The sequence below is a fragment of the Myotis nattereri genome, assembly GCF_964212035.1.
Source record: "Myotis nattereri genome assembly, chromosome: 1".
Classification (NCBI taxonomy): domain Eukaryota; kingdom Metazoa; phylum Chordata; class Mammalia; order Chiroptera; family Vespertilionidae; genus Myotis; species Myotis nattereri.
In genome coordinates this window covers 135,906,969-136,483,684 of record NC_138075.1, presented here as the reverse complement: position 1 = coordinate 136,483,684, position 576,716 = coordinate 135,906,969, and the positions used below count along the sequence as shown (strand labels likewise).

The 576,716-nt window shown below is 40.9% G+C and overlaps 3 protein-coding genes and 2 pseudogenes across 6 annotated transcripts; 4 read left to right on the top strand and 1 right to left on the bottom strand.

Annotated features, from left to right (window-relative positions):
- Nucleotides 1–69,410: 69,410 nt before the first annotated feature.
- Nucleotides 69,411–69,617, bottom strand: LOC308525436 (guanine nucleotide-binding protein G(I)/G(S)/G(O) subunit gamma-10-like; the record flags this gene model as incomplete). The annotated part of the gene is made up of 1 exon (XM_081100257.1): nucleotides 69,411–69,617. One exon carries the CDS (start codon nucleotides 69,615–69,617, stop codon nucleotides 69,411–69,413), a length of 207 nt encoding a protein of 68 aa, XP_080956383.1.
- A 16,187-nt stretch (nucleotides 69,618–85,804) lies between these two features.
- LOC308527828 (large ribosomal subunit protein eL32-like) lies at nucleotides 85,805–86,231 on the top strand (the record flags this gene model as incomplete). Its single annotated transcript, XM_081103232.1, has 1 exon — nucleotides 85,805–86,231. Exon 1 carries the CDS (start codon nucleotides 85,824–85,826, stop codon nucleotides 86,229–86,231), a length of 408 nt encoding a protein of 135 aa, XP_080959358.1. The 5' UTR covers nucleotides 85,805–85,823.
- An 85,323-nt stretch (nucleotides 86,232–171,554) lies between these two features.
- Nucleotides 171,555–172,330, top strand: LOC308533354 (ribonuclease H1-like; annotated as a pseudogene). Its single transcript has one exon. The product of its transcript is annotated as a ribonuclease H1-like (transcript).
- A 30,387-nt stretch (nucleotides 172,331–202,717) lies between these two features.
- Nucleotides 202,718–575,545, top strand: NEBL (nebulette). 2 transcript variants are annotated; one of them, XM_081103925.1, is made up of 27 exons: nucleotides 466,587–467,978; nucleotides 468,068–468,139; nucleotides 475,036–475,140; nucleotides 476,289–476,399; nucleotides 484,142–484,252; nucleotides 494,611–494,712; nucleotides 495,702–495,803; nucleotides 507,236–507,349; nucleotides 508,966–509,067; nucleotides 512,937–513,041; nucleotides 515,201–515,308; nucleotides 518,354–518,464; nucleotides 521,206–521,316; nucleotides 523,602–523,712; nucleotides 529,958–530,068; nucleotides 530,235–530,345; nucleotides 533,033–533,137; nucleotides 535,302–535,394; nucleotides 540,618–540,710; nucleotides 546,300–546,392; nucleotides 547,645–547,737; nucleotides 548,098–548,202; nucleotides 549,181–549,352; nucleotides 551,865–551,957; nucleotides 553,592–553,741; nucleotides 571,644–571,750; nucleotides 574,154–575,539. In XM_081103925.1, exons 1-27 carry the CDS (start codon nucleotides 467,898–467,900, stop codon nucleotides 574,328–574,330), a joined length of 2,949 nt encoding a protein of 982 aa, XP_080960051.1. In that variant the 5' UTR covers nucleotides 466,587–467,897; the 3' UTR covers nucleotides 574,331–575,539. The 2 variants fall into 2 exon arrangements, with proteins under 2 accessions (XP_080960050.1, XP_080960051.1); XM_081103924.1 differs by lacking the exons at nucleotides 466,587–467,978; nucleotides 468,068–468,139; nucleotides 475,036–475,140; ... (19 more) ...; nucleotides 551,865–551,957; nucleotides 553,592–553,741 and adding exons at nucleotides 202,718–203,059; nucleotides 204,306–204,400; nucleotides 343,570–343,654; nucleotides 401,709–401,816 and having other exon boundaries at nucleotides 574,154–575,545.
- LOC308529274 (WW domain binding protein 1-like) lies at nucleotides 541,856–542,947 on the top strand (annotated as a pseudogene). Its single transcript has one exon. The product of its transcript is annotated as a WW domain binding protein 1-like (transcript).
- Nucleotides 575,546–576,716: the final 1,171 nt, after the last annotated feature.

Genomic DNA, 576,716 nt, shown 5'->3' with positions numbered 1-576,716 from the left:
GATCAAATAAGAAAATATTTGTGAATAAAATGCATTTTGCAAAAATGTATGGTACAATAGAAAAAAAGTTGATTTCAGTTCTTTTTATTTTTAAAATATATTTCTTTATTGATTTCAGAGAGGAAGGGAGAGGGAGAGAGAGATAGAAACATCAATGATGAGAGAGAATCATCGATTGGCTGCCTCCTGCACGCCCCCCACTGGGGACCGAGCCTGCAACCCAGGCATGTGCCCCCTGCTGGAATCAAACCTGGGATCCTTCAGTCTGCAGGCTGACGCTCTATCCACTGAGCCAAACCGGCTAGGGCTGATTTCAGTTCTTTTGAAATGAGTGCTAACTTGGCAGAAAATAGTAAAGTAACACTTTGTGTGTTTGGCATCATTGGGGGATTCATAAAAGTGAATTTTCTGGGTTGGTTAACCCCTTGAAATGTCAATGTAAGAAAATTATACCATACACAATGGACCATACACTAACTGAACATGTCCCAAATGATCATGAGATCATTTTATCCCCCTCCCTCCACCCTTTGGAGCCAATTACCAATTAAGTTACATTCCAATTTGCAATTTTGCATTATTGTGAGGTTTATATATGGTCTTCTGTATTCTTTACTTGAATATGCTGAAAATCATTAAAAATTTCTGGGGCCTTAGCTATTATAAATACAGTTGAGCTGTGATAAAAGATGTTCTGTCCCAATAGTACATGACCCTAGATTGTTAAGCTTTGTTGAATTATTGAATTTGCCTTTTATTGCTTTTCTGACTCTTCCTTTCTGCCAGGCTTTCTATAATTATTTTTGCTTTTGTCAGAGAACTGAGAAGCAATAGTTTTTTCACTCCTCTTCTATTTGCTCCTTTTAACCTGCTATAGGTTAGAAAGCTAGTGAATCAAGCTTATCCTATATAATAAAAGCCTAATATGCAAATTGTCCCCTCAGGCAGTCATTTGACCAGGAGTTCAACAGCTCGCTATGATGTGTGCTGACTACCAGCGGGCGGTGTGGAACATAGCAGGCTTCGGAGATGCAGCGCTGGCAGCGGGAAGCAGTGGAGGTGCTGCAGGCCTCTATGGGCCCTGAGGAGAGTGGGACCGCGGCAGGATGATGGACCAGCTGAGTGGGTGGCTCCAGGACAAAGCGGGTGCAAGCGGGGGCCTGATCACCCCTCCATTTGTCCTGCAGACAGTGACCAGTGGTGGTGGGGGCCGGGGCTGCCACCCTGCTCCCAGATGCGGAGGGAGAAAGGGCGAATAGCAATATTAAAATATTTCTTCTAATAATTTTCCTTTCAATGTGCACAAATCCATGCCTGGGGCCACTAGTTAGAATATATGTGCTTCCCAGGCCATGAGCCAAGGGGGAAAAGAGAGTTATCAAAAAAGGTTATAAAACAAACAGAAAAGAAAATAGAAACAACCTAACAATAAGGTAATGTTTTTTCCCTTCTTTTAAAAAAAAATATTTGTATTGATTTCAGAGAGGAAGGGAGAGTGACAGAGAGATAGAAACATCAATGATGAGAGAGAATCATTGCTCAGCTGCCTCCTGCACACTCCCTACTGGAGATTGAGCCCACAACCTGGGCATGTGCCTTTGACTGGAATCAAACCCGGGATCCTTCAGTCCTCAGGCCGACCCTCTATCCACTGAGCCAAACCATCTAGGGCTCCCCTCTTTATTTTATCCCCCACTCCCATCCATCATCATGTCTCTCCCCTATGCCCTCCTCCACACCCATCCATCTCCCTACCCACTGAAATCACCACAGTGTTGTCCATGTACAAGGTAATATTGTGATGTCTCAATCCTCACCTGCATAATTGTGGAAACCTCAACTTTATTCAATCCTTCCCTTTGAGCTTAAAAAAAGCAAAGAATTTTTTAGTTACCATTCAGACTTCTTTCTTTACCAGGCCATGGGCTCTTACCTTGTATGTGGCTGACATGGTGCCTCACTATTTCCAAGGTACTGGGATGTCTGATATACTCCATCATACCTGTCAGGCTGGCCCCAACCCCAGGGCAGTATGGGCCATTATTGCAGTCATGACCTCAATGAACCATGCCTGCTGTGTCCACAACCTTTGCAATGTATCTGTGGTACGCCCTACATCAAAAGCAGAGTCTCTACCCCATCTCTTACATTCAGGCTGCTTTGCAACTTGCTTTGTTTAACAGAATGTCAGTGACACTGTCTGACCTCTGAGGCTAGGCCTCGCGAGGCCTTGCAACCTTGCCGTGGCTTGTTGCTCTCTTGAAACACGGCTGCCATGGGAACAAGCATGGGCTGGCCTCTTTGAGGACGAGAGACAACATGGAGAGAGAGGCCAGATGTCCCAGCTGATGCTCCAGATATGGGAGAGCATCCCAGACCAGCCAGAGCTAGCTAGCCCTCAGCTAAGCTATCCACTAACGGCAGCAGCACTCACACCCTCGTAGAGACCAGGAGAAAAACAGCCCAGCTGACCCCAGCCCAAATTGTGAACAGACAAATGGTTTGTTGTTTGAAGTCACTGAGTCTGGGGATCCTTGGTTATGGTCCAAAGGGTGACTGGAAGAGGAAGATAGGGAAATGCTTCTTTCCTCTCGGCCTCCATGGTGTTATGTTATAGCCCAAGAGGCCTGGAATTTTCTTCATCTGGCACAGCTTAAGTGATAAACATTTTGTTTAATTTGTTCTGTTTTCTCTGAGGTCCTGGCTCTTATCAGGAGAGTTAGGCACTTCCATCCAGCCCTGATTCTCATTAGAGCCAACGTCAGATCTTTCCCACTTGAACTGTACCTGAGCCTGAGAAGTCCTACTCTGATGCTGCTGACAGACCTCAAATGGCCCCTAGGAGCATGGAGGACCAGAGTAGCCACCCCCAAATACCCTTCCAGACTTTAATAAATTAGACCCAGTTTTTTCTGTATGCTGGGCCTCTGTCCCATTTATCTAAAGCAAAACAACAACAACAATAACAAAAACAAATTGACTGAGGGTAAGGCTCAAGTGGTTCTCTTTTGAGTAAGTTATTTTATCGTCTAGTTTTTGGACTGTTCACAGTCCTTTTTGGATTATTAGGATACTTGACTATATTCAGATTAGCTACGGTTGCTTGATAGGTAATAACCGCCAAATAAATTGTTTTTGTGTAAGAAGGGTCTATTTTAAAATTAGAATTTCTTGTGTTCTTGCCACTCCATGATGGAGAGTTTAGTTGAATGAGATTTCATCACTAGCATAACTGTATAGAAAACGACTTACTCAGATAGATTTTGTTTGCCCTTATTTCAGAGTGGGAATAAAGGTACAAATCTTCAAATTGAAATTATATAAATTTTAGTCTTTTATTTACTATCATATCTGCAGATTTGCTACCAAAATATTAATCAGGGAATGACCTAATTGCAGCTAATAATAAAACAAAGTTTTTTATTTTATTATTGAGATGGTAATAAAAGATTATGAAGAACATTTAAAAGTACAAATAATAAACCACTTTAAGAAGGAAATCAGTCCAGCCAGTGTCGCTCAATGGTTGAGTGTTGACCTATGAACCAGGAGGTCACAGTTGGATCCCCAGTCAGGGCACATGCCCAGGTTGTGGGCTCAATCTCCAGCAGGAGGCAACAGATCAATGATTCTCTCACTATTGATGTTTCTATCTCTCCCTCTCCCTTTCTCAGAAATAAACAAAGAGATATTTTGAAAAAAGAAGGAAATAAAACTTGATTCCACTTCCAGAAATAATCAATAGTTTTTTAATATGTCCTTTTAGACTTTTTTGAGTGCAATCTTTTTTGCTCCCTCAAACTTGTATTTTACTCGAATTATTAGGTTAAGCAGTCACCAAGGCAGGAACTGTCTATTTCATTTTAGATAATTATGCAATTTTTATGCTTTGAGGATGAGTGTAAAATATGAAGCGTAAGACCAGCAAATTTAGCTGCCTGGGTTCCATCATTCTGTGATGATGCCTGCCTGCCAAGAAAACACTTGTCAATCCATTTAGCCAGGGTGCGGGGGGCCATTAAAAGACAGGCCTGTTGGTAGCCATAAAATCAATAAAACAGTCTGTCAAGTTGACTATACTTTACCTCTTCCAGCCGTGTGGATGTTGGTTAACATTCTCAAAAAGGTAAATATTACTCCCAAAGAATTATGTTCACTCAGCCTGGCTCACGTATGCTTCAAGGCATTCACAATTTATTGGAATTCAAAATGAAATGAAGAAAATAAGCAAGCTGCTTTAGCAGGCAGATGGCTTTAATTAAATATCACCATTAATCTTGTCCTGATTATTTACTGGAATGTGTTAAATTACAATGTTTCCTTAATCTATTGATAAACTATCACCATGAAATATGTCACTGAAGTAAAATAATTGTTGATGTGTTAATGAAAATCATGGAATAGACCAGAAGCCTCCCTTGGATAGAATTAGGCAAGTGACAAATTTATTTGGGAAGAAAGGGTTGTTGAAATGTCAGATTGAACTACCTTTTTGGAGTCATTTTTAGCGTGGTGGAACAAAAGCATAAAGCTATGTAAAAGAGCTGTTGAATTATAGGAGCCCTTCTAACTAAGCACTTTATAATAAAGAACCTTTTTTATAAAGGCAGTTTTAAAGGGATAATTCTTCACTTTACAATGATTCACAATATAGTTACTGATACTGTATTGTATACTTAAAATTACCTAAGTGGGTAGATATTATGTTGTGTTCTTATCACAAATATTTTTTAAAAAATATATCTTATTGATTTTTTACAGAGAGGAAGGGAGAGGGATAGAGAGTTAGAAATATCAATGAGAGAGAAACATCGATCAGCTGCCTCCTGCACACTCCCCACTGGGGATGTTCCCGCAACCAAGGTACATGCCCTTGACCAGAATCGAACCTGGGACCCTTCAGTCTGCAGGCCGATGCTCTATCCACTGAGCCAAACCAGTTAGGGCTCTTATCACAAATATTAATACTAATAAAAGGGTTGGAGGAAACTTTTAGAGGTGATGGATAGGTTTATGACAGCACACAGATTATGATGATGGTTTCATGATACAAACACAACAAGTTGTATACATTAAATATATTTAGCTTTTTGCATTTCAATCATAACTCAATAAAGTGGTTTAAAAATAATAAAAATAAAATTTAATAACAACATGCATAAAAGGTTCACAATAGAATTTTTTTAAAGGATTAATTATCCAGTAAATGTAGATTTTAGCACTTAGATTTTTATTTATTTATTTTTTTTTTCTTTTAATTAAATCTTTATTGTTCAGATTATTACATTTGTTCCTCTTTTTTTCCCCCATAACTCCCCTCCTCCCAGTTCCCACCCCACCCTCCGCCCTCACTCCCCACCCACTGTCCTCATCCATAGGTGCACGATTTTTGTCCAGTCTCTTCCTGCATCTCCCACACCCCTTTCCCCCCCAAGAATAGTCAGTCCATTCCCTTTCTATGTCCCTGATTCTATTATAATCAACAGTTCATTCTGTTCATCAGATTATTTATTCACTTGATTCTTAGATTCACTTGTTGATAGATGCATATTTGTTGTTCATAATTTGCATCTTTACCTTTTTCTTCCTCTTACTCTTCTTAAAGGATACCTTTCAGCATTTCATATAATCCTGGTTTGGTGGTGATGAACTCCTTTAGCTTTTCCTTATCTGTGAAGCTCTTTGTCTGACCTTCAATTCTGAATGATAGCTTTGCTGGATAAAGTAATCTTGGTTGTAGGTTCTTGGTATTCATCACTTTGAATATTTCTTGCCACTCCCTTCTGGCCTGCAAAGTTTCTGTTGAGAAATCAGCTGACAGTCGTATGGGTATTCCCTTGTAGGTAACTGAGTTTCTTTCTCTTGCTGTTTTTAAGATTTTCTCTTTGTCTTTTGCTCTTGGCATTTTAATTATGATGTGTCTTGGTGTGGTCCTCTTTGGATTCCTTTTGTTTGGGGTTCTCCGCGCTTCTTGGACCTGTAAGTCCATTTCTTTCACCAGGTGGGGGAAGTTTTCTGTCATTATTTCTTCAAATAGGTTTTCAATATCTTGCTCTCTCTCATCTTCTGGCACCCCTATAATTCTGATGTTGGTTCGCTTGAAGCTGTCCCAGAGGCTCCTTACACTATCCTCGCATTTTTGGATTCTTTTTTCATTTTGCTTTTCCGGTTGGGTGTTTTTTGCTTCCTCGCATTTCAAATCATTGACTTGATTCTTGCGCTCCTCTGGTCTGCTGTCGGGAGTCTGTATAATATTCGTTATTTCAGTCCGTGTATGTTTAATTTCTAGTTGGTTCCCCAATATACGATCGAGGGTCTCATTAGTTTTCTTGTAGATCTCATTAAGTTTATCGGCGGCTTCTAAACAGTTCTTGAGAGACCTTAAAAGTGTGGTTCTGAACTCTATATCTTCCATTGACAATTTTGTCCTGTTTCTTTGTCTCCGCATTTTGTTATGCTTCCTTGGTGCACCCCCTAGTGGTCTTTGTGCGCAGTCTTATAAACCTTGATTGTTGTAGCTAATACCAGGGAGGGTTTGACCTCCAGGCCAAGTGGCTATGAGAATCAGCTGTGTCAGCAGTGAGAGAACTTCTGTCCTCTAGGGAGGTGCTAATCTAGCCTTTGCCTGAGGCTATCCGGCAAATGCCTCTGTGCAGGGCTTGGGCGGGGCGGGTCGCACAGGATCAACAGGGTGGGCCGGAGAGAGCAGTGATGGCGGCTCTCAGTCCTGTCCCCAGGGGCTCTGCCTCTCTGAGTCCCAGCAATGGCTGCAAAGCTCGGAGAGAAAGCTGCACTCGCTCTGACCGAAGCCAGACAGTCCCGCTTCTCCCGTTTGAGTCTGGGTCCCTAAAGACTCGCCGGGATCTGGAGCTCAGAGTCTGCGACTCCCTCCCGATTGAAAACGCCAACCGCGCCCTCCGCCGCCAGCCCGCTCCGCGCACTCCGCACCTCAGAATTTGACTTCAGCACTGCGCCTCCTCTGAGTGTCCGAATGCGTTTCTCTTTCCTCCTAGTTGTAGGACTTCCACTCAGCCAGCGTTCCAGTGGTTCTGGGTGATGTCCCTTCCGTTTTTTGGTTTCACTTTTGAAGTAGTTGTTCAAAGCAGCAAACTCCGGCGTTAACCTATGCCGCCATCTTGGTTCTCCGCACTTAGATTTTTAAAATTCTGTCTGTAACATACTGGGAACATATCTAAAATGTAAAGTGAAATAAACAAATGTGATACACAAAGTTCAAAATGGAGGAAACAGGTGGGATTATGAAGTCCATCAGTTTCCTCTGATGAGTTCAGAGCATGTTTTACATCCTGCTCAACAAAGGAGAAGTTGCATTTCACCTATATTTTCTAATTCCTATACTTTATATATATACATGGACTCATAGTAAAACCCTTTTTACTAAATAATCGAGGAAACTGAACCCAGAGAAACTAAGAGGTTGCTTAAATCAGTCAACCAGTGAACGGTAGGTTATCACAGCGGTAAGAAATACAAGTTCTGGATGATGTGTTTGATAAGCACGACGTTCCCCCCTTCCCCCCCCCCCCAACTCCTCCTTCAACACTTGAGCTCCCTCAGGGAAGGGCTCATGGCTTCAGACATGGCAAAGGGTGGAGGGTGGGAAAGTGAAAGTGCTTACCCCAATGCGGAACGTGTGTTCCTGGAGATCCACAACATTCATGTGATGAGAGAGTCACTATGTAAATTAAAAGAGATTGTGCCCCCTGCAATTGATGAGACACGGTGGCTATCCAATGTGGATGGGACACATTGGCTGGGGTATATCAGGGTGCTTCTTGCCGGGACAGTGAGAATTGCTGATAAAATAGAATCTGGGAGAAGCTCAGTGGTGGTGCATTGCAGCGATGGTTGGGACAGAACAGCCCAGCTGACATCTCTGGCTATGCTGATGCGGGACAGCTATTACTGCACCGTTAGAGGATTTGAGACTCTCATAGAAAAGGAATGGATAAGTTTTGGACATAGGTTTGCACCGCGACTGGGCCATGGCAACGACAGCCATGCAGATGCTGACTGGTCTCCACTATTTCTTCAGTTTATTGATTATGTTTGGCCAATGACAAGATAGTTACCTTTAGCATTTGAATTTAATGAGCTATTCTTGTGATTATATCTTGGATCACCTTTATAGCTGTCTTTTTGGGACTTTCTTGTGCACCTGTGAACAGTAGCGATTCAAAGAGCTACAAGCCTAGTTCAAGCTCCACCACCTCATATCTGGACTAAGGTAGCTACCCAGGAACAATCTTGGCTCCCTCAATAATAAAACAAAACAAAACAAAACAAAACAAAACAAAACAAAACACATGTTCTGGCATCTGACTGCCAAGTTCAAGTCCTGTCTTCTCACCCTGTATTAGCTACCTGTCCTTGGACAATCGATTTCATGACAGTGAGAATTAAGATATTCTCCATGTGGCATACTTAGCAAGATGCCTTATTCATAGTAAGCACTCAGAAAGTATTAGCGATAATGGCTGCAGTATTAATAATAATAAAAACAAGGACTAGAGCTCAACTCTCCTGATCCCCATCCAGAGTCTTTTCCTCTACACATGTGATCACAAATGATATTAAAATATTTATCATGGCCAGGGCACCAGCTAGTCAGAGCAACCAGGATGGCGGTTTTGGCATCCCCCTCCCAGCAGGAATGACCCACATAAAATCTTTTTTTAACAGAATACAATGGATAGTTCTCCATAGTTCTTGGACCACATGTGCAGATACTCTTTGTACAATTTTGGGGAGGCATTAATGACCGGTGGAAGAATAGGAATTACTTGCAGTGGGGCTGTCACTCACTGTGACACCTCCAGTCCACCACACGGCCTCTCTGTAGCTCACTTTCCTCACACTTAGTACTCAAACACCGTGCAAAGTTGTTATGGGGATCAACAAGGATCAGAAATGCAAAAGCCCTTTGAAAAACAGTAAACCATTACACAAATGCAGGAGATCTGTGAAATAACTAAACCTTCAAGAAAACAGGTTCTGGGGATAAATTAGCTAAGAACTACACACCTCTTCCACTTTACTGTAACATTTTAAACTAAACCTGTCTATGAGATTAAAAAAATATTATTAACTTTATTGAGGTGACATTGGTTAATAGGATCATGTAGGTTTCAAGTGTATATTTCTATGATACATGATCTGTATATTGCATTGTGGGCCCACCACCCAAAGTCAAATCATCTTCCATCAGCACATATTTGGCCCCCTTTATCCTTTACTACCCCTTACCTCCTTCCCCTGTCCATGAGATTTAAAACATCACATTATATTTCTTCATTTTTATATTGGCAAAGTCAATCAAAATGAAAGGTTTCATTGTACTTCTCTTTGGAAAGTAGAATTAACTTCTTTCCATTAACAAGAAAGGATAAATGGGTAATCATTTCCCTGAGATTTTACTTCTTTCTATAATATAATGCACTATTTCATAATAGTGTAGGTTAATGAAAATATCACAAATTATGTCTATAAAATAAAAACTATATTTATCAGTAAGGTTTTCTTAAGCCTGCCCTAAACTTATTTCACATGTGAATGATAAATGTCTAAACCCATTCAGGGTTGGTAAATACTGTCTTAAACTACATTATGGAGTTGGTAATTTTTTTTAATCTTTAATTTACTTATTGGTTAAGATATTACAAATGTGTCCTCATCCCCCCACTAACCCTCCCCCCCCACTCATGTTCTCATCCCCCTGTTGTCCATGTCCATTGGTTTGGCTTATATGCATGCATACAAGTCCTTTGGTTGATCTCTTCCCCTTACCCCCACCCTCCCCTACTTTCCCTCTGGGGAATGATAGTCTGATTGCTGTTTCTTTGTCTTTGGATCTGTCTCTGTTCACCAGTCTATGTTGTTCTTTATATTCCACAAATGAGTGAGATCATGTGGTATTTATCTTTCTCTGACTGGCTAATTTCACTTAGCATAATGCTCTCCAGTTCCATCCATGCTGTCGCTAATGGCAAGAGTTTCTTCTTTTTTACTGCAGCGTAGTATTCCATTGTGTAGATGTACCACAGTTTTTTAATCCACTCATCTGCTGATGGGCACTTAGGCTGTTTCCAGATCTTAGCTATGGTGAATTGTGCTGCTATGAACATAGGGGTGCATATATCCTTTCTGATTGGTGTTTCTGGTTTCTTGGGATATATTCCTAGAAGTGGGATCACTGGGTCAAATGGGAGTTCCATTTTAGTTTTTTGAGGAAATGGAGTTGGTAATTTTTAAACATCACATCAGCATAGCAAACATTATAACTGGTGGTAAACATCTATTTTCAATTTATGGCATTTGTGCCTCTTCAAAAAGATGTTGGCCTTTTCCCATTTGTGACTCAATTTTCTTTCTGTTTCTTATTCTTTTTTTAAAAAAATATATTTTATTGATTTTTTACAGAGAGGAAGGGAGAGGGATAGAGAGTCAGAAACATCGATGAGAGAGAAACACCGATCAGCTGCCTCCTGCACACTCCTCACCAGAGATGTGCCCGCAACCAAGGTACATGCCCTTGACCGGAATTGAACCTGGGACCCTTGAGTCCACAGGCCGATGCTCTATCCACTGAGCCAAACCGGCCTGGGCTGTTTCTTATTCTTTTTATAGAATGTTTCAATCTGTTTCACTTCTGAGCCAACATTTTTGAGATTAAGATACCATTTGGGAACCTTTACTTACCCATGTCTTACCCATGTACTATTGGGAAGCAAAATTTGCCACTCGGAAATGTGCCAAACTAGCATGAGGATTATTTTATTTTTAGGAAACAAAGGACTCAGAAAGAAACTTTGATCATCACCCTTACTTCCTGAAAGAATGTAGAAGGACTGTTCCAGGGACGGAGCGATCACCATACAGTATGATATGAACTAGGTGTGACTGGGGAGTCCACTCTGTGTCCCATTGTGTTTGCATGACCCAGAAAACATTTGTTTACCAAATATTTGCTTTCCTATCTGCATGTGATTTGTCTCCTCCCGTCCCCACTTTGAGGTGCCAAGCCACTGCCCCCTTCTCCTTTGCTCATGATGTCATATTTGCCTTTGACCCCATAGTCTTATGGAATCTCTGTACAAAACTAAGTAAATTTGGTTATTTTCTCCTATTAATCTGTCTCATGTCAATTTAACTCTTAGACCATCTACAAGAACCCAGGAGGATAGATCAAGTTCTTCCTCCCCCGTGGTACACATACTTCCACAAACATTTACATGAACACACATGCACACAGAGCTAATTACATAAGGAATCAGCTCAAGCCTTTATTCACATGTGTACCCACAGATATCCAAAGTGCCACTGGGAAATACTGAGACAGCTTTCGTAAGCTGTTTGCAACAGGCCATTTCTTTACTTTACAGCAGTGATTTTTAACTAGTGTGCTGCAAGAATTTTTAAAATGTGTAATGCCTGCCTGGCCGGTGTGGCTTAGTGGTTGAGCATCAATCTATGAACCAGGAGGTCACGGTTCCGTTCCTGATCAGGGCACATGCCAAGGCTGTGGGCTCGATCCCCAGTAGGGGGCGTGTAGGAGGTAGCTGATCAATAATTCCCTCTCATCATTGATGTTGCTATCACTCTCTCTTACTCTCTTAAGTCAATAAAAATATATTTTTAAAAATGCAATGCCTGATTATTTATTTAGTCAGGGTCACTGACCTCTTTCCCCTTAGACTGTCAAATAAAAAGAAATGACAATAGCCCTGGCCAGTGGCTCAGTGGTTAGAGCATCAACTCGCACACAGCAGAGTCACAGGTTTCATTCAGGTCAAGGGCATGTACCTTGGTTTTAGGTTTGATCCAGCTCTGGTTGGGGTCCATGTGAGAGGCAGCCAATAGATGTTTCTCTCTCACGTGGATGTTTCTCTTTCTCCCTCCCTCTCTCTTCTACTTTATCTTAAAAAAAAAATCCATGGAAAAAATATCCTTCAGTGAGGATTAATAAAAAAACAAAACAAACAAACACAAACACACAAAGACAATAGCCAATACAAGGAATAAAAATTATACCTTTTTTTTTGTCAGATCAACAAAAATATTTTTTTTGTGCCACAGAATTCTAGTAATTAGTTTATGTGTGCCATGAGATGAAAAACATTGAAAATTGCTGCTTTATAGTGACATCAGGAACCGATCATTAACATGGAAAAGGCATGATGTCCCAGTGACAGAGGAAGAAGTGTAGAAATCCCACTTGGTTTCCTTTATTGTTGTCTAAGTGGCATGAAAAGATTTTCTACATAAAAACAGCCTGGGAACTAGAATAAGATATCTTGTTTCTGTTATTTCTGGTCAGGAAAATAACTGCAGTGGTTCTAAACCTTCCTAATGCGGCGACCCTTTAATACAGTTCCTCATGTTGTGGTGACCCCCAACCATAACATTATTTTCGTTGCTACTTCATAACTGTAATTTTGCTACTGTTATGAATCGTAATGTAAATATCTGTTATGCTATATGTGTTTTCCGATGGTCGTGACCTACAGGTTGAGAACCGCTGCTTTAAAGTTTTTCAAATGTAGATCAGATTTGCATTGTTTTGTCATTATGTTTTGGAGTGTCTTTTGTGAACCAAGTAAGTGGTCTGTGAGGAACTAGATGGAAATAGTCTCTGTGCCATTTGCTTTGTTACACCTCTGGGGTGGGAAGTCAGAACATGAAGCTGGATAAAGAGCTAAGAGCAGACTTTAAGGTTTATAAATGTTTGTGTGCAGATGTACAAACCCCTCCTCAGTGGGAGGCAGGTTGCTCAATCCTCTTTTTAGCAATAAAGAACATTTATTCTCTGATAATAATGACCCATTATGCAGAGTATTTCGAAATGCTAATGGCCTTTGACTTACTCCACGATAAATCCTTCGTCCAGTTGGAATTATCCTTTTCCCACCAGGTGCCGGGGGCCCGGTGGAACTGTTCTGTGCACTGAGAGGTCTTCAGTGGGAAAACATCTCTCTCTATCCCTCCCTCTCCCTGTTATACTCAGGACTAATAACACACAGCGTGTTATTTTATAGTTTACAGTTAAGACATAGTCTCAACTGGGGAAAAATATGTAAAATAATATTCTAAAAGCAATGCCCAATTGGAAATACATCTTTTTTGAAGACACATGTGGAATTGTTTCATCTTTATAGTAGGAGGAAGAGCAGAACTCAGTTTTATTCTTCGTCATGCCATTGAGAAGCTAACCCTGTAAATGCATGACCCTCCCCCCCTTTTTTTTTGTATTGAGAAAACTAACCCTGAAAACACATTCAAGTAATTCTTATTAGCTATTTTTATTTTGTTGGGTTAAATGGGAGGAAAATAGGGCTACGTGAACATTCACATTCTTTTCCTGCAGAAAACAGAGTCCAAGAGAAATCAGACAAAGTCAGGCTAGGAAAGATGACCTATTACATGAAATTTCTTTTAGGTTTAGAATTTTTTTCTTTCTCTCCCTTTATGGCGGGGGTGGTGGTGGTGGGGGCTTATTTTAGGTCTAAATGACAGGTCTATATCATATCAGACCATCAAGTGCTTATTTCCTTGGCTGCAATTTCATCACCTAAACTGGCCTGTGTATACATACACATTGCTGTTCTTTAATGGGAACCTGATGAACTCCAGAATTTATTTGAAATATGTATTCAATATAAACCACTGCTCATTTTTTACAAAAGTAGAACAGCACAGCAGCCTCCATTTGTTTTCAATTTTTTTTTCCTATTCTCTCATCTCATTCCTCATAGCTGCCTTGTTCACAGGCTGAATGGAAATATTGACAAACATGAAAACATGTTCAACTTCTCTAATAATCAAAGAATTGCATATTAAAATGAGATAGTATCGTTTCTCCTATCATTGCGACAGAAATGAAGGATATTAATCATATCCATTGTTGGTGAGAGAGTGGGGCAAAGAGAACTCAGACGGAACCCTGCCTTTCTTCCCACAGGGTCTTGGCTGCAGTATTTTCTGAGGCCCCTGCTCTGTTCCTGCCCCTGGGGTATGTAACGCACCCTTTATTCTTGCAATAAATCCTTCTCTTCTTTTGCTTTTATTTTTACCTTTTTTTTTTTTGCAAGTAAAGCATATTAACTAATATAATGAATAGTGTTGCCTTCATTTCAATCTGCTTTCTCTTGATGGCATTTACTACCTTTACAAATTATCACCTGCATCTCCTTGCCTTCATTGTATTAAGGATAGCAAACCATTTCCTAACGTCTTTTCTGGATCTTTCGTAGGATCATTTTCAATTGCAGTTTTTTTTTGTTTTTGTTTTCCCCCTGTGAGCTTTCTGGGCATTCTTCCTTTTTCTAAGAGTGATTTCAGCCCTGACCGATTTGGCTCAGTGGATAGAGCGTCGGCCGGCGGACTGAAGAGTCCCGGGTTCGATTCCGGTCAAGGGCATGTGCCTTGGTTGCGGGCATATCCCCGGTGGGGGGTGTGCAGGAGGCGGCTGATCGATGTTTCTAACTCTCTATCCCTCTCCCTTCCTCTCTGTAAAAAATCAATAAAATATATTAAAAAAAAAAAGAGTGATTTCACAGACTTCAAGTTTTTCTTTGCTCTCCTTTTTCTGAACTTCAAACAAGAGGGAGATCTATTTACACTTGGTGATTGCTATAGACTTTTTTTATTTTTTATTTTTTTTATTTTATTGATTTTTCACAGAGAGGAAGGGAGAGGGACAGAGAGCCAGAAACATCGATGAGAGAGAAACATCGATCAGCTGCCTCCTGCACACCTCCCACTGGGGATGTGCCGGCAACCAAGGCACACACCCCTAACCGGGATCGAACCTGGGACCCTTCAGTCCGCAGGCTGACGCTCCATCCACTGAGCCATACCGGTCAGGGCACTATAGACTTTTAATTGCTATTAACTGCCCTTGGCTCTACTCACTATATACTTCCCCTTCTTAGATCTAGAGCTGGGGCAGATTAATATGTTCATTTCTCTACCACATTATCCAAGAGATTCATCTACTGGGCTCTTGAGGTACTCAGGTGTGAGGCCTTTCTACTCCCTGACACGCCGCCCCCGCCCCCCCCCCCCCCCCCCCCCGCCCCGCTTCCCCGGCTTGACTGGTTCTTTGAACCATTAGGACACAGGAACAACTGCAATCCGCAAAGTGGACCCCAGTCCGCAGGCGGGGCTACATCCTTCAAGACAGATTGCAACCCTCATGGACTGCCACCAGAGTCTTCTCTTCTCTGGCTCGAACGATTGAATTTTACTTGTGGGGCTATGCGCCCAGGATACAATGCACCCTTGCTCGCAGCTCTTTCATCTTGCCTTGCGTGTCCTGGCAGAGAGACCGTGCATTCGGGGGTCTTGCTCTGGCTGTGTCACAGCTTATTATTCAGTTTTTTTTTGGTAGCCACAGACCCTCACTCTCTGAGACAGGAAGTAGACTCCAAGGGAGGTATAGCATGCCTTATTGTTCTCTTCAGTCTGGCTCTGGTTAGATTTTTTTCTTAACTAGCTTCATTGGCAATGACAGTGGGTAGAAATTTCTAGTAGGTTTTGGCATTAGGTTGTCTCTCAGTGTAAGCTTTCACTAGAGAGGAAGGAAACTGATGATGAATCCAGCTATCGTATGCACAGGACCTAGCACTGTCTTCCTATCACCACAGGAGGTTTACCCTGCTCCCCCTAGGTTCCAATAGTCTGCACAATCTGGCCCAATCCTGTGACCCATCCCCGCTGCTCCAAGGAGCCGGCCTTCTTAGCCTGTGTGTTCCTGTCTCTTTTCTTCTCGGCAGAGTCCCAGTCTCTGTTCAGTTAAATTCTTCCACGTAATGCTCAGATCAAGTTCCATCTCCATCATGAAACCTTTTGATAATCCCAGACTACGTAGAAGTCCTCCTTTCCTTCATTAACTCACTAAACAAATATTTGTTAAATGCTCATGCTATTCCAATGCTTACGTGGGAATCCCATAGTAAATCAGGCAGATTTGTTCCCTCCCTTCATGGCTCTGAGAGTTTAGGCATTATTTGCACAAAAATAACCCAATAATAAATTATTTCAGTCCTCCTTAAAATCCTTATCTATTAAGCAGGGCAATTATATATTTTTTGCAACTAACAAAACCCAGGTCTGGAATACAGACCCAAGCATGGATTTCTTGGAAGGTCCGAGGTCCTCGCAGACCTGAAGAGAGGGCTGAAAACCTGGCTTCCAGGCGGCAGGAAGACTCTCTAGGGATCTCAGGAGCAGAAATGTTTAGAGTTTGTAGGGCACAGCCTCAGCTTCAACAACTACTCCTTCCTGCCCCTGTGCCAAGTTTCAAGTTCCAGGGAAAACTGGAATGTTTAAGCTTGGGTCAGGTGACTTAGATCACTCACCTAGTTGGAGGTTGACGGGGGCTTTCCTTCTGTGCATCGTGTGCCACCGGGCTTCCTACAAGGTTGAATAACTCATTCCCCAGTTGTGGAGAGTGCTGCAGACCAGGCAGAGAGCAACCAGTGGTCAGTGACCCTGGGGAATTGCCTCTGCTCCAGGAGCCACCTTGCTCTAGGTCAGGCTACCAGCCTGGGCATCCCATACCGATGATGGGTGGCAGTGTGTGGGGCTGCCTAAAGGCCTAGCGTGGACCATTCTGAAGGGACATCTTGGCTTTAGAGTTTCCCATGGAGGGTCTGTGCCACAGCCCAATTTCTCTGTCTGCCCAGGCCTGAGGCCCCCCCCCACCCCCCCCGCCGGGTGGATCACACAAACATTCCCCAAGATCTTCTGTGCTCTAATCTCTAGGTTAGAGTCTGCCTCCTGAAGCACATTCTGGCATTTATAACACATAGGACGGTTGCACACTTCCACACCTTATTATATGCTAGAGGCCCGGTGCACGAAATTTGTGCGGGGTTGGGGGCAGAGGTCCCCTTAGCCCAGACTGCACCCTTTCCAATCCGGGACGGCTTGGGGGATGTCTGACTGCCAGTTTAGGCCCGAGCCTCAACTGCCAGTTTAGGCTGGATCCCCGGGATTGGGCCTAAACCGGCAGTCGGACATCCCTCTCACAGTCCTGGACCGCTGGCTCCTAATCACTCACCTGCCTGCCTGCCTGGTCACCCCTAACTGCCCCCTGCCCCCTGCCGGCCTGATAGCCCCTCACTGCCTCTGTGTGATGGCCTGATTGCCCCCAACTGCCCCCCTGTTGGCTTAGTCGCCCCTCACTGCCCTCCCCTGTCAGCCTAATTGCCCCAACTGCCCCCCCCCCGGCCTGGTCACCCCTTACTCACCCCCTTTTGGCCTGCTCACCCCCAACTGCACCCCCCGCCAGCCTAGTCGCCCCTAACTGCCCCCCTGCCAGCCTGGTCACCCCCAACTGCCCCCCGCCAGCCTGGTCGCCCCACACAGCCTGCTGTTCAGTCGTTTGGTTGTCCCTCACTAACCTCCCTGATGGCCTGGTCATAGGCATCCATCTTGTGAGGGCGTGAGGGTTAATTGCATATTACCTCTTTATTATATAGGATTATCTGGCACAGTTTGTTAGTTACTTCACATATTATTTATGCCTTCCACACTAGACTATAGACTCCTTATGAGTGGAAACCTTAACTTCCCTAATATCTAGCCCTCAACCCCAGTTGCAGCACGCAGTACATAAGTATCATTCAAAATTATGTGTTCACTGATGGATTTTCCCCAATTGAGGGTCAAAATTGTGCTAAGTCTAACATGTCAAAATGTTGCTGTTTTAGATGGACCAGAGATTTGACACTTAAGAAAGATGCTTTTTTAGCCCAGCCAGTGTGGTGTGGACCTATGAACTTGGAGGTCATGGTTTGATTCCCTTCCAGGTCAGGGCACGTGCTTGACTTGCAGGCTTGACTCCCAATCTCCCGTGTCCCCTCCCCCTGGCCAGCTCGGCCCGACCCCACCAGTGCACAAATTAGTGCATTGGGCCTCTAGTATTTTAATAAAAATGTATTTTTATAAAGAGGGGATTTAAGAATAAGCCATCTCCATAAGCACTTTTATAATCATCCCATTCTCTAAGGCAGATAAAGTGAGATTCTGTTTAGCTAGAGATTGTTCAGTTCTAAACATTGGGGAAAAAAAAAATCATGATTTTCTAGACCTTTTCCCAGTCATTTAAATAATCCCATCCCCAACACCAGTCTGACACTTACAAAGGGAAGCTATTACGTCCTACCTATCAGTTTCTGTCTGATTCTGATAATATAATAATATTTCATAGAGCCACCCCACGATGCAAGCACATTTTAGACACTCAGTACATATGTATAGTTTTCTTTCATGTTACAAAAATTGTGCTGTAAACACAGCAAGAAGAATAACTCCTATTTTTTCCTCTTATAAGGAATGTGCTTTTATGACATTTTTTAATTGATTAAGAGGTGAGAATAATAAATGAACATCTGATCCAAGTTTCAGCAAAGGACTCTTTATTGAAGTGCAGACTCTAAAAAGTTATTTTAGGCAAGTTCCCAGAGGCAATTTTTAAAACCATAAGGCTGGATGAGGAGGCTGTGATTCTAATGATTTCTGCCACTCCTTAGAAATAAATTAAGAGTTTCCTTCCAAGTGGAGTGGCTAGTGGGCTGAGAGATCATATTTTAAAATAGTTGAATCCAAACATAGCTGGATTTGCATTTTTAAAAAAAGCCTATAGTTTGCTTTTCACATTTTCTCTCTTCCCCAGTGACTTGGGCATTGTATGGTCCAAGTTGCTTTCTTGCAAAAGTACCTTGGGCTCATTTTATGAGGTGTGGAATAGAGAGCCTGCCTGGTGCTTTGACTGGCTGAACTTTCCATCCTGCTTTAAACAACCTGGGAAAAATCAGTGTGATTTATGACAGTAGTTACTGCTACTCTTTCACTGAGCCAGGAATATCCTCATGCTATCAAAAAACCCGAAAAACCAAAAAGTCGTCACATTTTGAACCACTGTCATTCCTACATCTTGACTAGTCATCTGAGTGATTCATTAGTTAAATAAGTTTATGCAGCTGAAGAGCCTTCCTTATAAGTGAGGGAGGGGTGAAAACGGGTGAAGAGATGACTTTTTCTTCTAGCTACATCCAATGTAATCTCAAAAATAGGGCAGGTCTACTGATACAGTGGGGCCTTGACTTACGAGTGTCCCGACTAATGAGTTTTTCGAGATATGAGCCGTCTCTCAGCCGATTTTTTGCTTTGAGTTGCGAGCTAAAATTCGGGTTACGAGCCAGCTTCAGATACCCCACCGCTAGTTGGCACAGCGAACGTCACAATGAACGCCACAACATCAGCCCAGCATCACGTGTCTCACTTGTTCACTTTTTGATTTGACATACGAGTAATCTGAATTACGAGCTCCGTCACGAAACGAATTAAACTCGTAAGTCAAGGCCCCACTGTATATGGTACAGGATGGCCTGTTTGTTTTGTTTTTTTCATCAATTATTCCCATGTGTCAGGCATAAAAGCCCAAGTTTCTGCAACAGGTGCTTGCGAGTCTATAACATTCATTGGGAGCTTTTCATGCTAATGTTTTAAGTTGTGTGAAACCATGTGGCAGAGATGAAAATTACACACACGCACACACACACACATGCACGCACACACACCACTACCACCACCACTACCATCACCACCACCACACCCCTCTACCACTCAAAAAGACACTCTCCCCTCCCCACAAAAGTTTCTGAAAGATCAAGATGCTGGACATGTGTTTGCAAAGAATCACTTAGAGGTGATCATCAGTATGCCCTAATACCTTGTAGGGTGCCTTTTCCTTATAGCAGCTCAAAGAACTTCCTTTATGTCTGTGTTTGAGAATAAAAAACTCCCATTTTGCATAGAGATTAAAACCACATGCATGCAGGAGTACCAAACTTTTTTGTTGTTAATTCCCATTGGAGGATATTTTCCCTTTGGTTTTTAGAGAGAGTAGAAGGGAGAGAGAGAGACACAGAGAGAGAAACATTGATGTGAAGAGTAACATCGATTGGATGCCTCCTGCACAGGCCCTGACTGGGGCTGAGCCTGCAATTGAGGTGCATTCCCTTGACCAGGAATCGAATCCATGACCCTTCAGTCTAGGGGGCCAGTGCTCTATCCACTGAGCCAAACTGGCTAGGGCCCAAGTTTTTTTAAAAAAATATACTTTTATTGATTTCAGAGAGGAAGGAAGAGGGTAAGAGAGAGAGAAACATCAATGATGAGAGAGAATCATTGATTGGCTGCCTCCTGCACACCCCCTACTGGGAGCATGTGTCTTTGACTGGAATTGAACTCAGGACCCTTCATTCCACAGGCCAACGCTCTATCTACTGAGCCAAACCAGCTAGGGCCAACACATAATTTTATACAAGACAAATAAAGTGAATTAAGCCTGTTTAGAAAAGAAAAGAATATAGGCTGCCCAATATGAGTAATTCTTTGCCATAGCTACAAATCCCTGCTTTTCTCAGACACCAAAGAAAGCTGCTAGAGTGTAAATAAGTCAGATGAGAGTTGAGTTAATTGGGCTGATATTTACTCTTCTTTCATTTTTTTATTCTTTATGTCCCCCCTTTTAAAATTTTCAATTATAGCTTAATTCAATATTATTCTGTGTTAGTTTTAGATGTACAGCTTAGTAGTTAGAAAATCATATACTTACAGAGTAGTCCCCCCAATGTTTCAAGTACCCACCTGGCCCCATACATATTTATCACAATATCTATTGACTATGTTCCCTATATTATTGACTATATTATATGCTTTAATCTACATTTCTGTGACTATTTAGTAATTACTAGTTTGAACCTCTTAATCCCTTCACCTTTTTCATTCAGCCCTCCAATGCCCTTCACTTCTGACAACTGTCAGTCAATTCTCTGTATCTATGAGTCTGTTTCTATTTTGCTTATTTTGTTTTTTAGATTCCACATTATGTGAAATCATATGGTATTTATCTTTCTCTGTTTGGCTTATTTCACTTAGCATAATACTAGTCAATCCATGCTTTGCAAGGGTAAAATTTCATTTTTTTTTTTACGGCCGAGTGGTATTTCATTGTGTATATGTACCATAGCCTTTTTATCCACTCGTGTATTGATGGGCATGGTTTTTTTTGGACATATTCTCAGAAATGGAATTGCTGGGTCAAATGGGAGTTCCATTTTTAACTTTTTGAGGAAACGCCATACTGTTTTCCATAGAGGCTGTACCAGTCTGCATTCCCACCAGCAGTGCATGAGGGTTCCCTTTACTCCACATTCTCACCAACACACCTTGCTTGTTGATTTATTGATGATAGCCATTCTGACAGATGTGAATAGTTCAGTCTCCCTGCCCCCAATTTTTAATGTGTTAAAACACATATGATATAATATAATATTTATTATCTCAAGCATTTTAAGTATATAATTCAGCGATATTAAATACATTCATGATGTTGTACAACCATCACCACTGTCCATCTTCATAACTCTTTCATCTTGCAAAAGTGAAACTCTACCCATTGAACAATAACTCCCCATTCTCTCCTCTTCCCAGCCCCTGACAATAACTATTCTATTTTTTGTTTTTATGATCTTAATTACTCTACTTCATATAAGTGGAATCATACAGTATTTGTCTTTTTCTGTGAATGGCATATTTTACTTTGCATAATGTTTTCAGGGTTCAACTGTGTGGTAACATATGTAAGAATTTCTTTTCTTCTGAGGCTGAATAATAGTCCATTGAATGTATATTCCACATTTTGCTTATCTATTCATGGGTTGTATCTCTTGTGAATAAGTTGCAAAGAACATGGGTACACAAATATCTCCTGGAGACCCTACTTTCAGCTTTTTCAGGTACCTATCCAGATGTGGGATTACTAGATCATATGGTAATTATATTTTTAATATTTTGAGGAACTGCCATATTGTTTTCCAGAGCAGCTATACCAATTTACAATCCCTCCAATGGTGCACAAAAGTTCCAGTTTCTCTACATCCTCACCAATCCTTGTTATTTATGTATTTATTTAATTTTTTGGTAATAGTAATCCTAATGGTTGTGAAGTGGCATCTCATTATAGTTTTGCTTTGAATTTTCCAATGATTAGTGATGTTGAACATCTTTTCATGTACTTTTGGACATTCGTATATTTTCTTTGGAGAAATGTCTATTTAAGTCTCTGGCTCATCTTTGAATCAGGTTGTTTGGGTATTGTTGAGTTATAGGAATTCTTTATATATTCTGGATATTAATTCCTTATCAGTTATACTAGGATTGGCAAATATTTTGTCCCATTCTGTGGATTGCCTTTTCACTTGATATAGTCTTTTGATGCACAAATATATATTTTTTATGACATTCAATTTGTCTATTTTTTCTTTTCTTGTCCATGCCTTTAGTTGTATATCCAAGAAATCCTGCCAAATCCAACTGTAAAGATTCTGCCTTACGTTATTTTCTAAGAGTTTCATAGTTTTAGGGATTACATTTAGGCCTTTGATTCATTTGAGTTATTTAGGTAAGGGCCCAACTTCATTCTTTTGCATGTGGATATCTAGTTTTCCCACCACCATTTGTAGAAAAGACTGTCCTTTGCCCATTGAATGGTTTTGGCACCCTTGCCAAAAATCATTTGACTATATATGTGAGAGTTTATTTATGGACTCTTTATCCTATTCCATTGGTCTATATGTCTATCTTTGTGCCAGGACCACATTGTTTTGTAGCTTTTTAGTAAGTTTTGAATTTGGAGGTGTGTGTCTTTCAGTATTGCTCTTCTTTATAAAGATTGTTTTGGCTATTTGGGGTCTCTTGAGATTACATATAAATTTAAAGATGGGTTTTTCTCTTTCTGCAAGAAAGATAAGGATTTTGATAGGGATTGCATTAAATCTATAGATAGTTTTAGGTATTAAGCCATTTTAACAAAATCAAGTCTTCCATTCAGTGAACATAGGAAGTCTTCCAACTCATGAATATGATATGTATTTCTATTTATTTATGCCTTCTTTAATTTCTTTCAGCAATGTTTTGTGGTTTTCATTGTACAAGTCTTTCAACTCCTTAATTAAGTTGATTTCTAAGTGTTTTATTCTTTTCGATGTTACTGTAAATGGAATTGTTTCATAATTTCCTTTCCAAATTGTTCCTGGCTAGTGTATAGAAATGTAACTGATTTTTGTGTGTTGACTTTGTATCCTACTGTTTTGCTGAATTCACTTATTAGCTCTAACAGGATATTTTGTGTGTATGTGCGTGTAATATTTAGGATTGTCTATGTACAAGATCGTATCATCTGCAAACAGAGATAATTGTACTTTTTCTTTTCTTTTTTTAGAACCAGTGGTAATATTTTCATTTTCATCTGTCTTTAGTAATTTGAGTCTTTTTTCCCCCCTGTTAATTAAAAATTTGTCAATTTTGTTGAACTTTTCAAGGAGCCAACTTTTGGTTTCATTATCTTTATTGTTTTTCTATTCTCTATTTTGTTTATCTCTGTTCAAACGTTTTTATTTTCCTCCTGTTAGCATTGGGTTTAGTTTGTTCTTTTCCTTGTTTTTAAGTTGTAAAGTTAGACTGTTGATTGGAACCCTTTCTTATTTTTTAATTTTAGCACTTACAACTATACATTTTCCTTTAGCACTGCATTTGCTGTGTCTCATAAGTTTTAGTATGTTTTTTTTTCATTTTCATTCATTTCTAAGTATTTTCTAACTTACCTTGTGATTTTTTTTTTAATCCAGTGATTGTTTAAAATTGCATTATTTAATTTCCATCCAACTCTTCCCCTGGAAGTTGCAAGCCTTAAATGGACTCCAGAGTTCCAAGATATAGTGACCCTTTAACCACACAGGTGTGAACTGCATGGGTTTATATGTAGTTACAGCAGACAGGTTCTGGCAGTGCAATTTTCTACGTGGGGAGACAGAGCCCTGGTGGTTTCTAATCCATCATCTTCCTAGAATTCTCTCCTCTTATTTACTTTTTTAAAAAAAATATATATATTATTGATTTTTTACAGAGAGGAAGGGAGAGGGAGAGGGATACAGAGTTAGAAACATCGATGAGAGAGAAACATCAATTCAGCTGCCTCTTGCATGCCCCCTACTGGGGATGTGCCCTCAACCAAGGTACATGCCCTTGACCGGAATCGAACCTGGGACCCTTCAGTCCGCAGGCCGATGCTCTATCCACTGAGCCAAACTGGTTAGGGATACTTTTTAAAAAAGAGGTATTTGGAGAAAGTGCTAGGTTCTGTCTTTTTTCAGTTTAATTTGCGGGTCCCTAATCACAAACCTAGGAAAATATAGAAAAAGTTCTTTTCTTCTCGATATAACTTTCTTCTTAGGAAAAGAAGATACAGTACCTGTAGTGATAAAAGTATGAATGGAGATGAGTGTTTTCTAATTATCTTGAGTAAATTACTCAGCTGATCTGAACCTCCTTTTACTTCATCTGTAAAATGGCATAGTAACTTACTTTATTTCTCAAGGTTGCTGTGAGGGTTAAATCAGATAACGTACATAAAGAGCTTAGTATAGTGTCTGGCACATAGCAAGTGTTCATTAAATGTTAGCTTTGGCTACTGTTGTTCATCTTGATGCTTGTAGCCTTCACAGCAGACTTGATATTTTATGATTTTTGATGACTATTGAATTAGTCACATTTGGACCTATAAGAGAGGAAAATTAATTTCTCCCCTACCCTCTGGGTTCTTGGCAGAAACCCTGTAATAAAAGACAGAATGCCTTGGCCAGTGTGGTTGGAGCATTGGCCCATGTTTGGAAGGGTCATGGGTTTGATTCCTGGTCAAGGGCATGTACCTGGGTTGCAGGTTTGATCCCTGGCCCCTATCGGAGCACATGGGGGAGGCAACCAATTGATCTCTTTCTCTTCCCCCCTACTTATCCCTCCCTCCCTCCCCCCTCCCTCCCTCTTTCCCTTCCATCTTCTCTAAAAATCAATGGAAAAAAATGGAAAAAATACCCTTGGGTGAAGATTAACAACAACAACAAAAAGAACAACAATGGAAAAAGAAACCAAAATTTATTAACATGTATACCTCATACATACATGGGAGATAACCAGGGGAAAAATGAGTAACTCCCAGAGAATTCATATTAAATACCATCTCAATAGGGAAAGGGGAGAGGGGACTTAGTTCTCTTAGGGGAGAATAAATAATTTTCAGGGAAGATGAATGGGCCCTTAGAAGCATATATTGGAGGTATGATGGTTTGTGACAAAGTTTTTCTAGTCTCCTCTCCTGTGCTTAGAGTACATCTTCCCTGGTTGATGAAACTGCCTGGCAGGGGATCTATGACAATTGAGTTCCTCTTGGAGGATCTGTCACTAGGCAGACAAAAGAAGTTCAGGGAAAAGCTCTCCCTGCATTTAATGTTTTTCAAGGGCCTACAGATCAAAATAATTCATATACTAGAGTGAGATATTTGGAGTATCATGTCCTGAACTTTTATATTAGTGTAAGTAGCTAGATATTAATAAAGAAAGGGAGCAAAAGGAGTCCTATATAATAAAACCCTAATATGCAAATTAACCAAACTGTGGAATGACCAGTCACTATGACGCACATTGACCACTAGGGGGCAGACGCTCAATGCAGGATCTGCCCCCAGTGGTCAGTGCACTCCCACAGGAGGAGCGCCACTCAGCCAGAAGTCAGGCTCACAGCTAGTGAGCTCAGTGGCAGTGGCAGGAGTCTCTCCCACCTTCGCAGCAGGGGGCGGGCCTAAGCTGGCAGGTGGACATCCCCCAAGGGATCCTGGACTGCGAGAGGGCACAGGCTGGGCTGAGAAACTCCCCTCCCCCCAGTGCACGAATGTTGTGCACCAGGCCTCTAGTCATATATAAAGCTTAATTTACTAGGAAGCTACAGCTTCACACACTCCCCACGTAACCACCTTTCTGTTCCTCACAGATTACAGGGGCGGAGAGGAGGGAGGGATAGAACAATAAAGGGGAAATTTCTTTGCTGGTGTGTACCCAGTAAGTTAAGATGGCACAAGGGGAGGTGTTTCTATGAGACATGTGCTGTAGGAGCCAAGATGGTGGCCATAGACACCTGTCTGTTTAGTCTGGGGAAAGGAACACAGAACTCCAGAATGGAAATGGATCAGTTAGGAGGAGGATCCAACACAAGCTCCCAAAAGATTGAGAAGTTAATTGGCTAGTTTGAAAGAGTGCCTGATCCTTCCCAAGCCTGAGGTAATATAACCCAAACTTAACAAAGAGTTCTCTCTCTCTGTGGCTGTCTCTCTCTCTCTCTCTCTCTGTCTCTCTCTCTCTGTCTCTCTGTCTCTCTGTCTCTCTCTCTGTAACACACTTGCCCTGTTGGCTTGAGTGTTTCCTCTCTATAGCAGCCATATGGATCTAGCAGCCACATGAACTCCAAGCATGTGCCTGGGCACAGCCGGGAGCACAGCTGGGAGCACAGATAAGCTAGCAGGACTGGACTGAACCAAAGGCACAGAACTTTTGGACCTTGGCCTTTGTACTGAGCTTGACAAAGGCAAGAATGGACTTTTTCCATGGTGGGACAGACGGAGATGAGACACTGGAAAGCCAGGGGCAGTCTTTTGATTTTGCTTCTACAATGAATCTGGCCACAAAACCTCCACCTCCACATGTGGATCTCCTGAAAGGCTTTCCTTGTGACCCTGTGAAAGGACCCCATTTCCACTTGCAATGCTTACAGTCATATTTTGGGGTGACACATTCTGCTACAGGCCTTTATGCAGCCAATCAACAAGAATTTAAAAAGTGCCCTGGCTGGTGTGGCTCAGTTGGTTGAGTGTTGGCCTGTGCTCTAAAAGGTTGCCCGATCCATTCTGGGTCAGGACACATGCTTGGGTTGTGGGCTCCTTCCCTGGTAGGGGCTGTGCAAGAGGCAGCCAATCAATGTTTTGCCCTCAAATTGATGTTTCTCTTACTCTTCTCCTCCTTTCATCTCTCTCTAAAAGTCAAGTTAAAAATCTTTAAAAAAAAAAAGAATTATAAAAACAACTACAAGAAAATTTTAATTCTTTCTCTCCTTTGACCTCCTGTTGCCCTTTAAGCATTCATACCTTCAAAAACGTTTTTGTTTTACCTTCTATACTAGATTCTAAGTTTCTTGAGCATAAGGACTATCTCTGTGCTATTTTCTACAGGGTATAAAATAATTAGTAAATAGGTATTTGCTTAATGAATGAATGATTCTCTTCCTGTACTTTACCCTGAATTTATTAAACTCAACAGATAATTTATTTTGTGCTTGAGAGATCCGGCCTGACTTCTTACTAACAACTTGTGGACAAAAAAGGGGCCACATACTAAATTTGACAAGCTCAGGGGAGGCCTGTATGGCAAAACTTACAAACTCAGGGACCTAAATTTGTATGTGACCTAAAGCAACCACATAAGATGGTCTGAAATTAAAACATCCTAACTAAAAGCGGGTCATGGCGGGTAGTCATGTCCTAGGCCAGTATCATCCTTGACAAAGGTCAATCTTTACCTTAATTGAACTTGTCTTTTTTATTTTTATTTTTTATTTTTAAAGGGATTTTAGAGGGCGGAAGGGAGAAGGAGAAGGAGAAACATTGATATAAGAGAGAGAAACATTAATCATTGATTGGTTGCCTTCCCACGCACCCCGACCGGGGATGGAACCCATAACCTGAATATGTGCCCTGACCAGGAATCACACCCACCACCCTGGACGACATCCCAACCACCTGAGCAACGCCAGCCGGGCCTGTGTTGTCATTTTGCATCTATGACAACCTACCTTTGGAATGCCAGGATCATTTCCTTTTCCAGACCAATCATGGCACAATCACTGCACCAGAGCAGAGACCACAAAACCCCTCATTGTTATGGTGTTGATTGTTAACTGCTAACTATGCTGTACCCACCAATGTAAAAGAAGTATGTGTCTATTCATTTTACTCTTTATACAGTCCCAGAGGTTTCCCACTTTGCTTCTGATAGATCCTCCCTTCCCCCAATTGATGGGCAGAGTATGACGTAACCTGCAGCCAGGAAATACCTGGGTGACTAACCATGTACCTTATATGGACTACATTGGACCACACCTGCCAAATACCCTAAGCCCTTGTTCCTATATGGACCATACAGTAAGCCACCAGTCAGTGTGCGCCGAGTACACTAAGCCCCCACCCCTTCCCATTCCGTCCCTCAAAAGGCGTGCCCACCCCTGCACGTGCTGCTGTCCTCCCCTTGCGAGACAGACCGGCAGGTCCTTCTCCTCTAATAAAGCCTGTAGTCCTGGTTTTCGGCCTCTGTCTGATTTTTCAGCTTCCTCCCACCTCCCTAATCTATCACCAGTGAATTTCATGTAACCCCTTAGGCGTCCTCCTTTGTAATGTATAAAATAAGGGGCAAATCTGCCATTCTCCTTTCTCAACCCATTGCAATTTTGCTTCCTGGCAATTTTCATCAGTTTGGCTCAAGTAAACTCATAAAAATTCTCTACAGGTTTGGACATTTCTTACGTTGACAAAGCGTCCCTACTCTCAGAGAGGTATCACTATCTTTACTGAGGTAAAAATCTGCCCTTGAAAATAAAGCATTAGCACAGCCACAAAATGGAATTCAGGAGTCCAGGCCAACAGTTACTAACATTGAATCTCACTTTTTACAACGTGAATCCTGAGGGCATTGCACGGGACAGAAAAACCTCCCACTGCAGACCATTTCAGGCAGCAGCACTGGGGGAACGCATAGGGTCAGATTAGGAATTAGTGATGGAAAAGGTACAAAAGGTCAGGTAGCTTCTACCCCTTCTGGTGCTACCGGGTGGTGGTGGGGTTGTTCTTTTTATGTTTTAAAATAGGGATAGAATGAGGAAAAAGAGGATTTATGGGCTTAATTTGCATGAGAATAGGGGATTGGAGAGCTGAGGAATGTCAGGGAAATTTGTATGTTCACTAAAGACCACTGGGGTGTGTGAGTCTTATGTTAATCATGAACAGAGGGAGCACAAAGAGAAACCAACGTAAATTGTAAGTCTATGCTGTCCTTTTTTTTTTTTTTTTCTGATCTAGAAAATGACAGATTCCTCCTGAACGGTTGGCAGCACGGAAAACCTTTGATTTAATCTATATTCTTTTTCTTCCAGGGTACTAGTTGGAACGCATTTCTCAATAATTGTAACATGCTGCACACTCAGGTAGCTTATTAAGGGAGCAGTGTGTAGGCAGGAGCCACTGATAACCTGGTCGGCCCCTTCAAGGCACCAGAATCTGGACCAATACTGTCCGTTCATGCTTTTCTCTGAACGTGGCTGTAATGATATCTGAGGGTTCATTAGCTTGCAATTTTACAGAGCTAATAAAGGCGTTGATTAAGAATGCCATAACCCACACATGGAAGGAGACCTAGATCCAATTTGCTACGCACTGAATATAAGCACCATTTTATATATTACAACTATAAATGCCTACATTGTGGTTCTGCTATTAATTTATGACCCTTCACTGTTGGGGACTTGGTGAAACCTTGAGCTGCATGTGCTGAAGGGAAGGGTCTCCGCTGGGTGCCTTTCCTCCTTTTCTGTCAGCCAGGTTCTATGTTCTGTCGCTGACTTTTTCAGGACGTCCTGTGCCACTCATTCTGCAGCGGTTTGCAGCGGAATGGCTGCTTCGTCCGATCAGGGGCCTCTTCTTCTTCCACTAATTGAGCTTCTCACACTGGACAAACACTCTGTCTAGAGATTAAATAACAGAGTTCTTGCTAACTGAGTAAAGGTACGAAGGGGTTCAGCATGAGTCTCCCCAAATGTGCCACTTGGGTATGTGAACTATATTGAGTGAAGGCAATCAAGACCCAGCAGACCCCAAAAAAACTTTTAAATTTTATTTAATTTTTAAATTACATTTGACATTCAATATTGTTTTATATTAGTTTCGTGGTAGGCAGTTAGACATGAGCAGAACGAGGACGATGGGTCAGATACAGAAGGCCACCAGGGCAGAAAGCGCTGGTGCCTAGCAATGGGCAAAGCTGGGAAAACAAGGACCTCGCCCCCTGGCTGACCTTTCCTCCCCTAGCACAGTGGTTGCCAACCTTTCGGACTTCACGGACCACCAGTGGTCTTTGCTGGTCATGTGGGTTAAACCCTGGATCTTTCAAACTGCTGGCTGAGCAATTCAGCCCTCCCCTGACCTTTTCTCCCCTGGAATATTGCTAGTCATGTGGTTTTGGACTCTCTTAGAGGAGAAACATATGACTCCCACAGAAGCCCTTTTGTGACCTTAACTATTAAGCTCTAGAGGTAACATCTAGGACTCAGTTGTAGTTCAGTTCTAGGCCTAGAAAAGCAGCAGGACCAGATGAAGGGAAGCCTCCGCTGACCAGTTGCATTGACTAATGACCCCCTTGCTGCCAACCAATCAGTGGAAACCATGACCCTGAATGGACACACCTGGAAAGCTGATGAAGATTCTATTGAGATTCTCCCCTGGGAAAACCCCTGAAATACCCACCGTAGGATGGAGGACTCAGTTTGGTTCTCTCTAAGGGGGACACCCATGCCTTCCCCCCCCCCTTTCCCCACCTCCTTCCCCCAGGCCGTTTTCCTTGCCTCTTTCTTTCTCCTAACTTCCAAGGGCCCTTCTTTTGCCCCTGTAACTTGTTTCCTGAGCCACGTAGCCCAGCTGGCTTACTTCCTCCATGGCTCACTTCTACTTCTGTGACTTTCTAAATTAACTTTCACTTATAATTTGAGTCTTGGCTCTGAATTATTATTTTTTAATTTCAAATTCATTATTGTTTAAAGTATTACATATGCCTCCTTTTCCCCCATTGACCTCTCCCCGGTTGTTCCCACTCCCCAGCACATGCCCTCACCCCCCTAGTGTCTGTGTCCATTGGTTATGCTCATATGCACGCATACAAGTCCTCTGGTTGATCTCTTACCCCCTCCCCTGCCTTCCCTCATAGGTTGGACAGTCTGTTTGATGCTTCTCTGTCTCTGGGTCTATATTTTGTTCATCAGTTTATGTTGTTCATTATATTCCACAAATGAGTGAGATCATGTGATATTTATCTTTCTCAGACTGGCTTATTTTGCTTAGCATAACGCTCTCCAGGTCCATCCATGCTGTTGCAAATGGTAAGAGTTCCTTTCTTTTTAGAGCAGCATAGTATTCCGTTGTGTAGATGTACCACAATTTTTTAATTCACTCATCTGCTGATGGGCACTTAGGCTGTTTCCAAATCTTAGCTATGATAAATTGGGCTGCTATGAATATAGGGGTGCATATGTCCTTTCTGATTGGTGTTTCTGATCTCTCGGGATATATTCCTAGAAGTGGGATCACTGGGTCAAATGGGAGTTCCATTTTTAGTTTTTTGAGAAAACTCCACACTGTTCTCCATGGTGGCTGCACCAGTCTGCATTCCCACCAGCAGTGCACGAGGGTTCCTTTTTCTCCACATCCTCTCCAGTACTTGTGGTTTGTTGATTTATTGATGATAGCAATTCTGACAGGTGTGAGATGGCACCTCATCGTTGTTTTGATTTGCATCTTTCAGATGGCTCTGAATTATTTTTAAGTCAGAACTCAAGTACCAAGGTGGCTGAACTGAGGTCCAATCACCAATAACATTCTGGTGCCATTTTGCTGCCAACAGTTTCAGGTGAATAGAAAAAAAACCTTATACTTCTCCTTTAACTCCTAAAAGAATTTAGATATGGGGTCTGACCCCAAAAAGACTATTGCCAGAAATAACTTTTGTTGTTGCTGTTGTTGTTAATCCTCATTGGATGATATTTTTTCATTGATGCTTTTAGAGAGAGTAGAAGAGAGGAGGGGGAGGGAAAAGAGAGAGAGAGAGACAGAGAGACAGAGAGAGTGAGAGAGACATCAATGTGAGACAGACACATTGATTGGTTGCCTCCCACAGGTACCCTGGCCAGGGCTGGGGATCAATCCTGCAACCCAGGTACTTGCTCTTGACTGGGAATTGAACCCATGACCCTGTGGTGCACGGGCTGATGCTCTAACCACTGGGAACACTGGCCGGGTCAGAAATAACTTTTTATCTGAATCACCTATCTGTATGGCAGGACAAACATTTAATTACTAAACATTTGTTCTTCTTATCATCCTGTGAATTACCCTCATCCCCTTTGAAGTGCCGGGCCCCTACCCCATTCCTTAGTTCAGGATGGCATATAAGTTTCAATTGCCTCACTTGTCCTTGGGTCTCATTCTTATGGGGCCCTCGTACGTACCTAATTAAATTTGTTTTTCATCTGTTAATCTGCTTTATGTTAATCTGATTATTAAACCAGCCGAAGAACCTAGAGGGACAGACGTAAAACTTTTCCTCCCCTACAGTCAGACATGCTCCCATGTGTGTGGCGAAGTGTCTGTTGTCTATGGTATTCCAGGAAAGGCTTTTCTCTGTACCTTTTACTTTTAGAGTTCTCAGTTCTAGGCAGATGCAGCCTCCCACCTCCTGGCACTGTTTTCTGTTGTTCATGTGCTCTGACCCCCGAACAAATGCTCTTCTCCTTCAGCCTGCACTGTAATAATCTCTTGTGCGGCTAATTGCCAACTTATTGTCTCCTGAGCTAACGTGCCAGGAGGGCAGGGACCAGCTTCTCCTGTTCACCGTTGTATCTGCAGCATCTAGACCAGCATCTCGCCCACAGAGGGCATTCGATTAATGGTTGTTGAATGTGCGTCTTTTTCACATAAGATCATAAGGGAGAAGGCTATATCCTTGCTTATTTTGATAGAAAGAAAAACTTCTAGGCTGAGTTGGACTTGAAAATATTTCTCATTACAGAATCTATGCTATGATAAATTGATGTAGCTTTAAATGCGGTCATTTAAGAGTTTTTCTGTTCAATCATTTTGTGCTTATTATCTCTATAGTCTTCATTATAATTTTTGAAGGAAAAGGGGCATTTAACAAGACAAAGTGAAATAAAACATTTGGTAAATTATCCAGCTAATTCAGGATAAAAATCATGTTTTCAAATATAAGGTAACATTGACTATAATGCAATTTCCATTTTTCATACTGGGAAGCTTTGTTCTTGTCATCTTGAATACACAAATTCTAAGGATGTAAAAGAAATAGTCCAATGCCTACTCATAATATTTAATTGTTAATTTCATTGCATATTTAAAATGTAATATTTAAAGTCACATATAAAATGCATTACTTAAAAATATGAATGGAAGATTTTAATTGACACTATTAGAGACATCTTGGCATCTGTTTTTTTCATCATTACCAGGGTCTCAGTTTTTCAGAGCAGTTTGTTGTTCTGTTGAAATTGTTTGGGATAGTGCACTTTTTGAATATATGAGTGATGGGGGTCACTGGAAATTCTACCCCAAGTTACCAGTAGCCACTTATATAATGTTACAGCCAATGGATTTTTATTCCTCCTGTTAGCTTTCTGACTCATCTATTTTGGCCACAGCCTAGCTACTTTCTATATTGCTTTGGTGATATTTGAAAGGCTCAATTAAAATGATATCCAACACATAATTTTCATACCTCCAAGCACAATTAATGTAGACCACTATGACCTTTAAAAAATCAATTTCATTATGTTATATCCATAAGCATATGAACTAGTATAAATTAAAGTTAGGCTAATATGTCTTCCTCAAACAATACTTTGTAATTCAAAAATAAAGTAGTAGAGAGAGTAGTTTATAACATGAAAGACTTCATAAGGAGTCAAATATAATTTTTTTTAAAAATCCTCACTGAGGATATTTTTTCATTGATTCTTAGAGAGAGTGGAAGAAAGAGGTAAAGACAGAGAGAAATGTCGACTTCAGAGTAAACCCATCGATTGGTTGCCTCCTGCACGCGCCCTGACCAGGGCCAGGCCAGGGAGGAGCCTACAACCAAGGTACGTGCCCTTGACCGGAATCAAACCCAGGAGGAACCTTAGGTCCCCAGGCTGACTCTCTATGCAGCTAGGGCTCAAATATAATTTTTTAAAAAATTGTTTAATTTTTAAAAAAATCTCCAAAACATGCTTTTACTGAACTGGAGAAAAGGAAATGGATACTAGGGAGAGTTAACAGTCTCAGATTTTTGTCTGGATTTCTGTCTTATATAAACCTCTGGATTTCTGTCTTATTTAAACCACTTAGCTAATACTTTAACTAATACATTATATGACCTTGATAAAGTATATAATTTAAAAAATAAATATATTTTATTTATTTTAGAGTGGAGCAGAGAGGGTGAGAGAGATAGAAACATCCATGATAAGAGAATCATTGATTGGCTGCCTCCTGCACATTCCCGACTGGGAATTGAGCCTGCTACCTGGGCATGTGCCCTGACCGGGAATCAAAGCATGACCTCCTGGTTCATAGGTCGACACTCAACCACTGGGCCATGTTGGCCAGACTCAAATATAATTTTGTTTCATCTTTCCTGAAAGCTAATTGTGGAAACACCTAGGCTTGTGTTTGAGTGTTTCTAGAGTGGGAGACTTCCGGCCCGCAAGCATTATAAGGCCTATGGAATCATCTGGTCTGGCCCTGCCAAGGCATTAGGAGTGAGTTAATTAAATGTTTGACCAAATATAGCCGGGTATTAAGTTGATAATTTTGTATGGCCCGTAAATGATGTTATAAATATCCAAATGTCCCTTGGCAGGAAAAAGGTTCCGCACCCCTAAATTATATGAAGCATTTCCTACTGGGAATTTTGGAACAGTTCTGTGATCTGGACTTGTTTCTTCATTAACCTCCCCTTAAGCAATTATTAAGCAGCAAATATTTAATGTGTAATATTTAGCGAGTGATTAAAAAAAAGTGATTTGTAACCTGACTTGCTAAAGATGAATTTGAAACGAGAGAGTATTTGCATTTTCTAATTGTTGTCTCCATTCCTCCTTGTCTTCCCCCACCTTTCCCTAATACAGATTTATAAAGGACTCAAACAATGAAATATGCGACACAGCTCCTGAATCTTGTTTCTGGTCTAAATCTCATATTTCATTGATTTTGACACTATACCCTCCCCTTGTTTTAACATCTCTGAAATCAAGATACATCTTACAATTAATGGCATCTTACAATTACTGTCATCCAAGTCGTAGTTGTGATGTGATTATAAGACTCTGGTCATAGCTATTCATATTGTTGTCACTTTAATTGAATTATATGCATTTAATTGCCATTTACAATGTCTTCAGAATAATCTCAGTATGACTTGACTTTGAAACAAAAAGTTATTGAATTTGCAAAATGCATGTGATATATAATGAAAATCTATGACTAAGTCAGTCTAAAAGACTTTTTTCCACATGTAAAAAGTAATTCTAAGTGATAAGAAAGAATTGTGTCAGCATTTAACGTGTACCATTTTCTCTTTTTATTGGTACAACGACATCTTAGATTTAATGAAATATGGTAGTGTTTGCTTTGGATTGAAAATTTAAATCTCATGTCCTTTTCTTGGTAAGTTTCTTGTTCTGATGTGCTCAATGTATCCCTAGCTTCTAAGATCACATTTAAAGGGAATTGTCTGCAACCTGTTTACGACGAACTCTGTTCAAGTTCAAACTGCAGTTTTTCAATCAGATTCCACTTCAAAGCATTGCAAAGGGGGACTGAAAAATCTGGTGAACATTTGCCATAAGAGGAAGTATTAAAATCCATAAAGGTGCAAGAGGGTTTGAGATTATAGGAGCATCACAGCTAGATAAAGTACATATTGCACAGTATTTTCTCTAAGAAATCTCTATGGCAACATGACTTTTTAAAAACTTTATGAGTAAGGTTGGGGCCATTTAATCATCAGACACACATTTGTTGTGTAGTGACCGCATGTAGGACTCAGTGTTAGTTCATACCTAATACTTATTGAGCCTACTATGTGTTAGGCATTGTGCTGGGCTCTAAGAATATATAGTAGAAGAGGGTCCCAGCCCCCTTTGAGTGTGTTTTCTCTTGGGGAAGGAAGTCAGTGATAGCAGGAGACATTGCTAAGTTTTGTAGATATTTCATTCTGTGAGCCTGAAAGCCTGCTCTGACCACCGTCCTGCAGGGGGAGCACCGAGGAGGAGGAGGAGGAGGAGGAGGAGGAGGAGGAGGAGGAGGAGGAGGAGGAGTCAAGGTCCTGGCAGGAAACAGATGGCACACTCAAAGTAGGGAAGGTGGAGAGTTTGTTAAAGGGACTATTTGCAAAGGTGTGAGCAGAGTATAGGAAAATCACAGGATACTTTGTACTTGAAGAGCCAGTAATAGTCATGGGGGAAGAGGGGAGGTGGGAGGGGTGGAGGGTAAGGGAATGGGATTCCACCCTCAGGCCTGAAGAGGACCTGAAGCCTCAGCAGGAACAATCAGGGGGAAATCACAGACAGCAAGGAAAAAAGTTCTCCAAGGGTTCAAGAGAGGCACTTGGATGTGAGTAAGAAAAAGGGCCCTGGATCGAAACAGGCCAGGGTTTCGGTGATAGCTCCGTGTTTATTATTTGGTCTTCTGAGACTGTTAACGCTCCCCAGTACCCATTTCCTTTTCTCCATTTCAGTAAAAGCATGCTTTGGAGATTTTGCTGACCACACGGTTTCTCAGCTACAGGCTATATTGCCGAGTAAACTCTGGACAGCTGACCAAATTGGACCAGGGGTTGTGGACAGAGGTGATGTGTGCAACTTCTGGATTATATTCTTATTGACATTTGGTTCTAACTCTCACCCCTCGCCCCTGGCTGGGCAAGGCAATAATTGCAGCACGTCTGGAAGCCACATGCTGAGGAATGTAGATCCACCTCCTACCTCTGGATTTTTGTCTTATTCAAACCACTGTATGTGTAGGTCTTTTTGTTATAGCAGCTTAGCTAATACTTTAACTAATATGTTATAAGACCTTGATAAAGTATATAATTTTGCTAAGTCTTAGTTTATAGTAAAATAATTTCCTCTTTAGATTGTTTATGTGAGGATGAAATGAGATAATGTATATGAAGTACTTTATATATAAAGAGCACAGTACTTGGCACACATTCACTGAAAGTGGGCATGACAGAAGACTAAGTGTTGCACAAAATGAGGTGCCGGGGCTGACCAGCAGCCCCTGAACGATGTATGAACAGATTACCCCGCACAGTTTCACTGCTGGGGAGAGGGCTAAGGGACAGCCCACTGAAGGAGCCAGGCCGCCTCCATTGCCTGCCTCGTTAGGCTTTTATTGCAGTTTTATCTTTAGATACAATCAGCGGGGTGAGTAATCTTGGGAGGACACATGTGTTCTCATTGTCCTCTAGGCGAGGGCACCCAAAGATTAGGCATAAGGATTCCAGTAAACACCCAGAGGTCTGCACGTGCACAGACTTGTTTGGAAAGGTCAGGGAATAATTAGGGGGGCCGCCTTCCACACTCCCCTAAGTCTCCCCTAAGTCAGAATTTCCAGGCAGGCGGCCCTCCACACACTTCCCTTTTCTCAGAATGTCCTCCTTACAACTTGCCAACCAAGTCTCCTGTGCTCCCCAACAATGAGGCAGTCTGTGGGGTATGTGAAATAGTGAGAAGTATATATAGTGGCCCCTACCTGTGCTTCCTGTTAATAACTGGTCTTTGACCCCAGTTCCTGACACAGATCTCCTAAATCCCTATACTTTCCTGGGTGATAGGAGTGTCTTTTGTTCTAGTGAGGCCACTCTTGGTGGGCTTCTGGATGGGGGCTGCTTATTAGAACGACCAAACCACGATTAGAAGTTTAAAATATGATGCCCCACTTCCTAGTCTCTGGAAAGGAGAGGAATTCTGGAAACTGAGCTAATGATCAATCAGGCCTTTATGATGAAGTCTCCATAAAAGTCCCTGCACTATGAGGTTCAGAGAGCTTCTGGGTGGTGGACATGTCCATGTGCTGGGAGGGTGGTGCTGCCCAACTCCACAGGGACAGAAGCTCCTGTCCTCCGGGCCCTACTGGATGTGGTTCTATATACCTCTTCATCTGGCTGTTCATCTGTATTCTTTATTGTGTCCTTTATCAGATGTAAGTGTTTTGTTAGCCATCCTGGTAAATTACTGAACCTGAGAAAGGGTCCTGGGAATCTCGATTTATAACTGGTTGGTCAATACAGGTGATGACCCAGGACTTGCTATTGGCATCTGAAGTGAGGGCAGTCTTATAGGACTAAGCCCTTAAATTGTGGGATCTGACACTTAATTCCAGGTAGGTAGTGTCAGAACTAAATTGGATCATAAGACCCCCCCAAATCCATAGTTAGCATTCCCTACTTTTCTACTTGCTATACAAAATTTCCTGACACAGGGGTATATTAGTTATCTATTGCTACACGACAAAAAACCCCCACATGTAACAACAACAAACCTTTGTTCTAATCTCACCGTAATTGTGGGTCAGGAATTCAGGAGTGTCTGAGCTGGGCAGGTCTGGCTCAGAGGCTGCAGTCATGCACGCCTGGCTGGCCGGGGATGGAGGGTGCTTCTGAGATGGCTCCCTCACACTATCACTGGCAGGAGGCCTCAGTTCCTCACCATGCAGGCCTCTCCATAGGCTACTCAGGAGCCCTCACAGGTCAGCAACCCTCCTGCCCCGCCCCCACCTTCCACAGTGAGCAATTTAAGAAAGAGGGGAGAAGGAGTTGCAGGGTTATTTATTTATTTAAATCCTCACCCGAGGATATTTTTCCATTGATTTTTAGAGTGAGTGGAAGAGAGAGGGAAAGAGAGACAGAGAGAAATATTGATGTGAGAGAAACATATCAATTGGTTGACCTCCTGCATGTGCCCTGACCAGGGCCCAGGCAGGCCCTTGACTAGAATTGAACTCGGGACCTTTCAGTCTGCAGGCCGATGTTCTATTCACTGAGCCAAACTGGATAGGGCACTTGCAGGGTCTTTTATGATCTACCCTCCAAAATCACACAAAACCACTTCCACTCTTCTGCTCATTAGAAGCGAATCACCAAGTCCAGCCCATACTCAAAGGGAGAGAAAGCAGGCTCCACCTCTTCACGGGAGGCATCTCAGAGAACCTGAGGACATGTTGTAAAGCCACCACAGCTTTAAAAGTGTTGCCAGTAATGCTATGCAAGAAATGACCATAAAAACCTCAGCAGCATAAAATTATGTGTTTACAATCGATGTGTCTGAGGGTGGCTGGGACAGCTCTGTGAATCTCAGCTGGGTCCATTCACATGGTTGAGGCTAGCTTTATTCAACCAGGGACAGTCAGCTTAGGTCAGGCAGGGTAGCATCTGACACCTACTTAATTTTGGTTTTCAACTTATATCTCAGGTTTACAGATAATTACTCTTTAAGTACTTATTGAAAACACATCAAATTTGTTCCTGGCTGTTATAAAAATGTATTGAAATTCCAATTTCATTTAGAATCTAAAAATGACTTCATAGATGACTTGTAAGATGAATTATCTCCACATTTAAAATTTATTGTCAGTATGTTAATACTGGTGTTATTTATCTGTGATAATTTACGTGATTAATCTATAAATATCATCCAATTTTTTATTTCTCCTCTATTGCAAATTATCTGAATACATTTGTTGCTACCATGTTTTTCCTTATAAGGCTTAATATATAAAGTATTCTTATTTTTGAAGTACACATAACTTTTTTTTGCATTGTATTCAGTTTGTGAACTGAATGTATGCCTATTCCATTTTATCTATTTAAGTCTTTGTGTTTTCATCTACAGTTTACTTTAGCATTATAAAAATACCATTGTTCTGGATTTAACTTGTAATATGTGTTTAAAATTCACTAAGGTATCAGTGGAATGATTTTGTTTTTCTAAATTGTCCGGTTTCATTATAGTAAGCGCGAGAGATTTGAGTTTTATTAAATTTTAAACTATTGACAGAGTGCTACGTTGCTTTATTATTTTAAATAAATAGTTGAATTAGATTTGACATGCAAATAGAACGCATGTATTTGGAGAATCAGCATATTTCACTAGTTTCTGTTTGTTTACGCCCTTCGTTTCCCTCTTTCCTCTCACAGGGGCTAAGACTGTGGGTTCACATCAACAGAATTCTCATCTTGGCCTAACCACTCTTTAGTCATGTATGCTGGGCAAATTTCTTAAGCTATCCATACTTCAGTTTCTTATCTATTTATTTTATTTTTTTAATTAAATCTTTATTGTTCAGATTATTACATTTGTTCCTCTTTTTTCCCCCCATAACTCCCCTCCTCCCAGTTCCCACCCCACCCTCCGCCCTCACTCCCCACCCACTGTCCTCATCCATAGGTGCACGATTTTTGTCCAGTCTCTTCCCGCATCTCCCACACCCCTTTCCCCCCCAAGAATAGTCAGTCCATTCCCTTTCTATGTCCCTGATTCTATTATAATCACCAGTTCATTCTGTTCATCAGATTATTTATTCACTTGATTCTTAGATTCACTTGTTGATAGATGCATATTTGTTGTTCATAATTTGTATCTTTACCTTTTTCTTCCTCTTCCTCTTCTTAAAGGATACCTTTCAGCATTTCATATAATACTGGTTTGGTGGTGATGAACTCCTTTAGCTTTTCCTTATCTGTGAAGCTCTTTGTCTGACCTTCAATTCTGAATGATAGCTTTGCTGGATAAAGTAATCTTGGTTGTAGGTTGTTGCTATTCATCACTTTGAATATTTCTTGCCACTCCCTTCTGGCCTGCAAAGTTTCTGTTGAGAAATCAGCTGACAGTCGTATGGGTATTCCCTTGTAGGTAACTGAGTTTCTTTCTCTTGCTGTTTTTAAGATTTTCTCTTTATCTTTTGCTCTTGGCATTTTAATTATGATGTGTCTTGGTGTGGTCCTCTTTGGATTCCTTTTGTTTGGGGTTCTCCGTGCTTCTTGGACCTGTAAGTCCATTTCTTTCACTAGGTGGGGGAAGTTTTCTGTCATTATTTCTTCAAATAGGTTTTCAATATCTTGCTCTCTCTCTTCTTCTGGCACCCCTATAATTCTGATGTTGGTACACTTGATGCTGTCCCAGAGGCTCCTTACACTATCCTCGCATTTTTGGATTCTTTTTTCATTTTGCTTTTCTGGTTGGGTGTTTTTTGCTTCCTCGCATTTCAAATCATTGACTTGATTCTTGCGCTCCTCTGGTCTGCTGTTGGGAGTCTGTATAATATTCGTTATTTCAGTCCGTGTATGCTTAATTTCTAGGTGGTTCCCCAATATAACATCGAGGGTCTCATTAGTTTTCTTGTAGATCTCATTAAGTTTATCGGTGGCTTCTAAACAGTTCTTGAGAGACCTTAAAAGTGTGGTTCTGAACTCTATATCTTCCATTGACAATTTTGTCCTGTTTCTTTGTCTCCGCATTTTGTTATGCTTCTTTGGTGCACCCCCTAGTGGTCTTTGTGCGCAGTCTTATAGTTAAACCTTGCTTGTTGTAGCTAATACCAGGGAGGGTTTGACCTCCAGGCCAAGTGGCTATGAGAATCAACTGTGTCAGCATGAGAGAACTTCTGTCCTCTAGGGAGGTGCTAATCTGGCGTTTGCCTGAGGCTATCAGGCAAATGCCTCTGTGCAGGGCTTGGGCAGGGCGGGTTGCACAGGATCAACAGGGTGGGCCAGAGAGAGCAGTTATGGCCGCTCTCAGTCCTGTCCCCAGGGGCTCTGCCTCTCTGAGTCCCAGCACCCGCTGCAAAGCTCGGAGAGAAAGCTGCACTCGCTCTGACCGAAGCCAGACAGTCCCGCTTCTCCCGTTTGAGTCTGGGTCCCTAAAGACTCGCCTGTATCTGGAGCTCAGAGTCTGCGACTCCCTCCCGATTGAAAACGCCAACCGCGCCCTCCGCCGCCAGCCTGCTCCGCGCACTCCGCACCTCAGAATTTGACTTCAGCACTGCGCCTCCTCTGAGTGTTCGTATGCGTTTCTCTTTCCTCCTAGTTGTAGGACTTCCACTCAGCCAGCGTTCCTGTGGTTCTGGGTGATGTCTGTTCTGTTTTTTAGTTTCATTTTTGAAGTAGTTGTTCAAGGCAGCAAACTCCGGCATTAACCTATGCCGCCATCTTGGTTCTCCTCATTATGTTTCTATCTATCTATTTATTTATTTATTTATTTTATTTTTTTTTTAAAATATATTTTATTGATTTTTCACAGAGAGGAAGGGAGAGAGACAGAAAGTTAGAAACATCGATGAGAGAGAAACATCGATCAGCTGCCTCCCACACATCTCCCACTGGGGATGTGCCCGCAACCCAGGTACATGCCCTTGACCGGAATCGAACCTGGGACCTTTCAGTCCGCAGGCCGACGCTCTATCCACTGAGCCAAACCGGTTTCGGCTATTTATTTTTTATTATTTTATTTTTTTGTTAATCCTTACCCGAGGATATTTTTTTCCATTGATATTTTTAGAGAGAGTAGAAGGGGAGAGAGAGAGAGAGAGAGAGAGAGAGAGAGAGAGAGAGAGAGGAGAGAAACACTGATGTGAGAGAGACACATGGATTGTTTGCCTCCCGCATGCTCATGGGATCGAACCTGCAACCCTTTAGTGTGTGGCTGACACTCTAACTACTGAGCAACACAGGCGAGGGAAGTTTCTTATCTGTTTAATGGGAATAATAACATTACCTTCTTAGGTGTTGATTTCAGAGAGGAAGAGAGAAGGGGAGAGAGAGAAACATCAATGATGAGTGAATCATTGATTGGCTACTTCCTGCATGCCCCACACTGGGGATTGAGCCTGCAACCCAGGCATATGCCCTTGACCGGAATTGAACCTATGGCCCTTCAGTCCGCAGGCGATGCTCTATCCACTGAGCCAAACTGGCTAGGGCTTAAATGTTATTTTGATGAATGAATGAGATTATTTATGTAAAGCACTTAACCCAAGGCCGGGTATACAATAGGTGCTCAATAATTGTTAGCTGAATTACTAGTATTATGATGATTACTTATATTACTAAATTTATAATTTATGGGAAAGCAGAGATCTGCTTTCTACAGCAACACTATTAACCTTTATTTAATTTGGATTTTGAATAATTTAATATTATTTATTCCATGTCAACAATATACAGAACATACTATAGTTGTATAATCAGGTCACTAAATGTCAGAGGGAGATTTTTTCAAGGGAGGGGCTGCAGTGGGCTATTCTGCAGAATCAGGAACTTGCTTCAGACCTTAAAGGAACAGCAAAGCTCATGAAAGAATCCCGGGATTATAAAATATCAGAAATGGAAGGTTTTTATTTTGCAGATGAGAAAATGGAGCCTGAGAATTGCTCTCCACCACTTAAGCATGCAAGAAGTCTCCAGTCGCACCGGAACTCAACCTTGCTGGCACTCTGATCTTGGACTTCCAGCTTCCAGACTGTGAGGAGAATATTTTTGTTGTTTTAAGCCACTTAGTCTATGATACTTCATTAGAGCAGCACAAACTGACAAAGACACATATCCTTGGACTATTTGTCTTATTTTTTTCATCTATAAGATAGGCCTAATAACCGTAACCTTATTGGGCTGTTCAGAGGGCTGGAGATAAGGTATACATTACTTCATAAATGTAATTGTAATACAAAGTACTGGTACATTATCTGTCTCTGATACAAAGTGTGGTGATTATTATGTTATTATTAAATAGCTGGCTCAGGACCGTGCGCCTGGGGAAGAACGAAGGCTATGGTAGTGGCGGCGATGGAATTCTTCCTAGCATTCCTTTCTCCATCCTTTTGGTAACTGTATCTCCCCTTGTATTGGGGAACTGTCCCACTTCATGCACTTCTGATGGGCCTGCTTGCCCCCTGGCCACAGGGATAACTTGTGAACCAGACCTGGCCAATTGTAGTGCCCCATTCCTCTAACCACAGTGATTGGCCAATGGATGGGCACTGAGTTGGAATCTGAACCTATCAGAATCTTTCACTGAGGTTTGTATATATACATGTTGGGAGAAAAAAAATTACTCTTTTTTCAGTGTTTCTAAACTAGTCTGATAAGATCTGGGTGTGTCACAATCAGCAAAACATAGAGATGGAGGAAAGGAGACGGGGGAGAGGGACCTGAAAAGTACCATTAGGGGTCTGAATCTACACCTTAAGTTCCCAGTTATTTCAATCCGTACGTTCCAATTTTCTGTCACTTGCAACCCTGAGTAATGTTAGGACAAACTCAGCTTTCCAGATTCTTGTCTCAATGTGTTATTCTTTAGGTCTGGGCTTTTCTAGAGACATCCCAGTGCTTTACTAATTAGTTGAGATTGTTTAGGACTGATTCTGGGTGATGTTGTTGAGCCAAGAGAATAACAAACAACCTGTCCTATGAGTGCCTCAAATCCAACTGGGGATGCAAAACACTCAAAAGTTAACCAAGAAAATAAAGCAAACGACGACAAATACCAACTGACTTGAAGTGTGACATACTCTGGAGAAGGGAGGCAAGGCTCAGGATTTTGGGTGTCAGTCAGGAGAGACTTTGAGGAAGGAGGTAGGGATTTGAGGTGGACAAAGCTTTTGTAGAGAATCTGGAGGGTGTCACAAATCATAACAATAAGTGTGGAGCTGGCAAAGAGAGCGAGGGCGGAGAGTTTCTGTTTCAGGGCAGTGGCAGGAAAGAGTAGAATGGTAAAATGGTGCTTTTAAATACTTTTTGAGAATTCTATTATGGAAACTTAAAACATATTCAAACACAGACTAGTATAATCAGCTGTAACAGTTATCAATACTTTATCATTCTCATTTTACCTATCCACCTTAGTTTTCATCAAATTCCTCTTTCCCCACTTCCACTGGAATTTTTTAAAAATATATTCTTACTGATTTCAGAGAGGAAGGGAGAGAGAGAGAGATCCAGAAACATCAATGATGAGAGAGAATCATTGATGGCTGCCTCCTGCATGACCCACACTGGGGATCGAGCCCGAAACCCAGGCGTGTGCCCTGACTGGGAATAGAAAAGTGACCTCCTGGCTCATAGGTTTGATGCTCAACCACTAAGGCATGCCGGCTGGGCTCCACTGGAATATTTTAAAGCAAATCCAAGGCATCATATAATCTTACCCTTAAGTATTTCATCATTATCTTTAAAAGGTAAGAGCTTTTTCCCTCAACATAAGCACAATAACATTATCATACTTTAAAAAACAATAATAATATCTTAATATATTATCTAATTCTCAGTCTATGTTCAATTTTCTCCAAGTGTTTCCTTTGCTCAGATGGTGTTACTCAGTGGTTAGGGTGCTGGCCCTCACACCAAAGGGTCTCAGGTTAGATTCGCAGTCAAGAGCAGGTGCCTAGGTTGCAGGTTTGATCCCCTGCCCCAGTAGAGGTGGGTGCAGGAGGCAACAAATCCATGTGTCTCTCTCACACCTCTTTCTCTCTCTCTCTCTCTCTCTCTCTCTCTCTCTCTCTCTCTCTCTGTCTCTCCCCCTCCCTCCCTTCTACTCTCTCTAAAAATCAATGGAAATAACAAAACAAAACAAAACAAAAACAAAAAAAGAAGGTCCACACATAGTTGGTTGTATTTCTTAGACCTCTCATTACTTACAGTAATTCCCACTACTCCCATTACTTAATTTATATTTTCTAAAAAATATGTTTTTACTTATTTTTAGAGAGAGTGGAAGGGAGCAGAACAGATAGAAACATCGACTGGGGCGGGACCAAACCCGAAAGCTGGGCATGTGCCCTGACCGGAAATTGAACCAGCAATCTTTATGTGCATGGGACAACACAACCAACTGAGCACACCAGCTAGGGCCCCACTAAAATTATGTAATTGTTGCCCTAACTGGTTTGGCTCAGTGGATAGAGTGTCGGCCCGTGGACTGAAGGGTCCCAGGTTCGATTCCGGTCAAGGGCATATACCTTGGTTGCGAGCACATCCCCAGTAGGAGGTGTGCAGGAGGCAGCTGATCCATGTTTCTCTCTCATCGATGTTCCCTGTGTTTCCTGGAAATTGGTAATAAAGTGGTCTGGAAGCTAGATTAGATTCTGCTTCAGTTATTATTGTTATGATTTGGGGCAAGAATACTTCATAGAAGGTGCAGGGTACTTTTTAATGCATCTCATTAAGAGACACATAATGTCTGGAGTCCCCTTTTAGTGATGTTACAGTTGATCAGCAAATTTTAGTTAAAAATGCTATTGTAGTTTTTTATCTCCCTTTCTAGGATTCTGATTTGAGTCCATGGGGGCTGAACTGGTGGAAAAAATCTAATTCACAGACTCTGGCTGCACTCAGAATCACCCTTCCCCTGGGACCAGGGAGGCATTGTTCCTGGGCCACGCTTGTGCCTGACCTTTGAGAGCTTCCCTTGGGTGGTTGAATTTCCCAGGAAGCTATTCAGACCCTCAGGCAAATGGGTTCCTGCTGGTCTGCCCACCAGTCTGCCAGACCCTTCTGAAACTTTGAATGAAGCGAGGAAAGTCCAAAGAGATTTGCCAGAATGCATGATATTAGATTTCTTTAGCAAGAATGCTTGTCACTTTGCCACTTTCCGATGAAAAAATTCCCACTGATTGTCTAAAAATGCAAACAAAATGAAAATTCAAGGCAATTTCACATGAAAATATTAAGCCACAGAAATTTATTAAGCAATATAGAAGGGCTTTTTTTTTTTTTCCCCTTTATGGTCTTGAGTTATACAACTTGCCCTCTGAACTGGATAATTTGATTATGCCATCAGCTGTCTTGGCGATTCAGGTTTGCCCCTAGATGATAATGACCCCCCTTCTCCCCTCCCCATGTAAAGATAATTGTGTTAGCTTCAGACTTTTTAAACGTGTAGTAGAATTTGGGTTACAGTAGGCTTTAAATATAGAGAAATTGTGTTAAGTAGATTGATGAATATGCTAATTTAGTTAATTCATTTGACTCAGTTGCAAAGGAGAGTTTAGTTTTAGAAATTAAGGAACTCTACACATGTTTTTGCTTTTAGTATGATTTTGAGATCCTTTGCAAAACACAAGATAATAGAAAGCAAATGCATCTGCCCTGCCTTCATTTTTCCTCGTAATATCTAGTGTTTTGAGATGTTTCATTTCTGTGTCTGCCCAGAGGGCTTGTTCTGTGTCAGGTGCTTGGCTTCTGTATTCTGGAAGGCTTCTTCTTTGTTTTTTTCTGAAAACATTTTGTGTGTGTGTGTGTGTGTGTGTGTGTGTGTGTGTGTGTTCATAGACGGTATTAAAATGTTTGAAGAGGTGTTACAAATTATTTCACATTTTTAAAAATAAAATGGGCTTCTCAAAGTTATTTATTCCATCTTAGGCCTTTTTTCTTTCTCTCTCTCATTCACTAAAAGCTGAACTCGCCAAAGTCCCTTGGGGAACTTTATCTAATACATCATTGTTTCCTCAATTCTGAGCACAGTGCCTGGCCCATGGCAGGTGTCCAATGAATGAATACTTACTGAATGAGTTAATGAGTGAAAATGAACTTTGGGAATTTTCTTTCCTCTTTCCAACCCCATATTCCCCAAGTAGGCCAACGAGGGCACCCCTGTTGATACTGGTTTTTATGAAACTCTGAATAGCAATTATAGCCCACTTCTTTTGCCTAGAGAAATCTAGAGATTTATTTTTCTTTGGTAAATGGTCAGCTAAATTCAGATCACTAATTCCAGTTTATAGGTAATACTAGAATCAAAACATTTTGGCCAAAGGCTATGATTATGAAAAAACTTCTAAAGTCAAAGACAGTGGCACTGTATTTATTTCCTGTGGCTGCTGTAAAAATTGCCACAACTGGGTGGCTTAGAACAACAGAAATGTACCCTCCCACAGTTCTGGAGGCCAGAAGCCTAAAATCAGTATCACTGGGCCGACATCGAGGTGCTGGCAGGGCCGAGCTCCCTCCAGAGGACCGAGGGGAGGATGTATTCATGGTCTCTCCCGGCTTCTGGTAGCTGCCAGCACAGCTGGGCTGCTGCACCTGAAATGTTTATCCATCATTTTTTGAAAGTAGGTAGACAGAAAAGAATGCAAAATTTCAAGATAGAAAACATGCCATTAAAAATCGCTCTTTGTAGTCGAAAGTGCCACTATCTGCTCGCAGCCAGCCGCCCGCTTTTGTTTTAGTTGTGTTCAACTCTCACTGAGCTTTAGCATTGACAGACCATCGTGAGCAGGTAGGGAACAGTGCCCTGCCTCTTTTGTAGCAGGTGGTGCTCTATGACTGAGTTCTGACTATTCGGCATGAGTCAAAGAGATATGGGCAACTTCTGCATCACTTTCTTTTTTAAAAAATATATTTTTATTGATTTCAGAGGGGAAGGTGGAGTGGAATAGAAACATCAATGATGAGAGAGAATCATTGACCATCTGCCTCCTGCACACCCCCCACTGGGGATTGAGCTCACAACATGGGCACTTGTCCTTGACCAGAATCGAACCCGGAACCCTTCAGCCCTCACTCAGGATAATGCTCTATCCACTGAGTCAGAGGCTAGGGCACATGACAGAAATTAATGTTGCTTTGCCTGCTAGATAATTAAAAAAAAGTTGTCCATAAGCTTCAAAATAGTTATCCCAAGCTGTGTCTGTGTGAGCTGATTATTTCGTCTCTTCTAAACATATACTTATTTAGAAAGGTCCATCTTACTCTGAGTTGCTGGAGTGAACTTTTCATTAGTTAGTATGAATGTATCACCATTCTGTGTTTATCCTGAAATACCCTGTAGAGGACTACCTAATAGCTTTCATCAGAAATACTAAATTAATGTCTCCTACGTGTGTTTAAAATAAAAATAACTTTTGGGAAATCTAAGAAAAAGATTTAAATAATTTTATTACAAAAGCCATTTATTTCAATTACAGTAAGTCCTCACTTAACATCATTAATAGGTTCTATGAGTTTAATCAAAACAATGTATAAGAATCAATTTTACATGGGCTAATTTTTTAAAAATATGTTTTTATTGATTTTAGAGAGGGAGAGGGAGAGAAAGAGAAACATTGATGTGAGAGAGAAACATCAATCAGTTGCCTCCTATATGCATTCCAATTGGGGATCAAACCCTCAACCTGGGCATGTGCCCTGACCAGGAATCCAACCCAAGACCTTTCAGTGCATGGGACAATGCTCAACCAGCTGAGCCACATTGGCCAGGGCCTACATGGGCTAATTTATAACAAAATGATGTTGGACAGAAATGATGTTGAGGATCTGCTATTCGACAAATTAAAAAACAGAATAAGAGGTGAAAGATTTATTCGATCTAAAGAGAAACCTGAGTATGGCTCAGTGGTTGAGCATCAACCTATAAACCAGGAGGTCATGGTTTGATTCCCGATCGGGGCATATGCCCGAGTTGTGGGCTCAATCCCTGGCTGGGGGTGTGCAGGAGGCAGCCGAACCATGGTTCTCTCTCATCATTGATGCTTCTATCCCTCTCTCCCTCTCCCTTCCTTCCTGAAATTAAAAAATATTAAAATATAGACTGATCTGGGGGATAAAGGGTGATGGGAGAAAAATAAAATAAAGGGAACAATTTTTAAAAAAATAGAGTGAAAAGAAGAAAACAACAAAAAAAGTTTCATTATCCTACTATCTTGTTAGCAACTTGGTGTATATCCTTCCAGTTCTTTTTCTATGACCATATATATAATTACTAAAATCATACTATATTGTATACAGTTTTACAAAAGAAAAACCAGATATTTTGGTAAGTATCTCAGTTCAACTAATTAAGGTGGCTACCTTAGTAGAAGCCAGCCTGGGCTCTCCCAGAGGGGAGGTGGAGCTCCTAATGGGTGAACTTGGGTTTAATATGCAACACACACAGTAAGCCTGCTAGTGGTGTGAGGTAGGGAAGGAGCAGCACTGACTCATCTATCATCTGGGGAAACCTTGCTTATGATTTACAAGCATGGGAATCTGTTTAGCCTACTTTATGACTCCATTCAACTCTGATTTGCAGGCTATTATTTTTCTTTCTATTTGATTATAGTGATGAGAGAGTTGTTTGTTTAGTTCATTCAAAATAAGAATCCATATTGTTTCTATGCATCCTACCGTTTTTCCTTTTGAAAAAATGAGAGGACTAGAATGTAGTTGATCTTCTGAGTGTTGATCAGATGCCAGGCACTGTTGAAGCACATTACACAAAAACGTTTAAACTGTACAAAATCCCATGTGGTAGATATTGCTAGTGCCTTAGTTCAATTTTTCATGTTAGAAAACAGAGACTCAAAGATATTAAGCAACTTTGCCAAATTGTTAGAGCTCATGTCAGAGCTAAAATTTAAGCCCAGTTTGTGATTTCTAAGCCCTCTTTTTAATTACTGTGCCTATTGTCTCCCAGAGTGAAATTAATTTACTCTTGCACCTTATTTTTCAAATACCCAAATTCCATCAAATTTGTGATACTATAGATTGTAATACACATCATTATTTCATATTCTAATAACAGAAAAGTGCTGCTAACTATAATTGTAAGATGCACTTCAATTTCTGAGAGGTTATAATGTGAAAAATATGTATCTTAGAATTGATAAAAGTGATAAAATCGTAAAAGTATTTTTTATAGAAATAAGAAGCTAATGCTGTGTAACCCACCTGCATGGGCAGTGCTGACGACTTGGCAGGTCTAGTATATTCTTGGGGTGAATTCTAGCAGGCAGGACCATACATAATTTTCAGTGCGGAAATAGTGGTTGTGTGGTTGGATTTGTTGCTACAGTTGGATAAGTCATTATTATGCCTGCCACTGGTCCCAGAAGCTTGGAAGCACCAAGCTGCCTAGAGCTACTTGAAAATAATAATAGAAAAAGAGAAGAGGAGAATAATGGATGAGGCATGGGCGGCACTTTGTATCTGTGATTCTGAATGTAGGACATATACATCTGTCCCAGCAATGATGTATTGAACAACTACAATAGCAACATTTTGTGGTTTCTAGGAAATATCAGCCAAAAAATTATAACCGAAGAAGGAAATTAAATCAGTTCAGCAGAATTATTCCAGGAGTGTGGAACAAGACCAACAGAGAAGTAAACACTGAATCTTGAGAAATGCCTGCAGTGAGAGGGTGAGAGAAAGGAAAGGAGAAAGGTAGGGGAATTGAGGAGGAGAGAGGAGGGGGAAAAACCCACAACAGGGCTAAATCACAGCCGTTAACGAAGGGCAGAGTTTCCTACGGCAGAAGGGGTCACTGAGGGTCACATTTTGGAGAGGGGGTTGTGGACGAATAAATGACTATTGGTCAAGTAGTTAGTTTAACGGATCTCATTCCAATAAAGAAAATATAGGAAGCAATTTGAAGAAAAGAAAACTCCTTTACCCTTTATTATTTTATCAGAGATGTTACAAAGGAGAAGGTGGTATGCTCTTCACACATCTGGCTGGACAGATCCACACAATACTAGTTTTTGTCTTATGGGTCTTCTCTCTGACATCTGAGCTCACTTGCTTCTGCCTTCTTAAAGCCTCTCCTCACTTGACACCTGACACCTCCCTCTCTGGGTTGCCTCCTACCTACCTGGCTAAGTATTCTGTTACCTTGACCTGATTCTTTTTCTGCTCCCCACATCTTCAGTGTGAACTTTTCCCTGATTTTTAACCTTAGCCTTGTTCTCGCCCCTATTTTCTACATGCTCTCTTTGGAGAATCTCACTTATACCTATGGCTTCAATTGCCATCTATTTATTATTTAAAAAAAATCTTGAGTGGTGAGAGTATTACAGATGTCCGCCCTCCCCCCTTTCCATCCATTTATTCTTGATGCCCATAACATACTTCTAGCCCAGGTGTCTCACCTCAATTTGACTCAGCTTCCTTCCCTCCCTCCATCCCTCCCTTCTGTACATTCTTCTATTTGATAGAATTTTCAGCCTACCTCCAGCAAAATGTACATGGCCTAAGAGAATGTACTTTAGGTACTATTTTTGCCATTAGCTTGATCTTACATTTTCTGCTCTCATTTACCCTCTCACTTTCCAAAATCTCTTACCTGGATGTCAGTCATTTTCTTGTCTTTTGTCTTGCTTGACTTTAGTTTTCCTGGTGTGATCTCTGTAACAGGGAAATCAGACCAAAACAGAGGAAAGTTCTTCCATGCCTCACCATTGCCAATAGGTTAAAACAGAAACACCTTTCCCCGGAACACAAGTGCCTTCGTGATCTGGCCTTTGCCTACTCATCTGTGCTTATTTTCCACTCAATTTTTGACTGAGGGATGCTGAATTACTTGTAGCCATGCTGTCACATTTCATTTAATCTGCTGAACAAACTCAGGCTCATCTTCAGTTCTCCATGCAGCTCCTTTCTCTGACTCCCTATCGTTCATTTAGGTTGCATATCAAAAAAATCAAGAGTTTTTCTCTGAAGGTCTGTTTAGACATATTCTATTTATAAATCTAGCAAATCTCAACATTTTAAAGTTGGGCTTTGATTAATACATATTTGGTCCCTTTTACAAAGCTACATAAACTTTTACATACTCGAAACAGGAATTATGACCAGTAAATATGTTAAACCTTCCAAATGCTTCATTCCTAAAAATCTGATAATTAAACATATAATATGGCCAGCCTTAATTATAGGTGCCAATATTATATACAAACTCTGTAAAATTTCAATTTAAAGTTATAAGTTGAAATGAACTCCTCAATTGTATATATGAAGTACGAATTACAATGTTGACAAATAACTCTAATAGGCCAAATTCTCTTAAGTGTTATGAGTACTGCAGTATTAATATGTACAGGTTCTTTAGCATCAGGATATTAGTAATAGAAGTTTCATTCTCTCAAACATTTCTATACTTATTTCTAAATCCTCCCGAGATTAAGTATGCTTACCCACTAGAGGATGACCACAGTTAGGGATTTCCTTCTCAAGATAATTTTTTGAGGAATGCAACAGGATCCATGCCTGCAGCATGGAGGAATACCCTGACCTGAGACTTGTTGCTATGTCAGTGACTTCATAACTTAATGAGGGTAGCCACATATTTTTTAGATTCAAGTTATTACCAAATCTTCTCTCTTCTTACTGGGTATATAAGCCCATGTTCTTTGATTGAATTTTGCATACTAATCCTCTCTCATATCTCTAAAGACCCTTGAACGTGACAGAATTCTTTATTTCCTCCCATAGATTTCTTATCTGGGAGAAGTGCACAATTCTTACAAATATGAAAATTACTTCCAACTTAATTCTGGAACTTTTTCATGGAAGAGTTACAACTTCCAAGCCATTCCAGTGTTACCTGGGATGTGTAGTAAGTGCACAATAAATGTTGGGTTAATTGATGGCACTGCTCAGTGTAAAAATGGATACCAGGTAACACAGAAGAATTTTCATAACTAGCTACTTATTTTCTCTCCCTTCAAAGGATTGCACGGTGGTTAAAGGAGTGGGCTTTGCAGGCAGACCATCCTGGGTTCACAGTTCCTGACAACAGCCGTGTGATAGACATACTGTTAAACCTTTCTTTTTAAAAAAATGTTTTAAAAAATTTTCAATTACAGTTGACATTCAATATTATTTTTATCAGTTTCAGCTTGTTAAAACGTTCTGAGCTTCAGTTCCTCATCTGTAAAAGGGAGTAGCAGTATGGGGTTCCAGATTGCGAGAGGGTATAGGCCAGGCTGAGGGACCCCACTGGTGCACAAATCTGTGCACTGGGCCTCTAGTGTGTTATAAACTGAATTGTGGCCTCCAAAATTCATATGCTGAAGCCCTAATCCCCAGTACCTCAGAATGTGACTGTATTAGGAGATAAGGCCTTTAAAGAGGTAATTAAGTTAAAATTAGCATGGGCCCTAATCCAATACGATTGGTCTCCTTATGAGAAGAGGAGGTTAGTCCTGGCCGGTATGGCTCAGTAGTTGAGCATCCACTGATGCAACAGAAGATCGCTGGTTCCATTCCCTATTAGGGGATATACCTGGGTTGTGGGCTGGGTCCCCAGTGAGGATCATGCAGGAGGCAGCTGATTGATATTGATGTTTCTCTCTCATTGATGTTTCTATCTCTCTTCCACTTCTTCTCACCCTCTCAAAGCAATTAAAAAAAAAGAAAGAAAGTTAGAAAGAAAGAAAGAAAGAGGAAGCTATTAAAAACAAAAGAATAGGAGGTTAGGACTCAAAGAGACATGCCAGGGGCACTTGCACAGAGAAACAACTATGTGAAGAGGCAGCAAGAGGGTAGGCATCTGCAAGCCAAGAGGAGAGTTCTCAGAGGAAACCAACCCCTCATCTTGGACTTCCAGCTTCTAGAGCTGCAAGAAAATAAATTTCTGTTGCTAAGCTACTCAGCCTGTGATCTTTTGTTATGGCAGCCCAAGTAGACTTCATATATATGTATATTGCTTAGCCCTAGTGGAGTATATGTAGGGTGGGGGAAAAGTAGGTTTACAGTTGTATGTAAAACACAGAGCTTATTCTTGTATTATTATTTACTAGAGGCCCGGTGTATGAAATTCATGCACGGGGGGACGGGGGGGGGGGGGTCCAGTCAGCCCGTCCTGCACCCTTTCCAATCCGGGACCCCTCAGGGGATGTCAGTCGGACATCCCTCTCGCAATCTGGGACCACTGGCTCCTAACCGCTCACCTGCCTGCTTGCCTGATTACCCCTAACTGCCTCTGCCTTGGCCCCTGTGGCTTTGTCCGGAAGACGTCTGGTCTATCCGGTCTAATTAGCATATTACCCTTTTATTAGTATAGATTAACTAGAGGCCCGATGCACAAAATTCGTGCAAGAGTAGGCCTTCCTTCCCCTGGCTGCTGGCACTGGCTTCCCTCTGGCACCTAGGACCTGGGCTTCCCGGCAGCGTGGATTCATCTGGAAGAACGGAAGGACGTCTGGAAGGACGGAAGGACGTCTGGAAGGACGTCCGGTCTAATTAGCATATTACGCTTTTATTATTATAGATTATTGTATTATTTTCCATATGAATAACTCTAAACCTACTTTTGCCTTACCATATATATACAGCCAAATATATATATCCTATCTAATAAAAGAGAAACATGGTAATTAGCATACATCCGCTACCCTTCCCATTGGCTAATCAGCGAGATATGCAAATTAACTGCCAGCCAAGATGGCAGCCAGCAGCCAGGGAGCTTGAAGCTAACATGAGGCTTGCTTGCTTCAGTGATGGAGGAAACCAACGTTCCTTGCCTGCCTTGCTGGCCTCTGAGCTTGCAGTTTGAAACATTGTTACAAATATAGAAGCTAAACAAAACCCCAGAAACCTGCTTTCAGCCAGCCGGGATCTCAGAGCTGGAGTTGATACAGTGTTTCGATTATAGAATCCAAACAAACCAGATACCTGCTTTCAGCAGCAGAGGCCTCAGAGCTGGAGCCAGAGCTAAAGCTGGCCCAGAATAAAGAAGAAAAAGAAAAAAAGAAGCAGTTGGGAGCTTCAGTCACCTGCCAGCCTGAAAACAGCCCTCAGCTCCTCACCCAGACTGGCCAGGAACCCCAATGGGGACCCCCACCCTGAAGAGTGTGTGACCAGCTGCAAACAGCCATCATCCCCTCACCCAGGCTGGCCAGGCACCCCAGTGGGGACCCCCACCCTGATCCAGGACTCCCTTCAGGGCAAACCAGCCGGCCCCCACCCATGCACCAGGCCTCTATCCTTATAGTAAAAGGGCAATATGCCTCCCAGCACCGGGATCAGCGGAGCTGAGAGGCCTCCTGGCACCAGGATCAGTGTGACAGGGGGCAGCGCCCAAACCCCCTGATCACCCTGCGGCTCTGTGTGTGACAGGGGGCGGGGCCATAACCTCCCTATCCGCCCTGCTCTGTTTGTGACAGGGGAAGGTGCCCCAACGCCCTGATCAGCCCTGCTCTGTGCCTGATAGGGGGGAGCTCCCCAACCCCCTGATTGCCCTGCGGCTCTGTGTGTGACAGGGTGCGGCGCCCCAACCCCTCCCACCCCACGGGCCCTGCTCTGTGTGTGACGGGGTAGAGCCATAACCTCCCATCGGCCCTGCCCTGAGTGTGAGAGTGGCGGTGCCCCAACCCCCTGATTGGCCCTGCTCTGTGGGTGATAGAGGGCGGCGCCCCAACCCCCTGATCCGCCCTGCTCTGTGAGTGACAGGGGGGAGCTCCTCAACCCCCGTGATGGGCTCTGCTCTGTGCGTGACAGGAGGCAGCTCCCCAACCCCTGATTGGCCCTGCTCTGTGTGTGACAGGGGGTGGCGCCGCAACCTCCCCATCGACCCTGCCTTGAGTGTGACAGGGGGCGGTGCCCCAACCCCCCAATCGGCCCTACCCTGAGCATGACTGAGGGTGGCATCACAACCTCCCGATCGCCCTGCTCTGTGCATGACAGGGGGCGGCACCCCAACTCCCCAATCGGCCCTGCTCTGAGCCCGACCAGGGGTTGCACCTAGGGATTAGGCCTGCCCTCTGCCACCTGGGAGCAGGCCTAAGCCAGCAGGTCGTTATCTCCTGTGGGGTCCCAGACTGCGAGAGGGCACAGGCCGGGCTGAGGGACCCCCCCTCCTCCCTGAGTGCACAAATTTTTGTGCACCGGGCCTCTAGTATATATACATATACATATATATAATATTGCTTAGCACAGTGCCTAGTTCAATAAATGGTAGCCATTGAAATTATTATTTACCTTTTCTAATGACACTGCAAAAAAAAATGAAGGTTATCTCACAAGCCATATGCAGATTGTTTGTCGTTGTCTGGGTTCAGCATAAGCTAGCAGAATTCTCTTGCTCCATGTCTTCCTCAGGTCCAGCATTCATGGCTGGGAGCCTTTCCTGAGCTGCAGGCAGGTATCTTAGCTCCTTCGTTGGGATCCGGCCTTCACTGTTCCCCAGGCCCTGTCATCATCCGTCTACATAACCATGCTCCTCACTGAAGTGGGCCTCCTAAATCTCTGAATCCCACGCACCTGGCAGGGTCTGTCAGGGAATTCAAGTCAATAAACTGTGAAGTTAAGTTCACTGAGAGTTTAGGTGTATTTACTTTATCTTGTCAGCAGCTGCAATGATAACAGTGCAGGTTAGGGGGCATCTTTCACACCTGTTCTTAAACCTTTTCCCAAGAGTCAGCTGTGGAGCCTCCCAGAGTTGTGGTGTACTGGGGGCACCCTTAGCTGCCTCAAAGGGTATAAGACACAGCTGTTTAACTTGCCAGAGTTCATGTGACAGAGGCCTGGTCACATCTGGGCATGCACAATGCTGGCTTCATTGACCTCTAAATTGCACATATCTATTTTCATGAGGTTTCTGAAATAGTCCCTGATTTTCAGAAACTCAAGCAATTAGCCAAGTTGGACCTGGCAATAGCTGGTAGTGAAAGGACAGATATTTCTTGAGCTACTGTTTCTGTTTATGACCAGGTGGCACAAATTACTCAGGAAAGAAAGATTTAACTGTCATTCTACATTTTATTCCCCTTGTGTGTGACTGGCACTTCGCTGACATTGTCCTCTCCTTGAAGGTCATCTTGAACCTTCTATATGCCCTGAACTTTCCTTCCTGCTAAGCAACAACAGCACAGCTTCTTGGCTATACCTTATTTGCTTTTAGCAACAGCAAGCTGTGAGCCATCCCAGCACAGAAATAACCAGGATGACTTTTGTTTCTTAGGCAACTGTTTTGTCATTCTCAGCGTTCTTTATTTAACGAGAAGGTACTGGAAAAAAAAAGTGATAATGATTATCTCACACAATATGTAGGTATTTTTACAAAGCAATCTTACACTTGAACATATTTTTAAAATACATTAGAAAAATAGAAAATAAAAATATAAGGGAAAGGAAGGATAGAATTAATGTAAGAAAACATAAAATATAAAATTTGCTTAAGAGAAAAATCTACAATGTAATTAAATGAGTCATTATCAAAGTGTTTTTTATAAGTTCAAAATTATTTTTATATATACTACCACTAAAAATAGATTGGAGTAATCTAATAAATTAAATATAACCCTTTCCTGTATTTCTCTCTCTTTATCATTATACTAATTTACTATTTTTGCTTCTCACACTCACATACTTAAAGGATTAAGTACTGTCCTAAAGCAGAAAACAAAGGTATATCAAATATATGCACTGACTACTAATGTCTATTTTTTTCAATATTAACATGGCATCAATAAATTCAGGAAACACATTATACACAACAGGATAATGGTAATTTTCATCATATAAGCTAATATTAATTAGTTTTTATAACAATCACAATTTGAAATAAGCATTAATCTGATCTAGTAATAAGCTGGGCACTCTGTTTTGAAAAAAAAAAAAGGAATCAGGAGTTACTCATAAAGGCATTTACTCAGTGAAGACAAACAGTGGCGGAGACTGCTGGCTGTCCACCAATCTCCATTTTCCCATTCTCGCTCAGAAGTAGAATGGTAGTGGGGATCTTGATTGCTTTACCAGAGATTGCATTTCCCAGCTCCTACTCCCCACTTTGCAACAAAGTCTGGCCACATGACTCAGCTCTCCACCAATGGAATATGTGCAGAAATGTTGGGAGCAACTGATTCACTCTCCTTAGAGAAAATCTCTGGCCCTGGCCTCAGCTCTTTCCCCCTTTCTTGTAGTCTGGCTTGGCCACAGCTCAGGCAACCTTGGAAGTCCTGTATTGAAGAACTGCCATCAGCCAGTCTGACATGAGGACAAAGTCCCAAACTGGACTGCTAGATGAGCAAGACATAAAGATATTCAATCAATCACTGAGTCCCTTCTCTTTTTTTCTCTTCTAAATGTATTGCCTTTCTATCTCTTTTCCCGTAGACAGTCCCTTCTCACACCACTGCCCGAGGTTGGGACCTCCTCATTTTTCCATCTTGACTCTTGTTAAGGGCTCCTCTCTGGACCCACCTCTCTGGTACCTTCCTCTTCAAACCCACCCTCCGCTTGTGAGCCCACTAAAATGTCAGTCTGATGTGGTCACTTCCAAGCTAAGGACCATGGCATTTGCTGAGCCTGTAGGCATGTCCCTCCCCTTAGCCTGGCAGACTCTCCTCCTGTTGAAGCTTTTCTACGTAAGGAATGTATTTAAAGAGAGCCCTGGCACCACACCACTATATTCCAAAAATTAAAGACATTTCCCTAAAGAACGACAACACCGTGATTACATCTAACAAAATTAATACAAATTCCTTAAATTATCTGATAGCCAGTCTATATCCAGATTTTCCTGGATGTATTCCTAAAATGTATTTTTTTTAATTTTATTTTTTTAAATTAAATCTTTATTGTTCAGATTATTACATTTGTTCCTCTTTTTCCCCCCATAACTCCCCTCCTCCCAGTTCCCGCCCCACCCTCCGCCCTCACTCCCCACCCACTGTCCTCATCCATAGGTGCACGATTTTTGTCCAGTCTCTTCCCGCATCTCCCACACCCCTTTCCCCCCCAAGAATAGTCAGTCCATTCCCTTTCTATGTCCCTGATTCTATTATGATCACCAGTTCATTCTGTTCATCGGATTATTTATTCACTTGATTCTTAGATTCACTTGTTGATAGATGCATATTTGTTGTTCATAATTTGTATCTTTACCTTTTTCTTCCTCTTCCTCTTCTTAAAGGATACCTTTCAGCATTTCATATAATCCTGGTTTGGTGGTGATGAACTCCTTTAGCTTTTCCTTATCTGTGAAGCTCTTTATCTGACCTTCAATTCTGAATGATAGCTTTGCTGGATAAAGTAATCTTGGTTGTAGGTTCTTGGTATTCATCACTTTGAATATTTCTTGCCACTCCCTTCTGGCCTGCAAAGTTTCTGTTGAGAAATCAGCTGACAGTCGTATGGGTATTCCCTTGTAGGTAACTGAGTTTCTTTCTCTTGCTGTTTTTAAGATTCTCTCTTTATCTTTTGCTCTTGGCATTTTAATTATGATGTGTCTTGGTGTGGTCCTCTTTGGATTCCTTTTGTTTGGGGTTCTCCGCGCTTCTTGGACCTGTAAGTCCATTTCTTTCACCAGGTGAGGGAAGTTTTCTGTCATTATTTCTTCAAATAGGTTTTCAATATCTTGCTCTCTCTCATCTTCTGGCACCCCTATAATTCTGATGTTGGTACGCCTGAAGCTGTCCCAGAGGCTCCTTACACTATCCTCGCATTTTTGGATTCGTTTTTCATTTTGCTTTTCCGGTTGGGTGTTTTTTGCTTCCTCGCATTTCAAATCATTGACTTCTTTCTTGCGCTCCTCTGTTCTGCTGTCGGGAGTCTGTATAATATTCTTTATTTCAGTCAGTGTATGCTTAATTTCTAGTTGGTTCCCCAATATAAGATCGAGGGTCTCATTAGTTTTCTTGTAGATCTCATTAAGTTTATCGGCGGCTTCTAGACAGTTCTTGAGAGACCTTAAAAGTGTGGTTCTGAACTCTATATCTTCCATTGACAATTTTGTCCTGTTTCTTTGTCTCCGCATTTTGTTATGCTTCCTTGGTGCACCCCCTAGTGGTCTTTGTTCGTGGTCTTATAGTTAAATCTTGATTGTTGTAGCTAATTCCAGGGAGGGTTTGACCTCCAGGCCAAGTGGCTATGAGAATCAGCTGTGTCAGCAGTGAGAGAACTTCTGTCCTCTAGGGAGGTGCTAATCTGGCGTTTGCCTGAGGCTATCCGGCAAATGCCTCTGTGCAGGGCTTGGGCTGGGCGGGTCGCACAGGATCAACAGGGTGGGCGGGAGAGAGCAGTGATGGCGGCTCTCAGTCCTGTCCCCAGGGGCTCTGCCTCTCTGAGTCCCAGCACCCGCTGCAAAGCTCGGAGAGAAAGCTGCACTCGCTCTGACCGAAGCCAGGCAGTCCCGCTTCTCCCGTTTGAGTCTGGGTCCCTAAAGACTCGCCCGGATCTGGAGCTCAGAGTCTGAGACTCCCTCCTGATTGAAAACGCCAACCGTGCCCTCCGCCACCAGCCCACTCCGCGCACTCCGCACCTCAGAATTTGACTTCAGCACTGCGCCTCCTCTGAGTGTCCGTATGCGCTTCTCTTTCCTCCTAGTTGTAGGACTTCCACTCAGCCAGCGTTCCAGTGGTTCTGGGTGATGTCCCTTCCGTTTTTTGGTTTCACTTTTGAAGTAGTTGTTCAAAGCAGCAAACTCCGGCGTTAACCTATGCCGCCATCTTGGTTCTCTCCTAAAATGTATTTTTAAAAAATATATATTTTTATTGATTTCAGAGAGAAAGGGAAAGTGAGAGAGAGATAGAAATAAGAATGAGGATCCTTGATCAACTGCCTCCTGCACACCTTGTGTCAAGGATCGAGCCCACAACCTGGTCACGTGCCCTGACCAGGAATCGAACCATGACCTTCTGGTTAATTGGTCCACGCTCAATCACTGGGCCATCCCAGCCAGGCCTAAATGTATTCTAATAGTTTGTTTTCAAAGTATTATCCAAAAAAAGTCCTCACATTGCATTTAACTTTTCTCTCTTAAGTGTTTTTTTCCTATGCCAGCGCTCATCTCCCATCTCCTACTTTCACTGATTTGTTGATTCCACCAGGTCATTTGTCCTGTCTGAGGAACACATCCTGGATTTGTCAGATTTCTTTGTACTGGTGTCATTTAACGTATTCTTCTGTGTCAGATATTTTAGCAGACATTTTAGTTTGGCCTGGAGAACAAGTTGGGAGTCCTGGCTCTTTACTGACCCTATTACTATGGACAAGACATTTATGTTCTCTACAGATTGATCATGCCCCGCCCCCCTTCAGTGCATGCCTTTACTTTTCTTTCTGAAAACTAGGGATGATAATAATTTGTTATATCTTTAGGAAGCCATAAGAATGTATGAGGTAAAGCAGGGGTCCTCAAACTTTTTAAACAGGGGGCCAGTTCACTGTCCCTCAGACCATTGGAGGGCCGGACTATAGTTTAAAAAAAAAAACTATGAACAAATTCCTATGCACACTGCACATATCTTATTTTGAAGTAAAAAAACAAAATGGGAACAAATACAATATTTGTATTTGCATGTGGCCCGCAGGCCGTAGTTTGAGGACCTCTGAGGTAAATATTAGGTTCTTAAGAAGAATACACTCTTTAACTATGGTTAGAAAAACTTTTTTTTAAAATAAATTGAATATATTAGGGTGACATTGGTTAATAAACTTAGATATTTTCAGGTGTACAGTTCTATAATACAACCTCTGTATATTGTGTTATGTGCTCACCATCCCAAGTCATTTATCCCCACTTAACCCTCTTCTACCTCCCCTCAAACCCCCTTTCCCTTTGGTAATCACCGTATTGTTGTCTGTGTCTATGACTTTTTCTTTCTTAATCCTTTTTTACCAAGTCCCCCAACCACTCTCCGCTCTCTCAGCTGTCAGTCTGTTTTGTGTATCCATGGGTCTGTTTGTATTTTGTTTGCTGGTATATTTTGTTCATTAGATTCCATGTATAAGTGAAATCATGTGGTACTTGTCTTTCTCTGAATGGCTTACTTCACTTAGCATAATCCTCTCCAGGTTCATCCATGCTGTCACAAAAGGTAAGATTTCTTTCTTTTTGCCCTGGCCAGTGTGGCTCAGTTGGTTGGGTATCATCCCATGCATTGAAAGGTTGCCAGTTCGATTCCCGGTCAAGACACATGCCCGGGTTGCAGGCTCGACCTGTGGTAGAGGGCGTGCAGGAGGCAGCCAATCGATGTTCCACTCTCACATTTGAGTTTTACCAAACATTTGTAGAAGAACTAACACCTATCCTTTTCAAACTATTCACAAAAATTCAAGAGGAAGGAACACTTTTAAACTCCTTTTATGAGCAAGCATCATCCTAATTCCAAAACCAGATAAAGACACTACAAAGAAAGACAACTATAGACCAATATCCTAATGAACATAGATGTTTAAATCCTCAACAAATCTTAGCAAACCAGATCCAACAACACATTAAAAAGATCATAACTATGACCAAATGGGATGTATTCCGCGGATGCAGGCTGATAGAAGGATCATACCTCAATATAATAAAGGCCATATATGAAAACCTACAGCTAGCATCATACTCAAGGGCAAAAAAAGAAAATTGTTTCCCTTAAGATCAGGAACAAGACAGAGATGTTCACTTTCATCACTCTTATCCAACAAAGTACTGGAAATCCTAGCCACAGCAATCAGAAAAGAACAAGAAATAAAAGGCATCCAATTAGAAAGGAAGAAGTAAAACTCATTTTTTGCAGATGACAAGATTCTGCCCAGACCTTGGCAAGGCGAGGCCACTAGGAGTCGGGAGGGCAGGGCTACCTGGAACCTAGAGCCTGGGGCTAGCAGATCTCCTGTAAGGGGAAGGCCCCAGCCAGGTGTGTGGGAAAGTGGGAAGAATGGCCCCTGCCCCAAAGCTATAGCATTCAATTACTGACCCCTCCGGGTCTGCCCAGATCTTTACACTCCAGCCCAGGCAGCTAACCATTCAGTAGGGCACAAGCTCCACAGGGTGGGGTGATGGGGAGTCCAGAGGATGGGGGTATTGCATTCTCACAGGGTGATGCCATATGGAGGGGGGTGCTTCACCAAGAAAGATGGCCCTTGCAGTGTGAGAGAGTGACTCAACACAAGGATCCTGGTAGTTGTCCCTTCAGCTCTCTCCCCAGAGCCACAAACTTCAGTCTGTTTTCATGCTACTCTAGTTGGTTCTGCTCTCCTTCTGCTGGAGCCCAGAGTGAATGCCTACACACGAGATTTTGTGCACCTTTAAGAGGGTGCCTGTGTCACCCCCATCTCTCCCTGACAGACAGAATCTCTGCTAATTTCCACAGCCAGATGGTATGTGGGTGCCTCTTCCTGGCTCTGGGGCTCTGGGTTGGGAAGCTCAGCTTTGGATTTAGACCCCACCCTTCTCAGAGGAATCCCCACAGCTGAGATATCCCTTCGGAATCTCAGCTGCCACCTGTGGGATTGGGGCCAGCTCTTTTCACATCTCTGCCCTTCCTACCAGTGTCAACGTGGCTTCTTCCGTAAGTTCTTGGTTATAAGACTTCTCTTCAGCTCGTCTTCAGGTTGATTTAGGTTGATTACTCTATATTTTAGTTGTAATTCCAGTTTGGTTCTGGGAGGAGGTGAGTGTAACTTCCATCTACTCTGCCACCATCTTGGATTCCTGAAAAACTTTTCTTAGCCCTAGCCAGTGTGGCTCAGTTGGTTGAGCATCATCCTGTGCATCAAAAGGCAGCCAGTTTGATCCCCATTCAGGGCACATATTCAGGTGGCAGGTTCAATCCCTGGTCTGGGATTTGTGCAGGAGGCAACTGATCAATGTTTCTTCTCTCTCTCTCTCTCTCTCTCTCTCTCTCTCTCTCTCTCCTTTTCCCTTCCTCTCTAAAACAATCAGGAAAAACATATTTAAAAGGAAAACTTTTCTTAGGTTGGTGCAAATAGTGATTTAGAAATACAAATGCTTTTGTGACACCTGGGAAAAGGCATGAATTCGTTGGGTATAGAGATCAATACTGTTTTTCCCTCTGTGCATATATATCAGGGCGTCTGGGCCTACAAGGTAAAGAAGGGAACAAAAAAGCAATACAATTCAATTAGAAGTGTCACATCATGTTAAGCTCATTCTATTTGTCTTCTTCATTACTCCTTCCAATAACTGAGCAGCAGGGAGGGTTCTAGTTGTTTCTTTACTCTTGTTGGTGATAACGGCAAAACAGGATGAAAAGAACGTTCTGGTGTGGAAGGCTGTATTCCATAGGGCGAGGACATGTCTGAATAGGTGATAGGCGACCTCTCAGCTTGCATTAAAAGATCCTAAAATCTCAAATCATGGATTGCCACCCAATGTATTGATGCTGCTCTGTTGTCTTACTTGCCACCTGCCTGCCCATTGCACTGTTCTCCCTACAAACCAGGACTCCTGAGCGTATTCTGGCACAGACTTCCCCCGCCTGTTCCTCTCAAGGTCTTTGCTGTCAGGATCTCCTGCCCTAAGTGAATGTAGAAGCTCTTAGTTACCAAAAAGTTGGTTGCATGAACTCTTGAGATTTGACACCATAATGAAATGTAATATTTCAGGGAAGCTTTTTAAGTTTGAGAGACTAAAAAATTTCAATATTTAGAACATAAAGAAAAGCACTTCTGATTTTGAGTTTGCCCTGTGATCTGGCAGGCCTGCTTGCAAACCTCAGCTATTCCTCTTAGCATCAGTCACCACGTAGCACAATTTAAAAAAGAAGATTTGGTTTCTCGGTCAGCATTTGCTAAGGGCATAGCTGAATGGGACATGGTATTGGGTAAGAAGCCTTTTCTCTGATATAGCGGGTTGTGTGGTGTCCTCCCAAAAGATATGTCTACCTGGAACCTCAGAATGTGACCATATTTGGAATAAGCAGCACAGCTGATGTGAGAACTTGACATTTGTCCTTCTCTCACGCCTATCTTGACTGCTGCATATTCAGGCTCTGATGAGAGACATTGGGGACTCACATCAGAATTTACCCTGGCCCTTGATTAAAGTTTACTAGTATTGTAAATGGCCTAGAGGCCCTTCACCAAAAGTGGATTGGATCACTCTCAACAGCTTCTTGGCAAGGAGGCTTCAACAGGAAGGTATGAATCATTTGTGAGGTCAGGTATTGCCAAGCATGTTCCCAGGAGGTCTGAGAATTTAATTCATTGGAAAATTTTTTATAGTTGAGAATGTGCTCCTAAGCTCTAGAAGTACAGAAACCTAATGTATTATCAGGAATGGTGGAGAGCGGAATGTTTCTCATGGGTGAAGTCACATGAACCAAACTTAAAGAATGATGAGAAACCAAAACGACTGCCAGTTTATTGTTATTAAAAGGGCCGGGGGCGGGGGGTGGGGGTGGGGGACCAAATACTGGCAGCCTTTGGCCATCAGCAAAGGCAGGCTATGTGAAAAGTAAAATTCTGTAACAGGAATTTGCTTAGTGACCGCAGAAATTGGAATGAGGGGTGTTAGATTTATAACTCAGATGTTTAATGATGTCACCTAAGATGATGTAAAGTGTGCATCTTCACAGTGGAAATATCTGCCATCCTGCCCAGGCAGGGAGAGTTCTTGGGTTAGATTAGGGCTCGCTCTCGCCCTTAGCCCAGGCTGAGGGGTCACTGCCAGTATTTGCCTCTGACTTCCTTCCTTCCTTCCTTCCTTCCTTCCTTCCTTCCTTCCTTCCTTCCTTCCTTCCTTCCTCTCTCTCTCTCTCTCTCTGTCTCTCTCTCTCTCTCAAATCAACTTAAAAATGCAGATTCCTGGATCTCATTCTGGGAGATGGTCTGAATGGGTGTTTCTGGGGATAGGGTCTGGGAATATAACTTTAAACCAACAAAAATCTAATGTACAAAAAGTTTGAGAATTACTGTTTTGGGATGACCTTGCCTATGTCTTATGCATTATGAGTTGATTTTAGAGTGAGTCATCTTATTTCCAAGTGTTTATAGAATCTTTGGTACTGGTGACACTTTTGCTATCTTTATTAAAAAACCCTGTTGAGTATGTTAAAAAAAAATAGATTCTCAAATGGGGATAATACTATGTAACAAATACAGTCATGACTATGGTATGCAGAGAAGACAAAGTCAGGTGTATAGCCTTCCCTTGAATTCTGTCATAATAAAGCTACTTATTGTGTGGTACCAACCTCAGTTAATATAGTTTATTAACTATTTCTTGTAATAAAGGCATAGGCTCTTAAACAAATGATGAGCATTTTAAACAGTACTACACACAAGACAGTTATTTATTTTGTTTTCCTACTGCTCAGTGTTGGTGATGTTAAACTAATTAAACAAAGAGGCCATAGACTGAGGTGGCTTTAACGCCATGGTGGCCTCTGTAAGCAAATCCAAACCTAAGCCTGTAAATACCTCACGGTTACAGATTGAAAGGTTTCCTGATAGCCAATCCTTGCGTTGCTTCTGCCTTTTCTCTATAAAAGTCTTTCCCTGGTCCTGTCCAAGGAACTTTTGGTTCGGCGCTGCTAACCACTTTTGGTTTGGCGCTGCCCGATTCCAATTGATGTATGCTCAAATGAACGCTACAATTTTAATATACCTCAGCTTGTCTTTTATTTATTTATTTTATTATGATTATTTCTAGAGTGACAGAGAGAGAGACACTGACTTGCTGTCCCATCCATTTATGCATTCATTGGTTGATTCTTGTATGTTCGCTGACCAGGGATCAAACCTACAACGCACAATCCGCAACCTTCGCATATGGGGATGACGCTCTAACCAGCTGAGCTACCCAGATATGGCCTCATTTTATCTTTGAACAGTGACCATTTGAGGCATTCATGTGGAAAGTGTTATGCAAGGATCTCTGACAAAACTATTAATCATTGGTGATAGGAAGTTTATCCCAACAGAAATCTTGGTTGTAGAAGGAGGGACTATGCAACAGGAGCTGAACTCAGAAAGTATTATTCGGATTTTGATGAAGGTGAATGAATTCTAATATTTGCCTAGAAAGGACAGACAACCCCCGCCCCCTCCCTGCCCCGTGCCCTCCCCCACTTTTCAGGACAATGTTTCTCTGGTTCTCCCTGACTTTTCACATTCATCCAGATCTGGGTGACCACTGGGAGGACCATAACTCCCATTATCACTTCTCTACGCAATTATATGCTGGTCCAGGCACTCAACAGGTTACGCTTAAAAGACTGCTGTTTCAGCTGCAGCCATGTGAGGGAACAATTACAGCACCAGCACTCAGCCAGATTAATCACAGGTGTGTGAGCCCAGTACCCTAGACAGCCTGTTTGAGTAGGAGAACTTTAAATTAACAACAGATTGAAACTAAGCGTGGCCCTGGCTAGGTAGCTCGGTTGGATGGAGTGTTGTCCCAACATTCCAAGGTTGCAGGTTCAATCCCCAGCAGGGTATATACAAGAATCAGCCAATGAAGGCATAAATAAGTGGAATAACAAAATGATGTCTCTCTCCCTTGTCAATTAAAAAAACAAGACAGAAACCAAGTTGCATCACTTATGATGATTCCAGCAAACTTCTGCTTGTTACAAGGAAAAAGCAAACCCCAGAACATTCCTAAGGCTTTACTTTTGACTGCTTAAGACAATATGTGATTTGAGAAGGGAGGGAGAAACATGAGAATTAAATTTCTGGCCAAATAATGTGGTATATTGAAAGCTGACTGCATCTTAGAAATAAAAGAACCAACAAAAATTAATATTGATTTTGTGAACATCACAATAAATGGAGTACTGTTTTTATATTGTATTTTGTACTGAATTAGCAGATTCCATTCCCTTTAGAGTAAATTTTCTTTAAAAAAACCCTTTATTGTTGAGAGATATATATTTATTGCCATTTTATTGTTCACATTTTCTTCCTCTCCTCCTCCTCCTCCTCCTCCTCCTCCTCCTCCTCCTCCTCCTCCTCCTCTTCCTCCTCCTCCTCCTCCTCTTTCTTCTTCCTCTTCTTAAAGAATGCCCTTCAACATTTCTTGTAATACTGGTTTGGTGGTGATGAACTCCTTTAGCGTTTTCTTGTCTGTGAAGCTCTTTATCTGACCTTCAATTCTAAATGATAGCTTTGCTGGGTAGAATAATCTTGGTTGTAGGTCCTTGCTATTCATCACTTGAATATTTCTTTCTTTTTTTTTTTGAGTTAAGCAGAAATTTTATTTCCAAGCTCTTCAAAAATTATTACAAATACAAATAAAGTTTCCATTTTAAAGGGTCTCAAATTAAATCAAAGGCACATCATCAAAGTAAAACACTTATGACATTAAGAATCCATTTAGCTTGTAAGATTTTCACATTGCTTTGCTTTTAATCATTTGCAATGTTCTGTAAGTCACATTTTAAACATATTTGAAAGCTATGAAATAATGTAGGAATTTTTTTTAAAGCACAACCACAACTATAAAGTAGAGGAACTTAAGAAGACAAAGAACAGATCTGTGGCATACACAAAATGGGGAGATCTAATACACAACACACTAATCTTTCCAAACAAGTTTGCTAAGAAACAGCTTCCATATTTAGTGTTAAAAATAAAACAGTCTTCTCACTTATAAAAATCAAGATATCACTTGATTAATAAAGTCTGTTCTTGCCCCAAATTTTACACTGTCTTGCCTTCATTTAGAAATTATAAATTCATGAGAAAAGAACACATTTTGTTATGGTGTAAAAATCTCTAGAACAACAAATCACAAATATTCAAATTTTTAATAAAAATGTTTTTCTTCCCAAAATGTAAACACCCAGTAAATAAAACATACATAACATTTCAGGTCTAGAAACACTAATAATTCACTTATGAAAGAGGTGCATTTTGTATATTTGGTGGTAAGGTTTTTGTTTGTCTTAAGTATAAAGCACTTCATCAAACAAACCAGGCCATTATTATTTAAAAGTCTACTCCTTCACCCAGTTTCCTAATTGGATTTGAAACTCATCAATTTCTGTAGAATTTTGGCTATAGGACCAGGCCACAGGGAAGGTCTGAATATGTAAGTCATTTGGTTAGAGAAAAATGTTTCCATGAGATTTGGAGGCAGTCATTCATCACTTTGTGCCTGAAGGCTTCCTTAGTTAACTTCTTTCCAGTCTTCAGAACAAAGCACAGGATCTGGGCTCCTGGAAAGGGTTGCTGCCTTCTGGAACACTGACCATCAGGGCATCCTTGCAGGCATTCTGCATGCAGTACTGCTGAAGCTTGGCAGCTGCCTGAGAGACCTTGATCCTCTCCACGCTGGCCTCCAGCTTGAACTGCTCCACCAAGCACTGCAGGGCATACATGCTGGTCCTGGAGGACATGGCCGGGGGCAGCTGAGTGGCTTTCTTACTACTCCCTTCTGGCCTGCAAAGTTTCTGTTGAGAAATGAGCTGACAGTAGTATGGGCACTCCCTTGTAGGTAACTAACTGCTTTTCTCTTTCTGCTTTTAAGATTCTCTCTTTGTCTTAAACCCTTGGCATTTTAATTATGATGCCTCTTTGGGTTCCTCTTGTTTGGGACTCTGTGCTTCCTGGACTTGTAAGTCTATTTCCCCACCAGGTAGGGGAAGTTTTCTGTCATTATTTCTTCAAATAGGTTTTCAATATCTTAGTCTCCCTCTTCTCCTTTTGGAACCCACATAATGCTAATGTTGGTATGCTTGAAGTTGTCTCAGAGGCTCCTTATACTGTCTTCATATTTTTGGATTCTTTTTTCTTTTTGATCTTCTGATTGTGTGATTTTTGTTTCCTCATATTCCAAATCATTGATGTGATTCTACTCTACTGTTGAATCCCTATAAATTATTCTTTATTTCAGTGAGTGTATGCTTAATTTCTGCCTGGTCCTTTTTCACGTCTTTGATGTTCTCGCTAATTTCCTTGACATTCTCACAAAGATCCTTGAAATTCTCACTAAGCCCCTTGAAGCTGTCCTTAAGATCCTTGAGCAATTTTATAACTGTTGTTTTGAACTCTGTATCCAGTAGTTTGCTTGCTTCTGTTTCTTTCATTTGTGATGTATTTCTTTGTCTCTGCATTTTGGCTGCTTCCCTGTGTTTGTTTCTATGCATTTGGTAGAGATGCTATATCTCCTGGAATTGGTAGAGTGACCTTTTGAGAGCTTGTTTGGAGGTTCTAGCAGGGGAGCGCAGCTACTCATATACCCTTGACCGAAGACCGGTCCTCTCCTCGGGGGGGAAGGTCGTCCTCTTTGACCGAGCGCGCAGCTTTGGGAGGGACGCACATGGATCGGTGAGGGAGGAGGGGGACACCCGCCTAGCCAGCCAGATCAGCCGAATCAACCCTGGTGATCAATGGGGTGACAGATGTCGCAGCCAGATCACCCTCACATCCGAGTGGCCTTTTGTAATAGTTGTCCTGCAGGGCCCAGTGGCTCAGCTTCCCTAGTCACATGAGCTGGGGGCTCTATGTGCACCCCTGTGTGGGCTGTGTGCATAGTCTTGTTGTAGTTGAGCCTTAATTGCTATTGGTGTCACTGGGAGGACTTAACCTCCAGGCCAAATGGCTGTGAGGACCAGCTGCTACTACAGTGAGCTGCTGTGCAGGAGACACCACTATGGTGCAGGACTTGCTTCAGTTGGGCTTTGGTGCTCACTGAGTCTGTCCCTTGAATGTGTCACTTGTGAATGTGTAGAGTTATAACCTGGTATGGTCTGAAGCTTTCTACTGGGTGCACTGGCTATGGGGCCTCCTAGCAGGTACAAAGTAAGCCACTTCCTGAGGTCACCCAGCAGGAGCTACAGGATGATCTGCAGATGGCTGCTACTTGTATTGGGCTTGGAAGTTCCCAGGGGAGGCCAAGCTGTGAAACAAGGCAGGCTGGTGCTAGTGCCTGGTCTTAGGCCTCTTATTTTTTTATTTTTTGTTAATACTCACTGAGGATATTTTTCTATTGATTTTCAGGGAGAGTGGAAGAGGGAGGGAGGGAAAGACAGAGAGAAACATCGATATGAGAGACACACACCGATTGGTTGCCTCCTGCATGTGGCCTGACCAGGGCTGGGGCCAGGAAGGAGTCTGCAACCAAGGTATGTGCCCTTGACCAGAATTGAACCAGGGACCTTCTGGTCCACAGGCTGATGCTCTATTCACTGAGCCAAACTGGCTAGGGCTTAGGTATCTTATTGATAGGTATGGGGCATGCCAACATCAGCTACTGCTGGTTTGAGAGATTTTAGAAAGCTTGAGCCAGGACAGGCCAGTCGTATGGAAAAGCCACTACAAACAGCTTGGGTGGGGCCGCAAATTGGATGGGGTGGGGCAAACCCCATAACCAGGGTGGAGCAAACAGTAAGTGCCAGGCTGATGGAAACCCAGCTCTGCAATCAGGGAGGTCCCAGCACAGGAACAATGATCCATTCAAGCAACCCTATCTGAGAGAAAGCTGCCCCTGAATTCCTGCCCCAATGCTAGACAACCCAGTTCCTGCCCATATGTCCCTGGTTCTTCCAAAGCTGCCACCCAGCACTAGAGCCCAGAGGGAGCCAGTCTGTGTAAGTTTGTGCACCAGCCCTTTAAGAGGAACTGCCTGGGTCTCCATCAGCCTCTGTGTTACTCAGCTACAGTCCCTGCTGGTTTTTACAGCCCAAAGTTATGGGGAGTTCTATTCCCAGCTCTGGGACCCTGGGCTGGGGGTCTGGTGTGGGGCTGGGACCCCTGGATTTTCACAGTGGAGATATCCCACCTGATTTAAAAAAGCACCACATGTGGGTGTCAGATCTGTGCCACTGCCCCTGCTACCAGTCTCGATGTACTTTCTTCTTTACTTCTCTAGTTGTAAGACTTCCATTTAGCCAGATTTTGGGCAGTTCTGAATGATGGTTGTTCTGTATTTTAGTTGTAATTTTGATGTGGTAGTTGGAGATGGTGAGTACTGGCATTTACCTACACCACCATCTTGGTTCTACTTGTTAAAAGTGAATTTTCAAATGCTGATTCTAAGTTAATCTATATGTTAGGTAAACTAGTTCACATTTTTAAAACCTATGGCCATGTTATGGATGTACAGCCCTTTCTGTGTGTATGTGAGGAAGACAATGACATTTTTTCTGTAACAATCCCTTGCCTGATGCCAGATTTCCCATTGTTAATCCTTTATCCTGATTCCTCTCTTAGAGAATCTTGCTTAACTTCAAATCTCTGGGCAAAAATGTCGGCTGACAAAACACGAGGTTTAGATTTTTAAAGTGACACAGGAATTTTTGATCCTGTCTTCTAGTGAGCTCCAAGATTTTTATCACTTTGATTCATCACTGTGAGAATAAACTCATGATAGATTGAATTCCCTCCAACATAAATGTATATGAAATGTTGCTATAGTTATTTTTTTATATTCTGCATATAGCTTATGTACTGTAAGCTTATTCATGTCAATTCAATTTCTTTCTATTCCTTGAGGGCAGTGGTACTTTCCTGATTTTTTATTGTTTAAGATAATAATACATTTATTTTTAAAGACTGCTTTGGAGATTAACATTTGTAGAGCTGCATTCCCACATTATTCTCTCTCTTTTACTGTAGTTCTGTATGTTTGCTTCCATTTTCTAGGACCATATTCCAACCTAAATCTTTGGCACTATAGTTTTCCTTTTTCTGTTCCCAAAAAGAAAAACTCTTTGCTAATAATTATGGAAATACAAGTCAAAACCACAAAGAGATACCACTTCACGCACATTACAGTGAATATTTTTAAAAAACCCACAGAAAATAAATGTTGAGGATGTGGAGAAATTTAGAACCCTTGTGTATTGCTGCAGGGAATGTAAAATAGTGCAACTGCTGTGGAAAACAGTAGGGCAGTTCCTCAAAAAGTTAAACATAGAATTACCATATAACCCAGCAATTCTACTTCTGGGTATACACCCAAAAGATTTGAAAGTGGGAACTTGAATAGATATTTGTACACCAATGTTCATTGAGTAGCATTATTCACAATAGTCAAAAGTCAGAAGCAACCCAATTGTCCATTGATGGATGAGTGGGTAAATGAACTATGGTGTATATATAGTGGAGTATTATCCTATATAATGAAGAGGTAATATGCAAATTGACCATCACTCCAACACACAAGATGGCCACCCCCATGTGGACACAAGATGGCCTGCAGGGAAGGGCAGTTGGGGGGGACCCAGGTCTGCAGGGGAGGGCAGTTGAGGGCGACCAGGCCAGCAGGGGAGGACAGTTAGGGGTGACCAGGCCAGCAGGGGAGGGCAGTTAAGGGTGACCAGGCCAGCAGGGGAGGGCAGTTAAGGGCGACCAGGCCAGCAGGGGAGGGCAGTTAAGGGCGACCAGGCCAGCAGGGGAGGGCAGTTAAGGGTGACCAGGCCAGCAGGGGAGGGCAGTTAAGGGCGACCAGGCCAGCAGGGGAGGACAGTTAGGGGCAATCAGGCCAGCAGGGGAGCAGTTAGGTGTTGATCAGGCCCACTAGGATCGGGCCTAAACGGGCAGTCGGACATCCCTTGAGGGGTCCCAGATTAGAGATGGTGCAGGCTGGGCTGAGGGACACCCCCCCTCATGCATGAATTTCATGCACCGGGCCTCTAGTCTATAATAATAGAAGCCTAATATGCAAATTGACTGAACAACCAAACAGCAGAATGACCTTCAGGACGACCTTCTGGACAACCACGCTATGACACCCACTGGTGCCAGGCCAGCCATGGCAGGTGCAATGCGATTGGTCAGGGGCCCGGCCATTGCCCCATGATTACCCTGCAGAGGGAGGCCCAGGCCACCGACCAGTGGGCTATGGCAGGTGGCCGGTGCCTCCCTCTGCAGGGTGGGATCGATTGTGGAATCCTGGCTGGGTGGGCAGGGTCTACCTCTTTGGGGCGATCAACCGCGGGGCTCCCAGACTGTGAGAGGGCACAGGCCGGGTTGAGGCCCTCCCACCCAGTGCACAAATATTGTGCACCGGGCCTCTAGTTCCTTATTAAAGAGAAAGAAAATTCCAACACATGCCACAAAATGGGTAAACCTTGAGGACATTATGCTAAATAAAATAAGCCAATCACAAAAGGACAAACAATGTGTAATTTCATTTATATAAGCTTCCTAGAGTAGTCAAATTCATGGGGACAGAAAGTGGGATGTGGAATGGTGGTTGTCAGGGACTGGGGGAGGGGAATGAGGAGTTAGTATTTACTGGGTACAGGACTTCAGTTAGGGAGATGAAAAAATACTGGGAAAAGATGGTGGTTATGGTTACACAACAATGGGAATGTACTTAATGCCAAAGAGCTGTATGCTTAAAAATGGTTAAAATGGTTTTATGTTATGAAAAAGAAAGGCTCTTACACTGTGATTTTTACAAAACTTGGCCATTCCAGTGACTCTCCTGAAATAGTGGCCTGCAGACATCACTGAGGCGTCTCAGTAACACAGAACCCGGTGCCTCCCCTCTTCCTTAGGAACACAGGAATGGAATTGGCCTGCACCTAGATCTTGGACTCCCACCCCCCGAACGGCGAGGAAGTAGCTTCCTGTTGTTGAAGCCACCTACTCTTTGGCATTTTCTTATGGCAGCCTGAGAGAAGACGTTCGGGACATGCTGGGGAGTGGTGAGGGTAAGGCTTGATTACCTGAGAAAGGGAGCAAAACCCTGGAAAGCTTGAAACTTATTCTTTCAGATGTGGGTTCTGTTGCTGCCTCACAGAGTCCTTGTAGGAGAGCGGTAGCTGGGATGAACCCCCCGAAATTTTGAGGGCTTGCTGGTTCAATGAGCTTGGAGACAAAGCTCTATTAAACACAGGCGTTGGTAACTGACTGAAAGTGTCCCTCACTTAATAGAAGGGAAGGGTTTTTCCCTAAGTTGCTGTGCTTATGGTGACTTCTGGAAAATGCCTCTTTGGAAGGGGGGTGGGGGGGTCTGCTTATGTGGAGGGTCTTCCCTGCTCCACAAGCAGGAGGGCCCATCAGTTAGCGGAAGCACTACGTTTTTGGTAACGCCTGTAATATAAAAAGTATTGTGCCAGGTATTGGAAGGTCCTGAGATGAAAACCACATGAACTTCCTGCTCTCCAGAAACTTAAAAATAGCAGTTCTCATCGTAGTTTTAAACTTGCACAATTAAAATGTTTTATATTTATAGGATATATTTTACACTTATTAAAGTAATTATGCTCAAATTGCAAGCTTCTACATTTCCAGGAACTGGCAGCTATTGTGTTACTGGAAATTGAGAGATTGAGAATGAGCAAAAATTAAGCTTTAATTTTTCCATTTGAGCTAAGCCTTAAAATTCTAGTATCTTTGCAAAGGGAACCAGAGACTGGATTTTCTTATATTCAGATCTTATTGGTCCTGTTTGATCTGGATATTTGAATTTATATTGGTTTATATTGCTATTTTTTTTTTAGAATGATGTTTTTTCTCTTTCTCAATCTTTAGAAATTGCCATTTTGGAGAAAAGAAATATTTTCCATCAAAAACATGGATGAATCATTCAGGCTATTCCAAATTCACCCTTGGGATTCAAAGTGATTTCTTTTTCGGTGCCTGGTATGTACACCTCAGTTATTAAAGACACATTTTATGTTTGCCTGACAGAGCAGGTGATTAGTAAATACATTCATTGGAATAACAAATGTTTGTTTCCAGGGAGGTATTTGTAACCAGGCAGGTCAGGTTTGTACCTGAATGTGCATTTAACAAAACAAAACACTTTTTTCTTCTCAAAAGGTGGTAATTTCCATCCCTCAAAAAACTAGAAACCTCAGAGTATGATCCTTGCCCAGGAGTGTCCTCCTTATGGTTTGATGCAGATTTAAAAATGTGTGGTTTTGGGGAATTCTTTGGGGCAAATGAGGCAAGATTTCATAAATTTTATTTTTTATGTTCAATTAGAGCTACTTACCATTAAGCTATTAAGTAATTAAGAGTCATTATGTTTTATAGTAAATGGATTTCATTACCAATAATCATGCTACATCAGTATTCTAAGACGTCGTCTGCTGTGCTACTAATATTGGTTACATTATGAAGCGAGGACTGAGTGGGCACTCCAGGAATTTTTTCAAATTAGGGAAAGAATGCCTTATATCACTTGTGTAAATGTGGTTGTAATTTCAGGTGGCTGCTAGTTATGCTTTTATTTATTTTTTTAAAATATATTTTTTATTGATTTCAGAGATGAAAGGAGAGAGAGAGAGAGAAAGAGAGAGGATCATTGATCAGCTGCCTCCTGCACACATCCTGACGGGGCATCAAGCCCACAAACCTGGGCATGTGCCCTGACCAGAATTGAATTGGGATCTGGTTAATAGGTTGATGCTCAACCACTTAGCCACATTGGCCAGGATAGTCATGTTTTTAAATAATAAATTCTTAAAAAAAATTTTTTTTAAATTTTATACACTGGTGCTCCTGTGTTTTACAGAAAAGAAATTTTTTATTTTTTTATTATTTTTTTATTTTTTTTTTTATTGATTTCAGAGAGGAAGGGAGAGGGAGAGAGAGAAAGAAACATCAATGATGAGAGGGAATCATTGACTGGCTGCCTCCTGCAGATCCCCTACTGGGCATACGAGTTGCATGCAACCCGGGCATGTGCCCTTGACCAGAATCGAACCTGTGACCCTTCAGTCTGCAGGCTGTCACTTTATCCACGGAAACAAACCTGCCAGGGCTAAATAATGAATTCTTGTCAGTTCGACTGATGTTTGGTGCTGGTGATAGTGTTCATGGTAGGTATTTTCATACAGAGTGTTTTTGGCTTATTATTTTCCAGTAACTAGTCCTTAATCCACATATGGATGTGTAATTGTTTCAATGCTATTCATCCATATGCCTATTGCTGAAGACAATGATGATATAATTCCCCTCATGTTTACTTGTTCAGGAACAGATCATTGGTGACATGATACCAGTGAATTTGTGTTTTTTAATAAGTTATAAAAAAGTAGAAAATTATAAAATTTCTGAGATATCATTAAAATATATATATTTGTTTTGAATGTAAAAGCATATGTTTGTTGCTTTTAAACTCTTTATCACAGAGATTTTCTTTAAACTGGTATTTGGAGTGGATGGGGTGGAGTGGGCTTTAAGATCTCTTGCTTTGCCTCAAAAAATATAGTTAAGGAGCCACTGACTTCTTCAAATCAAGACTTCTGGGAATTGACTATTTGAGTATACATTTATCATGAAGGATTTTCCTATAAATCAGTAAATCTTAAGCCTGGCTGCACATTAGCATCTCCTGGGAAGGATGTTTCAAATAGTGATGCAGAACCTGACTTCAGACCAATTGAACTGAAATATCTGAAGGTAGAGGCCAGGCATTGTGTTTCTTTTTTGAAAAATATGTTTGTTTGTTTTCAAATTAAATATTTGTTGTTGAAAGTATTACATATGTCCCTTTCCCCCCAACCACCAATGGCCCCTTCTATCCCTGCCTCATTAAATATGTTTTTTATTGATTTTGGAGAGAGGAAGGGAAAAGGAAAGAGGGATAGAAACGTCAATGATGAGAGAGAATCATTGATCGGCTGCCTCCTCCTTGCCCCCTACTGGGGATCAAGCCCCAAACCTGGGGGCATGTACCCTGACTGGGAATCGAACTGTGATCTCCTAGTTCATAAGTCGATGCTCAACCACTGAGCAACACCGGCTAGGTGTTTCTTAAAATCACCCCAGATAATTATAGTGAAGGTTGAGAATTTATATAAATGAATATTATCTAACTCTTTAGGTCTATAATAGAAGCAGCAAGTGCCATTATTAAGAAACAGAAATAGAGACAAACATATTTAAAAGGGCATTATTTTAGGATAAATTATTGGCTAAATTAATTGTATGGTGGTAATAATGAATTCTTTAAAAATTTTAGAAAATAAAGAAAACAGTCATTTATACATAAAATCCTCTAAGTGGGCATTTTGAACGTATGATTCATATTATCGGATGCTTCCATTAAGACAGAATAAGGGGAGGGGTTGAGGGAAGGAAGAATGACGGGTAAAGGGAACAGCAGGAAATGAAGCAGGCAGAGTATGGTGTCAGGGGATGGGTGTGGCAGGGAAGAGTGACATTCCCAGGGCAGGTGGCCAAGGTCATGGAGAGCCAGAGGAGGCAGCAGGTGTGTTTTGCAGCAAAGATTCAGGGGCAGGAGAGGGGGCGAGAGAAGCCAGGGAGGAAACTGGAGTCAGGGGCATGTGTCAGAACAGTGCCTCGGCCACAGAGAGAGAGGGAGCTGCAGAGCCTCGGACTGGAGCTTAAGCACAAGGCCCCTCCCATGGACTCACCCAAGAGCCCAGCTCCAGAATAAGCAGTGAAGGGCCAGAGCCAGATACGCACAACAGGGAGAGAGCTAAGCTCAGAGGCCCTGTCCCCTCACCTGGAACACGCTGTGGATAGAGCCTGCGGTGCAGTAGAAGGATCCTGATTTTTCAGATTCTGATTGGACATAATCCTCCCAGAGCCCAGTCCTAACAAAGATTGCTTCCGCCCAGGCACTGCTGCTTCTGCCACATTCTGCTGCCCAGCTGTTGACCTGTCCAGCTTCCCTCTACAGTGCCCATCTCTTGAGATAAAGGAATGTGCCTTATTCACCTTCACTACCCCTCTCCATGAGAGAGGGTGCTAGGATTTCTTGAATTGAATAAAGACATTTTTACACTCATTTTTCATCTCCCAACTCACAGAGATGTTAGTTTTTGGATGTCTGCTCACATGTGACACAGAGGAACATAGATTTAAAATCATCCTGCAAATGACAGAAAAGCTGACAGTCAACTGGTGTAATTTGATGAGCCAAATTCCCTCTCAATAGGGAAAAAATTGTAGGGCGGGAATGTAGGTCAATCAGCCAGTAAGGTAGTTATTCCCAGACTGGGTTGGATGTCAGAGTCACAGTAGATTTAAAAAAAATGTTTTTATTCATTTCAGAGAGAGAAAGGGAGAGGGAGAGAGAGATAGAAACACCAATGATGAGAGAGAATCATCCATTGGCTGCAGTCTGCCTGCCCCCTACTGGGGGTCAAGCCCACAACCCAGGCATGTGCCCTGTCCATGAATCGAATCGGTGACCTTTTGGTTCCTGGGTCAATACTCAACCACTGAGCCACACTGGCTGGGCAGAATCACAGTATTTCTTAAAAGCACTGATTCTGGGACCTACCTTCTGCAATTCTGACACAGTTGGTAGATCCAGGCAGGGCATAGCAGATCTTCTTTAGGTAAAAAGCTCCCAGGTGGCCCTGGTGATATGGCTCAGTTGGTTAGTGCGTTGTCCTGGGCACAGAAGGGTCTCGGGTTCCATTCCTGGCCAGGGCACACACCCGGGTTTCGGGTACTATCCCCAGTCGGGTCACGTGTGGAGGCAACCAATAAATGTTTTGTTTTTTTTCTCTGTCTCTCTCTCTCTCTCTGTCTCTGTCTCTCTCTCTCTCTCTTTCCCCCCTTCCCTTCCTCTCTCTCTCAAAAACAACAACAAAACAAAAAAAACCCAACAATCAGTGAAAACATATCCTCCAGTGAGGATTAAAAAATTAGATAAATAAAAATTAAAAGCTCCCACGTGGTTCTGGGCACACAGAGCCGGGTTTGAGAGCTGGGACTGCTTCAGTCAGTTGCTTTACTTGGTCTGTCCCCTCAGCACAGCCTGGCTGCTCGGGACTTGCAGGCAGTCCCAGGCTGGGGTAACAACAGGGCTCCCTGGGGCCCAGGAACATTACTCTCATCTCCTACATCTCATGAGGGCTCACTTTGTGTTCACCCTACTTGGGTGAGGCTATGTGAGCGCGAGGTCCTGGGGCAGCCAGGAGAGTCTGTCCCTGGCAGATGTGTGAAACCCTAATCTTAACCGGTTCTGCTCCAGCTGGCTGTTTCTTGGCATCAACTCAAAAATTCAGGCGCTCTGTGGAAGAGACTTCTTTCTTCTCAGCATCTGGGGATGAATGCCCGTTGCCCAGCAAGGGAGGGGCTGGTGGAGAGAGAGAGAGAGAGAGAGAGAGAGAGAGAGAGAGAGAGAGAGAGAGAGAGGTATTAACCCTTAGTAACCATTAACATTTTAGCGTGGACTAATTCATTAGAAAAGGTATTTATTTCTGACGGTGAGAAAATGAAGCTACCAAAGGGTTTTCAAAAATTATGACAAGCCTTGTGCCTTGTGCTGAACGTTCTCCTCTGAGGGGTAGGAATGGATGGTCTCCGAGGCTCATTCCCGCTCTGGCACTTTGTTCAGTCAATGAGTGTGAGTATTGATGACGCTCCCACTCTGCCAGGCACTGTTCTAGGCACCAGGGTGCACACAGTGAACAAGACAGAGAAGGCCAAGCTCTTGAGGGGTCACCGCCTGGCAGCTGCCAGCTGGGAGAGCCCGAGAATGGCTGCCTCAGAGTCAGACCACCGGACACTGCATGAGCCTCAGAGACAAGCGTCTTGTCCTCCTGTCATGCCCAGGGCCTGCTCTGAGCAGGAACAGATGCCAGAGACAGGTGCCGCCACTCTCCCACATTGTGAGTGCAGCCCCTGCAGCAGCCCTGCCGTCCATGGAGCATGGAGACGTGGGGGCGTGTTTCTGAGCATCGTGGCCCAGCGGGTGTGGCTGCCTCTGGGGACGGGCGGAGTCAGCCCCAGTGTTGGACTTAATGAGGAAGTCCGAAGGCTGGAGAGATACCCAAAGGTCTTAAGGAATTAAAACTCAGAAAAATATCTAGGAATTAGGTGCTGGGTCTGAGTTTAATAGGTGGTAATTATTCTACCAAAACTTTTGGCTTTAGATTCCTGAAGTGTTGGATTCAATAGTAAGGATCTGTCTTTGGCTCTTACGCAGGAAACTGAAGCAGGCTAATATTGAAGGCATAAAGGAAGTGCATGAAAGGATGCCAGGAAACTCAGGAGGAAAGGAAAAAAATGGCCCATTAGTGCATTTATATTGAAGCTAATTTTCATATGAAAAAGTGAGATTCTTACTTTAGAAATGGACTGTTACTAAGGGCCTACGTTCAGTTATTTGCAGTGTCTCCCTTCTCCCATGGAAAATGAATCAGCTGCTCTTCCTTCTCTCATTCCTTGCATGCCTTCTCTTTTACCTCTCCCCTGACTCAATTCTGCAAATGCCAGAGAACAAAATCTATTATACAGTGAGGGTTATTTGTAAAACAAAGTCACAAGCTCATGTGGCTGGTGAGATGTTTGGGCCTCGGCTCCCCTCTGCCTGCTGACAGGATCGCACCCGACTGTCCAGGAAAACCGGCTCCGTGGCTCTTCGAAGCGCTGCAGAGGAGAGGCCCGATGCCCCTGATAATTTACCCCAAGTCCAATATGCTCATTGGCAGAGGGTATTTTCTAGTTTAAATCACTCACGTGGAAGGTGAAGCTCATTTCCTTTTTCTGTCCTTGCTGGAGACAGTGAACAGCTGGTCTCCATCCTCGTAGGAATATCCCTTTAAACCTTGCAGGCCGTTGTTAAATGGCCTCTAGGCTTTCTTTTCTTCAAACTAAGAATCATAGCATCTTTTCCCCATTCCTCATGGGCCCTATTTCCCAGCCCCTTTCACATCTTTGTTCTTTGAATGCTCTCAGATTTTTCTAAGATACTCCCTTTTGGAAGTTATTTGAAGGAAAACAACAGAAGGGTCTTTAGATGTACTCAGTACGGCAGCTCTCTCACCTTACTACAAACCTTGCTACTCCCACTGGGTGGGTGGCTTCTGGGGCCTTGACTCCTAGGGCTGAGCTATGCCTGAGGGAAGAGCAGCCTGTCAGGAGACCAGCAGGACCACAGGCCAAGAACATGAGGCCCCAGCTCAGCACAGGGCTCACCTGAGCTGAAAAAAGTGCCTGACATTTGTAAAGCTCTCAAAGGTTTAGTAAACGAACTCTTGTCCCTATATTGTCTCTTCTAGACTTCTCTTGGGCAGAATGGGCAACCTAAACCCTGATTGCTTATGGAAAGAAAAATTAAGTTCTGAAAAGTCTAATGGTTATGTTGAAAACAGTGGTGCCTCTGGTGTGTTGCATTGTTTAGTGGGTGTAGGGCCGTGGTCGGCAAACTACGGCTCGCGAGCCACATGTGGCTCTTGGGCCCCTTGAGTGTGGCTCTTCCTAAGACTTAGGAGTACCCTAATTAAGTTAATAACAATGTACCTACCTATATAGTTTAAGTTTAAAAAATTTGGCTCTCAAAAGAAATTTCAATCGTACTGTTGATATTTGGCTCTGTTGACTAATGAGTTTGCCGGCCACTGGTAGGGGATGGAGGCAGGAGTGACTGAGAATGGAGCTAGGGGGCTTGGATGCCCTGGGATGTGAGATTGATGTCCAATGTGGATGACTGGGGATGAATAAGGGTGAAGGCCTACAGGGTAGTGAGAGAGACAGATGTTCAAACAGAAACAAAAAATCTGCTGATGGAGGCAGTAGGGAAAGGATTGGGAAGGGGCAGGTCTGTAAATGAGGACTGGATAGCTCAAGGGACTCAAAAGTGGAGAGAAGAGCCTGCACAATAAAAGCCAAAGACAGATCTTTACTATTGAATCCAACACTTTATGAATCTAAAGCCAAAAGTTTATATATATATATATATAAAAGAAATAAACTTCTTTGAATAGACAGATTGTGTACACAATATATATGTATATATATATATATATATATATCCTATCTAATAATAGACAAACATGGTAATTGACTGTACCTTTGCTACACCTCCCATTGGCTAATCAGCGCAATATGCAAATTAACTGCCAACAAAGATGGTGGCTAATTTGCATACTGCAGGCAGGGTGGGACAGCACCATCCCCCCTGCCCCTGCCACCATCCGGGCCTGCTATCTGCGATCTGGGGCGGCGGGCATCCGTGTGTGACCCAACCCGGGGGGGCTGGGTGGGGCAGCAGCGATCCGCCGGCCGCCCGGGCTTCCCATGTGCGACCTGCCTGGGGTGGCGCCCCAATCCCCGGATTGGCCCTGCCATGTGCACAACCCGGGGAGGCAGGGCAGGCACCAAGCGATCAGGCCTGCCATCTGCCACCCAGTGAGCGGGACTAAGCCAGCAGATGGTTATCTCCCAAGGGTCCCAGACTGTGAGAGGGCACAAATGGGGCTGAGGGACACTCCCCCACCCCCTCCCCCACCAGTGCACAAATTTTTGTGCACCGGGTCTCTAGTGTGTGTGTGTGTGTGTGTATATATATATATATATATATATATATATATATAGAGAGAGAGAGAGAGAGAGAGAGAGAGAGAGATTAAGTTTGCCTCAAAGTCTAAGATTCTGGGATTTTATCAGTAAAGATAGTAGTAAAGCCCAGCTGGTGTGGCTTAGTGGTTGAACATCGACCTATGAACCAGGAGGTCATGATTTGATTCCTGGTCAGGGCATATGCCTGGGTTGTGGGCTCAACCCCCAGTGTGGGTCATGCAGGAGGCAGCCAATCAGTGATTTTTCTCTCCTCGTTGATGTTTCTATCTCTCTCTCCCTCTCCCTTCCTCTCTGAAACCAATAACGATATTAAAAAAAAAAAAAAAGAAGATAGTAGTAAACGCCTAAGAATATGGATGGCCTGAGGGGGATTGGGGAAATCATGCAAAAAGAGCTTCATTTTGTCATAGACCAAAGAGGTGTTTTTTTTTGTTTGTTTGTTTTAAGAAAAAAGCTTTATTAAGGGGCTGAAGAATCTGCAAAAGTGAGCTAGGAAGTGAAACTGGAGATAACTCAGATTAAGACCCTTAGTCAAATTAATTCAAGTAATTAGGTGCCATGTATCTGTGACTTACCTAATGAGTATAAGAGCTCTGACTGGGAAGCAGCATAATCTTTAAGCAGGGAAACATAAACAGCTAAATAATAGTTGTCACTTGGAGTTATTTGTTCAAACAAAGCAAAGATTTCCACAACCTCACTTTAGGTTTGATTTTCTAGGCCAACAAAATAGACAGACCTTCATAGATCTTTATGGTGGGGAATCTTCAGCTTCTGAGGGTGTATTTGATATCGAGAAACAGAAGTAACTGGAGCCAAGACTGGGAATAGGTGAGTGACCAGGCTGGGAAGTGTTAAAGAAAACCAGAGCCAGACAGAAGTTAAGTGGAGAAAATAAATTTTATGCAGGAACTATTATTGTAATAGGGAAAGAGAGATCTCAGTATAGAACTGGGCTCAATTCCAAATACGAGTGGGAATTTATAGCTAAGAAGCAGGGTGGGGGCCAGGGAGTGGAAAAAGACCAAGGGAAACATCAGGGGTAAGGAGGGTTCTGGCTAAAATGACTTAACAGGATCTTGCTGAAAACAGACAGGGTGATCAGATACCAAGGGTTGGAGATGAGGAGTTTAATCAGATAACCAAGGGTGATCAGATATTGAGAATGGGTACTCTTGCTAACCTGACTTAGCAGGAATTCTGCTAAAATTAGGCAATGCAAAGGTGGACATGGAAATCCAAAGGTTGAGGCCGAGCTGAGAAGATTCAGAGGAGCCTAGCTGAAGTTTGTTCAAGGGGGACTTGACAGTTGCTTTTTAAGAATCAAAACGACTTAACAGAGGCACAGTTTGAATTGCAGCCTTGAGCTAGAATTCCCTCTTTTTGCAATGCTGAGGCCTATCAGGTGAGTTGACCTCAGGAATGAGTTCTGGATGAACAATGCTATTGATGTCAAAGAAATAAGTCAACTTTGTCATTGGTTGTGATTCTGATACATCAGCTTTATGGATCCTCCCAGGGTTTGGAGCACTGCAGGTGCTGACACATTGTCCAGGTCATATTGGAAAACACATGGTTCATCGCCACTCACTTTGTCCCTCAAGAATGTACCCTTTGCTCAGCTTTCCTTAAGAGACAAGGACATACATCTTTTCTGTTCTGTCTTTCACTCAAAAATGTGTGGTGCAATTGTATGTTCAAGTTTTCTCTAAGGAAGAGTCTATTTCTTTATCTAAATTTAACTCTTCAACCTTCCTTCTCCCCATCAGTCACCTGGGTGAATTAGCCAAATTGCTGACTGCTTAAACATTTGTATTGATCCCATTGCCTACTGCTTACGCACCAATAATGCCTTTTGTTTTTGTTTAAAATGATTGTTCTGGAATGAACTCCATCTTTTTTTTCCAAATGTGTCATTTGCAGATTAACTTTATTGGCGATATAGCAACCCTTTGCACTCAATGATTCTCATATATAGTTTATGCAGAAATAAGATGTATTTCTTAATCGCCATTTCTTAGTACTGTTAAAAAACAAAATTCAACTGTAAATTTTAAAGTTCTTATTGGCTTTATTCAGTGATTCATGAATTAAGCAGCATCCAATCTAGCAGACAGAATGCCCTCTGAGGACTGTACCAAATGAGACTTATAGGGAGAGGGAGCAGGAACAAGGAAGTTACAGCAGGTGAAACAGTGGTTTGTTTGTTGCAAGGTCACTTATAGGGGTGGGGAACCTTTTTTTCTGCCAAGGGCCATTTGGATATTTATAACATCATTCGAGGGCCATTCAAAATTATCAACTTGCTCTTCCTCGGTGCTGCCCTCGGATGTGGCAGCCCTCTCCTACTCGGCACCATGGCTGCCCTCAGACCCCTCATGAAACCCAAGATTGTCAAAAAGAGGACCAAGAAGTTCATCCGGCACCAGTCAGACCAATATGTCAAAATGAAGCAGAACTGGCGGAAACCCAGAGGGATTGGCTATAGGGTGTGGAGAAGATTCAAGGGCCAGATCTGGATGCCCAACATTGGCTATGGGAGCAACAAGAAGACCAAGCACATGCTGCCCAGTGCCTTTTGGAAGTTTCTGGTCCATAACGTCAAGGAGCTTGCAGTGCTGCTGCTGTGCAACAAGTCTCACTGTGCTGAGACTGCTCACAACGTCTCCTCAAAGACCCGCAAAGCCATTGTGGAAAGAGCAGCCCAGCTGGCCATCGGAGTCACCAATCCTAATGCCAGGCTGCGCAGCGAAGAAAATGAATAGACAGGTTGTGTACACATTGTGTTTGTGTTAACAAAATCGTAAAAGTCTGCCAAAAAAAATTATCAACTTAAAATTAGCCTGCTATATTTGGTCAAACATTTAATTAACTCACCCCTAATGCCTAGGCAGGGCCAGACCAAATGCTTTTGAGGCCTTATATGGCCCCCGGGGCTGGACGTTCCCCACCCCTGCTTCAGGGGATAGCAAGGGTGCATCAATCAGATGACCTAATTAGGGCTGGTCAGGCAATTCCTGATTGACTGGTTGAAGATTCCAATTCTGGAAGAGCCAAAACTGTAATTAAATCTTGATTTGGGCCGTAGCCGGTTTGGCTCAGTGGATAGAGTGTCGGCCTGCGGACTGAAAGGTCGCAGGTTCGATTCCGGTCAAGGGCATGTACCTTGGTTGCGGGCACATCCCCAGTAGGAGGTGTGCAGGAGGCAGCTGATCGATGTTTCTCTCTCATTGATGTTTCTAACTCTCTATCTCTCTCCCTTCCTCTCTGTAAAAAATCAATAAAATATATTTTAAAAAAATAAATCTTGGTTTGGTGATGTGGGACTTAGCCTAAGCAGCTAGCTCCATTTGGGGCCCGGTGTCTTTTTTTTAACAATACTGATTTGACCAACTTTGAGGGGAGTGGAAAACAGAGCCAGCTTTCATTGAATTATTACTAAAGGCCAGGAAAAAGTGTTTGTCTCATATAAGTTTTACAAAAACCTATGGAGTAGATATTATTCCCATTGGGTAGAAAAGAAAACGGAGACTTTGAGAGATTAAGTACTTGCCCAGAGCCACCCAGCTCGTTAGTGGTTGGTATATGATTCTAACTCAGGGCTTCCAGGTTCTAAATCTTAGGGAAGACAGTCCAGATGTTTTATATACCGATAGTCCAGTTGTCAGCATACTATATTGTTATAAAAATGGTTTGTCTTGTTGTGTAAGGAAGTTGACTCCTTCTGGCTTCCACACACAGAGCGTTTCCTAAAATGGAATCGACTTGTAATTCTAAAGGCAGGCACACAGTCATATGTTAGTCTTGTCTTTCTTCTAATCATTACAACGTTTCTTACAAGACTGGTTTTTTTCATGCTCTTAATAATTTATGGTTAACACTTTTTTGGAACCTCCCTAATACATTCACAATTGCCTGAAAAAAGCAACAACCCCCAAATATCATGGACCACAATAGGGTGAGATAGTCTGAAAAAGGTCAGGTAAATACAGAGGAAAATAGTGTGGTTATTTCCTGCACGAGTGTCTCATGCATCTGTTGGGACACTGATTTCATGCAGACACTGCCTCAACCCTAATAGCACTGAAAGCGTGTGTGTGTGTGTGAGTGTGTGTGTGTGTGTGTGTGTGTGTGTGTGTGTGTGTGTGGTTGGCTTGGGCTTTTATATCTTTTCCCACTGTTCTTACCCTGACAACACATGAAGGATGGATATAAACCAGCCAGAAACAGTATTTTCACGAGGGAAAATGCACATGGGAAGGCTCTGAGGAAGAGAAAAGAAGGCTCAATGTGGTGAGATTATAGTTAGTTCGGGTTGAGCAGACCAGGATGGTGCTTAAGAGGCAGCCAGGCACCAGAGCCAGTCTAAGTACTTGATGTGAATTAACTCACTCGATCCTTACAACAACCCTGTACAACAGGTACTATAATTATTCCCTTTTTACTAATGTGGAAACCAAGACCCAAAATATTAAGTAGCTTTCCCAAGGTAGTTCATTTACTAAATATGTGCTGAGTGAAACAAAAAGAATGAACTTTATGGTGTTGGTTGAACTTGGGGGAATTTTTATTCCTTGGCATGCCATGGGGCTGATTTCTGCATTCGGACTTTAAATACCTGAAGTACCTTTAAATGCCTTAAAGCATAAAAATAATTTCTGGTGAAGTGGTTCATGCACCTCACCTTTCTCCTTCAGCAGTGATTCCTGAGCACTCTAATACATTTTTGTTTGAATATTGTCTCACTTCTCTGTAAACTGATATGAAATTAACTCCTAGAGTCTAGAAAAAAGCAGTGCCCTGATTTCCTAAGCCACAATGTCTCACTTTCTATGTGGTTCTGTCTTTAACAGTAAATCATGACTCCATCATCACTTTGGGCCAGTTACTTAAACAGAGCATTAAAGAACCATGAGGCCTGATATAATTATGCTAAAGAGAAGCAAGACATTGTAGGGTAATGGTCGCTCCGTAAACTGTTAAAACCTGTTGGAGCACTTCAGAGATTCCAGGTCTGAGAACTTCACTATGGCACACAGAAAGAGCCTGATACAACTTGCTTTGGGGGCATTAGTTATGAAACCAGATACCTGTCATGTATATATTTAGCTATTTTAAGTGAATATAATTGAAGTACAAAATGTTTCTTTAAAAATGATAACCTGACATCTCCCTCTTCCTCATTATCCATGCTCAATCCATCATTAATTTTCTGTGTGTGTGTGTGTGTGTGTGTGTGTGTGTGTGTGTTAGAGAGAGTGGAAGGGAGGAGGAGGAGAGAGAGAAACATTGATGTGAAAGAGACACATCAATTGGATACCGCCTGCTTGCACCCTGACTAGGGTGGGGAATGAACCTGCAACCCTTGGGTGCCCAGGCCAATGCTCTACTACTGAGCCACACAGGCCAGGGCTCCCACTGGTTTTACCTCCCAGTTCTGGAGTTCTCCCATTTCCCTTCCTCTCTGTGCTGCCACTCTAATTTTGGCTCTCGTTTTCTCTCACCTGAATTGCTTCAGATCACCTGAACTCGGCTACCTTTTCTGGCTCTGATTCCTTCCCTTATAATTCCTGCATGCCTGCATGCCCCTTCCCTCTGCAGCCTCACCTTGCCTTCGGCCCATGCTTCCTGTGCCCTGTGCTCCCCAGCGCTGGCCTTCCCGGGCCCTTTACCACGCATGCTCTGCCTGTCACAGCACCTTTAAGAGGGACCTCCTCCTTGGGAGAGGGTTCCCTTCTCTCCTCTCCTGAAGGTCCCCAGTCCTCCATATGTCAGCTCAGGGGTCACTTCCTCCGGGAAGCTTTCCTTGACTAAGTCACATCCCATAGCTTTAGAAGATGAAACTTTACATTTACTTTGTGTGATTATAGATTAATGTGATTCTTGCCCATTAAATTTAAGGGGACCATGTCTTTTGTTCATTTCTTCTCAATACTATCTTTAATACTTAGTTTAGCCAGAGGCTGGCACACAATATGGGCTTAAAAAATACTCAGATGAATGTGAAAAGTCTTTTTTAAAAATATGTTTTTATTGATTTTACAGAGAGAGAGGAAGGGAGGGATAGAGAAATAGAAACATTGATGAGAGAGAAACATCAATCTGCTGCCTCTTGCACACCCCTTCTGGGGGTTGAACCTGGAATCCAGACATGTGCCCTGACCTGGAATTGAACCATGACCTCTTGGTTCCTGGATGCATGCTCAATCACTGAGCCACACTGGCCAGGCTAGTCACATTGCCATTTAATGGCAGGAGTGGGGGGCGTGGGCTTGGGTGGGTGACTGCTGTCCTTGTGGGATTCTGGGCTATTTTCTGCAAGGCTGCATGAATACAAAGCCTTCACCCAGGATGATGTTAGAAACTTAATTAAAGTAATAAGAAATAGTTTTTTATAGCAAAGAGGTGGAGGTGGGGTCGGGGTGGAGAAAGATCCTATTTCTTGGTCCCCTCCATGCTCTGGGGAATCATTCATTAATGAGTTGATTAAGGAAGCCCTTTTCCCAGGACATTTTGCTTTTCTGTTATTTGTGTTGCTTTCTGCATTCTTCTGGCCACTGAACTTTAAATCTAGGCAAGTCAGATATAATTAAGACATCAAAGGGCCCAGCAGACAAATAAACAGTGTAGGGACTATGACCAAGTGAGTGTGCAGTTTTACTTGACAAAGTTACAGATGCTAAGACCCTAACTTAGGCCAGGCGGAATGTCTGTGATTGATGGGCACCAGGCTCACTGAATCGCCTTCCGAGTCAGCGGCTGACCTGCTAGGTATCTCAGTCAAGCCTGTGACTTCTCAGAGTTTCTACCCACCCCGTTTCCCAGATGGAACAACGCAGTGTGTCTTTGGAAAAGGGTTTCAGCATTTTTTTTTTTTTTAAAAAAAGAAAGTGTAGGCATTATTACAAGGATTGTTTCTGTTGTGCAATGTGACAGTGATGATGTGGCGACAACGCGGGACTGAAGAACATCCTAGCCAGGGCTATTCATGGAGGAGAAAAAAAGTCCACCCTAGACCACACCATTGGCTCATTGGCCTTGGTCCATTCATCTCTGCATTTCCCAGGGCTGTAACCACAGAGGGACTGGTTCCCTTACCTTTGAGGAAAGAGACACCTGAGAGGGCGAAATCCAACAGCTCCCAGGTGAGAACCTGTAGAGGCCCCTTGAAGAACAGTCTCCATCTATAAGATTAGTTGAGAAGGAATGACAGAGATTGTGAGTAGCAAGGCTTCTTAATAAACTTTTGAAATTAAAAAACAAACTATATACACAATATATTATTTGCAAAACATTTCTTTTTTTTTTAATTTATTGCTTAAAGTATTACAAAGGGTATTACATATGTGTCCATTTTATCCCCCCGCCCTAGACAGTCCCCTAACCTCCCCTATCCCCCAATGTCTTATGTCCACTGGTTATGCTTATATGCATGCATACAAGTCCTTTAGTTGATCTCTTACCCCCCTACCTCCTGCCTACCAACCCTCCCCGGCCTTCCCGCTGCAGTTTGACAATCTGTGCAAAACATTTCTTGAGAAATTAAGATATTATATAATTGTTTTTGGTGGGAGTTTATATACGTAAACATTGTCATCTTACAAATTCTGAGAACAAATCTCTTTTCATACATTTAGCCTAAATATGAACGGGCCAGCAGCAGCAGAGACGGCATCTAAAGAGAAGATAACGTCAGGGAACAAAACATGTTTCCTCTATCCTGTTTAATTTTTCACCTGGGGCCTGCAAATTAAATTGACAGAAGACAGATTAGCAAGAGAAGAAAAACTGTTTTTTGTTGTTGTTAATTCTCACAGGATATTTTTTTCCATGTTTTTTAGAGAGAGAGGGAGGGAGGGAGGGAGGGAGGGAGGGAGGGAGGGAGAGAGAGAAAGAGAGAGAGAATGGTTGCCTCCTGCATGGCCCTGACAGGAGGCAAGGAGTGAACTGAACCCCAGGTACATGCCCTTGACTGGGAATTGAACCCTCAACCCTTCGGTGGGCGGGCCAATGCTCTAGCCACTGAACACACCAGCCAGGGTGAAGAAAACAGATTTAGTTACCTTCTTAGGTATAGGAGTTCCCAAAGAAATGTGACTTAAGGAGGTGGTTAGATTTGGGGGTTTAAATACCATCCTAATAGGCGATGAGGAAGGGCGAAGGGACATTTCTGGGAGAACACATTACTTTTTCAAAGATAAATGGGCCTTTAGGAGAATAAATGGTAGATATGATAGTTTTGTGACTTTCTTCTGTTTCCTAGAAGAGATTAGATTTGCTTTATGAAGAGACATATATGACAATTGAGTTCTTTTGGGAGGCTGCATTCTGGCAGAAAATGAAAAACTTAAATGCCTCAGCTCAAAATAATTCTTATGCCAAAGTGGCATATTTTGGGGTAGCATGTCCTGTTCTGTTTCGTTAATGTTTGGAACCCTAAAAACAAAAGCTATCTGTTTAAAACTCTCCAATGGCTTTTAATTTTATTTAGCTTAAAGTCTAAGTCTTTTCCATGGCCTCTTTCCTCTGACCTCGCCCCCACCAGGGCCCCTCAACCAGGCCATGGGGACTCCTGCCCCAGACATCAGTGCTTGCTGGGTCCTCTGCCACTGGGACACTGCGCCCCAGAGGTCCCAGACCTCCGGGGAAGGCGAGGCCTTCTCCAGCACCTCCCTAAGGATTCCACTCCTGCCTTTCCACTTTCTTTCTTTTTTTCTTCTTTAAGTATATACTTTATTGATTTCAGAGAGGAAGGGAGAGGGAAAGAGAGATAGAAACATCAATGATGAGAGAGAGTCCATTGACTGGTTGCCTCCTGCAGACCCTACACTGGGGATCAAGACGGCAACTCGGGCATGTGCCCTGATGGGGAACCGCCGAGCTGTGACCTCCTGGTTCATAGGTCAGTGCTCAACCACCGATTCACACCGGACGGGCTCCACTTTCTTCTTAGCTCTTCTCCTGTCTGCTGTATATTTTTCCTGTTTGTGTGCACTGGAATGCACGCTCCGTGAGAAGGAGGGCTTTATTTCATTCACTTCTCTGGCCCCACTGGCCCATAGTAGGCACTCAATAAATTGTGAGCAGGGCAGACTCAACCGCTGTTCCTCACAGAGCTGACAGGGAAAACATGCCTAATCTGTGGCCCCGTCAGTGGCAGAGGGGCAGCAGCTGTCCGGGAGCTGTGCCTGCAGGCACCTCACCCCACACGCAGCTCCTGAGATTGTGGTGCATGTAGGAGGAGCGCGTCTTTGCTCTCCCCACCTCTCTGATGTTCAAAGGTGCTGGGCTTCGAGAATCAGGCTGAGTGGAAGCACTGGCTTGCTACCCTATGGAAGACCACGTGGTCTGAATGTTTTGTCAGCTTTGATTTAATTTTCTGAAGATTGAAATGTCATCATTTTATCAACTTTAAAAAGAATATTTTGTTTGTGTGCTCTTTTCATTGAGCTCCTAGTGTGGTTTATATGAACGTGATGCTGATGATGGTATCAGTTGGGGATATCACCTGCACTGACATCTCCTTTCTAGGTGGCACCCTCTCTCCTTCTCCAAACTGCTGTCACTCCATGGGGTACACAAGCTAATGAATTATTCTTAAGCCCATCTCAATAGGGATTCTGTCACTTGCAAATGACAGACTAGTACATGGATGATATGTTGACTGTGGGTTCATAAATGGATTGAATTAAGTTAGGTTTTTCTAACATTGATGTATGTCCTCTTCAACATTCAGTATGGCATTTCACACAGAGGTGTTCAAAAGTTAGACACAAACACACACACAAAGAGAACCGAAAGTATATTTTGACAAGAGCTACAATCTTGGATGAGTATTAACTAGGAGTGTGTTACTGTCTAATGTGGTATTGCTGTTAAAGCCAGGATATGCATTGCTAGAATTGCTTCTCATTTTATATTGGCTAAGGCAGCGGTCGCCAACTGGTGGTCCGTGAGGTCCGGAAGGTTGGCGACCGCTGGACGAAGGCACTCCTTCAGTTGCTTGCAAATAACTTTCTTACAAAAAAGACAAGCTATAACCTCAAAAGTGAATCCCCAGAGTGAAGGAGATGATGCAGTTTGATGGGTGTGATGATAACGGTGACAATAATTACAGCTCGGCATTAACATTGACAAGCTGTTTTAGAGGCTTTACATAATCAGTTCACTGTGTCTTCACAGTAACTGTCACGTAGGAATTATCATTCCCATTTTACTGAGGAAGAAACAGAGGCTAGAGAGAGCGTGTGATTTAAATGGAAATTGGAACAGGAACGTAGAGAATAAGCTGAAATTCTTGCTGGGCTCCCATGGGACTTGTCCCTCTTGCTGGGGGAAAATCATTAACCTCTCAGGGCTTTCTCACAGATTTGGGATTGTTTTGCCATCTCACCGGGGAACAATTGGCTTAAGGAGATTGATAATTGTTTATAAACTTTCTAGGCTCAAGACATCTGTGCAAAAAGTCAGAGGTCCTGATTTTTTTCAACTCCACGTGGCAGGAATAGTTCTTGGGCCATGAGGTGGTTGCTCAGCCAGTAAAGAAGCATTTAAAAGGAGCAGGTGCTCCCCGCCTTCCACATCCTGGAGGAAGCAGCTCCAGACCTCAGGCTTGGCAAACAGACCTGTAAGCTGTAGGGAATCTCTTTGAAAACCAAATGCTTGTGAATGCACTGGAGCTGCACCCAAAGCCTAGGGCCATGCGGCGGCTGGGCCAGTGGCTGTGAAAAGGCACTGGGGCAAGGCCCACGGGTGACACGGAGTGTGGTCATCAGGCCTGGCCACATGTTAGGACTGAGCCCACTGCAGACAGTTACTCTGTTTGGTTACATTTGAAGTGAAAATCTGCTCTAACGGTTCCAAGGTAGAGAGGGCGGAAGGGGTGCAGGGCAGGGGGAGAGGGAGGGTTCTGGCAGGAACATCCTTTGTACCTGCTTCTTGGTTACCTTTGGTGTCCTGGTAACCTGGGCATACCAGGTCATCTTTCCTTCTTTCTGCCTCTCTTGTTTTTATTTTCTTCTCATTGCATAGAAATATTTGATCTCGGAACTACAGAATTAGAAAACTGCCCATTATAGGGGAGGAAAAATAATTTTCCCTCTCCCCTTCTGAGTTCTTGACTGAAATGCCTGCCATAAAAGTCAGATTAACAGGAGAAAAACAGAAGTTTATTGACATGAAGACCTGCATACTTGGGAGAGACCCACAGAAAGATGAGCTACTCCAAGAGGTGGCTTAGAAGTCAGGCCTAAATAGGGAAAGGGGTGGGGGAATGTAGGTTTTCGGGGGACAGTAAATTATTTTTTAGGACAGAGGAGGGTCCTTAGAATAGGCGGAGGTATGACAATTTGTGACAAAGCTGGTCCCGGTGTGGTGTCCACTCGGGTCTCCTCTCCTGTGATTGGAGTTTGTCTTCCCTGGTTGATGAGACTGCTTTGCACGGGACCGATGACAGTTGAGTTCCTTTAGGAGGATCTGTCTTTAGGCAGATGAGGAGAGTTCAGAGAAAGCCTCTCCCTGTATTTGCTCTTTTACAAGGGCCTATTGCCCAAACTAAGCCATATACTGAAGTACTAGTAGCGTATTTGGGGGTGGCATGTCCTAAACACCTAAGGTCTTATTTTGTGGTAACATTCTGCTACCTTTAACTACACGGAAAATGTGGTCAGCAGAGGTATTTGAGCCAGTGGGTCGGTCTGAAACTAGTTGTATAACAGAGAAAAGCTCACTTGCATCTTTTTGCCTCCAAGTTCTGTGTCATTTGGTCTGAGCTCAGAATGAGTGTACACCTGGGAAAGGATGAAACTGAAAAAAAAAAAAATGCAACACGTTTGCATTGATTTTAAAAAACAATATTTATTTTCAAAGTTGTGAGCAGTGCTTTTCTTTTTGAAAAGCCAAGGTTAAACAATATTGTACAATGTAGAGCAAGCATGTCAAACTTGCGGCCTGCGGGCTGCATGTGGCCCACAATGAATACTTTTGTGGCTCAGCCAATATAATGGTATGTAAGAAACATTTTAATAAAAATTTTGTAACTTAATTTTTACAATATCCTGTTACACATAATTATTAATAACAAACTACAACCTTCGATAATGACTGATTATAATCGTGTTGCATTTATTTCCATTACGTGCCTTACGCGCAGGCAGGCGCACCATTTCTCTCCACTTATACTATCAGCGAATATTTTAGCAGCCGATTGCCACATCATTAGTCTTGTACTGACTTGTTCGGTGTGTGCAACAGGAAATATTTCTCTTTTGGAGAACAAGAAAAATAGGTTTATTTGCATTATGCTTATTAATTTGTGCAGTTATTCAGTGTCTGGTAAGTTAATGTTCAAGAAAAAATATTAATTTTTATTAAAATGTTCTATTATTTTATGTTAATGATTACTTATTTATTTCAGCCCTTTGTATTCAGCATGTCTCTATGGAAATAAACTTATGTTTCTATGAAAATTGAAGCTTTTGTTTTCTTGCGGCCCACATAAACTTAAACCTTGTTTATTTGGCCCGTGTTAGCCTTTGAGTTTGACATGCTTGATGTAGAGAGAACATTTTAAGAGGGAGATCGCTCATGGAGTGTGTTTATTATTCACGGGGGGCACTTTTCAGGAGGAGCTGAATTGCTGTGGAGGGAAGGTCCCCCCTTAAACCTCATGTAGAGTCATGGCTTTACCCTGGGCCCAGTGGAAGGGGCAGAACTATGACCCTGTAACAGCTGCTCCTGGTGGGCAAGAGGGAACTGGGCACTCAGCCTCATGTCCACTTCTGGGAGCAGATCATAGCGCATAGGTCCAGCTTGGTTTGCATTCCAAGGCAAATGCCTGATACATGAGTTACTCATCAGAAAATTCATCAAGTTTTGTTTCTGTCCACCGTACAACTTTGAAGGTCATCATAGTTGAAAGGGTGAGGGCTACGCTCTCCATCTTGCCCTGAATCCTACATTTTTGGGCAGCAGCCATGTGCTCAGCAAGCAGCTTCTTCCCGGAAGCCCAAGCCTCTGCTAGCCACGCCCAGGATTTCTTTAAACTAACCAATGACAATCAAGGGACGCGCACGCCATAGATATGACCACATCCTGTGTAACGAGACACCGACTTGCGCCTGGCCAATTGGCAGGGCCCACAGTCCCCTCTCCTGCCCTTATTCCAACCCCCCTATTGAACCCCTCTTCCCACGGGGCTCTCGCGCTCTCTCGCTCTCTCGCTCTCTCGGTCGCTTGCTGCTGCATCGGCAAGTGTGGCTGACGGAGGGGGGGGGGGTGCGGGGGGGTGGGGCAAACTAGTTTGAATAAAGACTCTCTGATTTTGCATTGCATTGGACTAGGCTGGCTCCCTGGTGGTCTATTGGGGATAACAATAGTGAAACCATAAATGACACTTTTTTTAATGGGTTGTTTAATTTATCATGCACAAGGTTTAGGTATAATTTTTTTGGACTTTTAATAACATTCTGCCACCAGCAGCTGTCGGATGTGATAGTTCTTAGACCAGCGGTTCTCAACCTGTGGGTCGCAACCCCTTTGGTGGTCCAATGACCCTTTCACAGGGGTCGCCTAAGACCATCAGAAAACACATATATAACTACATATTGTTTTTGTGATTAATCACTATGCTTTAATTATGTTCGATTTGTAACAATGAAATTGGGGGTCACCACAACATGAGGAACTGTATTAAAGGGTCGCGGCATTAGGAAGGTTGAGAACCACTGCCTTAGACACTAGTCTGTTCTTGATTTCTACAAATACTTTCTTTTCTAATAGGCCAGCCTATTTTCTTTTCAGGCCCACTGAAAAAAAAAATAATCTGGTATCACTTTTCTCTCCCCCAACTTCGAAATAGGCCACTGCTTACCAGTGTATCAGTCTGCAAAAAACCAGCCTGATTTGGTGATTGGTTGGTATTGAGATGAGAAATGGTAACCTATTGTCCTATTAAGTAACAGAGTTTTTGGAAAATTGACCTGTGAACATTCAGACAGTGTTATTGTAAATACAATTTCTCTCTGTCCTGCTCGGAAATGCACAGCCCTTATTTCTGAGGTGCAGTTATGAAGATTATGGGACACATATGCACGGTTATTATCTGGTTCTTGAACATACTGGCCCATCTACAACACCAAAGAAACCCCAATCCTAAACAACTGGGGACGCGACGGGAAGTGACGAATGTGTGGCAAACAGGGCGTCAGTCGCTGTTAATGGGCCATGACCGATGGGAACCTTTCTGCCTCTTTCATGTTCACCCTGAAGGGTTTTTATTCCTAACGAAAACGTGCTAGGAGCGAAAGGTTGGGATAATAATTTCCTCTCTTTCCCTCATGTTGGCTTCAATAGGCAAGTTCTCCTTTAATGAAACGCATGGAGGGCAAGTGTGAGAGCGCCCAGCTGAAGTCCGAGACGACCCTCTCTGACAGCGCCAGGGGCCCACGGGAGGCTGGGAACTGGCCCCCTTCCCCACCCAAGGAAGCCACACCACTAGGCCGCACTCACTCCTCCCAGCCCAGACTCTTGTAGGGGAAGATTTTCAAAGAAGCAGGGTGTGTCACTGCAGCTGCTGCATCAAACAAAGGCAAACAGATGAAATTAATTTAGGCTTCAAAATCAGCCCCATTCTCTAATTCATAAAATACTTCAAACACGGCGAGAAATGTCATCTCCCAGATGATTGAGGCTAATCCACTTGATCTCTTTTTCCTCTTGCATCTGAATGCAAACTATCAAGACATACCTCACCAGTCAAAATAAACTCCTGGTTCCCGAAGCTTCTGTGGGCTTTTAAGAGTCTTCTGTGCTTACCCAAAACAAACTCAGTCTCTGACACGCTTAAGGGGCTGGGTGCAAAAAACAAGAGGAACAATGTACTCATTACCGGCTGTGAAGTTGCCAGCACCCGGCAATTAAAAGGTATGGCCCGTGGAAACACTGCAAAAAACAGCAGTTAGCCCATTGTCTTCTCATTAACATGATTGTTATTTTAGCTCTCCAGGTACCATGCTTAAGAAACAAAACGTTCTTGGCTCCTCAGGCACTCCAGGAAAACCAGTTGCTGACAGCTAGGACTTGTGGAAAGGACCGTTTGTACTATAAATAAATTTGCACATCCTTGTGGTTGTAATAAAGACACGTCCACACCCATTCCTCTGGACTAGATGCAGAAACCATTTAAAGGGCCATCAAATTCCTGCCCAAGCAAATGGCTCTTGTCCTACCTATGATGTCAAAGCGGGTGCTGCTGAGTCATGAATCCTCCAGAGATGCAGAAATTTGGATTTTTCCTGCAACTTGCTCTGTTGTCAATGCCACTGACATAGTGGTAGAAGGGACCGCGGAGACTGATATTTGCACTAGCCTGAGATCCTCACTGCTTGGCAATCATTGACGAATGATGACCCAATCTTTGCCATTTGACAAGTGTGAGTGCTTTGTGGCAAAGAGGAACGCCACTCTCTTAGATTCCGCATTCCTCCTGGTTTCCCTGTGTGGGTGGAAGGAAAGGCCAAGAATGTAAGTGATTCAAATTCTCTTATGTTCTGAAGAAACACCCAAGCGCTATATCTTTCCAAATTCTGTCAATATCCAATTTGCCATTTGATGCTGTTGTGCTTTTCTTTCACAAGATAGGTGCCTTCATAGCCCTTACAATGTCACTAGAAAATGTGAAACGCTGATTTCCTTTTCAGGTAAATAGGGAGGGAAAAGTCCCTTTTAAAAGGAGAGACACAAGGGATGTTTTTCTTAATTATAAAGACCGTATTTACTCTAAGATTAAAAGTATAATTGCAGTTGCTTAAGACTTGAACAGTTTTCAGAAAAAAAGTCCCTAACGTTACATTCATTCTCAGTAAATTTCGCAGGGGCCTAATGTTTATTTTAACCCGAGCCGTAAATTTTCTCCCTGAATGCAGTTTTCTGCGTTGACATTAGGCAGTGTGAGAGACTAACATCATGGTGCAGTTTCAATGACATGCTGGTTTATATTTTAATGGCCAACTTGCATTTTCCGGATTTTGTTAGATAAGACCATACAATGCTTTGCTAATTAAAACATTATCTTGGAAAACATGTATAGCTTATACAAAACAAACTCACGCCTTTAAAGTGGTTGTTTTTGATGAGAGCCTCCAAGAAATATCCTGTATGGAGAGAAAAGTGAAACCGCTCCAGCTAGCAAAAACCAAACACCGAAAACCTTGAAAATCAGATGTTTTGCTCTTTATTAAGTCAGACTTAAGAGCATTACTAAGTTATAGCCTGACTGATTTTTCACTTTTTTTGGAAGAAAAACAAGTCTGGGCATTAAACACGTAATGGCAATTATCAACTGCATGTGGGTTTAATTATGAAAAAAATTAAGGTTTTTATTTTTCATAATTGCCATCATCATGCTCCAATTTCCATGTCAAGCCTGGTGCTGAGTGGGAAGGATCGAAAGCGGCCTCCAGGTCACCAGGCTCCTTAGCCTCCTTTCGCGCCCCTTTCTTCTCCCAGCCCAGGATTTCTGCGTTCAGCCTCTGGGACCTGCTGAAAACTCGTTATTTGGAGGAACTTTGTAAAGCTGTGGAGAAGAACAACTTTAATGAGGTCTGGGAGAGAGGAATCCTCAAGGCCAGGACTGAAATTCAGTATGGGATAATGTGGGGATGCCTTTTGCTCTGACTGTAACTCCATACACGGGGGTAGGCTATCTGTGCACACATCAGGGAGGGTTGTTCCAATTTCCTGCACACAATCTCGTGTGTGTGTGTGTGTGTGTGTGTGGTGTGTGTGTGTGTGTGTGGTGTGTGTGTGTGTGTATGTGTGTGTATGGGTGTTGTTGATAACCATAGTGATCAGATGGCCCACTCACTGGCCTCTCTTTATATTTATTTTTTATTTACTTAAATTTATCGGGGTGGCATTGGGTAATAACATTATATAAATGTCAAGTGTGCAACTTGATAATACCACATCAGTATACTCCATCGTGAGCTCACCATGTGAAACCTAGTCTTTAGTCACCTTGTATTTGACTCCCTTTATCCTCTTCCTGTCCCCCCCCCACCCCCGCATCCCCCTCTGATGGCCTCTCTTTAATGTTTGATTGCTTATAACCCGTTCTCTTCCAAAATGGATTTGAGGCAGTTTATAAAACACACAACAGGGTAAAAATCAAGAGCACAAGGTTGGAAGAAAATAAGTCTAGAGAGCAGGGCTTGGCAGCCTTTCTGTAAAGGGCTGGAGAGTACAGACTTTTGGCCATTCAGGTCTCACTGTTTCTTTCACAACTATCAGTTGTGCTGTTGTGTCACAAAAGCAGCCACAGACAATAGTCAAATGAAGCAGGCAGCAGGCTGGGTTTGTCCACAGGGACCCTTAGTGTAGAATATTAAAATTAAGCTAACAAAAATGTGTTATAATGAACTGTATAACTGAAGGGCTTGTGTAGTTGCTTCAAGGCACCCAAATTTAGTTATGAGATTCGAAAGGTCAAAGCAAAGAGGGAACTGGACTTATGTTGAGAAATCACACTTTCCATGAGAGTAACACACACCAGTTGCTCTGGAGAAGTTCTGGCTTTGGTAAGTGCCCAAAGGTCCGGAGAAAGGGGCATTAGGCAGAAAAAGGGACAAAGTCTACAGCATCACATTTTCAGCAGCCAGTTTCATTGAAGCTGTGGTTACACTGCCCACCAAGTGAGCCAAGGGTATTATTCCAAAGTACAGATGAGAAAAACTAATCTGATGACACAGGCACATCACCTGGATTGCTGGTGGCCTGGGCTTGAGTCAGTGTCAAATGGAGACCATTTAGTTGAAGGAATAAGCTGCCAGCTTGTCTTCCAGACAGACCTTCTTAAGTACTGAGCTGTTCTCACACCCAGCTTCAGGCAGGTGTCAGGATTCCCCTGTAGCGACAGGGCTCTCATTAAAGAGGGGCAATTATGTTCCTGTTCATGCCTCAGGTTCAGGACCCATCAGGCTTAGGTCCTCAGTCCTGCTGTATCATGAAACAGAAAAAGAAGTCAGATGGCAATTATTTTCATGTGTTGTTATTACTCCAACCCCTTGATGACTGGTGTCACATTGATTACTATTTATTTAGGGTTTCTAGGTGCCAGGTGCTTGGGAAAGCACCTTCTATGCGTTACCTCATTTCATTCTCACAACCCTATGCATGTACACACTACTTTTTTTTTCAGATGAGAAGACTAAGGCTCAGAGAGGTGAGTGGCTTGCCCAGTATCACTTATGTAGTAGACTAGAGGCCTGGTGCACAAATTCGTGCACGGTGGGATCATCTGCATATTAGTTTTTTATTATATAAGATGGATATGAGCATAGGCTCTATCTGACACTTTAAAAAATATATTTTTATTGGTTTAGGAGAGGGAGGGAGAGGGAGAGAGAAAGAGAAATATCAGTGATGAGAGAGAATCATTCATTGGCTGCCTCCTGCACGCCCCCCACTGGGGATTGAGCCTGAAACCAGAGCATGTGCCCTTGACTAGAATTGAACCTGGGAACCTTCAGTTTGCAGGTCGATGCTCCATACACTGAGCCAAACCAGCCAGGGTTCTATCTGACTCTTAACCAAACCCTTGACCACCATCTCTCTCAATAGAGTCCTCATGACTTCCTGGATTCCTAACCTTGACATACTTCTGCTGACTTCCCAGTCATCTTCATGGTTTCCTGGATGCCAGAGCTTGCTCGTCTATTACTGGTTACTTCCAATTGTAGCTCTTCAGCATCTGAACCCTTACCAGGCGTTGGTGTCTCATCATAGAATCCGACTCAGGTTTTTCACTTTAATTACTTGAACCTTGACCCTTTACCTGGCTTCTACTTCCAGTAATCCTCTGGCCCTCACCCTCTGCCTCCCCACCACCCTTTCTCGTACCTCCACCTCAGTGTGAACAAAGAGGGGAAGCTCAGTCCCTGTACAATTCCTACAGTCTGTATAGCTGTGGTCTACATCTGGTTTTCTAAAGGCCAGCGATAGGAAAGGCACATTTGAACTCATGGTAACACATGCAAGATAACATACGGAATAATGGAACATTTTTCTTAATATGGCAAGTCTCTTCAGACATAATATCAATGGAGACTCCATAATAATATTGGTGGCATTTTATTGGCCTGACCATGCCTCACAAGTGGAGAATGTTAGTAATTTTCCAAGACCAGCTTTGGGTTACAAAGAATGTTATTAAACAAGCCATTAAAGATATAGATTCCTGAAATGGCAAGCATTTTCTGTCCTCAGTGATGAAAACCAAATATGCTGTTCACATTGCAGACATGTATAACCTCTTGGACTGTTTCAAGAGCACATGGGATGGAATCACTGACTAAGAAAGAATAAAAAAATAAAACCCATTCATTCACTCAGTCATAGATAGGCTAAGAGAGAGCCAAGGTCATAGCTAGGAGGATAATCTGAGGGCCACATCTGTAGAGAGAGAAACCAGAAATGAAAGAATGAGTAATGATGTAAAAAGCTAGAAATCATGAGAACTGCGTGGTATGTGGCCTGAGGAATGGGTCAGGGTAAGAAGTTCAAAATTAAGACCCTGGACAGTAGAAGCACTAAAGTCTCATGTGGCGTGGGGGCCAGCTTGGCAGCTTAGAGCATAGGAACCAAGCCTGGTGCCTCAGTGGTGGTCCCTGAATGGGATGATTCACGAGTCCTAAGAGTTACTCCTTTGCTATGTTGATGATGACTTAGTTCTTATAGGATTTGAAATCTCATTAAAATAATAACTTCAGACACTCCCTGGAAGTGGAATAGCTTATCTTGAAAAATTTCAGTGGAGTCTTATAAGTTGTATCAATTATCTACTGGTTAATGGCACATTTGTGTACCGATAACTCTATTCTTCAAAAAGCAGTAAATTAAAATAGTCCTTTTCACACTGCAAACTTAAATGTTAAATAATGTCATAGTGACCCAGTTAGGATGGTGTGTCTTAATGCTCACTCAGTTCACAAAAGCAGGATTAAAAAAAATGTCATAACCTAGTGTAAGATTTGTTAATTTTGTGCAAAGCTCATAGACTCTGAAGCCCTTATGGTTGGTGGCCCAGTTGTTAAGATGTGGCTCATATGTGATGAGTATTGTCTCTTTATTTGCCCACCTTTGAGGAAGTTGTTTTAGGGAGAAAAAGGAAACTTCCCTAAGCCCCGGAGGGGAAAACTTCTTCAGGGCAGAATCAAGTTTGGCCAGTCTCTGAGGTCTGGAGTGAAATACAATAAAATTAGCATTTATATAGCATTCCTTATGCTCTTGCTTTATATGTGCTATCTATATTAAATAAAAACACAATTAAGAGTTAGTTCTAAAATACCAGGTCAAACATATCAAACAAAATCAGGAATAGCAATTAGTGCTAGAATACCAGAACAAACAGATGGCTATTGAGTTTGGATTTAAGCAGAGAAATGGGATGCGCCAGCTGCATATCAATAGAGGAGTAATTCTAGAGCTTGGGCTGACAGGGCTGAAGGTTGGGCTACAGCAAGAGCCGAGCTGGGACAGTGATTAGAAGTGGTGAAAATTCAGCTCAGTTTAATCATTGGGCACGTACCATGTGCCAGGTACTATGCCCTACGCTGAGGACTAAAGGTAATCACACTTGAATTCTGTCTTCAAGCCATATAGAGTCCAGTTTAAGAAAGAACTGTGAAACCCCCTGTGCGGCTCTCACTGTTTGTGGCAAAATAATACTTTAAACCAGGTGTAAAAATAAGCCAGTGCTACCACTCAATCTAAAAGCTCAGAAGTAATTCCGCTCAGATTCTTTATCTGTCTCATATCTACTCCGAAACCATAAAAGCTCTGGAAACCAAAAAGATTTTCTAAAGCCGGAGCTGAAACTTGATGCGTTTTATCTGTCCGCTTGGTGTGAATATTCGCAGGCTTCACTGCAGAAGTGGTCATGCGTTTGATTCCAGGCTCTGCTGGGTGAGCCACAACTAACCTAATATAGTGTGTGTACTATGTAACCTTCTAAAGTCCAGGAAAGTTCTGAAATATGGATTCCAAAAATTTTAGATAAATGGTTATGATCTGTCGTAAAGTGTTTCCTTTCTAGCTTCCATTTCTTCACTAGGCATTTCCTATTAACTCAATATCTGCTTTTGTTTCCCACACTCCACTGAAAATTCCTCTCATTCATGCCTCCTTTTACTGATTCCCTAGATTCCGGGTTGTCTTACTTCTAGATCTGATGGAAAAGGCTCGACCCCTGCCTTTGTGCTGGCTCTTGCTTGGCTCCATTCCCTGAGGCTATAGCATTTACAATTCCCTGCACCCCCAACCAAGCCTCAGTTTGTCTGCACCTCTCCCGAAAATAGCGCTCCCCACGGGCACTCACTCTAAGGAATGATTGTGATAAAGGAACTCCCCAAGGCCTGGCTCTCCAGGCTTCACACTCACTGCTCTCCCCAGGAGAGCTCATCCATTCTCAGCTGTCACCTGGGCTGAGGCGCCGGAATCTACATATTCAGATCTGACCTGTCACTGGTATTCCTTTCCATTGCTGCAGATGTTTACCAGTCTCTTCACCTAATTGTTTTGCTAAAACCTCATTTTCAACACATCCCCTCAAAAGTCACACACACACACACACACACACACACACACACACACCCCACACATGCACACGCACTGCTTGAACACTTGCGTACATGTGAATTGGTAGAAAATGGTAGTAAGGGACTGGGTGAGTGGCAGTTGGAAAGAGAGAGGGAAATTTCCTTTCTCTCTCTCTTCTTTGTTGCATATCTGCATGTATTAACTTAAAAATAAGATAATTTATTTTTCAAAAAGAGCAGGGTTATATGACATTCTAGAAAAGGCAAAACTATGAAGACAATAAAAAGATCAATAATTAGCAGGGGGTTGGGAGGTGGGAGGGATGCACAGGCAAAGCACAGAGGATTTTAGGGCAGTGAAATGACACTGTCTGACACTATGAATGAGGGATACGTGTCACCATAAATTTATTAAAGCTCCAAAAATGTACAACAGCAAGAGTGAACCCTAATGTAAACCATAGACTTTGGATGCTAATGATGTGTCAGTGTAGGTTCATTGATGGTAACACAGGTACCATTCGGGTGCGATGTTGCTAGTGATAAGGGTGTAGGGGTGTGGGGACAGGAGATGTGGGAATTCTCTGTACTTTCCAATCAATTTTTCTGTGAAACTAAAACAGCTCTAAAAAGATAATGGAAGAACTATTGAGTTAAAAAAGGAAAAAAGGAAAGGGCTTATACTGAGCTTGAGTGCTGGGGATTTTGATATAGGCTTGCTGCATTTATGTTAATTATAGTAGAGTAGATACACTGATTATTCATAAGCGGAAGAAGTAGTCTGCTCCTACCAACATCCTGTTTCACCCAGGCTGGATCTGCCTGGGGCCCTGTGGCCTCTGTTCCTTCCTCCAGACCTAGTGACTCTTGGGCCTTCCCATCCTTTCTTTGGAAGGGCATCTGGACGTGGTTCTGACATGGCATTGGCCACATCTGTGGGTCAGGCTCCCTTAAGCTCACCTCTGGGATACTTTAACAGTCTCCTGAATATTTGGACATTTCTCCTTTTTCTCTACCACCCTTACAACACTGGCTGATTAAAATGCATTTCCCTGCTTTCTTCATATCACTTCTCTCCTTAAAAAACCCACAGTGTCTCTTACAACAAGTCTGGACTCTTCCTTGACTCTGGGAGACCCCAGTTCACCATCTATACCTTCTTGCCAGCTGTCTTTCTTAGTTGTCCCGATGCACCCCGCTCCTATTCCTGTCTGTCTCCTGTGTTTCTCCAGGCTGGAAATCCTGGACTCTTCCTCCCCATTCATTTCTCTCCACCCCAAATCCAACTCCTAAATGGACTAAGATTTATTTTGTTCTTCTAGTGCCCAGGGCTGTGCTGTAAACTTAACATTGAACTCTGATCATTTTGCGTTGGTGTTTATGGGAGAGTGTGGATGACCAATTTTATAAGTAGAAATGAGAACAGCACGCCTGGAAGACAGTCTGTACATCTGCCCAGGTGTTCTGGAACTCAGGCTGGCTCTCATTTGCTGAAGGAGCATCACAGAGATTATGCTTGTGGAGCAAATTCTGGAAAGGACCAGGTGACGGTAACTTTCAAGATTGGCTTGGGTTCTAGGTAGCCTCAAGCAGAAGGCTGTTTTAAAACTGGCTTCTTGTAGAGTGTTTAGGGCACTTTCTGGCTTATCTGGAGAGGCAGAGATGTTTTAGAGGTTGGGCAATATGGCATAAAATTAAGCTCTCTGAGTTTTGGCCCATATGTGTTTGTAGGAAGTGAGTTTTATACTTGCCCTCCCAACTTTTCATAACTCTTAACAAAGCCCAAGAGAAACAAGAATATGAACTGATCATACGTACTAGGGTCAGCAAATTACAGCCTATGGGCCTAATTCGGCCTGCTGCCTGTTTTTGTATACTCTGCTAGCTAAGAATGGCTTCTATATTTTTAAACAGATGATATAGAATTGTACACTTGAAACCTATATAACTTTATTAAGCAGTCACTCACTAAACTTAATAAAATTAAAAAAGTCATATTTTATAACATGTGAACATTAAATGAAATTCAAATTTCAGTGTCTATAAATAAAGTTTTATTGGAACCCAGCCATACTAATTTCTTTACTTATCATCCGTGTCTGCTTTGTGCTACTAAGGCAGAGTTGAGAAGGTGGGACTAGAGGTTCTGTAAAGCTGAAATATTAACTGCCTAGCCTTGACAGAAAGCTTGCCAACCTATATGAACACACAGAAGACATTTTTATCACTGCTGTGATCTTTCTGAATGAAACTGGGCCTGGGCCTTTGAGCTTTGTAATTGTCAGGCCCTGGAGTTTCAGGACTCAGCGAGGTGCCACTCACCTAAAATACAATGGGAATGGTGCCCCCTGGAGGCATTGGAAATAGCCCTGTGTGGTGGAAAGGCCCCTGCACGGAGGGAGCCACCTGAATCTGATCATGGCCCCCTGAGAGCTGGATGACTGTGGAACTTGGGGCAGATCACATAATTGCTTTAGGCCTCAGATCCTCAACTGTGTGAAGAAACGGGGCTTATAGTCAGTGGTTTTCAAGCTTCTGCCCTCCCTCCTCCTCCTATGCCTCTCTTGAGCAGAATCCTCTGCTCAAATGCATCCTCACAGACTCCCAAGACATAAGACAATGAGACAGCCTAAAGTGGAGGTCTCTGCGAGATGCCGGGCCTGGCTTGAGTCCCTCAGAGGAGGACTGCACAGAAGATATTTGCAAACTCCTTCCAGTCCTGTCAGTTAAGGGTTCTTGGGTTCAGGTCGTCCTCACTGAGAGCAGTCCTAACCCACGGCTGGGCCAGACCTGGAGAGCGAGGACATGCCACTGTTAGGGGTGCAGAGGCTGAGTATAAACCCAGGGAGTCTGATGTCAAAGCCCAACCTTCAGAGGGAGCGTGGGTGCCCTATTCCTTTCAGCCTACTTTGTAATTGATTGGTATGAGGATTTATTTATAACTCAGTTGCTGTGTGACTTTGGGCACAGACTTAACTTTTCTGAGCTTCAGTTTCCTCATTGGTCAAATAGGAGTAAGGGTAGGATTGATTAAGGTTGTTTGGGTTAGTGGGGGGAAACCTGCAGCTAGTGCCTGGTTACTCAGATCTCGGGAACCATTGCCGTCTATTATTATCCACTTGTCCTTTCTGTTCCTCTGGATGTGAGGCTCTGAGCCTTCCCACGTGAACATAGTCAGCCTGGACCGTCTCTAATGCCTTGTTCACTCCTTTCAGGGAAGCCATTTTTTTTTTTTTTTTTTTAAAGACCCAGTTCAAAGCTGCTTTCTGCAGGGGGTCCAGCTCTTTTTCACTTGCCCTAATGGCCAAGGTAGCATCTTGTTTTATTGAACCTCTTTCAATAATCGCCTCAAGTTCATTGATTGTTCTCTGTGTGTGTCTTACCTTTTCATCGACACTACCAGCCCCACTGTGCTGAGAGATGTTGGCTACAAAGGACAGTAGAAAAAGCATGGACTTTTTCATCTGAAAGACCAGGATCTGAATCTACCCTTGACTAACTGAGTTCTTGGGCACATTATCCAAGCTCGCGAGGCCTCGGCGACTTCATCTGTAAACCGGAACAATTGCTTTTTCTTTCCTTGCAGGTCCGCTGAGGATTAGGTAAGAGGGCGCAGTGAGAACTCTTGGGGGTTGAGCCTGCCCCACGATGCTTCCCTCTTTCTTGCACCTATGATGGGGCTTGTACTCTGTAGTTGCTCTCTAAAAACTAGCTTGTCCATGGGTGGCTAATGTTGTAAGAAGCAAGGTCAGTTTAAATATTTCTCCAGCTTCCCAGCCAACAGCGCTGTCTGTCCCATAGCAGTTGAATCTGCTCAGGCTCACATTCTTGAGGGTTTCACCAGTAAGGGGCCCTGAGCATAAAGACAGAGGCAGGCCCTGCCCTCGAGGATTCAGCAGATACAGATGTGTGTGGGCTGTGCTCAGGTCCTCAGGCCAGTGCACTGCAAGTCAGAGAAGAGCGATGGCCCTGCCTGGTCCTTGTCCTACACGTTCTCACAATGTAACAGGGTCATGAAAAAACATGGACAGGAAAGAGTAACATCTGAGGGAGGAGGGGGTTCATTGTCAAATTAGGGTCAGGTTCAATAAGCAAATACCATAGAGCTTAGGAGAGGGATGCTTCTCTGAGGCATTTTCTAGGTGAGGGTCCAAGATTAGTGAGCGCAGGAGGAATATTCGGGAATACAGAGTTTTGTTTTGGAGAATGTGTCTAGGGAAGTGGTCCTCAATCTTAGTTGTACGTGGCTTTATCAGAGGAGCTTAAAATCAATCAAACAGAACAAACAAAAAACACCCCCAAATACCCCCAAAGATCATGGCGGGGTCCCCACTTGGAGCAATTCAGATTAAATTGCTCTGGGGTGCCGCCTGGGCGTTGGAATTTTTAAAATCCCCGAATAGAACTTTCTGTGGTGATAGAAATGCCCAGCACTGTAGGCACGAGCCCCGGGTGGCTATTGAATCCTTGAAATGTGGCTGGTTGGACTGAGGAAGTGAATTTTAATTCATTTAAATTTAAAGGTCAAATAGCCACATGGGGCTAGTGGCTTCTGTCTTGGATAGCGCAGCCTACATCAATTAGGGAGGAGATTTCTATTGAGCTAAGCTCACTCCGTGCATAACCCACATCATTTCGTTGGCAGAAAAGGCTTCATCCCAACACAAACCGCCACCCGCTCAAGGCAGCCCTGTTTTACCAGGAGGAAGGTGAAGCTGAGAGGGGCCAGGCACCCTGCCTCAGGGGCCACAGGCTGAAACCACGGAAATGGCTGAGTGGGGACCGGGCAGGATGTTCTTATCACTATCAGATGAAGCTGTGCACAGGCAGGGCCAGGTTAAGGGCTTTGATATCAGAGTTTCCTCACCTGTTGTTCCAGGAGCACATAGAGAGCCATAGAAATGGAAATGAAAATCTTGGGAAGCACTTTCTGGCCCCACCTGGGAATCATGGAGCAGACAGGCCCTGAATTGCTGAATTCTAGCAACTCAACCTCAAATGGGGCTGAAGGGTCCACATAAGGACCTTGGCCAATACCACATAGCTCAACAGTGAGTTTTGGTCAATTAGAAGGTTCTAGAACAAAGCCAAAGCACTGTGCGTTGGAAGGTACAGTGGGGAGGCCCACTGGGGGCTTCTTGGAGGAGGTTTTTGAGGTTTGAAGACAGGATAGCTCCAGAGGATGGCAGCTCAAGTTTGCCTAGACTCACTGACGGTCCCGCTTGCAATAGCAGTCCCTCTATTGAGGTTCTGACAACACACCCGCTATATTTAGAGACATGAGTCCATCTTATTTGCATTTAGAGTCTTTCCCGGAGAGGTTGAGCAATAAACAGGCCCTGCAGAGTCACGGGGATGGGGAGATAAACATTTAGAGCTAAACCATGAAGGGAGATGGCGGGTCTGAACTCCCCAGAAGAAAGGCACCCATCCGCGGAGGCTGCCTGTGAGCGAGGCTGCTGGGAATGAGACCTTGGCGATGACAGGCATGCCTTCCCGCTTGCCAGTGAAAAGCATCAGCACAGTGGCAAGGCCACGCAGGGAGAGAATGGAGTAGCTGAGAATCCTGCTCCAGGGGAAGCCTGGAAGGACTTGTTCGCAGCCTAAGTAGCTGAGGCTGACTTGCCAACCAGAGACGTGGGCCAGAGATAAACAAGGAGGGCTGACATCTTAATGGTTTTTAAGAATATGCAAGTTGATGACAACGGCTTCCCCCCCGTCCCCCTCCCCCAGACTTCGAGATGCCGGAGGTTGTGCGATGGAGAGAAGAACCCACTCACAGATGTTGCTTGGTGCTTACAGTTGAGGTCCTCCATGAAGCCTGTGGAACACATGCTTAATTGAGTTGATAAGTGAATAAAAGAGGAGCAGAACTAGAGGCAAAATGAATAAAGGATGAGACTTATTCTGTTTAGTGCAGATGGGACTGTTTTGAACAAAGATTTGTGGGAAATATTAGGCACATGGGCCCCAGGCCATGGTAATTGCAAGCCATGGCCAGTAAGGTTTGACCGATACCTTGCATCTCTCATTTGGTGAAGGGAGGCTGCCCTGAGGAAGGGGTGGGAGATTTATTGAAAGTGAGGTAGGTGCTTGTGGCAAGGACTTGAAAAGCTGCTAGGGCCACTCTGGGAGGGCGGGGAGGTTTGTGGTGGGATGAAGCCCTTTTTTGCAAAGGATGTGGATCAACCTCATAACAGCAGAGCTCTGGCTGGCGCTGAGGAAAATGATTCTAGGTTTTTAAAAACCCAGGAAGGTGGTTAGGTAAATAGGCCTATGTTAGTTCAGGTCCTAAGCCGACAAGCGTACGTTGAGGTAGTTCTGTCAGAGGTAATCTCAGGAAACACAGCGGAGTGTGGAAGCGGGAGAGGGAAGGGAGTAAAGCTAGTAAAGCGAATGTTAATGAGGACGTTATCTCTCTGAGCAACTGGGGCCCAATCTGCTCTGAACTCCCTGAGACTGTGTATTAGGAATCATCCCACCGAAGCTCAGGAAGCTGGGGAAATGTGTGCACTCGATGATTGAGGGTTGCTCCTGCAGTGTTCCCTGCCGGGGCCAGGCATGCTTTTGAGCCAGAGAATGTCCACAGGCAGAGAGATGCAGAAAGCTGGTATATTCATTACAGTTTAAAATGGCTTAAAATAACACCCATTGATTGTCTCCTAGTTTCTGTGGGTCAGGAATCGGGGCACAGCTTAAACTGAAGACCCTTGGCCTCAGCGTCTCCCATGAGGCTGCAATACAGGTGTCGACCAGAGTAGGGGTCTCATCTTCAGGCTCAACTGGGAAAGGACCCGCTTCTAAACTCATGTACGTGGATGTGGGCAGGATTCATGTCCTCAAGGGCCTTTGGACTGAAAGCATTGGCTGCTTGCTGACTGTTGGCTGTATACTGCCCAGTTTCTTGCCAGGTGGGTCTCTCCAATTTGACAGCTTGATTTTAAAGCCAGCAAGAGAGTCTTCTAGCAAAATGAAAGGTAGAATGTTTTGTGACCTAATCACAGAAGTAACACCTCCTCGTTGTTGCCGAATTCTATTGGTTAGAAGCAACAACTCAAGGGGAGAGGATTACAGTCTGTGAATATTGGAGGAGAAGGTGGGGATCATCAGTGCGGTCTTGGAGTCTGTCTTCCCCAGCCAGGGTGGACAGAGGGACTGTGAGCAGGGACTGTTAGCATCCGCTGGGGAGTGGGGTGGGAATCAAATTCCAGCAAAGGGGAAGGGGTGCTGGTGGGGAAGGAGGAGTAAGTCATCTGTGTGGAGAGAGAGGCTGAGCACGCCAGGGAGCCTTCAATCCCATAGGAGGGTGGGGAGAGCCTTTGTTTGGGCAGAGCAGGCTTAGCAGTACCTTGGCTCCTGGGTCTCAGCCCCTAAGGGCATGGCTAGAGTTTGCATCCTGAGGGCTGCTCTGCTCTCTGTCTGGTGGTCTGTCTTGTGTTACCCTGCAGAACTGGACCACAGAGCAACGCTTACCTGGTAGAGGCTGTAGGGCATAGGGAGGAATTTTCCCCTCTTTAAGGTCAGTGGGGCTGGGATATGGAACCCTAGCCTCTCAAATTGGATTGAACCCAAAGGCTTACAAGTTCTACTAGCCCTGCGATGCTTAATCCCTCTGCTGGGAATTCTCTCCCTGCACTCTCTCTAGGCCTATTAGAAAGTTTATTCTTACACATAAATGAAATCTATTTCCCCAAAGCTCCCTTTGGTCCGTTATTCTCCTTCAGAGAGAGTCAACTCCCTCTTTTACAACTCTGGCCCTCAAAGGAAGGAGCCAGCTTTTGTGGACTCTTCATCCTACTTAAGTTTTAAAGGTTGGTGCTCAGAGCTGCATATCATGTCCTGGATGTGATATGTTCAGAGCAAATGTGGGACCGGTGAGGGGGAAACTCCCCCCTCCCCCCACAATTGCCCTTTGGCTGGCTATCAAATTCCACAATTTGAAACCCTCATTCAATGAATGACCCAAGTTGTTTTCAGGGAGCAGCTGCTGAGTCAAATCTCCTCTCTCTGGTGCCTGGGTATTTTTTGTTTGTTTGTTTGCTTGTTTGTGTTTTTTTTGTTGTTGTTGTTGCTGGGGGGAGTAAAGTGGGATTGTTCTGCATCCTCAAGGGGAGAGATGGCCAGGCTGATCCTGAGCTTACAAGGAGAATTTGTCTTGCAATATTTTAGTGGGGTGACCGTAATGGATATAATATCAATAACTTAAAACCAAAATGCATACTGAACTGTCCAGGAAGATGCATATAAAGAACACTGATAGCAACCCATAATGACTTAACAGTTTATACTGCTCTTTTACTCTGATGATCTCATTTGTTCTTTAAAAATAATGCTGGGAGGAAGCTATTAGTATACCCAACCTACAGATTGAGAAACCAACTTTTAGAGTTGACCCGATGCCATATCGTTATCAAAGGGACTATCTAGAACAAGAACTCTGGTATTTTGTCTCTAAATTTTGTCTACTTGCCATTGCACAGCTCTGCTCTCCTTAGTATAGATAATGTCTTGTGTAAATTATTCCTTCCTTAGCAAGTCCTTATTGAGAACCCATTAAGACAGTAGGAAGCATAAGGTATATAAAAGAGTGCAAATACTTGCTCTCAAGGAGTTCATGACTTTTTGGGATGAGACAAGATCTATACTTCAAACGATAGGAAAAGTATGGGAATCAGGCTCCAGTGCTACTGGATTGTAAGCTCATATAACCATCTGTTAGTGCTGCAGTCATTTGGAGTTGTGCAGCTTAATTGGAGATACCTCACAGAGGAAATTTCAATGGCTTACAATAGTTCTTGGGCAACTTAGCACAATTAAAAAATTAATATTTTTCACAGGATGACAAGCACTTGTGGGGAGTTGTAGTATCACTTATGTCCACCAGATGATGCCACTATTCAGTGGAATTCTAGAGAGTTTTGCTTTGGGGATACACGTGCCGTTGTGCTTAAGTTTGACATAATGGCTAGAAAGATATTTTAACCTGTTTCAGACATTAATAACTTTCTTACTGTAATTTTCCATAGTTCATGCACATTCACAACAGAGAATTTAAAAACAAACAAAGAACGACTCAACTTTCTCATAAGTAACTTTTGTAGGTCAACTCATTTTCCTCGCTGGGTCTCACCACCTTCCCGTATTTACTCCGTGCAAGTCAAGTGACGATGGGCTTACTGACAGCAGCAGAGAGCTGTTCCTGCAGACCAAGCCTGGGAGGGAGGGCTACCACCTGGGAGGTAAACTTCTTACTCTGCTTGGCATTTGCTCTCACTATATATGCAAATATATTCCCTACAGCAAATCTGGATAAACAACGGATTCAGCCCAGTGGAAAAGCCAGTGTGGACAGCCTGATGCAATTACATTCCGCATTAATGAGCTGTGGGCTCCATCCTAATGTGTTGATATTTTGTAATATTTGATAATGAAAGTGAATAGTCTTTGAAGTAAAATGTTCTGGTGTTGCTGGATATTTTTAACCATGAACACTCATTATTTTGTTTGACAAACTGGCCTGCTTTGGAATATTAAACACCCAGTCTTCAGGGAGGGAAGAAGATGAGAGCAACTGTATCTATTGTGCTCACTGAGAGTCCTTCCCAAGCAGCCCACAGCTCCTGAAGGTTTTGTTCGGGAGACCCCATCTCCATGGAACTGGAACCCAGCCTCCTCTCTCTGGAGGTGCTCTGACAGCGTGCTCATTTGCATTCTCATTTGCCTGAAGGAGGGCCCTTTTGCCTGAGCCCAGCGTGCCTGAGCCGGGTGTGCCTGAGCCAGCTCTTGTCATACTGTTGTTCCATTCAGCCAGCCCCACTCAGAGGACCCAGAAGGCAACTGGGCACCAGAGGGCCAAAACACTGTTGGGAATGCCCTCAGGGAAAGCCAGCTGGGGAGGAAGGATGACAAGTGTCTTCTATTTCTCTGTTGTTCCCAGCAGGAATCGGGAAACCTTATGGTGTTTTATCTCATTCTTGTGAGAAGCTCAGCTCTGGTGATGGCTAAAACACATTTTAGATATAATTATTGACCCATAATAATATGATAGCTAACATCCATTATTAAGTAATTATTATGTTCTTAACACCATACAAACTACTGTGGATGCATTATTTTATTTTATTTAGTTTTTTTAAAGTTGATTTTTAGAGAGAAAAGAAGGGAGAGAGAGAGACAGAGAGAAATGTCGATGAGAGAGAGAGAGAAACATCAATCAGTTGCCCCGGCCAGGAATTGAACCCTCAACCTAGGTATGCGCCCTGACTGGGAATTGAACCAGCCACCTTTTGGTGTATGGGACAATGCTTCAACCAACTGAGCCACCTGGTCAGGGTTATTTTATTTAATTCTTACAAGTACCTATGCAGAGTTGTATGCAGATTTTTTGATTTTATAATTTTCACTCCATTCTGAGTGGCCTTGCATTGTAGGAAGAGTGCATTTTGAACTCTAGGCCTGAGTCATAGCTGGTTGAAGGCCCAGCCAATTTTAGGGGTTGTGGCCCCTTGCTAGTGATTAGTAAGAATGAACATGTGCTCAGGCTTAATACCACACAAAGGAACGTCATCTAAAGGGGCAACATTCACTTCCTCAGTGTATATTCACTGAGGAACGTGCTCAAGCATGAAGATTCTGTGATGATGAACATGTCCGGCACTGCCCAGCACAGCAGCCATCGGCCACATGTAGCTGTTGAGCACTTGAAATGTGGATGGTGCAACTGAGGAACAGAATTTTAAATTTAATTTAAGTTTAATTATTTACAATTAAATTTAATTAGTCCCATGTGACCAATGGCTGCCATATTGGACAGTGCAGTTCTAGAGCATAAATCCACGAGCTTTCCCCCCACTGAGAGCATGTGTAGGAGAGGGGGCATGTGCACCGTCCCTGCAGGCAGCATCTTGTTTGAGGAAGGGGTGCCTTTCTCTGATTTGCATAAAGGTGGGGTGTAGGCCAACAGCAGCCCTGAGTGTGATCCATGTCTGGACAGTGAGATGGGAGGAGAGGGCTGCTAGGGGTTTCTGGAAAAACTTTCTTTTCCTAATTCAAAGAAGATATCCTAGAAGAAACAGCCACCCATCCTTCCCCACTCAGTTTTGCCATTATCTAGACAGAGCGTCGGGAACTGCAGCAGCCTGAAGACAGGTCAGCGTGCAGAGGAGCTGAGTTAGAACCTTGATGGGCTGGGCTTGGAGGCTGCCCCGACTTTTGATTTCTTGCTATGTGAGATGAAAAAAACACACCTGCTTATTGGTTAAGATACTGCATTAGGATTCTCCATTACTTGCAGCTGAAAGTGGCCTAACAGATATAGTTTGTTTGTTTATTTATTTATTTAATTTTATAGAGGAAGAGAGAGAGAGAGAGAGAGAGAGAGAGAGAGAGAGAGAGAGAGAGAGAGAAGCATCAACGATGAGAGAGAATCATTAATCAGCTGCCTCCTGCACACCCCACACTTAGGATAGAGCCTGCAACCTGGGCATGTGCCCTGACTGGGAGTTGAACAGTGGCTTCCTGGTTCATAGGTCAACGTTCAACCACTGAGCCACACCGGCCAGGCTAGAGGAGTCTATTTATTGGTCTTACCTTATAACTGAGATCACTGAAGCTCAGAGATTTTACAAAGCTTATCCAAGGTCAACAAGTTAGTCCTTTGTAGATTTAGGTGGGAGTCAAGTCCAGGTTTGTCTGACTCCCAAATTCATGCTCTTAATTACTATGCTGTATTATCTTTTGAATGGATTGTGAATCCCCCCAGTTTCAAAATCAGTGTATTGCCTTTTGCTCTATTTCCTGTGAACCGTGTAAGTACTTGCTTCTGTACTCTCTGTGTGGGGTTGCCTTTGAGCAGGAGACATTGCTTCTGCTGGAGCTGCCCTGTCTTCTGTGGGGCAGAGACAGGAGGCGCAGAGATGCTCATTCCTTCTTCCTGCCCCACTGAAGACAAGTCTGGGGGAGATGAGGCTGAGCAGCACCAGCTAATGTTCCTATTTCTTTGTGAACTACCAACCACAGACTTGATTTGCATTTGAAGGTTGTAATTCAAAATTCTCAGCCAAAGTCTAGAAAGTGTTAGGTCTGCAGGGAGACCACCCCCTGCCTCCTTCCAGGTGACTACGGAGGAAGAGAAGGAAGACCTGTGGCAGCAGATTTGAGGGACTTGGGACAGGAACAGTGATCCTAAAAAGCACCATTCAGTGGCTGGACTTGGAATGGGAGAGGGTGGCAACCAACGAGAGCTCTCTGCCTCTGAGCTTTTTCTCTGCGTAGAGAATGGCAGTCATCCTAGAGCTCTGTGTCCCATGTGTAGAGGACTCACCCAACTAAGGGCTCAGATGCTCACTTGAGGTGTTTAAAGGCACCTCAAACTCCAAAGGTTGAAAACCGAGCCCAGGATTTTCTCCTTTGTTGAGTTTGAGAGATGTCAACCATCATACTTTCCCCACAGGTTTGAAAAGAGACACAGGCATCCCAAAAATATCACACCAGGGAGCACAGTCTAGATCGAATTTCCCCTCACATCTCATAAAAGCTCACACAGCCAATGCGCTGAGTGACTGTTCAAGGAGCTTGCTCCCCCCAGGCCTGTTTCTATGGGAGTGCAACAGTCCAGTCCATTCCTGGGACAGAGGTCTAGCCAATGCCCCTTTCTCCCAACATGGGCTGCCTGAAAGGCCATGGGTGTCCTGGAGCCCATCCTGGGGGTTCATCCGAGACTCCCTTTGTGTGTCCCCTGTGCTGTTCAGCCTTCCGCACCTCTGCTTCCAGGCTGTGTCCCACAGGCCACCTCGGCTGAGACACAGGGTAACGGGGTAATAGTTGTAAAAGAATAATGCCTAGGACATGGTAAGTGTTCAGTTGCTATTATTACTATTACTCTTGCTATTATTATATGAATGACAGCAGCAAACACAGAACTAAATCTGTGCATCCATTAAACACCCGAAGGAGAAAACACATTTGCTCCTTCCTCCTTAATAATCCGCCTGGACTCCGGGGCCAGGAGGGCTGTGAGAGCTGCTTTCAGGTGGTCTTTTCTGCCCCGGCGGTGGAAGAGGCTCATGCCCTGGTGTTAGTGATTGCGTTTGTGTGATCTCTGTCGGGGTAATTGCCTCCGAATGTGCTATTTAGAATGTCTGCACCGTGCATTTAAGCAGTGTCTTGTAATCACGGTGTACTGGAAATCATTACTCTCCCGCAATTACAACGGAATCACAGGCTGGAAGGAACGACAGATGTCATTAAGTCCGGCTCTCAGCCCCATCCCCCAGCTCAGACACAAGCTTGGCCTTATCTTGCAAATGAGGCTTTTATGGGGAAACTTCTTTTAAAAAATATGACCGTGAATCTGATCACTTCCTGAGAGAACACCCAGCCCTATACTTAACTGCCCACAGCTTTGAATTAGTTAAAGCGCTGGTTTAGTCTCCTGTCCTGAGTGAATTTTGCTTCCCCTCCTTCCACCCCGGGGTTCCCAGCTCTGGCGCCATGGGCCCTGCAAGGCTAGCATCTTCAGAGGCCAGAGCCTGCTGTAGCCTGGAGCCAGCGAGACTCATGAGCCTGGGTCCCCCTGGCCTTCGGAGGAAGCACCCTCAGTTCTAAACCCTGTGACCCAGGCGGGGGCCAATTCCTTGTGTTGACTGAGAGGTGCAAAGGCATTTGTTCAATTGGTTTACCCTCCTCCCAGGTGCAGCCTTTAGCTGATGTCAGATTCTAGGCAATATCCATCGTCAGACACTTTCCCCACGCCAACATCCTTCATTCTTGGGGTTCATTTGAGCCGTTTCCATAGTGACAGCCACTTGTTGAGTTTTGAATCTCCCATCAAGGTCTTTGCAATTTGCCAGCTAAGCCACTGATCATCTCGCGTGTGTGCCAGGTTAATAAGACAAAGTCCATTCTATTTTATTCTCCCCTTTTCTGTCTGCATTCAGTCGGGGGCAGCCTCACAAAAGAGAGGGCCTTTTGGCTTTCAAAATTCATAGGCCTCCGCTCATTATCCCAGGCGCTATTTGGGGCTGAACCAGCGTGCAGGAGGGTGGCCACGGGCCAGCCGTGGCGGCAGGCAGGGGCACTCTCCCGGGAGCGGGCCACGGGGGCTTTTCGTTTGCATGTGGGTGTGTGTTGGAGCTGACACTCCTGCCTCTCTATGTTAAAGGTAGGGTGGTCAGGATGAAAACAGTTCAGTGTCCTTCTTAACTGAAGGTTGGAATCAAAATAATTTTGTTTCTAGAGAATTCTCTGTGACCCTGAGTCAGTGACATTATGCAGAGAAGCCTGGAGCCCTTTGAACTCACACTGCCCTCGTGTTCCCTGTGTTCACACGGTGTCATCCACCATTTCCCCAGGGCGTGTTTAGTGTAATAGGTGTGAGACAAGACCTGCGAAAAGTATTCGTGATTCAAGCGATCCCCGGAAGTAGAACACCAAAGAAAGAAATCCGATAAGAGGATCAGCAGATCAAAGCGGTCATCACCATCAACTATCTCTCCTTAGTGACTTAAATGGAAATGCTCCCTGCCTGCGCGTCTACAGCGGCGTTTCTGCACACCCACCTCCGCGAGATGTTTAAGCTCTGGGAGAGCTGCTTGTGTTTTGCAAGTTACTCCACAAGATTTTATTGTTTGTGTCTCTAAAGAAAATTCCTCTGAGCCCAATGGGCTTGCAATTTTGTGCATGGCTGGAACTGCACTCAGGGCACACAGAAGGGCAATGTTCATCTTTTTTAGGAGCCAATAGGTGCAAGTATCAGCTGACTGGGTGCAGAAGGGAAGGGCTCGACCTTCAGAAGAATGTCGGAAAGCCCTGCCTGTCTGATTTCATCACGGGTTTTAACTGAGTGCTTGAAAAGGGAAAACAGAAGAGCATAATGACCCAGAGCCCGAGGCTTCTTGGCTGCAAACATACCAAATACTTGAGCACAGAAATCAAGGGTGGTTTGGAAAGCGGCATCACAGTACGCATCAATTTTAAAGGCAGTCAAAAGGAAAAGAGGGGCATTACCTAAATTAAAAGGAAATGTTTCTAATTGCAAACAAGAAAATGGAAAACGTAACAATAGAATACAGAAGTCCATCAGACTGTGTCTGGAGCCAGCAGGCCCCGTCAGCAGGTTTGGCACACCATGGGCCCTGGGCGCTCTCCAGGGCCTCTGGGCCTTTGGGAAAGTGGCTCTTAAGCAGATTGGGGGGGGGGGGGGTGGGAATGGCCCACTTCTGTCTGGAGTTGTCCTCAGAGGGCCCGAGGCTGCAGAAGTCGAGGCTGCATTCTCAGAGGGGCGGTTAGTTCTAGGGCTTCCTGGGGAACTTGATCATGAAGGAATCCTTTTGTTTCAACATAATCGGATTCAAACTGGCTCAAGCAATCAGGAAACATTGATCTGCCTGACAGGAAAGCCCAGACATCAGGCAGGGCTAGGCTGTTTGGATCCAGCAGTTCAATGATATCACCAAAGGCAAGGTTCCTTTCTCTTTCTCTGCTCTGCCCTCAGTGGTATCCAATTGATTCCAAGGCTGGCTTCTCTCCTGGTTGCACGGTGGTTTCCAACTGTCTGCAGGGCGATGTGCTTCCTCTTCTGAATTCATGTCTCTCCCTCAAATGTCAAACCAAAGTCTTGTGTCTTCCCAGTCACGTAGGCCATCTCTCTGCTCACTGTACGATATGCACTTACAATCACTGTGGCCAAGGAAACGCTGGGGCTGATTGATTGGTTTAGGCCTGGATCACTACCCATTTGTGTAGCCATCACTGTGGTAAGGGGGGTGGTGCTGGAATTTGGCTGCTGACTGGCTTAGGCCAATCAGGGCCTTCCTGGAGCTGAGGGCGGGTGCCACTCCCACCCTAAACACAGGGCTTTCACACCAGGATGATGAGTTTCCTCAAAGGAAAATCTGGGGGCTGTTAGCAAGAGGAAAACAGGGCAGGAGGTTGGATGCTAGTGAAGCAATGACAGGTGCCCTCTCCAGGTACTGATCTTTTGGGTAAGGAAAGGTTGGAGGGAGGGTGGGCAAGCAGCAGAGGATAGAGTTACATCCTGAACCCTAGGAAGGAAGGTGGCAATGGATGGGGAGCCTGTTTGAATCAGTTTCACAGCCAAACCCTCACTTCTTCCTCTATCCAGATACTTTTTTCCTTACCTTCCCCCCAAAAAGGACCAGCATACCCTAGTGATTAAGACTGTGTGTCTCAATCCAGGCACCACCACCTGCCTACCAGCTATATGACTTGGGCAAGTTACTTAACATCTTAGGGCCTTCAATTTTCTCACCTATAAATGGGAATATAGTAGAACCTCTCTCACAAGATTATTGTAAGGATTAAATGAGTTTAAATACTCAAAGCACTTAGAACAGCCTGACCCAAAGTAGGTCCTCAATAAATATTATCTATTATTATCATTCCATTAAAAAACCTCTGTTCCTTGTCATCTCCAGCCTTAGACAAAGGCAGCCATTTGACTTACTCAGCTTTGCACACTCAGCTCCCAGCACAGTGCCTACCACATAGAAGGCTCAATACATCTGTGCTGAATGAATGACTACATGAATGAATGATAAGCTAGCCAGTGGTTTAGAAGGTCCTCAAATTGGACAGAGTGTGGTTGGACTATAAGGCTAGCACTACCAAAGTGCTCTCTGGCATACATCAGGTAACCTTTGGTTTCTTTGTTGCAATGGGCCTGTCATGAAGGCACCTGACACCTCCCTACCCAGCTCATCTTGTTTCCCACATCTCCTGCTGACAAGGCCCTCTCTGCTCACTGTCCTTTGCCATGCTTGTGCCCACATCATGGAGCTTGATCGCACTATTTCTCTGCTCAGAAAATTCTCTGACTTCCTCTTTTCATCCAAATTCTACCAACTCCCAAGACCCAGGTCAGGCCTAGTTACCCTCATGAGCTTTCTAAGCCTGATATGATCCCTTTCTTTTCTGAACTTCTTAGGTACATAAAAGTATTATCTCATGCCACAGCCCTGTGCTCATCTCACTGTGGCTTTAGACAAGAGGCAAATTCTGTGCAAGCATCAACTCAGGTCAACCGCATCTCACCCCCATGCACACCTTGTATCACTCTGCTTTCTGCCCCAGTAAGCACAGCCTGGAGATTCAGGGGAGTTACAACCTGAGGGGCCAAATTAAAACCACAATGAGGTGCCACTTCATACCCACTGGGATGGCAATAATAAAAAAGTCAGATAACAAGTTCTGGGGAGGATGTGGAGAAATTGAAACCCTCATATGCTGCTGGTAAGAATGTAAAATGCTAAAGCCACTTTAGAAAATGATCAGGCAGTTTCTTAAAGGGTTAAACACAGAGTTACCATTTGACTTAGAAATTCTACACGTAGTTATATAACCAAGAGAAAAAAATTATGTTCACACAAAAACTTGTATGCTCATAGCAGCTTTTTTTGCAAAAGCCAAAAGGTGAAATCACCCAAATGTCCATGAACTAATGTATGTATAAACAAAATGTGGTCTATTCATACAGTGGAATAGTATTTGGCAATAACAGAAATGAATTACACATACATGCTACAATGTGGATGGGCCTTGAAAACAATATACTAAGTGAAACAAGTCAACATAAAAGACCACATGCTGTATGATTCCATTTATACAGAATATCCAGAATAGGCAAATCCATAGAGATGGAAAGTAGATTGATGATAGGTGGTTGCTTAAGGCTGGGGGCGAGGAGAAAGGTTAGGAGAAAATGGGGAATAATTGCTGATAAGTACAGGGGTTCTTTTCGGAGTGATGAAAATGTTTTAAAATTGGTTGCAGTGATGGTTGTACAAATAAGTGACTATACTAAATACCTTTTCATTATACACTTTAAATGAGTGGATTGTATGGTATGTAAATTATAATAATGAAGTGCAATAAAGAAGTTAGAAAAGTAGACAAAAAACCAGAGGAGCCCTGGCCAGTGTGGCTCAGGTAATTGGGTATCATCCCAGGCACTGAAAGGTTGTCGGTTCACCACCTGGTCAGGGCACATGCCAGGGTGCAGATCCACCTCTGGTAGGGGTGTGCAGGAGGCAGTTGACCCATATTTCTCTCACACATTGATGTTTCTCTTTCTCTCCCTCTCCCTTCCTCTCTCTCTAAAAAAATGTCAGTAAACAATAACAACTTGAAGAACCATCTTTACCAATGAGACTTGAGAGCTCGTGGATATGTGCCCCATCCTCCCATCCTTTAGCTGGACAATTCTGGGAAACATTCTGGGTGTTTCTAGAAGGTTTTGCCCCCAGAATCCTTTTTTTCTATAGCAGTGTTCATGATAATGTTCCCTTTTATGGTCATTTCCTCCTTCACTATCTTACTTTCCCTGCTTTCTCACTCCTGTTTCTTGGAATCACCTTTCTGGAAAAATACCTGCAGCACAAGATCTTATCTCAGGCTCTGCTTTTGGAAGAACCCAAACCAAGGCTGCATGCAATTTAAACTTTAAAGATATTAAACACTATACATATAGAGGGCTGGGCAAAAGTAGATTTACAGTTGTTTGTATGGTTACAGAGTTCTTTATAAACCTACTTTTGCCCACCCCTGTATATTAAGTATATAAAACATATACATAGTGTTTAATATAGTATATAATATATGTATATATATATATACACACACACACATGTTTTATATATATATATATGTAGTGTTTGTGTGTATTATTTCCCCCTCTTTTTTATTTCAACCAGATTGTTATCTCTTGTGGAAATAGAACATACACAAACTTCTTTAGTATTTTGCAGAACCCCATAGCCATGGAAGAGAGGACCAATGCTCACAACCTATTATGTACAAGGGACTTTGCATACATTTTTCTCATATAATCCTCAAATGAACTCTGTGAAATTCTTATCATTATCATTCTACTCAAAGAGACGTTGGCTCAGAGAGATTAAGTTCATCAGATTTATTGAGGACACACAGCTAGGAAGTTGACTGAGTTTATTGGGGATATACAGCCTGGTTAATGGCAGAGGGAGGATATTTATCAAGGTATGTCTGAATCTAGGTGACGTATAGTAGATACTTAAAAACTATACCTGATGGTCATCTGTAGCCAAATTGATACTTTATTCTTTGCTTAGTTGTTTTTATTTCAGGAACCAAATCATATAGTTTTAATAAAAAATACTTGATGGATAATAAATTTCGAGAATGCAGTGTGGTACTCTCATAAATGTTTAGCAACTAGCATTCTGGAGAAAGCAAGCTTATTTTTAGTGGTTGCCAATTTCCATAGTGTCAGCATTCCCAACATGGCAGATTTCAAGCTACCAGTGTGGAGTTGGGAAGAGCTGTGTTACAGCACACCAGTATATACTATGTTCCCTAACAGATACAATAGGTGTAAATAACCTCAGTAGCATAAGTAATAGTAAAATGTGGAACAATAACTAGAAAGTAATAGGTTTGAGTATTTATTACCTTTGTTTTTAACATTATTTAATTGTAAGTTTATATAATTTAATTTTTGATAATGATTTTGCTTAGTCACTGGCTTGTAAAACTCCTGAAAAAAATCTAACAATCAGCTCTCAGGGGCTGGTTTGAGCTGGCTCCAGCATACATGTGGACTGTGGCTTGGAGGGGAAATAAAAAGAAATTTTACTAATGAATTTATCATCAAAATTAGTCTCAGAAGGTGGAAGGTGAATCCCTTTTAGGTGTTGAATTACTCCCTGAGGCTAACAACTCAAAGCAAATATCAGTAGTTAAGAAGGAACAGCACTGCCTGGGGGCCTTGCTTATTATCCTGATGGATATGAGCAAATACAGTAGCTATTGGCACATGTTGGCTCTTGAATACTTGAACTGTGACTAATGAATTTAAGTTTAAGTAGCTGCATGTGGTTAATGGCTACTGTATTGAACAACACACACTACACTTGAGTAAATAATTTTTAGTGAATCTTTATTATGCAATCACATGCAAGGTCCTTATCTTAACAGCGCCTGAGTCTGGCTGGCTTATCCATCCACTTGTACTCCCTCCTACTTTCAACTTGATCCCTCCACCCAGATGCTCTGGTCTTTTCCCCATACCTTACATACGTGCTCAGCTGGTTGTCATATCTGGCCTTTGGACTTGATGTTCTCGTTCTAGTTCCCTGATGTGCCTCGCAGGAGTACCCATGAGCTATCTCTCTTCCGCTTTTGGGATTAGCCTGACTAGGCCGGGGGTGGCTGGAGCTCCCTTCAGACTCAGAGAGTGCCAGGGAGGAGCAGAGCCTGACAGTGGCCTTATGGGTCCCTAGGTCGAGGGCGCCAGTGATGTAAGTGTTCCATGGATCCACCACCGTGACCCACTCTGTGCCTAATGAGACACTCCACCATTTGGACTCTTACCTCAGCAGCCAGCCACAGAGTGGGTCACTGCCTGGTGTAGACAAGTGGCCCTAGCGTGTCCAGTTCATGCTCCAGGTCCCCAAGAAAGTAAGGCACATGCCCAAAGAGTGGGCAGTGAAGGGGTGTGGTGTGAGGAGTCCAAGGGCTCCTGGTGGGTGTAGCTGCAGGGGTGATTCTACATCTTGTCCTCACAGAGTTCAGATGCTCCTCCCATCTGGCTGATAAAGCTTTGTTCAGACCAGCTGCTGGTTAATTACTTTGCAACACATGTGCAGTTTGCAAATGAAGAATTCCATTGTTGATATATGATCTTTTGGTAAAATAAGTTTGACAACCTTCCCAGGGTTTGAATTTTAAGAAACTTTTCTTGCATTCCAATAGGCCCTGGAATGCCTCAAGATCTTCCTACAATGGAAACGAGGGACCAATTTCTTAAGAACTATCTCTTCTACTTTAATGTCTCTCAGGTTAGAAGGCCTCCTGGCCCAAGGCCCTCCTCTTGAGTTCCTGGATCATTGTTATCGACCGGAAGACTACGTTCTGGTCAAGACATGGAGGGAAAACAAGTTGGAACCCTCTTGGGAAGGACCCTACCTTGTCTTGCTTACCACGGAGACTGCTGTTCAGACGCAGAAGGAGGTTGGACCCATCACACATGGCTTAAGGACGGACTATCAGCTTCTCTGGGTGGAGATAACTCAACTTGGATGGCCATACCAGGACATAACCCCTTGAAATTAATGCTAATGAAACGGCAAGCTGTCTGTTTTCTTTAGGGCTCTGGCAAATTGTAGGGGCTTACAATGTGGGCTGGGGAAATGTGTACAGTCTGGACTATGTTTACCCAGTTAGGTTATTGATTATAGATAACTTGAATGGCTTGGATATTTTAGACTTTAGGCCAAAAGATTAACTAGGACTAATTATCACAGGACAAGATCCCCTAGGCCAGTGGTTCTCAACCTTGACTGCACATTAGAATCACCTGGGAATCTTTTTAAAATCCTGATTTCTAATGTCGTAGCCTCATCCCATAACAAAGAAACAGAATTTCCGGAGGATAAGGCCCAGAAATCAGGATTTTAAAGATTCCCAGGTGATTCTAATGTGCAGTCAAGGTTGAGAACCACTACGCCATTGCTGATAGAATTAGGATATAAAAGGAAATGAATGCCTAGATAGAATGGATTAAATATTCTGTATGCGCTTTAAATAAAAGTGACTGTTATGCTTGTGTGGCAGGAGGGCTAGAGGCCCAAGTGGTCCCATTTGCATTCGAATGGACCTCAGACAGTAACGGGATGGAATGTATGCTTGCCCTGTATCAGGAGGAAACTACCTGGGGAAAGGCTTTCTATAAGAATCTCTCCCTGTTGTTCCCATCCAACAGAGGGAAAGAGCAAGGATCCCCCAAAACGATCTGGCCCCCATCTTCTGAATGGCTGAGTATCTTCAGAAGCCAATCATATGCCCTGTTGATACCCAGTGCTGATGTCTAGTGGTGTTGTGGGAGACCATTACTTGCGGCCTTGCCCAGAAATTGGAGCTGAACTTGCGCTCTGATACAATTGGCTATCCCTTTCACTTTGACATATTGTTAACCTTTTTCAATGGACAGACAGACTAGGAAGAGGAGAGAGAGTCCAGGGGGATCCTTTGATCCCCATATTTACATAAATTCCATTGGGGTTCCAGGTAGAGTGCCAAATGCGTTTAAGGCTAGAAATCAGATTGCTGCAGGATTTGAATCTGGTGGTCCACTGTAAACAAGAATGTGGATTGGATTAATTATATTTACTATAATCAAAGGATTGTTAACTATATTAGATATGCAGTTATAAAGGTATAGCTGAACAACTAGATGCCACCAGCAGGATGACATCGGAGAATAGGTTGGCTTTGGATACGATTCTGGCAGAAAAAGGAGGAGTTTGTGTAATGTTGGGGAGGCGGGTGTGTGTGTGTGTGTGTGTGTGTGTGTGTGTGTCAATGTTGTACATTCATCCTTGAAAACACAGCTCCAGACGGAACTATTATTAAGATCTTACAGGTCCTTTAGCTAATGAGTGGGATGAGAACCCTGGAATTGAGGGTCCTTTCTCTGATTCACTAGAGCAATGGCTCTAAAAGTGGGAGGGAATAATGGTATCCATATTCACCTCTTTGATAATTGGGTTAGGAGTTACAGTAATGGGATGTTATATCATGTCTTATCCAAAGGGTAATTGAAACTGCATTGACCAAACAGCAAAATAATCTTCTAGACACTGCAGAATATAAAAGTCAGCTAATGCTGACCGAGTTTGAAGAAAGGAGTCCTTCAGAGCATAAAGTCAACGAATGTTAGCTGAGTTTGAAGAAAAGAGTTAAATAAGAAAAGGGGGGAATTGTGAGAATAAACAAGTAATCATTTCTGTCAAAGAAGGGAGTTTAGGCAGCCCCATTTTGGATCGTGTATCTTGCAGCTTCCCTGGGGGCTGCCATTTTGAAACAGCAAAGGTCAACTCCTCCCTTTTCCTTTAAATTAGCCAATTGCGAAAGACTGTGAGCCTACACTCTGACCAATCAAAAGTGAGGGACAGATGACATGCATCAGACATAAAACCCCAAGCACACTGCCCTCTCAGTGTGCATGCTGCCAGACCCTGTGCATGCACACCCTCTTGCAGGAGTAAAGATATTTGCCTTGGGGGGAAAAAAAGAATTTCATTGTTATTTTGAATTTCTCTTTATAAAAAGGTCCAATCGAATTAGAAATCCATCCATATTATCACAAGACATTTAAATATTGCTTTTATCAATAAAGCATATGAATCACTAGTAGAGTCCTAAAATATAATTAAAAAAATATATATTTTTATTGATTTCAGAGAGGAAGGGAGAGGGAGAGAGAAAGAGAGAAACATCAATGATGAGAGAGAATCATTGATTGGCTGGGGATCGAGTCCACAACCCGGGCATGTGCCCTGACTGGGAATCAAACCTGTGACCTCCTGGTTTATAGGTCGACGCTCAACCACTGAGCCATGCCAGCTGGGCCTATTGTCCATTTTTGAGAGTTGTAAAAATAAAAAGTTCCTTAGCATGTATTTGTGCAGAGCCTTCACTGATGATGACTTTCAAGAATTTGAAGATAGCATTCCTAAAGACTTGGCAGTTTTGTCATAAAAAAGTTATATTCTTGCAAGTAAGTTCACATTTTCATTGTAAGAATTCAGCAAGATTTATTTGAAATTTATGCAAATTAACATTTAATACATTTCCTAATAATTGGCTTTTTTCTTAATAATTAGGGTTAAAAGTAATACTTTTTTCAGTATATACTCATAAATGGCCCTCTCCCTCAGTCTTCTAGTTTCTCCCAGCTTGCCAAGCCAATATTTCTTTTTCTCTTTGCTATCACTTCAAAAGAGCAGCAGTGCCCAGATTATTCCTGCCCCCTGTTCCGCTCAGACTCCCTAAAGCTGCCTCTATTTGTGGGTAGGCCCTCCCTACTCATGGGCACCCCACAGCTAGCAGCCTCTGGGTTCTGCCTTGCTTTTGCAGGCAGGGCAGGTGCTGCTTGTGTGTGCTTCAATGCACCTGAGCGTGACTCTTTTGCTCTGTTCATTTCATGTCTTTCCTTTCCAGTGAGGTTGTACCTTCTTCAAGTGTGCTGTCTATGGACTTAATACTTTAGGGTAATTCCATTCCTTAAAACCTCTCTGGGTCTGTAGTTCAACAAGAATTACAAGGGGGATGGGGGTGACCTGGGGGAGGTCAATGGGGGAAAAAGGAGAAATATGAAATACTATATGTAATACTTTAAACAATGAAGAATTAAAGAAAATTAAACAAAATAACATATTAGAAATTTAAAACACACATTAAACAAACATGACTTTATCTTGCCCCTCTTAATTATACTTGTTCTCCTATTATTAAAAAAACTCCAAATCTTGGATAATTTTATAGTCCTTTGTTCATGCAGAGTCCTTCTGTGAATGCCATTAATTAAAAAATTTAAGAATTAAGAAAAAAAAAGAATTACAAAATCTAAAACGAATTCACCTAAATTTAAGGAGTGAAATTTACTTTCTATCTTCCCATAAGGAGGCTACTATAAAATATCTATCATATCTATCTATCTATCTATCTATCTATCTATCTATCATCTATCTATCTACCTATCAACATATTTCTGCTTGTCTTGTCTGCCTTCACTTGTGTGAACTTCCACCTATTCTGCCAGGGGCATTTCCTTGCCTTGGGGAGGATTAGGATTATTACACAGAAATGCAAAAAGAAGGAGTGAATCAATGTTGAGTGTTTGATGTCCAAAACGGAATGTTTGAGTTCATAGCAAGACTTGAAAATCAGACTTTGAAATAGAGGAAGTGTTTTCTACGTTTCTTAAGCTCCCTTTAATGCAGCAAAAGCTGGGAGACTTGAATGTTAGGCTTTTCTATAAGCCAAGGCTATGAAATACGTGGGGAATAGGAGGAGCTGGTGCCTTTCAGTCTCGAGGATGTAGAATCCAGAGGCAGAGGAAGCCAGCATCAGACACCTGCGTCCTGACTTCCCTCCTAGGGTCACCATCCCGGATGTGGTGCTGGTTTTAGATGGGGAGAGAGGGAAGCTGAAAGCTGAGGTGGCTTATTATGTCCTGTTCGCCATTTTGAGGTCTTTTGGAGAAGAAGAAATAAGATTATATTAATAGACTCCAAGCAGACATGAACTTTGATGGCAGAGGGATGGGGATGCGGGGGTGGTGGTGGTGGAGGGGACACTATTCAACCTACTACACAGGCAGAGGAAAAATTAAACACTGACCCAAATTAAACACCGTTCGTAAACCGTGTTTAAGAACATAGGCACTAGAATCAGGGGTGGGCAAACTTTTTGACTCGAGGGCCACAATGGGTTCTTAAACTGGACCGGAGGGCCGGAACAAAAGCATGGATGGAGTGTTTGTGTGAACTAATATAAACTCGAAGTAAACATCATTACATAAAAGGGCACGGTCTTTTTTTTCAATAGTTTTATTCATTTCAAACGGGCAGGATCCAGCCCGCGGGCCGTAGTTTGCCCACGGCTGCACTAGATGCTGAACTAACTGAAATGGATTATTTCAAAATGTGAGGCTGAGACACCTAGAACTGTCAAGTTTGAATAGCCCTCCCCAACCCTGGACACTACCTAGAAGGATGGGAGCTCTTTAGGAAAACTAAATGGTTTCAGAAAATGAAGTTACATTTTCTATTTGTGTCTGAGTGGTGTTAAGGTTGAAATTGCCACACCGCTGTATATCTGGCTAGCTACGACTCTGAAACAGTGGTTCTCAACCTTCCTAATGCCGAAACCCTTTAATACAGTTCCTCATGTTGTGGTGACCCCCAATTTCATTGTTACAAATTGAACATAATTAAAGCATAGTGATTAATCACAAAAACAATGTGTAATTATATATGTGTTTTCCGATGGTCTTAGGCGACCCCTGTGAAAGGGTCGTTCGACCCCCAAAGGGGTCGCGACCCACACGTTGAGAACCGCTGCTCTAAAAGGACATAAAAGACACAGATATTAACAAATCCTTATGAAGCAGATCACAGCAAAATAGTGCAGTTTGTGGGACGATAGGATGGGGAAGAGGAGAAAATGATTCTTCTAGAAAACTGTATTTAAGAGGAATAATTACAATTCATCAAACAGTACTTCTTAGCCCTGGCTGGTGTGGCTCAGTTAGTTAGGCATTGTCCCGCACCGAAAGGTTTCCGATTGGATTCCAGTCAGGGCACATGGCCAGGTTGCCGGCTTGATCCCAGGTAGGGAGCGTGCAGGAAACAGCCAATCGATGTTTTGCTCTCATGTCATGTTTCTCTCTCTCTCAAAATCAATAGAAAAATCTTCTTAAAAAAGTACTTCTTAGCCCTGTGTTTCTTGGCAACCAAGAAAAGACGGGAAAAATGAAAGACTATAAGGACCTTATTATTTAGTTCAAAGAAGCACATTGTATTGCCAAGAGATTAAAAAAGTGTTTTGAAAATACTAGATATGAGAGGACTCAGTCATACAGGACATTTATAGAGGGAACAGAGACTATGATGAAATGTGATTTCTTTAATAGCAATTCTAAAGGAAATTCAAGGGTATTTTCCTATGGCATTTCTTATACCTAACCTTAAATAAGGATATATTATTAATTTGAGGTTCCAAGGCTTTTGTGTAAAAAGCTAGAATAATACAGTCTAACTATATAACTTTCTGGGAAAAAACTTAAAAATATTATCTATAGACATTGTACTGTTCAAAATGTTCACCATTAGCCATACAAGTTTATTTAAATTTAAATTAATTAAAGTTAAATAAAATTAAAAATATAATTTCTCTGGTACACTAGTCATATTTTAATTACTCAATGCCACATTTTGCTAAGGGCTACTGTATTGGACTGTACAGAGAAATTTCCATTATTACAGAAAATTCTATTGGACAGATCATAGAGAAATACATGGATGTACCTGTTAGGTAAGAATTGTTTTTCAAATAATTCAGTATTGAGACCATTTGTGAGAAGTATGTTAAGATGCAAAGTTTTAGATCAACCAGTAAATGGATTTTAAAATTGTGGTGTATCTATGCAATGGAATATTATTCAGCAATAATAATAAACAAACCATTGATATATGCAATAACCTGGATAAATCTCAAAGGCATTATGCAAAGAGCTTCTAAAGAAAATTTAACATTCAAATAATTATTTTAAATATGATGCTAAATAAAAATTAAAGAAAATGTTAAAATAAGATCATCCTCTTACCTAATACCATATACAAAATTTAAATGCATTAAAGATCTAAATGTGCGACTTAAACTATACAATTCTTCCTCTACGATCACATCCTGCTTGCACCCCAACTCTGGAAACTACTAACATCTTCTCCATCACTGCAGTTTTGTCTTTTTGAGAATGTTAAGGAAATAGAATCATACAGTAGGTAACCTTTTGAGACTGTCTTTTTTCACTTAGCATAATGCCTTTGAGATTCATCCATGTTATTGCATGTATCAATGGTTTGTTTATTATTATTGCTGAATAATATTCCATGGTATGGATACACCATAATTTTAAAATCCACTTACTTATTGAAGGACATTTGAGTTGTTTCCAGCTTTGGGAAATATGAATAGAATTTTTATAAACATTTGCGTATAGGTGTTTGGGAGACCATAAATATTCTAAGATAAATACCCAAGAGTGGGATTGCTGGGTCACTCGATAAGTGTATGCTTTTTTTCTTTCTTTATTGATTAAGGTATTACATATGTGTCCTTATCCCCCCATTGCCCCCACCCCCCACCCCGCACTCATGCCCTCACCCCCCTGGTGTCTGTGTCCGTTGGTTAGGCTTATATGCATGCATACAAGTCCTTTGGTTGATCTCTCCCCTTTACCCCCACCCTCCCCTACTTTCCCTCTGAGGTTTGAGCATCTGATCGATGTTTCCCTGTATTTGGATCTATTTTGGTTCATCAGTTTATTTTGTTCTTTTTTTTAATATTTTTTTATTGATTAAGATATTACATATGTGTACCTTCTACCCCCCCCCCCTCCCCGCTCATCCCCTCACCCCCCCGTTGTCCGTGTCCATTGGTTAGGCCTATATGCTTGCATATAAGTCCTTTGGTTGATCCTTCCCCCTTGCCCCCACCCTCCCCTACCTTCCCTCCAAGGCCCGACAGTCCAATCAAAGCCTCTCCGTCTCTGGATCAGTCCTTGTTCATCAGTTTATGTTATTCATTATATTCCACAAATAAGTGAGATCCTGTGGTATTTATCCGCTCTCCAGTTCCATTCATGCTGTGGCAAATGGTAAGAGTTCCTTTTTCTTCTTCCTCTTCTTAAAGAATACCTTTCAGCATTTCATATAATGCTGGTTTGGTGGTGATGAACTCCTTTAGCTTTTTCTTATCCGTGAAGCTCTTTATCTGACCTTCCATTCTGAATGATAGCTTTGCTGGATAAAGTAATCTTGGTTGCAGGTTCTTGCTATTCATCTCTTTGAATATTTCTTGCCACTCTCTTCTGGCCTGCATGGTTTCTGTTGAGAAATCAGCTGACAGTCGGATGGGTACTCCCTTGTAGGTAACTGACTGTCTTTCTCTTGCTGCTTTTAAGATTCTCTCTTTATCTTTTGCTCTTGGCATTTTAATTATGATGTGTCTTGGTGTGGTCCTCTTTGGATTCCTTTTGTTTGGGGTTCTCTGCGCTTCCTGGACTTGTAAGTCCATTTCTTTCACCAGGTGGGGGAAGTTTTCTGTCATTATTTCTTCAAAAAGGTTTTCAATATCTTGCCCTCTCTCTCCTTCTGGTACCCCTATAATTCTGATGTTGGTACGCTTGAAGTTGTCCCAGAGGTTCCTTACACTATCTTCATATTTTTTGAATCCCTTTTCTTTTTTCTTTTTCGGTTGGGTATTTTTTGTTTCTTTGTGTTTCAAATCTTTGACTTGATTCTTGGGATCCTCTTGTCTGCTGTTGGATCTCTGTAAAATATTCTTTATTTCAGTCAGTGTATGCTTAATTTCTAGTTGGTCCTTTTTCATGTCCTCCATGGTCTCACTATACTCCTTGAGGGATTCATTAAATTTATCGGCGGTTTCCATAAAATTCTTGACAAACCTTATAAACGTGGCCTTGAACTCTATATCCAGTCATCTGCCCTCCTCCGTTTCTGCCAATTGTGACCTGTTTCTTTGTCTCCGCATTTTGGCTGCTTCCCTGTGTTGATAGAGTGGCCCTGCGCGCCAGGTGTCCTGTAGGGCCCAGTGGCTCAGCCTCCCCAGTTACCTGGGGTGGACACTCTTGGTGCACTCTTGGTGCCTTGGTTGTTGTAGGATCACTGGGAGGAATTGACCTCCAGGCCAATTGGCTGTGGGAAGCAGCTGTGTCTGAAGTGGGAGAATGGTCCCCCTCTGACCACTGGGTACAGTGGCTCCTGGATCTAAGGAGGTGCTAATTCAGCCCCTGCCTGAGGCCACACAGCCGGAGCCGCCACGAAGAGGCTCAGCTGTGAAGCAATGCAAGCCGCTGTGGGGCCTTGGGCCTTCTCTTGGAAGTTCCGGGTCTGCTTGGCTGGGCTGTAGTTAGGTACATTCACATGCAAAAGCCTCTGCTGCAGCCTGGGTGGGGCGGGGTCTCAGGGAGTCAAAAGGGCGGAGAAAGAAGCTATGGCTGATTCTCCGCGCCTGGAGTCGCGCGTCTCAGTGTCCTGGTAACGGCTGCAAGCACCTCTGAGGGAAATCCGCCCTCAGGTTCGCCCGTTGCCGCCTGACAGAGCAGCCTCTCCCGTATGAGTCCTGGGTCCCCAGAGACTTCCCAGAACCGGAGTTCAGAGCAGTCGGGAGCTTGTGATTCAAAAAGACAGCCGCGTCCTCAGGTGCCACCCCCTTTCCGCGCGCGCGAGCCGCCGCCGTACCTCTGCACTCAGCCTCCGCAGCTCCTCTGGCTCTCAGCGTGCTTTTCTTTTCTTCTAGTTGTAGAAATTACACTCAGCCAGCCTTCCTGTTGTTCTGGACGATGTTTGCTCCGTCCTTTGGGATATTTGTCAATTGTTGTGGGAGGCGACTATTTCCCAGTGTTTATCTATGCCGCCATCTTAGTTTCTCCTATTTTGTTCTTTATAATTCACAAATGAGTGAGATCATGTGATATTTATCTTCCTCTGACTGACTTATTTCACTTAGCATAATGCTCTCCAGGTCCATCCATGCTGTTGCAAATGGTAGGAGTTCCTTCCTTTTAAAGCATCATAGCATTCCATTGTGTAGATGTACCACAGTTTTTAACCCACTCATCTACTGATGGGCATTTAGGCCTTTTCCAAATCTTAGCTATGGTAAATTGTGCTGTTATGAACATAGGGGAACATATATCCTTTCTGATTGGTGTTTCTAGTTTATTGGGATATATTCCTAGAAGTGGGATCACTGGGTCAAATGAGAGTTCCATTTTTAATTTTTTGAGGAAACTCCATACTGTTCTCCACAGTGGCTACACCAGTCTGCATTCCCAGCAGCAGTGCATGAGGGTTCCTTTTTCTCTGCATCCTCGCCAGCACTTATCATTAGTTGATTTGTTGATGATAGCCATTCTGACAGGTGTGAGATGGTACCTCAGTGTCGTTTTGATTTGCATTTCTTGGATGACTAGTGACTTTGAGCATGTTTTCATATGTCTCTTGGCCTTCCTTATGTCCTCTTTCGAAAAGTATCTATTTCATAAGTGTATGTTTAATATAAGAACCTACCAAACCATTTCCCAGGGAGGCCACATCATTTTGCATTCCCACCAGTGGAGAGTCAATTGCTTTACATCCTGCCAGGAGTTGATATAATACAAATATACAGGATGGGGCAAAAGTCAGTTTACAGTTGTGAATATTCCAAACATGGAGTTTATTCTTGTATTATTATTTGTTAATTCTTGTATTATTTTTCCATACAAACTACTGTAAGCCTACTTTTGCCCCACTCTGTTTTTGTTTTGCTTTTTAAGTATATTTTACTGATTTCAGAGAGGAAGAGAGAGGGAGAGGGAGAGACAGAAACATCAACGAGGAGAGAAAATCACTAATCAACTACCTCCTACCTCCTGCATGCCCCACATTGGGGATCAAGCCCACAACCTGGGCATGTGCCCCAACTGGGATTGAACTGGGACCTCCCGTTTCATAGGTTGACACTCAACCACTGAGTCACATCAGCTGGGCCCACTCGGTGTTTTAAGCACCTGGCATGGGGCAAGGTGTCAGGGATACAAAGGTAAACAAGACATAACTCCTGCTCTCGAGGAGTTTTGGTTAAATTTATTAAAAACCTATAGCAATAACTGCATCAAGATCATATAGCATACTTCTCCTAAACATTGCTAAGTTATTTTGATAAAGCAAATGTTATAAAAAAAGTAAATGTAGTTTGTGTGAAGATACAGAAAGAGAAAAAGTAAAATATTTACTTGGGAAACAGGAAGAATTTTGTGTGTAATCATACCCTCTGCGGTGAATATCTTGACTCCACAATTAATGCTTCATATATTGTTGTTTTGATTTGTGGTGACTTACCAGTCATGATTTTGTAGCGGGCACAAACAATATACTGTCAATTTCATGAAAAGTTTTTGTTTTTTCCACTTTGGAGTGTGGCTCTTTTTTCCTTGGTCTAGATCCGTGGTCAGCAAACTGCGGCTCGCAAGCCACATGCGGCTCTTTGGCCCCTTGAGTGTGGCTCTTCCACAAAATACCAAGTGCGGGTGCGCACGTACAGTGTGATTGAAACTTCGTGGCCCATGCGCTGAAGTCGGTAGGTGGATCTGTTATTCGAAGATTGACCCTCAGTTTGGAGCTTATTTCAAGCTCAGGAAGCACCAGTAAATACGAGGATAAACCACCACTTCCTTACTGGGGCAAAGTGCTCTTAGTCAATAGCCAATTTGGTAGATAGTATTAAGCTTGCGTTATATAGTTAGTAGGATATTCAAAACAGAATAGAATAGAAGTACAGAATAGAAGAACAATAGTTTAGTACGCACCTAGTCTAAATAGATAAATTCTCTGATGTTTCACAGAAGCAGATACACTGTTTCCGTGTGGGCAAGCTTCCCGCTCTATTGAATTTAGTATTCTCTTTCTTCTGGGATGTTTTCTTTCAGGATGTAGAGCTTTATACAGGCTGACTTCGTGCCTCCTTTTACCCCTAGGGTTAAACTCACTGACTTCTCTTCTTCCGACGTGAGGGGCTTGGAGGTGCCGCTTCTCTTAGCAGCTAAGACTTAGCTTATTGGCTGCTGGTGCGCTGATGGCTTTGCAAGGGCCATCGAGGGCTGATTGTAAATTGGCAGTTACAGCCAGAGACCAGGTTCTTTGAGGATGCTTATTCCTCACTCCTCAGTTTATACTGAGAGCTTTATTAAGAAATTAGTAACTTTTTACAGTACTAATGGGCTACTCCGATTCAAATATTGTATTAGAAACAGGTTTTTCTTATCTAAAAACTAAACTCAAAACAGGGTGGGGAAATCACTTTCCCCCCCCTCTTCAGATTTGCTGCATGGCTCAGTCAAGGGCCTTTGGGGATAATATAAGGTCAGGGCTGGGCTGGGCTCTTTTCCCATCAGGATGAGGTGGCCCTGACGGAATTGCTATTCAATTAGCCCGGCGATTCTCTGGGAGTAGGAGAGTAGGCTGTCACCTGACCTGGGAGCTGATAGGCAATGTAAATTCTCTGGCCTTTTGCATGTTAAAGTTGGAGACCACTGTTTTAAATATACCTGGGTTCTGCTGCTGGGGCTGATTTCTTGAAAAGCACCTCTGGGGTGCTGGCATTATCGCCATGGCAAAAACAGTGTTTAAGAACATATGCAATACATGCAACAGTCATAGATTTTAATTCTGGATTTACCACTTAACAGCTGTGAATTGAGGCAAGGCATGTATTTATTCTAAGCTTAAAATATTGTTTCTCTCTAAAATAGGTAGAGTGGATATAAATTTCAGAGCACAAACTTAGTCATGCCAAAAATAACTTTCTTTTGTTGATAACTGTGAGGTAGGGGCCACCATTCTGTCCCCTTTATTGCTATGTTGGGACTACATTTTACTAAGTGGACAAACACCATAATTTTAGTTAGTAAAGACTAATAGTTAATTCTTCAAGAAAAGAAATGTAATCATAGTACACTACTTGGCCATGCAGTGAAACAGTATTTCCACAGTCAAAATAGTGCAAATATAACATATGATCTAACTAAAAATTATGCTATAATTATTTTGAGAGGTGTGGGGATGGGAGAGTAAAGGTGGTAGTGTGGAGAGCTACATGTTCATCTACCATAATGGGAAGTTAATATAAAATACTGTAATATTGAGAAATCAATTAAGTACATCATTTGGGAATAAGAAAATAAACATAGGAATAAGCTTAAGGAGTTAAAAATTGTGACTCAAGCTCTAACTGGTTTGGCTCAGTGGATAGAGCGTCAGCCTGTGGACTGAAGGGTCTCGGGTTTGATTCCGGTCAAGGGCACATGCCTGGATTGCGGGCTTGATCCCCAGTAGGGGGCATGCAGGAGGCAGCCAATCAATGATTCTCTCTCATCATTGATGTTTCTATGTCTCTCTACCTCCCCCTTCCTCTCTGAAATCAATAAAAATATATTAAAAAAATTGTGACTCAAGATTTAGACTAGGGAAGAGTGGGAAGGGGAGGGATAGAAGATTACTCATTTTTTAAATAATTTTTTTAGATAAGAGTTAAAAATAAATCACATCCTCATCAAAACACCTTTTCTCCCAAATTATTTTCTTCAAGTTAAAAAATATATTTGGAAACTGGGAATAGACATTTCTTTCTCTTTGTATTTCTGCTGTAATGCCCTTACACTGAGGAGGGTGAGTGTAGAATGTGCTCATTGCTCAGATGGGGGACAAATGGAGAAAGGGTTACAGGTTGATATTTGCAAACATTCTACCACATGGGGACAGAATGGTGGCCCCTACCTCACACAGTTGCCGTACATATTTAAAGAGATAATGTGTATGAAGTGCTTGGCTTGGTTCCTGGCACGTTGTGAAGATCCAATACAAATTGTTTGTTAACAGTAATGTTAATAAGATAAGTCATCCAGGAAAGACTACCTACGAAGAGGCTAGATTATGCTTGGTTCTGTAGGTTGACATGGTTATATCCAGAGGACTGGACATCTTGAATGAACCTCTACAGTGATTTTAGTCTCACTTACTAGACACCTCCCACTCCTGGAACAGGGGCGGCTGTAACAGATTCTAACTGGAGACTCAGCAGAGTGTGGCAATCAGCTTTCTCAGTAGGTCCCCTGGTCACTCATTCTGTCAGGTGTGCCTGGTGGAGGAAGCAAAGGTCAAAGGATTCCGAGGGCCTCATAAGATTAGAAATGCGAAAACCCTGCCATGAAAAGAAGCCTGTGGGGTTTCCCAAGGCTGAGACATGCTCAGGGCTTTCTGTTGCTTTTTTTCTTTCTGCTCCTCCCTCCCCTTGCCCTTGCTAACATTCCACATGTCACTCTGCCTGAGACTTGATTTACAGCTCCCTGAGATTGAGGTATTTGGGCAAACGAGCTCTTTCTCCAGTCTTGACTTGAAAACAACAGCCAATTCTTTCGGCCATTTGATCTGTTGAAATGATTTAAGTACTTTGTAAATATAAACTACCTACAGAATTATTAGCACGATGCCTCTTTCCACCATTCACCAAGTAAGTTGTATCCTCCGCCCCCCCCGCCCCCCCCCCCCCCAGTATGACAGAGCATTTCTTAGATGAAATATGGGTCTATTCAAGAACAAGATGTGCTGAGACAGATGTGGGGGTCCCCGGGCCAGGTCCGATTTTATGCAATGTCACAAGCTTAGTCTCTTAATGCCTCTTTAATGCTGTATAGGGTTGTCACCACTCCACTGGCCATGCTGGACACAAATGCATCTGTGGCCTGATTTCCCTGCAGGCACAGAATCTCCTCATCTAGGACCTTGTTCTCCAGCTGTGGAGAAAAATCTCATATGCCATTCTGTATTTTCCAGTCTCCGGCAAATGATTTCATAAATATTGATTTCACAGAGGAAGGGAGAGAGAGAGAGGGAGAGAGAGAGAGAGAGAGAGAGAATCAATGATGAGAGAGAATCATTGATTGGCTGTCTCCTTCATGCCCCCTGCTGGGTTTCGAACCCGAAACCCGAAACCCAAGCATATGCCCTGACCAGGAATCGAACTGTGACCTCCTGCTTCATAGGTCGACACTCAACCACTGAGCCACGCCGGCCAGGCTCTGGCAAATGATTTCTTATGAACATGGTAATTAGGCATCAATCACAGAACATATATATTGCAAGGATATATATACTAACAACATTTTTCTAGCATGAAGGCAGAAATGTCAGCTACGATTGTTAGTGCTGTGTTGACTGCTTTGCAAAAGTACCCATCACTTTAGGGGATCGATGTAGAAGACATATTTCCAAGTGCTGCAGGAAGCACAGCCTCCAGGAGGGCAGCCTGGGAGCGAAACCAGCCTGGCCCACAGGCAGCTGGTGGCCCCGCGCGGGCTGGCCCGGCCTTAAGCGTCTCTTCTCTGTATGTGTGTGTGTGTTCTTTTCTTTTTCTGGCATCAGAGCTTTCTAGCTCCTGAACTCTGTGAAGGAGGAGCTCACTCTGTGTTTGAGAGAAACTAACATAAAATCAAGACATGAGTTTGAATGTATGCCCGGGAATAAACATGTGAAAAGATAAACATGTTTCGATCTGGGAATAGATCCTCTTTCACAAGTCTGTGAAGTTGACAAAAATAAAGCAATAGAAGAAGCAGAAAATATGAGAGTGGAAATCCAGAAAATGGGGCTCAATCGAAAACGCTCCATATGCCAAAAGTTGCAGTTTGGGAGATGCTCTGAGGCTGTTTTACTTCCCCTGTCCTATTTCTGAAAATGAGTGTGCTCCTTTTTTTGGGGGGGGGGGGAGTGGGAGCATCAGAGAAGACATTACGTCCAGGAAGTATAACTTTGTTATTAATTTTTTTTACTAACCATAAGTTTTTTCTCACTTATATAAACTAGCCAAAACTAAGAGATGATAGTTTAAATTCTGAACTTATAACTCCATTTATTATAAATTAAAAAAACATGAACAAATAAATTAAAAAACTTGTTGTGATATTAAATGTTACTTTTATATTTACTGCATCAAACATAATGACCTTTTTTCTAGTGCAATAAGTGATTGATTTTCTTCAGGTTGTATTCATATGCAATGACTGTTTATGATCCTAAACTAATAAAGCGTTTCCAATATGAAAAGTGCATTGAAACATTATAAATGTGGGCAGAATCCAGCTTAATATTAGGTTTTGAGAGTTTGTAACTTAGCTGGTTTAAACTTAGAAAATGTTCCTGATAGAAAGAGTGATATCAGGCATGGATGGGTGGTTAGGCCAGTCTATGAAATTCTACTTAGCTCATATTTTATGGTACCAACAGGAATACAGATATTAACTACCAATTATAGCATTTTAAGAGGAAAGCCTGTCCTGAGTTTTGACTTGCCTCCCAAGATTATTCTTTCTCTAGTAGTTCAAAGAGAAGGGTCCAGGCCCTAGGCTTCAGGCAGATGGGGGTGGAGTGTGGGTATCTCAAAGAGGGGCCCCTGGAGCTTTTAGGGGAGTAGTACGCCAGAGATTCTAGGTTTGGACGTCTTGCAAATAGAGTCCTTCCCACGAGCCGATAAAGAGCTGGGGAAGATTGAGGCGGGAGTGCGAGGGTAGCCGGCCTGGGGGCTGCAGGTGGGGGCAGATATTCAAGGGAGTCTGTTTCCCTTGGTATACAGCAACTGACTAGATTACTGAGGAAATAATTTGATCTCATCAAATTACTATTTCTGGGAATTTTTATTTTAATGAAGAGTGAAATATTCAGCATCTGAACATTAGGCCACAGCTCATTGTAATGTGTTTGCTAAAAACCAAACAAACTACAGTGTGCTATGCCATCTTGCTAGAGCAAATTGGAGCAGAATTGGGACTATTATTCGGGGACTTTGGGCTGTAGAGATAACCAGCTTAGGCAACTCAGGATAGGAGATTTGGTGTATCAGAATTATTAAAGCTGTATAACTTTATCCTGAAACAAAAGATATGCTTATCTGAAAAACCGTCTTTGATGTGGTTTTAATCTATGACAGAAACAAGAGTTTCAGGCATGTAGTTCTGATAAATAGCACTAAATCTACTAAGGCTTTAAAAGGGATTTTAGAGTCCAACATGCTGTTGCCCCAGGTTTCCTGTTGTCAAGGTAACCAGAGCTTCTTTTCTTGGTAACTTGAACCTGCCAAAGCAACATCTTTAGCTAGTCAGCCACCTGACACTGAGTTGTACAGTTTTTCTTTTTTGAGGTGAGTATCCTAAAAAAAAAAAAAAGCCCAGTTTTTCCTCTTTTTCTCTGCCCTTCAGTCTTTTGAGTTTTAGAGAAAAAGACTCCATACTCACTTTCATGAAGTTGCAAAGCTGGATTATATCTTTAAGCTCTTAGTAAAAAGTACAACTATTTCAACATTTGCCTAGGCTGTGTGGCAAGTGCCAAGCCACAAAATTACCCTTTTCCCTGAAATGACTTTCTGGAAGATGTGGGAATACTTGTTTGGCTTTCTTCCAACTGTGGTTAAGGTTGACATAATGCAAGGCCAGGCCACATGATCTTATCCCTCCGAGTTGAGACTCAGTTTTTTTTTTCTTTTAAACAAGAATGTCCATAGCATTTACTTATCTAACTATATAAAAGGCTAATATGCTAAGTGTCCATCTGGGCAATGACGTCATGTAGCAATGCCCGGCTTCCTCTCCTTAGTGACTAGCCTCCTTATAGTTTCTTCAGCCCAGGAACATGACTTGCTTATAGTCAGGTGTAAACATTTCACACTTTAACCAAATGTCTGTGAAGCGTTTTCCCATGCCTCATCTCATTTAATTCTCACAGACATCCTGGAGTAGGTAGATAGGAGACTCAGTGGAATCCTATTTTCTTTTCATTAGCTGGAAAACAGAGTTTCAGGTAGCTTAATAACTTGATCTGACTGAAAAGATGTAAGAAATGGTGGACCTTGAAAATGACCAGGTTTTCTTACTGTGCAGAATATAGTCAAAAACTGCTGCAGTTAAATATTTTACCATTTGTTCTCCCTGCATGATCTACAATAATAATCTGCTTCATGTTGATATTTACTGCTGTGTTGCTGACAATTACCTGAAAGAGAAGTTGGGGTGCTTCACTGGGCTGGAAAAAGTTTAGCTAAATCAGAAAGCAGGTCTAATTAATTAAGATTATTCTATATCTATAAAAGGTTAAGTTGACTTGCTCATGCGCGATACATACAAGGCTCTCGCTGGTGCCAATTACACTTGGGTGTTTCAACCTGTCATTGTCGATCATGAATTTCATTGACACTTCTATTATAGAGAAAGGACAAATAGCGATATTAAAATATTTCTTCTAATTAATTTCCTTTCAGTATGCATGAATTCATGCACTGGGACACTAGTAATAAATGAAAACATAAATGTGGCGGGCCGGCATGACCATGGCATACTCAGCCCCACATTGGGCGCCTTATGTGCTGTGCCAGCTCAGCCAAGTTCAGTGACCCTGAGAGGGGGCGGTGCAGGATTGAGAAAAGACAGACAAGAGAAGAAAGCTGGGTCTGGGTGGGACGCTATCCTCTCTGATAGAGAGCTTCTCTGATGGAGAACTGGTGACAGCACCATGAACTACAAGCCATGTCTTTATTTTATAGCCAGATTCCATGAGGCAAAGTAAGGCATGGTCAAGATGTTTACAACATTCTCGTGGGTTTCAATACTCAATTACATGCACCTGAACTCTATCAAGCTCACATCACTCAGACACATGGGGCCATGTGTTTGGACCATAGGTTCAAGCTTACAACCATAGCTGTTGGCTATAATTGTGCTGGGAGGGCTCTGCCCTCCAAACTGGGACTTGGAAGTGGCTTTGCCATGAGAAGACTGTGCCCTCTCATTAGTCCGAGGCTTGAACCTGTCCAAACACTGTAGCCGCTCTCCACACATAAAATTACCCAAATATTCATCATCAGTAGAATGGATAAAGGGAGGTATAATCAGAACACTTTAAAACAATGGGGAAAAAACCTACAGCTATTTACAACATGAATAAATCTTCAAGAATAATGGTAAACAAAAGAAGCCAGGCACAGAAGAGTAAATATCGTATGCCTCTACTTACATGAAGCTCAAAAGTAGGCAAAACTTATTTTAAGTAGATAATATAACTATTCTTATGAGGCAAAAAGAGCTAATCCTGGTAACTTTTAAGCATAGTACTTTGACTAAAAATGTCTCTTTGAAAACAAAAAGCTGCAAAAAAGATAGAAGTATGCATGTACTAGTATCAGTTCTAAAATCATTTGGTGTGTATGCGGGAATGAGCACATGAGGAAACATATTAATGTTGTTGGGAGCCAGAGACTCTGTTTTGTTTTTGCACCAAGAAAAGTCAGTGGGAAACAAGGAAGAAAGTTCATTAACTGAACACATTTATCCAGAGCCCTGGATGTTCCAGGGACCTTGCTAGATGCTACTTAGACTGCAGGGATGAAGATGGTTTAGTCCCTGTGCTCAGAGTTCACAGACTACTGAAGGGTCTCAGGCAAATACCCAACAGTAAATAAAGGCAGAATATACTCAGGGTCCTCAAGGATTATGAAGGTATAATGAAATGCTGCATGATCTCTAAGGAAGATAAGACGTTAATTTGATGGGAGTAGCCAAGAAGGCTTCGTGAAAGATGTGGATTTGAAATAGGCCTTGACTATTTCTACAATGGATTTTTTTTGAGGAAGGTATTTAAAAAGTATGACAGAGGAGGACCCACAAAACAGACAAGTTCCAGATTGTAACAGTGATGTGTTTAGGCTCAGGCACCAGGCTGCCTGGATTGAAATCCTAGCTCTACTGCATTCTGCTGTGTGACCTTGGGCAAGTCACTGACCTCTCTGGGCTTCCATTCTCTATCTATAAAGGAGGAGAGATAATAATAGTTCCTCATTAAATTATTAAATTAAGTTAAATTATTTAAGATGTGTGAAACTCTTGGAACTGTTTCTGATTTAGGGTAAGTGCTTTTACAGTGTTAGCTATTATTGCTGTTGAAGTTAGTGGAGTTTAGTAGAAAGTGCAGTGTTTATGAGACTATAAAAAATTTTGGATTTTTTTATGGCCTAAAATAGATCAGATTTAAGTTTATATTCAATCTGATAGGCAATGGGGGAATCTTCAGTTTTAAAAAATAGGTAAGTATTTAAAGCACTAGAAAGCAACAACACTGTAAAATTCGGTTGTTAAATGTTTGGTGCAGTCTTTTTGTTGTTGTTGTTATATTTCCAGCCATGGCCCCAAACTAACCATGCTAACTTTTCCCCTCGGTGGCTGAGACTGTGAGGTGTTGTGACTGATCTGATACAAAACACGTGTAGAAAGAATTACCGGATGCTAATTTTGTACAGGTGAAGAGGAAATCAATTCAAGAGGAACAACGTCTACTTTACCATATAAATAAAAACCATGGGGGCTATGAATGTCAAAGCTAGTGGCCTTGAATAAAGCTGGGGCCTTGAACCTTTTTCTACCATAAAGGGCTACAAAACTGCAATATATCATTTAGGAAAAAGTCATTTCTTTTCCATTTTGTAATACGTTCTGAGAGATTTGACTGATGACCTATATTTCAAGAAGCATGAATGATCTCCCCCTCTCAGACGAGATAGGGGTTTCACAAATCAATACACGATGTAGTCAAACGCTTTTTCTGCCTTGACACAGCCTTGATCCCTAATTACAGGTGGGAACCAGGTAAATATTATTTTAACAGCTAGCAGTCTGGAAGAATTGTATTGACTCAAAATGTTTTTATTTGCCATTCTCAGTCCATAGATGTAGCTAATTGACTGCCTTGAATTACTTATCCTGCCACACATTCACTTTTTTGGAAAACAATTGTTGAGTTCTAAAAACATTCATGCTTCTAATTCTTCTGACCTCCAGATGTATTTTTGTGACCTCTCACGGCCCTCCTTTGATCTCAGTAAATCCACCCCCTTCTCTCTGTTCAAGAGGCCTCGGGTGCGGGTTGTAGCTCACAGCCAAGCCTTGTTTTGGCCTGTTCTGGAGAAAGCAGATGTTCCTTGTCACTTCCCTCCAGGCAAATCGATAACGTTCAAGTGTTCTGAACTTTCAGGGAGAGTGCTGCTGAGGGAGAGGTCACTGCAGGGCAGGCCTGTGGATTCAATTGGCTTCCCTGGATCCATTAGCGCTGACTGGGTCTCCACTTAAGATGCCTGATCCACATCAGCTGAGGTTATTGTGGTGAGGGAGGCGAGAGAAGGGGAATACGGGCATGTCCATGCTTAATGGTGTAGGAGAGGAAATGTAGGTTTTCTTTACTTTTCTAGATTCTCAGCTGGGTCTCTGTAACAAAAGACAGATTACCTAGAGAAAAGCACACAAGTGTATTTAATGCGCATTTTACATGACACAGGAGGCTTCATAGGAAATGAAGACCTGAAGAATGGTGAAACCTGCGTGTTTTTTATACTAGGTTTGATGAAGTGTGGAAAGTTACGGAAAAATATGACAGGACAAAGGGTGTAGTAAACTAAGTGTAGTAAACAGGAAACTTAGCAAGGCCTGTGCATGGGTACACCTCTCAGCTCCCCTCTGCCTTGGAGTTCAGGATGCTCCTTTTCTTGGGTTAAGGGAGGGCACCTCTTACATAAGGGTCTTATGACCTACTTCAGGGGCAGGTAAGAGAGTCCTTTCCCCACGTGCGATTTCTCAAATTCCACCCGCTGAAAATGTTCAACATGCCAAGGTGCCGTGTTTTGTGGGTAGTGTGTCCTGAAACCCATCACTGACAAGAATGGTTCTAGTTCTCTGAATCCAAATCCAATACGGCATTGAAAAGTCAAATTCCACCCTCTCCCACCCCCCAATCAACAGGTAGCTCTTTCCTTGTATTTTGTATTTCCTACCTTAAAATGAGTATTTCCCAGATTATTTAGCTTCTTTGGAGATAAATGTTTACTTTGGCTGTGTGTCAGGATGGCAACGTCCTTCTCAAATTATAAGCAGTAAAGGTCGAAGGACCAAGCATACTCTTAAAATTCTGAGCTGTGTGTTGGTTCTGGAGCAAGTTTAGACGTGTCATACCCAGGACAAGGAGAAAGGTGTTGTCATTGCCCAAAAGGGCACTGAGCCCAGCAGCTCCCAGGGGACGTTTCTGTTCGCTGGGTCACAGAAACATCTGGATGGACGAGTTTTTTATTGACAACTCTAGTAGGTGACTTTTTATTTTTTATTTATTTTTTATTTTTTTTTAAATTGCTTAAAGTATTACAAAGGGTATTACATATGTGTCCATTTTATCACCCCGCCCTAGACAGTCCCCCAGCCTCCCCTATGCCCCAGTGTCTTATGTCCATTGGTTATGCTTATATGCATGCATACAAGTCCTTTAGTTGATCTCTTACCCCCCTACCTCCTGCCCCCCAACCCTCCCCGGCCTTCCCGCTGCAGTTTGACAATCTGTTTGAGGCAGCTCTGTAGGTGACTTTTTAAAATGTTTATTTTGAAATAATTATAGACTCATAGGAAGTTGCAAAAATAGTACAGAGATTTGTGTGCTCTTTATCTGGCTTACTCCGATGGTGACATCTTATATATAGTAGCACACTATCAAAGCCAGGAAATAGGTGTAATAGGTGACACTTTTGTTTCCTTCCAATTTTAAAAAAATATATATTTTATTGATTTTTTTACAGAGAGGAAGGGAGAGAGATAGAGAGTTAGAAACATCGATGAGAGAGAAACATCGATCAGCTGCCTCCTGCACACCCCCTACTGGGGATGTGCCCGCAACCAATGTACATGCCCTTGACCGGAATCGAACCTGGGATCCTTCAGTCCGCAGGCCGAGGCTCTATTCACTGAGCCAAACCAGTTAGGGCTCCAGTTTTTTTTTTTTTATTGTAGCAAAATACACATAAAATTTATCATCCTAGCCATTTTGAAGTGTACAGGCCAGTGGCACGAAGGACACTCATATTGTTGTTCAACTGTTACTGCCCTTCATCTCCAAAACACTTTTCGTCCAGCAAAACTGCCACTCCGTACCCATTAGACACGAATGCTCCATTTCTCCTCCCTCCCAGCCCCTGGCAACCACTGTTCTATCTTCTGTCTCTATGAATTTGACCACCCTATGTACCTGATATAAACAGAATCATACAGTATGGCTTATTGTACTTAGCATACTATCCTTAAGGTTTATCCATGTTGCATTTTGTGCCAAAATTCCGTTCATTTTTAAGGCTATGTATTATTCCATTGTATGTACATGCTATATCTTGTTTTCCATTCATCTGTCAGTGGATGCTTGGGTTGCTTTCACCTTTTAGCTATTGTGAATAACAGTGCTATGAATATGGGTGCACAGATATCTTTTTGAGATGTTGCTTTCAGTTCTTTTGAGTATGTACTCAGAAGTGGACTTGCTGGAAGTAGGTGACTTTAAAGTCTGCACTTTGCTTGTTTCATCTGTGTCTGTGAGTTCCAAATCTTATCAGCTCCCTGATACCACCACTTTTTTTTTTAATTTTTAATTTTCATTTTAATTTTTTAAAATAAATCTTTATTGTTCAGAATATTACAGTTGTTCCTCTTTTTCCCCCCATAGCTCCCCTCCACCTGGTTCCCACCCCACCCCATGCCTATACCCCCATACCCCCTCCACTGTCCTCATCCATAGGTGTATGATTTTTGTCCAGTCTCTTTCCACACCCCGCACACCCCTTCCCCCCGAGAATTGTCAGTCCACTCCCTTTCTATGCCTCTGATTCTATCCTATTCACCAGTTTATTCTGTTTGTCAGATTTTTTATTCACTTGATTTTTAGATTCACTTGTTGATAGATATGTATTTGTTGTCACTTTGTTGTTCATAATTTTTATCTTTACCTTTTTCTTCTTCTTCCCCTTCAGCATTTCATATAATACTGGTTTGGTGGTGATGAACTCCTTTAGCTTTTCTTGTCTGTGAAGCTCTTTATCTGACCTTCAATTCTAAATGATAGCTTTGCTGGGTAGAGTAATCTTGATTTTAGGTTCTTGCTATTCATCACTTTTAGTATTTCTTCTGGCCTGCATGGTTTCTGTTGAGAAATCAGCTGACAGTCGTATGGGTACTCCCTTGTAGGTAACTGTTTTTCTCTTGCTGCTTTTAAGATTCTCTCTTTGTCTTTTGCCCTTGGCATTTTAATTATGATGTGTCTTGGTATGGTCCTCTTTGGATTCCTTTTGTTTGGGGTTCTCTGCATTTCCTGGACTGGTAAGTCTCTTTCTTTCACCAGGTAGGGGAAGTTTTCTGTCATTATTTCTTCAAATATGTCTTCAATATCTTGCTCTCTCTCTTCTTTTGGCACCCCCATAATTCAGATGTTGGTACTCCTGAAGTTGTCCCAGAGGATCCTTACACTATCTTCATATTTTTGGATTCTTTTTTCATTTCTGGTTGGGTGTTTTTTGCTTCTTTGTATTTCAAATCTTTGCCTTGATTTTTGGGATCCTCAGGTTTGCTGTTGGATCTCTGTATATTATTCTTTATTTCAGTCAGTGTATGCTTAATTTCTAGTTGGTCCTTGTTCATCTCCTTGAGGGTCTCACTAAATGTGAAGAGTTGTAATCTGGAATGGTCTCACTGTGACCACTGGGTACACTGGCTCTTGGATCTCCAAGGAGGTGCAAAGTCAGCCACTGCCTGAGGCCACCCAGCAGGAGCTACAGAGAGGAAGGGAGAGGGATAGAGAGCTAGAAACATCGATGGAAGAGAAACATCTATCAGCTGCCTCCTGCACACCCCCAACTGGGGATGTGCCCACAACCAAGGTACATGCCCTTGACCGGAATCGAACCTGGAACCTTTCAGTCTGCAGGCCGACGCTCTGTCCACTGAGCCAAACTGGTTAGGGCAGTAATTTAAATTTTAATAAACCATGTAAAATCTCAGAAGCACAATATGGGAAGGAAACTGACATTTCTTTCTTTTTTTTTTTTTAAATTTTCACCCGAGGACATGCTTAGAGAGAGGAAGGGGAAGAGATAGATAGATAAATAGGAAGACAGATAGGGGCGTGGGGAGGGAGAGAGAGATTGATTGATTGCTTCCCTCCATAGGTGCCCCGACCAGGGATCGAACCCACAACCCAGGTATGTGCCCGGACCAGGAATGAACCAGCAACCTTTTGGTGCATGGAAAGATGCTCCAACCAACTCAGCCACTCCAGCTGGGCTCTTTTTTTTTTCAGTGAGCAGTTACCGCATCCCATGTCAGGTGCTTTAACATGCAAATTCAGTTCATATTATGACCATGTTCTAGGATGTGTATTATTACTCCTTTTAGACATAAGGATATTGAGGACTAGAGAATTATGTGTTTGCCATTGGTCATAGTAAAAGGCAGATCTGAGATTCAGCCCCTGTCCTGACTCCCTTCTAAGTCCATGTTCTTTATATATCCTCATAGTTCCTCCCATGGAGAAAACTAGAGTTAGAATCTCACAGGTTTATTTGAATTATTTTTATGGACTATCACAGTTCCAATTTAAAATGAAATTGAATGTTTACATCTAAAAACGCCACAGCAGGGATCTCGCACCCAAGAGATAGAATTAGCTGATGAACCATGAACTGGAGAAAGAAGAGCTGATTCATTTTGTAAACATTGTGTGCCCACTACTTTGCAAGTAGCCATCCCCAGCCGAGCTCTGTGCTGTGCAAAGTGGGTTTGATGGCAAAGGGGAGGCTCCTGCTCTGAACAATTTCTGATAACGTGAGGCCACCATTCAAGGTTTACTATATACCAGTTGGGTTATTGCCCGCCAGGCTCTCTGTTGGCCTGTATCATCCCATTTTATACATGAAAATACATGACCTTCAAGATTACCAGCTGGTGTGTTATAGAGCTGTGACTGAAAGCCAGGTCTATCTCCTCCTGTCTATACCCTTATTCATTTGGATATAGCCCCTCTTACCTACTTGAGAGATACAGAAAGAAATGAAACAACTGGGAATAAAATCATTACACTAATCACTTACTCTCCACTAATATGAGAGCTGAGAGAGTTCTGGTAGAAGGTGAAATCAGGTTGGGTTAATTCCATAGCAGACAGTTGTCAGAGGTAACATCTTTTTTTCTTAAAACTTCTGTAATTCAGAGAAATTACTAATTCATTCTGGTTTATTATTATTTTTTACATTATTCCAAATTGGTGAAATTTTATTGTTACTTTATTATATGGAACTTATAGCAGCCAGATAGGTTATGCTGTGGTAACAAATAGCCCCACGTCTTGGTAGTCTAAAGCAATAATATTTCTTTTCCTTCTTGTACTATATGTCCACAGTGGCTTGGTAAGTGCTCAGATTCATGTTGCAATTATTTGCACAATTATTTGTAGGCTGTGACAGAGGGGCAGAGTACTCTCTAGGGTCTCATATTTGTCTTCTATGTGCCATTACTAACATGGGCCCACCCAAACACAGGGGTATAGGAAGTGCAGAGAGGTAGAAATATTCCATGAATAAAATGAATGATCTCCAGAGGCCTGGAGTTAGGGGGAAGGTTTCTTTGTTGTTGTTATTTATAAAAAAAAAAATTATTTATTAAATTGATTGGGGTGACATTGGTCAACATGAAGGTATAGGTTTCAGGTGTGGGTTTCTATGTTATAAGATTTGTATATTGCACCATATGTAGGGTGAGGGTTTCATTGAGGTGAAATTGCTATGTATTGTGAATATAAAAATATCTAGTATAGTTATGTTTCAGAAATTATACTTATGGAAAATTAAGATTCAGGTTAAATGCATGATGAATGTATTTAATTAAAAATATTTTGCTTTTCATTGATCATCTAAAAGTGATTTTCAAAAATAATGTTGCTTTTTATTCAATTCTAATTTTTAAAAATGTACCACCAGCTCTATACTTGTCTGCAGAGAATAACCCTCATGGGAGATAGATCTGCAAATCAGCAAGACAGCCTGATTATCTTTAGCTAATTCAAAGAAACAGCCATGAAAAACTTGGGATGATTAGCTTGAACTTCAAGTAAGCAGAGTAGAACAAAATGCCCTCTCCAGATGAGAATGCTGTCATTCTCTGCTTTTCTAATTTCTGGTTCTCAAAATCTGAACATTCCAGAACTACCTTTAAAATGTTTACATATCTATTTTAAGTGTTTATCCCAAGATTGTGAACCTTAACATTTGCATTTTCAGCACAGCCTTCTCTCTCGGTGTCCTGATGAAGCAAGTGCTTTTGAATGCTCCTTAGTGATATCTGAGGAGAGTGCAAAGTGAAGTGCACTTTGGAAAAGCATACAGCTTTTCCCTGACCTGGGGGAGACATTTATAGCCAGAGAGGGTGCAAAGTAAACACCTCCAAGAGCAACATTCTCCTCTGCCTGGTAACCACTTCATTTTGACACTAATTTTGTGTCATTAATTTTATGTTCATGTCCTTTAAATTAGAAATGTGCCATGTAGGATTTTTTTAAAAAATATATTTTATTGATTTTTACAGAGAGGAAGGGAGAGAGATAGAGAGTTAGAAACATTGATGAGAGAGAAACATCAATCAGCTGCCTCCTGCACACCCCCTACTGGGTATGTACCCACAACCAAGGTACATGCCCTTGACCGGAATGGAACCTGGGACCCTTCAGTCCACAGGCCGATGCTCTATCTATCCACTGAGCCAAACCAGTTAGGGCCATGTAGGATTTTTTAAAGGAGAGAATACATAACTAAGTAATGGTCTGATACTAAAACTTCTAAAAGTCTGAGAGCTCTTGCTATAAACAAACAATAGCCCCCAAACATGGAATTAGCTGAATGGAGGTAGGGAAGAGGTTCCGGAAAGGTCCCTAGGCGAGGGAGGATGTGCGAGATCAAGAAACTGTCCCATAGGTGAGTTTTTACATTCACACATGAGAAAGCTTCCAATTGGCAAAAACAAACAAACAAAAACAAAACAACAGAAACACACAAAACCCCCAAACCCACTTAAGTCTGGCCACCCGGAAAACAGTAAAAAATTGTTACTGGTTTGAGATTTCAGTTATTTCATGGGGAAATGTACTAAGAACTAAATTAGGTGAAATTATCTGTGAGATTCTGTGGAAGGGGAAAATATAATATCTTTTTATAAAAAACAATGTTTTTATTGATTTTAGAGGGGAAGGGAGATGGAGAAAGCAATAGAAACATTGATGAGAAATATCCTCCTGCACACCCCCTGACTCCTGCATGTGCCCTGCCCAGGACTCAGCCCTCTTGTTGCAGGGGAAGATGCTCAACCAACTGAGCTACACCAGCTGGGCTCTTTTTTTTTAAAAAACAAAAATCCTTACTGGAGGATATGTTTATTGATTTTTTTAGAGAGAGGAAGGGAGAGAATGAGGGAGGAAGGGAGGAAAAGAGGGAGGAGAGAGAGAGAGAGAGAAACATCGATTGGTTGCCTCCTGTAAGCACCCCCCCTGGGACCAAACCTAGGTATGTGCTCTGATGGGGAATCAAACCGGTAACCTCTTGGTGTATGGGATGATGCTCCAACCGAGCCACCCAGCCAGGACAAAAATATAATATCGTAAGAAAATAGTAGTGATTTGGCAGGGTTAGAAATTTTAGGTTTAGCAGTGATAAGGTATTAGTAGCACACACAAAAAAATGCCATTAACCAGTAACAGCAGCAAGTAAACTGTAGATTTCAGAGTAGAAAATGAGACTTGAAAAGTACAAACAAAACAAAGCAAAACTGGTGGTTGGAATGAATTATTCTCTGGGATTTAAAAACAGTGGGAGTGACCCTTAAACCTGGTTTCAGGTCACTGAGCTTTTCAAAAGCACCTCTTAATGTTGGATATTTTACAGATTGAAAATACAAACTTCAAGATAAGGTAATAGTCTAAAACCGATTTCAGCGAGCACAGAGTTCATTGCAGTCCCAAGATGGCTAAGGGGAACAAGGAGAGAGAAGGGGCTTACTACCTCCTTCCAGCCAGCCTAGTTCCTCACCAGCAACAGTGTGCAACCTCGATGGGGTTCTAGGTCTTAACATTTATATGAAAGGGTGGATAGCTCAAAGATGAATAAGAGAGGATAGAACTCAGAAATTTCACAGTGTTTTGAAGTGTCAACATTCAATTCCCTGATAACACTTGCTAAAAACTTAAAAATGTTTTTAAAATATGTTTTTATTAATTTCAGAGAGAGGAAGGGAGAGGGAGAGAGAGATAGAAACATCAATGATTAGAGAGACTCATCAATCGGCTGCCTCCTGCACACCACCCACTGGGGATTGAGCCCACAACCCGGCATGTGCCCTGACCAGGAATCGAACTGTGTCCTGGTTCATAGGTCGACGATCAACTGCTGAGCCACACTGGCCAGGGCTGCTAAAGTTTTTTTTTTAAAAGTAAAAAGAAATTCAATTTCTGTTCTCCCTGTAAAATTGGCAGGACTAGGAAGAAAACACTGGTCAGGTAGAGAGAAATGAGGGCTTATCTCCCAGAAAGCTGGTTTGGCACGACGTAGCTGCACGGGCTTGGTCTCAGGCACATTTGTATCAGCTAATTTTTTTTAAAACACCAAAATGAACATGTTTGAGGGAAAAACAAAATGGCAATACTGGCCAGGAGAACAGATAAGTTTGCAGACTTTAATATTCCCGAATCTCAATAGGTTTTAACTCCCCACATATACATGTTAGTATCAGAAGTTCTGGTCTTTAAATTAGTCACGACTACTTTGTAATTAATATAACCTTCAGTTATTAAAAATATACATTTTATTTATTGCTTGTAATGAATACCTTCTCTCTGTCCACTCCCATCCTCACAACCTCCACCCAACTTCCATCCTTAGAAAGTTTCATTTAGGGCTAACCACAGGCTGATGGGAATATCAATGTCCATCCTGAACAGATGCTTCCCAAATTCAATTGGAGCTTTTATCTCTACGTTTTAATTCCATTTAAGTGAGCATTTATTTATTTGTGTCACAGGCAAGGCCACCATTAGGCGCCCTTTCTGTGCTGTGGCAAAGTACATGGGAAAGTCAACTTGATAATAATGGCTACTATTTGCTGAAAATTTCATTTGCTGGAGAATTTCTCCGAATAACATGATTCTCAGCAATCCTACAGAATAGGTATTCCAAACCCATATTGTGGGCGAGAAACTGAGATTCCGCGGAGCTAAGTAACTTACCTGGGTCATACGGCTGGTTACTAGCAGAGCCTGGCTCTGACTCCATGGTTGTGTGATGGCTCTGACCTGCACTTTTCCCACAGTCCTGGCCTGTCAGCTTCAGGGGTTTTAGAGGATGGGAAGGCAGTTTGTATCTAGAACTTGCTGGCCTCCCTGGCAATGTTCGGAAGAGCTGTTCACCTCCCTTAAATAAATAAACAGCTGCTGCTCCTCACTCCAGAGCAAACCATATAGAGTTACCTTCTGGGAAGCAGCTTCTTTGCGAGTGAGTCCCTTGGAGGTTGGCCCTTTCACTGGGGGCCCCTGGTGGTTTGTTTTCTCTATTGATAGCTGTGGCTGGCCTCTCTCTTCTCAATTTGGGAAGAAGCTTCTAGAACTCCTCTGCGGGACCTCTCAAGTAAATTTCATATACTTCACCCCGTTTGGTGACTCCCCCTCACTGGCTTTAGCTTTTCTGGGCGATGCCAGCTTCTCGAGGGTGGTGCTCAAAGCTCTCAATAACTGTGAGGCGACCACGAGTGGGTGTACTGGGCAGCTAAGAAGACCCGTGGCATCGGCCCCTCAGTGCATGACCCAGGGGCACCGTGTTCCTATGGTGGTGGTTTTAACAAACTGAACAAAAGTCACGTACTTCAATCACAGCAGGTTAGGACCATTGTACCTCGCTCGTCTGCCTTCTTGTCATAGTTTCCTCGAGTTGGGTGGCACTGGAATGGTACACGCATTTCTGGGATTTGGCTAAGGCAAACCTGAGTTGGGGATACATTTTAAAGCTGGGGTTTAGTGGGAATATTCATGTGGTTCTAAGTCCTGTGGACAAACTGGTGCTGAAATGGGTTTCAGGAATACTTTCCCACCCTCTACGGCAACTTGCCTTCTATGTGAAATGGAGGTGTCGGGTCAAAGGCTGAATTGTGATATGAACTTATCTTATGGTCCTGGCACTTCAAAGAGGTGGTGGGTAGCCATAGCCAGTGTGCTCAGTGGGTAGAGAGTTGGCCTGTGGACTGAAGGGTCCTAGGTTCAATTCCAGCCAAGGGCACATGCTCGGGTTGCAGGCTCGATCTCCAGCAGGGGGCATGCAGGAGGCAGCTGAGCAGTGATTCTCTCTCATCATTGATGTTTCTATTTCTCTCTCCCTTTTCCTTCCTCTCTGAAATCAACTAAAATATATTTATTTTATATATTGTATATATATATATACAAAAACAAAAAACCCCCTAAAAATCCCAAAGAGGTGATGGGTAGAGGAGGAGCTAATGGAGCCAGAAGCTAGTCTGTGGAAAATTGTCGTGGTGGGGCAGCCTGCCATAAACAGATGATATCATTCTAATGGATTTTGTGGTATTTGTGAACTTTTAAAGATGTGTTATTAGTTATGAATTCTTTTCTCACTCTGAATAAATACTTATTTTTGTGTTATAGTTTGCATTCATGATTTTGTATTCTTTGTCTTCAAGAAACCCTCTCCCCAAATTGTATAAGCTTCAGGCCCCATAAAAATTAAGTCCTGTCCCTTAAATTTGCTGAGATTTCTTTTCCAGACACAGCTGCTCTAGAGTCTCCCGAAGTGAATGTCATGAACACCACAGAATGCCTATATTAAGACAATTCGAAGTCAATATCCATTCCCAATTTGCACAGATCTAACAAAATCTTATGTGAGTTAAAAACAGAGAAACTAAAACTTCATTTTAATTATTTAGACCTGATCTTCTTCAAGTTATTGGGATTTGGACCTTGGCCAAGTAGCTTATGACATCTCATCTTGGGGTTGGAGCTATCAGGGCAGGATGGGTCGAGGTGACTCAGGGGTGGGGAGGTGTGTGTGGATCACACTTTATTGGCATGAATGGGCAGGTAAGGGAATTAGACTGAGGAGACAGGTCAGGGAGGCAGCAGGTCCCTCCTTTAATTCCCTCCTTCTTTCCTTCCTTTTTTTTTTTTAAAGAACAGAGGGTATTCTTCTCTTAAAAAAATCTAATGCTGAGGGTCAACCTAAAAATATCAAGAGTAGTTAGTTCTGTGAGATTAAGAAGTGATTTTCATTTCCCCCTCTTTACATGTATAGTTTCTGATCTTTCTGTAGATAGAATGTGTTAGCAATAAAAGGGAAGCATGAAAAGACCCACAGTCATGTGTGTGTGTGTGTGTGTGTGTGTGTGTGTGTGAGAGAGAGAGAGAGAGAGAGAGAGAGAGAGAGAGAGAGAGAGAGAGATTACTGGGGAGATAATTTTCCTTTCTTCCTTCCCTCCCTCTCTTTTTTCCTTAGAATAAATGCATAAAGGCTTACTAGCATCTTAACAACACTTTGGGAACATCAAAGAATGCTCTATTTTATACCTTTACAAATGTGCACAAAATATAAAACTTTAATTTGAAAAGATATAAGATAGGAAATAGTTATTTTTTGACTTTGACTTTTTGTGTCCATGTGGGATACATGCAAAGGAAAATTCAGAGTAAATTACCAATTAGTTGTTGAGAACTGAAAAATGCTGAAGTAGAAATTAGGATCTAATTATGTGTCTAGATTATTGTCATTCAAGACACAAAACGGCCGAGTTTTATAATTGTGGGGAAAGTCTATTCTGCCTGCGACAATTCCCCTACTGGGCGAGCAGAGACGGTCTGGTGGCTCTTAAGGAGAGGCGCTTCTTTTACTTTACAAATGATCAGGGAGTCCCAGGCAGTGCCAGCCCAAGGCGGCTTCCTCTGCACACAGAACATTGTTGCTGAACAGGTATGTAACGTGTAGAAAGTTCACTACTTCTTTTAAAGACATAAATGTTTAGAGGAAAAATAGAATAATTCGTTCTATTAAAATATAAACTCCTTTTATATTATAGTTGACTGCTGCTATAGGACTGTTTCTAGGGTTTCCTTATTTACTTCCTGCTCCTCAGGCTGCCCCAGCCTTCTGCCCTGGCTCTGTGCCTCAGGACATTCTCATTGCAAAGTACTCCAGGTCGTAGCTAAAAGGCTCATTAACACTACTCCTTGGTGTCTCCTCCAGTTTCCTTGAATCCTCTTGGTTAGCCCTGTAATAGTACACAGTAGGCATTCAGAGGGTGCTGGGTTTCTTTTTTAAATGTTTTTATTGGTTTTTAGAGAGAGGAAAGGAGAGGGAGAGAGAGAGAGAGAGAGAGAGAGAGAGAGAGAGAGAGAGAGAGAGAGAGATCAGTTGCCTCCTATATCAGTGATGGCGAACCTTTTGAGCTCAGCGTGTCAGCATTTTGAAAAACACTAACTTAACTCTAGTGCCATGTCACATATAGAAATTTTTTGATATTTGCAACCATAGTAAAGCAAAGATTTATATTTTTGATATTTATTTTATATATTTAAATGCCATTTAACAAAGAAAAATCAACCAAAAAAATGAGTTCACGTGTCATAAGTTCGCCATCACTGTCCTATATGCACCCTGATCAGGGATCAAACCCGCAACCCGGGCATATGCCCTGACAGACAGGGAATTGAACTGGTGACCTTAGGTGCACAGGATTATGCTCAACCAAGTGAGCCACACCAACCAGGGCCAGACAGTGCTGTTTTGAATATTCATTTCACAGATAAAGTCCTTTAGGTTGGAGAACATAGCTCTCCACCCTCCCCCTTCTCCCTCTTTCTTGCCTCAACCAGCTGCACCTCTCCGTCTGTGTCTAATCCTCTGTAAAGTTCACTTTCTCTAAGTGCATCATATATTGAGACGAAGCACTCTGCCTCCCAGTTTCTTAAAGGAACCACATCACTTTGCCATAAACCTAAATACAAGTTAAAGGAAATGAATCCATTAAGTGAAATTTGACAGCAGAGGCTATTTTCTTCTGTGTTCTTTGAATATTAGCATGTGAACAGGAACTCCATAATAAACTATTATTTTCAGCCTAACTCTGGTTGATGGTCAGCTTGAATTATTGTGCAATTTAATGGCTAAAATGTGGATAAAGCCTACCACAGGGCCTGACACATAGTTGGCACTCCAGTAGTAATTCCTTTCCTTCCTTTGGTCATGGTGGTCCGGCCATATCTGTAGCTCTGTTATGGTGTGGAACTCGTCCCCATAAAGATCCACTAAGAAGTTAATGAGCTGCATTTCCTCCAATGCCATGGGCTGTGTCAACACAATGCCAAACATTGTGACAATTTTTGACTGAATTGAGTTAACTGACTGAATGTTTTGAAGTATTGACACAGCAGCTAAAAGAGTGAGAAATGTAGTCAAGCCAGCTATTTGGTATGATGGAAAACAGCAGCTATTTCAAAAATAAAACTAGAATGGAAACGTGAGAAGCCAGTGGAAGTTTAAAGTGGCCACAGGACCGTTGGAAAGCACTTGCAAGAGCACTGGCTTAGGAGGCAGACAGGGAAATGAAAATCTGAAGGTGCCCCTGGGTCATGCAACAAACAAAGCAAAGCCGAAGGACCGTGCAGTTCCACCCCCTGACCAAAGCTTCCTTGATTTGGGCTGAAGGACCAGAAGTAGAAATTGGCAAGATCCCCAAATTCTTGGGTATGATGGATGGTTTATTCATTCTGTCCTTTCAGCCATTGTTTGCCTTTAGTTCCTTCCTCTGGTAACCCTGAGGATGGGTAGAAGGCCATCCAGGGCTGGGCACCCCAAAATGTGCTCAGTGTTAGAAATCTCCGCAAGGAGAGCTGGGGCAAGGATTTTGCTAATTGGGAAATATTCGCTCTTCAGTTTTTTCAATACATTTTCTTAAAGATTAAAAAATTGTTGTGTAGCCGAAACCGGTTTGGCTCAGTGGATAGAGCGTTGGCCTGCGGACTGAAAGGTCCCAGGTTCGATTCCGGTCAAGGGCATGTACCTGGGTTGCGGGCACATCCCCGGTGGGAGATGTGCAGGAGGCAGCTGATCGATGTTTCTCTCTCATCGATGTTTCTAACTCTCTATCTCTCTCCATTCCTCTCTGTAAAAAATCAATAAAATATATTTAAAAAAAAAATTGTTGTGTAAGTTGTTATAGATGCATATTATATACAACATAATAAATACTATATTCAGCATTATCTCTTTGACATATCCTATCTAATAATAGACAAACATGGTAATTGACCATACCTTCGCTACGCTCCCATTGGCTAATCAGTGTGATATGCAAATTAACCACCAACAAAGATGGCGGCTAATTTGCATACTGCAGGCAGGGCGGGACAGCGCCATCCCTCCTGCCCTGTCGCCATCAGGGCCTGCTATCTGCAACCCGGAGTGGCAAGCATCCGTGTGTGACCCAACCTGGGGCGGCCAGGCAGTGCAGCAGTGACAGCCAGCCCTCCTGGGTGTTCCATGTGCGACCCGACCCGGGGTAGCGCCCCAACCCCTGAATCAGCCCTGCCGTGTGTATGACCCGGGGAGGTGGGGCAGGCACCGAGGGATCGGGCCTGCCATCTGCCACCCAGGGAGCAGGCCTAAGCAGCAGGTGGTTATCTCCCGAGGGGTCCCAGACTGTGAGAGGGCACAAGTGGGGCTGAGGGACACCTCCCCTACTCCCCTCCCCCGCCAGTGCACAAATTTTTGTGCACCAGGCCTCTAGCTATACATATACTGTATACAGTATTATATATACAGGACATATACAGAATTATCTCTCAGATGTGCAGAGAGAGAATACTATATATATAATACTGTATATGTAAAATGTATAATGCATATAATAATATATGTATAACATATAATAATAATATATGTATAACAATATAAAGGTTGGAGGGAGAGAGAGGGAAAGAATTGAGTAATTTTAACACTAAAATGTATTCACTAGCATGCATAATCTTACATAAGAGCAACTACACTTGACAGTATCTTGGAAGGTCATCTCTGAAAGGTCTCTGAATTAAGCATCAGTGAGAATTCTGTTTCCCCAAATGTCATGAATGAATGAAGCCCAGCGACAGGTCCATTTTGGCCAATAAAATAATCGTTAGTTTGAGGATCCCTCTCTAGCAAAAAGAGCTCTCTTGGCAGTGGCCAACTTAGTCATCATAATAAACATTTGACACAACAGAATTTTACCAGGACTCGGATAAGGTCTGAAGTGCTGTAACTGGGTTTGGCATCGCTCTGTGAGGGGAGACCATGGCTAGTTGGCTTTTCTCATCAGCAAAGCAAAATTTTTAAAGGGGCCAATTCAGATCAGACTGGATCAAGGGCTTTGACTGTACCTCAGTCAACTCAGTAAAATAACTATTTTGACCATTTTTTTTCCATTCCAAGATATGCTCTTCCTACAGGGCATTGATAAGAATGATCAAATCACTTCGTGCAGACATAGACTTGAGACTGAGTCTAGCATCTGCTTCCCCTTGTGGTGTTTATTCCCATTCAGTCTGGGACACACATCTCATGTCACAGAAAACCTGACTGAGGGTATGGATCATGGTTTTGTGGTTACTCCCTGCCCCCTCAATATTTTACAGGGTTTTCAAAGAACCTAGAGGGCACACTTGAAACAATCAGTGCAAACAGCTAAAATGAGCTCCTGCTGGCTAGGATAGCTATAAATGTCAAGCTACAGGATTTTAAAGACTTACAGTAGCTCATACATAGCTGGTACATTTATAAGCATTATTGAGTTGGAAGATAATGACAGTCACATGTTGAGAATTGAATATGACATCTTAACGTGTGTTATTCCTCTCTGTAAGTCTCTGGAGTCCAATTACTGAAACTTAAAAATGCAGCACTTCAGTGCATGATTATGAAACCATTGGGAATAATTAATACTACAATTTTTAATCTATTTACAGGTCTTCACAACACATAGAGTAATAGGTAAAAACATGCTTGACAAAGACGTATAATTTTTACTTTGAACTCTTGCTTTAAAAAAAAGTACATATTCCTACTAAAAAAAAGCCTGCCATGTTATATCACCTAATATTAAGTTTATTTCCGTGTCTTGGTATAATGAGATAAGTGTTGTAAAATCAATTAGGAGGATATATATTGTGCTGAAGAATCTGGTTTGATTAGGATATTTTTCCTACAAGGAAAAGAATGTCCAACTCAAATGATCTTAAGCAATAAAGACAAATGATCTGTTGGCTCATGTAACCAGAGGTATGGGGGCGGCGGGGTTGGGGGGGTGGGAGGAGGGAGTTAGGGTCAATTTTGCCTTGTGGTTTGGGCTTTGTTTGGAGAAATTCCATCGGCTGTACCCTCTTTTGGGTTTAGTTAAATTCTCATGCTGTGTCCCTCATCCTGACAAAGAGACTCAATAATCACGGAGTGCAAGGAAAGAGAGCTGTACCAGTTGGAAATGTGTTTTATTAAAAAAAGAAAAGGAAAAAATAGGGAGCGGAGGAAGGAGCGGGAGAGAGAGAAATAGAGAGGAAAGGAACAAAGGGCGAGCTACATAGCAACAGCTTCCAGAGATGGCAGCCTGGTGTGTGTCCTGAGAAATCCGGTTTGTCTTCTTCCTCGGGCCGGCCATCAGGTTGGCACAGGAGTGCCACAACTTCTTCTGGATCGGGGGCTGTCCCATCTTTCTGCTCCCCCATCTTTAACCTGTAGCCTCTGTCCTCATGCTTGTCCCCTCATGGTCTCAACATGGCTGCTGGGCCCCCAAGACTGACATTACCGCTAAGGAAAAAGTCAAGTCTGCCCACTTGTATCAGGAGGAGAGAAAAAACTCTCCTGGAAACCACACCCCACAGGCCTCTGCTTTTGTGTTCCTGGTCATACCTTATGTCTATTTCCCCCTGTCTTTATCACGAGAACCTTGACTCTTTTCAGAAAGGCCATTAAAAAATACACATCTCTCACCCTTTTCATCCAGCCCCCCAAACCTCCTCCACTCTGTCAACTGTCATTCTGTTCTCTGTATTGATGAGTATAATTCTATTTTATTTGTTTTGTTTTTTGGGTCCCACACATAAGTGAAATCATAAGGTAATTGTTTTTGTCTGGAATTCATTAGCATAATAAAAAAGGTGAAGGGATTAAGAAGCACAAATTGGTAGTTACAGACTAGTCACAGAGACATAAATTACAGCACAGGGAATATAGCCAATATCATAATAACTATGTATGGGCCAGGTGGGTACTTGCAATATCAAGGGACAACTCTGTAAGGTACATGATTGTCTAAGCACTATGCTTTACCTCTGAAACTAATACAGAGTAATTTGACTATAAACTGTAAATGAAAAATAAAAAAATGAAAAAAAGTAAAGTAACTAAAATAAGAAGAAGAAGAAAAGAAATACATAGAGATAAACCTGACAAAGATTTATATAAATCTGACAGTGGAATACCATTTAGCAATAAAAAGGGATAAACAATACATTTATCACAAAAATAAGAAATATAGAGGTATAAAAAAATGTCTTCTATCCCCATTAAGGTTTATTTGTACATTCCAATTTTTCAGAAGTTTAAACCATTTCAATAAAATATGTTAATTAGGTTGAAAAAATACACATCTCTTCAGGCTAAAACTTTTCAGATTTAGCAAAAACAAAAACAGGATGCCCAGCAGGGGACATACATACTCTACACGAAAATGTATATGTTTATAGGAAATTCATGTTTAACCTAACATGCTGTATTTTATCTGGTAACCCTACGCCAGGCTTCCTTGATGGGAGTGTGGCCATGAAAGAGACAGTCTGCTGAAATGGGCCTCCAGAAAACTTTTTAAAAAAGGGACCAAACTTGTTAGACATGTTTCTTTTGTCCTTTGCACTTGGCCTTCTCCCTTCTTCCTTCCTGGACTTTGGACAGAGTGCCTAAAGCTGTCTTGCAAACCAAGGAGAAGCCTGGTTCCTGGAGCAGCTCTGACTTGCCTTCCCCAGATTCCTTGTTCTATAAAAAGCCCTTATTTGGGTAAGTCACTGGGGTTCAGTTTTGGTTACATGCTGCTGAAGGCAGTCCTAACTGATGCAGCTACCCCTTGCTGGAGGGGTGAAATAGAGGCCGGCTAGGGGTTCACCACACTCTTTTGTCTTCTTCCTTGTCACACAGCTTGACTGCACCTTCCAGACCTCTGCAGTTAGGTGGAGCTGTGTGACCTAGTTCTGGCAATGGAATGTGATGGAGGTGATGTATGTAACGTCCATGCCTGATTCATGTTCCTGCCCTTTCCATATCTGCAGCAAGAACCCTAGGGAATAGTGGAGACACTGGACGAAAGCAACCTGAGAACGAGATGAGCTTGTCGAGTGGTCCCCTCCCACCGTGTGCTGACCCTAATTGCACATTATGTGAATGAGAAATACATTTTTCTTGAGTTAAGCCACTGAGATGTTGGGTTCCTTGGGGCCAACATCATCTGTTGTAAGAGAGACTGCTTCAGGCTGAGAATTTCAAGCCAGAATCCTCAGATTCACTCTTATTGGATTGCACATCTTCTGTTCACCCCTTCATCAGTGGAATAAGAAGTGCTGATTGGCTTAAATAAAGCATGGTGCATCTTGGAATTGGTGCTGGGGCTAGCTTTCCCTGAGGCACATGACCAGTCAGGGTTCCAGCAGGGAACAGAGTAATTTGAGCAGCATTTAACAAAGCAACTATTTACAAAGCTGGGAGGGATATAGGGAATCCACAAGAATGTAGTGCCCTGTGGCTAGTAACAGCAGAGCTTTAGCACCCCTACATCTGAAGGGTTGGCTGGGTTAGTGAATGGTTTCCAAAACCTAGAGACAAAGGTACCACAGGTACAGATAGCCTGTAGGGAGAGGGTTGCTGTCCCGCCCTATGACTCTAGGCTGAGGTAAGCAGCCAGCCTGCTTTGAGGGAGCCCGAGGGAAAAACATCCCTGGCCTTACCTTTCTCCCACCCTCTGATCTCCTGCAGGGGCACACCCAACTGGAAGCCCAAGGTCATGAGCTCCCAGGCTCCCAGGATGAAGCAGGGTGGGGAAGGGAGAAGAGCAGACCTGGTGGGACACCCAGGGCAGGCTGTGGGTGCTAGGAGTCCACACCTTAGGGGATAAGAAATAATGGGGAGCAATCCATAGTTGCTACCTCATTGGTACCTTTTCAGTTCCTGGGGGCTAACTACATGGCTATAACTTATTTTTGAGATAGAAATCTTTTGGCCATATGGCAAGTACATAGAAGGAATAACTTCTGAATTTTCATTCACACAGGATAAATTCCAAGTTCTGTTAAAATGTCAAATAACTTATTTATCAAAGCACTAGAGTTGCCAGGACAACAGAATTTAATTTAATAGTGTTTGATTTACACATTTGTTTAATTCTTCTGCCAGAGATACTTGTTTAATTCTGTCTCCTTAGGTTTGAAAAGTGCTAAGACCAATTATGATAGCAGTAATACCCACTGCTTTATTAATATATATCTTTATTTTCCAGTGCCTGTTTATTAGCCAGAACTTTTTGATCTCTTATAATTGGTGTTATTCCAGGACATCTTGCTGCAACTGATGCTGAAGACATCTTAGGTTTGTACTTTTAGTACTGAGTGAATTAACCATATTGATTCACACTTGATGGCTAATTGCATAGTCTTGGCATTATTTTTGTGCCTGCTGATATTAATCATAGCAGCCCTAGTAAAGCATTGTTAAATTATATATTAAATTGAAGATTCTCATGCATCTTCTCCTCTGAAAGTTTATATTCACTGCATGTTTATGAAATTTTTAATGACAATCATACTTTCCTACACTATCATATTTCTGTAAGTTAGGTAGAGCAGGTATTATTATCACATACAAATTTTGGTAAGTGATTGACTAATGCTTATTGTAGAAGAGTCATACATATATTTAAATATAATGTGAAAATAAAATCATCTTTGTTTTACCACCCAAATATAACTTTAATATATTGTTATATATATTTTCAGATTTTTCTCTAAGATTTATATGCCTTTCTTCTTACAAAATGGAATCCCATTAAATATAGAGTCTCTAACTTGATTTTTTACTTAAACCATAAATATTTTTTTCATATTAAAAATGTACGTCTGACCTGGCCATGTGGCTCAGTGGTTGCACATCAAACTATGAACCAGGAGGTCATGATTTGATTCCCAGTTAGGGCATGTGCCCAGGTTGCAGGCTCGATCCCCTATGTGGGGTATATAGGAGGCAGCCATTCAATAATTCTCTCTCGTCATTGATGTTTCTATTTCTCCCTCTCCTCTCGGCAATCAATAAAAATATATTTAAAAAAATATACTTCTGCAATGTCACTCTTAATAGCTGGGATGTATTCCACTATAGATGTATTGTCACTTATTTAAAAACTTTTTTGATTTTTAATTTGTTTTTAATTTTTTGGTGTTATATATAATGATTTGAAAAAAATTTATACAAATCATTCACCTTTGAGTTCTTGTTCAATTATTTACTTAGGTCAATTAGTTAGAAATAGAATTGCTGCCCTAACTGGTTTGGCTCAGTGGAAAGAGTGTCGGCCTGTGGACTGAAGGGTCCCAGGTTTGATTTCGGTCAAGGACATGTACCTTGGTTGCGGGCACATCCCCAGTGGGAGGTGTGCAGGAGGCAGCTGAACTATGTTTCTCTCTCATCGATGTTTCTAACTCTCTATCCTTCTCCCTTCCTCTTCATAAAAAATCAATAAAATATATTTTTAAAAAAAGGAAAGAAAGAAAAGAAATAGAATTGCTGGGCAACATGGAAAACAAAGTATTAAGGCTTTGGATGCGTATTTGGGGCAGATGTTATAATTTTATTCTGCAAAAAGTTTCTTTTCAGAGTCATTTGCTAATTTGCCTTGTTTTTGCCATGAATTATTCACCTTTGCTTTTGTAATTTTGGACAGTAAGATGCAGATGACTCAAATTCTTGTTTTCATGTCGAGATTTAACTTGGAGTGTGTACAGTGAGCAATCTTAGTTGCAAGCAGCAGATATGGAACTGACTGGTTTAAGCAAAAAAGTAATTTATTAAGAGGTAGCTCTCTGAATCCTTGGGAGGGCCGGAGACCTTGGTGCAAGGCTAAGTAACCAGGAAAAATGATGAGAATGATGGAGCAGAGCAGAATCTGGTGAAAAATCTCTTCTGCTGACATAAAACATTATGTCATTGTTTCATGCCCACCATTGCAGCAGACTCCCTCAATGTCCCACCAGAGCCCCTTGGCTCCTTCCCTTATCTTTGTGGAAGTACCTGTGATGCTCCGCATGCGGACTGCTCTGGCAATGCTCCCCACCCCAGGTGGGGCAGGTTGGATGTCATGAAGTGCTAATGACCTCAGGACAAATGAGAATCAAAAGATTTCTTGGTCCGCTCAGGCTGCCATCACAAAATACCAGAATAAGTGACTTAATATAAATTTTTGCACAGTTTTGGAGGTTGGGATGTTCAAGATCAAGGTTGAGCCTGATTCAATTCCTGGTGAGGGCTGTCTTCTTGGTTTGAAGACAGCTTCCTTCTTGCTGTGTCCTCACATGGCCTTTCCTCCTAGTGTGCATGGAGGGAGGGTGGAAGAGAAAGAGAAAGAGAGAGAGAGAGAGAGAGAGAGAGAGAGAGAGAGAGAGAGAGAGAGGAGAGGGCTCTTTGGTGTCTCTTTTTATAAGGACATTAACCTATCAGATCAGGGCCCCACCCTTATGACCTCACTTAACCTTAATTACTTCCTTACTACAAATAGCCGCACTGGGATTAGGGCTTCAACATATGAGTTTTGTTGAATTCACTGGGGGATACAAACATTCAGTTCATAAGAGAGAATAAATATTTCAGATTCCTCATCCCTCAGTAGGGATAACTCTGTGGTTTGTTCTGTACTGTCTTCTAGAGGTCACAGCATGCCTGAACCTCAGATATTCACAGGGTAACATGTTCACTATTCGGCTTTCGTCTCTTCTCCAACTTCCTGACTAGTGCCTCCTGAGGGCACAGCCTAAATAAGCTACTTGTCTTTAAATCTTTATCTCGAGGTCCGCTTCTGAGGGAATCCACTTGACAGATAGTTTGGTCCAATGGAATTATTCCTGGACAAAATTGCCACTGACATTAGAGAAGGCGCGTGCTGCACGGTGGCTGCTTCCTGTGCTCTGGGCCAGCATCTGGGGGTGGGGCAATGTTATCGGCCAGACACTGGCTGCAAGGGAGCCTGGGAAAGCAAGTATCTGGCACAGTCACCAAGTTTTCAGACTGTCAAACTCAGGAAGGAGGTTCAAATACGACACAGTCAAAAAGAACAATGACTGTTCTTTGTGAGGGGTTATCTGTGTGTTTTTGCTGAGTTACTCAATTTTGTCAATATGGAAGCAGGTTACATTCAGACCTGTTGTGAAAGCCATTGTTAGCATACAAAATACTGATGTTATTTTCTCCTTCTTTGTCATTCAGCTCCACTCTTCTGTTTCAATTACAGAGGCAGTAATAAGGCATTTGCTGCAGTTCCACAAAAATAGAAAATTATTTACTGACCACTCTCAGGCTAAACGAGAAATGAAGTGAGAAATTCTACCCAGGTAAATACCCAGGGGGTTTCAGTCCACAAGTTGGAGAGCTTTCTTATAAAGGCATTTCTCAGTCCTTTTTACACTAATTTACATGTTATGAATCCTCTAAGGAAGTTACTTCGGATTTCTGAAGGTCTGATGTGGGAGCTTTTGTCCATCTGTGCCTGGCTAATGGCTGCACGATTCGTTGAAATGAAGAGACAGCACAGTAGCATTCTTCTTCATCACAAATCCTTGTTGCAGAGAACAAGAAAAATATTAATTGATGCAGATTAAAGAAAAATACCCATATTAATGAGTGGATTCAGGAATCTCCAAGGTCAGAAGAATTTGATTCCTGAGAACCTTATTTTCTCAACCTTGCAGGGTGAATTTTAGAAATGACTATGCAAATATGCTTCCAATAAATGAACTGCCAAACCTACTAATTCTAATATGCCATTCCTCATTTGTCCAGAGTTTTTTGTGATCTGAACAGAAATTCTTAGGAAGCTAGATAAATTGTTCTAGGTATACATTCACCAGTGATACCACCCAAAGAAAATATTTTTGATATTTTAATATGTACTTTATAAACTAAAAAAAGAAAAGATGAATCAATTCTATTCTGTCCAAGCTTATGCCAACTGTTTTGTCATATGTGCTTCTAGAATGTGGGTGGGTTGAGAAGAGATCACAGATAATGATGCAACAGGAATTCCTAGGGTATTTGTTTGTTTGTTTGTTAATCCTCACCTGAGGATAATTTTTCTGTTGATTTTAGATAGAATAGAAGGGAGGGAGGGAGGGAAGAAGGGAGGGAGAGAGGGGAGGGGGAGAGAGAGAGAGAGATCTATGTGAGAGAGACACATCAATTGATTGCCTCCTGCACGCGCCCTAACCAGGGCTGGGATCAAACCTGAAACCTGAAACCCAGGTAAGTGTCTTTGCTGGGAACTGACCCTCATCCCTTTAGTGCTTGGGCCAATGCTCTAACCACTGAGGAATGCTGGCCAGGGCCCAGGGTATTTTTTTTTTAACCTCACAGAAATAACAATGATAAAACAGCTTACATTTATATGACACTTTCATAAAACAACAAATTAGCAACTATTTATAAAGTGCTGTTCACATCTATTCACATTTCATCCTTACATTATAAAACAAAACAAAAAAAAACAATTTTGTGGGGTACATAAGGCAGCTCTTTTTTTTTCTGACCTTCACAAACTTCCTCTTACTGCCAATATTATTGACTACCTGGTGTCATGAAAGCAAGGTGCAGGGATAGGCATTGAATCATGAGAGGAAACTGGGGGACAGTTCAAGGTTCTGGGAAGCTATAGATAGAGGAAGAAGTTTGACACAGGTGAACCTATAAGCTCCTCTGTAGAATATTCTTTCAAATCTATATGAAAAGAAATCTAATAAAGTTTATTTTCTCAATTTTAACAACAGTCCTAAAAACTTACATGACATTACCAATATCAATTTGTGAGGCTGAAACTTTTCTAAACAATCTATACTAATAAAAGGATAATATGCTAATTAGACTGGACATCTTCCAGACATCCTTCCAGATGTCCTTCTGGACAAAGTCACAGTGGTGGAGGCCGAGATAGAGGTGATTGGGGTGATCAGGCTAGCAAGGGAGGGCAGTTAGGGGTGACCAGGCCGAGGGAGATCAGGCTGGTAGGGGAGGGCACTTAGGGGTGATCAGGCAGGCAGGGGAGCAGTTAGGGGCATCAGGTAGGCAGGCAGAGTGGTTAGGGACAATTAGGCAGGCAGGCAGGTGAGTGATTGGGAGTCAGCCATGCCGGATTGTGAGAGGGATGTCTGACTGTCAGCTTGGGATCAGGCCCGAGGGGTCCCGGATTGGAGAGGGTGCAGGCTGGGCTGAGGGAACCCTACTCCCCCACCCCCATGCACGAATTTTGTGCACCAGGCCTCTAGTCCTATATAATAAAAAGCTAATATGCAAATCAACCGAATGGCAGAAAAACCAGTTGCTATGACTTGCACTGACCTCTAGAGGGCGGACGTTCAGTGCAGGAGCTGCCCCCTGGTGGTCAGTGCGCTCCCACAGGGGGAGGCCGCTCACCCAGAAGCCGGGCTTACGGCTGGCGAGTGCAGTGTTGGCAGTGGGAGCCTCTCCCACCTCCATGACAGTGCTAAGGATGTTCAACTGACAGCTTAGGCTCACTCTCCATGGGGAGCAGGCTTAAGCCACCAGTCAGACATCCCCGGAGGGCTCCCAGATTGCAAGAGGGTGCAGGCAGGGCTGAGGGACTCCCATCCAAGTGCACCAATTTCATGCACCAAGTCTCTAGTCAATAATAAAACACAAATTTTGATCAACCATGCTAGAGGAAACATTGACTCATTGTTGTATTCTCTCTGTGAAAACATTACAAAATTGGTGCCATCAAGAATAGCAACCATGCCCTAACCCGTTTGGCTCAGTGGATAGAGCGTCGGCCTGTGGACTGAAAGGTCCCAGGTTCTATTCCAGTCAAGGGCATGTACCTTGGTTGCGGGCACATCCCCAGTAGGGGGTGTGCAGGAGGCAGCTGGTCGATGTTTCTCTCTCATCGATGTTTCTAACTCTCTATCCCTCTCCCTTCCTCTCTGTAAAAAATCAATAAAATATATTAAAAAAAAGAAAAGAAAGAATAGCAACCAGGACATCATCTCCCCCAGCCGCCGCCGGGAGCTTGCTGTGCGATGGCAGCGGGGAGCCGAGGGAGCGAGCCGTGACCAGGCTCCTGGACGCAGTGCACAGAGTCGCTCTGGCAGCCCCGGACTCGGCATGTTCTACGCTGGCAGGAGGGGCCACAGGCCGGGGTCTTCCTGACCTGGAACCAGTGCAGATCGCAGGTGGACCGCTTCCCAGCCGCCGGGTTCAAGAAGTTTGCCACCGAAGGAAGCCTGGGCCTTCGTCAGGAACCCGGGGAGCCCTGGATCGACAGGGCAGGAAGGTAAGCTCTGCAAGAATCACAAGTGAGAGCCAGCAAGCGATGCCGGGAGCCCCTGGCTGCAGGGGAGGAGAACGGGGAGCCGCAGGCAAACCATGTGAAGCAGGCCGGGGAGGCAGCCCCGCCGGTGGGCAAGGGCACGTTCTCTTACATGGGCGAATACGTCGTCGTCTACACGGACGGCTGCTGCAGCAGCAAGGGGCGCCAGCGGGCCCGCGCGGGCATCGGCATGTACTGGGGGCCCTGCCACCCTTTAAATGTGGGCATTAGACTTCCTGGGTGACAGACAAACCAAAGAGCAGAAATTCACCCTGCAAGCCATAGAGCAAGCCAGGACTCCGAACATCAAGAAGCTGGTTCTGTACACAGACAGCATGTTTACCATCAACGGCATCACCAGCTGGGGCCAGGGCTGGAAGGAGAACGGATGGAGGACGAGCGCCGGGAAGGCGGTGACCAACAAGGAGGACTTCATGGAGCTGGACAGGCTTGTCCAGGGCGTGGACATCCAGTGGATGCACGTTCCTGGTCACTCGGGATTTGCAGGCAACGAGGAGGCCGACAGGCTAGCGAGAGAAGGAGCTAAGCAGGCGGAGGGCTGAGCGGCCATGCGCCCTCGGACATCGGTCACTTCCCGCGTGAGCGGTGAGACCGCACGAGGGGAGAGACCCTTCCACGCCCACTCAGGAGCAGCTGGTGTCCTGACTCCCGTGATGACCTGCACAGTAATGGGTTCGAGGTGTAAAACTTCCTGGAGAGCCAGCTTGACTGGGCGTCTGCGCTCCCAATGCTCTCACTGCAGCCTGGACACAGTGCTGGGACTTGACTTCCTGAGGATGCGCTAATAAACCTTGGCTAAGCAAAGAAAAGAAAAGAAAAGAAAAAGATAAAAGGAATACACAACCAAAAAAAAAAAAAAATGCAGGGGAAAAAAAGTCTTAGAGAGGTGTGTCAGACAGTTAATTAAAATGAAACTATTATAAGTCATAGATTTTTGTGGTGTTTGTGATATTTGTCATTTTCTGAAATTTGTAAAAAAAAAATTTCTTGTTAAAAATACATATTTATGACTCAATGGGCAAAAACTAAAACCATTTCACCTAAGAACAGGAACAGACAGGGATGCCCATTCTCATCACTCCTGTTCAACATAGTACTGGAAGTGCTAGCCATAGCAATTAGACAAGAAGAAGAAATAAAAGGCATCCAAATTGGAAAACTAGAAGTAAAACTGTCATTATTTGCAGATGACATGATATTGTACATAGAACACTAGAAAGACTCCATCAAAAAACTATTAGACCTAATAAATGAACTTGGCAAGGTAGCAGGATACAAAATTAACACCCAGAAATCGATGTTTTTTTTTTTTAAAAAAATATATTTTATTGATTTTTTACAGAGAGGAAGGGAGAGGGATAGAGAATTAGAAACATCGATGAGGGAGAAACATTGATCAGCTGCCTCCTGCACACCCCCTACTGGGGATGTGCCCGCAACCAAGGTACATGCCCTTGACCAGAATCGAGTACGGGATCCTTTGGTCCGCAGGCCGACACTCTATCCACTGAGCCAAACTGGTCAGGGCCTATGGTTTTTTTATACACCAATAATGAACTTATATAAAGAAAAATTAAATTAAAAAATCCCATTTACCATCGCACCAAAAAAATTAAGATACCTAGGAATAAACTTAACTAAGGAAGTAAAAGACCTGTACTTGGAAAACTACAGGACTTTGAAAAAAGAGATGGAGGAAGACATAAACAAATGGAAGAATACACCATGTTTGTGAATTCGTAGAATCAACATCATTAAAATATCCATACTACCCAAAACAATCTATAGATTCAATGCAATCCCCATTAAAATACCAATGGCATATTTCACAGACCTAGAACAAGCTCTCCAAAAATTCATATGGAATTAAAAAAAAAACAACAACCCAAAGAGCCATAGCAATCCTGAGAAAGGAGAACAAAGTAGAAGGAATCTCAATACCAGGTATCAAACTATATTACAAAGTCACCGTCCTCAAAACTTCCTGGTACTGGCACAAGAACAGACATATAGACTGATGGAACAGAACAGAGAACCCAGAAATTGACCTTAGCCATTATGCTCAATTAATATTTGACAAAGGAGGCAAGAGCATACAATGGAGTCAAGACAGTCTCTTCAATAAATGGTGTTGAGAAAATTGGACAAAAAAATGAAACTAGACCACCAACTTACACCATACACAAAAATAAACTCAAAATGGATAAAGGACTTAAACATAAGATGGGAAACCATAAAAATCTTAGAGGAATCCACAGGCAGCAAAATATCAGACCTGTGTTGTAGCAATATCTTTACTAATACTGCTCCCTGGACAATGGAAACTAAAGAGAAAATAAACAAATGGGACTACATCAAAATAAAAAGCTTTTGCACAGCAAAAGAAACCTTAAAAAAACCAACAAGAAAGTCCACTGTATGGGAGAACATATTTGCCAATGTTATCTCCGATAAGGGCCTAATATCCAAAATTTACAGGGAACTCATACAACTTAACAAAAAGAAGATAAACAATCCAATAAAAAAAGAGCAAAGGACCTACTAGTAAATAAACACTTTTTGAAAGAAGTTATACAGAAGGCCAAGAGACATATGAAAACATGCTCAAAGTCACTAATCATCTGAGAGATGCAAATCAAAATGACAATGAGGTACCATCTCACACCTGTCAGAATGGCTATCATCAACAAATCAACTAATGATAAGTGCTGGCGAGGATGTGGAGAAAAGGAACCCTTATGCACTGATGGTGGGAATGCTGACCAGTGCAGCCACTGTGGAAAACAATATGGAGTTTCCTCAAAAAACTAAAAATGGAACCCCCATCTGACCCAGTAATCCCACTTCTAGGAATATATCCCAAGAAATCAGAAACATCAATCAGAAAAGATATATGCATCTCTATGTTCATAGCAGCACAATTTATAATAGCTAAGATTTGGAAACAACCTCAGTGCCCATCAGCAGATGAGTGGATTAAAAAACAGTGGTTCATCTCCACATGGAATACTAATCTGCTGTAATAAAGAAAGAACTCTTACCATTTGCAACAGCATGGGTGGACATGGAGAGCATTATGCTAAGCGAAATGAGCCAGCCTGAGAAAGATAAATATCACATAATCTCACTCATTTGTGGGATATAATGAACAACATAAACTGATGAACAAAAATAGATCCAGAGACAGAGAAGCATCCAACAGACCATCAAAACTCAGAAGGAAGGCAGGGGTGGGAGACGAGTAAGAGATCAAACAAAGGACTTGTATGCATGCATATATGCATAACCAATGGACACAGACCTTAGGAGGGTGAGGGCATGTGCTGGGGGTGGGAGTGGCCTGGGAGAGGTCAATGGGGGGGGGGGGGAAGACATATGTAATACTTTAATAAATAAAGAATAATAATAACCCCCCCAAAAACAAAACAAAAAATACATATTTATGTTCACATTTGTTTAGTATTTATGATTTTGTATTCTTTTCCTTAAAGAAGTGCTCCAGAATTGCATAAGCCTCAGGGCCCACAAAACCTGGATATTTTGGGCTTCCTCCTCATGAATGTAAATGTGCTAGTTATGCTCCAAGATAAATTTCGATGTACCCAGAGGAAATTCTTTTGGTTAGGTCTTCAGAATGCTGCCTCTAAAAGTAAGAAGATCACACTTTGTACATCTGGAAACAACTTTTTTTCCACAATATAATTATGAGGCAGAGCCCAACCCAGTCAAGGAGATTAGACCTGTTTGTGAGAAGCACAGTTGTATTCTTTTATTGTGAATTAGGGCAGGTAGTTGAAGTAATAACCACTTGTGTCTTGGCGCTCTAGCCTTAGTATTTGCCCCTATGAATATGGCTAACACAATTCTGTCGTAGGAAAGAGTGGGCCAGCTGCTGGAAAATCCAGAATGCCTGCCTACATTGGTCCAGAGGTGCTGGCTGATCACAGAGACTGCTGTTCTGATTCGTGGATGCCCACGCCCTGCCAGTATACAACATTCTGAGCACCCTCTTGCAAACATCTCTGGAGTTATGGCCATTGTGAAATACACTTGGGATCTGTCACTTCACACAACCAGCTTGGACTAATCCAGTAAATAAATGTAGCCAGGTGTCTTCGACCTGGGAAACAGACACCGAGATCCTGGGCCTCCAGCAGACTGCTGCCCCAGGAGCGCTCCTGGAAGCAGTGTCTGCAGAGCAGGGAGGGAAGCAGGACTGGGCAGAGGCAGAAATGGGATGCAGTGAGGTTGCACGTGCCCCCGGGACTCTGGAGTGAGGATGGCCCTTCAGAGAGTCTTCCGGCTGAGGCAAGAGGGCTGGCCTTTGTCCCCGCATTAACGGTCACTGATGTGAGCTGGCCCAGGATATGCTGCAGCCACTCTTCTGAGAGCGCTGACAGTGCCTTCTTCCCTCCCAGGTGTTAAGCAAACACCACATAGGAGCTTGAAATTGGCCTTGGTGGCAGTCCTGATATCTCGGAGTGCTGCTACAAATCAGGCTTCCCTCACCCCTGTCCACTGTCAAAAATGTTGCAGCACATGACTGTGGTGTGAGAGAATCAAAATTCTAAATGCAATTAGCGAAGCCAGGGGGAATGTTTAAGAGATTTGTGATAGGACTTCTTTGTTTTTATTTATTGAATCTTTCAACAGTTCAAAGAAGCTAACAGATTTTTAAAAATCTGATGATTAATTCAGGTCCATTTCAATTAGATGTTTGGAGATAAGTTTAATGGACAGAAACTATTAGTTTAACAGCAAGTGGTAAAGTTCCTGAGAGAGAGAATGGTAACTCTGGATTATCAGATAACTTGATGGTGTTTCAGGGAAGGAGAGGGGAGGGCCCGTTGTGGAGCAGGCTCCCTGGCAGCTGGGGCTGGCAGCTGGAAGGGAGTGGATGGGACAGCGAGAAAGCAACATGGCTGTGGGAAGGGCTCTACAGGGAGGAATGGAGACAGAGGGGATCCTGGGGCAAGAATGGCCAAGGGACTTTTAGAACAAAGATTCCTAGTATTGCAATTGGAAGTTTAGCCATGCTCTGCTCCTGTAACCCATCTCTGTTTCCGGAAACTTTCATGTCTGCTATCCTCCTCCTTCATGATGGTGGTATTGTAGGGAAGGGGGGGGGTGCCAAAGCTGCATCCAGTGGTGTGGGTGGCACAGAAAAGGGGCAGCACACACAGAGGTAAAACCAGAAAAGCAGGGGAGGGAATCCAGAGGAAGCAGGGTATTGGAGACGTCTACGGAACGAATCTTCGCGTTCCCACAAATCCATATGTTGAAGCTTAACCCTCAGTGTGATAGTGTTTGGAGGCGGGAGCTTTGGGAGGCTGTGAATTGGAGTCTTTGTGGATGGGATTAATAAGGCCATTATAAAGGAAACCCCTGCAAGTTTGCTCATCACTTCTCCTAGGTGAGGTTGCAGTGAGAAGATGGCCACCTATGACCCAGGAAGTGGGTTCTCACCAGACACCGAGTCTGCCAGCACCTTGCTCTTGGACTTCTCAGCCTCCAGAACTGTGAGAAGTAAATGTTTGCTAATTAAGTCACAAAATCTATGGTATTTTTGGTGTAGCAGCCTGAGTGGACTTCAAGACTAAGTAGCCTAGGAAAAATGCCAAGTTCTGCCACCCTGTGTATCCTTCCAATAAATCCCAAAGAGAAGGGAAAGGTCTTTGAATTTTCCCTGTTAAGGAACGGGGTTTAAGTCATGTTTATTAAGATCTCAGAGAACAAGGGGATCCCAGCAGGCTAAGGACTTGGGGACATTTGGGTAGCAGGCAGCTGTGTCACAAGGAAGAAGTCAGGGATCTGAGAAGGTTCCAAAAAGGTGTGACAACTGGGATGTAGTACTCTACAGTGAAAAAGGTTGTCTTCCTTTTTCTCCATATCTTGCTTACACAGCCCCTTCTCCGTTGAGTCATTACATTAAAATGTGGGTCAATAGTGAATTGCTGCTTTCAAAACTTGGGAAATGCCTTCATCTTTATACTCCATTCCCTAAGAAGAAACGCTCTTAGACATATTGTAGAACAGCAGTTCTCAGTGCTGGCTGCCCATCAGAATTACCTGTGGAGCTTTTAAATATACAAATGCTTGCTACAGACTCAAAATTTCTGGCAGCAAGACCTCGGGCATCTGTATGTTTAAACAACCTCACAGGGATTCTGAGGCATAGCCAGGGCTGGGCGCCATGGCTGTGGAAAACCGTGTGATAAAATTCACCACAAGAGAAATAACTCTTCACAAGTAGAAGATCAAAATTAAATATGCCATTATTTTTAGAAGAATCTATGCCAGTGTAGCCTCATCATGCTTTTGGTTTGTAAGTATGAGATCTATCATAACTGCTAACTGGAAATGTGAGAAAATGAAATACCATCCTAGAAAATTGCACTTCATAAAAAAAATGCTGCTGTGCATTTCCTTAGCATCAAAGCTTGGGCATGTATTAAAGAAAGGATAGGATTATAAAGAAACAATTTAAAACACGATCTTGAGCTTTTAAAGGAACGCTTAGTTACATTTCTCACAGAGTAGACAATTATGAGACTGGGTCAAAGTGACATCAATGAGTGGTTTAAAAGATTTCCCCTCCAAATAATTTGTTTAAGAAGAGTCCTAGTACAGGACAGAAATCGAACGTGTCCTTGAAGCCAGTGGAGTAGAGAGATTCAAAAATAAGGAGCGATGGGCAACACCAATAGTGCCAGTTTGAAGTCAATGAAACAAACAGACCAGTATCTGGAGAGTTATGTACGGGTATAACTTCAATCGCTTGCTTAAATTTTGGCTGTGTGTACATATAGCCTTTGTGAAATAAATTTTATAGACATTTTCTAGAATCCTTGTAATTGGTGTCAAATACTACCAATATTTACATTTGATTATAACATATTTGGTAATGTCGATTTTCTTAGAGCTAAAAGAATAACATGTTTATTTTAAACTCTAGGGATAGTAGGAGCAAGGTATGTGGTTACATGATATAAAAACTGTGAAGATGAGTTTGTTTTTCAACTCTTGAAATTATAGTTATGCAATGAGATGGCTGACATTCAGTATTTAGCTAGTCATTGAAAGCACCTGTCTCATGTTTGAGGCGGTTCATGGATGGCACAGATTCAGCGGGAATAACGCCCTTTCTGGTGACAGATAGGTGAGTTAATTACTTGAGTATGTTGTGTATTTGGATATGTTGTGATTTTTAAGCTGAACATCACCCTGGTGACTTGGAGATTTATGTTCTTAGAAAATACCTTAAGTAGGGTTAATGCTATGGCTGTCACTCAAGTTGAGCCAGGTGTATTTCCTCATTTATTATTGTCTGCTTTTCTCCTTGTGGTTTAATCTTGCTGAGTGATGTCTCTCAAAATAAAAAAAAAATAAAAAAATGGAGCTCTTTCTTTCATAAGGATAACTGCATCTACCTGAAACTTCCAGAGAAGCGGTTCTCAACCTGTGGGTCGCAACCCCTTTGGGGGTCGAAGGACCCTTTCACAGGGGTCGCCTAAGACCATCAGAAAACGCAAATATAATTACATATTGTTTTTGTGATTAATCATTATGCTTTAATTATGTTCAATTTGTAACAATGAAATTGGGGGTCACAACAACATGAGGAACTGTATTAAAGGGTCGCGGCATTAGGAAGGTTGAGAACCACTGTTCTAGAGTGACTGGAGTGATCTGACAATAACCCTGATAGAAGAAAAGAGAGTGAGGCAGGCTTAGGAAACTTCAAATGTTGTCTGCTAATAATTTATGAAATTATAAATGGTGCTTAGAAATAGGAGTCAGTTTAGATTATGTCCCATTTATCTCCCCAGGTCCCATCTATCCAGTCTAGCTGCTGCCCACCTGTTAAGTCCATCACCATTGTACTGCCTTATGTGACTCACCCCATTCTTTTTCTTGGACATGACATTAGCTGACTGTCTGATTTCCCTGAACTGAAAGCTCACCATGTTGCTGTCACAGTTAGGATCCTTTTGGAAGTCAGTGATTGAAAACTCCAACCACAGTAGCCTATGCAAAAAGGGAGTTTATGGGCTCATGTGCTAATTGTGTAAGAATAGATCTCAGGAGAAGCTGCACGTGGCCTCAGGATGGGCACAGGACTTGCTTCTTGCTCCATGCTTGGCTCCCTTCCCAGGGTTGCTGCTGGCCCGGAGGATGGCTTTGTGAGACTTAGAAAAATGTGCCCTACCCTTAAGTAAAGAACATTTAAGTTAGTGTATTTTATTTCTTTAATAAGGACAAAGATTCCAAAACCATCCTATAAAGTTACACAAATCAAATTATTGAACACAAAGTAATAAAAATTAGTAATTGGTTTCAAATTAGTAATGAAAAAATCAAAGGTTGTACTATTTGATAATTTGTTGTATAATAGTTACATGCCTTGCTCTTGGCATGAATGCTTACTTGTTTCAATAATTTCTATTAAAAAAATGGTTGCTAGATCTTACAGTATTTCTTGTAACTTTGTAGACTTTAAATATTTAAGAATGTATTTTAGTTCTGAGAAGCTACATTCTTCTTCTTCTTTTCTTTTAATCCTCACCTGAAAATATTTTTCCATTGATTTTTAGAGTGAGTAGAAGAGAGAGGGAAGACAGTGAGAAATATTGATGTGAGAGAAACACATCAATTGGTTGCCTCCTGCATGAAACCCGACCAGGGCCCGGGCAGAGGAGGAGCCTGAAACCAAGGTATGTGCCCTGGATGGGAATCGAACCTGGGACCCTATGGTCTGTAGGCCGATGCTCTATCCACTGAGCTAAACCGACTAAGGCTGAGAAACTACATTCTTCAATAGGAACAAATATAATAGCTGAACATTTTATCTTTGAATCTGGAACATTTAAAAATGATATGTATTGCCTTAGCCAGTTTGGCTCAGTGGACAGAGCCTAGGCCTGCAGACTGAAGGGTCCCAGGTTTGATTCCAGTCAAGGGCAAATGCCTGGGTTTCGGGCTCGATCCCCAGTAGGGGGTGTGCAGGAGGCAGCTGATCAATGATTTTCTCTTATCATTGATGTTTTAATCTCTCTCTACCTCTCCTTTCCTCTCTCTGAAATCAATAAAAATTTATTTTAAAAAAGTAATATGTATTCAGATGATAATGAGTCTTCTTGTGGTGATCATTTCATAATGTATATAAATATTAAATTATAGTGTACACCTGAAACTAATAGGATATTGTATGTTGATTCTACTTCATTTTAAAAAGAGTTATATGCAGCCTGGCTGGTGTGGCTCAGTGGTAGAGGGTCAACCCATGCACCAAGAGGTTGCTGGTTTGATTCCTGGTCAGGGCACATGCTGGGGTTGTGGGCCCGAACTCCCGTGAGGGGCAGGTAGGAGGCAATTGATCTATGTTTCTATCTCTCTTTCCTCTTCCTTCCCCTCTTTCTAAAAATCAGTAAAAACACTTAAAAAATTAAAAAGTAATATGCAAACAATCTCAATACCAATGACATGCTATGAGAGCCTCCTAGGGCAGTGGTCGGCAAACCGTGGCTCTCGAGCCACATGCGGCTCTTTGGCCCCTTGAGTGTGGCTCTTCCACAAAATACCACGTGTGGGCACGCACGTACAGGGAACGTCATGGAGTGAAAGTAATATGCATGTAAAAAGCTGCTAATTCAAATTTTTTTCACATTAAAGAAATCTGCAACAAATAAGTAGTCTTACAGTGGAAGTGACAGCCCATGCGGACTTCCTTACAGGATCATGTAAAGATTTATGGACATATGCAAGAACATTGTATCATACTGTGCTTGAATAAGCCAGTATGATCAATATTGGCTATATTTATTATCAATTGTTACTCAGACTTAGGTCATGGAGTCCTTATGTTGGGTTTTTTTTTTTTGTCCTTCTGGTTCTCAGTGGTTGCTCTAGAATTTCTATAGAAGGGCTTCAGACCAGCAATCTGGTTGGAAACAGTGCTTGCACAGCAAGTTCATTCCTTCTTCAAACTTGGGTTGCAAGTTCCGGTGATCAGGGGGAGGGCTAAAGGGACGGGTGTGGAAGCTTTCCCAGAGTAGGACTGGATGTGCCCCTGCAGCCTAAAACCATCTCAAGCTTTTGGCGCTGACTTTCCGAATTCTGTGCAGTCACCAGTTATCAGATCTCTGTCCACTCTGGCTATTGGTTGTGTTTGCTCAGATCTCTGACTTCCTTGAATCCCTAGGCTGTTGTAGCTTCCAGGTCTCCAGGTGCTGACTGACTGCATCCCCCTGTATTTCTGGTCTGGCTCCTCTTTCAGAATTTGCCCTTCCCTCCCAGTGGGGTGCCTACCTCACCACCTCCTGAGAGCGTGGGCACCACCTCAGCTCATTGGGACATGCTCTTCCCTTTCTCTGAAATGCCCTGTCCCCTCTTGACTGCTTGGCAAATTTCTTGTCCTTGAAACTCAACTCTGAGTAAATTGGGGAGATTTTCCATCTCTGGAGTAAGGTGCACCCTCAAAGGCAGACCCTCTAGGACAGTGGTCGGCAAACTCATTAGTCAACAGAGCCAAATATCAACAGTACAATGACTGAAATTTCTTTGAGAGCCAATTTTTTTAAACTTAAACTATATAGGTAGGTACATTGTTATTAACTTAATTAGGGTACTCCTAAGCTGGCCTTTGCTAAAAAGTCCTCAATCTGATTGAGGTACGTTCGCTGAGGTCAACCCCTTCCAACTCTCCCATCCACACTCGTCTTGTATACTTGTTTCGTCTATCTCCTTTCATTCATCCTCTCTATATGTCCAAACCATCTCAACATACCTTTCTCAATCCTCGACACTACATCTTCTTTCACTCCACGACGTTCCCTGTACGTGCGTGCCCACACGTGGTATTTTGTGGAAGAGCCACACTCAAGGGGCCAAAGAGCCGCATGTGGCTCGAGAGCCGCGGTTTGCCGACCACTGCCCTAGAAGGCTCTCATAGCATGTCATTGGTATTGAGATTGTTTGTATATTTTACCTGTTTCATTGTTTTTAGACTGTGAGCACGTTGAGGTCAGGAATTTTGTCCTATACAATTTTATTCCTGGTGCTTATCACAATGGGATTAAAAAAATACACCTTTGTCAAATTGGAGGCACTGCCTCGAAGTCAATTTCTTCAAGAGAACGATATAAAACAGTCTCTACTGCATAAGTCATTAAAGAAACAAAAAACTTGGGGCCTCTTTGAGAAGAGCAATCAATAGCTCTCCTCCCCACAATGCTCCCGCTGAGCCCATGAAAGAGAACTTTTGAAGTGTTGGCTTCACAGACGTTTGGCTGTCACTCTGCCAGTGCCTTCCACAACCCCCAGATCTCCTGCTCAATTTCCAGTTTTACAAGTTGGGGAAGTTTTCTATCATCAAATGTTTTGTGGGAAAACTTGTGGGGCCTCCAAAGGGAGGGGCGGGAAAAATGATCCTGAAGTTGATGGGATTTGTTTTTCGATAAGAATGACTCACTGTATAGACTGCCTGCAGCTAAAAACAATAAGACTTTTTGAATGTACCTATTGTCAAAGGCTTTGGGCATATGGTCAAATAATTACAAAATTCGAGTACAAAAGTCAGTAGCAGATGATAGGCTCATACTCCTCTTGCTGAACAGGCCTTTCCTACCTATGCCAAGATAACAACAAAAGTTCCCATTAGCAATGCCAGGTACTGTTCTGGCAATGGGATAGACATTCCAAAAGATAAGAGCTTCCATTGATGGGAACAATCTTGGCTCTGACTTCCTACCCTGGTATCCAGGTCCTATAAAGTTTCAACATTAAACAGTGGGTAAGAATTCAAACTCCAGGGTGATCACTTTGTAAGGTATATAAATGTCTAACCACTATGTTGCACACCTGAAACTAATATATGTCAACTATATGAAACTAATGTATGTCGACTATAATTGGAAAAAAAAATCCAAACTCCTAAGGCAAGTGGCCCAGGTTTAAGTTCAGATTCTTGCAGATTCAGCTGTGTGGTTTGGGGAAAGTTACTTACTGTCCACATGTCTCATTTTCCTCCTTTGTAAAGTGGAAATCATAATGCTACTGGTGTTCTTGTGAGGAGTAAATTCGCCCATGTGTGTGAGGTGATTAGATTAGTGCCTGGCATATCATGAGCATTTCAGAAGTATAATGCTCTGTCAGGTTTAGAAATGCCTGGGGTGGGAACCCAGGTGGGAAATTGGCAAATTGTGTAGGAATACCTGTGGATGCATCTGAACCAAACATCTTCAAAACTGCCTTCCTCTATTATAAGTAAAATTTAAATTTTCTCCATCAACAGAAAATACTTCAAGTCATTATCAATTATAAAGAGGGGAACAATTAAACAGGAAAAAATGGTTAGAGAGCAGTGCCCAGTTCCTTTCTGGAAATGTACCTATTCCCAGTCCGCAGAGAAGAGAGGAAATTGAATTCTGAGAAAGTAATTTGGAAGCATTCAGATATCACTTCTCTCATATACTACAATATAGCTGGTTAATAGAAAGGGCACATCTATTATATAGCTTTATTTATTTGCTAATTAATAGCATTTTATTTTATTCCATAAACATCATAATAGTTATTCTACAGTATGTTTCAATATCAATAACAGCTTGGACCCCTAGATCTTCTGTCCTTAATGAATCTGTTCTTTTTTTTTTTTTTAATTGATTAAGATATTACATATGTGTACCCTCTACCCCCCCCCCCACCCCCCCGCGCATCCCCTCACCCCCCCGTTGTCCGTGTCCATTGGTTAGTCCTATATGCTTGCATATAAGTCCTTTGGTTGATCCTTCCCCCTTGCCCCGACCCTCCCCTACCTTCCCTCCAAGGCCCGACAGTCCAATCAAAGCCTCTCCGTCTCTGGATCAGTCCTTGTTCATCAGTTTATGTTGTTCATTATATTCCACAAATAAGTGAGATCTTGTGGTATTTATCTGCTCTCCAGTTCCATCGATGCTGTGGCAAGTGGTAAGAGTTCCTTTTTCTTCTTCCTCTTCTTAAAGAATACCTTTCAGCATTTCATATAATGCTGGTTTGGTGGTGATGAACTCCTTTAGCTTTTCCTTATCTGTGAAGCTCTTTATCTGACCTTCAATTCTGAATGATAACTTTGCTGGATAAAGTAATCTTGGTTGTAGGTTCTTGGTATTCATCACTTTTAATATTTCTTGCCACTCTCTTCTGGCCTGCATGTTTCTGTTGAGAAATCAGCTGACAGTCGGATGGGTACTCCCTTGTAGGTAACTGACTGTCTTTCTCTTGCTGCTTTTAAGATTCTCTCCTTATCTTTTGCTCTTGGCATTTTAATTATGATGTGTCTTGGTGTGGTCCTCTTTGGATTCCTTTTGTTTGGGGTTCTCTGTGCTTCTTGGACTTGTAGGTCCATTTCTTTCACCAGGTGGGAGAAGTTTTCTGTCATTATTTCTTCAAAAAGGTTTTCAATATCTTGCCCTCTCTCTCCTTCTGGTACCCCTATAATTCTGATGTTGGTACGCTTGAAGTTGTCCCAGAGGTTCCTTACACTATCTTCATATTTTTTGAATCTCTTTTCTTTTTTCTTTTTCGGTTGGGTATTTTTTGTTTCTTTGTGTTTCAAATCTTTGACTTGATTCTTGGGATCCTCTTGTCTGCTGTTGGATCTCTGTAAAATATTCTTTATTTCAGTCAGTGTATGCTTAATTTCTAGTTGGTCCTTTTTCATGTCCTCCATGGTCTCACTATACTCCTTGAGGGATTCATTAAATTTATCGGCGGTTTCCATAAAATTCTTGACAAACCTTATAAACGTGGCCTTGAACTCTATATCCAGTCGTCTGTCCTCCTCCGTTTCTGACAATTGTGACCTGTTTCTCTGTCTCCACATTTTGGCTGCTTCCCTGTGTTGATAGAGTGTCCCTGCGCGCCAGGTGTCCTGTAGGGCCCAGTGGCTCAGCCTCTCCAGTTACCTGGGGTGGACACTCTTGGTGCACTCTTGGTGCCTTGGTTGATGTAGGATCACTGGGAGGAATTGACCTCCAGGCCAATTGGCTGTGGGAAGCAGCTGTGTCTGAAGTGGGAGAATGGTCCCCCTCTGACCACTGGGTACAGTGGCTCCTGGATCTAAGGAGGTGCTAATTCAGCCCCTGCCCGAGGCCTCACAGCCGGGCCACGAAGAGGCTCAGCTGTGAAGCAATGCAAGCCGCTGTGGGGCCTTGGGCCTTCTCTTGGAAGTTCCAGGTCTGGCTGGCCGGGCTGCAGTTAGGTAATTATCAGGTTGCAAAGAGCCGGGGCATTCACATGCAAAAGCCTCTGCCGCAGCCTGGGTGGGGCGGGGTCTCAGGGAGTCAAAAGGGCGGAGAAAGAAGCTATGGCTGATTCTCCTCCCAGAGTCGCGCGTCTCAGTGTCCCGGTAATGGCTGCAAGCACCTCTGAGGGAAATCCGCCCTCAAGTTCGCCCGCTGCCGCCTGACAGAGCAGCCTCTCCCCGTATGTGTCCTGGGTCCCCAGAGACTTCCCAGAACCGGAGATCAGAGCAGTTGGGAGCTTGTGATTCAAAAAGACAGCCGTGTCCTCAGGTGCCACCCCCTTTCCGCGCGCGCGAGCCGCCGCCGTACCTCTGCACTCAGCCTCCGCAGCTCCTCTGGCTCTCAGTGTGCTTTTCTTTTCTTCTAGTTGTAGAAATTACACTCAGCCAGCGTTCCTGTTTTTCTGGACGATGTTTGCTCCGTCCTTTGGGATAATTTTCAATTGCTGTGGGAGGCGACTATTTCCCGGTGTTTATCTATGCCGCCATCTTAGTTTCTCCAATGAATCTGTTCTTAATGATCCTTTAAATGTTTGGTATAAGCAGATTATAACACCTAAATTGCATTAAGAGATTAATTACATCATACAATCTACTTCTAATAATAAACATATGGATCATCTGTACTTCTAATTAGCCTTGGATGATCCTGCTTTCCAAATTCTTTTTGACTAATCAGAGAGGATACCAGATCTAGGATCCTTTGTTGTCTTTTCAGTCAATTATTATTATTATTTTTTTTATTGCTTAAAGTATTACAAAGGGTATTACATATGTGTCCATTTTATCCCCCCGCCCTAGACAGACCCCCAGCCTCCCCTATCCCCCAGCGTCTTATGTCCATTGGTTATGCTTATATGCATGCATACAAGTCCTTCAGTTGATCTCTTACCCCCCTACCTCCTGCCCCCCAACCCTACCCGGCCTTCCCGCTGCAGTTTGACAATCTGTTTGAGGCAGCTCTGCCTCTGTATCTATTATTGTTCAAAAGTTTATAATGGTCTCTATTATCCATGAATGAGTGAGATCATGTGGTATGTTTCCTTCATTGTTCAGTCAATTATTAAACAAATATTGAGTGCCTACCATGGGCCAAGCTTTGTGCTGGGCAGCAAGATGAATTATCCATAATATCCAGTCACTCAAAACGTTTAAAATTTAGTAGGGCAGATTGCTTCCTTTTTGCTCTTACCCCAAAATACCTTAATCCTGGCTGGGATGATGTCTGGAATTTTGGAAAAATTTAAAAGGTAACTTGATTTAAGCTGTTATTCTTCACCAGCCACAGGTGAGAAGCTTTGATGTAGAGAAGAGTTCTGAGCAGAATGAGAAAAACAAACAATTTAAAACATTCTTCTAAATTGTTGGAATAGTTTCCTAGGGCTGCCTTAATAAATGACCATAAATGTGGTAGCTTCAAATAGCAGAAATTTGTTCTTTCAAGGTTCTGGAGGGCAGAGTCTGAAAACAAGGTGTCAGCAGAGGTGTACCCCCTCTGGAGGCTCAAAGGGAGAATCTGTTTTTTTGTATTTTACTTTTTGCCTCTTCCAGCTTCTGGTGGCTGTTGGCATTCCTTGGCTTGTGGCAGCATCACTCCAATCTCTGCTTCCCTTGCCTCATCCTCTTCTATGTGTCTCCTCTCTCCCTCTCAACTCTCCCTCTGCCTTTCTCTTATTGGGACACTTGTCATTTGGTTTAAGGCCAGCCCAGATAAATCCAAGATCATTCATCATGTCATAATACTTAATTACAGCTGCAAAGATCCTTTTTTTCAAATAAGATAACATACAGATTTTCAGGGTTACGACATGGACATATCTTTTTTAGGGGCCACTGTTCCACCTGCTATAGTTGTCTTTACAGTATATTTTCAATAATCTTATGAAGAATCTTAGCTTATTAAAATATAGGTGCTAAGATATCTCCTATAAAATGGTAATTTTGAGTTTCTCTGTTATTTTTCAACTCATGAATAATTAAGATTTCATTATATATCCACTAATCACATGTTTTAATTTCATAAACATTTTGCAATGATTACATTTTGTATGTATTGCTCTTATAACATGTTAAACTTTGAGAAGAAATAGATCAGATTTGTAAATTGTATAAGAAATACTAATTTCAAAACTGTGACAAGTCTTAGCTAGAAATGACAAGTGTTTTTATAACACACTTGTGACAACGATGCTGAGGCACTGGGATTTCCTTAGAATTCCAGATCACATAAATGCTATCTGGATTTGGGGAAAGATAAGAGAGGCCATAGAAAGTCTTACATGACAACTTCCAGTTGGGCATGTAAGGAGCTTAAAAGTCACCACTCTGGTCCACACAACAAGAAAACAAGAGGAACAAACGGAAATCAACAACTCTCATTCGAAAAAAACCAAAAAGAAAAAAAAAAAATACCATACCAAAAAACCACACACAACTCTTCCTAGATCTTTTAGAGAAATGAAGGCACAGGGCAATCCATTGCTCACAAAATTGGAGAGACAGACAGGCAAGTACAGACAATCACAGCTTACCAGAGCGGAAGCCTACAGAAACCTTCGGGGGAACTAGTGCCGGGCTATGAAAACCTAAGATATAATTGAAGAATCACTGGATACTCAGTGTGAACAAGGCCGAGAGTTAGAAACTCTAGTGCAGCGGTTCTCAACCTGTGGGTCGCGACCCCTTTGGTGGTCGAACGACTTTTTCACAGGGGTCGCCTAAGACCATCCTGTACATCAGATGTTTACATTATGATTCATAACAGTAGCAACATTACAGTTATGAAGTAGCAACGAAAATAATTGTATGGTTGGGTCACAACATGAGGAACTGTATTTAAAGGGCCAGAAGGTTGAGAACCACTGCTCTAGTGGGACCTGATCTTAGGAGCCCTTATACTTTTGTGAGTTTTACCTCCAGGAGCCCTATCAGTTCTCACAATGAAGATCAGAGAAAAATCCCCTTATGCTTCTGATAGGAGGAGCAGAAAAATGAAGCCATTTTGAAATAAACTTAGAACATTCTCTTCTTCTTAATAAGATCTGACCTCAAGAGAAACTATTTTATCAGAGCCTAATTACCCCGGGGAAAGGGAAAAGCCAACTCCAGTTCACTTCCTGTCTCACCTAAGGGAAGGGAAGGGATATAAGAAGTACTTGTGTAGGTCACAGCTAGGGGGGACATTCTCACGAAAAGACGGAGACCTAATCTTAGGACCATAGAACGCTTCTCCTCCCCCACACTCGACTAATGCATCCATAGGCCTTTTGTATAATAACAGGGAAACACTACTGAAAGAACTTTAACTCTCAGACCTTATTTAAGAAGTTTCTAGAGAGACCCAAAGACAACAAGAGAGACAAAAATAGGATACCAGGGGAAATTTCAACCTCTGACACTTATGGCTATAGCAAAAAGCCAGCACAATCTAACTCTTAGTCACATTAACAAAAAATCCTTACAATAAAGGCTTATTTTACTTCAAGCTTTTTGCCTAGGACATCATGCCCCGCTTCCAACAAAAAGTTACAAGGCATACGAAAAGACAAAAAGCATAGTTTGAAGAGACAGAGCAAGCTTCAGAATTGAGCTCAGATATGGTAGAGATGTTGGAATAATCAGACTGGACATTTAAAACGACTATGATTAATATGTTAATGGCCCTAACGAAAGAGGTGGACAACATGCAACAACAAATGGGTAATATAAACAGAAAGGTGAAGAATCTAAGATTAAATCAAAAGGAAGTGCTAGAAATAAAAAGCATGGTAACAGAAATGAAGAATGCCCTTGATGGACTAGACATGGCTAAAGAAAAAAATCTGTGAAGAAATGTCAATGGAATCTTCCAAAACTAAATTTCAAAGATGAAAAAGAATAAAAATGATAAAACAAAACATCTAAGAACTCTGGGACAACTACAAGTTATAATGTATGTGTCAAGGGAATACCAACAGGATAAGAAAAAGAGAATGGAACAGAAACAACATTTAAAGCAATAACGACTGAGGATTTCTTCAATTTAATATCAGACACCAAAACACAAATCTAGGAAGCTCATAGAACACCAGTAGGATAATTACCAAAAACAAAACAAAAAAACCCCTGCTCCTAGACATAGCATATTTAAATTGCAGGAAATGAAAAGCAAAGAGAAATCTTGAAAGAAACTGGAGGGGGAAAAAACCCTTGCCTATAGAGGAGCAAAGAGAAGAATTACATTGGACTTCTCTTTAGAAACCATGCAAGAAAGAAGAGTGGAGTAAAATATTTAAATGGTTGAAAGACAAAACCACCAACCTAACATTCTGTATCCAGGGAAATTATCTTTCAAAAGTGAAAGAGAAGTAAAAACTTTCTCGGATAATTAGAGATTGAACGACTTGTTGCCTGTGGACGTGCATCTGAAAAAATTAGAAAACATAGCATCAGGGATGTGTGTGTGTGTGAGAGAGCTAGAGGGAAGAAAAAATTCGATCATCCAGCAACAACCATTATCAACACTTAAAAGAACATCCTTTATAAAACAATTTTTAATTACTTAAAATTTTGGCTTTGCTGTTTTACTAAATGATGGGAGTTTAGAGAGATGCAAACGGGAATTACAAATCTGAAGTTCTTTCACCAGAAATTGAAGCCACTGTGGGCAAAATCTCTGCCGCCTTTAGCGTGCTTCCTTGGGAATTCAAGCAGAGGCAGGAATATAATTGAATTTCCCATTTTCAGCTGAAGACAAAATGGAAGGTCTACAAAGGTCAGACATGAGAATTTTCCAAATAGCAAAATCTGCTGCATGGAATTTTATACAGGCCATGATTGTCATAGGGTCTGAGGAAATGAAGTAGAAAGAAGTTGACATTGTATGCCCTTAGCTGGCTGGTGAGTTTTCAGGAGCCCCACCCGCCTCTATTCCCTGGCCCCAGGAGTCCCAGGAGAGGGTGGGACCTGTTTTTCTCTCCCATCAGCTTTTGCCCAGCAGGTCTGAGCAGTCTCTGGGAACAGTGACCTCTCCACACCCTCAGTCTCATATTAGCAGCTGGAACAAGATTTGTGGGGTGAAAAGCTTGGGTGTTACCAGGCACATTCTTTAAAATGTGACCAGAACAAAGCAAAAGCCCACACCCTAAAATCTGTCTTGAAAACTGGTCATTACTTCCTCTTTGTTCCACCTTTCTCTCTAAGGAAGCAAATGAGAGACCATTTAAGTCACAAGTAGAGCTGCTACTGTTAATGGCTGCTCTTGGGTCAGATGGAGCCTGAGTAGGGTAGAGGGGTGGGGGTGGGGGGATAATGTTAGACGACAATCTCGAAAACAAAGCATCCTTATGCTTGGTAGAAGAGTTATCTTATGAAAATAGTGTTTATTGTAGAAAATATACATAGAAAGGAAATATAAGCCACCTATAATCCCACCTCTGCTGGTGTTTTAGTGTACACCAGTCTAACGTTTTCTGAGCACATTTACTCATATAAAATTAACAAAAATGAGATCAGAGTGAACACATGTTTTCATAAGCTGTTCTTTTTCACTTAACAAAACATCAGAAACATCTTTTCATGTCAGTAAATGCTTTTAAACATTATGTTTTACCTTTCCATTTTAATTTTTAAGAGGTTCTCCATGACATTATATCTCTGTTGGTTTTTTTTTTGGGGGGTTTAATACCTATTTTTATTGGATGAAGCTGCTATAGCAGCAGGGGCTCAAATTTCTTTATTATTATAATGACGGCTCTTTTTTCCACCTGTCTCCATGTACTCTGTTCCATTTACTTCATTTAATTTATGATATTCGTGCCCAAGAACATCTACTTGCCCTAGCACCCATTGCTAATGGTCATGTTGGTACCATGGGTATCTGTAAAATGGTAAGAAGCAGATGCCGCACTGACTTTTTTTTTTAAATGTTTTTATTGGTTTTTAGAGAGAAAGGGTGAGGGATAGAAATAGAAACATCCATGAGAGAGAAACATCATTGATTGGCTTCTTCCTGCATGCCTCCCCTCCCCCGTCCCCCATCCCCCCACTGGGGATTGAGCCCACAACCTGGGCATGTGCCCTGACCGGGAATTGAGCCAGCAATCTGTTGGTTCATAGGTTGATGCTCAACCACTGAGCCACATCGGTTGGGCCATGCTGACTTTTTGCAGGCATCATTGTAAATGAAGAAAAAAAATCTTCCAGATCTTTCAGTAAGATCCCAAACACCTTTACTGAGCAGCAAACCAGTGCCTCATCGTGAGTTGCTTCTCATATAGTTTAGCCACAAGACATTGTGCCGCAGTGTTGGAAACAGGAACACATCTTTGGATGAGCTTGAACCCATAGTCCACTGAAAATGAAAATCGTGACCAAGGAAAAATGAGGGAAAAAAATGTTGGTCATTTCATTTGATCTACTAGCTCAGTTTTCACTGGGGCAGGCCTTCTCTTCTTCACTCGTGAAAAAACACCTGCCCAGCAAAGGTTTTCTGTGAGGCCTTCACATGAAGCTCATTTTGAGGAGCACATGTAGATTAATCAACTGAATTGATTTGTTGATTACAACAAGACATATTTTTCTTTTGTTAGCTGCATAAAATGGCACTTGTCCTTGAGGTTGCTCTGTTGATTTTTCCAGGCACATGATTTTTATGAACAGCATTTCTGGGCCCGCTGACTTAGCAGCACTGTGCTCAGTGCCCGTGGAGGCTGCCCTGAGCTTAGTGGCCCCGCCCTTTCTTCTCCTCTGTGGTCCCTGTCGGGCAGGCTCAGAGGTTCCTGCTCTCCAGCTCCCTGTCACACACCATTGGTGCCCTTTTGGGTGCTGTTCAAACTCACTCTTGCACTGTGGTTGCTACCCTTGCCTCTTCCATCCCTCTCTCCTTTCCTTCCCTTCTTCAGGGTCTTCCTTTCCCATCTTCTGCCTTCTTTCCCCCTTCCCTTCAGGGTGACTTATTCATCTGTACCCTGAAGCCATGGCTTGCTTTTCCTGACTGCCTGGCTCTAGGTTCTGGCTGCCGTGCTTGGAGGTGAGAGTATTGGCAATTAAAAAAAATTAAATTAATTGGAGTAACATTGGTTAATAAGAATATATTATTTTCTGGTGTACAACATTATAATTCGACATCTGTGTGCTCTATTGAGTGCTCACCACTAGAGGTCTAGTTTCCTCCCATCACCATATATTTGGTCCTCTTCACCCTCCCCCCATCCCATTCTCTGGTAACCACCATTTTGTTGTGTGTCTTCATTTGCAACAACAAAGATGTACCTTGAGAGTATTATGCTAAGTGAAGTCAGACAAAGACAAAAAAACCCACCAACAACCCAAAAAACAAGACATACACGATTTCACTCATATGTGGAATATAAAACAAAAACTAACAAGTGAACTAACAAAACAAGCAAAACCAAACTCATAGATAGCAGTTTTGACGCAGCAGGGGGTGCTGTCCCTGGTGAATGGCCCCCAGGTAATGGCCCCACTCCTGCTTGGAGCCCTGCAGAGCAAGTGAACCTCACCCCTGCCCCCTTCTTTGGTCCTGACCTTATTCGTGCTACCTGCTCTCCTGACTTAGGTGGAACAAGTACTGTGGTGTCCAAGTGGCCAGCAGTGACTATGAAGATGTGAAATGTAGCTAGTCCACATGGAGAGGAGCAGTAAGTATAAAACACACACTGGATTTTGAGCTCTTAGTACGAAAATAAAGGATGTAAATGATCCCATTAATTAAAAATATTACTTTTTAAAATGTAAATACCAGAACCTCTTCCATGGCACACGTGGCGCACATTTGTGGCTCTCACCATATTTCCATTGGACAGCACAGCACACGCACAGGTCTTCCAATGGTTGCTTAGAACTTGCCACTTTCCAACTGCTAAGGGCTTGGAGCTTTCTTCTGAGGTCATTATGACTTTGTTCTTTTTACTTTTGCCTCTTGAAATGTGAAAAGACAAGTATATATATATATATATATATATATATATATATATATATATATATAATCAATTTTAAATTTAATCTAAAAGGGAACAGCCCCACTGCAGACACATCTTATCTGTGGTCAAATATTGGTCTTTAATGATATCCAGATTTAAAAAAATGAGTCTGGCGCTAGCCCCTTAGTTGTTTTTGTTCTTGAGCTTCCCTTTGTATTTTTGATGGCTCAGGCCATCAAATGCCTACCATGACCACAGCCTGTGAGGCAGGGCAGGTCCTGTGCCTGTGATCTCACCTCAGCCCCTCCTCATTTCCTCCGTAGCGGCTTAGACAACAAAGAGGTGAACCGAATGACCCAGCTGTGAAAAGGTGAGCTGGGCTGATCAGCATGTAGTTTCTGAACTAGAAATAGGGAAAGAATAAGGCTGTTATCTGTGGGAGATGAAGATGAAAAAATGCTAAGAAGAGAAGCAGTAGGGGCCATATGTGGCCATGGCCAGTTGAATTGATAAGGAAGATATTATGAGTAAATAGGACCTGTGAACAGGGAAACTTATGTATAGAAAGTATGTAAGGTAGACAGATGAGAGTGACAATAAGCAAGTTGGTAGTGGCAGAGAGGAGCAGACATGTAGAGATCAGTTGAGTTATTCTAATGACAAGTGTCTTAGTCCAGTTGGGTTGCTGTGACTGAAATACCATAAACTGGGCAGCTTATAACAACGGAAATTTATTTCTCACAGTCTGGAGGCTGGGAAGTCCAAGATGAAGGTGCCAGCATATTTGGTGTCTGGGTAAGGGCCGTCTTTCTGGTTCATGGAGGGCAACTTCTCACTGTGTGGTGACATAGTGGAAGGAGGGAGGGAGCTCTGTGGGGCCTCTTTTATAAAGATGCTCATCCCATTCATAAAGGTTCCACCCTCTTGACCTAATCACCTCCTGATATCATCACATTGTGGGTTAGAATCTCAACATAGGGTTTTGGTGGGACATAAGCATTCAGACTAAAGCAGTAGATCACTGAAGCAAAGATTTGTGGATCGATTCTACTATAGATCCATTTTTTTTTTCTTGTGGCTTTACAGATTCCTTCTTTTTTGAAGCTGAGTTGCTCTACTTTTCTGTGTTCCTGTATGTGAGGAACATCACGATGAGCCTCCTTTCATTGAGGGAACGTGAGTGGCTCCCTGCTTCCTGTAACCCGTCTAAAAGAAATAATACCATACTTTTGCATAATTTTTAGAGTTAGTGTCTCTCTCCCCCAAAGTAGGTTTCAGCTTTAGATATATTCCAGCCCCTTCCCTCTCCCATATTTCTGTTAGGTCCGCACAGAATTTAATCAACCTACTCTAACCCTACTCTTTTAATACCTAAAATGACCCTTCATCAGCTGCTTCTGAACCACATAATCTGATATTACTGTTTGAAATGATTAAATTCTTAATTGCCTTTGTGTATATTAGGAGGAAGATGATCCCTTACTTTGTTAATGAACATAATTGCAATTCTTGCCAAGCAAGTTAGAAATCTACTTTCCTTTGAAGTTCAAAATTGATGCTAATTAATGAATCAGAGGTTTGGTGCAAAAACTATAAGAACTTACTACCAGGGATTAAAAAAACATGCTTATTATTTTTATTGGGCAAGAGTAACATTATCCTTGATCTGTTCTTAATTAATTAATTGATTATTTCAGTGGCAGAAAACTGCCTTTTTATTTTTTATCAAGATATAATTGACAATATAACATTAGTTTCAGGTGTACAACATAATAATTCAATATTTGCATATATTGTGAAATAATCACCGCCAGAATTCTAGTTAATATGTCACCATACACAGTTTCAGAATAGTTTTCTTGTGATGAGAACTTTTCAGACTTATTCTCTTAGCAACTTTAAAATACACAACACACTGTTATTGACTATAGTTACCATGCTGTGCATTACACCCTCATGTCCTATTTATTTTATGATTGGAAGTTTGTACTTTTTGATCACCTTCCCTCATTTTGCACCCCCCCCCCCCGTCAGACTTGATCTAGTTTTTAATTGACTATAAGTTATGCTGAGGGAGTATATTAGTTAGCTTGGGCTGTCATAACAAAATACCATAGACTGGGTGGCTTAAACAGCACCAATATATTTTCTCACAGTCTGGAGCCTGGAAATCTAAAATCAGGATGTTATCATGGTTCAGTTCTGGTGAGTACTCTGCCGCCCCCCCACCCCCACCCCCGCTTGCAGATTGCTGCCTTCTTGCTGTGTCCTCATGTGGTGGTGGTGGTGGTGGGGAGGGGAAGAAAGAAAGAGAGAGAGAGAGAGAGAGAGAGAGAGAGAGAGAGAGAGAGAAGGAGAGAGGGAGAGAGAGAGAGAGAGAGAGAGAGAGAGAGAGAGAGAGAGAGAAAGGGAGAGAGAGAGTCTGAAACCTCTCTGATGTCTCTTTAAAACTTATTTTAAAGGGCACTAATCCCATCATGAGGGCTCCACCTTCATGCCCTCATCTAACCCTAATTATCTCTTACTCATCTCTCTAAATGCCATCACATGGAGGGTGTTAATGGGAAACCCTCAGGTCGGCTCTGGCTGCCTGTTGCTGTGTCCAGTAATGAAGTCAGGGTTGAATCATACAAGGCGTTTATTGAGAAGGCCAGCCAACCAAGAAGACAGGGTGCTTACAAGCATTCAAATCTGTCTTACAGCAAGGTGCAGGGGACAGGATTATAAAGGGGAACGGGTTAGGGTGAGGCTGGGAGCGGAATGCAGCTATGTGCAGCCCTGGAGGTCTGCAGATGTCAGCTACTGTCCTTATTCACTAGGTGATGAGATGATGTCGATGCGATGATGTTTTGACTCCTGGTGGGTCAGTCTGACCATGCTTATCGGTTCTGCTTGCTGGATTCACAACTGTCACCTCCTCAATTGCTTCGCACAGGCCTTGAAAAGAAAACTTAAGAAAAACTTAACCCCCTATTCACATAAGTATACTAGTATGTGTCCTAAGATTTAAAATAATATGATTATTTTTCAGATTAATTCAGGTGCTCTATTTATCAGATTATAAGTCCCCCTATCAAGGTTTAGGACTTCAACATATGAATGAGAGACTGAGAGAAAGAGAAAGGGAGAGAGAGTCTGAAACCTCTCTGATGTCTCTTTAAAACTCTTTTTAGAAGGGCACTAATCCCATCATGAGGGCTCCACCTTCCTGCCCTCATCTAGAACTGATAATCTCTTAATCATCTCTCTAAATACCATCACATTGAGGTTAGGACTTCAACACATGAATTTTGGGATTACATAATTCAGTTCATAGCATAATAAAGGCAAATTATCACCTTAATAATATATACTATTTTTCTCATGTGACTATGTTATGCAAAGTATTTTTAACTCATTTTATTTTTATAGCTGGATATTCATCAAGTTTGGCCAATGATTCAAAAAGCAATCTTGAAATACATGAAAAAGATAATAATAACTCTCTTCATACTTGTCCCCTCCCATCTGATTTGGATGAAAAATGCATCAAGGAGTTAGTTCAGTTTCATTTATTTTTTACTCTAGTCATTCAATTATTAAACACATTTTCTCTAAGCTCTTAATGCATGCAAGGCACTGTACTTGGTGCTTTATATGAGTTAATTTTTATTTTGAAAAATAATATTGAGGGTGCATTGTGGGAGAGGGTCCTAGCTGGGAGAGGGGGTTTCGTATCTGCCACATCTCCAAGACAGGCTGGGAGAGTGAAGTCCTACCTTCTCCCATGGCTTGCACGATGCTAGGACTTCTTATCGGGTTGTTACAGAACAATTTAAGGAAGACATGATAAGTTGCTGAGCTAAGGCAATGGCAGAGGGTATGAAGACAGACTCATGAACTGCTTTTGGAGAAAGCCAACAGGATTGAGTAACTGGTCAGGGTTTGTTAGGTAGAGAAGGAGGGGTTTGGCTGATTTTTCAGGGGAGCCTTTCCTGATTTCCCAGCTGAATTAGACGTTTCTCCTCTGTTCTTCTTCAGTGTCAGGAGCAGAGCTTTATTTTAGAGCATTTATCACATTGTACTGTAATTCTTTGCTTACTTATTTGTCCCGCTAGAATTTATTATAAGCAGAGTTCATGCCTTAATCCCCATTGCATCGCCTTGTGCCAAACGTCCTGCTTACCAGTAATTGTGTATTGAATGGATGAAAGTACATAATTGTTTTTAGAACAGCTTCTGAATCTTGAATGTCCCTTAATGTCTTAATTTTACATTTCTCATTGACTTGTAATGGTACTGTAATGGTAAATGAGATAATTTTTCTAAAGTGTGTAAGATCTTTGGAGAAATGCTTCATTAGACTAAGGCTCATATGTAGCTACCAAATAACACTTGAGATAACATCTACTGTTTTTCTTTAGTTTCACCCATCAAGCTTGTTGGCTGGGGAAACTTTCCTTCATGGTGAATTTGTGCCAACTGGCAAAAATGCACACAATTTTACACACATTCTGACCAATATAAGGCACAAAATAAAACTGTGTGATGAGAAAATGAATACATTAATACTAAGAGCTATTGCCCTAGCTGGTTTATCTCAGTGGATAGAGCGTTGGCCTGCAGACTGAAAGGTCCCAGGTTTGATTCTGGTCAAGGGCACATGCCCGGGTTACAGGCTTGATCCCAGTGGGGAGCATGCAGGAGGCAGCCGATCAATGATTTTCTCTCATCATTGATGTTTCTATCTCTCTCTCCCTCTCCCTTCCTCTCTGAAATCAATAAAAAATACATTAAAAAAATACCAAGCGATTCTTAGTTGGTCATTACACTTCTAACAGCATGCCTTTTTAGAAAAGTAAAACAAACAAACAAAACTTCACCCATACTGAATCTTGCATGTAAATTTATTAGTTTTTGTTGCTGATGAAGTAGAAATTATTTCTCCCCCAAATCTCAGTGGTTTGCAGACACAATGATTTCTTACTCCCATTACGTGAGGGTTGTGGGCTTGCTGTGGCTCTGCTGGGCATGGCTGGGCTTACTGAACTCAGTTAGGTTCTACTGGCTAGACAGGTCTTTGAAGTCTTGAACAAAAGTCAACGAAGCAGCCACTCCCTGAGATATACTCTTCTTATGGCTGGGTGCCAGAGCTCAAGGGGATGAGAGGACAAAGTCCCTTAAAATTCTGATATGACATCTGTCATGTCCACTAAAATTCCATTGGCCAAAGGAAGTCACACTACCAAGCTCAGTGTCACTGTGTGGGGAAATACAACCTGCCTAGAGGAAGTGTTCAGGGTGGAACAAAAAATGGTGAACCAATAATACAGTTCACCACAATCTGAGCCCAGTGTTTGTCAAAGCTACCATTTGGCCTTTTGTAATATTAATTACCCTTTAAAGCTTTCAGTTTGGAGTTCAATTTATGTAGCTTAAGTAACAAAAGTGATTAGAAGGTCTTTACAAGGTTCTATGGAAATAGGCCCCAGAGATAAAAGTAAATAGATTTGGGAATTTCAGTTAAAGAAAAAATTTAAATTTATAACTGTATAAATGTTTTCACAAGGTCATGAAGGTAAGCTATTCTTAATATCTGTGGATGTCCAAACCTGCAGAAAAGGATTTAATTAAAGTAGAGATATTGGGGTATAGTTTCCATGAGGAACGATTTCTTGACTAGTCAAGTGAAAAAGACATGAAAGGGGCAAAAGGTCTCCCTAGTGGATAATTAAATCATTCATCTGCTGAGGGAGGAAGGCTGGGCCAGATGACAGGTTTCTGCCAATTCTCTGTTTACAGTACTTTGAATTTTGAAATAAAGAAGTCCTTTTAAGACAGATGGCATTAAAATTCTTCTTACATCAGTGAAATGTCACTAAGAAGCTTAAAAGCTTGCTTAATGCAGAAAATAAAAAGAGTAAGAGAAACAGATATGAGAGGAAAATGTAACTCTCAGCATTCATTGTTTATTTTTGAGAGACTAAAACATCACAATTAATTCCGATTTTAAAATAGTAATTTGTTTTATTCATACTTTCTCTCAACAAACATTTAATTAGTATCTACTATATGTCAGACTGTGATAGGTGCTGATTGGCTAAGAAATTATACAATTCATAGTTAAAAGATCGGGTGAATAAGCTATAGATGTCACATATCACCATCACTCTTCCTCAGATTTTTTTTCTTAACATTTAAAAATGAAAATACGGTTTTAAAAATACATGTTATCATTTACAGTTATGAAAATCTAAATGCTAAAAAAACTTAGTATTTAGATGACCATATAAATAATTTTTTTCTCAGGCATTTGTTTTCTTTTTAAATAAATATCCAGTGTAGGTTCTCCTCCCCAGCTTTATTGAGGTTTAATTGACAAATAAAATGGGAAGATATTTAAAGTATACAACATGATGATTTGATATACATATACTGTGAATGGGTTTCCCCCAAGTTAAGACATCCATCACCACACATATTAATCTTTATTTTTTTGGTGAGAACATTTAACTTCTACTGTCTTAGCAAATTTTAATTATATGATACAGTGTTATCAGCTATAGTCACGTACACTTTAGATCCTCAGATCTTATTCATCTTATAACCGAAAGTTTGTACCCTTTCACCTACTCCTCCCAATTTCCCCACCTCCCTGCCCCTGCCAACCACTATTTATTTACTTATTTATTTATATTTTATTTTTTACTGTTTCTATGAGTTCAACCTTTTTTTTTTCTCCTGAGTCCACATCTAAGTAATACCATGCAGTATTTGTCTTTCTGTACCTGGATTCTTTCACTTAACATAAAATCCCCCAGGTTCATCCATGGTCTGAGGAATTTCTAAATAGCTCTGAGGTGTTTTTAAATGACAACCAATCCTCGTTGCTCGGTTGATTAGAGCATCCGCCTGGTACACCAAGGTTTTGGGTCAGAGCACATACAAAAACCAACCAATGAATGCATACGTAAGTGGAACAACAAATCGATGTTTCTTTCTGTCTCTCTCAAAATCAATCAATAAAACAATTAAGTGACAACCAGTCCTCAGTCAGCAAATTGTTTTACTTGCATTAAAAAAAATTTTTTAGTTGATTTTTAGAGGGAGAGGAAAGTAGAATTACAAACATGGATGAGAGAAACGTCAACATCAATGAGCTGCTTCCTGCACATTCCCTGCAGGCGCGACTGCCCACCTCCTGGTGGAAAAGTCCAGGCTCAACCACCACGCCACACCAGCTGGGCTGTTACATTTGCTTTTGAGGTGATCTTATGAGCAGAGCCATGAGTGTTGTTACCTCGGTGAATCCCTTTTAAGAAATTATCTTTGAAAAGTTGAAGGGCACAGCCTCATGGTGAACAGTTTACCAGTGCAGCTTGCCTAAGAAGCCCAGAAATCAAGTTTCCTTTTATTTCATGAAAGACCTCAGTTATGATTTAAAAAACAAACAAAAAACAACAGAATATTTGTCACAGTAGTAGCTGTGTGATATCACTGAGCCTTAAGCTGTGTGCCAGCAGTGGAATGTGTTTACTTGTTACAACCCATGAGAAGCCTGTCTGGTGCTATGAGCCGCGCAGAATAAAACACTTCAGAACCGCTGACTCATTTAATCCTCACAGTAGGAGGGTAGGAGCCGTTTTGTAGCTCTTTTATCCCCATTTTGTAGATTAGAACGTTGAGGCACAGAGAGGGTAAGTGTTTGCAAGTGACCAGTAAATGACAGGGCTGGGCTTTGAACTCAGGCCGTCTAGCTCCTTTTTGTGGCCTTTTATGAAGCGAGTCCAATAACCTGAGATCTTATTAAAACGGATGCCTATTCCGTTTGGTTCCATCCTATCCTCGGCCTTCAGTTGGGTTTTCTGGCGCTTGTGGTTAGAACCATGAGTTTGTAATCGCTGTTCTTCATGCAGGTGAAGAACTCTTCGTGGATCCCGTGGTGTTGAATTACAAAAACATACAGCGTGCGCACACGCACAGAGCGAAATGAACGATGGCCGTTTATGAATCAAGAAAGGTTTGATGAGGCCTGAAATGACCAGTCGTTCTTCAAGAAGAGAGACAAAAAGTGCAGGCATGGGAGCCGGGAAGGGAAGACGTCTTCCCCACGGGGCCCAAGGACCTCACGCAGGGACTCGGGAGACGCGCTCTGTCGGCAGAGGCCGTGGGAGGGGGCGCTGCGGGGACAGGAGTCGGGTTCCCCGCGGGTCTCCCGGCTCCCGGGCCCGAGCGCTCGCTGCGCGCCGCCGGGACCGCCTCTGCCCGGGACTGGGCGCGGGAAGGGCGTTGGGGCGCCTCTGCCCGCGGTCTCGGGGCTGAAGGAGGAGGGCGGGCGCCCCACCGCGCCCTTCGGGTATCAGGAACATCAGCCTGGGAATGGGGGTGACCTGGCTGGGGCAGAAAAGATGGACAGGAAACGCGCGGCTTGGAGCCCGGCTCCCCATTTCTCCATCCCCCGCCGCTCCCCGCCCTGCCGCCGCCCACCTGGCCGCCCCCGGCTGCGGCGCCAGGCGCGCTCCCAGGCCTCGCAGCCGCAGCTGCGACGTCTGCGGAGCTCTCGGTGCCGGGCCCTCCCTTCCCCCGCCCCCCCTCCCCCTTGTCGGTGCCCGACGTGCTCGTTCCCTGCCACTGGGTTCGGGGCGCGCGGTGGGTTTGGCCTGCGCGGCGGCGGCAGCGAGGCGGGGGAGCTCGTGCGAGGAGGGGCGGGCGCGAGTGTGTGTGAGTCACCGGTACCTGGGGCGCTGGCGACGCAGAGCGAGCGGCTCGCAGCCCGAGCCGGAGCCGAGCGGAGCCGGGGAGCGCAGCCGCCCCCAGGCGCCAGGCCCCGCCGCGCGCCCACCCGCGCCCCCGCCGCCTCCCCGCGCGGCGCGCCGGCTCGCGCTCAGCCCGGCGCCCACTCCAGACCCCGGCGCCCAGCGCCTTCCCGCCGGCCCCGAGGCGGTGCGGGGCGCGCGGGGGATGTCACAGCGGCTCCTCGGAGCCCCCAGCCGCCGCCGCTCCGCCGCCGCCCCCGGGAACCGCGACGATGAACCCTCAGTGCGCCCGCTGCGGGAAAGTGGTGTATCCCACCGAGAAAGTCAACTGCCTGGATAAGGTGAGCGGAGGGCGCCGGGCTGCACCTGCTCCGAGAAGTTTTGGCATCTGGGACGGGAAGAGACCAGTGGCCTGGGTGTTTGTGGGGTCTTGGCTCCGTGCGCGGGACGCGAAGGAAGACGCCCGCGGGAGAGCACGCTTCCTGACGGTGTTGGAGCCGGAGAGGCTTTTGTCGGGGTGCGGGCGAGGGTGCGGGGCTGCTCCGGCCTCGGCAGAGCTGCGGCGGAGCGCGCACCGCGGAGCAAGCCCGGGCCCGGGCGCCTAGCCGGGCACCGGGGGCCGATCGGCGAGCCGCGCCCCCTCCCGCCTCCACTCCCGCTCCTCACTGCCCCGCACCCGCTTCCTGGAAGACCCGCCGGCACCCTGCCGTCTCCCCCGCCCGGTGCCTCCCGTACCGGGGACGAGGTGGAGAGGCGAATAGTAATTAATAAGTCCGGGGCGGCCGCTGCCGCAGTGCTTAGAATGAACCCCGGAGAACCCCAGCTGCGTGCGGTGGGCCGGGCTCCGGGGGGCTCATCCACCCGGTCGGGGAATTCCAGAGGAAGTGGCTTCAGCCCGGCCCCGCAGCCCTGCCCCAGGCCTCCCCGGGCGCGGATGAGGTTGAACAGCCTGGGAGACAGACCCCGCCGCTATAGCCTGAGTGCCTGGCGATTGAAACCAGCCGGAGGCGGCGCCTGTGAAGTCTGCGTGTGGTGTCAAACATGCCTCCTAAGAGCACGCAGCCATCCTGACAGTCATTTCGGACAGAGTCCACCTTTCCCGCAATGTAGTGGAAACTGGACAGGGATGCGGGGGCGAAGGGTCCTGGCGTAGCCCGCTTCCTGGCTCCGTGGGGTACCCGACGTCCTGTGGACCGATTATGGATGAGATCCTACAGACACGGGGTGTGGGCACTTTGAACTGGAGTGGTTTTCCTTTTGAAGCCACTTCACAGGCTTCATTCCTCCATTAACCAAGCTCAGAATTCCATTCTGGCTGCCCGTAGAAGTGCAGCGTGGACAGAGCTGTGGCAGCTCTTCCTTCTCTGTGCATTGTGGTGGGGGTTCATTTAAAAGGCAGTTTTCATAGTTGCTGCTTTATTTACTTAACTGACAGTAGGCAAACACGTCCACTGTTACCCACCATCATTTTGTTGTAGTATTTTCAAATACAGGTGGGGACTGTGATGCACTAAAAAAATCTCCTTGCTGTACCCATCGTGGAAAGAACTGGCATTGTACTAAATTAAAAAAAAATTTTTTTTACAGTATTGGCATAAAGGATGTTTTCATTGTGAAGTCTGCAAGATGGCTCTCAACATGAACAACTACAAAGGCTATGAAAAGAAGCCCTATTGTAATGCGTAAGTATTGTCAAAAAGACATGCCAGGTGTGGCACAGCTTCAGCCCATAGAAGTGAGTGGACCTGCCTGTTCTGAAGAATGGACTCACTGTGCCACCCAGGTGTGGCAGCAGCCAATTACCTGTTAATGCCACATACTCTGGGGCCATGCACTTGGTTGAAGGTCATTGCGTTTGTCTTTCTAACGTGCAGGGTAATTTGTGTCTTCAACCAGGTTAGTTTTTGAGGGCCACAGTGCTGCAGAGTTGGGGACATTTGTTAGAAGCTGCAGAACTTACTGCAAATGTGTGGGCTCTGAAGTGCATGTCAGATAGATTTCCATTTTAATCACTTCAATTTTCATTTTTAACCATATGACGTTGCCATACTGCAGTTTTATATCTGAACCTAGCTGCTACAGAAGGAGGTCTCACTCACTTGGTCTTAGCTGAGGCCACTCCATAGATCCTGGAGCTTAAACAGGGAACCAAAGAATTGAGATGTGGGTATTTCCTGCTGGTTACTAGTAGGTCTGTTGGTGGGGATTATAGAAGGCAAGCTCTTTTTTGCAGGCTTTTCTATAGGTATGCTTCTAACCTATAATAATAGCAATTAGCTAGCATTTATACAGCGATTACCATGTGCTAGGTCTTCTTCTAAGCTCTTTATGCATCCTGACTCATTTACTCTTTACAGACCCTATGACTATTATTATCCCTAGTTGACAGTCAAAGAAATGGAAAAGCTTGCAGAGGGTAAACCTTAGGAAGTGGCTCAGATCACTTCTAGAGGCTGCAAAGGGTTAAACATTGGCCAGTGCTTCCAAATGGCTACCCTGCCCCCCTTCCCCCCCTCAGGCATGTATTTCTCCACTCCTGTGAGCATCTTCCCACCCAGACTATTTTCAAGTGTGGGCCCTTGGCTTTGACTGTTGAACCTTCTTCCCAGGTCCATGTGAGGCCTGTGGGCCTGGAGGAGGCAGGGGAGCCACCTAGGCTTTTGGCTAGAATGTTGTCATCAGAGATTAATTCTCTCTAGAGTTTTGAAGCAGGTTCATTCAGGTCTCCCGGAGATGGAGGCCTGTGGTTAATTCATGCTGCACTCATGGCAGTGTTATCATAGACAGTACATTTTTGTTAAACAAATGTAATGTATTCATATATCCCTGACGAGGAACTTAGAAAAACTCTCTTTGTGTCTCCCTCCAGTCCTAGCTTAGTGCTTACATATAGATCAGAAACTTTGAAAACATCAGAAAATGGGGACATTGAACAGAATGTAGGCCTCTCTTGCATAAGGGAAGTCCACAGAGATTACCCAAACTTACTGATGTTTTCAACCCTACTCTACCATACCTCTTGCTAGGATAATGTGAAGCAAAATGAGAGTTCAGTGTCATGGTGTCCTGCTTCTCTTAAGGAGAAGTATAAATGATTGGTTAAAGATCAAAGGCAGGCAGCAGTAACTAGAAGGGAAAGGCCCCCCTTGAACCATAAACAGGATAATGGTTCTTTGGTTAAAGGAAAGTGAACCATTCTTCCTATATGTATTCGGTCAGGCTTTATGGGCCATGCCAGGACTCTTTATAGCTCCACAGCCTGGAGTTAAACCTGGAGGAATGGGAGGGGAAGAGGAAAGACAGAAGAGAATGAAAAGAAGGGGAGAACAACAAATATATAATGTAAATATTACATTGAATGAGAAAAAGAAAAGTTAAAAATAAAAGGACATAAAAAAGAGGTACAACTGAGGTAGAGTCTTTGATTGCATTGGGCCTCCTGAAAATTTAGTGCTTATTGCTTAGTTTCAATTAGGTCCAATGGAAAAGAATATCAGATTCTGCAGCAAGTCATGGATGGCTGGTTTGTACTCTGACTTCATAGTGAACTAGTGCCCAGAACCTTTGAGATTTTGGACTCCAAACAAAAAGAGACCTCTTTTTGTAAATAGGAAACATCTAGGTATGTTGTTTCAGAGGACTGTTTCATTTTTAATACTCCAGTTATCTGTAAACCAAATGCTTACACATTTTGTCTCTAAAAATTGTCATAAAATTCCAGAACTTTGTTATTTGGTTTCGTTTTAATTTTTGGGTAGCATCTCAGATTTTTTTGCTTAATATTGAACCTGGTAGTCTGCTTTCTTAAATAATTCATCCTTAGTGGCTGGATAAGTAGAGTTGATGGTTTATTAATTTAATTTAGCTTTAACTTCATGTCATATGTTACCTCCAAAGAATGGAGCCTGACTAAGTTGTAGGTTCTGTCTGTTGTGAAGGCCCCTGGCTACAAGGCCCCTGTTCTCACCCCTTCATTTTTCCAAGTGCACAGATTGCCATGCAAACTTGCTGGTCAGAGTGGCTTCCCCTCTGGGGATCCTGATGCCTCGCTCTAATTCAGGTGGTGTGTGTCAATCAGCTGTTCCCTATGGTCTTGGCCAGAAGGGCTGCGGTGATTTTTCTGGGTTAGTGGTGGAAAATTGATTCTCTGAAGCATACTGCTACTGAAAATGAAACATTCTATGGCCATGTAAAGCAGTGTTTTATCTGTACCTAGTTTGGTTCAGGCCTCAATATACAATAAGTGAAAATGACTATTCTCTTTCCCCTAAAACGTTATAGTGTGAAAATTTTCATGTACACAAAATGGTTGGAAGAAGGGTACAATGAACATCTGTATACTCTCCACTGAGATTCAACTATTATTAATATTTTGCCATATTTATTTCCTATACATATCTATATATATGTACAAGTACTTTTTATTTATTTATTTATTTATTTATTATTATTTTTAGTACTTTGAAAAATTGTTGGTTCATTTGTCAGTTTCATGCATCAGTGAGTTTCAGTCATCCAGATATGTCAGTCCTAAAAATTCATTATGCATGCACTAAGAATAAGGATATTTTCTTAAAGAAGCACAGAACCATTATCACACCTCAGAAAATTAACAAAAATTTCATAATATCTAATATTCTGTTTATGTTCACATTTTCCCCATTGTCCTAAGAATGTCTTTTATAGTTGTTTTTTCTTAACAACCAGAATCCAATCAAGGTTCATACTTTACATTTAGTTGTTATGAAAATGACAGCTTTTCTTGGTGATTGACTATTGAATATTCTCTAATTTCTGCCTTCATTTCCATTGATTTATATAACCTCTCAGAGTTTTCAGAAAGAGGATTTACATAGCATTTCTTATGAAAATAGCATATATATTTAGCTAAAGAACCTTTAAAATAAATATTAAGACTATGCTTAAAAATTTAAAAGCATAAGCATAGACATTTAAGATTATGTTAAGAAAACACAAAGGCTTTTTATTTTAATTGATACCTGAGGGCATTTAAAAAAATGGAGTGAAGTAGTGAGTATTTTCTTCAGTTTAAATTTGTTGCTTATTTATATTCTCGTGTGTTTAGAGAAGAAACAAGTTTGCCGTTTGATTTCTGCAAAGGAGAACATGTATAAAATATAATTTACATAATATTTAAATTTTGATCTTTTGATAGAATGATCAAAGCATAGTACACACTGGGTGTAATGTTGGGCATAATGCACATTTAGTTCCCAGTGCAGCAGTGCACACTATTAAAATATTTAAAACAAACTAGGCTCCTTGAGTACGTGCCATGTTTTCATAAGTCTTTATGTTTCATGAGCAGGCAATGGATTCTTTAGCATACTCAGGATTTTTTTTCATCATGGTACTTGCAAAGAAAAGAAGACTCGGCAATATTTTTATTGCTGAGGTGCTGAGAAAATAACACCAGATGATTAGACAAAACACATTGCTCACATTTGTATGTGAACTTATATGCCAAGTTAAACTTTGAAAGTTTTGCTACCCAACAAGCCACACAGTGAATGTAAACTCCAAGGCCATTTGTAAAATAAATTACTTAATTTCTCATGTGTAAAAGTTAAAATTACATTTATTGTGTGTTTGTGAAAAATACATCAGTCCTTAAAATTTTCTGAGAAATATTACCACTTAGAGGTAACAATGCCAATGACTGGCCAGTTAATGTACTGTCACCAAAGGTCCCCTTATTTTAGGTCATGGGTGGGACCAGTTAACGATGGCACTTATTTAGTAGGACCTTGCCAATAATTTCCCCAAGTTATCGCTTTTGTGGAAAATTTTTGGGTCTGAAATTTTGTCCTGACGTGCCCTCTTTGACATACCTTGTATTTTGTAAGTGTCTCTTTACTTATGGGGCTGAAAGGACACAAATATCTGTGCTAAATAATATGTTTAGTCATCCTTCCAAGTAAGATTCCCTCTCAACCAAGTAGTTCGACTTACTCTAACTGTGGAAGGCTTTGCAAATAAAACAGTGGGAGCTGTGCATCGTGTTTACTTTCACTCTGCCTGTGTTAGTGTTTCATCTGGTGAATATTTATTGGCTGTTGACAGCTTGGAAGATGCTGAGCTAGATGCTCTCACTAGGAGCCGCCCGAATGGTCAGTGCAGTTCAGCCAGCCTGTCTTGAGGGCACTTAGGCCAGCGCTCCACTAGCTCTCATGTACCTTTTCCCTGCTGGTCACTCCTTGTTAGTGCCTTTGCTAAGGGTTACGAAGGAAATTAAATTTAAGCCTGAGAATTTTCCACCGCACATTTCCCTTGTCTCTGTTTAGGCCTCCCAAGCCTGGTTTCATAACACTCCAAGGATTTGAGTTATCTCAAGGGGACTTAGGAAATTCTTGCTATTATGTTAGCTTTAATTACTTAAGAACTTCTCATGAAAGGCCCTACGGTGCAATTGGAGTTTTGAAGAAACACAGAACTGGATTTAAATACTGGCTTCTTCATGTCTTACTGAGCAAGTCTCCTGACTGCTAAGCTTCATTTGTAAAATGGGAATTGTAATGCTTACCCACAAGGCTGTGTGGGGACTGATAGGACAGTATGAGGCAAGCAAGGTTCCAGGCCAGTTTCTGGCGCACAGCAGACCGTCTCAGTACACAGCCGTGCCCTCATTTCCTCAGTGGCACTTCTTCAAGGGAAAAGTGGGTGGAAGGGAGGAGAGGAAGTATATCAGAGAAATGATAGTCACACCTACTAAAACAGTGGTTCTCAACCTTCCTAACGCCGTGACCCTTTAATACCGTTCCTCATGTTGTGGTGACCCCCAACCATAACATTATTTTCGTTGCTACTTCATAACTAATTTTGCTACTGTTATGTATCCTAATGTAAATATCTGATATGCAGGATGTATTTTCATTGTTACAAATTGAACGTAATTAAAGCACAGTGATTAATCACAAAAACAATATGTAATTATATATGTTTTCCGATGGTCTTAGGCGACCCCCGTGAATGGGTCGTTCGACTCCCAAAGGGGTCGTGACCCACAGGTTGGCGACCCACAGGTTGAGAACCGCTGTACTAAAAGGTTAACGCCAATGTTTTTAAGCTGTGGGTTGTCACCCATGATTAGAGGGTTGTTTCCAGAACCGAAAGAGAGGGCGAGAAAGAGAGAGGAGAGGAGAAGAGAGAGAGGAAGGGAGGGAGATATAGGTAGATAGATAGGCATATAGAGACTATCAGGGTACATTTGAGCTGTGAAGAGAGCCTTGTTTTGGCAAACGTTTTTTCTTTTAGTCGTATGTGTAAACGTGTACCGGATCATGGTGTAAAAAGCTGGAGAAACACTAGTTGGCTCCATCTTCTTCATGCCCCACTGAAAGGTGATGGTAAGTACGGTGCTGTGTGCAGTCAGTTCATGAGGGCAGACAGCCACTGCTTTCACACTGTCTGGGCCAACCTCACCCTACTCCACAGCCAGCCATCCTTGAGGACTCAGCTCAGCCACCAGAACTCTCACCATCCTATGCAGGAACCACATGTTTATCTGGCTGTGCCCCTTCTCTCTCGAAGTGGCTCTGAGGGTACCTGTATTGCCCACCGCAGCATCCCCAGAGCCTGGCTCTTAGGTTCAGTAGAGATGAGCCGCATCAGTGAGTGTGAAGGTTGTGCTCCATCTCAGAGTGTGGTCACTCCTTGCCCCCCAGTTCAGAGTGCTCGCCAGCCTAGTTTCTTGTGGGGAGGTAGACAGAGGGGTGACCTGGAGAAGCTGGCTTTTTTTTTTTTAAATATATTTTATTGATTTTTTACAGAGAGGAAGGGAGAGGGATAGAGAGTTAGAAACATCAATGAGAGACCAGCTGCCTCCTGCACACCCCCTACTGGGGATGTGCCGGCAACCAAGGTACATGCCCTTGACCGGAATCGAACCTGGGACCCTTCAGTCCGCAGGCCGACGCTCTATCCGCTGAGCCAAACCGGTTAGGGCGAGAAGCTGGCTTTACAGTAGGTTTTGAGAGCCTGAATAGTGGTCTGGTGGCTGGGTTTTGCCGAGTCTGCACACCCAGGGGTAAAGTCTCCCCATTGGCAAGAGAGGCCCACTTCTATAACGTTCCATTTCTACCCAACAGGAACTTTATAGAAATTAAATGGGGAAAAATTTGTAAGCCTTAGCATAAGAAATGACACCTGTTAGGTACCCAAATGTTAGTCCCCTCTTTTAAAGTAAATTGAAAGTTGTTGCCTCATATTTCCCCCTTAAAGAGAGGATAAAATGTCACATTGTTAAAAGTAACCCTGAGTTACTATGGAAGAATACTGTGGTATGTAGGAGTTTTAGTCAGTATCAGTTATAATATGTTTGGCTTAACTTTTTAGTTACATGTCACACAGAAAAAAATGAGACCTTTTGCTTCTTGACATAGATGGGAGGATGGGAGGAGGATGACAGTTTTGTTGGTGTTAAAATTGGATGGTTGAAAGTGAGGAAGGAGACACTTCATTTGAACAAAACAAAAAAGGTTCTAGTGTATATATATTTATATATGCAAAGTAATTTGGTTCTCAGTTACCTTACTGAATCATTGATGATATCTAATGAATTTTGGTATTTTTTGAAGTCGTAGTAGGAGACCATATTTACAAATCACATACTGAGTTCTGTCACATTGGAAAATGTTTAGGAAAGGTGTCTTCAATGCGTAGTTTCCCTCTGTGATGACGCATCTATTATGGAATGATGTCAGATTAGAGAAGATTTGGAGATGAAACACAGCAAATATCTTCTGTAGCACAGTGAAATGCAAGGTTAATACAAGATATAGATGTGGGCGCTTAAAGGGATATTGATTATGTGTCAGGGGCTTGTGTAAGAGAGCATTTCAGTATGTCTTCTTTAAACGTTTTCAGATGAGTGCTTTACAAAGGATGGTGGTTCTGGGGAATGTCAGGAGTGAGAGGGAAGCAGACACATCCACACCTGACACCTTTGTCCTCCAGAGCCCTGGCCCCTCACAGCTCCGTCTCTAGGGGAACAGAAAGTCAATTTTTTTCCTCTGTACTTCTATAGTTAGGGTTACTAACAAGACCTAAGCTTTTAGCAGAGTGAGAAGTGGTATCCAGAATAATATTTATGAGCTGAGTACCCAGAACATTTAAAGGACTTAGTAAAAGGATTATTATGGATTCTACAGGTCTGCTTATTAATGAAACTGTTCTTCAGCCTCTTCTATCAAACCCAGATATGGGGCACAGGCCGAACCAGCAGACAGGAAGTTGTGAGAAGGAGCAGGTTTGAAGGGCTAGGATTGTTAGTTCCAACACTGGAAACCCAGTATTAATTTTATCTCTAGTCTTAGTGGAGTCCTTTGTGTTCAACTCTTGTTTACTTTCCCACATTCTCTGTTGATCCATTCCCAGTGAATTCTAGGAGGAGCTAGAAAAAAAAAAAACAAAACTAGTGGGATGTGTGTGTTTTTGACTAGCATGAGATCGATAAGTCGACTGGTGGTCTGCCATACTTGCGCCTGAGCTCAGCAGTCTAAAAGCCACTTAGACAGAAAATCCTTGATGAGCTTCCCTGCTGCTCATTACCCATCAAGGGCGGGTGCAAGTCAAGCACAGAGAGCGTGGAGAAATGGGATGGCCAGAGGTCTGGGGTGTGGCGTTTGAGGCTTGTCTGCTGGTATTGGATTTGGTCTTCTTTATTTTATTTTAATCTGTAACCTTGTGGTGTATGGGCTTGACGCTTCAAGCCCCTCGGCCAGGGCTGAATGTGGTCTTTAAATGTTACTTCATTATCTGTTAATTGGTCAAGAGTGTGAACGCCACCAAATTCAGGCAGGAGCGCCAAGAATAGTGCAGTAAATGCATACATCAGCACAGAAAGGTATAGCAGAGACTCAGATGTATATTGACGGTGTTTGGATGTCTGTGCCATCCTCTCGTGGCTACTCTTTCCATCATCCACCCCAGCTCCGGGCCTCATGCATCTCTGTCATCTTCTACATCTCCCTCCCCTATGTCCCCATCCCCACGTATTCATCTCCTCTGTCGTTGCCCTTGTTCAGGCTCTCTTATCATATTTGGCTGGTGATCTGACTGGTCTTCCTATTCTAGCCTTCTCTTTTTGAATGCTTTTCCTGCCACCACCGTTATCTTTCGAAATCACGGTTCTGGTCACATTACTCTCTTGAACAAATACCTCTGATGGTTCCCAGGGCCTAAAAAAATTAGGTTTCCGACAGAACCTAAGGCCTTTCGCAATCTGCCTTCCTCTCCCACTCCTGCTTGTGCCTCTCCTCTTCAGCCACTGGACTGCTGGCTCTGATCCTTCGTCCGGCTTCTTAACCCAAGTCTTACATTCTTCACCTATAAAATGGGCATAATAATAGACGACTTCATCAGATTAAGAATTCATTCAGGTAAGCTTAGCAGAGTTTCAGGCACATAGGAAGGAGTTAATAAACATGAGCTATAATTCTTGTTCTTGTTCAACTTGACACAGTAATTTGACCCTTGACTCACACTGCTCTTCTGCCTCCTGCCCTTCCCTCTTTTAAAGTTACGCTTCTCTTTAAGGAACAGCGTTGACAGCCTTGGTGAAGCTATGCAGAATCTCGCATTCCTGCACTCTCTCTTCCTGCGCTCTCATCATGGTTTTGACACCTCAGTGACATCACTCACCAAAAAGCCCACCTTGGGCTGCACCTACCGTTGAGGCAGCTTCTTGCTGAGACTGGACAGTGGTGGCTCTTTGCCTGGGGCTGGAGGTGGCGTGGGGGTGGGGAGGTCCAGTCAGCTGCAAGAGCTTTGCTTCTTAAATGGATTATTTCTGTCACGGGTTTAAGGAACTGAGAATGGGGGTTGCCAACGCAATTCCAACACTGGCCACCTGGAATTAGCGCCACTCCACAAATTAAGGGTGTAATCCTATCAAGACAGCCCTCACTTTAGATGCCAGACACAAATTAAGGCGTCCCCAGACCAACCACACTTCTGACCAACTGGTTACAAATGTGGGGTTTCCACTACCCATTCAGACTTGATAAATTAGCCAGAATAACTCACAGAACTTAGGGAAGTACTGTACTTAAGATTATTGTCTTATTATAAAGGATACAAATCAGGGCCACTCAAGTGAAGAGACACATAAGGCATGCTCTGGGAAGGGCCTGGACATAGTGTTTCCCTACCCTGGCCCCATGGAATCAGGCAGGATGTGTCTCTCTTCACACTGATGTAGAATCTCTACTGAGATTTCGTGTCTAGAGTTTTTATTGGGGTTTCATTACACAGGCATGATGACTCATTAGCCATGTGTATTCAATCTCCAGCCCTTCACCCCCCCATTCCCTCCCTGCAAAAGGTCCATGGATATCACCCAAAGCCCCAACCCTCTACTCACATGATTTGTGGAATGGACAGCCCCATCCTGAGCCATCTTGTTAGCATTACTCAAGTAGAGGCCAAGGGGCTCATGAATGACAAAGATATTTCCAATTACTTGGGAAATTCCAACTATTTAGAGCATGTTCCAGGAACCAGGGACAAATGCTAGTCAAATTCATTATTATACAACAGGCGTGTTTCTCACTGTCGTCATCATGTGTACAGTTTGAACTGTTGACACATGAGTCTTCGTATCTCCTTGTGACAAAAATGATGATCTAAAATCTACCAGACCTAGTTGGTCAATCAATAGAAGTTGGGCATGGCATTTGAACAGTTTGCTGCCTGCACATAAGAGGTGGGTAGGAGGACCTATTTGTGGAAGGACCCTGGATATAACTCTGTAGATTTGATTTTTATAAATAAGCAAGTCTTTCCTATTAACAAATTGTATTCTTGAGGGTAGAGATGGTCCCTATTGCCTTTGTATCCTCCAGCACCGGCTGTGTGTTCAGTAAATGTCCCCTGGATGGAGCACGTTGCCCAGCTAGCTTTGTGGGGGTACAGTGAGCTCCGTTGGCTGTCTGAGCGAACCGCTCAGCCTGAGGCATCCTTATCCGAGAGCAGACTCAACGAGAAGAATAGACTTGTCTTTCCCTGAGGATCCGTGTGGGATCCTGGCTGGTGCTGGCTATCCTGGGACTGAATACTCATGAACAATAGCTACTACTACTTCTGTTTAGATGAAATATTGACATTTATAGCTAGATTATTGGTCACAGACATGCCCCTGGATAAAGTATGACAAGAATAATGGGGTCCACAAAGGCAGTTTGTAAAAGTCACTTTGTTACAATGATGTTTATCAAAGTCTTAGGAGTAAATCCTTTGTTTAAGACATCATGCCATGTGCACATTCACTTGCATAGCCATCTATATCTTTTTCACTGGAAGGAAGTATGCTTTATTTATTTCCTGGAGATAAGTTCGTTTTATTTATGTCCTGAATTTGATTTTCTTGGGTGACTTTCTTCAGTGCTCTTGTCTTTCTCCCTGACTTCCAGGACTTCAGAAACAACTTGGCAGAGTCAACGTTTCTCCTCTGCCCTGCTCCTGTCCGACCCCGTCTGGCACCCCCTTCTCCTCCCCTCCCCAGCTCTTTTCTTTTGCCATCGACATAGTTCTTTGATTTTCTTAAAATGAAGTGGAATTCTATTTTAAAATTTCTAGATGCTTAAGGCACATGATAATTAAGCGTTATTCCTGTCAGGAATAGAAACACTATATCAGAACAGCTCTTTCTCAGAGGCTGCTGGAGAAGAAAACTCTTGTGTAGAGGGTTTGCCCCTGTTTTTTTTATTTTTTTTTATTTTTTTTTATTGGTAGTTACGTAACATCAGGTTTAACTGGCCAGGAGTCAGGAATGGTTTATTTGTGTGTCTCCTGTGTCATGTACACCTGAGGAGCTGTGTGGTTAGGAAAGCACCTATGATTTGTGCACAGGGGCATCTGCCCAGGAAGTGTCCTGCAGAGTGGCAGTTTGACAGATGTTGAAAGCAAAGCATATTGTTTTTTTTTCTTTGTACAGTGATGGGTATATATAACACACACTGAATAAACACGTGTGGATTGATTTTAAAAGAACATTATTTTTTAGAGAGAGTGGGAGGGGGAGAGACAGGGAGAGAGAAACATCGACATGAGCGAGACACGTCGATTGGTTGCCTCCCACACACGCCCTGACCAGAGTCAGACATCCAGCCTGCAACCGGCATCGGACTCTGTGACCCTTCAATCTGCAGGCCCATGCTCTATCCACTGAGCCAGACTGGCTAGGCCCTAGGGCAACAACACTTATTCTGAGTGAGACACAGCAGTCCTTTAGTGGCTAGCAAGCCTCTGGCATCTTTCCCTGGTATATACTTTCTCTGGTAGGTCAGGAGACTTTGCTTCTTAGGACTTAAAAATTAATCCCCTAGCAGGAGAAAATAGGTGGTAACATAAAAGAAGTGCCTGAATGGAGGAGGGAATAAGTAATCCTCAGCAGAGACCAACAGGGGAGTGTTCATGATCTCACGCATCGGCACCAAGGTCCAGAGGTTCGTAAGATCCAGAAATATCGCCAGTGTGTGGCGGAGACAGGCTGAGAACTAAATTCTGGCAGTAGAGGGGCTTGCCATGCTAAAAGAAAAGAGAACATGTCTAATAGGTGGGTCTGTGTGTAGGAAGAAGGAAACTTGAAGCTGGAAAAATGATGGAGAACATTTGGGTGAGAATGAAATGGAGGAGAAACAGAAGTGGCACCACTGCAGGGCAGACTGAGCGGTTCACGCAGATAGAAAACACAATTGAAGAATCTCAATGTGTTTACACTTCAGCACAGAGGCTTTGGTATGGGGAGGCTTTGCGGAGATAGCTGCTGAAAGTGTAAAACAGGGTATCAGGTGATTTTTTTTTTTTTTTTTTTGCTTTGCTTTTGTTTATAGTATTGCTGTTTCCAAGCTTCTTTGGACTTCATGTGGAAAATAAGGAAGGGTTGGGTAGTGATGTAGTAGTTGTAAAGACTTTCAATAGGTGGTTGCTGTTATCTTGAAGTTCATCAGAGTGAAAAAGGAATAAACAATAGACCTTAAGAATGCCTATTAAAAGTGTATGAGACTTATTTTGTTTAGCCTGATACTCTCAAGATTCATCCATGTTGTTGCAACTGGCAGTATTTCATCTTTTCTTATGCCTGCGTAGTAGTCCATTGTGTGTATGTACCACATCTTCTTTATCCCATCATCTATCAAAGGACACTCAGGTTGTTTCTATGTCTCACCTACTGTGCATAATACTAAGGTGAACATAAGGTACAGATGTCTAGATGAATAAATATTTTCAAATACCAAGAAGAGTGATGTGGGATATAAAACAGAAAGCAACAAACAAACCAAATAAACAAATTCATAGATGCGGACAACAGTATGATGATGACCAGAGGAGAAGGAGGGTTGGGGGAATGTTAAAGAGGGTAAAGGGGATCAAATGTATGGTGATGATAGGAGACCAGACTTGGGGTGGTGAACACACAATGCAATACATGGATGATGTTTTACGGAGTTGTACACTTGAAACCGATATAATATTACTAATATTAACACAGTGAATGTAATAATAAAAATGAATGTGTAAGAAGCGAGAGGGGTCATGCGTGTTCAGGGAGCTTTAGGTCATGAGAAACTGTGAGGCAAGAGTTTGGTTCCCCTTTCACACCTGGTGACTAGAATGGTCCTTGGTTCACAGTTGGCCTTGAGTAAAGATTTACTGAATCAACAAATGAAAGAATAAAGAAAAGCTGCCTCCGTGAGATAGAAGACTTGGACAAAATTCTGATTAAAAATGTGCACATTATTTCAGTTTGAAAGAAAAGGGGGAATGCTTCTTAAAACTAGACCGAAAAACAAAAAGCAATATAGGACCTTGCTGGCGCTCTCCCAGCTCCTGTTAGTACAACACCAGTTGAAAGGTGCAAACTGAGAATTCAAAAATGCTCAGACAGGAAGAACAGGGTCAGGGAGGCTAACGGCCAGTGTGAGCAATGGCTTGTGAAAAATTCTAAAGACAAAGCAACGAGAAAAAAGAACAGTGGTTTGGGGAGATGCTATGATAATAAAAGATGACAAAGGAAAAAAAAGCAGTTATTAAATTCCTATTTAGCTTTCATTCTTTCAACCAAGAAGAAAGTAGTTAAAACTAGAAAAGATCCATGAACATTATTAAGAAATTAAAGAGCCAATAGTAAGAAGACATCAAGCCATTCTTCATGGAAATTAAAGAAGTTTGAATCTCTAGGTCCAGATGAATGGCATTTCAGGGACCTGAGAACCTGAAATCATGGAGTCATGGTCCTTAACAAGGGGAGAAGATGTGGTGGGAGAGTTCAGAGAATGGATTTAGGTGCTCAGCTGGGTTAGTGACTTCACCTTGCTGTGCCTCAGTCCCCCCATCTGTAAAATGGTGATGTACTGTAGTGTCAGCTCGCCCGTCTATAACCTGAGAGGGCTGGGTCTCAGCAGATGAGAATGATAATACTTACTACCTCTTCTGATTACAGTAAGGCAGGGGTGGGGAATGTCCAGCCTGTGGGCCTGTATAAGACCCTTGAAATCATTTCATCTGGCCCTGCCAAGGCATTAGGGTGAGTTAATTAAATGTTTGACCAAATATATTAGGCTAATTTTTAAAAATACATATTTTTATTGATTTCAGAGAGGAAGGGAGAGGGAGAAAGAGATAGAAATATCAATGATGAGAGAAAATCATTGATCGGCTGCCTCCTACAACAGGCTAATTTTTAAGTTGATAATTTTGTATGGCCGGAAAATGATGTTATAAATATCCAAATGGCCCTTGGCAGAAAAAAGGTTCCCCACCCCTGCTGTAAGGAATAAATCAGATAATCTATGTAAACAGTTGCCACAGAGTCAATACCATAGTTATGCTCTTTCTTGCCTATTCTCTTTAAGAAATTATTTGCAAAAGAGAGCTTTGAGAGTTCTGGGAATGGGAAAATATTCCATGTTTTAGAAAGGGAAAAAGAGACATATTGTAGAATTACAACCTAATAAATTTGACATTAATTTCTGGCAAAATTCTCCTGTGGATAAATACAGAGTTGGTTTGTGTGGACTTCAAAATAAAAAGTCCTCATAGCTTTCTGCCGTACAAAGTACCACAGATTGGGTGGCTTAAACAACAGAAATTTATTGTCTCACAGTTCTGGAGGCTGGAGATCCAAAATCAAGGTGTCTGCAGGATTGATTTCTTCTGAGGGCTGTGAGGGAGGGATCTGTTCCAGGCCTCTCCCCTTGGCTTGTAGATGGCCATCTTTCCCCATTCTCTTCATACTATTTTCCCTCTCTGTGTCTCTTTGGGACCAACTTTCCACTTTTTATAAGGACAATAGTCATAAGGATTACGGCCCATCCTAATGACCTCATTTTAACTTGATTTCCTCTGTAAAGATCCTGTCTCCACATAAGGTCACATTCTCAGGTACTGAGATTTAGGACTTGAACATATCTTTTTGAGGGGGACACAATTCAACCCATAACAGGTTCACTAACAAAAATCAAGCAAAGCAAAAGTAGCCTTATTTTTGATGGTATAGAGAAGGGAAATATAAAGAGTGAACTGTGAATTTTTAGGAAAAGGTATTCAAATCTTTTACTTTTCATAAATAAAATTTATGGTGAGTTGTTCCTCCTCTCTCTCTCCAACAGGCATTTAGTTTAATCCACATTTGAATTACACACTGGCCATAGTATCTGTTTCTTCATTTGATGGATGTATTATCAAGACCCCACTGTTATTCTCAAAGTATAATAACCTTCTTCTCTTCCACCCAGGACCTTTACTTTGTGACATTATATGCAATGTAAGCTTGTGAAACAATTATGAAATTGTTCCCTGATGGATTGTTCCTGCTCATAGGAGAATGGTATTAAAATATTTATAGGGACCGGAATTTCAGTTTCTAATGGAAAAGGCCAGACAAAATATGGTTTAAAATTTCATAGAAAATGATGCAGTTCTTACCACTTTATTTTCAAAAGGGAGGGGACATCTCATGATTGTGATCTCACTTGTAGCTCAGCTGAAAGACTCTGCTATGGAAATTTATAATCATAATATTTCTATAATTTAGGATTTACATTTCAATTTCAGAATTTAATTATTAATTTTATTATGAAACTCTCTCAGATGGCTTCACTTTCTTAAAACTTCTTTTGTTATTTTATTAAGCAATGAAGAATCGTCTCTGTGTTTCAAGAGGCAGTTGAGTAGACGTGCTTTGGTCACCCTGGCATTTAAGTGTAAGTGTTGCGCTCCTACAACCAGTGAGCACACGCACGTAGCTCAGGTGGATCCTGTGATAAGGCTTGTGTTGGTCCTGGTTTGTGCTCCCTGGTTTGCCTATTCTCCCCGGCGAACTTTATTGCTAGATAGAAATCTTATCCACCTATTGAGCTCATGTATATTTTGAAAAACAAAACAATACAGTGTTCTTCCTTCAATTTCACCCTCTGACTTTGAAAACAAATCCCAAACACACTCCTTTTTTTTTCATCCTCATAATCAGATTTTAACTTTCAATGCCTCCCCAACCCTGTTGATGTTTTTATCTTGAATTAATTTTTTGGTCACTCTTTGTACATTTATACGTGGCTGCATTTTGCATGGTGCTTTCAACCACAAGATGCCAAACAGAAAGCTCTTTGGGCCTTTAAAAAAGGACCAAGCTACTTCTCCCCAATTACACAACTGTAATTCCTCCTTCCCCAAATTATTGAATGTTTTTATAATTTTTTGCCCCTCGTGCTCTGGCCGGTGTGGCCAAATGGTTACAGCGCCACTGGTTCGATTCCTGTCCCAGTCAGGGCATGTGTGAGAGGCAACCAACTGATGTCAATCTCAATCTCTCTCTCTCTCTCTCTCTCTCTCTCTCTCTCTCTCTCTCTCTCTCCCCCCCTCCCTTTTTTCCACTTCCTCTAAAAAAAAAAAATAAAAAAGAAAGAAATCAATGGAAAAAAATATCCTCAGGTGAGGATTAATAACAACAACAACAAAAATCTTTTTCCTTGTAGTTTCTACTGGTCCTTTCTGTTTTTTCTTGTTTTTGTTAATTCTCACCTGAGGATATTTTTCCATTGATTTTTAGAGAGAGTGGAAGGGACGGGGAGAGAGAGAGAAACATCGATGTGAGAGAGACACATCGTTTGGTTGCCTCCTGCCTGTGTCCTGACCAGGGCAGGGGATGGAGCCTACAACCAAGCACATGCCCTTGACCAGAATCAAACCCAGGACCCTTTAGTCACAGGCTGATGCTCTGTTCACTGAGCCAAACCGACTAGGGCTCCTTTCTGTTTCTGTGACTTGAGAAATTCAACCTTGTGGCGTGATGGACATTTTTAACTTTTCTAAAAACCCACCTGACGTTACTTTTCCGAGGTGCCCTGTGCTTCGTCTTTTTTTCTTTCCATCCTGCTGTTCCGGTCTTCTTTTCACATGCGGCCTTCTTTGAGCCTTAGTAATGCAGTGGGTTTTCAGTGAGAATTTTAAAGCCGAAGTGTTAAACTTTGTAGACACAGTACTCAAGATTTCAGAAGTTCTAGGATATAGTTTTGAAATGGAAATGGATTTAAAAATTATTTTACATTTTCTGTGAGATTTAGATTTTGAATGAGAGTTTGAGAGGGAAATTCTTTTCTGAACTTAAATTAAAAAAAAATTCCTTATGGTGAAGAGACTCTTAGCTGTGGAAATTTATTTGATGATATTGAAAATGCACATCCATTGTCTCTTTAGCATTTTGAAAAATGTCAAGAAGTATGCTGCTTTTTTCATATTCTGTTTCATATTGTGAGTTTCTAAGCATACAGGCTGTGGACTAGCAGATTGGAGATCTGGGATTGCAGGCCAGAGAAAATCCACAAAAGGCTGAAAAGAGAGGCTGAGACTCTGGAGACCAAGCCTTCAGTTCTAAGTACATAAGGTGGTGTTGCCTTTTTGTTGGGGTATTCTTTTCTTCATATTGCTACAAACAAGGAAATGGATACAGAGCTTATTTTTTCCAAAGTCACTTTTCACTTTAGCAGAATAAATAGGAAAAGATTTGTGGTCATTGGATTCCTGGACTAGAACTTGATGCGTCTCTCTCTTTATTCTCTCCAAATCAGGAAGTTAAATTACTGTTCTGAGGTTCATGAATTCAGAGTGGTGTTTGTGCCTGGAATCGAGTATGTTACCTGATCTATACTTGGCCAGGCTAGTTAAATGTTTGGATGAAATTATATGCTTTTCTTTTCCTTTTGGCTTTTTCTGTTCTGGATCAATGTTGGATGTTTGTCAACAATGGATATCTCTGTCCTGGTGGCCTGGGACATGAAGAGTGGCCGCCGGACATTGTGTGGCATTGGGAAATGGCTGTGGGTAGGCAGTCATTGGGTGCCAAAGCATTCTTGAAATGAATGGATTTTAAATATTATACTGGAGTCAGAACCAGAAACGTAGTTCATAACCAGAAGCTTGGCATTGGGGATGGAGAGATTGCCAAACACAGAACATGAACGTGAACAAAAGTCCACTCTGGATTGTACTGTCTTTTAGTCCCAGGCTTCTCTGAAGCCGACTGGGCTGGAAGGAAAATTGGGCTTGACTCTGCCTGCAATCCTATAAACCTAGGAGGGCTTGCTTCCTCTGTCCCATTAACTGATGGTGGGAAATCAGTCACTCCCTCATTTATTCATTCAGTGGTGGAATTCATTCTTTTAATTAACATTGATTGAACATCTACAATGAACCAGTCACTGTCATAAGTACTTGGGAATACAGCAGTGAACAAAGCAGATGAAAACCTTTGCCCTCAAGGAACTTCCACTTTGGGGAAGTTTCTTTAGGGAAGAAGCAGTCAATACAACAGCAAGTAACATACAAGAAAGTGATAAGTACTATAGAGAAAAATCAGGCAGGAAAGCGAGATGGAGTGTCAGTGGGTTGGGTGCGGGGGCAGAGGTATTGGAAGGCAGCTTGAAATTTAGAATAAGTTGGTCAAGTAAATCTGGTCTTTACATTTGAGTAACATCTTGGGGAGATCAGGGTATGAGCCATGTGGAGACCTAGGGCCAGTGAGGGAGCCTGCAGGGAGTGCAGGAAGTGGGGAGTGGCAGGTTAGCTGCAGAGGAGCCAGCAAATGGGCGGTGGGTGGGTGGGTAAGTGAACCTCGTCCAGCACGGCCATTGGTGAAGGAGGGGCAGTGAAGGATTAAAGACAACAGACAAGAGAATACAGTTGGGACCAGGTAGATCACTGCACCTGGATGAGGAAACAGTGACACAGCCTGTAAACTGAGTCTTTATTTTATAGTCAGATCATGCAAAGCCAAACAAGGGAGTGGTCAAGATGTTTACAGTATTCTTTCGAGTTTCAAATCTACTTCTTTCCTGTTGTTGCACTTCTCTGAACTCTATCAAACCTTGTCCCTCAGCCACCCAGGACCACAGGGTCGGACCATAAGGTCACGCTTATAACCATAGCCTTTGACTATAATTGTGCTGGGAGGGCTTTGCCCTCCAAGCTGGGACTTGTATGTGGCTCTGCCACAAGAGGACTGTGCCCTCTTGTCAGTCCGAGGCTTGAACCTGTCCAAACGCTGTAGCCGCTCTCCACAGGTAAGGAGGGTGGGAATGGGGCAGTGGGGGCATGTGAAGGGCATGTAGACCATTATAGGGACTGTGAAGTTGGAGTAACTCTGAGTGAGGGGTGCTGCTGGTGTGTTGGTAGGGGAGGGACATGATGTGTGACTTAGGTTTTTAGCAGGATTGCTCTGGCTGTTGTGAAAATAGTGTACTAATAGGTCTCCCCAGGACCAGAGGAAAGGGACAGCGCAAGGGGCTCCTGTCATCATCAGTGACAAGGCACTACTTTTGACTTAAGCAGGGTGGATGCATGGTGTGAGCTGTTTTATGTGCAAGAACAGAGCTTTTGTGTATTTAGTGTAATTTAGATCTAGATTGCTTCAGGGAACTCGGGACATTCCTGTAGAATGACTGAGCCTGGTGGATTTCTGACAGAGGACCTCATTACTTTCCCCGCTCTCCCTCATTCCATCCTCCCTTTCCTGCCCCTTCGTGAAGATCAGGGCTGAGGGCATTGCTCTAACAGACCATATATTTCTGACTGGTGGTCATTAATTTTCCTTGGCTTGGCTGAAGAAATATTCCCGTCACCTCTCTTGAGCGTAGAGTACCACCCTGGCGTGAATGAGTTTTGACAACGGAACCTTGTTCTGCAGCCAGAGGTTGGCCTGATTCCACTTCCTATTAATTTTCTTGTACAATTAAGGCACCTAGGAAAATATTTGATGAAAGTTTTCATTTTGTGGGCTAATAATAAATGCCATAAGGTGATTTGCCAGTCTGTTGGCTTTGGTTGTGATTTGTGTACAGAAGGTGTACAAACAGTGGTTACTACAAAGTTTAATTAGGAGTATGTAATGACTTCGTCTTTTGAACTTTTGAAAGATGGAAATTGATTTACACAGATAATTGTGCTGAAGTTTTCACATCTCATTTTTTATATTTGCCAAGCATCCCTACCAGTTTCGATTCTTGGCAGTGCAGATGTTTGGAGACACATGTATGTTCCCCAGCAATCATGATTTAGGGTTTTCCCCCCCACATACTGTAGTTGTACAAGTCTGTGGATGGGGCTAAATGAAGGGACTCTTAGTCCATCATTTCAGTCTTAATTAGTTGTAAAATATTAGCAGGAAGGGAAAGTTATTTTACATCGAAGTGACTTTTTTGGGAAGTGGCAAATTAAATTTTATGGTAGCAGCTGTTCTGAGTGGAATTTGTCAGAGAGTTGATGAGAAGTGAATGCTTACTTACAATACTCAGGTATAAATCGTTAGTTTAAAAAAGATGCAAGCTGCGAACAAACGAGGGTATTGGAATCTAGAAGAATGTTTTTGTAGGTACATGTTTTAAAACCTAGGCCCTATTATTTCACCCGAAATCTCTCAAAAACAGTGGTTGCTCTGATTTTGCAATGGGAGCCCTTGTTTAGTTTGGAGTCAGTATGATATGCTAAAGAAGATACACCACGTAGAAGGGAGGCTCCCTGATGTTATACTGGGTGAAGAATTTGAGACGGATGGGACCTTGTTCCTCTTCCTGGAGGACCTTTGTCATGTCGGCCCCCTCCCCCCGCCATGTAACTTAGCCTAGCTCTCAATTCTCAGAAGAATGCCTTCTCTGGTGTGGCTAGTTCTCTCAGCTGTAAACTCAGAGCCATATATAGTTCTACATAGCACTTATTTTATTTGTACCATATTTGAATACTTCTCCATTCTATAATGAACTTCATGAGATTAGCATATCATTATTTTTAATTATTGTGTCGTCACTGCCACCATACAAGTCCTGGCACGTTGATAACTACTTGGGCTTTATAAGTATTTGATCAGTGAAGGAATCCATGAATGAACTGAGTTTGGGTGGCTATAGGAAGGCCACTGCAAAGATTAGACCCACAGCCCCAAGTTCAAATGTCTATGGGGCCAGGCAGCCAAAGTGAATGAGTGAGCAAGAGTGGTAAAGCAACCTGAGATGTGCTGGGCAACCAGATAGAATGTCTCCTGGACAGGTGCCCACTGAGTGGATCTTCTCTTTCTTCCTTCAGTGGGAGCTAATTCTTCTCACCATAGTATGTGGGCTTGGACTGTAGTACACGTGGAGGATTCCCCAGGCAGGTGGGGTAGGGTGCGGTGGACTTAAGTGTCAGAGACAACTGGGAAGGAAGACTGCTGGGGGCCATGGAGTGCCAAGGTGGTTTTTGAGCAAAAGTGGGAGGTCATCTGCGTAGGAAGTGTTTAGGAAGAAAATGTTGGCAGCATGGGATGTCTTCAAGTAGTCTAGGCCCGACTCTAGGGCAGTGATGGCGAGCCTTTTGAGCTCGGCGTGTCAGCATTTTGAAAAACCCTAACTTAACTCTGGTGCCCTGTCACATATAGAAATTTTTTGATATTTGCAACCATAGTAAAACAAAGCTTTATATTTTTGATATTTATTTTATATATTTAAATGCCATTTAACAAAGAAAAATCAACCAAAAAAAATGAGTTCGCATGTCACCTCTGACACGTGTGTCATAGGTTTGCCATCACTGCTCTAGGGGGTTAGTAGGTTGTGAGGCTAAAGGCATAGTCCACACCAAAGCTAAATGAAGCAGGGCACTGGAAAAATGTGGTGGTAGAACCAGTGGTTTAATATTGAGCAATATTTTTGCAACTACAAATGTATCAGAAAAGTAGATTTCTGAAAATTATACTACTCTTTATCAAGTCTTTCTAGAATCAACAGAAATGGTGACTAGAAGAGGAAATCATGAGGGAAAGTCAGATGGCTGTGGGTTGAGGATTGAGTGGGATGTGAGAAAGGAAAGCCAGTGAGCGGAGACTCCTCTTTTGATATTTCTTTTTCAAAAAAAGGAAGAAAAGAGACTGGAACAGAAGCACGGTTAGAGGAAAATACCAGAAAGATCCAGGGTATGGGAGGGATTTACTCTGCCAAGGAGAATCCCTTCTTCTGAGATGGTACGAGCAGAGCAGAAGATGCTCAGCTTCCGAGGAGGGGATGGTGAGCGGATGGTGAGGTCTTGTCAGGAGGCAGGAGGAGGTCATGTGCTCACTGATGAGAGTGTGTGGGTTTGGGGTTTTGCTTCGGGAAAGATGAGTGTAGCATGTAATCCTAACATGAATTCCATTTCCACTTTTATCACAGATTTTATTAACAGGTGCTAAAGAAATACTCTTAAAAAAATTGATGGAAAGCTTCCCATGATTTTTCCTTCTGACTTGAAAACACATCAGAAGCCTCAGCTACTTCCTGAAACCTTGAAGAGAAGCAGTGTTCAAAGCTACGCCAGGGAGGATATTTTGGGCCTGTGGAGATGCAGAAGCCATTGCTTTGCAATGTAGGGTCTTACTTTGACTGAAAGTCTAAGGCCTATCTCACAGAGCCTTTCAATCAGATATCTGCATCTGAGGTGGTTCCAAAAATAATAGATCAGTGTTAGGAAACTACTGTAGACCCTCAGTAATATCTTTGGAATCTGGTAATACCTTAGTTTTGTATTTTATCAGTTAAAAATATTTTTATTTTACAAATCCACTGCTGTTTTTCCCTCAGTGAATTCACTCTAATGTCTTTCAGAATATTTCACAAGTCAACAAATCTATTTCAAATGTGTTCGTTACTAAGCAACGGTAACTAAGAGCATCTGTAATTAAGATGAAAGTTCCAAGGTAACAATGCCCAAACTCAGCACCATTTACCCCATTTTCTGGTTAAGCAAGAGGAGGACGAATAAAAGTGAAAGACTCTATTTTAGCCAGGGCACAGCATTGGAAATTTCTGAGCACATTTACTGGTCTTGAGCTTATCTGGGACAAGTGTTTGTGCTTACAAACCAGGCAGTTAATTTTTTCTCTGGTGTCAGACATGCATATTCCTGACATGAACAGGTGAGTACCTGTTGCCGGCAGGGACACTGCACAGCTGTGGCTTGGCGGCCACATGGAAACCAGATGCATGCTGTCTGACACGTGCACTGGTAAGAGGGATGGGAGTGAGCCCCCTGTGAATTCGACTTCCTTTGCCGCTATGATTGACCTAGATGAAGCAGCGATGCCGGCATGTTCTTGCTTCAACAATGCACAGTGTCTTTTTCTTTTGGTGATTTGTAAAGGAAGGCTCAGATGAATTTTTTCCTATTCATTGTGCCTGGCTCTTAGCAAGCACTTTACAAATGCTTCTCTTTTTCTTCCCTCTCCTTTCTGTTCCAGGGGCGAGGGAGAGGGGGAGGTCGGGTTTCCATAACGACCTGTTATTGAATGAGCTCCTTGTAAACCTGTTGTTAGATGGCCAGTGGGCCCAGGGAGAAGTCCCCAGAGCCAAGCCTCATCTCATGGAAGGCTTTGCTGATAAAAGGGGAATCACTCTGCCCTGGTCAACAAGCAACTAGTGAGCGGCCCTCCGGCTACCTACAAACGTGGCCCTCCCTGGTTTGCCCACAGGTTGGCCTACTTGCAGGCAGAGTGGGTGTCAGCCACCAGAGAGTGCTGATCGGGGAGTCTAGTTGTGTTTTTGGCTCCATAAACCTTAGGTTTATGATTTTGGGCAAGCCATAACTACATTGACCTTTAATCTCCTTGTTCTTACCTGGGGACAATACTATCTGCCTGGCTCATATAGTAGGCTTGTCATAAGAAGTAGGTGAGATAGACTATGTAAAAGTTCTGTGAAAAGATATATATGTTTCCATTGATTAAACAAATATTTCCTTATGTGCCAGACACTGTTCTAGTTTCATAATATATTACATGTCAGAACAAATAAATAGATCTACTTAATTCTTTTTAATGTCAATTTAATATTCCACAGTATAGGTGTTCCATAGTTTGTGTAACCACCCTCAATTAACGAACATTTAAGTAAACAGTGCTGCATTGAACATCTAGCTATATTTGGCATATATATTTTGGGAATATTTCTCTGGGAAAGTACTGTAAGATATTTTGCCAGTACAGAAGCATGCATATTTAATATTTTGTTGGAGACTATCAAATCCCTCCTTCCCCAAAGGCATTAAACAGCCTACCTTCCCAGCCAACATGTGTGAGAATTCCCATCTTCCCATACTCTTGCTAATAGAGTCTTTTAAACTTTACAAATCTGTTGGATAAAAAGTAGTGTCAAATGGAGTGTTCTTTTCAATTCCGGGGTTAATGAATAAACATCTTTTAATGTTTGTTGGCTATTTTTTACTTCTTTGGTGGTAAGCCTTTTTAGCTACTGGGAAATACATCTTTTTATTTTGAATTTTAAAGGACATTTTATATTTAAGACATTTGATTTTACATACTTTCCCGTAGAATGATAGGTTCAATGTTAACGTTTATTTCGCAGTTAATGATGGGACTTGGGTTAGCACCAGGCTCCTAGTCCAGTCTAATTTTGTTTGAGCAGAGAGGGTTGTTGGGAGGCTAAGCAGGCAAGGGAGGTGGGTCACCTCAGTGGGCAGTTGGGTGACTGGAGCAGCAGGAGGGAGGTCACTGGGTCACAGAAGGGAGAAGGAGCTGAGTACAGGCTTCTCCAGGTGCCAACGCCCGCTCCAGCCCAGCCTGGAGGAGTTCCTAACGCTGGAAAAAAGTGAAGGTAACTAGGGAATTGAGCGCTGATGACTGTCTTTGTTTCTTAGGGGTGAATACAAAGGCAAGAGTGACAGCTCCTGTAGGTGCCTCCTTTCTTCCTTGCAAGGGCACAGGTGCTCCTCAGCTGCCTCTGCATTGCGGAGACTGGGGGGCGTCACTGTTCTTAATAATCACAGGAGAGACAGGACACAGCTCCTCTTCCTGTCTGAGTTTTCTGCAGCACCTCATTTGAATCATCAAAACTATTTTTCTGAGCGAATAAATAGCATTTCCTTTTCTGTGTAAAAGAGTAAACTAGATGTAAAGGTTTTCTGGAATAGCCCTGTTTTAGGCTGTTTCTCTTTTTACCCTGATCTGGCTTATGGTGTATATATAATGGGGGTAAGTCCTAGGATAGAAATTCTAGACTTTTTTTTTTTTAAGGCTGGAAGCAACTGTAGGGGCCATCTGGCTCAATTCACTTATCAAATAGACTAGAGGCCTGGTGCACAACATTGGTGCACTGGGCGGGGATGGGGAGGTGGGGGTGGGGGGGTTCCTCAGCCTGGCCTGCACCCTCTCGCAGTCTAGGACTGCTTGGGGAGAGCAGGCCGAAACCAGCAGTAGGACATGTCCCAAGGGGTCCTTGGCACTGCCGCTGAGGTGGGAGAGGCTCCCTCTATCGCTGCTGTGCTTGCCAGCTGTGAGCCCGGCTTCTGGCTAGGGGCGCTCCCCCTGTGGGAGCACACTGACCACCAGGGGGCAGCTCCTGCGTTGAGCGTCTGCTCCCTGGTGGTCAGTGTGTGTCATAGTGACCAGTTGTTCTGCTGTTGGGCTGATTTGCATATTAGCCTTTTATTATATAGGATAGGGAATTTAAGGTCTTGGAAAGTAGGGTGGTTTGCTTAAAAGATTGCTTATTTCTTTGAATTGTTGTGCTAAGTACAGTTGACACTTAAACATCTTGGGGGTTAGGGACACCAACCTTCACCAAGTAGTCAAAAATCTACATGTACCGTTTTTTGTTTTTTTTTTAAATAATCCTCACCCCAGGAGTGAGGACATATTTTTCCTCATTTATTTTTAGAGAGAGTGGAAGGGAGGGAGAAGGAGAAGAGAGAGAAAGAGGAGAGAGAGACACACATCAATTGGTTGTCTCCCACACCCAACACAATGGGGTGGGGGAATCAAACCTGCAATCCAGGTATGTGCCCTTGACCAGGAATGGAACCCAAGACCCTCCAGTGCACAGGCTGATGCTCTAACCACTTAGCAACATCAGCCAGGGCTATGTGCAACTTTTGACTCCCCAAAACTTAACTAATAGCCCACTATTGACCTGAAGCCTTGTGGATAACATAAACAGTCGATGAACCCTATATGTTATATGTGTTATATATTGTGTTCTTATAATAAAGTAAGCAAGAGAAAAGAAAAAGTTAATGAGAAAATCATAAGGAAGGGAACATACTTATAATATTTATTGTAGTTAACAAAGCACTTTTCATGTTTGAATCTTAACCTGCATGTCTGTCTGCGTGTCTTTGGAAACTCCTCCTTTCTCAGCTTTCATTATGCAATGCATATACATATGCTTAGTCAACACTTGTTGAATTAATAAAAGGCTATAATAATAGAGAAACATGGTAATTAACCGTAACTTCACTACCCTTCCCATTGGCTAATCAGCAGGATATGCAAATTAACTGCCAACAAAGATGGCAACCGGCAGCCACACAGCTGAAGCGAATAGGAGGCTTGCTTGCTCCAGTGATGGAGGAAGCCAAGGTTCCCCGCTTGCCTCAGCCCAGCTCTGAGCTCTGGATGCAACCATGTTGCAATTATAGAAGCTAAACAAACTCCAGATACCTGCTTTCAGCCAGCAGCGGGCTCAGAGCTTAGAGCGCCAGTGATGGTAATAGAGTTTCTATTATAGAAGCTAAACAAACTCAGATACCTGCTTTCAGCCAGCCGTGGCCTCAGAGCTGGAGCCGGCTCTCAGCTCCGGTGACAGCTATAGAAGGTAAATAAATCCCAGAAAAAAAAAAAGAAAATAAAAGAGGCTGGGAGCTTCAGTCACCCGCCAGCCTGAAAACGGCCCTCAGCCCCTCACCCAGACTGGCCTGGCACCCCAGTGGGGACCCCATCCTGAAGGGGGTGTGACCAGCTGCAAACAGCCATCAGCCCGTCATCCAGGCTGGCCAGGCACCGGGGACCCGCACCCTGAAGGGGGTGTGACCAGCTGCAAACAGCCATCAGCCCCTCATCCAGGCTGGCCAGGCACCCAAGCAGGACCCCCACCCTGATCCTGGACACCCTTCAGAGCAAACCAGCTGGCCCCCTCCCATGCACCAGGCCTCAATCCTATATAGTAAAAGGGTAATATGCAAACTGACCCTAACAGCAGAAAGACTGGGAATGACTGGTCACTATGACACACACTGACCACCAGGGGGCAGATGCTCAATGCAGGAGCTGCCCTCTGCTGGTCATTGCGCTCTCACAGGGGGGAGCTCTGCTCAGCCACAAGCCAGGCTGACGGCTGCCAATACAGCAGCGGTGGTGGGAGCCTCTCCTGCCTCCTCAGCAGCGCTAAGGATGTCTCACTGCAGCTTAGGTCTGCTCTCTGCTGGCAAGTGGACATCCCCCAAGGGCTGCCGGGCTGCCAGAGGGATGTCTGATTGCCATCTTAGGCCCAATCCCCTGGGGAGCAGGCCTAAGCCAGCAAGTGGTCACCCCCAAGGGATCCCAGACTGCGAGAGGGCACAGGCCAGGCTGAGGGACCCCCTACCCCCGAGTGCACAAATTTTTGTGCACCGGGCCTCTAGTTGTTGTATATTTCTATGCCTCAACCTCTCTCTCTCTCTCTCTCTCTCTCTTTCTCTCTCTCACACACACACACACACATCCTGAGTCTCAAATTCACCAATGTATAAACACCTCAGCGTTACAAAGGGTGGGGCAAAAGTTGTGAGTATGTGAGTATGCAGTTGTGAGTATGCAAAACACAGTTTATTGTATTTTTATTAATTATTGCATTATTTTCCATACAAACAACTGTAGCCTACTTTTGCCCTACCCTGTGTAGTTTGTCTCTTGGTTTAAGGCATGGGAATATATGAAATATTCAGAGTAAAAAATTCTCCTCTGACTTTAAAATATTTAGAGAAGCAGTTACCACAACTTCCTTAGATGTTCATTTTGATTTTTAATTGATCCTGTTAGAAAATGTCTTTGCTTTAGTTTGCAATTGACTCCTGTTTTCTCTCGTTCTGTCTTGAGCACTCTGTTACCCCTCTGGGTAGGTAATTTACTGTGGGGTGAGCAGGAAGGCAGTCATGACCCACTGTGGTGTTGCCATGCTGGGTGCCATTCTCGTGGGGCAAATAGAGGAGTCTGTGTGGTGACAGAACACAGGGTGGCTCAGGTCATGCTCATAGGTGGGGTTGGTACATACAGTCCAGGGTGAAGCTGCACTGGGTTGGTCTGTCTGGTCACAGTCTCAAGAAAGGGCCCAGCACGCTTGAGGTCAGACATCTGTGTATTGGGAACATCCCACCAATAGGCAATGCTTAGGAATGATGGGTTATATTACCAAGGAGAATGCTTTTCCTGCAAGTTTCCCCACTGAATACCATCTTTTGTCCTGGTACAAAGAGTGATTCACAACTCTTAGTCCTGGCCTGGCTGGGGTTGAAATGTGGATACCAGGGCTGGGCCCTACCTTCTACCTAGAAGCATTTGCTATTCGGCCAAGAGGGAGATTTTTCAGAAGAGGAGTTCTGCTGAAGCGGGTGGGGTAAGTGGGGGTAATAATCCTGAACTCTTAACTACCCTATTGGGTTGAACCTTGAGGCAGGCATTTGCTGTGAGCTGCCTACAGTCTTGTTTTCAGAGCCCTCATCTGAAGGCTTCAAAGTAGAGGAAAGCTCAACATACTTTAAATAATCCTTTTTCAGTATACCTTTCACCCAGATTCTCCAAATGATGACATGTTAATGCATTTGTTTTATCCTTGTGTCTTTCAAATTTTCACTTTGAAAATTTGAGATAAGTGCAGACCTGCTGGTTTTTTTTTTGTCCCTAAATACTTCACTGTGTATTTCCAAAAAACAAAAGGAATTCTCTTACATAAGTATCATACAATATTCAAAATTGGGAAATTAATATTAATACTGTAGTAGTCTCTAATCTACAGACCTCATTCGGATTTTACTAATTGAAGTAATATCATTTTTAGTGAGAAAAAAAAAAAGGACACATATGTAATACCCTTTGTAATACTTTAAGCAATAAAAAAAATACAAAAAATAAAAAGATTGAAATAAAAAAAAAGAAAATCTCTGATTATGCATTTTATTGAATTGTCATGTCCCTTTGGTTTTCTATTTTCTTTAATTTGGAACATTTTTCTTTTGTGACAATGACAGTTTTTAGGTATATAGATCAGTTTTCTTTCTTTTTTTTTGTAGAATGCTTCTTATTTTACATTTGTTTGATGTCGCCTCATGACTAGATTCTGTTAGTTTTAAATGACTATTATTATTTAGTTAATACTGATTTATTAAAGTTGAAAACTAGATTTATCCTTATTTTATGCATTTATTATACCTAAAATATCTTGCTATTCTATATATAAATCTAGCAACTAATATATAAAAAAAGAACAAATAGTTTTTGGGTGTTTGCTTTAAATATTGGTCAACAAATTCAAGTTGGACAGACTAAATTCCCACTAATGGATCTAGTTTACAACTTAAGAACATTTCTTTAAACATTAAAGTTGCACTCATAAATTAATATGTCTAATCTTTTTAATCACGTCAAATGCCTACTAAAGTAAACCTAAAGACTGTAGCAAACGACACGTTAAATACTTAATAATCCTTGTGAAGTTAAAAATTAAACTTCTTAATAGAGTGGATTTCTCATTTCCCTAGACATTCTAATACTATTTATTTATTTATTTATTTATTTATTTATTTATTTATTCTGGACTGATACATTTTTTTCTTTTTTTAAAATTTGATTTTTCAATTACAATTTACATTCAATATTTTATATTAGTTACAGGTGTATAGCATAGTAGTTAGACAATTACATAATTTATGAAGTAATCCCCTGATAATTCAAGTACCCACTTGGCACCATACATAGTTATGACAATATTATTGACTGTATTCTCTATTCTGTACTTTACATCCCTGTGGCTATTTTTTTAAATTTTATTTTATTGTTTAAAGTATTACAGATAGTAGTACATATGTCTCCTTTCTTTTCCCCCCATTGACCTTCCCCTGGCCTTCCCTACCCCCCGGCACATGCCCTCACCCCCCCCCCCCACCAGTGTCTTGTATCCATTGGTTATGCTTATATGCATGCATACAAGTCCTTCGGTTGATCTCTTACCACCCCCCTACCCCTGCCCCGGCCCCAACACTCCCCAGCCATCCCACTGTAATTTGACAGTCTGTTCCATGCTTCTCTGCCTCTGTATCTTATCTTTTTGTTCATCAGGTTATAATGTTCTTTATTATCCATAAATGAGTGAGACCATGTGGTATTTTTCTTTCGCTGACTGGCTTATTTCACTTAGCATAATGCTCTCCAGTTCCATCCATGCTGCTGCAAATGCTAAGAATTCCTTCTTTTTTACAGCAGCATAGTATTCTCCATTGTGTAGATGTACCGTAGTTTTCTAATCCACTCATCTGTTGCTGGGCATTTAGGCTGTTTCCAAATCTTGGCTATTGTAAACTGTGCTGCTGTGAACATAGGGGTGCATATATCCTTTCTGATTGGTGTTTCTGTTTTCTTGGTATATATTCCTAGAAGTGGTATTACTAGGTCAAATGGCAGTTCCATTTTTAAATTTTTGAGGAAATGCCATACTGTTTTCCACAATGGCTGCATCAGTCTGCATTCCCACCAGCAGTGAAGGAGGGTTCATTTTTCTTCGCATTCTCTCCACCACTTGTCATTTGTTGATTTGTTGATGATAGCCATTCTGACAGGTGTGAGGTGGTACCTCATTGTCGTTTTGTTTTGCATCTCTTGGATGATTAGTGACTTTGAGCATGTTTTCATGTGTCTCTTGGCTTTCTGAGTGTCCTCTTTCGAAAAGATTCTATTTAGTTACTTTGCCCATTTTTTGATTGTTTATTTTCCTTTTGTTGAGTTGTATGAGTTCCCTGTAAATGCTGGAGATTAAGCCCTTATCAGAGATAACATTGGCAAATATGTTCTCCCACGCAGTGGGCTTTCTTGTTGTTTTGTTGATTTTTTTTTTTTTTGCTGTGCAGAAGCTTTTTATTTTGATGTAGTCCCATTTGTTTATTTTCTCCTTAGTCTCTCTAGCCCTAGGAGCCGTGTCTGTAAAGATATTGCTACGACATATGTCTGCAATTTTGCTGCCTATGGAGTCTTGTAGGATTTTTATGGTTTCCCGTCTTAGATTCAAGTCCTTTAGCCATTTTGAGTTTGTTTTTGTGTATGGTGTAAGTTGGTGGTCTAGTTTCATTTTTTTGCATGTATCTGACCAAATTTGTCAGCACCATTTATTAAAGAGGCTGTATTGACTCCATTGTATGCTCTTGCCTCCTTTGTCGAATACTAATTGAGCATAATGGCTTGGGTTGATTTCTGGGTCCTCTGTTCTGTTCCATTGGTCTATATGTCTGTTCTTGTGCCAGTACCAGGCAGTTTTGAGAACCGTGGCTTGGTAATATAGCTTGATATCTGGTATTGTGATCCCTCAACTTTGTTCTTCTTTCTCAGGATAGCTGTGGCTATTTGGGGTCTTTTTTTTATTCCAGATGAATTTTTGGAGAGTTTGTTCTAGATCTTTGAAATATGCCATTGGTATTTTAATGGGTATTGCATTGAATCTATAGATTGCTTTAGGGAGTATGGACATTTTAATGATGTTGATTCTACCAATCCATGAACATGGTATGTTCTTCCATTTGTTTATGTCTTCCTCTATCTCTTTTTTCAATGCCCTGTAATTTTCTGACTACAGGTCTTTTACATCTTTGGTTAAGTTTATTCCTAGGTATCTCATCTAATACCATTTAAAATATACTTATATTTTTAACTTTTACTCAGTTCCAAGTCTAAAATCAGTTTCAACCTGGCATATTCTCAAAGATGTCAGATTCTCTAGCATTCCATAGTTTAATACCCAATATACAAAGAATATTTTGAACTTCACACAAAACTATTAATACTGCTGCATTTATTTACTTCAGTAGCTCTATACTTAATTCCAAATCTTCCCAGGGTTATCAAGACACATGCTCACTAACAGAAAATGATCTATGATGTGAGGCAGGCTGAGGTGGCCAGGCTAATTGTTGATATGGGTGACTGGGCCACCATACATTGGCTTGTGGCAGAGATTTGGGGTTGAGGAGGCATATGACCTGGATCTTTTTGAATTGCTAATAGGACCCTTTTAAAAATCACTATGACAATAAGAGGCTAAGCCCTGTATAGTTGCTATGACAATAAATAGCAGTCCACACCCTTCAGATGTGATGGATTTTTGGCCTTGGTCTGCTGGGTTGATATACTTATGTCATCCTGTCATCTAGTTTGGGTAGACATACATCTGCATCCTCATCCAGGTTGCAACTAATTTCCTCCACTGCTTGATTACGTTCTGCATTTCTTTAGCTCTTGGCTGCATAATATAGTCATTTTATTCCGTCTGATTGGATTTTGCATTTCCTTTCAAATCTTTGGCCACAAGTCTAAAGCTTCATGCTAATGAAAATGTCTTTCTCTAATTTCTCCATATTACCTTGAATTATAGCCTTTAGAGCTTGGCTTACATCCCTAGAAATAATTCCTCTAGTGCTGTGTAACCTGATTATAAAAAGTCCTGGGCCAGCCATTGCTCTTAACATCTGTAAACTCTGTATATATATTGTAACTAGGGATGACAAAGTGTGTCTGCTTTGAATTTTGTTATTGAATTGCCTTTGAACAGATTTGAAGACTTAATCACTATTGAACATATAGAATAAAGTAGGAATAGGTCCTGTGTAAGGGTTTCATAAAGTCATTGGTAGTGGAATGCTACTTACTTTTGGTAATTTAATTTCATTTTGCTTATTTACAGTGTCTGGGATAATAGTAGACACTGTTTTCTTGGCAGATATTCTGTCCTATGATTATCTTTTCTAATTCTCCAACTTGCCATCTTTTTTTTTTTTGTCATTATTCATTGCTTCTGGTCTGTCTCACCACCCAGTCCAACATCTTATTGAACCTTGATGCCTGTTTTAGGTTTTCTATACACTGTGCATGGCATATTTACTGTGTATTTATTTACTTTTCAGTCATGGTTTCTACCATAATTGATGGCCCATTTATTTTAAAGATTACTTCTTTTTGTCTTTTTGGGAGCCCTTCAGGTTTACCTTCTGAGCCACGACATGAGCATGGTAGGGACCTAAAGGCCATCAATTCTTTCTACCTCAGATGGCCATTTCTTTTATATGTTCATCTCTTCTTGGTCTTGGAAACTCCACCAGAAAATGGACACATTTCTAGGTGTTTAGTGTGAGTTGGGACAGTGGCATTTGTTGTCAATGATGCAAGACTCTCTTGGTTTCTACTGTGTGAAGAAGCCAATTTGATGCTCCTTTCAACCTTGCCCTTTATGATTATAATCACCATTACCCTGATGGTGGTGGTGTGGGGGGGGTGGCTGGCAAGTAGGAGCTGACCACTGACCATCAGAAATTCTGAGACCCGGCATCCATACCATGCTCAGCTCCTCTCCACATGCTTAATTATGCTTTTGTTTAGGTATTGCTACCTATACGAAGTGGCCAGTGAGCCAGTAGCCTCAGTGACTATGACCTTGAATGGATTTTAAAGGCTGCAAAACCAGGATGAAATTCGCAGCAGTAGCCATAGTACAATTAGACACTAACCAGGATTGTTCGGTAAACTGGACTAATTCTACAAATCTCTACTTGTCCAAGGCAAAACCAGGTTGATGATGAACAATGTTTTCCCTAGCGTTTTAGAGTTATAAATGAACACCAAGGCTATAGGGACCAGTAAGCATGAAGACTAATCGCACAGGAATAGTTTTGTATAGTTGAATACAGCAAAGTTATTTGGATGAATATTTACTATATACCTACTTTGATAATGCTAATAATAATTATTGACTAAGTATGAGATGCCAGATACTTGGAAAAATTGTTTCATTGAATTCTGATAACCTTATGAAGAGTTATTATCTCCAGTTTTATGAGCAAGAAGTTAAGTACATTGCTCAGAGTGACATGACCAATAAGTGATGGAGCCAGGACTTAGGCCCATGTCTGCCTACAACCAAAGACCATGCTTTATCACTTCAGATATGCATAAAACATGCATCTGTTATAAGGTGTGATATAAATGCTATCTTAGGATTTTTCCTTGCCAACCCAAGATGATTTTTTGCCAGCCAGGGAAGTCAGCAGAAAGCACTGATTTAAGGAAAAACCCCTATAAACTCCAAAAATACTTTCCCTAGATGACCAGTAATTAATAAGTAATTTGTCCTCCCCAATGAGAGTAAGGTGTTATATCAGTCATTTTGCCGTAAGTCTGAATTAATTCATGTTGATTATTTTCCTAATAGGATAACTGCAATGTAGTTTTGAATAAAAGATTAGATGGCTGAGGGAAGAGAAATTGGGGATAATTTTCGAACACAGATGCCCCTCAGAATAGGGCGGGCCTTGGTGAGCTTTGTCTAGCCATAGGGCAGCCAAACATACAGGTTGCTGAGGAAGGAGGGGGGTGGTTTAGAAGGCAGGACAAGGGCAGGAATCTGAGCAAGTTCACTTCTCTTCTAATTGTGCTTAACCTGAGGATTCTGATACTGGAATGCTCACTGAGCTCTGGCATATAACAGGCTGAGGGTGCGGGCGAGGGTGTGGAAGAAGCAGCAGTCAGGAGATAGTCCTCAGATTTCAGTGTTCACTAGACACATTTGGGGCTTTCTTAATAAATGGAGATTTCTGGCCGAAACCGGTTTGGCTCAGTGGATAGAGCGTCAGCCTGCGGACTGAAAGGTCCCAGGTTCGATTCCGGTCAAGGGCATGTACCTGGGTTGCGGGCACTTCCCCAGTAGGAGATGTGCAAGAGGCAGCTAATCGATGTTTCTAACTCTCTATCTCTCTCCCTTCCTCTCTGTAAAAAATCAATAAAATATATTAAAAAAAAAAGAAAGAAATGGAGATTTCTGAACTTGGCTAGTGAATTGATCCAGCAGGTGTGGGTGGGCCCAGAGACCTAGATTTTATCAGTCTCACTAGGTGATTCTAATGCAGATGGTCTGAAGACCAAACTTTTTGAAACTTTGGGTAGGAGTCTTCCACTACTAGAAAGTCTATGGTCTGACCCAGAATATGATCTGGTGGCTTCTATGAGGGTGTGGACTCCCTGGCTGAACAACTGAAGGTGCTTGAATAAAAGAAGGGGCTTTCTCTCTGAGAACAGTGCTGAATCTCACCAAAGCTCTTTGAGATCCAGAATTTTCTGCTTCAGGGACTGGCTATGCTACCAGTATCTTCCTTCCTTCTTAGCTAGTGTCTGGCCTCCTCCCTGGTTCTGGCTGCAGATGGTGGGAGGGTGGCTACTGAGCGTTCGGGACTTCGGGGCTGAAATTGGGACAGTCTCAGACAGACAGGGATGCTTGGCCACTCGACTTGCCCAGAAGCCATCATTGTGTAGACCCATTGTAACTGCTCAGCATGCAGAAGGATTGTGCTGTGGTGTCGCAGGCCAGGTAGTAGCTCAACAGGTGTGTCCTGTATGTCAGCTGGAGCTGTTCCTTTTTTTTTTTTTTTTTTTTTTAAATGGAGAAGCCCTTTGTGGTTTAGTACAATTAGCTCTCCAGGTTCATTCCTGAAGCTGCAGGAGGCTGAATGCAGGTGGCCTCACCTGGCCTTTGAAGTAACTTCTCATTGATTCCTTTTTGTCAAATATTATGCCAAGAACATTGCCAGCTTCTTTTCCCCCCTTTTCCTCCTTTTCCTCCTCTTCCCCCTCCTCCCCTTCCTCCCCTCCTCCCCTTCTTCCCCCTCCTCCCCCTCCTCCTCCTCCTCTTCCTCCTCTTCCCCCTCCTCCACCTCCTTCCCCTCCTCCCCCTCCCCTCCCCCTCCCCCTCCCCCACCCCACTAAGGCTATAACTAGGATGTGGCATTATTGAGATGGGAGAAATAAGATCTTAATACAGCCCCTCGGGAGGATAAGGATGGGGAAACACCAGATAAAGAGGTTAAGGGAGGACGGGCTTGTCCTGTTGGCAGAGACCCTGTGGCCTCACCTCACCCAGTGCTTCTACTCTTTTATTAGCTTAGAGAGAAACCCTAGTATTCTTTCTGAAGTCAGTTTGGAAGAGGAAATGTGTTTTCTTGAGTGAGGAATGTCCCGAGGGTGGAGTTCAGGCTGCTTTGCTCTCAGCTTGGGCTCTGGGATGAAACAGGGCCTAGAGACACAGCTCTGTTTGAACTAAAATGACTCACAAGGGGTGTCCAAAGAGAAATGAATGAGCACACTGGAACCTGGACAAGTGTTGCCTTCAATCAAGGGGGGACTGGGAAAATAGCAAGGTGAATAAACCCATTTTTTTAAAAAAAATAAAAGGTATCAAATATTACACATTAAATTTTTTTCAATTACAGTTCATGTTCAGTATTACATTAGTTTAGGGGTACAGCATAATGGTTAGACATTTATATAACTTATGAACTGATCTCCCCCCCATAAGTCTAGTACCCATCTGACACCATACGTAGTTGTGACAATAGTATTGACTATAATCCGTATGCCGTACTTTACATCCCCATGAAAAAAGGTATCAAATAATGAAGTGTGTGTTTATAGATACGAAACAGAGTCTGAAAGGAATTCTTAAGGGGAGTTCTGAAACCCCTAAGTAGCATTGTAGAATCAGAGTAGCTTCCTGTCCGTGGTGTGCTTCTGAGTGAATGGGTCCTGGTGTTTGTTAAAACAGTGTCAGAACTCATACTGAATTCCATCCCAGAAGGTTTCCCATCTAATTATATTTTGCATATGCAGATATTAAAAGTAATTTGCAGTTGCTAAACACACACTAATTTTTGGGATAGTTGTGAAGGTAGGAAGGAAGGTGTTCCAGAAGTTTTCCAACGGATGGGAAGTTACCTTTGAATGGAAACTTGTCCACACTTGGATAATTAGAGATTGACAGTAAAAAGGAAAGCCCGTGAAGAGGGGCTTACAGGTGTTTATGATGTGAGCTTACATGGATTGAATGGGGGTCTCCTACAATTTATGGAACATGTAAGAAATTCCTGAAAAAAGTTGCGACTGAGGGAATTAATCCTGCTCTCTCACCCTAGCATTTGCAAAGTATTTCTAGCACTGTTGCTAAAAGAAAAACATGATAAAGAATACTTTGCTCTTATAAAGCAGCCTTGAGTCTAAGAGCTTTACTCGAGAAAATTCAAGACTGATTTTTGTGTGTAGCATGGAAATTTGGCACCTGTTTAGAATTTGTTTTAGGAAAACTTGCAAGTCTGTGGAAAACAAAACAAAGAGTGACTTGTACACAGGACAGAGATGAACATTAGCATCAAGTGGTTCCTAGCTTGGGGCTCTGCACACGAGGACATCACCTGGAAAAATCAGAGATGTCATGGTAAACCACATCACCCACGCAGGCTCATCTGCTGTTATTTTAAGACCTGTATTTCTTTGAAAACTATAGCCCTAGGATTAATATAATTGGATCTTTATATAGTAAAGCTAATGTGTACTGGGTGCTCACAAGGGGCCATGTATGTTTGAGTTCTTTGACTCATATCCTTGCAACTCTCTGAAGATACTGTGTTTTTTTTTTCTCCTCTCTCCCAATTTTAAGATAAGGAGAATCTGAGTACAGACCCGAGAATAACTTGACTCAAAGTCACACAGCCTTGTCAGGAGTAGGATTGAGTTAGACTCTAGCTTCAGAACTTGTGCTCTTCACCACTGTCCTGTGTACCGCCTCCCCAGTAATTTCATTTTGTTAAAATAAAAGAATGCCTGCTTCTCTTATCTTGAAGCTGTGACTAGTACTTAGGTAAATGATGCGAGGGCTGCAGTCGCACAAACAGATTGAAAGTCACAAAAAGAAAGCTGGTGAAAGATTGAAGTAGAACTCCTATTTCATATCATATAAGATTATTAATTCAAAATGGATCAAGGACTCGAATCTAAGAGCTAAAAGTTATAAAACTCTTAGAAGAAAAGAGGCATACATATTTGTGATCTTGCGTTAGGTGGTGGCTCTATATCAGTGATGGCGAACCTTTTGAGCTTAGCGTGTCAGCATTTTGAAAAACCCTAACTTAACTCTGGTGCCGTGTCACATATAAAAATTTTTTGATATTTGCAACCATAGTAAAACAAAGACTTATATTTTTGATATTTATTTTATATATTTAAATGCCATTTAACAAAGAAAAATCAACCAAAAAAATGAGTTCGCATGTCACCTCTGACACCCGTTTCATAGGTTCGCCATCACTGCTCTATATTCTATGACACTAAAAGCATAAGCAAGAGAAGAAAAAAGAAATTGAACTTCATCAAAACTTAAAAACTTTTGTGCTTCAAAGGACATTCTCAAAATGTAAAAAAACAATCCACAAAATGTGAGAAACTATTTGCAAATCACATAAAAGACTTGTATCCAACATATAAAGAACTGTTACAACTCAATAATTAAAAGACAGATAACCCCATTAAAAGTGGGCAAAAGTTTTGAAAAGACATTTCTCCAAAGAAGACATACAAAGGGCCAATAATCATATGACAAGAGTCTTTTGGGAAATGCAAATTAAAACCACAATGAGATACCACTTTATACCCACTGAAATTTACATGGTAAAAAAGATGGATAATGACAAGTGTTGGTGCGGATGCAGAGAAATTAGTTAGAACCCCCAAACGTTGCTGGTGGGCCATTAAAATGGTCTCTCAGTTGGAAAACAGTCTGACAGTTCCTTAAAAAGTCAAACGTAGAGTTACCATGTGATCCAACAGTTCTACTCCTTGGTATATATTCAAGAGAATTGAAAGTTTACACCCACAAAAACTTGTATGTGAATGTTCATAGCAGCATTATTCATAATAGCCAAAAACGTGGAAACAGTCCATCAAAAAAAAAAAAAAAGAATCCACCAAAAAGTGGAAATGGCCAGCAACCGATGAATAGATAACAAAATATGGTTTATCTGTACAGTGGAACATTATTCAGCCCTAAAAAGAAATGAAGTACTGTTGCATGATATAACATGATGAACCTTGAAAACATTAAGCTACACGAAAGAAACCAGACACCAAAGACCACATGTAGGATTCCATTTATATGAAATGTACAGGACAAGGCAAATTCATAGAGACAGACTGGTACTTGCCATGGGCTTTCTGGAAAAGGGGAGAATGGAAAGTGACTCCTAATGGGAACAGGATTTCTCTTTGGGGTGATGGAAATGTTCTGGTATTATATACTGGTGATGATTGTACAACCATGAGAATATACTAAAACCCACTGAATTCTACACTCTGAAAAGGTAAATTTTATAGTATTGAAATTATATCTCAGTTTATAAATACAAAAACCCCCCAAACAAACAAACAAACAAACAAACAAAAAAGCTATATCTGCACTTCTGGGAAAAGTAGAAAACAAAGTTAGTATTGACCATTCAAAAAAATACAACACCAGGAAATTTACCAACTTCATTTTGAGAACCAAGGGAAACTGGGATCCAGCTCCTCCCAAATGAGCTGCTTCTTCTTTTTTTTGGAACATTTTAAAAATTTATATTGTTCAAAGTATTACATATGTCCTCTTCTTTCCCCCTTTGACCCCCTACACCCAGCATCCAAGGTAATTTAACATTTTATCCAAAAAGTGAGAATATCAGTGTCCATTTTATATCTTTTTAAAATAAGATAGATAAATATATCTCATATTTTTAAAGCAAAAAATAGTTTCAATGATCAACTTTATACAGAAGATTCTCCTAGTCTGGCCTCTCTTAATTAATACCCTCTATACATTAAAAAGTGAAACATTGAATTTGGGCATTCCCCATGACTTACTGAGATTTTTGCCAGGACAGTTGTTATTAAACTATTCTTTTCTTACTGAATTGAAATAACACGTTTAGCATATGAACTTGAGCTTCTTTTTTCCCCTCTTTTTCTGCTTCTCACTCTCTGTCTCAAACTTAGCAGTTGGAAGAAATGACTGGTTCAGTGGGGAGAAAAAAAAGATGGCACTTCTGTTTCAATCTCAACGTCATGACCTGTCAAACACTCCAGAGGTTCCAAATGTATTACAAAACAACAACATTTTGCAATGTTGACCCTCTCCACACTTCCCTTACTGGTTTTGTGCTGTGCTGTGCTTTTCTATGGCTGGGTTGGTGTGTGTGTGTGTGTGTGTGTGTGTGTGTGTGTGTGTTGTGTTTAGTTTGATTTTGTTCTGCTTATTTATTTATTTTGACAGAGAGAATCCTCATAGTGAGCAGAGCACAGCCCTACAGCCCACTGAGACCTAACTGTGGAGGATACATGCTGTCATTGTTTCGGAAACTTTGGTTCTAGTTAACATGCATGGGGATCATCTGATACTGGGCTCAACCCAACATCAGCCTTAATCCCAGCATATCCTCCTTTCATGCTGTTCATTAAAGATTGGGTGTGTGTGTCAAGTGGGACTTTAAGGACCAGCTTTTTAAAAACATTGAGATAGAGTTGGTTCAGCATTGTATTAGTTTCAGGTATGCAACAAGAATGGTTTGATATACACATATATTGCACAGTGATCACCACAATAAGTTTAGTAACTGTCACACATAGATGCCCTTTTTTTCTTGTGATGATTATTTTTTCTCTGACTCACAGTCCATAGTCACAGTGCATTCTCTAACAAGGATGTTTTTTAAAATAGTTGGTCAAATTAGGAACCAAGCAAAGTATATTCATTGACTTGGCTGTTTTAACTATTAAGTATTTTTACATCTATGATTGCACCTCTCTCCCCCTTTTTAAGTTCCTTTATTTGTTAGAGAAACCAGCTTATTTACCCTATAGATTGCCCCACATTTTGGGTTTGGCTGATTGCTTCTTTGTATTGTCATTTAACTTCTGCCTCTATTCTGTATTTGCTGTAAACTCATAGAGCAAGAGGCCTCATTAGATTCTGGTTCAACTTTTATTTATATTTGTCCTGGCAAGACCACTTCATAGGTGGTACTGCACACTTCCTATTGCATCATCTTAGGAAGGATGTAATGTTTGATTGACCAGTTTCAGTGATGTTAAGATTGATGAGAAAATTTAGCTGTGTGCCTGATCCATGCTTTATAAATTTCCCAGTGCACCTTTCATTTAATGGATTTTGCAACTACTGATCTTACTTAGGAATTGCAAAATGGAAATTTTCTAATTCCATCATTATTTCTGCATTTATTCTTTGGGTTTCTTTTATGTGGATGAATTATCCATCATCAATTATTTGGTCACCCCGAAATAAATTTGAAAAGGAAAAGCAGTGTATGTTCTTTTGTCTTACATTTAATTATCAATTTTCAGAATAATGAATTGGGGTCTTAGCAACTTCTAATGGTGCTCACCATGAACTGTTCACTACTGCTTTAGGGGTGGAGGTGGAAGGACATCTTATCAACCCACTACAAACCCATGGACTTTGTAGATTTGATATGTTTGAATCAGTAATCCTTTTTGATATTCCAGTTGTCCCATCTCTGGCCAGTGGAGGCTCATTCTAATTGGCTTGTATGTCTTGTTGATACTACCCTGTTAGTCTGAGCCATTAACTTCTGATCTTTAAGAATTCTTTTAGTTTTAGCTTCCCTTTCAGAGAAAAGAGGCTGTATTCTAATTCTAGAATAAAATCTCATGCTAAAAATACGCTATTTTGATTTTTCTCTTTTGCGCTTACACATTAGGTGAATTAATGATTGGAAAATATGAAGTATTTTTGTTTCTTTACCTCTGACGAGTGCCATTGTGGTTTTGGGTACTTCTACACTCTAAGTCGGGTAGCTAAATAGAAAATAAACAAATGCTAGCAACATTTCTATATTGTGTCATGAGTCTTACCAAGGAAGTCCCCGATTTTGAATATGGGTTGGTTTCAAAATATACCAGCATTATGGTTGTTATTATTCCAAATGTGATATTTTTCTCACCTTTTATGTGGGCACCAGGTAGGAAGAATGGATAGTTGCATTTCATCCCATAGCCCTGGTGAGGCAGAACAGGGAGTGAAGGAGGGCCTGAGGCCCCCCAGTGAACTGTTCAGGGAAGTGCAGAAGGCTGCAAATCTGGCCAAGACTTGCCAGGTGGCTGTAGAGTCAGCTCCAGCCCCTAAAACCCAGGAGTGGGAGCGGCCATCCTGGCAGCGCCTGAACCAGGTCCAGGCAAGTGGGCCAAGTCCCTGAGCCTGTCCCTGGGACCAGAAGGCATAGCCAGAGGGAAGCATGGATTTAAATTCCAGGGCATACGACTAGAGCTCATCATATCCAAGGAGGAGCTGAGAATGACTGTTTATAAGTGCTTGAAGCACACTGTCTCATGCTGAATCATATGTGATAGCATTTAAGGAGGGCCTGCTTGTTGTTTCTGTGCCCTGTGGAGCACATGTGACTTCAAAGGCAACTCTGTGGGGTGCAGGGAGAGAGGAGCATGCTTTTATTTTGAATTTTGGCACAAATCCTCCAAACTATTTTTGATGGCCAGGAAACAAAACTCACATTTCCTCTAAATTCATTTGCATTTAGCAGATCCACCTTTGTTTTTCTACCATAACAATTTCCACTTCTTCAACCCGTGTGTCCTTCCTACCTTGAGCTTTATTTTGTAGGAAAAAGGCAAGGGTGACGCTAGATGATTCTCAAACAGCCTCCAATAGCCCAATTCACTAATTGTCCCCTCCCCGACTTCTCCTTTCTTCCCATTATAATGTGTCCTCAGAATTTAAAACAGCCATAAGGCTGTTTAAGACCACGAAACACCCTTTTAATGGGAATCTTATGTTGTAAAAAGGAGCTCCTGGTTTCACTTCAGTCTGATGGGACCCCTCAGAGATGAGCGAATATAGTTTCAACTTAATGCATGTGCACAGTGGCTGTGTGTGTGTGTGTGTGTGTGTGTGTGTGTGTGTGTGTGTGTAAGCTTCTAGAGACCCCGAGATCCCATCCATTAATCATAGAAATTAGAGACATGACGGTTGTTTTCAATGGTTCTCTCTCTCCAGCACAAGACGGTTCCTCTGGCTTGCTTTTGGGGTGAGTTTCCTTTGGCCTCTTTGCCCTGCCTTCTGATACAGGCTATGCTGTTTTTACTTCTTTTGACCTATTTATTTTTGATCATTTTAATTACTTTTTTCCAAACCCTGTATTCCTTATGCTGTTTGATACTTTGAATCCTGATGTGGTTGGTGGTAGTTCTGCCTAGCATAGCATCATCCTAATGAGCCCAAGATGGGTGTTCTATTGCCATGAGGGTCTTGTGATGTCTCAGGCAAAAACTTGCACTCTCTGTATAAGCTCATCACCCCTACTGTGGGGAAAGGGCCTGGTCTCATTATTACATGTCAGCAGAAGAAGGGCAAGATATTACTAGCTTCGATGACTTTGATATTATATCTTTCTTTATCCCGGAATTAATAACTCATAACTTGTTCTTTTCTCTAATTTTTGTTAGTAATGTTGCCTTAAATTTTAAATAACAGTAACACAGTATTGATAATAATTATATTAATATTCTAAAAGATTGGCTCCTATCACCCTTCATCCTCCATCAAATAGACTCTTCCCTGAAGAGTTGAGTTATGAGTAGGATGAATTTATGTTGGCCTAGTAAGTAATGTTATGATCTAAAAGCATTTGCCAACGGGCCAAGTGTATAAGTTATTCTATGGAATTCTATAAATACTAAGAAGTGTTTTAGTTATTTGCATATATTCTGTGTGCACAAAATTGCATAAAATGGTGCTAGTGAAAACACACACACACACACACACACACACAGATTAACCTCAAAGAGTTTACTGGTATATTTTAGTATAGAGACAGAAACAAAAATTCATGAAACATTTATTGAGTAACAAAGGAAAACTTAAAACCTAAATGTTAAATTGGTGGAGGCTGGATAATTTGGTTTGTGTGTGTGTGTGTGTGTGTGTGTGTGTGTGTGTGTTGGTGGTGAGGGGGGGGGGTGAAATGGGGAGAAGGAGAACTTTAGGCAGGGAAATAGCACTGGTATGTCTAGAAAAAAGACCAATGGTAAGCCTTATATGGACCATTGGAAGGGACAGGATGACTTGATTAGAGGGCATAGGTGCATAAAAGATTTAGTGAGTGTTTATTAACAGTTGCAGTGTATGAATGAAGCTGATGATGGAGAACTTAAATAATGTGAAGTTCCATCTACAGACATGAAGTAGCAATTAGACTCAAACCATATTGTTACTAGTTTAAGAAGTCTAGGCTGTTTGACATAGTTGAAAGAGCACTATGAAATCATAGCAGATACAGCGGAGTAACCTAAAATAATTCAAAGAACACATTTGTCTTTGACCTTTCACAGGATGATTATACTAATGTAAGATCTATAAGAGTGAGGACCATGTCTCATTTAGCTTTACATCTCCCAAGAGGTGCATCTTAGCACAGTATTATGTACATGGCGGATTTTATTGATTGATTGTGTTAATCCTCACTTGGGGATATTTTTTTCCATTGATTTTTAGAGAGAATGGGAGGGACGGGGGGAGATGGAGAGGGAGAGAGAGAGAGAAAGAGAAAGAGAAACATCAATGGGAGAGAGACACATCGAATAGTTGCCTCCTGTAAGTGCCCCAAACTTGGGCCGGGTATTAAACTTGCAACTCAGGTGTGTGCCCTTGACTGGGAATCGAACCCAAGACCCCGTCAGTGTGTGGGCATATGTTCTTACCATGAAGCACACCGTCCAGGGCTACATGGTGGCTTTTAAATAGTTTTCATTGATTGAATGAATGAATTTAGTATGAAGAACATCCTCTGGTGTTGGCCTCAAAGAGGCATTGTTAAGCCATGATCCCTTAGGAGGTGGGCTCCATTGTCCAGGGAATGTGTTATGCATCAGTGAAGTCCACTGTTACTAGGTTTTTCAGAAATATTTTTAGGTTATTATTATAACCAGCCAAAATGATTTTGTCAAATATCTTTTATGATTCCAGCACTATAGAAGGTATGTGCGACTTGATTCTTGGCATTACAGAAACTATGTTAAGAGTATTCATTGGGGGAAAATTAGAAAATAAAAAGACAATATCCAAGGCAGAAGTACTGGAGGGAGTATAAGTGGCTATTTTAACTGCTGCCCTTCATTTCTCTTTTCCTTAGAAAATTGATCTGTGTCATATTTTTAACTCATATCTACTGATGACTCAAACTGATATTTGTTCTAGGTCTCATACCTGGATACTGAACATTCCTCCATATCTTAAGCTTCATATCTATAAACCCAACCAGATTAACTCAATTTTCCTTTTTGTCTATTACAGCACTGTTGTTCCAATCACAATCATGCACTATTTCTATATATCTTTATTACCTTATGTTTATTAGTTGCCATTGCTACTCTTTTTGGATTCTGGGTAGATCAAGATAATAGAAGAGATGTTTAGCCATGTGAGTCCAATGTGCAGAGCAAATGTGGTGGGAGAAGGAAATAGAGTGATGCTCTTGGGACTTTGATGGAAGACACAAATGATAGAGTTTTGACTTAAGGGTACTGAGAAAGTTCTGTTTCAGGTCAAGTGATACAGTGGGAGAAACCTCCATGTTCCTTGGCCTGAAACATACCTTACCTGTTAACTTGCTTAATATTGGTATATCAGTTTTGGTAAACAGAATTTTAAACATTTTAGAAAAGCTTAGTATTGAAAGGATGCCTATTATTAAATTACTAGAGGCCTGGTGCATGAAATTTGTGCACGGGGGTGGGGTGTCCCTCAGCCCAGCCTGCACCCTCTCCAATCTGGGACTCCTTGGGGGATGTCCGACTGCTGGTATAGGCCCGATCCCACAGTCGGACATCCCTCTCACAATCCAGGACTGCTGGCTCCCAATCGCTTGCCTGCCTGCCTGCCTGATTGCCCCTAACCACTTCTGCCTGCCAGCCTGGTCACCCTCTCACCACTCCTCTGCCAGCCTAACTGTTCCCCTGCTGGCCTGATTGCCCCCAACTGCCCTCCCCTGCCAGCCCGGTCGCCCCCAACTGCCCTTCCCTGCTGGCTGATCACCCACAACTGCCCTTCCTTGCTGGCCATCTTGTGGCTGCCATCTTTGACCACATGTGTGAGGGCATGATGGTCAATTTGCATATTACCTCTTAATTATATAGGATCCTTTTTCTAACTGTATTTTTCTGGTATACTGATAGGTTTACATGCAAATGCATTGATTCTTAGCTCCCTGATCTCCAGGCTGTCTCATGTGTAGCTGTCAATTAGTGGAATAAACTGTCATGTCGTGCGCTATCTCTCAGCCATGGTGTTTAAACAGAGATGACATTACTATTTCAGACACTGAAGACATGAGCCTGGCATTGGGTAGGAGATTGGATGAGCTCTCTAGGAGCCCTACAAAGATTAAAATTTTATCATTTTATAGTGATACATAATAGGATTATTTAGTAATTTATTTTTACTGTTATGTAATACACTGGCAATAGGCATGCATTGATTTTGGCTTTCTCTATGGTACCTGGGGAGGCATAAGTTTAAACACTTATAAGTGACTTTCAAGGGTGGTCAGAGTTCATGGGTTACACTGTGATTGTTGAATTAAACTAAAATATCCTTTTGACTTTGTTGACATGGGAATTCACTGGTAGGGGATGAATTAGAATCACGAGGTTCACCATATCATGGCATTAGGTGGTTTGTAGACAGTTTACCTGACAAAGCTTATAGTTATATGATTATAAAGGCTCAGGGCATCTCTATGAAAGAGAGGTAAAAAAGGATAGAAGGAAATATTGTTTCCTCCTTTGAACTTGAACTGAAGCCATGCAAAGACAAGGGATGAAGGGTGTAATTGTGGGGTGCTTGGTCTGTAACTGTAAGAAAGCTTCAGAGCCAAACATACTTTAGAAATGATCTCCTGGGTTGTCAGCCGTGCGTAATTTTCTTGGTCTGATGCTTTCAGAGGTTCTCCCTCCGCTTCATGGAGGAAGTTAGAGGTTATTGTATGAAGCTGGAAGGATGCAGTGCCTTTAGATCCTTTGCCAGTATTCCATCACCATCTTGAAACAAAGAACATGGTAAACATCCACAGCTTACACAGTGAAAGAATTCCTTTGAACCTGATCAACTGGAGAAAATATCTTCATAGCAGCAAACGCAAAGCTGTGTGTATCTAGCAGGAGCCGAGTCTTCACTCCACGTGTCTTCCTCAGGAGAGCTTTGTTCTCTCCAGCGAGCATCTTCATTCTGGCTCTAACACTCTCACACAGGTGGTCCTGGTTGTCTTTTTGCTCTCATGAGCTACTTTTGAAAGTGCCAATTACTGAATGTAGAAGGAATGATGGAAGACAAAATTCTTATTTTACAACCAGCATCATAATTAATAAGTGATTCAGGCAAGAATGATCAGTGGATGCTAAAATGAGTGAGTGAAAATTGTCAGGGAATAGTTTGCCCTTTGGACTAGTTATTTATAAAAAGAGACAGGCACTTTTACAATGGAAATTACCTTAAACATGTGATCAGATTTAGGCAGTTTAACATCGCCCAAAAAGAAACAAATTGATGTCATGTACCCACCGATTTGATCCCTGCTTGTCACTTAGGCAGCATTCCTGTCCCAAATGTTTAACCTGAATCTAATCATGAGGGAACAATCAGACAAATAGAAAAATGAAGGCTTGTTTTCTTAATAAATGTCAGTCATTATAGACAAAAAAAGGTGGGGGAGCTGTTTTTTTTATTAAAGGAGACCAAAGAGATATGACATCTAACTGCAGTGTATGAGCATGGATTGCTTCCTAAATCAGGGAAACAGCTATAAAAGGCCTTTATTGGGTTATTTGAGGAAATTTGAAAATAGACTATATATTAAATAATAGCATTGTATCAATGTTAAATCCATGAGTGAAATAATTTTGTCTGAGAGTGTCTTTGTTCTTAACAGATTCATATTGAAGTATTTATGACTTAATTGTCATGATGCTTGCTACCAGCTTTAATGTGAATATGTAAAACACTAGGGGCCCAGTGCATGAATTCGTGCACCTTGTAAGGAACTGTGGGCCACGAGGCTGTGGTGGGCACAGGGGCAGGTCTCGGACCATCCTCCACACCCCTGCTCAGCCCCTCCTGCCATGGCCCCCAGTCCCCTGTCTGCTGGCAGCCCTGCTCCCACCGCCGCTGCTCCCATGCACTGATGGCATGGAGCGATTGGGGCCAGCGCCAGCAGTGGGTGCAAGTGGGGCCCACACTGTCAGCAGATGCAAGCGGCGGCTGCCAGCCCCCATCGCCCCTCAGGAGCAGTGGGAGGTGGAGGAGCCCTCGGGGCAATCGGGGTTGGCAGCCGCCGCTCATACCTGCTGACAGCACCAAGTGATTGGGACTGGCGCTGGCAGTAGGTGTGAGCAGTGGCTCCAGCGCCAGCTGCAGGTGCGAGCAAGACCGGTGCTGGCAGTGGGTGTGAGAGGCGGCTGCAGGCCTCGATTGCCCCTCAGGACCAGGGGGAGGTATAGAAGCCCTGAGGGGTGATCAGAGCCAGCAGCCGGCACTTGCACCTGCTGATGGCACTGAGCATTCCGGGCCGGCGCCGGGCGCTGGCAGCGGGTGGGAGCAGTGCTCCGGCCCTGGCAGCGGGTGTGAGTGGGGCCGGCGTAGACAGCAGGTGTGAGGACCCAGTGGACTGTGGCACATGGGAGCAAAGAATTTTCAGTAACCACCAGAGGCTCACCCTGATGACAGAGACCAGCGCCCCTCCTTGGTCTGGCACTCCCACTCACCTGCTCCACCATCCCACTGTGGCCGAGGATCCCCATGTTCCACACTCTGCCACCTGCTGCCGATGCCCGTCATGTTCCGCGCACTCCCCTTGGTGGTCAGCGCACGTCATAGTGACCTGTTCTTCGGTTGTTTGGCTTTTATGCTGTTTGGTCTATTTGCATATTAGGGTTTTATATATATATAGATAATATTTATTGCATATAACATATATATAAAGTACTTATGATTATTCAAATATAATACATTATATTGAATGAGTTGTGCATATTTACCTTATGTACACATACAGTTGTGTTCTGTATAAAGCAAATATAGCAAAATGTTGACAATTGGTAAATATGGATAGAGGGCATATTCATTGTATTATTTTGAAAACTTTTTAAGGTTTGAAAATTTTCAAAGTAGAATCTTGGGGAAAAAAGAACTTTTGTTTTAGGGAAGAGTTGTTGGAGAGAAGTGTTGCGCTATTAAACTCATATTCATGAGAATACGACATTTTATTACTGTTGAATTAAGTAATGTTAGATGACAGTCCACTGAAAATAAGTATTCACAAACAAACTCAGTGAGCTCGATTCAGATAGTTTGAAACTAAGTGTTTTTAGAGTAGGACTGCTGTTGGACATCTTAGTCTTTTGTTTCTACAACATTGATTTTTACCTGTTGTGATGCTTAGCTCACAGGATTGTTGTAAGCATTGATTAGATAATGTATGTGAAAGTGCTTGTAAACTGTGAAAATAATGTCTCTAAGTTTCTTAGGGTGTATGTAACAAGTTTGTGCTGAATTATGATGCCCAGTGTTCTATTTTATCAGTATAAAGAATATGCCTGCCCTAACTGGTTTGGCTCAGTGGATAGAGCATCGGCCTGCAGACTGAAGGGTCCCAGGTTCGATCCTGGTCAAGGGCATGTACCTTGGTTGCGGGCACATCCCCAGTAGGGAGTGTGCAGGAGCCAGCTGAATTGCTGTTTCTCTCTCATCAATGTTTCTAACTCTCTATCCCTCTCCCTTCCTCTTTGTAAAAAGTCAAATATATATATATATATATATATATATATATATATATATATATGAAAAGAATATGCCTTCATAGGAAAAAAAAAAACCTGGATCAGTGGCTTCATTAAGACTCATTCCATAACATATGTGATTTAGAAAAAAAAAAGCTGCCTCCATTTAGAAGAGATGAACACAGTTCTGCCTTATGGCATATATAGAACTGTCTAAATACATATAATAAGTATTAGCTTTTTTAGTAATGGAACAAAACTTCACTATTATGCTCATTTAACCAGTTGTGCTTATGGAAAAATCTTTCCCTAGAGGTTGAATAAAGAACAAACAAGAATTTTAACATAAGTCAGTGGAACATTAAGTAGAGAGAAGCTCAAAGCTGCATGCTGTGTTATTATCTTACGATAATTTCAATTAAGGTTTTTTAGAATGCTTTCAGAATTTTATTCTTATACTAAATATAAAATTGAGTCAATGTATATGGTGCATTGGAATGAATATGGAAAAATGAACATTTTGCCTATTCAGAAAAGGCCAAAATGGTGATATTTTGACCCTGACTGAAAGAAAACTATATTGAAAGAATGATGACAAAGAAGGAATTAATGGGGAACAAATGTATCCCATTAGCTAGAGGAGACATTCATGTCAGTTACTGAACTTGATAAGATTCTTCAGCTAGTATAGACAGTTCAGGTGTTGCCTGTGGTGGGTTTCATTGGTAATGGCTGTGAGGTGTGTAAATTAGCCAGCATAACACTAGGTGGATTTCTTTGAGGGTTGGCATATGAGCAGATTATGATGATGAATATTTTAAACAGCAACAATTGAGTAATTACTATGTACTAGGAATGATGTTAAAAACTTCTTATATTTTTTCAATTAAATCTTACAATATCCTTATGATATAGATGTATACGTCTAATATTTATATATATATATATATATATATATATATATATATATATATAAAAGCCTAAGTGACCATTCGACCATTTGACCAGTAGCTATGATGCGCACTGACCACCAGGGTGCAGGTGCTCAACACACAGGCGTGGAAACGTGGAACAGACTGATGAACCTCAGAGGGAAGGGGGGAGGAGAGAGGGCAGGAAGAGATTAACCAAAGATCTATACGCATACTAGAGGCCTAGTGCATGACATTTTTGCACTGGGGGAGGGGGGATCCCTCAGCCTGTCCTGTGCCCTCTCACAGTCCAGGACCCCTTGGTGGACATCCCATGAGGGGTCCTTGGTGCTGCCACAGAAGCGGGAGAGGCTCCTGTCACCACCGCTGCGCTCGCCAGCCGTGAGCCTGGCTTCTATATAGCACTAGAGGCCTGCACACTGGTGGGGTCCCTCGGCCTGGTGTGCACCCTCTTACAATCCGGGACCCCTCGAGGGATATCAGAGAGCCATTTTTGGCCCGATCCCTGCAGGCCAGACTGAGGGACTTCGTGCACCAGGCCTCTAGTTTTATAGATAAGCAAGGTGAACACAGAGAGATTAAATAACTTCTGTAAGGTCACACAGAGAGTGGTGGCAAAGTTGCTTCTTGAACCCACGTGGTCTGACTTCAGAGCGCATTTTCCAACCACCATGCTGTATTCAATGGACTCTCCAAAGTTGATATTGGAGAAAACAGATTAAGAAAATGTGGAGACTTTTAAGAGATAACATGATTTTAGTGATGATAGAGTAAAAGGGACTGGAATTAGTCTCTCAGGTTAAACTAAGAATAACCAGGGAAGATACTTGAAACAATAGTTTTCAGACATTAGACAAGGAGCACAAAACAGTAATCTTTCAGAAAAGAGAAACAAATGAGATTGCTCCTGTTTACTGCCTTGATATACATTATATTTATTTTTTAAAGTTTATTTTCTTATTTCATTTATTGAGTTGACATTGGTTAATAAAATTATGTAGGTTTCAAATATTCAGTTCTACAGTACATCATCAGTTTATTGTATTGTGTGTTCACCCCAAATTAAGTCTCTTTCCATCACCACTAAGTCCCTCTTTATCCTTTTCTACCTCCCCCAACCCACCCCCTTCCTTCTGGCAATGACCATACTGTTGTCCTCCATGAGTATTTCATTCTTTTTGGCTTAATCCCTTCATCCTTCTCACCCAGTTCCCAACTCCCTCCCCTCAATAGCTGTCCATCTATTCTCCCTATACACAAGTCTATCTCTATTTTGTTAGTTTATTTTGTTCATTAGATTCCACATATAAGTGAAATCAGATGGTACTTGTTTTTCTCTGACTGGCTTATTTCTCTTAGCAAAATACTCTCCAGGTCCATCCATGGTTATAGCAAAAGGTAAGATTTCTTTTCATTTTTTTTCTCTTTATGGCTGAGTAGCATTCCATTGGGTAAATGTACTTTTATATCCATTCATCTAGTGGTGGGCACTCGGGCTGTTTCCAAATCTTAGCTATTGTAGATTGTGCTGCTATGAACATAGGGATGCATATATCCTTTCTGACTGGTGTTTCTGTTTTCTTGGTATATATTCCTAGAAGTGGTATTACTGGATCAAATGGAAGTTCCATTTTTAGTTTTTTGAGGAAACTCCATATTGTCTTCCATAGTGGCTGCACCAGTCTGCATTCCCACCAACAGTGCAGCAGGGTTCCTGCCGGGAGCCAGTCCATCCTTGCTGTTTCAAAGGACCTGGCATATATGGCATACTGTTCTTAATATGTTTGCTCACCTTCTTGGCACTGTGTTTTAACCAAGGTCTCCTCTCTGAGAAAGTTTGTTTCCCCAGGTAGGGATTTTCCCCTGAAGTTAGGGAGGGAATAAAACCCTCAACTAAGTGCCAGGCCGGTAATTAATCACTTTAACTATGAACAATCATGCTTAAGCTACATAATCTTTACTCCCTGGAATGGAGATAAGAAACGCCCTAACCTTTGTAATAGAGATTGATAGGATTGAATCAACTGGTATAAATACAGATGTAACAAGACAGCAAGACACAGAACTTAGAAGACAGAACCAACAGACACAGAACCTAGAGACAGAAGAACTTCGCTGGAGAGAACATGGCAAAAGATCCTGGACAGAAACTGGCCGCAGAATCTAGAGACAGAACCTAGCGAGAGAACCTGGCTGAAGAACCTAGAGACAGAACCTGGCTACAGAACCTGGATAGAACATGGCAAGAGAACCTGACTAGAACCTGGTGACTGAACCTGGTTGGAGAATCTGGACAGAACCTGGCTGGAGAACCTAGCGAGGGAACATGGCTACAGAACCTGACTGGAGAACCTGGAGAACCTGGCTGGAGAACCTAGCAAGAGAACATGGACACAGAACCTGGCTGGAGATCCTAACCAGAACTTCGCTGGAGATCCTGACCAGAACTTGGCTAGAGATCCTGGCTAGGCAGCTGATCAACTGAATGCTGTCTCCGTGTCATTTCTTCTTCGCCGACTCCGTCCACACCTTTGGGAACCCCTGGACCTGCTTGGGTTGGACCCCAGCAGGTTCCTTTTTCTCCACATCCTCTCCGGCACTTGTCGTTTGTTGATTTGTTGATGATAGCCATTCTGACAGGTGTGAGGTGGTACCTCATGGTTGTTAAGATTTGCATCTCTTAGATGATTAGGGACTTTGATGAGTATGTTTTCATATGTCTCGTGGCTTTCTGAGTGTCCTCTTTCAAAAAGTGTCTATTTAGGTCCTTTGCCCATTTTTTGATTGGATTGTTTATCTTCCTTTTGTTAAGTTGTATGTGTTCCCTGTAAATATTGGAGATTAAACCCTTATCAGAGGGTTTAACATTGGCAAATATGTTCTCTCATGCAGTGGGCTTTCTTGTTATTTTCTTGATGGTTTCTTTTGCTGTGCAGAAGCTTTTATTTTGATGTAGTCCCATTTGTTTATTTTCTCCTTAGTCTCTCTAGCCCTAGGAGCCGTGTCTGTAAAGATATTGCTACGACATATGTCTGCAATTTTGCTGCCTATGGAGTCTTGTAGGATTTTTATGGGTTCCCGTCTTAGATTCAAGTCCTTTAGCCATTTTGGGTTTGTTTTTGTGTATGGTGTAAATTGGTGATCTAGTTTCATTTTTTTGCATGTATCTGACCAAATTTGTCAGCACCATTTATTAAAGAGGCTGTTTTGACTTCATTGTATGCTCTTGCCTCCTTTGTCAAATATTAATTGAGTATAACGGCTTGGGTTGATTTCTGGATTCTCGATTTTGTTCCATTTGTCTATATGTCTGTTCTTGTGCCAGTACCAGGCAGTTTTGAGAACCGTGGCTTGGTAATATATCTTGATATCTGGTATTGTGATCCCTTCAACTTTGTTCTTCTTTTTCAGGATAGCTGTGGCTATTTGGGGTCTTTTTTATTACAGATGAATTTTTAGAGAGTTTGTTCTAGATCTTTGAAATATGCCATTGGTACTTTAATAGGTATTGCATTGAATATATAGATTGCTTTAGGTAGTATGGACATTTTAATGATGTTGATTCTACCAATCCATGAACATGGTATGTACTTCCATTTGTTTATGCCTTCCTCTAGCTCTTTTTTCAATGTCCTGTATTTTTTCCGAGTACAGATCTTTTATGTCTTTGTTTTAAAGTCTGTTTTGTCAGATATAAGAATTTCTACCCTAGTCTTTTTTCCCCCCACTTCCATTTGTAAGAAATATCTTTACCCATCCATTTACTTTTAGTCTGTGTGTATCATTTGTTCTGAGGTGGACTCTTCTAGACAGCATATACGTGGGTCTTGTTTTCTTATCCATTCAGCTACCTTATGTTTCTTTGATTGTAGCATTTATGCCATTTACAATTAAAATAACTATTGATAAGTATGCATTTATTGCCTTTTATTCTTTTGACTATGTTTCTGTTTTGTTTGTTTGTTTTTAATTAGCCTCGCTGGGTAAAGTAGTCTTGGTTGTAGGTCCTTGCTTTTCATCACTTTGAATATTTCATGACAATCTCTTCTGACCTGAGATGTTTCTGTCGAGAAATTAGCTGAGAGCCTTACGGGAGCTCTTTTGTAGGTAATTAACTGTCTTTCTCTTGCAGCTTTTCAGATACTCTGTCTTTAACTTTTGGTATTTTAATTATGCTGTGTCTTGTTGTGCACCTCTTTGGGTTCATCTTCTTTGGGCCTCTCTGTGCTTCCCAGATTTGTGTGAATTTTTCCTTCCATGTTAGGGAAGTTTTCAGTCTTTATTCGAATAGGTTCCCTTGCTCTCTCTCTCCTTCTGGTACTTGTATGATGTGGATGTTTTTATGTTTCATGTTGTCCCAAAAGTCCCTTAAACTATCCTCATTTTAAAAAAATTCTTTTTTCATTTGACTGCTCTGATTGGGTATTCCACTTGTCTTTTACTTCACTGATTTGATTAACTACTTCGTCCCACCTATTGCTTATTCCTTCAAGTATATTCTTGATATCAGATACTGTATTCTTCATTTCATTTTATATGTTTTTTATACCCTTTTTCATGCTCTGGTAATTTTCACTAAGTTCCTTGAGCATCCTATAACCATTATTTTGAATTCTATATCTGAGAAATTGCTTGCCTCCATTTCATTTAGTTCTTTTTCTGGATAGTTCCCCCTTCATTTGGGGTCTGTTTCTTTGTCTTCTCATTTTGGCTGCCTCTTTGTGTTTTTATGTATTAGATAGATCTGCTATGACTCCCAGTCTTCATGGGGTGGCCTTATGTAGTAGGTGTTCTGTGGGATATAGTGGAACAGTCTCCTTGATCACCTGAGCAGGATGCTTTAGGGCAGCGGTTCTCAACCTGTGGGTCGTGACCCCTTTGGTGGTCGAATGACCCTTTCACAGGGGTCACCTAAGACCATCCTGCATATCAGATATTTACATTGCGATTCATAACAGCAGCAACATTACAGTTATGAAGTAGCAACAAAAATAATTTTATGGTTGGGTCACAACATGAGGAACTGTATTTAAAGGGCCAGAAGGTTGAGAACCACTGCTTTAGGGGATGTCCCTTGGGTGGGTTAGGGGGGCCCTCTATTATAATTGAGTCTTGATTGTTATTGGTTCATTCATGTATGGGATCGACCCTCAGGCTAGGTGACTGTGAAGCTCAACCCCCACCATGGTAGGCAAACTGCTGTGCAGGTGCTGACCACATGAAGCAGACTTTGCCTCAGCAGGGTTTGGTGCCTGCTGAGATATCCCTTTGATATGCTGTTTGTGAAGCTTATTGAATCCTGCTCTGATTTTGTCTGAGTTTGGTCACTAAGTCTGTTGGTTCTGAGTCTTTTGGGAGGGACTGTTGTGCAGGCCAATGTTAACCACTGTCTGTGCCTGGCCTTTGGCATTCTGCTTGGAGCTACAAATGACATATTAGGGCCCTAGCTGGTTTGCCTCGATGGATAAAGCATCAGCCTGTGGACCAAAGGGTCCTGGGGTCAATTTCGGTCAAGGGCACATACCTCAGTTGCAGGCTCCTCCCCGGCCAGGGTCCTGGTCAGGGCACATGCAGGAGCCTACCAATCAATGTGTTTCTCTCACATCAATGTTTCTCTCTGTTTTTCCCTCTCTCTTCCATTCTCTCTAAAATCAATGGAAAAATATCCTCGAGTGAGGATAAAAAAACCCCACACAAACAAAAGACACATTAGGTACAGAAGACCAAAGGTAACAGTGCAAGTCAGAAGACAATGGAGCAGCATTTTTTTAAAAAAAAATATTTTATTGATTTTTTATAGAGAGGAAGGGAGAACGATAGTTAGAAACATCGATGAAAGAGAAACATCAATCAGCTGCCTCCTGCACACCTCTTACTGGGGATGTGCCCACAACCAAGGTACATGCCCTTGGCCAGAATCGAACCTGGGACCTTTCAGTCCACAGGCTGACGCTCTATCCACTGAGCCAAACCGGTTAGGGCTTTAGCAGCATTTTTAAAGCATGGAAAGGAAAACACTCAACCAACAGTTATATACCCAGCAAAAATACCTTTAAAAATGAGATGAAATAAAGACTTTTTCAGACATACAAAAGCTGAGAGAATTTATCACCAGCTGACCACCATTACTGGAAATGTTAAATGAAATCCTTCAGGCAGAAGGAAAATAATACCAGATGAAAACCTGGATCAACACAAAGGAATGAAGATCATCAGGAAAGGCAAATATGAATGTGAATACAAGAAGCTTCTTGTTTTTTAAAAATGTCTTTAAATGAACTGTTTAAAGCAAATATGGTAGCAATATATTGTGGGGGATTGCAGAAATAAAATGTAAGCCAATCTTAGCACGAAGATCAGGAGGTGGTAAAGAGAAGTATGCTGTCATCAAGTTATTGTATTGTATATGAAGTGGTATAAAAACTTAAAGGTAGTCTGTGATAAGGTAAAGATGTATATTATAAACCCTAATGAAAACCCTAAAGAAACAAAACAAAGCAGTATAGCTTATAGCCCAAATAAAGGAGATAAAATCATAAAAATAGTTAATCCAAAAGAAAGTAAAAATGAGGAAAAGGGAACAAAGAATAGATTGGAAAAACAGAAAACAGCATGACCTTATATTGAAAGCCAACCATTTTAATGTAAATGGTCTAAGCTCTACCAAAAAACAGAAGCAGATTTTGTCAGATTGGATAAGAAAGCAAGATACAACTTTGTGCTGGATATGAGTAACTCACTTTATTTAAAAAAATTAGAAAATATATTTTTATTGATTTCAGAGAGGAAGGAAAAGGGAGAGAGAGAAATAGAAACATCAATGATGAGAGAGAATCATTGATTGGCTGCCTCCTGCATGCCCCACACTGGGGATTGATTGAGCCTACAACCTGGGCATATGCCCTGACCGGGAATCGAACCATGACCTTCTGGTCCATAGGTCAGCAGCGCTCTACCATGGAGCCATGCTGGCTGGGCTAAGTAACTCACTTTAAAGATAAAAACACAGATTAAAAGTAAAAGGTTTGGAAAAAGGATAGCATGCAAACATTAATCTAAAGGAACTTGAAGCTGTTTGTCCAGGATAGTCACACATTATTTGATAGCCTTACCAAAATGCTACATCTCATGACACTCCCCTGAGAACGTTAGTTCCCAGAAGACTGGCATGTCCTGCTCTTTGTGGCTGCCACTCTGTTTTGATCGTGTTTTGTGCACAGTGGTGTTTAGTAAATAGATGCTTCTTAGTTGAAAGCATGATGTTTCCTAAACTGAATTATAGATGAGAACTACTTCACTTTCTTAGTATGGTGGAAAGATGTGTTCAGTAAGTGGCAGATCTTATTACAATTTCCACTTATTAAACTTTTTGGAGTTCTCTTTGAGCATAAAGTTGTTCTACTGGAATGCTTGACACTTGTTGGGTCTGGGACAACCTTTGAGGTGGAACGTAAATTTTTGGGGGTACACCTTATTTAGGTGCTGCAAGTGAGAAAAGCCAAGTAATAGCAGCTTAAACAGGAGTGAAGTGTGTTTCTCTGTCAGTTAAATCAGAGCTGATGATGTGGCTCTGCTCTGTGAAGTCATCAGAGATCCAGCCTCATTCTTGTCTTTCCACCATGCTTAGGTCTTGCCCTTTTCCAGACGTTTCCCTTTGGCTCCTACCGTATCCACTTTTCCTCCAACAAGAAGGGATGAGGGGATGAGAAATGGAAGCCATGACCAGAAAGTTTCACCCGTCACCTTCTGTGCAGATTATTTTGGCCAGAGCTGTTCCTTTGCCACAACTAGGTGGGCATGAAGTCTTATCTTGTAAGAACAGAATAGATTTGTGGGGGTGACTAGCAGTCCTAGTCACAGGGAAGGATCTGAATATTACAGGAGTTTTAGCCTTACGGACCACTAGTGTTCAAAAAGTTCATGATACTGTAATGTCATCTGATCTTTCACTTCTTGCCTCAATTCAGGAATTAACACAGAGGAGGGGAGACCTGAGGGATATGGCTGAAGGGCAGGCTCAGGCTTCCACCAGTCACTGGCCCACCCACTTCTCTTTTAGGGTGGGAATGATCTCCTCTAAAGTTACATTGTGGTGTAATACTTCCTCCAAACTAACACAAAATGTTTCCATGGAAGGTCAATATGCGAGAATGGAACCTTTGATAAGAAAAACTGCTACAAGAGACATCTGAGAAAGGCTGGCAGGAAATGTGTTATCATTGAATAACTTAGTGTAGTCATTGCTGAGGACTTTATAATGCTGTTTAAAAAATCAATTTCTTACAGTTTTGGGAAGCAGCTGATTTTAATTTTCACGTTTTCAAGGGAAAGAAACCTTGTCATTTGTGTAGCTCTGCTCAATGAGTGAAATTGTGGCACAGATCAATCCTGGAAATGCAAATTATGGGTTTGCCATCCATGTCTTTGCCTATTTGGTCATATTACTTTTGCAGAAAATGAGAAAGGATTTAAAGAAAAAGAAAGAAAACTTAAGAACTCTCCTTCCCAAACCCTGTGTTAGTAGAATGTACACTTCTCTGCGGATTGTCCTGTGGTTGCCCCCCTGAGTTTATGGGGAGCTGGACAACCTCATCCTCAGAGCTACGCTTGGTGCTCTTTATGTTTTACACTGGGTGCAGAAGTGTTGCTTAGCAACGGCGATTCTTCCAGCTCTCCCAACTGCTGCAGCTACGGAACTGACAATAGAGTGGAGTTTGAGAGTGAGTTCCTCATTTTTCAGCTTCTTCACAGTGGGGAGGGGGAATAAAGAAAGAAAAGGCAAATAGGATGAAAGAATCACAGTCAACAGCCCAGGGCAGGAAAGCATTGGCTGATGTTGGAGAATGACCAGGGACTGCACATCCTCTACATGATTAATAAATGCTGGCCGAGAGAATTTAAAGGGGGTAATCACAGTGGCAGAGGTTAGAGAAAGTGAAGAGGCAATAGAAGAAGATGGCTGGGCAGTCTGAAATGGAGGTTTCTGACTGACAGGGAGTCTAGAGCATGTTCATCCTCTCTTTGTTTCGGGCTATTGTTTCTTTTGTCTTTCTTTTTTTGTTCCAAGTTATTGGGAAAGTTTTTGAAGGGAAAAGAAAGGATTAAGGAAGGCTTGATCCCTCCGCCCTCAACTCCCTTATTGGTAACTCTAATGGGGTAAGCAGCGTCTTACTGAGTTCTAAAAGTGTTTACAAAGATGTTCAGGACAGCGACTTCCAGTGATGGTCTCGGGTTGGCGCCTTGTGCAATAGAGCAGGGCAGCACTGGCCACGTGGAAATGATCCGCAGCATTTGAGGTAATTTTAATGTTAGAAATGCCCTCATTTCCTGGTTTATATTCTTTCTTGCACTTCCATCATTTCATGGAGGTAATATGGGGGAGCATGTGCTGACCACTCATATGAGATGTTTCAAACCTGAGAGATTACAATCTTTCATATCAAACACAGTTACAGCCCTTTGTAGAGCAGTTTTCTGAAGTGAATCAGATGAGTTTTTTCAGAGCTGAAGGAAGTCAGAGGATGAAATAAATAAAAGCAGAGAGGAAATTGAAAGGGGTGTGTGTGTGTGGGGGAAACATATGTTTTCAGATGATATTTTAAAATAGATGGAGAGTTGATGAGACAGAGATATGAAAACTGACTCCAGATGGCGGGAATAGCAGTGGCAGGCAGTGTGAAGGGACAGAGCGCAGGCCGGCTCAGACCGGGGAGGGGTGGAGGGGCGAAGGAGGAATGAGGCCATTATGTGGATGGGTGGGGGTACTAAGAGCACTGGAATTCACATAGAAAGAAATAGAATTATTGAATTCATACCTTTCCTTTTAGTTAAATAATTTACTCAGTAGGTTCATGTCTTGTAAGAGACCTTCTTTATATGTTTATGAAAAAGGCAAGCTTGTTTCCCTTTGACTTCCTTGCTAAGGCTGTGGTTATAATCTGAACGACTAATCAAATCATCTCAGGTGAGAGGCCATGGAGGAAATGGGCCGGAGGGGACTCTATAAATTTTTTTTTTCTATATACATTCAAATTATGATGACACACATTGAAGAATATTTATGCTTTTCTGTAACAGTCTTGTAGAACCCTAAATTACCTGAGTTCATTTTCATGGAATGATTGCAGGGGAGGAATTATTGAAAGACAGGAAATTGAGAACCAAGAAATTATTCCGGTTCTAGCATTAAGATGGGCAGAGTGACTTTTCTTTGCTAAGAGGGATAGAAAAACCCAAACACCTTCCCTGTGGTTGGGTTGCATAATAATTATGTAACATCAACGGGCTTCCTTACTCTGGATTTAGTGCCGTGTTTTCATTCAGTGAGCATGTATTGATGGCTTACTCTGTGCCAGGAAACGTTCTAGGGCTGCAAAGAGGGAAACATCCGGCCTTGTTGTTTTGTGTGAATGCATGGAAGCGTCTCCTTTCATTTCTGCACTCGTGTGTGTTCTGTAATGTTATTACCTGAGAGAGGCCTATACGTTGAGTCTGATCCCGGTCATAAATCTACACCCACGCCATGTTTTTGTCTCTTTTCAACTGACCTATCATTACGGACTTCCGCCTCTTCCAACACTGTTTATGCTTAAATAATTGTTGGTATCAGCACTTAGTCACTGGGATTACAGAAAAAAATCTCAAAAGGAGATTTTCCCAAGTGTTCATTTTATGTAGGGCCATGAGATAAAATGGCAACACCTATCTGGTCCATTAAATACGGAAAATAATTTGTCTGCAGAAGGTGACTTCCCTTGTGTCGTTAGAGTCTTTTTCATGGAGTTTTGACTATTACATCGATAAAACAGTCCAATGTCTTCATTTATTGTGTAGTTCCTGTCAGGTGTCAGGGAAATGCCAATAATTTCAGTAGTGATTAAAGTAGGTGTTTTGGGTGCTCTGCATTCCACTTTCATCAGAGATTGACTCAGCCTTATCTGTTCTGTTTGAACTCTTCCATTTGTTGTTCTTGCTTGCCATGCACACCTGTTTGTAAATCTTTTGTTAGTAATGATGTCACCAGAATAGGCAGAACCCAACGCCTGACACTATGTAAAATGACTAGTTTAGGCAATGCTGAAATGGAGGCAGGCCTAGTGCTATAGGGAACAGAAGGGACACACTGTATTATGAGTTCATTTTATTTGCTAAGAGGCAACACAAAGATATTGTAAATTTTATTTGTAAACAGCAAAGACTTGGCAGTGTGTGGGCAAAAGTTTCCAAAGTAGTGGTATCTGGAAGTTAAAACTCCTACAAGTGTATGTAAATACATATAAGCTGAGAGATAATTACCTTTTTGTTTTTAAGGACAGTGATTAATGAGGGTAAAGGAACTGATGAAATAGATGGGCCCAGAGAGAGGATAAAAGTGAGACAAGGAAAGACTGATGTGATGAAACCAACATAAATATCTGTTGAAAATATACAATGAAAATCAAGTAGCTTTAAAAGTTTGCATAAATATTCTGGTCTTTACAGACCCTTTAAGAATATTTAAACAACTTTTTCTGGGTAATTGAAGATTGCCCTCAACCAAGTTTTTTTTTTTTGTGAGGATGTGGGGGCGGAGGGAATGTTTTATATACAAATAATGTCATGCCCCGAATGAGCTAAAAGAATTAGCTGATTAAGGGTCAGGAGAGGGAGGAAAAAGCTAAGGTAGGTGAAAGGTAGGTTAAGAAGAGTCTCAGAATTTCAAGCCCAAAGTAGATTTTCTTTCTTTCTTTCAGGCAGAATCTTTTTTGTTTTCTTAGCCAAAATCTCAATATTAACAACAGGATCATTTTGACATACACATTTCTCTTTGGAGGAAAAGAAATTGAGGTGTCTATGGGTTCCATCCTATTTAAAGCAAAAAGCATAGCATCACTGTTATGTTTAAAGTTACATTTAGAACAGTGGTTCTCAACCTTCTGGCCCTTTAAATACAGTTCCTCATGTTGTGACCCAACCATAAAATTATTTTCGTTGATACTTCATAACTGTAACATTGCTACTGTTATGAATCGTAATGTAAATATCTGATATGCAGGATGGTCTTAGGCGACCCCTGTGAAAGGGTCATTCAACCAACAAAGGGGTTGCGACCCACAGGTTGAGAACCGCTGATTTAGAATGTTAGAGCCAGAAGATAATGTGGTCTAACGTCTTCATTGTACTGATGAGGAAGCTGTCCCCTATGAGGTTAAATGATTTATCCAATCTGGTTAATGGGTTAGTGGAGACAAGAATCCAGGTTTTCTTACATTCCAGTTCTGGCCTCTTTTTTAGAGTGCCGTGGTGATGGGCGGGGGGAGGGGGGGGGGGCAGGCGAGAAAGCGTGAGAAAGCTGAATCCAAGTCTTCCCTGTCATTCTCTCAAAAAGTTGACACCGATAGATTACTTCTGATTGAGACGAAATGAAGCTAACCAGTGACCAGAAGCAAACACCATTGGGATATCCTTCAGTCTTTGAGCACAGCATGTTCTAAATTCAATTTGAGGCGAATTAATATTGCAAATGTGCAAGATTTAAGAAAAAACTGCCATTCTGATTCGTCATATTTCTCATACTCTGTGATTCAGACGTTATATACTTAACGTTACATACTTATGCTCTAAACCAGTGGTTCTCAACCTTCCTAATGCCGTGACCCTTTAATACAGTTCCTCATGTTGTGGTGACCCCCAATTTCATTGTTACAAATTGAACATAATTAAAGCATAGTGATTAATCACAAAAACAATATGTAATTATATATGTGTTTTCCAATGGTCTTAGGCGACCCCTGTGAAAGGGTCGTTTGACCCCCAAAGGGGTCGACACCCACAGGTTGAGAACCACTGCTCTAAACAATCTGATTTGCTTTAAAATACTTAATTTGAATAGCAGTTTAATGGTTTGGTTTTAAATATAGAATTATGCTTATATTGTAGATTAATACCCGTAACTCAGTATCTTCCAGAAGTTTATTGATTTAGAATTTAAAATATTTCTACGTCTAGAGGAACTTGTAGTTGGCTTTGACCATCTCTCCTCCTTATCAGTTTCTCTCACTCCAACTTTGATCCCCCTATTGCTCCTTTTACCTGCTTTTCTTGGGCTAGATTTTCCCGAACTGAATCCATACCTGGCCACATGTCTCCACATTTTCCCACCCATGCGTTAACTCTGATGTGTAGAACATTTGTAAGACATCTTTTATGGCAGGGGTTCTGAAACTTTAGTGGACCTAGGAATAATCTAGGGAGCTGGTTCTTGGACTCAACCTCATAGATTCTGATACTATAGTTGGTCTGAGACAAGGCCTGGGAAACTGTATTTTAAATAAACACTCCCATTGACTTGGATGAAGGTGGTCTGCAAACTACAATGCTTAATAGTGCCAGATTTTGGATGCACTAATATAAATTGTAGGGACACTTGCTCTTTGGATCCCTTTATCTAACTAGAGGGAGCTTTTTCTGTGCTATTGCAGCCACTGGTTCTATCTTTGGGCCCTAGGTTTTTTTCTCCAGCAGTTAAGAATAGCTAATGGGGCCCAGCCAGCATGGCTCAGTGGTTGAACATTGACCTATGAACCAGGAGGTCACTGTTTGATTCCCCATCAGGGCACATGCCTGGGTTATGGGCTTGATCCCTAGTAGAGGGTGTGCAGGAGGCAGCCGATCAATGAGTCCCTCTCATCATTGATGTTTCTCTCTCTTTCTCCCTCTCTCTTCCTCTCTGAAATCAATAAAAATATATTTGAAAAAAAGAATAGTTGATGGAGAAGAATCCTAGTCTCTCCTACAGTATTGTTATCTTCCACTTGATGAATCTGGTTCAGTGAAATCCACTTTCAATGGTGTGAGTCTTGGTGACCTTATTTTGTCATCTGATGTTAACAGGGACTTATACAACACATGCTACCACCAAAGAGTGACATTTGAGAACAGACAGGTTTTAAACAGTGGCTGTTTGCAGGCCTTCTTTAGACTCTTAAGAACTTGTAAGAACAAATTAAATTGGGTAGTGATGCTTAAAGTGCCAAACCACAGATAAATAGAACTTTTTAAGGAAAGGTTGGAATGGAAAACAGTATTTCACAAAGATGACAAAATGTTTTCCGGTTCCAAGAAAAAAAATTACCTTTGTACAAAAGAAGGTCAGTGAAAACTTTGGTGTGATTCATGGAGTATGAATAACACATGCAGTGAAGGCTTAGGAAACCAGTCCAGGTCTTAAAAAAGAAAGAAAGATTTTCACAAGAAATGTAGTGATTTGTGTATAAAGCAGTAGATTTTTCAGGATAAAATATTTTTCTCCTCTTTTAGTGGGTGAACTTCGATATATTTGATCAAGATAGAGATTTATGGATGGAGGAGCCGAAGAGGCCCTGCATATCTCCTACCAGCTCTCTTTAATCTTGAAGGAAGCACTTAAAATATTTTGACCACATCTAGTTACACGCTCTTTCTTCTGTTTCAGCTTGTTGGCAAGAGTGGCAATCTTGAAATGTTATTCAATTATCATGGGCTTAGCAGGCTGGATGAATACCGACAAGAGTTTTTTCACTGCTGGTGGAGGGGCTGATGAACTTGGCTCTGGGTACCTAGTTCTTTGGAAGCTCTGTGTGGTGGGAGGAGGAGACAGAAGCAAACCAAGAGAGACTAGATGCCACCATTTCCTGCTCATTTCTTTCATTTCCACCTATAGAATTTTGTCTAAATCATAATCCACTAGCAAAATGCTTCGAACATGCTGGGCCAGTAGACCCTGGCACCACCATGCATAATTTTGCCAAATACTTCTCCTCTGCATCACCAAGGTAGACACAGCCAGGTAAAAAGAGACCAGATCTTTAAGAATCTTCATTTGACTGTGTTAAATGAAAAATGGAATGACTTGACTTGCTTTTATTTTATTTATTTATTTTAAAAAATCTTTATTGTTGAAAGTATTACATAGGTCCTCCCCAACCCCGTTAACCTTTTCCGCCTGCTCCCGTCAACACCCACCTTCCCCCAGGCCCTCTTGACCTGATTTTAAATAAATAGAAATTAAAAAAAATCTTTCTTTTTCCTTCCATTTGGAAGGTGCACACAAAGCTGAGAGAAAAAAATATATATATAAAGATTGAAAAAGGCAATCTATATTCTCTCATTCTCTTGTCATAAACATTGCCTAGATCAGAGAGAATATACTGTGAGTCCACTTTGGACCCTGTCCATATGGACTAGTTACTATAAGTTTCAGAAAGACTTTGTTGTAATATAATTTCACCAGTTGCTTGGCATGGGTCCCTGATGGACAGGCCGGGAAAACTGATAACAGAAGCTGGTGAAAAGGCAGAGGCTTTTAATGTCTTATTCAATTCACTCTTCACGAGCGATATCAGATGTGAAGGGGCTGGAACAGTTCCCAGTTTTGATGAAAATAAAGAGAGTCAAAATATAAAAAGAGTTAAAAAGTGCTTTGAAGAATGGGAACTATTTGTGTTAGTCAGGCACGCTGGGTACTGAAGGACCTGGGGGGTGCCATTGTCCTGGTCAGTCATTGTTATTTTTTAACTATAGAGATAAAGAGAAGTCACTGAGAATTAAAATATGTTAAGTATTGTGACTAGTTTAAAAAATACAGAACCAAATAGATTGACCATAACTGTTATAGACAAGTTAGCCTAACATCAAATACATGAAGAGATATCAGAATACATTGTCAAATAATTTACTATCATTTCTAGAGGAACCTAGTTACTAACAGAGTTTTACATAAACTAAATCTCATTAGGCTAATCTAACTGCCTTGTATATATGAATGAAAGGACAATAACTTTGTTCAACTTAACTTTAGTAAGCTGGTACTCTTGACTGTATGAATGAATGAGTGAATGAATGAATGAATGAATGTCACATCCATAGATCACTTATCATTGTTTCAACAGGCAATGGAGTGATAGCACATAGGAACCAATTCTGCTTAATATATCTGTAGGTAAATTGACTTAGAACTCAGGAACATGATATCAACTTTGCAGATTTCATGGAGTTACTGATACTCTGTAAAACATGAGAGAGTTCAGATTGATCTTAACAAATTGGAAAAATGACACAATAGAAGGTTAAATTAATTATGGATAAATTATTATTAGTAAATATAAGGTGAGGAAAAAACGATCTTATGATAGCAATCTAAGCATGACATACTGAAGAATTTCAGTTGGAGAGATAGAGAGAACATGATTGAATTGGGGGAAATTTTAGAGGAAAACTTGAAGGTACCTGGTAGCTAACTAGATAAAGAAGTGAAGTGTATTTATGTTTTATATAAACACTCTGTATTTTGTAGGCTGCCTAATTGTCTTATACGGTATTTTTTTTGCAGTAGAAAAACATAAGACCATGCTAGGATCCTTGATCCCTTTATTCTTTTATTTATTGAAATGTCACAGTTACGTTAAAAATTCTCAAGATATTTTGGAGGGAAATAAGGATCTTAGTTCAAATAGGAAAATGTTATAACAGACATTATAAGGGCCATTCCCCTCACCCCAACCACAAGAGAGTTGCACTTGTAGACATTGAAAGTCTTCTTAGCCAATTGTGCAATACTACATTGTTTCCTTGGTTCCAGTCAGGGACTGTTTTAGTAAGCCCAGAAAGAGGGGCTGGAGGCTGGGGACCCAGGCAGTGGTGGCAGGAAGGGAAATATGTGAACAATCAGGAGGAGGAGTTGACCTTGGGTTGTGGAGGAGAGGGAAGAATCAAAGTTGTGCCAAGGTTCTAGTTGGGATGACTGGTTGGATGGTGGTGCGACACTGGGATGGAAATACAGTCTTTTTTGTGTGGAGGTGAGTGGTGAACCTGATTTTTGCCATGTTGAGTGCAGAGTCTCTGCAGACCTCTAAATGGATCTGTGTGCTAGCCATTTGGATAGGTTTACCTAAAGTTTGGTAGAGAAATGCATTTAGAATGAGCAGCAGGAAGTGAACAGCGGGGCCCAGCAACCAGGAGCTGTGAATTCTGAGTCAAGTGGGAAATGGCTGCTGGCAAAGCTGGGTGGGGGCAGGGAGGCTGCTCACCTCTCTAATTCCTAAAAGCTTGCATTTGGTCCAGGGGTCTGTGTAACACAGGTCAGTGAGGTGGGTGAAGACTAGAACGGAAGTGTTGTGTGACTAATTCATTCATTGTAAAAATACGTTCTAGGAGCTTCCAGTCAAGATGGCAGAGTAGGTAAATGCTGTACTCATTTCTTCCCATGACCATTTCAAAAACTAAACTAAACCTCGGAGCAGCCATCATTGAGAAGTTCCTGAAGCCAAGCTGAACAGAAATCCTATAACAAAGGCTATAAAAAAGCCACATCAAGACTTGTAGGAGGGGCAGAGGCACAGAACAGGCAGGTCCCACACCCATGTGTGATGGATAAAAATTGGGAGGGGTGTCTCAGCTGTGGAGGTCCCCCATGAGGAGCAAGGCGTCTCAGTTCCGTACCAGGCTCCCTGTGCTGGGAAGAGAAGTCCCCATAACTTCTGGCTGTGAACACCAGTGGTGATTGTGGCTGAGTGACATGGAGGGCTGCTGGAGTCCCAAGCATTTCTCTTAAAGGGCCGGCGTATGGACTTACTCAGACTTATTCTCTCTGAGTTCCAGCGCTGAAACATATGGGAGGAACTGTATGGTCTGGCTTCAGAGCAATGACTGGAGGGGCAGCTTTCTCCAAGACACAAGTGCTGGCAGAGGCCATTGTTACTTTGCTAATCCCTCACCCTGCAGACGCTGGCTGGCACCATATTGGCACCATATTTGAGTTTCCATCAACTTGGCTACCACTGTTTGCTGCACCCTGGTGACTCCTTGACACTCTGTTCCTGACCCTCAACTTGTGGGCCCACCAAGCTGCTTCCAGTGGCATTTACATACAAATGGCCTGTTTTGGCTTATGGTGTGGAACTTCCTAAAATGTCTCAAAGGTTCACAAACCCCAAACAAGCAGCATCTGGCCTTGGTGTGTCCCGCATCTTTTGCTAAGCAGCCTCAACTCCCAGGCACCTCTAAACCCAGGACAAATGGAAACATTTGCAGAATACTTTGTAGCTCACACCAGGTGGTCCTGGGTACCACACAGGCAGAAGCTGACCTTGGCCTGCACCCCCCAAGAGGCCCCAGAAGCAACACACCCAGTGGCCAGCTTCGTTCAGATCACACCAGAGCGTCCCCGAACCACCTCCATAAAGGGCCCATTCAAAGGGCAGACTCGACAGACACCAGAGCCCTACTAAAGCGAATTCTCCTACATAGGGTCAGGCCCAGCACAACAGCTCCTCCACTTTAGTCATGGCCACACCTTACAACCAATTAGCCTGAGATCAATTCCTCCAAACAGCAATCAAGGCTCAACTACAAAAGGAGGGCACTCACAACCCACACAAGGGACATACCTGGAACACCCAACTCAGGTGACCCGGGAGACTGTGTCACTGGGTCCCATAGGACACCCACTACCTAAGGCCACTCTACAAAGATGGGGAGTTGTAAAAGCTTTACCTAGTACTTAGAAACAAACACAGGGAAGCAGCCAAAATGAGGAGACAAAGAAGCATGCCCAAATGAAAGAACAGAAGTCTCCAGAAAAAGAACTAAATGAAGTGGAGGCAAGCAACCTACCTGATACGACGTTCAAAACAATGAGGATGCTCATGGAACTTAGTGAAAACTTCAAGACTAACCATAAAAAGGAAAGATGAGATAAAAATGGTAAAGTTTAGTTTTCAGAAGACATATCCATTCATTCAGTCAACAAACATTTATTGTTGACGACAGTAGACATTGCCTGTCATTGGGGATGCAAAGAGATGTTATCGCTGCTCTCCAAGAGTTAATAGAAAAATAAGTGAATGTTACTGTGTAATGTGTTTTATTGGAGGAGTCTATACAAGGTGGGCTGGAAGCTCAGAAGAGAGAGGAAGGTGAGTTCTTGCTGAGGGAGGGTGGCTGGTGGATTAAGGAAGATTCCTTGCAAAAGTAATAGCTCTGTTGAGTCCACTGACGTTGGATAGTTTAGCAGATAAACAAGTTGGTTGGGATTGTGGTTGGTTGGTTGATAGTCTAAGCAGAGAATAGATAATGAATGTCAAGGTGCCAGTAGATTAAAGCATGTGGTGTATTTGTGGTGAGGGGAGGACATGTGGGAGGGTGATGAGGTTGGTTTGTCATTTGCCCTAGTGGTGGCAGATATACAAAATGTGACCAGATTCTTCAGCAAGTTGGTATCTATTCTTGGCTTTCAGTTTTACCAGAAGTCTGATTTCCAATTTGCACCCCCAGAAACAAAATTCTCCAGCCTGACCTTTGGCCTCAGTGTTTTAAAGAATAACTTCTTCATGTTTGAGAGGAAACAGATAAGGAACATTGATAACATTATGGAAATCACTTGATCCTGTTTGAATTACAGGGTCTTAATGCAACTGGTAAAACATTAAAAATCTATCAGGTCATTGATTTCTCCTTTCACAAATTGTGCAATTTTGCATAAGCTGATATTTACTGTGGATTATTTCTAAACACCAATACAAAATCACTCTATTGTATATTGGCCCTACTGTTATATAGCATAGAATTGAAGCTTTAAATTCCTGTGAAAATGATGATGACGTACAGCCAGGAGTGCTGTTTCTTTTGCATGCTTTCTGTGTCCTTGCAGCAGTGGAATACTGAATTCTGCCAGGATAGAGGAGACCAGATTGCTGGGTGCAAACATATTTGTGGACTTTTGAAAAATACATCTTATCAAAGAAATATTGTGAAGATAAGGCAAAGTACAGATATTGCCCATTTTAAGAAAAATCCTAAAGGGAAAAATGCAGACTTGCATACCTCCTTGATATACCTAAAATCTTTTTATGTCTATTCATGACATCTGAGTGACTTGTCCACTCTGCAGAGTAAGATGCCAGTGTGGAAGAAATATTTTTGCTTCCTTTCATGCTGTTGCCTATTATTATAAATTATTATTATATTACATATATGAACACACAACTATGAATATATATGTATTAATACTAGAATGAAATTTGTCTTCAACAAGTGTAAACTTTTAAATGTTTATGGAGAAAAAATGGTTTTAATACAGTAATTAAAGGAGAATTTACATGTTTTAAATGTATTAATTGAAAATACCCTTTTGTAAAAATTCAAGTTTCGAAAACAATGAGAATAAGGCTGATGTGACTTAATAAAGTCTCTCAGTACATTATGCTTTTGGAAGAAATATAACGATTTCAAGAATAGCACGTGATGTAGCATAAGAAATAAAATGGGTCCTATCATGAAAGTCAAGCAGTTTTAGAAAGTGATTCTTTCCACATCCGTGGTCATTTGTCTGCCAAGCGTTCCTGGCTAGGAAGAAGCTGTGTAGGCACAGTGAGTGTGACAAGCATAGTGACACTGCCTTAGGATAGAGGAGATCAGATTGGCATAACCCTTTCACATTTTTCTGCACAAACCCACTGGTCTCTTTTCTAAAAAGCATTCATGTGCGACAGGGCTAGCCATGCATGAACTCCCCACCAGGCTTCCTAATGAGTTGACCAAGAACCATGACCAGACCAGGTGGTAAAGTCACATCAAGGCTTGGCAGCACACAGGCTCACTCTGTGCTGGTGTGCACGACCTCTGTGCTTTGGCTTGAATTTGCTGGCGATTTAACAGGAAGGGGGAAGGCAAGGTTACTTCCTCCATTCAGTCGTTCTTGGCAGTCCATCTTGAATAAGGCACTACGAATTTATAGTGACATTCTGTAGCTATCTTTAGCCTCATTATTTTGCTCAGAGCCTTGAGTTTTAACATGATCTTTTTATACTTGTGAGAACCATTCGATCAGTGATTTGCAGTGAAAAGGAAAGGGAGTCTAGATTATTGGCCATCAAGCAGTTAAAGTGTAACTGGAAATGAGCAGTACAAACAAGGTGATTGGGGAACAGATGACAATGTATACAGCTGCGTTCAATACTCAGATCCTAAACAGATACACTGCACACGACTGGCCATTGGTGGTTACATTAAAGGGGCAGAGAAATTTGAGGACATTGAAAGGCCATTTCCATTTCTCTGGAGTCCCAGGATTTAATCTACCAGCTCTCCTGATCTGGGGCTTTGGTGGCCAGTTTATCTAGCGGGTGGTTCAGACCTGGAAACCGGTGTATGGTACATAAACATGTGGGACCTGGTGCCGGACATTCAGGTCACTGATTTACTCTAGGGACTCTCTTTCTCCAAGATGACAGCGGTATTAGCCATGAATCGCTGGGGACAAGCGAGAGAACGTCTATAGTAAGGAAGGGCTGCAGGCTCTGCAAGGGTCCCGGAGTATCTGTTGAAATCATAGACAGAGCTAGGTGACCACAGCACCAAGAGAGAGATCTTGCTCCTAGCACTGTATAAGTGTTTCAGGAAAAACCGACATGGGCTCCTGTGGGTCACAGTGCACCCCTTAAACAGATCACTATTGTGAGGAGGGTGGGGTGCTACAATAAGGGGGCAGTGCAGCACCTATGCCCAAAAGGACAGTCAAGCACAAGGGCTACACGATTCCTTTACCAGTGGTTCTCAACCTTCTGGCCCTTTAAATACAGTTCCTCATGTTGTGACCCAACCATAAAATTATTTTCGTTGCTACTTCTTAACTGCAGTGTTGCTACTGTTATGAATCGTAATGTAAATATCTGATATGCAGGATGGTCTTAGGTCCAAGTGGTCGCGACTCACAGGTTGAGAACCGCTGCTTTAGGCCCATTGGTGAAACCAATTCCAATAGACTATTGCTTGTCCTGAGGTCAAGCTGTGCTGCCCAGACTCTGCTCTGACAGGCCCTCCTAACTTATATTCTTATATAAAGAATTTTAAAGGTTTTATACTCAAAGGGGGGCTCTGATGGCCTCTGATAAGTATTAATACTTTTTCTCATCACTATGGTTCTTGGCCCATGAAGCAGTCAACAAGAAAAGGGCATGTCCCTTATGCATTTCCCATACTTTTTTCTTTTGAAATAAATGTATTTTATGTAAAGTCTTTTGTGACAGGTGTTGTTCCCCCCCGCCCCTCTTTTTGCTGGTTCACTGTAGGCTCAAGCTAGGGAGTGGAGTGGGGTGAGGAAATGGCTTTATTGCAGAGTTAAACCATTTTTACAAATTCTTTTGTTAACCTTTTTGTGTGTGTGTGTGTGAGGGGGGATTTCAAATTTACAAAAACTTTAAAGTACAATACAAAGAACATTTCTCTTCCCCCCTGAAGTAAGTTGCCCCATGGTACCCCATCACCACCAAATATTTTCATGTGGATTTCTTACAAACAAGGGGATTCTTCTACAATGTGACCATCCAGATCAGGAAATGAATATTGATTTATCAGTGTCATCTCATCCTCAGACCCCAGTCAAGCTTTGCCAGCTGTCCCAATTATACCCTTTTGAGCAGAAGCATCCAGTCGAGAATCCCATGCTGTATTTACTTGTTTCTTCAACCTCCTTCCACCTGGAACAAGTCCTTAGTCCTGCAGTAACTTTCATGACACTTTGGAAGGCCACGTAATGTTCCTCGGTTTGAGTCTGGCTGATGTTTCTTCATGATTGTATTCAGATGAGGTGTCCTTGGCAGGAATTTCACGGGCATGGTGCTGTATTCTTTTCAGAGCATCCTACCAGGTGAGACACATATATTCATCTGTCCCATTAATGATGATGTTCACTCTTATAACTTGACTAAGGCCCTGTCTGCCAGGCTTCTCTACTGAAAAATTATGCTTTCACTTTGTAATTAATAAGAATTTTGTTGAGAGTCTTTTGAGATTAGTTATGAATCCTAGTTCTCATCAAACTTTTAATGGGTTCATTTAAAAAAATCAGTACAGACTTATGATTTCTACTCATTCATTACTGTCATTATTTATTTTGATCTCTGGAATTCCCACATCTGGCTAGTGTGAACCCCTATAAGCAAGTTTCTGTGTCCTTTTGACATAATCCTATCATTCTTCGGGCAGCTCCTTATTTTCTGGCACATTAAGATGTCCAAGGCTCATCTGATAATTTCCCTATTTATCTGTAAGGATCTCTGTTTTCTTTTAGTGAAGAATGGTACTCAGAAAACAAACATTAGGGTTTTAGGTATGCTAATTGCTATTGGGGTTTTACTACTTCCAGAACCTCTCAGAGGACAGAGCTTGGAAATATATGCATTTATATGTGTGTTAAATATTATTCATTTTTAAGCATGTATTATGAACCCAATTTAATATCACTCAGCTTCAGCAGTTACCTCAGGGGTAGTCTTATTTCATATATCACCACTTCTTACCTCCCCAAATTATTTTTTCTTACTTTTGACCCCTTTTACCCACATCCCCTCCCCTCTAACCCCTGCTTTTGGCAACCACCAATCTGTTCCTGTATCCATGAGCATGTTTGTGTGTGTATGTGTGTGTTTGGATAAATACTCAAGAGTGGAATTGCTGGACCATATAGTAGTCTTACTTTTAATTTTTTGAGGAACCTCCATACTATTTTCCGTAGTGGCTGCACCAATTTGTATTCCCACCAGCAGTGCACAAAGGTTCCCTTTTCTCCATGGCCTTGCTAACATTCGTTTTTTGTCTTTTTGATAACAGCCATTTAAACAGGTGTGAGGTTTTGATTTTCATTTTCTTGACGATTAATTATGTTGGGCATCTTTTCATGCTGTCCACCTGTATGTCTTCTTTGGAAAAATGCCTATTCAGATCTTCTGACCATTTTTAAATTGGATTGTTTTTCTTTTTGCTTTGGTGTTGTATAAGTTCTTTATATATTTTGAATATTAGCTCTTAATCATTTTTACATATATTTTTGCAAACATTTTCAACCATTTAGTAGGTTGCTTTTTCATTTTGTTGATGGTTCCCTGTACTGTGCAGCTTTAAAAAATTTGATATAGTCCCATTTGCTTATTTTTGCTTTTGGTATCAGATTAAAAAAATAATCACCAAGATCTATGTCAAAGAGCTTACCACTTATGTTTTATTTGTATTTAGGAGTTTTATGGGTTTATGTCTTAAATTTAAGTCTTTAATCCATTTTGAGTTAATTTTTGTGTATGGTAAAAGGTAGTAGTTGGGTTCCATTCTTTTGCATGTGGCTGTCCAGTTTTCTCAGCACCATTTATTAAAGAGACTGTCCTTTCCCAATTGTATATTCTTGGCTTCATTGTTGTAAATTAACTGATCATATACAAGGTGGGGCAAAAATGGGTTTACAATTGTGTGTATATGCAAAACAGAGTTTATTCTTGTTTATTTATTAATTATTATATTATTTTTCCATATGAGCAATTGTAAATCTACTTTCATCCCACTCCATATGTGTGAGTTTGTTTCTGGGCTCTCTATTCTGGTTTATATATCTAGGTATCTGTTTTTGTGCCAAAACCATACTGCTTTAGTAGCTATAGCTTTGTAATATAGTTTGAAATCGGGGAGTGTGATGCCTTTAGCTTTGTTCTTTTATTCTCAAAGCTTTGGCTATTTATAGTCTTTTTAAAAAATATATTTTACTGATTTTTTACAGAGAGGAAGGGAGAGGGATAGAGAGTTAGAAACATCGATGAGAGAGAAACATCGATCAGCTGCCTCCTGCACACCTCCTACTGGGGATGTGTATTTGTATGGTTCCATACAAATTTTAGTATTGTTTGTTCTGTTTCTGTGAAAAATGCCATTGAAATTTTGATAGGGCTTGCACTGAATATGTAGATTGCTTGGGTTATTAGAAATTAGAAATTATTACAAAATAATATCATTACTTTCTATACCTAGGAGTTCACACCAATATCTCCAGTTCCAGTTGTCTCCTTTCCTATATTTATAACTCCATTGTCTGACAGAGAAACCTGGCTCCTGCCATCTTCTATATGTTTACTTATTTGACCAAAGCCCCCAGTTTGTAACAAGCCTGGTACCACTGCTGCTGGCTGCCCCCCACCCCCTCCTGTGGGAAACTCTGCCATCCTGTGCTAGGCTACGGTTGCTCTCCTCACAGTTGATGGCCACATTGATTTTTAGGACAGCGTAGGAAACCGAGTGGAAAGGTTTTTTATCATTTGGTATCCTGACCCATGGCTGCAGTTTTGTTGGGATCAGTAGATGGAACTATAAAGGAACGCTGGATCAAAGTAAATGTAATATGTACCCGAATGTAACTACTACCTGAAGGAGCATCCTCTGTTGGAATAGCCCTGTTGGGAGGTCGCATATTCATTCCCCTGAAGTTGCTGTTGCTATAACGGGTTTGGAATACCTCCTTCTGGAACTGCTTTTATAACCACGTTATGAGCCAATCCAGACACCCAGCCTTGTTTTTCTTTGGTCATAGTCCTACTTAAAAGCAATCAGAGCTGCTTAAATATCTTTGGGAAATTGTGTTACTTTTATTAAAGTTATTTATTTACACTCTTGTCTTCCCTTCTAGGCTGTGTGTCCCTAAGAGCAGAGGTTAACTTTGCGTTGTGTAGCATCCAACGCAATATTTGTTGAATAAGTCAATGAATGAATCTTATTTTTGATTCAAACAGTTTTCTTCAGCTTACATGCCAGACTTAGTTCCAGATGACTCAGCTGTTTCTGAAAATGAAATCCACCCTCAAAGTATGAATACCATAGCTGAGAGGAAGCAAAAGTATATGTCTCAGGCACTGAATGCAATGTCAAAAGAGAAATCTTCACAGAGTTTTGAGCAGTCTCAAGAGTATGTATATGATATTCCAAAGTGCTCTAAAAGATGTGAAGGCATTCTTTTTACTGTATATAAGAGTTGTGATATTTGTTAAAGGATCAGCATCATTACTTTACAGTTTATATGCATCATAAACTAAATGCCGATAATAAGATCACAGCCACCAGAAATATCTCATGTTTGATAGTTCACTGAGCTGATTTACGATCTGAGCTAGCTGAGACATCTATCATGCTATTCTCACCACTAAAGAACATAACACATGCTGTTAAAAGCAGTAACATAATAATTATTGATATAAAATTTCTATATTCTGCTCCTCCCCTGAGGATTCTGTTATCAATGTTTAAGGCCTCTGTCACGTCCCCTTATTATACATAAGAGGAAAAAAAATCAGCGTAGAATAGAGGCAGAGCCACTTCGAGGGTGCAGAGAACAACCAGTGGTCATGCCCATCAGGGTATGGTGCTTCTTCCGAAAGGCTGTATAACTGAAATCTTAAAAAAATTAACAGCTTTGGCAATCTGGAAGGAAGAGAAAAAAAGGTGAGCAAATGAAGGGATATGCAGCCCAGTAAGTGTCTTTATGTGTTTGTGGGCATGTGGGGAATGGGTAAGTGAAGACAAGAGCTGGGGGCCTTCTGAGAGCTAGGCTGCCCCATTTCAACCCTTACATTTGGCTGGAGGTTGTTGAGTCTCCGTGAGCCCTTTTATAGCCCCAGCGATGGGAGAGCAGTGTGGTACTGGGACTCTGAGAAGAGGATGACGTTCTATCTAGCCCTATACCCATAAGTTCTAACGGTGTGCCTGCCTTTGAGCAAGTTAACCCCCATGAACTGCCTCCTCCCCCCATCCGCCCCGTTCCACATAGGATGCTCATAGAGGTATGTGGGGCGGTTTAAAAAAAACCTCACCTACCAAGTAAATCAGATCACTGGAAATCTATCTGAGTATTGTTTTCCCTGTGTTTTATATTGTATTATCCAAAAATCTCAAGATGGTGGTACAGTTTCCTCGTTATCAACTCATTTTCTTTCCTGGTCTCTGCCCAGTTGTCTCTCTACTAGGATGGTACCCACAGTTCATTCCCAGATTGCCATCTCCCGCTGGGAGTCTCTCTCTGGCTAGAGTTAACAGGGAAGCCAGACACCTTTAAGGAAAGGTTGGATTTCTGTATTTGGAGAAAGAGCAAGGGGAGCTTCTAAGAGTGCATTGACGATAGAATTTTCCATTTTGAGCTGAAGGTGGCAGGAATATAGACATGCTGATGTTTCTATAAAGGCTGTCAGGGCTAAATGAAGTTTCTCATGTCGCCCAGACACAAGCTTATTATGGTTGGATCAACTGACTACCCATCCCCTGGATCAGAGAGCAAACTGGAATCAACAGTGCCACCAAGTGGCACCAGGATGATCAGCAAGTGGAACACTGAAGAGGCAACTTCTTGAGGTGCTTTTGCCAAGTTGTCTGTCTGTCTGTCTCTCTCTCTCAAAATAAGATCAAGTATCTTTTCTTTGGATGAATTCAGAGAATGATCTTGGAAATGAATCTTCCTCCGGCATGTTACAAAGTTTGGGTAGTTGATTCTTCTTTATTAAGCCATCCAAACCATTGAAGGCCTGCCCAACTGAGCATGTCATGGGAATGGAGACCTCCTCATATGTGTGTGTATAAGGGTCATTAATAAGGGCCCTGAGTATCGGGCCTGTGTGGATTGAGATCTGAGAAGTATTTCAAGGTGCATTGACCAGGTGTTGAGGGCCTAGAATGAGAAATACTATAGACAATGCAAATAGTATAGACAACACCAACTATTGTATTTAGGGAAGATAACAGTCTAATGATCTTTTCATTCTTTATTTAGAGTATTTGTTTTTATGACTGTAAAAGTGCTCATTGTAAGAATTTAGAAGAGTTATTATTTTAAAAAACAACACATTTTACTTGCTTTTAAATACTTTGTAAGTAACATGAAGTGTTAAGATTTGAAGTTACACAGAAACCTTACCCTTGTTCACTAAGAAAACAGTATATTTTGTACCTATGCTGCTGTGTTCATTTTTAGGCCTAATTTTAGATGCAAAATGTGAGATAAGCTTCCGGCTTTGATTGTTGCTTTCCCCATTACATTTCCTTTTTCTCTCTCATAGAAGGCATTTCGTTCCTCCCATGTCTCCACCCCCCTCCATTCCTTATAAGACCTGGCGTTCAGATGCTACAGTGTTGAGAGGCACTGTTCTAGAGCCAGGGTCTCAGTGTCCCTTTTATGATCCCAACTCTGCAGTTTCTATTTTACTTGATGTTTTGGCTGTGTTGGTTTTCTAAGAGCTAAAGCACTTTCTTGTGGTCAGTAATGGTGTTGGGGCCTATAAGTAATGGTCTTGTGGTTGATAATGGTGTTGGGCTGTTAAAAGGTTTGCCAATAGATTTTATTGTACCTGGCAGGTGTTAACCCCATGGGCAGGTGAGCTTTCCTCCTGCCCCTGGGTGTGTGGGTGAGTGGGCCCAGTGCTAGGGGATTTGTGAATGAGGGAAATGAGACACAGGAAATGAGGAAGGGGCAAAAGTATGGGCTGGAACTAACAGAGCTGCAGCTAAATTCCAACTATGAACATGACAATTTTTGCCTGCTTTCCAATTTTTACATTTGCTTTTATCAAAGGTTATTTAAAACTTGCTTTGCAATGAAGCAAATATGAGGGGGATGAGTGAGGGAAAATGTTTTTATTTTTTTTTTACCCTTTTGTTTTTAAAAGAAAGCTAGATGAAGCATGGTGTTTCAGTTCTCCAGAACAAAAAGCAAGATAGACTCTAACAACTTACATTCATTTTAAAATTAGTACTACAGCAAAGATCACTTTTGGAATTGGGTGGGTATTTTTTAATATGTCATTTTTAATTGAGGTAAAATAGATATAACATAATAGTTACTACTTTAAAAAGCACAGTTCTGTGGCATTAAGTACATTCACATTGTTGTACAACCATCAACACCAACCACCTGTAGAATTTTTTTTTTCATACTTTCCAGCTGAAACTCTGTACCCAGTCCCTCGCCCTGCCCCTGGCAACCCGCCATTCCACTTTCTGTCTCGAAGAATTTGCCTTCTCTAGGTATCTCATATACATGGAATTGTACCCTATTTGTCCTTTTGTGACTGGATTAATTCACTTAGTAGAATGTTTTCAAGACTCATCCATACTTAAGCATGCCTCACAGTTTTCTTCCTTTTTAAGGCCCAGTAATATTCCATTGTCTGTGTGTAGCACCTTTTGTTTATCCACTCATCTATCACTGGACACTTGAGCTGCTTTCGCCTCTTGGCTATTGTGAATATGCTGCTCAGTGGACACGGGTACACAAATACCTGTTGGAGTTCTGTTTTTGATTCTTTTGGCTTTATACCCAGAAATGGAACTGCCAGGTCAGATGTTGGTTCTACCTTTGCTTTTTGAGAAACTGTAATGCTGTTTTCCACAGCCGCTGTACCATTTTACTTTCCCAACAATAGTGCACAGGGTTCTAATTTCTCCACATCCTTGCCAACATATGTTATTGTTACTTTTAAATAATAGCTATCCTAAAAGGTATGAAGTGGTATCTCATTGTAGTTTTGATTTTATTTCCCTACTGATTAATGATGTTGAGCATCTTTTCATGTGCTTTTTGGCCATTTGTAGATTTTCTTTGGAGAAATGTCCATTCAAGTCCTTTGCTACTTTTAAAATTGGGTTGTTGTCACCCTGGCCGGTTTTCTCAGTGGTTAGAGCATTGGCCCCATGAACTGAAGGATTGTGGGTTCGATTCCAGTCAAGGGTACATACCTCAGTTGCAGGCTAGATCCCTGGCCTGTGTTAGGAGGCAACTGATTAATGTGTCTCTCACATCAATGTTTCTCTCTCTATGCCTCTCCCCCTCCCTTCCGATCTCTAAAAAAATCAATGGAAAAAAATATCCTCGGGTGAGGATTAACAAAACAAAGAATATTAGGTTATTGTTATTTTGTTGTTGAGTTGTAGGGGTTCTTTGTGTAGTCTGGATATTGATCCCTCATCAAATAAGTGATTTGCAAATATATTCTAAGGGTAGCTGTATTTAAGTGGATTGGCGATTGAAGTGGATGATGCTCTAGGTTGAGAAAATCTATCATACTTCAGTGTGACCTAGTAGACAGTTGCCAAAGCTAAGATTTGAAGAAAATGAAGGGTTTTGTCTAGACCAGTGGTTCTCAACCTTCCTAATGCTGCGACCCTTTAATACAGTTCCTCATGTTGTGGTGACCCCCAACCATAAAATTATTTTCGTTGCTACTTCATAACTGTAATTTTGCTACTGTTATGAATTGTAATGTAAATATCTGATATGCAGGATGGTCTTAGGCGACCCCTGTGGAAGGGTCGCGACCCACAGGTTGAGAACCGCTGGTCTAGACAGATAGTGTATACTGCAGAGCAGGGCAAATATTCCACTTTGGGCAACTCCATTGTGCTCCTGGAAGTATTGGGCCTGCAAGGGTAAAACAACTCTTGCTATCTCTTCCCTCAGTGTTGATAGTCGGTTGTGTGAAATGATTGCCATTGGGTGTAACATCAGGATCGCAGGTGTAGCCTCGTGAGACCCATGTAATCTAGTAATGGTGGAGCAGTTCTTAGGTCTTGTTACTTCAAGGTGCTAATGAAGAAAAACAAGCTCTCCATTTACAGCTCTCCTTTTACCAGCCAGCGACACAGCCCAGTCAGTCCACAACCATTTTAAAGAAATGAAGAAACTGGGGTGGGGTGTTTGAGAGGTATTCCCCCCCCCCCCGCCCCCGCCCCAGCATTTATGTAATATTCCTTGTTAGGCCCCTTCTTTGATTTGTAATACAAAATGTTCTCATTATGTTTTGATGATGGGTATGCCATCCTTATTTTAGGATAGAGAAACATTCCTTTCATCCTATTTTCTTCTTCTTTTTTGGATTATAATTCTAAAAGAAGCTAAATGAATAAATGAGAAGTGACATTTCACTACAGGTGCACTAATGTAATAGTCTCTCAGTCAACAGCATCCTCCGTGAAGAGGACAATCTTAGTGCTTAGGAGGAATCCCATAGAAGCTGATGGCAGGATTTCTGCCTGTGAGGAGCTGTCAGCCTCACTGGGCCCAGGGACGTGTGGAGCAGCATATTATAAGTACAAGCAGACATAGTTAAAATCATAAATGTTTTTGCTAAAGGATGTGGACTGGGATGGTCCTCAGGCCTAGAACTGGGGAGAAATTATGAGAGGGTGGGATTTTGAACATAGTTTTGAAAGAAGAGAATAACATGGATTGGCATGAAAACAAAATCATGGTTGTCACAGCCATTTTTAGTATGATCATCTCTTTTTCTTCTCCTACATAGACCAGGGTTTATGGAAATCCATTCGGTATTGAGGATTTGCTTTTCTTTGGTGGGGCCGGGAAGGTGTGGTTACGGGAAGAAAGGCAGTAAGATTACTGAATGTAATGAATGAAGGCCTTTTCCAGGGTTGGGGAACACGTAACTTCTTGAGAGGTCATGGCAGGCCTTCCCAAACTCTGTGATTTCTTTCTCTGGAGGCCATACCACATGCACCTCTTGTCCCAGCCTCTGTCTCAGCCCCAGGAGGCACCGGGGGAACCCTGCTTCTCTCTTGAGCAGTTTTGTCTGTAACTAGAGTAGAGAGTGGAGCTGAGTGTGGAGCTGCCTGTTGGGCGGTGGCCGGGAGACACCTCAGCAGGCCTTCCCTGTGCTCCTACCATCCCTGGCTCCCCCTATTCTGGCGGCCCAGAGCCCTGCAATGTCCTAGCACCTGTCCTGGAGGATTTGCTTTTGATTTCTGATAAAGTGGCATCTCCAGTGGAGGGGATTGACTAACAGTCTAAAAACTCAGAACGTGACCCTCTTTGGAATAATGGTCTTTGCAGATGTAATTTAGGTGCAGCTCTCCAAATGAGGGCATCCTGGATTAGGTGGGCCCTAAATCCAATGACAAAGGCCCTTATACGTGGCAGAAAAGGAAAAGACGCACAGAGACACAGAGGGGAAGGTCCTTGAGGACACAGGTGACACTGGAGTGATGCAGCCATAAGACAAGGGGCGCCAGGGGTTGCTGGCACCGGCAGCTGAGAGAGAAGCAGGGCAGACTCTCCTGAAAGAACCTCCCGAGAGGTCCAGCCTTGCCAAGATCTTGGTTTCAGACTTCTGGCCTCCAGAACTGTGAGAGAACAAATTCCTGTTATTTTAAGCCACCCATTCAGAGGTAATTTGTTGTGGCAGCCATGGAACACCAATACATCCAGGGTACAGGACATATTTGCTAAATGGCCATTAAATTAAAGAAGGACTCATAGAGCTTTAGGACTGGGAGACTCTTGGAGACACCCAGTTCAGTCGTTTTAGCACAGGCTGTACATATTAGATAGCTCCAGGGCCCTCGCCCAACTCATTAATATTTTTGAAAGCATTCTGGGTGATTTTAATGTGCAGCCTGCGTTCAGAGCCACTGATGGCTTCCTACTGCCCCATTTTACAGATGAGGAAATCAAGTCAGCAAAGCTGCCTTGTGGTCCAAAGAAGAAATTTTTAAAAATCCTCTGTAAAGCCTGGTAAGGAGAAAAGTAGCTCACTGCAGGAGGACAAAGGACTGTGCTTGCAAAATAAAAATTTAGGAAGAAAAGGAAAAGAAATGAACAAATCCATTTCATTTTTGGGTTTTGTAGGCGCTAGTGATGCAGAGGGGGAGGAAGAACTCATCTGCTGATACTTTCCAGTGACCTCCCTCAACCCTGTTTTTTTAAAAAAAATATATTTTTATTGATATTTTACAGAGAGGAAGGGAGAGGGATAGAGAGTTAGAAACATCGATGAGAGAGAAACATCGATCAGCTGCCTCCTGCACACTCCCCACTGGGGATGTGCCCCCAACGAAGGTACATGCCCTTGACCGGAATCGAACCTGGGACCCTTGAGTCTGCAGGGTGATGCTCTATGCACTGAGCCAAACCGGTCAGGGCTTAACCCTGTTTTTTAAAGCATTTGTTAGCACAATGCAAGAAAAGTTTTCTTTCTTAGACATGTATGCCAGTTTAAACTATTTGTGAATGTTCTACCCACCTAAAACGAAGACTCTGTTTCTGTATCCCCTTAAGAAACCCGAATAAAGTCTAGATTTCCGTGTGGAAAAGGAAATGAGTAATTGTGTTTGAAAGCTTGTTATGGCTAAGTGTTTTAGTAAACAACATAGAAGATTTAATGTTCAGTAATTGTTTAAGAAAAAAAGAGTGTCTGTTGAAGCAGGACCTTGGTTTCAGAGATGTGGCATTAAATCTAATCACCCTACTTAGGTTATCCCTCCTTTGGAGACTCATAAAGATAAGGGCAACAGGATAATTGGGATATTATGTACTCTTTAAAACAGCATGATTTAGTCCAAGTAGGAATTGCTGGGGCTCTAAATTAATCCCCTGGGGGACAAATGGAAAATATATATGTGATATATTATTGAGGTATATATTTTGGGGCTTTGATATCTTGGAGTGTCTCACACTAATCTGTCATTAATTTTAACCAGGGCAATCTGACGGTGATTAAAGCATATCTAGATAATCAGAAGCTAGAGAAGCCCACCGAGAGATTTACTTAAATGATCTAATCAGCTTTTCTTTTCATAGAAGACACAAAACTGAGGTCCTGAGGACTCGAGGGCATTAACAGTCCCAGGGCACTTTTCATAAGAGCCCGGGTAGTTAGCCCCAGTGTCCTGGCCATATTCCAACTCCAGTAATGCCATTTTGCCTCCTGAAAAGTCCCCCTGCAGCTACCAGTGGATACAGTATTATTCTTCCCTTCCTGTCCCAAAGCGTGAGGCTTTGTGTGGAGGTGGCACTGTGTGCAGCAAATCTGATGCTTTATTTCTATTATGAGTGCCTGCATTTGGGCTAAGCTGCTAAGTACGTGGTAGGGGATATTTACGTGACTTGCACTATTGGGAAAATTGCAGAAGACTTATTCTTTTGGAAAACTTGTTTTCATCTTTTGTAATAAATGATGTTATGAATAATATTATTAAGTAAAATTAGATAATGACCAGATAGGAATACAAGTCTGTATACTTATTGTACCTTATTTTGTTCTATAGAAACAATTTTACCTGTGTTGCTTCTAGCCTTGCAATGACCCTTGCCAGGATATATTAAAATTTGTAGAATGAACCACTTCTTAGTTTGTTAAGAAAATGTAAATAAAGATTAAAAAATGCTCAACGATGCAGAAGACTTAAGTGTGGAGTGATGAAAGTCAGGATGCCCTGGTTAATGGGCCTAAGGCTCATTGAGAAAACTCTGATTCAGGGAGCAAAAAAGGCTTGATTCATTAGGTTTGGGAAGTGGTTTCATAACAGCAGACCTGGACGGCTTGACAGACTATTTCTGGAATCCTGTTTTGTGAACTAGCCTGTCCATTTAGAGGGGGAGGCATTTCCAGTTGGTGCACGTGAGTGCAGTGCCATCAGGAAGAGTTGGCTGCTTCTCATGAACGGAACTGCTCATGACTGTTGGAAGTGCCCATGTCATTTTTTTCTTGGGAGATTAAGAGAAACCAAGAGAGAACCTCTTAAGGGATTAAGGGAAACTAAGGCAGAAAGCTGGGATAAAAGGGGGTTCAATACAGATTGGAAAATTGTCATGACGAGGAAGATGAGAAAGTTCCAAGGATACCAGGGAGATACCCCAATTACTTCACATTTTAAAGGTTGAAAATTACAGCGAATTAGATCATTAACCAGTATCTGGACCAGAGGTTCTCAATCTGTGGGACGCAACCCCTTGGGGGTTGAACGACCCTTTCACAGGGGTCGCCTAAGACCATCGGAAAACACATATATAATTACGTATTGTTTTTGTGATTAATCACTATGCTTTAATTATGTTCAATTTGTAACAATGAAATTGGGGGTCACCACAACATGAGGAACTGTATTAAAGGGTCGCGGCATTAGGAAGGTTGAGAACCACTGATCTAGACATTCAGGCTCCTTTTCTCATTATTTCCTACTTTGACATTAGGCAGGACTTTTTGGTTGTAGGTGACAGAAACTCAATGCAAACAAACCCAAGGCAGAAGAGAGGATGTCCTGGCTTGCATAGCTGATGGCTGGAAAGTCCAGATGACCGTGGTCCAGGGGTGATCATCCAGTTTCAGTTCTTTCCCCTCTTTCCCAGGAAGCCTCTTTTCTTGTGGTGGCAAGATGGCTTTTTAGCAGCTGCAGGCGTACATCCCAGCCGGCTCAGCAGAAAGAACTCTTTGTCCCCAACCGCTTGAATGAAAGCTCCACGGTTATTTGGCTGTGGCTTATTTTAGTCACATGCCCATCTCTGTGACCAGAAGGAGACACAAACTGTTGGGTACCTGATAGACCAGCTTCTCAAACCAAAGGCACTGGGTGCCTTCCAAAGGGGAGAGCAAGTTGATGCTACCAGGAGGAAGAATAACTGACATGTAAATTACTATGTACTTATTTAAAAGTGCTGACCTACACTTTTTTTTTTAACTTTATAAAAGGGTTTAACACATTTGACTCTAACCATGTAAAATGTAGAATTACGGAGCTGGCCTCCTAGTCTGGTTTCCTGCCTAGTAGAGAAAGGCACTTCAGTGTTCCTGCTAGGTACTCTTTCAGCTTCTACTTGAATCGCTCTAGGACAGCGGTTCTCAACCTGTGGGTCACGACCCCTTTGGGGGTCAAATGACCCTTTCACAGGGGTCGCCGGAAAACACATATATAATTACATACTGTTTTTGTGATTAATCACTATGCTTTAATTATGTTCAATTTGTGACAATGAAAATACATCCTGCATATCAGATATTTACATTACGATTCATAACAGTAGCAAAATTACAGTTATAAAGTAGCAACGAAAATAATTTTATGGTTGGGGGTCACCACAACATGAGAAACTGTATTAAAGGGTCGCGGCATTAGGAAGGTTGAGAACCACTGCTCTAGGGGTATTGTGTCTAGTACTCCATGAGGCAGTATATTCCACTTTAATAGGAAGTTAGTCTTTCTCATATGAATTGGCAAGTTTCCCTCCTTTTCTCTTGACTGTGTACTACTAATGGTCCCTTTTCTGCCCTTTGGTGTTATACGGAGTGAATTTAATCTTTCCAAGCTATAGTTGCTCAGCTCTTCCAAATTCTATTTTGTCTCTTGGCTACACATACCTATTTCTTGTGTTCCCTTCTCCTCCCCCTCCCTCTTCATATATATATCTTATAGGTGCTCATCATCAGAGAACTCTGTCTCTCCAATTTCATGGTAGTTCTTGGCCATTTAACTCATTTTTAGAAATTTATCTTGCCTCTTTATGAATTACAATTTAGGCTCAATATAAACAGTTGATAATGGGAGAGAATTTTTAGAATTGTTCAAACATTTATGTATTCAATTTTTAAAAAAATATATTTTATTGATTTTTTACAGAGAGGAAGGGAGAGAGATAGAGAGTTAGAAACATCGATGAGAGAGAAACATCGATCAGCCGCCTCCTGCACACCTCCTACTGGGGATGTGCCCGCAACCCAGGTACATGCTCTTGACCAGAATCGAACCTGGGACCTTTCAGTCCACAGGCCAACGCTCTGTCCACTGAGCCAAACCGGTTTCGGCTGTATTCAATTTTTAAAAATTGATTTTTAGAGAGAGAGAAAGGGGAAGAAAGTCGGGGGAGGGGAGAGGGAGAGAGGGGGAGAGAGATCTGTTTATTGTTCCAATTATCTATGTCCTCATTGCTTGGTTATTGTATGTGCCCTGACCAGGGATCCAACCTGAAACCTTGGCATATTGGGACATGCTCTAACCAACTGAGCTACTTGGCCAGCGCTTATGTATTCAATTTAAAAAGTAAAATCAAATTATTTCAGAAAAATAGGCCCTACCTGTTTTTGGTGTGTGCTCCAAGCATTCTGTAAGATGGAGCAAATGGAGCATGATGAAAATAATTCTTAATGTCCTTAAATAGTCCATGAATATAAATGTTCAGTCCTGGCTGGTTTGGCTCAATGGATAGGGCGTCGGCCTGCGGACTGAAGGGTCCTAGGTTTGATTTCAGCCAAGGGCACATGCCTGGGTTGCGGGCTTGATCCCCAGTAGGGGGCGTGCAGGAGGCAGCTGATCAATGATTCTCTCTCATCATTGATGTTTCTATCTCTCTCTCCCTCTCCCTTCCTTTCTGAAATCAATAAAAATATATTTTAAAAAAGAATATAAATGTTCAGTTAAGTTCTAAGAGAACTATGGTTTTGTAGATAAGAATTAAGATTCCAGTGCATACGTGACCTAGTAAATGAACGTTTAAGAAAGGACGTCTCATTGTTCTCTCTTGTGCTACTGTTTTTTTTTTTTTTTTTCTAGCATGATAAGTCTGAACAAAGAATATTAAGATCTTGGCTTTTTAAAGGAAATTCAGAGGCTTAAAATAAAGCTCCTTTATTAATAATTCTCTGCTGGCATTATCGATTAAATTTCTGGATCATTGTCATTTTCCTTAATTAAATATCTTAGACATTGTTTGTCTTAGACAAGGTAGGCCTATACCATTCTATTTCCCGGTTTTCTCTTTAAAAGCAGATCTCTTTAAATCACGAAATTTTGTTGTGATTCTTAACTTTTATTTTAGTTTATAAGCATTAGCATGACTAAAATTTATCCACAGTGAATTGCTATCATCTTTATAAGAAATAGTAGCAAACTTATTAGTTTATTTAAATGATTATTACTGTTTTCATGACAAGTTTACTAATAATTAGCATGTTTCAATGACTTCAACATATATATAATATGTTTGCTTTGTAAAAGTATGTGAAAAAGGGAATTTGACATCTTTAAGAAGCGTATACTTCTTATAAGGTAGGAAGGAGAAATGGAGTGGACTTGAAATGAGTTTCCCAGGACTATCAGAATGAAGGGATGTGACCCAAGTATTAGGACGATTGACTTCACTCTTCTCTTTTCCATACAGCTTAATGCTGATGTAGAAAGATCGATGGATCCTGAGTTGGCAGGACTATTAGTCTAAGAGGAGGAGGAATTGAGGATGAAGGTGTAGAAGGACAGGGAGGAGAGTTAACACATATAACCGGGTGCAGCTGCTGATGGTAAGAACAGAAGGGCTACTTGTCACATGTAATTTCTACTGAAACCCATCACCCTGCTTTTGCTAATGTTCTTACCTAGGGCAATTTCTTTTCCAGTGACTGTTCCAGGAATTATGTGCCAGATGGAGTGAAAGTGTTGTTGGGCCGAGTGATACACTTTTACTAGTCCCATCTGCTCACTGCCCCTGGGGCTTTTTAGCTGCAGGGTTAAACACTAAGAGTGAGTGACAGACACGAAAGAGGCAATCCTCATACTTAGTAGGTGCTCACTAAATGCTGTGCTTTGAGTGACGACGCGAATGGTGGACGGGGCAGCTTTTGCAATAAGAAACATGAGTTAAGGTATTAGGTGTTTTAGAACCATTTCTACCTAAGATGGAGAAGTAAACAGCTTCCTTCCTTCCCACTTTTCTTCTTAACCAAGTACTTTCTGAGCACCTGATAAGTACTTACATCATTTTAGGCATTGTGGGTAACAAAACAATCATACAGGCCCTGGCCGAGTAGGTAGCTCAGTTTGTTAGAGCATCATCCAGATACACCAAGGTTGTGAGTTCCATCACCGGTCAGGGAACATACAAGAAGAATAATAAAAAAGAATGCGTAGATAAGTGGAACAGCAAATCAGTTTCTCCCCCTCTCTCAGTTTCTCCCCTCTGGTGTGGCTCAGGGGGCCGACCTATGAACCAGGAGGCCACAGTTTGATTTCTGGTCAGGGCACATGCTTGGCTTGCTGGCTCGATCCCCAGGAGGGGGTGAGCAGGAGGCAGCCGATCAATGATTCTCTCTCATCATTGATGTTTCTATCTCTCCTCTCCCTTCCTCCCTGAAATCAATAAAAATATATAAAACAAGAAAGAAAAATGAAAAGCAATTATGTAATTCCAGTTTTTTATAAAGTTGAGGCTATGTACTTAATTTTTTGCCCTTAGCACTTGCTTTTTTTATCATCTCAAAATCTCTCAAGTTATGTTAAGTTTGAAGAAAACAAGTAGCACTTTTATTCATTTATGTGTTAAACAGGATGTGTCAAACAGAAAATGGTAGCCAATTTTACGACTTAAATACAAAACAAAACTGTAAGAGTAGAATATTCCTCTTAACTAAAACATGTACTGTGTGTGGGTCAGATTTTTCTCATTACTCAAAGGGGTTTCTCCCTGTTCCTTACGTCCGCTTTCATGTTTATGAATATTTTTCTCCAGTGCCATCAAGAAAAACACACACCTTCTAATTCAGTAAAAAAATGAAGATGACTCATCATTGGGCAGATTCAGATACTGTGTATAGGGAGCACTACGAAATACTAATTCCAATACACTTTCCTAATACTAGTTAAAATGCCCCTCTGCCCCTAATTTCTTCCCTTTGTTGGTCTATCTCATTCTCAAAGATACTATTTTTTTACTATTTATTTATTTTCCCCTCTGCTGGCACAAACCACTAATTTCTTTTTTCAGGGTTTATTTATTTATTTATTTATTTATTTATTTATTTATAAATCTGTCTTTACATCTCTATGGCACCTATCATCATAGCACCCAGTTTAATAGTATCTCTGCTAATTATCTTTATAACAGAATGGGTTGGTTTGCCAGAACAGAATTTATATTGCATTTCCAATTATGGACATATATAGATAATTGCTTAATTTTGATATGGTAAAAACATGGTTTGTGATATTTTTAGAACTAATAATGAGAAATACATCTAAAATCATTACTTTAAAAACATCAATGTACTTAATAAAGAAGCAGAATGCATTTAATTAGGAAAAGTTAATAAAAATGTTCAGTTACCTTAAGTTGTTAATAAAACTCGATTTCTAAAGGGAATTGTGTGCACTGTTAATTTTTGTTTAAGGTTGAGTCAGGGCCTGACATACTGAATGTGAAATCATGAACTTTCCTTTGCTACATCCTTGGCCATTGTGTTTACAGTTATTGTGGCAGTTGACCAGATTGTTTCTCTAAGAAGGAAACACCCTTACCAGATTAACATCACGGCTTATCTTGGTTTTGCAGTAAAATCCCAAAATAGCATAAGCGTATTTAAGGAGTGAAGAAATCTGTAGAAATCAGAAAGGAAATGTATGTATTTTTAGAAAATTCATTTGAATTCTGATTGTGTTTTGACCTCTACTATATATTTAATTGTGTGCTGGTTTTTTATCTTAAGCCTCCACCATTGTTGTGACTTTTAAACAACAATAAAACAACAACAAAAAAACCCTTTTAATTTTAGAGGGATTTAAAAGCATATATTTTTGGCAGTGAGAATCAGAAGGAAAATATAACCAACATTGATTCTCTAGGTTTGAATAAAAAACTTGGATGATCTCGGTCATGTTTCCATGGATTTCATTAAAGAGACATAGAAGCTCCATGTTAATCGTTATTACTTAGTTATTAAATTGTTATTCTAATGTTAGTCTGATATATTAGGTAGCTAATGACTATTACTGATTTAATATTAATTGCAAATTTAGGGCAGTAGATACCATGCAGAACAGAAGGCAGCCTGTGTCTTCAGTGGTGTGTGTGGAGCGATGTCTGAGCATTGCCATGAATGGGCCATGTGAGTGGTGGACATCTGGGCAGGTCAGACATAAGGCTGAAAGCTATGAAGGATCAAAATCATAACTGGGCGTGGGGCCAAGAGTCCCCTCTAGATGCCAGGGATTTTGCTGTGGTTTTCAGTTCTTGGAGCAATTGGGTATTTATAATAATGTCCCAGGTATCTCCAAGCTGACATCACTCTGGCCCTCATATACTTGGGGCTTCTTGTACAACTTTATTATTATTATACTAGAGGCCTGTTGCACAAAAAGATTAGTGCAATAGGCCTTCCCTTCCCCTGGCTGCCAGCACCGGTTTTCCTTCAGCACCTGGGACCCAGGCCTTCACTCCGGCTGGAGCCGCCTTCAAAGCCCTCGCTGCTCCGGCTGGAGCCGCCTTCAAGCCTTTGCTCCGCTGCTTTGCGCCTACGTATGCAAATTAACCGCCATCTTTGTTGGAGGTTAATTTGCATATCTCGCTGATTAGTCAATGGAGGCGTAGCGAAGGTACGGTCAATTACCATGTTTGTCTATTATTAGATAGGATTTTGCTTTTACTTTACCTTTATATATTTAACTGCCACCTTTGGGTCTCCTTTGCAGCAAAATCACTCTCTTTGGCCACGACATGGTCACCCTTTCCTTGTCTGTTCCTGTTATGTGCATACTCTTCTAAAACGCTCAAAATATTTTTTAAAATTGACGTCATAGCATTGTTACCTTCAGAGACTCCATTTTAAGTCTTAAAACTGTTGTGTTGTGGTAATAATAGACTGGAGGGGGGCTTAAGAGCTGGCCATATAATACATATCTAAATCCTTCAGATATGGGAACAAAGGAGCCCATATATAACAGATTTCTTCTAAAATTTCATCTCCTCCTTATTGCCTCTCCTTCTTCCCCCTCCCTCCAACTTTTGCTGTCTCTCACGTTTTGAGAGAAAGTTTTCTTATCTCAGTGGCTAAGAATTTAGCTGTATTGATTTGTCACGTTGCACCTGCTGAAATCCTAATGGGAAAAAGCTGGCACATGAAATCGAAGTCAGTCCGATAAAATTAAACCGCACAAACCATGTGGCTGCTGTGTCCATACAGAATGCCCCCAGAATCTCCATCGCTGACTGTTTTGATATTCTCATCTTACCTCTTCCCTCTTCTCATCCGGCTTGCATTTTGCATGGTGGGAAGTAGGAAAATAAATTTCAGGATGATAACTTCCTTCTGTAGAAGCAGACATGTGACTCCTATGGCCATGTGATTGTGTGTACAGCTTATGTTAATGTGGAGTACGACAATGTACAGATTATTGTCTCCATAATGGCATTGCTGGTGTAAGGACAGAGCTGATCCAGGTACAGCACTGCAGGGGAGGAACTGATGCCAAAAAAAGTCACTTTATTTAAGTGGCTCAATCCCTCAGGATTGCGAGATGGAGGAAGATCCAGCATCTTTAGGGGCAAAAACATTGTTTATAGGGAGAACAATATTAGCATGCTTTTTAAATTTTTCTTCTTAAAAACGTATGAAGAGGCTTACTTTTTCACAGGATCTCTGAATGTTCTTTTATGGCCACAATGTTTGCTATGTTGAGAGGGAGTTGTGCTTGTCCCAACTTTGGAGAAGTTTAGGTAGAAGAACTTGGGAAAATGCTGTTTCTATAAAAAAAGCAAATTTCACTTTATGTCAGGAATCTCTACCTGTTTGTTCATGTATTGATGAACTCAGAACATGTGTATCCTGTGCCTAGGACCTGGGGCTAGGACAGCTTTCTTGCTCTCATGGAACTTCATTCTAGTGAAGAGAGATGGATTTTAAAAAAAAGGCAACTAGCTCATCTGTCATGTGGTGATGGATGCCATGGAAACAATAAGGCAGGGGGAGAGGATGCTGGGTTGAGGGGTGGATTTATTTTATGCAGATGTCAGGGATGGTTTCTAATTAGGTGATGCTTGAGCAGAGACCTGATGGAAGTGAGGAGGCGAGCTATGCAGATGTTTGAGGGAAGAGAAATGTAGGGGTGGGAGGTAAAGCATATTGGAGTGTTGGAAAAATAGTAAGAAGAACAATGATTGGAGAGAGTACAGAGCAAAGGCAGAGATGAAGTCAGAAAGGTGGGACTGGGAAAGCAGGATTCATATAGGGTCTTTTAGGTGATTTTAGGAATCACTCTGAGTGATGCTATATGATTCATGTTTGAAAGTTCTGTCTGGTTGCTGAAGAGGATGCAGGAGGCAGGGGTAGATGCAGAGAGACCTATTAAAAGTCGATCGCAGTAATCCATGTGAGAAATGAAGGGGAGCACCATGGTAGTAGTAGTGGCAGAGATTGGAAGAGGTCATGTTCTGATTATATTTTGGAGATGGAGCCACCAGGATTTACCTTTGGGATGTGAGGTATAAAGATGCAAGGAGTCAAATATCACTTTTCAAAAAATTTGTCTGAACAGTTGATCAGTGAGTAGTAATTTACTGAAATTGGAGAGACAAGAGGAGGCACAGGTTTTCTGGGGAGAATCATGAGTTTGGGGTGGAACACTAGGTATGAGATGTCTAATAGAAGATGTGTCTAGGAGGCAGGTGGATATATGAGTCTGGAGATCAGGAAACAAATATGGGCTGGAGTAATGAGCATTACTAGAGTAGTTATTTAAAGCCCTGAGACTAGTTGAGACTTACTATTGTAGGCATATACAAAAGTACATACAGAATCACAGTGACTGAGCCTTGAGCCATCCAAGGTCAGGGAGATGAGAAACCATCCATAGATTCTAGGGAGGATTAGCCACTGTATTAATTTCCTACAGCTGCCATAATAAGTTACCAAAACCGGGGTGACTTAAAACAACTTACTGTCTCAGGGTTCTGGAAGCTGGATGTTTAAAATCAAAGTGTCAGCGGGGCCATGCTCCCTCTCACGGCTCTAAGGAAGAAGCGTTCCTTGCCTCTTCCAGCTTCTGGTGTTTGCTGGCAATCTATGGCATTCCTTGACTTGTAGATATTTTTCTCAAGTCACATTGTATATTTACATTGTCTTCCCTCTGTGCCTGTCTGTGTCCAAATTTCCCTTTTCATAAGGACACCAGTCATCTTGAATTATGACCCACCCTAATGACCTCATTTTAACCTAGTTAAATCTACAAAGACCCTATTCTATATATATAAAAGCCTAAGCGACCGGAACGACCGGTTGACCAGTCGCTATGTGCACACTGACCACCAGGGGGCAGGCGCTCAATGCAGGAGCTGCCCCCTGGTGGTCAGTGCGCTCCCACAGCCAACCTCCCATGGCCCCTCCCCCTGCCTGGCCAGCCCCCCTATTGGCCCCAATTAGGGGCAGGGCTAGCTGGCCAACCTCCCGGGGTCCCTCCCCCTGGCCGGCCAGCCCCCGATAGGCCTCGATTGTTGGCCAGGCTGAGGGACCCCACCCATGCACGAATTCATGCACCAGGCCTCCAGTTTCCAAATAAGGTCACATTCTTAGGTTTTGGTGGTTAGGACTTCAGCATATCTTTTTTGAGAGAGACAATCCAATTCATACAGCCAGTGAGGTGCTTAGAGAACCAAGAGAGCATGGTGTTCCGGAAGCCAAGTGAAGAATATGCTTCAGGCAGGAAGGATGTTATCCTGAGTCAGATGCTGCTGACAGAGCAAACCAGGTTGGGACTGAGACTGACCATTGGACTGAGCATTGTGGGGACAATTGGTGTCCTTGTGATGAGTGGCTTTAGTTCTATGGTGAGGGTGAGAAGTAGATTGAATTTCAAAGGAGAATGGAAACAGGAGTTAGACAAAGTAAGTATAGACAGTTGTTTGAGGAGCTCTGCATTTAAGCTAGAGGAAAAAGGGGTGGTGGCAGTGGAGAAACCATTGTCAAAGATTTTTTAAAAAAACAACAGGAGAAATAGCAGCATGCTTATATGCCAATGTGAATGAACTAGTGGAGGGGGGGGGGATATTACAGGAAACGGGACAAGTTCAGAGTGATAACTTGGGGTAGGCAAGCGGGTATGACATCTAGCAGCCACAAGGACGCTCTCTACAAACCCTCAGGCAATTGTGATGCTCACCCAAGGTGGAGAACCACTGTCCCAGGTGATCTGTAGGACTCCCCTAAAATTCTGTGTCCTATTTTACCCCTGTGATGTATTTTACGCCTTCGCTGAATATGAAACCCCCTGCTTTTGTTTAGAATGATGATTGTTGCCTTAAGTGCACGGATGAGTTAAGATGGAATATGGCCACAGCGTTTGCACAGGCAGTTGCCTTGGGGAAATGGTAATTCTCCATCTGTGCTTTACTCTGAGAGGCTTAATAAGCTGTACTGTCTCTTTAAACTACAATTCCTGCCATTTAGAGGTGCCTCTTCAGCATTGCCTGGGACATTGGCTGCATCTCCAGCTGCTATTTTTAGATGACCCTGCATCAGACCCCAGCAGAGTGAAGAGTGTGTCATGGGGACTGAAATATTTGTGTTTGACAGGACGCAAACATTGTATAGCAAATTAATGTCCTAATACCCAAATACTATTATATCAAATTTTTATAAAATATGACCTGGTATTTCTACTAAAACCCCTCTAAAGAAAAATCTCCAGTTTGGCTTGTCTGACCATTGTACACTTTTATTTTGTTCACTATAAATTGTAGCCATCTTAATGAGATGATTCTTTTGACTCTCTTTTGTTCTAAAATATAGAGTTTTTAATAAGATAGTCATAGTTTTTCCTCAAGTCAATTGCTCACTTTAATTTCTCTAATGTTAGAGGACTGAAAAATATTGAGACAATGGAAGAACTTTTAATCAAAGCAGCGATTGACTTCAGTTTTAGTAAAATAAGTTGGTGTGAACAGATGTTTGCCTAGCACAGAGAATTATGCTTTACTAGTGGTTGAAATTAATTTGAGAATATTGACTGCACATTATTTGGTAGAAAATAGGAGATAATTGAGGCTATATATCCCATCCTCACTGAGGCTTACATTTATCAAGAGGGCATCCCCTCCACCCTCCTTTGAAGTAGTCAGAAAGGATTTGAATTGCCTTTTTTGTACTACAAAGTTATTTCCCTAGTTACTATGAATGTGTTTAAGGAAATCTGGATGGAGACTTGCCTTTTGTGCCCTGATATTTTGTTTATTCTGCTTGTGCTAATGTCAAGTGTTGACTTTTTCACCCTGGAGCATCCACTCAACATCTCACAGATGACTGTCTGCACCCAGCACAGGTGATGCAGGGTCTCTTGGGGCTGGCAATTGAGCACACAGTGTAACACATCCTCTGTGATGAGAACATTGATAGATTCAGGCACAGGTGCTCTGGTTGCCCAGGTCAGGGGCTTATCCCCAAATGCTGGGCATGGTGGTCAATAGTAAGCATGATTAATGGGGGAAAGTGATAAGGGAGGTTTTCCAAAATATGATATTTATTATAACACTAGAGGCCCGGTGCATGAAATTCATGCACTTGGGGGGAAGGAGGGGTTCCTCATCACAGCCTGTGCCCTCTAACAGTCCAGGAGCCCTGCGATTGATCGCCCTGCAGAGGGAGTCCCTGCCCACCCACCACAGCCCACTGGTTGGTGGCTTGGACCTCCCTCTGTGGGGCAGTAGTGGTGCGATGGTGGGGCCCTCTGACCAATAGCATTGCACCCGCCTTGGCAGGCCTGGCACCAGTGCATGTCACAGTGTGGTTGTCCAGACGGTCATTCTGCTGTTTGGCTGTTCGGTCGATTTGCATATTATGCTTTTATTATTATAGATATTATGAGATTTCACATTTTTATATTCAGTTACTCTTATATCCATCTAGTTTTTCCTCCCAGGGCAGACCAGGATAGAAAGTCAATGATTAGAACATTTGACCTGCCCAAGTTCTTACAATTGGTAAATGTAGGAACCAAGCCTGCACCCCAGGACACCTGAGACCTGGTTCAAACGGTTTACATCCATAGTTAAGGAAATCTTAGGTTCTAAAATAAACCAAATCATGTTCTAGAATAACTGACAGTTTGGCAAACATTTAAAGGACCTTTGAACCATCTTTAAGTGCATCTCTGAAATAATAGCTTTGTGAAGTTTTAAGAAAATGAGGTCGAGGTTGACCACTGAGATAATTTTGTGTTTAATGTTGGATTTGATAACCATGATAAAAATTATGTTGGTCCTTTTAGAAGAAGTTATTTTTTAAATGCTTTCTAAAACTTTATGCATGATGTTATTGCTTCTGAAGGAATTTTCAGTTTGTAGTTTTTCAAGCATGAGATTTTATGATAGACTAGAGGCCTGGTGCACAAAAATTTGTGCACTCAGGGGTAGGGGGGCCCTCAGCCCAGCCTGTGCCCTCTCGCAGTCTGGGACCCCTCGGGGGTGACCACTTGCTGGCTTAGGCGTGCTCCCTGGGGGATTGGGCCTAAGATGGCAATCAGACATCCCTCTGGCAGCCCGGAAACTCTCGGGGGATGCCCACTTGCCAGCAGGGAACAGACCTAAGCTGAAGTCGGACATCCTTAGCGCTGCTGAGGAGGCAGGAGAGGCCGCCACCACCATCGCTGTACTGGCAGCCATCAGCTTGGCTTGTGACTGAGCAGAGCTCCCCGCTGTGAGAGCACACTGACCACCAAAGGGCAGATCCTGCACTGAGCATCTGCCCACTGGTGGTCAATGTGGGTCATAGTGACCAGTCATTCCCAGTCTTTTTGCTGTTAGGGTCAGTTTGCATATTACCCTTTTACTATATAGGATAGAGGCCTGGTGCACAGGTGGGGGCTGGCTGGTTTTCCCTGAAGGGTGATCCGGATCAGGGTGGGAGTCCTGCTTGGGTGCCTGGCCAGCCTGGGTGAGGGGCTGATCGCTGTTTGCAGCTGGTCACACCTGCTTCAGGGTGGGGGTCCCCACTGGGGTGCCTGGACAGTCTGGGTGAGGGGCTGAGGGCCGTTTTCAGGCTGGCGGGTGACTGAAGCTCCCAGCCTTTTTTTTTTTCCTTTTTTTTTTATTCTGGGATTTATTTACCTTCTATAGCTGTCACTGGAGCTGAGAGCCAGCTCCAGCTCTGAGGCTGTGGCTGGCTGAAAGCAGGTATCTGGGTTAGTTTAGCTTCTATAATTGAAACTCTGTTGCCGTCACTGGCCGCTCTAAGCTCTGAGCCCACTGGCGGCTGAAAGCAGGTTTCTGGGTTTGTTTAGCTTCTATAATTGCAACATTGTTGCATCTGGAGCTCAGAGCCGGGCTGCGGCAGGCAGAGAACCTTGACTTCCTCTGTCACTGGAGCAAGCAAGCCTCATGTTCACTTCAGCTGCGTGGCTACTGGCCGCCATCTTGGTTGGCAGTTAATTTGCATATCCTGCTTATTAGCCAATGGGAAGGGTAGTGAAGTTACGGTTAATTACCGTGTTTCTCTATTATTAGATAGGATAGCTTTTCTTCCCTTCTTTTCCCCTCCTGTCTTCCTCCACATTTTTAAGCCTTAGCTTTATAGGTAATTGAAGTTATTTTGTGTATGTTTGTTTGATTACTTTAAAACTCTCAGGGAAACTCTATCTAATAGGACAGTTTAATGCCAAGTTTAGATTAAAACACCTTCCAAAAGTCTGGAAGAGCAAGAAGGGATCATATGTGTGTTCTGCTGGGACAGATAATAGGCTGCTGTCAGGAGCTCAGGCAGAATGAGAGAAGAAAAATCTAACACATTTGAACTAACCTTGGTTCTTGACAAGAATGGAAAGAGCCAGGACTGTGGTGCTGGGAGCTCGGTCCCATAACTTCCAGAATGAATGTTATTCCTTTTGATAATAGCTGTTCTTAGTAATATTTCTGAGAAAACACACAAAACTGCTTGCAGTTGACTGTAGAGATGACTTCGTTTGCCCTGTTTTCCATTAATTGATGTATTTTCACATCAAATCTATTTGATGTGAAAATAGATTTAAAGTTAGAACTTTCCCCTTTCCCAGTGACATAAGCTGATGTCAAGACTATCTGATTTACTGAGGAACTTTGGAGAAGCAAAATAAGTCTAGTTTGAAATGTTCTCCCTATGTCATATTAAGTCATGAAAAAATTAACAGTTCAAGCTTGAGGATTTCAATAGGCTATTAGGGGTCATCCAGACTCTTAACAGATGTCAGATTTGGGAACCGGTTCATAATGAGCAGTTATCTCTTGTATATAGAGTTAAGCAAGATCTAAATTGGGCAGTGATGTTTCTTGGACATGCCCAGTGTCCCCCTGCTGCCCTCTTTGCCAGTGTTGGTCTCTTCCCCTGAGATGCCCAGTCTCCCTATTACTGTTTACTTAATGCATTACCCAATCCTGCGCCAAGAATCAAAGAGCAACCCTCTTTAGAAAATCCTATTGCCAACCAGGTGCCATCTTCTTTCCTCTGAAATCCAAATAATATTTGTACTTATTTTATGAAATTACTTATATGAAAGTCCCCAGCATGGACCTGGCACATAGATACTCAGGGAATATTCACTTTCCATCTCTCATTTTATTTGTGGTTATTGTATATCTATTTATATAAAAGGCTCACATGCTAAGTGTCCGTCCAGGTAATGACATCATGTAGCAATGCCCAGCTTCTCTCCCTAGTGATGACTAGCCTGCTAGCAGTTTTTTCAACCCAGGAACATGACTTGCTTTATAGCCAGGTGGAAACATTTTACACTTTAACCAAATGCCTGTGAAGTGTTTTCCCGTGCCTCATCTCATGTGATCCTCACAGAAGTCCTGGAGTAGGTAGATAGGAGACTTAGTGGAATCCTACTTTCTTTTCGTTAGCTGGAAAATGGAGATTTAGAAAGTTTAGAAACTTGATCTGACTGAAAAGAAGTAAGAAAGGATGGACCTTGAAAATGACTTCAGGTTTTCTCACTGCGCAGAATATAGTCAAACACTGCTGCAGTTAAATATTTTACCCTTTGTTCTCCCTGTGTGATCTACAATAATAATCTGCTTCATGTTGATATTTACTGCTGTGTTGCTGACAATTACCTGAAAGAGAACTTGGGGTGCTTCACTGGGCCGGAAAAAGTTTAGCTAAATCAGAAAGCAGGTCTAATTAAGCAAGTTCATTCTATATCTATAAAAGGCTAAGTTGACTCACGCATGCACAATGCATATAAAGCTCTCACTGGCGCCATTCACACGTGTGTTTCCATCTGTCATTGTTGATTGTGAATTTGGCTGACACTTCTATTATAAAGAAATATAGCGATATTAAAATATTTCTTCTAATTAATTTCCTTTCAATGTGCATGAATTCGTGCACTGGGCCACTGGTATGACTATATTGCTTTCATTAATTAATAGAGTAAATTTGATCTCTCCTACTTGTTTTAACAATGTTTTATAAAATATACATGCAGAAGGTTATACATTAAATTCACAATTTAAAAAAATAATAAAATTATCTATCACCTGCGTACTGAGCTTAAGAAAGATTGCCAGTGCCCTAGCCAGTATGGCTCAGTGCCTGCAGACTGAAGATTCCTGGGTTCGATTCTGGTCAAGGGCATGTACCTTGGATGCAGGCTCCTCCCTGGCCTGGGTCTTGGTCAGGGTTCGTGCAGGAGGCAACCAATTGACGTGCTTCTCTCACATTGATGTATTTCTCTGTCTTTCCTTCTCTCTTCTATTCTTCCTAAAAATCAATGGAAAAATATCCTTGGCTGAGGATAAAAAAAAACCCCAAAAGACTGCCAGTAATGCATGGAGTCCTCTGTGTCAGTCCATTCAGGCTGCTATCCTCAAAATGTCATAGACTGCATAGTGCATAGTGTAAACAACAAACAATTATTTCTTACAGTTTGGAGGCTAGGAAGTCCAAGATCAGAGTGCTGGCGGTGTCTGGTGAGGTCTGTTTCCAGGTTCATAGATGGCTGCCCTCTTGTTGTATCCTCACCTGGTGGAAGGGATAAAGGAGCTCTTTGGGGTCTCTTCTTATAAGGGCAGTAATCCCACTCATGAGGGCTCCACCCTCATAATCTTTTGACCTCTCAAAGGGCCCCTCCTAATACCATCACCTTGGGGAATAGGATTTCAACTTGTGGATTTTGGGGGGGACCCAAACATTCAGACCACAACATTTTTCCTGACCACATTTCTCTCCTTCCTGGAGTAACTACCATCCCGAATTTTGTGTTTATAACTTCCTTGCTTCCTTTTGTAGTTCATCTGCATGTGGATGATTCTATAAATAACATATTTCTTGATTTTATAGCTTTTTAACTGTATATTCGTGGAATAACACTGTGCAATTTTCTGACTTGCTTTGTTGCACTCAGTATTATGCTGTAGGATTCATCCATGTGCTGTAGCTGCTTTGCATCACTGCTGTGATTTTCCCTGTTGGGTAGCATTCCAGTGTAGAATATATCTAGGTTTTGGATATGACAATGTTGGTGTAAATATGCAAGGGTTCTGAGTCTAGAGCAGGGGTGGGCAAACTTTTTGACTCGAGGGCCACAATGGGTTCTTAAACTGGACCGGAGGAGGGCCGGAACAAAAGCATGGATGGAGTGTTTGTGTGAACTAATATAAATTCAAAGTAAACATCATTACATAAAAGGGTACGGTCTTTTTTTTTTTTTTTAGTTTTATTCATTTCAAAAGGGCCGGATCCGGCCCGCGGGCCGTAGTTTGCCCACGGCTGGTCTAGAGGTTATACATAGAAGTGGAATGGCTGGGTCTGTGTCCATTTTCATTGTTTTACGTGTGATGCCATTTTTTTTCCCCAAAGTGGTTGTGCTTCTCCTCCCACCAGCAGCGCATACTTGTTTCTGTTGCCCCAAACTTCTCCCTATTGCATTTAAAGTACCTGGAGGAGAGGCACGATAGTTCTCCGCATTTCTAGTTTTAACATTCAGTCTTTCACACACTTGGAAAATATTGTATTCAAGAGTTGAGTACGTTTTTCCTTCCTCTCTGAATTATTCTGTAAGTTTTTATGAACAAAAGGGGACACTGGGTAGGGGAAAGTCCACAAGCTGGAACCAGGGATCTGGATGTGAGCTTTGCCCCCGCTGCTTTCCAGCTTTAAAATGACACAGCATTCTCCACTGTGAAAACGTAGTCATCTCTACGTCACAGTGTGGAGATGACTACCATAGTGTCCAGCCCATGTCAGAGTTTAGTTAATGTGGCTGCTCTGTGCTTCCAGTCTACTCAGCTCCAGTGTTAATGCAGGACGTTGCAACGTGGGTCATTGATCTGTGTTGTGATGACTCAGCCAGAGACAACAAAGCCTCAGGACAAGCAAAGCATTTGTCTGTGTAACCGCAAGGCAGCTCATAGCCAACTACTCTGGTCAATTTTCATGTTTATGTCACCATGTTGCGTTTACTTTGATCTTTTTGGATAGTTTTTTTTCATTCTCACACGGGAGCCCCCAGAATTCTCGCATTGAAACTGTGGCTACTTTAGATGCTAGCTGGTTGGATCACCTGGACTACAGGAAGGTCATAGAGTTGGAGGGCAGAAGCAGTTGTGTAAATTGTGGTTCATTTAACACAAACATTTTTACTTGGCGCCAGACCTGTTCACAGCACTTTACAAATGCTAATTCACATCATCCTCATAACAACTCTATGAGGTACATACTGTTATAACTGCCGTTTTGGAGACGAGGAAACCGAGACCCAGAGATGTTAAATAACATGGCCAAGTGACAGAGAAGGTAGGTGTTAGAGCCAGGATCTGTTAGATGGATAATGGTTACTTTGAGTTAGCAAAGCAGGTGAGTGGATTTTTATTTATGTCACATGATCATCTTGTGCCCCAACCTTTGCGTGTCAGCTCAGCATTGATACCCAAGTTCAAAGAGCGGTAACTTTGACCCTAGAGCTCCACCTATTTCCTTTTGGTGCATGAATGAACAGATTTAAAAAGTGATTACCAGCTGAACATTACCCTCTGTATAATGTCTCTTGAGATCTCAGAGAAGTGTGATCAGTACTCAGAATTGTAAATATTTTTCTTGCAATTACGGATTTTAAAAAATTTGCTTGGGCTCCTTTTCAACTTCTTAGTCTTAGATCAAAATTATAACTTGTTACAATGCTTCTGATAAAATTTAGAAAGTATGTGGTTGTAAAGATTTTTAATAGTAGAAGGTTAAAAAAGATTTCCATACCAATGATAGAATGAACTATGTTGATTTTGAAATTAACTGGATACATTTTCTTCTTCATCTCCTTCTAAAAAAGAAATGACACTTCATTAGCTTATATTTCCAGCCCAGAAGTAATAACTCTCTAAAACAACTTTGTTTTATAAGGTTAACACCAAGACAGGTTATAAATGTGTTTATAAGGCACTCATGTTGCAGTGCCTGGGTCATTAATTCTCAGGTTTCATGACATTGAAATATTTGGGCATTTTGGATACCATAATTGTGCTGTGTGATTTGTAGTAAATGCCAATTCATACATTTCTTTTAATCCCAAGTTTCAATAAGGTACAATTAATTTGAATGGCATTAATAGGGATCTCAGGCAGAGCCAGGCATTTTCATAGTTTTTCAAAATTCTTAGAACATTTTGGAAAAATACACTTGTGCTTCTCTTTGTCTATATCCAAGGGAATTTACATGTAAAATTTTAAATGAAAAGGATTTAAAAAAATTTTTGAATCTCTTACATTTCGAAGAAATCAGAAAAAGCTTGTTCTCGAGCCAGGGAGAAAGTAGTGCCCTGACCACTGTCGACCATCAGAGGAGCGCAGCTGCCCGAGTGCAGGGAGAGCCGGCGGCCAGCGGTGTGCCCCGCACAGCACCTGAGGCAGAGGGATGACATGGAGTATTCAGGACAGTGCCAGCACGTCACCTACAAGCCATGAAACCAACCAGGACAAACAGTCATTAAACATATCTGACCTGGCTCTGCCTTAATCGGCACTTTTAGTTTTTCTTGTTAATAGTAATGACAATAAAAACCAAATAGAAAATATAAAACAGCATAAAAAAGAGAAAATATCACTGATTCAAACCACCTTTGCACTGTTTTGAGTTCATTGGGCACAGCACCATATTTATCACAAGTTTGATTAGAAGCTTATTTGAAAAAAATATTTTGGCAGAAATTTCCATTTTTTCCAGTTTTGCCCATTTTGCCCTGATATTTTGAGTGTTTAGGCATACTGACATACTGGTATGTCCCACTTTGTACTCTCACATAAACCCTTCAGAATGATTTAGCTCAAATCTTAGGGATTCCCTAAAAAATGAAATGATAAATGTTGGGTCAGCATACTTCCTTGGTAATTATAATGAGTGACCATTGGGTGAGGTTTATAAGAATCCAAGAAATTAGTTTATTTATTACTAGTTTTTTGTGTGTGTGGAAATTTTGTTTTGTAATTTCAAAGTAGGGAATATCTATTTAAACAAGACACAAATCCCAAATTTAAAAATAAAACACTTGGATATGTAAATATTAAGAATATATGAATAGCAAAGAAATTTGTACATAAAGTCGAAAGTTATATTTTTAAAGTGAGAAAAAATATGCAATTTAAATGACAGATGAAGGGCATGAATTATAATACATAGTATGTAATATTGATTTTTTTTTCAGTGAGAAAAGTAACCAAAACTCTTGTTTTCCAAAATTTTAATAGCAAAGAATATGAATAGGCAGCTCAAAGAAACAGACCACTGAAAAGAAAAAAAATACAAAGGTATTTAAAGATAGAAAAGACTGTTTAGCTTTCCCAGTGTCACTGAGTTTGTCAAAACTCAGAAAAATAGGCAATCCAAAGTGGGTTAGTTCATTTTTATATTTTAAGAAAACAGCTCTACTGTCTTTTCCCCATTAATGCTCATTATAAATGTTTTAACAATATAAAGGAATAAAGAAGAAAACACTACCTGAAATTCCCGTCATCCAGAAATAACTCATTGTTATTATTTTTGTGTTACATATTTCCTTCTAGACTTTTGTGGGTGTGTATGGGTGCTCATGGACACACACAAAAACACCTGGAAGAATATCCATAATTTTAAAAAAGGGAAAGTGCCCTGGCCGGGTGGCTCAGTTGGCTGGAGCATCATCCTGTACACCAAAAGTTTGTGGGTTTGATTCCTGGTCAGGTTTCGAGTTCAGTCCCCGGTCAGGACACTTATTGGAGGCAACCAATTGACGTTTCTCTCTCACATCGATGTTTCTCTGTCTCTTCCTTTCTTTCTAAAATAAAAACATATCCTTGGGTGAGGATTAAAAAAAAAAGGGAGGGGGGAAAAGGGAAGTGAAATCATAACCAGGAGGTTAACACCCCATCCTCTTCTTTTTGCCTCAAAAATCTCCAAACTAAAAATCTTGTTTTGTACATAGTCAACATGGTTGGGGGTTAAGAACATGGTTAGGGGTGAAGTATCAGTGAATTCTTCATGTTAACCACAGTCCTTTAGTGGGCCATCTGGAGGACTAGGGCAGAACAGATGGATCCTGAGCATGGCCTCTCTTCAATTAATGCTGGTACTGCCATATTTGCTGTGGCTCCAGCTCTCACAGAAGCAGAGTAGGTGGCTGGAGAGGACCCATTCTGTAAAATCCCAATCTGAGGCTTGGAATGAAACTGCTATTCCTGATTGTTGACAGTTTCACTGGATTATCCATATTCTTTCAAGATAATGCCATTTAATCTTGGTTCTAGAATCTCCATGGACTTTGCCCATTGTACCAAGAGCTTCTATATGCAGATGACCAATTGTTGACACTCAGTTGCTGACTGAATTTCCCCATGTAGGGAAGGGGTGACTTCTCTTTTCCACTTACTTTGAGGATCTTGAGCAAGAATGGATTGACCTCTGGGTGTTTCTTTGCTGCCAAATTCTTTTGGGCCTTACTTTCTTTTCAGCTGTCATTATTCTTACTACAGAAAAGTTGGTGAGTAGTTAGGAAGCTGAGGTAAGAAGCTTAAGGTTTCTGTTAGTGAAATGTAGACTTGACCCATTTCATCATTTTTTTTGAGTCTTTACATTCATTTGTTCTTTCTTCTTAATGTTATCGCATGGAGTGAGTGACACCTGCTAACAGCAGTGCCCAGCCACACACCTTCAGAACCACTCCTTATAGCTCATGACAGCTCACTGCAACTGGACATTTTCTTCTCAAGAAAAAACAAACCCACTTTCTGCTTGTACTTGGAACCATTTTGCCCTCACCTGATATGTGAAGTTTTCAGTTAAATTAAATTAAAACCAATTGTGATCTCTAAATACAAATTCCTAAAGGTTATAGAGTCATCTTTTCAATCAATTTTTAAGTGAACCTCTCTTTAATTTTTTTTTTTAGTAAATGAGACAATGTTTACATAGTGTCATAAATTTTAAAAAGCACATCATTTTTATAGCTTATTAATATTTCTGCCTTTTGTCATCATATACAACCTTCTAGAACTTTAGGTTTTCCTATCTTATTTACTCAAATTTTTCCAAGCTTAGGTCATAAGGATGTGACTTGCACACCCATGGTCAGTTGAATTTTTAACTTCCAGGTCCTTCATTTCCCCCATCTTACTATTTTAACAAATCCAGCACATACCTTACTCTGGAGGGCTTTCTTGTATAAGTAGAATGACCGGATTGCAGTCAGGTTGAGGTTGATGTTCATGTGGTACATTCCTATCTCCAGATATCAGGGTTGGTGCTCTATCTATCTATCTATCATCTATCATCTATCATCTTCTCTTAAATCTCTCTCTCTCTCTCTCTCTCTCTCTCTCTCTCTCTCTCTCTCTCTCTCTCTCTCCTTTAATGCTGGCTTGGTTTTAGGGGTGTATAATTCCTTCTAAAGAGGAAGGATGCTGATTGTATCCCACACATGGTTGGCTGGATTCTCCACAGATGTGGCCAAGCCCAGGAGCAGAATCAGTAGGCAAAACACAAGTCCTCAAAGTTAGGGACCTGAAATGCCTGGTACCAAAGCTAACAGGAACCTGTGCAGTGATTAGGATTGGAGGGGTGCAGGAAATAGGGGGCCAACCGCCTGGATTTGCCTAGGACTATCCAGCTTTAGCACTGCAAGTCCTGCTTTTTAGAAGGCCCCCTTAGTTCCTGGCAAAGCAGGATGGTTGGCAGTCCTAGCAGGAAAGCCCTCACAAGTAACCAGTTTCCACATGTGATCTGAAGTAACAAAAAAGGAGGGAGATTTAAAATGGTCTTCTCATACTATCAGGAAGCAGCCAACTTCAAATAAAGTCAGTGAAAACCGGCATGTAGACTTGGGAATTCTAAGTAATTCTGCAGCCTCAACCTTAACATGAGAAGCAGTGTTGTGTCCTGGAGAGAGCACAGGCCCTGAAGCCAGACGGCTTTAGGACTTGGGGCAGAATATTTCATGTCTTCAAGTTTTCTCATTTGTAAAAAGGGGAAATGATAGAGACCTCTTGCATGTTGGTCGTGAAGACTGATGTCAGGGTATTTAAAATGCAGTTGTTATAATGATCATGTTATGAAAAATTGCTGAATTGAGAAAAGGTAAAGAAAATTTGCAAACAGAGAAGTCAGGTAGTCCCAGTGGGAATGTAGAAAAAATCAAATTGGGAAGTATGAATTTATCAATGTTTATCTAGTGGGGTTCATGGAAAAGAGACTCCATCTGGTGAACCAAAACATTAATGAAGAACAGTGTGCTGTATTATGATATAGGAACAGTTTATCTAGAACAGCGGTTCTCAACCTGTGGGTCGCGACCCCTTTGGGGGTCGAATGACCCTTTCACAGGGGTCGCCTAAGACCATCGGAAAACACATATATAATTACATATTGTTTTTGTGATTAATCACTATGCTTTAATTATGTTCAATTTGTAACAATGAAAATACATCCTGCATATCAGATATTTACATTATGATTCATAACAGTAGCAAAATTACAGTTATGAAGTAGCAACGAAAATAATTTTATGGTTGGGGGTCACCACAACATGAGGAACTGTATTAACAGGTCGTGGCATTAGGAAGGTTGAGAACCACTGACCTAGAACTAAGCTGGACAAGACCCTAGATATTAATTAGTCCCCCTCTCCCTTCATTTGATCTGTCAAGGTCATCTAAATTTCTGTGTTCATCGATAACCTTGAATTTTCAGTTTGATTTCTTGGGGATGCTGATGTCCTCACTCTCCAGGGAGGAGGCATTTTGGAGAGGCAATTTTTCTAGTCGGTTTAAGTTTTATACCACTAAGTACTAATGCTTAAAATTACAAGAAATATCAGCAGGGGAATATTTCTGTAATTCATAATGCACTTTTCCTCTAAGTGGCCTTCTTCCCACTTTAGAGAACAGAGTTGTGGAACACAGCCTTGACCTCCAAAGAACCAGGTGATATGACTGCAGTGGGGGTGGGAGCGGAGGAGCGTAACAGTCACCGAGCAGCTGAGCAGGACGAAGTGAGGGCAGAACAGGGCAGAGTGGGTGAGTGGCATGATTTGGATGAATGGACTGGAAAGGATTTTGGAGATTGTGGCATTTGACCAGAGTCTTAAAGGAATAAAATATTTTAGTAGATAGATGAAAAGGACAGGAATAGTAGAAGCAAAGCTATGAAGATTGCATAGATGACATTCTAAGCCTTGGGATGGTGTGGTATCTCACATTATGTCATTGGATTTGTTTTTGATTTGTAATCAGCCTTAGGAGCGGGTTCTCACTCAAATCCCTACTAAACTGGTAAAAATCTGTTCTCTGAAAATGCAAAGCAGAGGATCCCAAACCCTGGGTGGGATGAGCCTGCCAGACAGTAGCTACCTCCATGGCAAAAAGCATACCCCCACTATAAAAAGCAAATTTGATGTTTAATTTTATGTGTTAACTTGGCTAGGCCATGGTACCCAGTTTTTAAACAAATACCAGTCTAGATGTTGCTATGAGACATTTTTTACGTGAGATTAACGTTTAAAACAGTGGACTTTGAGTAAAGCAGACTACCCTCCATCATGTGGGTAGACCTTATCCAATCGTTAAAGACCCTAAAGAGTAAAGACTGAGATCTCCCAAAGGAAGAGGAAATCTGCCTCAGACTCCAGATGCAACATTCAGCTCTACCCTGGGTCTCCAGCCTGCTGGACTAGCTGCAGATTTCAGACTTGCCAGCCCCTACAATTGCATTAGCCATATCCTTAAAATCTGTCTTTCTATCTATGCCTATAAATCTGTCTATCTATCTATCTATCTATCTATCTATCTATCTATCTATCTATCTATCATCTATCTACCGTTCTGCTGCTGCTGCTTCTGCTCCTCCTCTTCCTCCTCCTCTTCCTCCTCCTCCTTCTTTTTTTCTTTCTTATCTGTCTGTCTATCTATCTATCTATCTATCTATCTATCTATCTATCTATCTGTCTATCTATCTATCATCTGTTGATTCTGTTTTTCTGGAGAACCCTGACTAAAGCAATTATTTATAGCTTTACCATATCTGTATATTTATTTATTTATTTGTTTTTTCTTTATTTACTTAAAATATTTTTAAAAAATATATTTTATTGATTTTTTTTACAGAGAGGAAGGGAGAGGGATAGTTAGAAACATCGATGAGAGAGAACCATCGATTAGCTGCCTCCTGCACACCCCCCTCTGGGGATGTGCCCACAACCAAGGTACATGCCCCTGACCGGAATTGAACCTGGGACCCCTCAGTCTGCAGGCCAATGCTCCATCCACCGAGCCAAACCGGTTAGGGCAAAATATTTTTGATTTTAGATAAAGAGAAGGAGGGAGGGAATAAGAGAGAGAGGGTGGAAAGAAGGGAGGGAAGGAAGGAAGAAGGGAGAGAGAGAGAGAAAAAAACATCAATCGGCCCCCTCCTGCATGTGCCCTGACCAGGGATTGAACCTGAAACATGGGTATGGCCCTGACTGGGAATCAAACCCATCACCTTTTGGTGTACGGTATGACTCTCCAACCAACTGAGCCACACTGGCCCGGGCTACATCTGGGTTTTTAAAACTCAGGTGAAACTAAATCTATTGTTTGCCTTTTTTTTTATTGTTTCCAAATAGATTCCTTTTCTTTTCTTTTATTTGTTTTATTTATTGAATTTATTGGGGTGACATTGGTTAATAAAATTATATAGGTTTCAGGTATATCCTATATAATAAAGAGGTTATATGCAAATTAACCCTCATACCATCACACAGTCACAAGATGGCTGTACCCACAGCAGAGGCAGGGTTCCTGTAACACAAGATGGCTGTGCCCACAGCGGAAATGGGGTTCCCATAATGAGCCATAACAAGCAATCAGCAGGGACCTGAGGCTGCGTGTTGACCACTGGGGCGGGGGACCTGAGGCTGCACCCCCTGCCCAGTGGGGCTTGACGGGGGAACTCAAAGTGTGACCCCCACCCTGGCCCAGGCCGGGGGACCTCAGGCCATGCCCCCCACCCCAGCGCTGGGCCGGGGGACCTCAGGTCGCACTTCCCACCCCAGCTTGGGCCAGGGAACCTCAGGCCATGCTCCCTGCTCCGGTGCTGGGCTGGGGAACCTGAGGCTGCCCCCCCCCCGCCCCGATCCCCCAAGCAGGTGGAACTGAGGATGCGTCCCCTGCCATGACACCAGGCTGGGGGACCTGAGGGTGTACCAGGGGACCTGAGGCTGTGCCCCCTGCCTGGTTGGGTTTGACAGGGGTGGGTCCGGCTGGGTCTGGATCTTGCCCAATGGAGGTGGGCTGGCTGGGTCTGGGTCTTGCATGATTTCAAGGCATGTGCGGGTGGGTGGGGACTTGACTCTGGGTCCCGTGGCATGCCCCAGACTCTGACAGGAGGAAGATTTTCATATACATTTTACTAATTTTCTTTCATCTCTGACACTTCTATTATAGAGAAAGGGCAAATAGAAATATTAAAATATTTCCTCTAATTCCCTTTTAATGTGCATGAATTTTGTGCATCGGGCCACTAGTAATTCTGTAATGTGTTATCTGTTGTATTGTGTATTCACCACCCCAAGTCAAGTTTCTTTTGCCTTTTGTTACCTAATTTTTGTGTGTGTGGGTCGGGTGGGGGAGAAATCTTAAGAGTAGAATGGTCCTTGAAGGAAAAAGTGCATTCTGGAAGACTTTCTGAGGGGCAGCCATCAAGATTTGTCAGGACACATCTGTATTTACATGTTTTCCAGCCCTGTCTTCCCAACATATTGGGGATTTGTGACTCTCCTTAGAGGAATTTGGTATTCAGAAGTCAATAAACAAATTACATTGATCTGTAATGTGGGGCTGTCACTGTGATGGATGGGGTACAGAACAATGTGTACGGGGAAACAGGAAGATTGAAAATGCCCATGCAAATGACAAGGGATGTTGGTCAGTGCAGGAGGTTCCTCATGGTGAAGCTGCCACAGTGGAAATTTTTGTCTGGGCAAGTGTCTCACTATGCATTGCAATGTGTTGATATTGTGACATACAGAGCTCGTTTGTTGGGTAGATTCTGGATTATCAGTTATATGTATATATATATATATATATATATATATATATATATATATATATATATATTTATATTCTGTGGTGCTTGTGTGTCCACAAAGAAGGGAACTTATGAGCTACATAGAAACATCCTTAATGGGTAAAAATGGTCCTCGTGGCAAAGTGAATAATACTTGAAATTTTTAGATCATTTCATGATTTATTTCAGTGGGTGTTCTTTGACAACATTACTTAAGCATGCATGTAAGGCATTACAATCCTTCTTTACATTATGAGCAAAGGGAGCCTCTTGAAATGAAGTGACTTGGTCAAGGTCACAGAAAATTAAGACTCATCTCTTCTGATTCACACAATAATTGCTTAGGTTATTTTAGGTACCAGGTTTCTATAAAACTCCAGCACATGGTTTGGTTCCTACTGTGTACTTAGTCAGTATTTACTTTATCTCTACCTTAATCTACTGGTGGAACAAGGTAGAGTAGATTTTTGAAAAGAGTTCTTTTAGGAGCTCCATTTGGGATGGTATTAAATGCAAAGTGATCTGTTATTGAAGGAGCTTAGGAGACATGTGAGCTGCATTATTGATTGATCATTCTTTTGTAATAACTAAGTCATCGTAGGGCTCCATAGAAATGTGTCTTTCTTTCTGTCCCTTTCAAGTGCCTACTGTCCTTGGGAATCGAGGACCCGGAGAGGATGTGATTCATTAGTATTAGCAGACATTTTGACAAGGGATGTCCTAATTTCATTTTGTTTGCTCATGACTGCTATCAATGTATATAACTTGCAACAATCTTTTATTTTTGTTCCTGAGTAAATCAGAAATACATGAAAAGTGACTAAATATATGTCCTGCTTTTCTCCACAGTTGAAATTTGTGGCTTTTTCATTATTGGGATGTCCATAGTGATCAACTTCTAGTATATCTGAAAAGGTTGCTAGTCAGACACATTTATAAAATTACTAGAGGCCTGATGCACAAAATTCATGCAAGGGGCTCAGCCCTTGCAGCCGGGGTGGCTTGCCTCGGCCCTTGCAACCCTGGCTTTGTCTGGAAGGTTGTCTGGCTGATGGACTTATTTTTTTCTCATCCAAAGTGGATATTAAATTATTAAACGAAAGTAGCAAATGATAAAAATATCAAAATTAGGTTTATATCCTGGCACTAAAGAATGCACATCTTTTAAAATTTTGAATAAATTGATTGGGGTGACATTGGTTAATAAAATTATATAGGTTTAATGTGTGCAAATCTATAATACATCATCTGTATATTGTACTGTGTGCTCACCACCAAAATCAAGTCTTCCATCACATTTATATCCCCATTACTCTCTTCTACCTCCCCTCACCCCTACTTCCCTCTAGTAATCACCATACTGTTGCCTGTATCTAGTGGTTTATTAATTTTTTTGTTTAATCTCCTTTTCACCCAGCTCCCTAAACCCCTCCTTTCTGAAAGCTGTCAGTCTGTTATCTGTATCTATGAGTCTGTTTCTGTTTATTTTGTTCATTAGATTTCACATATAAGTGAAATCATATGGTACTTGTCATTCTCTGACTGGCTTCACTTAGCATAATACTCTCCAAGTGCATCGAGCTGTCACAAAAGATAAGGTTTCCTTCTTTTTTTACAGCTGAGTGGTGTTCCATTATGTAAATGTACCACAGCTTTTTGATTCACTCATCTGTTGATGAGCACTTGGGCTGCTTCCAAATCTTGGCTATTGTAAATAACACTGCAATGAACATAGGGGTGCATATATTGTTTTGAATTAGTGTTTCAGATTTCTTCAGATATATTCCCAGAAGTGTAATCCCTGGGCCATAAGGCAGTTCTATTTTTAATTTTTTGAGGAAACTCCATACTGTTTTCCACAGTGGCTGCACCAATTTACATCCCACCAACAATGCATGAGGGTTCCCTTTTTCTCCATATCCTCGCCAACACTTATTGTTTGGTGATTTATTGATGATAGCCATTCTGACAGGTGTGAGGTGGTATCTCATTGTGTTTTTGATTTGCGTTTCTCTGATGATTAGTGACCTTGAGTACCTTTTCATATTAGTATGTCTCTTGGCCATCTTTGGAGAAGTGTCTATTCAGGTCTCTTGCCCATTTTTAAGTTGGATTGTTTGTATTTTTGGTGTTAATTTTTATAAGTTTATATTAAATTTGTATGTTAATCCCTTTTCAGATGTATCAGCGAATATGTTCTCCCATTCAGTGTGTTGTCTTGTCATTTTGTTGATGATTTCCTTTGATGTAGTCCTGTTTGTTGATTTTACTAATATCTTTTGTTTCCCTTGCCTGAGGAGATAGAAAAAAATTGCTATGAGAAATGGCCAAGATTTTATTGCTTATGTTTTCTTCTAGGATTTTTATGTTTTCAAGTCTTACATTGAAGTCTTTAATCCATTTTGAGTTTATTCTTTTGTGTGGTGTCAGATGGTGGTTTAGTTTCATTTTTTTGCATGTATCGGTCCAATTGTCCCAACACCATTTGATGAATAGGCTGTCTTTACCCCCATTGTATGTTCTTAACTTCTTTGTTAAATATTAATTGATCATAAAAGTGTGGGTTTATTTCTGGGCTTTCAATTCTGTTATATTGATCTGTGTATCTGTTTTTATGCCAGTACCACGCGGCTTTAATTACTATAGCCTTGTAGTAAAGTTTGCTATCAGGTAGCATGACTCCTCCAACTTTGTCCTTTCTCAAGATGGCTGTGGCTATTTGGGGTCTTTTGTGATTCTGTATACACTTTTGGAAAATTTGTTCTGTAAAATATACCATTGGTATCTTGATAGGAATTACACTGAATCTATAGAATGCTTTGGGTAGTATGGACATTTTCATAATGTCGTTCTTCCTGTTCATGAGCATGGTATATTCTTCCACTTATTTGTATCTTCTTCAATTTCTTTCTTCAGTGTCCTTTAATTTTCTGAGTATAGGTTTTTAGTACATTCTTGGTTAAATTTACTCCTAGGTGGGGGTATTTATTTATTTATTTATTTATTTAAATGCTAGAGGCCTGGTGCACAAAAATTTGTGCACTCGGGGGGGTCCCTCAGTCCGGCCTGTGCCTCTCGCAGTCTGGGACCCCTCAGGGGATGTTCACCTGCTGGCTGAGGCCCGCTCCCTGGGGGATCGGGCCTAAGCTGACAGACATCCCTCTGGCAGCCTGGCAGCCCTCGGGGGATGTCCACTTGCCAGCAGGGAGCAGGCCTAAGCTGCAGTCGGACATCCTTAGCACTGCTGAGGAGGCGGGAGAGGCTCCCGCCACCACCACTGTGCTGGCAGCCGTCAGCCTGGCTTGTGGCTGAGCAGAGGTCCCCCTGTGGGAGCGCACTGACCACCAGGGGGCATCTCCTGCATTGAGCGTCTGCCCCCTGGTGGTCAGTGTGTGTCATAGTGACCAGTTATTCCCAGTTGTTCTGCTGCTAGGGTCAGTTTGCATGTTACCCTTTTATTATATAGGATAGAGGCCTGGTGCATGGGTGGGGGCTGGCTGGTTTGCCCTGAAGGGTGTCCCGAATCAGGGTGGGGGTCCCACTGGGGTGCCTGGCCAGCCTGGGTGAGGGGCTGATGGCTGTTTTCAGGCTGGCCAAGCCCCGCAGTGGGGACCCTCGCCCCATGGGGGTGTGGCCAGCCAGGGTGAGGGGCTGATGGCTGTTTGCAGGCTGGCCACAGCCCCTTCAGGGTGGGAGGTTCCCGCTGGTGTGCCTGGCCAGCCTGGGTGAAGGACTGAGGGCCGTGTTCAGGCTGGCCATGCCCCCCCCCCCCCCCCCCCCGCGACCCAAGCTCCCAGCCTCTTCTTTATTTCTTTTTTTTTTCTGGGATTTATTTATCTTCTATAGTTGAAACTTTGTAGCCTTGAGTGGAGCCCAGGCCGACCAGGGCAGGCGGGAAGCTTGGCTTCCTCCATTGCCAGGGGCAACCCAATCCTCCTGCTCGCTCCAGCTCCGTGGCCCAAGCTATCTTAGTTGGGTTAATTTGCATGCTCCCTCCTGATTGGCTGGTGGGCGTGGCTGGTGGGCATGACTTGAGCATAGCAGAGGGATGGTTAATTTGCATGTTTCCCTTTTATTATATAGGATATTTTTATTGATTTTAGAGAGGAAGGGAGAGGGATAGATAGAAACATCAATGATGAGAGAGAATCATTGATCGGCTGCCTCCTGCATGCCCCCTACTGGGGATCAGGCCCACAACCAAGGCATGTGCCTTTGGTCAGAATAGAACCTGGGACCCTTTAGTCCACAGGTGGATGCTCTATCCACTGAGCCAAACTGGCTAGGGCATAGGTGGGGTTTTTTAAATGTAATGGTAAATAGGATTTTTTTCTAAGTTTCACTTTCTGATCATTATTGGTATACAAAAATGCAACTGATTTCTGGATATTTATTTTATATCCTGTTACTTTACTGAATTTATTTGTTAGTTCTTGTGGCTTTCTGGTGGAATCTTTAGGGTTTTTAATATATAGTGTCATGTCATATGCAAATAATGACAGTTTTACTTCTTCCTATCTAATTTGAATGAATTTTATTTCTTCCTGTCTGATTGTTGTGGCTAGGACTTCCAGTACTCTGCTGAATAGAATGGTGAAAGCAGACATCTCTGTCTTATTCCCAATCTTAAGGGAAACTCTTAGTTTTGCATGTTGAGTATGATGTTGGCTGTGGATTTGTTATATATGGCCTTTATTACATTGAGGTATGTTCCCTCTATTCCCACTTTGCTGAGAGTTTTTATCACAAATGGTGCTAGATTTTATCAAATGCTTTTTCTGCATCTAATGATAGGATCATGTAATTTTTATCCATTCTTTTTTTATGTGATGTATCACATTTTTGATTTGCAAATATTGTACCAACCTTGCATCCCTAGAATAAATCACACTTAATCATAGTGTATGATTTTTTTTAATGTATTGTTGGATCAGTTTGTTGAGGATTTTAGCATCTATATTCATTAGGTATATTGGCCTGTTTTCTTTCTTTGTAGTGTCTTTATCTAGTTTTCCAATTAGGGTAATACGTATCTCATAAAATGAGCTTGGTAGTCTTCTTCTTGAATTTTTTTGAAATAGTCTTAGAAGGATTCATGTTAGTTCTTCTTTGAATATTTGGTAAAATTCACCTGTGAAGCCATCTGGTCCAGGACTTGTTTGTTGGGAGTATTTTGGTTACTGCTTCAATTTCATTAATTATAATCTGTCTATTAAGATTTTCTGATTCCTCCTGATTCTGTTTTGGAACATAGTATGTTACTTGGAATTTATCCATTTCTTCCAGATGGTCCAATTTGTTGGCATATAGTTGTTTGTAATATTTTCTTACAATTCTTTGTATATCTGTGGTGTTACTTGTTACTTCTCCTTTTTCATTTCTAATTTTACTCATTTATGTCCTATCTTTATTCTTCATGAGTCTAGTTAAAGGATTGTCAATCTTGTTTATTTTTTCAAAGAACCAGCTATTGTTTTTATTGGTCTTGTATTGTTTTTTTTATACTCTATTTTGTTTGTTTCTGCTCTGATCTTTATTATTTCCTTCCTTCTACTTTTTTTTTGTTCTTTTTCTAGTACCTTCAACGATAAAGCTATATTGCTTACTTGAGATTTTTCTTGTTTTTTTTTGAGGTAGGCCTGCAATACTATGAATTTCCCCTTTAGGACTGCTTTTGCTGTGCATCATAGATTTTTAGTTGTTGTGTTCTCATTTTCCTTTGTTTCAAGGTATATTTTGATTTCTTCCTTGATAAAATTGTTAATGCATTCATTGTTTAGTAACATGTGATTTAGCCTCCAGGTCTTTGTGTGGTTTTCAGGTTTTTTTCTTGTGATTGATTTCTAGTTTTAAACCATTATGGTCAGAGAAGATGCTTGACATGATTTCAATCGTCGTAAAGTTATTGAGACTTTGTTTCTTTCTGCTGCTCTGGGTATTTTCTGCTACCTTGTCTTCTAAACAGGATTCAGTCCTCTGCTTCATCCACCTTACTGTTTATTCCTTCTAGTGTATTCTTCATTTCAAATATTGTATTCTTCATTCCTGACTGCTTCTTTTTTTGTGGTTTCTATGTCTTTTTTCATGCTGTTGCGATATCCCTCTGGGATTTCAGCTTTCAACCATGGGAGCAGGGCCATCCTTTTCCACATCTCTGATCTTCTTACCAGCCTCAATGTGACTTCTTCTGTAAATATTAAATGGAAAAACCTGAAATTAACAATGTATAAGTTTTAAATTGCTTATGTTCTGAGTAGTGTGATGAAATCTCATGCCAGTCCTCTCCATCCAGCTTGAGGACATAAGTCATCCCTTTTTTCCTGTCAAAAAGAAGCTATAGGGCACTTGAAACTAAAGAGAAAATGAACAAATGGGACTACATCAAAATAAAAAGCTTCTGCACAGCAAAAGAAACCATCAACAAAACAACGAGAAAACCCACTGTGTGGGAAAACATATTTGCCAATGTCATATCTGATAAGGGCCTAATCTCCAAAATTTATAGGGAACTCATACAACTCAACAAAAGGAAGATAAACAATCCAATCAAAAAATGGGCAAAGGACCTAAATAGACACCTTTCAAAAGAGGACATTCAGAAAGCCAAGAGACATATGAAAACATGCTCAAAGTCACTAATCATCCGAGAGATGCAAATCAAAACAACAATGAGATACCATCTCACACCTGTCAGACTGGCTATCATCAACAAATCAACAAACGACAAGTGCTGGAGAGGATGTGGAGAAAAAGGAACACTTGTGCACTGCTGGTGGGAATGCAGACTGGTGCAGCCACTGTGGAAGACAGTATGGAGTTTCCTTAAAAAACTGAAAATGGAACTCCCATTTGACCCTGTGATCCCACTTCTAGGAATATATCCCAAGAAACCAGAAACACCAATCAGAAAGGATATATGCACCCCTATGTTCATAGCAGCACAATTCACCATAGCTAAGATCTGGAAACAGCCTAAGTGCCCATCAGTAGATGAATGGATTAGAAAACTGTGGTACATCTACACGATGGAATACTATGCTGCTCTAAAAAGGAAGGAACTCTTACCATTTGCAACGTCATGGATGGAACTGGAGAGCATTATGCTAAGTGAAATAAGCCAGTCAATGAAGGAAACATACCACATGATCTCACTCATTCATGGATAATAGAGACCATTATAAACTTTTGAACAATAATAGATACAGAGGCAGAGCTGCCTCAAACAGATTGTCAAACTGCAGCGGGAAGGCCGGGGAGGGTTGGGGGGCAGGAGGTAGGGGGGTAAGAGATCAACTAAAGGACTTGTATGCATGCATATAAGCATAACCAGTGGACATAAGACATTGGGGGATAGGGGAGGCTAGGGGTCTGTCTAGGGCGGGGGGATAAAATGGACACATATGTAATACCCTTTGTAATACTTTAAGCAATAAATTAAAAAAAAAAGAAATTTGATTCAAAAAAAGTGGGTTATTATAGAATGTTAATTTTAAAATAAAAAATAGTTGACTGTTAAAAAAAAAGAAGCTATAAAGTGCTTCTTTTAAGTGAAAAGGTGAAAGTTTTAGACTATAAGGAAAAAAAAAATCACATGCTGAAGTTGCTAAGTTCTATGGTAAGAATGACTCTTCTATCCATGAAATTTCTTTGTTTATAAATTGAACTGTATAATAAGTATGTACATATAGGAAAAAAAAATATAGGGTTTGGTACTATCTGTGGTTTAAGGCATCCATATGGGGTCTTGGAACAAATCCCCCCAAAATAAGGGGGGGGCACTATAATTCTCTTTTCCCACCCTGAACTTGAACAACTATTTTTATTTTATTATATTCGATTGGTGATAAGATGAAACAAATACATAATCATATAGTATATGATTACGTAGTCTGGTGCATCTATGCTGAGTAAATATAACAAATTGTTGCTGGATACCTAGGAATTGCTTGTCCAAAGAATGAAGGTATGAGAGACCTCAGTGAACTGGCTTTGCAAATATTTTATTGAAGAGTTACAAACACATGTAACCCTCTCAGTAGGACAGATGATAATATTAAAATATTTCTACCTATATTATACCCATTATAATTCTTTTTGAGTAAAAAGAATATCTAATTTATAAATAAATAAGGTAATTCTTTTAATGATGTATGCACAGATGAGTCACATGATGTTATTTTGTTAAAGAGAACATTAAATTTTGGAGAATGAAATCTAGCAATTGTGTTTCTCAATGGGAAAGCTAAGTATTCAAGGAAAAGAGCTAATTGTCTTGCTCATTGTGCATGGAAAGCACACTGAAGATCTTGGGTTTTTATGATTGCAGGCTTTTAAAATGACAAGGCAGCTGCTAAATTAGTCAATGTCAAGTGCTGTCTTTTTGTTGATTGACAATTGGTTGATGTTACTCCATTTTATTGAAAGAAGAAAAGCATATAAAATGGCCGCATTATCAGTTGGATGTGAAGCATTGGATGGAAGAGTGATCGCATGTAGTTTGATTCTCAGACCCTTTTTGACATACAAAACTTACTATATTTCTGTAAGTTAACTTCTGTCAGGTTTAAATCTTTACTAGAAGTTGTGTAAGTAGATTACAGGAAGATATTGGTAGAAATATATTCCTTTCTTGTTTACAGAGCAGTCCCTCCTCCCTCCTTTATTTTATTATTATTATTATTATTATTATTGTTTTTAAAAATATGTTTTTATTCATTTTTTTATAGAGAGAGGAAGGGAAAGGGAGAGAAGATAGAAACATTGATGATAGAAAAACATCGATCAGCTGCCTCCTTCATGCCCCCTACTGGGTATCTAGCCTGCAACCTGGGCACATGCCCTGACCGGGAATTGAACCAGCAACTTCTTGGTGCTCAAACCACTGATCCAAGCCTGCTGGGCCCCACCTCCTTTATTTCTTGCGATGTTATTTTTGAACCAGAAAGACAAAGTTTTCCTCTGAGAACTTAATTGAATGGTTCAATGGCGTAAACGAACTACTCTTGCTTTTCATTTTAATTTTCTAAATAAAAGCAAACCCTCTCTGTGAAAACCACTTGTTTTTGTTCATCAAAATTAATGAATAATGCTTACCAGGTGAAAGAGAAAATTGTCCAGTTAAGAGCTTGTGGTCTACAGGAAGATTCCAGGAGTGTGCTGGTAAATGTTTAACAACTGTCTCTCTGGGGGAACAAAAGACACGTTTTATAGCGGTTGCCATTTTCTGTGGTAAGAATACTCCTACCATGGTTAATTTCAAGCCACCAACCTGACATTACAGAACATGGAGTCAGGAAGAGATACACAGTAGCATGCATTATATAGCCCTTTTCCTTTACAGATACAGTAGATGTCAATAATGGCAAGAGGATAGATTATGCTACAGTGTGGTAAAATAATTAGGAAAGGATGAGATTTGAATATCACCTTTGTTTGTAACATAATTCATTTAATCATAATTAAATTAAGCTTATATAATTTAATTTATAATGGCTGTTTTAAGCAACTTGCTCACAAAATTTTCCCAAATTTAACAATCTGCTCTCATGAGCTAGTATGAGCTGGCTCCAGCACACCACTGGTGGTACAGACCTCTGTTAGTTTGCTGTGTCCTACACTTCCTAGCTATTTTTTTTTAAATATGTATTTTATTGATTTTTTACAGAGAGAAAGGGAGAGAGATAGAGAGTTAGAAACATCGATGAGAGAGAAACATCGATCAGCTGCCTCCTGCACATCTCCCACTGGGGATATGCCCGCAACCCAGGTACATGCCCTTGACCGGAATCGAACCTGGGACCTTTCAGTCTGCAGGCCGACGCTCTATCCACTGAGCCAAACCGGTTTTGGCCACTTCCTAGCTATTTTATAAGAGTACCTATCTCTTAGGTTTGTTGGGGGGATTAAATGAGATATTGAATAGCAGTCCTTTAGAGTAGTGCCTAATACCACAGTAAGTGCTCAATAAATGTAAGTTTTTATTGCTGTTAGATCTTTCATAGTAAAGGGAATGCAGTAAAACTCTATGTGTCAATATCCTAGCTATTTTAAGTGAAATGAATTTAAGAATGGGCTGGAAGTTGGCAGTAAAAGGCCATAAACTAAATTAGAATAACCTTTTCAAATTTATTTTTTGTTTTTAGTAAGAGAAATTTCTCTTTCAACTCAAAATTCTCCCTTTCCTCCATGGCTTTTTCCATGTAGCCTAAATCTTCCCTCAGTTTTATTGGCAAGGTGGCATTGCCTTTATCTGTCTTCACAGAGCTATGCAGTACTGATGCCAGAGTATCTCTGTAAATAAGCTGTGACACAGGGAGCATGTGTAGCTCTAGATCAAAGCTGGCAGGTTATTCAGAGTCCAAAAAAGACAACTGAATATAAACTGAATATAAAGGCTGCAATGGGGACTTTGGGGTTTGGGGTAACAGGGAAAATCAGTTATTGAAAATGAAATAATAATAAGTAAAGTGATTAAAATCTAAATTACTTAATACTAACCAATGAATTTTCCCCCCTGACAATTAATAAGTACCCTCCTCATTAAGTTGAACCTCACTGATTTAGAATCTGAAAATTCAGACAGAAATCATTAAATATTTTCTTAAAGCAAAGCATTCAAATTATTTGCCTTATTTGAACTTTCTGGATTTCACGAGTAAGCAAAATCTAGTCTAAAACTAGAGTTCTTGAATGTGTAACTTTTACTTCAGTCCAGTAAGTAATTTTGCCCATTAGGAATATTCATGATTTAAAACCACCGAATATTTTATTAGTAGTGGTTTAAACCAGTGGTTCTCAATATTTTTGGTCTCAGGATTCCTTTAAACTCTTAAAAAAACTTTTTAATCTCTACTTCTTCCTTCTTAAAATTTTTTTTTTAAATTACAGTTTGCATTCAATTTTATTTTGTATTACTTTCAGGTGTACAACATTGTGGTTAGAAAATTATATACTTTATAAAGTGTTCCCTCAATTTTTTCAGTACCCATCTGGCACCATACATAGTTATTATAATGTTACTAGAGGCCCGATGCATGACATTCATGTAAGGGGCTCAGCCCTCGTAGCCCTGACTTTGTCCGGAAGGTCGTCCTGCTGTCAGGTCTAATTAGCATATTATGCTTTTATTATTATAGATTGACTATATCGCCTATGCTGAACTTTACAACTCTGTGATTATTCTGTAACTACCAGTCTGTACTTCTTACTCCCTTCACCTTTTTCCTTCACCTTTCACCTCATCCCTAGAACATCATCCCCTCTGGCAATCATCAGTTTGTTCTCTGAATCTGTGGGTCTATTTTAATTGTGTTGCTCATTTATTTTGTTCATTAGTTTCTACATATAAGTGAAATCATATAGTTTTTGTCTTTTTCTGACTTGTTTCATTGAGCATAATACCTTCTAGGTCCATCCATACTGTCACAAATGGTAAGATTTCATTCTTTTATTTATGGCCAATTAATATTCATTGTATGTATGTACTACAACTTAATTTTTTTTAAAATTGATTTCAGAGAGGGAGAAGGTGAGAGAGATAGAAACATCAATGATGAGAGAGTCATCGATTGGGAGCCTCCTGCACACCCCATACTGGGGATTGAGCTGCAACCCAGGCACGTGCCCTGACCAGGAATCGAATGAACCGTGATCTCCTGGTTCATAGGTAGAATCTCAGCCACTGAGCCACACTGGCTGGGCTGTACCACATCTTTTTATCTACAGTGGGGCCTTAACTTACGAGTTTAATTCGTTCCGTGATGGAGCTCGTAACTCAAATTACTCATATGTCAAATCAAAAAGTGAACGAGTGAGACACATGATGCTGGGCTGATGTTGTGGCGTTCACTGTGACGTTCGCTGCGCCAACTAGCGGTGGGGTATCTGAAGTTGGCTTGTAACCCGAATTTTAGCTCACAACTCAAAGCAAAAAATCGGCCGAGAGACGGCTCGTATCTCGAAAAACTCGTTAGTCAGGACACTCGTAAGTCAAGGCCCCACTGTATTTGTCTGTTGATGGACACTTGGGTTGCTTCCATATCTTGGTTAGTGTAAATAACACTGCAGTGAACACAGGGGTGCATAATTCTTTTGAATTAGTGTTTTGGGTTTCTTTGGATATGTACCCAGAAGTGGAATTCCTAGGTCATAAGTCAATTCCATTTTTTATTTTTGAGGAAACTATACCAGTGATGGCAAACCTTTTGAGCTCGGTGTGTCAGCATTTTGAAAAACCCTAACTTAACTCTGGTGCCATGTCACATATAGAAATTTTTTGGTATTTGCAACCATAGTAAAACAAAGACTTATATTTTTGATATTTATTTTATATATTTAAATGCCATTTAACAAAGAAAAATCAACCAAAAAATGAGTTCGCGTGTCACCTCTGACACGCGTGTCATAGGTTCGCCATCACTGCTCTATACAGTTTTTCACAGTTCCTGCACCAATCTGCATTCCAATAGGGCACGAGGGTTCCCTTTTCTTTATATCCTTGCCAGCACTGGTTGTTTATTGATTTATTGATAATAGCCATTCTGACAGGTCTGAGGTGATATCTCTCTGTGGTTTTGATTTGCATTTCCCTGATGATAAGTGATATTAAGCATCTGTCGTATGCCTATTGGCCATCTGTATGTCCTCTTTGGAGAAGTGTCTATTCAGGTTCTTTACTCATTTTAAAATTGAATTTATTTTTTTTTGTGTGTTGAAATGTTTGAGTTTTTAAAATAAATTTTGGACATTAGCCCCTTATCAGATGTATCATTGGTGAATATGTTCTCCCATTCAGTAGGTTGCCTTTTTGTTTTATTGATGGTTTCCTTTGCTGTGCAAAACTTTAGTTTGATGTAGTCCCTTTTATTTTCTGTTTCCCTTGCCCAAGAAGACATGTCAGAAAAAAATTTGCTAAGAGAAGTATCAGAAATTTTACTGCATATCTTTTCTTCTAGGATTTTTATGCTTTCGAGTCTTACAGTTAAGTTTTTAATTCATTTTGAGTTTATTCTTGTATATGGTATAAGAAGGTGGTCCTTTATACTCTTTAAAATTATTAGGGACAAGCTTTTATTTTTTTCTATTGATATTTACCATTTTAGCACTTAAAAGCTTCATATTTATAATGTTGACACTTATGCAGCCGTTATATTAAATTTTCTGTGCTTCGTTTATAGAGTGATCCTACGAAATTTAATCTTATGAAAACAGCACTAAAGGTGTAGATTATGAAAAAAATCCTTATGGGAGAATCATATATGTGGTTTGGAAAATGTAATTGTTGTCTCAGTCCTGAACTAAAGTGTACCAGAAATGGAACTCTATTTTCCTAACATAACTTAATTTCTATTTAAGCGCTCATTCTGGTTGGGTGATGAAAACTTACTGTTAGTAAATGTGAGGTTCCATCTTCTCTTCACTTGGATTATGGCTAGATTATTGGTGGTTTGTATACTGTCAGGACCTTGAAGGAGGCTCCCTCTTTCTCTTTTTGTCTGGTTGTCAACTCCAGGCCACACGTCACTTCTGAGATGTCCCTTGTTCCCATGTTTATGGCCTTTTTGGTCTTGTGGTTCTGTGTCCTGTCTTGCAGCTCACACTAACGCACTGTGTGGGCTGTAGACCTGGAAACCAAAGGCCACTGGCTTTCGGTGCTGCCTATGCTCTTTCTGCCTGGACTTAGGGCTCTGAGTCTGACCCAGAGGTACACAGTCTCCTCTCTATTCTCTTTATTCCCCTCCCTTCTTCACCTGAGTGATAATCTCTTAAGGGGACTTTCTCTATGATGTTTTCCCCTCAAGGGCCACCCAACACAATCTCCTTAATGGTTCCAGTCATCAGAAAACATGAAAGTGGACTAACTGGCCATTTCTTCTTTCTTCCCGGTCATGTTCACACACCCCTCCCCCACCCAGCCCCTGCCACTGAGTCTGTGAACTCTGATAGGAAAGGTGTGAGAGGTGGGAGATGGAAGGACAGAAACAAAAAACAACACTTTGTGTATGTGTACATTTAAAAAATATTTCCATTGGGCTTTGGGTAGGAGGTGCTTGGTTTGCCACTTGAGTCAACTCTATTGGAGTTATTTATGTGAGTGAAACATATTGAAGCTAATATGTACAATGTGGAAGGTAATGACTATGTTCCTTTTAAAATATGACACTTAGTTCAGACCTCTCACAACGTCCTTCTTTTCTTCCTACGCCATTAGCCTGTGATGGAAAAGGTTTAAAGCTGGATCCAAATCACTGAACACAGCAGAAGTCTAATGACCTATTGGGTTTTAGTTTAATTATATAATCAATAGCCAGAAAAAGTCCATTTAAAGGAGAGTTGATCTATTTTGTGGTTAGATTCTGCCTTGAGGTACCTAGGAAAGGAATGTGGCTCACTTAGTGAGTTGCTTTGAAGAGGCTAAGGGGACAGACGAGGACTCAATAGTTGGCAATGTTGTTTATGACATTTAGTTCATTTTCTTTAACTCATACTATACTGGTGCGAAAGATGCCAATTCTGGGATAAATTCCTTTGTTTTCCCTCAGTTTGGCCATTCTTAAAAACCACATTAAATGAATTTAATGTACATAATTTGAACAACCTGAAGTGTGTTGAAGAGTTCTCCTTCTCCATAAGATTTCTGTAATTGCATAGTGGAGGCCTACGGTTAAATAGATTCTAGTTTCTTAATATTTAAAAAACAACTTTGTTGTTGAGAGTATTACATTTCTCCCATTTTCCCCCTCATTATTCCCCTCCACCTGGTTCCCACCCCACCCCAGACCTTTACCCCACTATTATCTGTGTCTAAGTGTTATGCATATCCTATATAATAAAAGCCTAATATGCAAATCGACCGAACAGTGGAACAACTGGTTGCTATGATGTGCACTGACAACCAGGGGGCAGACACTCAATGCAAGAGCTGGCCCCAGCCCTCAGGCCTCAGGCCAGCCAAGGTGGGTGTCAGTGGGGGCCCCTATCACTCTGCTGGTTGCCCTGCAGAGGGAGGCAACGGCGGCAGGGGGTGGGGCTGGTGAGCGGGCGGCACCAGGCCAGCCATGACGGGTGCCAGTGGGGTCCCCCCCGAGCACCCCAGCGGTCGCCCCACAGATCAGCCCTGATCATTGGCCAGGCCTAGGAACCCTACCTGTGCATGAATTTCATGCACCGGGCCTCTAGTATGTATATAAGTTCTTTGGTTAATCTCTTCCAGCCCCTCTCTCCCCTTCCCTCTGACATCTGTCAGTCTGTGCCATGCTATGCTCCAAAAGGTTCAGAAACAACTGATTTGCAAGTTGTCAAGTAGGTAGAGTCTATAGGGGGTCAGGAGGCTTAGCCTGTGGTCCAGGATGTTTGGTGGTGGTTGCCTAGAATGTTCAGAAGAATGTTGGATATTTTCTGGGCCCTTCGGATAGAATGGTGTGATTAGTGATGTCTGCCCTGAGCACACAAAGTAGCACATGAGCTAAATATAGACCATTGTGCCAGTAGAAGTTGTTTCTGTTATTATTACTAGTTTCCCACAATTTATTTGACTTATTTATCAGCCATACATTTACCTGTGACCACAACATTTTTATAGAAAATGCACACCTGAGTGTAATATTACATTTTTAGTTTTGCCTAGATCATTTCTTAAAAATAGGGTTATTTAATGCTTTTCCCTTCTTTAGGCTTTGAACAATTATTTTTATTGATACTGAACATTTACTATAGATACTAGAGTTCATATTTTGAAACAGAGGGAATATAATGTGATCTAATGTTCTGTGTTTATACAGACTTTTTTTTTGAATATTTTCAGATTATAGTGATGTCTAAGGTACATGAGTCCCAAATCTGCTTGTGTTCCTCTTGGCTGTAATCAGCAGTGCCATTTGGTGTCCCAGGGCACAAACCACAGAGCCACTCAGACATGCGTACTTCTCTGCTTGTCCATTTCCATGGTTAATATCGGCAACAGCAGAGGAAATAGTCCTCCACTAGCTCATATATTTTTTTAAAACAACATCTAGGTGTGTGTGTGTGTGTGTGTGTGTGTGTTAATTTCTCACCTTTGACACTGTAATTCTAAAGCTAGGTGACCTGTTCCAACAGCTGATAAGCATTTCATGGTGTGGTGGGTCAGGTTTACTGAGTAATCCCTTTGATAATGCCCTCTTTTGTAAATACACGATAGAAGTTACAATGGAGTCCTGCAGAGGAAGTAAATCAAAAGGTGGCAAGTTGCTTGACCCTTCCAGCCAGAAAGAGAATTTGGTAAATCGTTAGACAGGTTATTGACTGCTCTTTAGAGAGCGGACGATTGCCTTCTGTTCCTCCTTTCAGCTGGGGCTTGTATTTCATGTACGGAGGTCTGCATTATCATAATCCATTTTCCTCTTTTATGTGATCTACCAGCAGCTCTCATAAGCCTCCTTTCTGAAGAGAGTTCCCCATTTACTTGCTCTAATTCACCGTTGTTGTTTTTTTTATCATAAAAATTGATGTTTTGCAACCATGTTTCTGGAGGTGCTATAGGGAAGATTAGTGGTAGAATTAAGAAGGAGATGATGGCTGTGGAAGGATATCTGTAAATAGACAGCACAGCCATGACAGTAAGATAGCGAAAGAAGCATCTGAAACCCGAAGATTCCAAAAGCATGTGAATTAGAATTATAATATCTTTGGCTGATGTTGAATAGTGCTAATGGTCCACTAACAGATTTTTACTTCAGGGGTTCTATTTACATAAAAAAATGCCCACATTTCCAGATTGACACCAATATGTAAAAATTATATTATTCTAAAATGCCTCTACCTATTAAATGGTGATTCCTTTGGCAGCATTCAAACAGAAGTATCAGTAGAAATAATGTAGGATTGTTCATTTATTCGTGTTATCATCTGATCATGAGAATTTCTTAATTTATACAATTTTACACACCTGAAAAGATAAAACAAGTCAGATTATTTTTGCATAATATTAATAGTTATTGAAATTTCCTAAAAGGGGGGAAAAACTTCCCAGTTTTCTCCTTCTCTCATATAATGTGCCATTTTCCTTTATGGCTCTTAGACTAACAAGCAGAATTCTTTCCAATACAGTGAATGTGAGTTTTAAGATTTTCTTTTGGGGAATGAAATATAAATGAAGCCTAGGATTGCGAGGACACACATGCTTGGCCCTTGCAGAACGGAGTGCAGAAAACCCAGCGCTTGGCTTTTGGGTGGATCCCAGGCAGGACAGGAAATGGTAGAACTTCTCTGATGTGTCTGGCAAAGTGTGCTCAGGCAGCCACACATTTACAAAGGATAGTGTGTGGCTGTTTTCCATTCTTGCTGTGGCATCTTGGCGCTGGCTTCCATTTACATTTTCTAGGTTTTGGAGGAGGTCTTCTTTGCACAAGTCCATTAACAGTTGGATTTTTAGGGGAACGCAGCGCAACATGGGTGTAAATGCACCCGTTCGTATTTCTATCTGGAGGTGTTCCATCTCACCCGTCCTTGGAGTCCCCCATCCCTTCGTGAGTAGGTAAGGTTTGGCCCAATCTTCATAGCCCGGCCTGGATTGTGTGTCTTCATGCTGTGTTTGTGCCTGTGGCACCTTTGCCATGAGAAACCCTTCTGTGCAGAACATGGGGCTCCGTGGGCCCCTCTGGCTCAACGCTTTTTCTTCCTGAAGTTTGTTTAGTGTTGGCGGTTGTTTCTCATGTTTGGTGTGCGATGGTTGATCCAGTCTGGTCATAGTCCTTCTCCCAGTCCCTGCCCATCCTGCCTCTCTGCCCCAGTCCCAGTTCCATGCTGTTACCTTTCCCATTACATCTGGGCCCGTGGTCGGCAAACTGTGGCTCGCGAGCCACATGCGGCTTGTGGGCCCCTTGAGTGTGGCTCTTCCTAAGCCTTAGGAGTACCCTAATTAAGTTAATAACAATGTACCTACCTATATAGTTTAAGTTGAAAAAATTAGGCTCTCAAAAGAAATTTCAGTCGTTGTACTGTTGATATTTGGCTGTTGACTAATGAGTTTGCCGACCACTGATCTGGGCAAATGCAGGCAGCCTCTGGGATGGGGTAGGAGTCCATGAATAAAGAGTCAGTATCACAAAGAGAGAGTTTTCTTTCCTTTTATTATTCTGTTCTCATTCCTCATGGCACACATTGGCATCCTGCTTTTTCCTGCACGTGGGAGCCCTTGGAGGCAGGCTGGCAGTCATCAGTACACACTGGTGAGTCTTGCCAGTCATTCATGGCGGGCATCCTTTTTGATTACTGGTACCCATGATGTGCTGGTTGTTAGGTAGGTTGAATACCACCCCTGTGTAGAAACATTACTAATATTGTCACAAACTCCATATTTTGTGTATTTGATATATACACACACACATATATGTACACACAACACACATTCACACACGTATTTCACATTTTTTTTTTTCAGATATTCATTTACATTAGGATGACACTTTTTGGTGAAGTGAACCTTGCCCATTATGTAGTGTCTCTTTTCTTAATAATGCCTTTCTTTTTAAAACATGTCTAGTGTCATATTAATATAGACATTTTAAAAAAATATATTTTATTGATTTTTTTACAGAAAGGAAGGGAGAGGGATAGAGAGTTAGAAACATCGATGAGAGAAACACCGATCAGCTGCCTCCCGCACACTCCCCACTGGGGATGTGCCCGCAACCAAGGTACATGCCCTTGACCGGAAATGAACCTGGGACCCCTGAGTCTGCAGGCCAATGCTCCATCCGCTGAGCCAAACCAGTTAGGGCAATATAGACATTTTTAATAGAATTTAAAAGTATCACAATATTGGTCTTTTATCTGGCAAATTTAACCCATTTAGATTTTTGTGATTATTAAATTGTTTCTTCCAACTGTTAAATTTCTATTTGTCCTGTTTATTTTTTGCTTTTTTTCTTACCATTCTCTTTCCTTTTTTATTGTACTGAGATAGTTTGATTTTTAAAAAAAATTATATTTTTCCCTTCTACAGTATTTGAATTTATGTACTATATTTTCATTCTTTGTGGTTATCCTTAAAATGTTATCACATTTATGTAAGCAAAGTCTAAAATTCAATAATATCTTAACCTTTCTCATGAAGAATAGAATGATTCTGGAATATTTTAATTTTCATTCTACCTTTCCATCTCATTATTGTCCAGTATTTTAGCTTTGTCATAAAAAATCCAAATAGTAGACATTTTTATTGCACACAATGTTTGTTTTGTTTGTGTGTGCATGCACATGTGCATTTACCATTTTGTTTGCTTACCATTTCTCTTTTGCATTTTAGCTTATCCTTTTGGAATTACTTATTTTTCTTGCTGAAGAGCATCCTTTATAAATAGCTTCATAGAAGATCTGGTGGTGGTAATCTCTGTCAGGGTCTGTTTATTTAAAAAATGTCTTATTTTTTCATTCTTTAAAGGTATTTTTGAATGATAGGAAACAATCGTGGCTACAAAATGGAGTTGTTTAGATTTTATGTTTAAAATTATGTTTAAATTTTCTGTCATCTTCCAACCATTCAATACAGTTGTGATTTTGGCCCTTGGACAAAATTGCTTCCTTGGTTAAACCAGAGCATGAAAAGATGGTCCAGAGGATAGTCATTATGTCTTTTCCTATCCCAGGAAGGCAGAGCTGAAAGGCCAGGATAATCATGTGAGGCCAGAACTTTTGCCTTTTAAATGTTGTTAAGAGATAAAGTTGCATTAAAAAAACACAGTAGATATTTTAAAAAGTTAATGCACTTCTTTCATGAATGTTATGTTTTTTTTTTAAAGTATATATTTTTATTAATTTCAGAGAGGAAGGAGAGGGAGAGATAAAAACATCAATGGTGAGAGAGAATCATTGATTGGCTGCCTCCTTCACATCCCCAACTGGGGATTGAGCCCATAACCTGGGCATGTGCCCTGACCAGAAAACGAACTGTGATCTTCTGGTTCATAGGTCAGTGCTCAACCACTGAGGCCAGGCATGAATGATATGTTCTTAGGCACAAAGGGGCCTATGTTGGGGGTCCCCAAGATCACCCCTAGCTTTGATGATTCTCTAGGAGGCCTCACAGGACAGCATAGCGTCGTACTTAGGGCTCTGATTTATTACAGTGAAAAGATACAGAGCAAAGTCATCAAAGGGAACAGGTGTGTGGTGCGAAGTCCAGATGACACCAGAAGCAAGCTTCCAGAGACCTCTCCCAGAAAACCTGCACAGGGCATGCTTAATTCCCCCAGCACCGAGTCATGACAACATGTGTCAAGTGTTGCCAACCAACAAAGCTTGTTAAAGACTCAGTTCCCAGGGTTTTTATTGGAGGCTGTTCACAGAGATACCCTCTGCCTGGCAGATACCCAAATTCTGGACTCCCAGAAGGAAAGCAAGTGTTCAGCATAAACCATAGTGTTTGTACAAACAGCTTAGGCACAGTGCGCCACTCTTGTCAGTTAATGGTGGTGGGACTCCTCCCCAGATCCAGGATCTTGGACACCAGCCAAGGGCCAGCCTTGTAAACTGGCCTTTCAAATATAGCATCCAGACCTGCTCTATGAACTCTTTTCTACAGAGCCCTAAGGAAGTAATCCTGTAATAACAAATTATTTTGACACCTGAGTTTAGCTCTCAAATTTTCTAGTTTGAGTGGAACCGTAGCAGTGGTTAGGTAAACAAAAGACTAGATAAGAAAGAATTAAGTGCTCATGAGAGAGAAGTCTCAGACAGAAGGAACTGACCTGCATAGGATTAGGGGAGATGGTGGGCTGTTTGACTTTGTCAGGGGATGAGAATGAAAACAAGGATTAGAAGTTGGTTAGAAAGAGCTAGCAGTCAAAATTAGTGGCCTTCTCTAACGTTAGAGATTTATATCTGTTATTTAGGGTTTCTCAACATCAGCCCTAGTGTCGTTTTTAACAGGGTAAGTCTTTGTTGTGGTGAGTGTGCATTGTGGGATGTTCAGCAGCATCTCTGGCCTCTACCCACTAGATGCCCGTAGTACCTGTCTCCTCACTCCTCTTCCAGTTGTGGGAACCCAAAATGCCTTCTGACATTGCCTATTGCCAAATGTCCTCTGGGGAAAGTGGTGGAGAACCACCCTATTAACACAGATTTGCAATAAAGAAATTCATAAAGATCTTCATTTTATACATTTAAATGGTATACTAATATCTCACATTTATAGTATTTTCCATTTATAAAGCTCTTTCATGTGGTTCTAGCAACAACCTCCTGAGAGAGCCAGGAGTATTTTGTTCTCATTGTAGAGATGAAGGCAATGAGACACAGGTTAAGTCATTTTTTAGTAAGGCAAAGAGAGAGTAGTAATAATTGTAATATTACTGTTATTAATAATAGATAATTTATTGAGTGCCAACTGTGAGCCAGACATTGTTTGAAACGCTTTACAAGTGTTAGTTTTGGGAAAAGCCTAAGAAGTGTTATCATTATGTCTATTTTACAAATGAGAAATTGAGGCCAGAGAGGTTAAGAAACCTGCCCAAAGACACACAGCTATGAGGTGGAAGAGCAAGATTCAAACCCAGGTGCTATGACTCCAGTGCTGTCATGACCGCTGGGCTCTGGAAAAAAAGTGAGAGGCCTTGGATTCTGGCTCTTGTCCAGCATGTTCTTTCTCATCACTGCCTTTGCGGAGGTTGCCACTTGCTTACACTGCTGTCTTCACTCTGACCAGCTGGGGTCTACTGGTTTGCATGTAACTTTTCCTACTAGTATATTCTTACCAACTGAATCTCACAGAATAAAAAAAAAGGTTGAAAGTCTTTCTGTGATCTAACTTAGCTATGTCAGATGTAGTCTTCTGTTACTATCTTGATTCTTTCTCTGTTTATTTTGAATATAGCATTTCATGGATTTGTTGCAGCTGTCAGCCTAGTCTTGACTCACACATTTCATCCAATTTTTGAATACTTCAGCAAAGAGACTTCTATTTATGATGCTTAAAGGATTTCACAATATACTTCAGATCTCTCCACCAGCTCCCAGTGTAGTATATGTCACATTTTCACATGTGTGCTATATTTTCCAGGAAACTTGTTCACGTATCAATTAATCCACCTCTTCTTTTGTATGTTTTTTAAAAAAATGTTTTTCCTGGTTCTCTTTGAACATCCACTTCTCATGCCCCCGTGCCTTCTGTTCTACGTTCTTTAAAGAACGAGATATGGCCCTGGCCGGTTTGGCTCAATGGATAGCGCGTCAGCCTGCGGACTGAAGGGTCCCAGGTTCCATTTCGGCCAAGGGCACATGCCTAGGTTGCCGGCTTGATCCCCAGTAGGGGGCGTGCAGGAGGCAGCCAATCAGTGATTCTCTCTCATCATTGATGTTTCTGTCTCTCTCTTCCTCTCCCTTCCTCTCTAAAATCAATAAAATATATATTAAAAAAAAAAAGAATGAGATATGTCCTTCATCCAGGCTTGGTGAAGAAATCTTCTTTCCTTAAGATTTCTATTCAAGATACTTATTTTAGGAAAACCTACAACCACTTAAATATAGTATTTGGAAAGAGTTAGAATGAACTGCATAGTAGCATCTATATAGTAGCATTTATAGTTTTAAGATGCTTTGCTTCTCTATTCCTATATCCTGATGCAGGAGGATGGAACTCCCCTGTCGTTTGCAGGAGCGAGGTTCTTGGGGTGCCCCTGAAAGAAGCATTTTCAGAAGGCCCCCTTGGGAGGATGGAATGTGGAAGAAGGCTTTATTTGCGTAAAGTTACATTCCCTGGGTTCCAAAGTCCCCTGCACCTTAAGCCAGTCCTGGGAAAGGCATAGCTGGGAGTTCAGCAGAGTCAGAAACAGGGCCAGTGTCAAGAGTCTCTGTTCCATGTTGCAGTGGGTGTGGCTCAGCATCCAGGCCAGACTACAGTCATTAGTCCCTGTGTGGAACCCAGCATGGCCCTGCGCCATGGGGGCGCGAGGGAGCTCAGCCCCTGCAGCAGGAATCCCAGGGGAGCTGGCAGGTGAGAGAGAGCGCACTTCTTTGTTTAGACAGGGATGGGGAACATCCGACAGTATAAAGCCCAGGAAATCATTTGGTCTGGCCCTGCCAAGGCATTAGGGGTGAGTTAATTAAAGGTTTAACCAAATAATAGCAGGCAATTTTTAAGTTGATAATTTTGTATGGCCCACAAATGATGTTATACTAGTAAATATACAAATGGCCCTTGGCAGAAAAAGGTTCCCCACCCCTGGTTTGGAAGTTAACGTATTCAGGTTTCATGCACATGCAGTGGCCAAACCCATCCCTGCCAATTACCTGTTTCCAGGTGTGATTGATGGGCACTTACATTCCCATGTCACTCAGACCACTACTGGGCATGCATCTACTCTGCCTTTGTCCAGTCCCTTCCCCCATCAGTCAGCTGGGAATAGACTTGGAGAATGTTAAATGCAGTTTTTTGTCAAAGCTGTGTAAATGGCATGCGTATATGTTTTGGTCCCCCTTTTACTCTTTTTCTGTTGAATAATAACCAGGTATCAATCCCACGAGGGACCACTGGCACCTCAGTTTATTTCTGTGTCTGGGTTTCTTTTGCAGGTGAGGTAGTGGGTGAGAGGGGGTTGGGACTATGACTTTAGAGCGGAATATTGTTGAACTAGACAGGGATTATTACATGGACACAATGGTAAGAAACCCAGGATTTTCAGTTATGTCCAGTTTGGCAAAATTAATTAGGTTTCTCCAGATATTATAGTTATTTAAGCTAACGCAGTGTGTGCTGCCACATCTGTAATCACACTTACTTCTTAGTTTTATGTTTCTGATTCATGGGACCATTCCACTCTCCCTCGACTGGTAAGCATTTTATTCAACACCTTATTCTCTTGAATTTCGCTAGCTCTGAAGATAACTTGTATCTCCAAAGCCTCAGGTTTTAATAGTGCTTATGACTCCTAGTAGTTTCGAATATGAATTCCTTCTTTCCCTCAGCATTTATTATTTTGGTTATTGATACTAAACTGAACGCTTTCTCCCAGATAAAAATTTCAATAATTTCTTTCTGTTTTGCCTCTTTGGAGAAGTTACGTTATATGTGGGTGAACCCACTATTACAAAATCATTGAATTTTAGAATCGAAAAGCATATTGGAAAGAAGTGCAAAGCGTTGCTGTCTGTTTATCGTTCTCAGTAGAATTGCTCAGCAGGTCAGTAAGTTTGCTGCTGTGGCCACAGGACAGCAGAGTGTCTTCTAAAAGGCAGCAGGAGCTTTCAAATTTTTCTTTTTCAGTGCAAACCTCTTCCCAATAGAGCTTAGTATTAAATGCCAATATGTAGCATATAAAAGTGGTGTTTTATTTATATGCATGTGCTTTGTAAGTTCAGATCGATCAGTTTTCTCATTGTAATGTCAAACGATGAGAATAATTAGATTATTTTCATGGGAATGATACTTCCAAATGAGAGGGAGGGGTGGTAAGTGAGGTTTCCCTAGCATCAGAATAGAATGATTTTTTTCCTGATGTGAAGGAAATTCATGTACCCACAGGAAAGCAGTTGCAAATTATAGCCCCTCCCCCTCCCCATTCACTTTTCCATCTCTGTTTAAAATTTAAACAGACTTTTTAATTAAACATAAATGGCAGGAGTAGGTTGTCCCTCCAAAGTCTGCCTCCAGACTAACTTGCAAGTCAGTACAGCAGGGTTTCAATGGGCTCAACTTCCTGTAACAAATTTGAGAGTAGATTTTAATTACAATCTTTAAAGTAGTTAAAAGACGTATGTAAATTCTTAAATTGAAACAGTCGTGGACCCTTGAAAATCTCTGTGAAACTTTATTTTACAGAATGTATTTTTTTTTTTAAAGTGCTTCTATTATTTTAGCTTTAAAGTAGAGCCATATACAGTTGCTACACTTGAAAGTCTGGTAACACTCAGCTTTCCGAGATTGACTTGCAAATGTTACAGAACATACCGACATTGTCTGTCCAGGTTCATGCGTGCAGCGCAGTTCAGAAGTAGCCCCCAGGGTGTGGCTGACACAAAGTCTATGACTTCAGGGAGAGACCTGCTCTAGTTTTTACCAACATTTGAAACAAACTTGACTATCTAGTAGTGTCTGGGTTAGAAGAAGGAAAGCAAAAGGAAAGAAGATGTGAACGGCAGAGGGCTGTGTGTGAGAAATGATCTCTTGACAGTCCCACAGTTAGAGAAGCGCAGTGATCACGTACGCTTCAGGCGGTCCCCGCCCTGTGAACTCTGAGAGCCCAGCTGCTTTCTATCACCATCTGATCGTAGCTATTAAGATGACCCCGAGGAGTCATAAAATTCAAATTGGGTTGGTTTACGCTCTGAGAAGGCAGAAAAATTATGTAAAGCTTTTTGAAGGATGTTAATTAAAATAGTTAGAGTGCTTCCAGTAAGTTATGGGGTTTTAACTTCAGTTATCTGGAAAGTATATTTATGCGGGACATTTCATTCCTGAAGAACACTGGCAAAACGAGGCATTAATGTACGTTTTCCTACCACACATCTGACTCCACAGGGCTGCAAAATATGTGTAATGCTTATTTCAGAAGTGCTAGTGTACTTTCGGTAGGTTGTTCGTAGTTTATTTGCATTGACAGATGGTTACTCCATGAGCCTTCTCATAGGAAGCCAGGATCAGGGATGCTGAAAAGAACCTTCTACTGGGAGAGCAGAGTTTGAAACAGTGAGGCATAGAGTGGACTTTTGAGAGACCACAGGGTGGACATCACCAAGGAGAGGGGCCAGGGAGGGGGCTCCTTGAAGAACAGCCTTGAGTTCCACAGCTTTTGTGGTGATGGCAGCAGCTGAGGGACCCTGAGTACAAGCTGGGTGTGGGGGGAGGCGGCCATGAATCAGTGTTGTGTCCTTACCCGCACCGGGCAGTTAGTGCCCTCACTTCACCAGCAGGAGGGCCTGTGTGTTTGTGTGTGTGCCCATGTGTGTTACATACATGATAGGACATGGTGAAGCTTTGCTGTAGCCTGACCTGTGCTCTCAGGTTTTGGCTGATGGTTGTCTCCCCATCTCCCCCTACGCTTCCTCCCTCCCTCTCTCTTTTCTTCTTTTCATAAATATTTATTGAAGTCATACTATGAGCCAGACACTTGGTAGGTGCTGAGTGTGTTCTGACAAAGGGCAGGGCAGCCTGTTCTTGCTGCCGCAGAACTCTCCTTGTGTTGTGAGACAGAGCCATGTCAGCAGGAATGTACAGATGGATATGCTAAGGAGTATAATGGGAAAGAAAGCACATTCCAGGCACGTTGGAGGGACCGGGAAGGCTTCCTGAAGCAAGTGCATCTAAGGCAGTGGTTCTCAACCTTCCTAATGCTGTGACCCTTTAATACAGTTCCTCATGTTGTGGTGACCCCCAATTTCATTGTTACAAATTGAACATAATTAAAGCATAGTGATTAATCACAAAAACAATATGTAATTATATACGTGTTTTCCGATGGTCTTAGGCGACCCTTGTGAAAGGGTTGTTCAACCCCCACAGGGGTCGCGACCCACAGGTTGAGAACCGCTGATCTAAGGCGAGACCTATGTGATAAGGAGGAGTGTGCCAGGTAGGCGGTGGGAGAAGAATAAGTGTTTCAGGGCAGGGGAACAGCATATGGGGAAGGAGGTGGGTAAGAGAAGGGTGAACTCCATGGCCAGAGCACGGTGGGTCTGAAGTCTGCAGAGGCCTGATCATGGGGGATGATAGGATGCTGGGCTTTATTCTCAGATCAGTGGGGAGCCAGTGAAAGGCTTTACCCAGAGGGAAAATGTAATCAGATAGACATTTTGGAACATTTGTTCTGGCAGTTCAGATTGGAAGGGCAAGATTGGCAAGTGTTGTAGTTACCTGAAGGTAAATGTGACCTATAATGAAAAAAAAAATGCAGTGGAGGTGGAGAAAGGTTAATGTAATTGAGCCATATTTTGGATATAGAAGCCATGGACTTGGTGACTGACTGATAGGATGTGTGAGGTGTCAAGATTACTTCAGGTTTCTGGCTTGGGTGGTTGGGCACTAATAAATAAAAGAGAGACTACAGGGGAAGACTTGGGGTGGGTGCGAAGATGGACAGTTGCGTTTCAGACTGGTTGGTTTTGTGGTGGGCATGGGATATACTCGAGTGGAAATGCCATTGGATCTGAATGAAGGGAGTAATTAGCACTTATAGAGGAGGTGCCCAAAACTGTGGGAACAAATGAGATCAACAGAAAAAAGCCCACAGGAGACAGAGAAGGAACAGCTAGATGGGGAGAAGCCAGGTCAGGAGTGTGTGGTAACATAAAAATCAAGAAAGGACATTTCAGATGGAGGGAAAGCCACACAAGAGGAAGACCAAAAGATGTCTGTTGGGTGTGTCCACAGGATGTCATTATAACTGTGACCAGAGAAACTTCTGGAAACAGAGGCTAGAAGCCAGAATGCATAGAGTTGGGGAGAGAGATGGAGAGGAGATGAGCAGGGACAGTGAGTTGAGGCTTATTTTTAAGGAAGTTTGGTTGAAGGTGAGAATAGATTCTAGCCATCACATGCTAGAATGGTATGTGGGGGTGGATGGAGGGACAGTAAAAGGTAGGAGAGCCTTAAGCATACTTGGCTGCTGATGGCAAGTAGTTAAGAGCATAGAGAAGCCGAGGCTGAAATTTGGGGAGGTTAATAGGAATAAATGGGTGATAGAGGGTCCTGAGAAGGGAGGAGGGGGTGGGATCCAGAATAATTATACAGAGATGACCTTAGCTAAGAGGAGCGACACCTCTTCCCATTGGGACAGAGGGAAGCATAAAACATCGGGTGTGAAAGCATTGTTTGGTGTCATAGTATTTTAATTATGTTCTTTAAAAAAATGTTTCCACAGACACTACCCGAAGCAGTCCTTCACTACTGTGGCAGATACACCTGAAAATCTCCGCCTGAAGCAGCAAAGTGAACTGCAGAGTCAGGTAATGTCTGGAAGGCCCATTTCTGTTACATTGGTACTAAATACCACCCACAAAGTCACTCTTTGGAGCTCCTGTCATCGTACTGTTCCCGCCGGGTCTCTGGCCAGTGTGGAGCTGAAAGCAGGCCTGGGTGGGCATTCTGGGTGGGACTGCTGAACATCTGTGGCATCCTGGTCTTGGATCATCCTGATATTCTTGGTTGTGTTATTCACATGGGACTAGGGCGAGTAAACGAGTTCTGGTCAGAGTTCGTGTTTCCCAACAATATTGATTTATTTGGTCCTAAATATTTAAAAACATCTTATGAATAGCTTTCCCACACCACATATGCAGGGGGAGAAGAGGTGTTAACTTGACCCAGTTGCAGTGCATGTGGGGCTAACACCCTGTCTGTGTAGCTCACACCAGTCACTAGCTTTGTTTGCATCTTGTCACTTTATTCATATTTCTTTCATATGTCACACTGACAGCACGAACAAAGTTTAGAACACCACATTTGGCTCCCAGTCAACCATTTTGGTTGGAAACCTGCCTTCAATATGGCGAAACACATTGGTTAAGACCAGGGATTTGAACGGCAGTGCTTTTTTTGCAGGGACACCTCGTCTTTTCTGAAGAAACCCAGCACGCTCTCCTTAGGAGTAGTTTCTTGCCGCAGGTCTTGCCGGCCAGGGTGTAGGAAGGTCCTGAGGAACAACACTGAAGCCTATTGGTCAACAGTGTACAGGCACACTTCATTGTATTGCACTTTGTTATTGCGCTTTGCAGATATTGCATTGTTTTTTTTTTTTTTTAAATAAATTAAATGTAAAATCCTCTACCAGCAAAAGGAATATGACTCATCGAAGGCTCAGATGATGGTTAGGACTTTTTAGCAATAAATATTTTTAATTCAGTCATGTATATCGTTTTTTTTAGGCATAATATTATTGCACACTTAGTAGACTACAGTAGAGAATGAAGAACTTTTATATGCACCGGGAAACCAAAACTTTAACCTGACTTGCTTTATTGCTACCTTTGCTTCAATGCTGTGGTCTGGAACCGACCCTGCAGTGTGTCGGAAGTATGCCTGTGGTGAAATGACACCGAGGATGGGGAGGAAGGGTTGAGATGTGATCCCCCTGCTGCTGTTCATTGGTGGGGACCTTGGACCAGCCACTCTGATCCTTTGTGTTAATGTAAAGTGAGATGGTCTATCTTATCTTCTCTAACTGCCTTGAGGGTGACTGCAAGTATCAAATAGGTATGAAAGCATTTTGAAGAGTTAAAAAATATATGAACGTGGAGGCTTATTATTATTATTATTATCCCTGAAAATCCTCGCTATGAAAAAGGGAGAAGAGAAGAATGTGTGAAGGAAAGAGGTGTCTAGCTAGTACTCTTTGAAAACGTCAGGCTGCAGCTATTCTTAATGAGAATAGTTAGCTCTCAGTTGCACAGGATCTAATTATTTCCGTGCAGGTTTATCCCAGGGGAGATAGTAGATCCCATCATCCTCTTTCCGGGAGACTTGGGACCACTTCACAGCCCATTTAATTAGAGGAACTGTAACTCCAAATAGAGTTTACTGTTGGTTAACAATGCCATGAAGACTTGTTGGCCATTCGTTTTTGGTTTGTGTAAAATGCTAATTTTTGTGTGCTAAGCCATTAGTTCAAAAAATTGAGAGCTGTCCAAAGAGAGGCACCGTTGAGGGTGGGCAGGAACACCCTTTGCTCATTCACACTGTGCGTGGAGGGTGCCGGAACTTGGCTGCAGTCTTTGCAGATCCAGTATGCCTTTCTTCTCAGCAGGTTAGGATTAATTAGATAATTCTGCAGCAGTACTTTGAGCACATTGGAAAACAGAACTAGATTAAGCAATCAAATATTTGTTTCCTGTCTATTATATGTCCTTGTTCTGTGTGAAATAATTTATAATTAGTTAATCCCTTCTTCACAGAGCTCACGGGGTATCTGAGGAGATAGGACTACACCTCTCAACCAAGAGTGTCTATGTTTCATTTACAGCGTCCTTAGGATAAGTGCTTCGTGCTGGGGCGGGACTTGAGTGGAGCCTTGAAGGTTAGGAAAGGATCTGGGTATGGCCAGGCCAGGGTGGCTCAGTGTTTGAGCATTGACTCATGAACCTGGAGGTCACGGTTCAATTCCTGGTCAGGGCACATGCCCGGGTTGTGGGCTCAATCCCCAATAGGGAGTGTACGGAGGCAGCCTATTGATGATTCTCTCTCATCGTTGATATTTCTCTCTTTCCCTCTCCCTTCCTTTCTCGGAAACATATTAAAACAAAAGAAAAGAGAGGATCTGGTCTCCTTCCTTTGGAATGCACATGCTCCCTTTGGGTTCAGTTAGTAATCATGGGTGCCTTCAGCTTGGCCCAGGGAGAAACAGTTAATGTTGTCTTACCTGTGCCTGATTCTAGAAATGCAAATTAAAAAGTAGCTCACTGTTTTCTGAAAGGCTGATTTTATTCTCCCTCATGTAGCAAGCTGCAAGCTTCAGAGGCAGCATGAACAAATATGATAGGCTGGTGGGATAGGAGCAAATAGAGGCATGCACAAAGCACTATGGGGTCTCCAAGCAGTGATCAGGTAAAGGCATCATAGTAGATTTTGCTCAAATATCATCTCCTCTAAGAAACGGAAGTCTTCATAAGGCAGACAGTGTGGGGAAGTTCAAGTCAATTAAAAAAAACGTGTTGAATTGGGCTAGGCATTGGGGAGGGGGGATATAAAGGCTTCTTCTTCACCATCAATCTTGCTCTATTCGGGGCACATAATTTTACACATATTATTGCATTTAATCTCTGACAGCCCTGTGAGACAAGTATTTATTATGATCTCTAGATGAAACACTCAACCTTTAGGGAATATAGATAACTTACTCTTGTAAACTCAGTAAGGAGTTGAACTTGGAATAGAACCTAGTTCTGTGAGCCCCCAGTGTCCATACTCTTCTAGTCTCTTTACTCAGGGAACACCTAGAAAAAGAGATCTGTAAGCAAAAAATGGCAGTACAATGTGGTAGTGCAGGATATGAAGGTAGAATTTTACAAAGTGTAAAAGTCACACAGAGGAAGAACTCCTTATTATTATTATTATTATTATTATTATTATTATTATTCTGGTTGAGAAATGGAAGCCCTTCCATAAGAGCATTTCTATTTAATATCTGTCCTAATGGTAATATTTAGTAGTGAAAATTGATTTAATTTTAACATATTAAATGATTTGCTTTTGTGGCAGAGCATTTTTAGAGTTTTGATGTGAAGAATTCTGAACAGCTCAACAGTTTAGGTGGAAAATTGACTATTAATATTTTGATAACTTGTGGTGCTAAATGAGTCAAATCTATTCATAAACTTGTAAGTTTTGATGTTCTGAAATTCTTTAGAGTTGTTTGGTTAAAGCTAATTTTTTTCTTTCCATTCATTAATTTCCCAAATGAGCCAAAATGAAAGAAAAACAAAAGTTATTTTTAGTCCGATCTAGAAAATTATTTCTAGTTATATGTTCTATCCCCCCCCCCCTCTCTCTCTCTCAGTTATAGACACTGCTATTGCTTTTAAGTGTTATATCTTCTTAAGGTTTTTAGGATTCTATATTAGATGCCAGATTGTCCTAATAAAATGGTATGAAATATTGGAGACTAAATGAGCAAACCATGAGATACCTTTTAAGAAGTGGAGCTAGGCAGTGGTTTATAGGCATTATCCAATCCATATCCAGTCCAGCTTGCAAACAACTGTTGCATGTGCAGTTGGCCAGCCACTGACCATGGTGGATGTCGATTGACCTGGAACTTGGCAGGAGAGAGAGAGAGAGAGAGAGAGAGAGAGAGAGAGAGAGAGAGAGAGAAAGGGGAAGGGGAAGGAGGGAAGCACTTCCATGTCACTAGCTCCCTTTTCATCACACATCACAGGATGAGCTGCTTCAAAGAAATAAGAAATGGTGGTTAGGCGCCCCCACTTGCCCACAGAGCCCATTCAGCAAGGAGTAAAAGGAAAACACCACTTCTAGGGGTATTAGTGACATTATCCTTTGCCTGTAGGGCATCAAGCTTTCATTGCTAGCCTTGGGATCAGCCATATATATATATATATATATATATATATTTTTTTTTTTTTTTTTTTTTTTTTTCTAGGAAAGTGTGCCCTGAGTTCCAAAGCCCTGCCTTACAAACTAAACTTTTGGAACACAAATGTTTTGTAAATTAGGGAATCCCTAAACTTCAAAAACTTAGCAAGATGAAAAGCCTCTTAGGAGAGAAATTTTCTTAACTTATTTTAATATCATGTTGTAGCAAGTGCTTCTTTTTCTCAGGCTGTGTAGCATACTTTTAGTGAAAGAAAAGGCACAATGTTTTGAGTACTTTGAATCAGGCTCTGCAGACTTCTTAAAGCTACGGGAATAGTTCTTCAAATGGAATTTGGAGTGGAAGCCCCTCTAGAAAAGAGCAGAATAGGGCTGCTGTCGCTAGAGCGGGAAGCAGACCCCTGCGCTCCCCATGTTCCCCTTGCTTCTCCTCATCCTCCACGCCCAGGGCCCTGACTGATCATCTTAGGAAGCCCTGGGCTTACATAGGGCAGAATTCTGAAAACCACTGCTCAAAACAAAGATGAAATGTTAGCTACTTCCCACTTAGTTGTTTATGGGATTGGCTTAGCTATTTGCAATCATCCTGAAAATAATAGAGATTTGGGGCTCACTGTGTTCTTGGATGGAGTGTGTGTGATTTACGAGTACTCTAAGATGAAAGGTGGAAAGTGATTATGGAGAGAATACAAATCATTCTGGAACCTTTGAGTCTTCATTTTGTAATTTGTGTTGATTCTTTTTTAATCTTTCACATTTTTGTGGAGGCATAAAAAACATGGCTCACAGGGAGGAATATGAAACAGGATAGTAGGAAGTGTGAGAAGGTAATGTTTTTTTTTTTATGGAGAACATAATAGTTAGACATCTTTGTAGGAGAAATGAAGACACATGTTTAGTATAAACCTCTGGAAGTTCAAGGAGGCAGTGTGTGATACGCGTTCTCTTTCTGTGGCTTGCCCTTGGCACCTTTCTGTGCCTCCTTATTCTAAGCTCCACTTCAGGAGGGTTTTTCTCTCAGTTATCTGTCATCTAACCACCTAGTAAGGTGTTAAATAATTACCCAGAGCAAGAGTCTTCTCAGGTGGCAGTTGCATTTTAATTGGGTGTCACTGAAGACTGACTTCCTTCAAAGCACCGAATCCCTGGCTATGGAACTTTAGTTACTGTCCAAAGATGATTGGAGAGCTCTTTTGAAAAGCATCCTCTGTATGATTCAAATTTTATGCCAAATTTTATTTGCCAACAAATGCCAATCATATGCCAAATTCTATGCTAGATACTGGGATGCTGTAGTGAGCAAACCCAGATGAAGCCCTCACTCTCAAGGGACTTAATAGTCTAGTGGGGAGAGGATGATAAATTAACAAAAGGAGGTACCATTGAACATGTGACAAGAAGTGCAGAGAGAAGCTGTGTAGATTCAATTATGTTTCAAAACATTTTCAGGGAGTTGGAGGTCTGAGCACTTTCCGGTAGACAGATCCATGTGGGATCTCAGAGTGGTCGGCTGCATCCTGCCCAGCTGCGGATCCCGTTTCTAAGTGCATATCTTCTGTTTCCATTTCCTGGTCTTAGTTGACTGCTTTTCCCTGGGTCCTCTTCCCTTCCCTTATCTCATCCGACAACCTCAGACTTCTAAACAGGAAGGCTGTCCCTCCTGAGGGTTTTTGTTGGTAATTCTGGTATTCTGCTGATCTTGGGCAAGAAGCCTTTTATATTTGCCTTTTAATTTTCCACTTTCTTTGAACCTCATTTTGGGGCGGGGGGGGGGGCTTTATAGTTCCCATCGTTTGATTTTTCACCATCTGATGCTGTTTTCGGATCCTATGGTGCCGCTTCTCCCTTCCCACAATAAGCGCTTTCTCGTGTGTAAGGTAAAAGTTCACAAGGAGAAGCGTCAGTATGCTTTTCAAGGTTGCGAGGCAGGGGAAAGGATGAGAGATTACGTTTCACATATCGGAAGGGCTGAATGTGAATAAGAACTTCAAAGGAGAAATATTAATTCACTCGATGCGGCACGTTTCTTTCAGGGAACATAACATGCTGTGCAGATGTTAACTCTAACCCCACCATTCCCCATCAGTCAGATTGTTTTTCTAGTTTCCTTCTGGATGAAATGATGCAGGAGACAAATATGCCGGTAGTGACAGACAGGAAAATAACCAAGATGTTTTGATTTGCTGTGTCATGCCAAGGTTTTAGGGTCTTTCATCATAGAGGTCTGGTCTTCTGCTCCTCACCGTCCGAGGTGACCCGTATTCATTCCGTCTGCTCTCAGAGTCCCTGCACAGCGGTCCTCTGCCTTCCTGGCTCATCCTGGCTCCCTTGGTGAAGGGTGTGGACTGCACTTGGCCGTCAGGCTGCAGGCTGTGTGTTCTTATTCCCTGGGCCCCGGAATTAGCCGTTTGAATAACCAGCCCATCAATATTGTGGCTCTGGGGTCATGAATATAAGAGCTGCAATGAGAAGACTGTTTTAAAATATAAAATTAATGTATTTTTTGTCTTTTTTTGCTGTTAATTGTGTTCTGCCACACTACCTCACACTGTGGGTCCAGAGAAGGAAGAGTGAACCCCACTTTGGGAAGGAGGGGATGTGGTCCCACGTGGAGGGTAATGCCTATCACTGGTCTGGCCATGGTGGATTGTAACATTTTAGGAAGAAGGCAGAACACTCAGAGTGAAGTACGACTACCCCTCTCTCTTCTGGCAGAACCTTTTTGGGAAGGAAGATAGAGAAGCTGTAGATAGGTGGAGAGAGGGTGAGAAGCAGAGAAGACCACTCTGCCAGAAGCCTCTGCACTGTCTGCTACCTCAGCAGTGAACCTGGGGCCCCCGCCGCAAGGTGGGCAGGAGAGAACTTGAGTTCTCACGTCCAAGCATTGTAGTGCCTCAGGTGGCATGGAAGGTGACGAAGTTCCAGTGCACCGCGTGGAGAGATACCCAGGTGCTTGCCCGGAGCTCGCAGGGGCGAGTGTGCGGGCGGGGAGTAGTGGCAGGGCCTCAGTGAGCAGGAAGGAGGGGCAGATTCAGCAAGTGATACCAGGCTCTTTCCAGGTCAGGGCAGAATGCACCGTGAGGTCCCAGCCACCATCTTCGGCATCAGACACCAGCAGGACACCCAGTGATGGAGAGGACAAGGAGATGCCACCGAGGACAAAGCCGTTAGAGGAGAGAATGGGCCCGGGTCTGAGACTTCCCTCCTCCTTCACTCTGAGGCCACTGAAGCCGCCTCTGCTCGTACACACTTAGATACGATCTTGGAGAGGAGCCAGGAAGCAGGAGGAAGCCTGAATCTACCCAAGTTGATTGTCAAAATCATTGAATGGGGTCAGGTTAATGGCTGGGACTAAATTTAGCCCCTCTCACTTCGACTTGAGGGAAATAGCAGAGCAGTTACAGGAAATAAGGACAATGTACTTATTTATATGATCTCAATAGATGGTAAATAAATTGCTAACCTTTGATTTTATTTGATAAAATATAGCATTAGAACAGCCGTCAGGAGATCTGGGTTCTAGTCCTGCCTCTGCCACTAAATGGGACTTCGGGCATCGCTGACGTTTTCCGGGCATAAAATAATGGGTTTTTAACTAACCGATCTCTAAAATGCCTTCTGGTTGTGATGATCTTGATTGTAGGACAAAAAGGCTCTGCAGTCACACGTGCAGTTCACAATAAAAGAACTTGAAAAAAAGGAACCATTATGCTTTATTTTCTGCCAAAATCGGTCCTGCCATTTCATTGGACCATTCTCTAGGTTAGTCTCAGATATTGGCTGAAGGTCCTAATAGGGAGGCCACATAGGTCTGATACAGTTGATGGGCAAATCAGTGTCACTTTTGAAGCTATGTCTAATTTTACACTGAAAATGTTTAAAAACAACAGAGGACAAAAGACAAAACTATTTACAGTCATAATACAGGTTCACTGATAGCAACTAGTCTTTAGTCCTGTCTATTTTTTTCAAATTTCCTATGTAAAAGTAACCAGAATAGAACTCTACACATTAGGTATACTTTTGAGAAATGTCTTAGTTATTTTATTTCACTTTCTTTATGCTTTCTTCTTTAAAAATTTCTTCCTGAATGACTTTGATTGATTATATGGTAGGATTTGTACTTTAAAAGTTGGTCTCTTGTCTGTACAGTGCTACTATTTGTTTTTTTTTTTTTTTTACCACCCCTTTTCCTTTCTGGAAGCAGCTTGTTTTGCTGAGGCCCACAACCTTGAGTTGATTCAATGGACGTGAGTAGTTGCTCAAGGATAAAATGTGGTATTGCTCAATTCAGTGCTTCTCTACGCTTCCTTATACAGAGATGCTCACTCATAGCAAGTCCATATCATTAAATAAGTAGGTATGGAGGGGACTATTTCTTTTTTTTAAATTTTTTCTTTTTTTTTATTATTAGTTAAGGTATTACAAATGTGTGAGGGGACTATTTCTTAATACTCTTAATTAATTAATACTCTTAATTTCCTAATAATGTATTTTTTTAAAGGAGGATACTGCTCTGAAACCATTGCCTCATGAAAGCACCAGGCAGTATCATATCGGAGTTAGACAAAGCCTCTTGGGAGTAACTTCCAGGGCAGCCAGCAGCACACAGTTGGCCTTCTTGGTATACTGAATGTTTCAACCCTCCTCAAGTACCTGTGTTTCTTTGAGCAGAAATTATCTGGCCTAATTATCATTTCATGTTACCTCAGAACTTTCTTATAGCTCCCACTGACTTCAGAAGGACCTCCCACTGGAATTCTACAGGGGCCTTGCCTTGTAAAGTTGGAAACTGACTCAAGAAATTTTATGTAGAAAGATGACTAATTTTCTTCATCCTTTAAAAAAGCTTCCACTGGAACAATCATTGTATTGTATTCTGAAATGGGATCTCTACTTGGGCTTCCGAAAATATTATTATACATTTTTTAATGGAGTGTTTCTCATTAAAAATGTTAAAAGAGAACAATTAGAACTCCCCTCCCTTTCTTCATCCCATCCTGTCTCTCTTGATTTTTGGTAAAATCAAGGGCCACAATGACAGTCAATTGGAAATTAGATTATACAAATTCGGTCTTTACTAGGAAGGAAATTATGGGCCCCTTTTGACTGGCACTCTTGAGTTCTTATTTGTGTGGAATTGTTTTTATTTCAAGGGAATCTATAATTTCTAAATATCTTCAAGGGGACTCTAACAAATATCTTTAGCTAGATTTAGCTTCCTAAGCACACAGTACTTTTATTTATTTATTTATAATTTTTTAAAGAATATATTTTTATTGATTTCAGAGAGGAAGGATGGGGAGAGAGAGATAGAAACATCAGTGATGAGAGGGAATCATTGATCTGCTGCCTCCTGCATGCCCCACAGTGGGAATCAAGCCTGAAACACAGGCATGTGCCCTGACCTCCTGGTTCATAGGTCGATATTCACATACTGAGCCACACCAGCTGATCAACACAGTACTTTTAGATGCAAAATGACTAAATACAGGGTGGGGCAAAAGTAGGTTTATAGTTGTTTGTATGGAAAATAGCACAATAATTAATACTAATAATACAAGAATAAACTCTGTTTTGCATACTCACAACTGTAAACCAACTTTTGCCCCACTCTATTAATTTAATGTTTTTAAATATCTGTTTTCATCTTTGTCTTGTTTTTTGTTGTTGTTTTTAATACTTTTTATTTATTTTTATTGATTTCAGAGAGGAAGGGAGAGGGAGAAAGGGCTAGAAACATCAGTGATGAGAGAGAATCATTGATTGGCTGCCTCCTGCATGCCCCCTACTGGGGATTGAGCCCGCAACCCTGGCATGTGCCCTTGACTGGAATCGAACCCGAACCCCTTCAATCCTCAGGCCAACACTTTATCCACTGAGCCAAACCAGCTAGGGCTGTTTTTTGTTGTTTTAAAAAAATATATTTTTAATGATTTCAGAGAGAAAGGGAGAGGGAGAGAGAGATAGAAACATCAATGATGAAACATCCTGGTTCATAGGTTGACACTAAACCACTGAACCACACTGGCCGGGCTTTGTCCTTCATTTTAAATTTTAAACTAGAGGCTAGATATCTTATTAATTTAATGGTTATTATTTAATAACCATGCTAAACTATTGTCAGGATTATATTTTACCTTTTGATGATCATGTGATAATGTATGAAATGAAGTAGGAACAATGAAAGATAATTTTATGAAAAACAGGAGTCTTACAAGAATGAAGAATTAAACAATTTTTTTAGAAGTGGACAGATGTCTTTCTAATTTTTTCTTGGCATTAATTACAAATGAAGAAAAATCATGGCATTCCTGATTTCAAACCTTTACTAGCAAAGAAATCTTATTTAAGGACCCACTGTATTTCCTGTAATTTTTTTCAATATAAAGCTGTTTCAATTATTTATTGGTTTAATTTCCATTTACTGAATGCCTCCTTTGCTCAGACTTGCCTGCTCCTGGGCTGAGGGTGTGTGTGGAGAGAAGCCAGCCGCAGTGCAGAAAAGGGGCAACTACAGCAGACATGACCCCTGACTTGCAGGTGTTTATTGGGTCTCCTCAAAAGATATGCTCCACATTCTGTAAACAGTTATTTTTTTCTATACCCCACTTAGCGATCCCCTCTCATTCTCCACTGAAATGTTTACCCCTGTGAACGGAAGCCCAAAATGACTCCCTTTCTTTTTACATAGATCAAATACTAATTGATCTGAGAAACATTGTACTGGAGAAGAAATGGTCTTTTAGCTGGTTTTGAAAACAATTCTTTCTGTTGTTTCCCTTCCACCACCCCCCTCCCCTGGCCAGCACCTGTGTCCTTTCATAAACGATTTGTAGAGCTTACTCCTTCTTAAAAATGTGCGTAAAATTTTTTTGATTGCTTGATGGACGCAGGAAAACGTCTTCAACAAAATTCACCTTTTTGGGGGGTTATCATCAGCAAAATCAAATCATGTCATCAGTAATAACCCAATCCTCTTGTTATCCTCCAGACTCCAGGGAGGGACTCCTAACCTTTTTTTGGGTCATGGACCCCTTTGGAAATTTGATGAAAACTATTGAACCTCTCCTTTGAAAAAGATACTAAAGCAAAAATATGTCAACGTTAAAATCTAATTGTGGAGAGTCCATGGGAGCACAAAGGCCATTCATCTAGCGTCCCAAGCTTTAGAGAGCGGCCAGGCTGGCCCACAAGACGAAAAGGGCAGAAGACTGGCTGGGCTTAGAGGTATGGCAGAGACTCGAGGATGGCCACCGGAAGATTATAGATTCCTTGTCTCCTAAGCACAATTTTATTTTATCTTGAATAAAATATTCGCTGTTTTTTTGAATGCGAAATGTTACTGCCTGAAAAATAAGCAATCGAGCAACAACTTTTAAAACTTAGAAATACATATTCTCTTTGGCCCAGCAGTTTTACCCTGGGAATCTCTCCCATGAAACAAGATCACCAGCGTGTAAAACACATGTGCAGGAATCTCTAGACAGCATTGTTTATAGTGGTAAAAAACTGGAAACAGAGTGAAAGCCCATCAACAAGGTACTAGTAGAATACATTATGATAATTTATACCATAGCATATTATGCAGCCACTAAAAAGAATGAATAGAGGTAAACCAGACACCTTGGATGTCGATGAGGGATTGTTCAGTGAGAAACACAGATGCAGAATGGCATGTAAATTACAAAACCCTCCCTGTGTGCATGCGTGTGCATATCAATGTCTGTATGGACATACGTCTGATTAGGATTATATGTGTGGGGAGATAAATATGGACTAATATATACTAGGCTTTTAACATTGGTTCCGGGGCCTTATCCATGAGTAGAAAAAATAAAGGTGAAAGAAGATTGCAATAATTTTAAAAAATCATGTATATGATGGCATTAATGCATTTCCATAAAATTATATATATCTCTATATATCTCTATATCTATCTATCTATCTCTATATATATCTCAGTGGTTTGTAAAAAGAAATAAAATAATTTAGAAACATATTTGCTTCTATACATGTAGTTAAAGCTTTCCTGTTTTACTTCTTTTATGGTCAGTAACCCTAGAGCTTTTCGGTTCAGTTTGGCCAGCCTGGATCTCCTTGCTGACTTATTATATTAGACAAGAGGCCCGGTGCACGAAATTCGTGCACTGGGGGGTGGGGGTTCCCTCAGCCCAGCCTGCCCCTCTCACAGTCCAGGAGCCCTCAGTGGATGTCCTACTGATGGCCACAGTCTGGCAGCAGAGGCTCGGAGCAGGCGTCCTGTGTGTGTGTGTGTGTGTGTGTGTGTGTGAGTGTGTGTCTGCTGGGGGTCTGCCCCCAGCCACATTGGAGGCTCAGAGCAGGCACTGTGTGTGTGTGTGTGTGTGTGTGTGTGTGTGTGTGTCTGCTGGGGGCCTGGAGCAGGAGCCTGTCTGTGTTGATCTCTCAGGCTCCTGGCCTCCACTGCATGTTGTACTCTCCCTTGAGCTATGGCCAGGATGGGGGTGCTGCTTGCAAGCCGGGCTTTCCTGCTCCAGGATCGCCATGGCGACAGGGGAGCAGGCCCAGCTGGGGGATGCCCACAGGCTGGGCTTTCCCGCTTCCAGGTCTCCATGGCGACGGGGGAGCAGGCCCAGCTGGGGGCTGCCCACAGGCTGGGCTTTCCTGCTTCCAGGTCTCCATGGCGACCGGGGAGCAGGCCCAGCTGGGGGCTGCCCGCAGGCCGAGCTTTCCTGCTCCTGGATCAGGCCCAGCTTGGGGCTGCCTGCAGGCCAGGCTTTCCTGCTCCCTGATCAGGCGCAGCTGGGGGCTGCCTACAGGCCGCACTTTTCTACTTACCGATGGCCGGATCACCACAGTGACCCAGGGCCCTGCGGCACTTTCCTGCTCTCCAATAGTCATAGGGTCCTGGCTGGGGGCGGGGCTTAGCAGTGCGGGGCTTAGGCGGCACGGGGGTCCCTGCTGGGGGCTCAGGTGGCACATAGGGGTCCCGGCTGGGGGTGGGGCTTTTATGCCCCACTGCCCAGAGCTGCACATGGGGCCCGGATGGCAGCTTGCGCTGTCCTGCCCTGCCTGTAGTACAGGATAGAGGCCTGGTGCATGGGTGGGGGCTGGCTGGTTTGCCATGAAGGGTGTCCCGGATCAGGGTGGGGGTCTCGCTTGGGTGCCTGGCCAGCCTGGATGACGGGCTGATGGCTGTTTTTAGGCTGCCCGCACCCCGTTCAGGGTGGGGGTCCCCACTGGGGTGCCTGGCCAGTCTGGATGAGGGGCTGAGGACCGTTTTCAGTCTGGCGGGTGCCTGAAACTCCCAGCCTCTCCTCTTTTTCTTTCTCTTTTTTTTATTCTGGGATTTATTTACTTTCTATGGCTGTCACTGGAGCTGAGAGCCAGCTTTAGCTCTGAGGCCAGCTCCAGCTTGAGGCCTTGGCTGCTGAAAGCAGATATCTGGGCTTTGTTTAGCTTCTATAATTGCAACATTGTTGCATCCATAGCTCAGAGCTGGGCTGCCGCAGGCCGGGAACCTTGGCTTCCTCTGTCACTGGAGCAAGCAAGTCTCCTGTTCGCTTCAGCAGCCTGGCAGCCGGCCGCCATCTTGGTTGGCAGTTAATTTGCATATCCTGCTGATTAGCCAATGGGAAGCATTTGAGGGTATGGTCAATTTGCATGTTTCTCTTTTATCAGATAGGATGGATTTCTAGTGACTTATTGCTCTAAAGTTATTGTTCTATTATTGAGTGTCTATTTTCTGACATGTACTAGGCTTTGTGCTGGGGAGTATCCAGAGAACTAAGATTTGTGTGTGTGTGTGTGTGTGTGTGTGTTTATGTATGTGTGTGTTTGTGTGTGTGTCTTTGTCTGTGTCTGTCAGGGACTGTTTACAGCTGCATTTGAGCTTTTCCCCCTCAGACTGTTATTAACCTGTTAGTTGGTTGTGGCTGTGTAAAATGGAGAGCATAGGTACTGTGCTCATGTTAGAAACAACCTAAAAATTTATGCCATAATTTTGTCTTTTGCCCAAAGATCCTGAGAGAGGATAGCACTGAAAGAATTTTTAGGAAATGCTAGAGGAAAAAGAACTGTGAGGTGTTCCTGTAGATCATTATGTCTCAAAATTGTGGCTTTCTGCGTCCAGATACCAAGTGAGCATGTTGAAAATGTGCATATGTGGGCGTGGCCTCAGACCCATTAAGAGAAGGCCCAGAAATCTGCCTTTTACTAAGTGCCCCAGGTAATTATGCATGTAAATATTTGAGAGCCAGTTCCACCAAATTTTATTCCAAATAATGAGCTCTCCTGGCATCCCTCCTCTCTTCAATGCCCCCTGCCCCACCAGAATTTTACCAAGACTTTTCCATAACCTTGAACTCCTTTATGGCTGTGGAAGGCTTAGCTGTTTTGTCAGTTAGAAATGATTTCCCATACTGCTGCTTTGTAGGATTGATCTGCACCTATAGGTGGGATGCTTGGAGTCCCATGCGGCTGTGACAGGCTTCTGAAGATGTAGGCCATTGCTCAGGCTCCATGTCAAGGAAATATAGATAAGAGAAGGAACACTTCCATTCCACTTTAAGACATTTAAATATTTGACTCAAGATGCTCCAATAAAAGTTTCCTAATATTGAAATGGCCTTTTGTTTTCATCTGTTTGTTCATTAATGATATCTACATTTTAGAGGAGATTGTGTGAAGAGAAAACTTTCGCAGACAAAATTGTTACTGCCAAACATGTACAATGTCATTCAGAATGTAAAGAAATCAGTGTAAGTCAGAAAAAGGTAGAATGGTTTTAAAAATCAGCAGTCTGATGGTCAAATTAAAATCTCCTTCACATAGCGGAGTCAGTTTATACATGTATTTATATACACACATATAAGAGAAAATCCAGGTTACAATGCATGTTTGGTAACTGCAGAAGTTAAACTGGAGTTTGCACAAATGCTGCGATTTTTTTTTTAAAAGAATTTTGGGATTGCTTTTGGTTTATTTGTAAATATCCATAATAAAGAACTGAAAGTATGTTTCAGATATCTAAGATTTACCCCCTTTTCACGCATTTCTTTCCCCACCCTCTCTTATCTAAAGTATCAAAATAATTGAAGCAAAGGCTAGTTCATGTGAAAAGCGGCATTATGTGGCTGTTTTTCCACGTCCCTCATGAGACCGTGCCTGTGTAGGCAGCAACCTTAGCGCTATTCCGGTTAGAAAGGCCAGGCCTGAGAACCTTTTATCTCCACAGCAGGATATATACAACCCAAGTCAATGCAAGGAACCCATGACATCACCCCTCAATCAATAATCATCGATTGAGTCGAGTTCCGTTTCGAAGCTGTGGATTAGGTACCACCAGGGAGCAGAAGGAAAAGTCCTGGTTTCTGTCTTTGAAGAGTAATCTGGGTCAGAAAGAAGTTCAAATGTTCAAGTTATGACATGATTCCATAACAAAAGGCCCTTTCAACAAATCCTAGGGAACCAGCATGAAAGGCCTGATTGTGGGCCGGGGAGGTGGTGGAGAGCAGGGGCTTTAGTTGGCAGAGAAGCAGTTGAACAGGAACAAGACATGAGGAAGGCCTGAGTGTAACCTATAAGACTGTTTCCACCCAGGAGATGTCAGCTGGATGGCGAGGATGGTCATCATCCTCTGTTTGTGCTCTGGAGGGCGGGAGAAGCTCTAGAAACACATGATGCAGTCCTTTAGGGATCTTATGAAATGCAGAGAAAGTTGGAGCAATTAAAGAAGTCCAGTATGAGGAAGTTAGGAGTCTGGATCAGGGTAGTGACTGAAATTAGACAGGCAAAACTTAGAGCTACTTTGGAAACTGGGTACTAGGGTTAACTTGGAAAACAAATTAAGACATATAGTACAATATGTGGGAAGCTGTTCAATCTGAGACATTATAAATTAGACGGGAAAGAATGGTTTGTGGTGGGAAGCAAACCCGATGAACTGTTTTTTGAATCTTTAATTTTCTGTGAGTTTATGATTTTAGAAGTTCACTTATATAATAACATATAAAAATTATCTAATTGATCTTTGACATGGTAAATAGTCTACAATTCAGGATAACTTTGTAAGTGGTAAGTGCTAGATGACTAAATTCTGGTGCTTATCTTGCAAAGTAATCTGTTGTATAAGACTGTTTTTCTCCTGCATAGGGTACAAAGCTCTGCTACAATTATTTGTGAATAATTTTTTGTAACTCATGGTAGTAAGACTATTATAAGTTAACATATCCAAGAACAATGTTTCAGCAACATAAAAGAACCTCCCACTTTCCCACATCAGGGATATTTTCCTCTTGTCTAAAATGTACCTACTTCTTTTTAGAAGTTGGCATTTACACTGAACTAGGACATTTCTTTTTTTTCTCCAGAAAGGAAAAAAGAAACACACTTAAAAAAAACCCAACTAAACAAACCAAATCACCTTGATTACCTCCTGTGAAGTAAAAGAACTGGCTTTATTTTGTGTGTGTGCGTGTTTTGAGATCAGTTCATATTTGGGAAATAGTGCTATTAGGAAAAGAGAGAACCTGTGGGATTATTCGGTGTAGTGGGCGTCAAGAATGAGTACATCAACTTGCTACCTGGAAGCAAAGAAGCCAGTTTTTATTTTCTATTGGAAATAAAAGCATATGACTATTAAAAAGAAGGAAAAAAAGGCTTAGTTTTAAAGTGTGTTGACTTGCCAAGGAACATTAAGCTTCTACAATCTGTTCACATGTGGAGAGCTTAGTTACCCCTTAATAGCTGAAATTTGGGCTTTACCAAAATGGTATTATTTTCCTGTTTTATTTATTTCCCTGGGGTGTCTGTGATAATGCCATACATTATTCTGTAAATCATTTATTTTGGAAGACTGTGAAATGATGTCCACCTTACAAATTTGAAAAACCTTTGGGTAGGAAGTAGGAAGAACCTTTCGCTGTGTGTCACTCTGTGCCTTCTACGGCTTCCTTTGGTACAGGAGCCCCGGCACGTTCTGAGGGCTGCCTGGGTGCCACAGGTGCCACATCACTTCATAGGTGCCAATCTTCCTCTTGTACCAAGCCCCCCTTCTCCCCGTGGACTGTGGTGGCCAGGCTGTGTCAGCTTTCTGTCAGCTGGCTCACCCCAGTGGGGTAGGACCTGGTGTCCAGGTCTGACTCTAGATTAGTTTTTTTTGTTTGTTTTAAGTTTAGTTTTTAACATTTTTAATCTATTTATTTTGAAATTTACTTTATTGTTGAAAGTATTACAGATGTTCCCTTTTCCCCCATTGACCCCCTCCCCCGACACCTGCCCCTGCCCCCACAGGCCTTCACCGTACTATGTCTGTGTCCATGGGTTATGCATATGTGATGTAAGTTCTTTGGTTAATCCCCCCCCCCCCACAGTCATCCTGCTACTTTCTGGAGAGAAAGGGGGATCTGTAGAGGGCAGTAAGAGGATGTTTGCCAGCTCTCCACTTCTCCTTGGACTCCCTGTCCTCATCCCCTGTGCTTGGTTCCCATCTCGGCCATTCATGGCCATCTGACCAGTGCCTTTCCTTTCTCCCTTTATTATGCGTGGTTTCCCTTCAATGAATCAGCTTTCTTCCAGATCTTTGTCGGTCTCCCAAACGGCAGGGCACCCGGAAGGACCAGAGATACATGGTCTGGTGTCCTCTGCTCCATGTGAGGCCTTTGGTCACTTAGATCCATTAAGGGATATGAATTTCTCATTTCAGGGCACTATTTCTGTTTACAATAACTATTTAACCCTTCCATCTCCATGTCCAGACTTTAGATCTGAACAGATTCTTACACACTTGCCTTTTTTTCTGCAGACATGTCTCTCCCTCCTTTGCAAATGTTGGTGTCCTGCTTTATTTGTTTACCCAGGAAGGGCTTCTCGCTCTTCAGAGACCTCTGTTATTTGCAGAAGGTCATCATTCTGCAACGCCATGTAGGCTGGGAGGACAATAGGCTTTGGCCAGGAAAAGTCACTTTTGACTGGGGACATGTCAGACCAGAGTCCCCACAGTGCAGCATCCAGCACTAAGTCAAACCACCCCTTCAGCTGTGGCTTCGGGCCACAGTAGGGTGAAACCAACAGTTGGTAGTCGCACGATGATACATTTGTCATGGTGGCTGTAGTTCCCTTCAGCCCCCTCTGCCTAGGGGCCAAAGTCCTGTCTGAGTTAGAGATTTAGCGGTGCTGAGGACGGTGACACTGGCACAGGCGGGCATCCAAAATATAGCAGTTCAGGGCTGCAGTTAGAGCTTAATTTCTTACATCTTTCCTCAGGGAAGCAAGTGCTTTCTAGTAAATGACTGTATTGCTGGAAATCATTGGCCTGTGTCGTCCTCATTACGTTCCTTCGTCATTATGGTTTGTCTCACACGATCTTTTTTCAAACCTCAGCCTGGTGAACCAACGATGAAATTGCGTTTCTTTGAATTAGAGTACAGATTATTATGAGAGAAAAAAGACATTAAAGGGGAAATGTTCATGTTTATGTTTGAGTAAATTTGCAAAGCTTAATGGCCTCAGAGGCAGTTAAAGGAGAGGTTGTGAGCAAACATGGAACCGTGGTACCTCATTGCTACAGACAGGGCTCTGTAACGTGGCAGGCCAAACATGTGGACTTTTCAGATCCTGGGGGTATAAGTCCTGGCCAGACAGTCATTTTGGTGTGTATTTCTTGTGGGGGGAGGGGAAGACAGCATCACTGATAGTTCTTATTTTCTCTCAAGGCTTTAACATGCATTAGGAAATCTGTCAATGATGGTTGAAATAAATTAGAAAAGTCACTACTCAGAGTTGTCCCCTTCCCTCTGCTTTTTTTCTTGCCCCCACCCCTGGGCTTCTCCATAGCTTTTGTATGCTTACAGGCAGTCCTAGCATGGGGAGCATTTGGACGCCGTAGATGGGAATAAGCAATTAAAACACCAGCCTGAGAAAGAGCATCATTGCTTTCTTGGGATTACTTACTTGGTTCCGACCTGTTTGGCATGTTCACTGGTTCTAGACAGTCGACCTTTCCTTGTGAGCTTCTAGACCCTGTTGTGAGTGTGACCAGCTCCAGGGTCCATCTTCGTTGTCCTGCAGTCTCACTTTTGTCCGACTGTTCTCCTAATCTGGCTGCTGGACAAGTAGGGGTCACTCAATGAAGAGACAGAATTAAGTGACTTCATGGGGACTTGTGCATTCAGACTGTAGCTTTCATGGGGTATTGGAGTCACATGCGGCAGAGTGCCTAAAAGCAAAGCCAGTTGGATTTTGAATGTAATATGCAGATGGATAGTATTAATGCCATGTGCTTTATTTTAATTTCTATTTTTTTCTCATAGCCATCTGCTAGGTTATGTATTTGTGTATTCTGATGTCAAGTGTGAGAACTAGATATAGTATTTTTGTTGTTCGACCATTTCTCCTGCCCTCTTTAATCTGCACAATGCTCACAGCAATCAGGGCCTGTAGTTTCCAAATGCCTGAGTTATGAGAGCTCCAGCAAGGAGCTCCATAGATTCCAGATGAATGAATGAATGAAGGCTTGGAAACAAAAACAGACATTATTTAGTGGGGTTATAATGATCTGGTCATTGTGCTAAGGGCTTTTTATACAGTATCTCATTAAATCTTCACAATAGCTTTCTTAGGTAAACATGATTTCTCATTTTGTAGATGAGGAAGCTTCAGTTCAGAGAGGTTGTGTCAACTACCTGGAGTCACACAGCTAATCAGGGCCCTTGATGGCATTTGGCCTCAGGTCTTTTTGACTCCAAAGCCTGAGATATTCCTTACCGGGCTATGCTATCTCAGTGTAGCCATTATTAGAAATGACATTTTAATAATTTTGATACTGTATCATAGCAGTGCTATGACATTTCAGGTTTAAAATTCTCATGAGGTAAAATTTTTATATTTGGGTTTTTAGAAATTGTAATTTCTGGTAAATGTCATATTATTATTTTATTTATTTTTGGGTTATTTTGGCCCTCAGTTAGATGGTTATCATTCCTGGAGGTTTTTAATACTTTTAATTATTTAAGTTATGCAATAATTTTTTATTGCATATCAATTATTTTAGCTAGTTTACTTATTATTTTTAACTAGAGGCCTGGTGCATGAAATTCATGCATGGGTAGGGTCCCTAGGCCTGGCTGGCGATCAGGGCCAATCAGGGCCTTCCTTGCCCCCGCTGCCAGCTGGGGCCTTCCTTCATTTCACGCTGCCCCCTGGTGGTCAGCGCATGTTATAGTGAGCAGTCTAACTCCTGAGGGGACAATTTGCATATTAGCCTTTTATTATATAGGATAGTCCTGCTGTTTTGTTTCCTTTATCCACTTAAATTTGTATTGAACAAACGTCCCATGTTTTCTGAGCTTACTGATTTTTTATTCTAATTCTATATAGGCTCATCTCTCATGCATCTAATTTTTAGACTTTTTTATTTCTATACTTACTACCAATTAGAGTAGTATTGCCATTTCACTTATTGCAAAACAAACAAAAGAAGAGTAAATTATTCACATTTTAATATAGCTTTATAGATAGGTTTGATCATAGAAAATTTCCAGTTATATTGGAAATTTGATTTTCAGTGTACTAAATTTTATTTGTCAAGGAACTAGTTAAAAACTTCCATACATAGTGTATTGGAGAATTGGTTGCTACTCATAAATTCTTCAGAAGCTAGTTTTTATTGCCAAAGATGTTCTCCATCTCATCACATCCTTTATCTTTCTCTTCTGAGACAGCTCAGCACTCCAGAGCACTCATTTCCTCTGGACTGTTAATGGGCTTCCTCTGGGCTCTTCAAAGCAGCCTGAATTGTGGTTTCTGACTTGGCTCAGCAGTTTCCTAACCTGGCTAGCACCTGCTAAGTGGGGTCCACAGGGAGCACTATAGGTGCTCTGAGAAGGGTACCTCAGTGCCATGGGTTGGGCAGGTTCATAGGAGGTTTCCATGCGTGTGATCTTTATCCTATGCTCTGCTGGTGCCGGAAGATTTAAGATCACTTTCTATAGAAAACACTCAGAGGATATTTATGAGTATAATGAGAAAGAAAGCCAGGCCTTTTAGAGGAGGAAGTGCCCTAATGGAGGAGCAGGCTTTGACAGGTGAGATGGCAGGGCCCAGGATGTTGCTGGTGGAGCTGGGAATGCCATCCTGTGTTGGTGGACCATCAGTGGATCTGTGATCCTACAGAAAAATCCAGAAGAGGTCAGGCTGGTTGTAGAGACCCTGAATGGCATGCTAAGGATGCTGGGATTTATCATTAGGTGTGAGGATCTGTAAGTTCTTGGACAGAGGAATGGTTTGCTGAAAATGATGTTACTGAAAGATTACTCAGGCAGCAAAATGGATTGGATGGGGAGAGTTTTGAAGTATGAAACCAAGTTAAGAAATGTTTGCTGTAATGAAAGTGCATGAAAATCAAGCAGATAATCAAGAGAATGGAAAGGAAGAGAGGGAGAGCTGCGAAAAAGGCACAGATGAGGAGTGATTGTGTGTGAGGGGAAAAGGTGCTGAGGGCTCTAGAATTTCTGTCAGAGGAGCTTATGACTAAAATGCCAGTGGAAGTGGGGAGGGGCACTTAGGTAATGTGGCTGGATGATGTGTTCCTGCAGCAAGCTTGCTGGTTTTACTGAGACTGTGTGTTGATTTGGTGTGGTTTGGGGTTGTCTAATGGAGATTGTGGCCACTTTACTCCCCACTCCACACCCCGTTGTTGGTGTTACTGGGAGAGATGGTGTCCAATTTGACTGATAGCTAGGACTGTTGTCATGCCTGTGGTCAGAGATGGATTGGTCGAGGGGCCATTGTCTCTGATTTCCTACACTTGTAAATGTTTGAATGAAAGGATGATTGAGTGAGTGAGTTCAGGATTAGCAATGATTCTAAGAGTTTGGCAATTATTAAGGAGAACTGATTTCCCTACAGACGGACAAACAGTGACATTCAGGAGAAAGCCAATTATTAGTGACTAAAGATTTCTAAAACTGTGTTCAACAGCAATATAGAAAGGTTGAGTTTTGAAAATAAAGCATTTGTGATGCAAGGATAAGTTACACAAGTATTAAAGACTGTATATAATGAATTATCATATCATCTGAATATTTGATTTTCAAAATGGCTAAGATAGACTGATTGCATGCACATTTCAAAACGTGTTCTTATCAAAGACTTAGACATAAGACCCAAACTATAGGTCACATAGAAAAAAATATAGGTACCAAACTTATGGACCTGGGTGGTAGAGAAAATTTTATGGACTTGACCCCAAAGGCAAGGGAGGTAAAGACAAAAATAAATGAATGGGACTATATCAATCTGAAGAGCTTCTGCACAGCAAAAGAAACTGACAACAAAACAAACAGACAGCCAACCAGATGGGAGTTGATATTTGCAAACAGTAGCTCTGACAAAAGTTTAATTTCCAAATATATAAAGAACTTATAAAACTCAACACCAAACAAATAACCCAATCAAAAGGTGGGCAGAGGACCTGAAAATACACCTCTCCCAAGAAGACATACAAACAGCCAATAGATATATGAAAAGATGTTCAACTTCACTGGCAATCAGGGAAATGCAAATTAAAACTACAATGAGATACCACCTTACACAAGTTAGAGTGGCCATTATCAACAAGACAAGCAACAACAAGTGTTGGAGAGGTTGTGGAAGAAAAGGAACCCTCGTTCACTGCTGGTGGGAATGTAGACTGGTACAACCGCTATGGAAAGCAGTCTGGCAGTTCCCCCCAAAATTAAAAATAGATCTATCATATGACCCAACAATCCCACTCCTGGGTATATATCCGAAAAGCTCTAAATCCTTTATACGCAAAGATATATGCACCCCTATGTTCATTGCAGGATTATTCATGGTGGCCAAGAGTTGGAAACAGCCAAAGTGCCCTGCAATAGAGGACTGGATAAAGAAGATGTGGTATATGTACACAATGGAGTACTACACGGCCATAAGAAAGGATGAAATAGTGTCATTTACAACAACATGGATGGACCTTGAGTACATTATGCGAAGTGAAATAAGTCAAACAGAGAAAGCTAAGAACTATATGATTTAACTCATATGTGGAATATAAAACTGGAACTTATGTACACAAACAGCAGTGTGGTGGTTGCCAGAGGCAGAGGGGTGGGAGAAGAAAGGGGTCCTAATATGAGGTGATAGGAGAAGATTTGACTTTGGGTGGTGGGCACCTGGTCCTATATACAGATTTTGTAAATTAGTAATCCACATATGTAACCTATATGTTCATGTAGACTAATGTCAACCCAGTAAAATTTAAAATAATGGAAAAAAATAAATGCACACAAAAAACAAAAACGTGTTCTGGGGTTTACAGAGAAAGAAAGAGAGCAGAGAAATATCTTAGCACAGAAGTAGTTAATTCTGAGGTTAGGCTACTCTTTAGGTTGGTTTAACTTTGCATTAGTCTTGATATTGTGAGATATAAAAAAACCCCTGTAAAACTTTCTGACTGTTTTTTAGGAGATTAGTATGACAGTTTTAAGAAAGGTAGTTTCTGTGGTTTAAAAGCATGGCTAGTTAGACTGGCCATTATGCAGTCTAACCCCCCAAGAGCCATGGTATGTGAAGGAAAGAGTGAGGGCTTTGGAGTTAGTTAAAATTGGGTTTCGTTTTGTCTCCACCACTTAATACTCTGTGGTCTTGGACAAGTTTCTTAAGTCCTCATTTTCTTTATTTTAAAACTAGAGGCCCGGTGCATGAATTCATGCACCAGTGGGGTCCCTCGGCCTGGCCTGAACCCTCTCGCAATCCAGGACCCCTTGTGGGATTGGGCCAAAACCAGCTCTCTGACATCCCCCAAGGGGTCCTGGATTGCGAGAGGGTTCAGGCCAGGCCGAGGAACCCCACCAGTGCACAATCGGGCCCGGGGAGGTACGCGGGAGGTTGGCCAGCGGGGAGGGACCACAGGAGGGTTCCAGGGCCTGTCCGGCCTGTCTCGCTCAGTTACGATCGGCCAGACCCCAGCAGCAAGCTAACCTACCAGTCAGAGCATCTGCCCCCCTGGTGGTCAGTGCACATCATAGTGAGTGGTTGAGAGGCCTTAGCATATCATTAGCATATTATGTTTTGATTGGTTGAACAGACGACTGGACAACTGGACACTTTGCATATTCGGCTTTTATTATATAGGATGATGATTTTCTCTCCCATGTAAATGGTAATTGTGAGGCTGGTGACAGTATATTGCGTCAGCAGGCCTAGTACAGGTCTTGCCACAGAGCAGGCACCTTGTAAATGCTAACGGTACTCACTTTTTTCCAGGTTACTGTGTATTCCACTTCACTGACCATAGAACGATACGGGTCACTTTTGAAAATGATGGCTGTTACCCTTATTTTTAGAAATAGAATGGGGATTGTGAGTAAGAAGGCCTTCTGGAAATCACATCCCCAAACCTTGTTAGTTGGCCTTCCCTGCAGAAAAGCCCTCTCCTAGAGCTTGGCGTGGAGGACCTGTGAGGGAGATAAAAATTTAGATTGGGGTGGAAATACTGGCCGTTCCTTAGTGACATGACTTTGGGAGGTATTTTAATTTTTAAGTCCATTTCTGCAAAATGTCATTACAGTAGCCACACACATGGAGGCTGTGAGGACCACATGAGATGTCGTGTGTGTGAGGAACTAGAAGCAATCCGATAGAGTTGGAAATAGGCTTGAGGGCAACACAGCTTAAAATGAAGTGGGAGAACCAGCCCAGCCCAGGTTATTGGGACATTAGATGACATATTGAGATATTTCTGGTGCTATTACTTCCAAAATTTAAAAAGGGGTAAATATATTACTTGTTGATATTTTTAAATCTTACTGAAATCCTGACTTATTACAATAGCAGCCTAGTTATTAAGTGACTTATTATGCGTGCTTTAATAATCTATTAAATTGCTATGGGAAATACTCGAGGGACAGTGATGATATGAGAGTTGAGGGAATGATAACGAGGTCTCAGGAGAGATGACTTATTGTAAAGGGGAACCAGTCAGTTTACTTCTTTGTCCCTTTCAATAAAGGAGCATCTACTTGCTTTTTGGTGAGTTGTTGAATTAGTGGACTTTTAAGGAGGTAGCAAAGGAAATAAAAGAGAAACAAATATATATATATATATATATATTTTAATTTTTTTTTGCTTAAAGTATTACAAAGGGTATTACATATGTGTCCATTTTTTCCCCCCGCCCTAGACAGTCCCCTAGCCTCCCCTATCCAACAAATATATATTTTTAAATCAGTAGGAGCTTTTTAGATCATAAGGCATTATAAATATGATGTTAAGATGTACTTCCCCTTGTGTCTTCAGCGGCCTAAACCAAGAACCAGGTTGAAAATCATGCTATTTTACTAAACAAATCATACAAAAGTATCTGTTTATGCTAAAAAGAAATTCAGAACAGTGAGTCTCAGTTTTGTGAGAAGACCTAGCAGCAGTTTTGGTGTATTTTGTATAAAATAGTCTATGTTGAGAAGGAAATACCTTTAATAGGCTCTGTGTTTCCTAATAACCCTGCAGCTCTGGGCCATGATGCTACCCTGTGGTCCACGGACAGATTTTGCAGTGCTCCATGAAAGAGGCATCTAGAAGCCTCCACCTCCCAGGGTTCATGAGTGTGCGTGGCCCACGAACGCCCTGTTCGTATTGATTGAGTTATGAGCCAGAGTGAGCTGTTAGTGCACCTGCTGGCAGAGACGAGTTGTGTCAGGGAAGCCGGCCATGGAAGGAGTGCTCCCTTCTAATGATTAAGAATGGAAGTGTGGATTTCTTTAATACACTGCAGAGGGAAAAGAATTAGTATCATGAAGAGTAAGTGGGTTGAGACAGCGGTAAGAACTGCTGCTCACAGCATCCAGCTCATAGCTAGTCTTATCCACTCAGAAATAATTATTTTCAAACCAAGCCGCATTTGCAGAGAGAGCTTCCAAACAGCTGCGTCAGCTCCAGAATGTGTGAAAATTGCTCAAGGATAAACCATAAAAGTAGGTTTGAGAAATAAAAGAAACACACACAAAACCCCAAGGATGTTTTGATGTGTAGGGATTATTAGCAACAGTTTACAAAAATATACAACTGTAAAGTTGGGAGTTCATTTCGTTTCTGCAGCATCTTCCTATTTATCTTCCTGATATATTTGTCTCCTCGGTTACCATAGCGCTGCTCATTGGTATTCCTCAGCGTGCGGTGTGGCTGTGAGTCCCTTCATAATTGCACTGAACTCGAGAATCTACTTTTCAGGCCTTGCTGAAGCTCAGGGCCCCTCTTTTGGGTGGCAGCTTTAATTTTGCACAAACATGATGGCTACTGATCTATTCCTTTTGTCTCATGGCAGGATGGTCAAGTAGCTACCTTCACATCTGACACAATTACTAGTATGTTTCCTTCCCAGGAAGGCAGTGCTCCGTCCCCACCCCGGGGCAGTAAACATCATTTTTTCCTGATGTCTGCACTGCAGGCTCAGGCAGCCCAGTGCTCCTGTTCTCCGTGACTGGGAGGTGCTGTGCATGTTGTTCCCTACCGCCCCCCTCCCCCCCAGAGGAGACTAACCGTTACTTTTCAAGAACATTTTTTTCCCCATCGCTATCCTGACTTTTGACCTTTGCTTCAAAAAGGTGAGGGGTTCCAAGTGCCCTCAAGTTCCTCCAACCCAAGGAGGCTATCTGTGGTTGACTACCCGGAGAGGTCTTTGTAAGTACATCAACACTTAACTAACTACTTTTAGGAGTTAACTTGGTATAACGGGGTAACAGCTGTTGGCTTCTTAGATTATGGCCAGTGAAACAAGTTATCTTTGAGTCTCAATTTTGAAGGCAAAAAGACATTGAATTAGTTACATTTAAACAATCTTCATATCCATCCATTGCTGCAGTGATTTTCAGGGCTTGGATTAACATAGATTGTAGGTGCAATCACTCTCTTAGATCCTGTAGGTTATATTCAATGACAGATCCCTCTGGAGATGGGTTAGCGACTTTGCCTTTAGCTTCTCGTACACAGAGTCAGTTTCCAGTTCAAATACATTTGGTCTGATAAATGGACTACACATGGAGGTACTAAAGAGAGCAATTATGTATGACATCAAATAAATGACTCAGTGACAAGGTATATTTCATTTAGGTCAGCGCAGTTCAGAGTGTGAGAAAACATGATTTAGCTGGCTGGACTGAAAGACAGTTTAAATTACTGGACAGGAGGAATCACTTTGCATTTGAGGTTTGGAAATTGGAGATATGTAATATTTATTGTCTTTACTGTGAGGTGGTTTCAGTTGTTTACGTTGGTATTGTTTAATATGACAATGTGCTGGTCCAATCTTTATGCATAGCACGCATTGCCACTGGCTAAGGCAAAGGTGGGTGATCCGTGGCTGAAGCCTGTTAAACCGTGATAAGCCAATGTATTTTGCTCTTTAGAGACTTAATTAGGGTGGCAGTGCCCTTAAAGTAGGGAGAGAGCGCCTCCTGTGGTTAGCTGCATATTTTCCTTGTTCTTCACCTCCCTTTTTAGAACCCTCTGCCCATACCTTTGCCCTGTGACTTTGTAGGACCGTCCATGCGAGGAGGTACTGTCTCACTGATGTTGGGTGTGGCATGTCACTCATGCCTGTAGGTGGACTTATAGCGACATGATGCTGGCGGACATTGTACAGGCGCTTGTGTGGTTTGGCCTGGTCTCTGGTGCGCCTGCCGTCCGCTTTGCAAAGAAACATGTTCTGAGTAGCTACTAGCGTAAGGAGAAAGTGGAGACACATGCAGCAGAAGTGAACCGAACCTGCAACCCAGAGCCAAGGAGACGGTGACGCCTGGCTTGCAGATCTGTGAGCAAGAAACAGCCATGCTTATGATTGTAAGCCAGTGATTTTGGGGGGCGTTTGTTCTGCAATATGATTGTGGAAATATGTCATAAATGTGCACACTAAAAAAATCCCTGCCCTTGTAAGAATTTCATTTGGGTTTCTACAGGCTTCTTTTACATTCAGGTCCTTGTGCTCACCCTATCAAAAATCAGTATCATTCATAACCAAGTAGTAGTCCTTTGTGGGCAAAGTTTCATCACCAGAGGTTGCATGATTATATTCTCTTAAATATTAATTTAACTAGACACTCCTACTTAATCATGTTTTGGGGAAATTTTTCATATTTTAAAATTTATGTAGGCTTTTATGATAGCTTTAAAAAGACAATTTAAATGGTGTTTTAAAATCCTGTAAAAGAGTTTTTGGTTCTATATAATCAACTTCACTATAGCTTAGGGAGAAAATAAGTTTTGTAGAGGATCTGAGGTAGCTCAAGGAAGGTAGTTCAAGGTGAGGAGAGGAGAGATAGGTCTGGAGGCTAAGCTGCCAGGGGCAGTGCTCCCAGATTGCACCATGCCTGTGTCAGCAAGGCCCCTCTTACACCTGCTAATTGGAATTCACAACTCCTACTGCCCTAATGGGCTACTGGATGCCAGAACCTTTGCTATGAACGTCCCTACTGTCCTGAGCCAAGGAACCTTTGTCATGACCTTTATCAGAAAGATTGTCCTGCTTCCTTATGCTGTCTCTGAATTAAAGGCTGGGTGCATCTAATTGGTGGGGCTAGGTCCTATGCCTATATTCTAGCTGCAAGGGAGGCTATAATTTCTACTTCAGGAAAGCAAGACTGGAAATGTGGAAAATTGCTGAAATTTAGAAATATTATTTGAAAGATGCTAGTCCATATAAATCCATAACTTTTAACTAAATCTTTATTGTTGAAAGTATTACATGTGTCCCTTTTTCCTCCCATTGACCTCTTCTAGCCCACCATAACATCTATTTTAACACAACCTTTAAGTATTATTAATAGTATAATAATTTTTAAAAAATAAAAACGAAGGACTTATCCAGTTTTTTTTTAAAGAACATTAGAATAAGAGAAAACCCAACAGAACTTCTGCCATTATAGGCATATGTTTTTCAACTGGACACTTTCTTCAAAATACCTATACCTCCAAGCAACAAATATCAAGTAAAAGTGTTCCTTTTACATAAAAATCTCATTGATTTAGATTCCATTTACTCAAAAGTTTGCTATAATCAATTTGACTAAATTGGTTTATCAGTTTCACAATATGGCAGTGTTTACAACACCAGGCTAAATAATTGTCAAACTTTAAAACCATCCATTTTTTTATACAATTCTACTTAATTCAACATTTTTCTTTTTCATCAAGCTGACAGCATTGTTTGATTTCCTTTAGGGCTTGAAAGTCATAAATCTACCTTGAAAATCTACTCTATAAACTGTTCATTATACAGTAGAGACCCAATTCCCCACTTAGTAATAGGAATGATGTTGAGAACATTTCCTTTGCTGTGGAGAACACTGTTAAATGAACCTGTGAGGGAATACCCCACACTACATCTTGGATGTTAAATTATAGCCCCCGTGTCCCTGTAGAGAAAAGCTGTCACATGTGAGAGTTTGTGTGAGGGATGCTAATTTGTTGTGTGGAACGGGGGTGGGCGGGTGGGGGGTGTAATTGACAGCCAGCATGCTTGAAGCACCAGATGTGTGGCAGGGAGCAGGGTGGGGGAGGGGATGAGAGAGCTGTTTGGAGGAGCCCACAGAGTGTGCAGAGGATGGAGCAGACAGATTGGTATTCAGAAAACTAGAGAGGAGATGGTAACCTGGAACAGAGGGCCTATGTACTGATGTAGTAAAAAGTGGCCAGCATTTTCTCTGGCCAGAGATTAGTGAGCAAGTCATGCTGTGGGTGAGATAGGAAGGCTGTGTCATTTTGCTAGGTTGGTTTAGGTGGATTCGAGGAGGAATTTTAACTTTGTAAATTCTCAACATAGTGTCAGTGCTCTGAAATTTCTTCGGCCTGGAGGCAAGTGTCTTAGTCAGCTCAGGCTGCTATGATGATACTGCAACCTGGGTGGCTTAAACAACAAGCATTTATTTCTCACAGTTCTGGGGGCTGGCAAATGCCAGTTCAAGAGGCTGGCAGGTCCAGTGTCCGGGTGGGCCCGCTTCCTGGGTCATGGATAGCAGTCTTCTCAAGGAGTCCTCCCATGGCGGAGAGAGATCTAGTTCCCCAGTCTCTTCTTATGAGAGCACTAATCCTACTCATGAGGGCATCACCCTCGTGACCTCCAAAAAGGCTGCATCTCCAAATGCAATCATACTGGGACTTAGACTTTAAAATACAAATGTTGAGGGGATCAGTCCATAACAGTATTATTACATTCCAAAGCAGATTTTTTCTTTCATTTTTTAACTATTTATGTGCCATGGACTTCTTTGGCAGTTTAGTGAAGCTTATTGGCTCCCTTTTAGAAAAAATATTTTAAATTGCATAAAATACAATGGATTACAAGTAAATAAATTATATTAAAATAGTTATAGAAATATTGAAAATGAATTTGTAACAGAATAATATATACTTTTTATCAAGGTGCTAAGTGAGCATAATTTTAAAGTAAGGATGAATATAAATGATACTTTAGGATATATGAATGTTACATTGAACCCATATATAAATTTGAAGAAGAATTGACATATTTATTGAATTTTCCAGTTCATGGAGATGGTACATCATGTCATTTATTTGGATTTTCACATACTGCTAAATAACAGTAAAACATGTTTTGAATAATTATCTTTGGAAATCCTGTCCTACAAAAAATGATATTGATTAAATCCATGTTTGTAGAATAGGTAATTTGTTGACACTAGTTGTTTTGAAAAGATTTTTGGAGTCTTATGGGATAAGTACTTATTATGTACATACCTGTCAAGATCACAAATCTGTTTATTTGCCTTAACGGTGCCACTTTAGAAAATTGATCACTTATTTAAATGTGAAAAACTGTGTTCTTGCAGCTAAAATTCTTAAAGCCATCATGCCCTTGACATTTATTGTGACTATTTAGTATGAAATAGCTGAACAATCTAAATTTAAATGGACTAGTTAATTTATTCATTCAGCAAAGTTTTATTGAGTACGTACTATGTGCCATGTATTTCTCTAGGTGTTAAGGATGTAGCCAGGTGATTCAAGGAGGTTGAGTCATCTTTGTCAAAATGCTTCTCAGAGGTTGATGGCTGAATTTAGCAACATGAGGTTTACTGGTGGCGTTGCTAAAATTTACATGGTGTGGTGGGACAAAAGTCTGCTTGGAATGTGATCATAACTGGGTATGAGGAGAGAAGTAAGAGCTGTGAGGTTATAAAACTATCTGAGGAGTTGCTACTATAAAAAGGAGCAGATAAATAGAGCTCTAGGTGGTATAGTATGTTTGCATGCTAATGGCAGTGGTCCAGAAGAGAGGGAAAATTTGATGATGGAGAGGAGAGGGACTATTTTTTGGAGCAAAGTCCTTGACTGGGCAAGAGGGGATAGGACCCAGTTCATACGTGGAGGGCTTGGCCTTATCTAGGACCCAGGGCAGTTAGTCCTGCTGTATTAGAGAGAAGACACAGTCACATGGACACAGATACAGAAAGGTTGGTAAGGTTTTTGGTGGAAAAATGGTGAAGCTTTCTTCTGAGTAATTCTATTTCCATGAATAAATTAAAAATTAAAGTTTTTGACTAAAAATGACTGAAGGAGTGGATGTAGAAGGTTGAGGAGACAGAAGAGTGTGGGAATAGGTTTTTTTTTTTTTTTTTTGATTAGTGAGAAAGTGATGGGCTTGAGGCAAGTTGTGGCATTCTCACACAGGGCTGAGGGCCCAGTTGAAATGATCATAAATGAAACTAAGATCAGACAGCATAGTTGTGTGTGTTTTCTCTACCACATTGGGCATTTGGGATGTAATTTAGAGTAGGTAAAGTGTTTTACCTGGGCTGGGCTTTGCTAGGTGAGTACCACAGAGGGTGAAAGAAGGAAAGTGTTTGAGGGTAATTGTTAGAAAGTGACCGAATGATGGACCATAGAGTCTAAGTTATATGTGGAGGCAGTGAAGACATGGAGAGCGATGGACAGTAACCTATAGGTAGGGTCAATGGATTGCAAGTCCCAGTGAGGTCAGAGAATTATTGGAATTAAAGCATTAAAGGAAGTGAGTTTAAAAATAAGAGATAGTCATTGAATGGGAGGCTTGAAATAGACTTAGGAGGTAGCACAGCTATTGGCAACAAGCTCTAGATTCTGTCAAAGTACTGGCAGGCTGAGATGAGTGAAGGACAGAGGGCAGTTGGTCAGGGCTAAGGAGTCAGGATGTTGAATGCATTGCCTGAATGTCATTGAGGTCACTAAGAATGTTGACCGAGTGGAAGGAGCAGTGAAGTAGAGAACCAGTGGTTAAATGAGGCGTTGTGACTGGCGTGATTGATGACTGTAGAAAGGATGTAGTGGGTGTGCTATCCAGCAGCATGTACCCGAAAAGAGTTGGGGAAGAGAGAAGGAAAGAACTCTGGAAGCAGCCATGGGCAGTAACAGAGCCACTCACCCCAATTTCCTGGGCCCTGGGAGAAAATATTGCCATCACTTGAGGGGCCTATTGGGAAACAGTGTCCATAAGAAATAGCCAGGATTTGGCTAGGGTGAATCCTATGTATGACTCATTAAGAGTGGATGCCAGCATGAGAAAGCAATGATCTTCCTTATAGCTGCAATAATAACCATCCTATAGTGTGTTTACAATCACAGCAACATTGTATAATACCTTAGAAAATGTGGATTGATTTTTGTCCATTTAATTAGCATTTAGTCCAGCAAATACCTTAACATGTAATATTAGGAATGAATTAAATTAAAATAGATTTTTATTGATTTTAGAGAGACAGAGGAAGGGAGAGGGAGAGAGAGAAACATTGATGAGAGAGAAACATTGATCTCAGTTGCTTCCTGCATGCCCCCTACTGGGACCCAGCCTGCAACCCAGGCATGTACTCTGACCAGGAATGGAACTGGCGAACTCTCAGGGCATGGGACCATGCTCAACTAACTGAGCCACCCTGGCCTGGGTAGGAATGAATTTTTAAATTCAAAATAAATAATGAATTTGGTGTGGCTAAAGTAAGACTTCAATATGATAAATCAATAGCACCAATTTTTTTTGGGGTGGTGGTGGTGGTGGTGGTAAAAATGTTAACTAATTAATTTATTATTGATTAAAGTATTACATATGTCTCCTTTTTCCCCCACTGACCTCTCCCTGACCACTCCCACTCCCCAGCACATGCCCTCAGCCCCCTAGTGTTTGTGTTTATCGGTTATGTGTATATGCATGCATACAAGTCCTTTGGTTGATCTCTTACTGCTCTCCCTCCCCCGCTCCTGCCTTCCCTTTGAGGTTTGACAGTCTGTTTGATGCTTCTCTGTCTCTGGACCTATTTTTGTTCATCAGTTTATGTTGTTCATTATATTCCACAAATGAGTGAGATCGTGTGATATTTATCTTTCTCAGACTGGCTTATTTTATTTAGCATAATGCTCTCCAGTTCCATCCATGCTGTTGGGAATGGTAAGAGTTCCTTCCTTTTCACAACTGCATAGTATTCCATCGTGTAGATGTACCACAGTTTTCTAACCCACTCATTTGCTCATGGGCACTTAGGCTGTTTCCAAATCTTAACTATTGTAAATTGTGCTACCATGAACATAGGGGTGCATATGTCCTTTCTGATTGGTGTTTCTGATTTCTTGGAATATATTCCTAGATGTGGGATTACTGGGTCAAATGGGAGTTCCATTTTTAGTTTTTTGAGGAAGCTCCATACTGTTCTCCACAGTGGCTGCACCAGTTTGCATTCCCACCAGCATTGCACAAGAGTTCCTTTTTCTCCACATCCTTGCCACCACTTATCATTAGTTGATTTGTTGATAGCCATTCTGACAGGTGTGAGATGGCACCTCATTGTCATTTTGATTTGCATCTCTTGGATGATTAGTGACTTTGAGCATATTCTCATAGTTTCTTGGCCTTCATTATGTCTTCTTTCAAAAAGTGTCTATTTAGGTTCTTTGCCCATTTTTTATTGGATTCTTTGTCTTCCTTTTGTTAAGTTGTATGAGTTCCCTGTAAATTTTGGAAATTAGGCCCTTATCAGAGATAACATTGGCAAATATGTTTTCCTATGCAGTGGGCTTTCTTGTGTGTGTGTGGTTTTTTTTTGTTTTGTTTTGTTGTTGTTGTTGATGGTTTCTTTTGCTGTGCAGAAGCTTTTTATTTTGATGTAGTCCCGTTTGTTTATTTTCTCCTTAGTTTCCATTGTCCTAAGAGCTGTATTGGTAAAGATATTGCCACAAAATATGTCTGATATTTTGTTGCCTGTGGATTCCTGTAAGATTTTTATGGTTTCCTGTCTTATTTTTAAGTCCTTTATACATTTTATGTTTATTTTTGTGTATGGTGTACGTTGGTGGTTTAGTTCCATTTTTGGGCATGTATCTGTCCAATTTTCCCAACATCATTTATTGAAGAGACTATCCTGGCTCCATTGTATGCTCTTGCCTCCTTTGTCAAATATTAATTGAGCATAGTGGTTTGGGTCAATTTCTGGGCTCTCTATTCTATTCCATTGGTCTATATGTCTGTTCTTGTGTCAGTACCAGGCAGTTTGAGAACAGTGGCTTTATAATATAGCTTGATATCAGGTATTGAGATCCCTCCTACTTTGTTCTTTTTTCTCAGGATTGCTGCATCTCTTCAGGGTCTTTTATTATTCCATATGAATTTTTGGAGAGTTTGTTCTAGGTTTCTGAAATTTGCCATTGGTATTTTAATGGGAATTGCATGGACTCTATAGATTGCTTGGGTAGTATGGACATTTTAATGATGTTGATTCTACCAATCCATGAACACAGTATAATCTTCCATGTGTTTATGTCTTCTTCTATCTCTTTTTTTGAGAATCCTGTAGTTTTCCTAGTACAGGTTTTTTACCTCCTTAGTTAAGTTTATTCCTAGGTATCTTAATATTTTTGTTGCAATGGTAAATGGGATTGTTTTTAAATTTCTCTTTTTGTAAGTTCATTATTGGTGTATAAAAATACCATAGATTTCTGGCTGTTAATTTTGAATCCTGCTACATTGCCAAATTTATTTATTAAGTATAATAGTTTTTTGATGGAGTCTTTAGAGTTTTCTATGTACAGTATCATGTCATCTAAAGTGTGTTGGATTTTGTCAAATGCTTTTTCTGCATCAATTGATATGACTATGTGGTTTTTTTCCTCTCAGTTTGTTAATGTGATGTATCACATTTATTGATTTGCGAATATTGTACCATCCTTGCATCCCTGGAATAAATCCTACTGTTCATGGTGTACTTTCTAATGTAATGCTGGATACGATTTTCTAGAATTTTGTTGAGGATTTTAGCATCTATGTTCATCAGGGATATTGGCCTGTAATTTTCTTTCTTTGTGTTGTCTTTCTCTGGTTTTGGGATTAGGGTAATACTGGCTTCATAGTGTTCCTTGGAAGTGTTCCTTCCCCTTGAATTTTTTGGAATGTCTGAGGAGGATAAGTTTTAGTTCTTCTTTGAGTGTTTGGTAAAACTCCCCTGTGAAGCCATATGGCCCAGGGCTTTTGTTTGCTGGAAGTTTTTTGATTACTGCTTCAATTTCCTCCATAGTTATCATCCTATTTGGGTTTTTTGATTCTTCCTGATTGTGTTTTGGAAGGTCACGTTTTTCTAGGAATATGTCCATTTCTTCTAGGTTGCCCAGTTTTTTGGAATAGAGTTGTTCATAATTTTTTTTTTTTTAACAATCCTTTATATTTCTGTGGGGTCTGTTGTTATTTTGCCTCTTTATTTCTGATTTTGTTTATTTGGGTCCTCTCTCTTTGCTTCTTGGTGAGCCTGGTTAGAGGTTCATCTAGCTTGTTTATCCTTTCAAAGAATCAGCTCTTGGTTTTATGGATCTTTTGTACTGTTTTTTTTTTTGGTCCCTATGTCATTTATTTCTGCTCTGATCTTTATTACCTCCTTCCTTCTGCTCACGCTTGGCTTTTCTTGTTGCTCTCTTTCTAATTCTTTAAGTTGTAGAGTTAGATAATTTATTACCACTTTTGTTTGTTCAGGTGGGCCTGTAATGCTATGAACTGCCCTCTCAGGACTGCTTTCACTGTGTCCCATAGATTTTGGACTGTTGTGTTTTTATAGTCATTTGTTTCCAGGAATTTTTTAATTTCTTCTTTGATTTCTTTGATGACCCAATCATTGTTTTTATTTTTTTTATTTTTTATTATTATTAGTTAAGGTATTACAAATGTGTCCTCATTCCCCCATTAACTCCCAACCTCCCCCACACACACAAACTCATGCTCCCATCCCCCTGTTGACCCAATCATTGTTTAATCGAATGCTCTTTAGCCTCCAAGTGTTTGAATTTTTTTATTGTTTTTATTGTAGTTGATTTCTAATATTATGCCATTGTGATTTGAGAAGATGCTTGATATGATTTGTCTTCTTGAGTTTCGAAAGACTTTGCCTGTGTCCCAATATGTGGTCTATCTTTGAGAATGTCCCATGTGCACTTGAGAAGAATGTATGTTACATAGCTTTGGGGTGAAATATTCTGGAGATGTAAATTAAGTCTATATAATCTAGTAAATCACTTAGGATTGCTGGTTTTTTTGTTGTTGTTGATTTTTTTGTCTAGAGGATTTATCCAGTGATGTCAGTGGGGTATTAAAGTCCTCTACTATGATTGTATTGCTGTCAATCTCTTCCTTGATATCTTCCAGAAGTTTTTTTATGTATTTGGGTATTCCTGCATTGGGTCCATATATGTTTACCAGAGTCATATCCTCTTCTTGCATTGATACCTTTAGTATTATGAAGTTGCCTTCCTTATCTCTTGTTATGACCTTCACTTACTTTGTTATGACCCTTACTTTGAATTATTTTTCTGACATATTGCATGCCTCCATCTCATTTACTTCCTTTTCTTGCAACTCCGCCTTTTCTTTCCTTTGGTGGTTGCTTCTTTGTCGCCCCATTTTCCTTCTCACTGAAGGGTCTAGGTGCTGTGTTGTGTGAGACCTTTGGCTGCATCAGCATGCTTAGCAGGAGGGTCTTGCACTTAGAGACTCCCTGGAAGGCTCAGAGGCTGGGATGTGTGGGGCCTGTGGTTGAAGTAGTGGGGCTGGTGGGAGGGGAGTGTGTTGTGGGGCCCACAGGAGCCCACGGCTAGGAAGGCCAGAGTCCCGGTGTCCTTTGGTCTGCAGCTGAGGTAGCAGGTCTTTGGCCGGAGCGGCTGTAGGGTCCAGAGTGGTGTCTGAGGCAAGTCTGGATGGTGGTGAGGCTGGGTTCCTAGTCACAATATCTTTCACCTTCAAGATGGCATGGTTTCTGTGTCAGAGCCAGCTAACCTGGGAGTTATTGCAGTGGTAGAAGGGGCTTCCTATCTAAGAGAGCCTGGTCTGCCAGCCCCTGAAAGTCCTGCAGGATCTGTCACACACACACACACACACACACACACACACACACACGCCACATGTCCACACACTCCCCTTTTACTCCCTTAGTCACTCACACTCGCTGCCGTCCTGCCTGCCACCATCTTTGCATCTCTAAATATCAATAGCACCATTTTTTTTTCCTCATGGAAAGTCGAATGAGATAAGATTTTGTCAATATAAAGTGGATGCTTGGATTTATTATTCTCTTTCTTTTATCATTCTGAAAAGTATGATTTCATTTTTTCATTCTCATTTGTTTCATTTTAAATTTTCAAGTAAGTTTTGCCTAAGATACATCATAGAAGTTAATGATGAAGAGAAAACAAGGCTTTAGGTCATTTATGAAACTGACTTTTTCATTATATTTCAATGACAGTATAGTTCAATAACCTGTAAATTGTACTTTGTGTGTGTATCTGTGTTTTGGTATGTCAAGATAACTACAGAACTGCCGAATTTATTTTTGTGAGAGGTTTTAGATGTCATTTGGTTTAATCTTCCTTAAGCTGTGACTTAGGTGAGTGAAAACCACTGCGTGCCAGCACACCTGGGAAGATGGTTAGCTGTGCTGATGCAACATGGAGTTGCCTCTGTTAGGATCTAACCTGGATGTACTTTGGAAATTTTGGAAAGAAGGGAATAGTTATTAAATTACGTTCAGCTTAATTATTTTGCTTAGGTCAACAAGATATGTGACATTTCTATTACTGTTGGCTTTATTTTAAAATTTGTACTTGTTTTTGAATAGGCTAATCTGGTTATTACAAAAGATAAATCAACTTTCGAACCATAGGACTGTTTTCTATTATGATATATATTATATGTGGGTTATATATATTATATGGATTATACATATGTGGATTGCTTTGCACAAGTTACGTATGGTATACATTACATGGTTATATTTTATTCACTTGAAAAAAGAGAACAAGAAATTATGATGTATTATTGCCTCAGATGGATGTTCCCTCATTTAGCATTTTGCCTGTTTTGATATAGTCTATTTCACCCGCATAGAGCAAGGACCATTCTCCATGCTTGTAATGTCACTCAGTCCAGAATATACCAAAACCCTTAATCTGAAGAGATGTGCATTTACAATTTTAATTTATTGCACAAATTATTTTATAATAGCAATAATGGAAACACAAATCTGAAATTACCCAGAGGCCCATTTCCTAAGAATCTAATGCACCAAGATTTTTATTTTCTTCCAGGCCTTCTATATATGGTTGCTTGCTTTTTAAAAACACATAATTTTAATCATAACTCACATATGCATCTTTTTATTTAGGGCTGCTCTCCACCCTGAATATTGTTACATTTAGCATAGATGAATACTTATAATTGCAGACTGTATTTGGGAGGTGCATTTACTTTTATTTATTTATTTTTTTTTCAAATAGAACAGAATAATTCTATATTCTTACTACTATGAACATTTCTAACTAACCAAAGTGAGTAGCAGGTTCAGGGAGAAATTTGGCTGAAGATAGTCTGATGTTTAATTAGCAGGTTAGATTGAGATTTTATGGTACTACAGTTGATGCATGTTCTGGTATTTTATGTGGGGATAATTTTATTTAAATGTCCCAGAGCTTGATTTAAAAAACACTGTTTTTTTGGAACACAGTTTGCTGTGGGGAGGAAGTTCCCAGGATCCAGGGGAGATTGAAGGCTTTCTGGAAATGGGAGGCATTTTCTTTAAGGAGAAGGAAGGGCTGTGATGGACAAGTGCTCAGCAATGCATGGGAGCTGATTTTCCAGGGGGCTCTTTGTAAACTCCAGAATGAAAACAGTGTTTCCAACTTATAAAATGTGCCCAATTTTCTAGCTTAAAAAAGTTGCATTCACAGTGTTACAGGGTACAAACTTCTCATTGTCAAAAGCTGATGAAACACAGCTATTTTTGTGTTGGGTTGAAAATTTTTAGCAGTTTGCCTTCTCTCTGAAAATAATAGTTTTAGTTAAATATTTCATCTTGTTCTATACGAAAAAGAGGAATAACATTCCATTCTGCTAGATTATTTCATTTTGTCCCTTGGATCCTGTCAAATAAATGGACAGCTACGTCGTTCCGGTAACTTGGGAACAAATAATTTTGTTATGAAGTTGAAGTAACATCATGATAGCATCGTGATAGTTTGATTCGGAATGGTGGCAGAAACCAATGTAGCTTAAACAAGTTTGATATTAGATTTTTGCTACGTGTTCTTTGTGTATATGTTTTCAATATCATCTTGACTTTTGTAGAAGTTTGTAGATTTCTTTTTTGAAACTAAACTTGTTGGATTTTGAATGTTTGCCTGGAAAGCTTCAATATTAGAAAGTGCTTTTTTTCCTCTTGATAGGTTTTGATTAAAAATTAATTATCGGGTGAGCCATTTAATATTTTTACCTTCTGATAAATGACATGGATTTACAAGATAGATAAATTAGAGTAAATTACTTTCTCTTTAAGAAAGTAATTACTGTAAAAGGATTTTAAATACCAGCTCCTCGAGGCATTGAAAATGGGACTTGATTAACTAAAGTATAACTTACAGTTAGCCATAAGAAACCAGTATTTCTTAGTATCTTATAGGTTTAGGCATTTTCCCCGTGCTGTGAGTATCAAGTGTAGCATTTTTCTGGAGCCTTTCAGAGCAGAGGTAAGTGCATATGTGCCATTAGTTTGTGGCTGGGCTGCCCAGTTGGCCTAGCATTCAATTTATTAACGAGGCCAAGGGTTGGTTTCCGTCCCTGGATAAGCCAATTACCATAAGTTCTCTCTGCCCCGTATGCATTAGACTGCAGCAGTTATCACTGGATGCCTGTGACTACTTAGGCACAGATATTTTTGGCACATATCTTTGCAATTTGAGAACAACTGGTGTATTTATTGCTATGGAGAACTGGAATGATTAAGGAAAGAAAGTTTTTTTTTTTTTTCTCCAAGTTCAGCGTTATGGTTAGCCAAAGGTTAATCAGAAAACTCCCTTTACTTAACTGATGATTTTTGAAAATAGTTCTAAAATATATCGAAATGAAACCATGGTTAATGTGCGGTGCACAATTTCACATTAGAGTAGAAGCATACTCGTGTTTTTGTTTTTTGTGTTTTTATTTTTTCATTGGGTGAGCATTACAAGCTATTTCAGAGTAATTGTTCTCACCATATTTCATGGTTAATAATCTAGATCATTTTATAGAATGCATCGTAAATGTTTAGCATCTGTGAGACGTATAGAGATCATCTACCTTAATTTTCTCACCTTACAAGTGAAGAAACGTGAATCTCAGGAAACCTGCTGAGGTCACGCAGAGTGTTAGGCTTAGCTCCAAGTTTAGAATCTAGGATCCTTCACCAGCGTGACCCATCCCCAAACCCTGTTCCCAGAGAGGGGGGTGTCTGCCCACTCAGGATATCAGCTTCCAGTCTTAGTGTTTATTTTTTATTAAAATTAGCTTATAGCTAAAACATTCTAGCCAATGTTATGAGGTATTCCTCTGATCCATTTCAAGTTTATTGTATGTCTGTTCAAATCTATATAAAACTTGGCTTTCTTATTTAAGATATGATTGTCCTGATATGAGACTTGATTCTTTCTTTTCTAAAATATATTTTTAAAATATATTTTTATTGATTTCAGAGAGGAAGGGAGAGGGAGATAGTAATATCAATGATGAGGAAGAATCATTGACTGGCTGCCTCCTGCACACTCCTTAGTGGGGATCGAGCTTGCAACCTGGGCATGTGCCCTGACCAGGAATCAAACCCTGACCTCTTGGTTCCTAGGTCGGTGCTCAACCACTGAGCCACAACAGCTGGGCTTGATTATTTCTTTATATGGGCATTTCTAAATAAAACTATGATGAAAAAAAGAAAATATCAAAATGGCTAGAAAAAAACAAATGATAGTGAGGAAGATTATTTTGTTAAGTGTTAAAAAATATTCAAAAGGGTATAAATGGGATGCTTGCCAGTTTTTTTCCTGATGATTTTAGGATTTTTGCATAATGGAAAAAATATTTCAACAGAAACAGTGGGTATAAAAAGCTAAGTGACAGTTATCTTGTTTTTAATCATTTTGTGTAATTACCATTTTCCGAAGATGGTTTTAAATAATGTTTTAGCTATATTATACTAGAGGCCCCGCATGCATGAAATCCTGTGCGAGTAGCTTGCTTCCACTTGCCTCAGCTGGCTGACCTGCCCATTGCCGCTCGTAGCTCTTGGCTGCTAGTAGCTCTCCACTGCTAGTAGCTTGCGCCCTGCCCTCTTTGAGAGCCGCTGCTCGCTGCTCGTTTGTTTGGTCGTGATGCGGTAACAGCGTCATGACCACAGACCTTTTATGATATAGATTATTGCTTAAGTGTGGTTATCACCAGTAGCTCAAATAGTGACATCCCAGAAAATTCTGGAAAACAAAATTCTTGTTTAACTGTTCTATTGTAGCCATTTGGAAAAGGGGACTTTCTCATCTGAGGAGTTGTTAAAAGATGTTTAAACAATGTTTTATAATTTTTTTTTGTTTCTTTAACATCATGACAGATTCCCAAACCATATGCAGATGGTTTTCAACTAACCACTGTTTAGGATTATCTGAACCACTTTTCTGTTAGTGTGTGTAACCGAGCTTTGATCACAAACAGCTGTGTCAAGCCTTAGCCCTACAGATGAAAGGTATGAGACTGAGAGGAAAGTAATCAGGAAGGCTCTAAAACCCATTGAGATATTTTATATGATAACAAAATGTATATGAGTGTACCAATTAGGATTCCATTTGCGGCAAGTGCCAGAAATCCTACCTGGCATTAGGATTGCTGGCTCAGGTGTCTGCGAAGCTCAGGGGTGAATGTGACTTTAGGGCAGGGCTGCTCATAGGTTCCCAGAGGATGTATTCAGGACTCAGTTTCTCTCCATGCCTCAGTTCTGTGTGAATGCCATGGTTTACCTCCTGAGGCTGCAAGATGGTGCCACACCTGCAGCTTACGTCCTGGAAAGTGCCAGCTGAGTGAAAGAGAGGCTCCCTCCCACCAGTGATGTCACTGGTTCTCTCTTCCTTGGCTGGACATTGTGTCCATGGCTGAAGGCCTGCCTGAGAGAGGGGAATGCAGTGTTAGGTGTGGCCAGGTCCATGTCACATATCCCCCTTTGGAAAGAGATGGGGAGACCTGAGTTTTCAAAGGAAGTGAGGGTGTTGTACCAAAAGAAGGGGTGACGGATGCTGGGTGGTCCAAGAATAACAAATGCTGGTTGCAATATAGGTGATATTTCATGTTTTCCACTTTGTGATCATTTTGTAATTTTGCATTTGTTGTGAAATGCAATAGTACCCTTTATTTTATAATACTAGGAAGGGAGTGAGACAAACTATTTTCCTGTGTTTGTGAAGCCAACATTAAAATGCCTTTTTTTTTTTTTGCCTATATTAATATTTGAAGCTGCTTTGGCATACTGTACCTCTAAGTGTGATGTAACCTTGAACCATTATGTTTATTTTTGAACTGTAGGTGTTTTCTCTCTAGCCCAGGGGTGGGCAAACTTTTTGACTCGAGGGCCACAATGGGTTCTTAAACTGGACCGGAGGGCCGGAACAAAAACATGGATGGAGTGTTTGTGTGAACTAATATAAATTCAAAGTAAACATCATTACATAAAAGGGTACGGTCTTTTTTTTCAATAGTTTTATTCATTTCAAACGGGCCGGATCCGGCCCGCGGGCCGTAGTTTGCCCACGGCTGCTAGCCGGTGTCCCTGAAACATGAGGTTTGAGCTCGTACCCACATGGAAGACAGTGAATGAAATCACCCGTGTGTTAAATGAAGGTATCCACTGGATTTTAGTGAGGGAGCTGTGACTAAATACGATGACGCTGAGGCTTTCATGAAATGTTTTTAGCATAGTCCTGATCAGACTTGGGAAAAGATGAAATTCTTGCCTGTTGGAAGAGAAAAATAATAAATTTAAAGTATGTCCAGTGTAGGAGATGATTCAAAAAGTATTGATACTTAGATAGAAAATGACTTGCTAACAAACGCAGCAAGAAGAGGTAGGTGCTGGGGCAGTGATGCCCAGCTAAGCCTCTCCTGATGCCTTTTCTAGAATTCAGGGTGGTGTTGGCTGTGCGGTCGAGGTCACACTGGCCTTGAGGTGTGAGAAGGTCTCTCCCTTTTAGTGGCCCCTGATGACAGTTTGCAAGGCTTTGGAGAGCATGAGCATAGAATGGAGACGGGGAGGGATGTAACCAGGGAGACACGCAAAGGTCCAATCACAAAGCTTTGGTGTCCAGACATTACCCAAGGACAGTGCAGCCGCACCGATGCATTTTAAACCGAGGAACGAAGTCCCCAGGTTTACAGTTTGAAAGCTCACTTTGGATGCAGATTGTTGAAGGAATAGGATAGCAGAGGGACAAGTAGGAAGGTTCTGCAGTCATCCAAGTGAGTGGTGGCTGGAATGCGGCAGTGGCAAAGGGAATGAAGACAAGTGGATTGTATTTGGGATAGTGAGGAAAAAAAATCATTAGCATTTGAGGCTGGGAGTTTGGGTGGGATGAGAGAGGAAAAGGAATAGGAGGAAATTGGAAATCTGGAAATTAACTTGTTAATTTTATGTAGCAGTGTCACGAATAGGGTAGACTCACAGGTCAATTCATTTTATACGAATAACCTGCATGCTTTTCATTTAGAAAAGTAAAAGGATTTGGTGCTCTGATTATAGAATTTAATCCAGATGAGCCTTTCCTGGGACTGGGATTAAAAGGTCTCAAGCCAGGGGACTGTTTACGAAGATGGGGAATTTATGGTTGAGCAGATTTAAATTTAAATCTTAATTCAGGCCTGTCCTTTAACTGGGGGGATTGCCTAGCTGATGGCATATATATTTTACATTTTGTTCTTTAATTTCTTCTGCAGTGTTTAAGAAGTGTTGGGAGCCTTTTAAACTGAAAAACAACACACACCACACATTTTAAAAAGGATTTACATTTTATGTTACACATAGTGATTTAAGATTAAATTTATGTCAGATATATTATTTGATTCTCTTTGGGCAAATACTATTTTCCCTCTTCTTGAGCAAATAGAAGAGATGAGCAAGGAGATTTGGCTTGCGTTCCAGATAAAACTGGGGGTATAATTATTCCCTGCATTGCACTGCTGAATTAAGCAGGGCTGCCTCAGAACCTGACTTAATGGATTAGGGCAAAGGGTGGTTGGCAGGGAACTTTCAAAGGTACTATTCTCATGCTTTTGTTCCATTTGACTTTCAAGTTTAATGCTAGTTGGTGCAGACAAACACTACAGATTTCACAATGTTTTCCACCCATAGCGAGGGGCCTTTTGGTTGCTTCAGTCTCAGGCAAAGGAATTGGAGCAGCCAGTGGATCTGGTGGAATTAGTCGTTTTCTGGCTCAGCTTCTCCCCCGCCTCCTGCTCTGGGCTTCTGGGCCAGGGTGCCCACAGTGGTTCTCTCCTCTCCCACAACCCTAGTCTTGTAGCTCTTTGTGTGAGCTGTTATCAATTTCAGTGGCTATGGTTTGTTACCTCTATTTGTACTATAACTAGAAATTTGATAAGGTTATGTACCAGTCAGTTGATTTAGATGTCAGGTGTAGATGCAGCAAATCAACTCTGACAAGTCAAACACCAGTGCACAGGGTGGGGGTGGGGCGGGACAAGGAGAACCTACAGATAGAGGCAAGTAAAATACCTTACAACCTCACTTTCTCTTTTAACTCGAGGTCAGTACCTTAGACTCTAATTGGTCCCTTCCTGAGTGAATAGTGACTTCCGGCTCCTGTCCATAGGGCAGTGACATGGAGGCTGCCTTTGGAGGGCTGATGCTGGCATTCACGGAGATCTGACTTCGGGTGTTCGGATAAAAACATCTGGGTCTGGGAACTTTATTTTGACTGAAGCTGAGATTAAGGTATCAGAAAACAAGATTTATTAATGCCAGAGTCAGTTTAGATCCATGTAAAACAGAGAGCCTCGTAGTTTTAGTAAGCTCTGCTCCTTTCTTTAGGTGGAGGTAAGGGCCCAATGCTTTGCATACGTTTGCCTCCCCAGGTTCTGCAGTCCAGTAAGGATTTGATGAGTACTCCTCACTGGTTGCCACACAGTAAACGCCCGATTTTGTGGACCTCGATTTAATGGACTTAATATAATGGACAAATGCCGGTCCGTATGTCATATGTGAAGATTACCATCCTGTTAATTTTAAAATGATTTTAACCAAGATTTTCTTACAATTAAATCAACAGGTTATTTTTTTGTTATTAATTCAATGTTATTTTTAACAAATAGGCCATATGTTGGAAAACACACTGTAGTAATTTCGCCGACATAAATAAATATGACATATTTATTTATGTCATATCTACAATTATAGTCTACTACATATTTAAATGCAAGAGTCACCACTTGTAAACAATGCTCAGCTAATGATTAGTATGTGATCACACCACACCCAGAATGGCAATTTGCACGCTCCATACTGGGGATTGAGCTGAAACCTGGGCATGGGCCCTGACAAGGAATCAAATAGTGACTTCTGGGTGGGGCAAAAGTAGGTTTACAGTTGTGAGTTCTTGAAACACCAAGTATATTCATTTTTTTTTTAAATTCTCACCTGAGGATATCTTTATTGATTTTTTTTTTCTTTTAGAGGGGAAGGGAGGGAGGGGGGGGGGCAAAGAGACGGAGAGAAACATCAATTAGTTTCCTCCCATATGTGCCCTGATTGGGGATAGAACCCAAAGCCTAGGTATGTGCCCTGACCAGGAATCAAACCTGAAACCTTTTGGTGCATGGAACGATGCTCCAACCAACTGAGCTACACCAGCCAGAGCCTGAGTTTATTCTTGTGTTATTATTTATTAATTATTGCATGACTTTTCATACTCAAACTCTAAACCTACTTTTGCCCCACCCTGTATAGCTTTGCCTTGGCATCTACCTGAGCAGAAAATTCCTCATTTGCCAGTGGTAGGTTGGACAGGAAGTAGTTTAACCCCAGTAATGGTTAACATGACTAAGAGATGCTGCTGGTATTTTCCTACTAAGTTTTGTGAAATTACAGAATGAATGTAGAATCATTGATCAGCTGCTTCCTGCATGCCCCACGTTGGGGACCAAGCCTGCAACCCAGGCATGTGCCCGACTGGGAATCAACCATGACCTCCTGGTTCATAGGTCAATGCTCAACCACTGAGCCATGCTGGCCCAAGTGAATGAAGGTGTTCAAGTGCAGCTCATCTTGAACAGAGGTTTCAATATACTCTGTAAGCACAATTCAAAGAAATAATGAATTTATATTCAGAGTAGTTTTGTTTGAGTTTATTTAAAGCAATGAAACACACACAATCTCTATAATAGCTCTTGCTACTGAAGTATTGATGGTGCTGACGAAGAGAAAACTCAGACCAGATGGTTTCCAAACAGTGGAACCACCTGGCTCTTTGGCAATGCCAATTTATTCCTGTTTCTCAAATAGCTGTACTTTCACAGACTGTGAAATCTATAAGTGCGATGTTCACGGGCTCAGGGGGCTCAGGCAGAACAACATTCCAAAATTGGGATTATTAAGGGACATTAAATACTTACCCACATCAACTCAAACTGACCCCCCTCTTCCACTTCCATTACTTTTAGAGTCCCATTTCTTCTTCTTTCTCTTTGTAACTATGAAACTCAGTTCTTCTTTGTTTTCACATTGCAAATAAAATGCGATTGCTTCTTGCTATGTTTATTCTGGAGAGAAAATTTGTTCTTTGGTGAAAAGGAGTCACCCAGAGCTTGTTAATGAATTCAGACCTAAGGGGAGACTTTCAGGTCAGCAAGGGAAGAATATAGTAATTGCATGTGTAGCACCACGAAATTATACTGAATCATGGAACTTGAAACTTCATGGAAATACAGCCAAGATAATGTATTAATTGATGTGCAGATTTATGCAGTAGTTTTTCCAATTATAATGTTAAATGTTGAGATTTTCTTAGATTATTTAGTATCTAATTTTTCATGTCGGAAATCAGAGTTAATTTAAAAGTGAAAATACTGAATAATCTATAGACTTTTCTCAGTTGGTGCTTGAGGATGGCAATCATTTTAAAGTTCCAATTTGAAGTACTTACCCCAGGTTTTCACTTACTCATTGATGAATACCCACCGAGCGTCCAATTGGTAGTGTGTGTAACCGTTCAAGATCCGACACTGGCCAGTGTATGTAACATGTAAGACAATTTAAACATTAATTCAGATATTGTGCACACTATTGTTTAAAATCTGGTCTTTTAAAAGAAATAATCATATAGGTATTTTTGTTAAAATTACGTTTCATTCTAAGTGAAGGTCTTTGAAGTCTACAAGATGTTTAAATTACCATCCTATAGCATGACAGGGTAGGAAGGAGCAGAACCTTTCAGCACAGATGTGGGTTTGAATCCTGACTGCTGCTCACCAGAAAGTCATGCTAGGCTTTGTATCTTAACCATGAACCTGCAGTTTAGTGTATTAATTAGGATTTTTGGCTCGAAGGGAAAAAGAACCTCATCCTCATTAACTTGAACAAGATGGTAATTTTTTGAGGGTATTAGGGTGCAGAAATCCAAGGGCAGGAATGTGCTTGTTTGGGCTTTAGGAACAGTGGGAATCAGGACTTCAATGCCAGCAGACCAGGACTCTATTTTTGGCAAAGGAGGTGCATCTGCCTGCTGTATTCTGGTGGTGGCGCACCTGGCTGTTGATAGTTCTCAAGTTTTAAATCATAGAGTTTTAGTTACCAGAGGGAGAGACTCACTCTACATTTTGGGTCCTCATTCCCAAATCCCCCAACATCTTGACTTGGACTAGCTTAGGTCAGATGGCTGACTGCCTTTGGGCCAATCAGTGGTGGTTAAGGAAGTGGGTTGTTGTTGTTTTTTTTTGAAAGATGGTGCCTCCTGGGCCAACCATAATGGAGGGAGTGAGGCATGGGACTATTACTAGGAGGAAGGAGGTTTTGGGTGGGCCAAACAATAGGTTTTCTATTGAGAAACTAAATTTTTCATAGGTAAAATACAGTAAAATTGATATATCTTTTATGGAGTGGTTTTGAAAATGAAACAAGTTAGTCTGTCAAATGTCTAGTGTAACGTCTGATACCTTGTAGTTCTTTAATAAATCATAGCTGCTATTACATAGCAAGGAGGCAACAAGCCAGCATTTCTCAAAACTCACACTAGTAATCAACGTGAAACTCTGAGAATCCATTATTTTCCACTTCATTCTTCAACACTTCCAATATATTTATTTCTAATAATTTCTTTCCTGTGTAAGACCTGTGTTAGTACCAGGTTTCTAGTTGTAACATAGATATGTTAATAACCTGTTGACATTTCTAGGAGTTTTATATTTTAAGTAAGATTTTGTATTAAGGATTTAATCTTGAAAATTTTTGGATTAAAAGCCTTGCTGAGATCCATGGGTTTTTCCTGTGTGATGCAAGCTGTCTATCATGGAACTAATCTCAGTGTCTTTTGTGTGTACATTAAGTGTACTGCATTTAGATTTATTCTTCTTTTGCATTTTTCTGTTGCATTTTTTTTCCTTTATCAGTTTGGTAGGAGTGGAAGGAGCATTTTCTTATAGAAAAACAGTCAGCATTGCCTGATGGATAATGCCATTGAAGTGTAGGAGGATTGTTAGGGCCAATTTTAAGTGACATTATCAATCTGTTAGGGAGTAGGCATGTGTAAGAAGGGAGGGATCATCTGTCACCTTCATCAGCTGTGACTCTGAGATGAAGGACAGGTTATTTTCACTTTCATGACTGTTTTGTGTTAGTTCAGCTCTGTTTGTTTACATTTGCTTGCGTTTGATTTTACTCTTATTTCTCTTCTTTATCAAAGTTTGGATGTAGCTTTCTTTGCTGAATTACTACTTCCCTAATTCTTTTTTTTTTCCTAACTGGAAATTATGCATTTCTTAATACTTTATAATTCAGACTATGCACACAGGAATGTTCCCTGTTGTAATTTATTATATTCTCCTTAATTTAACCTTTCATGATATTTTCTGGTTCAAAATAATTTCAACATATTCCACTCTGTGTGCGAATTAGGCTATTTATATTTTAAAATTATAATCATGTAATGGGATGAGGCTGGCTTTCTCTAAGGGATTAATAGCTGAGAGAACACGTGTCCAGAAATAAAAATTCATAAATCATCTGAATTATTAAATGTTATTTAAAAATTAACATGGCAACAATAGAGCAGCAATAGTCAGACTCTGTGAATCCATTACTCCCCAGGACTGTATCGGGTATTAGAATATTAATTGTTTTTGCCTCTGCAGTACCTGATAGTTACTCGGATGATACTTTAGCTTCCTGAGGAAGTTAATCATCATCACCAAATACTTAATTTGCTCCACAGAGTAATTTATAACTTGTAAGCAGAGTTTGGTGGATTAGTTACATTTTTCTATTGTGAAATTCTTGGCGAAAATATGCAGTATGTGTATATATTTTAGGCTCTAATTTTCTTTGTTACATAGGCAAGATTTTTTGCTTTTAATCAATTTCCACCAATACTACAGCTTTGGCAATGGCATTCTTCCTTCTGGCCTGATCCTTATTAATCGAAAATTTAAACAGTCACTTTGTTCAAAAGAAATACCCGGGAACACATTTTGAATGAAAAATGTGGACTGTGTTAAGCTTTTCTTTGGGTGATAATTTTTGTACCTCTTGTGACATCACAGAAACCATTACAGAAAATGAATTAGTTACAATTTGAAGTTATGTAGATCTTCTGGAATGCTCTACTTAGAAATATCCAGTTGGTTCCATTTTCCTCTCTGGTTATAAGACATTACTTTTATCTTACTTGTGTGCAGTTTCATATTTTCATTTATGCATTTTTTCATTGTCAGATGAAATGAAAGATATTGTCTAGGGCAGTGATGGTGAACCTATGACACCTCTGACATGCGAACTCATTTTTTTGGTTGATTTTTCTTTGTTAAATGGCATTTAAATATATAAAATAAATATCAAAAACATAAATCTTTTTTTACTATGGTTGCAAATATCAAAAAATTTCTATATGTGACACAGCACCAGAGTTAAGTTCGGGTTTTTCAAAATGCTGTCACGCCGAGCTCAAAAGGTTCGCCATCACTGGTCTAGGGAGATGCCAGAGAGAGACTTCTGCCCCCTATTAGCTCTGTACCTTCTTCAAACTCTCTTCCTTCGTTGATAAAATGGGCATTAAAATGTATATGAGAGAGGATTTATCTGAAGATAATATAGGTAAAACATATTTTAATTTTCACTTGATTTTTAAATTTATGTTCTACTTTGATCCACAGACAGCTGAAGGAGCTCCTGAATGCGGGAGGCACAGTGCTGGCCCAGGTGGTAGGATGTACTGCAGATGTTCTCAGTTCAGCTCCTGGGATGTAGTAGACACTTAATAGATGTCAGGCATTATTGTTATTTCATTTAATTCTCACAAAAGTGCTGTCAATATGGTACTACAGTTATGCTCATTTTGTGCATGAGTAAACTAAGGCTCAGAGAGATTAAGTAATTTGCCTAAGGTCACACAGCTAATAAGAGTTGGAACCGGAGCCCCCAGGAAATGCTTGGCAAATTCTGAGCTTGAGTTGTTAACTCATAAGCTACTTGTAAGTGTCTTAAGGGTGATTTTTAATTATCTTTTGAGAAATTAATTAAGATATGCCTTAGTATGCATTCAGAGTATTTATTTCAAATGAAATTGAGACTTCACTGTTTTTAACTGAAAACAGTTCAGTTAAAGTAAAGGGATTCCAACTGTGATAAAGTTGGATTGTAAATATGCATAGAAAATGGACAAATCTGTAAATATCAGTAAATACCTCAGCAAATGCAGTGAGAAGCTCATTTAAGACGTAGACATCTATGAAAATTAGTTTTAATGCTTTTTAATTATGTTTGAAAAGGTAATTAAGAATTTAATTTTATTTAATTAACCATAAATTTACAAATTATCACATTGATAAAAAAGCAAATTTGCTTTTTGAGCTCATTTGACTTCTTAACGTTTGTTAAAATTAACTTCACTTTTAGAAAGCCCTTAATCAGATTTTCCTTTGTAGCTGTTTAATTCCCATCTAGCATGGAAAGATTAGCCAGTTTTCTGCCTTTTAGACATTAAAAATACAAAACTAGATAGAAATCAATCTTGAAATAGTTATGAAGCTTTTAATACATGCTTAGCACCAAGCAAAATGCAATGAGATAGAAAGAAGCATATGGGCCTGACCGGTTTGGCTCAGAGGATAGAGCATCAGCCTGTGAACTGAAGGGTCCCGGGTTCGATTCCGGTCAAGGGCATGTACCTTGGTTGCGGGCACATCCCCAGTGGGGAGCGTGCAGGAGGCAGCTGATCGATATTTCTCCCTCATTGATGTTTCTAACTCTCTATCCCTCTCACTTCCTCTCTGTAAAAAATCAATAAAATATATTTAAAAAAAAAAAAAAGAAAGAAGCATATAGTCCACGTTCTCCAGTACTTTAAAATCTACTGAACTATGTAAGAGAGTACATAATTGAGTGCTAAATTTTGCAGATCAAACCAAGAATTTTGCATGTAGTTTAAAAATGATACCAACCTCATAATCTACCCTTGACGAAATGTAAAGTATCCATCATGTCATGAAAGATAATAAAATTGGTATTGATTTCATGGTATCAGGTGGAGACTTTGTGTGAAACAAAGGGGGAAATAACACGAACCAGTAATAAATATGTCTGTAGACTTTAGGTTCCCATTTAACATATCCTGACAAGGTAAGCTGCTTTGAGGATAACTGATATTCTCCTTTTGTTGGCCCTCTGCCCCTGGATTCTTCTTAGCTGTCTGGTCTATCATGATTGGCCAACGATCCCCTCCCACTGCTACTGTTGCTCACTATTCCATGCATGGAATCTCTTTCACTCTCTCTCAATTCCCATTTTTCCTGCTTTTTTGCCTCAATTCAGTGTTTGCCAATATATTAGTAGTTAAATGGCTTCATTAAAATGAAGAAACTTCAAGTGACTAATCTAACTTTCTGCATAGGGATATCCATGGGCTCACTTGCCGTTTACAAAAATCCAACTCTTGTCTTTAGCTGATGGATAATATCAACTGATTTCTGGTTCTCATCTTCTCTTTCTGTTCTCCTGCTCATGACTTTGGTTTAACCTCTGGGTGCTTAGCTTCCCCATATGGGGTTTTAAAACTCTGCCCATACTTTCTTTGAAAATGATTGTAAAATATTTGGTCAGTACAAAATAATATATGGCGTGTACTTGAAAGTTTTATAGTGTGATAACAAAAGGATCGCGTGTGCATCTACTTTCCAACTTAAGAACTTGAACATGACCAGGAACAGTGAGGCTCCTTTTCCATGAGCAGCTCTCATTATTCCTCTGATGTCATGCATATCAAGTCCCTTTCCCCCCATTTATTTACCACGTATGTATGTATTCCTTGCTTTCCCCCCTTCAACAAAATGTTTCTGACATTCATTCATGAGGGCCATGCAGATGGAGTTCATTTATTTTTATTCCTGGATAATATTCTATTGTATGAAGATACAATAATTTGTTTATTGTCCTGTGATGGATGTCTAAGTTGTTTCCAGTTTTTTTTTTAATAATACAAGTGTGTTATTATGGACATATTGGTCTATGTTTCCATATGTTCATGGTCAAGACTTTCTTTGGAGAGGAGCATAGTTGGGGCTGAAGCTGCCGAGGTGTAGGGTGTGTCCATTTTTGACCTCATTGCTGACTCTTATTTAATCTCCTTTCAGTTTATTGTTCAACAGTTTACCAGTCTCTGGTTCCATTGACTTCTTAAACAATAAATGGCTTTCTGCCTAAGAAGGGCCTGTTTCTTTGATGGTTTTAATTTTCTACATTTATTTATGCTGTTATAATAGTAACACTTACGGTACTTGCAGTATTTGGGGGAGAGAACTCATGTCTCAGAATTAGAAAATAATTCCGTTTGCAGCTCTGCTCACTATTTTGTCACTGTGAGCCTTTTTCTTACACTGGGCTAGCACCACCCTGGTTTCTGGTATGAACTTCTGAGTGTTACTTGCTGATGACTCCAAACACAAGATTTCACCGAGCACACACACTTTGGCAGAAATGATCATATTTAAGTAGCACAGGTCATTGGTTTAACTTAATAAGGAGGAAACTAATATTTGCTAATGACCTACTAAGGGCGTGTCCTTGCTTGACCTTTTCACATGTCATTTATGTTAACCCTCCGAACACTGTGTAGCATATTGCTCTTCTTTTCTCTCTTCATTTTATAGCTGGGGATCAAGAGTATTAGAGAAGTTGAACAAATCAAGATCACAGAACAAAATTAGGGTTTAAATTCAGGCCTTTTGACTCTTGATTTAGGGTTCTAATCTATAGTACAGGAAGAGAAATATTTATGTGTGTGTGTGTGTGTGTGTGTACATATGCAGATACATACATATGGATTATGTCAATACTAGGTAGCACTCAGTATTTGAAATACATTTTTATGTTACTTCTGAAGAAAAATATGGCAAATCATATGGCCATATGTATAAATTTCTTACATTTGACTTTAAGAATGCATTTCAATGTGCCTTTATTCATTTTTGAAGGGATAAGCCCATAAGAAACTAAGACTGCATTGCTTTTCATGTAGAGTGCATTCTCTTTGTGAACTCACAGTGGCATCTTGATTCTGCACTCCCTTCTCCTGTGTTCTTCCTGACCTATTCTGACTAGAGTATGCAGCTCACCTGGCCACCCTAGAGGGGAGGGGTTTGGGGACTGGGTGAGAAGGGTGAAGGGATTAAGCAAAAAAAAAAAAAAAAGAACCATGGACACAGACAACAGTATGGTGATTGCCAGAGGAAAAGGGAGGTGGGGGGAAGTAGAAGAAGGTAAAGGGAGGGTAGATGGAGATGGAAGGAGACTTGACTTGGGGTGATGAACACACAATGTGATATACAGATGATGTGTTGTAGAATCATATACCTGAAACTTGTATAATGTTATGAACCACTGTCAATTCAATAAATTCAATAAAAAGGCAGACCTTTCTCACTTCCTTTCTAGCTTCATTTTCTCTTAGACTCACCACTAACATACCATTTATTCAACTTATATAGATCTTGTGTCTTTTCTATTTCCCAGTATAATGTAAGCTTCCAGAGGTGTGGGATCATTTACCCTTTTTTTTTTTTTTTTTTTTTTTTTGCTGCATGTTTCCCACACCTGGAATAGTACCTGGCACATAGTAGGTGCGCTCAAAGGATTGAATAAATGAACATTTGAGGAGGAGATTCCAGAGAATGGCATTCTGAGAATACCGCCATTGTTATTTGTGGGATCATCATGAAGTACTTTTTAACAGCAGAGTAAGCAAGAGATGAGATGATAATTTTGTATCCAGTCCTGAAGCATAAGGGAAGAAAAGGCATTTTTACTGAGGAAAGAGGAATTTCTAAGAGAAATTTATAAGAGGCTCAATGAATACTTTGAGTTAATGTTGGATGCTTACATATAAAAGCACTTGCTATGGACTGAATGTTTGTCTCCCGCCTGTCTCCCCACGCCACTTCTCCCAAATTTCTTACGAGAATAAATTCTTATGAGACCTAATCCCGAATGTGATGGTATTAGGAGGTGGGGGGCCTTTGGGAGGTAATTATGTTATGCAGGTGAAGACCTCAGGAATGGGATTAGTGCCCTTCTAAAGGAGACCCCCACAGAGCTCCCTCTCGCCTTCCACCAATTGAAGTTACAGTGGTCTTTGAACCCAGAAGCAGGCTTTCACCAGATAACCAATCTGTCAGTGCCTTGGTCTTGGACTTCCCAGCTTCCAGAACTATGAGAGGAATTTCTGTTGTTTGTAGGCCATCCGTCTATGGCATTTTTATTATAGCTACCTGAATGGGCTAAGACGGGAACTATGGCCGGCAGTTTCTTTCCAAATATGGTCTAGATCTATGTTTCTTAGCTAATTTCCTGGGTCTTTCCCCTTCACCAGATGCTGCAGCCAAATGGATCCATTTTTCAGTCCCTGAATATGAGGTTTCTCTCTTACATCTAGAATTGGGTCAGACTTTCTCCCTCTCTGTTTCCACCCCTCTTCTTTCTTCCCTTCTCCCTCACTTCCTCTTTTTAAATCATTTGTTAATTAACTCCCGTGGGCCAGGTGTTATGCTAGGTCTGGGATCACAGTGATGAATAAGATTTAGACCTTGTCACCAAGTTCCATGTGTTCTAGACCTAGTAGAGAGCTAGGATTTCAGTGGGTGGGAGTGTAGAAAAGAGAGGCACTGACTAATGGCTCGAAGGCAGTAAAGATTGGGTGGGCTGGTGCTTGAGTTGGTGCTGAGACTACATATAGGTTTGGTTGCGGATCTCACCTTTAAAAGAATTAATTACACATCTTCTAAAATTCTGCAAACTATTTAAGAAAATGATTGTATCCTCTTTAGTATACTTGAGGTAGGTCCAAATCATCATTCTTATGTGTCTTGTCAATGTGGAAAGGGCTGTTAAATGGTAATTAATTTAAAAACTGTGATTCTAGGATTTAATGGTTTTTCTTTGAAAATTATCATTAAAAAACCAACAACTCAAACTAATCACAGAAATATGTGATTGTGCATTCTCTGAAACTGGCCTTAATGATGTTAGAACTTGGCTTATAGTTTTTCTTCTTAATTCTTCATGCCTGTTGCTATCATAACCTTCTGATCATTCTCTCTTTTATTATTTTACTGTTCTGTGCCCTAGTGCTAACTTCAAGCAAAGCTAAATGGCTTTTCTATTTAGTTGTGCATAAAACACCAAGAATGTACTGGTATGTGTATCTTCACAATGCCAAGAGATTGAGGGTTAGAATGTTAATTTCATTTAGCATTTTCTTTCTTTTTCTCTTTTAAAAAATATATTTTTTATGAGAGGAAGGGAGAGGGAGAGAGAGATAGAAACATCAATGATGAGAGAGAAGCATTGATTGGCTGCCTCCTACTGGGGATGGAGCCCACAACCTGGTATGTGCCCTTGACCAGAATCAAGCCCGGGACCCTTCAGTCTGCAGGCTGACGCTGTACCCACTGAGCCAAATCTGGTAGGAACATTGAACATTTTCTGTGGAAGAAGAAAAAGGGTGATAAAGGCCTTTTATTTAGGGAAATAAAGTAAGGGTTTTAGTACTTTTATAAATTTAAATAAAAATATGTAGAGAAAATTAGATATTTTAAAGCTTAAAGCAATGAGACTATATATATCTATTTGATGTCATCTGGGATTTTTTTTTCTATCAAGCTTTTCTGGTAAAAGGAAATCTTCCAGTGGTTTCAAGAACAATAATGCCTGAGAGAATGGAATATTTAAATACAGACAACACTCAACAAAAACAGTCATTCCATGCTGAACTAAGGAAACTTTTAAAATTTATACTTAAAGTTACACTTACTGAATCATATTTTTATTAGCTACCTTAAATGTTAACTATTAATATACGTTTTAATTTGAAACTGATGATTATGAGTGCAAAGTGGGTTATCAAAACTGTTTTAATATTTCTTAATATTTAGGCTTCTAAAGAAATAAGAACAGTCAGAGTGATATAACCATCTCAGTCATTGACAAACAGAATATTTAACTGGCATGACAGTTATCATCATTATGCTAATAATAGGAGATAGGGCTCTAGAAGGATTAAGCATTAGTTATTCCATTCCCTCCAGTAAACGGCAAAATTCAGCTTCACTGGGTTATAATTAGAAACAAAGTGTATTTTAACAATGAAAAAAAAAAAAATCTCAGGTACCTCACCACACAGTATGCTAAGGGCCTGTGCTTCAAGCCTTTTAATCTCTAGGTGTGGCCTATGGTATAAATACTTCCATAAGCATTTACATACTTGACATTTAGCAATACAGCAGTGTGCAGTCACATCCACATGCTTTGCCTTATGAAATAGAATGAAAACTTCCTAAGGACAGGGCGAGCTGCTGCTGATTTTGTATGTCTTTCTCATCCATAGTGCAGTCCAGGCTCAGAATGGTGCTTTGTCACTGACAAGACGGGCACAGGAGCAGGAGATTAAGCTTTCTTTTTCCATGTTTTTCTTTTTTCCTTTTCTTCAGCAGCAGTACAACTATTGATGGTGACGTAACGACCCCAGAACGCTTGCTTGCTATTGGCTAGGTAGGACCACTGTATTAGATTTGACCCTACCCTTAGGACCTATTAAATAGCGTTATTTAAATGTTGTTGTTGTTGTTGTTGCCATTTTATGGATGAGACCTCTGAGGCGCAGAGTGGCTAAGTAACTTGCCTAAGATCACAAGTCAGTGGAGTGGCTGGGCTGTAACCAGACAGTCTGGCCAGGCCCCTGCCTCTCCCTGTGCCGCTTGCTGAGAGAGCTGTGTCCAGAGGCGTTGCTTCCAATTTCAGCAGACTTTTTGGCGCTGGCCTATCCTGAGTGGGATTTGTGATTACTCTCTTTACTTTTCTTTTTCTTTCTTTTATCTCCCCCCCCCCTTCCCCACCCCATCAGGTCAAGTACAAAAGAGATTTTGAAGAAAGCAAAGGGCGGGGCTTCAGCATCGTAACAGACACACCGGAACTACAGCGGCTGAAGAGGACCCAGGAACAAATCAGTAATGTAGGTGACTGTTCAGTGATGTCATAGCCCCAACTTGTGTTTCTGGATGAGAAAGTGAGATTGGGTGACTTGAAAGTATTCTTGTTGCTTTGGTATGTAAGCAGTACTCATTGTACTCATATAATATGCCAAGCTAATCTGTGGAATTCCTTCCCTTTGATTTTATCACAGGTATCTAGAACCTAACACCTCCATAGCAGTGTCTATATTTCTTTAACTTAAAAGAAGTTATTATAATTTAACATCTTACTCCATTTTGAATGGTCTTCCGCTTTTGAATTCTTCCAAAATAGGACTTTCATAGCTAAGTTAAAAACCCCGACATTTTATTTATTTACTTATTTATTTTTTGCTGTGGATAAGAATACAAAAATATACATATAAAGTCAAGTATCTTGAGGAATCTCATATTTGCTAATTATGTGTATATAAGATTTTATACTTTAGGTATTTATAGAAATGAAGTATTACATCTCATTTTAAAAATAAACATTTACATAGGAAGTCACTTTGAATTTGAAAGCTGCATCTTACTCAGTAATATGTATTTTTTTTTAAAAGAAAATTGAGACTAACAAGTTCAAAGCATATTAGATACCAAAAAGTGTTACTTCAGTACTTTATTACAGGTGGACAAACAGCTATTCTTACTTTTTATAATTTATGTCTGTGATTATGATTCTTCCAAAGTATTATATAAAGTTTGTTAAAATGTGTTTTATTAAGAAAAAATTAGTTCAATGTTAGGTATTGAATAGGAAATATTAATGAAATCCACAACTGTGTACATGATATAAAAGTGTGCAAATACGCATTTTTCATGAGTTTATCTGTGTGTCATGTATAGTCACTAAACTTTGTATATATAAACGTTACATTATGTAGCCTTAATTACCAGGAAATGTTTAATTAGCAAATGGTTTTAAACTCATTGATACATGGCCATCATGATTATATATAGAGTGACAATTTGCAGATAGAATAGTATATAATTTGAGAAAGAATTTCATTTGTCAAAAGTTCAAAAACAGAATAATGTTTAAAAAAACATGTAGGGTGTGAGAAGAGGCAGAGTAAACACTTTTTTTTCATATTTCCTAATGTTTACCCATTATTTGCTCTTTAAATGGACATTTTATGAAGGATTTTTTTCCTTTGAAGAGAAAGGAATGAATTGTAAGGATTCATGACTTCTGTCCCTTAGTTTTTCTACTCAATCTCAACAAGCTCCACTCATGAATACTGAAGATCACTCCCCTTATCTGTCTTTCTCTTCTCTTTATATTTTCCTTAAATCAAAACTGATTTTTTACTTTTAAAAATGCAAATTAAAGATATATTTCACTGGCAGTTACATTCAGTAGCGTCTCTTTTTTGTGTGCATTATTTTGGGAACTTTTATTAAAAATATAAAAATAATGCTGCAGAAAACAAAGCTATAAATCTTCAACTATCACAGAAATTTATTTCAAAAAGAGCTAAACATTCTGCTTAAGATATCGACGTGACAGCTAACACAAGGATTGCAGTGGATTGAAAGGTAAGCTTTTTAATTTATATTCAAATTCAGCCAATATTCATATTTAATAAGAAAAGAACTGATCATTTCACCAACCTTTATCATTAGCAGGAATATGCATTTTATTCAATACCAGAGGCTGTTTGCAGATCCACTCTTCATTATGCAAAAACCCTTGTCACACAGGTATGTATATACATGTATGTATCATATACATAAGAGTATATAAAATACTATTTAGATTAAGCCTATAATTTAGACAATGCAGATTTTTAAAAGCTTGTAATTTAGATATCTTAATGTTTTTGCAATTGTCTTGATATTAGCAACCATAGAAGTCTTGCAAGTAGTACTTGTAGGAAATGAGGCATGTGAATATGTGGATAGTAGTAGAAAATATAGATTTCATATTACTGGTAGGGATTTACTCTTTTTTTAAAAATATATTTTATTGATTTTTTACAGAGAGGAAGGGAGAGAGATAGAGAGTTAGAAACATCGATCAGCTGCCTCCTGCACATCTCCTACTGGGGATGTGCCCGCAACCCAGGCACATGCCCTTGACCGGAATCGAACCTGGGACCTTCCAGTCCCCAGGCCGACGCTCTATCCACTGAGCCAAACCGGCTTCGGCAGGGATTTACTCTTGAAGAAGCGAAGCTGTTAAGTATTCTGAGGTCTAGTGAATTTATTATTCATTTAGAAATGCTGAGACTTTATGAACTTTTTCCGTGATCTCATGGGGTTTTCCATATTAGCCAAAGACCTTTTTTTTTTTTTTTTTTTTTTTTTTTGTAAGAAACATGGGTTAATCTGAAAGCTGGTATGTTTGCCAGTTCCATTTTCCACATTACTTTCAGATAAACCCAAACACTGAAATATATTGGCCAAATGCAGACAGCTTTTGTGTGTGTGTTTTTTTTGTTTGTTTTCCGACAGCAGTTTTTGACAGTGGCCTGGTCTGTGTCTGTTTTGAGATGGAGAAGGTGAGAAAATGTCCAGACTGGACAGACATCAGACTCTTTCTGCTGGAGGTGCTGGGAGGCTCATCCTGGAAATTAGAAGGGATATGAGATTTGAGCTCCAAGTTTAATACAGGATGACGTAAGTGGGTTAACTAAGCCAGGGTCTTCACAATCTTTATTTTTCCATTTGCTTCATTTTTTTTACTTGTTTTTACTTTATTTAACTTTGAATGTTGTCTGAATCCCCGCCCCCCCCGCCTTTGATTTAATTTATTGGGTGACACTGGTTAACAAAATTATACAGATATCAGGTGCACAGTTTCACCACACATCATCTGTACACTCTATTGTGTGTTCACCACCCCAAGTCAAGTCTCCTTCCGTCACCATTTATTCCCCTCATTCCCTCTTTCACCTCCCCCTCTCCTCTTTCCCCCTGGCAATCACCACACTGTTATCCGTGTCCATGAGTTTTTTCTTTTCTTCTCCCCCTTCTCCCCCCAATCTGTCTGGATCTTTCTAAGCTGCCTTTAATCCCCTTTGGACTAAAGAAAGTATAAAGACATAAAACAGGGGATTTAATGACACTCCTAGGTGTTTTGGGTAATACGTTATGGATGAATGGGCATTTTTGATTGCTTGTGTCTGTGTCAGTTACATGAAAAAATTTTCACACACTTTCATAATCATTTGTCCAGGATTTGAAATCATTTGGAAACGCCCACTCAGTCTGCATATGTTGGTGAGGTGTGGGATAAAATACAGCTGTCCATTTGAAATTGTGTGTAATGAAAGGGTGAGAGTGGGTTTAGCCTTGACTTCCTTCTTTGGGGATCTATAATGACAACATACTGAACCTGGGAGATTTATTAAATGCTGCAATTTAAAATTCTTCTGCTATATTACTCAGAGCTGCAGAAAGAATAAGAAAAGAGGCTGGATTACAGAATGTGCTGAATGATTGGAAAGAAACAGAATTAAATTCCAAATAAAAAAGAATTTTTTACATGAAATTCCAGAAGATGTCTTAGTATCTCCCCCACTCTGCCTTCTCAGCCCAATCCTAGGGCATAAATTCACAAATGACAGAATTATCCTCCACAATTTTTTTTTTCCTTAGTGATTGATATTCTAGGAAAAGGTTCTTAAAGGACAATGAACAACCATGAATTGAGGAATTTCTGTGCTGGATATTTTTAATAACCTTTTTTTTTCCTGTTGTCCATGTAGCTCTAGCATGTGTAGGTAATTATAATTCAGGTGATGACCACGTTCATGTTTAGAAGTAGTGCATTCAGGGAACCAGCAGCAGGAGAGCGAGGCAGAATCACGGCCCACGTCTGAGGGACTCACCCAACCTTGAGAAGGTTACTGATGTATTTCATTCTGCCTGTTCAGACACTAATATAAGCTGCACTTTCAATTAGCTAAGGCAGTCTGTGGATAAATGGTGAAATAAAATGGTAAAGTTCAACTCCAAGAGACTTTTACAATCTTTGTGCAGTAGATAGAATTTAGATGCTTTTTTAAAAATTTGTTTCAGGTGGCGGAGAAATATTTTATGAAGGGGAAGGAAAAGAGCCCCAGATGACAACACTTGTATTTTACAGCCTGACTGAAATAGTAAGTGTACCATTATGTGATTTGTCAAGATTTGTTTTTGAGGAAGTAACTGTGTGTATCTTTGTGCATGTGTGTGTGTGCCTGTGCATGCTGGCTTCAGTGGGAATCTTTAGAAGCCCTTTCCTTAGATCACTGATGGCACAGGCGGTACTATTTTCACCTGCTCTATATTCTCCCCCTTACCCTGCCAGGATCTATAATTTTGGTTCTCTCTCCTGTTTCCCAAATACCTGTTTTACTACCATTTTCAATTTTGCATACCCATTCATAAGAAATGCTTACTGACTTTACAAAAACAGCTAAGGTTGAAGGTCTTTTTTTTTTTTTTTTTAAACATTATGGAACAAAGAATGTCTCTGTAATTTGATAATAAAATGTGATTATTTTTAGTTTTTTGATATGGCTGCATAATTTTTCATTGACTTCTTAGAATGCAAAATAAATTATATGCTCATTAATAAGCTCGAGTGAGTACTGTTGATTTAGTTCCCTAAGATTTTGTGAGTTAACTTAAAAACATTAGATTATTGAAGGTAAACATGGCCTAATAATTAAATCGCAGTGCCTGTGGACTCTTAAAAGATTTGATTCAAAGTTGGGTTGAGCGTAAGGGTGAGAATGAAGGGAGGGATGACTATCTAGGGATCTGGTCTCTGTTTGTAATTTAAATAAATCATTTTGACAGAGACTGACTGTGGCCATGTTCAGCCTGCTGACAGTGTGAAATTGAGTTGTATGGTGGACAGAAGACAAGCAGTCAAGAGAAATCCCCAAAGGCAAATTTTGTTATGTAATTGGGTCAACTCATGCATGAGAAATGCATGCTAATTGTAAACTGGTGGCAAAATTAGAGTATATGAGGCAATTAGATCTTATATGAACCTGCACAACTGACGTAGTATTTTTCCATGTTTTAATATTTGGCAAACATTAACAATATTTTCTTAAGGCAAGAAAGGTAAAAGTTAGAAAGTTATTTAATATTAAAATTAAAAAATCATTTGTTAATTTTGTTCCTTTACACAAGAAGCATAAGTTTTATAATGGAAATTTATATGAAATCTAATTTTGAGTAGTAAAATGTAGCACACTAAATTTGAAAGGAGAATAGGATGGCATTTTTGTTATAAACCATAACTGGGGTGATTAACATAGATGATTAATTATGAGGTCAATGGTTTTGATTGAAGCCCTTGGTGTCTATTATTTTCATGGAGCAAATTTACATGTTACTTTAGTGGATCACACTTTATCTCTAACTTATCTCAACCAGTGACTCTGATGCATTTTTGAGTAATAGTGGGTCAGCAGCATTATTTTATAGCAAAGATCAACTATGTCAGAGAAAGTGATAGGGCAATAACATATATTTTCCTTCTAATACCTAACACATGTATGAATACTTTATTCATTTCAGAAGACTGACATATTCAGTCTAATTAGAGCCTCTGAACAACCTCTCCTCAGGGAAAGTATTTCTATAAGGAATGCTTATACTTTCATGAGAAAAATGTATGGAAAATTACCTTGTGGTCCTTTCTCATTTCCAAATCTGTGGTTTCCCTAACACCTGGTTTTGCTTTATTTTTCCACCTAGGGCAGAACTTCAAAGGTTGATCTCTTCTTTTTATCCTCAATTTTTTAGCCACAGTCACTTAAAGAAACAAATACATCCCAGACCAGTAATTACTTGTGCATGGCAAGTACAAGAGTTGTGGTTATAAAATGGCATTGTCTGAAAGGGAGGCTTGGGAAGGGCCCCTATAATAAAAGAATTAACACGTATGAATTCTTTTTGGAACCAAAGATGAAGGATCCAGCAAATGTTTTCTGAAGATCCGTCTTTTGTGAAATCCCTTTTCCCCATCCCCCCCTTTTATTTTCAGTCCTACAGTGTTTAGGCCCTTATCCTGCCTGAGTTCTTGCAGGAGCCTCCTAATTGGCCTTATCTCCTTCCAAGCTCTTTCTGCTCCTTCCATTGTATCTTAAACACTCTCACCATATGACTTTCCAAAATATCTGTTTCATTAAGACCCTCATTATGACCCACTAAAATTTTTTCCTTGGACCTCCACTTTGAGGAGGATAACATCTAATCCCTTTAAGCTCTTTAATTCTGACTCTAAGGACCCTCCATAATCTGCTTCTAAATTATTTCACCTCATCTGTCACTGTCCTTCAACACTATTCTTTCATTTGTTTTAGGCCTGGCCAGCTAATTTGTTTTAGGCTTTTGCATGAGTCATTCCTCTTGTTTGGATCAATTTCACACTATCCATGAATGACATCCCCACCCCTTGATCCTAGACACACACTCAGACCCCAGTTACAGAGAGCTCACGGAATCACGATAGTGCTTTGTACGATAGCACTATTATCTGCACTACTCATTTCACACATCACATTCCACATTTTGGCTTTAATTAGCATTACACGTGGTATGTGTTTTACCCCTCTAAATTCATGAAGATGAAGATTATTCATGTCTTTTTCAGTTTGTTTTTTTGTATTTATCCAAGAATGCATTCATGGCACTTTGTACCTTACCTTTCTTGTCATGTTCTTAATTTAGGCCCTCTCTATGCCTTGCTTGGGTTGTATCGCTTGTCTGTTCTCACCTGTCACAGTACTGCCTCTTCTCCCTCTATTGGTGGTTTCTTGCAAGGTTCCTAAAACACACATCTAATTGTCACTCTTTTCCTTAAAATCTGTCATTGGCTCCCCATTGCCTTTGGGATAAAATGCAGAAACTTTAGCAAGGGGTATGCGGCTGTCCCTGTTTAGTGCCAGCTGAGGTCTCCAGCCTGGGTGTCTGTCTTGGACTTGAGCCCTATCCACTTCAAACTTCTGCCTGGCAGGCCATCTGCACACCCTCCACATCTCTGTTCAGCTCAGAGGCTACCTTCTCTTCCCTGGCCTTTCTCCTCCTCTCCCAAACCTGGCAGTCTGATTCTACAGCTGCATTAGATGCTTTCTCCCTCCTAGACTGAACTCTCTGAAGAGTTGGGCTGTGTCTTTTCCTCTGTAGCCCCAGGACCTAGCACAGAGCTAAAATTAATAAACAGATTAATTGACTTCTTGTGCCAACACACCTTTTCTTCCCATTGCTTCTCACTCTGCCCAGGCAAGGCTGCCAGTTCTGGGACTTACTCAAGACGACCCCTGATAAACACACAAATTTTGATACTTTGAGAAGTGACTACCTCTCAAATTGTGTGCATTTCATTTTATAATGGCAGTTATTACAAGGAGTTTTACTCTTTCTAGGTTTATTTCAATCAAACATCTATTAAGATCTATATAGATATTACATTGATTTTTTCCTTAAAACTTCCAGATCTTTCCTTCATTCCATCATTCTCTAGCGTAAAGTAGTTACCTAATTAATCGTTGTACAGCAAATGACTGACTTTTATTAAGGATGTGTTGGTTTGTTTTTTTTTTGTTTTTTGGCATTTCCTCAATATTTTTTCTTTTTCAGAAGAGTCTGCCTTCCCATCTAAGTCTAGGCAAATAAAATTTTTCTTAGGCTAAGAGCTACAGTACTATAGGGAATTAATCAATCCCTTCAATACAGAATTGCTAATACCTAGAATAACTCTTTGCACAGAGCAGGTACTCAGTAAATCTGTGTTGAGTACATGAATGAGGCAATGATATTAAAAATATTGACTACTTTTGCATATTCTTTCTCTTGAAACTTCTCTTTGCAAGAGAGGGAGTTTTTAAAATTGCTTTGAATTACATTTGTTTTGTGCTGCTTGCACCTATTTTGCACTTAAATATTTCTATAGTTTCATGAACAGATTATAGTAGTTTTCTCTCAGTAAAGCAGGACCAATTGCTTTCTAAAGTGGCATCTAAAAATTTCATTATATTAGAAATGCAAGGGCTACCCCTGTTTTAAAATATCAGAGCCAGGGAATTCTTCTTGGTGTCTAAGCACCTGAGAAAAACAGGGCTTCCATTAGTCTCCTCAGGCTGCCATAACAAAATGCAGCTGGCTGTGTGGCTTAAGCCACTGCAGTTTTATTTCCTCACAGTTTTAAAAGCTGGAAATCCCAGATCAAGTCAGGAAGGGTGCTTCCTGGTGATAGGTCTCCTCCTGGCTTGCACACTGTCTTGCTGTGCCCTGACATGACCTTTCCTCGGTGCCTGTGCATGAGAGAAAGAGGTCTCTGGTGTCTCTTCCTCTTCTTGGAAGGGCAGTAACTGAATAGGATCAGGGCCCCACCTGATGACCTCATTTAACCTGAATGACTTTCTTAAAGGCTCCATCTCAAAATACAGTCACATGGGGGTTAGGGCTTCAAAATCTGAATTTGGGGTGGGGGACACACAATCTAGTTCACAACGGGACGGAATGAGAAATGATCTGCATGTATCACAGGGCGATTTGAAGATAAGTAACATGTAACCAGTGGAGGTAGATGACACCGCCTGTTACATTCCAGGAAAACTTATACAATCAGTTTTTAATTTTTCCTATTTTCAAACTGAACAATCTCTTAACTAAAAAACAAAATTCCTTTTAGGTTCTATTTCCCATCCTTTATTGGCTCTTTCAAGCCTCTTTTTACTTGTGGTTTTTGAGTCATAGTCATTTACAAAAACAAAGATAACTTACAGTAGTAGCAATTATGTTTTTCAGTTTTTCAGGTCTCAGTTGAGCTTTGTAGATTACTCACGTGCCCTGTGCTGGCAGTTTGGCCTGGGCAGATGTGAAGAAAAAGGAGGGAAGAGGTGTGACAATAGAAAATAAATGTGCATATGCCACAGGGAAAGTCTAATAAAGACTAGCTTTTTTTTTTTTAAAGTCTCAATTTCTAATGCATTATACAGATTTAAAATCTTCTTCCAGATTCTATTATAACCCTTGGAACACCCCTACGGGAGAGTACATGAATGTTAAAGAGAAACCAGAAATCTTACATATATATTGTGGAGTCTCCAAATAGGACTATCATTAATAATTATGCCACCTAATTATACTTTCAGTGGATATTTGGAAGTAAGTTTAAAACTTGTTGTGTTAGTTGATAAGTGTAATAGTCAAGTGTCATTTCAACTTATTAGGAGGTCATGAATCAAGGGAGACATCCAGAGATTTGATTAAAATCCTTTGGTAACCCAAACCAAGTTTATACCATTAAAGAAGATTGCATGATTGCAAGTTAGAAGCAAGAATTTTTTTTTTGAAATTATATGCCCATATGATTTCTAGTTTGCATTTCATTTTCCTAGAAGAATTGTGTTATAAATATTGTTTTTCTTTAGTTTTTGCTTGTACTTTCTGTTACAGCTTTTCTTTCAATGATGTTAAGCCTGTTTTGATGCCTTTTGTTCCTGTGCACAGAACTGTAGGCAGTGCTGCTTGTGAAAGCATACCTCTAAATTCCTGTTTGAAGGACCTCTTGTTTTTGTGAGGTGCCTCGTGACTTGGTTCCAAGGACAAGAGCAAGAAGTTATGATCATTTTCTTCTGTTTGTTCCTCTTTCGGATGGACTTTTCCTCTTGTAGCTATCTTAATTGTAACAAAGTCAACCTTTAATTTGTTTGAATTAAGCTTTTGTACCATTGCATTCTTACAATTACGCAAGTGTCAGAACGTGCTTGTGTTTAGCAAACTATGAAAAAGCATATAGATTTAGAAAAACCGAATAAGAGGAAAAAACCTTTAAAATCATTCTGTTCTTTTGGAAACTTACTTTTTTTTTTTTTTTTGTAGAGAGAATTGATTTTCCCAAATGGATTTAAATATTTACTTTCGTTGGGTAATTTATTATGAGGCCTCTGAGGGCAAGTGACATTTCTTGTTTATGTCTGAATTCTTCTGAACACAGTGCTTTGACTATAAAGAATAAGGTCGAAGCGGGAGTGGCCTTCCCAGTTACTTTACATGTGCAGAGGTGTTCATTTAACATTTGCTGTGGACATCACGTCGCACCAGGCCCGTGGATTGCAGAAAATATGGGGAAACACTTTTTGTATGGGCTTTAGACTAATGCTAGGACACAGGAAGTGGCTGGGAGAGGCTTTCACGGAGAAGGAGAGCCTCAGTGCAAGGGGGTCTGTGAGGGAGAGAATGGCGTTGAAATGAGCAAGGGAAGGAAGGAAGGAATATGATGAGGTTAGGAACACCCGGCAGCTACTTGCTAGGCGGCAGATAGAGAGAGAGAGAGAGAGAGAGAGAGAGAGAGAGAGAGAGAGACATTACTAAAGTGTAGATTGAGACAAGATTGTTGAAAGAGTTGTATCATATTTTCAAATGTGCACATTTTCGGTATCTATAAATAAAAATTTTTTTTCTTTAAAGAAACAACTTTTGGAAAAAATTATTGGGCTTAACAGACACTTTTCAGTGTTTACTTTGTGCTAGGCACTTTGTTGGAGGTGGGTGGAGGGGGATAGAATGAGGAATAAAATAGATAAGACCCCTGACCTCGCAGAGCTTGCAGTTGATCCTCTAGCAGGTGAGCAGGTCATTGCTGCACAGAGTGATAAGTGCTCGTTAGAGGAGGTTTGGGAAGTAAAGGAGTCGAACCCTTGCCACAGGTATTTGAAAATAGTTGTTGAAGAATTTAACTGAATCATTCTTTTTTTGAGTAGTGGTTCATACTGTCCTTTTGTAAATTGGTGCTATCAATTTTACTTTTAAGTTTGCCTGTCTCCTTATGTATTCCCTGCCTGTCAATATGGATTTCCAGAAAATATCATTTAAATTAATCAAACCATAGTATTACATATAAACTGTAAAAAATGCTCATTTGTAGAAGAGTATCGATCATCAAACATTAATTTCAGGGTGGTTAAAAAAATCCATATAAATTCCTGCATGCATTTAGTAATTCAGACATATGTTCTCTCTCTTGGTTTTCAGTGCTTTTGCATTTGAGAGGTTTTGAAAATAAAACTAAGGCCATTTTTTCTTTATCTCTTTCTCCAACTTTGGTAGTGGTACTTCCAAAATAAAAATTTTTTATAACCCAGTCGAAAATATTGAGAAAACATTTTGCTTTTAAAAAATATACACATATCCGCAAGAGCCTCACGTGAACCTGTACGTTTCCCATACACACATAGAGTGTACAGACGAGTTTGAGCGCAGCGCTACTGAAAGGAAATGATAAACATTGCTTAGTGCTGTTTGGTTTCCACCTTGGGCGATCTTGGCCCAGTCTGTGCTGACAACGAACCTCTGGGACGCCCCCTCAGTGCTGTGGGGTCTTTTCCTGCCAAATATTGTTCTCTTGCAAGATTAAATAGCCGAATCAGCGTGGCCCAAATCTTGATCCTGCTGAGAGTATTAAGACTCCTGCAGGTTGTAATACAGATTAGCTGGTGAGAGCTCTGTTGGAAAAATAAAGTGAGTTTCTCTAAATGAATTTAACAACTGCTGTGAACCTTTTTGTGTCCTCCAGCGTGAGTGAGTGTGCTGGCAGTTAACCATTTATTTTCCTCCATTTTTCCAAAAGTTGTTCCAGTCCACCCATGGTCATTTATTGTAAACATTTTCATAACTTTATTTAACATTTATGTTTTGCCAGGTAAGGCATTTGACATATTAAATTACTGTGTACTGTGAAGGGCCGATCATTGTTGACTTTATTTATTTAAGTAGGAAAACCATTAGACTAACAAAATTAATTCAATATCATTCATATAATGGAATACCACTGGGTTTTTTAGAGTGAACTGATTAGCATATTTCATTCTGATCATAGGCTTTATGTTATTGGTCAGAAAGTTGTGAAATAACTAGCAAGAGGCAGACTGATGGCTAAAAATATTTACATTGCTTCCCCCTCTATTCTATTACTATTTTTGCTTATAGCGTTGGTTGGTAACATTTGAAGGTTCTAAATTCTACAAAGATTATGTGAGTCTTTCCCTTAAATGAAATAAAAAAAAAATCAACAGCAATGACACTAACCTCTAAAGCAGCGGTTCTCAACCTGTGGGTCGCGACCCCTTTGGCGGTCGAATGACCCTTTCTTTTTTTTTTTTTAATATTTTTTTATTGATTAAGATATTACATATGTGTACCCTCTACCCCCCCCCCCCCCCCCGCTCATCCCCTCACCCCCCGTTGTCCGTGTCCATTGGTTAGGCCTATATGCTTGCATATAAGTCCTTTGGTTGATCCTTCCCCCTTGCCCCCACCCTCCCCTACCTTCCCTCCAAGGCCCGACAGTCCAATCAAAGCCTCTCCGTCTCTGGATCAGTCCTTGTTCATCAGTTTATGTTGTTCATTATATTCCACAAATAAGTGAGATCTTGTGGTATTTATCCGCTCTCCAGTTCCATCGATGCTGTGGCAAATGGTAAGAGTTCCTTTTTCTTCTTCCTCTTCTTAAAGAATACCTTTCAGCATTTCATATAATGCTGGTTTGGTGGTGATGAACTCCTTTAGCTTTTTCTTATCCGTGAAGCTCTTTATCTGACCTTCCATTCTGAATGATAGCTTTGCTGGATAAAGTAATCTTGGTTGCAGGTTCTTGCTATTCATCTCTTTGAATATTTCTTGCCACTCTCTTCTGGCCTGCATGGTTTCTGTTGAGAAATCAGCTGACAGTCGGATGGGTACTCCCTTGTAGGTAACTGACTGTCTTTCTCTTGCTGCTTTTAAGATTCTCTCTTTATCTTTTGCTCTTGGCATTTTAATTATGATGTGTCTTGGTGTGGTCCTCTTTGGATTCCTTTTGTTTGGGGTTCTCTGCGCTTCCTGGACTTGTAAGTCCATTTCTTTCACCAGGTGGGGGAAGTTTTCTGTCATTATTTCTTCAAAAAGGTTTTCAATATCTTGCCCTCTCTCTCCTTCTGGTACCCCTATAATTCTGATGTTGGTACGCTTGAAGTTGTCCCAGAGGTTCCTTACACTATCTTCATATTTTTTGAATCTCTTTTCTTTTTTCTTTTTCGGTTGGGTATTTTTTGTTTCTTTGTATTTCAAATTTTTGACTTGATTCTTGGGATCCTCTTGTCTGCTGTTGGATCTCTGTAAATTATTCTTTATTTCAGTCAGTGTATGCTTAATTTCTAGTTGGTCCTTTTTCATGTCCTCCATGGTCTCACTATACTCCTTGAGGGATTCATTAAATTTATCGGCGGTTTCCATAAAATTCTTGACAAACCTTATAAACGTGGCCTTGAACTCTATATCCAGTCATCTGCCCTCCTCCGTTTCTGCCAATTGTGACCTGTTTCTTTGTCTCCGCATTTTGGCTGCTTCCCTGTGTTGATAGAGTGGCCCTGTGCGCCAGGTGTCCTGTAGGGCCCAGTGGCTCAGCCTCCCCAGTTACCTGGGGTGGACACTCTTGGTGCACTCTTGGTGCCTTGGTTGTTGTAGGATCACTGGGAGGAATTGACCTCCAGGCCAATTGGCTGTGGGAAGCAGCTGTGTCTGAAGTGGTAGAATGGTCCCCCTCTGACCACTGGGTACAGTGGCTCCTGGATCTAAGGAGGTGCTAATTCAGCCCCTGCCTGAGGCCACACAGCCGGAGCCACGGAGAGGCTCAGCTGTGAAGCAATGCAACCGCTGCGGGGCCTTGGGCCTTCTCTTGGAAGTTCCGGGTCTGCTTGGCTGGGCTATAGTTAGGTACATTCATATGCAAAAGCCTCTGCCGCAGCCTGGGTGGGGCGGGGTCTCAGGGAGTCAAAAGGGCGGAGAAAGAGGCTATGGCTGATTCTCCGTGCCTGGAGTCGCTCGTCTCAGTGTCCCGGTAATGGCTGCAAGCACCTCTGAGGGAAATCCGCCCTCAAGTTCGCCCGCTGCCGCCTGACAGAGCAGCCTCTCCCCGTATGAGTCCTGGGTCCCCAGAGACTTCCCAGAACCGGAGTTCAGAGCAGTCGGGAGCTTGTGATTCAAAAAGACAGCTGCGTCCTCAGGTGCCACCCCCTTTCCGCGCGCGCGAGCCGCCGCCGTACCTCTGCACTCAGCCTCCGCAGCTCCTCTGGCTCTCAGCGTGCTTTTCTTTTCTTCTAGTTGTAGAAATTACACTCAGCCAGCCTTCCTGTTGTTCTGGACGATGTTTGCTCCGTCCTTTGGGATATTTGTCAATTGTTGTGGGAGGCGACTATTTCCCGGTGTTTATCTATGCCGCCATCTTAGTTTCTCCCGAATGACCCTTTCATAGGGGTTGCGTAAGACCATCCTGCATATCAGATATTTACATTACAGTTCATAACAGTAGCAACATTACAGTTATGAAGTGGCAACAAAAATAATTTTATGGTTGGGTCACAATATGAGGAACTGTATTTAAAGGGCCAGAAGGTTGAGAACCACTGCTCTAAAGCATAAAACACACAGGTAACCTGAAAATAATTAGCAGTTTGTTAGATTTCCTGGCTGCTGGCCTCTGGGTAAGTTCATAAAACTCTTTTCCCTTTTGGGGGCTCCTTACTTCACTTATATCTGAAGCATGTGCTCAGTCTGTTTATGAGACAGTCCTCCCATCTGCTCCCTACATTATTACCCATTTGTCTCCTGACACCTCGTGGGTGTGTGTATGATTTCTCTTTACAAATGTCTGTGACTGTGATTGTAAATGGCAAAGCATGACACAACTGTAGTGCCATTGAACTGATCAGTGCTGTGTTTACTTTTGTAGGCCTCCTTTGATTGTTACTGTGATTATTACAATAATAGCATGAAAAGATAAATAATTAATTAAATTATTTTTTAGCCTGTTGCCATAAGTGTACCAAAAACTGGGGGGTAAGGAATGTCCTGAGAGAAGGCTGAGCAGTAGCAGTTTGGCAGCATTTAACCTGTCTTCGTAAAATAGCCTACATTTTGCAGTTATCCTCTGTGAGGAGTGCTAGACAAAGTACCACCTGATCTTAAGTCTGTCTCCTGAATACTGTGGATGTTAGCTTGCAACTCTATCTACCATGCTGTTGGTGAAAGAATTGGGGCCAGGACTGAGGTCTTCTGCTCTCTAATCTGGTTTGCCTTTTTTGGACACATGATTCTGAGTCGCCTTTTTGGAATTGTTGAAATTGGAGTCATTCAGAAATAGACTGTCAGGGTGCATTGAAAGTCTCTTAAGTACTAACCTGTAAATCCTCTAAAATATCATTAATGGCTCAAAAATGAGTCAAGCGGACAAAACATGAAGGTATTATCCTTACTAAATGCCCATGGGATTTCCGTGCCCAGGATCCCTGACTTGAGTCTCACAATATGAACACTGTATCCTATTTTAAGTTATGAGATATATCACATGTATAAGTAGTCTATAGGAACTCATGTATAGTTTAAAGAATAATAATAAGATGTACATCCATGTACCTACCACCCAGCTTAAGAAATAGGGCACTTTGGAAACCTTTGAAGGCCCATGACTAGTGACTGGGAACGCAAGGGCCACTGCATCTTGAAAACACAGATTTTCATAGTGGAATGATGACAAGGTAATATGAAATCCAATTCTCCAATTCCCATTTATGGAAACAATGTATGGATTTTGGAGAAAACGTCATTGGTTTCTTGCACCATTAAAGCACATGAAGTCTGTAGGGCTTGTCCTCATTCAGCCATTCAGGATCCGGGCATGAGCATGTTGGTCATTGCGTCACTGTGCACCCTGTTTGGACGTAGGTGACACCCCCTAAACGGGGGTGGGAACAAACATTTGTGAAGGGCTCACTCTGTGCTGAGCACAGTCTTCCACATTTGTTATTCATTTGTTTTTCTCACCAATCCCTAGAAATAGTTGTCATTATCCTCATGTCACAGATGAAACAAGCTCAGAGAGGATGAATCACTTGCTTAAATGTACACAATTAGTGAAGAACAGAGCAGGACTTGAGTCCAACTATTTTTTTCTGACATTGAAATGCAAGATTTCCCCTCTACACCACCATTTTGGGACCGTATCTTACACGTTATACCTTTGCGCCACAGAGCAAATGTCACAGATATAAGCTTCTTTATGTTGGTGCAGAATTAATTTATCCTTAAGTGGCATTTGGGTGATCACATGGGCCAAATGTAGAAATTTCAAATTTCTTGACGGTGAGAACATGAGTAGAATGTCTCCTCCAAACATTCCTTTATGTTCTGGGATACAGGATGGCTTTGCATTGCCTCAGAATGGGATTTGTTCATGTGACACCTGAGGTTAAGGTTGAATACATAATCGCCTTCAAGATATACTTACCTTTCTTATTCTACCCTCCTCTGAAGGTGCCTACTCTGTGCTTGGCACTGTTTTAGGAGCTGAGGATGCAAGATCTAATACATACAGTTCTCTTGTAGCTCCACACAACCAGGTAGTAAGAAAGATGAGGTTTCAGGTCGTACGGAGACAGGCACCTAGTCTCAGCTGGGCATCGATCGCTTACAGAAGAAGGCGGCATGAGGTGAGTTTCTGTGAATGAATCAGCATAGAGGCAAGGGAGCAAGACATGATGGTGAGTGGTGGGTGGCAAAAAAATAAATTCCCACATAGGGGAACTGAATATACAAGAAATCGAGAATGAAACTGCGCAGTAATTTTGAGGAACTGCAAATATCAATTTTACCCTGAAGAATTGGGGAGGGGGTCTGAAAGATCTTTTTTACAAGGGAATGACTAGATTTTAGAGTCATCATTTGTCTAGATGTCCTTTTGTCAATCTTCCCCCTCTATGGAATGATTTCACTGTAATTTTCACCATGGGATTCCAAGGTCTCTTATTTCTAGTCATTGAACCTGAGATGATTGCAGCACTAGTGTTTGTAGGGGTCTGCTTTTGGGGAACAAAAGGAATAAAATCATCATTTTACAGATATGGGTGTCTGTATGGTATGTAAATAGAGCAAGGGTGTGTTCATGCCCCAACTGTGATACAAGCCTGGATAGCTAGTCTCAGACACAATACCAAGTTGGCAGGTCTGAGAGTGTAAGCCTGGGTAAGTACGTATGCCTTTAGCATTGCATGCAAATGCTACATTAGTCCCATACAGTTATGGAGAGAAAAATCTCAGTTCACTCAACTGTCAGGAAACCTTCTGGTAAACTTTTTATTATCCTATATAATAAAAGCCTAATATGCAAATCGATGGAACAGTGGAACGACCAGTGGATTGACTGGTTGCTATGATGCACATTGACCACCAGGGGGCAGATGCTTAATGCAGGAGCTGCCGCCAGCCCTCAACCCCAGGCTAGCCAAGGCAGGTGCCAGCAGGGGAGCCCCCCGATTCCCCAGCTGGTCACCGCACAGATTGGCCCTGATTGCCAGCCAGACTTAGGGAACCTACCCATGCACGAATTTCGTGCACTGGGCCTCTAGTATTATAATAAAGGTTAAGCCTAAACCTTGGTTGATCTTATTGACAGTGTTTCCAAAAGTTAGATGACAAAACAGAGTCCAGCTAACTTTGACTCAAAAATGTAACTGCCTCTTGCCTAATAAGCAGGCCAGAGATTGTGGACATCGATCAGCACAGATCACTATACAGTGATAGTCCAAGAGATAACCCGGTGTTCCTGTGGCCTCAGGACACTCTCTGGAAATAATAATTTTTGGTAACTTTTGAGGGTGCTTGTCTGAGATTATTTACTCTGACTCCTAAAGTCAGAATGCAAAGGAACAAAAGCCTAGTAGTTGAATAGTTTTAAATGACAGTTTTGTATGTGTAAGGAATTGAAGGTCCTAGTTAAAGACAAAGGAAGTTAGTTTTGAAGTGTAGCAAAATATGTAGGTAAGAAACAAGAAATAACTTCCTACCATATGTGGATTATACGATAAAGGCTCTTTCAACTCTTAAAATAACCAATTTAGGAAGAGCCTTATATCGCAATCATTGTGCTTCTTTCCCCCTACATCTCATGTAGGAATGATAATATTTAATGCTTATTTTAAGTTGAGAGGATCAATGAGAGCATGATAGAAAAGCCTTTTGAGTGACACAGAAAAAAGGCCCCACTAAATAAAAATATGAAATTGAGCTTTCTCTATGGAGATAGGCACATGGAGGGATGACTGACTTTCCTTTTTGACCTTTTACACTTTTATTAAAATGTAATTGAGAAACATGAGGAAAGCAGGGTAGTCTGTCTTGGGAAAGCCAGGAAATGAGTGTGCCCTGCTGCTGTGGAGGGGAAGCTGGGTGTGCATCACTGGGCTGTTCTGCGCTTGGCAGGTGCTCTCTTCAATCCCTCCAGATCACACATCCAAAGCCAAGTGGTGGTAATTCTTCTAGAGCAGTGGTTCTCAACCTGTGGGTCGTGACCCCTTTGGGGGTTGAACGATCCTTTCACAGGGGTTGCCTAAGACCATGGGAAAGCACATATAATTACATATTGTTTTTGTGATTAATCACTATGCTTTAATTATGTTCAATTTGTAACAATGAAATTGGGGGTCACCACAACATGAGGAACTGTATTAAAGGGTCGTGGCATTAGGAAGGTTGAGAACCACTGTTCTAGAGGATTCCCAAAATGTTTTATTTTGAAATGGAGATTAATAATAGGCAGAAAGTGGTATGTTTTTTTGAAAGAGCTAATTTTCTTCTTCCTATGATTTTGTTCTTTTTAAAGAGTATTTGAGTTTTTGCCCATTAAGTATGATGTTGGTTATAGGTTTGTCATATATGGCCTTTATTATGTTGCTATATGATCCCTCTATTCAAACTTTGCTGAGCATTTTTATCAAAAGTGGGTGTTGGATTTTGTTGAATGCTTTTTCTGCATCTATTGATATGATCATGTGATTTTTGTCTTTCAGTGTTTACTAGTATATAATGTATCACATTTATTGATTTTTGAATATTGTACCAGGTTTGCATCCCTGGAATAAATCCCACTTTGTCATGGTGTATGATCTTTTTAATATATTGCTGGATCTGATTTGCTAATATTTTGTTGAGGATTTTAGCATCTATGTTCATCAGGGATATTGGCCTGTAATTCTCTTTCTTTGTAGTGTCTTTATCTGGTTTTGGAATTAGGATAATGCTGACTTCATAAAAAGAGCTTGGAAGTATTCCTTCCTCTTGGATTTTTTGAAATAGTTTTAAGACTTTAGGTATTCTTCTTTGTAGGCCTACATTCTATCCACTGGGCCAAACCGGTTACGGCTGGGTATTCTTCTTTGAATGTTTGGTAAAACTCTCCTGTGAAGCTGTTCGGACCTGAGCTTTTGTTTACTGGGTGTTGTTCTTTTATTTATTTATTTTTATTTTTTTATTACTGCTTCTATTTATCAGTTATGATCAACCTACTCAGGTTTTTGAATCTTGCTGATTCAGTTTTGTGAGATTGCATTTTTCTAGGAATTTGTCCATTTCATCCACATTGTTTAGCTTGTTGGCAATTAGTTGTTCGTAGTATTTTCTTAAAATCCTTTGTATTTCTGTGTTGTCAGTTGTTACCTCACCACTTTTTTTCTGATTTTATTTATTTGGGTCCTCTCTCTTTATTTCTTGATAAGTCTGTCTATCAGTTCATCAATCTTGTTTATCTTTTGAAAGAACCAGCTCTTGGTTTCATTGATTTTTTTGGTATTATATTTTTAGTTTTTATGTCATTTATTTCTGCTTTAATCATTATTATTTCCTTCCTTCTACTTATTCTGAGCTCTTCTTGTTGTTCTCTTACTAATTCTTTAAGTTATATGGTTAAATAGTTTACTATTAATTTTTTTTTTTTTGAGGTAGGCCTGTAGTGCTAGGAACTTCCTTTTCAGGAATGATTTCACTATGTCCCAGAGATTTTGGTTGTTGTGTGTTCATTTTCATTTGTTTCCAGGAAATTTTTGATTTCTTTCTTGATCTTATTGGTACCCATTCACTGTTTAAATGGGAACAAGACATGGATGCCCGCTTTCATCATTCTTATTCAACATAGTACTGAAAGTCCTAGGCACAATGATCAGACAAGAAAAAGAAATAAAAGGCATCCAAATCAGAAAGGAGGAAGCAAAACTCTCATTATTCGCAGATGACATGATATTGTACATAGAAAACACTAAAGACTCCACCACAAAACTACTAGATTTAATAAATGAATTTGGCAATGTAGCAGGATACAAAATTAACACCCAGAATCAATGGCATTTTTATGCACCAATAATGAATTCTAAGAAAGAGAAACTAAACAAACAATTCTATTTACCACTGCATCAAAAAAAATAAGATACTTAGGAATAAACTTAACCAAGGAGCTTAAAGATTTGTACTCAGAAAACTACAAGACATTGAAAAAAAGGAACAGAGGAAAATATAAACAAGTGTTCATGGATTGGTAGAATCAACATTATTAAAATGTCCGTACTACCCAACACAATCTACAGATTAAATGAAATCCCTGTCAAAATATCAACAGCATATTTCATAGAGTTAGAACAAATACTCCAAGAATTTATATGGAACCAAAAAAGACCCCAAATAGCCACAGCAATCTCGAGAAAGAACAAAGTTGGAGGGATCACAATACAGATATCAAGTTATACTACAAAGCCACTGTATCAAAACAGCCTGGAACTGGCACAAGAACAGGCATATATATTAGTGGAACAGAACAGAGAACTCATAAATTGACCCAAGCCATTACACTCAATTAATATTCGACAAAGGAGGCAAGAACATGCAGTGAAATCAAGATAGTCTCTTCAATAAATGGTGTTGGGAAAACTAGACAGATACATGCAGACAAATGAAACTAGACGACTAAGTTATACCATACCCAAGAATAAATTCAAAATGGATAAAAGACTTAAATATAAGTCATGAAACCATAAAAGTCCTAGAAGAAGCCATAGGCAGCAAAATCTCAGACATCTCTCATAGCAATATGTTTATGGATACATCTCCTAGGGCCCGGGTGGGCAACCATTTTGTGAGTGCGTGCCAAAACCAGCAAAATCTCTGACTCAAATTCTTCTGCGTGTCAACCCTAATTTTTTGAGAACATGTTACGCCTACTTGATATCTCTTAAGGTGTACATATGTGAAGAACCTTGAAGAAATAATAAAATTCATTCGAGCGACAAAAACACAGTATATGATCATGAAAAATACATTTATTTTTTAATGTATACATGTACACTGATAGTCCGACAGAAAACTTTATGACTCTGTTTGATATTATCAGTGGGACTTTTGCTGCTGCATCACTGATGACAGAGATTTTACATCAGGTTTATATTTCGTGACCTTCAGAGATATGCATGAGCTACTACTTTCATCTGTCAGGCTACTCCTATTATGAGACTTAACAAAATTCATCACTGAGAACAAAGATTCACAAGCGTATGTGGATGAAAACATGGAGAGTAACGTTGTTGCAAAGTTTTTTAAACAGAAAAAATTTTCTGGAATGGAATTCCAGTCCCTCAATAGTTCATTTTCGACACTTCTCTCTGGTACTCCTGTCTCTAATCACCTTTTTTCAATGTTTTCCAAGTCAACTCTAAGGTCAATAAATTTCTGCTTCCAAATTGAGCTACTCTGAAATTCAGTCAACTGCATTTCAAAGTCAGCCATGTCTATGGTCTTTAAGATAACTTGTTATGTAAAATTATTTATTTATCTAAGATGCACCTACACTGAATTTATCTGAAAAATAAAAAAGTCGATATTAAGAAAAAAATTGTAAATAGAAGATTATAAGAGAGGGTTTTGTGTGCCAGCAAAAGTTACTGGCGTGCCATGTTTGGCACATGTGCCAGGGGTTGCCCACCCCTGTCCTAAGGAAAAGGGAACAGGAGTAAAAAAACAAATGGGACTACATGAAAATAAAAAGCTTCTGCACAGCAACAGAAACCATCAACAAAATGAAAAGGGATCCACTGTAAGGGAGAACATATTTGGCTATGATACATCTGATAAAGGGTTAATATCCAAAATATATAAGGAACTCCATACAATTTAGCAAAAGAAAGACAAACAATACAATTAAAAATGGGCAAAGGACCTTAATAGACACTTTCCAAAGGGGTACATACAGATGGCCAAGAGGCATATGAAAAAATGCTCAAAGTCACTGATCATCTGAGAGATGCAAATTAAAATGACAATGAGGTATCATGTCACACCTGTTAGAATGATTACCATCAGTAAATCAACAAATGACAAGTGCTGGTGAGGATGTGGAGAAAAGGGAACCCTAATGCAACGGCTGGTGGGAATGCAGACTGGTGCAGCTACTCTCGAAAACAGTACGGAGTTTCCTCAACAAATTAAATATTGAACTACCATTTGACCCAGCAATCCCACTTATAGGAATATATCCTGAGAAACCCGAAACACCAATCAGAAAGAATGTATACACCCCTATGTTCATGGCAGTGCAATTTACAATAGCTAAGATATGGAAACAGCCAAGTGCCCATCAGTAGATGTGTGGATAAAAAATGGTGGTATGTTTATCCCATGGAATACTCTGCAGCAGTAAAAAAGAAGGATCACTTACCTTTGAGACAGCCTGGAGGGACCTGGAGAGTATCATGCTAAGCGAAGTAAGCCAGTCAGAGAAAGACAAATACCACATGATGTCACTCATATGTGGAATCTAATGAACAAGTTAAACTGTTGAACAAAATAGATCCAGAGACATAGAAGATTGAAACAGATTGCAGAATCTCAGAGGGAAGGCAGGGGAGGGTGGGTGGGTAGGTTGGAAGAGATCAATCAAAGAACTTGTATGCATTTTTGCATAACCCATGAACACAGAAATAGGGTGGTGAAGGCCTGGGCATGGGGGCTGGAGCGGGCTAGAAGAGGTCAAGGGGGGAAATAATTGGACATATGTAATACTTTCAACAATAAAGATTAAAAAAAATAAAGTACACTCTGGAAAACCAAAATAAATAAATAAGTAAAGAATATTTGAGTTGATGTGTTGTTTATGGCCGTGAAAAACAGCCAACTTAACCTTATTAAGGTGGGAGAATGTTCAAGTCTATTGAATAATGTTGTATTACAAGGTCATTTTGAAGGACAGAATAGGCAATAATTAGAACAGGCAGAAATTAAGCCACAATGAACAGTGATCCTAAAGAGAATTAAAACACAGAATGCACTGCATTATTTATTTGGTTTCAGCGGGAATGAGTGCGAGGCGGCTGGCTTTCTGCTTTTTGGAATGTTTGTAGAACTAGAGAAGGAGCTGTCAATCAGATTTAAGTTCTTATTTAATTCTTTTTAAATATTTTTTTAATTGCTTAAAGTATTACAAAGAGTATTACATATGTCTCCTTTTATTTTCTCCCCTTGACAATCCCCCAGGCTCCCCTACCTCCCAGTGTCTTATGTCCATTGCTTATGCTTATATGCATGCATACAAGTCCTTCGGTTGATCTCTCCCCCCCCCCTTTCTGCCCCCCAACCCTCCCCAGCCTTCCCACTATAGTTTGACAGTCTGTTTGATGCTGCTCTGCCTCTGTATTTATTTTTGCTCATCAGTTTATAATGGTCTTTATTATCCAGAAATGAGTGACATCATGTGGTATTTTTCCTTCATTGACTGGCTTATTTCACTTAGCATAATGCTCTCTAGTTCCATCCATGCTGTTGCAAATGGTAAGAATTCCTCCTTTTTTACAGCAGCATAGTAGTCCATCGTGTAGATGTACCACAGTTTTTTAATCCACTTATCTGCTGATGGGCACTTAGGCTGTTTCCAGATCTTAGCTATGGTGAATTGTGCTGCTATGAACATAGGGGTGCATATATCCTTTCTGATTGGTGTTTCTGTTTTCTTGGGATATATTCCTAGCAGTGGGATCACTGGGTCAAATGGGAGTTCCATTTTTAACTTTTTGAGGAAACTCCATACTGTTCTCCACAGTGGCTGCACCAGTCTGCATTCCCACCAGCAGTGCACGAGTGTTCCTTTTTCTCCACATCCTCTCCAGCACTTGTCGTTTGTTGATTTGTTGATGATAGCCATTCTGACAGGTGTGAGATGGTATTGCATTGTTGTTTTGATTTGCATTTCTCGGATGATTAGTGACTTTGAGCATGTTTTCATATGTCTCTTGGCTTTCTGGATGTCCTCTTTTGAAAAGTGTCAATTTAGGTCCTTTGCCCATTTTTTGATTGGATTGTTTATCTTCCTTTTGTTAAGTTGTATGAGTTCCCTTTAAATGTTGGAGATTAAACCCTTATTGGTTATAACATTGGCGAATATGTTCTCCCATGTAGTGGGCTTTCTTGTTGTTTTGTTGATGGTTTCTTTTGCTGTGCAGAAGCTTTTTATTTTGATGTAGTCCCATTTGTTTATTTTCTCTTTAGTTTCCAATGCCCTAGGAGATGTACTGGTGAAGAAATTGCTTCGGCATATGTCTGAGATTTTGTTGCCTCTTATTTAATTCTTCCTCTTAGTCCAGATCTAACTGTAAAGTGAAGTGGGGGAGAAACACAGTTTACTGTGTTACGCAGGACAGAAAAGGGGCCAGAGTGACAAGACTCGAACTTGGATTCTGCCTATGCTAATTATATCACCACCACCCACTATTTCCTAGGTTCTTTTCTTAGCAGATCTTTGGGCCTCAAAGCTGATTTTAGAGGCAAGATAAGCTGGATTCAAATATCAGCATCTCCTTTTATTGCTTGTTATTCTGAGAAATAAAGTAATAAATGTTTTCTGCTTCATTCCCTTCATTGTATCTAAGATTCCATATCTGTAAAGTGGAAATAAAAAACATTAAACTTGCAGGATTATTATGAGAATGAAATATTTTTATAATGTCATTAAAACATTTGGCATAGTGGTCAATAACTTGTAATTTTCTTATTAGGGAATAAACTGGAAATTGAGACAAGATCCTGGCATGAAAATGTTTTAAATAATCATTTTATTTGTATTTGTAGAAACAGCAGCATTTCTAATCTTCAAATTTATTACCATTTATAGTTTATCTGATTTATTTGGACTTCCTCATAGCAACTTATTTTATTACTCTCCCTCATAGTTTTGGATAAAAAATCTTAATTATACAAGGTTTAAAGAAATTTTGGGGGGATAATGTCTACTATAGAATTTCCACTGATGGGAGTAGAAGTCCATCCTTTTAATGAGAATATGCACCCTGACTTAATGATTCTCATGTATTCCAGCTGAAAAGTTCCATCATTCATGCAGCTTGGCACAACATATCCTATATAGTAAAAGCCTAATATGCTAAGTGTTGGGTCATCTGGTCATCCGTTCAACCAATCAAAGTATAATATGCTAATGATATGCTAAGGCCACTCAACCGCTCACTATGATGTGCACTGACCATGAAGGGGCAGGTGCTCTGACTGGTAGGTTAGCTTGTTGCTGGGGTCCAGCTGATTGGGACTGAGTGAGATGGGCTGGACATGCCCTGGAGCCCTCCTGTGGCCCCTCCCCCTGGCCGGTCCCACCTGCGATCAGCCCCTCCCCCCAGCTGGTCCCACCCTTGATGGACCCCCATTGGGGGTGGGGCCAGCCAGACCCCACCCATGCAAGAATTCGTGAACTGGGCCTCTAGTCCTATATAATAAAAGAGAAACATGGTAATTAGCCATACCTCTGCTACCCTTCCCATTGGCTAATCAGCAAGATATGCAAATTAACTGCCAACCAAGATGGCAGCCAGTAGCCAGGCAGCTGATGCGAACAGGGAGGCTTGCTTGCTCCAGTGACGGAGGAAGCCAGGTTCTCCGCCTGCTGCTGCCAGCCTCTCAGCTGCTCTCTAAGAAACATTGTTACAAACATAGAAGCTAAACAAAACCCCAGAAACCTGTTTTCAGTCAGCCGGGATCTCAGAGCTGGAGTCGCAACAAAGTTTCAAATACAGAAGGTAAAGAAAGCACAGAAACCTGCTTTCAACAGCTGAGGTCTGAGCTAAAGCCGGCTCTCAGCTCTAGTGACAGCCATAGAAGGTAAATAAATCCCAGAATAAAAAAAAAAAGGTAAAAAGGAGCGGTTGGGAGGAGCTTCAGTCACCCGCCAGCCTGAAAACGGCCCTCAGCCCCTCACCCAGACTGGCCAGGCACCCCAGTGGGGACCCCCACCCTGATCCAGGACACCCTTCAGGGCAAACCAGCTGGCCCCAACCCATGCACCAGGCCTCTATCCTATATAGTAAAAGGGTAATATGCCTCCCAGCACCGGGATCAGCGGAGCAGCGAGGCCTCCCAGCACTGGGTTCAGCGGCGCCACAAGGCCTCCTGGCCCCTGGAGCAGCATGACAAGGGGCAGCGCCCAAACCCCCTGATCGCCCTGTGGCTCTGTGTGTGACAGGGGGCGGCCCCCCCCCCATGGGCCCTACTCTGTTCGTGACGGGGGAAGGCGCCCCCACCCCCTGATTGGCCCTGCTCTGTGCCTGATAGAGGGGAGCTCCCCAACCCCCTGATCACCCCGCGGCTCTGTGTGTGACGGGGTGGAGCCGCAACCTCCCCATCGGCCCTGCCCTGAGTGTGACGGGGGGAGTGTCCCAACCCCCTGATCGTCCCTGCTCTGTGGGTGACGGGGCGGTGCCCCAAACCGCTGATCGGCCCTGCTCTGTGCGTGACAGGGGGTGGCGCCTCAACCTCCTCATCGACCCTGCCTTGAGTGTGACGGGGAAGCGCCACAAACCCCCAATCAGCCCTACCCTGAGCGTGACTGAGGGTGGCATCGCAACCTCCTGATCTGCCTGCTCTGTGCATGACAGGGGGCACCGCCCCAACTCCCCAATTGGCCCTGCTCTGAGCCCGACCAGGGGCTGCACCTAGGGATTGGGCCTGCCCTCTGCCACCCAGGAGCAGGCCTAAGCCAGCAGGTCGTTATCTCCCGAGGGGTCCCAGACTGCGAGAGGGCACAGGCCGGGCTGAGGGACCCCCCCTCTCCCCGCCTAGTGCACAAATTTTTGTGCACCAGGCCTCTAGTATTATTATAAGTTCACAAATGAATTGTTTCCCAACTTAGCCTCAGGACCTTAAGAGTTGTAGACATATCTCTAATGATGTTTTGCTTCTTCAGAGGCATTGTGATAAAATCAAGGTCATTTAAATGCTAGCTTATGAATGGGATGGAGGAGATGGATGGAGAATGGAGGAGAACCCATAGTTCTGCTGGAATTCTGTATTTTAACTTAAAAGGGGAGAAACTAACATTTAAGTTCTGCTTCTGCTTCATTAAAAGGCAGATCCAGTTCCAGTCTTTGATCTGAAGGAGGAAATCTGTCAGTGTCTATGGCTATTTCCAGGTGATACTGCTATTTTAAGGCTTTTCACGGGGAGGGCTGGCTCAGTGGTGGGTCCTCGGTTCTGTTATCTGTGTTCTTCCATGCGGTGCTCAGCGACTTCGATAGAGATGCTGATAATCATCTGCAGGGTCCGTTGATTTTAATATGGCTTGTAGGCTCGCAGTAGCCATTTGTCATGTTTAGCACAGTCTTGGCAGGTTAAAATTTCTTTACTTGTCATCCAGAAATAAATGTATTTTGTGATCTTTGTTATAGATACCCACGCGTGTATTACACAAAATCCATGTCCAAGAGGGGATCATAGATACTTCCTCAGAGCATCTTTTATAGCATTTACACAGTGTCAAAGGACCGCTTTAATTTTCTTTCTCCCCAGACATCTAGACTGTGGTTCCTTGAGCTCAGGGAATGTGGGCAAGCATATTTTTAACCCCAGCACCAGACGCCCTGGCGTGAATTAATGCCCGATAAATGTTTCAATGAATAAATAAAATTGTGTGGCACTTGGCTTCATGGTTTTATGGCATGTAAATCTATTTCTAGATTCATTTCCACTCCAAACTTTTATGAGATCCTCACCTAGATCCTCTCTCCTGTTTGGCTCTTAGCAGAGATAGGATACAGTGTCTTTTAAAGATTTGTCTGTAAGGAAAGATTATGTATGTTGTAGGTGCTATAGTTGTTCTTCATATGAGTCAGAATAGCTTAACTGATGAAAAGAAACATCCTCATATCTGAGCATAATAAAGGTTTATTTTTTCTGACATCACGAGCTAATGCAGGCTGGTAGCAACGACAGGGTGGTAGGGTGTCTGCTCCATGCAGCCAGTCAGCGACCCAGGCCTGTTTAGTGTTTCCGATATGCCCTGGGCCTCAGGACTCTCCACTGGAGGAGCTACATCTGGCGTGCAGTCAAACAGAGGAACCAGGTGGATGGAGAGAAGCTTTAGGGACAGGGTCCGGAAGTCATCTACACCGATCCATCCATATTCTACAGGCTAGAAGTCAGTCCTGTGGTCTACCAAGGAGGAAGACAAAAAGTGGGTCATGGTGGCCATGGTCAGTCCCTTGGCATACACTCCTTTATCGAACGTCTGTCCTAGGCAAGGCAGAAATAGCGCCAAACTCTTTGCGTGTTCTTTCAGCCCCCAGGATGCTTGCCTTGTTCTCATGGGAGCTGAATCGGAGCTGCAGAGAGAAGTAGATAGTCTCTATAGGGTGAGCTCTACGTTGGGTTGAGAGCTCGTTTTCGCTCTCCTTTGTTTGACCGTGTTCCCAACTTTTCAGTCTGGCGCAGTCCCCGCTGAGACTAATGCCCAATCTAAAGTGGGTGGTGAGACGTTGCAATAAAATGATAAATAGGGTACAGAAAGTTCAAGTGTAAAACGCAGACTCGATTATTTTTTACATTTAATGAAAAAATATTTTCCAGTCAATCTGTACTGTCACAGAAAATCTAAAAGGAAAGAAAATGAAACTTATAATGTATGTAACTGGCCATATACTGAATTGAGAAGCCCCAGATGGTCACAAGAAAATCACTTCCTAAAAACCATGTCCCCGTGATACAAGCACTGTGACCTGTCCCCATTTGAAAACTGAAGCCGGGTGGAGGACAGCCAGCTGCCAATGGCCAGTTGTGTTGTGTCCAAATTTACTATCCTGTAGTGCTTTACTGTATTATCTTTTGTAATTTTTTAAAAGTTTACATTTACCTACCTCTCCTGAGAATGAATCAGACATATAATGTAATGGTATGCAGGTAATGGAGGATGATGCTTTGTAAAAATTACTTTTTAAAATTAAATTTATTGGGGAGACATTGGTTAATAAAATTACATAGGTTTTAAGTGTATAATTCTATGATATATCATCTGTATATCGCATTCTATGCCCACCACCCAAAGTCAGATCTCCTTCCATCACCATATATTTGACCCCTTTCAGCCTTTACCACCTCCCACACCCCTGCCCTCTGGTAACCACTATCCTGTTGTCTGTGTCTTTGAATTTTTGTTTGTTTGTTCATTTGTTGCTTTCAGTTTTATATCTCACATATGAGTGAAATCATAAATTATGTGGTTCTTGACTTTTTCTGTCTGAGTTATTTCACTTACATGGTATTCCTAAGATCCACTCATTTTGTCACATAATGGCAGTATTTCATCTTTTCTTACGGCTCAGTAGTGTTCCATTGTATGCATGCACCACATCTCCTTTATGCAGTCACCTACTGAAGGACAATTCAGTTGTTTCCATGTGTTGGCTACTGTGAAAAATGCTGCAATGCACATAGCGGTGCATATATATTTGTTAATAAATGTTTTTAAATTTTTCAGGTAGATACACCCAGAAGAGGGATTGCTGGGTCATATGGTAACTCTAGTCTTAATTTTTCTGAAGAACCTCTATACTCTTTTCCATAGTGGTTGTACTAGTTATATTCCCACCAGCAGAAAACAAGGGCTCCCTTTTCTCCACCAACCTCTCCAACACTAGTTATTATTTGTCTTGTTAATAATAGACATTCTAACAGGTGTGAGGTGGTATCTCTTTGTTGTTTTGATTTGCATTTCCCTCATCGCTAGTGAAGTTGAACATCTTTTCAACTTCAACATCTTTTCAACCTGAACAGATATTGGGAGAAATATCTGTTCAGGTCCTCTGCCCATTTTTAAATTGGATTGTTTGATTTTTTTGGTGTTGAGCTGTATGAATTCTTTATATATTTTGGATATTAACCCCCTGTCAGAGCTATTGTTTGCAAATTACTTTTGAGTCATATTCTGTGGGAAAGTTAGTTTCTGAGACCATTTGGTGACTTAAAAAGTTGATATTTTTGGGGGGGGGGGTCAGAAGTAACAATTTACAAATTTACTTAATTAGTTTTCAGACCAGGAAAGATTCGTGTTAATAGTGAATTCAAAATGTTTGTGGAACTTTCTAGTTTGTGACTATAGAATGGCAAACGCATTGAGAGAATTTGGCCTTCGCAATGGATTGTACCCTTTTTTTTGTCATGCAACTTGTGCATGTATTTTATGAAGTGTTAATATAGTTAGTATCTAATGTTCCTAATTTATGCAATTGGATATTTCATAAATGGGTTCCCTGCATGCAAGCATTTGTACACATTAATATTTATGCAAGTATTCAAATCAATGCAAGGGCATCTGTCTGAGTATGTGATAAAAATATGCATATGCATGAACATTTGTACCAGAAAGTTAGTCCCCAAAGTTAGTGATTGCTGAGGTTATAGTTTTCAACTTTCATTCTTTTGACAAACTTTCCTTTACTAGAAAAGGCATGCAGATGCATAGCACAAACAGAATATTGACAAATGAGGCAATTTGCTGTAACAGCAATGCAATTTTTAGAAAACAGTGTTTTAGAATATATAATGTTTTAGAATAAGAGTATTTTTTCTAATATATTGCCAATACAAGAACATGCTGCTAGTAATGAAATAATTTTTGTAAGAAATATTTTATTCTAAAATTTCTTTTAGCTTGAATTTGACCCCTAGAAATAATTGGCTCAGTCAGTACAGGGCTTCCGTTTTTTAAAGGATGCATAGAAGAATGTAAAGAATGACAGAATGGGGGAGGGTTTGGTAGAGAGGAAGGATTTCTCATTTCAAGTCCTCCATGGCCACTTTCATCTCAAGTGGTTCTGGCTTCTGGAATCTTTCCCAGGCTGGGAAGCCTGGTTTCCAGGGCCCAGCTTCCCTTGGTAAGCGAAGGAGCTTCCCTTAGGAGGGCTGGCCATTTCCAGGGCACAGTTTCGAGGCACAGGGGTTGATGGTCTCTACTGCTAGGCGATCGCCAGACCCTCACCCTGTATCTTTGTTAATCCAGAGCAGTGGTTCTCAACCTTCCTAATGCCGCGACCCTTTAATACAGTTCCTCATGTTGTGGTGACCCCCAATTTCATGTTTACAAATTGAACATAATTAAAGCATAGTGATTAATCACAAAAACAATATGTAATTATATATGTGTTTTCCAATGGTCTTAGGAGACCCCTGTGAAAGTGTCGTTCGACCCCCAAAGGGGTCGCGACCCACAGGTTGAGAACCTCTGGTCTAGAGGAATATGTCTTTGACCTCTTTTTATTTCTGATTCTGCTTTGTGTGTTTATTAGGTTCAACTGGCAAAGTGTTTCTCTTTTTGTTTTTTTGTTAATCCTCACCCGAGGATATGTTTTCCATTGATTTTTAGAGAGTGGAAAGAAGGGAGGTAGGGAGGGACTAAAAGAGAGACAGACACAGTGATTGGTTGCCTCTGGCATGTGGCCCTGACTGGGCCAAATATCGAACCTGCAACCCAGGTATGTGCCCTTGACTGGGAATGGAACCCGTGACCCTTTGATGTGTGGGCAAAACTCTAACCACTGAGAAACACCGGCCAGGATGCAAAGCGTTTCTCTTTATTTATGAAGTTATTTGATGGTAAATTTCTAGTCCACCATGTGAACAGTTCATGGCATGCTGAAAGTAAACAGAATTGATTCTGAAATATTAGTTTTGCAGATTAAAGATGTGTGAAAGATTTCTGTTTTTGCATCCTGTTGGTGAGGAATTTTAAATCTACCAGCTGCTTAGAATGGATTGACAATTATAGCATCTTTGTTATGCTTAAGCAACATCTTCCCAGTGAAATTTTGCTTAGCTGATTTTAAGCTGAAATACCAGGGAAATAATTTCTTTTTTCTTATGGGAAAAGAAGAGTTGAAAAAATCATGAATGACTTAGGTGTGAATTTGAAAGGAATTTATTTCCTAGAGTTCCACTGTACTTTCTCAAAGCCCAAATAGTACTTATTTTCCAATATTAAGTGGGTGAAGGTACAGGTTTTTTGTTTGTTTGTTTGTTTTTTCTTTTTTTTTTTCAGTGTTGCATATGTGGAAGGCAAAGCTATCACTCTTCACATAACAGAGACAGTTGGTTAAAGTGTTTTGAGTCTCTGATGGGCATATAGTATTGCCTGCTTGGAGCATTTTCCAGTTACATTATTCTAGGCAAGCCGTCTGATAGGTAATTTGGGGCCTGGATCACATAGCCTCTCTGTGTTGGAGGAAACTCAGAACCATTTGCAAAGAGGTTTTTATCTTCCCTGTTGGTGTTTACTTGGTCCACCTCTAAGCAGAGGCTATCTGTTTAGACTCAAGGCAGAAGGGGTATCCAGTGTAGCAATTGTGCAGTGGGAAGGTGTTTGGCGTGCTGCAGGATGTTGCAGGCATGGGGAAAAGCTAGAGTGAGCAAAGGGAAAAGTGGTCTAGGATATAGGAGGAGAGACCAAGATAAAGAATTGGAGTTTTACTGTAACTACAGTGGATGCCATTGAAGTTTTTTAAGTTAGGGGTGTGACATAATTGGATTTACATTTTCCAATATGACCGTGACTGATGTGTGGAAAAAATGGATTTCATGGGGCCAGGAATGAACACAGGGCATACTTTTGGGGACAGGTAAGGTATGATGGTTTGGACTAACCTGATGGCAACAGACATGTAGAAAAGAGGACAATTTCAAATTTTATTTTGGAGATAGTTAACTGAATGCTGAAGAATTAATATTGAAAATGAGGGACCAGAGAAAACAAAGATATCTCCTAGAATTTTGGTTCTAGAAATAGGTGAATGGTGTGGCCATATAACTTAGATGAGGAAAGACTAGGGAAGGAACAAGTGGGAGGTAGTAATACTATTTGGTTGGACATCCAAGTGGAAGCCACCAAAACATTGTTCTAGCTATAGCACGAAACTCGGGAGATGGTAGGAAAGGAGGTATACATTTGAGAGAGCCATCAGCACCTACGAGTAGATGGTATTTACAACCCTGGCATTAGCTGAGTTTCCTAGGGAGAAAGTATAGATAGAGATGAAGAAGAGGGACCAGGACCAAGCCTTATGCTCTCACCCTTTAGAGGTCTGGGGAAAAGGAGGAATGGGATGACAGAGAATTAAGGTAAATTAGGAAACAGAAACCACGGGAGGAAAGGACATTGGTCAATTGGAAAACGCTGTAGAGAGGTCAAGTAAAGGGAGGACCATAAAATGCTCATTAAATTTCACACTGTCAAGAGAATTGCTGACCTTGGCAAGAATAGTTTCAGTGGACTGGTCGGAAGGAAGGTCAGGTTGTGGGGGGAGGGAATGAATTGGAAATAGTGAATAGAAGTAACTTGTTCAAAAGCTTTGCTGTGAAGGGCAGCAAAAAAGAGTAAAGTTGGATGTAAATTTATGGTTAAAATATTGTTATAGTGATAATTTTATGGTTGACTGTTTTTTCATAAGGGAACTATAAAGCATATTTGAATTAACATTGTTGGAATCTATTGGTGATGCAGGAGAGAGGGCTGACAGCAGGAGGATGGTGGGATGGAATTCAAAGCACAAGTGGAGGGTTGGCCTTCGACAGGGTACAGGAATATTTCTTTTATTGTGCCAGGAGGGAAAGCAGAGTGTATATTTAGTTACAGGAGGGTATATGGTTGTTGTGGGAGGTGAGGGCCTGACAGTGGGTTGCTTCCACTCTCTGTAGATCTGTGTGTGGGGTCTTTGCCTTCTCTGCCTTTCCCTAATCTCTTTTTTTTTTTCAAGTGCTTAAGAATTGGTTTTGCACAACCTCAGTCTCAATTCAATCACACTTCCTGTTGTATGTGCATGTCCTCTTTGGGTTTCTGCAAGCAAGGGCGAGGGCAGGCTCAGAGTGAGTCTCAGAACTTGTCTTTCCCTGAGTGCTGAGCTGTCCAGGACAATAGCCACTGGCCACATGTGGCTGTTGAGGACTTGAAATGTGACTATGCAATGGATGAATTGGACATTTAATTTTATTTCATTTAACTTAGAAATTGATACTTCATTCACTTATTGGAAAACTTTTACTATGCTTGGGACAATATAGATACGTGAATCTAATTTTCAACTATACCAAGTATTTTCCATAAAATGTAGGGTTCTGGATGGGGATGTGCTGTGAGTTTAAATTTTACCCTGATTTTGAAAACTTAGCTAAAAGAAGTATGTAATTTTACATTAATTACATACTGAAATGAGAATAATTTGGATATGTTGAGTTAAACTATATTGTTAAATTACTTTCACTGGATTGCTAAAATTTTTCTTTTAAAAGTAGCTACTAGAAAAGTTAAAATTAATATGTGCCTATTGGGTGGCACTGTCTTAGGGGCTGTGCCTATAAGAAAAGCTCACATTTTATGTATATACTTGTTCCTGCCTATCCAGGAGCAATCTGTATCTCACCACAGGGAGCAGTGACAGTTTTGGAAAAGGGACCTCCCAGGGTTGATGCAACTTGCTTAAGGTCTCAGGGCTGCAAAATTGGGATTTGAACCCTGGCTCTCTGGCTGCCTGCAGGCTGTGCCCTGGACTGTACGCCACATGGAAGTCATTTTGCGCATTCCTTCTCTGGAGTTATCCTGTGTTTACACTAGCAGAGGATTTTTACATGGACACATAAAGGACAGAATTTGGTTTTTAACTCAAGCAGTTGAAATTATGACTCTCGGGGTAGGGTTTTAATGTACTGTTACTGACTTTGCTTTGATTTAACTGAGGACACACAGTTTATAGTTAGGCCTCTCCCTGTCCTTGAACTCAGGGACTGACATTCAACTCTTTTATGTTTCTTATTTATTCCTAATGGTGACCACTGTGTGCTCTGTGTACTGGATCTACTGTCAGTGAGTGCTGGCAGGCACTTAGTCCATAATTCCATATTTGATGAAACTCTGTTTTGAGATTGTTAAACTTTCATTAAGAATCCTTGTGAAGAAGAGACTTCTTTTTTATGAGAATAACTTAAAGTTAATATACAATATAAAGGTTTAAATTAAAGTTTATAATCAACCATGATGTTGCATGGGCACGAGAAGGTCAGTACATCCCGAACTGGACTCATTATCCATTCCTCTTCTTCTCTTTCATTCCCTATCTTACTTAATGGCGTCACCGCACATCCAGAAACTGAAGTCAGAAGCCTCAGTCATCTTCAGCTTCTTCTCTTCCATCGCCTCAGCATGGTCATCAGTAAAGTTGATGTGACTCTCTGAGTCCTTCCAGGCTCTCATCCCTTCTTCCTACCCACCACACTGCTTAGTTCAGTCCTTCAACATCTCAAACTTGTCTTCTCGCTCCCGATCACTTGTGATTGTTTACTCATCCATCTTCCCCACTCATCAGTCATCTCTTTCAGGAGGCGGCCCTTTGTCTCTTTTGTCTTTGAGTTTTTAGGTCTTAGCTGAGAGCTTGTGCTGTTGGCAGGGATAGTCATAGGTTTCTCTCTTCATGCGCCCTCTCTCCCGAGCCCTGTTAGTCACTGCGGCTGATGCACAGTTGGCAGTAATGCTGCAGCCCTTGCTGGATGTGAGACTGCACGCTGTACTCATGTGCCCGCTCAGCTCACATGGGTCCAACGAAAATCCCTCCCCAGCTACTCCAGCTAATAAGGGACAGATTTCTGCTTGGAGTCTGAGTTCTATAGTAACATGCCCCTGGGGAACAGGATTCAGTAGAAATCCCTCGAATATGTTATCTAATACTCAATGACCTGGGGACAAACAGGGGATAATTTCCCTATAGTTGTATAGGCAGAGCATTGGCTCCCTGTTTATGAGCCAAGGCGTGCAATAGGAAACTAACAGTGAAAAATTAAACAGGGACTGTAAAAGAAGCAGAATTTTATATAATCAAATCACAGTTTTCTTTAAGTTCTCTTTAAAAATTAGTCAGGTTTCACAAGGATAGCAGAAGAATGCCATCAATATAAATCATGCCTAGAGCTCCGTGTTACCATGCTACCTCAGCATTTAGATCTCTCTCCAAACAGGATAGAATTTCCGAAATGAGTCTGCATCCATCCTGATCCTGGTGAAAGGCAAACAGTTATTTCTGTCTATAATGTAGCAACAAGATGCCAGTAGCTACTCAGGCAATTTTTTGTGCATCCGATGAAGAGATATTGGTATTTTTATATGGCATATAGGATTTCATAAGAGTTATAAGGGGGAACTTGGTTAAACAAAATGTTCCTTTCTGCTCTTTCTCAGTTTACCGGTTGTATATCTCAGAATGGTGAGTCTCTATGTTACAAATACCCATTTACTCATACCTACAGACCGCCACCGTGCTCCCTCCCAGTCCCCGCCTTGAATAAGGCCTTTGTGGGAGATCTCAGCACTTTTGAAGAATAAGTGGACTTTTAGCTTGAGGAAAAGAAGAAACTGACAAAAATGTCATCAGTTAGAGGAAGAGCTTCTGCCTAGATTCTCACATGAGTCAGTAGTCAATATGTAACCCCTAAAATTATGTGCTCTTGACAGCTTCTGTTCTGCCTGATTTTGTTTTATAAATTTTGTTGTTCTCCCTGGAATTCCAATAATTGGGTTAAACTTAGTTAACAACATTTTCCTTTCCTAAATGTGAAGGTTAAGGATTTGCCAGTAATTCACATAATAACCACTGTGACTCAGATTGCTTTCTTCAAAATGAGGTCAGTGAGGCCAGTTGCTCTGAAAGAAGGTAAACGTGTTGAGTGGACAGAAGAAGCCCAGGATTTTGGAGGGTGGACACTGTGGGAATAAAATTGAGCAGAATCAGCTGACAGAAAGTGAAGGGTTGGGGCATCTCTGCACAGAGGATGGGGAAACTTTGGGGTTTAGGGTACTAGGTTGTAAGAGGGAGAAGGTGGCTGTTTCAAGATATTCATAGGAGCCATATAATGTGCATACAAATGGTACATCCTATATAATAATCCTATATAATAAAGAGGTAATGTGTAAATTGACCATCACTCCAACACACAAGATGGCCGTCCCCATGTGGACACAAGATGGTCAGCAGGGGAGGGCAGTTGGGAGGGACAGGCCTGCAAGGGAGGGCAGTTGGGGGCAATCAGGCCAGCAGGGGAGAGCAGTTGTGGGTGACCAAGCCTGCAGGGGAGGGTGGATGGGGGGGACCAGGCCTGCAGGGGAGGGCAGTTGGGGGTGGGGTGACCAGGCCTGCAGGGGAGGGCAGTTGGGGAGCGATCAGGCCAGCAGGGGAGGGCAGTTGGTGAGACTAGGCCTGCAGGGAAGGAGTTGCGGGGACCAGGCCTGCAGGGGAGGGATGAATCGGGGGACCAGGCCTGCAGGAGAGGGCAGTTAGAGGTGACCAGGCCTGCAGGGGAGGGCAGTTGTGGGTGACCAGGCCTGCAGGGGAGGGCAATTAGAGGTGACCAGGCTGGCAGGAGAAGGCAGTTGGGGAGGGCCAGGCCTGCAGGGGAGGGCAGTTAGGGGTGACCAGGCCTGCAGGGGAGGGCAGTTGGGGGTGACGGGGCCTACAGGGGAGGGCAGTTGAGGGTGACCAGGCCTGCTGGGGAGGGCAGTGAGGGGTGACCAGGACTGCAGGGGAGGGGAGTTTGGGGGGGACCAGGCATGCCGGGGAGGGCAGTTAGGGGCAATCAAGCCGGCAGGGGAGCAGTTAGACATTGTTCAGGCTGGCAGGGAAGTGGTTAGGGGCAATAAGGCAGGCAGGCAGGTGAGCGGTTGGGAGCCAGCAGTCCTGGATTGTGAGAGGGATGTACGACTGCCCATTAGGATCGGACCTATTCGGGCAGTCGGACATCCCTTGGGGGTCCCAGATTGGAGAGGGTGCAGGCTGGGCTGAGGGACACACACACACCTCCCCCCAGCATACACAAATTTCTTGCACTGGGCCTCTCGTCTTCTATATGATGGGATATTCTGCAGCCACCAAAGATATAAGGTAGATTTATGGTTAAAATGAAAGTGCAAAGTAGACTGTATAGTAAGTTCCCATTTCTGTATGTAATTTTGAAAGGTTACATATGCATACTAGAAGCCTGGTGCATGAATTCATGAATGGGTGTAGTCTCTCGGCCTGGCCAGCCATCAAGGCCTATGGGAGGGGCTGCCCGGCTGGGGGGAGGGACCTTGGGAGGTTGGCCGGCCGCCCCCCAATCCCAACCCCCCATCGGGGCCATTCAGGGGGCCGGCCAGGGTGAGGGGCCACAGGAGGTTTGCTGTGGGAGTGCACTGACCACAAGGGGGCAGCTCCTGTGTTGAACTGATGGTCAGTGCGCGTTCAACCAGTCCTTCCAGTTGTTCCGGTAGTTTGGTTGTAAAGGTCACTTAGGCTTTTATATATATAGACTAGAGGCCTGGTGCACAAAATTCGTGCACTCGGGGATATGCCCTCTTGCAGTCTGGGACCCCTCGGGAGATAATGCCCTGCTGGCTTAGGCCTGCTCCCGGGTGGCAGAGGGCAGGCCCAATCCCTAGGTGCAGCCCCTGGTCGGGCTCAGAGCAGGGCCGATTGGGGAGTTGGGGGTGCTGCCCCCTGTCATGCACAGAGCAGGGCGGATTGGGAGGTTGCGATGCCACCCTCAGTCACGCTCAGGGTAGGGCCGATTGGGGGGTTGGAGCACCGCCCCCTGTCACACTCAAGGCAGGGTCGATGGGGAGGTTGTGGCGCCACCCCCTTCCACGCACAGAGCAGGGTCGATCAGGGGCTTGGGGAGCTCCCCCCTATCACGCACATAGCAGGGCTGATCAGGGGGTTGGGGCACCGCCCCCTGTCTCACACAGAGCAGGGCCCATCAGGGGGTGGGGAGCTCCCCCCTGTCACGCACAGAGTAGGGCCAATAGGGGGGTTGGGGTGCTGCCCTCTATCACCCACAGAGCAGGGCTGATCAGGGGGTTGGGGCGCCACCACTGTCACACTCAGGGCAGGGCTGATGGGGAGGTTATGGCTCTACCCCATCACACACAGAGCAGGGCCCTTGGGGCGGGGGGGGGGGGGGGTTGGGGCGCCGCACCCTGTCACACACAGAGCAGGGCCGATCAGGGAGTTGGGGTGTCACACCCTGTCACACACAGAGCTGCAGGGCGATCAGGGGGTTGGGAACTCCCCCCTATCAGTCACAGAGCAGGGCTGATCAGGGGGTTGGGGCACCTTCCCCTGTCACGAACAGAGCAGGGCGGATAGGGAGGTTGTGGCCCTGCCCCCTGTCACAAACAGAGCTGCAGGGTGATCAGGGGGTTTGGGCGCTGCCCCCTGTCATGCTGATCCTGGTGCCGGGAGGCCTCGCGGCTCCGCTGATCCTGGTGCTGGGAGGCATATTACCCTTTTACTATATAGGATAGAGGCCTGGTGCATGGGTGGGGGCCGGCTGGTTTGCCCTGAAGGGTGTCCTAGATCAGGGTGGGGGTCCCCACTGGGGTGCCTGGCCAGCCTGGATGAGGGGATGATGGCTGTTTGCAGTTGGTCACACACCCTTCAGGGTGGGGATCCCCACTGGGGTGCCTGGCTAGTCTGGGTGAGGGGCTGAGGGCTGTTTTCAGGCTGGTGGGTGACTGAAGCTCCCAACAGCTCCTTTTTTTTTTTTCTTTCATTCTGGGCCAGCTTTGGCTCTGGCTCCAGCTCTGAGGCCTCTGCTGCTGAAAGCAGGTATCTTGTTTGTTTGGGTTCTATAATCGAAACATTGTATCAACTCCAGCTCTGAGATCCCGGCTCGCTGAAAGCAGGTTTCTGGTGTTTTGTTTAGCTTCTGTATTTGTTACAATGTTTCAAACTGCAAGCTCAGAGGCCGGCAAGGCAGGTAGGGAACGTTGGAGTCCTCCGTCACTGAAGCAAGCAAGCCTCATGTTCGCTTCCAGCTGCCTGGCTGCCAGTCGCCATCTTGGCTGACAGTTAATTTGCATATCACCCTGATTAGCCAATGGGAAGGGTAGCGGTCATATGCTAATTACCATGTTTCTCTTTTATTAGATAGGATATGCATGTATTTGTTTGTATGAGGGTATGCAAAGTGTATTTCTGGAGGAAATGTAATAAACATTTACTGTGGCTGCCTCTGGGAAAGGAGCCTGGGGACCTGGGTCTGAAAGAGGATTTTGCAATTTTGGAGGTACAGTTTGAATTTGTTTGCACATTACTTTTAAATTAAAAATAGAACCAGTTAATAGTTTTCTAGGATTACTCTTACCCTGTGGAAAGTTGGTGTTGGGTGGGGGGAAGGAGAGGATCAAAGTGGGGAGGGGGCAGGTAATGTTCTAATGTCCTTGTGCTTCTCTCTTCTGAGGCACAGAGCTCAGGGCTCTTGTACTCTAGTTTTATTTCCTCAGCTGGCTTATGGTTATATAAGCTTTTCTGAGCTGACCTGGAACTAAACTACCATTTCTAATCTTTTTCTATGGGGAAAACTCTACAGTGTTCCAAGAGCATGCTAAACTAAATTGTCTCCACTCCTCTCTCTCTCTCTTGATTTTATGCCTTCCTTAAAAAAAAGGACTTTAGATTTATTCCAGGAGGCCCTATCCATCCACATTCTCACTCCTTTTATCAGAAATGACAGTTATGTGCTTGAATACCTTCTGATTTCGCCCCCCCCCCCAACAAGATACTGTTTTGCGCTTTCTTTTCCAATTAGCATATAAGTTTTTCTGAGTTTTCCTTATTTGTTTGCATGCTGGTAGAGAGCTAAAGGCATTCAATAAATATTTGTTGGGTCAATAAATTAAGGTGTGGGTGCCTATGCAGTTTGGTCACTGTAAATTGTCACAGATAAGATTTTTCTGGTCTCAGAGACACTGCAAAAAGGATTTTAATCTAGCACAGCGCTTCTCAACATTGGCACTGTTGACGTCTTGGGCCAGATAATATTTTGTTGTTGGGCCAACTGTCCTGTGCAGTGTAGGAAGTTTAGCAGCATCCCAGGCCAATATAACCCCCCAGTCAGAACAAAAAAAAAATGTGTATAGACATCACCACATAGCCCCTTGGGGCAAAATTGCCCTAACTGACAATCAATGATTTGAAGTGATTTGGGATTTGCTATTCAGTCTCCAAGAGTTGTTCTTTATTGAGATAGGAGTCTTCAAATCTTGGAAACCTACAGGTGGGGGCAAAACAAGGATTTCTGAAAGCTTTTGTACAGAATTAGAAAAGATGCCCCTCTGGGCAAATGACTTAGGAAAGAACCAGGGGAAGGAAGTGTGTGCTGGATTTTATTCTCAATTTATCCCCCTCACCCCACTCTGTCATTCTGGCTGTATATGAGGAGTTCCCACGACCTGAAACTACATCCAGAAGTCTACCTGAGTTGTAAATAAGAGGTTCTTGGAGCCAGTACCCATGTGAAAGGATGGAGTGGAAGACCTGACCAGCTTCAACATCAAATCAACTGTGCTGTGGTCACTCCAAATAACACATCAGGAAACATTTTCTCATTCATATGGATAAGAGGCAGACCGTACTTCTCCAATGCATTCATCTAACAAATGTTTACTGAGCACCTACATGTGCCAGGAGAAGAAAAGGCTTTCCTCCACCCCACCCTTATTTCTGTATGAAGTTTTCTATTTCTGTGTGTTTGGTATGCTCATTTCATTTTATATTATTCACAATCTTACTTATTAACACAAAGACTTCTCTTTCTTTCCCCCATTTAATTGACGTGCTTTTGGAAGGTCCGATTGTAATTAAAAGGGAGAGGAGGAGCAATTGGAGATGGCTAGAATTTTCACAATGATCCTTAGTTGTGTGCCAGTGCTCTGTGAGTGCGCACACATGCTGGGCTGCATTCTGGAGACCGTCCTCAACTGTTCTTATATTTATAAGTTATCCTACAGTGCATCAGCACATCAGCTGCCAAGGCGGTTTGTAGAATCTCCTTCCCTGGAGGTCTTTAAAAATAGAACTAAATACCCATCTGTCCGGAATAATTTTGATGCAGTCCTGCTGATTAGAAGGAATTGGCTAGGTTTTTCTGTCAAGGTTCGTTTCATCTTGAGTGCTCTTAAATGCATAAGCTTACTTTTTGGTGGGAGAGGGATGGTGGAAAAGTGACACTCCATGGATTTATTGATACGTCACTATACACACCCTGTAGAAATAGAATAGATTATATCTTTCTCATGCTTTTAATGTTTCTGAAGCATGTTGTGCATTTGGAACCTTACAATGGCTCTGGGAGGTAGGTGAGGCCCTTCTTTGGGTCCCCAAGGCACACAGATGTTCAGTTATTGGCCAGAATCATAGCCTGGCTGATACAGAGCAGAGATGCCATTGCCATTCCTGGCTGTCAGCTCTCTAGGTTCACACTCTTTTCTCTTGACCCTTGTGCAACTTTGTGTTTGTGGGTTTTGCTCTGTCATATAGTGTCCAGAAAATTTAGAGCCAATTTTTTTTTTTTAATTTGGAGCCAAAAAATAATAATAAAAAAAACCCTCACCCAGTTTAACATCTTAATTGGGACTATTACTTACTCTAGTTCCTTTCCAGAAAAGTACATTTTCAACCTCACACGTGCACACACATGTGTATTCATGTATATTATTTATATGTGTATATATATGGGTGTGCCTGAATATAGGCGAGTGTGTTTATGTATGCACATACGTGGATATATGGGTATAGCAGTGTATATGTATGTGCGTATATATGCGAATTTGTCTTTATTTTTCTAATTTCATCTTAGGCCTGAAAAATTTGCCACAGATCAGCACTGCTCTTTATTCTCTTGAGCTTAGATAACATCTCAACATTCCTTGGGGCTGGAAGGAGGGGAGCAATGTGGAGGGGGAGTAGTGGGAGAGATCTGTAATACTATCAACAATAAAAAATATATTTAAAAAAAGACAAATTCACTTTTTCAGGCTGTTCATGAAGATAGATTGAAAATAGTCTTTTTTACAGTTTGAACTTCTCATTTTTACTGGGTTGTCATTACTTCTAGACATTTTCAGTGGACAGAACTAGCAAACACTATTTTTTAGAAAGAGAAAAATATAGTATTTACAAAATAACTTTATTAGTACTAAATATAGGGAATCCTAGCATATCAAAATACTAGAAATAATTCTTTTCTTTGTGGTTATACTACTTAATTGATACACAGATAAGTTCATTTACTTTAGTTTGACTGAATTATTTTAGAGATGGCTTTATTTTTTTCTTTTTGAGTTATTATATTTTTAATTAAATAAAGTGTTTACGTGATTTTCCAAAATCAAAACAATGAAACAAAGTATATTTGGAGTATCTGTATGATCTCACTTTCATTTTCATTTCTTTCTTTTTGTCCTGTTTCTTGATAAAAATTATTATTATTTTATTAGTTTTGGTTTATCCTTCCTTTATTTCTTTTTGAATATGTAAGTAGCTGTATTTATATTATACCTATTCTTCCCTTTCTCACCCAAATGGTAACATTCAGTATGCACTGTTCTGTACTTAGCTATTTTCCTTTATCGATGTATCTTGGAGACCACCCCATAGCAGTCTATGGATCTGCCTTATGGATCTGACAGTTCCCTATATAGTTTATTTAATCAGTTCTTAATTAATGGACATTTGGGCTATTTCCAGTCCTTTGATTAGTCTTATAAATGAACTAGAGGCCCAGTGCACGAATGTGTGCATGGGTGGGGTCCGGCCGGCCCTGACCCTATCGGGGCGGATTGGGGCTGGTCCTGTAGCAGGGAGGAGGATACAGCGGGAGGTTGGCCGGCTGGCCCACCCTGATTGGGGCCCAATCAGTGCTGAGCCAGCTGGGGGGAGGGGCTGCTGGCAATTGGCTGGCCGGCCCTGCCTCCAAATGGGGTGGGGAGGGCCAATCGGGGGTCAGTGGCTTGGGGAGGGGCCATGGGAGGTTGGCCGGCCAGCCCCACCCCTGATTGGTGTGGGTGGGGCCAATCAGGGGTGGAGCTGGCTGGGGGGAGGGGCTGTGGGCCAGTTGGGGTGGTGGGGGCCTATTGGGGCAGGGCCAGCTGGGGGGAGGGGCTGCAAGAGGTTGGCTGGCTGGCCACACCCTTGTTGGGGTGGGGTGTGCAATTAGGGGCAGGGCCTGTTGGGGGGAGGGGCTGAGGGCTGATCTAGGTGGGGCGGGCCCATCGGGGGCGGGGATGGCCAGGGGGAGGGGCTGTGGGAGGTTGGCCGGTGGGCCCCACACCCCCATTGGACCAGTTTGCTGGCCACAGTGGGTGTCATAGCTATTGGTCGTTCCAGTTGTTCCAGCATTCAGGTTGCTGGCTTTATATATATATATATAGACTAGTGGCCCAGTCCACGAAATCTGTGCACAGAGCGGGGAGTTCCCTCAGCCCAGCCTGCACCTTCTCCAATTGGGAACACCTTGGGGGATGTCTGACTGCTGGTTTAGGCCTGATTCCACAGGCTAAACCAGCAGTCAGACCTCCCTCTTGCAATCTGGGACCGCTGATTCCTAACCACTCACCTGCCTGCCTGCCTGATCGCCCCTAACTGCCTCTTCCTGCCAGCCTGGTTGCCCCCAACTGCCCTTCCCTGCCTGACAATTTGGTTCTGATTGGTCGGTTTCTATGCCAGTCAGCCTCATAAGCTCCACCTCCTAGGCAGCCATTGGTTCCTAACAGTTTACCCAGATTTGGGGTGGCCATCTTGTGACCACATGGGCATGGCCATCTTGTGACTACATGGGGTAGCCATCTGGTGACCACATGGGCACAGCCATCTTGTGACCACATGGGGGCAGCCATCATGTGTGTGAGGGCATGATGGTCAATTTGCATATCACCTCTTTATTATATAGGATAGTCTTATACATATATCATCTCATATATATATATTTTTTTACCAGTACTTTTTGGGGTTGATATTTTATGAGGAACTGAGGGGTTAGAGCAGGGGTGGGCAAACTTTTTGACTCGAGGGCCACAATGGGTTCTTAAACTGGGCCGGAGGGCCGGAACAAAAGCATGGATGGAGTGTTTGTGTGAACTAATATAAATTCAAAGTAAACATCATTACATAAAAGGGTATGGTCTTTTTTTTTTTTAGTTTTTTTCATTTCAAACGGGCCGGATCTGGCCCACGGGCCGTAGTTTGCCCACGGCTGGGTTAGAGAGTAAATACATATGTAGTTTTGCTAGATATTGCCATTGGGATTGAACAATTTTCTCACCTGAAACCACAAAGAGACCAATTTCTGCAGTCTCACCAGCAAAGTATGTTGTAAGCTTGTGGAGTTTTTGCTAATTTGAAAGGAAAAAATGGGATGTCATGTTTTTTCAATTTGTATTTCTCTTATCATTAGTGAAGTTGAGCATCTTACTTATGCTGAGGACCATTTGAATTTCTTTTTCTTTAACTCTATGTCCAGTTTGGTTTGTTGACTTTTGCTTCTGAGTTTTTAGAAGTTTCTTACATATTGGAGCTATTATTCCTTCACAATCTGTATTTTGTAGTTCCTCCTCTACTATATTTTGCTCACAGTATTTTCTTTATATGTGTAAATTCCAAGTTATTTTTAATTTTTATGCAGTTAAATTTATTATTTTGTAGTCATTCTTTCCCCCCGTTGGTTCCAGATTTTAAGTTAAGAATGGTTTCCCACTTCCAGGTTATAAAGTAATGCCCCTATATTTTCATCTGTGGTTTCATATTTTACATTTAGATCTCATCTGAAATTTATCTTGGTGTGAGATATGTTGCCTGGTTCCTATTTTATTTGTTTCCCATGTTGTTCTAACATTACTAGTGTGTCTTCCTTTTCTTCATTGACTAGAATGCCCTTACGTATGCGTTTGGGTCAGTCTCTGAACTGTTTATCACATTCTGTTGACTAACACTACAATAAAACACAGTTCTAATAATAGATTTTTATAATGTGTATTAAAAATCTTTTTTTTTAAACAAAAGTCATGGTGACATGATTTCTATATTTTATATAAACATAAAGTTTGAAATGGAAGCATTTTTAGAGAAACCCCTTGAATGGGCTATATTTATTAGGCCTTACAGCAGTTATACAGGCTTATCCAAGATCAACCAGATAGTGATCGATCGACTGGAACCCATGTTCTCAGCTAATATATTGCATGATTTTCTCAGAAAGAATAGGTGACTAGTCTAGCAAGGACTTAGACTCAGGTTGGATGCCTTCTCTTGCTACAAAGGATGTTCTTAGTTTTGAATATATAAAATAATACAGGATTTAGTTCATTTTAGTTATAATACATGCATTTTAGAAAATTTAGAAAAGAACCCTACTACTGACACCCAGATATAAGTTAACATTTTTGTCACTTCTTCCCAGAATTTTTAAATGCATAATCTTTTGCTTTTTTTTATGATCATGTTAAGTGGGAAAATTTTTGAGAAAATGACAATAATATTAAGCTTTTAAGTGCACTGATCAAAGTGCTCTAAGTATTTACCTTATTTAGTTGTCACAAAACCCATCTAGGGATGCAGTTTTTATCATTTCAGTATAAATGTTGAGGAATAAGTGGATCTGAGAAGTTAAATGACTTGATCAGCCCCAGGGAGCTTGGAACTTGGATTTTGACTCGTGTGTTTACTCCAGTATTCATCATTTAATCAGTATGCTCACTGTGTCCTGTGTCCATCATTTTGGAACCTATTATTTGATTAATACTTCAACAGAAATGTTCATCCTTGTTTCCACAATGATCATATTAAGTTTTATTTATAATGTCATCTTTTAACACAATTAAATTGCTTTGCGCAAGATTGTAAGAAGAGAGAGTTAAGATTATTTTTCCTTTTTTCTTCAGATATTGTTGACAAGATCTTGGCATCTGCACAAAGAAGTATCTTTTAGAATAATTATGGAGAAGGCCAGTCAGTGTGAGACAGAAAAACATACTAATTTTATAGATAACGTAGCTTCTCAAGCATTTTACATGTTGCTCAGAAACTTTATTTTGCTATGTTGACTGGACATCCTTCCTGCAAGTTTGTTCATAATAACATTTGCATAACTAACTTGGTTTTTTCCAGCCTTTTCCAGATCCAAATTGTCCCAAATTTCGAGTTAGAGGTGACAAACATGATAGTGAGGTGTGGCTGAAGTGTGAATAGCCTGGAGCTTTATGTGCTCTCAGAAGTAAAATAAACAGACATTTCCTGACTTGCTTCAAAGTGCAGCCTAGTTCACTCAGCAGTGTGCAACCCACCATGCACTTCAGCTGTGACATCAAGAGAAACAGCAGTAAGAAAGACAGAAACTTCATTGCCATTAAGGATTTGTTCCCTCAGAGAAATGGTGCAGAGGGCATTGTGGAGCGATAAATGAATTAAAAATATTAGGCCCGTGTGAATTTATAGTATTAGTGAATTTTTGCAATGTCATTGTTTTTGCTGGCAGCGTTTTAAGTGCAGTTTCTTGTGTGTCTGTGTGCTGGGAGAGAACAAAATGGAGACTTTGAATTCATGAGCTGATTGTTAACTCAGCTCTGTTCTAGGTGCCCATGGATTAATGGGCTAACCCAGGGTAATTCCTGTCATCAAGAGGTTTATAATTTAGTGCACTGAACTTGTCCTTTTACCATGCAGTCTCTATCAGTAAATAAAAGTCTGAGCTCATTTCAAAGTATATTTTATACTTACTTATAAATCACACACACGTGTTACTATAGATCCATAAATTAGTAAAGTTTTCTTTCTTAAATTATAAGAGTAAACAAATAGTTGATAGACACTGTAATGGTTTTTCCTGCATGTGCAGTGCACGGTGCATGTCTAATGTGTCAAATATCACTGGGCCGTCACTAGAAGGTCGAGTAGAAAACAGTCTGTTGCCTTGAACAGCTTCAGCTGGGGACACATTTTATCCCTGAAAAAGGGTAGAAACGTTTAATCAAGGGACCATTTGAAAGTTAAATTGTTTTCTTCAGAGCTGCTTAAGAAAAATTTAATATTAGGAATCTAGATATGTCTACATTTAAAATTTTTAAATGGGTACATTTAAATCTATTTTTTATTGCATTTTATTATTTATATTTTAAATCTATGTTTTAAATTGATAGTTTGCTTCTATTTCCACCTTCTCCCATTTTGTAGTTGTTCTGTTATAGTTATATTTCAGGTTTGTGTAGACTAAAAAGCTGGGAACTCTATAGGAAACAATTCCTATCTATAATTCTAGAATTCTGATATTTTTCAAACTACTTATCAGGCACGTAGTCAAACTAGATGACTGATTAATTACCTTGATTCACTATGTTTCACGTCTCACCTAGGAAATAAAAGGCTAGCTCTTTCTGAAGTGGGAGATGACTTCGTTAATAAGGATTTGTCATAAAAAGACAATCTTTTATTTCTTACCATGCTGTAAACTAAGTGATAAGGTTACGATAACATTTGGAAATGAGTTTTAACAATTATATTTTTAATAGAATGTTCATTTACTACCTGGATGTAAATATGTTCTGTTAACTTACAAATCTGATGTTAAAAATCAATGTTAACATTTTCAAAGCCTGGTGCCTTGTGTGTGTGTGTGTGTGTGTGTGTGTGTGTATGTGTATGTGTGTATATATATATATATATAAAGTATTTTTCAGTAAAATATTACTTTAATGATAGGTTTATTTGTTTATTTTTATTAGATTCCTACTCTGTGCTATAAAGAACTTTTATTAATCCTATATAATAAAAGAGAAATATGCAAATTGACCATCCCTCCACTATGCTTAAGCCATGCCCACCAGCCAATCAGGAGCAAGTATGCAAATTAACCCAACTAAGATGGTGGCAGCCACAGAGCTAGAGTGAGCAGGAGACTTGGGTTGCCCCCAGCGATGGAGGAAGCCAAGCTTCCCGCCTGCCCTGGGCTCCGCTCAAGGCTACAAAGTTTCAATTATAGAAGATAAATAAGTCCCAGATACCTGCTTCCAGCTGGCCATGGCCTCTGCTCAAGGAGGGGCTGGGAACAGGCAACCCAGGCTTCCAGCCAGACCTGGGCTCCACTCAAGGCTACAAAGTTACAATTATAGAAGATAGATAAATCCCAGAAAAAAAAAAAAGAGAGGCTGGGAGCTTGGGTTGCTGGGGGGTGTGGCCAGCCTGAAAATGGCCATCAGCCCCTCACCCAGGCTGGCAGGCACCCCAGTGGGACTCCCTCACCCTGAAAGGGCTATATGCAGCCTGAAAATGGCCCTCAGCCCCTCACCCAGGCTGGCCACACCCCCATGGGGTGAGGGTTCCCGCTGGGGGGTTGGCCAGCCTGAAAATGGCCTTCAGCCCCTCACCCAGGCTGGCCATGCACCCCATTAGGGACCTCCACCTTGAAGGGGGTGTGGCCAGCCTGAAAACAGCCCTCAGCCCCTCACCCAGGCTGGCCAGGCACCCCAGTGGGGACCCCCACCCTGAAAGGTGTGTGGCTAGTCTGAAAACGTCCTTCAGCCTCTCACCCAGGCTGGCCAGGTACCCCAGCCGGATCCCCCCACCCTGAAAGGGGTGTGGCCAGCCTGAAAATGGCCCTCAGCCCCTCACCCAGGCTGGCCAGGCACCCCAGTGGGACCCCCACCCTGATCTGGACACCCTTCAGGGCAAATCAGCCGGCCCCCACCCATGCACCAGGCCTCTGTCCTATATAATAAATGGGTAATATGCAAATTGACCCTAACAGCAGAACGACTGGGAATGACTGGTCACTATGACACACACTGACCACAGGAGGCAGACACTCAATGGAGGAGCTGCCCCCTGGTGGTCAGTGCGCTCCCACAAGGGGAGCTCTGCTCAACCACAAGCCAGGCTGATGGCTGCCAGCACAGCGGTGGTGGCGGGAGCCTCTCCCGCCTCCTCAGCAGTGCTGAGGATGTCCTACTGCAGCTTAGGCCTGATCCCTGCTGGCAAGTGGACATCCCCTGAGGGCTCCCGGGCTGCCAGAGGGATGTATGACTGCCAGCTTAGGCCCGTTCCCCCGGGGAGCAGGCCTAAGCCAGCAGGTGGACATCCCCCAAGGGGTCCCATACTACGAGAGGGCCCAGGCCAGGCTGAGGGACCCACCCCCCCCAAGTGCATAAACTTTTGTGCACCGGGCCTCTAGTAAAATATATAAAAATAAATATTGATAGCTAGTGTCAATATATTAAATTGGTTATTAAAGTTGTCTTGATAATTTAATCTCTCCCTTTCTGCTATTTTTATTCTCTCATACATTTCTTTTAATTTTGGAACATCTGTCTGCATGTGTAGTTACCTCTAGCTCAAAGTCTGATTAGATTATCATTAAACACAAAACCCACAAGAGGATTTTATTTTTAATGATATTAGTAAATCTGGAAAGTAGAAGTGAAATGAATTTTTAAAACAAATATATAAACTACCAAAATTGACACTAGAGGAATTAGAAAAGCAGAGCTATGCAATAACTAAGGAAAACATTGAAAAATATTATGAAATAATTAGCTTTATGCAAGTCTCCTGCCTCCGATATAGTCTTAGGACTGCTTGATTACAAGAAATAGCTAAAGAAAACAGGGAGTTATAGGAAGAACGTACAGAAAGCTCATAGAAACAGTTACAACAAGTAAGACTGGACTTAATGGAAACTGGGAAATTATTAGAAAGCAAATCTCTTTTACCATGTGCTTTAGAGTATGTGCAGTTCTTTGTCTCTGCTCTCCTCTGAATACAGTATTTCTTATCTTGCTTATAAGTCTATAGTTGAAAAGTAACTACCCACCTTATTCTAACTTGTCTTATAGCTTTAGCACTTACTATCATCTGATTCTCTACAGCTAAATATCTATTGGTTCAAACTCATGAAACACGTTCTTATTAGTCCCTGAATATCCAGTGCACTTCTTTCTTCTCCCCAAGTGCAGTGTCTGCTCTGGGTTTAATGAGCTGTAGTTTGGATAGGTCATGTGACTCATAGTCTGCTCATAGGAGCCTTGGACCTAACCATGGTCCACACAGGTAAGTTTATTGACATGTCTGCTATAGCTTCATTAATGAGTCTGTCCTAATTTCAGGGAAGAACCATTTCAAAGGTACATAAATTGGCATAGAGCACAAAAAAGGTAATAGTCTCAAAAGAAAACTTAGTTCATGAACATAAATGGCTGAGTTATGAACATATGCATTATTACCTACATATTATTATATAAACAAACACTATAAAATTATATTCATTCTAAGAATAGTCTATCAAAAGCAAGTAGTATTTAATGTAAGAATGCAAGAATGGTTTAATATTCAGAAACCTAGTAACATAATGTAATAAAAATAAATATGCTATTGACATGGGTAAATAAGTCAAATAAAAAAGCCATCTAAGGCTGAAAATGCATTTGTTAAAATTTAAAAATTCTCAATACTATTTTTCAAACACTTGGTTTTTATGCTTTTGTTATTGTCAGTGAACTGTGAACATTTATTATCTTTACTAGAGGCCTGGTGCACGAAAATTGTTCATGGGGGGGTGGTGTCCCTCAGCCTGGCCTGCACCCTCTCCAATCTGGGACCCCTCGGGGGATGTCCAACTGCCAGTTTAGGCCTGATCCATGTGGAATTGGGCCTAAACTGGCAATCAGACATCCCTCTAGCAATCCAAGATCACTGGCTTTTCACCACTCACCTGCCTACCTGCCTAATGCCCCCAACTGCCCTCCTCTGCTGGCCTGGTTGTTCCCAACTGCCCTCTTCTGCAGGCCTGGTTGCCTCTAACTACCATCCCCTGCATGCCAGTTCACCCCCAACTGTCCTCCCCTGCCGGCCTGATCTCTCAACTGTCCTCCCCTGCCGGCCTGATCTCTCCCCCAACTGCTCTCCCCTGCTAGCCTGATCACCCCTAACTGCCTCTGCCTCGTTCCCCACCACCATGACTTTGTCCAGAAGGAAGTCAGACATCCGGAAGGTGGCCAGTTGACCCAGTCTAATTAGCATATTACCCTTTTATTAGTATAGATAGATTATATAGGATAGGATTGCTTAAATGGCAGGGGGGCCTTTTTCAGCAGGAGATGTTCTTGGTAGACAAAAATACATAACCCCTATATCTGGACTGATAGCCAGCCATATACACTATACTGCTAAAGTGGTTATTAAAAAATTGAACCGCTTTCTTACACCTTACACCAAATAGCTGTTGCCCTTAAAACCCCTCCTCTGCCCCGACCTTAGATTCTGCCTTTGCAGTTCACCCAGATTAGGTTCTGATTGGTCAGTTTGTATGCCAGTCAGCGTCAAAAGCTCCACCTCCTAGGCAGCCATTGGCTCCTCTGGGAAACCCAGAACTGTCCTGCCTTCACATCAGTGCCAGCCCTTCAGTTATGCCCCCAGTCTGCTACCGGGTATATCTCTGGCTGCTCTGAGAAGCGGCACCTCAGGTCGACACCTCAGGTCTGTGCTGGTGGCAATTTTGAATTCTCATCCCTGACCTAACGGTCTTACAGTGTGACCTCTGTGAAGGCAAGCATTTGTCTTGTTCATTCTTAGTTTACTCATAGACTTTACCTGTGTCTATGCATCTATGCTAGCACCACATGGTGACTGGTCGAATGGTTGTTTTTGTCATCACAGTCACTGCATACATTACAAGCTCCTTGGGGCATGTAATAATTTTTTTTGTATTTCAAGTTTCTAATTCATATAACGGTATCTTAATAAATATTTTTAATGAATCATTTCCATTAAAATAGTATAGCTTTTGAGTATTGTTAAGAAAACGGAATAGAGATATTTTTTCTTTGTCTTATGGAAGACCTTGTTTTAAGGCTGCACCTTTTTCTGTGTACAGTAAGAACGATCAGCAGGATTTTGGGGGATGAATTGCTTTTACTTAGGAGATGCCTTTGAAAATTCTTCTCTTTATATCATTTGCTTGTGGCTCTGTGAACTTTGACTCCTTTACTTGAGTTGAGTCAGTGCCCTAATCTGACCACTGTGCATATCTAACTGATGGCTGATACTCCACCTGAATAACTCCATTTTAGATTCAATTTCCCTCTCAATCCAAACAACTCAAAGGAGCTTAAAATGGCCTTTCTTCTTTCAGTCTTCACATCTTGTCTGTTGCTCAGCCTACATCTGTAGTGTATTCCAAATCTTTACCTTTAACAACTTTCATGCCCCTGGTATCAATCTTTATTTCTTGCCTGGACTATTTTTCATTCTTCTGGTATTTTTCCTTCCATTTCAGCATATCCTACCTATATTGCAGCTAGATTAAACTTTCTATATTGGATTTATATGTCACTCTCCAGCTTAAAATTTTGTGATGCAATATCTCTGATTGAATTACATATAAAATTGTTGGCTTGACATTTGAAGCTGTTTCCATTCTGCCTTTCATGAATTCCTTACTCCTCCCGTCCCCCTGCATCCTGGACTTATTTCTCATGGTGGCCATAGCATGGCTCTTCTGCTGTCTTTACTTGTGCTGTGTCTTCTAACCCTCTTTTTCCTCACTTACAAAAAATGGCTCATCTTTATAATGTGCATATCAAAGGCAATGTTCATGGAACTTTAGAGTGTCCCCAACATTTATGATTTTCTTTATCCTCTGAACCTTCATGGCACTTTGTACTTCTCTGATGACTTTATTATGCTTTCTAATAGCTTCATCTGTGCTAATAGATTATAAGCTCCTTGTGTATGAAAGGCTAGCTTTTATTGCTTTATATTTATTGCAATGCCTAACATAGTCATTTATTCAGAGTTCAAACTGGCATTTTGAATCAAATACTGAATTATTTGAAAATAATATATACACTAAAAATAAGCAGTATACAATTGTATTTCAAATGTATCAATACCATGATTTGCTCTTTTTGTAAGTCTCAATACCAGGATTTACTCTTTTTGTAAGTCACAATCTTCGGACATCCCTTTGGGAGATAATAATACAACTAAAAATATAAAACAGCACTCATATAAAATAAGGTTGTGTTAGTCATCCAGTTTGTTTTTAAAAAGGGATTTTTTACACATTTACATTTACATTTGCAGAACAACTAAAATATTAGTGTGAAGAAAAAAAAGTTGTTATTATAACCTTGAGAAAGAATGTTAATTAAATTGAGAGATAAGAAAGGTACTGCATAAGATAATTCCCCCCTCCCATTTGTGATGACATTGAAACTTTATTTTGTTATATTGAACTTCTTTATATATTTTCTTATCTTGAATTGCCAAGACACTCTTGCAACAGATTGAATGCTATGATAAATATCTGCTTTTTAGAGCTTTGGACAGTATTGTTTCTGAAAGCAAGCTTGAACTCCCCATGAGATCATTGTAGAGATAAATGCTTAAAAGCTTTTCAGAGCCATACCTTGGCTCTAGCAAAATTTAATTTTCCAATGATTATGTTTATATCGATTTTGGAACACATAGCCATGAATATATTCAGTTTAGCTACATCATCGACAGTTTCCTATTTCTTGGGAATACATTCCTGTTTTATAAGCATATGGAAACCAGTTATTCTTTCTTATATATGTACTTAGAGTGAAATTATCTAGTTTTTAGAATAGACCATGGAAATGTCCTTACAGTTGTTTAAAGGCTGTGCCTTTATAACAGCTAAAAACATTTTGATATATATGGGAATGGGCTTTGTAAATGTTCTATACTTTATTAGCTATTCAATAATACCTAGTTAGGTTCTGACCTATAGTCAAAACACAAAATGAGTTTTTAAAAGTAGATTCCAGCTACATAACAATCACAGTGTTGACTATGTACAATGGGTGTATATAGTGAAGTTGTAAGTAAACATATAAAAAGACCTTGATTCAGTCCTGTTGGTGTTAACTTTAAACAAATTACCATAACTTTTTTTAGCTTCATTTATGGATTCTGATAGTAGCTACTTTCCAGAGAGTTTATGAGTATGCTATGAGCTAAGATATGGAAAGGACTTACTGTAGTGCCTACTTTTCAACATAGGTTTCTTCTATTCCTCTTGTACCAAAATTTTTTTTAAGTGATTTGATAAAACAATTTGTTGATAATATTTTCATCTTTGAACTTCTGTTCTATGATGATTAGTAAATTAGCAGGTACATTTGGTAATCAGTAATCATACGATCTTAGAACTAGAAGGTCTGGTCTAATTATTTACAGGTGAGAAAATCAAGAACCAATGACCTTGAATGACCCATTTGTCACCGTATAGCAGGTCAATAGTAAAGTTTCAAACCTAGATCTTGGGGCTCTTCTTTGCATGGCACTTTTTCCATGCACCACTTTAGATGTGGCATTTCCAGGGTCACCCTATTCCAAATAACTCTGTGAGTATGTTTCATTAAGAGGATCTAGCAGGCTTCAATCTCTTCTGTTCTTAGTCATTCTTGTTGGTGAATTGTAGAGTGTTTGCCAGGCTGGAATATAGAAATAAAGTTCAGATATCAATTCAGTGTGGAATATAATCTCCTGCATGTATTTTATTTTTTGAGTGAGCAGAAGCCCCATTGTAACATAGTTCATGAGTCAGTTATAATTTTTGTTAAATCATCACTCCCAAATACAGTCACTGGTCCTGTCTCTGAAATACAAACATTATAAAAGCCTGTAATACATTTTAAAAGATACATTTTGATGATGTTTTGAGAAATATTTAGTCCTTATCTCATAAACATTTAAACCTTTGAATATTTAAAGAAGGATAGTTTGCGTAAACAGAATGTTCACCGTTGCTGTGTTTGGAAAAGTAGAAAAAAATCTAATGAAATACTGAACTTAAAGTATAATAAAAAGATGAATTAAATAAAGAACTAGTTAAAATATAAAACTGTGTAATTTTCCTTACAGTATTAAAGTCTTCTGCAACTCTATCCCAGAAGATTAGATTTTATAACAGATAATTTACAGGAATTTTTGTATTTTGAAATGGCCACACTTAATTGGCAATTTGGTAGTCTCTACGAAAGATCTTGTAAAGTTTGTTAAGAAAATCTAAAGCTATTATCAGTTTTTAAAAATCCATGCATATGAATACTTTGTCTAGTATGGAATTTGTCTATTTTGCCTGATTAAGTTAAAATCTGAGGTTTTTCTAATTCATGACTGTTTTTGTACAAGAGAAAGTAATATAAATGCCATATAGAATGTCAAAGGGCCTGGCCAGTGTGGGTGAGTGGTTGAGTGTCACCAGGAGGTCACAGTTTGATTCCTGTTTGGGACTCATGCTTGTGTTGTGGGCTCGATCCTTAGTCGGAATCAAGCGGGAGGTGGCCGATTGGTGATTCTTTTTCATCATTGATGTTTCTATCTCTCTCTCTCTCTCCCTGCCTCTCTCTGAAATCAATAAAAACATATTTTTAAAAAAGAATGTCAAAGGAAAAAACACATATAGTGATCTTAAATCTTAAAATAAGGAACCAAGTACATCCTTGATCAAATGCACATATAGTGATACTTCTATAGTATAAAATATTTCATAGGATTATGATAATAGTAGTTTAGAATCAAAGCTTAAGTCAAACCTTGAAAAAAGTTGTCCTTGCTACTTCATTAACATGTAACAGTAAAGTTATTTCTTTCTCAGCAAACTTTATACTTACATAAAAATTTTGATATAAAATAAGACTCTCAGAGTAAGATTGCTCTTTAAAACACTCACTATTTGGGGCAGTTTGTCATAGAAATCCTTAAAAGTAATTTCTCTGTGCTTTAAAAATGGTTAGATTACAATAAATGGCTAGAGTACATACATTAAAAATGACTAATATAGTTAAATGAAATTCTCATTTTTTAGCTCAAAGTGCATATAAGACCTGTATTTCATTTATACAGTTATAGTTGCTATTATATTTTGGGATGAAATTTTTCTAATATTCTAGACTAAATCTAGAAAATTTTTCAGTTTTTGATAAGTTATCTTCATTAGTTTTATGTAAATCACAGAATACATACTATAAAAGTCACTATAATCACACTATTTTCAATGAATTCTTATTATATTCTAAATTCTTATGTATTGAATATAATTAAAACAAAGCTTTCTAGATCTTTTTGACTGTCAAGGTAACTATGAAGAAAGGGCAGGCTCTATTTGAGTACAATAAAATTCGCCTCCAGTTATTTTTCATGCCAGCTCCTTTGTTTGTGTGTACAATATCTTACATGATCTGAATCATTTTTAAGTGTACCAGAAGTACAGACTTTATAATATAATCTCTGTATCTGGTGATCAGTAGAGAAAAAGTACTGCTCAAGTAAAAAAAACAGGAAAGGTCATTATTATCTGCTTTTACTGTTGCTACTAACTGCTGGGGAGTCTTGTTTTTGCTGATCATAATAACCAGATTGCCTCCATAGCATAAGGATTACCCTTGCTTTCAATAATCATCTGCAATAACAAGGCCTTTGAAGTCGGAGATTGGAAAAGATGATAGAAGTTAATATCACTATCAGAAATAACAGTCAGTGTTCTGCTGCTCCATGCTTCGGTAGGTTCTACCCAAAATGAAGCACTACAGACCTAGGTTTGAATCTCTTACTGTGAGAACTTGGGCAATTGATCACTCTAAGTCCTATGAAATGGATGTTGTGAAGACTAAATGGGATTTCATATGTAAAGGCCATGACACAGTGCTTGGCATACGGTGATGATCCTTTTGTTCCCTCTCACAGTACCTGGTAGATTCTAGTAGAGGGGGTTTCTAAGTGTTATTGAATGACTCCCTTCACTTTTATAGTTTCATCTTTCTCCAAAATTTTCAGCAGAGCTTGGAAAAGGGATAATATGAATAAAGTTTAAGACCTTGGATATCATTTTATAACAGTATTTTTAGATTAAAAGAACTTCGTTGCATTTGGATGTTATTAAAAATCCTTGAAGTTAAAAAAAAATCATTTTATTGGTTCCATCAAGGAAACAAGCTAAAGTCGTTTATAGAACAGAAATATAGATATGTTTCCCCTCACTGCTGATCTTTCCTGTTGAGTATTTCAAAATTTAAGGCTTTTAATAGAAAAATCTTATTTCAGCAAAACACTGAGGTTCTTTAAATGATCCATCAGCCTCTTTATTAAATCTCATAATTCACTGTGACATTGCTTTACAGCTTGGTTTTAAAAGGATTTACCTAGCCAAATTGATGAGCAAATTGCTGGTGTGTTTTAAATTGGATTATATGAGTTAAAAGGGGAGTAACAGTGGAGGGTATTTCACTATTTGGATTTTGCACTATTTAGACAGAGAAATTAAGAGTGAATGCCTATTACCCACTCATATAATTATCTGCTTATTAGGTAGATAATTAAAAAGTGAATGTTTATCCTGAAAATTGCTGGGATTTTAAATATGTCATTTTCATTAATGAAACACGATAGCATTTTGCATACACCTTTGGTGAAATTAATTAAAACACAATTTAAAGAGTTAATTTATTATTTATAATAACAATTTAAACCTTTAATGAAGTACATTCCTATACAGAGGACTCTGATTTAGATAGGCGTGAAAACTAAAATAGATTATAGTTTTTATTGTTTAATTATTGATTAGGAATCTGAAATTCTCATCTTAAGAAGTTTAATTTTAAATGTATTTTCCCACATTTGATGTATATACTACCAAAAATGAAAACTTGCTAATGATGTCCAGTCTTACAAGCATTACTGTATAGCTCACTGTCCACTATGGTAGCCACTATCCAATATGACTTCTCTGAATTGAGATGTGCTGTGAGGGTAAAATTAAAACACACTGGATTTCAAACACTCAGTATTTAAAAAATGTAAAATCTCAGTACTTTTTACGTTGATCACATGGTGTCACCCCAACTCATTGCACATGTGCCCGTCTTCCCCTTCGTTGGGCCTCTACCCCCAGTGACCTGCAGGGAATGGGCTGGTGGTTTCCTGGGGAGTGTGAAACTGCAGCTTCCTGGTGAAGCTGCCCAAAATGGCTATGCTTTTGATGTCTGGCCTCCTTTTTGCTCCTTTCCTATTATTAATAACTAGCTAATTACAATGGTATTACAGATACATGAGGAGTATTTCAATTGGCTAATGATAATATGGAGTAAAAATTATATTCAAGGCCTAAGTAGCTGTAGAACCACTGTTTTCATAGTTAATTGACCAGGAACTGTGTTATTTGTAAAGGATTCCTGGTTCACAATGGCTTCCTCAAGCTACTGATGCTCTGCTGTCCTCATCTCTCTCCATTTATGCACCACTGACATTGAACTTTGGGCTCCTCCAACTCTGGTTTCTGGGTCTCATCAATGCTCTTTGGATGCCCTCCCTCTACACCATCACTTTACTTAATTCTGACATAAGGGGAAGATCTCATTCCTTAGTTTCTCTTAAATCTTGCTATTATCTCATATAAATACTTCCCTTTTAGAAACATTACACTTCCTCCATAAAGAGCCGAACTGCCTAATTTTGTGTGTGTTTACATAAGTTATTGTTCTATGTCTTTATTCCGTATGCTCTACAACCCCAAAAGCCTTTCCTGTTTTTTTCTTAAATATAGGACTTTCTCATTATTTTCAAAATTCAATATATGATTCCCTCCCTCTCCCTAGAAACATGACAAAAATAGTTTTTCTTTGTAAATTACTAGGAAATTATTTACTTTTCTGTGTTTTCATAAAATTCATAAATCATGTAAGAAGGACATGAAATGAATTAATTAGTAGAACATCTCTCTCTGAAGGGTTAAAGGATTGCCAGCACTGATCAAGCTTGCTCTCTCTCTGGCTCCTGATATGGTGTTGACAGCCAAGCAAAGAGCTTCTTCAATAAATCCACTCTCATATTTAAGTTTTTCCAGATGTGAGAAGTAATTAAGTCTTTGCATTTACTGAAGCCTTGTGCGCTTTTCAAAAGAGAACTGGCATCTGTGGTGAATTAACTCTGCTTGAGCGTGTGTGTGTGTGTGTGTGTGTGTGTGTGTGTGTGTATGTTGTGTGAATGTACATATACACTAGCACACATGTGGCATTTGCCAATAGTCAAATGAGATCAAACCTGAAAACAAAACAAAAAGCTAATTTCAATAAACAACAAGAATTGTTGCAGCTATGTTTACAATAGAGAGAATTGGGCTTTATGGAATACTTTCTCCCTTTCTATTTTTGCTGAACATTAAAGGAAAGGAGAGAGGATAATTAAATCATTTGTATATGTGAAAGGATTTTTTTAAAAATTGTGAAATCCTGATTCTCATAAAACATAAAATGAGCATGTTTTAAAGATCTTAACTCATTAATTAATTAGGGTACCAGTAAGATGTTACAATTGGTTCAAATGTGAATTTGAAGAACCACACATAAATGAGTAATAAGGAATGCCGAATTTATAAATAGATGTCCAAAGGGTATATCAGTAAGGCAGTAACCAATTGCTTTCCCCAGGAAACAACTTTCATTTTTATGGATAAAGCATCATAGCATTGTTATCAGTTATTAACAACTTAAGGGGTTGTAAAATTGTTCAAAGACAGTGAAAGGCCAAATTAGCCAGAAGGTAACACCAGATAAGACACCAGGTAATGTTTTCTGATTATTATTATTATTATTATTACTAGAGGCCCAGTGCACAAAAATTTGTGCACGCGGGGCGAGGGGTCCCTCAGCCCGGCCTGTGCCCTCTCGCAGTCTGGGACCCCTCAGGGGATGACCACTTGCTGGCTTAGGCCTGCTCCCCGGGGGATTGGGCCTAAGTTGGCAATCAGACATCCCTCTGGAAGCCCGGCAGCCCTCAGGGGATGCCCACTTGCCAGCAGGGAGCAGACCTTAGCGCTGCTGAGGAGGCAGGAGAGGCTCCCACCACCACCGCTGTACTGTCAGCCATCAGCCTGGCTTGTGGCTGAGCAGAGCTCCCCCCTGTGAGAGCGCACTGACCACCAGAGGGCAGCTCCTGCATTGAGCGTCTGCCCCCTGGTGGTCAGTGTGTGTCATAGTGACCAGTCATTCCCAGTCTTTCTGCTGTTAGGGTCAGTTTGCATATTACCCTTTTACTATACAGGTTAGAGGCCTGGTGCACGGGTGGGGGCCGGCTGGTTTGCCCTGAAGAGTGTCCCGGATCAGGGTTCGGTCCCGCTTGGGTGCCTGGCCAGCCTGGATGACAGACTGATGGCTGTTTGCAGCTGGTCACACCCCCTTCAGGGTGGGGGTCCCCACTGGGGTGCCGGGCCAGTCTGGGTGAGGGCCTGAGGGCCATTTTCAGGCTGGCAGGTGACTGAAGCTCCCAGCCTCTCCTTTTTTTTTATTTAGTTTTTTATTCTGGGATTTATTTACCTTCTATAGCTGTCACTGGAGCTAAGAGCCAGCTCCAGCTCTGAGGCCCAGCTCCAGCTCTGAGGCCCCGCTGACTGAAAGCAGGTACCTGGAGCTTGTTTAGCTTCTATAATTGCAACATTGTTGCATCCGGAGCTTAGAGCTGAGCTGCGGCAGGCGGGAACCTTGGCTTCCTCCATCGCTGGGGCAACCAAGCCTCATGTTCACTTCAGCTGCTGGCTGCCGGTGGCCATCTTGGTTGGCAGTTAATTTGCATATCTCGCTAATTAGCCAATGGGAAGGGTAGCAAAGTTACGGTTAATTACCATGTTTCTCTATTATTCGATAGGATTTGCTAGTTTCAGAGTCTTTTACAATTATTCCTGACATGTCACACAAAACTTCAGAAAAGGGATGCTTTGAGGATAGCCAAACTGATCTTGCCTGGTCCTTTAGTTCTGGTTACAGGCCACATAGAGGCTACTCAAACCATGAGCTTATTTTCTCTTAGTGTGCAGGATTGTGGAAGTGATTGTGGTTTTAACCTCATTGTTATTAATTCTGAACTAATATCTCAAGTAAGTAGCAAATTAGACCAATGTCCTTCAGTCTACTGGGTGCTTATGTTAATGTAGACTCCGAATAAGAATACTTTTTTCCTGTCAGTATATCTAGAAGAGTACATATTTTTAATTTTGGCATCCCAAACACAACCAACCTGGAAATTGTTATGTCAAAAGTTATTTGCAGTTTCTTGTTCTCCTACTCCCCCAATACCAAGTTAGATGTGTGGGTTTCATTTGTAAGTAGGATCTATATTTGTGAAGACAGGAATAGGAACACAGACAAACACTCTATTAAATCTTATTTTAATGGCATAATTGGTAAAGGTGACAATTATCCAAGTTGCTTTGTATTCTTTTGATTTCTACTTAACAAACAATAATGAAATAGCTATTAGAAATAAGATAGGCTTAATGAATGTAAACTGTAAAAATAGATAGAGCTAATATTAAGCAGAACTCTTTTATAAAGAAGACAAATTGCTCTAGAGAGCTTACTTTTCTTGTTTTAAGAAACGATCCCGCCCTTCCACCCCCAACCCCCACCTCTTAGTAAAGTTCTCTTTTGGACAGATGCCAAATGATGGGGAGATACATGAAGCAAAAGTAAAATAACCAGGAATTCGACTGAGAACCTTCTGGGAGGTAGTCATAAAAACAAACAAGCAAACAAACATAACAGCAACAAGAAAACCACAATAAAACCAAAAGCCAAGGCAACTAAAATTGAGTATGTGAAAGACTAGGAAAGCAGATAAACAAGTCAGATGAACTGAATCCTCTCTCCCCTAACCATTTACAGTGAATGTTTTATAATAAGAACTGGTGAATTAATATTTTTTATATCTGGAGTAATCTTATTTCTTTTTCTGATATGCTGGAAAGTAATATTTCGTCGGTGAAATTGATTTTTGCATGTTTAACTTTCACATTAATAGGACAAACACCTTGAATATAATTAAAAATAAGTTATTTTGTCTTCTTCCATTGACTGGTACTAATGCAAATATGGGCTTTAGCTCACAGTTGCTTTCTTGTCTTTTACTGCAAAGCTGAATTGTTGAAATGAATAAAAGCATCCTTTTTTTTTCTTTTTTCCATTACCCTTTATCCTCTCTATGCCCTCTTCTACCGCCATTCACACCCCTCTGAAAAAAAATCAGTTTATCTCTGTAAGTTTTCCTCAACTCAGAACTGATTCTCAATGAGAGGCAGAGAGGGATTAAATAATTTGTCCTAGAAGATATGAGAGAGCCAGTCCTGGAAGTAGGGTATCTGGCTATAAGTAAGGTGATCCTCATTCTGAATCAGGGCATGGATAGAGTATTAATGCAAAGAGTACATTACATAAAATGAAATGCTCACAAAGTAATAGGGATTAGCAACTATACAGAAATTTCCTTTTGGGACTCCCTAAGGTGAAAATATGTATTAAAATATATTTAATTTTTTTAAAGCGGATGATAGGGACTATTGAAACGTGATAGCTATCCATGAATAACACTTTCTTCTTATTCCCCAAGTCACATTTTGAAGCTATTGACAAGAGTGCTCTGCTGTGATAAAGTGCAGGGTTTAAAATGTTTTAGAGAAAACGTTACATGAATTTTGTATTATATCTATAGGTGAAAGGAAAAATGCATTCAATCAAAAGTACTAATGTGTCTAACTCTCCAAACAATCCATTAAGGGGTTCCTCCAGCAAGTCTTGAATGATGCGTTTCTTATTCCCTATCTTATATTAGTACTAAGTGTGTTTTACTCACCACTGCATCTCTGACACGAAGCACAGTGCCTGGCATAACACACTTACTTGAATGCATGGACTTGGGGCTCTAGTTAATTTCTGGTCCTAATGCCCCATTGAATAATTTTCTGAGTAAAACAAATAATTTCTCTTGATCATAATTTTGTCCTCTGTAAAAAAGAGGGCTTTAGTAGGATTGATTTCTTAAGGTTCTTTGTGGCTTAAAAATTTTGATTCTAAAATCTCAAATGGAAAATTTATGTTCACATATGGTGTTTGGTTTTGCTTTCATAATGTTTGTATATAATCTCAACAAATTATTTTCTTCCAGCACAGTGAAGAGTCATTGAGAACTTATTACATGATGGGAAATGAGAAAAAGCAGCCATTGAAGTCTAATGAAGGTAATTCACCAGAAGTATGATGAAGATAATTCACCATGGTGAATAGATGTCATCATGAGCAATGCAAGTATTGTCACCTCAAACATTAGCCAAGAGGTGAATCTTAGGCAGCTGTGGCAAGATTTTTTCCCCTACACCACTGGAAGTTTGCAAGGAAAGCTTATAAAAAATGCTCTTCCATATTTCCAAATAAAGATAATGGAATTGATCTTCTGTAGTATATAGTTTTTGGCAGAGGACTTGAGGGAATCAGTCAGAACCCATACATTCTGCTCTCTAATGTGAGGAGAATTTCCTTATAGAATTTTCTACACTGGCATGACGGGGCTGTTATTTTAAAGTTAAGTTTTCCGAATTCAGTATTCTTGGTATTTTGCAGATAAGCAGGATATATGGTGCCATTAAGTTATAGCCTGTATCAAAAATTGTTTCATGAAAAGACCAATGAGTTTTCTAGGACACATTACCTTTTTTAGAATAGAACAGTTTCCCTAAGTACTATTTCACAGAAGAATGTTAGTTTTCTGGAATATCAGATAGCATTAATAAATAGGTAAGTAAGAATATTAGAATAGATTTGATGGACAGGATTTCATTGTTTGGGAAATGCTGAGTTAAGCAAATACTTTTCTTGGTTGTGAGTCTTCTCAGAGCTTCTAATGTGTCATTATGCTGTGTGGCTCTTTAGTGGTAGGGGTAGAAATTAGTGTCCAGGTTTCCCCAAACATGTTTTAGAAATTCCCTTTTCTCCTTTAGAGTGTTCTATGGAACTTTAGCCTCATGGAACACAGTTTGAATAATTATTTACACATGATGACCGTGTAGAATTTTTCTTGTCAGAAGTTTTAATTTAGGCAAGGCTAAGGCATTTTAAAAACTAAATTTAAAACTAGATTTGATACCAAGAGAAAATAACATTATACTTAGCTATTTAAATGGTGTATTATTTTTAATGAAGTTATATTTTGTATAATTAGTTTAATTATTCACCATAGGTATTTTTATGCCCAGTGCTTATCTGCGATTGCTGTATAAGTATTAATTTATCCTAAGATTTAAATAACCAAATTGATAAATTATGAGTTGGATAGAATCTTAGAATTGCCTAAATTGACATGAGAGTGTTTGTTTTGAAAAATACATTTTTAATTATATAATCGATGACACATACCACATTATAAGTATTGTTATAGTTTATTTTTCCAAACTTTTCCGGGTGTGTAGTATGTTTTGAAGAATATAAAAATAACTATCAAGTTTGTAAAAATTGACACCATGGGAAGAATTGAAAGAAATGATTATTATTTTTTGAAACAATGATGTTTCTAGATTTCTTAAATGATATATCAACCTGTGTTAACTGCAACTTCTCAGGTTTAATGATATTTACAATTAAGATAATACAATAGCAATTGTAGGATTAACAGTTATAATTAACTCGGAATAGATTCTCTGAAGGGTTCAAAGAGCTTTTCATAATAAATTACTAGCCTTTAATCAGCTAATTTAAAGTACTTTTAAGAATGTGACAAGTATGTTTATATCTCATAAAAAATTTAACTTAGGTTAATGAAATGAGTTTGAATAATCCAGATTCACTATACCAAATCAGAGATATGTCTGACATTCTAGTGAAAGCTTTATTTAGAAGGAGTTGAGGAATTCTTTGAGATAACAGGCTTCTGACTGTGCTATCTTGAGTGTTAAAGCCGAGTGGTTTTCCCAGAATCTTGAAGTCTTTTTCAAACTCTTTTATGAATTGTTTGAATTAGAGAAATATAAATAAGTTGTCTTTTTTGAATTTCTTAGTTAAAAAAAAAATGCTGACTTGAATGTTCATAAAACTGAATTTTGCTCGTTGAAATGTTATTTCCCCTTAGGAGGCTAGCCCTGGTCCACCTCCGGGATTCTGTTCCATCCGCTCACACACAGTTATGATAAGGAGAGTGAAGTGTGAGCTAAATAGGGAGGAGGCCTGGGCAAGGTCATTTCTGCCAGAACGCCAGAGATGCTAAGATCTCAAGGGTGCCATATACATAAACAGATGTTACACTAGAGAATTAAAACCGTATACATACATATAGCGAGAGGGAGTAAAAATGAGGGTCCCTATATATGAGGATGTAAAGGGTGAAACTGAAGAGGAAAAAGCAGAGGAAGAAGAAAATGAAGAAGACAAGGTGAGTGTGCGAGCACCTGCCGAAGAAGGTCATTTGTGCCTGGAAGCGGGTGATTAGAAGTTTGTCTCCTTTCCTTTTTCTCTGGACAGGTATTCTGTAAGCCTGTTATTGAAGACCTGAGCATGGAATTGGCCAGAAAATGCACCGAACTCATTAGCGATGTAAGTGGCTTAAGAAATTTTTGTCTCATTTTGCATTGTGTGTCATAGACTGTCATGCCATAGAATCATAGAGCTGGGAAGAAAACCCTGGAACCACCTATTAAAACATGGTTGTTTTCCAGATCATGGAACGGAGTCTAGACATTTTAGGTAATTTCTCCAAGGTCACCCATACAGAGAATTTCTGTGGGAGCAGGACTCTGTGTTCTTAATCCAGAATCCTGTTTCTTATGGATTTTGGTCCTTCTGGCAATAGGAATTTCATTTAAGAAAGTAAACAAAAAAGTTAATACTCTGTACAGTACTTCTTTTGTGTAATCAGTGCTTTATAAAGGTTTCCTAAATTTAATCCCTTAAAGATAATCTATGTAGGGCCGGGGTCGGCAAACTGCAGCTCTCGAGCCACATGTGGTTCTTTGTCCCCTTGAATGTGGCTCTTCCTAAGCCTTAGGAGTACCCTAATTAAGTTAATAACAATATAGCTACCTATAGAGTTTAAGTTTAAAAAATTTGGCTCTCAAAAGAAATTTCAATCATTGGACTGTTGATATTTGGCTCTGTTGACTAATGAGTTTGCCGACAGTGAACTCAAGAATTCAGAGCATATTCCTTTGAGAACCCAAAGTCTTTACAATTTGTAAATATTTAATTTTGGAATGATATGAAGTGTTTTAGAAAAATCTCTACATAAATGAATGATTTTTAAAAAAGCATTTGGGGGCCTTTTGAGGAATATGATGAATACAGTAGTTTTCCAAACCAAAAAAATTTCATATAATATCTATGTGCATATAACGTTGATTTCCAGTTTAGAATTTATGGATAATTGAGCTACATGTTAAGAACCCCAGACTAGATGATAATGATGATAGTAATGAAAAGGAGCATTTTTATTGTGACTTTTTTCATTAACTGGAATCAGTGTATATATTTCAAGGGAATCATAGAATTGTAGAATTCACTCATATTTATATATTTTTACAGTCAATAATTAAACTAAAATTCTAGAGGCACAGGAAAAGTATTGCTCACTAGGGATAAGAATTTAGATGATCCTCATTAAAAAAGTTGTCAGAAAATTGCCTTGTGACAGAAATTAGTCAGAAAGAGCCAAAGGATGGTGGAAAGCATACCCCTTCCCATATACTTGACATGTGACATAATTATTTCTTAGTGCCATTATTTAATAATAGTCATAAGCTACTACATGTGAAAGTTTGTTGTAAACTGTAATAATACCGAAATGAAAATAATATCAGCAATAGTTAAGATTTATTGAATGCTATGTGCTAGGCATTGAAGCCTATGAGGTAGGCTCTGTTGTTTTTCCCATTTTAGAGGTGAGGAAGCAAAGACTCAGGGAGGCTAAGTAACTTTCCTGGGTCACACAGTTAGGCAGTGGGGATTTAAACACAAAGCACTCTCTCTTAGCCACACTGCTGTGTTATCTCTCACTCTAGATTTCCATGCAGTTTTTCTTACCGTTATTATTAATTTTTATACTAATATTAGTAATGGTAACACTACCAGTCCTTTTATTCATTTACTAGAGGCCTGATACATGAAAATTCGTGCAAGAGTAGGCCTTCCTTCCCCCGGCTGCAGGCACCGGCTTCCCTCTGGCTGCTGGCAGGCACCCGGGACCTGGGCTGGCTTCCCTCGGCTCCGGCTTCATTAGGAAGGATGTCCAGAATGACATCCGGCAGATGTCCGGTGTAATTAGCATATTACCCTTTCATTATTACAGATTTTTTAAAGAGGAAGTACTTTTTAAAAAATACGTTTTTATTGATTTGAGAGAGAGAGAGACATCCATATGAAAGAGAAAAATCAATTGATTGCCTCTGCACACATCCCAACTGGGGATCAAACTCAAGACCTGGACATGTGCCCGGACCAGGAATCGAACCAGTGACCTTTTGATGCAACTGAGCCACACCAGTCAGGGCACTACCAATGTTTTTATATGGAGCAGATGAACTTAAATTTGAAGTTATCTCTGTTACATTGTCTGCATGACTAAATGGTTGTCTAAACTGTGTATTTGAGGTTGCATTAATTACAGAACTAAAACAGATATAAAATGGATGAGTTGACACACTGAGTTGGATGGATTTCCAGTCAAGTCTCCATTACGCCTCTGACAGTGCCTATCTGTTAGTGTCCACATTTAACGCAGTACGCCTGTCTTTCCCTAGCCTCAAATTCGATTTAAAGACCAACCTTCAAATCCCTTAGTTTTGTTTTCTAATTCATTATATCCCAAAGGGGAATCGTGTATTTACCTGAGCCTTTTTGTTTGTTTGAAGGAAGTCTGTCTGCAGCCTCTGTCACCAAGAGAATTTGGTGTGTTACTTGCCTGCTCGGTAGAGTACTACATACTGAATGAAGCTTTAAGAAGCAGCCTTACATTCTGTTGATCAAATCACATAGCTAGTGAGCCACAGACCTGGGATTTGAAACAGAGTCCGACTCCCAAGTCATGGCCACCATGATGTCCTTCCTCTCTTGCCCTGTGCGAGGCACTCCATGTACATTATTGTACTCTGTCATTGGTTCGATGAGCCTCAGTTCAGGGCTGGTGCAAGATTGTCTAGCCCAAGACTACCTGGCTAGTTAGGGGTGGGGACAATATTTAGGCTTAGGTCTAGCTAAGTCCAGAGCCACTTGTCAGTCTGCTTCATGGGTTGTTTTACAGGTTTATCTTCATACAGTAGCCTTTCTATATTGCCTTCGTTATTGTCCTGTCTCTCTTTGGACCTCTTCTAGATCTTGAATGTGTTTATTGGGGTGTGATAAGCAGATCTGTGCACAGCAGTCAAATATGGATGGCCTCGGGTTACTAGTGTGGGCAGGGTGGGACGATCTTTCCTTTTGCTCCATGTACCCTTTGTGATGATAGTTAGGGTATCTTGGACTTGGGTTACAGAGAGCTATTAGATCAACCTTTGTAGGACATCTTTCTCAGCCAGTTTCAACCCTAATTTCTGACTGCTTAGGGCTCATCAACTTTTCATAGTCGTTTGAATGATTTTCACCTTGCTGGGAAAGACTGTCATGTGTAGCTGTCTGCCCTCTGGCATGGCCCTTGGTGAGCTTCCCCATTTCAGCTCCTTTAGTTTGACATTTCATGCTCCCTGAGAGCTTGGGGTCACCAGCAGACCTGCAGACTTGCTGTATCATGTCCTTGCCAGATAATTTATTAATATAGTAAATCAGATTGGTCTAGAGAAGCCCTGGGAGGCCTGCACTGTTTAGAATTCTCCATTTTCCAGATCAGGCGGCTTCACCCTGAGGATCAGAATGAGGCATTTTTCAAGTTTTCTTTGCCCTCCCTAGTGTCTGCTTTGCACTTTCCCTGCCCATGTTGTGGGGATTTCTTCTGCATAACTCACTTCCCAACCTAGAAGACAGCACCTGGCCTCTGAGACAGCCTCTTCTCTTCTTCTGTTAACCAAGTCACGCTTCTCATTTAGCCCTCTCTGTTATTCAGCCTGTTGGTCAACTGTCTACTCAATCCCTGGAATAAATCAAACCTGTTGACTAGGTTGAGCAGTCAGAAGCATGGATCTAGAGGCCTTTTGTCACGTGGACTTAAAAATATTAGGGTAAAGGTGAGCCTTTGTATGTTTCTTATAAATGAGGCATAAAGTCTCTGCAGGGCAAGTGTGGCCACATCCGCATGAAGCCTCTGTCTCAGTGTTTTGGTTGAACCCTTTTCAGGGTGATAATCTACAATGCAGCAGAAAGAGCAGTTTCCAGGCAAATGAGCTTTGTGGGTTGTGGGCAAGTCCTTTCAATGCTGAAAACATTAGATGCGTGGCTTCCCCTCCAGAGAAAGCTCTGAATGTATTTAGAGAACCGAGAGAGCAGCCTTGGCTGGGAGCACCCGTTACAAATAGCAATGGAGCCCTGGTTCTTTCCTCCAGGGTTTCCTGCATTTAGCAATATGGCTCCATTTGTGAAAAGACTTTCTAGGTACTTTTGTTAAGAATGCTTGTAAACGGAAATATCCTCAAACGTTTCTACATCTGTCATCCCCTTTCAGCCATTAGCTAATCTCACACTAAAATGAAAGAAACTGGGAGAGGAGGAGGGAGCACTATTGATGTAATTTAACTCTCATTGTGGCTGAGAGATGGTGGGACTAATGGGTGAGGTCAAAGCAGAAAGTGAATATTTTGGTCATCTTAATGATCATTAAATCATCAACTTTCCCTTTTTTTCTCAGTCAGAACGTAACTTGGATGCTGTATTGGTTATGAGTACAGAAAGTTGCAAGTAACAGGAAAACCCTGGCCAGAGGTTTAACAAATGGGTATTTATTTTTTTTACATGTGAAGCCTGGAGGTGGGGGGGGGAGGTCCAGTTTTGGCATATTTGATGCTATTAGTTTCTCAGATTCCTTTTCTTCTGCTGCTCTGTCAAAATTAGCATGGTGGCTTCAGGTCTTATTGTGACACCATTGGTGTTGCTGTGTCCCTGTGACTAGGGAAGGAAAAAGGTGGAAGGGTTATGTGGCAAAGGGCTATGCCAGCAAGTCCCTCCCTTTACACCAGAAACACCAGAACACTGCTGGGAAGACTCCACTAATGTCTTGAACCAGAGCTGGGCACCTGGCCTTTCCAGGACAATCACTAGCCAAGGGGACTGAGGAAACCCTGCCTGGTTTAGAGCAATTTGTACTCTGCGGCTGGGGAAGAGGTCTGGCTACTCTCATAAATACATTTGGGCTCTGTTATTAAGAAAGACAGGGGTTGGACAGCCAATCCACCTAAGAGATAGAGCCATGCTTGTCTCAGGAATATATACATGGTTGTATTAGGAAATGGCTGTCTGCTCAGTGATTGTTATTTTGCTAAGAGTTTGTGTCCCTCATTGGTGCATTTTCATCTGTCTTCTCCTTGAATAGGAAGACTACTAATATGTGACTTTTTTATATAAAAATTTAAGACAATATGATCTTGCTATTCATCTATAATAATAAAAGTGTAATATGCTAATTAGACTGACGGCTGAACGACCTTCTGTATGACCTTCCGGATGAATCTAGGGCTGTGAGGGCTGAGCCCCTTGCATGAATTTCATGCATTGGGCCTCTAGTATTATATAATTCATTAGAAATTAGAAGTGTGTGTGTGTGTGTGTGTGTGTGTGTGTGTGTATCTTTTAAATAAAGGACAAAGTAAGGAATGGAGACCACACTTAATTCTGAACTATTTGCCTGCATAGCAAGGGAAGTAAGTACTTCACCCTTATCCCTGCTGCCTTCCTGAACATTCTGCTCAGGCCAGAGCTTATCAGGAAGCCCGTGGCCCTCACACATACCACTGCAGAGAAGAATGTGGATGTGAGAGGGAAAGATGGTGGTGGAAGATAAAAATAATGAGGCAGACTTAAGCCTAATGACAGGTTATTTTCTCTCACACTTATTATATAACAGGGGTACTTTCCCCCCTCTCCCTATGATCAAAATAGCCTGCTATTTATCATACTGCCTTTAACGGTTTAATTACTAGTGATTGAGGAGGGTGATTTGCAGAGACCTAAAATTATGGCTAATCTCTGAGAAGAAGAAAAAAAGTAATTTAGTGCTCAGATAAGATAAATATGTTCTAATGTTGATTTCATGAATAAAGCAAATGTTTAATGTGGTAGGCGTATAATATCTAAAAGTCACAGCAGTGAAATACGGTATTTTGAAATAACATTGCTTAGAATGTTCATATCTGGTTACAGTCGAATAATGCCCTTCCAATCAGGTTTGCATGTGGTAAAATCCCTATGTAATGTTTGTGTGTAACATCAGTATCAGTCATGTCCTTTAAGGAACAGGGAGTATATAGAATTAAACTTTACTTTTAGGCTATAATTAAGAAGACCATGGGACCTTTTTTTCAGCCTAAGTATTTATAGTCTTGGGTAGATAAACATGACTTTATTACAGGGTGATATAACTTTTAGCAAATACCTTCGTCCTCTCAACTAGTCGTAAATTTTGCCTCCCCAGTTTTCAGATTGGGCTGCAGTTAGTGTGATAGTGGGATTACATTTTAGGTCCTTCTCCATAATTCCTAACTTTTTGGGGGGCTCGTGTGTCCATGCAGGGTCTTTCCTCAGAATAGCAATTCTGGCCTCTGTCCAAGAAAAAAAAGGAGTGACTCATTTTACTAGTGAGTACAAGTGGAGAAATGAGCATGCTCAGCAAAGCCTCTCTGATCTTTTCCTTGCTCATCTGCTTATTCACAGCAAGGGGGCGTTCTGGAATAATCTCCGCCATGTGGCAAACTTTGTGGGCAGGTTCTATTTTTGTTGAGGAAGGGGTGGAGGATGGGAGGCTTATGGTGCTCATAAATTGGATAACTTTGAGTGGAATTAATTAGTAACAGGAAACCCATGGTGACCATAATTGAAGTCCCTTCCTCTAATCCAGTGGGTCTAGGTAATGATGCTAATATAATACTAATCTTCATTTGTTTAATTTCTGCCTCTCCTTCTTAAATGGTTTCATCTGTCCTGATGACTCCTTGTTTTAAACCTAGAGGTAGGCAGCTATATTTCTGTTTGACCCTAGGCTTCACTGATAAGGTCAGTGGCTTAAAAGTAACAAACTGGGCAGCAGGAATCATCATCATTGTGGGTTCAACACACGTGGTCCTTGACAATAACTGGACCCTTGTTCATCTAAAGAAAAGGCTTCCTTTATTATGCCCATCATTTTGCAGTTCTGTTCTGGATACCAGTTTATTTGACTTGACTTATTTTGAGCATCATTCCACATTTAAGTATTTACTGCAGAAAATGGACTTTCTCATGTTAATTCTTCTGTTCGGCACCAGAGCACTGAAATTGTTTTTTTTTTGTCTCCCTCTTATGTGAATTATTCTGTCTTTTAGATCCATTATAGAGAAGAGTATAAAAAATCTAAGGACAAGTGTACATTTGTGACTGACACTCCGATGCTGAACCATGTAAAAAATATTGGTGCTTTTATTTCTGAGGTAAGGGATCAAAACCTGGCAAAAATGGCTTGCATTTTCTTTTCATATTTATATAGATAAAAGTCTGTGCATTGAAGTTGAAGAATAATATTTTCAAAAGCACCACTGAATGTTGGTAATATATAATTTTGTAATTCTATGCACTATCAATTAACTCTTGTAAATTGACATATTTTACTGGCTGTGGTTGATGTGTTTTATTATGTGTCTGTGTTTTGACTCCAAACCTTTCTTATTTATATAGAATTATTATTTTCTTTTTAAAAAATATTTTTGTTGATTTCAGAGAGGAAGGAGTTCTTGATGTTCTTAGTTATTCATTTTCCTGAAGGAGTTAACTGTAGAGCAAAGCCATGAACGTGGGCATTCTGTTGTGTTACTTTGAACCTAATCTTCCCAAGAGGAATTGGTGAATGAATGTTTCTCTTTAAGCGTAGTGACTGAGATCACTTAGAACAGTGAAGACCGGAGGTGTGAGCGAAGAAAAAGCAAACAGACTCCTCCCCCTCATCTTGGTAGGAGGGTAAGAAGATTTGAGTAAAGGAGCTCTGTTCTTTGCATTCAGGTTCTATAGAATTTGTTTTTAAAAATATATATTGATTTCAGAGAGGAAAGGAGAGGGAGAGAGAGAGAGAAACATCAATGATGAGAGAGTCATTGATTGGCTGCCTCTTGCATGCCCCCTAGTGGGGGTTGAACCCACAACCTGGGCATGTGCCCTTGACTGGAATCAAACCCAGGACCTTCCAGTCCACAGGCCGACCCTCCAGCCACTGAGGGCTGCATTTAGGTTCTAGACAGGAGGACATAACAACTTGTATCTTCTGGAGCAACTCAAATGTCTCATTGCTCTCCAGTTTTTCTTCGCTGATCAAACAGATGAAACTCTATATAAACACAAATAGATTTACGTTTAGAAATGCACATGGGTTTACATAGGCATTTTTTTCTTGCGTGTCTGGTTTAAAGCATTCTCCATGGTAAACTGTATTTGTCTTTCTTAAAAAGATGTTTATCAGGTCCAGGATTAAAATGCTCTTCAGATTTTTATATTCTGTTTCTGAAGAAAGTTTCTTTTTATTCACTTTTAATATTCACAGTAAAAAAGAGGAATGTTTACTTATTTGTTTTATATTTTCCCTCCCTAGGCAAAATACAAAGGTACCACTAAGGCGGACCTCTCGAATTCTCTCTATAAGCAGATGCCAGCCACAATTGACAGTGTCTTCGCAAGGGAAGTCACACAGCTTCAGAGTAAGGTGTGCTTTCCCTAAACTGTTACATAATTATGTAGGTAAAACAAATAACCTAATATAAATTATTTAGCATTTTAAAAAGTTGTTTATCTTGAGTACCACATTTATATATAAAAAAGGCTGAGCAACCGGCCTATTGGCCAACTGGCTGGTAGCTATGACATGCATTGACCGCCAAGGGGCAGACGCTCAATGCAGGAGTTGCCAGGCCACAGCAACTTTGCAGAGCACCCTCTCGCACTCCGGGAGCCCTCAAGGGATGTCGGACTGCCGGTTTTGGCCTGATCCCGGCAGGCCAGGCCGAGGGACCCCAACTGCCAGAGGGATCCCGCTCACTCCACAGACGCCCTACGAGCCTGGTGCCACCCCAGGTGCGGCCGGCTGGGGAGGGAACATGGGAGCTTGGCTCTAGGGCAGTGATGGCAAACCTATGACATGCGTGTCACCTCATTTTTTTGGTTGATTTTTCTTTGTTAAATGGCATTTAAATATATAAAATAAATATCAAAAATATAAGTCTTTGTTTTACTATGGTTGCAAATATCAAAAAATTTCTATATGTGACACGGCACCAGAGTTAAGTTAGGGTTTTTCAAAATGCTGACACTCCGAGCTCAAAAGGTTCGCCATCACTGTTCTGGGGTGTGTCTGGTCCGTCTCGCCCAATCCAGCCCTGCTGGCCACCTTTTAATTAATTTACTTTTAATGTGCATGAATCTGTGAACCGGACCTCTAGTCCTATATAATAAAAGCCTAAAATGCAAATAGTCCCCTCAATCGGGAGTTCGACTGCTCGCTATGACGTGTGCTGACCACCAGGGAGCAGTGTGGAACATGGTGGGCGTCTGCGACAGGCTGCTGGCAGCAGGCAGTAGTGGAGGTGCTGCCGGCACCTATGGTCCCTGATGAGAGTGGGACCATGGCGGGATGGTGGAGCAGGTGAGCTAGCAGTGCCAGCCCAAGGCGACCAGTGACAGTGGCAGGGGGTGGGGCTGCCGCCTGGCTCCCAGGTGCTGAGCGGGGGACGTGGGGACCCAGGGCCTAGAGGTCAGCTGGGACCTGCCCTTCCACACCAGACACTCGAGCTTCAATTGCCAGCCAGGCCTAGGGGCCGCACCCATGCATGAATTCCATGCACCGGGCCTCTAGTCCTATATAATAAAAGCATAGTATGTAAATTTTCCCCTTGACTGGGAGTTATCCAGGAGTTCAACCAAGGGGTGGGGCCGGCCAGCGGAAGGGAGAGAGGCCCAGGCAGCGGCAGCTGGCAGCTGCTAGGGACCCTACCAGTTCACGAATTTTGTGCAGTGAGCCTCTAGTATTGAATAAAACATGAAAGTTTCATTGTGTTTTTTATTTAGAATACCTCAGGCTACCAGAAAGAGCCTCCATCAGGTGGAAGTGGCCATTTTGGTGATGGCCCATTGCAGATGAGCTTAAGAACTGTCAACGTGTAAACTCATGTTGAATTCACAGGTGTTTAGGAGTAATTTTCCCTTTATAATACATCAACACATAAGGAATACTTAATCCATTTAATGTGTTGTATTTCTTAAGACAGAATTTATAAATAGAGTATTTCACCTCTTTCTCACTCATTGTTTTGTGTTTTTCATAGCACAATCTGGTTATTTTTACTTTATTAATCTGTTATTTGGTTCCTTAAGTGATATGAGAGCAGGGACCTCATCTGTCTTGTTTCCTGCTCCACCTCTGTGCTTAGAACAGTTTCTGGCACATAGGAAATGCTCAGTAAATACTTGTAAAATTGATTTTTATTCAGTTTGTTGATTTTCTTTCCAAGGAAATGTTTTGTTTTACATAATTTATATTTTTCATGCTACATTTTAGGTTAAAAATAATAGTAGACACATAGACGTGCTGACTATATGTCAGATACTGTTCTATGCATTTCATAGATATTTATATCATTTAATCCTCACAAGCACTCTATGAGATATTCCCATTTTGGAGATGTGAAAACTGAAGCACAGAGAAGTTAAGTAATTTGCCCTAGGTTATGCAGTCAATAAATGGCCGAGCTAGAGAATGAACATGGGTTGTCTGGCTCCAGAGTCTCATTTCTTAACCACACACTCTACCACCTCTTTCTTACCATCTCTACTCCTCTTTTTCTTATTAAACAAATTTACTTCTTTTTAAAAAAAATATATTTTTTATTGATTTCAGAGAGGAAGGGAGAGGGAATCTCAATGATGAGAGAGATTTATTGATCAGCTGCCTCCTGCATGATCCATTGAGCCCACAACCTGGACCAGGAAAGGAACCATGACCTCCTGGCTCATAGGTCAACACTCAACCACTGAGCCACGCTGGCTGGGCTAAACAAGTTTACTTTTTTCTCTGGAATCTTTTAAGTAGAGGATACCTAGATAACTTTTAAATAGTCTGAAAATAGATTACTCTTGAAAAATTCTGAGCATAGTTATCCTCTGCATAACCTCTTTAAGTCCTTCATTATTACAAAGTTAAATGTCCACTGTGTACCCAACTTGGCAGTAAGCTAATCTCAGCTGTGCAACACGAGGCTAAAAATATATCATGTTAAAGTTTCACACGGCTGACTGTGACTAATATGCCCTCTTTTTTCTTTTTCTTTTTTTTTTTTTTGCTGCCCATATCTAGTCACCTAACCACTTGCTGATAATATGGACTACTTTAAAAAGCAAATAATTATAACACAGCACTTATGTGACAAGTAGTACTTAATAAAGAAGGAAAAGAAAAAAAATTATTTTTTTATACTTACTTGAGAAGGTAACATTTTTCAAATATACATCTTTATTACTTAGGCAATGTACAACTTTTCTCATCTTTTATAGCATCAGTAGATCTATAGTACACAAATATGTGCAACACAGAACTTAAAAAATAATCCATGTTGTATATTTAGGAATCCGGCGTGTGTGCTTTTTCAAGAATAGTTCATCACGTCCTTGGCTAATATGTGTTATCCTGCAGTAGAGCATGCACCCTGGGAAAGATAGGTTTGTGCTCTTAAGGAGCAACACTGCCCAGTGTTGTAATTAGTCCCTGAACTTGTTGATAAGGAAAAACATAGACCTTGAATAAGGTATCTAGTTCAAAGATTTTTATGTAATTATAATAACATTTCTTTAGTCTTACATACATCAATGTTACTACTTTTAAATTGCAGTCCTCAAAGCTAACCTGGTAATAAGACAGTCAAGAAAGTGAAATGATTTGACAGTGTCTGCAAAAACAAAACAAAACAAAAAAACCCTAACCTTTTACTATGTCCAAATAGTGTAAATTAGAGTATTAGCCAAATTTGAAATTTAATGGCATTCTGGGTTCTAATGAAAAATCTAAACTTTTTTTATATATATATTTTATTGATTTTTTACAGAGAGGAAGGGAGAGAGATAGAGAGTCAGAAACATCGATGAGAGAGAAACATCGATCAGCTGCCTCCTGCACACCCCCTACTGGGGATGTGCCCGAAACCCAGGTACATGCCCTTGACCGGAATCGAACCGGGGACCTTTCAGTCCGCAGGCCGACGCTCTATCCACTGAGCCAAACTGGTTTTGGCAAAATCTAAACTTTTGATACTGGAACAAAATAGTATCTTAAAACCAAACTAGAGTGATAAAGTGAAGTTAGCTAGATTAATATTCCTTATAGAAAATGACTAATAGAAAGATGTGCCTTTAAAAAAAGAGAGAGATGTGGAGATTTTAGGAAGCCATTTTATTATATACTAGAGACTCAATGAATGAAATTCATGCACAGGTAGGGCCCTTAGGCCTGGCCAGCGATCAAGGCCGATCGGGGCCTTCTGGCTGCTGGCTGGGGCCTCCCTTTTCTGGCTTCCAGCTGCTGGCTGCCGGCTGGGGCCTTCCTTCGTTCCATGCCTCCCCCTGTTGATCAGCACACGTCATAGCGAGTGATCAAACTCCAGGTCTCCTGGTTGAACTCCTGCGGGGACACTTTGCATATTAGCCTTTTATATATATACATTCATCATTAAAAATGTTATAAACACAGATCATAAAAGAAAGCTTCTGGAAATGGATGGATTGGGGCATAAAGCAGTGAAATCCTTCTCTCCAGGGCTGTTTCAGGCAGAGGCTAAGTCATCCCTTATCACAGAAGTAATACAGGCTACTCAGGCATCTGTTCCAGGGGGTTTATGAGAGCCTGTTTTTGTCTATAGTGGCCACAAGGTCCTGTTTCAGGACCATCAGAGATATCTGTGCTATCAATTAGAAGAACATATACCTATGTAATAGTTATAAAATATGTTAGAAATGTATGCACATCTTATATATGTATATATGAGATATAAAGATATACTATGTGATCAAATAAGTAAGATAAATATACACATACTGGAGGTCCGGTGCATGAAATTCCTGCACAGGTAGGGTCCCTAGGCTTAGCCAGTGAACAGGGTCAATGTATGGGTGACCGGCAGGGTGATCTGGGTCCCTGCTCGAACCTGCCCTGGCTGGCCTGGCACTGCCAGCTCACCACCCCTCCCCCACCCCACCCCCTGCCGCCACTGGTTGGGGCCTGGAGGCTGCTGGGGCAGCTCCTGTGTTGAGCGTCTGCCCCCTGGTGGTCAATGTGCGTCACAGCAACCAGTCATTCCACTGGCTGTTCTGCTGTTCAGTCGATTTGCATATTAGGGTTTTATATAGATAGATTACTTATATAAGCATCTCTCTCTCTATATATATATAAAAGGCTAAGTGACTGACCATCCATCTGTCCATCATCTGTCCATCCGACCAGTACATATGACATGTACTGGCAATTTAAAAATAAATGTTGACTCATACATGTGCGATACATATAAAGCTCTTGCCGGCGCCTATTGGAGGTGTGTTTCGATCTGTCATTGTCGATTGTGAATTTGGTTGACATTTCTATTATAGAGAAAAGGCAAATAGCAATATTAAAATATTTATTCTAATTAATTTCCTTTCAATGTGCACAAATCCACGCACTGGGTCACTAGTTTATATATAAAGTATGTAAGACTATCGCAAGTATCCTCCATGAGGTAGGTGTCCGTAAGTACCACAGCCATCTTAATTCCCAGGGTATGAAGGAAACAAGTGCTAATCTAGGGAAATGCCACACAATAATGACAAATCCTAGGAAATCAAATTCATCAGGAAATTTATTAGCTTGATATAATTTTCCATTAGCTATTTTAAAGATGAACATTAATATGATAAATGAAAGTTCAGCCACCTCCAAGTTGATCTAATTTTAATTCTGAAGTGGTGCTTAGTAGCAGCTATACATGAAATGAAATGACTGTTTTAATGCTGCAAGTAGAAAATTACATGGCTCTTTTTAACAAAGAGTGCTTTTTAAAACCATGTTTGATGACTCACCATTTCTATGGTAATCCACAAAATGATCAACTGTATTGGTTATGTTTATAAAGTCCCAAGTGTAATAGTCAGTCTAAGATGCAACATAAACCAGGCATCTAGCAAAAAGAAGACAGGCACATACTAGCTCTTTTTATTTAAGTAGAAGAAACATATTTCATAGAAGTTTTCTTTTCCTGGCTTAATAGACTTAGCCCCTCATTAACTTCCCCTTCCCCCACCCCGAGATATAATATAGAATATAATGGAGTTAAGATAATAGACTTTCTCAACCCGGATGAAAGTTCTTAATGGGATTCCTGTTTAACATAATTAATTGGTGAAAAATGTAAAGATATGTTTACCAGAGTTAGACATCCTGATGGATTAAGTCACTGGACAGGCTCTGACAAGATGAATGATCCCTGGGCTGAGGTGAGGTGCTGCATGTGAGCCCTAATAATCAACCAGAGATGTAGGATTGGATGTGGGGACAGGGCTGGGTGGGACTGAACAAGACTTAAGGGTGTTGACAGGAATCTCAACACAGCCATCAAAAGGAAACAGTGTCATCTATGGCTGCATTAAGCACATACAGCACATGAGAGATGGTAGTCTGGATTAAGTTGAATAATTCTAATGAGGGTAGGTCTGGAACATGTGGGCACCTTAAGAAAGAGATGGATACACTGGAATTTGGGCTGAGGAGAGGGGTTCAGTGCTTCAGTGCATGCAGACAGTCTGGAAGAAGGGAAGTCATTGACAGCTATGTTGCCCTCTTTAAAGTTCTGCCTTGTGAACTAGACTCCACCTGTATGGCCAAATAGATGCGGCTATGGGCAGGTAGAGTTAAATTTCATTGACAAAAGAAATTTTTATCACAGCTTTCAAAATTTAGAGGCTGTGATGCCCCAGATTGAGTTCTCTCTTATTAGTTATCAAGAAAAACTCAGTAGAGGAAGCAGAGACGGTATTTAAACACTGATAGTTGTTCTTTTTTTTGTGTGTGGTTATAGTTGATGATTTTATTTTTTAAATATTTAATTATTACTTTAATCCTCTAGACAAGTATGTTATCTAAGTCAAATGGGTGATTGATTCTGTTTATTAAAGACTATGAGGAGTTTAAGTTCATGAGAATATTTAATTTATTCATTCACTAAACATTTATTTCCTTTCTACTCTTTGTCATTCACTGTGATTGGCACAGGATATTAAAACATGTGTACGATACAGGCATAGCTCTCAGGGAAATCATATGGGTAAAAAAATTTTCCCTAAGTTTAACTTTAATTCTTTTTCATTGAAAATTAGATTTTGTTTTGTTCTTGATTAACACTGTTTTAATCTTTCTTTTTAAGGCTACTTTATTCTCTTGGGCTAAGTAATTGTAATTCCATTTAATATTTTTTATTATTAAACCTTTGATAAATATTTAATATTAACTTTGGAATAATTTATTCCTGGTTTATTCTCATTCATTCAGTTATTCATTTCATTTTTTATTCACTTGAGCAAATATTTATTATTGTCTACTTTGTGCTAGACAGTATTTGGGGGTTCTGAGCCTTCAGTGAACCAGACATTTATGTTCTAGTAAGAGCAGACAGAAAAGAAATGACATAAAGGAAACACAGTAACTAAAAATTCTGAAGGAAATAAATAGGATAATGGAATAGGCTAAGAGTAAGGGGATAATTTGTTTGCTGTCATCTAGATCTTTAATTTCTAACTCTTCTGTCAAGTTTGATTGCTTCTGAAGTAATCACACTCATGCCTTCTCAGTACAGAACAAAGTTAACTTGGTGGTGATGGATACGTTGGTATGATGCTTCTTTCTCTAACGGAGGACTGGGCTTGACATATCTGAGATTTTTTGCTTGCATTCTATTTTCTCCCACAGGTTAAGGCATTTAAATATTATAGCTGGGCCTTCATCAAATCATAACAATTAATTAAAAAATGAAAAATTCACTTTTAAATATCTGATCATTTCCCTCACTTTGTCAGTTGCTTTCCCAAGACTCAGACCTTGAACATTTAGAACCCTAACCGCTCTTGGGTGTGGGAGATTTCCCACAATCGTAGCTGAGATTTAAACTGGATGAACACCAAAGTTGGGATTTCAGCCTATGGTCAACGACTTTTGAAATAAGCGACAAAGATTTAGAATTAGGAGCCTAAATTGAAACACTAAAATGAAAATGTTATGTATATTATCTTGTTATAGAGACTCAGGCAAATTTGACCAACAGTTGTGATATTCAAATATACAAAATCCTAGCAAAACTCTGAAATTTAACAGGTAAAAACTTAATGCACTTCTAAATGAGAGTAATGGTTTATTGTGTGTGTGTGTGTGTTTTTTTAAAGATCGCCTACAAGCAGAAACATGATGCTGCCAGAGGACTCTCAGATTACACCCATATGAAGGAGCCACCTGAGATCAAACATGCCATGGAGGTCAATAAACACCAGAGTAATGTAAGGAAGCCACTCCCCACGACTTTCTGGAAAATTGTGGTTGACCCACCGTGAGGCTAATGGATATTTTGTTGAAATTTAAATATTATGACACTCCCTTTAAAAAAATGACTTTAAATTTTCTTTTCTTTTTATCTCTCTATGTTCAGTAAGAAAGATATCTGAATTATTCCATTAACAGTTATTAAAACTTCCTGGAATGCCTTTAAAATGCCAGGCACTTGCAGGCATTGGAAACTCTTCTTTGAACAAGACACACATGGATCCTTTGGACCTATTGGGTTATTAGAATTTTTAGAAATTCCTTGACTTGAGGACAAAGCCCCCATGGTTTCCTGCCTAGGATTGCAGAAGAATTGGGAGAAAGAAAGAGTGCTGCAAATCAGTGGTCCCGGGAAGACTCATTCACAGATGCTAGCGAGATTGTCCCCCACTCCGGTTTCTTTTGGAATGCTTGTGGGGGCAGCGTGTCAAACTAAAGACCCACAGAGAATAGGAAATCAATAGATGCCTAATGGCTGGCTTAGAAGCAGAAGCTGAGAGGGAGGAAGTGAGTCTATAGAAAACGAATCTCTCTTGGTTTTAAGTCAGGAGGTACATCAAAGCTTTCACGCGTTTGCTCAGTTGCCACCACTCTCATGGTGGCCTGGAAGAAATATTTCTTCCTGAAATCTCAGGGAAAGCTTATTTATCTCCCCATCATGAATTTTCTGCTTTCTAGAAGGAATATAAAAATTATTTGCCAGGTTCTTTATTGGTTAGAATCAGTTAAGATAAAGCGTCTGTCCTAGTTGGGTCAAGAAACTCCCTTTTGTCAAAAATACCTGAAACATCTTTGTCATCTCACACAGGGTCTGTCCCACCACTTAATTCTCTTACTAAAGGTGCTTTGCAGATCTGAGCTCCCAGAGCCCCAGCTGTGCAGAGTGTCTCTTTGCAGGATGGCAGCAGTTTTCTGATATTAAATTGCAGTAGGTCAATGCTTAAGTAAAAACTGAGTGAGGTTTTACGTTTTAATCCAAATGTATAAACAGATGCCAACACCAAAGCACTTTTCCTTGATGGTTTGAGATTGATAAGAGATGAAGAAGCTGCATGTCTGTTATTACCAGCAAGGTCATTTTAAGGGGATGCTTTATAAGAACAGTTTGCTTACAGAATGACTATAATAATCATAATAACTACCTCTTAGCCAGCACTGCTGTGTAGCAGAGCTGTGCCAAGACTTTGATCATGGCCAGTTCTCACAAAACCCCTGTACCGGTTCCCATTTTGTAGATGAGAAAAATGAGACTAAAGAATCAAAGCCCTGGGTTTGCTCTTTCTGTTAGGCCTGCTGCCTCCCTCTTAAAGGTCACTAGTTATTGGTCAAGATTTTAAATGAAGTTTTTAAAATGGGCACCAAATAGGTTGTCATCAGAATTCAGATTAGCAGCTCCAGTGCACTGCAGGAAAGAAGAAGGTGGTGGTGGTGGGTTGGGGAGGGGGCCTTACTGCAAGGATCCTCAGGAGGCCCTTCTAACTCTATAATTCAATGAAATTCAAATACGGAAGTTCCTTATCATAGAACTGGGGTTATTATTTTAAGTCTGCCTTTTCTTTTCAAAGGTCTTTGATTGAGGGGTTGAGGGAACAGAGTATAAAGCCCTTTTCTCCGTTCAATACTGTGTACTTATGGGAGAAGCGTGTATTTACTTACACTCCTCTGCCTAACCAGCTCAACCTTTACATGCAAAGTTTGTACATATAATAGGATTTAGAAAGTGTTTAAGACTATTTACTCAGATTTAAAGTGAGAAGGATATTTGTGTTCTGTCTGTGAAGTAGTTGCTATTCCTCTAGAGTCAAGGCACTTAGAATAATACACTTGTTGTCCTTGCAATATGAAATTTAAACGCAGGTCTGGAAAGCCGCAAGGAGAGCAAGTACAGCTACCTTGTGGTTCAGCTGGTGAGGCCACCGAATCACCACTAGAGACAACCCTGCCTCCTTCAGTCTAATGATGCCCATTGGCAGAGAATTTACTAATAGAATTACCCTTCATTACGTGGTCTGTGACTTCGCACTAAGCCTATAAATCACTTGATTTAATTTAAAATCAAATGTGTTGCCACATGTGCAACTAATTAACCTAGAAACAATGCAAGTCTGCATTTTTGCTTACCTTTTTTTATGTTTCCATCCAAATCAAGTCGGTGTTTGAGTAGCTGTTAGAGAGACACAAGAAACTGGGACAACGATAGTACAATGTTTTTAACTTCTGCCTTCTTTCCAATCAGACCTTTTACTATAATATTTATCCATGGTTCACAGGGAACACTTTTTGTTTCAGAACCTTTCTCTCCTTCTGCCTCTAGAGATGTAGATGTGTGTAAGCAGAAGAGGATGGGGAGAGGATTCTGTGGGACCGGCCAACTAAATTTTCCCCTCTGAATAACTGAGCGTTCCAAGGAGAAGAGCATTTGGGTGCAGTTAATCTCCTTTGTCACCCCCAGAATCAGTGATCATGAAACAAGGAAAACATATTTCTCACTATCCTCCACTGCAGCATACAATTGACAGGGAATCTGGAGTCAAATCAGAGCTAAAATGCTTGCTTTGCCACTTGCTTGCATGACCTTGGACAAGTTACTAACATCTCCAACTCCCAATTTTCTCATCTTAAAATCGGGGCAATGATCTTTATCTCATTAGGGCTGCAAGTATTAAATGAGATGATATATGTGAAGGGCTCTGCGGAAGAGCCACTCCATAAAATGTTAGTCCTAGTCAGTCCCCCTCCAGTTTTCAAGGGTGATTTAGGAATTTACAGTGCTATCACAGTTAACTCAAAACAATCTAAAGAAGTAAGACTACATTGAAGTCCAAATCCATATAAAATTTATACTAAGGAGCATTTAGGTCAGAAGGGCATATCCAAAAACTTCCCGAACCCTTATTGCTGATAAGATAATAAAAAAATGATTTAAAAGAGGCAATCTAAATCCTTTTGTATCTTCAGGGATGTACCCCTGCCAAATTTTTCTAATGTAATTAGAGAAACTGGAGGTTTCTATTCTGTTGCTTTTCCCTAAAGATGGGCTTGTAATGAAAACCCCAGTAACATTATTAGTTCTCATCAATCTTACCAGAGACAAAAACTCCAATAGTTCTGAAGTAAGGCAAACAAATTTTAAGCTGCCATTTTAAGTTTTATAAGGAATGTGGTCTGTATAGACTTGTCATGAAATTGGAGTGGTAAACTTTTCCAAAGCACCATATTGGTAATCAATTCAGTGTGCATTAGAAAGACGTATTCAGCCGGGGAAGCAAGAGACTTAATGTTCCTTTCAAGAATGATATATGTAGTTTCTTAATGTTAATAAAAACTTATCAGTAGACAAAACTTCTATTTCATCAGAAAATGAAAAAAAACTTAAAGAAAAATCAGGAAAAACGATGCTAGGGAAACATTTCCGGCTTTATGTGGTTCCTTGATGTGACTTACAATAATAGTGCTTTAGGACTTAGCATCAAACTAGGTGTATTAGTATTTTGTTCATCTCTAAGACAGAATAGTTAGTATTATCTGTTCTGCCTTCTTCACAGGATTGTGGTGATGATAAAATAACCATGACTAAGAAAACTTAGTCAACTTTAAAATGTTCTTATAAACTGACAATAATAATAATAATGGTAAAGTGTTCTAGATACAACTCCATATGTTACTTCCTATTTTAGAAGATTGAAAACTTTTCTTATTTTCCTATTTAATATCAGATCCTCCATTTACTTATACTTAAAAGGTTTACATTATCTTATAAAAATATTTATATAATTTAATAATTTTTTAAGTACAGTATGCCCAGGCAGAAATAAGCCTAGACTTTCCAGTGTGTGTGCCCCTTTGGTGATACCTGGAGAGTTTTTCTAATGTGAGAATTTATAATGATGATACAGGTATTTTTTGATAATGACAACTTGTGTTCCACAAAATTAAAAAATACATATCCTCTCTAGTTTCTTCTCACTTAGAATCATGTTAACCTTCACCAGAGTAGCAAAGAGATGAATGTTTCTGGGCCAGTTGCATTTGGTGTCTGTCAGTCTGTCTGCTCACCCTGCCCTCAGCCCCAGCAAGTGTCTTTCTGTGGCTCCCATCTTGGCTGACATTCCTCAGCGCTCAATGTTCACATCTCCAAGTGCTTGAACTTTACTGTAAGGACAGTTTTGGTGGAGGTTTTGCTTTCCTCTAGTTTATTAGCTCACCTTTTATGGAATCTCAAATGACTGTTGTCTAAATATGAAAAGCTTGCTGCTAAGTCACTGGGAATTCTTTGTCTGCCCACGTGTCTGGCTTTACATGGAAAATAGAGGCATCTATTTCACTTCTGTTTTCAAAATCTAATGAGACTCTTATTGGCCAAATCTAACCCAGGACGATACAAGGATTTGATGAGTTAATGTGTGTAAAAGATTTAGAACAGTGCCTGGCACATTGGACATTCTGTATGAACAGGAAACATGCAAAAGCTGTGGCCTTATGAAACAGAACTAGAAAGCTTGCAAGGAGAGAACAAACTGAGGTTCTAAGACAAAGTGAGATTAAAAAAGAAGCTGCCCTGGCTGGTGTGACTGAGTGATAGAGCTTTGGCTTGGGCACCAAAGCGTCGAGGGTTCCATTCCCAGTCAAGGGCATATACCTAGTATATGCAGGTTTGTGCCCCAGATAGGGTGCATGCAGGAGGCAACCAGTGGATGTGTCTCTCTCACATTGATGTTTCTCTCTCTCTCTCTCCCCCTCCCTCCCTTTTGCTCTCTCTGAAAAGCAATGGGAAATATATCAAGGATTAAGAACAACAACAAAAAGTTGAGTAGGAAAGTGAACATCGTGAGATAAGGAAGAAATTCAACAATAGATTTTAATGGAATTAAAATCCTTATTGGAGGCAATAAAGAGCAGATTTGACACTGTAGATGACGTAAAGGCTGTTAGTTAGCAGTTCCTAGATTCTGTGAGAAAAATCCATCTTAAGTTAGTGCATATAAAAACAAGAATATATTGGTTTGCATAACTGGAAAAGTCATGCTACTTTCAGACTTGGCTGGATCCAGAGGCTCCACAGTGTGACCAGGACTCTCCTTCTCTCCCAGCCTCTTGACTCTGCTGGCTTCTGTGACTTCACTTCCAGACAGACTGTTTAAATGGTCTCAAGATGAGAGCTGGTGTTCTTAAAATTAAATCAACTTTGCAGCAGGTAATTCCAGAGGAAAGGACAGCAGCTCTATCTCTCCTAGCCTCAGATCCTTCAAATGATTCTGGCCCTGCTTGGTTTATGTCTGCTTTCTTATTAATCATTAGAGACCCAGTGCACGAAATTCATGCACTGGTAGGGTCCCTAGTGGCTGCCGGCTGCCAGCTGGAGCCTTCCTCCCTTTCCCTGGCTGGCCCCGCCCCCTGATCGAACTCTAGGATGAACTCCTGGTTGAGGGGACAATTTGCATACAACACTTTTATTATATAGGATGATTTCCAAAGGGATGGGATAGCTGATTGGATAGCCTGTCACACGAAAGTAGGCTGTATTTGATAGCTCCACCAAATCACATGGAGTGAGGGTGGGGCAGTTCCCAATTTAAAAAAATAAATGCTAGGCAGATAAAACAAAAACAAAAACGCGTTTACTACAAAGGAATACCTTAGGATAATGACCCGTGTTGTCATACCACCTATGTTTATACATCCTTCCAGCTAGTGGAAACCAGGAACTTGCTGCTCATCTTCAGCCCTCATTCCTGCGGACTCTCGCCAAGCAGCGATATTCTGGAAGATTTGACTAGTGACCAGGCTCCTGTGGCCTTTCCTGTGTGGCTCTGTGGTGTCCGCTTGTTTGAATTTGCAGCTCACGTCAATCTTAATATTTGTTTTGAGTCACATATGCTGGCCTCTAATTTGCAATTTACATGGATGATGGGACCCTATTCAGAGTCCTGCTCCTGTGTCTTTGTGCCGATCACCTCTCTTCACTCCATCATTAGGCTGAACAGCATATAATTAGGTAACTCATGTACAGCTTAGATTTCTGAAAGGTTGCAGCTCTTTACAAAAAGTAAGGGTTTCCATTTTACTCTCATTCTTTTCTAAACAAAAAGACATTCCCTCCCTATGGTTTTGCTATGAATGTAGTAACATGGAAACAGCTAGCCTTTGTAGGTAAGTAATGATTTTGGCTTCTTTTCACCTGAGAGTTGGTTTTTGTTTACACAGCTTGTGTTTAACTCAGTGCAGGCTGAGGTGATTGGCTATCATTTGTGGGTGAGTGTGGTGCTTTTTGAAACCAATAAAATTGGATTATTTTAAATCCCTAAAGATTTAAAGCCCATCCAACAAAATAACTCAATTTTCAGCTTATGTTTTTATGTTTCTTTTGGTACCTGTATGCACAAAACCTGCCTGAAATTACTTGTTAAGGTAATCCTATGAAAATGGGAATACTGAAGAAAACAGATTCTTGCTGAAATTATGCTAACTGTATTTAAGCTGTTCACTTGTCAGACAAGTTCATGAGTATAAACATAGTTGAAAAACTAGTCTTGATGGTGAGGCACACACAAGGTCTTAAAAATATAAATGGTGCCCTAGCTGGTTTGGCTCAGTGGATAGAGCATTGGCCTGCAGACTGAAGGGTCCCAAGTTTGATTCCAGTCAAGGGCACATGTTGGGGTTGTGGGCTCCATTCCCAGTAGAGAGCATGCAGGAAGCAGCCAATCAATGATTCTCTCTCATCATTGATGTTTCTATCTCTCCCTCTCTCTTCCTGTCTTAAATCAATAAATATATATTTAAAAAATGTAAATAGAAATGTATCTAAATGTTTCATTGAAATAAAATAATATAATGCATAGGGAGCCTATCTACTGACCTCTTCATACATGATCATTTTGTATACTTGATATTATTTTTGAAAGAAGGAATGTAGCAATGTTTTATTTTTTAACCCTGCAAGGTTGAAAAGGAAAGATACATGGAATTATCTAGAATACTCATTCATAGTAGTTAACCAGGAAATTCATGTAAATGCAAATTCTTGGGCCTCATTTATTAAAATTCCATTACAAAGTTGGGAATGGACCTCAGAAATCTAAATTTGAAATAAGTACCACAGATGATGCTATTGCAAGAGGTTTGCAGGCAATATTATAAGTGTGTTGTGAAAAATGCAGTTGATAGTGCATTTGTATAGATGTTTAGCTGTATACTTTCAAACCTCGGTTCTTAAAAGTCTCCCATCTCAAACAATTCGGTTCTCCACCAAGTTGTTCACAGAAAAAAATATCTCCATTATGGAACAAAACTTTAGTTCTCTACTTAACAACCCTTTTATACTGATACATCAGCATGACAGAAAGTCTCTCAGGCCACAAAGAAAGGAGAGAATGCAACTTGGTTTACCATTAAACTTCATGTTGTTAACATCTCAGGAAATTGTGCTGTGAATATTTGTGTGTGTGTGTGTGTGTGTGTGTGTATGTTTTGTTGTTTTTTGTTTGTTTGTTTTTGCTTTTGTTGCTGGTGAAATGGATGATTAGCACAGTTGTAAATCATGGAGAGGCCATCAAGGGTGCTAATGTTGCTAAGGTGTGAAAGACACAATGATCACAGGCAATTGAAGAGGTAGAAAAACTGTTGTTGATTTGGATAGAAGAACAGCAGTTAGCCAGTGACAACATTTTGGAGGCAGTGATATTTGAAAAAGTGAAGATATTGCATACTGACTTCCCGAAAGATACCCCTGGGACAAGTGCTGAAAGTGATTTGTGAAAGGCTACTAGGGGGTGGTTCAATAAATTTAAGAAAAGATGTGTTTGTTTATAGATTAAGCAGTACATTAGACATTTATATAAGAAAGGTTAAAACGGAATCATCTGCAGGTCTGGAATGGATTTACATTATTTCTAATGGGAAATAATTATTTCCAATTCACATTATTTCTAATGGGAAACAATGATTCAGTTTTCAAACAAATCACTTCTTGAACAGCCTCTGGAATGAATTAAATTCAAGAGCTGAGGTTTCACTGTACTTCCGTGTTCCACCTAGATCTGTGCCTTTAAAAAATATACATGAATTTCTGAAACCATTACCATGACCTCTGCATTATAACTTTAGTAGAATATATAATTATACGAGGGGCCCAGTGCACAAATGAGTGCACCTTGAAAGGAACTGTGGGCCGTGAGGGTGCTGTGAGCACAGGGGTGAGTCTCAGCCCATCCTCAGTGCCCCTGCCCGGCTTCTCCCGCTGTGGCCCCAGGTCCCCTGTCTGCTGGCAGCCCCGCTCCCGCTATTCCCACATGCTGATGGTGCCAGCCCTGCTTGCACCTGCTGACGGCGTGTAGCGATTGGGGCTGGCACCAGCAGCGGGTACAAGCAGGGCCTACTTCGTCAGTGGATGTGTGGTGGCTGCTGTCCTAATTTCCCCTCAGGAGCAGGGGGAGGTGGAGAAGCCCTCAAGGGTGATCGGGGCTAGCAGCCACTGCTCACACCCACTGACAGAGCCAAGCAATTGGGACTGTTGCCGGATGCCGGCAGTGGGTATGAGCAAAGCCGGGACCAGCAGTGGGTGCAAGTGGCAGCTGCCAGCCCCGATTGCCCCTCAGGAGCAGGGGGAGGTGGAGAAGTCCTGATGGATGATTGGGGCCAGCAGCCGCTGCTCGCATCCGCTGACGGCACTGAGTGATTGGGGCCAGCAGCAGTTGTGAGCGGTGGCTCCGGTGCCAGCAGTGGGTGTGAGTGGGGCTCGTGCCGGCAGCAGGTACTAGCGCCAGGTGGGACTGTGGCATGCGGGAGCAGAGAATTTTCAGTAACCACCAGAGGCTCGCCCCAGTGACAGCAACCAGTGCCCTGCCTTGGTTTGGTGCCCCCACTCACCTGCTCCACCATCCCGCCACGGCCCATGCCCGCCATGTTCCGTGCGTGCCCCCTGGTGGTCAGTGCACATCATAGCGACCGGTCGTTCGGCTATTCAGTTGTTCTGCCATTTGGTCTATTTGCATATTAGGGATATATATATATAATCTCCTACATAATAAAAGTCTAATATGCAAATTGGCCAAATGGTGGAATGACTGGATGATATGATGCACACTGACCACCTGGGGGCAGAAGCTCAATTTAGGAGCTTCCCCCTGGTGGTCAGTGTGCTCCCACAGGGGGAGCACTGCTCACCCAGAAACCAGCCTCACAGCTGGTGAGCACAGCGGTGGTGGTGGGAGCCTCTCTCGCCTCCATGGCAGCGCTAAGGATGTCCGACTGCTGACTTCTCCCAAGGGCTCCTGTACTGCAAGAGGGTGCAGGCTGGGCTGAGGGGACCCCCCCTTCCCAGTGCATGAAATTCATGCACTGGGCCTCTAGGATATAGATATAGATATAGATATAGATATAGATATAGATATAGATATAGATATATTAGACAAGTTGACCAGGCCTTGGTGATATTGCCAAGTAGAACTGCATCTGGAGGATAGCTAAGTGTTCTTTCAAATCATGACTGGTCTCAGGAAATAGAGAAGGGGACATATTGGTGAAGTGTTGACCATTGGACATTATACTGGTTCACTTCGGGTCTATTCTTACTTGTCAGTCCAGTTAATCTAAATGACCACTGCTATCTAGAGTACCTTTGGCAAAATTTATGCATATTTTTCTTTTAAAATCTCCGTTTTCCACATTTTAGTTTGTGCTGAATGTGCATTTGGAGGATGAATATTCCTGAATGTAATTGCTTTTATTTGGGGATGATCAAGTCATTGCAATGTTATTTAATAGGTAATAAAACTATCGGTGTCCAACACTAGGATTTCCAGATGTGGGCATTTGAATAGTCTAGTCAGAGAATGGAGAGAAAGGTATGGTTGGCAGGGTGAAAGTTAGAAAGTTACAGAACTTCACACACCCTGCCCCCACAGAAGTGATTTTCTATATCCATGCACTGGGCTTATCCTGCATCCACTGGTGCAGAGACTGTATGAGGGGCAAGTGAAAGCCTTGATGAGGATGTTATTTATGTGAGTATCAGTATGCACACTTAGACACAATGGCATGCATATGAGGGGAACGTATATGAAATCCTATAAGAATAGTTTTGTGCCAAGGTCTTGGGCTCATATTTTTTATGTTGTATAAATTTGATTCATATGTAATAATGATAGTGAGGTATAGGTATAGTAAAAAGAGAATATATCTATCCAAATAAATTTTGCATTAAATGTCAGTTGGCTTTCTAAGGTGATTGTAACAAGGGTAAATGATGTTGTGGCATTAGGCTATGTGAAATTAGTAATTTATTTTTTAAAATCAAAATTGTCTCTTTGATCAGATTTCTTATAGAAAAGATATGCAGGACACCCACATGTATAATGCAGAGCTCAACAGACCAGACATCAAGATGGCAACGCAGATCTCCAAGATCGTAAGCAATGTAATTGCTCTTTCTTATCTTGAGCGGAAATGATTTCTTATTTTTTGCAGGAACAAAGCATGGCTTTGGCAGTTTCATGGTTAATTTAATGAGTGAAATTAATCATCTCAATTTTTGAATCTGAATTATCCATTTAATCCTGTAAATAATTTGGGTATATGCAGAAGCTGCTAAAACACAACTTTTGACTATGACTAGTATTACCATACTTTTTGATCAATATATAGATATATAGTATTCAGGTATAAGACAGCATTCAAATGTTCCAGTTTGAAAGTCAAGTTGTTAGTAATCTGGTCCCATATTATCTCTTACCTCACCTTGTCCAAAAGAACTTCAGTTGCCTTGTTCTTATCTTGTTGCTGTTCATTTGTAGATTCTGTTCTGCCAACATTTATCCTTGCATGTTTCCTACACCACAGAGGTATTTCTTATGTTCTCTAAGACATCCTCCTTGATTAATATTTTTTTGAACATTCCTAATACCTGGTTTAAAATGATGTCTTAATTTGAACCAAATACTTAAGTAATAGGCTTTACACACCTTAAAAATTAATAATCAATAATTATTTTCTAACTTCAACTGCATGTTAATCAACTAGGGTTAGATCAGTTCCTGAGACTAAACAAAGCCATAAAAGCTATCTGTATGTAGAAGACAGAGTCTCAATTACTCAGAAATTTCTTATTTTTCCAGTTTATAGATACAATGATGATGATGATTGGATACATGGCTCAAAATGAGTAATTATTTTACTACAGAAATGTTGACTTTATTTAGATAGCCATATTATAAAATCAATTTCTTCTTTAGCATTCAGTATTTTAGAATTTGATGAGCTGTAAGGAATATTTTTATGGACTGAGGGTCTTTTATCTATCATCTATCTATCTATCTATCTATCTATCTATCTATTTGTGGCTAGTGTCAATGTAATTCTTAATTGGAAAGTAGAAATATTTAACATTCTCTCATTTATTCATTTTAGGCAGAATACAAGAAAGGCCAAGGAGTAATGAATAAAGAGCCTGCTGTAATTGGAAGACTAGATTTTGAACATGCTGTTGAAGCTTCTAAACTTTCTAGTCAAGTAAGACTGTACTCATGATTTCACAATGATTTTATTCAGAGATTTTGTTTCTAGCAGCACAGGAAAATATTTCATATTAGATAATATCTTTACTTTCAAGAATATGCAAAGATAATGTTTCTGAAACTATTTCAGATAGGATTACAATAATTATAAATTTCAGTATGAAAAAAATAAGTCCATTTTAAGCATGAAACAAAGTTTTCTTTTCTCTCAGCTCAAATTCTAACCTTTTTTGATGAGTTTAGCCATATTGTCATATTTCTCAGGATTTCTACAATTTAGCAGTAGTCATACCAAAAAATGAAATTTCTATTTATCTATCTACACACTCACTCTTTAGCTGAGTAATAAAGCATTAGTTTCTTCATTTTTAAATGCTTTAGTTTAATCATGAACTAAACAAGAGTGATGGAAATGAAGAAAACTTTGAAATCTTATTGAAGAACATAAAACAAAATCGGAAAAAGTGTAAAGACATGGCATGTTTTTGGTTGAAATTCTCAATAGATAAAAATTTCAATTCTTCCCAAATTAATATATGTGTGTGTGTGTGTGTGTGTGTGTACACATACATACATACACCTACATGTCATGCAATTTTTATTATATTGCAACAGGTTTGAAGAAATATGGATAAAATGATCTTAGAGTTTGAATGAAAAGGAAATGCCTGAAAATAGCTCTTAAAAGTATGAAAATGAAGACCAGTGAGGGAGAACTTAAGTTATAAGTTACCATAGCATAATATAAAACCACTGAAATTAAATCAATATGGGATTGGTATAGTAAGAGATAAATAATTAGTAGGATGAAAAGGGAATCCTGAAATAGACTCCAATATGTATTAAAACTTAATATATGATAAAAGTGTTGGTTCAAGTCAGTGGGAAAAAGTTGGATTAGTTAATAAATGGTGCTGACATAACTGGTCATCCATCAGAGTAAAAATAAAATTGGACCTGAACCTTAAACCATATAAAAAATGAATTCCAGATGGATTAACTATGTGAATGTAAACAATAAAATAACTTTAAAATCTTAAAAAGAAAACCCAGGAGACCATACATATCAAATAGAGATAACAGAGTTGTTTTTAAATAAGACTAGAGATGGTGCGGGAGGTAGTGGGGTGTGGGCAGACTAGAAGAGGTCAATGGGGGGGAAAGGGGACATATGTAATTCAATAATATTTTAAAAAATAAATAAAAAATAGATGTACTTGACTATAAAACAATTTAAAATTCTTTCAATGGAAAAAGATAACATTTGCAAAGTCAACAATATGATATCATACAGTAAGTTTTATATGCTTAAAGTGCTTTCAACTTTGAAAATATTCATTCTTCAAGTTTCAAATGTCCTAATTACATTTCACCATGAAGAGATGTAAATGAGGAAAACTATAACTGAAGAACAAAAAATGATAAGAGTTTATCATATGGAGAAGGTAGTGTCTGAGAATTTTTGTAGTTGCTGTTGTTAATCCTCACCCAAGGATATGTTTTCAGTTGATTTTTAGAAAGAGGAAGGGTGGAGGGGGCAAAAGGGAAGAGAGCAAAACATTGATGTGAGAGAGGCACATCTGTTGGTTGCCTCCTGCAAGCGCCCTGACTCAGGCTGGGAACAGAACCTGCAACCCAAGTGCATGCTCTAACCATCAGCCAGGGAGAGCTCTTAAATATAAAAAGAAGAGCAGTGGTCTTCAAATATTTATAATGCGTATGATGACAGCATTTTAATATCTGGAATACACAAGTTCTTTCATATTGAAAAAAAAGGATTAGCCACTCCGTAGAAAAATGAGCAAAGGAGGTGAATAGGCAGGTCGCAGGCGAGCAAATATAAATAGACAGTAAACATGAAAAAAATGTTCATATTTATTTGTAGATAGGGAAATGCAATAAAGTAAACACAAAATGATTTTTAAACCATCTTGTTCTGTGTATGGAAAGGACATCATTGAGGGTGGCATACTTAGAAAGGTTTGTGTGGAAGGTAGGTTTGAGCTAAGTTGGACTTAGAAAGCTGTGCTCAGAGGAGGACCCCAAATAAAGTTTGGGAATGTGCATGACAGAGGAGAGAGGTCTGACACCAGAGGCAGATGACCTAGCAAGGAGATGCGGGTCATAAATACCACGGGAATTTGGGAGGAGTTGAGATGCTGTGTGATGATAAATGGGCAGTGTTTATTCATTTGGACTTCAGGCCATACTTACAGATTGGAGTAGGGATTTTGGAATGTAAAAAGGGGGAGCTTTTAATTTTTTTAATTTTTATTTTTTTATTGATTAAGTTATTACATATGTGTCCTTTTCCCCCACGTTACCCTCTATCCCCCCCACTCATGCCCTCACCCCCCTGTTGTTCGTGTCCGTTGGTTAGGCCTATATGCTTGCATGTAAGTCCTTTGTTGATCTCTCCCCTTAGCCCACCCTCCCCTAACTTCCCTCTAAGGCCCGACAGTCCAATCAATGCCTCTCCGTCTCTGGATCTGTCCTTCTTCGTCAGTTTATGTTGTTCATTATATTCCACAAATGAGTGAGATCATGTGGTATTTATCTTTCTCTGACTGGCGTATTTCACTTAGCATAATGCTCTCCAGTTCCATCCATGCTGTTGCAAATGGTAAGAACTCCTTCTTTTTTATTGCAGCGTAGTATTCCATTGTGTAGATGTACCACCGTTTTTTAATCCACTCATCTACTGATGGGCACTTAGGCTGTTTCCAGATCTCAGCTATGGTGAATTGTGCTGCTATAAACATAGGGTGCATATGTCCTTTCTAATTGGTGTTTCTGGTTTCTTGGGATATATTCCTAGAAGTGGGATCACTGGGTCAAATGGGAGTTCCATTTTTAGTTTTTTGAGGAAACTCCATACTGTTCTCCACAGTGGCTGCACCAGTCTGCATTCCCACCAGCAGTGCACGAGGGTTCCTTTTTCTCTACATCCTCTCCAGCACTTGTCGTTTGTGGATTTGTTGGTGATAGCCATTCTGACAGGTGTGAGATGGTACTGCATTGTTGTTTTGATTTGCATCTCTCGGATGATTAGTGACTTTGAGCATGTTTTCATATGTCTTTTGGCCTTCCTTCTTTCTTCTTTTGAAAAGTTTCTATTTAGGTCCGTTGCCCATTTTTTGATTGGGTTGTTTATCTCCCTTTTGTTAAGTTGTATGAGTTCTTTGTAAATGTTGGAGATTAAACCCTTATCAGTGATAACAGTGGCAAATATGTTCTCCCATGCAGTGGGCATTCTTGTTGTTTCGTTGAGGGGGAGCTTTTTAGAGATGAATTCAGAAAAGGAGCCCCAGTATAACTTCTCCCCATTTTAACTGTCAGCTTTCACGTAGCCTCAAATTTCAGGTGAGAAAAGCGTTAGCACAGAAAATTTTGGGCAGAAAAGCGTTGTGAAGAAAATAATATTTAAGGCGGGTTAATGTGGCAACACTACAGGAAACGCTGGCCTCACAAGAGGCCAAAGTTCTAGAGGCCAGCTGGGATATTCCCGTGACAATCCACACACAGAGTAGACAGACCTGAAAAGACTTGAGGGCCGTGGTGTGGAAATGAGACAGAGGGAGGGACAAGTCAGGGACGCCCAAATGTAAGTGTCTCATATTGATTGGTTTACAGTTCTAGGCACTTTTACTTACTAAACACCTTTGTGAGTCAGGAGGCTGATGTTACACTAAGAAACTGGGGACATTCTAATTAGGGCCGGAAGTGCTTCTCATTCCCAATAACGCCTGTTGAAGAAGTGGGAAGTATTGGCAATACTTCTGGTATTGCTTTAGATTTCTAGCATAACTACCTGACTTCTTACGATTTCAGCCTTTTCTGGGGGCAAAGGTCCCCCCGCTCAATTTTTTAGGAGAAGCAGCAGATTCTAGGGAAGCTGTATGGTTTGGTTGAGTAGTTAAGTGCCGGGAGCCGGTCCATGCTTGCTGTTTCAAGGGACCTGGCATATATGGCATACTGTTCTTAATATGTTTGCTCACCTTCTTGGCACTATGTGTTTTAACCAAGGTCTATGAGAAAGGTTGTTTCCCCAGGTAGGGATTTTCCCCTGAAGTTAGGGAGGGAATAAAACCTCTTAACTAAGTGCCAGGTGGGTAATTAATCACTTTAACTATGAACAATCATGCTTAAGCTACATAATCTTTACTCCCTGGAATGGAGATAAGAAACGCCCTAACCTTTGTAATAGAGATTGATAGGATTGGAATCAACTGGTATAAATACAGTTGAAACAAGACTACAGCAGACAGAACTTAGAAGACAGAGAGAGAGACAGAACCTAGGCACAGAACCTACACAGAACATTCTCTAGGGACAGAAGAACTTCGCTGGAGAGAACATGGCAAAAGATCCTGGACAGAAACTGGCCTCAGAACCTAGAGACAGAACCTAGCGAGAGAACATGGCAAAAGATCCTGGACTGAACCTGACTACAGAAATTGGCAAGAGAACCTGACTAGAACCTGGTGACTGAACCTGGCTGGAGAACCTGGACAGAACCTGGCTGGAGAACCTAGCGAGGGAACATGTCTACAGAACCTGGCTGGAGAACCTGGAGAACCTAGCAAGAGACCATGGACACAGAACCTGGCTGGAGATCCTAAGCAGAACCTCTCTGGAGATCGAGACCAGAACTTGGCTGGAGATCCTGGCTAGGCTGCTGATCAACTGAACGCTGTCTCCGTGTCATTCCTTCTTCGCCGACTCCGTCTATGCCTTTGGGAACCCCTGGACCTGCTGGGGTTGGACCCCGGCAGTTAAGAAATGGGCTCTGAGCTGCCCAAGTTGAATGCCCGTTTCTGCCACTTGCTCTTTAAGTGACCTTGTGCTCATCCTTAGCTTCTCTATCTATAGTTCCCTCAAAGGTAAAGTGGGTATGACAGCAATCCCCACTTTTTTGGCTTGTTGTGAGGGTTCAATGAACTACTGTGAGTAAAGCACTTCGAGGGCTGCCTGGCCCATAGAAACACTACGTAATTTCATAGGCATGATTTTGCAGTAGACGTTCAGAATCATTTTCCACTTCATGTTTTGACATGAATTCACATACAGAATGAAGCAGGAATAGCAACATTGGCTATTAGATGCTGGTCTTAAATTCCCTCCTTCACAATTTTATTTGAAGGTACTTAGAAGAAAGTTTTGATATCTGAGCTTTTATTTTCTCACTTTAAATTCAGTCACCCCAAATCTTTCCATTTGATTTCTACATGAATTTTAAGGCAGTTATATATATATATATATAAAAAAAATCTCCAGTCATTAGCAACAGATGATCAAGTACTTAAGCAAATTGTAATGTGCACATTATATCATCTTTATTTTTTTCTGGCATTCTTACTGATCTCATGGTATAAGATCATCAGAAAAGGGGAAAACTGTTAAGATGAATATATAGGATTTCTGCAATGAACTCAGGGTGTTGCATTTGTTTTTTCAGGTGTACCAACTAGAAACAAGGGCAGAAGGTGCAGTTGCTTATTTTCATTGACAACTGTGAAAATCATGTATTGTCTTGCTTTTAAACTAATGACAGATTGCTTATACAGGGGCACTCAAAGGCAAATAAATACATAGGAAGGAAATGCTTTAGGAAGGCGTTTTTTTTCAAGAAATGCTTTAGGAAGGCGTTTTTTAAGAAATGATTTAGGGAAGCGGGGAAAGTGGGAGCAGGATGCAGGAAGAAAAGACCAAGACAATACCAGAGGGCTTGTGTGAGAGAAGGTGATGATGAGGCCGTGCTCATGGTGGAGGGATAAGACCTGCCTGGTGTAAGGATGAGAACGAGGAAGCCAGTGGCAGAGTTCTCCCCTTTTATCTGTAACTGAGCTGTGGGATTGATTGGACTCGGTAAAGGCAATGGAATTACATAGCAGACTCTCCCTATGTTAACTTGTGTACAATAGTTTTGCTCCCATAGTTGTAAAGTTGCCTTTTTTAAGACTTAGGAGAAACATAACATTATGGTCAAGTAATTAAAAGAAAATCAGTAAAAAAATGAAATAAATTTTATGTACCAAAATAAAGAGATTGTTGTATTTATGAGTGTCTCAAACGTTAAGTGTAGGAACTATTAAAATCATCTTAAAACATTCTAAGAGCAGTTAATTTGTTAATCTATTCATATATCATCTTCATTTATTTCTTGGAATTTATCTATAATGAATGGGATTCTTTAGTTTGTAATATCAAAGGAAAATTGTTGTATTATATATAATAATAATTAGTATTTGTTTTAAAATTTCATTTGCTGTATTGATAAGAATGTGTTTTAAACCTAAAAAAAAATCACATTTTATATTTCTATTAACATTTAATAATAAGCATTATAAGCATTGTTTTTAAATTGTAAGGGGTAGTCATTGGTTTAAGGAATGTCTCATTTCCCCTCCTGGCAAGTACTCTGTCCACCAACCTTCTCACACCCAAGTATTGGCTTCAATGTCACATCCTTGATTTGCCAACTTAAATAGTACCACTCTCTCTGTTCTTTTTTATAGTTCTTAACACAAATTTTAATATTCACATATATGTATATGTATGTTTTAGATATCTGCATTATTTACCGCACAGTAGGCTCTGTGGGCACAGGGTTTATATGTATTTCATCTACCATTATAGAATGGCATAGAGTAGGTGTTCAATAAATATATATATATATATATCAAATGAACAAATTTATCGAGATCATCCACATTTGGTGCAAAATCAGTAAGATATTATTTTGTTACGGAAGTGAGGACACAAATGTTATCTTGTCTAAAATTCAGACTTAAAATGTTATTGATTTTATGATGAATTTTACATAAAAATCTATTTTATTCTCTTGCTTGACAGTGTTTCCAATTCAGTTTTATCCAGCATTGGAAGGAATTAATGCCTATAGATATTTGGCATTGTGCTATCTGTTTACTTGTCATTTTCACTAATAATTAAGCTATACTTACCACATTTTCCATTTCTTTTCTAATATTTGTTTCTATAGTCATGATGAAAAGTTTTTGTTCAGGGTCTGCTTTTTTCTGCCTTTTCTGACTCATTGTGAATCTGAGCCATAGATGTTGTCAGAAGCCTATACTCCCTTGTGGTATAGAAGTCTGTCTTCAGACTGTTGAAACACTGCCTTGTGCAGATGCGGCACTAAAGAACTAATATAAGTTACATCATTGTAATTTAACAGTTCCAGTGTTTTCTCTGAGTGTGGTCTCCGAAAGCCCTGCTAAGTCTGTTAATTTTTTTAAAAAACACTAAGACATTTAACCCTAAATACCTATCCACATTTTTAAAAAGTTGGTAGCCTAGCCAGTTTCTCTCAGTGGTTAGAGCATTAGCCCAGCCACTGAAGGACTGCAGGTTTGATTCTGGTCAAGGGTAGGTACCTTGGTTGCAGGCTTCATCTGGGAACATGCGGGAGGCAACCAATCAATGTGTCTCTCTCACATTGATATTTCTCTCTCTCTCTCTCTGCCTCTCCTCCTCCCTTACATGGCCTCTAAAAAAGCTCAATGGAAAAAATATATCCTCGAGTGAGGATTAACAACAACAACAAAACGTTGGTAAACATCAGCACCATCCTATATAATAAAAGGGTAATATGCAAATTGACCCTAACAACAGAACGACTGGGAATGACTGGTAACTATGATACACACTGACCACCAGGGGGCAGACGCTCAATACAGGACCTGCCCCCTGGTGGTCAGTGCGCTCCCACAGGGGGAACTCTGCTCAGCCACAAGCCAGGCTGATAGCTGCCAGTACAGAGGTGGTGGCGGGAGCCTCTCCTGCCTCCGCAACAGCACTATGGATGTCTGACTGCAGCTTAGGCCTGATCCCTGCTGGCAAGCGACATCCCCCGAGGGCTCCCGGGCTGCCAGAGGGATGTCTGACTGCCAGCTTAGGTCCAGTCCCCCGGGGAGTGGGCCTAAACCAGCAGGTGGTCATCCCCCGAGGGGTCCCAGACTGCGAGAGGACACAGGCCGGGCTGAGGGACCCTCCTGAGTGCACAAATTTTTGTGCACTGAGCCTATAGTAAGATATAATCATCATTAAAGTAAAATCAGTCATAGGTATAAGTAACTTTTATTTGTTTCCGAAATAATTGATTTAGGTAAGAGATAATATTATGTCTTAAAACCAAAGCAGAATCTCTCAACACCTCTTTTTGTCTCATATGGTCTTAAAACTGGAGATCCTTTGTTCCATGTTTGAGTCACCAGTTATAATCAAAGAAAAACTTTGCCTTGATCCCTTAGGAGATGTGAGTGTACATGAAGAGGTAGACACTCAGATGTGTGAGCTGTGTGTTGAAAATAGGAGAGAATGCTGGGTATGCAGGTGTAGTTTGTGAGTTAACAAGTCAGAAGGTGAGCAATAGGAACCATTTAAATCATTTGGCTATTTTCTTAGTTTACTTATGTGCAATCCTTACTGAAAGAGGTAAGAAATGGTTGGGTGTCAGTGTCCGGTAAATGCATTTTTTAATATAATGCAGTTATCATACTTTGTGGCTAATTAATGAGGGAAATTCTTGCATTTTTCTTTCTTAGGGACTTTTGAATCAAATCATGCAGAGTACTGAAGGTTAGAGTAAGATAAATTTCACAACCCTTTGCTCATTATTACATTCATTAATAAGGGTATGAATGACAGGTGTACTTTAAATAATTAGTCCCACACTACAGGAATAACCTGTTAGACAGCATTTTAAAATTCAAATTTTAATGTGTGTAGCCTAATGCAAAACAGTGGCAGAAATCTTAAAAAATAAAGTTCTCATTAAAATCTATTTTAACATTTTATTTTAACACAGAACACGTATGTGCCCATTTATTTCACCAACATTTTGATGTAGTGACAAGTCTTTTTCTTCATAAACAAATCTTCAGTTTGGAGTTCTGTGTTGTTTTTTCTTGCAAATCATACTCATATTGCATTGTTTATGAGTTGAATTTTGAAAGACATTTTAAAGAGATATATTGCTAATCTATCTGAGCTCTAGATATATATGCCCCTTCCTGGCTTTTCTGGTTGTCCTTGACCACCCTTATTTTAACAACAATTTCTTTGAATTTGTAATTGCCTTCATTAAGTCTTTCAGAGAAATAACAGTTTTCATAGAGATAATAAAACTCTTTTTGCAATAAATTTGCCAGTGTTCACAACATTAAATTAAATTATGTAATTATAATAAGTACAACTAGCATAAACAGGATGGGGGACAAACTCAGTTGACTCCTAGCCAGTGTACAGCTGGATTACAGCATACCAATGGGAGCAAAAATGCTGGAGCTTACTTCTAAACCATCTGTAAGTGTGTGATTCAATCAGATTTGCTTTGGAGAGAGATGACTGACACCAGTCTCCACAGAGTGTGTCTGGGTCATATCCCTGTTCCCATCCTCAGGTAAGAACTCAACACAGGCTCAATGTTTAATGAGTAGAGGAAGGGATTAATTATTACAACTTAGATTGTTACTGCTTTTCAGAAAGGTACCTTTACTCAGGAAGAGTGAATGCCAGGTTTAATGACATGAGAATTTATCAGGTTAATTTCCAAGTCACACCCTCCTCTGTGTTGCCTGTGTTCCTAGTGTAGTCATGCTGGGACAATACGGTGCACAAGGAAAGTACGCTGGGCTCTGTGGGCACAAGGATTATATAACCTGTATTTGCTATTTAGCTGATACATAACTCAGATACTCATGGTGCCTGGGGTTGGGGAATATGCATAGTCAAAAGAAAACTTGGTGCAAGCCCATAGTACACAGTAGGATCAGCTGATTAGTTAAATAGTTACCAGCCAAGAGTGTTCTGGACACCACGGCCATCAGTCAGAATGTTTTACTAAGTTAAGTGGAGAGTGTTGGTGAGTCTGGCCGAGTCAGGAGTTCCATTCAAGGGGAAATCAGTTAAGAGAGCCCACCATCATTGTCCAGGGAATAGCGGTTAGGCACTAAAAAGCTAGAGAGAAACACAATCACCAATTAAAATATCTTGAAGGTTCCCTAGCAAAGGGGTGTTAAGGGTACAAAGACAGTGAAATTGTGTGTTTAGGGCAGGGGCAAATATGGCAAATTTTTCCATTGGTGCCAGCTACTGTGGAAAATAGTGAATGAACTCCAAATTTATTTCATTGGTGATATTGTCCACGATTTCAAGACATAAAATAATTTCTTTTAATTCAGAGCGTTTCTTGTTTTAGGGAGACCTCACCAAATAATTAGAATAAATGAGGTTTTGCTTGAATTTAAATGGTAATGTGAATATCAGAAAGTTTATTGGCAAATGGAACCACAACAGAAAATATTTGCTGAAAGGCATCTTGAAATATTTTCCAAAAGTACTACTATCAAAATTTTACTAGCTCTCTTCCGTAGATTCCAGACACATGTCCCTCAGAGAGACAACACAGACTCAATTAAAATAGCCATCTCCAAATTACTTTTTAATAAACACTCTTTTAAGGCACAGCCTTACTGTGTATGCATAAAGGTACATTATGAGAATGTTGTAAAATATTATAAGAATTATAACGGTAAAAATGTTATAAGAGAACAAAACAGCTTACATTTGCTTCTGAAGTCTGTGCATCCTTTCCTGGCTACAGAAATCAAAGGGGATGTGAAATTTGAGTAGTTAGTCTTTTGTTTGTTTGTTTTTGGTAAAGAACTTGTGTCTATATAGTTAGTTCTCATAGCATACAGTTATTTTCCTCTATCCATGGAGCAAAGTACAGTTCTGTAGAATAACTTGATAATCTTCCTTTGGTTGCCCTAAGATTACTTATAAAAATGAGAAAATAATTTAGAATAAATATTAGAATTAATTTTATTGCTGAATATAACTGTGGAGTTGAAGCAGAGGAACAAAAAATGACATTAATTAGAGCCAGGACACGTTAGAAAGTATAGTCCCTAAATATGAGTTTTTGAACAAATGGGAAATGGTGAGAAAAACCATGATACAAAGCATGTTTTACATTTGGAACAATTCCCTCAGGAAAACTCATATTCAAATTCTGGGGCTTAGGATCATTTTTTTCTGAATGTGGAAAACTTTAATTCATTTATGGTCTAAATTTCTAATTAATCATAGATTATAGGAATGCAGAAATGGAAAGTGATATTTAAAAATCCTGAGATTCAGTGCATATTCTTGTTAATAGGATTTGCGTTCATGCCTAATTGCATTTAGGATCAGTGTTCAAGTAGAGGTTGTTTTTTTAATAAAAAATTTATGCCTAATTAAACTTAATATGTGTGAAAATATGAGGAATTTTAAACTTTGCTATCATTCGTTTTTAAGGTAGCTTTTTATCTGATCTAATTACAAGTCAAATGTGCTATTTCGAAAGTGTAATGATAAATGTGCTACTAAATTTATCCTGTTTTTTTTCTTTTATGGCAGATTAAATACAAAGAAAAATTTGATAATGAAATGAAGGATAAGAAACATCATTACAATCCCCTTGAAAGTGTTTCTTTTAAGCAAAGCCAGCTTGCCACTGAGCTGGCAAGCAATGTAAGTATCCCATGGTTTATAATTCATAGAAAATTATTTTCAATATATTTTGATTCTTGTTTTCTCAGAATTGGCTGTGTTGTAATGAAACAAAACCATGTAATTTCCGACCAATTTTAGTTGAAGCACTGAAGCATATTTTCTTGAAGCTTTTTTTTTTGAGAAAAAAATGTATTATTATTATTTACTATTAATAGTTACTAGTACTAATTAGTTTATATAAGAATAGTATTGCTAATAAGATTATTATGTCTGATCAAGAGTAGAAATGGATTGCAGAGCTCGTAGAAAAGTAGAATGCAGTATCATAAATTAGTGATTATGATAGCAGTTAACTCATATAACAATACCCATGAAAAGGGGCTAATTGTAAAGTGCTACCTGGCACGTGCTAGTTTATCATAAAGACATTTTCAGAAATTGTACCTGTAATGGCTAACAATTCCTTTCTTATCCATTTTGTGAATGATGTAACACTTCCTCACAAGATTTGTTTTCATTTCATGTGTTTTAAAATAATCAAGTTCAAATTTACAAGAAAAAATGTCTTATTTTTTATTAGAATTAGGCAGAGTATAAAAGCAAACATAGAAAGAAACTGATCATTTTGCTGTAGTTGCAGGATGTACAGAGCACCCTTTCAAACATTAAGATGAATTACTGTTGAATTGTTGCTTTGTTAGGTCATTTACACTTTGAAACTTCTGTCATATCCTGGCACTTATATCTTACTTTCATTAATGTTTACAAGGTATTGTTATTTGTGTTCATTAACCAATATTGTTATTTTGTTTGTCACTAGAAAGTAAAAAGGGTGTTTCTGTCTTTTAGGACCACTGGGAATATCAAAATGATTTCTTTTTGATGTATTTGTGTGTGTGTGTGTGTGTGTGTAGGTAGGTAAAAATATAATGCAAATAGAGTTGCAATATACTTAAAGGAACCTAGAGCATAGTATTGAAAACACAAGGTTTAGAATCAGGTTGCCTGTATTTGAATCCTGCTCTGTCTTTTAATATCATACCTTCATCTTCCTGTGCCTCAGTTTCCTCATCTGTAAAATGGGAGATACTTAAAGTACTTACGTACTGGGGTTGTTATGGAGACTAAATATTCAATACATATAAAGTGCTTAGGAAAGTGTTTGGCACAGAGTAAGTGCTCAATACATTTTCTATTTTTAATATTTTATTATTATTATTACTGATATTATTATATTTTTAAAGCAGGTGGTAAAAAGATTTATATGGCAATAGCATGAAAATACCAGAAGCTTCCATATTGCCACAAAGCACAATCAAAATACAGTAGCAATTTCTCTTTATGTTTTGCAAGCAGAATTTCCATTAAATTTACTCGATTCTGCTTACATCACCCCTTTTTTAATATATAAAACAAACAAAAAAAAGAATTATCAAAATATATTCAAGTCCTTAGAAATAACTCTTTACAATGCATTCAGTAGTAAATGAGCACCATCTAGTGGCTATGTTCAAATTCATCTGCCAGTTTACCACTAACTAGTACTTTATGATATATTAAACATGATAATGGCAATAATGCAAAAGCATATTTTCTCCTCCTAGATGGTATTGTGTTCCATGTTATTTTCATAGGTGAAGTACAAGAAAGACATTCAAAATATGCACGATCCAGTTTCGGATCTCCCAACCTTGTTTTTAGACCATGCTTTGAAAGTCAGCAAAATGCTCAGCAGAGTAAGTGGTTGTGGTAGCTGTACCAGTAGGTGTGGTGTGGCCTCCTCCAGCCGCTGTGCCTGCAGTGCTCTTGAGCGCACCTGCTTCCTTAGGTGTGGCCGGGCATCACTGTTCCCTGAATAACTAACTCATTGAAAAGGAGTGGTCTGCTCGCTTATGTCCCACCAAAGCTGTTGCTTTACAAAGGGCTTCCCCCTGCCCCCGCCAACCCTTTAATATCTTCTGAATGCAAACTTTCTTATTGAATAGCTACACTTCATAGTCCTTTCTGTCTTCTTCTCCTTTCTTCTTCTTCTGTATTCAGTTCAAGGCTTCAGACTCTTACGTGACAGATCTTTTATTTTATGCAGGCCAGGGCAGAGTGTCTGATGTTTAACAGGCTTCAGTGACATAAAAAATGGTCTTCGTCTAATTTGTGTTTTCTCTGAAAATAAATCCTAAAGGCTTTCACACTGTCCTTTTGATCTTGTGAAGGTTCCCAGTTTTCTTCAGAGCTACTAAGAGTGGAGGGTGATTTCTTCCTGTTCTGATGACAGTGTTTGGATATCCCACCAAGTGGGTCCTTCCATCAGCACTCACTTCCTGGATGCTGTTTCAAACACTTAGTGATGTCACTGGTGCTCATAACTGGTGATCTGGCTCACCTGTGCCTGCACTTTCTACATCTTAGAATGCCCCCCGGTGGTGATGAACTCTAATTTGACCTCAGGCTATTCTACATTTATTTTAATAATCACTCACTCACCCATTCACTCAAATTATCCAAATTTATTGAATACCTGCTTTGGGCCAGTTACAGGTTAGATGGAAAGTATGTTGGGCAAGGAATGTGGAAAAGTGAAAAGAGTTGTCCTCAGATGTGCCCGTAGTCATAGACCTGCAGCTAAAACCTGGTTCCCAAACTGTTTTTTTAGTATTTTGTTTTTATTGATTTCAGGGAGGAAAGGAAAGGGAGAGAGACATAGAAACATCAATGATGAGAGAGAATCATTAATTAGCTGTCTCCTACACACCACCTACTGGGGATTGAGTCTGCAACCTGGGCTTGGGCCCTGACCAGGAATCAAACTGTGACCTCCTGGTTCATAGGTCAATGCTCAACCACTGAGCCACACTGGCCAAGCTGGTTTCCAAACTATGAAATAAGGAGATACAGCTTCAGTTCAGGTTTGAAAATGTCTAACCTTGGCTTGATGTATTGAAACTTGTGTTCATTATGTAGTGATCCTCCTTTTTCCACCACCCGTTCTGTCCTTCTGCAATGCACTGTGCATGTAAATAATTCATACTCGCAGATAATTTTGATCAGTGGTTTTTTTTTTTTTTTGAAGGAAAAGCAGCCCATCATTCTGTTCAGTCTGTTGAGCAGAGAATGAAGGTTAGAGAGCTATCGGGCCCAGAATTAGACTCAGTCCCAGGACACTTAAGTCACGCTTTCTTGCTGTTCCAGGAAACATGCTCATCTGTATACCTCTGCACACATTCCTCTGCTCGCTGAGTGTCTGTTTCAGTTCCAGGTTTTCCCCCATGACTCATAGGTCTGCTTCTAAATTCAATACGTGTCTGTTTTCTGAGCTGCTTTGCTCATGTTCAGTCCTTGTCCGGTTTTGATCCTTGCACTGGCATTTTGCCCTTGACTATTCCTCATCCATACTTGGGTTAAATTTTCTTAGGACATGAGGATTCATGTGTAAATATGCCAATAAATTATCTTGGTAATGAAAAAACTTGGTAGTTGGAGGAATATATGCAATATTATAGGCAATATCTCTTTTCAAGAATATTGACTTTTATTATAATGGTGAAAATAATAGCTTAATATAAATTATTTTTATCATCTCTTCCACAGAAAACCCCCACAAAGTCATATATTACATTTATTTTATATACCATTTATAAAGTTTAAATCTCTGTTCAGGTTTTGCTTTTGCCTAGATTATAGACCATTTGCCCCATAGTAGAATTGTGACTTAAGGATTACTTCACAAGAGAAAAAGTTTAAGTCACATAATGCATTACTCTGAGGTATCAAACTGTTTATTAAAGTTGTATGATCATATATTGGCTCAAATTTATTGTACATCAGAATTGCCTTCTTTTAAATTTTAATGTAAAGAGAATTGGAATTTTGTAGATTTATAAAGGCAACTTAGTTTTATTAAAAGATTGAACAAGAGAATGCTTAATAAAAAGACATTCTGCCAGAATTAGTTGTCAGTTTGTTATAAATGGATGTTTTTAAAGACCTCTAAATGTCTTTAGTATAAATCAACATTTTTAAAAATTTTAATATTTAATGTGTAGAGTGAAATTAGTGCTTATGAGTTTGTGTAGCTATGCTAATTACATTTTTGAGGGAACATTTCCCCCTGGAAAATAGAACTCCAGTAGCTTTCAGTTTATAACTTTGCATAAATTAAAAGTATATATGGTGTGTTGCTCTGTGCAACTCCCACTAGGAGGCAACAGAGACTATTATATAAGGAACAGCAAGTACTAAAAGCTTCTTTGCAGATCTTAATTCAAATAGGTTTTGTTTGCTTATTTAATTTTTAAAAATAGGAGTTTCTGAAATTCTCCATAACTAAAATAGATCATTGCTTTGGGGATGATAATTCATTGACCTTTTCTCAGGATAGATTTATTATTCCAGACATAATATCCAGGGCTTTATTAGTTCTTGATTTTAACTCTCTTCAGTCAAGATGTACGATGTGAATGTTATCATGAGCTTCCTGGGGCCTTTTTTTCTTCCTTTATTCTGGTTAGAGTTTGGGGACACACACATCACTCTAATTGCCTGAAAGTGCCCTGGGGACCATTGTTGTATCTCTGTGGAACAGCAGTTCTCCCATCTCCGGCATGGGGCCTCTTCCTGCTTCACTCTCAGATGTCTGAGCATCTGCTAAGACCCAATGTCAGTTTCATTATGGCAGGCCTTTCCTGCTCCTGTTCAAATGCTGCTCACCTCTCCCCCACTCTACACAAAGCGGCCATTGTCACTGAAATCCTCACTGCCTAATGAGCAACCAACTTTAGCTCAAGTCTCTGTAGCCTTGAGTCATTGAGAATTACCATTTACTTCCAAAGGTCTTCCCCAAACATGGCAAAATCACTGTGTCCAATATCCAAGTATATAATTATGAAGCGATTTTTGTCTTATTGGTGACTATTTTATTTAGAGACCTATAGCTGCCAAATTTGGCATGCTTAGCTATTCTGGTATCTTCCAAATTCACTGTTTTGTCTGTGTATCTAAATAGTCTTAATTCACTTTCTTTACCCTAAAATTTCAATCGACTGTCTCTAGTTTCTCAGTTCCTCTCTCAGACACCCCCTAACCTCTCCTTTGGGACAATTAGTTGAATCGTTTCTCACTCTCTCATTGTCCCGATGAGCATCCGCTTTCCTCATGGCTGAGAAGTACACAGCTTCTTTCTGTCTGCCTCCCTCCGACTTTCCTTTCCTCTGTTCTTCCTTCTTTTAGATGCTGTTAAACACACACCTGTTCTAGGATAAGGACAGGACAACTGGCCTCCATTTTGCTCGCCTTGCCTATGTACTCTGGCCTCATGCCCGGCTTTTCCATTGCCACTCCCAGCGTGTGACTGTCTTGTATGTTGTATTTACAGCATAATCGTCCTCTGCTTCTCTTGAGTATTTCATACGCTGTTCACGTTGGCCGCCTAGAGCTGGTCTACCTGGCATTGTCGGGTGAGCTCACTGCTAGAAATCCACATGACCAGCCGACTGCAGATGGCAGCTTTCCGGCTCTTGCTGGCGTGTGTTTTTCAGTTTGCATTCCTAAGTATTAGTTACTCTAATCAGCCTCTTTTATTCTGAATTAATTTTCACGTTCTCTGTTTCAGCGAGAGTATAGGAAGATTTTTGAGGAAAACAAAGGCATGTATCATTTTGATTCGGACGCTGCAGAACACCTGCACCACAAAGGCAACGCCATCCTCCAGAGTCAGGTATGTGCCCCCCCAGCCTGGACCCCTGACCTCCCACGGCCCTGCGCCTCCACCAAGAGCGTGAAGCTGCTGAAGACACGTGTTGCTTTTGAAAACCTCAGACACTCTTCTCTCCGTATTTATTGAGTTTGGGAAGCTTAAATCATGTTTCAATGTGCAGCCATTCTATAACATAACAGTAAATCCACACAATTTAAAACTTACAATATATGCGTTAAATGATGATCAAATCTCATGATTTCAATTTTTATTGTGTACTGATTTGTCATTTTGTGCTGCAAAGTAAATTTTCCAGGCACAAAGTTTATGATAATTTTTCATATTATGAAAATGGTAAAACTATATCTTGCCAGTATAGTCTACATTAATGTTTATTTCAATTGTGAAATTCTATGTACTCCCTGAACAAATGTTTAAAAATATTTTCCTTCTTGCACACTTTGAAGTTAGTATCTATGTATTTTTTTTTTGTTCTGAGTTCCAGTAGTTGAAAAATATGTCATTCCAACATCTATTAATTTAAATTTTGCAAAACTCTTTTAAATGTATCCTGTGGAACATAAATTTGATAATGATATGATACCCATATCCATTATTTAAAAAATACACAAACTAGCTCTTCTTTAAGATATAGAAATTGATATTTTTCTCTTACCATTCTTATTTTCATTTTATTTTTTTCTGTAAAATTTTATCTTAATGTAGTATGTTATTATAATTAAAACACTTTCATCGATCACTCTGTCATACTTCTTTGAAACAAAAACGTGCCTACAAATAGGAATTTTAAAACTTGTTAAGTTTCCTGGTACAGTAAAGTTCTAAGTATTGAAAAATTTCTTTTGGATTTAATTATCCTTAAAATTATTACCATTATGCAACTTAAGAAATAATTTTATTAATTATTAAACATAGAATGTAAACGAAAGTACATTTCTGAATGAAATGAATCATGATAAAACTTTTCTATGATTTTAATTTTGTAATTTTAATATTGCTAAAAAAGCCAACTACCTTGAGAGCTTTTATATATATAATTATATATATATATATATTATATATATATCTACACTAATAAAAGAGAAAGATGCAAATTGACCCTATCTTTGCAACACCCACCAGCCAATCAGGAGTGAGTTTGCAAATTAACCCAGCCACTTCAGGCCTCTGGGAAGTGTGGGAAGGCGAAAAGGCAGCTCTGACCGGACTGAAGGTGGTGCTGGCAGCCAGGGAAAGGAAGGCCCATTCTTGCACGAGTCTTTGTGCATCAGGCCTCTAAAAAATATATATATATATATAACTAGGGGCCCAGTGCACGAATTCATGCACCTTGAAAGGAACTGTGGGCTGTGAGGCTGTGGTGGGCACAGGGGTGGGTTTCGGCTCATCCTCTGCACTCTTGCCCAGCCCCTCCCACTGTGGCCCCCTGTCCCCTCTCTCCCAGACTGTGAGAGGGTGTAACACAGGAGCTGCCCCCTGGTGGTCAGTGCACTCCCACAACCAACCTCCCATGGTTCCTCCCCGTGACCGGCCGGCCCCGATTGGCCCTGATTGGGACTGGGCAAGACGGCCCTGATCGGCTAGGAGGGACCCCACCTGTGCATGAACTCTAGTTATGAAATAATGCCTAGTGAAACTGAAAGAAATCACAGAAGAGCTCTATGTGTGTTTTACTTAATGTCTATGGAAAAATTCAGCAATCCCAGAAAACACTGTCATCCCTTTGACAAAAAGAGAGAGAATTACAACTATGTTTTCCCTCTTGTTCATGCTCTACTGATAGGCATTCCAGCTATCACAGGATCTCTCTCTCTCTCTGTCTTTCTATATACTAGTATATGTGTATATACATATATAGCCCCATGTATATGATATGTATCTATATATGCCATGCCAGCTATTTAAATACTTTATTCAAGTCCTAGAACTACATTACTTAGTAATTATAAGTTATTTTTGTTTCTTCATAAGTTTTATATATATATGTCTTACCTCTTTCTTTGTATGTCATTTACTACAGGGAACTCAGGGATCAACCTGCACACCAGAATAATGTGATTTTTAGAAAAATGATCAATTTGGTACATACTTATTTTACTTTGGTCTATTTGCATAAGGGCTCGTGAGCTTTATATGCTTTTTATATTTTTTCAATAAAGGTTAAGTACAGAGAAGAATATGAAAAAAATAAGGGGAAATCGATGCTTGAATTTGTTGAGACACCATCATATCAAGCTTCAAAGGAGGCCCAGAAGATGCAGAGTGAGGTGAGTCCCTTTGGTTTGTTTTCAACTGTTCAACACATACTTGATGTTTTATCATTTAAAAGGAACCAGGGAAGTGGTTCAGAATGTTTAGTGGGTCTAGAGGACCCTGCACAAGGAGACCGAGGAAATCATAGGCTGTGTCCATGTGGGCAAAGTCATAAGTTTTTTCCCCACTTATCCTCTTCATTCTCCACTTAAGCTATAGTAAGTCTCATCCACATATTCCCCTCTCTGGTTTTGACTTGTCCCAGGATGATTTCTTCTGTTCCTGTTTTTTTTTGTTTGTTTGTTTTTTCCTATTTTGGGTTGAGGGGCAGGGAAGAGACACCAAACACAGAAAGTTTTGTCTGCAACCAACATCCCAATTATGTGGGTACAACAAGATTATTCCTTCAAAAGGTTAGAAATAATGGGCAGTGGTATCAGCTGATCACACCCCAGTGCTCCACTTCAGGAAGGCTCAATGGACAAGACCTTTTCTGTTCTCCAATAACAACAGGAAAAGAAGGAGAAATGAGAACTCTGGACAATAAAACTCGTAGGGATTTCATAAACATTATAGATGCTATTTGTTGAGGTGTTATAATTCATCTTCTCAGAGAAAGGGCCCTCAGATATGACTGGCTTGTTAAGTAATCTTAAGTTGTTTAATTTTTTCTTCAAGCAAGAGAAGAGAAAATAATTACGTATATTTTTTTATCTTCTTAAGCCATTTAAAATACTCTAAAACATATAGATATGTGCTTCTCAAAAAATCAATGGGAAAATTAGACTAAATTGTCTTAATTTACCTGAAGTGCTCAGTTTATTTATTTTTCCATTGAGGATGGTCCTTTGAAAGAGAAAAGATCCCCCATGTTCAAATTTCACTGTGTAGATGACAAGGACTTCAACGGTGCCCTCAGTCCTGAAAAAGTGCTATACATTCGACATAGCATGTTTCCTTGTGCAAATCTTGAAGTCTGATAGATAGCACTTGGCTTTTACCGTTGCTGTGGCTGCACAGCACAAAAGGAAAATTAAATATCAAGAACAGACAAAATAAAATCGGTCAGATGAACTTCATTTGCAGAGGCTAAGACGTGTTTCCCTTCAATGACAGACACTGGCTATTCGATTTTTAGGCTCAGCATTATGTTTCTGCTTATCAGGGCTTAGACATAGGAGAAAGAAATCTTTCAACAGAAAATAACGTTGGACCAAATTTATACTATAATGATTTATAGTATGAAATTTATTCTATGTAATTTGGCATATACATTTTACGCTAGAAAAATAAAATTTCTAAACATGTTAGACAAAGTTGGATATGAAAAATGTATTTAGATGCAGGAGCAATGAATTAGATACAAAGAGTTGATGTTTAGGACTAAGAGGTCAACTTGACCATGAGCTTCTTGGGGAGCCTCCTATGTGTAAAGCTTAAGTGTTGATCATCTCAGGAAAAGTCACTCACGTTTTTTTGTTATGGCCTATAATTATGCTTCTCTCACTTTCTTCTAATACCAGATATAGGATGAATCACTGTGTGCTAGAAGAAATCTCTAAATCTGGTTTTGAAAAGTTATTTGTCTTCTGTTTCACAAATAAAGCTCTCCTAACAAAAAGCATTCTACAGGCCCCCCCCCCCCATACCTCCTTAGTAATGTACAAATTTCCTTAGTCATATATTGGCCAGTTTTAGTCATAATCAACCTTCCTGCATGACTTACTTAAGTCAAATAATTGTTTTTCAGAAGAGAAGGGTTTTTTGAAGTGAAGTATCTGAAATAATATAAACATACACATATTTATATTTCACTTTTTTTAAAGACTCATTTTGGGCCTGGAAATGCCCTAGATTGACCCCTATAAGACAACTTTTCATTATTGTTCTTTGGTATGTCTATAGTTCCTTTAAGTCAGAATGTTCTCAATGCAACTTCTTACCTAGCTTTGTTAGTTTCAGTATTTATGGAAGATCCATTGTGGATTTTTCTCTGGCTATTCTTAGATTTGTTAAATATGTAACACAAATGTAGGTGAGGAGACGGCCTGTTCTCTTACCCTCCCTTGTGGTATGGAGAATTTCTTTCTGTAATTGCCTTTCTCTGTAATAAGTACATAATGAACCTGGAAATAGCTTTTCATTTTGCATTTATGGCAATCTCATGCAGAATTTATTTTTATCTTTGTGATTCAATTTGAATCAAATATTTAGCTGGTAAATTTTGGCTCTTGTTTGGTAAATATTTCACATGAATGGATATTTTTGTTATTTAGAATGTCTTTATAGTGATAAACTGTGGGTTATTGTTGATTTGCAGATGTGTGGAGTTTAGAAAATCATAGCTGAAGGGCGTCAGAGTGTCAGAAGGACAGGTGTGGGTTTGGATTTAGGCTCTCCATGATACTGTTGGCATCTTTCATTTCTTATTGGGAACACTTACTTAAAGAATCATTACCCAGGTTCAAGATAAGATTCTCCTCACAGTGTAACTTAATTCGTATCAAACTCTATAGACGGTAGAGAAATATTCTCAATGCCAAAATCAGTAAAGGAAAATCTTTCCCTCCTGCCTCCAGTACATTTTATAAATTGTCTTTTCTGAATTCACAAAACACAGACAGTGAAAAGGATGATGAGGACATGAACATTAATGCTGCTTTGGTTGGAATGGGCTTCCATGCTGCCAGATTTTTCTTCTACTGGATGGATCCACTCTTTACTGAGTGAACCAGTCAGGTGGTCCAATCACATAGCCAACTTTCTTGGTTCTCCTCCACAAATGGGCTGACGCTAAACAATAATAGACCATAAGATGTTAAGCAGCCTCACTCAGAATGCTTTCCCAGAGAGAGTTGGTACTTGATTATTCTGCTGTTGTTTGTAGAATTCTGAAATTTATGATAAAGTTGGAGTTATTTCCCTGTTGATAAGAAGACTGAGGTGGTAATACTGCATAAGGAAAATATCAATTTTATTCTGGGGACTCTTGTTCTAATATCTTTTCAACAGGCACTAGTATGTTGTTAGTTTAAAAATTATGTGATCTTATTTAACAGAGAGTTTACAGAGAGGATTTTGAGAGAGAGATTAAAGGAAGGTCATCACTGGATTTAGACAAGACTCCAGAATTTCTGCATGTAAAGTACATCACCAACTTACTGAAGGAGGTATGATCCTGATATTTACCATTATTACAAAAGAAACTAAAAACTGAAGGAATAACCCTGGAAGTATTTATTTAACAATTCTCTATTAATTAAGTGAATTTCAGATATTAATCTGTTACTTTTCCCCTCACTTTGACCTTTACTAATAGAGTTTTTAATTTCCATATTAGAACCAGCTTTGTCTCAAACTTCCCTGCAGCATTCTCATGACAGTTGATATTAGAAATAAGGTGCTCATGTGTGAAGGTCTGGATAAATGGTACATTACTTATAAGTGGTTTGTGTTCTGAGTCGGGGAAGATATATTTAGCATATTGAACACAAGAACTTATGTCCATTTTTTTATTTTATTCTCGGCAGGATTTCCCTCCAAATTTAGTGGTGCATTTGGCGCACAATTAGTGTATTAAATTTATTGAGCATTAAGGTCCTCAAATCTAATAGAAATACCATGCTCACTGTCTATCCCTTGTTTAAACGTTTTGTCTCTTTTTTTTTAAGTTTTATTTTTTTAAATTAAATCTTTATTTTTGAAAGTATTACATATGCCCCCCAACCCCCATTAACGCCTTCTAGCCTGACCCTGGTCCCCACCCCAGGCTTTCTCCACGCTATTGTCTGTGTCCATGGATTATGCATATATGCATACAATTTATTTGGTTGATCTCTTCCTACCCACCCACCCCTACCTTCCCTCTGAGTAGATTTTTTTTTTTTTAAATGGTTACAAAGTAGCTTGGAGCTCTTCCAACTCTCTATTTAAATAGATTCTTTTTACATTAAGGGAAAGCATTAAAGACCTCCATTTCATGCTGAATTTTGAACTGAAGAAATTATTCTTGAATGAAATGTCTTAAACCAATGAAATAAGAGTGTATAATTACCTACATAGAAGTGCATCATTTAAAAAATGAAGTGCCAATTGGGCTTTATCTTTTGACTGCTTTTACACATTTAATGTGATTCACTGTTGTAATATATGTTGGGCTGTAATAGGTGTATAATTTATGGAAGAGTTCTTTTGCTACCTTATCTTTGCTCACTTTCATTACTATAAAGTATTTTGAAGTTGAAAGCTTATCAAGTGGCAACTTCCTACTCTTATTGATTTCCATTTAAAAAATATTTACTCTTGCCCAGCTGGTGTGGCTCATTTGGTTGAGTGCCATCCCATGCATCAAGAGGTCACCATTCAATTACTAGTCAGGGCACATGCCCGGGTTTCTGGCTTGATTCCCAGTAGGGGACGTGCAAGAGGCAGCTGATTAATGTTTCTCTCTTACTGGTATTTCTATCTCTCCATATCTCTTCCTCTCCCTCTAAAAAATCAATAAAAGCATATTTTAAAAACATAAGAAATATCCACTACTTATGTGATTTTTTAAAAGGGGAATCCTTTCATAATTTACATACAAATGACAATGTGAGCTCTATTTTGAATCCATTAATGACTTTAATAGTATATCATTACCTTTTTCTTTTATTCCTCTTTCTGAGTGAATTTTTTTTTTTAGATTTATTGATTCAGCATGTATAGAATAGAAAAAGGCCCAGAAGTCTATAATTAAAAAACTTTTAATTAAGTTATAGAGATGTCTAATTTTAAAAAGGTACTTTTAGTCACTTAATGCAATTGTAACTTCCCTTTCTAAGTGTAAGCATTTAGCCTTAAGTAGTCTTTTCATTTTTTACTTTATTATGGTTTTTACATATATCTTGCCATTTAGAGTGTTCAAAATATCATTTTATGCTGCATTTCATTTGATTCTCACCATTAGCCTTTAACATTGGTAGATCAGTATTTTAATTTTAATTTTGTCCATGTGGAAATCAAGGTCAGTTACTTAAAGTCTTCTTGAAGGTCGCATAACCAAATTATTAAAGTAACTCTTTTCTACAAGTCATTTGACGCTTAGAGCTCTTTCCAAATTTACTTGCAGGTCATTACAATGTCTTGTAGGCTATTAGTTAAGTAGAGGACCAGCTAACATCATTATAGTGTACAAAGAGAAAATAACAGGAAGCAAAACCTAGAATGAACTGGAACATGATTTCTTATCACTAAAGAAAGTTTCATCTTTCATAAGTGCAACTTAGTCAAATTGGATTAAGATATTTTCATAATGTGATTAGTAAGAAAACAAGAAATTCATTAGTACAAAAAAAACTCAAGTTATTACATGTGTTAGTAAAAACATTTAGATTTACTTAAAATATAATATTGAAATAGGTGATATTCAAACATTACATTATTAACTAATTAGGAAATTATTTAGCTTTATAAGCTTTGAATAAAATGGAAACTTATTTTAAAACTTTGGCTACACCAATCCATTTGATTTTGTAATTTTTCATTCTTTTCAACTATGTTCTTTTGGTGATTCATATTTTATAGACAGTTTTTGCAAAATACTTCAAAAAATAAAAAGAAGCATGTATTCCTAAGATCGTCCTCACAATTTAAAAGAAAGACATTTTTAAAAATGTGGCACCAATATGGTACCAAAGTATATCGGAAGAAAGGATGAAAGGGAAAAGACGGATAATAGTGGAAGCCACTCTAAACATGTTTCAAAGAGAAACTTTCTGTGGGAAATAAGGAGCATGAATGCTCAGGAGTCTGATTCATTCTTTCCTAGAAATAGTTTCTCCTTTCTGTGGTTTCTAGAAAATAAATAAAACTGTGTAAAGATTAAAGAGATTCCCAATAAATTTCAAATTGTATTATTTTTATATCATAGAAGGAATATAGAAAAGATTTGGAAAATGAAATAAAAGGGAAAGGAATGGAACTTAATTCAGAAGTTCTTGATATTCAAAGAGCAAAACGAGCATCTGAAATAGCTAGTGAGGTGAGTATATTTCTTTTACAGCGGGGAATGTATGGACTTTTAGCTGATTTGTTATCTATAAATCTTTCTCAAAGATTTTGTATTTTTTAATAGGTACAAATAAAAATATAATAGACATTTTTATAGATAAAATATATATATTCTATATATTCCACAACTTTTATGTGTAAGATGATTATGAGTAGCTGTGTCCTAGTAGTCTTTTCCTAATCAATGATTTTTTTAAATGATGCTCATTATCTTCTTTTTATATAGTATGAGAAAAATGACTATTTGCCCGTTTTAGAGACAAATCTATATTATAAACCAATATGAGTTTATGAGCTATAACTTGATCTTTTAAGTAATTAAAAGGCAGAAGATTAGGGAGTTGTGTTATCACAGTCTAGTGGTAACTGCAGCTTAAATGTTCACGTGCTGACAAACCAACTCTCCCAATCCTTGCATAGAATGCTGTATGAGTCTACTTAAATCTCTTTATTAACATGGAAGTGGCCACTGCTCACTTTACATCATGAAATTTGGTATCAAACAATGGCACTGTGCTTTGAGGAGAATATGGATGAATTTAGCAGTGAAAAAAATCCAAAGCTTTATACCCTTTTGTTAATAAACTGTGGCGATGATGATGATGATGATGACCCTGTTAGTCAGATTGCAAATGACAGAAACCCAACGCAAACTGGGTTGAGCAACAAAGGAAATGTTTTGGGTTTTGACTAGAGAAGTCCAAAGATCAGGTTTCCTTCAGGTTGGAATTCAAATGTTTCTCTTCCCCATTCTTAGTCCCGTTATCTTCTCTGCTGCTTCACTGTTGGGAGGCTGTCTCTAAGTGATGGCCCCTCTTAATGACAAGATAACTATATTTGTGGCCAGTAATCCCAGTGGGAAGTGAGCATCTGAATTCTTGTAGTTATAATTTAAGTCCAAAGATTGACTCTCACCAAATCAGCTTCTATCCTGTGCCCACACCTGACCCAGTAATTGTGTCTAAGGTCAGGGGACTATACTGTGCTCATGACCTCAGATGGTTCTCCTGGTCACCCACTTGTATAGTTAACTTCTGAAGCAGTTTAACAGTGTTTTAAGTATAAAATATTCTAAGTTGTTATGTGTTTTAAAAAATTTACATTCATCTTTGACCATATTCCTGTTCTTTTTTTTAAAAATATATTTTATTGATTTTTTACAGAGAAGAAGGGAGAGAGATAGAGAGTTAGAAACATCGATGAGAGAGAAACATCGATCAGCTGCCTCCTGCACATCTCCCACTGGGGATGTGCCCGCAACCCAGGTACGTGCCCGCAACCCAGGTACATGCCCTTGACCGGAATCGAACCTGGGACCTTTCAGTCCGCAGGCCGACGCTCTATCCACTGAGCCAAACCGGTTTCGGTGATATTCCCATTCTTTAAATAAATTAAAGGAACCATTAAAAGCATTCTAGTGGATTTACAAATATATGTGGAGAGTAGGAAAATCAACCAACCCAAAGTGCATGGATTGAGAAGGGTTACAGGTAATTCCTGAAAAGAAAATTATGGAACTTTTTGCCAGAAGAAGGAGGAATGGATACTAGTCAGGCAAAAACAACAGTTGTTCACCATCATCTTTGGCTCATATTATCATTGCATATTCCTACATTAATACTTTTCTACAAATTCATTTATTATGGTGACATATCCAGCGTAGACTTACAAATACAATCCTTTGTCATAATATTTGGAAAAAATTGTCTTGAACCCTCAGTGGCAGAGTCTAGGCAGATGCAGTTGAATGGTAAGATGGTGACTAGAGCAGCAATAAACCAGGTCTTAGTGCATAGGATGAGGACCAGAAGATGCCATCAGTTATTGAATACCCCTCACAGTGATCCTTCATGAGGAATCATTATCCCATTTTGCATATTAGTGAACCAGAAATGTTAAGAAACATTCCAGTGTCACACAGCTGTCAGGGCCTCAAAGTCAGTCTTTTTACAGCATCCACTCACTTAAACCTGCCTCCCTGTCCTCCAGACCCCAGGACAGTTGTCAGTGAAGATTCTCACTGCCTATTTACAGTAAAAGTCTTCAGAACTTTATATACTTTTTTCAGTGAGAATAGTGATGAGAGTTCTAAGAGGTTCAGAGTCTTTAGTTCTAGGTGATCATTCATAGCACTAAGCTGTGGTATTTTCTTTTTCTTTTCTTTATATATATGTTAAGCCTTTTTTTTGGTATCATTGAATACAAACATGATCGTCCCCTGAGTGTCTGAATGTTGTAAATATTGCTGTTTTTCAGAAAGAATATAAGAAAGACCTGGAGTCAGAAATTAAAGGGAAAGGAATGCAAGTTGGCATTGATACCCTTGAAATACAACATGCCAAAAAAGCTTCAGAGATAGCTTCAGAGGTGAGTAGAGTAAGTGATGCAGACCTACAGAATCATATTTCAGAGCTTAACAAATCATATTAGCAACTTGATTAGTACCTGGAATTTTGCAAAGCTTTCTGTGACTAATTTAACAGTTTGGAATGGAAACCATTTCAAATCATGCTTATTTGAAAACTTACAGTTTCTGCTTGGCTCATTTCCTTTAAATATATCAAAGAAAATTTTGGGAAAGGCATTTTAATATAACAAACACACATAAGTGCATGTACGCACATCTTACCTTATCCTATAATGCAACAAATTTCCTGTTAATCTAGGGTCTAGATCAGCCGTGGGCAAACTACGGCCCGCGGGCCAGATCCGGCCCGTTTGAAATGAATAAAACTAAAAAGAAAAAAGACCGTACCCTTTTATGTAATGATGTTTACTTTGAATTTATATTAGTTCACACAAACACTCCATCCATGCTTTTGTTCCGGCCCTCTGGTCCAGTTTAAGAACCCATTGTGGCCCTCGAGTCAAAAAGTTTGCCCACCCCTGGTCTAGATTCTAGGCTATGATAAATGTTTTCATATTCCTTTTTCTTTAAGGATGGATCATGTGCTACTTGAAATTTCTGTTTCCAACTTTCTCTTTTTTTCTTTTAAATTTTGTTTTATTGCTTAAAATATTACAAATTAGTACATACATCTCCTTTTTTTTGTTTCCAACTTTCTGAGCAGAATTTGAAAATCACATATGAAGACTCTAGCATGTCATTGATAGCCATTTCTGCGTGATTTGGTTGCATGTCTTCAAAATATCCTCTGTTGACCTCATCACCATTCCTGTAATTTCTACAGAGTCAGCATTTGGGGTTGGGGTATTATATGTCCTCAATGACCATGTTCTTTTGTCTAATACCATTTCCTCTTCGTGTAATACATGTAATGACAGGATGTCAATTTAGGAATTTTGGCTTAGATGTGATGATATGATACATATCAGGTAACAAAGTTGTAGGCGTCAGATTATATGTGTATTTTTCAAAGGATATGTTCCAGAATTGGTTCCATACCTCTTGAAATTCCCCCCAAACTTTCAAGAATATAAAAGGGTTGGTGGATTGGAGAGTAGTTGGGAAGAGATGATTTTGTGAGAAATATATGTAAAGAGAAATTTGGGGGTACAGGTTAAGGGGCACTACTTATCTCCACGCTGATAATGAAGATGCTTCAGTGGAGCTGCTCTGAGAGATATAACATGGCACTTGCAGTGAGAAGAGCTGGCTCAGGATTGACTCCCACTCTGGATATCTGGAGGGTGGAGGTAGCTGACTCATTGCCAGGGGAGTGACTGCCAGGGGGGATGGGATGGCCATAATTGGTTTAGATAAAAACATGGGGTTGGCATAGAATTCTTGACCAATATTGGTTCCATTTAGAAATGGCAGAGGGGAAATACATGCTGAACAAGTCTTACAAACCTCCTTTCACCCTGACCCTAATTCTTGTCTCTTCTTGAGAGATAGCTATTGTTATAAACTTGTTGTAGAGCCTTCCAGATCTATATTTATGTATATACTAGAAGCCTAGTGCATGAAATTTGTGCACAGGTAGGGTCCCTAGGCCTGGCTGGTGATCAGGGCCCATCGGGACCTTTGGGTTGCCAGCTGGGGCCTTCCTTCATTCCACACTGTCCCCTGGTGGTCAGTGTATGTCACAGCAAGCTATCAAACTCCCGGTCTCCTAAGGGGATACTTTGCATATTAACACACACTCTCTCTCCCTCTCTCTCTCTCTCTCTCTCTCTCTCTCTCTCTCTCTCTATATATATATATATATATATATATATATATATGGAACATACATTTGTACACAGACTAAAACCTTAACATGTACTAGTACTTTGTTCTGTGCTTGCGTTTCTCACTTAATATCATAGACCCTTTTCCATGTCACTTCATATAATTCTTCCTCATTCTTATTAAAAAACTAGAAGCCTGGTGCACAAAATCCGTGCACTCAGGGGCGTCCCTCAGCCTGGCCTGAACCCTCTCACAGTCCGGGAGCCCTCTGGGGATGTCTCACTGATGGTTTAGGCCTGCTCAGGGAAAGCAGGCCTAAGCTGGCAGTCGGACATCCTTAGTGCTACCACGGAGACGGAAGTGGCTCCCGCCACCGCCACTGCGCTCACCAGCCATGAGCCCGGCTCAGAGCTTCTGGCTGAACAGTGCTTCCCCTGTGGGAGCCCACTGACCACCATGGGGCAGCTCCTGCATTGAGTGTCTGCCCTCTGGTGGTCAGTGCATGTCATAGTGAGCAGTTAAGTGGCCTTAGCATATCATTAGCATATTACGCTTTGATTGGTTGAAAGCCCGACCAGACAACCGGACACTTAGCATATTAGGCTTTTATTATATAGGATTAAGTGTTCTATAACATGGATGAAAAGATGTAGCAATTTACCTTTTGGTGTTTCATAGGTATAACCACATGTAGATGACATATACAACCTATATAATAAAAGAGAAACATGTAAATTGACTGTCCCTGCCAATCAGGGTGAACATACAAATTAACCCAACAAAGATGGTGAGTTAATTTGAATACAAAGGCGCCAGGTGGAGAGCAGAAGCAGGAGAGCCAGCAGCTTGGGGGGATGTGGTTCCCTTGGTCGCTCCCAGTGTGGGGAGTACCAGGAATTCTGGGAATAGTAGTTCTGATGGTAGCCCCAGGACTGGAAGCAGAAGCCCAGAGTGCAGTGAGCACCAGGAATCCTGGGAATTGTAGTGCTGGTGACAGATGGATCTCCTAGACACTAGAGTAAACTGAGCCTGGAGCAAGTTACTGTTGCAGTGCAGGATAGAGAGAAAGCAAAGATGAGAGACACAAGTAAAATCAGAGTGTCTAGGAAAAATTAAAGGGAAGATATCCTAAAACTTCCAGGAAATCTCCACCAATGAAGCAAAGAAAAAAAAAATGCCTCTATTATTCTGTGAGCAACAAACCAAACTGGGTTGGGGTCTCAAACAATTCGTTCATATGATTGCAATGACAGACAGAAACTCCCGGACTGGAGAGGGCTCCCCTGAGGGCTCCCAGATTGGAGAGGGTGCAGGTAGGGCTGAGGGATGTCCCCTCACCCCCCCACTCCCCCCACCCCCCATGCATGAATCTTCGTGCACCAGGCCCCTAGTGTATTATAACAGAGACTTGACATTACACACCCAAACCAGAATCCTTAATTTTTTTCTCAGATCATCTTCCTTCTTAACAAAGGGTGTCAATGAAATCCCAGAAGTCACTTTGATTCAGTTGTCAGCAAGTTTTATTGACTCCACCCCCATAATGGTTTCCTAAAACCATCTCTTTCTCCCCACCCTCATCCAAGCTACCATCTCTACTACCTAGATTATTGCAATAGATTCCTAACCAGAATTTGCCCCCTTAGTATCCATTCTCTGCCTATCAGCCAGAACAATCCTTAAAGAATTAATGTTATTTTCCCCAGTCATGTTCAGCATAGACGTCATGCTCCTTCCTCCTGCCCATCCTCATACTGCACCCTTCTTCCATGTTCATCATGCTACAGCCTCACAGGCTTCCCGTTTGTGTCTCCATAGGTTTTAGGGTCTCTATAGAGCTCTCTTGTCTTCCTGAAAGCCCTTCCCCTGGTCTTTTGCATAGTTGGTTCTTCTTGTACTTTTTCTTCTTATTTATTTATTGGATTAATAGTACTTTCTTATGGCAATCTTCCTAGATTTCTGAATAACTAACTATCCAGGTACTATCAAATAACTACTTATAAGTTTCTGAAGTTTTTATTTTGAGGAAGGGGTGACATCCAATATTAGTTCAAGGTACTGGATTGGAGTATGCTGCAGGGGAAAATCAAGGCTGCAGAAGAGTTTTCAATATTATCCTCGTGAGACTGAGTTGAGGCCAAAAAAAAAAAAGCATCCTTTTACTGGAGAAAAGAATGTGGAAAGGACAAACTTTTTTATCTAAAGAACAGGCTTCTATGATGCATGACTTTTATGAAAACTTGGAATTTCAGGTCTTTTCTTAGTAGGTAATAGATTAGTTTATTCATTGATATGTTGATTTATATTTCTCTGTGTACCTTGGGATTATATAATAAGAAAAAGGTACAAATTTAGTTATTAAGACTGTAGGGGAAAAACAGGCATAGGGGAGTCAGCTGTATTATGGTTACATATAGCCCAAATCAATTTTGGGGATGTAGTTATTTTTGCAGTTCAAAAGTCTCATTTGCATATAATCATAGCCATGTCCCATTTTGCCCAAATTGACAGGTTATCAAATCCTTTTCAACGAGAGTTTGGGACATTGCCATAGTACAACATTTATTTTTTTAAAGTAAAGTCAGTGTGGTATATTGTTACATGAATGATTGGTCCCCAATAGCCAAACCTTCTAGTACCTAAGGTCATGATTTTTTTGATCCTGTGATTTTCTTTAGTGAATGGGACATTAGCAAAGATGATTCAGGCAGAGGCTCTGAAAAGGAATGTGCATTGGGGCTTATTTCATGTTGTTTTTTTCTAGGGTATTTTAGTATGCACCAATAAATAGCTGATGGCCCTAACCAATTTGGCTCAGTGGATAGAGCGTCGGCCTGCGGACTGAAGGGTCCCAGGTTCAGTTCTGGTCAAGGGCCTGTACCTTGGTTGTGGGCACATCCCCATTAGGGGGTATGCAGAAGGCAGCTGATCGATGTTTCTAACTCTCTGTTCCTCTCCTTTCCTCTCTGTAAAAAATCCATAAAATATATATTTTTAAAAAATAAATAGCTGATGTAACTGGTGTCTTATATAGTCTATTTATGGGCTTTAAAATACTTCAGATTTGAAGGTTCATACTGGAAAATTAAATGACATGCCTTCTGCATGGGACCTTGGTGGCCACCGATGACTAGAGCCTGAGTTCCTTCATATATTGTTCTCCAAATGAAGTGTCTTGTTTTGGGGCCTTCAGAGGCTTGCTAAAAATTTAGAGCTCCTTACAGACATAGTAATACTAGTATTTCAGCGTTATTCTTTTGAAAGTTAAACATTATTACGTGAACTCTTATTCGAAAATTGAAACTGAGACCCTGAGTAACAATAGGCAGATTTATGACTGGAAGAAAGGAAAAATATAATATTTCTCTGAGATTGAGATTTTTATTTACAACTTCTCTAAATTTAGCACTACCTCATAAATAAGCAAGACAGCATTTACGTTAAATTAGAGAATCTATAAATCTAGAGTATGTGAACACAATGTGAAATAACTGTTTTTGGAAGAAGCGTAATTTAGATACTGTCAATAACTTCTTCCTCTTAATAAAATTTTTCTTTGAAGAGTAGCATGCATCCAGAAAAGAATACAATTATAAGAGTACAGCTTGTTGAATTTTATAATAATTAGTTTTAAAGTGTGACAAGAGTCTTTTAAGACATTTGTGTGTGTAGTTTTGATATTTTGTAAGTAACAGGTAATCCAACTCAAAATAGCTCAGGAAAGCAGAACATTTACTGTTCTTGTACCAAACAGCAGAGGAATTCTTAGACATAGCTTGATGTGGGACGCAAACTGTGTAAATCAGGCTTGGTTTCTGTCTTTTGGTTCTTAGGCAGGCTTTCTTCTTCTGCTTGCAAAGAGGCATCTAGCAGCTCCTGGGGCCACTTCCTTCATGGACCGAAGGAAAGAGAGTCTTTTGATAGCTCGCGAGGAGAAAGAATGCACCTATCCCTGAACCAATCATGAAGAGCCAGGGATAGGTATAATGATTGATTTAAGTCCAGCAGGGCCAATGCATCTGGGCAGTCTCCCTCGAGCTGAGTGGCTTAGAATGGGGAAGCAGTGGTAAGTCAGGGAGCTAAAGCAGGGAAAGGGGGGGGTTAGATTTCAGGGAAGCAACAAGCAATTATTCATTACAGAGCAAAAAGTGACAATTTTACAAACCCATCTTACTGATATTCATTAACTGAGTGATATATTAATTTATAGTTCATCAATTTTCTCATATATAGAAAGTTTCCCCTGGATTAACTATGGTTTCTTTCTTAATTCAGGTGAGTAGGAAAAAGCCTTCTGACTATGTGACTAAGACATTCCAAGTCATGTTTCTACCACAAGTTAAAAATTCTAAACTTCTATGGAAATAAAAGACTTAAAGTTCCAGTATATCTCCAGAAGACATGATTCTGATGGTGAAATGACATGAAAATTTTAAAATTATTTTAGAGTTCTAATTGCATGTTTTATTTTTTACAGAAAGACTATAAAAGAGATCTAGAGACTGAAATTAAAGGGAAGGGCATGCAGGTGAGCACAGACACACTTGATATCCAGAGAGCCAAGAAAGCATCCGGAATGGCCAGCCAGGTAAGAAATGAATGACATACAAAGTTCAAAAAAACATATTGAATTGTATATAGAACGAGTACAAATGGTATTTCCACGTGTGTGGCTTTGAGATTTGAACACATAAATATCTACATTGCTCTGGAAGGTTAAGTAAAGCACTGAAGATCCCTTTCTACTCTTTTAGATAGAATATAAGAAAGATCTGGAAACAGAAATCAAAGGGAAAGGAATGCAAGTGAGCATGGACGTTCTGGATATGCTGCGAGCCAAGAGGGCATCGGAAATCTATAGCCAGGTTGGTGTCGTTAAGCTGCTCAGAACAATGTATTCTAACAGCCAGTCACCATGTGTTTTGTGCATTGCTATGATTGATACCTTTTTGAGGGCACTGAATTCAAAGTCAGTGCACTCCATTGTAAAGGAACCATTGGCCAAACTTAATTAACTTCACTAATGAAAGGGACAACTGCTGCAGATTCAGTTCCATGGACATTATTCACTGTCAGAGCTCCCCTGCTGGAGCCCCTGTTTTGCATTCAAGGACATTTTGACCTTTAAAAAACACACCAGAAAACTGTATTGCATACTTGGATTTAATGTTCACTCTACAGAAACAAGATTACAAATGAATTAATTGTCTTTTTCCCCATTTCATAATGAGTATTATCTTTAAAATAGCTCCAACTAAAACTAAAAGTGAGTAAAACTGCACAAAGTGTAAAGTGAAAGTGAATCTATATATATATATATATATATATATATATATGCAACAGTTGTAACGGAACGACCAGAACGACCAGTTGCTATGATGCACACGGAGCAAGCAGGCAGGTGAGTGGTTAGGGGTGAGCAGGCAGGCAGGTGAGCAGTTAGGAGTGAGCAGGCAGGCAGGCGAGTGGTTAGGGGCGAGCGGTCCTGGATTGCGAGAGGGTGCAGGGCAAGCTGAGGAACTTTCCCTTCTTCCCCACACCCCACAAATTTTGTGCACCGGGCCTCTAATAGTGAATAAAAATTAAGAACTAAGTTTTGTTTTTGGTTTTGTTTTTTTGGTAAGATGCCAAATTTAACCTCAGGAAAACTTGATATGGGTGGAATAATGACCACGAAAGAAAATATTTAATGGAAGAATTAAAATCTGATTTGAGCAAAAATTTTCATTAGTGAAATATTTCCCTGCTGTAAAATTTACATGGAAAAGAATGAATCTCAGTGGAAAATAAATAGTAAAGGGGATGAACTAAATTTGGTTAATGGGGTTTATGCTGAAAATAACGTTTAACCAAATTTTTTAAAATTCTGGTTAAAATATAAGCAAGGAGTCTAAACATCTGCTGGCTAAAAAATGTGAGAATCAAGATGGCAGAGTCAGCTGTCAAAGGAGTTGTCTGCTTTTCAGCCCTATCAGATGACAGCAGTTGGGATGGTCCTGATGTGCATGTCCATCTGTCCTCAGTGTCTCATGATGGCATGTGAACTTGGAGAAGTGCTCGAACTAAATCAGCTAAACTAATATCCTAGGTCAGTGGTTCTCAACCTTCCTAATGCCGCGACCCTTTAATATAGTTTCTCATGTTGTGGTGACCCCTAATTTCATTGTTACAAATTGAACATAATTAAAGCATGGTGATTAATCACAAAAACAATATGTAATTATATATGTGTTTTCCGATGGTCTTAGGCGACCCCTGTGAAAGGGTCGTTCGACCCCCAAAAGGGTCGCAACCCACAGGTTGAGAACCACTGTCCTAGATAAATATGTAAAATAGACAAAAAGCCATTTGAGTTAGTGGAGAGAAGTTGCTATCTCAGGAATACCAAGTTCATTCATCCAGCAAATACTTCCTGAGCACCTGTTTACATGCAAAATTAGATATGATTTTGCTCTTTGGGAGGTACAGGTTAATTTAGTAACCATGCAAGGAGAGTATGACAAACCATGATATATGCTATGAGAAGGTAAAGGAATCAAGAGTAAAGGCTTTACGAGGAGATTATGCCTCAGTTGTCAGAATTTCTGTTTTAACTTACCAGTGTTGATTTTTAAAAATTATTTTGGACACAATGGAATTCTAGAGGATGTAATGATGCTATGGTGCATTTCAACATGAACAAAATTACCTTTCCTAACAAGCAATAGTGTGTCATAATGGTTAACATTACTGATTTTGGAATTAGAGTGCCTGGTTTTAAATCCTAGTTCTGACACTTCTTACTTAGTGACTCAGTTTCCCTATCTGTAAGAGGGAATAATAAAATAATTTTTATTTTAAGGCACTATTACCTTAATCAAATATATCTTTTTTTAATCCTTACCCGAGGATATGTTTTTATTGACTTTTAGAAAGAAAGGAAGGGGAAAGGGAGATAGATAGATAGGTAGAGAGCGACATTGATATGTGAGAGAAGCATTGACAATCAACATGTTGTCTCCCATATATGCCCTGACCAGGGATTGAACCCAAAACCTAGGTATGTGCCTTGACTGGGAATTGAATCCATAATCTATTGGTGTACAGGACGACACACCAGTCAACTGAGCCACCCAGCCAGGGCTCAGATGTATCTTTACTTGAAGTAGGAAGAAGAACATAAACCCAGAAGCACAAAAACAAGAAGATATAGAGAGCTGGGTTACTTGCAGGAACTATGGGGTAACTGTGAACAGGGGAGGGACTGCTCCTAAAAGAGTAGGTTCTAAACAAAGAGTGGCTTAGAGGTCAAGCCCTCCTGAGGCCTGGAATGGACAGGGGTGGGACCCCTGCCTGAGCAGAGGTGAGGCTGCTCCCTGACTGCTGGCTTACTCGGTTAGCATACCCCTTATGTTTGCTGTTGCATCAACAACTGCTTTGAATCATATGATATAACTTGCAGCCAGGTGGTAAAGTCGAATTTGAAGTAGTATCACTATCATTTTCTCTGTCTCTGTCTCATATGTGCACACACACAAAGTTTCAGGTTGATATGAACTGTTTGTATTTCTAGAAAAAGTATAAAGATGAAGCAGAGAAGATGCTTTCTAACTATTCTCCTGTGGCAGATACTCCCGAAATCCAGAGAATTAAGACAACTCAACAAAACATTAGTTCAGTGAGTAGCCATTATTTCTTTTTAGTCGCCTCCTTGAAATTGTATTTTGTACGGAGGACCTTCCCTCATTGTCTCATTTATTTTTCTGCATTACTTGAATTTTCTATCTGTATTATCTTTATTTCTTTATTATGATTGTTTTAGAATTACAAATCCAAATTTTCTTCTTTAGTACAAGCTATAGTTATTTTTAACTGAATTTATTAATTTTCACTCAGAAAAAGAGGTCTTAATCTTCTATACATACCTTTACCTTGAAGATGAAAATAGTCAGATGAAGAGATTTCCTTCTCAAACTTACTAGTTTGTAACCAGTTCTTAAACTTTCATATATTTATTTTGAGCAATAAGAATTGTATCAGTGCCATTAAGAAATTGGGGCCCTAGCTGGTGTGGTTCAGTGGATAGAGTGTTGGCCTGCGGACTAAAGGGTCCCAGGTGTGATTCCGGTCAAGGGCACATGCTTGGGTTGTGGGCTCAACTCTCAGTGGGGGGCGTTCAGGAGGTAGCCGATCAATGATTCGCTCTCATCATTGATGTTTCTATCTCTCTCTTCCTCTCCCTTCCTTTCTGAAATCAATGAAAATATATATTTAAAAAAGAAAAAAAAGAAATTGGGTCTATGTTTAATGGATATATGAACTTGAATTGTACGATATAACTTGCAGCCATGTGATAAAAACTGACCATATAGCCAGTATTTTTCTTTGTTTATTTTGTTAATCTGCACCTGAGGATTTTTTTTCCCATTGATTTTTACAGAGAGTGGAATGGAAGGGGAGAGAGAGAGAGAGAAACGTCGATGTGAGACAGACACATTGATTGGTTGCCTCCCGCATTGGTTGCAACCAGGGCCGGGGATCAAGCTGTAACCAGTATGTGCCCTTGACCAGAATCAAACCTGGTACCCTTCAGCCTGTCGGCTGATGCTCTATCTACTGAACCAAACCGGCTAAAGCCATACAGACAGTATTTTAATGTAGAATTTAGCTCATTTAGTAGCTAAGCAAATGTCTCATCAAAATATAAATTCTATTAAGTCTGATAACTTCTGAAATATTTTTCTACTTGCTAAAAAATTGACAAGTGCTAATGGGCAAGTGCCTCTGAGTCTTCATAGTCAGGCTGTGCTAAGAAATGGAGTCCTTGCCGAAACCGGTTTGGCTCAGTGGATAGAGCATCGGCTTGCGGACTGAAAGGTCCCAGGTTCGATTCTGGTCAAGGGCATGTACCTGGGTTGCGGGCATATCCCCAGTGGGAGATGTGCAGGAGGCAGCTGATCGATGTTTCTCTCTCATCGATGTTTCTAACTCTCTATCTCTCTCTCCCTTCCTCTCTGTAAAAAATCAATAAAATATATTAAAACAAAAAGAAAAAAAAGAAATGGAGTCCTGTTGGAAGGCAGGGTTTGAGAAAAAGGCTGTTTTGGCTCTCAAGTCCTGTGATTTCATGGTATTCTAGATTTTTAGCTTTTGGAGAACATCTCTCATGTCACTCTCCCAATCCTGACATGTGGGTTATCACACTTCAAAAGAGGAATTCATTCTGTCCTCATGGCTTTCTTATAATTCTTCTATTTTTATTATTTTCTGTACAGCACTTTTTTTTTGGTTTATGTTGGAAAGGCGTAGATATTGGTGGGGGTGGAAAGACATGGGGAGTATAATGAATAAATGGAAGATGAGGAAAATACTGAATTATGTTAATGATGATAGAGTTAATATTTTCTTTAAAGAGAACGAAGGCATTTTTGTGTTTGGAGATTAACACCTGCTTAAAATTTCATGCTGTTTTTGAATTAGTGAACTTTTATAGTGTGCATTTTGATTTTTCTCAAATACCCATGTGGCATTTATATTTGAAGAAGGAAACTTTAGTTCTCTAACATATTCTTAGAACAAATAATTTGTAGCCATATAAGATACCAAGCATGCCTTAGAACATGCATAAGAGGGTTACTTGTAGGATTATGGCCTATGAAACCAAAGTTGGGCATTTATTCTCATAATGGATTATTTAATTAATTAATGTGCCAATGGTACTCATAAATAGAAGCTGTAATCACATTACTCTAAGACTTGAGAAATTGTCTTTTATAAAAATCAAGTCTAGGGTTTGAATGCTAATAAGCGTATAGTTATTATTTCATTCTCTTATAATAAAGGTATTTTATAAGAAAGAAGTAGGAGCTGGCACAGCAGTAAAAGATTCTCCAGAGATTGAACGAGTGAAGAAAAATCAGCAGAATATTAGTTCAGTAAGTTCTCTATGGCATTAATTATCCTTTCCAAAAGCAAATGTAAGTTAGATAAATGTTTTTCATTCTTTACTAAACTAGTTGCTTTTTTCTTTTATTCTTTACTTTGTTGACATGCTATTTCATCAAATATCAAATATCTAACTTTCAGAAGGAAATTTGTAGCCTTGTTCCCCTTGAACCTAAAGCAGTGTTTCATCTTGCTGTATCATAGAGCACAAGAGATCGATCACTTTAATAGTATAGTCGTGACATCTAGGACTAGATTTTATCTTTTTAAACAGAATTTTCACTGTATTAAATTTTTTAGAGAAAGGATACATTTCAGTACCTCTCTGCAACTTGGAAGAAAGGAATTTTGCCCTGGAGAATGATTAAAGGCCTTAGAACATTTATTTGGTGTCTTAAGAGAAGGTTTCAAAGGCCCCATTGGCCTCTACCTCTTCCAGCTTTTAGCAAAGGAAAACGTACACTTTAACTATCATTTGTAAATTAACTTCCCTTCCATTTCCTTTTGAGCTAGATGGGATGGTTGGGGAGGTGCTTAATGTTATGGGTATAATAACAAAATTGCTTGACATTGACAATGGATAATTGCTATCCGTACGTCAATGGGCATCCTTCCATGTATGTTTAGTTTGTTGACGAGGAAGTCTAAAGGGTTCTTTTCTTGAATCCCCATTTAGGCCTTCTCTTTACCTTCACCCTTGGAGGCCAAGCCTTTCTTTAAGTAATCCAAGTGAAAATTCCTTGATTCTATTCATGTGTCAGGAACTCCAATAGTTACATGGCATTCATTTTAGAATGTGAGTGTGTGCTGGCATTTGGGGAGAAGGAGCAGGAAAGGCAACTAATGCTGTAGTAAAATGTACTTCAAAATGAATTTATAAGAAATCTACAGAATGCTGGTGTAATAAAATCTCGGTCGCAGGAATGAAGGTATCTCCTGCAGAAAGTACAAGGAGAAGGGCCTAATGCTGAGGGTGTAGGCATGTGCTGTGCTCCACATGGAGACAGCCTGTGTCAGGCAACACTCCGGTCTGGTAGGAAATTAGTTTGGCAGAAAAGTGTAAAATGTTTGTTTCCTTCACTTCCAAATGGTAATATTTGAAATGTACACATCAGTGCAGTGGAATATAATGTTATAAATGTTCTGTAGCGTGCAGTTCTGTTGCCTACAGTGAAATGACTGTGCCATTTTGATTAGAGTCCCATGGAAAACAAAAGTGTTCATCTTTAATCATGTTTAACTTCTCACCCGAGGAAAATCACACCAAGTAGTACAGTATATCATTGTTCTCCCAGCGTCCCACTGCCTCTGCCAGCACAATAAATGCGTATTTCTGCATCTCTGTGAGGTTGGGCCATAAACTCCTGCTTAGTATTCAAATGGAAACTTGCCCTTTCAAGATTAGCTAGATCTGTCAAACCAAGATATGATTCTCTAACATTTAAAGATCTCGACATTTTCCACCTCCAGAGTACAAACCTTTTAGCTATTAGCTTTCTCTAAGAACCGTTTCTGAATCTTATTTAGTGGTAGCCTGTTTCAGCATACTCTCAATTTAACTCTTTTGGATCCAGACTAATATTGGCATTATTACTCACATTAGATCCATAGACACTGCCATAGATGGTATCTGAGGTATTTAGGTACCACTTTTTTTGACTCCCCACATGGATTTTAGCTTTAAACACCTTAAATGCTACCCAGTGATTTCTAAAGTGTGGGTTTTTTTTGTAGATTTAAGTCTTTGCTAAGCTTCAGTGTGTGCCTCTTTAGCCTATGTTTTCACATCTAAATATACAGTTGTGTCCATTTTCTGAATCCAATCTTCCATGAATTTTGGACATTAAAATAATACCTGATATGATGGCATTTATAAGTTAAAGAGCTGTTTCTTGTCCCGTACATAAATGTGTTCTGGTATTACCATTTGTTGAGTTGATGTTCCTCTAAATCAGGGGTCCTCAAACTACGGCCCGCGGGCCACATGCAAATACAAATATTGTATTTGTTCCTGTTTTGTTTTTTTACTTCAAAATAAGATATGTGCAGTGTGCATAGGAATTTGTTCATAGTTTTTTTTAAACTATAGTCTGGCCCTCCAACGGTCTGAGGGACAGTGAACTGGCCCCCTGTTTAAAAAGTTTGAGGACCCCTGCTCTAAATAGATTTGAAAGAGGAGCTTTTCAGTGAATTGTGTGCCAGGTTATAGGCTGGCTTTCCATGACATGATTGTGAAGGTAGAAGACAGTTGCTGACTTTCTGCTACTGGTTTTTCTATAGTGATCAGGACACAGTGGCCTCTGTTTTAAGAACAAGTACCTTTACCTCCCCCTTTCTCTTCTTTTATCATGGCCACATTTATTTTTTCCTTATTCTGGATTATTGGAATGCTCTTAGTCAACTAAGCAGTGTTCCCAAGATTCAGTAGCTAACTTAATTTGACATTTGCCTTTAAATATGTGGTAAATTTAACATAGCAATAAATAGAAACTGCATTTTGTATAGACAATAATAAATTATGATATTACCTCAAGTATTTTCCAAGGTTTTTTGTATATCTGCCTAATGACAAAACTTATTATCATAAACAACATTTTCTTACTTTAATTAAAAAACTCCTACAATGATGGATAGGTGAATAGATATGGACTTATTTGTACTGTATATAAAGGAATCCTGAAAGTATCAGATGAAATAAAAATTTGTATTCCCATTGAAGGAAAATTAATGTTGGCATTAGGAAATTTCAATTATGCAATAGTTACAAATGAAGAATTTTAAACTTTTTAAAAGCATTGTGTTGAATAACACCCACATTTTTAAAAATAAATTATGCAGGTGAAATACAAAGAAGGGATAGAGCATGCAACAGCCATTTCTGATCCTCCAGAGCTAAAGGGAGTTAAAGAAAACCAGAAGAACATTAGCAATGTAGGATCACATTTCCCAAAGTATTGTTTGCTGTTTTACTGGCTAGCACCATACATGACTCTTACAAAGGTGGAGGCCCATTATGGTGAATATCATTCAGGAGGGCCAGTTCTTGAAAGGCAGAGATAGGCTCTCACACACCTTCATGGCCTCCATGACACCTAGCCCATGCTTCATGTGCATTTGCCTATTTACAAAACACAAACATGTTGTTGAATTCCTACTATATTTTTATTTTGGGGGGAATTCAAAGATGAGTAAGGCAAACCCTAAAGTTAAGGCTGTGAATATTCTCAAGGTCTCTAGGAGAAACAGGCATGAAAAAGTAATGATGATGCATTAAGTGTTATAACAATAACCAATATTTATTGGGTGTTTACTTTGCTTTTTGAGTACTTTACATGCAATATCTCATTTAATAATAAGTAATAATTCCTCTTGCAAAATGATGTAGGGAAATGCAGAGAAGGAAGGCTGTGTTAGTGAGAGAGAGTAAAACTCTTGGAGAAAAAGTGACATTTGAGTTAGAGCAGGAAGAATTAATCAAGGTTTGGGGTGGGTTTGCTGGGGAACGGCCTTGCTGGCAGAGCAAACTGATTCTGTTCAGAATCCAAGGCTTGTTCAAGCTGGAGGAGGCTTAGTGTGATGGGCACTTGGGGTGAAGTGTGGCACAAGATGACGGTGGGGCCTTTAAGGGGGGCAGTTGGGAGACCCACAGTGTCCCTTAAATGTGGTTCACACATAGATGCAGTTCAGTGGCTTGCTGATTATTAGGCCTTGATTCAGTGATTAAGCAGTCTTAATGTGTTCATCATAGAAGCATAACACTCCCTTAAAAATAACTTTATTTGAAAAGAATAGCTAGTAAAAGAACTGAAAAAATATATAAATCACAGCACAGATGGCATCTGGCATGACACATGGGTAAGTGGTGTGCAAATGGTGGATATTTAGATAACACTGGAATAGTGGGGACGAATGGGGACCCTGGACGGTTGGCTCAATCCCTTCTCCAGGCCTTACTTGTTCTGTAACCTTCATAAGCCACCCGGCTCTCCAAGCCTCCGTTCCCTCATCTATAACACAGGGACTAAAGTAGTAAGTGAGATATTGCCTGTAAAGCACTTGGCATGTTTGCAAATGGATGAATGCAAAATATGAACAATCTCCACATCACCCTTATGTCCCGAAACCTACATCCACCAGAAATCAGCTTCACTAGTCTCTCCACATCAGTAATGCTGTTCTACAGATTTTCCCCTCTGAGCTCTACCCAGAGCAATCTCCATGTATCTTGCCGCCCATAGAGATTACACTGGACCTTGCCTCACTTTGACTCACACAGTTATCCCAGACACAGAGTCTGCCTAACCTCTCAACATGCACGCCATGGCACAGAGAAGGTCACACATTGTAGGAGGGGCCTGTCCCTTTGTCGCTTATTTTCCAAACTTATCAAATGTCTCTTCACTTGCACATTCACTGCTGAGGGTGGAAACTCAAGTCCATTTTATCTGCAGGCCCTGTAGGCCTGGTAATTTCTTAGGAAAAAAAAAACCCTTATGCTAAATTTAAACTCTAAAAAATCACTGCCATATCCTTGCGGAGTTCCTTATAGGATTTTAACTGTGAGTTTTAGTTTTGCCTGTCAAAAACTCAGTTGATGGACATACCATTTTTCCCCCTTGGTGTTGGCTGCTCATTTATTTTCTGGGGTGTGTGGAATTGCTAGGAAAGCTGACCGCAACTGATGGGTCTGAAGCCCTGGCTAAGCAAAGGCACCTCTATGCTGCAGGCCAGGAAAACGTCCCTACTGCTCTTCCAGAGTGCAAGCCTTCCAAGGTTGGATGTTTTCAGAGAAGAAAACTGTGAGGTTCATGGTTTCTTTCTATCGTGACTGTTCACCCCTAAGGTACAAGCATAGAGCTGATATAATCCCCCTTTCTTTTAAAATATAAAATGGTAACTTGATCAGTGTTGCTTTACTGCAATGAGGAAATACATTCACAGAAGGAATCATTTGCTATCACTGATAAGGTCAAATACATGATGCAATTGGAAGAGTAACAACCAAAGGTGGGATTTGAAACATTTGGACAAGAAAAAGCGTAGTCTGGGATCAATATGATGAAGCCTCTCAGCAAGGCATATTTCACTTAGGATCCCGATGAAGAGTCTAACTAATGAATGCTCTGCAGCATGCGCATCTCCTCTGATCCTGCCGGTGGAGGGGCAGCCGTTTCCTTCCCGCAGCCTCACGCTGTCTTGCCCTGTGTTTCCAGCTCCAGTACAAAGAGCAGAGCTACAGGGCAACCCCAGTCAGCATGACACCAGAGATAGAGAGAGTGAGGAGGAACCAGGAGCAGCTGAGTACGGCAAGTTGTCTCTGTTTTCTCTTATTGTATCACACATTACACATTCTTATTCATCACAGCACTCTCTGAAAACCTTTGAACCCTCTGCATCGTGATGGTCCTTCTCACAGGCACACATGGGAGGGCATGAACTGGGGCCCTTTCACTGGAGTGTAGGAAATTTGGGGTTGTTTTACAATAATTTAGACATTTCTGTTTATTTAAAAAATCTTCAATAAGCACACCAATGTGCCAGACATTATCCTGGTCACTGGTACACAGAGATGGATAAGACCCAGTTCCTGTCCTCATGGACCTCGTGATTCAGCTGGTAGATCCCTAAAACGACATCCAGGCAAGGACCTGGGGAGTTGGGGGTCTGCTGCCAACGGAGAGAAAAATGATCGGCTGGAGTAGGTCAGAGAAGGCCTGGGGTCCTAAGACATACTGTCATGGCAGGAAACCTTATAAATAAAGTGGAAAAATTATTTGACCAGTCAGTAATCTATTGCTAATAAAGCAATGATAATTAACACTTATGAGGTACCTCTACTATGGACCCTGTGCTACAGGCTTTATGTGACCCCATGAAGTGGTACAGTTTATTTCTCTGGTTTGCAGGAGTGGGAAATTGAGTCTGGGAGGTCAGAGAACATGCCGGGGACCCACAATTTTTAAGGGCAGGGCTGAGATTTTAAGCCAGGCTTCCTGGGATTTAGAAATCCTTTCAAAGGTGCTACCCTCAATAGTTACTTTTCCTGTTTCTTGACCCTCTTAATGGAACTTTTACCGATATAAATGATAGCCTTCTTCTTCCAAATAGATAATTTTAAAAGACTTTACAATTTCAGTGAGTTCTCCCAGGTGGAGGACAAAATCAGGGTGAACATTGCTTGGTTCTCATAAGAGCCTTGGAGGATGGTGTGAATGAGAGATCTTTAGCTTCTTCCCATTTCTTTATCCTAATTTATTCATTTATCCAATAGATACTTAGTAAGCCCCTGATACATGCTCAGTATTATGCTAGCCATCAGCTGTAAGAAAACAAAATCATCTTGGCTTCAAACTCACAGATATTCCAGAATAATAAAAATAATAAGAGGAACGAGGAGGAGAGAGGGAGGAAGAGATGGTGTTAGAGAAGGCAGAGAAGGGGAGGAGGTGGGATGGAGAGAAGAAGGGAAACATGGAGCTCCTCTGGGTGCTGCCCAGCCCCATCAGCCAGGGCTGAACCCCCACAGGATGAGACCTGTGTGGGGACCAACAATCGAAGCTACGCCTGTGAGAGAGGACACTGCTGTGGGCAGTCTCAGCGCTGCACCTACTACTGCGAACTCTGGTGTTGTGTTCTGGCTGGTGTGGACCATCATCATCATCCTGAGCTGCTGCTGTGCGGCCACCACTGCCGGCCAAGCACCCAAGCACCGCCTACCGGCCCACAGTGGGAACATGAAATCAACCTGATCACCTACCAAGAAGCCCACAGTTAGCGCTGCCATTTTGTTTTATGCCTTCCAGCTACAGCAGCAGCAGCAGCTGCCTGTACAGTGTGGCTCTGTGGGCAGCAGTCCCCAGGCGCCAATCCCACCAGGGGCCCCCAGGGGGCACAGAGCAGCCCTTTTTCTGGGCCCAGCAGAAGCAGCACGTGACCCCCCACCATCATCGCTGACCCTGAGCCCTCCAACACAGACACGCCAGCCAACCCACAGCCACCAAAGCCCCTGGAACGGATCCCAGTGGCTCTGTCTCTGCCCTGGGAACTGGCCCCTGGGGCCTTGCTGGACACGGACGGATTCCGGATGTAAGGAGGAGCTGCTGAAAGATTATACCTGTGAGTAGGACGGCCCCCTTCCCAACAGCAAGGACAAGACGCCTGGCAGATATCGCCACTTCATGGGTGACTTGGGCATTGAGGTGTGTGTGTGTGCAACAGGCGCTGCCACAGTGATGACCTCAAAGAGCTGAACACTCATGGCCGATGCTCTGGATGGAGCCCTGGACTTCTACCACCGCTGCCATGTGTGGCCCCTGGAGACGAGGAGGAAGGGCTCGCCCAGCCTTCCAAGGAGCAGGCCTGAGACCCTGGGCACTCTCACCTGCCAAGGCCACCCTCATGCCTGCTCCTGAATACCATCAATGAGCAGGACTCCCCAGACTCCCAGCACAGCAGCTCCCCCAGCAAGAGCAGACCCTGTCTGTACCTGAGAACTTGGCAAAGCAACCAGGGCAGGGGAGAAGCAAGGGAGAAGTATAGGTGACTTGCAGAGAAAGTGGTATATCTACTCAGTTGTTGTTTTTTTCCCCTTTTACCTTTTTTGGCCCCTCCAGTCACATTTTCCTACATCTTCCGATGCCTCTCCCCTCGCAGAAGCACAGTGTTGTGGAGGGCTGAGAAGCTGGTTCTGTGACTCATTCCAATTCCCCACCATCATTTCCATTTTCCCGTTTTCAAGTCAGACAGATCTCACTAGCTGCTTAGGTCGGGGAGATGTGTGTTCCCAAAGCCCCCAAGGAAGGGGCTTGAGACTGTGCCCTGAGGTGATGCTTAGTGAAGGAGGGGATGTTGGCTCTGGTATTAGCGTAAACAGGGGTCCTCAAACGACGGCCCGCGGGCCACATGCAAATACAAATATTGTATTTGCTCCCATTTTGTTTTTTTGCTTCAAAATAAGATATGTGCAGTGTGCATAGGAATTTGTTCATAGTTTTTTTTTAAACTATAGTCCGGCCCTCCAACGGTCTGAGGGACAGTGAACTGGCCCCCTGTTTAAAAAGTTTGAGGACCCCTGGCGTAAGTGAACTTAGCCGTGTCTCAGCCCGGAGAGGCGGCAGGTCTCAGCTGTGGATGAAGAAGGAAGCCCGCAGCGATGAGAGGTTGTCACCCCCTGCCAGTGTCTGCAGAGCTGGACGTGGGCTAGCCCTGTGGGAGGGTGAGGGCTGATGGGCAGTTGTGTGGCAGGTGGGAGGGGCTTGTTGCATTTCCAAATTCCAGGTGATGACATCGACATCGATGCATCACTGTGCATCCCTGAGGGGCCCTGCCCAGGGGGCTCTGGCTGGCTGCAGGCTGGTTCAGGTGCACAAGATTATACTGCCTTCTCTGGTTTTTCTGAAAGAAAAAGTGAGCTAAAACAAGAACTGTGCCAGTAGGCAGGCACTAATTGTGTTTGGAAAGGGAAGTCTGTGTTCTTGCCCAAGTTGGCCTTCAAAGAGCCTGGCTGCAGTTGAGGAGGAGACGTTTTGCGTACGGGCTGGGCTGGGTGGACTCTCTCTTTGGAGCTTCTGTGGGTGCACAGGAGGGAGCTGCGGCAGCGGAAAGAGTACAGCGTTCTGCATCTCTGCCCCTTGGTCTGTACCAACAGGTGACCAGGCCTCTCCTCCATCCCAAGGACAGTCTGCTGGCTTTCATGTCGCTGTTCTGTCTGAACAAATGCAGAGGCAACCCCGTAGCCTGGCTCACACTCAGGATTTTTTTTTCATTCTGAATAAATTTCTCTCTCTCTCTCTCTCTCTCTCTCTCTCTCTCTCTCTCTCTCTTTCTCTCCCCTCCCTCTCTCTCTATCTTTCTTTCTCTCTCCCTACCTCCCTCTTTTTTCTCTTTCTCTCTCCCTCCCTCTTTCTTTTTTTTTCCCCTCCCTCCCTCCCTCCCTTCCTTCCTTCCTTCCTTCCTTCCTTCCTTCCTTCCTTCCTTCCTTCCTTCCTTCCTTCTTTCCTTTCTTTCTTTCAAACTGACCCCTTGGGGAAAAATGCCTTGGTTATCTGTGATTTTCATGCTCCCCCTCCCTGTGAGTGGGGTAACTAATCGCTGTAGCCTATGTAAAGAGTCTGAGTGGCCTGGGCGGGTGGGGGTGAAGGTGGCCTCCAGAAGGACCACATGATCCTGGCTACTGTAGTTTGGCTTCAGATAACCAGCTGAGCTTTGATAGGGATAATCTGAATGAGGAAAGCAAGCAGCCGAAACTAACATTCCCTGCCCAGCCCTGTTCCTTTGAAGAGGTTGGTTCTCCCCCCACTCTTGACCGATGATATTCAGATGAGGCATTGACATTATATTAAAAAGGAAGAAATATATATGTATACAAAATTAGGTAAATCTAAGGCTGTGAGGTGAATGAGTGTGTTCAGAGTCCACAAAACAAAAATCCATGTTGAACAAAGTGCAGTCCGTACACAATGACTTTTTGGATAATCTGTGTGTGTCTGTTTGTTGTATGAGAGACCCCAGCCCTGTTTTCCTGTGAATAGACTTTGAATGGCAGCCATCCTGCTCCCATTAAGCTCAGGTTTGGAGCAAACATGGCCTCTCCAGGTAATTCACTTCACGCATGTACTGGTTATGAACAGAGCCTGCCTGTGTTCTTGGGTGTGTTCAGCAACATTGTTGACAGTGGTCCCCAGGGTTTGCCGGAGACACTGTCCTGGGAGGAGAGGTACTCTGCCCATCATGCCATCTGCACGTGCTCCGTGCATACTCAGAAGCCTGTGTTCTGTTTTCTGTAAATGGAAACGTGCTCTGAACCTGTTTGCCTCCGTGAGCTGCTCCTGGCCCTCGGTATCAGCCTGCTGGGGGTGTCCACCGCCACTCAGGGCAGCAGGTGAAAGTGCAACTTCAGACAGAAGCTTAACTGGATCTGCAGGGCCAACCTTGGACTAGCTGTGGCCCAGACGTCAGCCCTGCCCCGAACTGATGGGAAGTCCAGTGCATGCCAGCAGCCGGAGAGTGGCAAGGGAGTGCCTCAGCGCCCACAGATGCCTTTCTTTCCTCTGTTAAAAAATCCCAAACAATTCACTGAAGTGTCTCCAAGGAGATCAGATTTTACTAAAATGAAGGAGTCTTCAGTTAACCAATCAAGTGGATGAACTCGGGCCCTCTCAAGGTTCCTTCCCCAGTTAGAGGGGAACTGGTATGAATGTTAGGGTTTACGGTAGCGTCCCACCCTAAAGACAGGAGAAGGGGATACAGGAACCAGGGAGCTGGGCTTGATTCAGCACTCACCGTCTGGCCCCACCACGGGAGGCTACCCTGCGTGCAGAGGGAGGGGAATGGGGAGTTGAAGGACTAGTTAGGGGCCAGGGAGGTTTGGTGGCGTCTAGTACCCATCTGTCACCGTACGTAGTTACTACAATATAATTGATTATGTTCCCTGTGCTGTGACTATTTTTATAACTGACAGTTTGTACTTCTTAATCCCCTTTGCCTTTTTACTGGTCCCCATTTCCCCCTCTTTGGTTTTTGATTTTTGAAGATTGAAGCCCTGGGTCAGATAGAGAGTCCTGGTCTTCCCAGGCTGCATGTGACCTCACTATAGTTCTTAGGTAATGACTTCATTCTGATGATCCCCCTTCTATGTCCAATACTTTTAGTCCTGGAATTTTGGCAGTTAGTTTGGATATTGAACAGCAAAATATTTATTAGAAGTTCATTTCTAAAAAGCACAACCAACCCTTGTGCTTGCTAAGACAGATGAATCAGAATCCAGTGGTAGATGTCAACATACCTACGGTGGAAAAGATGTGTGAAAAGACAGGGTTAATTTGAGGCTCATCCTCTGTGGTGTTTGGGTGGAAACCATCATTCTACCTATTAACATTCTTATTTATCCTCCACAGGTAAAATACAAAGGAGAGATTAAACAGGCAACTGCAATTTCTGATCCACCAGAGCTGAAGAGAGTTAAAGAAAACCAGAGGAATATCAGCAATGTGTGATCCTAGCACCTTCTTTCTTATAATACCCAATGTATTGTCAGCATGTCAGTGAAGGGATGATGTTTACAAGTGTTCATGACCTGGAGTTGACATTGGGTTTGGAAAGGTTTCAGGGTCTTAGGTCTTGTGGGCGTAGCCAGGCATTCTCCCTTCCAGAGTTCCCAGGGACTTGCGTGTGACTGTTGTCTGCAGGTTATTGTATATCCCTCTTATCTAGTCTTCCTGCTTGTGCTTGCTGTGGTTCCTCAAAGGGACTTGGCGGCAGCTTCGGGCATCATGGCCCTACCCATCAGCTTTCCCCCTCCCTTTCCTTCCTGCACATGTTCTTTCTAGCCTGGTCAGCCCACTCCCAGCTATTATTACTTTATTTTTGGACGCTGTCTGGGGAGAAATTATAAAGTGTGTATGCTGAATAGGTCACCCGAGACAGGCCCATGTAAGGGTCCTTGTAGGGGCTTTCACTTTTTACTAAGACACTAACTCCCAGCCTGCTCCAGCTCCTTGCTGTTTATGTAATCCATGGACGCAGTTCACTGAGAGAATTCTTCTTTGAAGTCATTAACATATAGATGGAGTTCTGTGGAGCAGGAAATTTGGAAATCTATTAGGTTCAAAGAAACCTTGTATTCTTTACACCTTTCAAGTTATTGGACCAGATTATAAAGCAAAGGCATCTTACTGTTTGGCACTTTTCCTAACAACTATATTTTGGAGAAGTAGATGCTCATCTTTTCCTGATACATTTAGAGTCGCACTGGATGTGACTGACTCCATTACTCTCAAAAAGGGACATGGTTATTGAAAAGGGGGAAGAGAGTAGTGGGAAGCACACCGGCCTTTTTATGCAAGATCATGCCCCCTATTTAAAGATAACCTTTCAAAAGATCTGCCGCAATTAATTATTAAGAAACTACAATGGTACCATTCTGTATGGGCAGGAGTACCTTTAAGTAATATCCATGAAGACATTTCTTATCACATTCCTTTGTGATGGAATGTGTATTACAGTGTTACTGATGGTATGCCCATATATTTAAGTACATGCACAGTGATTCAATGCTATGGAATGAATTAAAATAGATGGATTTAAGGTGCAAGCATTTAAAATATGACTAGACATCAGATAGCAACCTCTTTTTTCATAGTTTTCTTTTTTTAGCTAGTTCTTTAAAATAAATACTATGAGACTCTTATTTAGTTGAATGGATTCACATTACACTATTTCTTTTGTTCTCTGAAATGATAGGTTTATTATAAAGGTCAGCTGGGAAGAGCTACGGCTTTAAGTGTGACTCCTGAGATGGAAAGAGTAAAGAAGAATCAAGAAAATATTAGTTCGGCAAGTGGTTTTATTCCTTTTGGACTATCACAAAGGGTGTATCATTTATTATTTATGTGCAGTCCTGTGTTTTTTTTTCTTGTGGAAACAAAATATATTTTCAAGAAACATTTGGGATCTATGCAGTAAGTACATGTGTTATTTCAGATGATTTCCAAAAGCTGCCACTGTATAAATTTACATTTATAAAATTTTAGACTGTTATTCTAGAATGAAATTAATTCACTGAACAAGTTACCTGGGAGAATAAGGTAGAATGTGTTGTATATATTTCACTCATTTGGAAAACTTGAAAGAGTTACGTAATTTTTAAAGATTGTAATTGTCCTTATCAAGTCTGTTCTGCTATTTACTTTGCAGGTAAAATATACTCAGGACCATAAACAGATGAAAGGTAGACCAAGTCTTATTTTAGATACACCTGGTCTGAGACATGTCAAAGAAGCGCAAAATCATATTTCAATGGTAGGGTCCAACCAGACCCTTCTTCTCACAACTAAAACAGACTAAGGAGTGGCACCAGCCAGTGTGCTGACGGCGTCAGTTCACCCGTAACCTGGATAACTAACACAGCATGGAAATGCGGGTGGGCCCGTGCTTTTGGGGAGACTTTTTAATCGCACTGCAATGTAATGGAAATGTTCTCTAATAAAAAGATTTTTCTCTGTGATTTTTGGGTGTGTTTTTATTTCTAACATGACTATTACAAATGCATTTTATGAAAGACATTTGGCTGGACTTATTTCTAATTAATTTTAAGGCAGAGTTTGGTGTTGGCATGTTGCAAAGAAAATTAAAAATATGTATGTATTTTAAAAAGTTTCATAAGATATGATTTATATGCCATAACGTGTACCCACTTAAAGTGTACAATTGAATGGTTTGTATAATTTACAAAGTTGAACAACCATCACCCTAATCCAATTTCAGAACCTGAAAAGTGTATATTTTGAAGTATATATACATTTTTGTATATAATTACAAAATTAATTACAAATAATTATGATTATTTGTAATTCTTTTAACCTAATTTTAATACTGTCTTGTTGAATAAGTGTGGAATTAGCTTATTTTATTGCATATTAAAGGTTAAGGAATAGGAAGTGAATTTGTACCTAAATTAGTATATTTTAGAGAGGAACCAGGATTAAAAAACATTTCTATCATTTAAAAATTCTTACTGGTATACAGGTTTATACATAATTTAAAAGAACTGCTAACCATAATGATGCCAAACTGTGAATATATCAGCACTTGATTTCTGTTGCTTAGGAAGCTGAAGTTTCAGATGTTGTATTTGGAATGGAAAAAAGCATGCATATATGCAGAAAATAAGCTAGATGTAGCTGGCGCAGTGACAGCTGCCGTTATGTCAAAAATGTGTGAGCTGTGGAATAATAGGAAGTTACAGCTGGAGTTAATATTATTGTACCTTTTTTTCAGGTCAAATATCATGAAGATTTTGAAAAGACAAAGGGGAGGGGCTTTACCCCTGTCGTGGACGACCCTGTGACAGAGCGCGTGAGGAAGAACACCCAGGTGGTCAGCGATGCCGCTTACAAAGGTGTCCACCCTCACATCGTGGAGATGGACAGGAGACCTGGCATCATCGTTGGTAAGCTGGCGCTCCTTCTCAGCAGGTCACAAAGATCACGCTTGCCCAAGCTTTAGCAGTGGCCTCCTTGTTCATTGGGCAGCTCCTCCCATGTTTGATGTGGTGCCCAATTGAAAATGGACCAGAGTGTCACTGATGCACCACACTGAATGGGATTCATGGCATTCGCCGGGCATCGTTTCAATCCTTTCTGTAATTGGACACTCTGTCTTTAATAACTTTCTGGTCTTAAGAGTGTTTCTACTTGTTAAGCAACGAAGCAGCCCAATATCGAACATGGGTGATAACACGGTTTGAACAATTACTTTGGTTTTACTTTACCTTATGTATTTGATCAATATGTTGTACTGCAGTTATTGTCTAGCACAAATGGAAATCCCAGAGAGATTCTGATCCATTGTATGAATAGGTGATATTTTTTGAATATTGTCTCTGAACTGGGATAATCGAGAGCTGTCTGGCAGTCCCATACATCAGAGAGGAAAGAACCTTCTTTTCCTGCTGTTCCTCCCAGTCAGTCGGGGGAAGTCTTAGGGACATAGTGTTTGAAAGGGGCTGAGACAGAAAGGATCCTATGAAGTCTAAGACAGCAGTAGGCAGGAAAATTATTAAATTTTCAGTACGTATCAATGACCCTTACTTCCAAATGACTATTGTCTTCTGAGCAGTTAGCCTCTGAATTTTTATAGCTAGTCCAATTACATTGCTCTATTAATATTTTTTTGTAACCGTGTAACAATGCTTCTCAGCTATCTCAGTGTTAGGTTACATCATCTTCAAATGTAAAGCTTTTGTGGAACTACTCAGAGGCCATTTAGAGATGAGATGGGCAAGGAAACTGTGTATTTGACAGGCTCATGTCTTGGTGTAAAACGCCAGTACTGAAGTCGGGCAGCAAGTTACTTGGATGGTTAAGTGACTATGAAAGTGTTTTCCAAAGAGGGATCCCAAGCATATTTGCAGGTAGTTGATAGCTTTGCTGATCTTCCCGAGTTGGTTGCTTAAAATGATCACATTCAATTGGATAAATAGTGAGGGTTTCATCAAAAGTACCACAGGGTTAGAGAGTTTTCTTGCTTGGTATCGACATCTCCTAAGAGCAGAGCGTCTGATTCCCAGGAGGGTGACATCTGCACAGCTTACACCAGGCGCCCACCCCAGATCAGGGGCCAAGCATGAATGTGAGATTCTTGTTAAATATGAAATGGTTTGGACTTCGAGCTCTCAGAATTCAGTACTCATTACCTTTGAGATAGAAATTATTAATGTTTAAAAATATAAGATATTCAACTCTAAATTATTACCTTTCTGGGCAATCCAGAGGTCAGTTTATTTTTTTTCTAATTGGGGGAAACTGTTTTCCATTGAGGACTTGCCTATGAAACCACAAAATATATTGCATTCAACAAACATTAAACTTTCTGAACCAGGCATAGAAATACAGGTTTAGAGTTTTTCTGAGTAATTCAGACTAAGCCAATTTTTGGAGGCTCTGCTACTTATTAGTTTTATAACCTTGGCTAAGCTAACTCAATCTCTTTGCCTCAATTTCTTCATCTGTAACATGGGAATAGTCAGAATACCTACTTTACGATGTTGTGAAGCTTAAATGAGTTATGTTATAACTGAGAATAGTGCCTGGTAAGCACTATATAATATTAAAGACAGACAAATAGATCTCCAATTCCAGGTTACTAATTAATTGTTTTTACTAAAGCTCCATTCCTGCCACACATCTTTAGCTAGGTTTTTATTTTCCTGTTGTTGGTACAACACTGTGCAGATTATTTTAGGTCTTGATAACCATTAGGTAGAGAGACTAAAAACATGGAAGTTATTGATTTAGATTTTTTGCCCCCAACTAAAATAAGAGAATAAATTACTGACCATAGCGGTGAACTAATCTATGGTCCACTGAGAGCAGACAGCTCTTTCTTTTCATCTTCCCATCCCTCCATCCTTGCTCGGTGCCTTGCTTTATTGTACTTTGCAAATAAATGTATCTTATGTGGGTTAGCTTGTGCTCTTTGGCTCACAATGAAAACTGGGCTACCACTTGCCTACATTTTAAACATTTATTTCTGTTAGAGGGAGAGAATTTTTGGTTTTGTTTTCTCAGATAAAAACCTCTCGGTCACATAAAGAATTAGTCATATGCCTTTAATCAGGAGTTTTCATTAAACATTGTACCTGTTTCAGGGTGTGGAAAGCATGAGCAATCGGAGTTCAGGGATGTGGGGAGACGCACAGAGTTGTCTGGTGTGCATGTGTGCTGGGGGAAGGCAATGAAGACAAACAGGGCAGCTTACATTTCATCCTGAAGTTTTCTTAACAAATCCTGCTGAATGGAAATTTTCTTTGTTCTCCTTTGACGTCTGCATTGCAGTGTGTTTGCTTATTACATGTTCTCTCTTTACATAGGTCCCTTTCATGATTTTCTCTTGACTCTCTTTGGTGCTGACTTTTTTTTTTATTCATTCTTGATTTGTTGATTTTTTCCTTTTGGTAAAAGACCTCAAAGTTTGGCGCACAGATCCTGGCTCCATCTTCGACATTGACCCCCTGGAAGACAATATTCAGTCTAGAAGTCTACACATGCTCTCTGGTACTGCTTGCATTTTGAGTTCCTCCCCCATTTACATGGTTTTGTCCTGAAAGTGGAGCTACTCAGAACTGTAGAAGTTCATTGTGTAATGTACATTTTAAAGTTGAGGATTCAAAAAACTAAAAAAGTGCTAGGCTGCTTTAAAATTCCATTAATCATTTATGAAAACAGACCTTGAAAAGGTCATTTTAATATATCCAAATTAGTTTGTTCTAGATTCATTTAAAAAGGAATCTAGAGCCCTAGTCAGTTTTGCTCAGTGGATAGAGCGTCGGCCTGCGGACCAAAGGGTCCTGGGGTTCAATTCTGATCAAGGGCATGTACCTGGTGCAGGCTCCACCCCAGCCCGGGGCCCTGGTTGGGGCTTATACAGGAGGCAACCAATTGATGTGTTCCTCTCACATAGATGTTTCTCTCTGTCTTTCCCTCTCCTACTCTCCCTAAAAATCAATGGAAAAATATCCTTAGATGAGGATTAACCAAAAAATTGAAAAAAAAAAGGCATCTAAAACTTATATCTGCTTTTGATTAGTAAATATTATTTTATAGGTTTTATGGGCTTTCAAATGCATTTATTTGGATTGCACTTAACTGCCAAAATGTAAAGGAGATCTGTTTCATGAAAAACACAATATTTTAAAGGTAGATTTAAAGAATCTATATATATAAAGTGTAATATGCTAATTAGACTGGGCAGCCGAACAACTTTCTAGACGTCCTTCTGGTCAACCTTCTGGATGAAGCCGAGGCTGCGAGGGCCGAGCCTCTTGCACAAATTTCATGCATTGAGCCTCTAATTATATAAAACAGGGGGGAGGTTACTTATATAGCATCATAAATGTCTTAAAATAAACCTTCATGTATCCCTAAATTTTACTTCTGAGTTTTTATATAATGTAAAGTTTATAGTTTCCATAGGAAGTTTATTTGACTTGTAACTTAGACTGCATATTTATAATTAAAAACAAAAACCCAAATGGTTTGGATATTTGAATATAGTGATAACATTGTTTGCTATTTTGGACTTTCAGACTGTTTTTAGCAAACCAAAGCTTTGACAGTTACGCAATTATTTTAAACAATAAAAATAGACATCATATCACTTAGGTCTTGCCCTCTCCTCTGATTTTTACTTTAGATTTAATTGCTGACATTGATAAAATTGAAAGCTCAAGGCAAAATAGGAATTTTAATAGTCAATTTGATCCATATAAGCATCCAAATAGGCATTTAAATTTCTAAAAGTATAGAAAAGGCAACAAATATTGTGTGCTTGGTGACACACAATATTTAAAAAATAATTAAAAACAATTACTTATAATCAGTCATTATGTTTGATAGAAATTTATCAGTTTACTAATGTTTTATTAGTTCTTGTCAATTTCCCATCTCTCATATCTTTTTTAAAATCTGGATTTGAAAATTAGCGTAAATGGTCATTAAGTCATTAATATAGTTGATACAATGTATGGTAAAGTTTGGGCGTAGGTGATTAGAATCTGTAATACTGAGCTTTTGGATTTTTATTGAAGAAGAGATTGATTTTCTTCTTGTTAAACTTTTAAGTAATTTTTTGTTTCTTTTGTTTTTCAATTCACTTAATCACAAGTACGAATATTTTCCCTCCAATATAGAAAAGGCAAGTCAATATAGGAGGCAGCGGTCTCGATCTCACTCGAGCAGTACTTTGGGTACAGTTCTTGGAGAGGACAAGTCAGAAATATCCGAGATTTACCCTAGCTTTTCGTGCAGCAGTGAGGTGACAAGACCGTCTGATGAAGGAGGTATCAAGCATTAACCACTCTCAAAAAAAATTAATTCATTTTAAAAAATGTGTCACAGTGTGCTTTTAACATTCTTCACCTCTGCATAAGCATTTAGCCTGGGTGTATTTGCAAGTTTTAAATTATGTTTAGAAAGTTGAGCCCTGTTTTTCTTTAAACTACTAATTTGCATTTTTGCATGTTTGTTTTTCCCTTCTTCCTTTACTATTTTCACTACAAATGGCTCTTTGATGACAAAAGGGTTTCATGTGATGGATATACACAGCCAGAGTGGAAACTTCAGTTCTGCAAGATTTATATCATGTTTCCATTGAGAAAAACCATTCTTATAGTTACATTGGAGTGACTAAATGGTTGCTAGATCTTGCCAAAAAGAAGTTGGGTATGACATTTGGGATATGAGGGTTGTTGTTTTTTTTTTTAAGAAAAATACTGTTGATTATTCCTCTACCTGTTCCTCTACCATTTCCTGTGTTTTTTTTTTTTACATCCAAACTGGTGGATTAGGTCTAAAACTCTTAGTTGAAATTGTTTTGGATGTTAAACTAATACTGCTGATAAAGCTGTTATTAAAGATTTATTTATTTGTGGTTTTGTTTTGGTGAGAACATTTACTTTCTACTCTCAACAGATTTTTTTTTTTGAAAAAGATATGGTATTTTTGTGTCATATTGTATATCATACTTCCTTTAAAATTATTTTGTTGTGATAAAATATATATAACATGGACTATGCCATTTTAGCTATTTTAAGTATATAATTCAGCAGCATTGGTTATATGTATAATATTGTGCATCCATCAGTAGTATTTTCAAAATGTTTTAATTACCCATCATACTTTGTTTTGTTTGTTTCCTGAAATGGCCTATTTCTCACTCTGCAGGTGCTCTCCTGTGTTCATATCCTGGGATTAAGCAAATCATGGGCCTGAATTACTTTTTTAATTATAGACTTAGACTCCCATGTCCTTTCTGTTCTTTAGATTCCAGAGTTGTTGTTTTTCAATTGAATTTATTGGGGTGACATTGGTTAATAAAAGTAGATAGATTATTTCAGGTGTACAATTCTATAATACATCACCTGTGTATTGTATTTTGTGTTCACCACCCAAGTCATGTTTCTTTTCATCACCATTTATCCCCTCCTTTACCCTCTCCTGCCTCCCCCACCCCCATTTCCCTCTGGTAAGGACCATAATGTTTCTATATTGTTTGGCAGTTTATTTTGTTCACTAGATTCCAACTTTAAGTGAAATCATTGGTATTTGTCTTTCTCTGACTGGTTTATTTACTTAGCCTAATGGTCTCCAGGTCCATTCATGCTGTCGCAAAAGGTAAGATTTCTCTCTCTCTCTCTCTCTCTCTCTCTCTCTCTCTCTCTCTCTCTCTCCCTTTCTCTCTTCATGGCTGAGTAATATTCCATTGTGTAAATGTACCACTTTTGTTTTTAATCCCCTCATCTACTGATAGGCACTTGGGCTGCTTCCAAATTACGGCTATTGTAAATAACATAGCAATGAACCCAGCATATAGTCTTTTGAATTAGTGTTTTGAGTTATTTTGAATGAATTCCAAGAAGTGGAATTGCTGGGTATAAGGCAATTCCATTTTTAGTTTTTTGAGGTAACTCCATACTGCTTTCCAGCCTGCACCAATATTCATTCCCATCAACAGTGCACAGGGGTTCTCTTTTCTCCACATCCTCACCAACACTTGTTTGTTGATTTATTGATGATAGTCATTCTGGCAGGTATCAGATGCCACCTCATTGTGGTTTTAATTTGCATATCTCTGATGATTAGTGACAATGACCATCTTTTCATATGTCTGTTGGCCATCTGTATGTCCTCTTTTGAGAAGTATCTATTCAGGTCCTTTGTCCATTTTTAAAATTGGATTGTTGTTTTTTTGGTGTTGAGTTTTATAAGTTCCTTATAAATTTGAATATTAAATTATTATATATATCATTGGAAAATATGTTCTCCCATTCAGTGGGTTGTCTTTTCATTTTGGTGATGGTTTCCTTTGCTGTGCAAAAACTTTTGAGTTTGATATAGTCCCATTTGTTTATTTTTCTTTTGTTTTCCTTACCCAAGGAGATAGGATATACAAAATATTGCTATGAGAAAAGTCTGAGATTTTACTGCCTGTATTTTCTTCTAAGAATTTTATGGTGTTGAGTCTAACATTTAAATCTTTAATCCATTTTGAGTTTATTCTTGTGTGTGGTGTAGCAAGTAGCAAGGCAGTCCAGTTTGTTTTCTTTTTATTCTTTTTCACATGTATCTCTCTAATTTCCCCAACAACATTTATTATAAGATTTACCCCATCATATGTTCTTGCCTCCTTTGACAAATATTCATTGACCATAAAGGCATGGGCTTTCTATTCTGTTCCATTTATCTATATGTCTCCTTTTATGCTGCTTTAATTATTATGGCCTTGCAGTATATTTTGATATCAAATAGCATGATTCCTCCAATTTTGTTCTTCTTTCTCAAGATGCTGTGACTATTCAGAGTATTTTGTGGTTCCATATAAATTTTTGGAATATTTATTCTAGTTTTTTTAAAGAAGCCATTGGTATGTTGATAGCAATTACATTGAATCTATAGATTTCTTTGGGAAGTATGGAAATTTTTAATGATGTTAATTCTTCCTCTCCATGGACATGGTATATGCTTCCACTTATTTATACCTTCTTCAGTTTTTTTCTTCAGTGTTTTGTAATTTTCCGAGTATAGGTTTTTTTATGTTTTTGGTTAAATTTATTTCAAGGTATTTTTTTTAAGCAATTGTAAATGGGATTGTTTTCTGAGTTTCCCTTTTGGATAGTTCATTATTGATGTATAGAAATGCAACTGACTTCTGGATATTTATTTTGTATCTTACTTTATTGAATTCATTTACCAGTTGTGTTTTTTTGATGGAGTCTTTAGGGTTCTCTCTATATAGTATCATGTCATCTGCAAATAATGATAGTTTTACTTCTCCCTTTCCAGTTTGGATTCCTTTTATTTCTTCTTTTTGTCTGATTGCTATGGCTAGGACCTCCAGTACTATGTTGCATAAGAGTGTTGAAAGCATACATCCCTGCCTTGTTCCTGATAGTAAGGGAAATACTTTTAGTTTTCTCCACTGAGTATGATGTTGGTTATGGATTTATATATGGCCTTTATTATATTGAGGTATGTTTCCTCTATTCCCTCTTTGCTGAGAGTTTTTGTCATAAATGGATTTTATCAAGTTCTTTTTATGCATCAACAGATATGATCATATGATTTTTATCCCTTATTTTATTTATGTGGTGTATCATGTTTATTGATTTTTGGATAGTGTGCCAACCTTGCATCCTTGGAATAAATTCACCTGGTCATGGTGTTTGATCTTTTTAACGTATTACTGGATTTGGTTTGCTAATATATTGTTGAGGATGTTAGCACTAGGTTCATCAGGGATATTGGCCTATAATTTTCTTTCTTTACAGTTCCTTATCTAGTTTTGGAATTAGGATAATGCTGGCCTCATAAAATGAGCTTGGGAGTCTTCCCTCCTCTTGAATTTTTGGAAATAGTTTGAGAAGGCTAGGTGTTAGATCTTTGAATGTTTGGTAAAATTCACCTGTGAAGCCATCCAGTCAGGACTTTTGTTTGCTGGGAGTTTTTTGAGTATTGCTTCAATTTCACTAGATATAATCTGTCTATTGAGATTTTCCTGATTCTTCCTGATTCAGTTTTGGAAGATTATATGTTTCTAGAAATTTATAGATGTCCTCCTATTTGTCTAATCATTAGCATATAGTTGTTTATAATATTTTCTTACAATCCTTTGATTTTTTTCCTTGATCTAATTGTTAACCCATTCATTGTTTAGTAACATGTTATGTAGTCTCCATGTCTTTGTGTGTTTTTCAGCTTTTTCTTGTGATTGATTTCTACTTTTATAGTATTATGGTCAGAGAAGATGCTTGATATGATTTCAATCTTCTTAGATTTACTGAGACTTGTTTTGGGTCCTAACATGTGGTCTATCCTAGAAAATGTACCATGTGCACTTGAAAAGAATGTATACTCTGCTGCTTTGGGGTGAAATGCTCGGAAGATATCAATTAAATTAATTCGATCTAGTGCATTATTTAAAGCTTGCTTCACCCTATTTTTTTTTCACATTCTGTTCAGATGTCGCTTTATCAGAGAGATCCTTTCTACCAGAGATAAAATAGCACCTCTTCTTGCCCTGTCTGTCTCTTTACTTTGCTTTTCTTTTTCATTAGCCCTTGACACCACCTATCTCTTTCTTACTAGAATGAAGCCCTACAGGAGCAGGGATGTTAGCTGATCTATTCCCAGTTCTTTGAATAAGCATTCAGCAAATATTTGGTGAATGAATGAAATGGCCAAAGTAAATTATTTCATGATTATTCTTTTCTTAAAATATTTTTATTGATTTCAGAGAGGAAGGGAGAAGGAGAGAGAAATAAAAACATCAATGAGAGAGAATCATTGATTGGCTGCCTCCCACACATCCAACAGTGGGGATTGAGCTTGCAACCTGGGCGTGTGCCCTGACTGGGAATTGAACTGTGACCTCCTGGTTCATAGGTCAACCACTGAGTCACACCAGCTGGCTGTTCATTCTTCTTTTAAATTGAGATATATTTTAGGTATACAATAAATTAATAGTTTAAATATTAAAATTACATATATAACCTGACTATGATTTTTTAAAAATAAAATTCTATTATGTAAAGCTTTCAAGAAAATTCTTTTATTTTTGTTTTGATGATGTTTTGATATGTTTAAATAAGCTGAAAGAATAGCTGGAAAAAACCTAAAGTGAAAACATTCCCAGGGTATTTTTTTTTCTGGTGGGGAAGGAAAAGCGTCATGTCCATGACTTCAGCTGCTTTGAAATGTGCCCTCTGCTGGGCCCTGGAGAGGAAGTGCTGATGGACTCCGTAGAAGTACGAAGCGGTTATGGTCATGACAGCTGCTTGATGCAAGCCGTTAGTGCCTAACGTAGTAACAGTCCATCATACGCATTTGCTTAAATTCTATTCTAGAAATTGAAAAGACATTTAGAGGAGTATATGTTAGTGGTAAGATGAAAAAGAAAATGTTTTTGGTATTAAGAAATGCCATTTGCTCATCCAGATTATCTTAGTTTCTTTACATTTAGATTAGGATTTTTAGTGGTAAAACGTGTCGTGTCCCTGTCGTTGGGGTGGCATGTGGCGGTGCTGCACTGCACTGGACACAGGCCGTACAGGAGGATGAGACATTGGGCTTCACCTTCGCTCTCACTACACGGTCTGTGCTCGCGGGAGGTCATTTATAACCTCTTAGCCTCAGATTCCACATCTGTACCACGAAGAATATGGAGCAAGAAGCTTTCTGAGATATTTTACATTTCCTAGTCTGAGTGCCATAAATTCAAATGAACTTTTCTTTTCTTTCTGTAACTTCTATGTGTGAGAACGTGCCTTTGTCTTGAGGCAGGTCTGTTTTACTTTGTGCCCGGCTGTTGTGGGAGTCAGGGTTTTAGGCTCCTTTTCCGAGTTAGAGAAAATTCTGATGGTTAGCACAAAGGGTTAGATGATCAGCTCATTTTCTTGAGGCAAAAGTCCGATGTTTTTATCATTCCCATTTGGTGTTCATGAGCATTAACACGAAAGGCTTCTGCCTTATGTTTTTTACATTGTTTTAGTTATGTGTTTCTCATGATACTTCCCCATCTTGCTTTGATTGCTGAGTATTTTCATTTTCTTCTGTGATTATTTTGGGCTCCCTTTACATTTCAGTCTGCTTTCCAAAATATTAAGTTACAAAAGGGTTTTCATTTTGCATCTCTACTGTTACTTTGATGTAATAAAGGGGACTTCTATTTAAACTTCGAATTTTGGCTTGATTCTTGAATAGTATTATTGGAAATCATCCTTATTGCCTTTTGGCATTCAATTAGGTTAGCTTACGTACTTTCATTTGACACAGTTCCTTAAGAGGCAATAATCCTGATGGTTTCTGCTTCTTTCACTGCAAGGCTTTTTGATCTTCATGTTTGTCTTCGGTTCATTTGCCTGCAGCATGTATTTGCCTTCTGGTATCACTTTGTACGTCCTGTTTTCCTTAATTCACACTGCTCTGTATCACGGGTGTTTTTATGTTTGCAATCCCATCCCTTGCTTACTCTTTTCAGTTGGAAATTGTATTCAATTTTGCTTCAGGTATTTTATGTGTTCCTGTCACTGGAATGTAACATTGTAATCTGTGTTTATTACAAAGCCTGAGTCTGCTAATGACCTCTCATACCAAGAAAGCAGTAAATCATTCCTACATTAACACTCTGTTTTCGTATAAGTACTCCTCATCTTAGTATTCTGTGTATTTCAGTTATGACATCTGTCCTCAATAGGGACTCAATAGAGCAGAAGTGGACTTCAGAATTCTGAAAGTCATACCTTTTTCATGGCCTTTATCTCGGTGCATTCCAGTTGGTTAGATCATGACCTGTGTGGAGACCAGCTGCATGTGTCAGATAGCTTCCCTTCCAGTGCCTAGCACAGGACCCGGAGGGCTCAGTGAGTAAATGAGAGGAGACAACATGCAAAAACAAATCATCCCTTTCCCAGACTCAGCAAAGACCACTAGGATGTGCCTTGAGTTCCTAAGGACAACAAGTGTCATTAAAAGTTAAATTTGCCATTGAATTGAGAACAGAAATGTTAGATTCAGGCACAATAATAAACTATTAATATATTTTGAAAGCGATGTTTGCACAGCCAGCAGTGTTTCGAAATCTCTTTTAACATGAATAGAATTCATCAAGTCGCCATCCTTTGCCCGATATTCTGATTGAACTTGAAGTGCTTAGAGACACTCATGTTCCTAGTATCAGCAGACGTGGAGTGAAAGAAACGTGGTAAGTTTTCTTTTCTGAGTGTGAAGTTGGGGAAAGGAATTAAATAATGAATAGCACCTGTTGCAAGATGCCCACGTGTCTTTCGTTGATTTGCAAAAATTAAATCAAAGTGTTCCTTCCATATGTGTGTGGAGGAGAACCATCTGACACTTAAAGTAGCAAACAATAACACATTAAGAGTGTGTTTCCTGTGAAGCTGAGTTGATTGGGGAACAGGGGAGGTTTGATCACTAGGAAAGATATAAATGTGGCTATGGCTTATGCACCAAGTGAGAAAACTTTGAAAGAGTTTTGTAAATTGCAAAGTGGCACACATGTAAAGGAGAGAATAGGCATTCTTGTTTTTTTTATATTGTTGAACAATCACAGTAGAATTGGAAATAGTAGTTTTTATTTTTTATGACTCAAAATTGATGTCCGGGTTGGATAGTACACATGCATATTTATGTATCTGCCTTATATATAAAACAGGATTGTCATACCATTTTTTCTGTAGACATGAATTTATGCACTTTCCTCAACTTCCTGTTTCATCCAGGTGCCCACATCCTCTGCCCCCAGCCCCAGGCTAGTAGATCATGGGAATTGGATCCTGACTTGAACAGGAAGTTCTTAACATTTCCATGGACTGACACTGCTGGCTGATGTACTGAATTTCTGCATTTTGTTTGTTTACTATCCCCTGTTGCCCAGGCTTGCTGTCATGATGCTTCTCTTGTGGCCAGATCCCCTGCTCCTAATTGCCCAATCTTTTCCTTAAGATATTGCTGACCTGCCCATGCCACACTTTTCAGACTTTCTTTCTGGTTCTTGATCTTTATCTTTTACCATATTCCCGATCCATGTGTCCTGAAATTGTTGTTTATAAGTCTGTTTACAAGTCTCTTAAGATCTAGGATCTTACCTATGTCCTGTCTAAATGTCCTTGTAATAGTGTGCCTTTGATCACAATGACCTGTTGTTCACCTCCCTGCGCTACCTGATTGTGACTCCAGCCACTTACCTTAAACTTGGAGCTTGGGTTCTGTGAGACCCAGATAGTTCTTTACATTCACTTCCCTACATTTCTCTATTTTCAAATAATGTCAGGGACACACTGAGTCAATTTCATATATGTGTTTTGGTTGAAAAAAATATACCTTCTTGTTCAGAAATGTAAACAACACTTAGATATATCTATATGTGATATTTATGTGGCTTGTCACTAAGGGTGTCTAATGTAAAACTATATTCTGGAACTCCTTGTGGATTGATGATATTCCCGAAGAGTTGAATTGATTAGCACAAGAGAAAATGGCACAAATATGTAGTCCAGCTTTACGTCTTTAAAAATACAGTATATATATTTATTCAATAAGTATTTACAGAATACCCTGTGCAATGGTTTATGAGCATTTCTCTTATTGTACTTGAATGAAGAATCTTCCTGTGTAAGATTGATTCATACAATATTTGCAGTTTTACTCACCAAGGAAAATGGGGATTTGCTTTGAGCTGACTTTTTAGTCATGGCATAATTTGTTTCCAAAAGTTAGACTTGATGATATGGTTTACCTAAATGGAAACAGTGTTCCTGTCCACCTGCTATTCTTAATTATTTATTGCTTTCGTCTTCTCAAACTACTGCCCCACATTATATAGTGCTTGTCAGGAAACTACAAATGTATTCATACTGTACATTCCTCTTTTTTTAATTTTTTTTTGGGGGGGAGAAGAGGGGGTAGGGTGTGTGTGTGGGGGGCACGTGCGTGTGTGTGGTGTGTGTGTTGTGTAGACTCAGATATATACCCTATGGATTTTGTGCCATGAAAATATTATTAAAGACTGTGTAATTTGGGGCAGAAATTATTTCTTTTTCCCTTAATGACAGTCCCACTTATATTTGTGGTTTGGTTTACAATGACAGGTCAGAGAATTTATCCTTGACTTAAGTAGCTAAAAATTATAAACAAATCAGAGAAAAAATGCACAAGTTGAAATTCAGATCTAGATGTAGGTATAAATTGGCTAGATTATTCTGAGGCAAAATAACAGATATTCTTAAATCTATAGATCTATTCAAATTAGAGAACATTCACAAACCAGTTAGTGCAGGGGTCCAACCCCAGCAGGTCCAGGGGTTCCCAAAGGCGTGGACGGAGTCGGCGAAGAAGGAATGACAAGGAGACAGCGTTCAGTTGATCAGCAGCCTAGCCAGGATCTCTAGCCAGGATCTCCAGCCAAGTTCTGTTCAGGATCTCCAGCGAAGTTCCGGTTAGGATCTCCAGCCAGGTTCTGTGTCCATGTTCTCTTGCTAGGTTCTCCAGCCAGGTTCCCCAGGTTCCCCAGCCAGGTTCGGTCACCAGATTCTGTAGCCAGGTTCTTCAGCCAGGTTCTGGCTAGGTTCTCCAGCCAGGTTCAGTCACCAGGTTCTAGTCAGGTTCTCTTGCCATGTTCTATAGTCAGGTTCGGTCCAGGATCTTTTGCCATGTTCTCTCCAGCGAAGTTCTTCTGTCTCTAGGTTCTGTGTAGGTTCTGTCTTCTGAGTTCTGTCTTCTAAGTTCTGTGTGTGTTGCTGTCTTGTTACATCTGTATTTATACCAGTTGATTCAATCCTATCAATCTCTATTACAAAGGTTAGGGCGTTTCTTATCTCCATTCCAGGGAGTAAAGATTATGTAGCTTAAGCATGATTGTTCATAGTTGAAGTGATTAATTACCCGCCTGGCACTTAGTTAAGAGGTTTTATTCCCTCCCTAACTTCAGGGGAAAATCCCTACCTGGGGAAACAACCTTTCTCAGAGACCTTGGTTAAAACACATAGTGCCAAGAAGGTGAGCAAACATATTAAGAACAGTATGCCATATATGCCAGGTCCCTTGAAACAGCAAGCATGGGCCGGCTCCCGGCAAGTTAGCTTTGAAATCAGAATATACTACTTTTCTGGATAATAATTTAAAATATATTGAATTTTGTGTTTTTTCAATAATTAGGAACTCCAGAATTCCAAAACAGTATTTTAGAAGTTCTTACTTGAGACAACTAAGCCAAATATATAAATGAATGGCCAAAAGTTATATATATATATATATATATATATATATATATATATATATGTATTTATATATATGCATGCATAGTTTTAAAGAGTACATAATCTGTATGTTTTGTTTTGCAGTCAGTGGGTAATTAGAAATCTTTAAATATTCAATTTATATTTGATTAAAGCAACATTATAAACATGACTGCTTAAGTTTAGGGAAAAATGTTTAAATAATCTCTTGGATTTAATTGTATTGCTAAATTCATAGCATGTCTGTGGGAAAAGAGCTTGTCACTATTCTGATGCCGACTTGGGGGTGTAACATTTTCAGCTGTGTTCTACAAAATGATTTTGAAAATTGTTAGGAGACATCATCATGGGTGTCTTCGTTGCTCAGTAAGAAAGTGGTTGGAGTCATATTTAGGAGCCGGAATTGAACACAGACTTGAAATTATTCATGCAGTATAAGGTGACTGAATGACAATTGCTCTGGGTAAAATAGGATAGCATTGGCAATGGGAAAAAGAAACAAAGATTAAACACACACATCAGAGACTTATCAGATGCTAAAATGACACTAAAAATAAATGTAAAAGCCATTGCTCCAGAAGTGATTATGCTCTTTGGGATTTGAGCTTGCTTTTCCAAAAATAAATGAATCATCCTCACTATGATTTCTTCTAGAGGTGGTCTGGCACACCTCTGGCACAGACATAAACTTCTTATGGGGTTGACATTCCAAAGTTTACCACAAAAAAGGCCAACGACAAACAGAGTAGCCTCGGTGGGCATGGCCAGCCTGAGTGTGCATCTCCCGGAAGCCTGAGCTTGTCCTTTCCCTCCCTCTCACTCCCGTCTGCCCCTCTAGCAAGAATGAGCGGTTGACTGCCGGCACTTCCAGCATCTGAATGAGTCCTCACTGCTTCTAGAAGCTTCCTGCTCTCCATACCATAGGGCTCTGTCATGTTCCTGAATATCACAGTGGTTACTTGGAGGTTAACTTCATATTGTCTTGTCACTACTTCCATGATTATTTTTGCTGTGGTATAGTCAAGCGTTTGGGTTCTGCAGTCAGAATCCTGGCTCCTATCTAGCTCTGGTATTTTTGACAAAGTTAGGGAATATCGCTCACCTTCAGTCTCCATCTATAAAAACTGCAGATTTACAATCTATGAAATGGTGACAGTTGCACCAGTTTATGCGTGTGACATGTTAAGCACAGGGCCTGATACACTGTAAGTAGGGAGACCGACTATCCCAATTTGCCCGAAACTAAAGGAGTTCCTGGGAAGCAGAACGTTCAGTTCTGAGACTGGGAAAGTGCTGAGCAAACTAGGTTAGTCCCCCTAGTTGTAAGCATGTCATTTACATTGTTTAAATTTTAGTGTGTTCACACCTTGTATTCCTTGGGAAGCAGAATCTTGTGTTTGCTCTTTCCCCCAGTAAGTCTCACAGGGCACATACCTAAGTACTGAAGTATTTTCATGTGTAATGCATTTTCTTAAAAGAGGTTTGCAATACTGTATAGTGATAAAACCTATCTAAAATTAGAAAATTAAAACAAAGACAATAGGGGGATCTAGAAGGAGAAAATCGTTAGGAATATAGCAACAATTGTGTTCCATGTTAACCTCCAAATGATTCTCCAAGAAGCTTTCTGTTGATTCAGAGATCTTCTCAGAATTCCAAGTTGCTTGTTGAGTCCCAGATTTAAACATTTGCTTCCAAAAATATTAGAAACAAATCATGGGACAGGGCACGTGTTAGCCTTTTCCAGCTGCTATAACAGAGTACCATAGACTGTGTGCTTATAAACAACTGAAATCTGTTCCTCATCGTTCTGGAGGCTGGAAGTCTGAGATCCAGGTACTAGCATGGTCGGGTCTGCTGAGGCCCCTCTTCCAAATGCCTGACTATTGTCTTTTCCTTGTGTCCTCACATGATGGCCTATTCTCATAAGGGCACTAATCTCATTCATGAGGGTTCCACCCTCATGACCCAAACACCTCCCAAAGGCCCCATCTCCAACTACCATTAAATTGGGTGTTAGGTTGCAACATATTAATTTGGGGTGGAGGAATGACACAAATGTTCCATCCCATTTCAGGGAAAGAGGGAATTTGGGAATAGCATAAACAGGACCACACGTGCTCCTAAATTTGTGTCAGGGAGAAGGAATCCGACAGTAGTTCAATGGTTTATCACCATGGCTAACCATTTGATTCACTTGGAAATTTAAAAAATAAAACACCAGTGTCCAGTTCCTCCATTCCCACTACAGAGATTCTGATTTACTGGGTCTGGGGATGTGGACGGAATATGGTTTTAAAAGATCCACAGTGAATTTAATATGCAGCCAGGGTGGAAACCACTGCATCTGATTCCTCCTCAGTCTCTTTTCTTCCACAGTTCATGCCTCCTGCCTGAGCTCAGAATTGAACATATGAAATAGTAGTGATATTTTTTTTACATATGATTTTCAACATTTGAGCATGTATGACAGTGATGGTTATGCATGTCTTTAAAACTTGTTGTTTTAACTCAGTTGTAGGTAATTTCTATGTTCTGGTTTAGTAAGTAGCAAGCCTGCTTCTTAGGCAGCTGTCTATTCACAGCTTATCATTAAAAACCAACAATTCCAAACCCAGAGGTAACCTGGCTTGTTTCTGTTTTCTGCAGTGAAGGAAAAGAATTTTCTAAACTGCTAGGAATTCTCTTAGATTAAAGGATAGCATTTTGCCGCTGGATTAGGCATAGATGTCGGGGCTTTAGTACCCACCTGTGGTTGTGAAGGGGATCGGATGCTGTGGGGACTGGGGTTCTGACACGGAACCCTGCATGGCATGTGTGAATGGGTCCACATCATGGGCCCATTTATTGCCCATTACTCCCCGTGCTCATGGCCCGGATGGGATCTAGTTAGGACCTCCTCATTATTTATTATTTTGTTCAAAATTAGCAGCATTTTAATACTTTATCTTTTGTATTTGTTTTCTTTCAGTTTAGCAATCCCCCTGTAATAGTCTACCTAGAAATTCTTTGTCCTAAAAAAAACCCCACAAAACCCTTTGTCTTTGATAAAATTGTAGTCAAGTGTTAGGAAATATGACCGTACTTTTATTGCATCCTGTATTCTTTATTGGAAAACTTCTGGTGATTTTCTCCTTATTTTGGAGTTTTCAAGAAGAAAATCCCCCAAATTATTTTCTCTGTTTGTGTTAAGCCTATAGATAGCCTTGTGTCTTCCCCCATCCTCACCAAAATTCACATGTTGAAATCTAATTCCCAGTGTGATGTTACTGGGAGGAGGGGCCTTTGGAAGGTGATTAGGTCATGCATGGAGCCCTCCTGAATGGGATATAGCGCCCTTATGAAAGAGACTTCATAGAACTCCTTTGTCCCCTTCTGCCACATAAGGACACAGAGATTTAAATCAGGAAGCCAGGGCTCACCAGATACTGATCCTGCTGACCCCTTAATTTTGGACTTCCCAGTCTGTAGAATTGTGAGGCATAAATGTTTATTGTTTAAGCCACCCAGTCTGTGGAATTTTTTTACAGCAGCCCCGAGAGGCCAAGACATCAATAGAGCACTATTTTTGTTTTTTGCATTTGGAGTTTGGCCACCTACTGTTACCCTATAGTACTCGTGCAGTTTTTAAAATCTCCGCCTCGTCTTTAATGACTGGAGACCTTTGTTGTGGTGTCACAGCGCAGCGGTTACGTACTGCCTTCCTGCGTAGCCTGTCAGCTGTTGTATTTTTGTTCTGAAAAGTGGGAATGTACCGGATAACCAGGAGTCTACTTCTTTCACCTACTCTTGGCTCTTCCTCCAAAGTGGACTTCTTTTTGGGTCCTTTCTCCTTTTATTGTAGATACATTTTTGGGGGGGTTCATTTACTCTAATCTTTGTATATTTGCATGTGTTTCCTCATTTTTTTCATTTTCAGATTTGTGAAGCTTTATAAAAACTTTCTTTCTCTGTTTTCTGACCTTCATTTCTACTGACTTCTTTTCTTTTGTTAATCCTCACCCAAGGATATTTTTTTTTCTATTGATTTTTAGAGAGAGTAGAAGGGAGGGGGAGAGATACACAGAGAGAAACATCGATGTGAAAGAGACACAGCAATTGATTGCCTCCTGCACGTGCCCTGACCTGGGCCAGTGATGAAGCCTGCTACCAAGGTATGTGCCCTTGCTGGAATCAAACCTGGCACTCTTCAGTCCGCAGGCTGATGCTCAAGCCACTGCGCCAAATCGGCCCGGGCTTCTTATTTCTTTATCTTGGTTTTATCTACCATCGTAAGAATAAACCATAAATAGAAAATATTGGTCGTGGCTGATTGCGGAGGAGCTTTATTTGCACGGGGGAATTTGGTTTATAAGCTCTACAGGACACTCCAAATCCACCCTGAGATCCTTGGAGCTTTTGCCAGCTCCCAGATCCCTGGTCAGTAAACCTCGCCAATGTGAAATGGAAGGGAGTCACACTTTTGTGTTTTATGTTGCCCTTAGGATAACGAGAGCTAGTGTGTTGCGACTTTTATGTTATTGAAATAAAAAGCCCTCAAACTCAAAACTCTTGGGCTGTAAGATGATCGTGCCTTTATCATCACCCCTGTGTACCCGTGCCTGTGGGACCTGACCACTAGTTAATAAAGAGGGCGCTGTGTTTTTCTTTTTCCTAAGAAGTCCTTGCTTGTTGTGACATGAGCCTAGCTAGCATCTAGCTTTTGCACACTTTGAATTTCATATTTTCATGGAAGAAATCTCCCAACTCACACGGACTATCTTTTAACCAAATAAACCCAATTTCCAAAGCCATTGCTTCCAATTTCCTTTTGCTTGTTTTGCTTTTCTAAAAAGCATTTGTGTAATGAAACACAATAAAAACCAATGTCTGTGCCTCTTTTTATGTATTTTTAGTTGCATTTATTGGGATGGCATTGGTTAGTAAAATTATATAGGTTTCAAGTGTACAACTCTTATAATACATCATCTGTATATTGTATTGTGTTCACGACCCAAAGTCAAGTTTCTTTCCATCACCATTTATCCCCCTTTTACCCTGTGCCTCTTTTTAAATTGGCATTTGCTTTTAGTAAGTTGATTTATCTGGGCTCTCAGTTATGTTTTTCATAGCCCTAATAGGAGCTTCCTAATAGCTCTTTCACTCTATCAGGTAAAAAGTACATATCAAAGTTCAATGACCCCAAAGGAACTTGAATTAACTAATGCAGCCAGAGAGGGAAATGGAAATCATCAACAGAAGCATGAAGAGAAGCCATTAGGACTAGATAGATTGATTGTATTTACTCCAAGGTTTCTTATTCTACACTCTCTCTCCTGCTCTCTCAAACCCAGGCATAGTTAGGGCAAATGCATTACCTTTTTAAACAAATATTTTTATTGATTTCAGAGAAGAAGGGAGAGGGAGAGAGAGATAGAAACATCAGTGAAGAGAGAGAATCATTGATCGGTTGCATCCTGCACGCCTCCTACTGGGGATCAAGCCTACAAGCCTGGCATGTGCCCTGACAGGAATGGAACTGTGACCTCCTGGTTCATAGGTTGACACTCAACCACTGAGCCATGTTGGCTGGGCACAAATACATTACTTTTATTTCCTGGTATTTGACAATAACAAAAGGTTCCTTTAAGGTCAAACTTGAGCAATTGAGTAGGCATGAATATTCTTGATTTTTAAAAGCCAATATTAGAGAATACTGTTAAACAACATTCTTGAATTGTTAGTACTGATGGGCTCTAACTGGGATTAGGTACAAACTAAGCATAAACATATTACAGCATCTGAGACAGTATATTTAATGCTGTGTTTTTTTTAACTGTCCTTTCCTGTTTTTCCCCCAAAATATTTTGAGATGGTTGTACTTAACTCTGTACATAAAAATTTAAAGGACATAATTAAATAGTGTAACAAAGGTTTAAAAGTTTAATTTTTATTTTAAGTAAGTTCACAGTGTTATTTATTTAACCTTACTTAGTATTTACAAGTACATTAAAATAATAATTAATGAAATGACTTGTGTAATGGATAAAAACCTCTTCTGAAGTGCCAATCTGGAATATGCAGTTGGAATTATTGACTAATATATTTTACTGGAAATGCCCTAAGTATCCAGAGTCATTTCTTTAATTGGGCAAAGGGCAGATGTCCAGGGCCATCGCTGCTCTAGGGGGGCAATGGTTTTTGTTGGTCCTGGCATGCCTCGAAAATAGTGAATAGTGATGACTGTTAACATTTGTGGAGGTTTACTAAGTAACAGGCAATGCAGTAAGCCCTGTGCACACATGAACTCACTTAGTAAATATTTGCTGAGAGTCAAGTGAATAAATGGTCAATGTGTCCAGCTTCCAACACACAAAAAAGGCTCTTTGACTCAACTAATTAGGTGGCCGAAATATTTATGGGGATTTCATTATTTTTCCTCATGAATGAATTTGACAATATCTTTGACATCTCTTGACATTAAATATTTAAATTGAGTTGATAGTTAAAAAGTGCTATTTTCTGAAGTATTTGAAGTTGTTTAATGTTTTAATAACTTTATAATGTACTACAAATCCAAACAAATATCTTGGCAATTTCTCTTAGATGCCACATCTAGACATTAAATCAGGACAATTTTGTAACAACACTAAAATATGAATTAATTCAAGAACTATTTTTAAAAATCCCCATTCAACCTAATGTCATTATCATCAGGAGAACACGTTAATGTTTTATAATTTTCTGATGATTAAATTTCTTTAAAGTTTGATATTCTCATATGTCATTAGAATCAATGTACCACTTATAAAACATTAATTATTCATAACACCCAAGAATTACATCTGCTTTATTCTTTTATTATAAACACTGACCTGAATAATCAACCCATAATAATTACTTTATCTACTCAACCAGATTGAACAAAAATGGGAACCTGTTATGGATTTTTATAGCACATGTATTCCATAAGTTTTACTAATGTATCATACAATTAATTCAAAACATAGTGAAGGGCATGTTACTAAAATGCCCTCATGTAAAACCCATATTTCTGCTTACCAATACTGAAAAGCACTCCCAGAGAAACACACAAGCATATGTCTACTGATTTTGTGGGGTTTTATCTAGCTTCTCTGTTGATTTCTCTAGAATTCAGTGTTCTTCAAAGCAGAAACTATGTCTTTTGAATGTCATGATTAGTGGTGAGAACAGCACAAATTAAGTAAATACTATTATGATGATGTTCTTTTTAATATGGTGGCACAATGTTTATGCCATTCTTTCAGTGTTTGGTTTCTCATGCTCTTGCAACGGCTTCAGTTGATTGATTTAGTCTTGACTTACAGCAAAATAAAATGGAAAATTCACATATTCTAAGTAAAGGTTTATTTTAATGGTGTAGACTTACTACTGCTAAACAAGCATATGCTGCTAAACATACGCTGTGCTTATCATCTTTGTAAAGGTAACATTCAGCTGTATGTCTTGAAATATGCAGAGCATCCTCTTATGTGTGAAGTATACAGTGTAAACATTTATACTCTGTCATTGGTTCGACAATCCAATTAAATTTCTTTAAATATCTTTTTTAAAAAAAAAATCTAAGAGGATCACATGGCCAAGTGAAAATATAATATTGTTAAGAGGTTACGGGAAATTCTTTTTTTTTTGTATTTGTGTTATTTTAATATAGCAACTGCAATGGAGTTATAGAAATATTTCTAATATGGTTAACTGCATGTTTAACTGATTCCCTATATGTGTCCTTAATTGATGAATTTATACTAACCTAGAGATTGCTTATAACATCACTACCCAAATGTCACATTGTACTGAAAAATGGCATTTTGTTTCAGAAGATGCTAGCAGAGCATGAAGTCACTTGAGGGGGTGGGAAGGGGTTTTGAGATTTGCTTTAAGGAACCTGTGTGTGTGTGTATTTAATGCGCAGCACCTGTTCTTCCTGGAGCCTACCAGCAGAGCCATTCCCAAGGCTACGGGTACATGCACCAGACCAGCCTGTCGTCCATGAGGTCAATGCAGCATTCACCAAATCTAGTAAGTGTGGGTTTGAAGTGTTTCTTTTTGCCCAGTGTTCCCGTTTCATCTCCAAAATATAAATATGCATGGAAAAATGATTTTTATTTATTTTGTATTTTAACATCATATATTAACATATAGTTGATATACAATATTGTATTCGTTTCAGGTGTACAACATAGTGATTTGACATTTACTTACTTTACGTTGTGATCACCACACAGTAGGTCTAGTAAGCATCCATCACTATACAAAGTTACTGTGGTATTATTGACTAGCTTCCCTGTGCTGTACATTATGTCTCCGTGACTTCCTTGTTTTATAACTGGAAGTTTGTGCCTCTCATCCCCCTTCACCTTTTTCACTCACTCCCCCCACCCTTCTTCCCCTCTGGCACCATCAGTTTGCTCCCTGTATCTATGAGGCTGTTTTGTTTTGTTTGTTTGTTTGTTTGTTTTTGTTTTTTGTGTTTTTTTTTATTCCACATATAAGCAAAATTATACAGTATTTATCTTTTTCATGTCTGACATTTTCACTTAACATAATATCCTCTAAGCCATTTGTTATTGCAAATGGCAAAATTTCATTCTTTTTATGGCTGAGTAATATTCCATTGTATATATGTACCACTTCTTTATCTGTTTGTCTGTCAATGGGCATGTACATTTCCAAATAAAAGATGATGTGCTGTCATTGGTACAACACTTTTGAAGGAAGCAAAAGACTTATAGAGATAAACTATTGAGAAGAGAAGGTATGATGTGGAAACATGTAAACAATGAAACACAAAGATTCTACTAATGCAATACCCTAATTGTTATTTTATTATTGGTGTTAGCCAGTTGTGATCTTCATTCATGTCTGTAAAGCATAAGTATTTGGTCATACTAACTAATTAATCTGGACATTAATCAAAATGGCCACTAAAACCTAAATGACAGGGCCAACATGTCTTTGAATCCTCCCACTGGAAACATGGAAGCATTAATTCATTAATTAAATGTCAAGTTTGGAAGCGCTGTTCAGTTCATGTTGGTGTCAAATGTGACATCTCATGCTGAAATTGCTTCTCCAAGCAACTGACACAGTCACTTGGCCCTTTGAGAACTTAGAAACAGGTGCCCCTCCAACCCCCGCAGTTTGAAATTTATCTTTAGTTGTTCTCAAATTCTTTGTGCCTCAGTCAGTTTCCTCAGTGTATGAATTCATTTGATTTTGGGATCATCTGGTGTTAATATTAACTAAACTCTTGGCCTTAAATGAAAGCAAGTATGGTAAAACTCAATTTATATTTTGAATATTAATCACTTATCAGAGATATTATTTATAAATATTTTATCCCATTCAGTAAGTTGCCTATTCATTTTAATGCTGGTTTATTTGCTGTGCAGAAGCTTTTTAGTTTGATGCAGTCCCATTCATTTTTGCTTCTGTTGCCTTTGCTTTTGGTGTCAAATAGAAAAATCATCGCCAAGACAACATTTTTTTTAGGAATTTTATTATTTCATTTCTTACATTCGTGTCTTTAATCCATTGTGAGTTAATTTTTTGTGTAGTGTGTAAAATAGTGGTCCAGTTTTATTCTTTTGCATGTGGCTGTCCAGTGTTCCCAACACCTTTTATTGAAGACATTGTCCTTTCCGCATTGTATATTCATGGGTCCTTTGTCATAAATTAATTGACCGTATATGTATAGGTTTATTTCTGAGCTCTCTATTCTATTCCATTGATTTATGCCAATACTATACTGTATTGATGATATAGTTTTATAACATAGTTTGAAGTGAGGAAGTAAACATTTTCCTCATTATAATAAAGATTTAGTTACATGTACCCTAATATTTAGAACATGTATATGCTAAATTTCTACCAAAAGCCAAAAAATGTCTACAAAAGCCAAAAAATTAGAATATTATTGATTTTTTCTTCTATTTGTTTTGTATATTTTTAAGAGGAAACAAACATTTTAAATACTTGCTTAAGAAAAGTTGATTCCTCTGCCAGGGGCCAGTTGTTGTGACTTGGCAGTGACATGGGTCTGCCTGCCACTATGGCGGGTTTTATTCTCCGGAGACTGTGGACTAGGGGAGAATCTATGTCACCTGATGCCTCTGAGGTTAGCCGAACCTGGGGGGAGTTGGGCTTCACTACTTTAAAGCTTACTTTTTGACAGGCTAGCAATTGTATTTAGTGGCTTGCTCTATCCCCCTTCTGGCCCCCAAATGTTAGCTTTTTGCTAGCCTAGTCAACTTGAGATGAGCAGTTAGGACACGAGGCTCTGGTGTACAACTCTCCAGAAATAAATGTCCTTGGAAACATTCCTAACAACAGTTGCTTTATGAGTGGTCTGGTTGGTTGGGATTGGCATTTGTGGCCATGACTATATTGGTATTTATAGTGACCCCATCTTTCTTTTCTCAGAGGACCTACCGAGCCATGTACGATTACAGTGCCCAGGATGAAGATGAAGTCTCCTTCAGGGACGGCGACTACATTGTCAACGTGCAGCCCATCGATGACGGCTGGATGTACGGCACGGTGCAGAGAACTGGGAAAACCGGGATGCTCCCAGCAAATTACATTGAGTTTGTGAATTAATTATTTCCCCGTGCCCTTTGAGCTTTACTCTAATGTATACTAAACCTAGTCTTTTTAAAAGATAGAAGACACTTTTAAGACAACTTGGCAGTTATTTGACAGTAATTTACCCTTCCTTTGACAATTAGACACACAGGTACCAGGAAGAAGGAATGATTTCTGGGCTGAGAACAGCAGCATTTTCAGTAGTTCCTGTAAACAAAACAATTAGGTCTGGAGACCTGGTGCTGCTAATTGTATTACTGGTGTTGTTGTTTGTTTGTTTTTTTTGATTGGCTACTGAACCCTTCTGGGGAGATGTATTTTTGTAGACTTTAATAGAGATGTTGATTGTCTTGTAAATGTAACACGTATATGAGACTTCTTAGCTGTCACTTTGGAATCACCAGAAGCCAATTCTCTTAATTCAGCAACACAGCCAATAATTTAAAAACCGTGTAGCTTTGGAGTCATTAGGCAATTTCCAATTCCAGTGAAAATCATCTAGTATAATAAAGTAAGCAATGGCAAAATGACAGTTTTGTTAAAATTATATTGAGTGGTGGCCTTAGGGACCTAGAAACTTCTACTGAACAAAGAAATTTTTTGTTTCCTTGGCCAACTTGGGTCTATTTATTTCTTATTTGTACCAAGACATATCCTACTCTCCACTTACATTCTATGGACCCACACATATGCTTGGCTCCACAGAATGTCAGGACCAAATAACTTCATAGCTATTCTGCAAGGGGCAGATTTAAGGCCATCTATATGATTTCCCTAATAGCCTGTACCCTGTTGCATGACATGTAGGTTCAAGCTTCTGTAACATAGGCAGCTGCACTGCCCATTACTCCTACTAGATCTAAAAGTGTGGCTGATATCTCAAAGCCTCTCCTCTAGTTGTCAGCTCATCAGAAAAACATAATTTGAAAAGTTGCTTGAGATTCTCCTGCTGCATTGCACTCTAGTTTTGAAGGATGTACACTTTAGGAAATAGATGTATACTCTAGTAAATAAGTGATTTAGGTGTTTATTGAACAGCTTTCATTAACTTAATGCCGCTGCTGATTTAAAAGTTAAGAAAACGTAACAGGAGCCAGTGACAAAGTGGGATAGGCAGTGTGCTGGACAACAGCGGGGAACAGAACGTGACCGACCCAATCTACAGGGAGAGAGGGAGGGAGGGAAGGAGGGAGGGAGGGAGGGGAGAGAGAGAGAGAGAGAGAGAGAGAGAGAGAGAGAGAGAGAGAGAGGATCTGGTTTCTTGTTTTGGAAAAGGTATTCAAATTCTGGAATGGAATTGTAGCCGCTGAAACCAGTAAAACAAAAGACTTTCTTGTCACTTTCTGCTTTTTACTTTCTAAATCCCATTCAGGGGGCGGGATAGGAATGTCATCAGAGATTGTAGGTCCAGGCACAGGCTGTTCACTGAAAATGGAATTGTTGTCAGATTTTGATTTTTCAAATGAGTGACCTTGCAGTTTCTTTCTGGATTCGCAGCCATGACTGCAGCCTTTGCTGGTGGGTTGTGACTTTCACCTGAGTCCACAGTCAAGATCACCTGAGATTAACATCTATCAGCAACTGTGTTTTTCTGATTGTGTCGTTTATTGGGACCTGCAACAGGGTAGCATTCATGTAGGATCTGACTCTATAGTTGAGGTGAAGCTGAAAAAGCTGTCTCAAAAATGTAATAAAATGTATGGGTTGGGGATATCTCCTTATACCTTTTAATCAAAGAAATTAACAAAATATATTTTATTGAAATGTTTATCAGTCCAAAGGCAAACATTAATTTATTAACACCTTTGAGAGCTTAGCAAATACTTTTGAAAATCTGTAGTTTCATTTTAGCTAGCTAAAAGAGTAAATAGAATAAAATTTATTGCACGCAAGCTTCATCTGCATGACACCGACATAAAATTGAAGAGAGACAAAATTCAGACAAATAACTAGAGACTTTTTCTGAGTGAGCTTTACAGAATAGGCAGTTTGACTGATTTTCTATCATTGAAATGACCGGTCATGATTAGATTGATTAAACCCCATATCAGTTTTGATGTCCTCTACACAAACCTACAAACACAAACTTAATTTGCAATATTCTTACAAAAATTTATGTGCATTAAAAGTGAGGGAAATGAGCTTGCTCAGTTTTATTATACCATTAAGTAAATATTTACATTTCACCCAGACTTCTTTTCACGATTATAAAAAAGGAGTCGTTGTTGATTAAATTTTGCAGACTAAATGTAGGACAGGTACAATTTTTGATAAATAGCACATTTATAGGGAACTCAAAGAAAACTGACTTAAAATGATAAGGATAATGGGGAAAAGTTACCATAAAGTAGCAGCTTGATATTTCATTCTTTTTCTCGTCCCCTGATTTCAAAATCGGGTT

Excerpts from the sequence above, each read along its gene's own strand:
- NEBL (XM_081103925.1), top strand. The coding sequence starts at position 467,898 with ATGAGGGTCCCTATATATGAGGATGTAAAGGGTGAAACTGAAGAGGAA. Across the intron at positions 507,350-508,965 it reads CCACTGAGCTGGCAAGCAAT|GTGAAGTACAAGAAAGACAT; the intron begins GTAAGTATCCCA and ends TTATTTTCATAG. Across the intron at positions 540,711-546,299 it reads ACCAGGAGCAGCTGAGTACG|GTAAAATACAAAGGAGAGAT; the intron begins GCAAGTTGTCTC and ends TATCCTCCACAG.